This window comes from Bufo gargarizans, chromosome 1 (assembly GCF_014858855.1).
Source record: "Bufo gargarizans isolate SCDJY-AF-19 chromosome 1, ASM1485885v1, whole genome shotgun sequence".
NCBI classification, from domain to species: Eukaryota; Metazoa; Chordata; class Amphibia; order Anura; family Bufonidae; genus Bufo; species Bufo gargarizans.
This window is the reverse complement of record NC_058080.1, coordinates 694,338,808-694,915,523: the sequence shown is the minus strand read 5'-3', so window position 1 is coordinate 694,915,523 and position 576,716 is coordinate 694,338,808. Positions and strand designations below refer to the sequence as shown.

Here is a 576,716-nt window from a genome sequence, read left to right as displayed (position 1 = left end):
CCTCTGTCTCCTGGTTCGTCCAGGCTCATACCTACCTCTGTCTCCTGGTTCGTCCAGGCTCATACCTACCTCTGTCTCCTGGTTCGTCCAGGCTCATACCTACCTCTGTCTCCTGGTTCGTCCAGGCTCATACCTACCTCTGTCTCCTGGTTCGTCCAGGCTCATACCTACCTCTGTCTCCTGGTTCGTCCAGGCTCATACCTACCTCTGTCTCCTGGTTCGTCCAGGCTCATACCTACCTCTGCCTCCTGGTTCGTTCAGGCTCATACCTACCTCTGCCTCCTGGATCGCCCAGGCACGCACCTTCTTCTGTCTCCTGGTTCGCCCAGGCTCATTCCTACCTCTGCCTCCTGGTTCACCCAGGCCTGTCATCCTCCCCGAAAGGTGTAGGTAAGCTCAGGATTCAATGTATTTGCCTGAATCGCTCAGGTTCCATGCAGCTGCCTGGAACGCTCGGGGGTTTCTCAGCAGGGTCCGGCTGGTTCCTGGTTACCCGGTTCGTGTCCGGCACGTCTGGATTTCTGTTTCCCACAGGTCTTGTTGCATGCAGCGCGACTTCGGGCCCTGATTCTGGCAGTTCAGGGTCATCCAGCAGTTGGCCATGATGCCCAGGCTGCATCCTGGTTCTCCGTCGCTTCATTCCAGTGCCACCAGATCACACCTCTCTCCGGGTCTCGTACCAACGCTAGTTTATTTCAGGTAAGCAGGGCCTCAGGCCACCGGAATTTCGATCCTTCCTCAATTGTGTCACAGGGCGTCTCCGTGTCTGGTTATTCCACGGTGCCAGGTTTCAGGTAAGGTCGAGCCGGGTGGCGGCTTTACGCACCTCCATAAAAAAAAAAAAATATATATAAAAAAAAAAAAAAAGGGGGGAAATATGTATATATTTTTTGGGGGGTTTCCGGGGAGGGGGTTTCTGACGCACCCCAGGTCTCATTTCCCTGAATCGCTTGGGTTTTATGTATTCCCCTGAATCGCTCAGGTTTTACGTATTTTCCCTGAAATCACTCAGGTCATGTATTTCCCTGAATCGCTCAGGTTTGTATTTTCCTGTCTCTTCAGGTTGTCGGTATTTCCAGGGTGTATGTATTAATTTTACAGGCTATAGCTACTAGAGAGATCGTTGATCCAGGGAGTTATTCTGATTGCCTGATTGGAGTCGGGAAGGAATTTTTTATTCCCCTGAAATGAGGAAAATTGGCTTCTACCTCACAGGGGTTTTTTGCCTTCCTCTGGATCAACTTGCAGGATGTCAGGCCGAACTGGATGGACAAATGTCTTTTTCGGCCTTATGTACTATGTTATTATGTTACTATGTATTTTCCTGATTCACTCAGGTCACGTATTTCCCTGAAATCGCTCAGGTCTTATTTCCCACAGGTTGTTCGCATTTGCCTGAATCGGTCAGGATCCAATATATTTGCCTGAAACGCTCAGAGGTTTTCCCGTACCATCAGGAAACTACCAAGCCGGCGTCAAGGTTTCCAAAGTTTTTTAAGGTCCCACCCGCAGGTGGCTTGAACGATGTCTCCTACACCCTGGCGTTCATAGCCCACTGTCACTGCAAATCTCAGGCTGTCATTTAACACCATCAAGCTGTACCTAGCGGGGAGACAGCACTGCGCCATGCGGGTAGGTGGCGCGCAGCCTGTCTCCGGTGAGATGTTTGGGAGACTCTCGTCCGCGCTGGATGGATTTCCTTTTTGGCCACTCTCCTAGTTTGATTGTTAGGGCAGCCGTGTATCTCGGGTTTTGCGGGTTCCTCGGGCCAGGTGAGTTCACCAGCACCTCCCCTAAACGTTAGGGGTTGCCGGTGCGACAGTTGTCCTGGGCCCATGACCTTTGTGGCCTCTGGCTCCCTTCCACGAAGGCCAATCAGCATGGACCATCCTCGGAGGTCAGGTTTTAAAACCTCCAACGATTGGTGCCCAGTCATGGTCCCCCGTCAATTGCTGGCCCCGTTGCAATGGCCTCCCCAGAGGCCCCGCTGCTTCCTTGGCGTTGGGGGCCCCTGTCATCAATCCAGTTTTGTGGCCCACATCATAACGCTGGCCTCAGGTCTCGGTCGTAACCCACTGGCCACCACGGGACACTCGCTCTGAACTGGAGCTGCGCCCTCAGCATCGAAAACGGGGTCTCGGCGCACGGGTTAAATGCTTGGGTAGGTGGCGCTCTTCTTGCTTCACGAGATACATCCCGAACCCGCATGTTGAGATTTCCCAGGCATTTTGTAATCTTGCTCTCTGGGTGGTTTTGAAGGCTTTTGGTCACTACTCTGCTCTCCTCGTTTATTTTTGCCCACTACTAGGCTTACCCTCGCTCCTGGCTTCCGGCACAACACAGCCAGCTAGGTCAGGGGAAGCGCTTCACCCACTCATCACAGTTAAGCCTCTCCCATAAGTGGAAGGCTGAAAAGTCAGCCTGAATTTGTGGGAGGGGCATATTACCTTCTTAAGCCCCAGCCTCCAGCTCCTCAGGGCGCTTCTGTTCTCAAACACTCCCTTTTAGGGTATGCCCACTACTAGGCTTACCCTCGCTCCTGGCTTCCGGCACAACACAGCCAGCTAGGTCAGGGGAAGCGCTTCACCCACTCATCACAGTTAAGCCTCTCCCATAAATATTAAATGAAAAAATTGCAGAAAAATGTTAAAAATACAGTAAATGTTGACAATAAGATTAAACCTTAGATTATAAATGACCATAAAAGCAAAATAGATAAAAATACATTAAATATGACACTATAGTCAATATGTGCATGGATCCCAATATAAACTTTGGATTCGGATAACCGATCACAAGATGTAAAATCACTGGTTTTACTTGGTATAAAGTCCCATACAAGGTTAGTATGGTGTTATACGTAATCCTCTCCTGCAGAAAGTCCTTGCTTGCCAATATTGGCAGTGATCGGGAGCGTATGCAGCCTGGAAGTTTTAAGTTATACAATACTCAGGCTGTTCATGCACACAGCGGCGTCCCGCTGTATTTGATGTAACAAAGCGATCGCTTATTGATGATGTGTAGAGGCTTACCCGAGGGTCTTTTGGTGCTGGATAATAGGCTCTCGACTCGGCGTACCTGTCTTGGCTCCGGTCTCAAGAGCTGATGCCCAGGTTTGAATTTTTTGGCGCCAGTGAGGTTTGTTTGTTACACGCGGTGTAGATGTCTTTCCTTACCGGCGTGACAGCAGTAGTTCACTTCAGCAGCTCACTGGTTAGGATGACAATTGTCCAGACTTCCTCGGTTTTGCAGGGTCTCTCTACTACATAGGGGGATTAATACCAGACGCGTTTCGGGGATTTTCGGAAATTACCCCTTCCTCAGTGGTTAGTTTCCCCCTACTTGTATTCCATTTTTATAGTGGATAGAGTATATCGAAAAAAACTGGTTCGGAACCCAGGATTTTTTCGGATTGGGATCCATGCATTCCTTTTGGCTTCAGACATGTATCAGAGGTGATATTTTCAACTATTCCATCAACATCTTACATAAATGAATAAAACATACTATCTAAAAAATGGGTTCCAAATACATAAATATAAAATAGATATAAATATAAAAATAAAAAGGTATAAAAAGGAAAGTGGAATCTATGTATCCAGCGTTAATAAGGGAGTATCTTTTTTCAACCACAATATAAGGATACCAAAGGGTAGATGGCAAATTTGTCCTGGTGCAGGCTTGCTTACACTGTTTAACATTTTCTTTTATTAGATATCATAAAACATTATAAAAACATTATACAAATTTTATAAAAACATCATAGAAAACGCATAAAAAACGCATTGGTGTGGTTTCAATATGTCTCCAGGGAGTTTTATTCCCTCCCCTCCCCAGAGGTCTTCAAATCTCACAGGTAGCCTTTACATTATGTGAGCGTTTGTTACATTTACGGCTGTTGCGGTTATCATAGTGACCTACACTTTTTTCTCCAGCAGGATTTGATCCCTAGAGACACATATATACATCGCGTGTAACAAACAAACCTCACTGGCGCCAAAAAATTCAAACCTGGGCATCAGCTCTTGAGACCGGAGCCAAGACAGGTACGCCGAGTCGAGAGCCTATTATCCAGCACCAGAAGACCCTCGGGTAAGCCTCTACACATCATCAATAAGCGATCGCTTTGTTACATCAAATACAGCGGGACGCCGCTGTGCGCATGAACAGCCTGAGTATTGTATAACTTAAAACTTCCAGGCTGCATACGCTCCCGATCACTGCCAATATTGGCAAGCAAGGACTTTCTGCAGGAGAGGATTACGTATAACACCATACTAACCCTGTATGGGACTTTATACCAAGTAAAACCAGTGATTTTACATCTTGTGATCGGTTATCCGAATCCAAAGTTTATATTGGGATCCATGCACATATTGACTATAGTGTCATATTTAATGTATTTTTATCTATTTTGCTTTTATGGTCATTTATAATCTAAGGTTTAATCTTATTGTCAACATTTACTGTATTTTTAACATTTTTCTGCAATTTTTTCATTTAATATTTGCTGTCATTTTATTGTATTACTACCAATAGTGTTAATAAAGATCCCTATACTTTTAGAGTGTGCCCCACTTTCATTATTTATATGTACTGTATTTTGCTCTATAATATCTATTGGGATCATATTGTCATGGGATACTTTTATGTACTGGTGTCTTTTCAATCATGTATGGTATCTATCTATAATATAAATCTGGATTATACTATCATGTGATTAGGTATTTTTATGTATTGTATACATCATTGATGACGTATGGTATCTATTTATAATACATATTATGACTGTATTACTGGGACACTGCATGTTTTGGATAGATTATATGATATACTTAATGCTGCATTACATGATAATATAATGATGACATTGGGCAATCCTCTTTTTGGAATTTTGTGTTTTGATATATTCAGATGTACTTAAATGTATTTAGCTCCGCAATAACTATGATGCTGTATATTCATTTTCCTTTTGATATGTATATTTAAGTGTATTCAGATGTACTGAGCTTTCTATTGTTGCCCTATATTGCTAATATCCCCTATGTAGATTTCGTATATTGGGCTTTCCAATGCGAATGATAGTGGCCGGTATGCCAAATGTGGTTCTGATATCCTTACAGCTTGAACATTTTCAAGCTTGGCTAGGCTGATACAGCACTGTGCTGTGATGCGCTGTACGCCGGGTCACGTGGAGACGCCGCTACGTTTCCTTGGGAGGCGGGCTGGAACGCATAGATTGCATTCCACCCCTCCTCCTGATAAATGCGGCGTCGCCATGATGTACTCAGCATGCATCATCAGGCAGGAGCGCTCGATAGTGAGGATCAGCTGTTATATTCAATTATTGTATGCCCTGAAGCTACATGGGGGATATAAATAGGGGACTATGGCCACACTTTTACTTACCACCTGACGAAGCTGAGGCGAAACGCGCGTTGAGGTTTTCCAGCCTGTCCTGTGCCTGCTGTTTCTGCCCTCCATCATATCTCATGGTATGTTGTAATTTTCTGTCAGGTGCCTATAGATGAGCTCTGTTTATAGCCTTCATTTGAAGGTTTGGTGCATGGGGTCTTATTTATTGGAGTATTCAACATAGCTATTACTCTGTTTATGTTTCTATTTGTGTATTATCAGGATCCAGTGCTTGAGACTTATCTAGTGGCTATGCACTAGAGTGATGATCACAGTTATCATATTTTAGTGGTTAGTATTGTATACCACTTTCCTGTGAATCACCCTACTACATAATATATACATACCTGACATGTGTTCCATCTTTTGGCGGGTTACAGAGACACTGGCCGGGGGGACTGCGGCATCCGGGTTTTTTGCTGACTCTTTAAACTTTTTTTGTTATCTCCAATATCTTAATAATCATGATCTGTTTATTATTATGAAATAACGTATATATTTTTGAATACATTGGACATTCATTAGTTGTTTGTATAACAACACTTTAGGTTTGTATGTATTATAGAAGTAGAGAAATTGAAATTTGCTAATTTGCAATTTTTTCTAAATTTTTGTTTAATTTGGTATTTTATAAATGCCAATGAATTTTTTTGACTTCATTTTACCAGTGTCATGAAGTACAATATGTGACAAAAAAACAATCTCAGAATGGCCTGGACAAGTAAAAGCGTTTCAAAGTTATTCACACATAAAGTGACACTGGTCAGATTTGCAAAAAATGGCCTGGTCCTTAAGATGAAAATGAGCCCGGTCCTTAAGGGGTTAAGCTCAAGGCCTGGTTTTCCATACATGTTAAGGGTTGGGACAATTTGAGGACCTTTGAACTTTGCCTATTGGACTAGGGTCTTTACAACAAAAGTGACGTTACTCCTCAAGTGTCTTCACCTGCCATCGACTTATTTATTGAGTCTGTGTTACGTAATGTGCATTTACTGAAAACTACATCTGACAAACGGTTCTGAATAAAGTCCATAAGTATAAGGCCTATATAAGAGTATGGACATGAGCCTAAGGGACAACCATTTTGTCTTATTTTAAAAGGCAGAGTGAGTTCAGGATTTTTTTACTCTGAAATTGCTAACCTAAGGTTTACGATATGTACCAAAGTGTTTACCTAAGTCTGTTTTTGTGAAAAGGAGATGTCCCAAGGTCTAATGAAATGTAATTGACTAGATAAGACAATGTATTAGAAATGTGCTGAGTTCTGATGATTTTCAGTGAATAGAAAGACTCTAATCTTTCTTTGTGGTTTTATATGAATCAATGTATGAGTAGATTGATTTTATATTATCAATTTTAATAGGTGTGCTGAATATATAGTATATATATAAGAGTATGGTCCTTATAGCTATATTCAGTTTTAAGATTAGAAACGAGGTACAAATTCCTTTGTCAGTTTTAGAATCTCTCTCAGTGTAACACACAAGTTAATTATTTCTCTCCTTGAGGTTTTCTTGAATGGAGAAATGTGGACACAGGTGATCATGAACAAACCCTGTCTTTTCCAAGAACAATGACTTAAGATAGTCATGTTTATCTTGATTTAATTAGGTCTGGTCAAAAGATTTAAGGATAAACAAGGTGGTTGACTAAGTATAAAAGTAATTGTCTATTAAAGATCTTCTCAAGGTTTTGTCTGAAACCTTAGATAAAATGTATTGCTAGAGAAATAAGTGAGTGCTTCGATTTTTGTATGGAGTACTAGTGCCATCTAGTGTTAGGGTAACAAAGATCTAGGGCGTATTTTCCCCTAGAGGGAAAATACTAGAGGGAGGTTCTATTAATTATAAAGTGAGGTCACTAGTTAATGATAAAACTTGGCCAAGCCCTTTCTAAGATAGGATAAAAAGATGGTATGGGCTGACAGAAGGGATCGATCTCTAGAGCTCCCTAGCTCTCTCTCTGACCATCTTTAAAAGACCAGATCCAGCCCTGACCATCTTTTCAGTCATTGGAGGCAGCCATCTTAGAACCATTGAAACTGATTTCTGCTAGCTGACATTTTGGTATAGTATAACCTTACCTATATTTTATAGGATAATTAATTAATATAATACATATCTATATATATTCAATTAACCATACCTTGTGTATAGTATCTGTTTTGGAATAAGATTGGGCTGTACCTGCAGCATCATCCTGAAAATTAATCCAATACAGGGAGATTGAAAATATACTGGTGAAAACAAGGAATTGAATTCAGTTCTAGACCAGTATGGTTGATTATATATATATATTTGTATAGATAACAGATAAACCAGATTTGGGTTAATCGGACATTTGTCGGCTGAGAGAAATCAAGTATTTAATTGATTTAAAATATAATTGAGAGGTATCATTATAAGAAGGCATAATTGTGTGTATATATATATTCTCAAATATTTTTGACTTTATCACTATTTTGCATATCATTGATTGAATTTTATTATCACAAATTTTTATATATATTATTTTACACTAAAAATTGTATTAATAAATTACATATATATTTCGTCTGTAACTGGGTTTTGTCTTCAATTCAACGCAAATCACGAGCTTGTTTTAGCTTGAAATTTATGATAATAAATTAGAATCTCCTTTATTACAGATTTTAATTTATTCACATAAATAATATAGACTGTCAATCGGAGACAGCATAAATATTCCGACAGCTGGCCCGTGATGACGACATCACCATCAAATCTGCGGATAAGGGTGGTGCTGTCGTCATCATGGATACATCTCACTATATTGCAGAAGCTCGCAGACAACTTGATGACAAATCAGTCTATTTGTGACTACATGCTGATCCAAAATGGGATATTGAACTGGAAATGAACCGTATTTTTTGTGATGGTATCCAGGTGGGTTTTATTGATGAAAAACTAAAGGAATTCCTTATTGTGCCACACCCTATTACACCTATGTTATATTTACTTCCAAAGATACACAAAAATCTGACTAACCCACCAGGTAGACCTATTGTGTCAGGCACAGGATCTTTACTAAGTCATATATCCATATTTTGGGACAAAAAATATCAGCAAAATCCTATATATTGGATAGTACTGACTTTCTAAAGAAACTACATGACACCAATGTCGAGGATAATGTTATCTCGGTGTCCTTTGATATCACTAGTTTATATACATCTATCAGACATGAATTCGGCATGGATGTTGTGAAAAGGGCCCTTATACGATCTGAGTTCTCAGTTGGTTGCCAGGATTTTATATTGACACTTTTACATCTTGTATTAACCTCTAATTATTTTCTGTTTGGAGATTATTTTTATTTACAATTGTAGGGGACCGCAATGGGGTCAAATGTGACCCCTACATACGCCAACATGGCTGTTGCATTCCTGGAGGAGTCATTCATCTATGTGTCGCCCCAATTTGAAAACGTTCTGAGGTGGTGGTGATACATAGAGGATGTTTTTGTACTCTGGACTGGGACTGAACAGCAACTCCTTTAGTTTTTTTATTTTATTAATACCATCGATGATTATATAAAATTTACTTTGAGTCACTCCAACACAGAGATACATTTTCTGGATGTAAAGGTTACACTACAGGGGGGACAATTCAATACGGACGTTTATGTCAAACCCACAGATAAAAACATACTTCTGAGATTTAATAGTGCCCATCCCCGAACTACGGTTAAATCACTCCCTCTAATCCAAGTCCTACGTGCTAGACGTATTGTTAGTGACAAACAACGACTTGACTGCACACTGAACAAAATGAAGAAGGCCTTTCAGACACAAGGTTTTCCTGACACTATACTTGACCCACACTTGACTACTGCCCGGATACGAAATAGAGTTGAACTACTAAATAAGATACATAAAAAACCTAAACTCCAGAGAATCCCACTGGTGACTACATACACTGAAGATAGTCAACACATCAGAGAGATATTTAGCAAACATTGGCTGGTCCATAAGAGTGGATATACCAACATTGATACATTTTAAATTCCCCTTTGCTTTCATATAGAAGACCTAAAAAGCTGAAGGACAAGGTTTTGCATACTGTTGTGGGCTCACAAAAAAAGAATGTACAAAGCTTTTTATGTATTTAAAATAAAAAAAGGTTGCTTCCCCTGTCGTAAATGCATTCATTGTCGCCATATACATAAGGGAGAGGTCTTTTTTCATCCTTTCACCCCTAGACAGTATAAAATCAGACACTTTCTGACATGTGATTCTACTTTTGTTGTATATGTACTATGGTGTTCTTGTAATTTATTGTACATGGGAGAAACATTGTTAGATTTTAAAACCAGGTGTAACCAACACAGATACACCATTCGGAAAAAACTAATGGATCTTCCTGTTTCGAAACATTTCACTGAATGTGGCCACAAAGAAAATGATCTAAAATGCATGATAGTTGATCAGATTCCAATCCCCCGTAGGGGAGGCAATAGGAATCTATTGCTAAAAAAAGTCAACTATACCGGATTTCTGAATTAAATACATTAAAACCACATGGATTAAATGTTGAGTTTAGACCTTGAATACTTAACTAATTTCTCTGGCCTTTCCCTTTCTTCTGTATTTTCCCTCCTTTTCTTTCCTTGTTTGTACGTCCTTTTTCCCCTTTGCTTGGTCTGTTGAGATCTCTCTCCCTCATTACTTGGTGCTCTTATTTAAGTACAAATTTTTCTCTTTTTTGTTTTTGTTGACAGTTGGCGAATGTGATGTGAGTGATGAACTCTGCCAGCACGTGACTCCTTACAGCTTACCAGTCTTACTCCACTAATGTGTAGTATTTGCTATGATTGACATGTTACATTATGATGTTATGAATATTGGTGGGTGTGTAATCTTGTGATTATTCCATTCCCTTTGAGGTATGCACTTTTCATACATGCAGTGGAGGTGTGATGGCAAGTGAGTTTTTATATGCCACTTAGTTATTTTATGTTAATCTTGTTTATACTTTTACTTGCACGGTGTCCCTCACTACTGACGCGGTGGTGGCACCTTGCCAAAACTTGGGACGGACATCTCTCCTGGAGGAGAACATGCAGTACGCAGCCCTGCAGGGTGAGGCGAATGGTGAGGTCACAGGGGTAGTTACTAACCAAGGGTGGTTATAGTACTCACAGTCTTTTATATACCCTGGGCAGACGTACAGCAGTGATTGAGAGGCTAGCACAGGGGTCCTCTGGGGCACTCTCTGTGTATAGGGATCAGGCCTGATGGTAGTTGAGGTGCCCTGGATGTTGCAGGTTTTTTTAATGTGCCGATGGCAAGATCCCTTTAAATTCATGACGCCAGTGCCGGTAACTGTGGCACACCGATTTATGGTAGTAATAATTGAGGAACACGATGTTGTGGTGAACCAAAACTTCCTTTTACTGAAACAGTTCAACTATTTACAGTCTTTGGTCAGTTCCACATGTAAACAGTTTGTAACAGGCAGGCTTGATATAACAACGGCAGGCAATGTCTTTGCAAGATACTCAGAGGGAAAACCACACTTACAGATCAGGCTGCACGTTTCCTCAGAATCCTGTCTGTCTTTCTCCAAGGCCCGTATGCCCTATAGCTGGCTTTATCCTTGGTAGGGAAAACTTCCTCTGTTATATATATCCTTGCTGTAGAAATATCCTTCTGCCCTTCAGCTCTCTGTTTAGCTGGGAATACACTTGGCTCTGCACTGCACCTTTAACGGGACTTAGTTTTCTCAGGAGGCAAACCCTTCTCCTGGTGGCAAGCTAGGAGCCTGGGCTCTCTAGCTGCATGTCAGAAGCTCCACTTCAGCTGCTGCCTAGCTAAAATCCACACTCACTTCTGACCCTACACACCCTTCCCCGAACAGGACCTGACTATATATATTAGGGGTTCCCTAGCTCCCTCTACTGTCTAGGAGGAGGAACTACACCCTAACAGGCCTGATACACAGATAACAGGAAAAATACACATAAAAACATTATATAAAATACAGTGACTCTGTTCCACAGAAGGAGGGGAACAATGTGGCCCAATTAACCCTTGTGTAATGCCCACATTTACCTAGTGGGACACTACACAGATACTGCACACACAGTGTGATCTCCCCCTGGTCCACCTGACCAGCGATCCTGTACTAACCATATAGGATACACTGGTCTTGTGATGTTTTTGTCCCATTTTCCTCTTTTCCTTTTATTTTATAGCTTTATGGGCATTATGTGTATCCGCTCTCCCAGACGGGAGGTTGGTTATGGATGCCTGCAAAATAAAAACGGGGGTTGTGATGCTTAGACTCCTTTAATGGTCTATTCTCACTATGGGCTCTATGGTAGCTCTGCTGAGGTGCCTTTGCTTGCTCACTCAGGGAACAGTTGCTGCGCGGCAGTATATGCTGGCGCTCTGCTGTTCTTATGAGCTCTTTACTGTGCAAGTTGAGGAGCGCTATCACTTCGTGTGTAATAGCTCCACTGTGGCAGGCGCAGCACTATGAAGTGCCTTTTGCGCTATGGCATTAGAAGAATTTTGATATCTCTGACTTCTTCATCTAACCAGACTGTCTATTATTCTGTAATTCCTCTAGCGCCGTTCTATGGAAGCAGTAGGTTAAAAGAGCACACAAATGCTTGAAATAACTTCTTTATTAACTTCAACTTTTCCTTATATAACACTGCTGCCTCCGCAGCAGATAGTCCATGTACAAAACAAGTGTTGCATAAAGATTCATAAAATGGCGGTATGCATAAGATGGCGGTTCAACTGTTCAGTCTTGTCATTTAACATAAAAAGGTGGATATATTTCTCTCTTGAGTATCTGTATTCTCACTTTAAGTTATTTAAGCACTTTATGATCTCTCTGAGAGGTATATCTGAGGTTAACCAATAGTTCACTTGCTCTACTTGGTTTGCTGTTTGCGCTATACCATTTCTTATGATCTGGTATGAGCAGTTCACATTTGTATGCAATTTGTTTGTATTGTATGGCTCAGTAGTTCGTTTGTATGGTGGAACTGTAAGTAAACATACATATAACCAGTTCAGTATACATCTGTGAAGGTTCTCATTTATCCAGGTCATGGTATATCTGTAAAGAATAAATCAAGGCAACTGGACTTACTGTAGATTTCTTGAAAATGTTTCACTCATTCTTCCAACAAGCTTTCTCAATTCTGAGTGACTGTACAAGAATTCTCTGGGAATAAATATGTAACTGAATCAACATTTGGTAATTATACCCGGCATGAGGTCAGAGACTTGAATAGAGGTGGAGGGGTTAGAAATCTATTATCTATAATCTTTTTCTGGGAGGTCATTATCACCTACTGACTCCAATTAGGATAATGGAATCAACACTTTTGTCCCCATCCTGGGTATAATTACCAGATGTTGATTCAGTTACATATTTATTCCCAGAGAATTCTTCTACAGTCACTCAGATTTGAGAATGCTCGTTGGAAGAACGAGTGAAACGTTTTCAAGAAATCTACAGTAAGTCCAGTTGCCTTGATTTATTCTTTACAGATAGTTCAGTATACAGTTCTAATCATTATATTAACAGTAGGAACAATATATGTGTTTTAAGTACCTATTTTGGCCTCTTGCTTCCATAAAACACAGCTCTTAGTGGAGTGTGTGTCTGTTCAGCTCCTCTCTCTGGTAAACAATGATTCCAGCAGCTCATGCTAGGGGGATTTCCCACACAGGCTGTGTGTGAGGCTGGCTGTGATTGGTAAAAACTCCTGCTGTGTGTGAGGCTGGCTGTGATTGGTCTAGACTCCTGCCCAGAAACAACAGTTTAACGCTATGCTTTCTGTTGTTTCTGCTGTGTTATTGAGCTTTTCTCACATCCATATAATGAATCTTAAAGGCATATTATCTTTTCTGCTTCTGAACACAATATATATAACAGTTATATGACATCCAAAACATGAAGTCATTGTAAATAACTCTGCTTTTGTCTTTAACACACACACATAGGAACTGTATTAAGGTTATTGGCAGGACTAGCTATATAAACACACAAGCTATAATAGAAACTTAGGACAGGTCTTAGCTGGCCAGCTACACAATACATGTCCTTTACGGCCCACTGGGTGAATGTGGTTCCTGCACAGCCATACCAGCAACTTGGCCAGGTCACGCCGCTTCCGCCTCCACGTTGTCACACCATTGGTCCAGCAACAATGTCCACCTCTGCCTTCTCATCCTCCACCATGTCCTCAGCCTCCACTGCAGGGACAAGTCACGGTGCCCTTCCAGCATACCACATGTGCATGGCCCTGCGGTGTCACGCTGTTATGCACCTGGTTTGCCTTGGCGAACGGAGTCACACAGGGGAGGAACTGCTCCGTGTGATTCATCAAGAAATCGAATCCTGGCTTTCTCCGATTCGACAACTGAAAATCGGAACAATGGTGACCGACAACGGTAAGAACATGGTGTCGGCACTGCATCAAGGAAGGCTGAGCCATGTGCCCTGCATGGCTCATGTGTTCAATCTGGTTGTCAAGCTGTTCCTGAACTCTTCCACCCGTCTTCAAGACATCCTAAAATTGGCCAGGAAACTTTGCATGCATCCCCCAACATAGGCTGATATGCAACGTTTACACCCATTAGAATTCCACCCTCCATATGTTGGACCGACTATATGAACAAAGAAAGGCCACCAACGATTTCTTGATGATGCAAGCGGATAGTAGTACTCTCCTGTGTAACTTCGATGTTAGCCAGTGGCAGCTCATGCGAGACACCTGCCGTTTGCTCGGGCCTTTTGAGGACGCCACGTTATTTGTCTGTCGCCAGGACTACAGGATGAACAACGTCATTCCACTGCCTCATGTCCTGGAACAGATGGTGGTAACATTGGCTAGTCAGGGCTCTGGAGACGTGGTGCCTAGATCTCACGGCCACATGAGCCCTGTGGGGGCTGAACTTGAAGAGGAGGAGTAGAAGGGGCAGGAAGACATTGGCACAGGCAATGTGTAGCAAAACGGGTTGTTTTTCTACTCAGCTGACAGGAGAGGAGGAGCAGGAGCAGCCAGAGGAGCTACAGGGCGTTGAAGAAGATGAGACAGAGGACCCAGACACACCATGGCAGTATCAGAATCAGAATTAGCTTTATTCGCCAAACACGACACAGTCGATCGTGCTCGGAATTGGGTTAGGCACAGGTACAGGCATAGTAACAAGGGGGTGGAAGGGGGGGTTAGCAATGGGCACATTAGGGGCGAGGGAGGGATTATGGGCGGTAGATGGGGCTTGATGAGTATGCAGTGGAGATGGAGGCAGGGAGTCCCTCCGATTCCCTTGCACAAATGGCCCGATGCATGCTCTCTTGCTTGCATAGTGACAGCCAAATTGTCACCATTCGGCAAAGGGATGACTTCTGGCTCTCCACCTTGTTGGACCCTTGCTACAGGTCCAAAATGGGGGCCTTTTTTTACACCCAGTGAGAGGGAGGATAAACTGAAGTACTACAGAGACATCCTATGTAGTCAGTTGGCTGCTGCCTATCTGCGCCAGCGTCCATCCTCTCGCAGGTCTGCCCGGGGGGGCCCTCTGCGCTCACGTTCCACTTCCATGGCTGCTGGGGAAGTGTGAGGTGGCAGGAGCAGTACCAGCTTCATCAGCAGCAGCCTGAGTCTACAGTCGCTAATGAGGAGCTTTCTTCACCCGCATAGTGAATAAACTACTCACCAGCAGCAGCAGGTAGACCTGGAGCAGGGCCAGATCCGCTGGACTACTGGGCAGCCAAACTGGATTTGTGGCCACAACTAGCAGAGTTTGCTCTGGAAAAGCTGACCTGCCCGGCCAGTAGTGTGGCATCAGAGCGGGTGTTTAGTGCGGCGGGGGCCATAGTTACCCCAAGCAGAACTCGTCTGTTCACCCAAAATGTGGAGAGACTGACCTTTGTCAAGATGAATCAGGTGTGGATCAGCCAGGATTTCAAACCACCAATGCCTGATGCATCGGATTATCCATGCCGCCTCACCCAAACCTTGAAAAAAGAGACTTGTTTCCTCTGGCTACCTGCCTCTACTCTGATGCTGCCACCCGCCTGATGCCACACATCTGATGCCAAGTGCTCCTTCGTTCACCCACCTTCATCAGCGGGTACTGGTATTGCCACCCTTCACCCCACTCTGTCACCTTGCCACTCTGTGATATCCTGATGCTGCTGCTATATCCACACTATGTCATCTTGCCACTCTGTGGTATACTCCTGATGCTGCTGCTGCTGCCATATCCACACTATGTCACCTTGGTACTCTGTGGTATCCTCCTGCTGCTATCGCCATCTCCAGACTCTGTCATTGTGCCACTTGGTGGCCTACTCATACTGATGCCAACTCCAGTTTGCGGAAAGAAGTAGTGTTGACCGGACAAGCTCGAATGGTAGAGCTCGTCCAGTCAACACTACTTCTTCCTGCGAACATCCGTACCGGTAATGTAATTGAAACGTTGTCATTTACATTTATCTATACTCCGATTAGCCTAATATGCGTTCTGTCTCTGGAGCGGTATATCGCTAACACAGTGGACATCCTTAACCGTGTACACCACACACAGGATAGCGCTAAAGTTTTAAATATTATTATACTGCAGGCTATTGTGAACATCAAATACATTATCCTAGCTTACCGGAAAACATTAGATGTATTGGATCGTTCTCTTTCTACCCAGGGCCGTCTTTAACAAGGGGCAAAAGGAGCAGCTGCCCGGGGCCCAGTTGCTCCTGGGGGGCCAAAGACAGCTCCCTCTTGAGCCCTGCTAGCCACTGCCCCGGGTGTCAGGCTGTTAGCTACATAGGGGGGTGCTGCCATGCCATGCCTGCCTGCCGGCACTCAAGGCAGCGAACTGTAAGAGCTATGATTCTAAAGGACCTTAGATGACATCATCACCATGTGACCAGTAACCTAGCAATATTACTGATCACATGGCTATGAGGTCATCAAAGGTCCTGTCTATCAGGAGTGTTGTTGCAGGAGAAGTTTGCCTTAACTGTGGAGCTTTTTTTTTTTTTTTTAACTTTTTTATTGATTAAATAAAATGTGATACATAGCAGTAAGCATGGCAAAAGATACTTGTCGACCTAGGCCGAAAATAACATTTACAAACACAAAATATAGGTAGATATCGCACACCTTGAAAGCATGTATGCAGTGACTGACAGGTAGGCTTTTTATTTTATTTATTTTTTTAACTTTTTTATTGATTAAATAAAATGTGATACATAGCAGTAAGCATGGCAAAAGATACTTGTCGACCTAGGCCGACTGTGGAGCTTTTTTTGCGAAGATTACATCAGGAAAAGGTGACAGAGGCTGTTATATTAATATACTGTAAGCTACTGTATACTGTGGTTTGGTGTATACTGTGGGGCACTGTATACTGTGGGGTGCTATACTGCTCTACTGTATACTAAGGGGTGCTGTATACTGTGGGGTGCTGAATACTGTGGGGTGCTATACTGCTTTACTGTATACCTGGGGTGCTGTATACTGTGGGGTGCTGTATACTGTGAGGTGCTGTATTCTGCATAGTTTGGGGTGCTGTATACTGTGAGGTGCTGTATACCGTGAGGTGCTGTATACTGTGGGGTGCTGTATATTGTGGAGTGCTATACTGCTCTACTGTATACCATTGGGTTACTGTATACTGTGGGGTGCTATACTGCTTTACTGTATACTGTGGGGTGCTGTATACCGCTGAGTTGCTGTATACTGTGGGGTGCTATACTGCTTTACTGTATACTTTGGGGAGCTGTATATTGTGGAGTGCTATACTGCTTTACTGTATACTGTGGGGTGCTGTATATTATGGGGTGGAGGGCTGCATATTGTGGGGTGCTGTATACTGTGAGGTGCTGTATAATGTATAGTTTGGGGTGCTGTATATTGTGGGGTGCTATACTGCTCTACTATATACTGTGGGGTGCTGTATAGTGTGGGGTGCTGTACACTATAGGGTGCTATACTGCATACTGTGGGTTGCTGTATACTATAGGGTGCTATACTGCATACTGTGGGGTGTTGTATACTATAGAGTGCTATACTGCATACTGTGGGGTGCTGTATACTATAGGATGCTATATGGCATACTGTGGGGTGTTGTATATTATAAGGTGCTATACTGCATACTATGGGGTGCTGTATACTATAGGGTGCTATACTGCATACTGTGGGGTGATGTATACTATAGGGTGCTATACTGCATACTGTGGGGTGCTGTATACTATAGGGTGCTATACTGCTTGCATACTGTGGGGTGCTGTATACTATAGAGTGCTATACTGTATACTGTGGGGTGCTGTATACTATAGGGTGCTATACTGCATACTGTGGGGTGCTGTATACTATAGGGTGCTATACTGCTTGCATACTGTGGGGTGCTGTATACTATAGGGCAGGCATCCTCAAACTGCGGCCCTCCAGTTGTTGCAAAACTATAACTCCCAGCATGCCTACAGGTATCAGCCTACAGCAGGGCATTGTGGGAGTTGTAGTTTTACAATAGCTGGAGGGCCACAGTTTGAGGATGCCTGCTATAGGGTGCTATACTGCATACTGTGGGGTGCTGTACACTATAGGGTGCTATACTGCATACTGTGGGGTGCTGTATACTACAGGGTGCTAAACTGCTTGCATACTGTGGGGTGCTGTATAGTATAGGGTGCTTTACTGCATACTGTGGGGTGCTGGGGTGCACTGTAACGCTAGGGTGAGCCGAGCCCTGGTCTCCTTTCTGCAGAGCGGTACCCACTTCCAGCCTGAGCCCAGCTGCCCAGAGCACTGATCCTGAGCCGCTGGAGTCTTCAAAACTGGAAGTATTTACAGTCATTCACTGTACTCTACCAGATGTGTGGATTTTTTTTGTGTGTGTTGTGGTGGAGGGTGTGATTGCATGCTAGGGTGTGGGAAGGCGGGATCCAGGGGGCCCAAGTAAATTCTTGCCCAGGGTCCAATCAATATTAAAGACGGCCCTGTTTCTACCAGACAGAGACACATATTGTCACTGATAAGTAAAAAAGAAGATTGTCAAAGCTAAAGGGAAGCTTTCTGACATATACAGTCGCTGATCAGCCAATATTATATCGCTTTTCACTGGGCTGCCCATTCATGAAACAGTGTGAACTTGGACTATCAAGAACTTTGATGTAACTGCTCCCCCTACTGGACACTAATGGTATTTACATTGAACGACTAACTGAATATTTTATATTCATATATACTGTGACTTCAATTTTACATTATTCTTTTTTTATATTTTTTATATATATATATATATATATATATATATATATATATATATATGATTAATTTAATGAAGCAAAAGAAGGCAGCACTCCAGATGATAATGAAAAAGTGGACGGTTTATTCACTCATCAGCAACGTTTCAGCTCTCTCTATGGAGCCTTTTTCCAGCCATTTTTTGGCTGGAAAAAGGCTCCATAGAGAGAGCTGAAACGTTGCTGATGAGTGAATAAACCGTCCACTTTTTCATTATCATCTGGAGTGCTGCCTTCTTTTGCTTCATTATCCATACTCGGGACCTTGGTCGCAGGTCCCTCAGGAGGATTTTTTTGCACCCGCACGTTTTCTTTTTGTGTGCTGCTTCTCTTTTTTCTATTTTATATGATTAATTTATATATATCATTTTAATAATTTTTCCTATTTTTTCTTAATTACATTTTTATTCATTTTAGCTGATCAACTATAACGTTACCTTTTCATTTTTTGTCCTTCTCTCACTACGTTGTCTGAATTGGAAATATAATAAATTATTAACCTACTTTTTCTTGCAACACCAGGGTGAGTCGCCGGGTAGAGCACCTAGACATAGGTTTTTCCGTTTGGTGTAGCCACTGACCCAGTTTTATCTAATTGTCTCCACATGCTGCTTCCATCTCACCACTATGTCATAGGCTCACTCTGTGGACTTCTCATGCTGTTCCCACCCTCCCCATTTTATGACTGGTCCACTACTTTGGCTTTCGGCCTGGCTGACATCATCATTTATTTGACCTTTCTTCTGATCTGTCAGAAGGAAGGAAAAATGAGACGCACAATGGATCCTGTCTGTATAACAGCTGTAAGGACAGAATTGGCTTATGATTTAGTAGCCAATGAATTCCTTTATTGTACTCACCATCACCACCTCCTCAGGCAGAGAGTTCCATAGTCTCACTGCTCTTACCGTAAATAATCCTTTTCTATGTTTGTGTACAAACCTTCTTTCCTCCAGACGCAGAGGATGTCCCCTCGTCACAGTCACCGTCCTGGGAATAAATAGATGATGGGAGAGATCTCTGTACTGACCCCTGATATATTTATACATAGTAATTAGATTTCCCCTCAGTCGTCTTTTTTCTAAAGTGAATAACCCTAATTTTGATACTCTTTCAGGGTACTGTAGTTGCCCCATTCCAGTTACTACTTTAGTTGCCCTCCTCTGGACCCTCTCCAGCTCTGCTATGTCTGCCTTGTTATCAGGAGCCCAGAACTGTACACAGCACTCCATGTGTGGTCTGACCAGTGATTTGCAAAGTGGTAGGACTATGTTCTCATCACGGGCATCTATGCCCCTTTTGATGCAACCCATTATCTTATTGGCCTTGGCAGCAGCTGCCTGACACTGGTTTTTGCAGCTTAGTTTGCTGTTTATTAAAATTCCTAGATCCTTTTCCATGTCAGTGTTACCGAGTGTTTTACCATTTAGTATGTACGGGTGACTTGCATTTTTCCTTCCCATGTGCATAACTTTACATTTGTCAGTGTTAAACCTCATCTGCCACTTCTCTGCCCAAGCCTCCAGTCTATCCAGATCGCTCTGTAGTAGTATACTGTCCTCTTCAGTGTTAATTACGTTACACAGTTTAGTGTCATCTGCGAAAATTAATATTTTACTATGCAAGCCTTCTACAAGATCATTAATAAATATATTGAAGAGAATAGGGCCCAATACTGACTCCTGAGGTACTCCACTAGTGACAGTGACCCAATCTGAGTGTGTACCACTAATAACCACCCTCTGTTTTCTATCACTCAGCCAGTTACTTACCCACATACAGACGTTTTCTCCCAGTCTGAGCATTCTTATTTTATATACTAACCTTTTGTGTGGTACAGTGTCAAATGCTTTGGTCCAGATATACGACATCCATTGATTCGCTGCTGTCAAGTCTAGAACTTACCTCTTCATAGAAACTGATTAAATTAGTTTGACATGACCAATCCCTCACGAAGCCATGCTGATATTACGTTATTTGCTTATTTACGTAGCATCTCTCAGAAAACCTTCAAACAGTTTACCCACAACAGATGCTAAACTTACCGATCTATAGTTTCCAGGCTCTGTTTTTGGATCCTTTTTGAATATTGGCACCACATTTGCTATGCGCCAATCCTGTGGGACATTCCCTGTCAGTATAGAGTCAGCAAATATCAGAAATAAGGGTCTGGCTATGACATTACTTAATTCCCTTAGGATACGGGGGTGTATGCCATCCGGTCCTGGCGATTTGTCTATTTTAATCTTTTTAAGTCGCTGTTGTACTTCTTCCTGGGTCAGACAGGGCACTTTTAATGGGGAATTTATTTTTACATTCTGCATGTCATCTGACAGTTTATATTCCTCAGTGAATACAGTGGAGAAAAAAATATTTAACAGCTTTGCTTTCTCCTCGTCGCTCTCTGCGACTCCCCCCTCATTACTCTTTAAAGAGCCAACACCTTCAGATTTATACTTTTTAACATTTATATAATTGAAGAACATTTTAAGGTTAGTTTTACTCTCTTTGGCAATTAATCTCTCGGTCTCTAGTTTGGCCGCTTTTATTTGTTTTTTACATGTTCTATTTTTTTCCTTATAGTTTTTCAGTGCTTCCGTGCTACCTTCCTGTTTTAGTGTTTTACAGGTCCTTCTAAAAAAATTAGCATATTGTGATAAAGTTCATTATTTTCTGTAATGTACTGATAAACATTAGACTTTCATATATTTTAGATTCATTACACACAACTGAAGTAGTTCAAGCCTTTTATTGTTTTAATATTGATGATTTTGGCATACAGCTCATGAAAACCCCAAATTCCTATCTAAAAAAATTAGCATATTTCATCCGACCAATAAAAGAAAAGTGTTTTTAATACAAAAAAAGTCAACCTTCAAATAATTATGTTCAGTTATGCACTCAATACTTGGTCGGGAATCCTTTTGCAGAAATGACTGCTTCAATGCGGCGTGGCATGGAGGCAATCAGCCTGTGGCACTGCTGAGGTGTTATGGAGGCCCAGAATGCTTCGATAGTGGCCTTAAGCTCATCCAGAGTGTTGGGTCTTGCGTCTCTCAACTTTCTCTTCCCAATATCCCACAGATTCTCTATGGGGTTCAGGTCAGGAGAGTTGGCAGGCCAATTGAGCACAGTAATACCATGGTCAGTAAACCATTTACCAGTGGTTTTGGCACTGTGAGCAGGTGCCAGGTCGTGCTGAAAAATGAAATCTTCATCTCCATAAAGCTTTTCAGCAGATGGAGGCATGAAGTGCTCCAAAATCTCCTGATAGCTAGCTGCATTGACCCTGCCCTTGATAAAACACAGTGGACCAACACCAGCAGCTGACATGGCACCCCAGACCATCACTGACTGTGGGTACATGACACTGGACTTCAGGCATTTTGGCATTTCCCTCTCCCCCTAGTCTTCCTCCAGACTCTGGCACCTTGATTTCCGAATGACATGCAAAATTAGCTTTCATCCGAAAAAAGTACTTTGGACCACTGAGCAACAGTCCAGTGCTGCTTCTCTGTAGCCCAGGTCAGGCGCTTCCGCCGCTGTTTCTGGTTCAAAAGTGGCTTGACCTGGGGAATGGGGCACCTGTAGCCCATTTCCTGCACACGCCTGTACACGGTGGCTCTGGATGTTTCTACTCCAGACTCAGACCACTGCTTCCGCAGGTCCCCCAGGGTCTGGAATCGGTCCTTCTCCACAATCTTCCTCAGGGTCCGGTCACCTCTTATCGTTGTGCAGTGTTTTCTGCCACACTTTTTCCTTCCCACAGACTCCCCACTGAGGTGCCTTGATACAGCACTCTGGGAACAGCCTATTCGTTCAGCAATTTCTTTCTGTGTCTTACCCTCTTGCTTGAGGGTGTCAATGATGGCCTTCTGGACAGCAGTCAGGTCGGCAGTCTTACCCATGATTGCGGTTTTGAGTAATGAACCAGGCTGGGAGTTTTTAAAAGCCTCAGGTATCTTTTGCAGGTGTTTATATTAGGTTAATAGCTCGTTTAGAGAACCTTTTCATGATATGCTAATATTTTGAGATAGGAATTTGGGGTTTTCATAAGCTGTATGCCAAAATCATCAATATTAAAACAATAAAAGGCTTGAACTACTTCAGTTGTGTGTAATGAATCTAAAATATATGAAAGTCTAATGTTTATCAGTACATTACAGAAAATAATGAACTTTATCACAATATGCTATTTTTTTTTAGAAGGACCTGTATATGCTTTCTTTTTGTCATTTATTGTGTTCTTTACAGTTCTATTTATCCACATTGATTTATTTTTGTTTCTTAACCTTTTATCCCCATATGGTATGTACCTTTCACAATGAGATTTTAGGATGCTTTTAAAGATATCCCATTTTGTGGCTGTATTTTTATTTTTGAGGACTTTGCCCCAGTTAGTTAGGCCTATGGCCTCTCTTAGTTGGCTAAATTTAACTTTTTTGAAATTTGGTATTTTTGTTCCTCCCTGTAGAAACGCTCTTTTGAATGATAATTGGAAGGTTATTACTTTATGGTCACTATTTCCCAGGTGTCCCCCAACCTGCATGTCTGTTGTTCTGTCAGGCCTATTGGTTAATACTAAGTCCAGTATGGCCGTCCCTCTCGTTGGGTCCTGAACCAGTTGGGAGAGGTAATTGTCTTTGTTTTTTGTTTCCTTTATGAGATATACAAGTTTGAGTTTCCCAGTCTATATCTGGGCTCTACTTGTATAAGCGTTTAATAGAACAGGTTCTGTGGACATCTATGTGGAATCAGCTGGTTATGGTGTAAAAGGAGTGCGCTTCTTCTTGACGCTGACATCGACCTGTAAGGCTGAGTTGATAATTCAGGTCAGTTTTGGCCTAAATAAGGGAAGTGTGCAGTGATTCTAAGAGCGACCCCTGCCATCTGCATGTCATACTGACTAACAGTATTGTTTCACTACCACAGCAGACTCCCTATGCGTGTTACTGCAAGGCACAGTGTTCTACACCCCTATAAAGGCTCTCCGCAGCCTGAAAATAAAACATTTTTTTACGTAATTTGCTGCAAACAATTTTGGATCCAAGGAAATCTTTTCGGTTGGCCAAATCAAATTTTTGAGAAATTCGCTCATCTCTAGTTATAAGGCCCCCTAAAGTGCCACTGCAGTGTCCCACTCCGTGCTAGAAGTGGGTCCCTAAACCTTTGATAATGTCATGCTAATGTCTATTTTGTCTGTAATAGCTACAAATTCCTTACAAAAGGCTGGTACCTGCACTACCCTTCAGTTACTATTAGGTGGTGCCATAGCATTATATATATATATATATATATATATATATATATATATATATATATATATATATAGAACAGGCCAGTCACATTAGATCAGATTAGAGGTTAGTGAAGATTATGCTCCAAACAGTAATAAGGCTCCTCCATAAGGCCCCTGTAGAACGCCCAGTATTAATAATACCCCTTTATAGTGTCCCACTATTTACAATACCCCCCGTAGTGCCACCAGTAGTAATATAGTCTCTCTATAGAACTCCCAGTAGTTATAAGGCCCCAGTAGTTATAATGTGCCCCTGCAATGTCCCAGTAGTTATAATGCCCTCCTGTATTGCATCACTACTAATGTTCTCCTGTATTGCAGACAGTATTTATAATGTTCCCATGCCATTCTGCACTGTTCACCTCTATCTGCGTATTTGCAACGGCCACTACTTTCAGGGCCTTGGGTAAAATCAGGGCGTCCAATCTCCAGATGTTTTGGTCTTGCAACTTCCCAGGAGCAGATAGTCCATTCTAGCACTGGCCCATCTTTCATTTGAAAGAATTGACAGATCAGCAGTCTGGCCCTAGTAACAAAGGGATGACACAAATTCTAAGAAAAGATGCTTCAGAAGTTTTGTTTTGTGGGGAATACAAGCATTTTATAAAACGGGCAGGAGTAAGGTGAGATGACAGGTATTGTTTAGTCTTCGATATTGCTGAATGCACACTTCCCAATTGTCCCGGATACGGTGGGACAGTTCTGGATTTCAGCAGCCATTCTGCTGTCTCGAAACTTCTGAGGTACGTTCTGATTTAAACTGTATCTTTGTACTCAGAAACGCAGCTCCCTGCTCTATCAAGTGCTCTTTCCAGCAGCAGGAGCAATGCTGTGACGTCACCGCACGTGCCGAGCTGGGAATGAGAGCATAGAGGCCGAGGATCATTCAGCCACATCACACCTGCTGCTGGGGAGAGCATGATGTGATCCATTTACTGGGGGAACAGGGATAAGTGAGTATTACCTTTTTTAATTTTGTTAACAATACTGTAAGAGGGGCATAACTACTGTGTGGAGCATTACTACTGTTTTGGGGCACTAAGGGGACAGTTACAGTGTGGTGGTGTAACATCCCAGAGTTATATTACTAAACTCTTTTTCCCCGCTACTATTTGTTGGTAACATGTGCCTTGTCATCTAATGTGATTTATCCAATATCCCTCACAAATGTGCATATTCTAGGCCTGTTAAATGTATTTGCTATAATTTCCATGTACACCAGCAGGTGGCAGCAATGTTTAGCAGGACCTTAGTTCAGTTTAGCATTTCTAGACTGGAATAGTACATTCCAGTTTGGCTCCACCCTCTTTGAGCAGAAGTGGGCTGGCCCAAGTCCTGCCTCATGGGGAGGAGAAGGAAGTTACAGTTAGAGTGTGCCAGCCACCCCTGCTAGGGGAAAGCTGTGCTGGTAGGAGCTCCCAGAAATAGGGATCCCAACCCAGGATCTTGTCTCAGTTGAGACCAAAGATCTTCATTCCCAGTCTGAGCCCTTCAGCCTCAACTGGTGACAAGCAAGCAGCCATCTCCAGAACTCCAGGACGAACCAATCCCTGTGAGCATAACTGTGAGTACTTATCCAGAGACCATGAGAAGCCAAATTCCTCCTCAGCTAGTCAGTCCCATGCATGGCAGAAGATAGACAGAGCAGAAGACAGATTCCTGCCATATTCTCCAGGCGTATGATAGAAGCAGAAGAGATATTGATCCCTGCCATACATTGCCAATACCAGCTGGGACCCAAGACCAGGGGTGTTGCTAGGGTCTCAAAAGATCCGGGGCACAAGCCCCAATAAATATGTTGCCCCCACCCCCGCACTTTGCTGTACTTGCTATACAGCAGCACTTACCTGTCACATCCAGGGCCTCCAAGTGACGTCTCCTCTCTGTCATCATCTTCTCTGTAGATCTTCTCTCTCATCATCTTCTCCACTCGGTCCGGACACTTCTCTCAGCCGCCTCGTCTCTGCAGAGTGTGACACACAGACATCTTAGCTTCCTCGCATTCTATCAACTGGAGTCTCCACAGTCTTATCCTGCTGCTTGCTGTGCCCCCCCCCCCCAGGGGTGTAGCTATAGGGGGTGCAGAGCTAGCAGTCGCTACCGGGCCCAGGAGCCTGAAGGGGCCCAAAGACACTTGTGCCACATAAGAAGACACACAAAGCACTGAGGGAAGGGGAGCCCAAGCTGAACTCTTGCACCGGGGCCCATTAGACTTTAGTTACGCCCCTGCCCCCCCCAATACCCCCAAATACTATCCTGAAGAAACATTACTGTCCCCCATAGTAATAGTGCTCCTCATAGTCCCACCAATAGTAATTCCCTTCTAGAATGCCTTTATTAGTAACACTGCCCCAACCGTGATAATGCTCCTCAACAATGCCCCCATTATTAGAAGAGTCCTCCCATATTAATAATACCCTCACAGAGTCCCCAGTAGAAATAAGGCCCCCTTCTATTGTTCCCCCAGTGGTAATAAAGCTCCCTACAGACCCCTAAGCAGTAATAAGGCCCCCATAGTGCGCTTAGTAGAAATAAGGTGGATCTATAGGACCCTCCTATAGAGCCCCCAGTAGTAATAAGACCGCCTATAATGTCCCCTGGATCTGCAGTGCCCCCTGCAGTTATACTCCACTCTCCACCATACAGTCCCATGTAAATAACATCACCTCCTCCCCAGCTGCCTCCAACGCACAATGCAATGTAAACATCACCCCCTAAAGCTACTTTTACACTTGCGTTCGTGCGGATCTGTCCTGTACTTGTACAGGACGGATCCGCACCGATATTACAAACTAATGCATCCATTCAGGACCGATTCGTTTGTATTCGATTTGAATTTCTAAGTCTCAATAAGGATCCGTCCTGACTTACATCGAAAGTCAATGGGGGATGGATCCGTTTACAATTGCACCATTTTGTGTCAATGCAAAGGGATCCGTCCCCATTGACTTACATTGTAAGTCAGGACGGATATGTTTGGCCCTGCAAGGCCACGCGGACACAAAAACGCTGCGTGCAGACGTTTTGGAGGCGGACCCCAAAATGCTGCACGCAGCGTTTTTGTGTCCGCATGGCCTTGCAGGGCCAAACGTATCCGTCCTGACTTACAATGTAAGTCAATGGGGACGGATCCCTTTGCATTGACACAAAATGGTGGAATTGTAAACGGTTCCGTCCCCCATTGACTTTCAATGTAAGTCAGGACGGATCCGTATTGAGACTTAGAAATTCAAATCTAATACAAACGAATCGGTCCTGAATGGATGCATTCTGAATGGATCCGCATCCATTCAGAATGCATTGGGGTTAAACTGATGCATTTGGGGCTGCTTGTGAGAGCCTTGAAACGGATCTCACAAGCGGATCCCCAAACGCAAGTCTGAACGTAGCCTAAACAATAATTCCCATGTACATAAACATCATTCTCCCCCACCATCCACTTTCAACATACAGTCCTATGTAAATAACATCACTCCCTCCCCCAACCACCTCAAGCACACAGTTCCATGTCAATAACATCCCTCCCTTCAGCCCTAACATACATCCCAGTTAAATAACTACAACTCCCAGCATCTGCCTCTCCCTTAACTTACCTCTCCTCATGTACAGATATCACCATTAGGCTCCTTCTTCTCTTCGTTCCGATCCAATCCTGCACTGGTCACATGATGGTGGCATCATCCAGGTCATCCTATCACAGCCTGTATTGCTGATCACATTACTTGTGATGTCATCACAGGTCCTTCACCTCTTCCCAGTGTAAGATTCAATTGTATTGCCGTTCTGTGTACGGCAATACAGTTGTATCTAGCAGGCAGGACATTCGGGCCATGGGACAAAACATCCGGGGCCCAGGCCCCGAATGTTTTAACCTAGCTACGCCCCTGCCCAAGACTCTTTCTGTATCTCATGTGGATTAATGCTGCCTCCAGTAAAGACAAGTTGAATTATATTCCAAGTCTGGATCTCATTTACTGCTACCAAAACCCTCAATTACTCCTACTAGTAACACACTCATTTATTGCAAGTGAGCCAGGATCCAGGAGTCCAGCCGTACCAAGGTAGAAGACACCGTTGACACTATGCCTTCTACTACACAGAGACATTACACCACTCTGGCATTCCTAGGCTGGTATGTGAGCTGCAACACCTTAACCCCTTAGGGACACAGCCTTTTTACACCTTAGGACCAGGCCATTTTTTGCAAATCTGACCAGTGTCACTTTAAGTGCTCATAACTTTAAAACGCTTTGACTTATCCAGGCCGTTCTGAGATTGTTTTTTCATCACATATTGTACTTCATGACACTGGTGAAATGAAGTCAAAAAAATATTTTTTTTTGCACCAAAAAATACCTAATTTAACAAATTTTTGGAAAAATTTGCAAATTTCAAAGTTTCAGTTTCTCTACTTCTGTAATACATAGTAATACCCCCAAAAATTGTGATGACTTTACATTCCCCATATGTCTACTTTATGTTTGAATTGTTTTGGGAATGATATTTTATTTTTTGGGGATGTTATAAGGCTTAGAAGTTTAGAAGCAAATCTTGAAATTTTTCAGCAATTTACAAAAACGACATTTTTAGGGACCAGTTCAGGTCTGAAGTCACTTTGCGAGGCTTACATAATAGAAACCACCCAAAAATGACCCCATCTAAGAAACTACACCCCTCAAGGTATTCAAAACTGATTTTACATACGTTGTTAACCCTTTAGGTGTTGCACAAGAGTTATTGGCAAATGGGGATGAAATTTGAGAATTTCTTTTTTTTGTCAAATTTTTTATTTTAACCCATTTTTTCCACTAACAAAGCAAGGGTTAACAGCCAAACAAGACTGTATCTTTATTACCCTGACTCTGCCGTTTACAGAAACACCCAATATGTGGCCGTAAACTACTGTACGGCCACACAGCGGGGCATAGAGTGAAAGGTGCGCCGTTTGGTTTTTGGAGGGCTGATTTTTATGGACTGGTTTATTTACACCATGTCCCATTTGAAGACCCCTGATGCACCCCTAGAGTAGAAACTCCCTAAAAGTGACCCCATCTAAGAAACTACACCCCTCAAGGTATTCAAAACTGATTTTACATTCGTCGTTAACCCTTTAGGTGTTGCGCAAGAGTTATTGGCAAATGGGGATGAAATTGGAAAATTTCATTTTTTTGTCTAATTTTCCATTTTAACCCATTTTTTCCACTAACAAATCAAGGGTTAACAGCCAAACAAGACTGTATCTTTATTACCCTGACTCTGCCGTTTACAGAAACACCCAATATGTGGCCGTAAACTACTGTACGGCCACACAGCGGGGCATAGAGTGAAAGGTGCGCCGTTTGGTTTTTGGAGGGCTGATTTTTATGGACTGGTTTATTTACACCATGTCCCATTTGAAGACCCCTGATGCACCCCTAGAGTAGAAACTCCCTAAAAGTGACCCCATCTAAGAAACTACACCCCTCAAGGTATTCAAAACTGATTTTACATTCGTCGTTAACCCTTTAGGTGTTGCGCAAGAGTTATTGGCAAATGGGGATGAAATTGGAAAATTTCATTTTTTTGCCTTATTTTCCATTTTAACCCATGTTTTCTACTAACAAAGCAAGGGTTAACAGCCAAACAAGACTGTATCTTTATTACCCTGACTCTGCCGTTTACAGAAATACCCAATATGTGGCCGTACACTACTGTACGGCCACACAGCGGGGCGTAGAGTGAAAGGTGCGCCGTTTGGTTTTTGGAGGGCTGATTTTTATGGACTGGTTTATTTACACCATGTCCCATTTGAAGACCCCTGATGCACCCCTAGAGTAGAAACTCCCTAAAAGTGACCCCATCTAAGAAACTACACCCCTCAAGGTATTCAAAACTGATTTTACATTCGTCGTTAACCCTTTAGGTGTTGCGCAAGAGTTATTGGCAAATGGGGATGAAATTTGCAAATTTCATTTTTTTGTCTAATTTTCCATTTTAACCCATTTTTTCCACTAACAAATCAAGGGTTAACAGCCAAACAAGACTGTATCTTTATTACCCTGACTCTGCCGTTTACAGAAACACCCAATATGTGGCCGTAAACTACTGTACGGCCACACAGCGGGGCATAGAGTGAAAGGTGCGCCGTTTGGTTTTTGGAGGGCTGATTTTTATGGACTGGTTTATTTACACCATGTCCCATTTGAAGACCCCTGATGCACCCCTAGAGTAGAAACTCCCTAAAAGTGACCCCATCTAAGAAACTACACCCCTCAAGGTATTCAAAACTGATTTTACATTCGTCGTTAACCCTTTAGGTGTTGCGCAAGAGTTATTGGCAAATGGGGATGAAATTGGAAAATTTCATTTTTTTGCCTTATTTTCCATTTTAACCCATGTTTTCTACTAACAAAGCAAGGGTTAACAGCCAAACAAGACTGTATCTTTATTACCCTGACTCTGCCGTTTACAGAAATACCCAATATGTGGCCGTACACTACTGTACGGCCACACAGCGGGGCGTAGAGTGAAAGGTGCGCCGTTTGGTTTTTGGAGGGCTGATTTTTATGGACCGGTTTATTTACACCGTGTCCTGTTTCAACCCCCCTGATGCACCCCTGGAGTCGAAACTCCCTAAAAGTTACCCCATTTTGGAAACTACGGGATAAGGTGGCATTTTTTGGGGGAGTATTTTTAGGGTAAATATAATTTTTGGTTGCTCTATATTACATTTTTGTGAGGTAAGGTTACCAAAAATTGAAATTCTGATATTTCATCTCCATTTGCCATTAACTGTTGAGGAACACCTAAAGGGTTAATAAAGTTTGTATAATCATTTTTGAATACCTTGAGGGGTGTAGTTTCTTAGATGGGGTCAATTTTAGGGAGTTTTTACTCTAGGGGGGCATCAGGGGGGCTTCAAAAGGGATATGGTGTCAATAAAAAAGGCCATCAAAATCGGCCTTCCAGAAACCATGTCGGTCCTTTCCTTTTGCAGCCTCCCTTTTACGGATACAGCAGTTTACGACCACAAATGTGGCGTTTCTGTAAACTGCAGTATCAGGGTAATAAATTTTAACTTTTGTTTGGTTGTTAACCCTTGTTTTCTTACCGGAAAAAACGGACTGAAATGGAAAAGTGCCAAAAATAGCGGTTTTGGCACCGTTTTTTTGTTTTTTTTTTAACCGTGTTAATCTGGGTAGTTAGGTCATGGGATATTGTTATAGAGGAGATTCTTACGGACGCGGCAATATCTAATAAGTCTACTTTTTTTTACAATTATTTAGGTTTTTGACTATATTATCTTTTTTGATACAACTTTTTTTTTGGGTATCTCTAAAGTCTAAGTGTAATTTTTTTAATTTTCTTTTAGCCAATTATCTTATGTGGGGGCTCATTTTTTGCGGGATGAGTGGACGGTTTTATTGGCACTATTTTGGGGGCTATATGACTTTTTGATCGCTTGCTATGAAACTTTTTGTTATGTAAGGTGACAAAAAAAAAATTTTTTGCACCTATTTTTTTTTTTTTTTTTTTTACTGTGTTAATCTGGGGGGTTGGGTCATGGGGTATTTTTATAGAGGAGATTCTTACGGACGTGGCGATACCTAATAAGTCAACTTTTTTTTTACAATAATTTAGGTTTTAGACTATATTATCCTTTTTGATACCCTAAAAAAAAATTTGTATCTCTAAAGTCTAAGGGTCATTTTCAATTTTTTTTTTATCTGATTATCTTATGTGGGGGCTCATTTTTTGCGGGATGAGATGACGGTTGTATTGGCACTAATTTGGGGGCTATATGACTTTTTGATCGCTTGCTATTAAACTTTTTATTATGTAAGGTGACAAAAAAAAACTTTTTTTGCACCTTTTTTTTTTTTCTGGACCGTGTTAATCTGGGGGGTTAGGTCATGGGGCATTTTTATAGAGGAGATTATTACAGACGCGGCAATACCTATGTCTACTTTTAATAAATTATTTTAGTTTTTTTGGGTGTCTCAAGTCTGAGAACCATTTTTTTTTTTTATCCCATGTCAGTCCTAAATTGGGATATAAATTTAGTACTCCATGGAAGTGTGATACTCCCTGAAGCAACCGTCAATGCAGAGGCCCGGATGATCGGGGCATGTGTCGCACTGAGTAGTCGTGTCCTTCCGTATCCCCCTCCTGCGACACACTCTGCACTTTTTTTGGGTTCGTCCCTTCTTTCCAGTATGGGGGACCACACCTGGAAAGTGTTGGCCAGGGACGATCCGGGCGCCTACAGTTCCCGAGGTACTCCGGCCTGCTCTTTCCCGGTCCGAAAAGATCAGGGCCTTGAGGACTGCCTCATAGAACTGGAGGAATGTCCCTGTGCTGCCAGCGCTTCGGGATAGTACAAAAGAGTTGTACATGGCAACCTGCACCAAGTAGACCGCAACTTTTTTGTACCATGCCCGGGTTTTGCGCATGGCGTTATATGGCTTGAGGACTTGATCCGAGAGATCAACTCCTCCCATATACCGATTGTAGGCGACGATACAATCGGGCTTGAGGACCGTTGCCGCGGTACCTCGCACAGGGACAGGGGTGATGCCGTTACCATGAATTGTGGACAGCATAAGGACATCCCTCTTGTCCTTATACCTGACCAGCAACAGGTTTCCAGTGGTAAGGGCACGGGTCTCACCCCTGGGGATGGGTACCTGGAGGGGGTGGGCAGGGAGGCCGCGTTGATTTTTCCGCACGGTCCCACAAGCGGACGTGGATCTGGCGGCAAGGGACTGGAACAAGGGGATACTGGTATAAAAGTTATCCACGTACAAGTGGTAACCCTTATCCAGCAGTGGGTACATAAGGTCCCACACGAGTTTCCCGGTAACACCCAGAGTGGGGGGACATTCTGGTGGTTGAATCCGGGAATCTCGCCCCTCGTACACACGAAATTTGTAAGTGTACCCTGAGGTACTCTCACAAATTTTGTATAGCTTCACGCCATACCTCGCCCGCTTGGAAGGCACATACTGGCGGAAAATGAGTCTCCCCTTGAACGCAATGAGAGACTCATCAACCACGACCTCCCTTCCAGGTACATAGGCCTCCATGAATTTGGCCCCAAAGTGATCGATGACCGGCCGTATCTTGTACAGACGGTCATGGGCAGGATCACCTCGGGGTGGACATGCTGCATTATCGGAATAATGCAGACATTTCCTGATGGCCTCAAACCGGGAGCGTGTCATAACCGTACTGTAAAGTGGGGTCTGATATAGGACGTCCCCACTCCAGTACAGCCTGGCACTGGGTTTCTTGACCAGGCCCATATGCAGCACGAGGCCCCAAAATGTCCTCATTTCGGCTGCACTGACCGGCGTCCAGCCACCGGGCCTGGCCAAAAAGGAGCCCGGGTGTTGAGCGACGAACTGTTGGGCGTACAGATTCGTCTGCTCCACCATCAGATTTACCAGTGAGTCACTGAAAAAATGACAAAAAAAGTCATATTCAGTGTAGCCCACTGTGGAAATCTGGATTCCTGATTGGCCTACAAAATCAGGAATCACGGGCTCGTATCGCTCTGGGCTACACCAGACAAGTTCACCGGCAGGGTGCTCCGGTGGATTTAACTGGTGGGCCGGGAAACCAGTACGAGCCCCAGAGCTGCTCGTACTAGTGTGGGCCACAGGGTCCCTAACATGGCGGTCCCCTTGCTCCGCCTGGCGGCGTCTCCGCCGCCTTGGGGGCTCATCATCATCGCTAGATGATGAGGAGGATGCGGATGACAACAGGAATGTGGGGTCATCCTCATCCTCACTGGGACTCTCGGACTCGGAGGCAAGCTGGGCGTATGCCTCCTCGGCCGAGAACGTCCGGCGGGCCATAGGGGAGTGTGTGTCTGCGTGTATATGTGCGTGTGTGTAACTCTTTATTTGGTGTGCGTGTGTGAGGGGGCACGGGTGTTCACGAACTCACCCTAAAACTAACAGAAAAAAATAAATAAAACTAACTAAAAAAAGGGCAAAAAAGTGAGGAAAAAAAATTCAAAACTGCTGATCAACCGTCCGAAGTTGATCAGCGGTGGGGTGTGCGATGCGCTTACAGTGGCCGGACGCTAAGTGCCGGTCACAGTCAGCGAACTCAAAAAAAAAAAAAAAAAAAAAAAGCACCCCAAAAAAGGTGGGGGGGGGGGCAAGTGGCAGGGGGAGGGGGGCAAGTGGCAGCACCCCTGGGGGGTCTAGGGTCACACAGCTGTGCTGTGGACCCCAGACACCCTAACTAGGGTGATGCAATAAAAAGTAAAAAAAAACTAACTTTCCCTTTTTTTTCCCTGCCTATCCCAAACTTTCCCTAGCTGTCCCTATGTACCTGATGGGGTGCTGGGGCACAGATCGGGTCCTGGGGGCACAGATCAGGGGTGCTGGCAGCGATGGTGGACACAAGCAGGCAGCTCCTCTCTCCTCCGGCGCTGGAACACAAAAGGAGGAGGAGAGGGGCGCCTGCCTCTTTTGAATCTGCCGCCGCACCGCCCCCTGACCAATCAGAAAGCGATCCTGAGTGGTGATGTCACCATCACCACTCAGGATCGCTGGATGGTGATTGGTGGAGTGAAATCACACCACCATCACCATCCTGTTCCGGGTTATCGGGTCTTCAGAGACCCGAATAACTCGGAAACGCAGAAAACCGCAGGTCTGAATTGACCTGCGGTTTTTTGCGATCGCATACATGGGGGGGTCACCGGACCCCCCGACGCATTTGCCCCAAGTGCCTGCTCAATGATTTGAGCAGGCACGGGGTTCCGATCGCCGCCGGCCGCGCGGCGGTGATTGAAAATGCACAGGGCGTACATGTACGCCCTGTGTCCTTAAGTACCAGGGCACAAGGGCGTACCTGTACGCCCTGTGTCCTTAAGGGGTTAAAGGGCCCTGTATTAGTACCCTGCGCACGCTGCAATTGGCGTCAAAAACAAAAACTATAGACTTCTATACCCATATCCGGACCCACTGCATATTTTGGCGTTCGCCTAACTGTACCACGGTCCGGCTCATTGCAGTGGCACTACTGTGTGGTGGCACTACTACTGTGTGGGGGCACTAACAGGGTATAACTACTGTGTGGAGAGCACTTATTGGGATTAATAACTGTGTGGGGGCACTAAGGGGACTGGGTGGTATTGGGCATATATAGATAGGCTTTAGGAGACTTCGAGGTGTAGCTTAGTGTAAAAAAAAGTTGCTGCACCGCATTATGCGCAACTGCTGTTGTCTCTCCTTAGACCTCGTTCACATTTCCATTTTTCGCTGATGGATGCTGTCTGCATTTCCTGCACACGTACCTGTTAGTTGTAATGTGTCTGTTAACATCAGGATTTTTTTACCGACTGTGGGTCAGTTAAAAAAAATTATGTACACAATACAGATGTTGCATGTTGCATCTGTGTTTGGTCCATTTTTCACTGACAGGAGATGCTTTGGAAGTTAATTTTCCGCTAAGCAGTGTCCATGGAATACAGATAACACAGAAGGCAAAAAATTGACATACGGACATCTTCACGGGGGAAACACGTACAGATTTTTTCACAGACGTCAAATGGACACAGAAAAAAATTAACCAGGCCTTAGGCTTTTAAAAAATTGGGAGGTATGTAAATGTCGGCAACCTGAGGCTTGGTTTCCATGTTTAGCTTTTTTGATGCAGTTTTTGAATCATATTCTAAGGACACTTATAAAGTAAAGGCTGATCTTTAGTTTTGAGCGAACTTGTGTTTTTAAGTTTGGCGTCTAAGGTTCGTATTCGGGTTATCGAAGAATCGCGTTATGGATTCTAAATTCAGTTATGGTCCATAGTAGTGGAATCCATAATGCGATTCTTCGATAACCCAAACTTTAGACGCCGAACTTAAAACACAAGTTCGCTCAACACTACACACTACCTAACACCCTGCACTGGAAACTATCAGCTACACTATATCACTATCTAACCTACACTGACTATCTCCTACGATCTGTATTTTATATATATATATATATATATATATATATATATATATATATAAATATATATACCGTAAGCAGTGGCGTAGCTAGAAATGACTGGGCCCCACAGCAAAATTTTGAATGGGGACCCCCTCCCCCAGCAATTTTCTCGCAACCCGTTCCTTTCATGCCACCCCCATTAATGTGGCTAGTAAAGGTCGCTCTCTCAGACCAGGCCCGGCAGCTGTTCCATCTGTTTCCTACACTGTCTATACTGTCACTGTATATAATTTCATTGTGTGATACTGTTGAGGGGGTCCTGACAAAATCTTTTAGTCCTCCTCCTCCTGGATGGGCCCCTTCTGGGTCAGGGCCCCAAAGCAGCTGCTTCCCCTGCTTCCCCTATATATAAGCTAACTATCTAATGTAATTGGATAAGGAATAGGATCCAGATGAAAGCACAGAGCACAGCAATGACACTGCTTTCTCTCTCAGAACTGCAAAAACACAGCAGAAAATGGCTGCTGGGGAGGTTCTTATATAGTAAGGGGTAGGCAACTTTCCTATTGGTTGCTAGGGATGTTGCTAAGCTCAGACAAAGACATTGCAGCCTTCTCATTGGTCCACAAGCAAGAGGGGAGGTTACTGATGAAAAAAAAAAAATCTAGAATATTCGCGATTATGAACATATAGCACTATATTCTACATCTTCGCAAATTCTCAAAGGGACGATATTCGCAATAAAAATTTGCGACTAAAATATTTGCGATCAACACTAGTAGTGGAATCCTTAAAGGAATTCTTACATAACACAAACCCGAACCTTGTACTCCGAACTTGAAAAGACAATTTCGCTCAATACTACTGATCTTCTTCTCGATTTCTTTCCTGGGTTCTTGACTTCCAAAACTGCATCGAAAACCTGATTGTGGAAACGTCCAGGAATTATTTAGAAGTTTATACAGATTCTTGCTTCAGAATTATCACCATTGACTAGTTCCCAGTACATGCTGCTAAATAATGTGATTACAGACTAGTATAACCTGCTCGTCTCAGACAGTGCTCCATGTTGTCATCTGCTGCCTGAGCTGCTATCTCAGTGACTCTCAGGGTGGGTGGAAGAACGTGTGCACCAATTACAGCCAGGATTACAGGCGCAGGCAGAGGCTCCAATGAGCAGGCGCCTGACATGATGGTAGTGAAGTCTAATTTCCTGCCTTCTTCCTGCTCTGCACTGCATTACTGATAGGAAGCTGTCCTGTCCTCTGCCTCCATGACTTGTGAGGTAAGTCACTGCTTGCTGACACAAACTTACAGGCTATATTCACAGGCGGCAAGTCAGACTTTTTAAAACACATTCTGCAGATCTGCTGGGGGTTGTAGTTTCATAATGGCAATATAGGCGGAATGAGGTGAAGGTATGAAAGTGATATCTGTGGACTGTCAGGCTTAATCAAATACTTTATGCATAACGTTAAATGAATTGTCAGACGCCGTGGATAATGTGACATAAAAGATTAATATTCTCATGTTGTTACTAAACAGAAAAGTGTTCAGTAATGTCGCTGTATCTGATTGGCGTCATGCCTGCAGTGACTCCAGTATTCTCCACGGTACTGGTAGCGTAAATGATGGCTGAGTGTGCAGAAAATCTGCAGAGTTTACTGTAATAAGGGCCAGTTCACACAGTTTTTGGGCGCTGATTTTGGAGCGCTTCTGCCTCGAAATTGGCTCCAAAGAAACGCCTCAAAATAGCCTCCCATTTGCAGCATGCACCATGTTGTTTTGTGTGTATCTTTCGTGCGTTTTTTGGTGAAGATCTGCGTCCAAAACATAAAAAAAAGAGGCTTTAAAAAAAAATGCATCAAAAACGCGTCAAAATTGTCCTGAAACAAAAAACCATGCGGATTCTGTGCTGATTTTTTTAAGCATGTTTTTAAAAATCAGTCATGCGAACTGGCCCTAACAGCGAGGTGGATGAGATTTTCCACACTTTGCGGAAAGTGCAACGAAATCTGCGGATTTTAGATTTGCAGCCTGTTGATTTATGCTGTGGTTCTATTTAAACTAATTTGAACAGTTCCGCTAGGCCTCATTCGCACGTATGTGTCGGTGATAACATCTGTCACGAGATGGTCAGCGGTTCATCCGTGAAGTGTTCCACAGACACCGCTCAGCTGAAAATTAATCTCCAGAGGATATTCTAACAAAGATCTGTGAAAACCACAGGCCAAACGCAGACACTATCCATAATGTGCATAAGGGGTTCGTAATCATGGGCAGGCGTCCGTGGGGTCCAACCGTGGAAGACCATGGCTGTGAGAATACATACCACCCACATACAGTAGAATGCCCTATAGTGCCCCCACCGCCACCACACATAGTAGAATGCCCCATTGTGCCGCCTCCACACACACACATAGTAGAATGCCCCATTGTGCCGCTAGGCACACACACATAGTAGAATGCCCCATTGTGTCGCCTCCACACACACACACACACACATAGTAGAATGCCCCATTGTGCCGCTACGCACACACACCCACATAGTAGAATGCCCCATTGTGTCGCCTCCACACACACACACAGTAGAATACCCCATTGTGCCCCCACCGCCACACACACACAGTAGAATGCCCCATTGTGCCCTCCTGCCACTCACACACAGTAGAATGCCCCATTGTGCCCCCCTGCCACGCACACATTGTAGAATGCCCCATTGTGTCCCCTCCACACACACAGTAGAATGCCCCATTGTGTCCCCTCCACACACACACATAGAAGAATGCCCCATTGTGCCCCCACCACCACGCACAGATCGTAGAATGCCCCATTGTGTCACCCCCCCCACACACAGTAGAATGCCCCATTGTGTCACCCCCCCACACACACACACACACAGTAGAATGCCCCATTGTCACCCCCCCCACACACACACACACACACAGTAGAATGCCCCATTGTCACCCCCCCCACACACACACACAGTAGGATGCCCCATTGTGTCACCCACACACACACACACAGTAGAATGCCCCATTGTGTCACCCACACACACACACACACACAGTAGAATGCCCCATTGTGTCACCCCCCACACACACACACACACGCAGTAGAATGCCCCATTGTGTCACCCCCCACACACACAGTTTAATGCCCCATTGTGTCACCCCCCCCCACACACACACACACAGTAGAATACCCCATTGTGTCACCCCCCCCCCACACACACACACAGTAGAATGCCCCATTGTGTCACCCCCCCCCACACACACACAGTAGAATGCCCCATTGTGTCACCCCACACACACACAGTAGAATGCCCCATTGTGTCACCCCACACACACACACACACACACACACAGTAGAATGCCCCATTGTGTCCCCCCCCACACACACACAGTAGAATGCCCCATTGTGTCACCCCCCCACACACACAGAGTAGAATGCCCCATTCTCACCCCTTCCCACACACACACACACAGTAGAATGCCCCATTGTGTCACCCCCCCCCCCCACACACACACAGTAGAATGCCCCATTGTGTCACCCTCCCCCACACACACACAGTAGAATGCCCCATTGTGTCACCCTCCCCCCCACACACACAGTAGAATGCCCCATTGTGTCACCCCCCCAACACACAGTAGAATGCCCTATTGTGTCACCCCCCCACACACAGTAGAATGCCCTATTGTGTCACCCCCCCCACACACACAGTAGAATGCCCTATTGTGTCCCCCCCCACACACACACAGTAGAATGCCCCATTGTGTCACCCCCCCCACACACACACAGTAGAATGCCCCATTGTGTCACCCTCCCCCACACACACACAGTAGAATGCCCCATTGTGTCACCCTCCCCCACACACACACAGTAGAATGCCCCATTGTGTCACCCCCCCAACACACAGTAGAATGCCCTATTGTGTCACCCCCCCACACACAGTAGAATGCCCTATTGTGTCACCCCCCCCACACACACAGTAGAATGCCCTATTGTGTCACCCCCCCCACACACACAGTAGAATGCCCTATTGTGTCACCCCCCCCCCCCACACACACAGTAGAATGCCCCATTGTGTCACCCCCCCCCCCCACACACACACACAGTAGAATGCCCCATTGTGTCACCCCCCCCCCACACACACACACAGTAGAATGCCCCATTGTGTCACCCCCCCCCCACACACACACAGTAGAATTCCCCTATTGTGTCACCCCCCGCCCCCACACACACACTTTCCTACTTTTCCAGTGCACTCAACTCCTGAGGACGCAGACAGTTGAAAGTGGGACATTGTTCAGCTATCTTTGCTCTGCAGAACAAATGCCGGATCCAGAACAATGGGAAGTTGTGTGAATATACACATTAAAGTCAATGGACACGTCTGCTGCCTGTGGTCTGTGATTCACTGACATATAAAAGAGGCCCCTAATGACATCAACTGTGCCATCCACAGTGCCCCCAAAGTGTCCATATGCCATCCATAGTGCCCCCATGTGCCACCCATAGTGCCCCTAATGACTTCCACAGTGCCCCCCATGTGCCATCCACAGCTTCCCCAATGACCTCCACAACATAGCGATCAGCCTCTGTGGCTGTTCGCTATGCTGTCACTCATGTACAGCGCTTAGAAGACTGTACACTCAGAAGACGGCCGGCGGTCCTGGCGCATGCGCAGTAGTGTGCAAGCGACGGGACCGAGGAAAGCCGGCAGGAGGCGGGGATGTCAGTGATGACGTTCCGTCTCCTGCCTCATGCAGGAAAAGAAGAAGACGGTGCTGGACCGGAAGACTTCAAAACGGTTCAGGAGCGGTCATGTGACCGTGAAGAGGATCATAGGAAGGGGTGCGCTGTGGAGGGTAAGTATTGGTGTAATAACCTTCCCTCCACAGGTTATGAAGATGGCCAATTTTCAAGTAGGGGCCGGAGAACCCCTTTAAGTTTGCATTGCTAATGGACACATAGCCCCAACAATACTGCGTTGAGAACAACATAGTCTGACAAAACAGTGCGGATCTAATTGGTTTTAAGGTGTTTTCCAACTTTTGTATGCACAGTATCTAATAGGTTGGGGTCCGACCAGGGGCGTAGCTATAAGGGGTGCAGAGGTAGCAATCGCTACCCAAAGACCCTTGTGCCACATAAGAAGACACCAGTATTATAGAAAGTTAATGCTGGTCAAGTTACACCTCTGGCTGGAGGGAAGGGGTTAGGTCAAGAATTTGGCATTGGGGGGCTGCCATCTCAATTTTTCCCTCAAGCAGGACGAAGGCTATGTGCTCCCCTGCCCCTGGCCACAAAGCACTGAGGGAAGGGGGCCCAAACAGAACTCTTATTCCAGGGCCCATGAGCCTTTAGCTACGCCCCTGGGTCCGACTCCTGGGACCCTGGCTGGTCAGAAGGCCGCAGCATTCTTGCAAGATAGTCTAGGCCAGTGATGTCACGTGACCTAGGCGCTGCTCAGTCCCTTTCAAGTAAATGGGGCTGACCTGTGATATCCAGCCCAGCTGCTATATAATGTACAGCGCTGTGCTTTGTAATCTGCGCGGATACCATTGTGCTCACTGGAGCATCGGTGAGCGCCTTGGCTTCCTCAAACAGCCGATCGACCGGGGTCCCAAGTGATGGATCCCCATCAATCAGATACTGATAACTTATCCTGGAGATAAAAAAAAAGTCTGAAAATCCCTTTAGTTAGAGCCCATTGTAGCTCATATGGCTAACACGGTGCTCGACCGCACCATGGCTGCATCGCAACCGCGAGTGCTCATATTTTATGATTGGTCTATGTGCAGTGCACAACAGGGCAGAGGTGCAGAGCAGAGAGGAGTGGTAGTGGCTATCATAGTGGTAGTAGTACTCACAATACAAGGTGGCAATCTTCACCTGGACTCTCCCTGGACCATGCACAGAGAAGGAAACACTGTCTCTTCCCTCAGGGCATTCTGGGGGCATCCAGCCTGATGGTAGTTGGGGTGCTCTTGATGTTAGGTGATTCACAGGGTGCAAGACAGGGGCCGGTGCATAATAGAGTCAATAATCAGATCCATTAGCTGAAATAAAGTCTTTCTTTACTAAATCAATGATGAGAGTAGTGGTATGTATAGCAGCAAAAGGCACAGTATCAAAGTAGATCACAGTATAGTCTCCTTTTAAGAGCTGTACACAGGCAGCAACAATGATGGTGATAGTAGTGCTCCCTGACTGTTCTTTACGGACACTTAATTAAGGACACTCCAAATTACCACAGGCATGCAATTGCGCACTTGCTAACTCCTGCAGTTCCCGGGCTGAGGGGTGTGGAATTTAGATCTGGATGGCCAGTCCATCCTATGCCTCATTCACACGTCAGTGTTTTGATCAGTGATTTTGAGCCAAAACCAGATCCTTCCCTTATACCTAATGTCTGTGGAGGCTCCAAGCCTGGTTTTGGCTCAAAATCACTGATGAAAATCACTGACCAAAACACTGACGTGTGAATGAGGCTTTAGAAGGTGGTGGGTGCGGGAGGCAATTAAACCTTTCTACAGCAGTAAAGTCTCTTGTACTAAACGAGTGGTACCTTACTGACATTATCTTGCACAACCTTTATTGTTCTGGACCTTCTAAGAAGTCTGGTCTGTTTTCTTTAGGGATAGTCTGATGATAAAATTTGCTTCTTTGGCAGTTGTAGCCTCAGTGAGAGAGGTTCTCTGGACTTGGAACTTGTCCGCAGGAGATTGCACATGTAGGTCTTGTGTGTAGTTCTGCTAAGACTCCAACTCCCTAACTAAGGAGCGGACCAAGACCATCGACCTGGTAACCTAACCAGCCTGCCAGTTTTAACCATTTACAGTGGTCTCTCAAGATACAATATTAATTGGTTCCAGGACGACCATTGTATGTTGAAACTATTGTAAGTTGAGTTTCTGTTCCAAAGCCTCAAAATGTCATCCAAGATAAGAGAAAATAAAGATAAAAATGAGCAGATAACTATGGCAGATTCTTACATATAACAGTTAGGAACAGCTGCTAACTAGCAACTAATACAACTATTTTACCAGAGAAGTGACCTTGATTGGTTGGATGTGAGTCTGAGACATTGTATGTTGAGTTTAGTTTCAACTTATGATAGCCCAGAAGAAACCATTGTATGTTGAAAATATTGTATCCTGAGGCCATTGTTTCTTATGAGGTATACACAGTGCATATGGGAATGAGTGCTTTAACAGGAAATCACAACATTTAACTCAGCAACTTTATATTAACCCTTTTAGCAGTAATTAACCATTTGCAGTCATTCTCTGGGGCATTGCATATAGCAAATTAGGGTATGCACTCTGCTGCCGAAATCTTAAAAAAAAAAAAAAGCTTTGAAAATGAGATGGTTTTTCAGCTGCATTGCTGGAGGAATTGCAGTGAGTCATCTGCTGCTCTCAGCCTTTACATTGCACAGATTACCCCACAGCATTAGGCTACATGCACGGGAACGTTGTGCATCCGTTCCGTGCATTGGGGACCGAGTTTTGGGGTCCCCAATGCACGGGCAACGCTGGGACGGAGGCACGGACAGAAATACCACGGAAGAAATCCGTAGTGCTTCCGTGGGGTTCCGGTCCGTGCTTCCGTTCCGCATCTCGTGATTGCGGACCAATTCAAGTGAATCGGTCTGCATCTGTAATGTAAACGGCCACAGGCACACAACATTTGTGTGCAAGAGGCCTAAATTAAATGAAAATTTGCAGTGCAAGTCAGTTTAGGCCTCATGCACACCACCGTTGTTGGGGTCCGCATCCGAGCTGCCGTTTTTGCGGCTTGGATGCGGACCCATTCACTTCAATGGGGCCGCAAAAGATGAGGACAGCACTCCGTGTGCTGTCCGTATCCGTTGCTTCGTTCCGTGGCCCCGCAAAAAAAATATTGCATGTCCTATTCTTGTCCGTTTTGCGGACAAGAATAGGCATTTCTACAATGGGCAGCCCGTTCCGTTCCGCAAATTGCGGAAGGCACACGGGCAGCTTCTGTTTTTTGCGGACCGCAAAAAACGAAACGGTCGTGTGCATGAGGCCTTACTCTGTGGATTTTCTCTGCAGTGGGCAAATGACATTTCTGAGATCTCATCCACTTTATTGGTGTTGTAAACAGTTATACCACATTTTACCGTATGACCAAGATGTATCCACCCTCTTCGTAGTCGCTGCGCTGTGTAATGTGTGTATTGTATCTTAAATGTCTTATCAGTACAACAGTAATTAAAGCGGTTGGCCCATCTCATAAATAGGGAGAATATCATTAGGTTATGCCCCCAATGTCTGATAGGTGTGGTTCCCACCTCTGGGACTCTCGCCTATCTTTAGAATGGAGCCTGCAAAAGTGAAAGAGGGCGCATCGGGCATGTGGGTGCCGCTTGCCTATTTTTGGCACCCCCATAGAAGTGAATGGGAAGTGCGGCTGCCACTCCATTCTATTCATAGTGAATGATGGAAATGCAACCAAACACAGCACCATACATTTGATAGCGGCTTCTATGGGGCTGACCTTCGCCTAGACCAGGCATGTCCAAACTGCGGCCCTCCAGCTGTTGCAAAACTACAACTCCCAGCATGCCCTAATAGCTGTAAGCTATCCGATGTGACGTCACTGGACTGGGAAAAGCTGGAGAAGGCCGCAGCGCTACTGTGAGCACCGCACAGCTGATTGGCGGGGGTCTTGGGCATTGGACCCCAACCAAAGGATAGGCCACCAGTGTAAACCTACTGGAAAACCTCTTCAAAAGGGGCTGCTGTGACCCAGTAAATCAGAACAGGAGCCACAATCCCTTCACTGTTTATCCTGCACAGTCTCAGAACACATCCATACGTTTTACTATGCTGGTTCTGTTGCTCAGCTGTATCCTCTGCGGGGGCCCAGACCCCTCATACTGCTAATCAGTGAGGTCGCTTCTGCTGGAGCTTCCTCCTTCCCGTGATGGCACATATCCAGTCGGCTGACCACATCTCTTCAATCAGTGAGGTTGGACATTCAGTTGCACATTCAGTTGCACATTGATAGCCTATCTCAGGGCTGCCCAACCTGTGGCCCTCCAGCTGTTGCAAAACTACAATTCCCAGCATGCTTGGACAGCGTACAGCTATCGGTCTACAGCTGGGCATGGTGGGAGTTGTATTTTTACAATAGCTGGAGGGTCACAAGTTGGGCATCCCTGGCCTTTCTAATTACATGGGTTATAAAAGTATGAATGCCCTACGAAGGAGTGCCATACCATTCCTTGCATGGAGCTGTAACTTTAGCCCATTCTGGGAGGTACTGGAGATTTGGGGGCTGCATGTTCAGAGGTTTGCTTGGTGGATTCAGTATTCTTATGTTTGATGTGCTATGTTTCCATTGAGAACTAAAAATATGTTTTTTTCTTGTGCTTTTTGCAGGTGGTGGTTTTGTATTTTGCCAAAAGTTATGAACTAACTGGTGTTCGTTTTGAAAACGTGGTTCTACCGCAAGAAATTACTTCCAAAGAACTGTGGGAGAAAATTGAAGCTCTACATCCAAGGTAGCGATCAGGATTTTAATATAGAACTGAATCCATCTCTAATATTGGATGGAAACATTAAAGTTGTTTTATCATCTCAGATAGGTGTTGGTCTCCAGAAGTGGCCCCAAAAGTGAAGGAGAGTGCATGTGCGGCATGCCCTCCATTCCTTTATATGGGATTTCCGAAAATAGACACATGACCGCACTCAGCTGTTTTAGAAAGTCTCATGAGAATGTAGAGCACACTGCGCAAGCGAGGCCACCGCTCTATTCACCTCTATGGGACTGCCGGAAATAGCCGAGCCTGTGCGCTATTTTTGGAACTCCCCTAGAAATGAATGGAGGGTGGCTACACCTAGTTCTGGAGATAGATAGGAGGTGAGACCTGAACCTAACATTGGTGGCATGTCCTAGAAATATGCCACCAATGTCTGAGGCTGAGCTGAGACAACCGTCTAATAGTGAATCCTAGAGTCATGAATTTTACAGTCTCTGAGTTTTATGGACGGTATCGTACCTTTGTATGCCTCCAGAGTCATGGGTGCATTCAGAGCTTAGTTCCATCCAGAGGTATTTTCCTCTGGAAACATCACATTTAGAGGAGAACACCTCTGTAATACAGCACCATGCCATGCCTATAGCCAGAGGTGTAACTCTGAGTTACTTGAGCTCAAGGCAAAATTTATAGTACTGGTCTCCTTATGTGGAGCAGAGGGACCTTTGAGCATCCAATCTCTTCACCCCCTACAGTTACACCCATGCTTATGGCTCTTCCGTACAGGCTCTATGCACACAGTTTATCCCAAAATGTTTTAAAGCTATTACTTATATCGGTTGAGGTTCTGAAAGGGTAAATAATATTGGCCCCTGGGAGAGTGTGACCATCTGCTTGGACGTTACCTGTTAGATTTGTAATATGCAAATCCGACACCCGTGAGCATACCGAAGGCAGCATATTCCATGGCGGACCAGGCGAACCTTGCAGGTGGGCTTTCTAAGGGTATATGCCCATGCTGCATATTATGTGCAGGTTTTTATGTGGCAAATCCACAGTGTAAGGGCCCATTCACACTTCCGTAGTGCTTTGCGGATCCGCAAAACTCGGATACCGGCCGTGTGAGTTCCAAAATGTGCGGACCGCACATGGCTGCAACCATAATAGAAAATGTCTATTCTTGTCCGCGCAAGAATATTACATGTTTTATCTTTTCCGCCGAGCCGTGGAACGGAACCACGGATGCGGACAGCACACTGTGTGCTGTCCGCATTTTTTGCGACCCCATTGAAGTAAATGGCTCCGCACTTGTTCCGCCAAATTACAGAATGAATGCAGACTCATTCGTACGGCCGTCTGAATGAGCCCTTATACAGTAACCCCTTAGTAGATCAGCTTTTCTAAATCTCAAGTACACAGTGTGGCCATTTCCACATGGGACTTGACCTGCAATGCGGATTTCTCGCCCATATTCATTGGGGGACACAGAGACCTTGGGTATAGCTATGTCCTCTAGGAGGCGTTGACACTAGATAAAGCTGTTAGCTCCTCCCCTGGCAGCTATACCCCCTCCAGCCTGGAGAGAGAGCTTCAGTTTTTTCTAGTGTCAATAGGAGGCAAGACCTCCCTGCTCTGCAGGGATCTCCTGAAGATTTTATTTTTTTCCTTCCTTTTCAGATGGGACAACAGTGGTCGCCTCGCCTCCCTGTTCTCCCGGGGTCGAGTTGCGCCAGTGCCGATTCCGCACTGCTGCCTCCCCCACAGAAGACAAAGTGGACCAGGGCAGCCTCGCTCCCCTGCATCCCGCCAGCCAAGGGGTCACCTAGGTCCGCCAAAGAGAAGACCCTCCCGCCATACCAGACGCCTGCCACTCCGGTGCCAGCTGCTGAGGAGGTGACCCTGCTGGAGAAGGTGACCTTGAGGTCCACTTAGGGAGGGTGAAGAGAAGAGGATGAGAGAGGTGAGTACATGGGACTAGGTGAGTATGAAGACACCTTGCCCCCCCCTCCATCTTTGAAAGTCTGGGTCACCCTATGGTTAACGGCCAGGGGGCTTTACTCAACTATGGCAAGACCCCTGAAAGAGAGCAGGGGTTTAATCCGGCGGGCGCCATGCGACACGCGGTCCCCCTCTCACTTGCCCTCTAGGCCGACTGCTTCCGGCTCTTAGAGGGTTAATGTATCTTTTTCCCGGGGCACCTCCGGCAAAAGACTGGAGCCCAGTCCGTCTCGGGAGCAGGCGTCCACTTGCTGCAGTATCCTTCATTTTACTTTCGGGAGCAGGCGTCAAGCACGCAGCTCCGAAAGGGTTAATGCCCCTGGCCGTTCGCGGACATCTGACAACTTGCGGTTGTCTCGCGCCGCGGGGCACTTACTTAACATGGACCTCCGGCTGTCACGATTTCGGCCGCGGGGTGAGCATCCCGGTCCTCGGGCGCCGCTGCAAATTTAGGCCCCGGCTTCTCTTGGGGCCTATAGGCTTCCTTCCCCTGTTGTCATCCCGGCCGCGGTGCGGCTTCTCAGGCGGGATGTGTGTCGCGCTCCGCTCCGGGTCCCTCCACCCTCCGGCTGACTTCAGTACAGAGGGGGAGGGTCCGGGGTGGCTGTGCATCGGAACTTTAGGCCCTGGTTTCGCGACCTGCTAGGCCGCGACTCAGAGGGGGAGGGTGGCGGACCGGCGCGAATAATTCCCGCCTAGCTGCCGCTGCCCCGCCCCCATCAGCACCGCCCCTGGACCTAATGTCGTTATTGGTTAACCCTTTCCGGCCAGCCACTTCTGTTGGGCCAGCTCCGGATTATCAGGGGTTGGATGGCCTAGAAAAATTGCTTATTGCACTGTTAACTCCTTCCTGCCTCTTATCCACTTGAGGCTAGGCAGACCAGTTTTTAAAAAGTAAAAAAAAAAAAAAAAAAAAAAAAAAAATTAAATGAAGCTGGAAATAAATGTCTGCCTCCATTCAGGCCCTACTCCACTCAGTCATGTCCACTCTGACTGTGCGGCACGAAAATGGGCCCGTGTCCTGCCCCGGACATGTGACGACCTCTCTTACCGTAGTTTCCCACTCCGCCCTCTGGGCCGTTTGGTTGATAATCCTCCACCTGCGTGGACCAGTGGAGGACCTCTGACAGTTCCCAACCCACCCTCAGGGGAAGCTTGGTTGATTCTTTTCCACCGGTGCAATGCAGTTGAGGACCGCTGCAATTACCAATCCACCCTCCGGGGTCATTGGTCATAATTCTCCACCTGTTCAATACAGCGGAGAGCCTCTGGAACTCCCATTCCACCCTCCGGGGTCGTTTGGTTGATAATTCTCCACCTGTTCAATACAGTGGAGAGCCTCCGTAATTCCCAATTCACCCTCCGGGGTCGTTTGGTTGATAATTCTCCACCGGCTCAATACAGTGGAGAACCTCTGGATTCCCATTCCACCCTCCGGGGTCGTTTGGTTGGTAGTTCTCCACCTGTTCAATACAGCGGAGAGCCTCCGCAATTCCCAATCCACCCTCCGGGGTTGTTTGGTTGATAATTCTCCGCCTGCTCAATACAGCGGAGAACCTCTGGAATTCCCATTCCACCCTCCGGGGTCGTTTGGTTGATAACTCTCCACCTTCGCAACTCACAGGAGGACAGCTGAAGTATTCCCGTAATTCTCCACCTGCGCAATTCAGTTAAGGATCTCTGCGGGATCCCAATCCGTCCTCCGGGGCCGTTTGGTCGATATTCATCTACCTGAGCCATACTGTGGAGAACCTCTGGAATTCCCAATCCACCCCATGGGGTCGTTTGGTTGATAATTCCCCACCTGCGCGATTCCAGTGGGGGAAAAAAAAAAAAAAAAAAAAAAAAACTGGAAATTCCCAATCCACCCTCTAGGGTTGTTGGGTTGATAATTCTCCGCAGGTTCCCTTTGTATACAGGACCTCTGTTCCCAATCCACCCCCAGGTAGTTTGGTTGATAAGCCCCAACTGCGCAGTCCGCGACTGCTAGGGGCGATTTTCTAATGCGTATACCTGCGCGCAAGCGGACCACAGCAGGTCGTCTTCTCCTCGATATCTCCACTCACCCTTCCTTCCTCCCAGGGTCACGCTCAGGTGCACCCTCTCTCACGGGAGTGGGTCCGCCCAAGGGAGGGGGGGTGAGGAGAATCACTGATTCGGGCCTTGACGTGAATCCGAATCAATCTCCTTAGGTTGCGTCTACGGTGGCCAGCAGCACTCGTCGTGGGCATTACCCCCCTTCCTTAGCCGGTGTAATTGCACTACTACGATCCGGTTTTCACCTTTATACTTTGTCCCCTGCCATAGGTGGACTAGGTACAATAACACTATTTTCAGTGCAGTCCCCCTTCTGTAGGTGGCGGAATTGTACCTCCACTGGGTTCTGTACCTGCCGTATTCATTAGCTCCTTCCATTGGTGGAGTGTTTCCATTCTCACTGGTTACAAGGGGTACTGTATCCATTACCTCCTTTCTCGGGTGCTAATTGCTCTCCCATAAGGTACAGGATTGCCATATGCACTAGTTTTCACCGTGGGTATTAACCCCCCTTCCTGGTGGGGTGTCTGCCTGTGGCGCCAGTTTGGATACGGTCCGGCTGTCGCACTATCCTTCATAAGGCGGAGTGTTGCGCGTCATTGTGCTTACTACTTGCCTTACTCTCTTTCGCTAGTGATCACTAGCGGGGGGGGAGTATCTGTACATCTTCAGATTCTGCAATTCAACTGCGCCACGGCTCTAGGTGCCTGCGCTTATTTCATTGGGGGCGTGGCGACAGTCGGTACTTGACGGTGCTCGGTACGCTTACTCTAGTACTATATGAGTTCCGCCAGTACATACGGTGGCTATTCCTCATTGTGTTCCTTTGGAGCTGGGTTTGGGCAGGATTATAACTCCTGCCCAAAACCACTTGTGTCCTGGAGACTCCCATCTCTATGGGTTTCCATTGTCCCAGTCAGTAACGGTATTGTCCGCATCAGTAGTGGTGCGTACACCATTGCACATATATGGTTTACGTGCCAACAGGGCCAAGTGTTACACTGACTCCTTACTCTCTTCCACCATTCCTGATGTGGGAAGTGTTTGGGTTGGCACTCTGGTTTAGTTTTGCAGCCTGTTCAGCCTGTGCGGGTACTAGCGTTCGCAGTCGCTACAGTGGGGCATTCTAACAGGTAGGGGTTCTACCCTGACGCTTGCTGGGCAGTTGTTCCTGTTCAGCGCCCTTCCCGGGTGGAGCGTTTTAAAGTTAGCTCTCCTTCCCTGGGGCTGTATGGTACCGTGGCTTCTACCGGATTCCTCTACGGTATGGGGGTCCTGTGGTAGCCATTGCGTAATCTGGCTCCTCCTGTACGGCTCCTTCGTCAGTTGACGGATTCTTCTGTCTCCGTATTCGGTGGCGTACGCTGCATAGGCTCCTCTTTTGGCGGAGTATGGCATCCCTGCTTTCATCCGGTGGCTACTTCTGTATACTGCTGGTCTCGGATGGGAAACGGGCTTCCCCCTTCCCCCTTTCTCTTTCCGTTCTTCCTTCTCTGGCTCGGGGTTCACGGCCATTCCGCAAACCTTGGTGGTTCCTCTGTTGCTACTCCCCCTCATCTATGTGATGCAGGGTTTTTGGTTCTGTGGTTTTTTCTTTTTCTTTCGGTCTCGTTCTGGACCGACCTTTGGCCTGTGACGTTCCTGTATTCCTCCTTCTACAGGTGACTCCTACCGTTGGTCCTGGGCGCGCTACCGGTGTGTACCACTACCTCTCGATACTTGACTGGTGTCGGCATGTCTGTCCGATGTAGTCATGCCTTTTCGCTGCGCATTCCGTGACTAGACTATGAGACTCCCCACGCCAGGATGTGCGGGGGGTGCTGTCGCGTCTGTTGATGGAGTTTGGTTCCTGGAACGGGACACCCCTTCTCTTCTTCCTCCTTGAGGCAGAAGTTTTTCTCTCTAATCTTGGTTTGGTTGTTTGCTTCCGTCAAGCAGTTTTGCTACACGGTCGCTAACGGAGTTCTTCCATCAATGGTTCTCATATCGTCACTACCTTTGACTATCCAATGTATTGATTCCTGGCTTGCGGTTGGACATGCCTCATTCAGGCAGCTTCTCGGTCTCCCGTCAAACCTGGTCGGCTCGGGGGGACATTGGTGGACCACTTCCGTTTCCGTGGAGCGCTTCTCCTTAGCAGGGGTGGATCGGGGTTTTTTTTGCTTGGGCTTTGGTTCTTGGCTGGATAGGTTCGACACTGTGTGGCCTTCCAGCGTCCTCTGACCCACCCGGGGTCCTCAATTCCTTCCTACAGGGAATAGCCGTACGGTTCCTCCATGCCGTCCTCCTTTTACCGCCTGGGATCAGACCTTGGTCTTTTTAGCACTCCGGAATTCTCCCCTTGAACCTGTCCTGGTTCTGCCAGGGGTAGGAGCTTCCCTGGGGCCGTTCTTCCTTTCTCCCGACGGTGGTCTCTGATTTTCATCTCAATGAAGAATCTGGCCTTCCATCACTACGTACCTCCTCTTCCCACCCTAAGGAACAGGAGTTGGGTCATTTGGCCTTGTCAGGGCTCTGACTGTTTGTCAGCCTCCAGTTCCTTCCGGCGTCCGTGCTCGCCTTGGTTTTGTCTTCCGGAGGGTCCTCGCATAACATTGGCGGCCTCCAGGGTGTTAATTGCACGTCTGCATTTTTTTTTGAACTTCTGTCCCCGGGGCAAGGTTCCACCCTTCAGTGTTGCGGCTCCTTTCACCAGAGGGGTTAGCGCTCTTGGGCTCGGATGGTTCAAGGTTCAGCCGTGCAGTAGTGCGGGGCGGCTACTGCCCTCCTCCGCTCATTCACAATTATTTGCCAGGTGCATACTTATGCATCGGCGGGCACCGCCTCTGGAAGCTTGGTCTTGCAGGCAGCAGTTCTCTGTTGCCTGCAGGGGCGCTGGCTCCATGGGTCTGTGTTTCTTTCCCCCCCCTTGCGGACTGCTCTTGGACGTCCCAAGGTCTCTGTGTCCCCCAATGAATATGGGCGAGAAAAGGAGATTTTTGTATAACTTACCAGTAAAATCTCTTTCTCGCTCTTCATTGGGGGACACAGCACCCACCCAGTATTATTGTTTGGTCACGGTTGTGGCAGTTGATGGTTTGAGCCCGTTGGGTCTTTTGCCATGGTTGGTGTTCCGTGTTTTTTCTTAGCTTGCTTCTCCTACTGCTTCTCACAAACTGAAGCTCTCTCTCCAGGCTGGAGGGGGTATAGCTGCCAGGGGAGGAGCTAACAGCTTTATCTAGTGTCAACGCCTCCTAGAGGACATAGCTATACCCAAGGTCTCTGTGTCCCCCAATGAAGAGCGAGAAAGAGATTTTACTGGTAAGTTATACAAAAATCTCCTTTTTGTAATCTGCAGCATGTTGACTGTTTTTGCGGATTTTCAGCGCAGATTTCACTCTTTACAATGTAAATCCATGTGAAAATCAGCGACAGAATCCACAAGTCACACGTGCAGATTTGGTGCGGAAACAGAAAATCTGGATATACTGAACTGCTGTGTGCGTGTATCCTAATTCTTGTCTGGTAAATTAGCATTTTTGCTGAAAACTTGACTCTGTGGAGCTGCATAAAAGTCTCAGTACATATGATGCCTTTTACATATCATTTGATGAACATAACTTTATAATTTGACCCCTAGGCTCTCCGCTATTAGAGATCACATTGTCCTTGCTGTGCGTCAGGAATACGTCGCCATTGGCGATGATGTCATAACTCTTCATACTGGTGATGAGATAGCAGTAATCCCCCCCATCAGTGGTGGTTAACATCCAGAAAATTGGAGGTATGGTATGATGGAAGGTAAGCCTGGTCTACTTTTAGATGTGACAAGGTGACGTAGGTTTATAAATACGTATTGGGATTATAATTCCAATAGCAACACACTGACAATTATATTAGTTAGAACATTTTTAGTTTTCTAAGTATGTCCCTGTCAGGTGTCCATTCTGGCCTCGGCTTCATATAGCACATGCCCGGATGATTGATATATATGTAAACTTCTGACACGTGAATGTTTAGAAAGCTATTCCTAAGCAGTATAACAACAAGTTGATGGTTTATTGACTGAAAGAAAATAGTGACTGGTTCCCTGTCTCTCTTCAGCAAATAGCATTTATCATGTAGAGAAAGTTAGTACAAGGCACTTACTAATGTATTGTGATTGTCCATATTGCCTCCTATCACATTTTACACTGCTCGTATCCAGAGGTTATGACCACCCTGCAATTCTGCTGTGGTGGTCGTGGTTGCACATTATAGGAAAAAGTGCCGGCATTTGTGATGGAAAAATAAATCCAGCCAGCAAAGGAGGCAATATGGACAATCACAATACATTAGTAGGTGCCTTGTATTAACTTTCTCTACATGGTAAATGCCTTTTGCTGAAGTGAGACAACCCCTTTAACATGGCATGAGACAGGGGCAGAGCTAAAGGCTCTCATGGGCCCTGATGCAAGAGTTCAGCTTGGGCCCCCCTTCCCTGAGTGCTTTGTGGCCAGGGGCAGGGAAGCACATTGCCTTTGTGTTGCCTGAGGCAGAAATTGAAACGGCACCCCCACCCCATGCCAAATTCTTGACCTAACCCCTTCCCTCCAGTCAGAGGTCTAACTTGAACAACATGCACTTTCTATAATACTGGTGTCTTCATATGCAGCACAAGGGTCGTTGGGCCCCCTCAGGCTCATGGGCCCGGTAGCAACTGCTACCTCTGCACCCCCTATAGCTACGCCCCTGGCATGAGACTTACTGTATATCCCTATATTATGTTTATTCTGTATGCATAAACACCACATGAAACTAAATGCACCATTTATCACTACAATCTCACTTTTATTTCTTTTTACCTTTCAGCTGCTATGGAAGAAAAGAATAAGGAGCCTTATGACTTCATTAGATTATGTAAAGAAAAACTATCTACTGAGGAGGTGATGCAGTTGGTGGTTTCTCCAAGCTGTGGCGCTGTGTCCATTTTCGTAGGTAGGTAGCTGGGATAGGCCTAAGTGGTAACTGTTCTGTTCCCTTCCATGACAGGTGGCAGTTCTTCTGGGTAGGAATAGGACTGGGGTAGTTTGGTTGCGTTGTGGGGAGTTACAGCCTCAGGATACCATTTGCAGGAGGCTTTTTGTGCACAAGGTCTTCTCCACCGGAGAACTTTGTAGTGATGTTTGGGGGATGCCGAGGTTCCAGTAGGAAGAGATAGATCTAGGCAGATAGATTTGGCACCATGGGTTGCTGGGCGGTTAAGTCGTGTAGCAAGAAGGCATCACTATGGCCTGGTCCCCGGAATGCCACTGCACAGAAGGAGGCAATGTTGAGTGGCAATGAGCTGAGAGTGAGAGAGCTGCAGAGGGTCAAGTGAAGTGCTCTTGAGAAATTGTGGAAGACAACCAAGGAGATAGTAGGTGCTAGCTGTTTTGACCCACTAGAGAGAAGTACTTGTGGACACTGTAGATGGTATCAAGCCATTATGACATTCAAGCCAGAGATGAAGCACAACCGGTCCAAACTAGGCCACCAGGTGTGACAGGGGGATCACCTGAAAAGCAGGGTTGCCAACCGTCCAGAAATTTCTGGACAGTCCGTAAAAATAGGTGACTTTTTTCCTACGTCTGTGAAAAAAGAATAGATGCATCTGTCATTTTTTTTTAGACTGGTGGTACTTGGATTAGATTATTTTGGTGGTAACTATCATCATTTTACAGCTCACCAGCTCACAGTAAATGATGGTAATGAGTTCTTATCAGTATTATTGAGCTATAGACATGTATTACTCATAATCTTTATCATCTATTATGGTTTTCCAAATGTCCGTAAAAAATGTTGGCTGTCTGTGATTTGGGGATAAGTTGTCCAGAAAGAAAGACAAATTCTGTCTGGCAACCCTGCTGAAGAGAGAGATTTAGTCTACAGACATTATATAGACAGGTAACAGAGCATATCACATTAAAGCCAGGACACGAGGACAAGGGATAGCTGCCACTACGGGGCCAACCAAAGTTTATGGTGTGAGCTGTGCTAGTAACATAGTGAATGCCATGAGACTGTTAATGGTCAGCCTGTGAGCTTTACCACTATTGATGAAGAAGTTGAGCAAAAGTATCATAGTCAGCCTGCTAGGTGTGGATATTACCCATGGGGCGGCCTCATTTGCACACCCATGACTCTGAGCACTGCACGACTGCCCAAAATGAGGAGATTGAACCATCACTGCAAGTAAGGCCTCAGGCACACGGCCGTTGTTTTGGCAGCTCAGATGTGGACCCATTCACTTCAATGGGGCCGCAAAAGATGCAGACAGAACTCCGTGTGCTGTCCACATCCGTTGCTCCATTCCGTGGCCCCGCAAAAAAAATATAACATGTCCTATTCTTGTCCGCACTTTGCGGACAAGAATGGGCAGTTATATTAAAGGCTGTCTGTGGCCTTCCGCAAACTGCGGAACGCACACGGACGCCATCCGTGTTTTACGGAAACGCGATTTGCGGACTGCAAAAAACGGAACAGTCGTGTGTATGAGGCCTAAGGAGCATTCTAGTCATTAACTGCATGTGTTGTGCGTCTAGTGAGAGAAGTAACCATTACGTTTTTTGTGCCTATTGTGAGATTAGAGCCGAGTTACTACCTGCAATGTGAAGCTGTGTTTGCAATGTTCCTTGTGGGGAAACTTGCCCCTTGCCTTACACCAGGGATGGCCAACCTGAGGCTCTCCAGCTGTTGCAAAACTACAACTCCCATCATGCCCAGACAGTCTACAGCTATCGGCCTACAGCAGGGCATGGTGGGAGTTGTAGTTTTACAACATCTGGAGAGCCGCAGGATGGCCATGCCAGCCTTCGACCATAGTCCGGCTTACCTTGCTCTCCGCCATGCAAAGTGAGAGGCTACCAAAATTATAAGTGTTCCAATTCCCATTAAACACCACCTGGTGCCAGTGTCATTACTCCTCACCCGACACCAGGGCACATACCCCATCAGATATGCTCCCGACAAAGTATAGATAATTAGTAAGAGTGCTTCCATCATAATAAATTCTGTTATTGCGAAATCATTTTAGAATAATATTATAGATGTATTTGCTAATGTATGCCTATGATTTAAAAAAAAAAAAATTGTGAAAATTTAAATTTATAATAAAAGATTACCCTTCTGAGTGTTCGACGTACTGTATAAACAGTATGCAGGAAACTCCCTCTAGTGGTAACTGCAGGTAGTTTGGGGTATTTGGGGGTCTGTGTGAGAAAAAGTACTCCCCCAACCTCTATAAAAAAAAAATTATGGTTTAAAAAAAAAAAAATTATCTGGCTTTTAAAACGTGGGGTGCCATGCCATGGTAAAATTCATGATTTTTCCATAACTTTTTTATTTTTCATTTTATTTCTAGGTTGTTGATGACCTTAAAGGAGTATTTTGGATTTTCAGCAACATCAGATTGGTGGAGTTCCGGCTCCTAGCAGCCCTGCTGATCAGCTGTTTGAATAGGTCGCGGCAATAGTGCAAGAGCTGTGTTCTCTTCTATGTTTACCTGCATGTCATCTACATTATAGTTGTGGTGCAGGGTAATTACAGCTTCCTCTAACATTTAGGGCTCCTTCAGACAGCCGTATGCCGTCCCAAAAAATGCGGATCCGTTTTTTTTTGCGGATTAGATGCTGACCCATTCACTTCTATGGGGCCCTTTTCTTCCATTCCATGGCTCCACAAAACAAACATGAAACATGTCCTATACTTGTCAGTAAAAATCAGGATGTGGCCCCATTGAAGTCTATGGGTTCGCAAAAATACAGAATGCTATCCGTTTTTATGTGGAACTGTTCGCAAAGAAACAGATCCGCATTTTTGCGGGCAGCACACGGCCATCTGAATGAGCCCTTAATTGAATGGGACAAACAGTTGTAATTATACTGCACCACCACGACAGTGTAAACAGCGTGCAGGTAAGCACTGAAGAGAACACAGCTCTTGCACTAACTTCAAACAGCTGTTCGCGGCAATGCTGAGAGTCGGACCGCCATCAGTCAGAAATTGACGACCTATCCTGACCAGAATACCCCTGTAACTCTTTCCAGACCTCCACCGTACATGTATGGCCGAAGTCTGGCATTTAAACATGGTACCCACTGAGAAGCTGAGCTGCCGGTTTGTGATACTTTAAACAGCAGACACCAAGGGCTAATGCTTGTGATCATCACTATGCCGATCATGGACATTTAACCTCTTAGATGCCGTGGTCAATTGTGACAATAGCATCTGAAGGCTTTTCCTCGGGAGCACAGACCTCCCGGGACAAAAACGGCTTTCCTGTGCGGAGATTGGAGAAGTTGTTTGTTTGCTGTCGTAGCCTCGAGTCTTAGGAAGGATCAAAGGCTATTGAAGCAGTAGTTCCTATGAAGCCCTACCTGTGGCAGGGCTTCATAGGAACATAATGAGACTCCCATAGGATGCAATGGTAATTCCTTGCAGTTTATGGGAGCAGCGATCAGACAATCGCATGCTCAAGTCCCCCAAGGGGACTTAAAGGGGTTGTCCTACTTCATCAAATGGCATTTATTATTTACACAAAACTTAATACAAGGCACTTAATAATGTACTGTGATTGTCCAAATTTGCTGGCTTGATTCATTTTTCCATCACAATCTAAACTGCTCGTTTCCAGGGTTAGAACCACAGCTGCAGCACAGATATGAAGTGGCCGGTACAGGAGGGCTCCTGTGCATGCGTGCACTCCCATGGTCCCGGTCACCAGAGATTATGGCCCTCTTTAATATAGTGTGAAAGCACGGCCACAGTTGCTGAATTGCAGGGTGGTCATAACCCCTGGATACAAGCAGTGTACAATGCTATTGAAAAATGAATCAAGCTAGTAAAGGAGGCAATATGGACAATCCCAATACATTAATAAGGGTACTTTCACACTAGAGTTAAAGTTTTTCGCTATTGAGTTCCGTCCTAGGGGCTCAATACCGGAACAAAATCTCTTTAGTTTTGTCCTAACGCATTCTGAATGGAAAGCAATCCGTTCAGTATGCATCAGGATGTCTTCAGTTCAGTCACTTTTACGGCATTTACTTCGGCCAAAATTCCAGAACACTTGCCAGAATGCCGGATGCCGGCATTATTTTTCATTGAAATGTATTAATGCCGCCTCTGGTAGCCAGTGTTCTGGAAAAACAGATCTGGTTTTCCGGTCTGCGCATGCGCAGACCTTTAAAAGTGTGAAAAAATAAATACTGGATCAGTTTTTCCGGATGACACCGAAGAGACGGATCCGGTATTTCAATGCATTTGTCAAACGGATCCGCATCTGGATCCGGAAACAAATGGTACTGCCTGCCGGATTCCTCTAACGCTAGTGAAAAAGTACCCTAGGTGTATTAACTTTGTCTACATGATAAATGCCGATTGCTGAAGTGAGACAAAAAAAAAATTATATGTATAAAAATTAAAATCATCCCCCTCTTTCCCCATATTAAAAATAAACATTAATAAATAAACATCATAGGCATCGCCACGTCCCAAAATTCCTGCACTATTAAAATATAAATGTATTTATACCATACTGGGAATGCCGTAATTTAAAAAAAAGGCTGATTTGCCAATATTTTAATCGATTCAGCATCCAAAAAATGTAATAAAAAGTGATAAACACGAAAACTTCAATATGGTATCAATAAAAGCTACAGACTGCCTTGCAAAAAATGAGCCCTCACACAGCTCCGTAATAGGGAACACCGTATTGCATAGGAAACGCCGTAAATAATAAATATGCAATATTAAATGGTGCCATTTAGAAAGTACAACTGCAGAAAACAAATCCTAATATGTCTATGTCTATTATGGAAAAATAAAAAATTATGGCTCAGGGAGTAAAAAACGAAAAAGAAAATATGGAAAATTGCAGGGTCCTGAAGGGGTTAATAACACCCTTCTCTACTGGTTTCACAATCTCATTTTCGTAGTCATATGAATCGCCCCATCCACAAGGTTTTATGGGAAGAACTGAATGGATTCACAGAGAAAATTGAAAGAGTTCATCCATGAATAGAAAAAAGGATCTGCTTTTTTTTCTCCAGAAACAGCGCCCCTCTTGTCTGTGGGCCGTGTCCAGTATTGCAATTTTCCCTTGCATTGTGTTTTGGTGCAATAGCAGGCACAGCCCATGGACGAGCCCATGAAGAGTGGTGCTGTTTCTGAAGAAAAAGTAAGACCTAGTTCTGAATAACCCCTTTAAATAACTACCATGAGTAAAACCTATGGACCTGCTAAATATTCTGATGTCTGCTTGTAATTGTCACTGCCAGCAATGGGGTCTACATTTTGTATCTTTACATATGTGTGTTTTCAGGAACTACGAGGAACAATTTTGAAGGAAAGAAAGTTGTGCACCTCGAGTATGACGCATATGTGCCCATGGCAGAAATGGAGATTAAGAAAATCCTGACTGATATCAGGCAGAAATGGCCGTCTATCAGGAATATGGCTGTGTGTCATAGACTCGGGTATATTGTATACCTTATTTTGGGAAATTTTGATATATCATGAGGATCTGTCATTTGGATGTTATTTATCGTTTTTAGCGTATGTTATCAATATGTGATCGTTAGGGTCCAACTCCTGATACCCTCTTCATTAAGGCTCATGCACATGAACGTATTTTCTAATGAGGACCTATTTACTTAAATGGGGCCGCAAAAGATGCAGAGAGCACACTGTGCTGCGCCCGCATCCGTATGTCCCCATAAAAAATAAAATTATGAATCCTATTCTTGCCCATTTTATGGACACAGATAGGACTGTTCTATAGAGGGCAGGACATTTTGCAAAAAACGGCAACGGCCGTGTGCATGAGCCCTTAGCCTGTGACGTCCCAACCAACAGTCACACGACCTCTGTGCAGCTTAATCTCATACAAGTGAATGGGATTGAGCTCCGGTATCAAGCATGGCCTCTGTACAATATATGGTGCAGTGCTTAGTATAGTAAGAAGAGGACACAGAGCTCTTCTGAGCGCTGGAACCACTTCAAACAGGTGATAGGTGGGGGTGACGGCAGTTGGGCATCCTCCGATCAGTTATTAAAGGCGTCCATAAGACCTGATCTATAAAAGGATAATGCATGGTGAACACCATTAAAAAAAAAGAAAAACTATGATGGAATTGCAATTTTGCCCACCGCAATTTCCAAAATATGGTATAAAAAGTGATAAAAAAGTCATATGTATCCAAAATTGGCACCAATCAAACCGTGACCTCATCCCACATGAGCCCCTACATAAGCCTATCGTCCAAAAAATAACCATGCTTTTATTGAATAAAATAAAGTTAAAAAAATACACATATTCGGTGTGAGACCCTACCTAAGACAATCACCCAAAAAATAAAAAAAGATGGAAATGGAAACACAAAAACATTATTTGCAGCTACCACTTCTGCAGGAAGGCTATTCCATGCATCCACTACTCTCTCAGTAAAGTAATACTTCCTGATATTACTAATAAACCTTTGCCCCTCTAATTTAAAACTACAGTATGTCCTCTTGTAGCAGTTTTTCTTCTTTTAAATATTCTCTCCTCTTTTACCTTGTTGATTCCCTTTATGTATTTACAAGTTTCTATCATATCCCCTCTGTCTCGTCTTTCTTCCAAGCTATACATGTTAAGGTCCTTTAATCTTTCCTGGTAAGTTTTATCCTGCAATCCATGTACTAGTTTCGTAGCTCTTCTCTGAACTCTCTCTAAAGTATCAATATCCTTCTGGAGATATGGTCTCCAGTACTGAGCACAATACTCCAAATGAGGTCTCACTAGTGCTCTGTAGAGCGGCATAAGCACCTCCTTAATGCCTCTCCCTATACACCCAAGCATTCTGCTAGCATTTCCTGCTGCTCTATGACATTGTCTGCCTACCTTTAAGTCTTCGGAAATAATGATCCCTAAATCCCTTTCCTCAGATACTGAGGTTAGGACTGTATCACTGATTTTATATTCTGCTCTTGGGTTTTTAGGCCCCAGGTGCATTATCTTGCACTTATCAACATTACATTTTAGTTGCCAGATTTTCAAACATTCCTCTAGTTTTCCTAAATCCTTTTCCATTTGGTGTATCCCTCCAGGAACATCAACCCTGTTACAAATCTTTGTGTCATCAGCAAAAAAGACACACCTTACCATCGAGGCCTTCTGCAACAATATGGGTCCCAGAACAGATCCCTGAGGTACCCCACTGGTAACAAGACCATGGTCTGAATATACTACATTGACTACAACCCTCTTTTGTCAGTCCCTCAGCCACTGCCTAATCCATTCAACATTATGGGAGTCCAAGCTCAAAGACTGCAATTTATTGATAAGCCTTCTATATGGGACAGTATCAAGCCTTTCTAGAGTCTATATAAGTGATGTCTACTGCACCTCCGGCCCTCCGCCATCTATTATTTTAGTCACCCAATCAAATAAATCAATAAGATTAGTTTGACATGATCTCCTTGAAGTAAACCCATGGAATTTTAGATGTTCCCCAATCCTCTCCTTAAGTATGGTTTCCATTAAATTCCCCACTATTGATGTCAGGCTTACTGGCCTATAGTTGCCCGATTCCTCCCTACTACCTTTCTTTTGAATGGGGACAACATTTACTAATTTCCATTCTTCTGGGACGACTCATGTTACCAGTGATTGTTTAAATAAATCTGTTAATGGTTTTGCTAGTTCACCGCTAAGCTCTTTTAGTAGCTTTGGTTGTATCCCATCAGGCCCCTGTGACTTATTTGTATTCATTTTAGACAGCTGACTTAGAACCTCTTCCTCTGTAAAGACACATGCATCAAAAGATTCATTAGTCTTTCTCCCTAACTGAGGTCCTTTTCCTTCATTTTCCTTTGTAAAAACTGAACAGAAGTATTCATTGAGGCAGTCAGCTAGTTCTTTATCTTCTTCCATATACCTGCCTTCTTTTGTTTGTAATTTGGTAATTCCTTGTTTAATTTCCTTTTTTCATTTATGTATCTGAATGTCTTATCACCTTTTTTCCCTGACTGAGCTAATTTCTCTTCTGCCTGTGCTTTGGAAGCTTGTATCACTTGCTTGGCCTCTCTCTGCTTAATCTTATAAATTTCCCTGTCATCCTTGTTTTTAAAAAAAAAAAAAAATTCTAAATGCTATCTTTTTGTTTTTAATGATTTTGGCCACTTCTGCTGAGTACCACAGTGGTCTCTTCCTTTTTTTTTTGCTTTTACTGACAAGCCTAATGCAATTATCTGTTGCCTTCAATAGTGGCACTTTTAAGTAGTCCCATTTCTCCCGGACTCAATTGAAACTGTTCCAATCTGATAGGGACTCGTATACCTCTAATCTAATTTTAGGAAAGTCAGTTTTTCTAAAATCTAAAACTTTTGTTTTTGTGTGGTGTGACTCAGTCACTGTACTTATAGTAAACCACACTGACTGCTGATCACTAGATCCCAAGCTTTCCCCTACAGTAATATCAGATACCAAATTCCTATTTTTGAATACTAAATCTAAAATGGCCTCCTTCCGGGTTGGCTCCTCAACTACTTGCTGTAGAGATAATACCAATAGGGAATTTAGAATATCTGTACACTGTTTTGGTTTTCCAGTTTACATCAGGAAGATTGAAGTCTCCCATAATGATAACTTCCCCTTTTAATGTCATTTTAGCTATTTCCTCAACTAGTAGATCATCTAATTCTTTGACTTGGCCAGGTGGTCTATATATCACACCTACATAAGTTACCTTATGATTATCAAGCTGCAATGTAACCCAAACTGACTCTTAATTGGTCTCGCTAACTTGTATTAGATTAGATTTTATGCTATCTTTCACATACAAATTCCAGCAGGTGGAGATATAAGATTATAATGGGTCAAACAGACAACAAGGTACTTATTCCAGCAAAAATATTAACCCTTAAGGAAATTATACTAAATTTATTAATAGCTTTACATAAAGTGACGGACAAACATCGATCACTACAATAGGAATACCACGACTAAGATTAACCCTTGATAGGGAGGGGGGGAGAGAGGGGAGGAGGGGGAGAGAGGGGAGGAGGGGGAGGGGGCTGACCCTAGGTAAACACCCTACTCTCCACCTCAGCCCAGGGACGGCCCCTGATGGTGGGGACTCCCTGTCCTCGAACCTTGGCTAAAAGCTCCTGCCTAACCCTCAAACAAATGACAGCGGATAGGGTACTAGCCTTCTGGTAAACTACCGAACAGACAGACATACAAAACAGAGAGATTAACTTTATATACAACCCTAATGATACAGATGCTGATCAGAAGGTACAGAGTACATCAAGAGATGAAGAACACACCCTATTACGAAAGTGTGATAATTACACTAATCTTAATAAGACTACTGTAATTATCACACTTTCGTAATAGGGTGTGTTCTTCATCTCTTGATGTACTTTGTACCTTCTGATCAGCATCTGTATCATTAAGGTCGTATATAAAGTTCATCTCTCTGTTTTGTATGTCTGTCTGTTCGGTAGTTTACCAGAAGGCTTGTACCCTATCCGTTGTCATTTGTTTGAGGGTTAGGCAGGAGCTTTTAGCCAAGGTTCGAGGACAGGAAGTCCCCACCATCAGGGGCCGTCCCTGGGCTGAGGTGGAGAGTAGGGTGTTTACCTAGGGTCAGCCCCCTCCCCCTCCTCCCCTCTCTTCCCCCTCCCTATCAAGGGTTAATCTTAGTAGGTGGTATTCCTACCGTAGTGATCGATGTTTGTCCGTCACTTTATGTAAAGCTATTAATAAATTTAGTATAATCTCCTTAAGGGTTAATATTTTTGCTGGAATTAGTATCGTTCACATACAGGGTCACCCCTTCCCCTTTCGTGCCCCAAAATGGTACCAATCAAACCATCACCTCTTTCAGGAAAAAAATGAGACCCTACCTAAGACAATCGCCCAAAAAATAAAAAAAATATGTCTTTCAGAAAATGGAAACCCAAAAACATGATTGTTTAAAAAAAATAAAAAATTTACTTATTAGGTATCGCCGCATTTTTTTCGGTTACCTTGCCTCATAAAAAGATATATATATATATATATATATATATACACACACAATGCACAACTTCCTCTAGCAAAATATTTCGATACTGCAGGAATAACCCTAATAATAACATGCCCCCCGCACCGCTCACACCAGTGCGCCGACCAATCAGGACACGGTACTCCACATGCCGCTTGCACGGGCCCACACCTGCGCGCCGGCAAGCAGGTCGGAGCGCCACCATTTCTGTTAGTCAGTCCCAACCGCCATTTCTGTTCGTCAGTCCCAGACGCCATTTTTCTGTTCATCAGTCACAGCACTATCAGCCATATAGTGAGGAGTCCCTGTCAGCAGTCTAACCTACCAGCAGTCTCAGCACCAGCAGTCAGTGCCAGTCGTACAGCCACCAGTCACAGTGTCAGCAGTTTCAGCCACCAGTCAGTGCCAGCCATCTCAACCATCAGTCAGTGCCGCTAGCCACAGCCACCAGTTTCAGCCACCAGTCAGTGCCAGCAGTCTCAGCTGCAGCCAGCAGTCTCCGCCATAGCCACCAGTCAGTGCCAGCAGTCTCAGCCACCAGCCGCAGTCAGCAGTATCAGCCACAGCCAGCACTCAGTGCCACCAGTCTCGGCCACCAGCCACAGCCACCAGTCTCTGCCACCAGCCACAGCCACCAATCAGTGCCAGCAGTCTCATCCACAGCCACCAGTCGGTGCCAGCAGTCTCAGCCACAGCCGCAAGTCTCGGACACCAGCCACAGCCGCCAGTCTCAGTCACCAGTCAGTGTGGTCAAGTTCACTTGCCATTGAATATAGACTGTTCCTACTAATGTTTATGCACTACTGTTCTAGCGCCCGTTATTGTAACGAGCTTAATGTCTAGTTATAAATATATTCCCAAATACCTTTCATTAGCTATAATGGTTCATTTTGTCTAAGAAGCAATCATTAGGAGAAAAAAATGGCCTCCATCCTATTAGCACACACAAAACCTGTCCTAATCACACAGCAGGACAAGTTACTTCGCAACAATGATGTAAAGAGCTTCCTCATCCTCTTCTCTGCTCTACTTGTCAAGGATTATGACCCTGAACACAGCTGATAAGATCTTCAGCTGAATCTCTGTAGGAATAGAGGTCATGAGGAGACATGAAGTACAGAGAGAATGGACAGGACAGACTGTGGTAATGGAGACTGCATACAAGTGCTGCTGCTCATTATCTACACCCCCACTATCCTCTCTGTACTTCATGTCTCCTAATGAACTCCATTCCTACAGAGATTCATCTGAAGATCATATTAAACTGTATTCAGGATCATAATCCCTGACAAGTAAGATAGGAAGATGGTGCAGCTCTTTAACTTGTCCTCCTGTGTAATTAGGACAGGTTTTGTGTAGACAAGTAGGATGGCCGCCATTTTATTTTTCCTAATAATTGCTCGCCCAACAAAACGATCCTGCACGGCTACTGCTGCATTTCCCTGTTGCATGGATCAAAACATCCGGCGATGGGGGGAGTAGCCAATAGCAGGCTGCGATGGGGACGAGCATCCCTAGCGCCACCAGCGATGCTGGAGAGGCTCGTCTTTGTCGTGACCTGCTATTGGCTACCCCCCCAGCCACGGATTTTGCTTTGCACGACTGGGAAATGCAGCGTCGGCCTTGCAGGCATCAGGAGCGACGTGGGTGCCGAGGAGTGGCGTAAGTATCACCCATCTGAGGGGCCTAGGCATTAGGGGGGTCATTATAGGGGATGGATAACCACTTTAAGGGGAACCCGGAGATATGCTATGGGAGCTACTCAGGAACTCAGCAGACACCCACAGGGAGGAGGACACGCCAGGATTTCTCAATGGGCGTCTCCTTCTCCCTGGCTGTGTCACGGTCCAATCCCCGCAAGGAAAGATATTTAATTAAGCTAAAAAAAAACATGAAAAGGTCCTCTTCAATTTCCTATTTAGCCCTGCATTAGAAATTAGAAAAAGAGCAAACAGCAGGTTGGCGCTATACAGATACAGTGAATAGCTCAGGAGCTATGCCAATTTTTTTTTATTACATGCAATTACAAAAGTATTCAGATCACAACCACCTCAGCTCTGCTAAACCTGTTTTTATGTGTACCAGATCTGGATTATGACAAAGCATGAAGAGCCCATCAGTGACCTGTACAAAAAATAGCTGAGATTTTCTTTTTTTGAAGCTCAGTCCCAGTAACGGAAGCCAGCGTTGTCATTGCGATTTCCTCCCCACACAGAGAAGATTCCCTGGATGCTGTGAAGTACTGTATAAACTCATTGAAAGCCACCGTGCCTATATGGAAGAAGGTAAAATATTCCACTTATGTAATATCTTATGAGAATTATCTATTCACAGTGCACAGCTATAGGCAAATTCAATACATGTGATTTGCTTTGCTGCATTTATATATTTTTTTTGTGGTTATTCGCTGCCTCCTTACCGGCCCATTTGGATGTACCCTGTGGTTACTTGTCCCACATACAGCACAGATCCACCACAGAGAAGGTCTACCACAACTGAGACCACCACAGATTGTGCTGGGATGTTTTCTGCTATGTGCGGAATCCACAAGATGGTACAGGGTGGCCCACCAAATAGTAGCCCGCCTCCAGCGATAGCATGAAAAGATGAACGAGCAAGTGGTCCCCGTTCAGGTCTGTGGATCTTTGGGCACGTTGGATTATGTTGTACTTTTCGCGGGCCACCCTGCATTATATTATGTTCCCCCAGCTGGATGTATCAAGTAAAATGTGCCCCCCCTACTGTGAAGTATATTGAAACAAATATAAGGGGTCATCCTGGTAAAGTCAGAATGGACTCCATACATCAGAGGTATAAAAGGCTATAGGATGACGGATGCCTCCAACATATACCACTGTATAGGCATGTAGTGGCATACATCGCCCAAAGGCGACCATGTTAAATGTATACACTTTATGCCTATGTATAGAAGGCATAGTGAACCACGCTATTTCATGCAGCAAAATAAAAAATATATAGATATATACCAACATATAAAGGGTTGACGGAGGCCAATAAGTACATCATTTTGGTCTCTGACAGCTGAATGGGGGCCTATGGATATACCATTAGTACAGTGTGAATGCACTCATCTCCATGACATCCCCCTAGCTGCTTCCATAATTGGTTTTTCTAACAATTAGAGTACGTTATAAGGTGTACAGAGCATAATGTGATCCAAGTTGACCATCGCTGAAAGAAAAATCATTTGTGAAAAGTTCAGGAGTTTGACATGTGTCTAGTAAGAATGTCTATTTTGTTTTATGTTCCCGTCAAGGAAGTGTATGAAGAAGAAGGTGCCTCCTGGAAAGAAAATAAAGAATGTTTTTGGAGAAAGGAAGATGACAAATGATGACAATCTCAGAGCCTCACGACCCTTTTTTTTAAATTAAATTTTCCTGTTTAAAAAGTGCTGCTCGTATTTTTTTCCCCAACATTCAAACAATGTTTTGAGAAAAAGTATCTGCCCCCTTGTATCGTTATACCACTGAATGGTAATATTAAATAGAAGCTCATATTGGACAGATAGATAGAAATAATTCCTGCAGTTGTGTGAGGAATAGGCTTCCAAAACTCAATTACCCAAGATAAAAGTAACGGTCCATATTCCTAAAGGGGTTGTCCACTCAGCTATTCAGTAGTAGCTCTGGCGCCAGAAATACACAGCTCCATGCGTTGTGTTGTGGCCAGAGCTGGTTACTGCCGCTCTACGCCCATTCATTTTGTCCACTGCACAATGGAAATATATGTGTATTTCCTGCATTGTAGCTACTCCTTATCAGCATGAGTGCACAGTGTTGGCTGCCGATCAGGTATTGATGGCCTAGGACTGGACTGCCCCTTAAAGGGGTTTTCTGGTTCCAGAACATTAAATGGGTTTTTCAACCCCCGTTTGCCTTTCAGGCAGACTCCCCCAACATGGACAGACCTACAAAGGCAAGCATACTTACCTGATGCCTGCTGCTGGATTCCAACTCCTTCGCTCCCCTTCCCCTGCTCTCCCCGCATAAACATGCAGTTGGATGTGGGTCTCGTTGTTACTGCAGCCAGTGACTGGCCGCAGCGGTCTCGTGTTCCTTATGTGTCACATCACATGGGGGACATGCGGGACCCACCTAACACTAGATATTGATGGAGCAGAGGCAGCGGCAGGGGAACAAAGGATCTGGAACCCAGCGGCAAGGACCAGGTAAGTATGATTCCCTCCACAGGTCCGACCACGCTGAGGGGTCTGCCTGAAAGGTGAACAACCCTTTTTGAGCCAATTTTTTGTGCATATTTCTTTATCGATTTCTCATGACTTTCCAGATGTCTGCATGCTCTTTGACACACGGGATGACCATACATGTGTATGGCTGCTCACATACAGTACGATTCCTGGACAATCATTACTTGACCTGCACTGATAATCAGTATCTGGAAGAAAACAGTGAAGGTCTTCTTTCAATGACTGATTCATAGTCTAGGGAATTGATTATCCTGGTGTTTGGGAGATGCGCCCTGATAATACTCATGGTTCACTGCTCCCCCATAAAACCCAGTTTCCAGTACGAGTACTCAGTGTCATCAGCTTATCACTGAGGACCCATCTAACAAACCTATATTGTGTGTGCAGAACATGTAACGATAGGGGTCAGTACTTTTTCTTATCAATGTATGTCTGTACTTGAAACTGCCTCAAATAAATATTTTCTTAAAATTGACAGCAATTTTTTCATGGACAAATCGTTAAATATTAAAATATTCCGTATAATAGAATATTGTTTTCCATGGTTCCATTCTTTTCAGAAGTGCTAACATTGATTTTGTATGATTTGACACATTGGAGCAGATTTATAAAGTTGTCTGAAAAAAAACAAACTTATTGTCTTTATTGCCCATAATAACGAATCAGAGCACAGCTTTTTAAGGCTACATTCACACAAACGTATTTTGTTTCCGTGTACGTTCTATTTTATTTGCGGATAGGATGCGGACCCATTCATTTCAATGAATCCACAAAAAATGCGGACAGCACACTGTGTGCTATCCACATCCATATGTCCATTCCGTAGCCCCGCAAAAATAGATAGAACATGTCCTATTCTTGTCCGTTTTGCTGACAACGATAGGCATTGTTACAATGAATCCTCAAAAAAACCGAATGCCATACGGATGCCAAAAGGACGTCATCCGTATTTTTTGCGGATCAGTGTTTTGCAGACCGCAAAACACTTATGGTCGTGTGAATGTAGCCTAAGGGTCCATTCACATGACAGTATTTTGTAATGCGCATCCATTCCGCAAATTAGCGGAATGGAATGCAGGCCCATTCATTTCAATGGCCCCGCAAAAAAATGCAGACAGCACTTGGTGTGCTGTCCGCATCCGTTGTTCCGTTCCGCTATGCGGATCTGCCAAAAAAATAGAGCTTGTCCTACTATTGTCCGCAAAATGCAGTCTGTGGTCCAATTGTAGTCAATGGGTCCGCAAAAATGCAGATGACATGCGGAATGCATCAATATATCATTCGCAATTGCGGATCCGTTTCCAGGAAATAGAAAAAATATATATTTTGTATCCTAGCAACATATATACCTCCTTACATTTTTTTTTTTTTTTTTCGAAAAACGGAACGGATGCGGATGTACAACTGGAAAAAAAACAGAAGATTTTTGCGGAAACATGGATCTGCAAGAAAACTGAAAGAAAATCCGGAAAAGAAAAATACTGACGTGTGACACATAGTTTCGTGGCATGCAGCTTTTTTTTTTTGACATTTTTGTAGTGTTTAGGCCAAATAACTAGATTTTTGTACTTACCGTAAAATCTGTTTCTCTTCCGTTCATTGGGGGACACATGCTTGACCATGGGGACTCCGGCTTGATCGTGGGTATAGCTGTTGCCACTAGGAGGCGACTGTAACGGACCGTTTCAGCAGACAAGGGGTTAAAATCCGTTTAGGCGATATGCCCCTTTCCGAGAGACAGGCACAGCTACTGCAGAACACCAACCTCCCGAACTGGATACAAAATAGCACTCCAAACTGGAACCTCGCAAGTAGCTGTCAGCAGACGAACAGGAAAAGCGTACAGTCAGCTTACACTCCTGGCAATCAGTCTCCAACAGCATACAGGGAATCCCCCCAATAACGAGACAAGGCTCCGTGTTGAGGGTCAAGCAGTGCTCTGACGTGCTGGCACACCCAGCCTGGTTTTTATTACAGTTTGTTGCAGATACAACATATCCCCACAATGCATCATGGTTTCCTCCCCTCTGTCCCGGAGACGACCGAAGACAATCCAATTATCTCTCAGGACAAAGGGGAGATCACCAATACACATGTGGAGACAACAGGACAGGAATCACCACCCAAACACACAATGGCACACCCCCACAGCAAACACAGACATTTAACATATCCCCAGATAGCTCAAGTCTGAGTGCATATCATTAGGTGAATGGCACTCAGAATACACGAATACAATAATATTAGCTATCTGGGTGCCCTCACATAACATACAATTTTATAAAACATATCACAGGAACCCCAAAACATGCAATAACCCCATAACCAATATATCCTCGGAACCGGGGGATCTGGGTGAACCACATGTCCAAAATTCACCCACATCCGTTCAGTAGTTTGGAAGATACAGTTACACTGAAAATATACAAGTTATACCAAAAATAGTCACTAATAAATGTGTCCCCTGTTTGGTAGTTTCAAACTACTGAATGATGTCTCTGTGCACCAAATACAGGCAAGATAGCACCGTGTTGAAAAGTCAGAATAGTGTCTGTGAGTTAAAATGGCCGCTATCTATTGTTCTCACCATGTGCTCCATCCAAGCAAGTAAGGCAAATGATGCAATCCAGGGACAGAGGGCTCCATCCCAAGTGCCTTAAGACCCAATAACTTAAGGGACCATAATCCCAGGGCAGGAGGCTGGTAAACAGCCCCCTCCAAAACACCGTGGCGAGGTTGGTTTCGCCACACATCTCCCCCCCCCCAGGGAAGACTAACCAGATACCTGACCTCACGCCGGTCGGTACCTGAGTTAGTCTGGCAGCCCACCCACAACCCAATACTGGACCTGCTGAATTTCGTAGCCTGTCTCTGTCCAGTGAATCCACCAAGATTATATTGGTAGCTGGTACTCCCGGTCTCTGAGTTGCTCCCTGGCTTGGAGTGGAGGTTGCTTTGTGGGCAGGGATCAGCGGTACTCTGCCCTGGTGCCAGCGTTACCACGGAAGAAGCCTGGTTGGAGTCTGGTTGTTGGAGGGGGAAACCGACTGTCTCCCCTTTGGCTAAACTGCCCTGTTGCTGGGGGACAGGAACAACTGTCCCTACCCCCTGTGCTGTAAGTGCAGAGACCACGGTCCCATCTGCACAGTTGTGGGGCTTACTGTCTCCCCCTGGTGCGTTAAGCTGCCGCTGGGGAGAGGGGGTAACGAGCTCCTCTCCCATACATACTTCCAGCCGCTGGGGAGGGCGACCGACCGCCTCCGCTCCCAATACAGTGTCCTGCTGCTGGGGAAAGGAGACTGGGCTCTCTATTCCCTGTAGGACACTCTGCTGCTGGGGGACAGGACCGACTGTCTCTGCCCCCTGTAACTCCATCTGCCGCTGGGGAATGGAGACTGGGCTCCCAATTTCCAAAAAATCATGCTGCTGCTGGGGGGCAGGAACAACTACCTCTGCCCCCTGTAACTCAACCTGCCGCTGGGGAGGGAGGCCGTTGCTCTCCTCTCCCTGCATTTCACACTGCCTTCCCGGCATATCACTCTGCTGCTGGGGGGCAGGAACAACTACCTCTGCCCCCTGTAACTCAGCCTGCCGCTGGGGAGGGAGGCCGCTGCTCTCCTCTCCCTGCACTTCACACTGCCGCTGGGGAATGGAGACTGGGCTCCCACTGTCCCGCAACCGTAACTTCCGATGGAGGTCCACCCAACGTGGCAGCTGACCGCCACCTTCTGCCCGGTATAGTAGGGTCTTAGACACTAGACTCCTCACGAACTTCACGTATTTCTCACCTGGATTGGGTCCGAAGAAGTTCAGCCGCAACCACATCATACGGTCAAATTCTTCAACAGAGTATCTGTACTCCACTGCTGGTTCCATCCTGGTGCTTTTAGGGTCACTGTACTGAGACATGCGTTGCCCGTAAATTGTAGAATCCACAGAAATGGTGTCTCCTGTAGCTGTCCTTCTGGCTGTAGGAACGATCCCGCTGCTTGCCATCAATGTAACGACACAGTTTCAGCAGACAAGGGGTTAAAATCCATTTAGGCGATATGCCCCTTTCCGAGAGACAGGCACAGCTACTGCAGAACACCAACCTCCCGAACTGGATACAAAATACCACTCCAAACTGGAACCTCGCAAGTAGCTGTCAGCAGACGAACAGGAAAAGCGTACAGTCAGCTTACACTCCTGGCAATCAGTCTCCAACAGCATACAGGGAATCCCCCCAATAACGAGACAAGGCTCCGTGTTGAGGGTCAAGCAGTGCTCTGACGTGCTGGCACACCCAGCCTGGTTTTTATTACAGTTTGTTGCAGATACAACATATCCCCACAATGCATCATGGTTTCCTCCCCTCTGTCCCGGAGACGACCGAAGACAATCCAATTATCTCTCAGGACAAAGGGGAGATCAGCAATACACATGTGGAGACAACAGGACAGGAATCACCACCCAAACACACAATGGCACACCCCCACAGCAAACACAGACATTTAACATATCCCCAGATAGCTCAAGTCTGAGTGCATATCATTAGGTGAATGGCACTCAGAATACACGAATACAATAATATTAGCTATCTGGGTGCCCTCACATAACATACAATTTTATAAAACATATCACAGGAACCCCAAAACATGCAATAACCCCATAACCAATATATCCTCGGAACCGGGGGATCTGGGTGAACCACATGTCCAAAATTCACCCACATCCGTTCAGTAGTTTGGAAGATACAGTTACACTGAAAATATACAAGTTATACCAAAAATAGTCACTAATAAATGTGTCCCCTGTTTGGTAGTTTCAAACTACTGAATGATGTCTCTGTGCACCAAATACAGGCAAGATAGCACCGTGTTGAAAAGTCAGAACAGTGTCTGTGAGTTAAAATGGCCGCTATCTATTGTTCTCACCATGTGCTCCATCCAAGCAAGTAAGGCAAATGATGCAATCCAGGGACAGAGGGCTCCGTCCCAAGTGCCTTAAGACCCAATAACTTAAGGGACCATAATCCCAGGGCAGGAGGCTGGTAAACAGCCCCCTCCAAAACACCGTGGCGAGGTTGGTTTCGCCACAGCGACACTAAGCACAAAAGTGTGAGTTCCTCCCTCCAACAATACCCTTCCTACAGGGACTAAGCTAAAACAGTTTGTGGAGAAGCAAAAGAAAAACAGGATAACCAAACAATGTACAAACCCATAACCACGGAGGCCACAACGAGCCCCTTAACAAGAGAGAATGCCGTCACAAGCTTCTGAAGGAAGGAAGGACTGGACAGGGTAAAGGACTACTTTGTCCTGATGGAGGATAATGAAGGGCGACCGACAGGAAAGAGTTGCTAGTTCCGACACCCTACGGATGGAAGTGACTGCCACCAAAAAGGCCACCTTGTAGGACAGGAAGCAAAGGGACACCTGCTGCAAAGGGTCAAATGGAGAGGACTTGAGAGCGCTGAGCACCAAATTAAGGTCCCAAGGATTCAACGGAGGATGGTAAAGGGGCGCAGCGTGCGCCACCCCCTTCAAAAAGATCAGAACCGCAGAAAGCAAAGCCAAGTTCCACTGAAAAAGAATAAAAAAGGCTGAAACTTGTCCTTTGAGGTCCATGCCCGACTGTAGGAAAGATAAGAGTTGTGGCAACGAGAACCGAATGGGAGACAACTGGTGGCATTCGCAACAACTAAAGTAGGACTTCCAGGTCCGGTAATAGATCCAGGAGGACGATGGATTCCTATCACGAATCATGGTCTAGACAACAGCATCCGAGAAACCCCAAGCCCTTAGTACGGCGGCTTCAACAGCCATGTTGTTAAATGTAGAGACCCTAAATTCAGGGGGAAGATCGGTCCTTGCGACAAGAGGTCCTCCTAAAGGAGAAGATGTCGGGGTTCATCAGCGAGGAGGGAGACGAGGGAACTGCAGACAGAGCTGGGACATGGCTCTCCGCCCAGGAGAGGATGAGCGCTGCTTCCGACATGGCTGCGGGGCTCTGGGTGCCGCCCTGGTGGTTTAGATATGCGACTGCCGTGGAGTTGTCAGATTGAACCCGAACTGGACACCCCCAGAAACTAATCGCCCGCTGTTCCAGAATATTGATCGGAAGAAAGTGTTCCTTGCGAGACCAACGTCAAGGCCCGTTTAGAAGCATTATCCGCCGCCCAGCAAGATAGCCACAGGCTATGGCAAATAGCCACCAAAAGGGCTGAAGAGCGGGCCAAAAGCCTGGCCGCGTCCAGAGAGGCCTCACAGATGTAAGAACTGGCGTGAGAAAGTTGCACTGCAAAATCGAAAAGTTCCTCCGAGGAGTTCCCAGAGGTGAGGCCCTGACGTAGCTTGTTTGCCCACTCGGTCATAGCCTTGCTAACCCATGTAGAGCCAAAAACCAGGCACAGTGCTTCAAAAAAATATTTGGCAAAATATTCCAACTTCTTCTCCCTGTGGTCCGAGAAGGAAGCCCCATCCGCCATAGGCAAGGTAGTATTCTTAGCCAGACGGGATACCGGAGGGTCAACAATAGGAGAGGATGACCACTTTGTCAAATCCTCTGGAAAGGGATACTGTATAAGATGTCCAAGCATTTCGGCAAAACAAAACGCCTGTCAGGGAAGTTCCATTCCTTGTAAAGGGAGGAATCAAAATTCGGAGGCGTTGGGGAAAACTTTTGGCGAGCGACGGGATCGCCTGAAGGAAAAACTAGAACCGGCATATGAGGGCATAGGGTCCTCAACCTTTAAGGTTTCTATAACCGCTGCAATGAGATTGTCTACTATAGTGGACGGTTTGGAAGACTGGTCCTCTGGTTAGACAAAGTTTAGCGTCTGACACTTTTCCTCAGAACTTCTAATGAGGACGTATCGGAGCGACACTCCCTGGGAGGTGGCGGGAAGATGGAGGAAACAAGGGACACAGACGCCCTTCAAGGAGAAGGAGGTCTGGCCCGTTTTGCAAGACGGCCGCGATGGGGAGTAACAGAGGGCTCCCCAGAGTCTGAAAGGTCAGAGGGTGGCTGCCCGGCCAAACGCCTCAGCATTTCTACAATAGCACTGTTGGAATGGGAAACGTCCTGCACCATTTTTGACAGAGAGCGCACCCACTCTGGCTGGTTAGGGGGGCCAGAAGGAAGCTTGGCAAGCACAGAGGGCTTCCCTTCACCCCCCACCCCCACAGGAGAGCTTTCCATGGAGCTGTTAACCCTTTCCCCACCTGGGGGGACAAGGCTTCATGGGGGCAAGTAATCAGGAAAGTGGATTGGGGAAGAAAAGGGGATAAGGAGCCAGGAATACTTACCCATCTGGCATGTTCTGCCCCCTTGGTTCCAGCCGGGTCACCACATAGAAACATAGAATGTGTCGGCAGATAAGAACCATTTGGCCCATCTAGTCTGCCCAATATACTAAATACTATGGATAGCCCCTGGCCCTATCTTATATGAAGGATGGCCTTATGCCTATCCCATGCATGCTTAACCACTTCAACCCCCCTAGCTGAAACCCCCTTAATGACCAGGCCACTTTTTACACTTCTGCACTACACTACTTTCACTGTTTATTGCTCGGTCATGCAACTTACCACCCAAATGAATTTTACCTCCTTTTCTTCTCACTAATAGAGCTTTCATTTGGTGGTATTTCATTGCTGCTGACATTTTAACTTTTTTTGTTATTAATCGAAATTTAACGATTTTTTTGCAAAAAAATGAAATTTTTCACTTTCAGCTGTAAAATTTTGCAAAAAAAACGACATCCATATATAAATTTTTCGCTAAATTTATTGTTCTACATGTCTTTGATAAAAAAAAATGTTTGGGCATATAAAAAATTGTTTGGGTAAAAGTTATAGCGTTTACAAACTATGGTACAAAAATGTGAATTTCCGCTTTTTGAAGCAGCTCTGACTTTCTGAGCACCTGTCATGTTTCCTGAGGTTCTACAATGCCCAGACAGTAGAAAACCCCCACAAATGACCCCATTTCGGAAAGTAGACACCCTAAGATATTCGTTAATGGGCATATTGAGTTCATAGAACTTTTTATTTTTTGTCACAAGTTAGCGGAAAATGATGATTTTTTTTTAATTTATTTTTTCTTACAATGTCTCATATTCCACTAACTTGTGACAAAAAATAAAAACTTCCATGAACTCACTATGCCCATCACAAAATACCTTGGGGTGTCTTCTTTCCAAAATGGGGTCACTTGTGGGGTAGTTATACTGCGTTGGCATTTTAGGGGCCCATATGCGTGAGAAGTAGTTTGCAATTAAAATCTGTAAAAAATGACCGGTGAAATCCGAAAGGTGCTCTTTGGAATGTGTGCCCCTTTGCCCACCTAGGCTGCAATAAAGTGTCACACATCTGGTATCGCCGTACTCAGGAGAAGTTGGGGAATGTGTTTTGGGGTGTCATTTTACATATACCCATGCTGGGTGAGAGAAATATCTTGGCAAAAGACAACTTTTCCCATTTTTTTATACAAAGTTGGCATTTGACCAAGATATTTATCTCACCCAGCATGGGTATATGTAAAATGACACCCCAAAACACATTCCCCAACTTCTCCTGAGTACGGCGATACCACATGTGTGACACTTTTTGCAGCCTAGATGCGCAAAGGTGCCCAAATTCCTTTAAGGAGGGCATTTTTAGACATTTGGATCCCAGACTTCTTCTCCCGCTTTAGGGCCCCTAAAAAGCCAGGGCAGTATAAATATTCCACATGTGACCCCACTTTGGAAAGAAGACACCCCAAGGTATTCAATGAGGGGCCTGGCGAGTTCATAGAATTTTTTTTTTTTGGCATAAGTTAGCGGAAATTGTTTTTTTTTTTTTTTTCTCACAAAGTCTCACTTTCCGCTAACTTGGGACAAAAATTCAAATCTTTCATGGACTCAATATGCCCCTCAGCGAATACCTTGGGGTGTCTTCTTTCCAAAATGGGGTCAGTTGTGGGGTGTTTGTACTGCCCTGGCATTTGAGGGTCTCCGCAATCATTACATGTGAGGCCAGCATTAGGAGTTTCTGCTATTCTCCTTATATTGAGCATACAGGTAATGAGATTTTTTTTTCCCGTTCAGCCTCTGGGCTGAAAGAAAAAAATGAACGGCACAGATTTCTTCATTCGCATCGATCAATGTGGATGAATAAAATCTCTGCCCAAAAAAAAAAAGGAGGGGAAAGGTGTCTGTCAGGATATAGGAGCTCCGCCCAACATCCATGCCCACTTAGCTCGTATGCCCTGGCAAACCAGATTTCTCCATTCACATCAATCGATGTGGATGAATAAATCATTGCCGGGATTTATTTTTTATTTTTTTATATACAAAGTGTTTGCCAAAGCATAGGAACACTGCCTCCTCCTCAGCTCATATGCCTCGGCAAACGTATCTTTTACTGCAGAGGAGAAATCTCGTCTTGCAGCGCCGCATACACCGACTTGTGTGTAATCTGACAGCAGTGCAATGCTTCTGTCAGAATGCACATCAGTGCTGCAGCTAGTCGATCGGTTGGTCCACCTGGAAGGTAAAAAAACAAAACAAAAAAAAACAGGCCGCAACGCAATAATTTTATTAACTTTGGAACAGAACATATAAACTTTAACTTTTTGAACTGAACATTAACCTTTTTGCTTACTGGTGATTTATTTTATTTTTTTACCTTTATAGAACAAACCTCTCCTTCCCCATGGGACAATGTGCAAAGCGCAAATCGCCCAAAGATGTGGCGAAGTGCGTTATGCACTTTGTCCCAGGTGAAAGGAGACGTTTGCAGCAGCTCTGTGTGAATGGGCCCTAATAGCCCTGTGTGCCTGTCCTGGGGAGATGTGATCCCTATGCTAGGTGTACCTGTGTGTGGTACTTCCGGAAAAACTCCCCTAAGCATAGGGTAGGGTAGGGTGGTCAGGGCAGTCAGGACAGAAATAGCGGGTGTCACGCCTTATTCCACTCCTGTTACAGACACGACATCTTTTTCGGGGTGACGGTTGGGTTGAGGTACCGGCAACGACATTGGGGAAATGTCGCTCGTGTAGACGGCTAACTAAACTGGTGGATGGGGCCACGGAACCTCTTGGGTACAGGAGGTTCTCGATGATCTCTTCCTGAAATTTGAGGAAGGATCGTGTTCTCCCAGCCTTACTGTAGAGAACAAAACTATTATACAGAGCCAATTGAATCAAATATACAGACACCTTCTTATACCAGCGTCTGGTTCTGCGGAAAACTAAATACGGAGACAACATCTGGTCATTGAAGTCCACCCCTCCCATGTGAAGGTTATAGTCGTGGACTGAGAGGGGCTTTTCAATGACACGGGTTGCTTGCTCAATTTGTATTGTCGTGTCTGCGTGAATGGAGGAGAGCATGTAAACGTCACCCTTGTCTCTCCATTTCACCGCAAGCAGTTCTTCGTTACACAAGGCAGCCCTCTCCCCCCTTGCAAGACGGGTGGTAATAAGCCGTTGGGGGAAGCCTGCGCGACTAGTTCACGCGGTGCCACAGCAGCCAATCTGTTCTAGAAACAAATGCCTGAAGAGGGCCACAGTTGTGTAGAAATTGTCCACATAAAGATGGTACCCCTTGCCGAATAAGGGTGACACCAAGTCCCAGACTGTCTTCCCACTGCTCCCCAGGTAGTCAGGGCAACCGACCGGCTCCAGGGTCTGATCTTTTCCCTCATAGACACGAAATTTGTGGGTATAGCCTGTGGCCCTTTCACAGAGCTTATACAATTTGACCCCATACCGGGTGCGCTTGCTTGGGATGTATTGTTTGAAGCCAAGGCGCCCGGTAAAATGTATTAGGGACTCGTCTATGCAGATGTTTTGCTCTGGGGTATACAAATCTGCAAATTTCTGGTTGAAATGGTCTATGAAGGGCCAAATTTTGTGGAGCCGGTCAAAAGCTGGGTGGCCTCTGGGACGGGAGGTGGTGTTGTCGCTAAAGTGCAGGAACCGCAGGATGGCCTCAAAACGTGCCCTGGACATAGCAGCAGAGAACATGGGCATGTGATGAATTGGGTTCGTGGACCAATATGACCGCAATTCATGCTTTTTAGTTAGACCCATGTTGAGGAGAAGGCCCAGAAAAATTTTAATTTCGGAAACTTGGACTGGTTTCCACCGGAAAGGCTGGGCATAATAGCTTCCCGGGTTGGCGGTTATAAATTGTGTGGCATACCGGTTTGTTTCGGCCACGACTATGTCTAAGAGCTCCGCAGTCAAGAACAGCTCAAAAAATCCCAGGGCCGAACCGATCTGAGCTGTCTCAACCCGAACTCCAGACTGGGCGGTGAAAAGGGGAACTACAGGTGCGGCTGAAGTTGGGGACTGCCAATCAGGGTTTGCCAGCACCTCAGGGATTCTAGGGGGTCTACGGGCCCGTATTTGCGGTGGCTGCGACGGGGTAACTAATTCACGTGCCACCGTACCAGCTTCAACTGCCCTTCTGGTGCTCGTCACTTCACCAGGTTGTACGGCAGTGCTGGTACTAGGTCCAGGGAGGGCTGGGCTGCTGGTGTATGCCTCACCACGTAATCCGACAGCGCCAGCCCCACTCTGCTGCCCTTGAAGCGGATCCTGCGCAACCTTTGGTCTAGCGACACAGGGCCGGGTACGCCTGGTGCTATCAGAGACCTCAACCTCCTCGTCCGAACTTTGGGTCAGAGTGCCACTGCTTTCTACAGGTTCATATTCTGACCCGCTAGATTCGTCAGATGAGGGTTCCCATTCCTCATCCGACTGGGTCAGAAGCCTGTAGGCCTCTTCAGAAGAATACCCCCTGTTTGACATTTGGGCAACTAAATTTAGGGGTATTCCCTGAGACTACCCAAGAAAAAAAGCAAGCCTGTCTTACAAATGGGAGGCTAGCGAAGTACCGGAGGCCGCTGCGGTTGATAAAAAATATCAAAACTGATTTTTTTTTATCGCCGCAGCGCGTGTAAAGTGAATGTGCAGTGATAAAAAAAAATAAAAAATTTGTCACTGCGGTGGGGCGGGTGTGGGCGAACGCACGTGTGGGTGACCGATCAGGCCTGATCGGGCAAACACTGTGTTTTGGGTGGAGGGCGAACTAAAGTGACACTAATACTATTATAGATCTGACTGTGATCAGTTTTGATCACTTACAGATACTATAAAAGTACAAATGCTGATTAGCGATACGCTAATCAGCGAATAAGGGACTGCGGTGCGGTGGGCTGGGCGCTAACTGATCCCTAAACTACCTAACCAAGGGGCCTAAACTATCCTAAAACCTAACGGTCAATACCAGTGAAAAAAAAAAGTGACAGTTTGCACTGATCACTTTTTTCCTTTCACTAGTGATTGACAGGGGCGATCAAAGGGGTGATCAAAGGGTTAATTGGGGTGCAGGGGGTGATCTGGGGCTAGTGTGTGGTGTTTGGTGTACTCACTGTGAAGCCTGCTCCTCTGCTGGATCCAACCGACCAAAAGGACTATCAGAGGAGCAGGGCAGCCATATAACAGATCATATTTACTAATATGATCTGTTATCTGGCCTTTGATTGGATTTTTTAAAAATCATCAGCTTGCCAGCCACGATCATTGGCTGGCAAGCTGATGACGCGACCCCCCTTGAAGAAGTGCCGGCCCGCATTGCGCATGCGCGGGCCGGCTAAGCGCGTCATCTCGCGTCTCGCGTCAGTCTGCCTGCAGTTGCCGCCTCCACTGTATTTGCAGCTACCAGTTCTGCAGGAAGGCTATTCCATGCATCCACTACTCTCTCAGTAAAGTAATACTTCCTGATATTACTTTTAAACCTTTGCCCCTCTAATTTAAAACTATGTCCTCTTGTAGCAGTTTTTCTTCTTTTAAATATTCTCTCCTCTTTTACCTTGTTGATTCCCTTTATGTATTTAGCAGTTTCTATCATATCCCCTCTGTCTCGTCTTTCTTCCAAGCTATACATGTTAAGGTCCTTTAATCTTTCTTGGTAAGTTTTATGCTGCAATCCATGTACCAGTTTAGTAGCTCTTCTCTGAACTCTCTCCAAAGCATCAATATCCTTCTGGAGATGTGGGCCAGATTTATCATTAGCTCAAGTCAGAATAATGGAGTGAAAAAGTCGCAAACTTTTGCGCAATCACTTAAACTGCGCAAAAATTTGCGACTTTTTTCTGCTCTGCACTATGCTCGCCAGTTTTCTGAAAGTGGGCGTGTTTTCTTATGTAAATGAATCTCTAGACAGATTTACTATTGAGGCTATTTAAAAAGTCGCAAAAAAGTCGCAAAAAAGTCACAATTTCCCTCCAGTGAGGACCATGCTTATCTTATGAGACTTTTTAATAGAACATGCGACTTTTTCATAAAAACGTGCGACTTTTTCGTAAAGATGTGCGACTTTTGTAAAGCTGCTTACTGACGGATAAACTGCTACCGTCAAACCACATTTATTACAGTCTTAAAGGGCCAATCATAAATCTGACTTGGCTAAAACTGACTTTAGCCATATGTTAAAGTGGAGTGAGCTGTCAGAGTCGTGATAAATCTGGCCCATGGTCTCCAGTACTGCGCACATACTCCAAATGAGGTCTCACTAGTGCTCTGTAGAGCGGCATTAGCACCTCCCTCTTTCTAATTCCTCTCCCTATACACCCAAGCATTCTGCTAGCATTTCCTGCTGCTCTATGACATTGTCTGCTGAAATAATGATCCCTAAATCCCTTTCCTCAGATACTGAGGTCAGGACTGTAGCACTGATTTTATATTCTGCTCTTGGGTTTTTATGTCCCAGGTGCATTATCTTGCACTTATCAACATTAAATTTTAGTTGCCAGATTTTTGACCATTTCTCTAGTTTTCCTAGGTCCTTTTCCATTCGGTGTATCCCTCCAGGAACATCAACCCTGGTACAAATCTTTGTGTCATCAGCAAAAAGACACACCTTACCATTGAGGCCTTCTGCAATTTCACTGATAAAGATATTAAACAATATGGGTCCCAGAATACCACCTTCGGTGTGCGGCCCCTTGGGGAGGGCTGCTACACCAGAAACAGAGGGGTCTTGTCGTGGGCAGACGTGGTGACCCGAAAACTGGCGGGATGCAAAGGCTTTAGGAACCTCTGGTCCTCCTTGTCTTCTGGAGACCGGGAAGGAGCAGCGGGCTTGGGGATCCTCTGGTCTCCCGTCTCCTGGGTGGGAGTAAAGGCAGCTAGGACTGCCTGTAATCCCACTAGAAGAAAAGAAAAAAGAAAAATCAAAAAAGAAAAAAATTAGCAGACCTGCAAAGCAGGGAGGTCTGCCTCCTACAGACACTAAGCTTAAACTGTTTTAGCTTAGTCCCTGTAGGAAGGGTATAGCTGGAGGGAGGAACTCACATTTTTGTGCTTAGTGTCGCCACCTAGTGACAACAGCTATACCCACAGTCAAGCCTGTGTCCCCACGGTAAAAAGGCACAGGCCTTTTAAACAGAGTGATTTTTTCACATCTTGCATTTTTATATATGAAAGTATGTAACCCCTGTAATGTAATTTCCTCCTCTGTAGAGCAGAAAGAGGAAAAAATATACTGGTACAAAAACACCATTTAAAAATGAAACACACACTAACATAGTACATAAGGCCGAAAAAATACATGTGTCCATCCAGTTCGGCCTGTCATCCTGCAAGTTGATCCAGAGAAAGGCAAAAAAAAAAACTGTGAGGTAGAAGCCAATTTTCCTCACTTAAGGGGAATAAAAAATTACTTCCCGACTCCAATCAGGCATCAGAATAACTCCCTGGATCAACGATCTCTCTCTAGTAGCTATAGCCTGTAATATTATTACACTCCAGAAATACATCCAGGCCCCTCTTGAATTCCTTTATTGTACTCACCATCACCCCCTCCTCAGGCAGAGAGTTCCATAGTCTCACTGCTCTTACCGTAAAGAATCCTCTTCTATGTTTGTGTACAAACCTTCTTTCCTCCAGACGCAGAGGATGTCCCCTCGTCACAGTTACAGTCCTGGGGACAAATAGATGATGGGATAGATCTCTGTACTGACCCCTATTATATTTATACATAGTAATTAAATCTCCCCTCAGTCGTCTTTTTTCTAAAGTTAATAACCCTAATTTTGATAATCTTTCAGGGTACTGTAGTTGCCCCATTCCAGTTATTACTTTAGTTGCCCTCCTCTGGACCCTCTCCAGCTCTGCTATGTCTGCCTTGTTCACAGGAGCCCAGAACTGTACACAGTACTCCATGTGTGGTCTGACTAGCGATTTGTAAAGTGGTAGGACTATGTTCTTATTACGGGCATCTATGCCTCTTTTGATGCAACCTATTATCTTATTGGCCTTGGCAGCAGCTGCCTGACACTGGTTTTTGCAGCTTAGTTTGCTGTTTATTAAAATTCCTGGATCCTTTTCCATGTCAGTGTTACCGAGTGTTTTACCATTTAGTATGTACGGGTGCAGGCCCGTCGCTAAGGGACAGGCAAAACAAGCAATTGCTTGGGGCCCCGAGCTGGTTGGGGCCCCGAGCTGGACGGGGCCAAACAGGGTAACTCAGAAGATTCGATGGTATATTCTAACCCCTTGCCTGGGGGTTAGAATATACCATCGGATCTGAGTTTTACGAGCTCAGTGAGATCGCAAAAACTCAAATCCAATGGTATATTCTAACCCCCAGGCGTTCCCATGGTGACGGGGACGCTTGCCTGGGGGTTAGAATATACAGGGCCACGCCGCTCACAGCAGTATATTTTAAACCAATCAGTAACTACTTTAACTTTATTCATTGCTCATTGCTGAGCTCTTAACTTGGATTATTTGGATATCTCTTACTTTGTCTTCGCTCCGGTAACTAACAGCAGGCAGCGGGGGGCGGCGCTCACTCACTGTCACTGACGTCAGGCGCCTGCTCCTCCCACTAGGCGGCGCAGGCGCGTGACGTCAGTGAGCGAGCGCCGCCTGCACTGCCTGCTGTTAGTTACCGGAGCGAAGACAAAGTAAGAGATATCCAAATAATCCAAGTTAAGAGCTCAGCAATGAGCAATGAATAAAGTTAAAGTAGTTACTGATTAGTTTATAAATATACTGCTGTGAGCGTCGGGGAGGGGGATCTGTGGATGGCACTGTAGGGGGATCTGTGGATGGCAGTGCCATCCACAGATCCCCCTACAGTGCCATCCACAGATCCCCCCTCCCCTAAACAGTGCCATCCACAGATCCCCCTACAGTGCCATCCACAGATCCCCCCCTCCCCTAAACAGTGCCATCCACAGATCCCCCTACAGTGCCATCCACAGATCCCCCCTCCCCTAAACAGTGCCATCCACAGATCTCCCCCCTAAACAGTGCCACCCACAGATCTCCCCCCTAAACAGTGCCATCCACAGATCCCCCCCTAAACAGTGCCATCCACAGATCCCCCCTAAACAGTGCCATCCACAGATCCCCCCTAAACAGTGCCATCCACAGATCCCCCCTAAACAGTGCCATCCACAGATCCCCCTACAGTGCCATCCACAGATCCCCCTCCCCTAAACAGTGCCATCCACAGATCCCCCCTCCCCTAAACAGTGCCACCCACAGATCCCCCCCTAAACAGTGTCATCCACAGATCCCCCCTAAACAGTGCCATCCACAGATCCCCCCTAAACAGTGCCATCCACAGATCCCCCCCTCCCCTAAACAGTGCCATCCACAGATCCCCCTACAGTGCCATCCACAGATCTCCCCCCTAAACGGTGCCATCCACAGATCCCCCCTAAACAGTGCCATCCACAGTATTTGCACTGTAAACCTCCTTTTTTATTTATATAAAGTGTGGGTGAACTTAAACTGTATGACTATACTGTGGTTCCTGTAGGCTTTGCGTGCGTAAGGTGGGGAGGGTGGGGAGGGCGTGGAGGGGGGGGGGCCTCCATGTCTATTTTGCTTGAGGCCCCCAAATTCCTTCAAACGGCCCTGTACGGGTGACTTGCATTATTTCTTCCCATGTGCATAACCTTACATTGGTCAGTGTTAAACCTCATCTGTAGAGATGTCGCGAACATAAAATTTTCCGTTCGCGAATGGTTCCGCAGATGTTCGCGAACCAGGCGAACCGCCATAGACTCCAATAGGCAGGCAAATTTTAAAACCCACAGGGACTCTTTCTGGCCACAATAGTGATGGAAAAGTTGTTTCAAGGGGACTAACACCTGGACTGTGGCATGCCAGAGGTGGATCCATGGCAAAACTCCCATGGAAAATTACGTAGTTGACGCAGAGTCAGGTTTTAATCCATAAAGGGCATAAATCACCTAACATTCCTAAATTGTTTGGAATAACGTGCTTTAAAACATCCAGTGTGTGTATACGATCAGGTATGATGTTGTATTGATCAGGTAGTGTAAGGGTTACGCCTGCTTCACAGTGACAGACCATACCCCCCGTTTAACGCACCGCAAACAGTCCATTTGCACAAGGTTGGATACAAAGCTAGCCATGTCCTGTTCCTTGTCCTCACTGACGTCCTTGAAGGTCTCTTCCTCCACCCAGCAAAGTACAACACCAAGGGTCCCCGAAAGGTGACAACAAGCCCCCTGGGACGCCTGCTGTGGTTGGTCTTCCCCGTCCTCAAAGCCACCTTCCTCCTCTGACTCCTCTTCTTCAGACTCCTCTTCCAGCGTTGCCGTAGGTCCAGCAATCGACGACGACAAGGCTGCTTCTGGTGGTGATGGTGACCACAACTCTTCCTCTTCATGCTCATATATGGCCTGATCCAGCACTCTTCGCAGTGTGCGCTCCAGAAAAAACGCATATGGGATGAGGTTGATGATGTTGCCTTGGGTTTGACTGACCAGGTTTGTCACCTCCGCAAAAGGACACATGCGTCTACAGCCATTGTGCATGAGCGTTCAGTAACGCGGCCCAAAAATACCCAGCTCTGCAGAGGCTGTCCTCTTTTTTTTTTTTTGTATTAAAAAAATCTGTTCTTACCAGTGTATGGAATAGATTTTAGGAACCGGGAGATGGAAAAAGATGGTTGGTCGGTCCTCTCACTTCCAATTTGGGGCACGGCGCGTGCGCCGTGCAATGTACTGTGCCACCCTATATGAGTGGTGTGTTAAGTAGTACTATTCCTATCAGTTTAATCCCTATTACGTCCCCTATCAGGGGACGTGTATCGAATAGATTTTAGGAAATGGGAGATGGAAAAAGATGATTGGTCGGTCCTCTTACTTCCAATTTGGGGCACGGCGCGTGCGCCGTGCACTGTACTGAGCCACACTATATGAGTGGTGGTCAGTGGGCACAGTACAGTCTGTGGGCCTGACACTCACTGGCAGGCAACTGCAATTATATTACAGAGAAAAAATTAAATGACTTTTTTATCTGCAAGGTACTGTGCCACCCGATATGAGTGATGGGCACTGGCAGTGGGCACAGTACAGTCAGTGGGCCTGACACACACTGGCAGGCAACTGCAATTATATTAAAGGGTAAAAATGAAATGACTTTTTATCTGCAAGGTACTGTGCCACCCGATATGAGTGGTGTGCACACAGTACCGTCTGTGGGCCTGTGGCCTCTCACACATGGGCAGGCAATTGCAATATATATAGAAAAAATAAATAAAAGCAGACTGATGTACCAGCCCTAAAAAGGGCTTTTTTGGGTGCTGTCAGGACGCTGTCCTTACAGCAGATGAGTCTTTGAGGACTGGAGTGCACAAAGAACACTGGCCTAGCTAACGATTTCCCTATTAATTCAGCAGCAGCTGCACTGTCCCTGCTCTCACTAACACTGCAGCTTCAGAATGAATCTAAGATGGATGCTGTCCTTGCTTTTTGATAGGAGGTGGGAGGGTCTGGGAGGGAGGGTATGCTGATTGGCTGGAATGTGTCTGCTGACTGTGAGGTACAGGGTCAAAGTTTGCTCAATGAGGTACATAGGGGGCGGATCGAACATCGCATATGTTCGCCCGCCGCGGCGAACGCGAACAAGCGATGTTCGCCGGGAACTGTTCGCCGGCGAATAGTTCGGGACATCTCTACTCATGTGCCACTTATCTGCCCAAGCCTCAAATATATCCAGATCCCTCTGTAGTAGTATACTGTCCTCTTCAGTGTTAATTACTTTAACAGTTTAGTGTCATCTGCGAAAATTTACATTTTACTGTGCAAGCCTTCTACAAGATCATTAATAAATAGATTGAAGAGAATAGGGCCCAATATTGACCCCTGAGGTACCCCACTAGTGACAGTGACCCAATCTGAGGGTGTACCAATAATAACCACCCTCTGTTTTCTATCATTGAGCCAGTTACTTACCCACATACAGACGTTTTCTCCCAGTCCAAGCATTCTCATTTTATATACTAACCTTTTATGTGGTACAATGTCAAATGCTTTGGAGAAGTCCAGATATATGACATCCATTGATTCGCCGCTGTCAAGTCTAGAACTTACCTCCTCATAGAAACTGATTAAATTAGTTTGGCATGACTGATCCCACATGAAGCCATGCTGATATGGCGTTATTTGCTTATTTCCGTTGAGATGCTCTAAGATAGCATCTCTCAGAAAACCTTCAAACAGTTTACCCACAACAGATGTTAAACTTACCGGCCTATAGTTTCCAGGCTCTGTTTTTGGACCCTTTTGAATATTGGCACTACATTTGCAATGCGCCAATCCTGTGAGACATTCCCTGTCAGTATAGAGTCCGCAAATATCAGAAATAAGGGTCTGGCTATGACATTACTTAATTCCCTTAGGATACGGGGGTGTATGCCATCAGGTCCTGGCGATTTGTCTAATTTAATCTTTAATCGCTGTTGTACTTCTTCCTGGGTCAGACAGGACACTTTTTTCATGGGGAATTTATTTTTGCATTCAGCATTTCATCTGACAGTTTATTTTCCTCAGTGAATACATTGGAGAAAAAAATATTTAACAGCTTTGCTTTCTCCTCGTTGCTTTCTGAGACTCCCCCCTCATTACTCTTTAAAGGGCCGACACCTTCAGATTTATATGCTGACTCTTGCGTTTCTTTTCAAGCAGGGCAAAAATAAAAACAATGGCTGTCTAAGGAACAAAAAATAAATAAAAAAAGCCATTTAGTCAAAAAGTGCACCTCTAATGTCAAAAACCACCACTACAAAAAAAAACAAAAAAACTCATGTTTGTGCTGCTTTTAATATTTGCCATAGACTTCCATTTAGCATCTGGTGATGAGATGAAAACGCTTCAAAAAGGAAAGCAGAAAAAACACACCAAACACCACAAGATGCCTCAAAGACACCATAAGGACTCGTGCACACGGCCGTTGCCGTATTGTGGCCCACAAAGAGCCATTCAAGTTGAATGTTCAATTTTTTTACGGTGCGGACGGATCACGGACCAATTCAAGTTGAATGGGTCTCAATCCGTCCCGGCTTACTGATGTTTCCGGTGCATTGGGGATCGCATATTGCGGCCCCCAATGCATGGAACGGCCGCACAACGGCCATGTGCATAAGGCCTAAGGCTATGATCACATGGGAGATTTTGACATTGTCCAAATACACCGTGTCTTTCAGTTTCAATGATGTGGGCCCATTTGCAGTTTAGCCCTGTTAAATGCAGCTAAACAGCGAGCAGACTCCCGCTGTGGCTCCTATCGGTGTTCATACAGAAGCCGCACCAAGAACAAACATGTCCATTCTTGGCACGCTCTGGAAAACCATATGTAAATAGTCTGTGGCTGCATGGACAGCATCCGGACTACCATTTGAAACAATTGGAGGTGTTTTCAATGTGGATGCTGCATGGTATTTGGAGTGAAATCCATCTTGTGAACATAGCCTAACGGTAGTTTCACACATTAGGAAAAACATTTATAGACTTTTTTTTTATAAAACCTGAAAAATAATTAAAAATGGTATGAATACAAATGCACCACCCCACTAAAAAAACACTTGTGATAAACACCTAAAATTTGAAGGGGGTTTTCCAGGATTGGGCCTATTTTCGTTGTTACATTTTAGATTTTTCCTCATGTTCCAAAAGCCATAACTTTTTTATTTTTTCCGTTCACATAGCTATATGAGGCTTTATTTTTGGCGGAACAAGATGCATTTTTTAATGCCACCATTTAATTTACCATGTCTTGTATTAGAAAATGGGAAAAAAATTCTGGCAAAATTGAAAAAGAAAAACAGAATTCCACCAAGGTTTTTGGAGTTTTGATATCACAGCGTTCACTATATTTCGGTCTTCAGAGCTGTATAAGGGCTTGTTTTTGTGTAACAAATTGTAGTTTTTATTGATACCATTTTTGTATTATATATGACGATATGATTACCGTTATTCAATTTTGGGGGGGACAAAATGACCAAAAAATTGCAAATCGCGTGTTTTTCACTTTTTTTCTGTTACAGCATTCACCGCACAAGAATTTTTTAAAAATATTTTAATAGTTCATACATTTTTGGACGCAGCTATACCCAATATGTTTATGTATTTTTATATGTAAAATTGGGAAAGGGGGGTGATTCAAAATTTTTATATATTGGTGGGTTCTTTTACATTTTCTTTTCAACTTTTTTTACATTAAAAAAAAAATATATATTATTCCTCATAGGGACTTCGTACGTGGGATCTTTTGATCCCCTCTCCTATTCACCCTAATAGAGATCTATCAGGGTGAATAGGATTTTTACTTCCTCCATTCTGAGCTATGCTTCGTGCATATGTAACACACTGCAAGGGGGTATTACCACTCTTTTTACCCCTCTGCTATCCTTAATGGTGCATCCTGTGTCATCATGTGTATTTATTTCCATGTCTTGCAAAGTGTATCATAGTGTATGTATTTTCTTTGAAACTGTTATGTTAAAATGTAATGGTTCACCAGCAGATGGCGACAACCAGCAGATGGTGACAATTTTGGCAGAGCTAGTTTCCCTGGAGAGGAACCTCCTAGTTCCATTCCAGCCCTCTCTAGAGAGGGAGGAGTTTTAGTTCAGTCTAGCTAGTGGAAGTCAGTTCCAGCCTACCCCCCTTGGGAAGAGGTTGAGGTCCAGCTTGCCCCCTGCTAGGGAAGGAAGCAGGCCTTGTCCTGTCTGGACAGGCCCTGTCTGTGAGTTCTTAATGGTTGCATGTCCCCTCCTGGGCTTGCACTTCCTAAAACCAAGCTAAGTGAGCTTGAGGTCAGGAAGAAATATTTCCCGAAATAAAGACAGATAAAGACAAAGATACAGAGCAAGATAAAGACAGAGTCAGACTACACAAAGCTAAGTTGCAGCCTACAGCAGAAAAGGAAAAGTTTATATTTAATCCAGCCAGCATAGTAGTGCTGAGAGAATTCAGATAAAGTTAACCCTTTTATCACTGCTTCGGACGACCACACTTGGGGTTCAGGATATCCAGGTAGGAGCACCGTGACAAGTGCAAAAAACGCATCTAAGGGACACTATAGGCAACCCTTACACCACTCTGGCATTCCTACACCTGGGTCCCACCATCACCTTCAGAAGCATCCAGGCTGCCATGACAACCGATCAGAGCCCCACGATTTCACTGCGGGGACTCTAATCAGAAGGCAGAGGGAACCGCATCCCTCTGTCTTCAGTTACAGGTGCTGCGATCAGCATTGATCGCTGCACCTGAAGGGTTAAATGACAGAGGCGACGCGATCACCGCTCCGTGTCAGTGCGGCCGGGTGCTGGCTGTATGAAACAGGGATTAAATACTAATGACCTATCCTCGGGGAAATCCGACACTTGGGACCCCCGCTGATCACCAGTTTAAGAAGGCTTTAGCTCTTCTATCCCTTGGTATAGAACAGTTCTCCTTTTTACATTCTACTATAGTTTTTCGTGCATAGCTACACTATGTGACAAAAAATTGCAGCCAACTGGAAAACAAGAACGCCCATACACATCTCAAACATTCTACAGTCCATTAATGAACAATGCTGGTATGAAAGGATGTCCGTCTCGGCTTTTAATGCGTCACGTCAATGTCAATCTAAATGGAAAGTTTGGATCACTTCTATTTTTCATAAACCCCTTTGATTAATTGCCCCATCTCCTAATCAGATGCACAGTATTGTCTGAGAAATGCCATATTAGCTATTAGTTAGCAAAGAATACAATTTATGTAAGAACTGACATCCCAATTCCCTCAGGCTATTAGACAGTTTTCTATGTCTTTTCATTTCCGTTGCATTTAGACGTAATTTGTAAAATTGAAAAGAACACCACGATACCTGTAAATCACATGTTGCCTTATGTATACTTGATGGTATTTAAATAAAAACTAATGTTTAAAAAAAAAATGAAAAAATGGTGAATGAGACCGGCCTGCCTGCCCCGCCCACACCACTCCGCCTTCTTTTTTCAAAAGTCACAGATTGCGGCGCAACTAACCGCTACGCCGCAATCTGAGCATGTAATACACCTAATTTAGGCGTATTTCAGATTTATTAATGACCCTATAGATGATGCTTACCTGCTGTATATATTTCCCTCTGTTACTGCGGCTTTTCAGCTTAGAACATTAGGGCAGGGGTGCAGAGAGTCAGAGTCCTGAGGATAGGTCATCAATATTACAAAACCGGAATACCCCTTTAAGCTGTAGTCACAAATCAAAGCTCCTTATTGGTTTTAGCTGTGGATAAACCCAAGCCCAGCACCAGCTCTGAAGGAAGACAGAGGACCCAAGGATGACTACTTTCCATAGAAAATCAATGTAAGCATGTGCGTTTCTCTATGATTGCTCCTTCCTAGGACCGGTTATGTAAATTATTACAATTTAGTGAAGAAAAGACCACAAAGTTTGAGATTTTATTCTTAAACTCTTTACTTAGAATGCATAAAAGGTATTTTTGGAGAAAATCTTTAAAATTGTATCCATTTATACAAAACCCAACTTCGCAGTACAAATATCACAAGAACATAATCATCTTCAAGCACTTTGTACAGTACCTTTGACACAAAGTTGTGACAATTTAAAAGAGTTTTCAAGTATTTTTTAACTGATGAGCTATCCTCTGGATAGGTCATCAGTATTTGATTGGTGGGGGCCCGACCCCCAGGACCCCCACTGATCAGCTGTTTTACAAGGCACCGGTGCTTCTGTGAGTGCACAGCACCATACATTGTATAGTGGTTGTGCTTGGTATCGCATTCAGCCCCTTTCACTTGAATGGGGATGTGCTACTCCTATGCCACGTGACACATGAACATGTCATTACTCAGCCTAGAAAAAGCAGAGAGAAGGCCACGGCGCTCACAGCTGATCTGCGGGGCTCCTGGGTCTTGGGATCCGGAGGATAGGTCATGAGTAGGAATGAGCGAATCGACTTTGGATGAAACATCCAAAGTCAATTCGCATAATACTTTGTTTGAATACTGTATGGAGCGAGCGCTCCGTATAGTATTATAATGTATTGTCTCTGTCTCGTATAGTATTATAATGTATTTATAGTATTATAAAGTATTAAGCAGAAGTTAATACTTTGCAAAGTCTCGCGAGATGTTGCATAATAACTTCATAAATCAATTTCTACTGTAAAAAAACACTTCCCGAACTCGGGTTCGGTTCCAGGCGGTACCTTGCACTCTACATTCTCAAGATACTTTCAATAATTAACAAATATAAAGAATCTGAACCTATGACTTTCCACTTGCAGCTGTAAAATTAATATAGACATTTACATCCAGTGTGTCATCTAAAATATATACAGATATAAACAATTTTTTTTAAATAAATTTGATTAAATTTAAAGGGTAAAAAAAAAGGTTAATTTGACTTCTATTGCACTTGAAGTAGGATGTCACTGCAACAAATGGCATTAAAAGGGCTTTCCAGACAGATGAAAAGAAGCCATACATGGGAACCTTAATATAAAAAGGTACTCGCTTCTAACAGATTAACCACCACCGGCCGGGTCCCTGTTGCTTTTCACTTCCTGCTGTTTCTTGACAAACAGGAAATGCTTAGAGATGCACGCTCAGCCAATCACCAGCTGAGCAGACATATTTCCAGATATTTCCAATATATAGAAAGACAAGGGGAGTGTAAAGCAGTAGGGACCCAGCCAGCAGTGGAGGATAGAAATGAGTGCAATTTTTGTTTATGCTAAAGCTCCCATTTTTGGTTGATTTTTTAATATTTTCATCTATCTGGAAAACCCCTTTAAGCTTATAGCTAAGCAGCCACATTGCATCATTATTACAACTGAATGGCAACCACGATCATAATGGATTACAAAGTAATGTGTCAATCACAGGGACTTTTACATTTATAAGAAAGCACGGTGGGTTGCTTTTTGTGGTAGTTTATGAGCGAAAGCCATAAGTAGATCCAGCAGGAAGTATAAATCCTTCCTTTATATTGTTTATTCCTGTCCAACCCATTTCTAGCTTTGGCTCGAAAAACTGCCACAATAAGCTGTGTGACACAACCCTCATGCCAAGATTTTATAATTATTCTTGGAAAACAAAATGTCACCATGAAGCCCTAGCCTTAGTGATTATTTTTACCTTTACTCAAAAAAATGTATTATGCCTCCAACAAAGTTCTGCAACTTTGCAAATAGTCTTGTCATTTTATGTCTAAAGGTCCTGTAGAGACCTATGTGTCGCCACAGTAACAGACTACAAACAATTGATGTGTAGTCTGATGCTACAATAATACATTCTTCGATCTGCTTCGTACACACCCACCAACCTTATGTCAGTAAGAAGTAGTGTCCTGCTGAATGTGAGTGACTGGGGAAGCAGACAACTCACGGTTTATAGGTAGTCTGTTGCCAGACTTTCTGTGCAAAGTATCTGTTTATACACTACAAAATTATACAATGGCAACAGACATATATTATATTACAGTATTCATTTTTTTAAACATCATAAACATACAAATGTAAAGCAAAGTACCCCAGACCAGCTAGTAAAATTTTACAAATTAAAAAAAAATACCCAAAACTGCCCAGCAGCTCGATAAAGCAGTACTTTTTTGTTCAATAACCCCTTTGATTTCATCCTAAAATACATTCATAAAAATTACCCCCAACCCTCCCCTTCTGCTTAAAAATATATAAAAGGGGATTCCATCTCTAGTTTAGTTGTGTAGTCTCAGCAATTTCATCTTCTGTTTTCTGAAGTTTTTGATATTTTCTTTTGAAAAATCCAAGCTGGAACAAAGAAATCCATAAATTTAGTTTGTACAACAGTGCAGCATGTTTACTGCCTGGCAGGAAAGTAGAGGTTAATGATCTTTTATACGCTAACAGCGAATTCTGATTTCTCATTCACACTGGGTGATTTACCCCTTGCTCTATCCCCATTTCTGGCTTTTGGTTTTTCTCATAAGGATTTTAATTAGAAAAAATGTAGGTGAAAATGCAGCCTTGTGAGTAGTGATGAGCGGCATAGGCAATATGCATTTTCACAATATTTCGCAAATTTTTCGCATAATATTCACAATAATTTTGCTAATTCTAGAATTCTTGATCTCCCATAATTATTTTTGCGATTGCGCAAATCGGCACTAATGATGCGCATATTTTTTGCGCAATACGTGCAACTTCACATTTTATCAGGTCTGAGTAGATATTACTGATTGGTGACATCACAGCACTATGTCTGTAGCATGTATGTATGTATGGACAGCAGAAAAACTGTAATTCCTATCACACTACCTAACACCCTGCCCTGGAACCTATCAGCTACACTGTATCACCATCTAACCTACACTGACTATCTCCCCCTAACTATCTGTATTATATATATGAGATAACTAACTATTTAATGTAATTGGATAAGGAATAGAATCCAGAGGAAAGCACAGAGCACAGCAATGTCACTGCTCTCTCTCTCAGAACCGCAAAAAAATGGGTTCTGGGGAGGTTCTTATATAGTAAGGGATAGGCAACTTTCCTATTGGTTGCTAGGGATGTTGCTAAGCTCTGACAAAGACATTGCAGCCTTCTTATTGGCCCACAAGCAATAAGGGAGGTTACTGATGAAAAAAAAATCTTGATTATGAATATAAAGCACTATATTCTACAACTTTGCGAATTCTCGAAGTGCCGATATTCATGATAAAAATTCACGATTAGAATATTCGCTATCAACACTACTTGTGAGCTGTGTGAGACCCTGGTATGTCAGCAGTGTCCTTCCTCCTACCTGATAACCTAAAATCCCTCACTACAAAGGGCGTGGTGCTATAGACACAGCTATCGGGAACCTGAGAAGACGCTACTAGACCCAATTTGGGAAGTGTTCAACCTAAGGTCACGGAAAGCAGATGGGGGCAAAGAAGCACTAAGTCATCCAGTCTCAGGAGGTTATGGATGTGATGGTTTTAACAAGCACCAGTAAGGGGCTAAAGAGCTCCATCACCTCTATGTACACATCTTGAACATGAATTAAAGGCACATACAAGCCACCTGTAGGCTATAGGTTGTCCATATGACAATCTATAGCATACATCAGGATCATAGAGCTCTTGCTTATGCAAACAGCCGTAGCAGTTTTTGTGGTCCACAAATTGCGGATCCACAAAACACGGACAGCGGCCATATGTGTTACCATTTTGGTGAACAGAAGTTCGGGCCCATAATATAACAGTCCTATCCTTGTCTATATTTTTATGGATGCCATGGAACAGACAAACGGATGTGGACAACACACAGGGTGCTGTCCGCTTCTTTTGTGGTCCCATTGAAGTGAATAGTTTCGTGTGTATGAGCCCTAAGACTGTATTCACACAGCATTACTGCAGAAAAAAAACACGATTTCACCACACCATACAAACACATCCTAATGAGCATCCTCCTTGTGCTGCCCCTTTTTTACGTCACAGATCTTTCATAATAATATCTGTTTATGGGAAGCTAGGTCACTAGTACCTTCCACAAAGCAGCCACAAGAGCAGCGAGAAGTACGAGTCCGGCTATGACGCTTCCAACCACCACACCGATGGGGACTTCAGTTTTCTCACTGGGTTTTATGATGGTGAGCGGGATCTATGATTAAAAGTGAAGAGACATTAGATGAAGATCAGAATACACTGTCTTGCCATAATCACACTGACAGGGGCCAGTGTCTTCAACAAAGAGGGAGCGAGGAGAAAGCCACTGCCAAACACCTCAGACAACACTTCATCTCCCAGGAGAATAAAGGATTGGACACATTGAAACCCAACATTTGCTACAACAGTCGTTCCTCCTTCATTCTTTTCTATGGATGATCGACAGCAAATCCCCAATTACAGAGGGAGATGTGCTGCCGATTATTGGGCATCGTTCATCCTAATGAAAGATGCCCATTAGCCAATAAACGAGCGTTTATTCATTCATCGGTTGATTGGCTGCTTGATTATATAGGCCAAGTAACAAGAAAGTGCGTTTGTATTCCCCATAATTGGCCCGAAATCATACAGTTTAAGGGTTCATTCACACGACCGTAAGTGTTTTTTCGGTCTGCAAATTGCGGATCCGCAAAAAAAGGATACCGGACGTGTGCGTTCCGCAATTTACGGACCGCACATGGCCAGCGCTATATAGAGAATGCCTAAGCTATCTTCTTTGCGGGGCCACGGAACGGAACAACAGATGCGGACAGCACACAGTGCGCTGTCCGCATCTTTTGCGGCCCCATTGAAATGAATGGGTCCGCACCTGTTCCGCAAATTTGCAGAACTGATGTGGATCCATTTATACGGTCGTGTGAATGCATCCTAATAGTTGGTTAACGGATCCCACCAACATAAGCCAGCTCTGGTGACATTACCCTAATGTGTATGGCCACTTTAACCCCATTCCAGATTTAGTAGGGGTGTTTCCGGTTGTGCAGAGAGCCCCTGAGGAGCCGATGAAGAGGATAGGAGTGGCAGTGGTCCTGATGAGGTGTTGTGTCATGGTGTACTCTCTCAAGCTGTTGCTCCTTGGGCATCGGTGCAGTGAAAAGGTGGTTTAAAGACTTATGCAAGTCAAAGTATAAAAGTCTCTCTTTACTCAGTGTAAAAGATAACTTGTAGTACATCCAGCAGTAGTTTGTACAAAGTGCAATTTCTATTCCCAGAGGATGAGGTATGGTGGCTGGCAAAGTGGTAGTTAATGGCACTTCTGATACGCTATCTCTCAGATGACTCTCCCTTGATCTTCTGCCTAACAGCTGTAAGCTGGCACTAGTGGATATCAGTGCCCACTTTGTAATGCAGGCTTGGAGTTGTACTGGCCTGATTGTAATCTGGGTGATGTGTGTCTTAGGCTACTTTCACACTTGAGTTCAGAGCGGATCCGTCTGATGTCTGCATTATAGTTTAGAAAAAATTCTAAGTGTGAAAGTTGCTCAGACGGATCCGTCCAGACTTTACATTGAAAGTCAATGGGGACGGATCCGTTTGAAAATTGAGCCATATTGTGTCAATTTAAAAACGGATCCGTCCCCATTGACTTATCTGTTTGCCTCCGCACGGCCAGGCGGACACCCGACCGCTGCAAGCAGCGTTCGGGGGTCCGCCTGCTGAGCGGAGCAGAGGACAGACGCTGCCAGACTGATGCATTCTGAGCAGATCCGCATCCACTCTGAATGCATTAGGGCAGTACAGATCCGTTCGGGGCCGCTTGTGAGAGTCTTCAAACGGAACTCACAAGCGGAGCCCCGAACTCTAGTGTGAAAGTAGCCTGAGCTGTAGTCACTTACCTGCAGCAGGGTCTGGATAGCTAAGGTTCATGGTCACTCTGCTTTCTGTAAAAACTGTAGCTTTTAAAATGTCTGTCCTTCTGTATTCTTGCAGTCTCTCTGGAGTAGTGGTCTCACAGGAGAGTTGGATCTAATGCTGGTTCCTAAGACCCTTGGAGTAGGAGCAATTGCATGTGCTTCCTGACCAGTCTGGGTCAGACTCCCCCTCTTGGCAGGAAACAGGACCAGGCCACTCCTACCAAGAGGGGGGAAGAACAGGATGGTTAACCCTGTCCCTGCCAACCATAGCTTGTCATGCTGGTGTATATACATTACATAACAAAACCTATCACAACATAACCAACCAGGTCTGGGGTACTGAAGTTGTGCCAAAAGCTACACAGATGAACTTATGTATATTATACTCACCAATAACTTGCTATTGCTGATGACAAATATATCCGGGTTAAGCGTCTCAAGTGTTGCGCTTGCTATTAACTCCAATGACTGGAATGACGACTGAAAGACAATGAGAAGAAAAGCAATGGTAGTTCGTCAGCCTGGATGGAACCACAGAACCCTGCTGTTTAGTGGGTAGGTTCATCTTTAATAAGCCAACGAAGGCAACATGAGTACATAAAATGAAGGCTGCCTGCAGTCACCACTAGAGGGAGCTAACTGCATACAGTTAATACTTTGAGCTTAATACTAACACAGTACTCAGTAGTATGTAGACAGTATGCAGTTAAGCTTCCCCTAGTGGTGACTGCAGGTAGTAAGCATGTTACCTTCTAAATCTACATCTATGCTGCAGTTTTGGCATTCTGTATCAGAAAAAGAAGCTCTGAGTGCTATAAAAGTATACCAAGGAGTCAATAAGCATGAACATTGAATTATTAAGAAAAAAAAACTATGGTATTCAAGGGCTGACACTGACTTTGTGGGGCACATTGGAGTATTTGTTAGGTAGTGCCTAATACCCCCTTATGAATTGAATAGTTTTTGCGAGCACAGAACTTCATATGCAGCATGCAGATGGATTTTGGTGATTGTCTAGTGTGTGACACAGTGAGAGTTTGGTCTGGGAAAACCGGTATTTTCCTCCCAGCATGTGCTGCTGGGCTGATTTACAGCCAGGTGAGGTCAAATACCGGACCGGATTTTAAATGCCGATCTGGGTTTTGGCAGCACCTGGCTGTCCTTAAATAGGAAGCCAGGTCTCTGTGTTGGGATATGGGAGCCTTATGTCTGGATGAAGGCTTGCTACCTGTTTGGCATGAAAACAGGTTGGTGTTGCTATCAGTAAGGACTCTTTGAGGCAGAATTGCTGCATGGTGTGAATTACCACCAACACCGCAAGGGGACTTTTTGTTTGATTATGACTGTTTGTTTTGTCACTCGCCTAAAGTGTGACTAAAACACTGAACAATTTGATCCAAAGAACTTCTTGTTGCCTCTATACTGCGTCCGCTAATCCTGTCTACCAGAGCGAGTCCCCACAAGTGATAGACCCAGCCACCAAAGGGGATCTTTAAACTTATGGAAACTTGCATGAGTGTCTTCTATACTACAGAGGTGCTGGTCACTTATACTATTACATTATCACCTTGGTTGTGGTTGTGGCAGATCCACAGTGTTGCTTAGTATGCAGTGGAAAAGTTGTGGCATTCTAGATTCGAAATCCGTAGCATGTGGGTTTATACAGATTTCTCCTGCATATTTCACCCTTTGCAATACAGAGGTGAAATATGATGGACTTTCCATGATAAAATACATATATAATACATGCATTTTTTTCTGCTAGATTTTCAGTCACTTGTGAACCCAACCTAATACGTATGTCTGCACCAGGTATTGTTTGACTAATTGATTTCCAAACTATATGAAGGCATTCGGGACACTAATATTTCAATGATTTAGTTAGCATATTTTCCACAGCTATCAAGCCCATGGCAGATGTGTCTTCTAAGTATTCATTCCACTCGGTATGTTCCAATTGTGCTTGCCATCGTATGCGCTAATGTCTGGATGAGACTGCCTATATTACACTTTTTACACATAGCAAAATGTTCTACATTTAAAGACAAGACTAAATATTCACATATGAAGCCACCTTCATTTCACCGTTGCTGTCGTGAAATTAAAACTCTGTACATTGACTTCCTAGTGATTTTTTGATGGTCTTGCCAGGGCCAATCTGAAGAAACAGAGCTGCATTGACCTAAAGAGCAAGTATTTACTTACAGATGCGAAAGTCCCATTCCAGATTCTGGTAGACACATTGACAAAGTAATCTTCTCTCAGCTGAAGATCTTTCATCAGACATTTGAATGTGGTGCATCTTGTATTATCACAAGTCTAAAATGATAACGTTTAGACATAAATTATTATTTAGAGAATGTTTTGAAATGTACCATTTGTCTGGAGTCCTAACTAAGGCTGTATTCATATCCACATCAGAGATGATCTGGCTGTCTCATTCAGCATATTTGTCTGGCCAAACACGGCATTTATGCTGGAAAGCGCCACCACCGGACCTCATTACAGTCAATGGAGCTCGGGTGGTGAACTACTGAATCTGGCAATGCCAGATACGGTGAACTCTGGAAGGCTGTTCTCTGCCGGAAAAACATGCCAGAAACATAAACATGGCCTAAATGTAGCATAAACTATTCACAGATCCCCTTAACGAAAAGCTGGGTCACTTTATTACTTTAATTGCCCCAGCTGTGTTGCTAAAATCTTGTATTAAACTGCTGTAGCGCATGTCAATGAGTCCTGAATATTCATGAGCGCCAGATTTCTTCCTGCCGTTGCTGCTTATTTAGTTGGAAAAAACTGTCAATCAATGGCAAGGGGCAGGGAGAGGGGGGAGCTCATGAATATCTGGACTCATCGGTATGAACTGAAGCTCTTATGACTTAGAAGATAGAGAAGCATAAAACTGGTGATGGATTCCCTTAAAGGATGTTGGGAAGAGGTAACATGAGAGGTTACATATTTGTGTGGTAGGACAGTAGTTTGTCCATCTAAGACCAACTTTAGTGGTTTACATAGGCTAGATTCCTTCATTTCTTGGGTCAACTCATTTCTTAGGTGTGTAGACCTCAGATTTGCCCATGCTATAAAAAATTAGGGGGGGGGGTACCAGAACTGGCTGAAGATCATTATTTTACATTTCTATGTCCTAGTATCTACTGCAGGACACATCATCAGTAATGGAGAGTGAAATGACAGGGGATCTATGTGAAGAGCTTCTACGTCCCCATGACACTTTCTACCTTGTCCCTCAGAATTTACCGTAGATATGAATCAATGCATAGAAACAAATATCCAACCTCATTAATGTCCGCAACCTAACTGCTGCTCTTAAAGTAAGCTAGGATGCCAACATCAATGGAGTCAATGCCTGACAGCGACCGTTATCGTGGGAATACAGGCTTATGTTCGTTCAATAAAACAAAGTTGCAAAAAGATCCTTTCTATGCCTTTTCTATAGACCTGTCTGGAGTTCTCCTTTAACTTATACTACTTACTAATTCCTGGATGTTCGTAAATTTCTCTTCTGTGAATGAAATCATGTATTCTTTTTTTCCTATGTGAAGAGGATTGGTGACGGCATTGCAACTTATTCCTTTAACCTAGAAAAGGAATGAAAACATAAAAATACTTTTCCAACAGTTCTGTGCCAGTAACAACAGCTTCAGGTTAGATGTCTGGCTGTAAATCCTTTGTTTGTTGAAGGGGATCTAAGCAGCGAAGATCCGCAAAGGCCAAAGCACCTTCCGTGCAATTAGAAATATACAGTAAACCATTTCCTTGAAGTACTTGCAGAAGATTTTTCACAGCCCCGTTTAGCAAGAAAAATGTTCCAAATACTTTGAAAGGAATGTCACTGGAATGGATATTTATATATGTGAAGAAGAGGTGCACGTTACTTTACAGAGAAAGGTTAAGGATTCTGCTAGTGACAATCCTCATTCTTCTAACTTGTGACTCTGGCCACTGCTACAGTATTAAATATTACTTCTAATGTAATGGAACATTAAAGTCACCCTTATGTCTTTTAAATGAGACATACCAGAAGAAATGTGTAAAATGCCCTTTAGACTCGTCTGTTAAAAATGTCCACATCAGTATATATATATCCATCATCAATATGCAATCAGCAATGGTCCGACTCTAGGAAAACCCACTGATCAACTGTTCTCAGAAGCTCGTGACCGCTACACAGTGCAAGTACCGTAGCTGTGCTAGTCCCAGCACACAGTATATTGCTCCTGAGGAGGTCCCAAAAGTCTGACTCTGGCCAATCTGATGTTTATGAACAATCCTAAAAATAAGGCATCTATATTAATGGGAGTCTGTATACTCTAGGCAGGGGCCAGGGAGAGCAGTGCAAGCAACAGTTACTTTTTGTGGAGCTTTTATTCTTTGAATATTAACTTCTATTCTGAAGATTCTGCTCCTGCAAGTGTCCAGGGTGGTCTCACTGTGAAGTTCTCTTTGCACTGAGATGCTTCACAGGCCCTCTCTTCTGCTCTGAGTGACAGCTGTGGTTTCCTGGTTGCATTATTCAGCTGTCATTTAGAGCAGAGGGAAGTGACTGTAAAACAACTCAATGCACAGAGCAGGGTACAGTTCTCAATGAAGCTCTGCCTCCAGAGTACTTGCAGGAGCAGAATTTAGCAGAATAAAAGTTCAGATTCACACTACCCCTGATACTAAATAAATAAAAGCTTTGCAAAAAGTATTCGAAAAATATTCTACAGTTTTCAAACCAGCACCAGAATCTGAATACTTTTGTAATTGCATGCAACTAAAAATATATTACAACCACTGAGTTATTCACTGAAATCTGTCTGTATAGCGCCACCTGCTGTTTGCTCCTTTTCTAATTTCTCTCTCCTGCTCACTGAGATGGAAGCATATTCTCAGTTCCACCCTTCAACTGACACCAGCTGCAGCAGAAAGGACACACCCATGAGATGTGGCACTAACTCTACGCTGACAGCTTGAAATAAATCTACCACTACAATTGGAGCAATGAATGGGGAGATCTCTGGATCCATATGAGGTACAGGGCTGGTTCTAGCTGTGTTAGGCTACATTCACATGACCATATGTATTTTGCAGTCCACAAATTGCGGATTCACAAAAAAAAAAAAGTATGATGTTCCGTATATGGCATCCGTTTTTGTTTTTTTTGCGGATCCATTGTAACAATCCAGAGGAAAACAAAACAGGCTGTTTTGAGAGCTCCATTTATACAAGCAGGAAAATAATGCAAGTTTGTGAGCGTTCGCGTGTTTGATTTTTTTAGTGTGTGTATTAAGTGTGCGACTTTAGATTTAGTGACTTCAGATTCAGGGACTTTAGTGGGGGACTGCAGTAAATCAGTTTCTTATCACTGCATTATATTGTATTTTTCTCTTCCTTGCGTAATGCCCGTTTAGTATGTCTTCCATTATTGACAGCGCAGTCCAGTGCACATCTTGTCTAATGTATGCAGTCCTGGAAGAGCAGTTTGAGGGTGCATATCTTTGTTCAAAACATGAGCAAATTGCCTGTTTGGAATCACACATCGAGTATCTAAACAGGAGAGTTTCAACACTGAGAGGCGTTGACAATTTGGAAAAGAGTTTGCTGCTCACTGAGCAAGCAGTCTTTGGAGTAGATTTGGGGGAGGGTGGTAGCAAGGAGGCTGAGGAAAGTGAGGTAGCTAGCTGGGTAACAGTTAGAAAGTGGGGTAGAGGGAAGAGTGCCAGGGAGGCTAGCCCTGATCTGACACACCCCAACAAGTTTGCAAGGTTGGCAGATGAGGGGGATGTCAGTTCAGAGAGAGCACTGCTGCAGCCGGACACTTCCTCTGCCAGTCAGGGGAATGTCGGCTCCAATAAGCAGGGGACCAGGAGAGCAGGGCAGGCCAGACAAGTGCTGGTAGTGGGAGACTCAATTATTAGGGGAACAGATAGGGCAATCTGTCACAAACACAGTGATCGCCGAACAGTGTGTTGTCTTCCTGGTGCTCGAGTTTGACTCATCGCTGATCGGGTTGACAGATTACTGGGAGGGGCTGGAGAAGATCCAGAGGTCATGGTCCATATCAGAACCAATGACAAAGTTAGAGGTAGGTGGAGAGTCCTTAAAAATGATTTTAGGGATTTAGGTCAAAAGTTTATGGCAAGGACCTCAAAGGTAGTATTTTCTGAAATACTGCCAATACCACGAGCCACGCAAGAAAGGCAGAGGGAGATTAGCGAGGTTAACAAGTGGTTCAAGAACTGGTGTAGGAAGGAGGGGTTTGGGTTTCTGGAGAACTGGGCCGACTTCTCTCTCGGCTACAGGCTCTATTGTAGGGATGGGCTGCACCTCAATGGGGAAGGGACAGCTGTGTTGGGAGAGAAGATGGCTAGAAGGTTGGAGAAGTGTTTAAACTAGGGACTGGGGGGGAGGGAAATTACATTATAGGAGGGGAAGATAGTGCAGATAGAGACCTGGGGCAAGGTAATGGGACTGGGGGAGGAGTAGAAGGAGGGACTAGAACATTTCAGAAGGAAAGGTGTAGGGTAAAAAATATGCAGAAACCTCTTAAATGTATGTATACTAATGCCAGAAGCCTGACTAATAAAACTGGGAACTGGAATTAGTGATGTGTGAGGAGGACTATGACATAGTGGGAATAACTGAGACATGGCTGGATGATAGCTATGACTGGGCGGTTAATGTACAGGGTTACAGTCTGTTTAGAAAGGATCGCCAAAACCGGAGAGGGGTCGGGGTCTGCCTTCATGTAAAGTCCTGTCTAAAGCCCACAGTCTGAGACGATACAAGTGAGGGACATGAACATGTGGAGTCACTGTGGGTAGAATTACATGAAGGCAAAAACAATAATAAATTACTGATAGGAGTCCACAGAAAATCCACCACTACACGAGATAGACGAGGCAGCAAATCATAATGAGGTCGTTATTATGGGGAACTTCAACTACCCAGATATAAACTTGGAAACTCAACCTGTACATCTCATAAAGGAAACAGGTTCTTGGCAATAACCAAAGACAATTACCTTTCCCAACTGGTTCAGGACCCGACTAGAGGGACGGACATACTCGACTTAGTATTAACCAATAGACCTGACAGAACGACAGATGTGCAGGTTGGGAGAAACCTGGGAAATAGTGACCATAAAGTAATAACCTTCCAATTATCATTCAAAAGAGTGTTTCTTCAGTGAGGAACAAAAATACCAAACTTCAAAAAAGCTAAATTTAGCTAACTAAGAGAGGCCATAGGCCTAACTAACTGGGACAAAGTCCTCAAAAATAAAAATACGGCCACAAAATGGGATATTTTTAAAAGCATCCTAAAATCTAATTGTGAGAGGTACATACCTTATGGGAATAAAAGGTTAAGGAACAAGAAGAAACTAATGTGGATAAATAGAACTATAAAGAGAGCAATAAATGACAAAAAGAAAGCATTGAAAACACTAAAACAGGAGGGTGGTGAGGCAGCACTGAAAAACTATAAGGAAAAAAAAATAGAATATGTAAAAAAACAAATAAAAGCGGCCAAACTAGAGGCCGAGAGATGAATTGCAAAAGAGAGCAAAACTAACACTAAAATGTTTTTCAATTATAAAAATGGTAAAACGTATAAATCTGAAGGAGTCGGCCCTTTACAGAGTGATGAAGGGGGAGTTGCAGAGAGCGATGAGGAGAAATCAAAGCTATTAAATATTTTTTTCTCCACTCTATTCACTGAAGAAAATAAACTGTCAGATGAAATGCAGAATGTTATAGTAAATTCCCCATTAAAAGTGCCCTGTCTGACCCAGGAAGAAGTACAGTGGCGTCTTAAAAAGATTGAAATAGACAAATCGCCAGGACCAGATGGCATACACCCCCGTATCCTAAGAGAATTAAGTAATGTCATAGCCAGACCCTTATTTCTGATATTTAAAGGGGTTGTCCAAGTTATATTTATTGATGACCTATCCTCGGGATAGGTCATCAATATCAGATCGGCGGGGGTCCGACACCCGGCACCCCCTCCGATCAGCTGTTTGAAGAGAAGGCGCGCGCGGTGTCAGCGCTGCCTCCTCTTCACTGTTTACCTTCTAGCCGTTGCATCTGCAGTGGTGAGCAGGTGTAATTACACCCAAGCCTTCCATTCATTTCAATAGGAAGGCTTGGGTGTAATTACACCTGCTCACCACTGCAGATGCAACGGATAGAAGGTAAACAGTGAAGAGGAGGCAGCGCTGACACCGCGCACGCCTTCTCTTCAAACAGCTGATCGGAGGGGGTGCCGGGTGTCGTACCCCCGCCGATCTGATATTGATGACCTATCCTGAGGATAGGTCATCAATAAATATAACTTGGACAACCCCTTTAACGACTCTATACTGACAGGGAGTGTTCCACAGGATTGGTGCATACCAAATGTGGTGCCAATATTCAAAAAGGGTCCAAAAACAGAGCCCGGAAACTATAGGCCGGTAAGTTTAACATCCGTCGTGGGTAAACTGTTTGAAGGTTTTCTAAAAGATGCTATCTTAGAGCACCTCAATAAAAATAAGCAAATAACGCCATATTAGCATGGCTTCACGATGGATCAGTCATGTCAAACAAATTTAATCAGTTTCTATGAGGAGGTAAGTTCTAGACTTGACAGCGACGAATCAATGGATGTCATATATCTGGACTTCTCCAAAGCATTTGACACTGTACCGCATAAAAGGTTAGTATATAAAATGAAAATGCTCGGACTGGGAGAAAATGTCTGTATGTGGGTAAGTAACTGGCTCAGTAATAGAAAACAGAGGGTGGGTATTAATGGTACACACTCAGATTGGGTCACTGTCACTAGTGGGGTACCTCAGGGGTCAGTACTGGGCCCTATCCTCTTCAATATACTTATTAATGATCTTGTAGAAGGCTTGCACTGTAAAATATCAGTTTTTGCAGATGACACTAAACTGTGTAAAGTAATTAACACTGAAGAGGACAGTATACTACTACAGAGCGATCTGGATAGATTGGAGGCTTGGGCAGAGAAGTATCAGATGAGGTTTAACACTGACAAATGTAAGGTTATGCACATGGTAAGGAATAATGCAAGTCACCCGTACATGCTAAATGGTAAAACACTGGGTAACACTGACATGGAAAAGGACCTAGGAATTTTAGTGAACAGCAAACTAAGCTGTAAAAACCAGTATTAGGCAGCTGCTGCCAAGGCCAATAAGGTAATGGGTTGCATCAAAAGGGGCATAGATGCCCGTGATAAGAACATAGTCCTAACACTTTACAAATCACTAGTCAGACCACACATGGAGTACTCTGTACAGTTCTGGGCTCCTGTGAACAAGGCAGACATAGCAGAGCTGGAGAGGGTTCAGAGGAGGGCAACTAAAGTAATAACTGGAATGGGGCAACTACAGTACCCTGAAAGATTATCAAAATTAGGGTTATTCACTTTAGAAAAAAGATGACTGAGGGGAGATCTAATAACTATGTATAAATATATCAGGGGTCAGTACAGAGATCTATCCCGTCATCTATTTATCCCCAGGACGGTGACTGTGACGAGGGGACATCCTCTGCGTCTGGAGGAACGAAGGTTTGTACACAAACATAGAAGAGGATTCTTTACGGTAAGAGCAGTGAGACTATGGAGCTCTCTGCCTGAGGAGGTGGTGATGGTGAGTTCACTATAAGTGTTCAAGAGGGGCCTGGATGTATTTCTGGAGTGTAATAATATTACAGGTTATAGCTACTAGAGAGGGGTCGTTGATCCAAGGAGTTATTCTGATTGCCTGATTGGAGTCAGGAAGGAATATTTTTCCTACCTCACAGTTTTTTTTTGCCTTCCTCTGGATCAACTTGCAGGATAACAGGTCGAACTGGATGGACAGATGTCTTTTTTCGGCTTATATACTATGTTACTATGTTACAATGCCTATCCTTGTCCTCAAAAGGAACGCTGCGGGGCTACGGAACGGACATATGGATGCGGATAGTACACGATGTGCTGTCCGCATTTTTTGTGGACCCATTTAAATGAATGGGTCTGCATCCTATCTGCAAAAAAAAAAACACAACGGACACGGAAACAAAATACATTTGTGTGAATGCAGCCTTAGGGTCCATTCACACGTCCGTTGTTTCTTTCCTGATCTGTTCCGTTTTTTGTGGACCAGATCTGGACCCATTCATTTTCAATGGGTCCTGAAAAAAAATCAGACATTGTGCTGTCCGATTTTTTTCAGGACCCATTGAAAATGAATGGGTCCAGATCTGTTCCGCAAAAAACTGAACAGATCAGGAAAGAAACAACGGACGTGTGAATGGACCCTAAAGAGTCGTCATGTACAAGATTACGTATGATTTTCATTTTTTACATTATTCATGGGATAATCCCTTTAAATACTATTGTGGCAGAAATGACTAATGTATTATAGGAGTAATGCCTACTGTACACTCCACATCATTTTAGGAATCCAAGAAAAGTTAGGATTTCTTTTTCTTCACCTTACCTGGTCTGTTTGAATATCTGTGATGTACATTAAGGGGTTGCCTCCTTTTGTGAATTCTGGCATGTTCACAGTTACAAACGCCGATGTCACTGGAATGGTCCCAGTACTGATCTAGAGTAACACAGACAAAAGTCAATACCTGATCAAAGAGCCCATTCAAAAGATGCGTGCAGACCTCAGATTTGTCCATGCTATAAAACATTAGGGGAGTTTATAACCAAACCAACATCTTCAATAACATACCAGAACTGGCTGTAGATTATTATTTGACATTTCTATGTCCTAGTATCTACTGCAGGACACATCAGTAATGGAGAATGAGATTACAGGTGACCTATGTGAAGATCTTCTGCGTTCCCATGACACTTTCTACCTTTTCCCTCAGAACTTTGATATGGATCAATGCATAAAAACAACTCACCAGAAACAGTGCCACTGTTGTCAATTGGCCGTGACTGGTACTGCAGCTCAACTCCATTCAATTAAATGAGGTTTGGCTGCAACACCAGATATATCCCGTGGACAACAGTGGAGCTGTTACTAGAAAAAGGTAGAGCCATATTTTTAAATTCAGGAAAAATATCTTTTATGCCATCCTTGGGGCTCATGCACACGACAGTATGTATTTAGCGGTTCGCTAAAAATACAGATGATGTCTGTGTGACATCCGTACTACATCCCTTTTTCTTACGGATCGTGTGTAACAATGCCTATCCTTCTCCGCAAAATGGACAAGAATAAGACATGTTCTATGTCTTTTGCAGAACGGCCATGCAGACAAATGGAAACGGAATGCACACGGAGTCGTTTTCGTTTTTTTGCAGACCCATTGACCGCATACGGGCCGCAAACAAAACAGAATGGACATGGAAACAAATTGGTTTGTGTGCATGTGATGTGCATCTGTACGATACAGCGTCCACCGAATTATATTTGCCCATACTGTACCTCAGAGGTTCACAGAGGTTCACACAGAGGTTTGTAATGCACCTTGATGGTAGGATTTACCGGACAAATCTGATACATACATTCTATTATCATATTTGGTTCACAAGTAAATTCCCAATTTGTAATAATAAAACCATATGTATCATTTGGATTCTGCATGCATATTTGGTTCAATTAGTAAGATCATTTTTCAATATTATACCCATTACCCTGTACTTTACACTTATCCCAGCACATTCTGTAATGTCGAGCACCAGGCTGGAACAAAAATCTAGAAATTCCTTATTTTTCCTTTTCTTAGTTCCATTCTTCCTGTTTGCTGCCAAGTCACATAATTCCACTAAAACCCTATTCTCTAAATAGACGGTCTGCTAGACACATTGAAAATGAGACCGGTGACAATTTCACTGGTCAGTAAACCGGTAAGACTGTCCATTTTTTAACATGTCAGTTTCAGGTCTAAAAAAGGTGATTCATTTCTTAATATACCTTTAGAAGAATTAAAACTTGAAAGAGTACAGCGGCTCACTAATAATTTGTATGGAAAGGTGCTCACCCTCAAGTCCTACCCTCAGGACCAAAGAAAATGGTACAGTGTATATAGGGATGAGGGGGCACACTCATAAGAAGAACACTTACAGGGTGATGTACACTAAATTTAATAAGCAATAAAAGCAAACCCCTAAAATACACATAAAACATACATCAAAAATAAAAATGAATTATGAATATGCGATATGCAGCAATCAAATGCAATATATTACAACAGGATGACGCCAATGTCCCACTGGTAGATGTAATTGCTGTCGTGTTGTTGGTACACGATATGGTGATGATATGACCTTTAATGTTCCAATTGGGAATTTGTGGCGTCAAGCTTGTTGATAATAAGTGTCCCTCACTATAGATGTAGCACTCTAGCCCCTTTGGGGTGATGTTGTAGAGCCCGCACCGTGCTGTGTCTCAGGACACTATTCCAACTGGAGATTGGGTATCTCAGAGTTAAAGTCCTGTGCCTTTGAATACGTGTGGCACTCCGTTCACTTAAGATGTAAATAGTGACCCGGATCAAATGTTAAAGTCCAATGTGTGAGTTAACAGAGATGCGTGTGTGCCCTCCAAGTTACTTACTTTGATTCTTCGCCGCTGTGTCTTTCTTTTCTTACCCCTTCCTGCTGCGTAGCTGCAGCGCTAGTCTCCCAGGTGGCCGTACATGGCTGTGGCGTCCCACGTGACCTGGTCTCTGGAGTTCAGGGTAGACGCTTGTGTATGACGTCACTAGTCTGTGGCAGTAACTTTGGTAATGGAGGTTAATCACTTTCGTTTTGAGATCGCTGATGTTTTTCGATCTTTGTTAATGTCCAGCTTCTTTTATATGTTCTTAGGAATCCACGCTCACTCTGATATGCCAGACGCGTTTCAAGGTATTACACCTCTTCCTCAGTGGCCACCGAGTGAGTGGATTCTCACTCCTTATATATCCTATTGTTCCACCCACCAATTAGTTGTGCCTATTCTAATATATGGGGTGGATTTGATCGCCGTTTTTCTTCCATAAAATGAATAACCTTCACAGTTACAAATATGCTAAAAATATAAATGTGCTAAAAATATAAATAACAATATTCCCCTGTATCTTAAAACATGCTCTAGATGGTCTATAGGTAACCTATATGGTCAGGACTAAATTTTTACAAAAACCGCATTGGAACCGCATCAATGTGAATTATGTCACATGCGGTTTTTGCATTTTTGTATCTAGCAAGATCATATAGATCACATCTAGGTCAATGGACTCAAAAACGCATATATTTATATTATTATTTAATGCGTTTTTGTGTTTCTTTGTTCTTGTTTCCTTAATATACTTATTTTTTGAAGGGTAGTCACTAGGGAAGGCTGTCTGGTGGGGAGGGGAGACCGCAGCCGCCATAATTGGCAAAACTGCGGTGTCCCATCCCCACCAAACAGCCCCCCCCCCCACTCACAGGAATCCGAATACTTCCATCTCCGCATTTAGCCCCTTTGGGACGATGGTATCATATTCAAAAATTCTGCGGGATTCCTGTCTCGACATGTGTGCAATATGGTTTCCTCCCCTCCACATTTTTTTGACCCTTTCTATAGCTGTAAATTTGAGGCTGGTTGGGTCGCAATTATGCTGGATCTTGAAATGTTTCGACAGGGAATGTGTTTCTAGACCCTTCTTTATATTTGCCACATGTTCAGCTACCCTTTTTTTGAGTGTCCTTTTTGTTCTCCCTATGTATTGCTTCCTACATCCACATTCCAGCAGGTATATCACATCTGTGGAATCGCAGGTCAAAACTTCTTGTATTTCTATACTAAAAGAATTTACTGTAGATGTTACCCTAGTTGTTTTCTTAGGGAAGCTAGTGATTTTGCAATTGGTGCATCTTCCACATTTAAAGAATCCATTGATTGTCAACCAGTTTTTTCTTTGATTTTGTTGTTGTTGATTCTCCATTTTAATTTTCACAGTTGGGGCTACTTTACCTGCTAAATTGTTGGCCCTTGTATAGGTTATTTTTGGTGCATCACTTAGTAGTGGGCCAATTAGTTTGTCATTTAGTAGGTGTTCCCAATGTTTTCGGATGCTTCTTTCTATCATTTTATATTGGGAACTAAATGGAAGAATGATTCGTATTTTTTCTTGAAACAACAATTTGTAGAAAGAGACTACCCAATCCAGACCATAGAGAAAGCACTAGAAAAAGTAAAAAAGATGGAACGGAAAAGTTTCTTTGAGGTAGGCCCACTACAACCACAGGATGAAAAAATACGAATCATTCTTCCATTTAGTTCCCAATATAAAATGATAGAAAGAAGCATCCGAAAACATTGGGAACACCTACTAAATGACAAACTAATTGGCCCACTACTAAGTGATGCACCAAAAATAACCTATACAAGGGCCAACAATTTAGCAGGTAAAGTAGCCCCAACTGTGAAAATTAAAATGGAGAATCAACAACAACAAAATCAAAGAAAAAACTGGTTGACAATCAATGGATTCTTTAAATGTGGAAGATGCACCAATTGCAAAATCACTAGCTTCCCTAAGAAAACAACTAGGGTAACATCTACAGTAAATTCTTTTAGTATAGAAATACAAGAAGTTTTGACCTGCGATTCCACAGATGTGATATACCTGCTGGAATGTGGATGTAGGAAGCAATACATAGGGAGAACAAAAAGGACACTCAAAAAAAGGGTAGCTGAACATGTGGCAAATATAAAGAAGGGTCTAGAAACACATTCCCTGTCGAAACATTTCAAGATCCAGCATAATTGCGACCCAACCAGCCTCAAATTTACAGCTATAGAAAGGGTCAAAAAAATGTGGAGGGGAGGAAACCATATTGCACACATGTCGAGACAGGAATCCCGCAGAATTTTTGAATATGATACCATCGTCCCAAAGGGGCTAAATGCGGAGATGGAAGTATTCGGATTCCTGTGAGTGGGGGGGGGGGCTGTTTGGTGGGGATGGGACACCGCAGTTTTGCCAATTATGGCGGCTGCGGTCTCCCCTCCCCACCAGACAGCCTTCCCTAGTGACTACCCTTCAAAAAATAAGTATATTAAGGAAACAAGAACAAAGAAACACAAAAACGCATTAAATAATAATATAAATATATGCGTTTTTGAGTCCATTGACCTAGATGTGATCTATATGATCTTGCTAGATACAAAAATGCAAAAACCGCATGTGACATAATTCACATTGATGCGGTTCCAATGCGGTTTTTGTAAAAATTTAGTCCTGACCATATAGGTTACCTATAGACCATCTAGAGCATGTTTTAAGATACAGGGGAATATTGTTATTTATATTTTTAGCACATTTATATTTTTAGCATATTTGTAACTGTGAAGGTTATTCATTTTATGGAAGAAAAACGGCGATCAAATCCACCCCATATATTAGAATAGGCACAACTAATTGGTGGGTGGAACAATAGGATATATAAGGAGTGAGAATCCACTCACTCGGTGGCCACTGAGGAAGAGGTGTAATACCTTGAAACGCGTCTGGCATATCAGAGTGAGCGTGGATTCCTAAGAACATATAAAAGAAGCTGGACATTAACAAAGATCGAAAAACATCAGCGATCTCAAAACGAAAGTGATTAACCTCCATTACCAAAGTTACTGCCGCAGACTAGTGACGTCATACACAAGCGTCTACCCTGAACTCCAGAGACCAGGTCACGTGGGACGCCACAGCCGTGTACGGCCACCTGGGAGACTAGCGCTGCAGCTACGCAGCAGGAAGGGGTAAGAAAAGAAAGACACAGCGGCGAAGAATCAAAGTAAGTAACTTGGAGGGCACACACGCATCTCTGTTAACTCACACATTGGACTTTAACATTTGATCCGGGTCACTATTTACATCTTAAGTGAACGGAGTGCCACACGTATTCAAAGGCACAGGACTTTAACTCTGAGATACCCAATCTCCAGTTGGAATAGTGTCCTGAGACACAGCACGGTGCGGGCTCTACAACATCACCCCAAAGGGGCTAGAGTGCTACATCTATAGTGAGGGACACTTATTATCAACAAGCTTGACGCCACAAATTCCCAATTGGAACATTGAAGGTCATATCATCACCATATCGTGTACCAACAACACGACAGCAATTACATCTACCAGTGGGACATTGGCGTCATCCTGTTGTAATATATTGCATTTGATTGCTGCATATCGCATATTCATAATTCATTTTTATTTTTGATGTATGTTTTATGTGTATTTTAGGGGTTTGCTTTTATTGCTTATTAAATTTAGTGTACATCACCCTGTAAGTGTTCTTCTTATGAGTGTGCCCCCTCATCCCTATATACACTAAGAATTAAAACTTGTTGTTTCCTGCACAGCTCTAATTACCATGCTTCAATGTTTTTGTGCACGCAATCATCCTCTCACTGTTTTCAATGGGAATTCATGCTGCTGTTTATATGGCTGTGGATTTTTCCTTGCCGACTTCCAAACTGCGCAAAGAAAGGACATGTCTCCTTCTTGGCTCAGTTTCCATGTGGAAATGGTCTGGAAACCACGATGACCGTCTGCATGCAGGTTAGCCCAATTGAATACAGCTAAGTAAGTGGGTAGATCTGAGGCATGCGAAACCACGGAAAAATATAAAGATCCGCCTCTGCTGTGTGAACATAGGGGAGAACCTGTCAACAATGTACATTTTTGTAACGGTGTACCTGTCTGAATTTGTGCTACTTTCATTTTTCCTTTTTTATTTTTTCTACACTCTCCCAGTTTTCCAGTTTACAGGGATCAGTACTGTGACAGTAGATAGCCAATGGAGAGGCCACCATGACTCTTCTCCCAAGTGGGAGTCATCTTCATTGCTCTGACCCTGTCCAATCGGGACAGACAGGGTCAGAGGGGACACTACTGTACAGCGTGATCTTGCAAGGCCACATTGTTTTCTCACTGAAGCCCATGATCACAGTCTATTGGCACAGAGAGACACATAGCAAGGGAGAGAAAGATTCAATCAGATTTTGCAATGCATTGCTTCAAAAGGAGAAAAAAATGAAGACTCACGGGAGTGAAAATCTAGGCAGGTACACAGTTTTGCCTACACCACAAGGGAACTCTGCCTTGCACCTCTGAATCCCACAACACTAAGGGCACTCCAATCACCACAAGGCAGGAGACCCCAAAAGTCCAGATTGTGCCAAAAGGAGAATAAAGTTATGCCCCTCCATTCACTGCACAGCCCCAGGGAAAGTTGAAGTGACAACAGCCACCCTAAACCACCACCATTTCTATCCGTTCCACAACTACCACTCCCCTTCTCCCAGTTCTCTCCCTGCAGGTTAAAATTATAAAGGGGATTTGGGATTCTGTAGCAGAAAGGCAGAGCTCTATCTCTATTGAAGACATATTATAATATTCAAAATTATGTTTACACACAGATATTCAATTTAAGCCGGTCATACATTGAAAGAGCTTTCAATCCCTAAAACACCACTGTGCCGTTGACCCAGAAGGGTTGTATTCTCTTCATGCACGTGGTAGAACACAGACTCCTATGGCACCACAGAAATCCTCTGTGGTATAACATCTTCATGAAACAGATGTACAGTATATCAACACAGTATGGCTTCATAAACTTATATAAGTGTATTTTGGATCCTTATAAAATTTATCCATGATACTACCATGTACATGAGCTCTAACAGGGCTATAATCAGAATGATTTGTAGAAGAACTGCAAAAGACATATAATATAATTTCTGATGTTCCTCCAGGGTGGGGCTTTACTTTACTTCTTTATTTAATTTGAAAGATAATAACAATTTGTATATTTCTACAATCATCTGTGACACTTCAGATTAATAACATAAACCTAAAGAGTGAAGTCAAGGGAAACATGATCATATTTACCTTTATAGTCAAGTTATATTCTGGACCAATTTCTCCAACATGATTTATGGTTGATTGAACATTAGCCCCAGGAAAAACCTCAAAAAAGTTTATGCTTGTTGACCTAGTAATAAACACAATGAGATGTGTCCTTATATACATCATAAAATGTTAGAGCATATATGAGATGTATACAGCATCGCTCTTGTCCATGGGTTGTGTCCAGTATAGCAACATAGTTCTATTCAATAATGAGGCCAAGCTGTAATAATGCACATAGGCCACATATACCAAACAGGTTGTGGATCTGCACAGGAACACAGCAGGTAAGGGAAGGGGCATTCATATCTTCATAGGAGCTTCCTATTGTCTAATGGACATGGAAGAGACTGAGCTAATTCATTGCTCATAAATACCGGTGGCATAAGACACAAGGGGGACTGCTATGATGAGATTTTAGAGAGAAAATGTCCCATACATTTCTGTACTGTGTCTAAGAACTAACAGCAGAAGACTCCTGCTCAGTAATGGCTTGTAAAGCAGAAGGCAACACTGAACATGATTTGGAGCCAATCAGTTGTGACAATTCTTATGTCTCATTCACACGTCAGTGTTTTGGTCAGTGATTTTCATTAGTGATTGTGAGCGGTGCGGAGGCACGGACAGAAACACCACGGAAGCACTCCGTAGTGCTTCCATGGGGTCCCGTGCCTCCATTCCGCACCTCAGCTCTGGATTGCGGACCCATTCAAATGAGTGGCTCTGCATCCATGATGCAGGGAGCACACGGCCGGTGCCCGCATATTTGCGGGCTGCAATATGGCAATGGCCGTGTACATGAGTCCTAAGGGAAAGATCTGCACCTGTTCTGTGAAATCACTGACCGAACACTGATGTGTGAATGAGGCCTTATTGTGCTAAATCACAAATATCCATTTAGAAGTTGTTAATGATATCACCTTTATGTGCTACGATGTAGCTTAAGTTGCCGCTTAAAGGGGTTTTCCAGGATTACTATGGTTTTTAACAGATATGCTTATGTAGTTGCTTACCTCATGTATATTTTAAAGGCTATGGACACCTTTGAAGGTAATTTTTGTTTATGATTGCATTTTACTCATTTTTGGCTAAAAATCATATTTTCAATTGGCCTTTATCAGAAGTATTGAGTTATTCTGTCACAGAGGGTCAACTGTTTTGTAACTGTGGGAATCTTACTTTTTACTTTCACTTTGTGACGGTCATCTAATAAACCTTATTTCTAAACTACTAAGAGGGCAAAAACATTTATTTAAGCCACATTCTTATCAGTAAGGAGTGTTTATAATGTCAGAGAGCAGAGATAAAGAGTCCCTCAGCTCCCCAACTGATGGAAAAGAGAGAAAATCCAGAGGCTGCTACTAGAGCATGCCAGTTCTGTACAGACAAAGGGCTCCATATTTTCAATAAAGACCAACTGAAAAATTATTTTTAGCTCAAAATGAGTACAATGCAATAAAAAAATTGCCCCCAAAGATGTACATTGCCTTCAATTATGAACTATTTTGTACCCTCCTGACCCGTTTTCACCTTGCAAACCAATGATTCTGGTTAGTTTCTATCCTGTAGGTAGCACTTTCAGTTGCTGTATCCAACCAAACTCATGATGCACTTATTTTTCTGCCACAGCTCCAGCGCCATCCCTAACAATGCCCAGCTAGTTTATAATTTTGCCCACCCAGCCAGTTACATAGAAACCTCCTATGGACATATCACAGGAAATAAGAAATAGATTTATGGACATAGTTGTGTGACTACAGCCCAGAACATAAGAAAGGAGCAATAATCTAAAAGAAATACATTTCAAAAGTACAACAGCCTTCATTAATGATTGTTTTAAAGGGAGTCTGTCACCAGATTGTGACCTTATAGACCACTTACATAGCGCTCTAGCATAGCAGTCTATCACTCTAATGGAACCTTTGATGTTTGCTTCTGAAGTTCCCCCAAGGCAAAAACAGACTTGTATTCATATGTAAATTAGGGCTCGCAAGTGCCCAGGGAGAGGTTCACCTCGTTGGAGCCTAGGCTGTTCTGCCTCTTTTCGTCATATCCCCGCCCCAGCCTCTTCCTCTGCCCGCCCCGCTCTTCCTTTGCGTCCTCCTTCTCTGCAGCCGGATCCCGCGCCTGCGCTATCCATTGCTTGGCCGGGGATGCCCATTGTGGATGTCTCTGGTCCGCCTCCTCGCTGCTGTTTCTCGCCGTTGGCCGGCGCATGCGTAGTGGCTACTGCGATGCCGTGCCCACAAGAGGCAGAACAGCCTGGGCTCCAACGAGGTGAACCCCTCCCTGGGCACTTGCGAGCCCTAATTTACATATGAATAAAAGTCAGTTTTTGCCTTGGGGGAACTTCACAAGCAAACATCAAAGGTACCATTAGAATCATAGACTGCTATGCTAGAGCGCTATGTAAGCGGTCTATAAGGTCACAATCTGGTGACAGACTCCCTTTAAAGGATGTTGATGCAAACTAGAAAATCCTTTCAGATTCTGTCATGTTCTCTGTAGATTGATGCACCCATTATACTCCAATCCCATGTTTAGGCGCTGGGATTTGAAAGGGCCCTTCACAGCCTTTGTCAATGTGTTTCACATTACCATACATCAGCTTTATGTAGACTTCTGTAGTGGTTTTTATAAGACAATTCTTAAAGGCTAGCCCCCCTGCGGCTTCGATGTGCTCCCTTGCCCTGCGCTAGATTGCGCAGGGCACGGGTTCTTTTGTTTTCAATAATACACTGTCGGGCGGAAACTTCCGCCCGGCAGTGTGTTCGGTGACATCACCGGCTCTGATGGGCAGGCTTTAGCACTACCCTAGCCGTTTTACTAGCTAGGGCAGCGCTAAATCCCTCCCATCAGTGCTGGTGACAACACTGGGGTTCCTGGCAGCCCCATGGAGAGCCCCGGTACGTCACCGGATCTCCAAAAAATGCCTTTGCCCTGCGCAATTTAGCACAGGGCAAAGGAGAGCATCGGAGCATGAACTGCTCCGATGCTCAAGTCAGGGGGGCTGCCAATGGAGGGATGTCCGGGTTCAGCTCTGAACCCGGACAACCCCTTTAATGATAAATTTATCTTAAATGGTGTCATGCTTATACTATTCCCAAGTTACACCTATTGTGTGCACGTCTAATAATGGTGCACGTCTTATAAATATGGCTTGCGCCATCTGTGACAAATTAGCCCCTGACCTCAGTAGATATCTTCCTCAGAACCTATAATCCTTTTTGTCCTGCCTACTTGCCTTGCTTGTTTTTTTCACCTGAATCTGTATGATTTCTTGGGCTATCTTCTCATGTTTCTTGTCTACTGACTGAGAGGCCAACTGAAGTTGAGTTTGGCTGCAGGGGCATAGCTGGAAGAGGCGGAGGCGGTGGAACATGAGTCCTGGGCGCTACAGACTGTGCTTATGAGCCACTTAGCCTTGACCAAGGGCTAAGGCTGAAAACTAAATCTGTGCCCGGTGGGGGGAGGGGAGTAAAGCCCAGCTATAATTCTTGAAGAGATGACCTAGGATTAAAGAAACTTCCAGAGAAGGTGCCACAACTGTCCATGGTTGCATCTGATATTTCAGATCTGTTGCATTGAAATTAATGGGGCTTAGCTGGACTAGCTAACCATCCAATGTGTATGGGGGTCTGCAATGGCAGATGTCAGGGAAAGAAGGATCAGGCATGTTGGATATTGGCATGCACAATTCTTTACTCCCACCAGGAAATAATAGGAGCCTGGCAATTCACATCACAACTATTGGGTGGCCATTGATAGGCACGTATATAGGATAGACATCTTGTGACACAGTATCAAAAAATTATGTTTCAAAAAGCTGTTTATCTTGCACCACACATCTTGGGATATACTAAGCCAAGAGAAAAGATAAGGAAGGACATGTCTGTACAACATTTAGGATCTATAAGAACCATACCTTGTGAAGTGCATCTCTGTGTCATACTTTACAGGGATTGATACATTCACTGCATTGTCCTGCTCAAAATCTTCATAACTTTCACTGTAATAAAATAAAGTTTGAGTTACTGTATGTAGATGGAATAATACATTTAAAAGTGATGTCCAAACATAGAAGGAAAAAAAAAAAATCTCCACTTTTCCCGAGGGCTGTGCTTGGTATTGCAGCGGATTCCCTGCCAAGCAAATGACACCGAGCTGCAGTACAAATACAGAGCATGGCTACGAGTGGTGTTCTTTCTAGATTAAAAGCAGATCCTATTTTCTAATCCTGGACAAGCACTTGAAATATCTCTACTGTCTGCATCAATATCAACCCTCAGGAAGACTGTACCTTGTAGCCTGGAAGTAGATGTAAGCTTTATCATGAAGATACTTGAGGTTGAAATCAAATCCAATATCGAATGTAACCTAGAAATGAGATAAGCAGTCAGGACACACTGGTCTCAAGAAACCTGTGCAGTTGTATTATCAGGGTTGTAGCTATAACGGGTGCAAAAGCTATGCATACTTGTCAACATTTTGGATAGCAAAAAACGGGACATTTAAGCCCCACCACCGGGACTACCCAGTAACATCCCCCATAGACCCCACCCCTTTTTGTGGTCTGATTCCCAGGATTGTCCTTGCAAAATCTGGACTGTAGGCACGTATTGTTACAGCAGCACTTGGGTCCTAGAACCTGACCAGATCCCTCTACTTCATAAATTAAATCTGCTGAGGTTTTTATCACTGGGGCCAAGGAGTTTCACATTACAAATATGTCACTCTGTACACAAGAGATATTAAATGTGTGGCCCACCAGGTGTTGTAAAACTGCAATGCCCTGATGGCAGTGGGCTGACCCAGCATGATGGAAGTTGTAGTTTTGCAACAGCTGTATGCACCATACACATTGCATTCTATGTACAGCTACAGAGATTTGTTCATTGAGACTCTGGGCCAGTTAGGCGACCACTCAGAATGCAAATATAGATGTGTAAACAAATATGACTTAGGCCGAATGCACACGGCCGTGTTCCGCGGCCGAGTGCGGGCCGTGAAAACCCTGCTGGGATTCCTGCTGACTGCTGGAGCGCACGGCGTCATGGGTTGCTATGACGCCGTGCGCTTCATGCAGCCACTCCTGTACAGTAATACACTATACTAGTGTATTACTGTCCAGCAGCGGCTGCATGAAGCGCACGGCATCATAGCAACCCATGACGCCGTGCGCTCCAGCAGTCAGCAGGAATCCCGGCATCGTTTTCACGGCCCGCTCTCGGCCGCAAACACGGCCGTGTGCATTCGGCCTTAGTTTATGGATATAACTGAAGTACAGGAAGGGTGCGCACTTGGTGGAGTGAGGTCTTTCTAGTACCCACAATCCTTTCTGAGCCATTTAAGTACAAACATTGAGTTAAAATGATAGAATTTTTTCTATCACCACTTGAGGAGGGCATAATGATTTTTAATTTAAATAAATAGGAGCGTTATAAATTCCCTATGCAGTTAGCTCCCCCTAGGGGCGGCTGTAGTCACAGGTTAATCATTTAACTAGTTGAATGTGTGACGTAGTGGCACGGAATATGTAGCTCTATATCATTAGAAGTTCAAACAATTTCAAAGAGACCTGGACCCATTTTGATTGAAATAAATTAATTTATAGGCACTGTAGACTTTCCTGGTCTAGACCACCACCATTAACCTATACAGAACCCTAAACCATCAGGAATATTGTATCCTATTACATGTTAACCCCCCAACTCCAGGAATATTAGATACTAACTCATAACACCCTTGACACAAGCCTGTATATTTTTGAAAAAAGGGTTAGAAAGTAGTCACCTCATTGATTTCCCAACACTTCCCGGGTTCTGCATCGGTCTTTACTTCCTGGTTTCTCTCAACACAGGAAATGTGACTGCTCAGCCAATTACAGGCCATAACATGCCTGCCTCAGCCGATGATTGGCTAAGCAGTCACTTTTGGGAAACCAGCAAACTATTGGAATAGGAGCGGTGGGGAATTGTTGAGTATGACTTTTTTTAAGCCTTTCTGACCTGTTGTTACAAAAATTTGATAGCAGTTAAAGGGGTTGTCCCATGACAAATATTCTACAGTTTTCAAACCAGCACCTGGATCTGAATACTTTTGTTATTGCATGTAATTAAAGAGTATAGCCACTGAGTTATTCAATAAAATGTATCTGTATTGTGCCACCTGCTGTTTGTTCTTTTTCTTACTTCTTTGACCGGCTCACTGACAAGGCCGCACATGCTCAGTTTCATCCTTCAACTGCCTCCTGAGCTGTGATAGGGAGAGCTGAGACACACCCCCTTAGCTGCAGCAGAAAAGACACTCCCCTTGAGCTGCCAACTGGATATAAATCTAGCAGAACAATGAATTGGGAGATCTCTGGATCCATGGGAGGTACAGGGCTGGATCTAGCTTTATTAGAAAGTTATTGTAATTTACTATATAATCTCTAATTTTCATTTTTTACATTAATAATGGGATAACCACTTCCAATACCCTAGAACAATGAGGTATTGATCACTAAACCACTCTAGACAACCAGGCGTATTTTATGTATAACTATATCTGATCAGGTGTAATTTTCAGATTTTACTGTTTAGTTATTACTGGAGGGCTTTACGTTCATTTTAGGAATGCACTTTTACCTTTTGCTGGTCCTTGAGAACAGGGAATCCTACTAAACAGCTGACGGTTCCCTGTGTATTGCCAACTTCACACAAAACCTCTGTTCCATCACTCTGCAAAATAAGTAGCACAGAATGAATGCACAAAGCATGAAGTACCCAGTCTACCATTTCTGAAAGGATCGCATGGATGGACATATAAGTTCACTTACATTTCTCCAATGCATCTAAAATAGTTTAAGTATAATGCTGCATTGTTTATGCTGCTCTCATACAAATGGATGTGCCTTCATATTTACAGTCAGCAAAAAGAGAGGGTCAAAGGGAGTAGTTTAACACAAAGTACTGCATGATCAGACTACAATAGGTTTGTTTGTAGTCTGTAACCATGGATACACAAAAGTCTGCATAGGAGCTGTAGACAAAAAAACAATAGATTTCTAATCAAGGCTTTTTTTGCAAAGTATTTTCATTTCTTTATTTTAGATGCATTGACACAATAAAATATAAAAATGGGTGCAAATGTCTATATAACCTCTGTCTAATAACTTACTGGAGAAGTTGAAGATGCAAAGAATAGGTTTTCTGAGAAAAGTGCCCTCAGTTTTGTGTTATATGCATTTTCCTTTTTATTCATCAATGTTACTTGGAACATCAGCCGTCTGTTTTTGTCACTGACGATGTATGGTAATTTCCTGTAGGAAGAAGCGTATCACTAATTATAAGGCAGTATGCAGTCATTCATTCATGCTTATTGGAGTGTAATAGGGTAAAGATATAGCAGGTTTCAGTTACTTCTGCTGTTAAAGGGTCTTTCCAGGACTTTGATACTGATGACCTATCCTTTGGATAGGGCATCAATACCAGATCGGTGGGGATCTGACACCCAGCACCTCTACAATCTGCTGGTAGTAAGAGCCACAGCTATTGGAACAAACACAGTTGCCCACTTTTACTTTTTGGCACATTTTTGGTGTCATTTAGGATATCTTTAGACATTTATGAAGCAAGTTAGCCAAAAAGAGCCTCATTCACCAAGGGGCTCAAAATTGCAGAGTAAACCAATAGGTGACATGAAAGTCTAAAAGTGTACCAGCTTTTCATCCAGCATTAGCTACTGTGATAAATCTGCATACTTTAACATCAACTGTCACGTCAGGTAGGGAACAGTGCACCTAAGTTCCACCCGCACCACTGTTCCTACCTACTTCAATGATCCTCCCTAAATAGTGGCCATCAACTGGGCGATGGTCCCTAGACTAAATAAATGCACAAAATAAAACAAGAAAATGGGGAGTGTCAGATAACCAGGAAAGGTAAGTACGTGACATCAACATTTTAGTTGGTAAATTGAGGCATGTAAGCCCGGCCTCAGTAAAGACCCTGAGGCCAACTGGGACCTCCCCCTTATGGACAGGGCTTACATCATTCTACCCATTTCAGTCCTGGACTGCGTGAATTTGCCGTGACTGTCCCTGAAAATTAGTTGACAACTATGAATCTGGCAGATTTTTAGACTGTTCACACTGTCTAAGTATTAAGTAAGTTTTGTGAATCTGCTGGAATTCACTATCACTACCATTTTCAAATGGGGTTATACGGCTAGGCCCTATCATCAGAACCCAAGGATGGATCCCTCAATGATCTGGTACAAACACTGTGCATTTACAATGACATGAGGCTACACAATGCAATAATACATCAGTGTATTGCGAGCTTATAGTTAATAGACAAGGGGCCGTCATACCGCCATAAACTACTCAGGGGGCTATGTAGGAGAAGTGCCCACCGATTTAACCATAAGTCGGCATCTTACAGATATTTTTAGAATAGCACAAAGACAAAACTTAACTTACACGTCACTAGGTTTCTGTACCACTTGTAAGGAAAGGTCTGAATGACAAACTTCATCATCACCACAGTCTTTTTGGAAGGGAATCTATTGTAAAAAGCAAAGGAACAATGCATCTTGACACTTCTAGGGTTTGTATGAGGATAGAAAAAATGTCTCAAGAAACAGGGGCACTAAATGTCCACTGGTTGTGTCTGGTGGTATTACATCTTAATCTCCTTCATGCCTTTCCAGTCTACAGCACCTATACAAGCATATGTGTTTCCATGGTTACAGACTACAAACAAACCCTACGTGTAGTCTGAACCTATATTCATGTGTTACTCCACTTCCTTTGCCTCTTGTAATATATGGGGGAGCGATAGAAGGGGGTAAAAAATGACTGCAGAATCTAAATACAGAGAAGATTGGTTTGTATTTTGTAGCTCTGGAGACACATAGAGTTGCTTAGGTGATTTAATGAAATGTTTGCAGAAGTTTACACACCCTTTAGGCATTATGCGAAGAATACTATTACACAGATGCTACACCTTAAAGCTGGCGGACAGGTTCTGTGGTTGCATCCAGCGGTAATCTCATCTGTATTATGGAGTACCAGAGGTCTGCTCTTAAGGGAAAACTAATTAGCTGTGGCAACCCCTTGGAGCCCTTGTTGCCATCTGTAGGACATACCCACCTAGAAGTTGTGGCTTTAGAAAGTCTGGTAGGGAGAACATGACTCTAATAACTAATATCTTCCTTATCTTATACTTACAAACCATTCACTGGAGCCCGTTGAATAAGGATTTAAGACGGGGCTGCTATCTGGTTTCTGGGCAGCAATGTTAATGCGCAATGCCAGGGCGTTCTCCGAATCTGCTGTCTCCTGATAATAGGAACATACAATTCTTACATGAATAAGAGTAGTTACAGCTATTTACAGACACAATTTCAATGCAGTATATTGAGTCGTGTCTAAATTACCTATATCTGTAAATGTTAAAGCTGGGTAATGACTTACATGTCCTCCAAATCTCCTAAATGACAAATCTGTATAGTAAGGATATGTTCACACAGTTCCATTTAAAGGGCTTGTCTCATCACAGTTCACCCCATTACTATGAGAGCCCCAAGAATGATCAGCAGATTGCTGCAGGTCCCAATAACTCTCCTACAGTGACCATTGAAGGGGTATCCCATCACAATGGTCACTGTTTAATCTGTTAATGATGTGCCAGTGATCATTTTTGTAAATATATTGTATTGGCAAATTCCAACCCTTCTTGATAAAATTCTTTCCCTCCTACCTCATTGTTGTCATATGGTATCCCATAGATAGGGCCACCGCTCGCCTCCCGAATTCATGGGCTGCGCTTGCACAGAATACACTTTATTTTCAGCCGACCGCTTATTGCAGTCCTGAATGCGCACGCTGCCGCACATGTGCAAGGCTTATTTCTTCAGTGCCGCGCCTCATACAGAGCCGTGCATGCCCTGTATGCAGCGCGGCTCGCTATGAGATGCGACACTAAAGAAATAATCTTTGCGCATGCGCGGCAGTGTGAGCTCTCAGGACTGCAATGAGCGGCCAGCTTGGTGAAAAAAAATGTCTTCTGCACAAGCGCAGCCCAGGGATTCGGGAGAGAAGCGGTGGCCATAGGAGACACATGAACGAGCACGCAAGGAGTGTGATGTCAGAAAGAGGCGTGGCAGGGCTTCACTCAAACTGCCTAAGCCGGTCCAGCCTTAGAAGCATGAATCCAGAAGGTGAACAGCAGAGCTGGCTGCAGGTGAGATGGGAAAACCCCTTTAAAAGGGGAAATGAAGTATTACAGGGGACCAGTTGAATGGTAATGGATGGATTGAGCTTGGCCAGAGCAAGAGCCGCTGCTTGTTAACAGTTCTTCATTCTAAGGGTGGTCACAAGTGGGGAACCCCTGTAAGGTTGACCATATGCCCTAACAGGACATATGGAGAGGGGTTGTCTGTCAAGATAGATCCATTTCCCCATACATTAAAGGGGTTATCCAAGTTATTTTCATTGATGACCAATATCAGATGGGCAGGGGTCCAACACCTGGCACCGCCGCCGATCAACTGGTTGAAGAGAAGGAGCGCACCATGCCAGCGTTGCCTTCTCTTCCTTGTTTACCTGCTGTATATGGTACATTTGAATAGGAACAAGCCATCTCATAGAAGTGAATAGGATGGCTTAGGTGTAATTACACCTGCCCACCGCTGCTGTTGCAACGGTGAGCAGGTTACCAACGAAGAGAAGGCAGTGCTGGCACGGTGCATGCCTCCTCTTCAACCAGCTGATCAGCGGGGGTGTCGGGTGTTGGACCCCTGAAGTGAATGGGGCCTTAGCGGACTTCCGGCGGCACAGTGGGCTAGGATTAGCACGGATCCGGCAGGCTGTTTCCCCGCCGGAGTGTGAAAGTAGCCTAAAGCAATCAGGGCCCGCATCTCTGACCACATCCATCTGTCAGTCACGTGCAATCTGGGTCTGTGCTCAGGAGGTAAGACATCAACCACGGCAAACAGAGGTGACCGGAAACCTTATATACAATATGGCGGTATGAAATAGCAGAGGCTTTACTTAACGAACACTTGGCAGCAGGATCAACCCTACTAAACTAAGAAGACTGTCTGCTGGGGCTGATTCTTTATGCAAATTAGGATGTCAGTGCACCAAGGGACATGGCCAGCACCGGAAAGCTAAGATGCACTGGGGGGAAAGGCTCTGCCCCTTGGTGCATTGAAAAAGGTTTTCAAAGACATTTTAATTGATCTCCGCATAGTAGGGTTGAGCGAATTAACCAAAGTGGACTTCGATCCGAATATTAGGAAAAATTTGATTCGCTATTTCCTCGTGCTTCGTGGTAATGAATTAATTTTCCCTGAAATGGCATAAAAATAAAGACATTCACCTCATCCATTTGAGCGCGAAGAGGCCGCCGCAGCCTTCTTAATTGAAGATCCTGCATGAAATCTCATGCAGGGTGACATAGCACTTCATCACGCTGGCCAGCATGATTATGTCATCAGGCATCAAGCGAGATTTCACGCGGTGCCTTCAATCAGCGGCCTCTTTGCGCTCAAATGGATAAGGTGAGTATTACTATTTTTTTTTTTTTACCAGATTAATCCCTGAAAGCCTTCACTATTATTCTCAGATTTCGCAATTAGCGCTGAATTTGGTGTCAGAGGGGTTCAATGACGGGGGAGGGGGGGTCAGCACAATCGCCGTTCCCCGTCATTGCGCCCGCTACTTACAAAGAAATGCACTTTGTGACTAAGCAAATGTCTTTGTGAAATTCGGCGAAGCAGCTGAATCGAATTTTTCTAAACTTCGTTCAACACTAATCATCAGTATCTGATCCAATACCTGGGACCCCCGCTAATCAGCTGTTTGAGAAGGTATCAAAGCGTTGTACATAAGCCTTTAAAAAGTTTTCCAGGATTATTTTTTTTTTTTTTCCCCCCCCCCCCCCCCCCCTCAGTGGTATCTGTGAAGAGAAGAGATCTATACTCAATTCCCTGACACTCCGCTCCGGCTCCATGCTTGTCTTCACTGAACATCTGGTTCCTCGACTGTCAATTTCCGTGCAGAAGAGGTCATTTGCACTGCCACAGTCAATGGCTGGTCTCAGCAGTGACATTTTCCCTAGCCACTTGGGGACAAGTCATTGCTGAGGCCAGTTATTGGTTGCAGTGGGGCAGTCTGTGTGGAAGTTGCCAGTCAGGTGAAAGTTCAGTGAAGACAGCCTAGGAGCCACGGACAGATAGGGAGCAGGTAGGTATAGATTTCTTCACCAGTACCATGATCCAAACCATTATGGTTTGATCTTTTCACTAAGTCACGCTGCTTGTGATGAGGCTGGCATGATCTTGCCAATAGGTTCCCTACTTCCCCACTTTAATGCAATTTACTATACCTGAACATTGAAAATGTGCTCAAAGCATCTTTCCTCTGTGCCTATGTCAATGGCCTTAGTTATGAATCGGTCTCCAATTTCTTTAAACTGCCCTCTAGACGTCACCCTTGATGACTTGAGATCAGCATCCAGTGTTGCATTGTAAGTTATGGCCACTGGAAGGAAGAGCAAAAACTGGATTAAGACAAGAATACACATTACAATAGTCACAGACTATACATAATATATGTCCTTTGTATGTATCTTAGAGTGTTACTGGGTATTTGCAGACTCCTCTCTATGGCCACCCAAAACTGGTCGATCGTGGGATCAGTGAGGATCCCCACAATCAGACTCCCAATAATTAGTGTTTTATGACATGTCCTACTGACATATCATAAAATACTATCAATAACATCTTCTGCATTATCAATCCAGTATATTGAACAACTAAATTCCGATGGGGTTCAGGATGGGGCAACCACTGATGTACTTGGGGAAGGGGGGTTCTTCCCAGAGTTTGTTTTTTTGTAAGTCTGCGCTTACAAGTTTCTGTAACTTGCTTTGATCTCAATGGTGTGGTAACTATGAGGGTAGAGCCATATTTTTGCGCTTAGGATGTTGGCTAGACGCCTTGCTTCTGAAACCCCTTCTAAAAATATCTCCTTGTCAAAGTTTTTCTTGGCAGGTGATGTGTTAATCAGCAGGGGATGACCACGAGAACAAAGTAAAATAGATTTATGTGGACATCTGGCTCGATCTGAGGCATAATGGGGAAGAAATCAGACAGGCAATAACATTGCTACATAAGGAATGGGGGACCAAGTTCTGTCATACCCACCGCTGCACAGATCCATGGGCCCCAATGCCTGTTCTCCTGATCCTCTTTATGAAGTGGGATTATTCATGCCTGAACTGGTCTTTGGCCAAGAACCAGAATTTAAGTCCCATGGTTAATAGTAGGGTCATGGAGGTCATGGTGATGGGACAACCCCGGTATTTTTGCTAATCCATTTTCTTTATTTCACTTTCATCATGCCCCAGAAAGGACCAAACGTCCATATAAATCTATTTTGCTTTGTTCCTATTATCACATCCTGCTGAACATCACCCTCCAAGAAGAAAGTGGTAAGGGAAGTGCCAACTACTCTAAGAATATTACTTAATGGGGATGTAAGATTATCTCAGCCAACTACCCGCCAACCCCACCAATACGTTTGCCCCCCCCTCCCCCGGGAATTAATACTCTGAAACCGACTTCTTGGTATAATTGGCCGCAACGGCCCGTTTATTAAAAAACCACCACATTCTCCTCCAACTTTTAACACTGTTAAACATAACAGTGAACACATAACACAAAGTTAAAGTGCAATAACATTCCAACACTGTGTAAAGGATCCTAGAAGGCAACCCAAGCAAGCTGCGTTCATCACACACCATCTCCACTTGGCTTTTTACCTTACCCTCGGCCGCATTCACCGACCCAAGGGCACCAAACCTTCCAAAATTCTCTCTCAATAAACCCCTGTAGGCCTTTTATCCCCCAACAGGAGCCCCATCCGTCGCCTTACCGACCTCCTGAGATGCACGCTCCAACATGTCATGCACCTGTGTAAAACATTTAATTGCCTTCCAGGACCCTCCATTAACCTGCCTCTACTACCGCTAACGATTTACCTAATAATGGGCGGGTGGGAGGGCACCTCACAGGTCTAACGCCGGACACTAATGCACATGCCCCCCCCCCAGAAACCCTTTATATACAGCCCGCGAAATTAACTAATACCGCCCCCCCCTTACCACCAATCAGACTACAGCACTGAGATTCCCATAAAATTAACCCCTTCCTGCCTTCGTACTTCCCCCCAAGTCAGTATGCACTTCGCTACTGGCTGCGCCTCGCTCCATTGCTCCAATTCTCTGCTGAGATAAGGGGGTTGATGAGTTTCAAGGCTAAAATGACTATATTTGTGTTTTATTATAAGAAGTCATTTAGTGCAAAATGTGCTGTATAGCCATTATGGCCGAACAAAGTTACTTCAATTATATACATCTAAAAAATTTTAATAAATTATAATAATCACCAAATCGTTGTCTGGAGTTTGCAGGTCTGAAGCGAGCAGTGAAGCAAATTTTGACAGTAATTTCACTGTTCTTATTTGTCAGCACAATTTTATCTGGAGTAAATGTCACCGTTACAGACACATCTGCAATACCCTGCGACCTAGATGAAAATTGTCAACACGTATAATATAATTAGACATGAGTATAAACATAAAAAAAAAAAAACTTAAAGAGGACCTGTCCCCTCTCCTGACCTGTCCGTTTTAGTAACTGCTTGCATTTGTCACGCAATAACTATTTAACTGTTCTGGAGTGACTTTACACAACTCTCTGTTGTTGACGTTACCCCAGGTCTAAAAAGTAAGCGGGGCATGAAAGGGGGCCATCAGACACGTCTCATTTACCACTATCTACGTCTGTTTTAAGCCTAGTAAATGGTCTAAATGTAAGACATCTAGGAAGCTGTCTTATATTTAGAACTGGAGGTAGATCCGTCAAAGTTATGGAGAGGCTGGCGTCTCTACATAACTTTGGCTGATCCACCGCCAGCGCAGGGGCTTTATTAAAACCGGCATCTAAAACGCTGGTCTTAATAAATATGCCCCTATGTGTTTACAAAGTTGCATAGTTTATACAGATCATGTAAACTGTAAAAGAGTCTACAACGAACAACCTTTAAAAGTTGATATTTTTCACTAACACCAACAAAGCTACACGTTTTTCGGATCTTACTTAAAACAATTTACAAATGTGACCATGCTATTGTTGCGTCAATTAGAATCAACTAGACTACTCACCAAAACTGAACGACTTTTTCATCGGCACCGACGGTTACATCTGGGATGGCATCTCCGTTTAAATCCTTGTGCCCGTCAAGTGATCGACCAAAAAACTGCAGGGGTGGTGTGAACGAGGAACCAAGAATTTTCTGCATATAGAACAAAATGTAAACATTTCAATCAACACGTTACATGGTAAGGTTGAGAAAAACACAAAGTCCACCTAGATCATTACTAGAATAAGTGTACGTATACAGTATACAGTATGTGGTACTACAATCAGCAGGCAGTATGAGGACACACATATTAAGGGCTCTCGTACACTGGTAAGTTATATGGGGCCACATTGGGCCCCCATAATATTCAAATAGTATACAGAGACATATTGAGTTCTATAGAAAAAGGTAGGTATCAGCAATGCTTCTACATTACCTCTGTAGTGCAGTGCTGTATGGAAGCACCAAGGAGCGGCCATAGTAAGGGCATGAGATAATTATATGCTGGAATATATTTGGCTAGATGTTGTTATCACCCTAGAAGTAATCCCCCTATAAATATCAATTGTGTGCCATATTCTATAGGTAAAATACATGGCTGCTATAGGGCCCATGGGTCCGGCTTTAAACTGCTTCTATATTTAGTCATAATGCTTTTACAGTTACCCTGATTACAGTTACCCAGGTTACTTTTCAGAAATAACTGCTAAACTTTGGCTGTCTGTAGTCACCACTTGGGGGAGCTCTCTGCATAGAGATTTAACAGGTCTTGTGTCGAATAGCAGCTGAATAAATCCCTATGCAGTGAGCTCCCCCTAGTGGTGGCTACAGGCAGCCATAGTCTTAGCACCTACTTCAGAGAAGTGGTTTAGCTCTGCTCTGTCTGTAATATCAAGTTCTGGGAATAAAATATAAAATCTGATGCTAAACAGGGATTACCTGGGAATATTTTTTTCTTATTGTGGTTTTATCGCCATTGTAGATATAAACTGCTCCACTGTTCTGGTTTTCTAAGGGTGCTCCAACAATGACATCATTAAATCCGTCCAAATCTATATCCGTAAGTGCTGCTATGGCAGCTCCAAACCTGGTGTTCTCGACACTATTAGGGCCTTCCAAGTTTTCACGCTGATGTAAGATTCCCTGTTCAAGACAAGATCAAACAAACATTTAAAATATGATATGTAATAAAATATACATTGCAGATAAACTGACTGGTTGCAAAAGTGTGAGCAAATGTAAGAATGTCAAGTTTTCTCTCTATATCATACAGTGCAGAAAAAAAGAGAATCTACGTCACTCTCACTTGATTCATCACCCTTAGGCTACATGCACACGACCGTATGTGTTTTGCGGTTTGCGCAAAAAAAAATGCGGATTCATTGTAACAATGCCTAAAACGGAAAAGAATAGGACATGTTCTATTTTTTTTGTGGGGCTACGGAACGGACATACTGATGCGAACAGCAAACTGTGTGCTGTCTCCAATTTTTAAGGACCCATTGAAATGAATGGGTCCGCATCCTATCCAGAACGGATACGGAAACAAACAACGTTCGTGTGCATGTAGCCTAAAAGTAAAGTTTCTCTGAAAATTTTGGTGTGAGGTTGTTTTCCATTGACCAAAATTAAAATTGAAATGCAGTAGATTATAATTATAAAATTCACTCTCACCCCCTTGATAGTGAACATATAGACTTGACCTTGTTCTTTCTTATAGTCATTCATATACATAGGGGCTCCCACTAATAAAATGTCAGTCACTGAATCCTTGTCCACGTCCACAGAGCAGAGCACGCTGCCGAAATATGAACCGATCTACAGGTAAAAGTTAGAAAACAAATAGCGTTACAAAAAAAGAGTCAAAAACAAACTAAAAATGGTCATAATATGTTACAAACAAGACAGTTATTACCAGTGCTCAGCCAGCTAGCTAAAAAACCGAAATAGTGGAAAAATTAAGAATTTAGATAAGATGAGCAGCTCTGCAATTATAACTTTATAAGGTCTAAAATTGTAACGTATTAATTGAGATCTTTTAAAACGTGAAGATTAGCTAGTGGCTGAGGATGGTTATGTAATAAGATAAGTAATGCAACTTGTCCCACAAAATATAGCAAATATTATCTTTTGATTACAATTCATATAAAAACTCATATAAATTAAAAATAAATAAAATATAAAAACAAATGTCTATGAAGCTTAATTAAATGGCTTCAGTTTAGTGTTAAGTGTAAACACGGCAGAGGTACCAGAAGGTAAGGGTGGAGGTGACCGAAAGACACACACAGTATGGAGCCATGTTCAGGGTGGTAACTACTTTTGGGACACGGGGGTAACATCTTCCTTCACTAATCTCCCACAGGAGAACAGTGCATCATACTCATTTTTGTGGCACAACGGAGCCATCTCTGGGAGCAGATCAGTGTCAGCTCCACTCGTAAAGGGAAGGTGAGTGGCACCATTGGAGCAAGGCTTCTTTGATGTGGGAGCAGTTTCCCCAGTTTATATTTCCATAGCTCAAATGACTTAAAGGGAACCTGTCACTAGTTTTATGCTGTCCTAACTAAGGGCAACATAAATAAGTGACTGATTCTCTTAGCACAATGCTGGGTCACTTTCTTTAATTGACCCAGTCAATCTGCCAACATCTTGTATTGAAAAGCTCCAGCTGATAATGATGAGTCCTGAATATTCATGAGCTCCTGACTCTCCCCGCCCACCTGCTGCTGAATGACAGTTTGTTTCCATATGAATCAGCAGCAGGTGGGCAGGGGAGTGGCTATAGCTCTGAATTAAATATACGCTGGACTCGATGACCTCACGCCGGACTCCAATCAGCTCATTAGCATGCGGCATCTTTGTGTGTATATTATGAGGTAACCATCTGTCACACCAGTAAGTGAATACATCTAAGGCACTTTTTAGTAGTTAATGATTGTATATAATTAGTTAGATTATAATCAAATATCCCCATGACAGGTTCCCTTTAAAGGTTAATCTGGGTTGCGTCGAGGTTCCATATGGCAGCCACTTCCAGGATCACATGCCGTGATACATTGGGCACTTGATCCTAGCCTGAGGTTAGAACCCACAGCACATACGTTAGTCAAAGGGTCCATTCACACGTCCATATAATGGGTCTGCATCCGTTCCGCAAATTGCGGAACGGGTGCAAACCCATTCATTCTCTATGGGGCAGGAATGGATGCGGACAGCACACAGTGTGCTGTCCGCATCCGTAAGTCCAGAGCACGCCGCCAATCTTCCGGTCCGCGGCTCCGGAAAGAAATAGAACATGTCCTATTCTTGTCCGCAATTGCGGACAAGAATAGGCATTTCTATGGGGGTGCCGGACAGATGTATTGCGGATCCGCAATACATTACGAACGTGTGAATGGACCCTAAGTCTCTCAACACATGCGCTGCGGGTTCTAAACTCCAGGCTAGGGTCACATGCCCAATGTACTGCACATGATCACGGAAGTGGCTGCCGTATGGGATTGGCGGTGCTACCCCGATAACTACTTTAATTGATATATCCTTAAAGGGAACCTGTTACGTGGAACATGGTGTCTGAGCTGCAGGCAGCAGGTTATAGAGCAGGAGGAGCTGAGCAGATTGCTTTATAGTTTTATGGGAAAAGATTCAGTATAACCTGTATTTTATTCATATAAATTCCTGCTCATTCTGGGCTTTGAAGTCTAGGAGGCGGTCCTATCAGTGATTGACAGCCTCCCCTTTATGACTGTGTATACAGAGATAGCTGTCAATCACTGATAGGACCGCCTCCTGGACCTCAAAGACCAGAATGAGCAGGAATTTAAATGAATAAATAACAAGTTATACTAAATATTTTAATTTTCCTAAAAAACTATATATCAATCTGCTCAGCTCTTCCTGCTCTATAACATGCTGCCTGCAGATTATTTCACATTTTCATGAAGACATGTTGCCTTTAAAGGGATTTCCACTTTGGACAAGTACATGCACATCAGTGCATGTTACAGATATGTTATAATAAACCAGCAATTATATGTACCAGCCTTCGTCACAGCAGCATACCTCCAAAATAGATAGGAGTACTGCACGTTTCAATCCTGTTCACATATATAATAATATATTAATATCATATGTATTTATTACATGTTATTGTCACGACTATGGTATTGGTCGTGACTCTTTGTGTCGCATGCAGTTGTCAGCGGTCTGCTTGTTGTCTACCGCAGGTGAGGGCAGTTAGTATGTTGTCTCACGTGTGGTTGCCGCTGGCAACATGATGTTTGTTGGCAGTGTAGCAGCCTGAGCTGGTTGCTAGGCGGCTCGCTGTCAAGGCATGCGGTTGCATCTGCAACGTGTCTTTGTATGTGTTCACTTTCTATGTTTGGTGTGCTCGGGATGTAGTTGTGTGTGCATTTCCCCTTTAAGTGACACTTACTTTGTCTGGTGTTGGAAGGGTTAACTCCTTTCCTAGTATGTGTGTGTGGGTGTGGCTGCTTGGGCTATTTAGCTCCTGCTGGATGTCTGTAGCTGAGGGGTACTCCAGCCATGCTCTATGCTGGAGTCATCCTCCTGGTCTTTATATGCCATCTATCCAGTGAGGGCCACCCTTGTGGTCATAAATATATGTATGATGTTAAGAAGATGTTTTTATGCTCATGATGTTGTTTACGCGTATGGGTGTCCTGGATACCTGTGTGAGTTGTATGTGTGCTGTGTCCTTAATGCTTGTGTGGACATCAGTACTTGTGCACGGGTTCCAGTCAGCGTGTCTGTGGCAGGTAGGTGTGGTACTGGTTTAACTCACCTGCCATATCCATATGCTGTATATGTTTTCCCCTCTCCTTGCTCCTTGGCCAGTGAGACTCCTGTTCGTCCGTGTCTAGGAGGAACAGGTCGTCTTACCCTGCTCCTAGTCCAGGTATTTCCTGAGGGCTAGTAGGGACCCTAGGTTCTGGAGTATGAGCCCTCCTACCATCTGGGTTGGCTCATACGGTTAGGAGTCAGGGACGCGCTAGGAGGTTACATGCTCCCTGATCCTGTCGTCCTGGCCTAGCAGCTACCCTTATCCTATTGACATTGCACGGTTGAGGGTTTCCCCCACTCTCAGCTGTGACAGTTATTCCCCTGCAAATGTATTTACAATTAGCATTTCTCTTATGAGTGGGTTGTGCTCTATACAGCCTGGCACTTGCCAATCAGTGTTGACAATGTTAGACTAGGTAGGGACACATCCTAGGGAATGGTAAAGGTAGCAGAGGCGTAGCTATAGGGGGGTGCAGAGCTAGCAGTCTGGATCCTGGTACGTGAGTCTATGAGTCTAAAGACTGTCATAAATTGGATATGATAAAGGAGGGGGGGGGGGGGCAGTTACAGATTTTGCATTGGGACCCAGAATTTTCAAGTTGTGCCTCTGTCTAGTTATGAATTTATGAATATATTTCCAGAAGAAATAAAAGAAGAACCACACAATGCAGAGTTCTAGGAAAGGACTGTTATTTTCTGTATTTAACAAAACAGACACGTCAGGAGGGGTGTTTTCTGTACCTGTTCTCCTTTCTGAATCTGGAGAATCGTCACATTCCCCTGGCTGTTTATGTTGTACACAACAACTTGTCCAGTGTAATTGGTTCTGGGGGCTCCCCCAACAAAATTCACACTTCTTGCCATGTTGATGACAGCCACAGAATATCCTACAAAACAGGGATACGGTTATTTTCATATATTTATCAGGAGGAACCAGGCAGAAGGCAATATCTGGTCTTCATCTGACCATCCAAGGAGTGGAAACAGATGTCCATCTACACGGTCGCAGCTCCTACATAGAGACGATGATGGAATAGTATAGGACTGTATATCCATGATTACAGGTCTATGGTGGGGGTGAAAAACAAATACCCTCATATGCCTGAGAATCACAATTTTGTATATGACTGAGCGTTTTCGGAGGCTGATTTTGTATAGACAATGGGCAAGTAGATGGTCCCGTCTATACAGTGGATCCCTCAAGATTCAATGGCCTCAGGATACAATATTTTCAACATAAAATGGTCTTTTCTGACCCATCGTAAGTTGAAACCAGACTCAACATACCATGTCTCAGACTCTGATCCAACCAATCAAGGTCACTTCCCTGGTAAAATAGCTGTATTAGTTGCTATTTAGCAGCTATTCCTGACTGTTATATGTAAGCAGGCTCAGACTGGGCCCACAGGGGTACAAGGGAATCCCCCGGTGGGCCCCTGAGCGAGGTCGGCCCCTAGTCCCCCACCCTCTGCAACAGTGGCACATAACACATTCGATTTACTGCACTACATACATATATTCAATGTACAGCACCTCAACCATGTTCATATAAAAACGTAGATTATTTATTATATTTGAATGTATCCGTACAGTGGGCCCTCAAAATAAATTTTACTGGTGGGCCCTAGGCAGCCCAGTGCGACACTGTATGTAAAGACTTGTTTTGTCCTAGTTATCTGCTTATTTTTCTTCAATCTTCATTTTTCTCTTCTCTTGGGTGACATTTTGGGGCTTTGGAACCGATTGCTCAACTTACAATGTTTTCAACATACAATGGTCATCCTGGAACCAATTAATATTGTATCTTGAGGGGACCACTGTACAATGAAGAAGGTCCAGTGCTGGCATGAGTGCTGCAGCCCCTCCAAACATCTGATCTGATACAGAGAGTCCACCCTGAAGATAGGCGATCAGTGTTCTGAATTGAAAAGCCCCTTTATCTAGTCTAATCATGTTGTTTCCAACCAGATCAGCGGCATCAGACATCAGGAATGGAACAGGTTCTCTAGGTACCGAAGGCGGGGGACTTAGAATGTGCCCCACCGGTCCCTAGTATATTAAGTATTTATGATTCATTCTTTTAAGAAATTTTAAGGCAGAGCACTGTTTTTGTCTTTTTCATTCAGAAATCACAATCTCTTCTCCTCAAAGGTGCCCTCTACTGCTGCCTACTTTGCCTACCCCTCAATCTGGATGAGTTATCTGGTATCTCTTCATATTCAAATGAATGTATTAACAAGCTAATGAAGGAATCAAGCATTTAATGGCACGTTTGGTGTCAACTACTTTACTCCCTATGAGTAAAACATTTACTGTATATTAAAAGGGAACCTGTCACCAGGACATGTTGTGTAATCTGCAGACGGGATGTTATAGAGCAGGAGGAGCTGAGCAGACTGATATATAGGTTTGTGTGAAAAGATTCAGTAAAACCTGTAATTTATACATTCAAATCTCTGCTCATTTTGAGCTGAGGAGTCATGTGGGCGGGCATAATCAGTGACTGACAGCTGTCTGTGCATGCACATTCACACAGGGAAGGCTGTCAGTCACTGAGTAGGACCGCCCACATGACTCCCTAGCTCAGAAAGAACAGAGATATAGATGAACAAATTACTGAATCTTTTCCCATCTGCTCCTCCTGCTCTATAACATCCTGCCTGTAGATTGCACTGCATTTTTTGGTGACAGGTTCCCTTTAAGGGACATATGTTTCATACAGGAGATATATGTGTAACTACTGTGCCCAGGATGCAACTCACCCAGATAAGAGCTTTCATTTTTCCCGTGAATAACCTTCTCAAATGCATTATAAGGATAAATAGAAAACTTCTTTGCATTCTGATGAACTATAGTGCCGCTCCAGTCATAAGCGCCAACAGCTCCCAACATCAGTGACGCCTGCGAGGCAGAATGAGAATTAATGAATATGTGCAATGATCCAATAATACATAGCCCTCTTAGGCTACATGCACATGACCCCGCCGTGTTTTGCGGTCCGCAAATAACACGGATGCTGCCAGCGTGCGTTCCTCAATTTGCGGAGCGGAACAGAACAGCTTGCCCATAATAGCAATGCCTATTCTTGTCCACAAAATGTACAAGAATAGGACATGTTATATTTTTTTGCGGGGCCACGGAATGGAGAAACGGATGCGGACAGCAAACGGAATTGGGTCCGCATCCAAGCTGCAAAAAATGCGGCTCAGATGCGGACCCAAACAACGGTCGTTTGCATGAGGCCTTATTCAGTGTATGCACTAGGTTATGTTTAAACAAAACATGTATATTTCACATTTATTATCATTTTAAGCTGTTGAATGTTGAAATATTAGAAAATAGAGAGATCTGGAAGATGGATGATTAGATAGATAGATAGATAGATAGATAGACAGACCTATTTCACACGGTCAGTATTTGGTCGGTATTTTGCATTAGTATTTGTAAGCCAAAACTAGAAGTGGAACCTACAGATAAAAGGGATAAGGCCTCTTGCACACGGCCGTTGTGGTTCCAATGCCGTATTGCGGCCCGCATACGGCAGGTCCACAATACACGGGCACAATCAAGGAGATGCGGAACGGATGCACGGATCGTAACCCCACGAAAGCTTCCGTGGTGTTTCTATCCAAGCCTCCGCACCGCAAAAAAATAGAACTTGTTCTATTTTTTGCGGTGCAGACGGATCTCGAACCCATTCAAGTTGAATGGGTCTCGATCCATCCCGGCGGCAGCACGGACGTTGCCCGTGCAATGGGGAGCACAAATTGCGGTCCCCAATGCACGGAACGGATGCACAACGTTTGTGTTCAAGAGTCCTAATAGAAATATTTGTGCTTCTTCTGTGTTTTGGACCCACTACTGGTTTTGGCTTCCAAATTCTTATGCAAAAATAGATAGATAGATAGATACTGTAGATAGATAGATAGATAGATAGATAGATAGATAGATAGATACTGTAGATAGATAGATAGATAGATAGATAGATAGATAGGGTAAAATTGAAAAAAAAAAGGAATTCCACAATAGTTTTATGTGTTTTGTTTTTTACGGCGTTCCCTATAAGTCAGAACAATTCTGTCCTATTCTCCAGGTCAGAACAATTACGGCAATACCACAAATGTATAGTTTTTCCTGCATTTTAATACATTTGTGGTATTGCCTTTTTTTATTTTCATCGCCATATTCTGACCCTTATAACTTTTTTGTAGTTACGTGTAATGAGCTGTGTGAGGGCTCACATTTTGCAGGGCGATCTGTACTTTTCATTGATACCATTTTGGGATGTGTATGGCATTTTGATCACTTTTTATGTAATTTTTTTATGGGAGGTGAATTGACCAAAAAACATTGAATCGGCCATTTTGACTTTTTTTCCATTTCGTCGTTTGCCATATGGGATAAATACGTGGCAATGCCCTTGATGTTTCTTTTTTTATTGTTTGCATATTTTTATTTACATTTTGGGGAAAGGGGGGTGATTTGAAATGTTATATTTTTTTATTTTTAAAAACATATTTTTTTATAGTTCCCATAGGCAATCATTAGATTGTTTCGCTAATGCATTGAAGTGTCTGAGAAATACACTGAATTCCTATGGAGCCCTGCTACAATACAATGCTGGTTGGGAAGGGGTTAAAGAGGTATTCCAGGATTTTTATATTGATAATTTGTCCTCCGGATGGGCCAACAATATCTGATCCGAGGAGGTCTGAGACCCTGAAAATCCATTGACCAGCTATTCAAGAATACAGTAGCTCTAGTGCCGGAACTACGCATCTCTGTCTATTGTGTATTGGACAGAGCTGGTTACCATTCACTTCAATGAAAGCAGCGCTGCAGTAACCAATTCTGTCCACTACACAGTGAATAGAGCATGTAGTTCCAGCGCCGACTTCCCATGCCGGAGCTACTCTGAAACTGCTGATTGCCAGGGGTGTAGGGTGCTCGAAACTAACTGATTAGATATTGATGGTCTAGCTCTAGAATGAGGATAGGCAATCAATAGTAAAATCCTTAATGACCCCATTAATTCCAGGGCACTGAACATATGAAAAGGGTTTACATATGTAACGCCCCAGAGAAGCATTACCACCTTCTGCACCCTGCTACTATCTCTAATGGGCTAATATAATGTCATCTTAGGTATTTACAGGTCCTTCACAATGTGTATTCATAATTTTGTTATGTCACTGTTCACATGTAATGTGCCTGGTGCAACAGCAGGTGACAGCATAAATGGCAGAGCTACAGGTACAGAGAATGGAACCTTCTTTTCCATTCTAAAACCCCCCACCGTGTTGTGGTGGGCGTGTCCCACTTGCTGCAAGGAGGGTGTAGTTCTAGTTAGAGTGGAGAGTACCCCCTGCTTGTGGAAGGAAGCAGGAGCCCGTCCCTGTTGGATGAGCCTTCCCAAGACCAGCTTGAGCACCTTCAGCTCAGCTGGATCTGGAGGTCACAGCAAAAAGCCTCAGAAACCAGAAGTGTTCCCTGGACAAAGCTAGAGACAGATCAGATTACAGAGTGAAGTACAGCCTAAGGAATAAACTGAGTTATATAGCCAGCCTGTTAGCACAGCAGAGCCAGCGAGCAACAGATGTAGCAGAGAGGAGTTTGCCAAAGCCTGCTGGAAACCAAAACAAAGCCTGTAAACTGTTTGGAAGAACGTTTATTGAAAATAAAGCTGTTTTCAACTTCATTGCAAGGTCTGGACTCAATTTATTCTTCATCCCCTACTGCTACTACCACTTTTTCTGCTTTTGGGGGGCAACGCCTGGGGTCCAGTGTATCAAGGTAGGAGCACCGTGCGAGACACGTGCACAACACCTTAACCTGGACATTATAGGCTACCCTACAAAACTCTGGCATTCCTACACCTGGATACCATCTACTACATCACTGAAAGGGGCATTGTGCCCTTGTTGCTTCATTGCAACTGGCATCACGAAAACATGTGCCCGACAAATGCACATACATCATATAATGCAAAAATAAGTTCTGAATGGCAGACTGGTACTGAGTCAGAGAGTACCCTACTCGCGAGGACTTCCAAAGTACAAGGGACAAAGGAAGAAGACAGTGGGTGAGGGTACAAGCTTCTCATCTGGCTGTGTGGTGGCAGCAGGGTAATTGTAGGTTGTAGGCTTTAGAGGTGGGTTTTAAGATTGCATTTGAAAGTCTGGATGGAGGGGGAGAGTCTAATGTGCTGAGGTAGTGAGTTCCATAGTGTGGGGGATCAACTGGAGAAATGTGTGAGGAGCAGACATGAGGAGAACAAAGATGGCCATCTTGGGTAGATTGGCGATTACATGTAGGAAAGTACTGGGAGATAAGGTCACAGATGTAAGGAGGGGACAGACTGTGGATGGCCTTATACTGTATGTCACTGGCAAATGTGCAAAATGTTTTCTATTTTTTAAATACTGAACATTTGAGTCAAAACCCAGCACATTAGTCAGAGGCTGTCACTTCTCGTTTTGAGGTTTGCTGAACATTAATCACTTTATCTACAGAGATCAGATACATACAAGGTCTGTCCTCATACCGTAGTTTTTGAATACTGTGCACTGAAGCCAACTTGCGACATTTCCATCTGAAAAGTTTCTCCTCCTTGTGTCGTACCTACATACAAGAAATTTATTCAGAGACAGACTGACATGTAAAGTTACAGAATAAAGTATGACATATAAATCAACTATTCCCCGCCGACACCAACTGCTGTACACAAATGATGGCGGTCGGCCCGTTGCGAGCAAATGGATGAGATAAATATGTTTTGTTTTTTACACTATTTCAGGTAAAATTGATTTGCTACCACGAAGCAGGGGGAAAGTCGGCTGTGCGGAGAATCGAATTTCCCCTGAAATTTGGATTGAAGTCCACTTTATGTTCATGTTCAAGTCATTTTCATAGATAGATAGATAGCATGATAGTATTATAAAAATTACCTTCAATACTAAATATTCTCTCTCCCAGAGTCCCTGCTTGATCTAAGAGAGCCACTTCATCTGACACATTGAAGAAGAACTTCTCCTTGGGATCGCTGGTAATGGCTTTGATTTCACTGATCAGGTTCTTGCTGTCAATATTGTATCGATTGTAGTAACCCAAGACCTAAAGGAAACCAAGTATTATAATACAATACAATTTTGTAAGACTACACTGTAGATATTTAGTATGGGCAGTACAGTACCCATCTGCAAGTCTGTGGTAGGTAGATACAACTTTTCCTATTGGTCATCAACTGTAATCACCAATACCTACCCACCAGGTAAAGGGCCCCAGAACCAGACTGTGCCCTTAGGGGAAGAAGGGTTGGCTTGTGCCCCTCCCATCACTGAATGGCCCAAGGAGTGTTAGAATAAGAACCTCCTCTGTGAGTATGACTACTCCTATCCTCTCCACTGCCTCTGTGGCTCATTGCAGCCCCTTCCTCCCCATCACCACCACTCCGGTCCTCCCGCCTGAGATTTTTTTACACGACTGCAGCAGTGACATGCCTGTATACCGTACATGACCACTGCAGCCAATCACTGGTCTTATAAGTGCCATGGTATTCACCACTGAGGACAGTGATTGGCTGTAGCAGTCACATGCAGCATACGGGAAGATGTCATGTTGGCAGTGGAGGATCAGACCACCAGCATTGGAGCACAGGGGGTGTGAACTTGTAAGTATAAGTAGTTTTATTGTTTTAACCCCTTCCTTGCCATTTAGCCATACTTAAACTCACATAGCCCTTTTATGGAAGGGGGTGAAGAAGGAAGAGTCAGACTGCAAAGAAAAAGGGTGAAGGAAACGGTAAAGGGCATAGGAGATGAAAAGAGAAGTAAGGAATATATATATATATATATATATATACATACACAGTATAAGAGTGGTATCTTTATAGGTTGACCTGAGCTCAGATAGGGAGCATCACTGATTTCAAACCCTGGTCATGTGCATTATAGGGGAGATCTCTATCAGGACTCCATCCTTGAGATACAGCAGAGTTTGGCCTCATGCACACGACCATTGTTCTGGTCCGCATCCGAGCCGCAGTTTTTGCTGCTCGGGTGCGGACCCATTCACTTCAATGAGTCTGCAAAAGATGTGGACAGCACTCTGTGTGCTGTCCGCATCTGTTGCTCCGTTCTGTGGCCCCACAAAAAAAATATAACATGTCCTATTCTTGTCCTTTCTGCGGACAAGAATAGGCATTTCTACATTAGGCTGCTGCCTGTTCCATTCCGCAAATTGCGGAAGGCACACGGGCTGCTTCCGTGTTTTACGGATCCGCAATTTGCAGACTGCAACAAACGGAACGGTCATGTGCATGAGGCCTTTTGTTGCCACAAGCTCATAAAATTAGAAATTACTTACCGCAATGCCAAATCGGGTAATCTTATCCTGTTCACAGTGTGAGATGACTTCTTTTAGCATTGCATTGTCGTGAGATTCACCATCAGTAATGACTACCATAACCTTGTTGGCATTTGGCCGACCTCCATATTCAGCAGAGAAAGCATATTGTCTGTGGTGCGTGGAGAGAGATGGTTTATTAACTGGTCGACCAATACTGGATTATTCCAAAACCTCTGTATTCTCACCGTACCTGGTATAGTCAATTGCCTGGAAAGTGTTTGTCTGATCTCCTCCGATCTGCTTAATGCTTGATATTGCTATTTTCATGGCTTCCTTATTCTTGTAGGTATTCAAATTAAACACAACACTAGGGTAGTTCCCATACTGTATGAGGCTCACCTACAATTATCAAAAGTTCAGAAGTAATTAGTCCCCCTAACCCTACTGACGTAAGTTCCAATACATTTCATTATCTGGCCCAAAATATGCAGAACTCTTGAAAGGATGAAAATTATTCCACACTAGGAACATCAGTTCCATCACTGTAGGATTAGAAAAACATGGATGCCTTCTTCCAAAAACAGTGTCACACCAATCTACAAGTTATGCATGGTATTGCTGATCAGCTACGTTCACTTCTTTGGAGTTGAGATGTAGTATAAGACACAAACCAAGCACAGGTCATTATTTTTTTCTAAACCTGTACATTTTTTTCTAAACCTTTTCTAAACCTGTACAACCCCTTTAATTAACGTAACAGTGTTGTTAACCAGCAATGGCCAATATTAAATTTAAAGTGTATCTCCAGTTTTAATAAAGACGGCATATATTTTAATGGATTTTTCTTCATAACCACCAAATATTTTCTATTAGGCCAAGGTCAGAGAACTGCAAGGAAAGGAAGATTGATAATATCCCACTCCTAACATTGTCACAACCCTCCTGGTGCTTTCCCCATCACTCCAGTCCCTGATTCTTTTTCCTTTGCTCCAGACTCACATGATGTTCCTACATGATGTTACATTGCAATGTCATATGGGCACCAGTGTCATATTCTCCCTCTTCCTTCCTTGTCAAATGTTCCTGCAGTGACTTCTACTACTAAGAGGACCAATCTATATTCTATTAAAAGTGGCTTCTTTTCATTTGAAAAGGGCAGAGATGAGGAATTTATTAGCTGCAAGTCCCCTGCTCTATTATCTGATCACTCCTGAAGGGCTATATATTGTACATCCTTTGTTAAGATACTATACAGTTCCTAAATAATGGCACAGGCAATTCGAGGAGGTACTGTAAATTCCCAGTGAGTGGTAAGGAGTTTAATGTGGACTACAAAAGGTGAGGCGCTAGGGGTGGTGAAGGTGCCTAAATTATGGAGGTCCCATGGCATGGTCTTGAATGGTTAATCCATTTCCTTTTCCATTCCTATCTGAGGCTATTAATTAAACAGTTTTATTATAATGACCAGATGTGGATCCTCTCTGTCACTTGAACAGTTTTCACTTGGGATTACTCCTAAGGGCATTATCTAAGTGTCCCCCCAGTCTTCACTATTTAAGCCATGTACACAAATCTGGTCTTTGCTGCAGGTGAACCACGGGCTGCTAAATATTGAAGTAGTGTCTGAGACACCTGTGCAGAGGACCAAGGGATCATGCAAAATCATAGTTAGGGACATGGAAATAGCATCAGGCAGAGTATGTGCAATCCAATAAACAGTCTGATTTCAGGACAGACAGCAAAGGGATCAAATCCAGAAGTCAAGTGGAAGTAGGTACATGGACAGGTAAACAAGCTATGGCACACCTTTGCAGGACACTACAGTATTAGAACCTATTGCTCAGGCACCCTCCCAATAGGAGAATATGCCTTAAGTACCCCAAGGTGGCCAGCCATTGGCTGGGGAAGAGTAGGTTGCACTTTCTGGCCGTTAGGAGCCAGAGGGTTCTGAACAAATTTCCTACTGCCACAGGCAGTCAGCAGGCCTCAGACTGCGTGGAATGGACGGAACAGCGCTACTTTGGCAGATGGACCCACCAGGTAGTGGGAGAGAGACACTGAAAAACAAGAGCAGGTGAGAAATGCGGCAGACGTGTCCACCAGGAAGAGCAGAGCACCATCATATTATTTCTTATACACTGCCTGTCAAAAAAAAAGTCGCCACCAAAAAAAGACCTTCAGCTTTGATTACAGCACGCATTCGCTGTGGCATTGTTTCGATAAGCTTCTGCAATGTCACAAGATTTACTTCCATCCAGTGTTGTATTCATTTTTCACCAAGATCTTGCATTGATGATGGTAGTCTGACTGCTGCGCAAAGCCTTCTCCAGCACATCCCAAAGATTCTCAATGGGATTAAGGTCTGGACTCTGTGGTGGCCAATCCATGTGTGAAAATGATGTCTCATGCTCCCTGAACCACTCTTTCACAATTTAAACCCAATGAATCCTGGCTTTGTCATCTTGAAATATGCCCGTGCCATCAGGGAAGACAAAATCCATTGATGGAATAACCTGGTCATTCAATATGTTCAGGTAGTCAGCTGACCTCATTCTTGGAGCAAATACTGTTGCTGAACCTAGACCTGACTAACTGTAGCAAGCCCAGATCATAGCACTACCCCCACAGGCTTGTACAGTAGGCACTAGGCATGATGGATGCATCACTTTATCTGCCTCTCTTCTTACACTGATGTGCCCATCACTCTGGAACAGGGTAAATCTGGACTCATCAGACCACATGACCTTCTTCCATTGCTCCAGAGTCCAAACTTTATGCTCCCTAGCAAATTAAAGCCTTTTTTCTGGTTCCCCTCACTGATTAGTGGTTTTCTTATGGCTATACAGCTGTTCAGTCCCAATCCCTTGAGTTTCCTTCGCATTGTGCGTGTGGAAATGCTCTTATTAAACTCTTAAACATAGCCCTGAGTTCTACTGTTGTTTTTCTTCTATTTGATTTCACCAATCTGATCACGATCATTCAGGATTTTTTTCCCGCCACATTTCTTCCTCGAATTTGATGGGTCCCCACTATCCTTCCCATTTTTAATAATGCGTTGGACAGTTCTTAAGTTAAGATCTGTCCAACACAGAGAAAACATCTAAGGAGATTGCAGAAACTACTAAAATTGGGTTAAGAATCTTAACCCAATTTTAGTAGTTTCTGCAATCTCCTTAGATGTTTTCTCTGCTTGATGCATGCCAATGATTTGAACCTTCTCAAACAGACTAATATATTTTCCACGACCACGAGATGTGTCTTTCAACATGGTTCTTCAAGAAATGAGAAGCAACTCATTGCACTAGTTGAGGTTAAATAACTTATTGCCAGCTGAAAGATAATCACCCATGCAGTAATTATCAAATTGGAGGCTCATAACTATTTGCTTAGTTAAATCCAGGTGGCGACTTTTTTTTGGACAGGCAGTGTATTTTCTCATGTTTCTACATAATCATTTTGTACATGATTTAACTTCTTCAAACTGAAAATCCATTGGACAAATATTAACAATACCTGAGTCTTTGTCGGTCCAATGTCTAAGCCCTCCACAAACTTCTCTAAGAAATTCCGTACGGCTGGCCAGGGATAAATACTGTTTGAGCCATCACATACAATAGCAATGTCGATGTAAGAAGAACAAGCTAAAGGGCAAACCACAATTTTATTACCTATAATTTTTTTTTTATTATAACAATAAAAACATTTTTATAAATAGTAATAATACTACTAAAATAATAATAATAATAATAATAATACACTTTTAAATCATTATCTTTGTTCTTTTGCAGTGGTATTTTAATATCATTGCTTTTATGACAGTATACCAGTAAAACATTAAATTAAAAGTAAAGAATAATAATTATTATAACATTGTCTATGAAGATAAGTTAGGCCAGAGGAGTGGAGATCTACAATCATCCTGAATATAAACACTTACTTTGAAGAGCTGGAGAAAAGCTTCGAAGTACTTGGAAGGTAGGACTTATGTCATTGCATACACCTGTAGCATAATAATTCTTTCCACATTGCTGTGCCCATAAGGGGCCACATGTCTAAAAAGAAAAAGAAAACCATATTGAATGGCCACTGCTGAAGACATGCCCTCCTACCATCTTTGTAACAGGTTCAGCAGATACAGAATAAAATCTCAAGATAACAAGAGCTCTGATATTCTCTTGAGGGAAGCAGGATCAGTCTGCCCTACCAGAGTATTAGAGATTCCTTAGTGGAAGGTGGCCATACAGATTACATTATAAGTTTTTGGATAGTTGAACAAACAAACATCTGGTGAACGTTGAATTCGTAAACATGGTCATATACATTTTAGTCTATTTTTGCTATTACAGTTGTTCAAACTGGCCATACATGTTAGTGGCGTGGCACTCTCGTCTGTTAGGTCTTCGGGTGCTTGTTGTTATGGCTTTCCAGCCGAAAACATTTAGTATATACAAACAACAGCACTCCAAATTTATATAGTTTTGAACTTTTATTCATAAGGCAACTTCACATTCCAGTGACGTTTCGGTCTAACAACCTTTTTCAAACTCAAGTTGCCGAAGAGATAAGTAAGTAGTAGATGGTGCATATAAAGAAAACGAGCTGATGTATGGTGTATCCACAGCTTACACATAGGTCCTTAGACCGAAACATCACTGGAATGTGAAGTTGCCTTAAGAATAAAAGTTCAAAACAATATACATTTGGAGTGCTGTTGTTTGTATATATTAATGGCCTTGCTCTAGCAACATATAATCTAAATTGTGTTTTGTTATAACATACCAAAAATCCACCTGTATCTTCATTCCTTATCAGCGTCAGCCCAAGGTTCATTTCCTTCTTTATCTCTGTAACATTTGGGATTACAGTTGCACCTACAAGATCAGTAAGAATAGAATCATGATCACTTACTGTTACATAGGAACTACTGTACTAAACGTGTATACTGGGACATGATTAGCAGAGTCACCTCATTATAATTAGAGTATAGGCAAGGAGTATTTTCAACATATGAGGCAAAGGCATGTCACCAGGATATGCCATCACTTTATGAATTGTGTGGATCTGACTTCTGGGACCCCCACCAATCTTGATAATGAAAGGGCCTACAGGTATTGTGTAAATAGTCAGTAGAATAACAAAATACAATAAAAAAATATATATATTATGATGTGACAAGTTTGTTTTATAATGAAGTGAAGAACTTACTTGGCAAGTTCATTTTTTCACACATTTGTGAGTTCAGACCACATTTATAGACATCTCCCATCCTGTTCTGAGGATAACCGCTCCATGGAGAACTCACCAGTAACCTAAGTGATGGAAAAATATACATTTCATATGTTTTCTGAACCCCTACAATACAACACTATTGGTGTTGCTGCACTTTACCACTTCATGCCTTTGTAATTTCAGCACATTGCTTTCCTTCCCTTTTGTGTCAATATCATTATTATTTATTTTACTCACTTATATAGCGCTGACATATTCCTGCAGCGCTTTACAGACACTTGCATCAAGCTGTCCCCAAAGGGAGTCACAATCTAAGTTCCCTATCAGTATGTCTTTGCAGTGTGGGAGGAAATCTATGCAAACAAAAGGAGAACATACAAACTCCATTCAGATCATGTACTTGGTCAGATTCAAACCCAGGATCCCAGCAAGGCAACAGTGCTAACCACTGAGCCACCGTGCTGCCCATCAGATTACTGATGGGCTACAAGTCAATTCTAATGGCCAAGCCAGATCCCTTCTTTCTATGAATTGGCTATGAGAGAGAAGGAGGCTGGCTTAGCTATTGAAACGTGCCAGTCAGCCAGCACTTTTATACACAGCACTGGTCATGTAATGTTGCAAGAAATGAGGGGCTGGGAACCGGGGCTGACATTGGGAGATCTGGGCAACTTTCTTAAGTTATCTTCAATTTTTAAGAGCTATTCCCAGTTCAGTATCTCATGGCTGAGACGGGAATAATCACAGTAAGTGCAGGTCTCTCAGATGTTTCCATAACTCTGGTGAACCTCCAGCCAGTGCTCCTCTGTTTCTGTAATTCCCATGTCAGTGAATGGGTGTCACGGCTTGGTGGTAGTTTTCTGTGACACTTTCGCCGCGCATGATGGCTGCCGGTGGCAACGTGTTGCTTGTTATGCATGCGTGTGCACTTCCCCTTTAAGGTTGTTTACCTTCCCATTTCTGGTGTGTATGGGGTTTAGATGTGTGCAAAGTGGAGCTGGGTGTGGCCTCTTGGCTCTTATTATTCTGAGTTGTAAGCCTAAGGTCAGATTGTCTTCAGTGTCTTGAGGACCTGTTGTTTTTCCATCTGCCCAGTCCTTGAGGGCCACCTTATGGGACATCAATGTCACCTGATGTCTTCTGATGTCACCCCTTTGTGTCTGTTGCTGTTACTCTACCTCACTTGTATGTTTTTTGTGGGTTTATGTTTGGGGTTGTTGTTATGTCTGGTTTGGTGTTTCATGTCTGGCCTGTTTGGTGTTTCAGGTCAGCATGGATGCCAGACATATCATTTGTATGTCCTATCCCTCCGACAGGGGGTCCCCGGAGGGGGAACTACAAGCAGCGCAGCCTAGTGCCGCCATGGTTCATGCCGCATGGTGGTCCAGGTTGTTTCTACTAGATTCTGTGTTTGGTGTTCGTGCTGGGTCCTGCCTCCTGCCTGGTGTGTGTATTTGGGCCTATGCGCATTACCAGGATCCTGTGGTAGCAGCATAGACAGCTCGAGTTCCTGTTGCAGCTGTGTCAGGTAGGTATCTATGTTGGTCCTGTTGGCAGTGGTGTTTTCTGCCACTCGACGCTTACCTGTCGTGTCATCCACTTCTGGCTGCTTTCTTCCCCTTTATTGCTAGGCCTGTTGGAGACTCCGGTTCCTTTGTGTCTTTTGTGGAATTGGTTGTCTCCACCTTCTGACGTGATATTGCAGGGACCTTAGGGTAAGTAGGGCCCAGGTTTGAAAGTATAAGCCCCCCTACCATCAAGGGCGGCTCATACAGTCAGGAGGTTAGGGATAGGGTTTAGGGATGCTTATTTGGTTACCTGCTTCCTGTTCCCTGTTTCCAGGCCTAGCTGCTACCTTATTTTCATTACATTGTACGGTGGGGGTTTTTCCCCCACTCCCCACGTGACAATGGGAGCTTCTCAAACAGCGAGCTACGCTCTTACTAGTAACTCGGGAGTAGCTTGCTGTAGCTCCCATTCACTGCTATGGAAGTTATGGAAACAGGAAAGTGCTGGCTGCTCAAACTATTTCATAATTCTTACTACAGTTATTCCAATATTGGCTGGTCTAAGGGCCTTTTTGCATCGGCCGATAATTAGGAACAAAAAATGCTGTTTACTTGATCATTGCCCCATGTAAACATGATACCAATCACCCGACAAATGTGCAAACATTTGTTTATCGAGTTGTTACATTGTTAACGCAGCACCAAAAGTCACCTTTTGTGGGCAGCACATCTCCCAGTCTAACCAGGTGATGTCCTGCTGACAATATGCAAACTAAATGGGGGATAAATGATCATAGTAATGATCATTCATCCCCTATTCAGCTGCATCTGGCCATGCAAAAATGATCGCTAATCAACTGGTTTATCATTATGGGGGTCATTTATTAATATGTAATACACCTAAATTAGACGTGTTTCAGGCTCAGAAGGCGACGTAGCGTGGGTGGGGAAGGGGACTGTCTTACATTTAGAACTGGTGGAGGATCCGCCAAAGTTATGGAGAGACCCGGGCCTCTTCATTACTGCAGCAGATATACCGCCCGCTATGGGGCTTTATTAAGACCGGCGCGTAAAACGCTGGTCTTAATAAATGTGCCCCTATATGCCTACAGGTTTCTGGAATGTATTGCCTCCACATGGACGGTTCTCTGCAGAATCCTTATCACAGACAACCATAAAGAAGACTGCCCTCTAGTGGGAGCCTAGTCATTTATTTTTCCATGTTTCTAAGTACTGAAAAACTCATCAGTGGCACTTCCTTCTGTAATAAATTGTCTCTCACGGCTCTGGTAGCAGGATGTCACTTCTTTGCGTGCAACATGTTTTACAAAGGAGTCCAGATCTAAACCAGATGTAACTATTAAAGGTTATTATGTATTTTAAATGAAACCTCCTACGTACTTTAAAGTAACCCATAAACTACCGGTGCCATATTTTACAGAAATATCATGCATTATCTATAGCCTGACAACGTGGTCTTCTTGAGCTTAAAGAGGCTGTCCCACAGGACAGAGGATAAGTGTCTGATTACTGGCACTCTGATCGCTGTGGCCCCTGCCAATCACTAGAATGGGGGGCCATATTCCCCATTTGAATAGATCGGTCGACACTTTCAACTCTATGAGACTGACAGAGACAGCTGAGCACTGGAAAGTTGAATGGAGCAGCAACACCCATGTATGTTCACCATTCCATTCAATATGGGGAACATCGGCCCCCATTCTAGTGATCGATGGGGGGCCCAGCAGAAATGTCTATTCTTGTCAGTAGCTGCAGACAAGACTAGGACATGTTCTATTTTGTGCGGAGCAAAGTTCGGGGCCGCGGACCGTAAATGTGAATGCAGACAACACACTGTGTGCTGTGTGCATCTTTTCCCTCTCGATTGAAAATCAATGGGCCTGCACCCGTTCCGCATAATTGCGGAATGGATCCGGACCCAAAGTGCGAACGTGTGAATGGACCCTTATGGGGGTTGTCCCATCTGGACATTCTGTCCTATCGATATGCCATAAATGTCTGATAGGTGGGGCTCCCACCTCTGAGATCCCCACCAATCTTCATAGTCACACACTGCCATTTCCATCCAACTCTGCTGTAAGAGGCCCTTATTACACCAGCACATGTACATAAAAGAGCAATTACAGCTTTGTCAGATCCATTTTTAAATAGATACCAGAGAATCATGGCAGCCTTTCTGAATTTTGAATTGTTGAAGTTCCCTAATTTTTGGTGGCAAGAACACTGTAGTCAGCCAAGGAAACTGATATAGATCCCTTGAAGGCCAGAGCTTTAATCAGGACTTCTTGGACAGTATACTATTACAGAGGAATCTGGATAGATTGGAGGCTTGGGCAGATAAGTGGCACTGACAAATGTAATACACTGACAAATGTAAGGTTATGCACATGGTAAGGAATAATGCAAGTCACCCGTACATACTAAATGGTAAAACACTCGGTAACACTGACATGGAAAAGGATCTCGGAATTTTAATTACCAGCAAAGTAAGCTGCAAAAGCCAATATCAGGCAGCTGCTGCCAAGGCCAATAAGATAATGGGTGGCATCAAAAGGGGCATAGATGCCCGTGATAAGAACATAGTCCTACCACTTTACAAATCACTAGTCAGACTACACAATGAGTACTGTGTACAGTTCTGGGCTCCTGTGAACAAGGCAGACATAGCAGAGCTGGAGAGGGTCAAGAGGAGGGCAACTAAAGTAATAACTGGAATGGGGCAACTACAGTACCCTGAAAGATTATAAAAATTAGGGTATTCACTTTAGAAAAAAGACGACTGAGGGGAGATCTAATTACTATGTATAAATATATCAGGGGTCAGTACAGAGATCTCTCCTATCATCTATTTATCCCCAGGACTGTGACTGTGACGAGGGGACATCCTCTGCGTCTGGAGGAAAGAAGGTTTGTACACAAACATAGAAGAGGATTCTTTACGGTAAGAGCAGTGAGACTATGGAGCTCTCTGCCTGAGGAGGTGGTGATGGCAGTGGCGTACCACTCCATCCACTGCTGCACCGCGACTCCGCCAGGCGCCGGCTTCTGTGGAAGGATTATTGCGGCGGCGCGCAACATGACGTCACGACGCTGACGCCGCGCCGCCTTCACCGAAGCGGAAGGATCCATTACCAGCGGTCGGACGGAGCCTGAGGCATCATCAAAATGTGAGTAAATAATTGTGTAATTAAGGGGTGTGTGTGTGCGTAATTAAGTGGGGGTTTGTAATTAAGGGGGGGGGGGTGTAATTAAGGGATGTGTGTGTGTAATTAAGGGAGGGGTAAGGTGGGGAGGGAGGGGGTGTAATTAAGGGGGGGAGTGTGTAATTAAGGGGGGTGTAATTAAGGGAGGTGGTGTAATTAAGGTGGGGAGGGAGGGGGTGTAATTAAGGGGGGGGTGTAATTAAGGGAGGAGGTGTAATTAAGGGGAGAAGAGAGGGGGTGTAATTAAGGGGGTGTGTGTGTAATTAAGGGGAGTGTAATTAAGGTGGGGAGGGAGGGGGTGTAATTAAGGGGGGGTGTTATTAAGGGAGGGGGTGTAATTTGTAATAAATATTATTGAAAACATTGAAAAAAGTTTGTGCATGTTTTCTTAACTTTCTTGGGCGGGGGGGGGGGGTGTTGCCAAACAAAGGGTTCGCCCCGGGTGCCAAATGCTCTAGGTAAGCCCCTGGGTGATGGTGAGTACAATAAAGGAATTTAAGAGGGGCCTGGATGTATTTCTGGAGTGTAATAATATTACAGGCTATAGCTACTAGAGAGGGGTCGCTGATCCAGGGAGTTATTCTGATTGCCTGATTGGAGTCGGGAAGGAATTTTTTATTCCCCTAAAGTGGGGAAAATTGGCTTCTACCTCACAGGTTTTTTTTTTGCCTTCCTCTGGATCAACTTGCAGGATGACAAGCCGAACTGGATGGACAAATGTCTTTTTTAGGCCTTATGTACTATGTTACTAAATAACACATGCACATTTAACTCCCTGTGCCGCGAATACGTAATTTTGTGCAAAGGCATTAAAGGGGTTGTGCGCTTTTTTTTATGTTCATGTATCAGATCGGCTGAGGGTCCGACTCCCGAAGCCCCATTGATCAGCTGTTTGAAGAGACTGCGGTACTTGTACGAGCACTGCCTTCTCTTCATTGTTTACCTGCTCGCCGTCACAACTGCAGCGGTGAGCAGGTATATTTACATCTCACCCATTCATTTCTATGGTATGGCTCTTTAGTACTTATTTGAATACTACAGAGCATTACTATTAAAGTGAATGGGAATTACACCTGCTTACTAGTGATGAGCTGCAGGGGTTATTTTCAAATTCGTGATATTTTGAATATTTTGTAGAATATTTGCGAATTCGAATATTCATTATATTCTACATTCTTATTTTTTTTCTACTCGAAAATCGGCAAGGTAATGATCGCGTAATATGCGAATATTATGCGATAAATAAAGGCGTGGGTCGAAAACGAATATATAGCACTATAGAATATAGTGCTATATATAAATTTTTTAGAATATTCATAATTTTTTTCCATCTGAAGTCATGATTCCTCCGTGCTTAAGTTGCTTGTGGGCTAATGACTCATTGGCCCACAAGCAAGAAGCAGGGAGGAATCATGTGTTCAGATGGAAAAAAATGACGAATATTCGAAAAACGAATATATAGCACTATATTCGAAATATTTGCAAATTCTCGAAGTTGCGATATTCGCGATAAATATTAGTTTCTCGAATATTCGTGCTCAACACTACTGCTTACCAGTGCAGTTGCGACGGCCAGCAAGTAAACTGTGAAGAGAACACAGCGCTTGTACGAGCGCTGCGGTCTCCTCATACAGCTGATCGGTGGTCTCCCGATGATCTGATATTGATGACCTATCCTGAGGATAGGTCATGAATCTAAAAAGGCGGACAACACCTTTAAGAATAAGGAGTTATTTTTTATTTTTCTCTTTATACATTTCTATGATAATATTTTTTTCATTTGTAGAGCAATGTAGCAATACGAGGCCTTCACTCTTGTGGTGCAAGTTTTACTTAAAGTTTTCTTTTTTCAGGTGTATTAAAGGTTTGAACTTGCTGTCCGATCTACTAGCAGCAAGTTATAGAACAGGAGGAGGTGAGAAGATTGATATATAGTTATTGCCCAATGCCGTACAATCTCTGCTTCTTCTATGCTGAGGAGTCCAGAGGGCGGTCTTATCAGTGATTAACCCCTTAGTGACCAGCCTGTTTTGGGCCTTACTGACCAAGAGTTTTTCTTCCTTTTTTTCATCATCGCGTTCCAAGAGCTATAGCTTTTTTATTTTTCCGTCTGTATAGCTTTATGAGGGCTTTTTTTTTCATAGTTTTGTAGTTGTAGTTTTTAATGGTGCCATTTTGGGGTACACATAACTTTCTGATTAACTTTTATTAACTCTTTCTGGGAGGGAGATGGGAAAAACAGCAATACTGCCACTGCGTTTTTACATTATTAATTTTAAGGCGTTCATTTTTCGGCATTCATTTTTCTGGGTCAGTACAATTACAGTGATACCAAATACATATATTTTTTTTTAGGTTATACAACTTTTTTGCAATAAATACCCTTTTTTTAAAGAAAAAAATGTTTTTACATTGCCACTTCCCAAGACCCATAACTTTTTTATTTTTATTTCTATAGAGTTGGGTGATGGCTTTATTTTTGCGGGAGGACTTGTATTTTTCATTTGTATCATTTTGGAGTAAATGGCGCTTTTTGATCACTTGTTATTAAGTTTTTTCGGTGGCAACTAAAACAAAATCACAGAAATATAGTGGCGAATATGGGGGAACTGCTTAAACCCCAAACACTGTAGCGTGTTTCTCATTGGGGGAGCAGCCCCAGCGCATGTGGACTGCAGCAAACGACCACCCCCAGCAAAAAATGCGTACAATGGAGGATGCTGGCACGGTCCACATGCACCACAAAGGCATCCTACACAAAACGGAGCATTGTGCGAATGAAAATATAATTATATAAATCACAGAAAAAAATGCACCAAACGGATATGCCACTGACTATACTAGCTAGTCATACAAGCAGATTAAAAGCTGAGACTTTTGCCAATATATTCCTGTCAGGAACACATCGGAGCCCATCATACATCACGTCACGGTCTCTCAGCATGGCAAGGGGTCCTACCACTACGCTAACTATGGTGTGAACACGGTCTGAAGGTGATGTAATCCAGCTCACAGCCAAGCTTCCACACAACCGCATAGCAGGACAACTAATGCAATGTGAACAAAGCAAGACTGGAAGCCACACCCATTTTTCAGTGGCAACTAAGAATAAATTAGCAATACTGTCTTTTAAAAAAAAATTTTTACGGCGTTCACCGTAGGCGATAATTTATGTGATATTTATGTAGTCTGAGTCATTACTGACACGGCAATACGAAATATACGGGGGGAGATTTTTTTTTGCAATTACATTGAAAAGTGTATTGCTTTTAACGGAATTTTTAATAAATATGTTTTTTTTTCTTGTTTTTACCACGTAATAGTCCCACAAGGGGACAGTATTTTGATTGCTTTTAAAATGCAATGTATTATCCCTACAATGCATTGTATTTTGATAGCAATGCTATTTTAACATTGACCAGCAGGCTGCACCAGTGAGGCACAGCCTGCTGGAAATTACTACAGCCGGGACCAGGGCCTACAACAGATGCCAGGTACCCTTCAAACACATCAGCACCCCACAATCGCATTTGCGGGGTGCCGATGGGAGACAGAGGAAGTCCACTCCCTCTGTCACCACTTTACATACAGCGGGCGCCATTGCCCTAGGCATGTAAAGTGTTAAACAACCCGGACGGCACTCCTGCCGGTCCAGGCTGTTAGAGCAGGGACTCGGCTCTCATGTGAGAGCCAGGTCTCCGCTCCCTGCTGCATAGGAGACCCGCGCAGCGCTTACAATGGGCCGCCATAAAAAAGCAACGGTCCAGCCTAAGGCCCCTTAGTGACTGCCGTAAAAACACGTATCAGTGGTCACTAAGGGGTTAGCAGACTTCTCTCTATGACTGATTGCATATATAGAGGTAGCTGCCAATCATTGAGGAGGACCACCCACTGGACTCCTAGGCATAGAAAGAGCAGAGATTTATACAGTATGAATAAATTACAAGTTTTATTGAATCTTTTCCCACAAAATTATATATTAATCTGCTCACATTCTCGTGCTCTATAACATGCTGCCGGCAGATTACACTGCAATGTCAAAGTGACAGGTTCTCTTTAAATAGACATGTTAGCAGAGCCAACTGATCCTATTTAATGTAATATTTTAAGTAATATATTTATAACCCTGATGTGATCTTTAGTTGTTAATAGCATGATACCCTAATAATAATAATAATAATTTTAAAAACTCTATCATAGCTAAGATTCTTTTACTCTAAGAGTAAGGGATGGGGAACCTCTGGCCCGCAGGATCATTTCATATGGCGAAGAGCGCTGCACTGGCTGTACTCACCTTCTCTCATCTTATTCTGGGCTCCACTCTGTGTACTGATGTGCATAGCGTCAGAACGTAGTGCACATAGGTCTTCAGGTCACAGTACACAGTGGAAGAGACCATGTGGGACCGGTGAGTCCTGGATCTGCAGCGTCGCCCGGAGCAAGCAAGGTATGTTTATTTTTTTTATTTTTTTGTAATGTTTGATCTGAGGTCTGATAGGGGTCTGATCTGAGGCTGATGGGTCTGGGGGGTCCAATCTAAGGCTGATTGGGGCTGGGGGGTTCGATCTGAAACTGATTAGATCTGATCCGGGGGTTCGATCTGAGGCTGATGCAGTCTGGGGGGTCAGATCTAAGGCTGATTGGGGCTGGAAGGTCCGATGTGAGGCTGATTAGATCTGATCTGAGGATCCGATCTGAAGCTGATGGGGGTTGGGGATTCAATGTAAAGCTGATTGTGGCTGGGGGCATTTGATCTGAGCCTAATTTATTTTGATCTGAGGCTGATTGAGGGTCTGATCTGTGTCTGTTGGCGGCTGATTTGAGGCTAATGGAGGCTGAGGGCTCTGAGTTGGGTCTGATCTGAAGCGGAAGGGTTTAATCTGAGGCTGATGTAGGCTAGGAGGGGTCTGATGGGAGGCTGATCTTTGGCTGATGGAGGATGGGGGGGTCTGATCTGAGGCTGATTGGGGGTCTGCTCTGAGTCTGATGGAGGCTAGGGGGGTCTGATCTGAGGATGATAGAGGTTGGGGTGTCTGATATGAGGCTGATGGAACTTGGGGGGTTTCATTTTGGGGTCTGAACTAATCATATGTTTGACCAAATATAGCAGTCTAATTTTTAAGTTGAGAATTTTGTATGGCCCACAAACGATGATACAAATATCTAAATGGCCCTCGGCAGCAAAATAGTTCCCCTCCCCTTCTCTGGGAAATTAGGTGCTGAAAGTGTAACAGTAAAAGCTTGAATACTAATGAAAACAAATCCTGTGTAATTGATGGACGACTACATAATGCATCTAGTCTTGTATACTGGGAAATATATCCATTTAACGTAACATCCTGTCATGTATTAGTACTGAACGTCAGAATAGTTTAACCCAACATTTACAATTACTCTCCAGCAATGATCCGGAATAGTGGATTGTCCACATTCGCTGTTTATGGTTTGAGGTTTGTTTAAAAAGAAATCATTAATGCACTTTTTTTTCCTATAACCTCATACATCAGAAAATGTGTTATTACCACTCGTCAATACAGATAATTAGTGATGAGCGAATTTCATAAAATTAGATTCAGATTCCATATAAGCAAATCAATTGTAATTTATTCATAGAAACCTCTGCTCTTATTTTGCTTTGGAGTCATGTGGGCGGTCCTACTTATTGATTGACAGCTCTCTCGTGTGTAGTTAAATAATCATAATACAGTAATAATAATCATAACCAAAATGATAAAAGGATGAATCCATGCTCACCAGTTTCCATCTTGATTGCTAAACTGTTGCACTGCATAACCAAACTGTACGCCTGGTGGTCCAGAAAATATTTTATTCCCTGAAAATCCAACATTATATGGAATGCAGAATTTCCAGAAGGCACCTGAAGAAAAGATAAATGCGGAGGAAAGATTTAAAAGGAAGCAAGATATGGAACTACACGTCAAACCCAGTAAATCAGAAGGCTCCACAATAGATTTACAAAACATATGAAATGACATTTTCAAGTCTATGAGATGGATAACACATTATAGGCCCAAGGATATATATTTATGGAATTATCCCTCATGGAAATGGACTCAAAGAACCTATATGGACCATGGATCTCATAAGTCCATCTCCGTGTAAGCCCTAGTGTTACACATTATTTTCCGGTCACTAAAGTTGATTCAGATCAGTTGATCACCTCATATTATAGTGGTTTTCCCACAAAGACAAACCCTTCTCTAGCATAAACTGACTCGGTAAATCGCCATGTCTTAGGGTACTTTCACACTTGAAGAATAAGGAAGTGACCCCGATTGCGACACATGTGAATGAGGTCCATGACGGTAACCCGAGGTCCCTCCGTTTTACTGTTCTTGACGTGGTTCATCCATCCCCCCGTGGGGGTGATTGGGATAGGAGAATTCTACAAAAAGAATGTGAATGGATCCATAGACTCCGGTCCCAATCCCCCCTAGGGCTCAATGAAAGACTCACATTCTCATGTTTCCTGTGACCGATTTTACTTTCTGGCCCTATGGTTTATCCCTGGTATATTCTCCTGTCTCCCTTTTCCCTCTCCCCTACCCCCTCCTTTTTTTCCCTTGCTACCCACGGGTGCGGCTGATCGTTTCGTCCCTACAGACTGTGCCTGGTGCGCGAAGCACCCATATGTTATTATCATTGACAGTGAATAAGCATATTTTTCACTGATTTAGCTATCTGTTACATATCTATTATCGTATCTATGACTGCGAATTTACATTTGTTCTATGTCTCTTTTGGTTTAACCACTCCCCATTAGGTATCTCTTATACCTCTCATTCCACAGGTGTAATAATCTGGTTAATTTTGGCTTGTTTAGATATGCCTTATCTCCTCTCTATCATGAGGGGATATTTTTGTGCCATATTGATTATATTATGGTAAATATCTCTAATCTATACTCCAGATGCACCCACTTCAATGGCCCGACCTGTTGTGCGTTCCACTCTGGAACGCATGTCCACCGGTGATGACGTCTAAATCGGACGCCACACATAGTTTTTAGCTTTTCAGTGTTGAGCTGCGCTTCAGTCTGCAGCGCAGGGTTTCTGACGTCACATCCGGGCGCCGCAACCGGAAGTCCCATGTGCGGCGTGCTTTCCACAGTGGAACGCACATTATCACCATCAGCTGTCTAGTGCACAGCATAGCCGCCACATGGGGTGATTCATTAATTCATTAATGGGAGGGATTTAGTATAAGAGGGGGTGGCCCTCCATGGCTAATTGTTGGACCCTGGGAGAAGTTACTATCATCCATCATGGGAGGATAAGCATCTTGTCGGCACTAACAGTGAGTAACCCCAGCTACCACACTAAGTGTGGAGCAGGCTACTATGGTTCTATGGGAACAAACGTCTGATTACATGCTTTTGTCATATAGGATATGCAGGAGGAATGGCCTCTTTATTCACAGGGACTGTCTGACTTGTCTCAAGGTATGCCCATTTGCCTCATTTAGGCTATGCTGTGTAGGTCTATGAGCATTTCCCTTAATCTATTGGTCATCTTGATTTGTTTCAGCTTATCGTTTTTTGTTACACCACTTGGCTATATTGTATCAGTAAGGCGGACTGTGGCCTTGTCTGAGAGCGGGGTTGCATCTATATGCATAAAATACTTCCTCTGGACACAGTGAGTGACCCTCTTGAATGAGGCCCCTCGTTTTGGTGATGGTCCCTCACTCAATTTATTTTGGTGTCTGGCTACAGATATATGTGTATATATATACATTTGTATGTTTCTCTCTTTCCCTACAGATTTCCATCCTGGTTCCACAATACCTAAATAACGTGTCCCAAACATCTTGACTGTTGGTGCCTGTTTCTCCCCTCCCTTCGTTTCTCCCAGTAAGGTCATCTGGTCCAATCTTTTAAACCTTATTTATGACCGTCATTTGACACCTTCTCTTGACCGTCATTTGACACCTTGGTTTGTCCTACGGGTGTATCGTGGTTGTCCCAGTTTGGGCCTCCCTCCGTTGGACATCCATCAATGTAACCATTTAATATAATCCATTTGCCCCCTGATGATCCCACACCGTGGGGGAAACGCGTTGGGGTTGAGCACAGATACGTCTGTGTCACTAATTGTTATCCTCTTAGGTGTCGTTTTTTGTTTTTTGTGTTATGTAGTCAGCTGCATCGTGTACCTTTTGGTATTATTACCGACAGGGTTGTATATACTGTGCATATTGGGATATCCTTTCTGTCCATGCCCAACTTAGTCCACCAATATATTTATTACCAGTCTGTACATTTTAGGGCTAACTAGGAGTTGCCAGTGAGGTTCGAGGACGGGGGGTCTCCACCTTCAGGAGTCGCCCCTGGGCACAGGGCCTAGCTTTAGTATTATTATTAGGGTCATCTATTCCCCAATTTATCATTTTGGTGGACATCTTTATGCATGGACACTATAGGACTTAATGTTTGTTGTATGAATACTAATAAAGATTATTTACTATTTAGGGTTATACTGTAGCTGGACTTGCTACTTTCACACTTGCGACAGAGGATTCCGGAAGGCAGTTCCATCCTGATCCGTCTGACAAATGCATTAAAAAGGCCGCACCCGTCTCTCCGGTGTCATCCGGAAAAACGGATCCGGCTATTTTTTTTTCACATTGTTTGCGGTCTGAGCATGCGCAAACCGCAAGGTCAGATCCGTTTTGCCAGAACACTCGGGGCTGGATCCGGCATTAATGCATTTCAATGAGAAAAAATGCCGGCAAGTGTTCCGAAATTTTGGAGGGAGATAAAACCTCAGCATGCTGCGGTATTATCTCCGTCCTGAAAAGGAAAAAATACTGAACTGAAGACATCCTGATGCATCCTGAACGGATTGCTCTCCAATCAGAATGCATTAGGATAAAACCGATCAGCTCTTTTCCGGTATTGAGCCCCCTAGGATGAAACTCAATGCCGGAAAAGAATAACGCTAGTGTGAAAGTACCCTTAAGCTGGATTTAGATGAGCCAACTGAGCGGCCGATTGTCGGGAAGGAAAAGTTCCTTTGCCAGATTTTCACACCAGAGCTTCAAGCAAAGATGGTGGCGGCCGACCCGTCGTGAGAAATTGGAAGAGGTAAGTATGATTTAAAAGGGTTGTCCGAGTTATATTTATTTATGACCTATCCTCAGGATAGGTCATCAATATCAGATCGGCGGGGGTCCGACATCCGGCACCCCCTGCCGATCAGCTGTTTGAAGAGGAGGCGTGCGCCGTGCCAGCGCTGCCTCCTCTTCACTGTTTACCTTCTGGCCGTTGCATCTGCAGTGGTGAGCAGGTGTAATTACACCCGAGCCGTCCCATTCATTTCAATGTGACGGATGGCTCCTGTCCTGTGTATAGAAGCGATCCATACCATTGAAATGAATGAGACGGCTTGGGTGTAATTACACCTGCTCACCGCTGCGGATGCAACGGCCAGAAGGTAAACAGTGAAGAGGAGGCAGCGCTGGCACGGCGCGCGCCTCCTCTTCAAACAGCTGATCGGCGGGGGTGCCGGGTGTCGGACCCCCGCCGAGGGATAGGTCATCAATAAATATAACTCGGACAACCCCTTTAATCTTTTTTTTTCTGTTAATTTTACACTATTTTTACTCTCAGATACTGAGGGGTACAATGATGGGGGCAGCACTATTGCTACTTACAAAGAAATGCGCTTTGTCATTAAGTACTTTTTTGTGACATATTATTTTTTTTAAATTCGGTGAAGCAGCCGAATCAAAAATTGAAGAAATTCGCTCATCTCTAGTCTCTGGTCTAGGAAGAGGCTGGAGCGCTCACCACACAGCAGCGCCCACTTCAAGCAGCTTATTTATTGGGCGCCGTGTGTAGGACCACCGCTGATCAGATGTTAGACCATCAACATTAAACTCCCGGTAAACCCCTTGAATACTAACGGGCACAAGGACTGAGCTGGAACATAACTTTGCATGCACTGAAAACTTTTATTTGCATAAAAGTAAAAAGAAGCATTTCTCAGGATTGGAAGACTGGATTTTCACAAGAAAAGGTGTGGTTAGGTTCAGGGCACCTACCCTACCTAGTGGTAGGCTTACTTTGAAATGGATTTTTTTGAAGATGGCAGACTCCCTTTAAGATTTGTGATGACCACAAGCCTTAAGTAGCATCTAGCTGATATGCTTTAGCACTTTTTCCAAATATGGAGCTTTCTGCAAATGGAAATGGCCAGAAAAACCATTATCTTCCTGTGAACACTTTGAAAGACAAGACCACGCATCGATCTGAGACCATCCTCACCCACATCCTGAAACTAATAATACGTTCAGAGGAAAAGCAGCAACGTCTCCGAAGCCATAAGATGCCTTTTTGTTATTTGCTGCTTAACAGTTCACTGCTTGTTTAATTCATGAATACCTCAAGCCTCAACACCGGACACCTGAAACGCGTCAGAAAAAAGCAGAGCTTTCACGTGTTTATAGGCCAATGCTCGCTCTTTAATGGAGCTACAGTACGAGTACAAATTAGGAAAAGGATCGGCACCGCAATGAATCAAGTATAATAGTTTCATTTTACAACAATGAATGACAGAATTTGAAAGAGATAGCAATGAAATGTCAATACGTGCAAAACCGCTTACTTACTATCTCCCATTGTGTCTTTGAGACCCCAGCTACATAAGGGAGGTGAAGCGAAGAGAGTCATAGAAGTTTAAGGAGACTCGCTGAAAAGTCTGTGGTTTACAAAGGCACAAACTAGAGAAGAGACCCCCGTTCTCCTGCTAGGACGCCCACCTGTCAAACATTTATTGCCATGTATATCTAGGTCTGTCCTTGGAGAATGTGTACGTCCAGTGCCTCCCGTTTTGAGGGACAGTTATGACTACATAGGGTTTCTCTCCTAGAGGAACCAAGCGGTGACACAAGGACCAGAGGTGAAACTTGAAGCTTCCGTGGCCTCAATGTCAAATCTGTAAAGGGGCTCATCCCCCACCTACATAATACAGGTATGTACTTATGGCACCAGGTCCTGGGTGTTTATGCCATCTCTGCCCCCCCCCCCCCCCCATAGCTGCCTATGCCTCTGTGATATAGAATCAGTGGGGCCCTGTGTGCCACCATACAATCTGTTGGCATGTTGCTTTGTCCTGTGCAATCCTTACATAATAAAACATTTTTAGTTTGGGTAATTTACTTTGGGTATCAATCTCTTTACTATTTCAAGATCCCTGTTTGCGGTCACTGAATGAGTACAATATTGCTTACAAATTAAAGGGGTTTTCTGGGAATAGAATGTCCTCAGGATAAGTCATCAATATCAGATTGGGGTCTGACTTCTGCAGGGTCACTGCCTCTTCTTTATCACAGTTTACTGAGCGCAGCGCCATAAATTGTATAGTGGCTGTGCTTGGTACTGCGGCCCAAACCCATGCACTTGAATAGGTCTGAGCTGTGCCTAGGCCATGTGACTGATGAACGTGATGTCACTGGTAGAGGTAAGCGAATCGAATCCAACAAAGTGGAATTCGATCCGAATCTCAGGATAAATTCGATTCACCGCAAAGCCGAATTTCCTCGTGCTTCGTGGTAGCGAATCGATTTAGTGTAAAAAAAATAAAATAAAAAAATAATCATACTTACCTCCTCTATATGCTCGCGACAGGCCGGCCGCCGCCATCTTGTTCGACCATCTCGGCCGAAATCGCGTGTGTGGTGACGTACAACACCATGCCGCCAGAGTGATGATGTTATCTCGGGCCGCGCAAAATTTTGCGCCAGATCTTCAAGCAGGATGGGTGCGGCCGGCCCGTCGCGGGCAAATGGAGGAGGTAAGTATGGTTGAATTTTTTTTTTCTTTTAATTTTACACAGTTTTTACTCTCAGATGATGAGGACAGCGCTATCGCAGCTCCCTGTCATTGCACCCACTACTTCTACTTACAAAAAAACGCTCTTTGTGACAAAGTAATTAGTGAAGAAGCAAATATTTTTGTAAAACTCGTCGAAGCTGCCAAATCGAATTTTGAAGAAATTCGCTCATCTCTAGTCGCTCACCACACAGCAATGCCCACTTCAAACAGCTTATTTATGGGGGCGCCGTGTGTCGGACCACCGCTGATCAGATGTTGATGAACTATCCCGAGGATAGACCCTGAACATTAAACTCCTGGTAAACCCCTTTAATACTAGCGGGCACAAGGACTGAGCTGGAACATAACTCTGCATGCTGTGCACACGTCCGCTCAGTTCTGCCGTCTCACTATTAGACATGTCAGACTGATATCTTACAACTACAATGTATTCCCTCAAAGTGGCTCTTCGCAGGACTACACACCCAGGAAGGTTAGATGGTGAGAGTGATTAACGTACAGGCCACCTACATTAAGTGACTCACCATAATATTTGTGTCTGTCCTATATTACTACTACGTGCTGTCATCATCCCTCTCCAGACATATGAATGGATTATGCAACAATTGTCTTCAGTAACCGTCAACACACAGGGGTCAAGACACAGGATGTTAGTCAACGTGAGGCAAGAGTTTCCCATCTACAGATGATCAGACTACAAATCCTAGGCTCTGTTCACACCACGTTCTTTGAAGACATCAGACATATAGATTCCATGCAGGAGCATAGCTATAGGGGGTGCAGAGGCGGCAGTCGCTACCGGGCCTGAGGGGACACAAAGACCCTTGTGCCGCATAAGAAGACACCAGTATTCGAGAAAGTACATGCTGGTCAAGTTACACCTCTGGTTGGAGGGAAGAGGTTAGGTCAAGAATTTGGCGTGAGGGGTGCTGTTTCAATTTTTGCCTCAGGCAGCACAAAGGCCACGTGCTCCCTGCCCCCGGCCACAAAGCACTGAGAGAAGGGGGGCCCAAGCTTGCACCAGGGCCCGTGAGCCTTTAGCTACACCCCCTGACGTATACAGCAGCGTAGTTATAGGCTTCCACTGACAGACTAAATACCTTTGATCTGGCATCAGGGAGACCTGATCAGGGGCAGATCAGACAGCAGGGGCCCCAGTGCAGTGACAGTATATGGGGGCCCCCTGCTCTCCAGTAGCTCCCCATACAGCATCTCCTTATGGCTCTATAAACAGTAACTCTTTAATGTAGTCTCTTACATGCAACCTGGCAGAAGAAGTTGCTAAAACTATTCAAGTGGCAGTCGGACCCTTTGCTCAATGTGTAGGCTGCATTTATGGGACCCCTCTTCATGGACCAGATAGGTGCCAGATTATCAGATATTCTGGATTTCTGTTTTAGTAATTATTTGCCTACCATGCAATAACAATTCTGAAGCATCTGTTCTTATATTTCTATGTTGTGCAGTCCCTCTATTATTCCTGCTAGAAGTCATTCATTTACTGTTTGCAATGAAGGTCTAGCTGGGTGTTACCCGCTGGGATGTGCACAGCCAGAAACTATCCAGTCAGTGCTGCCACGTGTCGGACAGTGCAGAGCCACATCTCAATACCCAGTTGTACCTTTAATGCAACTTCCAGGAGGAATAATAGAGGAAAGGCAGAACATAAGAATAGATGCTCCAGAACTGTAATTTCCTAAGCAATGCAAGCAGTTACCTAAACAGAAATGTCAAGAGAAGGGGACAAGTCCTTTTTAGCCCTGTGTTTTTTTGTTTTTCTGGCATTTTTCAAGTCCTATAGAAAATTATTTGAAAAAAACACCAGAAACAAAAATGCTACATTTTTTATACAACAACTTTAAAGTAATAAAATAAAATAAAAACCCTACTGCTATAAGGCTACTTTCACACTTGCGGCAGTGTGATCAGGGGGGGCAGTTCCGTCGTCGGAACTGCCCGTCGGATCCGCCGATCTGCCGCTGACTGAAAGCATTTGTGAGAAGGATCCGGCTGCGGATCCGTCTCACAAATGCATTGCAAGGACGGATCCGTCTCCCCGCTTGTCATGCGGACAGATGGATAAGTCTTGTATCTTTTTTCACATTTTTACCGGTCTGCGCATGCGAAGGACGGATCCGGAATTCCGGTATTTTGAATGCCGCATCCGGCACTAATACATTCCTATGGGAAAAAATGACGGATTCGGCATTCCGGCAAGTCTTCAGTTTTTTTCGCCGGAGGATTACCAGACGTGAAGGAAAGTAAAAAAAAATCTAAGTCAAGTTTGCCATGTAAATGATAGGAAAAAAAAAGGACGCGGACGCGGATGACAATCTTGTGTGCCTCGGTGTTTTTTCATTGACTTGAATGGGTCCGCGAACCGTTGTCTGTGAAAAAAATAGGACTGGTCATATTTTTTTCACGGACTGGAAACACAGATCACAGACGCGGATGACAAACAGTGCATTAGCCGAGTTTTCCACAGACCCATTAAAAGTCAATGGGTCCGCAGAAAATCACGGAAAACGGAACAACGGACACGGGACACAACAACGGTCGTGTGCATGAGGCCTTAATCAGGAAAAATTTCTTTCATTATATTGCAGCTCTGGGCAGGAAACACGTGCTGAATTAGTAGACGTTTCACATTATTAGATGCTAGATGAAAAGGATTTTAATGTTTATGTTAAAAAATCATTTTCTTTTTTTTTACTATGGAAGGCAATGGCAGACAGACAGCCGTATGAATGTGTTTTTGCAAAAATGATACATATCAATATCGTAAAAAATATATAAAGTATAAGAGAGCTTTGGATATTGCGGGCGTTTATCCTCTGTCCCATTTCTAAGAAATTCTGGATCATTGTTTTATTGTAATCTAACTTGAGATGCTGCCAGGTTCTGCCGTCACAGGAAACGTCTTACTTTTCCATTCTTTTCCCCTGAACGAGTGAGCGTCCGGCAGTCCCCAAGACCACTACTGCTGGCAGATCCCTGTGCTGGTATATTCCACTCAATGCTATTCTATTGCAGTAAAATGACAGACACCATGATAGAAACCCCAATAGACCCCATAATATAATAGTCAATGGGGTCTCCTTTCTTCTACACAACGACCCCTTGTCTAATGAGACTCCAAACATGTCACAGAAACATAATAGATGTGGTGCAAGACACGTGAGCCAGGTTCTGGTACAAACTGAGCCGGACTTTTGGTGCATTTAGCTTAGTAAATCTCGGCCAATACCTTTGAGGAGCAGTTATCTCATGGAACTCTAGCTGCTAGTCCTGACTTCACTCATAAGACAGATCTCTAATAGTAAACTTTGGAGACCTGACACTCAAACACAATCCCAAATTGTTGAAAAGGTTCCATAACAATAAACTGACCCCAGCAATCAGCTGTGAGGAAACCTGGCAGTAAAGGTTTAATTTCCCTGCAGCGCCAGGGGAGAAACTAAACATTATGCAGTGACCCATCAAATCACTGCTAAGGGTTAACTGTTTGCTAAGAATTAAATGTTCTGATTTGATCTTTAAAACATGTGTTCCTTTATACACTCTGGCAGTCTTAGCCTTAATTCCTAGGGTGATGGGCTCGTCCCATCCCCTGTTTAGGAAAGAAGGTTTTAGTTAAGAAGAGCTATAGGCAAGACTTGTATGTGTGAGCTCCTGCTAACTAGGCCTAAATTGAAGCCTGATCCAGGAAAACACCATCCCTCAGACTGAAAAGCTGCCAGAGAAAAACTGTACTAAAGAACTACCCCTGAGACAGAAAGAGGACAGACATTTTGGAAGCTTTAGAATCACTTCAGAGCCTATGCCTGGATAAAGATAGTAAAGTACTGCTCATTTGAGGCAAAAGACTTTACTGCTGTGGAAAGGGTATATTGCTTCGCCGCCCACCACACTTTGAGACATACTGGCCACCCGGATTTAAGATCTGCGTCCGCAGCCTGGGCACTGTAGAAGCAGTTAATGAAATTGGAAGAGCACATCTGTTATTTGGAGAGACTGAAAAGTGTATTTAGAGAGAGACAGGGAGTGCTACTACTACCACCATCATTGTTGCTGCCTATACACAGCCATTGAGAAAGCCTATAGTTGCACAGGCGAAGTATCCAGCAGCCGTCAATAGTGGTAAAATCATGTAAGCTTTATTTCTTCAAAACTCAAAATCCAGGTGCGACTCTGATGTGTTTTGGACTATAGCCCAGCGGACTATGGAGAAGCCTACTATGTGATATATCTCAGAATTGTGCTGCTATATGTACTACTACTCCTATCATCAACTCAGTACAGAGTACAAACTTTATTTATTGCAGCCATCTGGGCATTGTTATTGACTCCACCAACCATCCACCGGCCCCTTCAACTGTTACTGCCTTGCACCTAACATCAAGGGCACCCCACCTAACACCAAGCAGGAGCCCTAACTCCAGGAAGTGCCCCGAGGGAAGAAAGGGGCGTTCCCTCTATTCAAAGCATTGGAGTGAGGACAGCCACAGTGAATCAACTACTACTCCTCTCAGTGCCACAATCACCACTCCTCTCCTCACGGCTCTCCCCCTGCAGGTCGCTGCAATTACACAGTACCATTTTACATCAATGGACTGTCTGTGTAAAGTCCTCCAGACCACGTCACGCTCCTCGTAACCTCTCTGCACTTTCATTACGTGATAAAGATCCTGAACTGAATTCTCTAATAGGGGGCATGGAAATGGGTTTTCTAATTCAAACAACCTCTTTAATGTCACTGCTACTACCCGACCATGGCAGGCATGGTGTAGTGCCCACATCCTTCCTATCTCATGCGATGATAGACCCCATACTAGAAGAAGACAATACGGAGTGACGTTCTTCAACGGTGTCTTTATGGACATTCCTCGAGTCTGCGTCTGCAAGTACTAAGCCATAGGTTAATGATTAGCCAATTCTACGACCACGTCCCATCTATGAGACAATGAGCTGCTTCTCCGTCACTTGTGAATCATTGCTGAGGACAAGGTACTCTGTACCTAGCAAGTCAAAGAGAAATTCAACTTCCTGTGACACCTACTGTACCTCACAGAGGGAGGGAAGTGCCATGAGTCATATTCTTAGGAATCAAGGACTGTGAAAGAATAAATATGACTGGTAATACTGCGACTAATTATTACTAGAGTTGAGCGAACACCTGGATGTTCGGGTTCGAGAAGTTCGGCCGAACATCCCGGAAATGTTCGGGTTCGGGATCCGAACCCGATCCGAACTTCGTCCCGAACCCGAACCCCATTGAAGTCAATGGGGACCCGAACTTTTCGGCACTAAAACGGCTGTAAAACAGCCCAGGAAAGGGCTAGAGGGCTGCAAAAGGCAGCAACATGTAGGTAAATCCCCTGCAAACAAATGTGGATAGGGAAATTAATTAAAATAAAAATTAAATAAATAAAAATTAACCAAAATCAATTGGAGAGAGGTTCCATAGCAGAGAATCTGGCTTCCCGTCACCCACCACTGGAACAGTCCATTCTCAGATATTTAGGCCCCGGCACCCAGGCAGAGGAGAGAGGTCCCGTAACAGACAATCTGGCTTCATGTCAGCAGAGAATCAGTCTTCATGTCATAGCAGAGAATCAGGCTTCACGTCACCCACCACTGTAATAGTCCATTTTCATAAATTTAGGCCCAGCACCCAGGCAGAGGAGAGAGGTCCCGTAACAGACAATCTGGCTTCATGTCAGCAGAGAATCAGTCTTCATATCATAGCAGAGAATCTGGCTTCCCGTTACCCACCACTGGAACAGTCCATTCTCAGATATTTAGGCCCCGGCACCCAGGCAGAGGAGAGAGGTCCCGTAACAGACAATCTGGCTTCATGTCAGCAGAGAATCAGTCTTCATATCATAGCAGAGAATCAGGCTTCACGTCAGCCACCACTGCAACAGTCCATTGTCATAAATTCAGGCCCAGCACCCAGGCAGAGGAGAGAGGTCCCGTAACAGACAATCTGGCTTCATGTCAGCAGAGAATCAGTCTGCATGTCATAGCAGAGAATGAGGCTTCACGTCACCCACCACTGCAACAGTCCATTTTCATAAATTTAGGCCCAGCACCCAGGCAGAGGAGAGAGGTCCCGTAACAGAGGATCTGGCTTCATGTCACCAGAGAATCAGTCTGCATGTCATAGCAGAGAATCAGGCTTCACGTCACCCACCACTGCAACAGTCCATTTTCATAAATTTAGGCCCAGCACCCAGGCAGAGGAGAGAGGTCCCGTAACAGAGGATCTGGCTTCATGTCACCAGAGAATCAGTCTGCATGTCATAGCAGAGAATGAGGCTTCACGTCAGCCACCACTGCAACAATCCATTGGCATATATTTAGGCCTAGCACACAGGCAGAGGAGAGGTTCATTCAACTTTGGGTAGCCTTGCAATATAATGGTAAAATGAAAATAAAAATAGGATTGAATGAGGAAGTGCCCTGGAGTCCAATAATATATGGTTATGGGGAGGTAGTTAATGTCTAATCTGGACAAGGGACGGACAGGTCCTGTGGGATCCATGCCTGGTTCATTTTTATGAACGTCAGCTTGTCCACATTGGCTGTAGACAGGCGGCTGCGTTTGTCTGTAATGACGCCCCCTGCCGTGCTGAATACACGTTCAGACAAAACGCTGGCTGCCGGGCAGGCCAGCACCTCCAAGGCATAAAAGGCTAGCTCTGGCCACGTGGACAATTTAGAGACCCAGAAGTTGAATGGGGCCGAACCATCAGTCAGTACGTGGAGGGGTGTGCACACGTACTGTTCCACCATGTTAGTGAAATGTTGCCTCCTGCTAACACGTTGCGTATCAGGTGGTGGTGCAGTTAGCTGTGGCGTGTTGACAAAAGTTTTCCACATCTCTGCCATGCTAACCCTGCCCTCAGAGGAGCTGGCCGTGACACAGCTGCCTTGGCGACCTCTTGCTCCTCCTCTGCCTTGGCCTTGGGCTTCCACTTGTTCCCCTGTGACATTTGGGAATGCTCTCAGTAGCGCGTCTACCAACGTGCGCTTGTACTCGCGCATCTTCCTATCACGCTCCAGTGCAGGAAGTAAGGTGGGCACATTGTCTTTGTAGCGTGGATCCAGCAGGGTGGCAACCCAGTAGTCCGCACAGGTTAAAATGTGGGCAACTCTGCTGTCGTTGCGCAGGCACTGCAGCATGTAGTCGCTCATGTGTGCCAGGCTGCCCAGGGGTAAGGACAAGCTGTCCTCTGTGGGAGGCGTATCGTCATCGTCCTGCCTTTCCCCCCAGCCACGCACCAGTGATGGACCCGAGCTGCGTTGGGTGCCACCCCGCTGTGACCATGCTTCATCCTCATCCTCCTCCACCTCCTCCTCATCCTCGTCCTCCTCGTCCTCCAGTAGTGGGCCCTGGCTGGCCACATTTGTACCTGGCCTCTGCTGTTGCCAAAAACCTCCCTCTGAGTCACTTCGAAGAGACTGGCCTGAAAGTGCTAAAAATGACCCCTCTTCCTCCTCCTCCTCCTCCTCCTCCTGGGCCACCTCCTCTTCCATCATCGCCCTAAGTGTTTTCTCAAGGAGACATAGAAGTGGTATTGTAACGCTGATAACGGTGTCATCGCCACTGGCCATGTTGGTGGAGTACTCGAAACAGCGCAACAGGGCACACAGGTCTCGCATGGAGGCCCAGTCATTGGTGGTGAAGTGGTGCTGTTCTGTAGTGCGACTGACCCGTGCGTGCTGCAGCTGAAACTCCACTATGGCCTGCTGCTGCTCGCACAGTCTGTCCAGCATGTGCAAGGTGGAGTTCCACCTGGTGGGCACGTCGCATATGAGGCGGTGAGCGGGAAGGCCGAAGTTACGCTGTAGCGCAGACAGGCGAGCAGCGGCAGGATGTGAACGCCGGAAGCGCGAACAGACGGCCCGCACTTTATGCAGCAGCTCTGACATGTCGGGGTAGTTGTGAATGAACTTCTGCACCACCAAATTCAGCACATGCGCCAAGCAAGGGATGTGCGTCAAATTGGCTAGTCCCAGAGCTGCAACGAGATTTCGCCCATTATCACACACCACCAGGCCGGGCTTGAGGCTCACCGGCAGCAACCACTCGTCGGTCTGTTGTTCAATACCCCGCCACAACTCCTGTGCGGTGTGGGGCCTGTCCCCCAAACATATGAGTTTCAGAATGGCCTGCTGACGTTTACCCCGGGCTGTGCTGAAGTTGGTGGTGAAGGTGTGTGGCTGACTGGATGAGCAGGTGGAAGAAGAGGAGGAGGAAGCCGAGAAGGAGGAGGTGGCAACAGGAGGCAAAGAATGTTGCCCTGCGATCCTTGGCGGCGGCAGGACGTGCGCCAAACAGCTCTCCGCCTGGGGCCCAGCTGCCACTACATTTACCCAGTGTGCAGTTAGGGAGATATAGCGTCCCTGGCCGTGCTTACTGGTCCACGTATCTGTGGTTAGGTGGACCTTGCTACAGATGGCGTTGCGCAGTGCACACTTGATTTTATCGGATACTTGGTTGTGCAGGGAAGGCACGGCTCTATTGGAGAAGTAGTGCCGGCTGGGAACAACATACTGTGGGACAGCAAGCGACATGAGCTGTTTGAAGCTGTCTGTGTCCACCAGCCTAAATGACAGCATTTCATAGGCCAGTAGTTTAGAAATGCTGGCATTCAGGGCCAGGGATCGAGGGTGGCTAGGTGGGAATTTACGCTTTCTATCAAATGTTTGTGAGATGGAGAGCTGAACGCTGGCGTGTGACATGGTTGAGACGCTTGGTGACGGAGGTGGTGGTGGTGGTGTTGGTGGTACATCCCCTGTTTGCTGGGCGGCAGGTGCCAACGTTCCTCCAGAGGCGGAGGAAGAGGCCGAGGCGGCAGCAGCAGAATAGGCCGAGGCGGCAGCAGCAGAAGAGGTAGCAGGGGGAGCCTGAGTGACTTCCTTGGTTTTAAGGTGTTTACTCCACTGCAGTTCATGCTTTGCATGCAGGTGCCTGGTCATGCAGGTTGTGCTCAGGTTCAGAACGTTAATGCCTCGCTTCAGGCTCTGATGGCACAGCGTGCAAACCACTCGGGTCTTGTCGTCAGCACATTGTTTGAAGAAGTGCCATGCCAGGGAACTCCTTGAAGCTGCCTTTGGGGTGCTCGGTCCCAGATGGCGGCGGTCAGTAGCAGGCGGAGTCTCTTGGCGGCGGGTGTTCTGCTTTTGCCCACTGCTCCCTCTTTTGCTACGCTGTTGGCTCGGTCTCACCACTGCCTCTTCCTCCGAACTGTGAAAGTCAGTGGCACGACCTTCATTCCATGTGGGGTCTAGGACCTCATCGTCCCCTGCATCGTCTTCCACCCAGTCTTGATCCCTGACCTCCTGTTCAGTCTGCACACTGCAGAAAGACGCAGCAGTTGGCACCTGTGTTTCGTCATCATCAGAGACATGCTGAGGTGGTATTCCCATGTCCTCATCATCAGGAAACATAAGTGGTTGTGCGTCAGTGCATTCTATGTCTTTCACCGCTGGGGAAGGGCTAGGTGGATGCCCTTGGGAAACCCTGCCAGCGGAGTCTTCAAACAGCATAAGAGACTGCTGCATAACTTGAGGCTGAGACAGTTTCCCTGGTATGCATGGGGGTGATGTGACAGACTGATGGGGTTGGTTTTCAGGCGCCATCTGTGCGCTTTCTGCAGAAGACTGGGTGGGAGATAATGTGAACGTGCTGGATCCACTGTCGGCCACCCAATTGACTAATGCCTGTACCTGCTCAGGCCTTACCATCCTTAGAACGGCATTGGGCCCCACCATATATCGCTGTAAATTCTGGCGGCTACTGGGACCTGAGGTAGTTGGTACACTAGGACGTGTGGATGTGGCAGAACGGCCACGTCCTCTCCCAGCACCAGAGGGTCCACTAACACCACCACGACCATGTCCACGTCCGCGTCCCTTACTAGATGTTTTTCTCATTGTTATGGTTCACCACAACAACAAATATATTATTTGGCCCAATGTATTGTATTCAAATTCAGCGGGATATAAATTTGAGGCCTAGTATTTAGGCGCTGGGTGACCGGTATGGATTTAGTGACAGAATTAGACTTGGAAATGCACAGAAGCGTGTGTGTGAAGTTATTCTGAATGACCCAATGTGCACCTTGAATATTATATACCCTTTTTGGGATAGATTTCAAATAGCTCTGATATAGCAGGAACCACTAAATTATGAAATTGCTAAATTGGGAATTGTACTTCAACCCAGAACAAAAAATGTGCTTTGACGGGCACTAAATAACTTTCCCAGCTACAACAGGACAGCGGTAACGAGAGATTTAGAGGGATTTAAATTTGAGGCCTAGTATTTAGGCGCTGGGTCACCGGTATGGATTTAGTGACAGAATTAGACTTGGAAATGCACAGAAGCGTGTGTGTGAAGTTATTCTGAATGACCCTATGTGCACCTTCAATATTATATACCCTTTTAGGGATAGATTTCAAATAGCTCTGATATAGCAGAAACCACTAAATTATGAAATTGCTAAATTGGGAATTGTACTTCAACCCAGAACAAAAAATGTGCTTTGACGGACACTAAATATCTTGCCCAGCAACAACAGTACAGCGGTGGGTAACGAGAGATTTAGAGGGATTTAAATTTGAGGCCTAGTATTTAGGCGCTGGGTCACCGGTATGGATTTAGTGACAGAATTAGACTTGGAAATGCACAGAAGCGTGTGTGTGAAGTTATTCTGAATGACCCTATGTGCACCTTCAATATTATATACCCTTTTAGGGATAGATTTCAAATAGCTCTGATATAGCAGAAACCACTAAATTATGAAATTGCTAAATTGGGAATTGTACTTCAACCCAGAACAAAAAATGTGCTTTGACGGACACTAAATATCTTGCCCAGCAACAACAGTACAGCGGTGGGTAACGAGAGATTTAGAGGGATTTAAATTTGAGGCCTAGTATTTAGGCGCTGGGTGACCGGTATGGATTTAGTGACAGAATTAGACTTGGAAATGCACAGAAGCGTGTGTGTGAAGTTATTCTGAATGACCCAATGTGCACCTTGAATATTATATACCCTTTTTGGGATAGATTTCAAATAGCTCTGATATAGCAGGAACCACTAAATTATGAAATTGCTAAATTGGGAATTGTACTTCAACCCAGAACAAAAAATGTGCTTTGACGGGCACTAAATAACTTTCCCAGCTACAACAGGACAGCGGTAACGAGAGATTTAGAGGGATTTAAATTTGAGGCCTAGTATTTAGGCGCTGGGTCACCGGTATGGATTTAGTGACAGAATTAGACTTGGAAATGCACAGAAGCGTGTGTGTGAAGTTATTCTGAATGACCCTATGTGCACCTTCAATATTATATACCCTTTTAGGGATAGATTTCAAATAGCTCTGATATAGCAGAAACCACTAAATTATGAAATTGCTAAATTGGGAATTGTACTTCAACCCAGAACAAAAAATGTGCTTTGACGGACACTAAATATCTTGCCCAGCAACAACAGTACAGCGGTGGGTAACGAGAGATTTAGAGGGATTTAAATTTGAGGCCTAGTATTTAGGCGCTGGGTCACCGGTATGGATTTAGTGACAGAATTAGACTTGGAAATGCACAGAAGCGTGTGTGTGAAGTTATTCTGAATGACCCAATGTGCACCTTCAATATTATATACCCTTTTAGGGATAGATTTCAAATAGCTCTGATATAGCAGAAACCACTAAATTATGAAATTGCTAAATTGGGAATTGTACTTCAACCCAGAACAAAAAATGTGCTTTGACGGACACTAAATATCTTGCCCAGCAACAACAGTACAGCGGTAACGAGAGATTTAGAGGGATTTAAATTTGAGGCCTAGTATTTAGGCGCTGGGTGACAGGTATGGGTTTAGTGACAGAATTAGACTTGGAAATGCACAGAAGCGTGTGTGTGAAGTTATTCTGAATGACCCAATGTGCACCTTCAATATTATATACCCTTTTAGGGATAGATTTCAAATAGCTCTGATATAGCAGAAACCACTAAATTATGAAATTGCTAAATTGGGAATTGTACTTCAACCCAGAACAAAAAATGTGCTTTGACGGACACTAAATATCTTGCCCAGCAACAACAGTACAGCGGTAACGAGAGATTTAGAGGGATTTAAATTTGAGGCCTAGTATTTAGGCGCTGGGTGACAGGTATGGGTTTAGTGACAGAATTAGACTTGGAAATACACAGTAGCGGGTGTGTGTGAAGTTATTCTGAATGACCCAATGTGCACCTTCAATATTATATACCCTTTTTGGGATAGATTTCAAATAGCTCTGATATAGCAGGAACCACTAAATTATGAAATTGCTAAATTGGGAATTGTACTTCAACCCAGAACAAAAAATGTGCTTTGACGGACACTAAATATCTTGCCCAGCAACAACAGTACAGCGGTAACGAGAGATTTAGCGGGATATAAATTTGAGGCCTAGTATTTAGGCGCTGGGTCACCGGTATGGATTTAGTGACAGAATTAGACTTGGAAATGCACAGAAGCGTGTGTGTGAAGTTATTCTGAATGACCCTATGTGCACCTTCAATATTATATACCCTTTTAGGGATAGATTTCAAATAGCTCTGATATAGCAGAAACCACTAAATTATGAAATTGCTAAATTGGGAATTGTACTTCAACCCAGAACAAAAAATGTGCTTTGACGGACACTAAATATCTTGCCCAGCAACAACAGTACAGCGGTGGGTAACGAGAGATTTAGAGGGATTTAAATTTGAGGCCTAGTATTTAGGCGCTGGGTCACCGGTATGGATTTAGTGACAGAATTAGACTTGGAAATGCACAGAAGCGTGTGTGTGAAGTTATTCTGAATGACCCAATGTGCACCTTCAATATTATATACCCTTTTAGGGATAGATTTCAAATAGCTCTGATATAGCAGAAACCACTAAATTATGAAATTGCTAAATTGGGAATTGTACTTCAACCCAGAACAAAAAATGTGCTTTGACGGACACTAAATATCTTGCCCAGCAACAACAGTACAGCGGTAACGAGAGATTTAGAGGGATTTAAATTTGAGGCCTAGTATTTAGGCGCTGGGTGACAGGTATGGGTTTAGTGACAGAATTAGACTTGGAAATACACAGTAGCGGGTGTGTGTGAAGTTATTCTGAATGACCCAATGTGCACCTTCAATATTATATACCCTTTTAGGGATAGATTCCAAATAGCTCTGATATAGCAGGAACCACTAAATTATGAAATTGCTAAATTGGGAATTGTACTTCAACCCAGAACAAAAAATGTGCTTTGACGGACACTAAATATCTTGCCCAGCAACAACAGTACAGCGGTAACGAGAGATTTAGAGGGATTTAAATTTGAGGCCTAGTATTTAGGCGCTGGGTGACAGGTATGGGTTTAGTGACAGAATTAGACTTGGAAATACACAGTAGCGGGTGTGTGTGAAGTTATTCTGAATGACCCAATGTGCACCTTCAATATTATATACCCTTTTTGGGATAGATTTCAAATAGCTCTGATATAGCAGGAACCACTAAATTATGAAATTGCTAAATTGGGAATTGTATTTCAACCCAGAACAAGAAATGTGCTTGAACGGACACTAAATAACTCGCCCAGCTACAGCACTAGGGACAGATTTAGCTGGATATAAATTTGAGGCCTAGTATTTAGGCGCTGGGTGACCGGTATGGATTTAGTGACAGAATTAGACTGGGATATGGCCAAAAAATAAACAGACTATTGCTGGTTAAATGCACTTGGTGTGACAGCTTCACCCTGATGTAGGCTTTAGCCAAAAAACAACCACACCATTGAGGGTTAAATGCACTTGGTGACAGGCGCAGCTTGCCCCTGATTTTGTATATGGCCAAAAAATGAACAGACTATTGCTGGTTAAATGCACTTGGTGTGACAGCTTCACCCTGATGTAGGCTTTAGCCAAAAAACAACCACACCATTGAGGGTTAAATGCACTTGGTGACAGGCGCAGCTTGCCCCTGATTTTGTATATGGCCAAAAAATGAACAGACTATTGCTGGTTAAATGCACTTGGTGTCACAGCTTCACCCTGATGTAGGCTTTAGCCAAAAAACAACCACACCATTGAGGGTTAAATGCACTTGGTGACAGGCGCAGCTTGCCCCTGATTTTGTATATGGCCAAAAAATGAACAGACTATTGCTGGTTAAATGCACTTGGTGTGACAGCTTCACCCTGATGTAGGCTTTAGCCAAAAAACAACCACACCATTGAGGGTTAAATGCACTTGGTCGCAGCTTGTGCTGGCGCACCACAAGACACAAAATGGCCGCCGATCACCCCAGAAAAATGAGACTGACAAACGGTCTGTGCAGCCTAAAAACAGTGAGCAATTGAGGATCAGCAGCTCAATGATCCACAGCTGCAGATCGATCAGTTAATCAAGTCCTTTGGAGGAGTTAATCTGCCTAATCTCAGCCCTACTGTCGCAGCCGCAACCTCTCCCTACGCTAATCAGAGCAGAGTGACGGGCGGCGCTATGTGACTCCAGCTTAAATAGAGGCTGGGTCACATGGTGCTCTGGCCAATCACAGCCATGCCAATAGTAGGCATGGCTGTGATGGCCTCTTGGGGCAAGTAGTATGACGCTTGTTGATTGGCTGCTTTGCAGCCTTTCAAAAAGCGCCAAGAAAGCGTCACAAAAGCGCCAAGAAAGCGACGAACACCGAACCCGAACCCGGACTTTTACGAAAATGTCCGGGTTCGGGTCCGTGTCACGGACACCCCAAAATTCGGTACGAACCCGAACTATACAGTTCGAGTTCGCTCATCCCTAATTATTACCACTGATTACATCCGTTCAATGGGGTGGTTTTCAGCTATTGCCACAATGAAAAGTCAAGTCTGAATTCAACCATATCAACTAGAGATGAGTGAATCCAAGTTGACGAAGTGGAATTCGATCCAAATTTCTGGAAAAATTTGATTCGTCCCAAAGTCGAATTTCCTCACGTTTGGTGGTAACGAATCACATGTTGGCTGCTGCACATGTTAGAAAGAGGAAGTAAAAAGCCCGAGAATGAGGGATCACCCATAATGATATGCAGACAGATAGCCAGTCCCTGTGATGTCACAGCCCTATAGGGAGAGACGTTGCAGGCACTAGGGACAGTGATTAGGAAAGACTTTATTCCAAAAAATACGATTGAGCAGTTCAGGGAAAGATTATTCAAGGTGTAGGGAAAGGATAGGGAGGCATCATCTACAGTCGTGGCCAAAAGTTTTGAGAATTACATAAATATTGGAAATTGGAAAAGTTGCTGCTTAAGTTTTTATAATAGCAATTTGCATATACTCCAGAATGTTATGAAGAGTGATCAGATGAATTACATAGTCCTTCTTTGCCATGAAAATTAACTTAATCCCAAAAAACTTTCCATTGCATTTCATTGCTGTCATTAAAGGACCTGCTGAGATCATTGCAGTAATCGTCTTGTTAACTCAGGTGAGAATGTTGACGAGCACAAGGCTGGAGATCATCATGTCAGGCTGATTGGGTTAAAATGGCAGACTTGACCTGTTAAAAGGAGGGTGATGCTTGAAATCATTATTCTTCCATTGTTAACCATGGTGACCTGCAAAGAAACGCGTGTAGCCATCATTGCATTGCATAAAAATGGCTTCACAGGCAAGGATATTGTGGCTACTAAGATTGCACCTCAATCAACAATTTATAGGATCATCAAGAACTTCAAGGAAAGAGGTTCAATTCTTGTTAAGAAGGCTTCAGGGCATCCAAGAAAGTCCAGCAAGCGCCAGGATCGTCTCCTAAAGAGGATTCAGCTGCGGGATCTGAGTGCCACCAGTGCAGAGCTTGCTCAGGAATGGCAGCAGGCAGGTGTGAGCGCATCTGCATGCACAGTGAGGCGAAGACTTTTGGAAGATGGCCTGGTGTCAAGAAGGGCAGCAAAAAAGCCACTTCTCTCCAAAAAAACCATCAGGGACAGATTGATCTTCTGCAGAAATTATGGTGAATGGACTGCTGAGGACTGGGGCAAAGTCATATTCTCCGATGAAGCCTCTTTCCGATTGTTTGGGGCATCAGGAAAAAGGCTTGTCCGGAGAAGAAAAGGTGAGCGCTACCATCAGTCCTGTGTAATGCCAACAGTAAAGCATCTTGAGACCATTCATGTGTAGGGTTGCTTCTCATCCAAGGGAGTGGGCTCACTCACAATTTTGCCCAAAAACACAGCCATGAATAAAGAATGGTACCAAAACACCCTCCAACAGCAACTTCTTCCAACAATCCAACAACAGTTTGGTGAAGAACAATGCATTTTCCAGCACGATGGAGCACCGTGCCATAAGGCAAAAGTGATAACTAAGTGGCTCGGGGACCAAAACGTTGACATTTTGGGTCCATGACCTGGAAACTCCCCAGACCTTAATCCCATTGAGTACTTGTGGTCAATCCTCAAGAGGCGGGTGGACAAACAAAAACCCACTAATTCTGACAAACTCCAAGAAGTGATTATGAAAGAATGGGTTGCTATCAGTCAGGAATTGGCCCAGAAGTTGATTGAGAGCATGCCCAGTCCAATTGCAGAGGTCCTGAAAAAGAAGGGCCAACACTGCAAATACTGACTCTTTGCATAAATGTCATGTAATTGTCGATAAAAGCCTTTGAAACGTATGAAGTGCGTGTAATTATATTTCACTACTTCACAGAAACAACTGAAACAAAAGCAGTTTAGCAGAAAACTTTGTGAAAACTAATATTTGTGTCATTCTCAAAACTTTTGGCCACGACTGTACACTATAAAAGGAGAACAGGGCGCAATAGGAGAACAATCCTATTACACCTTGCTGCACTAATTGGGGTTACTAAAAGTGATTATTACTACAGATTTTAGGTTGTTTGCATTATTTTATACATCAGTAATTCCAGTAATCCTTGATTCTGTTATTGAGGTGAAACTGCGGTCTGATACAACCAGGTTTGGGGTGTATTTATTTTATCTATAAGTACTTCCTTTCACTCTTGCTTCTGGGGTGAAATTGGGGCCTGATACTATTGCTCTTTTACCCTTACAATTTCTTTTAATTTACAGTCTCTGTTTTGGATCCACTCCTGTTTTTTGTTGTTTTTTTGGACTTAGCAATACTGATGGATTACTGAGCAAATGCTGACCGTGTGAAGGCGGATGCTCAAAAGACAGGATCCATTTTTTGGGGGGTTGTTCTTATGACGGATCAGAGGAAGGGCAAAATAATCAGTGACGTCAACACAAACTTACTGCTGACACCCTCTCCACTCTGTCGGGGGGTCTCTACTTGTATAAGCGTTTAATAGAACAGGTGCAGAAAAATTTGAGATCTATGTGGAATCAGCTGACGACGGTGTAAAAGAAGTGCGCTCTTTCACGCTATAGTAGGATCTTGGGCCACTGAACTATTCTTTATACCTGATGCTAACATTGACCTGTAAGGCTGGGTTCACAGTTGAGTTATTTGGTCAGTTTTGGTCCCGTGACTGCCCTAATAAGTGAAGTATGCAGTGATTCTAAGAGTGACGCCTGTCATCTGCATGTCATACGGACTCACAGTATTGTTTCACTACCACAGCAGACTCCCTATGCGTGTTACTGCAAGGCACAGTGTTCTAAACCACTATACAGGCTCTCTGCAGCCAGGAAATAAGGATATAGCTGTTTTTTAATGCGATTCCTCACAAATAAATTCGGATCTAATCAAATCTTTTTGGAAAATTCGGCGAACCATCCGAATTGAATTTTTGAAAAATTTGCTCAACTCTAATATCATCATCTGCCGGGTATTTGTATGGTATCCCCAAGCTTCCCTGGGTTTCCTATAGAGTCCATTCATCCAAAGCCTATATGTAGGATAACTGCCTATCAATGAATGGAAGACAGAGGTTAGGCAGGTTACAAGGCAGAGGATGTAATCACAATGCTGCAGTACATGTGGGCGCTATGTAAATACAGGATAACCATCATTATGATGAGTCACTTGCTATACTTCTTACTCATTTTTATGAACTTCCAGACACTACGACAAAAATGCATACATTCCTCATATACAACAGGAAGCAAGTAAAAACATAGGGCCAGATTTATCTCTACACTTACATCTTACTCCACTTTTACATACAGTACAGACCAAAAGTTTGGACACACCATCTCATTCAAAGAGTTTTCTTTATTTTCATGACTATGAAAATTGTAGATTCACACTGAAGGCATCAAAACTATGAATTAACACACTACCTCTTGAAGCTTATCAAGAGAATGCCAAGAGTGTGCAAAGCAGTAATCAATGCAAAAGGGGGCTACTTTGAAGAACCTAGAATATGACATATTTTCAATTGTTTCACACTTTTTTGTTATGTATATAATTCCACATGTGGTAATTCATAGTTTTGATGCCTTCAGTGTGAATCTACAATTTTCATAGTCATGAAAATAAAGAAAACTCTTTGAATGAGAAGGTGTGTCCAAACTTTTGGTCTGTACTGTATGTCCAAAGTCACATTTGGCCAAGTCAGATTTATTAACGGTCCTTTAAGACTGTAATAAATGTGGTTTGACGGTAGCAGTTTATCCGTTAGTAAGAGGCTTTACAAAAGTCGCACGTCTTTACGAAAAAGTTGCATGTTCTATTAAAAAGTCGCATTAGATAAGCATGGTCCTCACTGGAGTGAAATTGCGCAATTTTTTAATTGTTGCAATAGTAAATCTGTCTAGAGATTCATGTACATAAGAAAACGCGCCCACTTTCAGAAAACTGGCGAGCATAGCGCTGAGCCAATAAAAGTGGCAAATTTTTGCGCAGTTTTAGCGATTGCGCAAAAATTAGCGACTTTTTCACTCCATTATTCTGACTTGAGCTAATGATGAATCTGGCCCATAGTGGTTTTCTGCCGTGATTACAAAAAGTGCAGCCAAAAAACCACTACAGAATATAACAGCTCAATACACCGCGAAAGGGCTCCGAATCCCTACATTATTTTAATGCCACCAATGACTAGCCCCAGTGCTACCATTAGTGGGCAAAACTCCTCTACGCCGGCCGCTTATAAGTACAAGGTGGGGGGCAAATTTCATAATATGAAGCAGTGTGGCGGACAAATTACTTAATGGGGGGCAGTGTGGCGGGCAAATTACTTAATGGGGGGCAGTGTGGCGGACAAATTACTTAATGGGGGCAGTGTGGAGGACAAATTACTTAATGGGGGGCAGTGTGGCGGACAAATTACTTAATGGGGGCAGTGTGGCGGACAAATTACTTAATGGGGGCAGTGTGGCGGAGAAATTACTTAATGGGGGCAGTGTGGAGGACAAATTACTTAATGGGGGGCAGTGTGGCGGACAAATTACTTAATGGGGGCAGTGTGGCGGACAAATTACTTAATGGGGGCAGTGTGGCGGAGAAATTACTTAATGGGGGCAGTGTGGAGGACAAATTACTTAATGGGGGGCAGTGTGGCGGACAAATTACTTAATGGGGGCAGTGTGGCAGACAAATTACTTAATGGGGGCAGTGTGGCGGAGAAATTACTTAATGGGGGCAGTGTGGCGGACAAATTCATAATGGGGGCAGTGTGGGGGCAAATTACATAATGGACATTTAACCCCTCAGATTCCATGGTCAATTCTGACCACGGCATCTGAGCGCGCTGAAAACCTAAAGCGCACGCTTCCAGTTGTGCTCCAGCTCCTCCGTGTGGCGATCGGAGGAGCCAGAGCTTGTGTGCAGCAGCCCCTGTCTTTGTGAATGACAGGAGGCTGCTTCAAAGTATTTCCTATGGAGCCCTTGCCTGTAATAGGGCTCCATAGGAAATAAGCAATTTTCTCACAGACTCCAATGCTAGTGCATTGGAGTCTATGATAATAGCAATCTAATGATTGCATGTTATAGTTCCCTATGGGAATATAAAAAAAAAGTGTAAAAAAACAAAAAGGTTTTAAAAATAAAAAAATTCAAATCACCTCCCTTTTCCCAAAATAAAAGTAAATGAAGTAAAAAAATAAAAAAAATACACATCATGGGTGTCGCGATGTGTGAAAACATCCATAGTATAAAAATATTAAAATATATTCCCCATATGGCAAACAGCAAAATGGAAAAAAGCATCCAAATGGCCAATTCGTTGTTTTTAGTTGCTTCATTTTCTACAAAAAATTTAATAAAACGTGATCAAAAAGTCATACACACCACAGACTGGTATCAATGAAAAGTTCAGATCGCCCCGCAAAAAATGACCCCCCCATACAGCTCCGTATACATAATTACAAAAAAAGTTAGAGGTCAAAATATGGTAAACTGGTGACAAAAAAGAAAACTGATTTTTTCCCCCCTTTTTAATTTTTTTTATCACTATAAAAACGCAAGAAAAACTATACATATAAGGTATGGCCGGATTCGCACAGACCTGTAGAATAAAAGTAACCAGTCAGTTTTATCATACATCGAACGTCGTAAATTAAAAACCCGTAAAACTGTGGGGGAATTGCTTTTTTTTTGCAATTTCACCCCATTTTCTTCCCCGTTTCCCACTACATATGCAATAGTAAATGGTGGCATTGGAAAGTACGACTTATCCCACAGAAATCAAGCCCTCGTATGGCTATGTGAGCAGACAAATAAAAAAGTTATGGCTCTCGGAAGGCAGAGAGCTCAAAACGCAAATGCAAAAAATAAAGAATCCGGGGGTGAAAGGGTTAAATTGGCTATTATTTATTAGGTTGGATGATGAGTGCCATGGTCAGGCTGGGATTTGCTGTCATTGGGGTTGGAATGGCTTTCTAGAGAACCAGAGGATTGGGCCCAAGCCCTAACACAATAATGGGCCCCTTATACTGCAGGGCCCCTAAAGTCTAACTGAAGATAATTTGGAACTGACCTTGGAATCAATAACCACGAGATATCCTTCTAAAGGCTCGTGGACACAACTGTTTTTGTTTTGCGTAAAACACGGAAACCAGCCTTGTGCATTCCGTATATTGCGGAACCGAACAGCTGACCTCTAATAGAACAGTCCTATCCTTGTCCGTAATGCGGACAATAAGGACATGTTCTGTTCTGCTCTTTGTCCTGCTCACTGAGATGGCCGCACATGCTCAGTTTCATCCTTCATCTGCCTCCTGATCTGTGATAGGGAGAGCTGAGACACGCCCCCTTATCTGCAGCAGAAAGGACACACAAATCTAACAAAGCAATGAATGGGGAGATCTCTGGACCCATGTGAGGTACAGGGCTGGTTGTAGCTTTGTTAGAAAGAGATTGTCATGTACTATATGATGTAATAATAAGGATATAGCTGTTTTTTACATTAGTCATGGGTTAACCCTTTAAGCAGGGCTTCCATAGAGGTGTATGAGCCCTTTCTGTACCCTCATGGCACGCTCCATCGGAAGGAGTACTGCTCGGCCTCCATTTTGTAGATGTTACTCATACAGTAGCTGCTTGCCTGTATTTGACAGCACATTTGTTCTTCCATTCCCTGCTTTCTGTAATGGTCTCCTTTCTTCCAGTGAAGTGATAAATGCATGGGAACAAGGATATCCAAAACATATGTTTTTACGTAGGTGTGTACAGGGAGCAATTAGCAGATTGCAACCATATACTGTATATGACGGAATGGAAAGGGGTGGATGAATTTGATTACGGTGACAGAAGAGAAGACCTCAGTTCTGTAATCTCAAAGTCATTAGTTGAAGAACAGTTTGCAAAATTGTTCAACTGCAAAAACTCTTCGTCCTTGTTCACACACTGCAGTCATATCATGGTTTTTGCTTTATGCGATTTTCTCAAAATGTCGCTAAAAAACAATGCAGTATGCAGTAAATAGCTCAGCTAAATGTAATGATACCTTTCACTTAGTGATCCACTTCTTCATTCTGGAGAAGGACGTTCAATCCATATGCAATCCATATGCACAGTTAAGTGCAGCAAGGGCGGGCCCAAGCCACTCTGTGCACCCATGTTCCTCCTGCTTCCTCTGCTAGCCTCTCCTGGACCAGGTAAGATGACTATGCAGGAACCTGGCCCAGAAGATGGAGGGGACGGCAGAGGAAACAGGAGGAGCAAGAGTGGCTTGGCCCCCACCCTTGGTGTTAACCTCTTATTTCCATAGGGATAAAGGAATGGATTGCTATTCATCTGAGCTAGCTCTACAAGCCATTGAACCTGGTTTACCGCTGGTGACAGACTTCCTTTAAAGGTACACATATCATTTAATGGTATATTTTGTACATTACTGGGCGTCGCCTCCTTAAAAGTCAAGTAAAATGGAGTACTGACACTTGGGGTCCCAGTGACACTTGGGGTCCCAGTAGCCAAATGTTTATCATGCCTTAGATCAGGCATCCTCAAACTGCAGCCCTCTAGCTGTTGTAAGACTACAACTCCCACAATGCCCTGCTGTAGGCTAATACCTGTAAACTGTCTGGGAATGCTGGGAGTTGTAGTTTTGCAACAGCTGGAGGGCCGCAGTTTGAGGATGTCTGCCTTAGATCATTCATACAGCTTCCTTCCATAATCAGCTGCTGATCTGCTGCAATGTTGAACCTTCTACACTGAAAAATGAAAACCATCCAGGAATGTGTTTCTTGTTAGTTAGAATAACATCCTTCATTAGATGACACACTGCGAATATCATATAGCATATACGTCCAGCGCTGATGATAGTCCCACATGTGGAGCCTGACAGTAGAGGAAAAGCGTAGTATGAGGTCAGACATATATAATGAGGGCTGATTTTTCGAGGTATCGGTACAATGTTGACAGTGCAGCTCTTGCTTTTATAACTAATTCTTCATGAAAAGATTTTACAAAAGATATTAACCTCTACCATGCCAGCGCGTTAACCAGCAAACTAACCATAACCTAACATACTTAAAGGGGTTCTCCGGTAATGATTTAAAATGTCTGCCAGCAACCTATCCTAAAATGTGAGCAGGTCTGGTTATCTCCACTAGTAGGGTGAGGAGATGGGGCCTCACTACACACTATACTGCCTAATAAAAGGTGGTAATGATGTGATCCTGCCTACAATATGCCATCATGGCTCAGTAGCCTAACAGGAACACTCACCAATATGTAGTACTAGCAGTAGGACCCGGCTTGGCACGGGTATATTTCATCAATTTAATTAAATGTTTGTGTGTGTCGTTAAAAGATATTGATAGTATCCACTATAACAGTGACATCTACAGTACCCCGCCCCTTTAACAGTGACCTCCACAGCGGCCTGCCCCCTTAACAGTAACATCCACAACGCCCTCCCCTTTAACAGTGACATCCACAGCGGCGGCCCCTTTATTAGTGACCTCCACATTACGCCGTCTCGTTAACAGTGATTTCCTCAATAACCCGCCCCCTTAACAGTGACGTCCACAGAGCTCTGTTCCCTTAAAATGTGACCTCCACAACACCCCGCCCCCTTAACAGTGACCTCTACAGCACCCCGCCCCTTAACACTGACCTCCATAGCGGGACCTGGGGGCAGGGTTTTTAAGTCAGTCTTTTGATGGTGGCCTGAATGGCCACCCTACCTGCCCCTGAACTGTGACCTCCACAGCACTCGGCTCCCTTAACAGTGTCATCCACAGCACTCTGCCCTTTTAAAGCTGACCTACAGCAGTGAAGAAAAATGGCTGGGTTGTTATGGAAACCTGGTGTGATATGGGTCATGTGACCAAGCCTCTATTGGCTAATGCATTTTTTGGGAATATCTCCGGAACGGTACATGCTAGAGAGCTGGACACCTGATGTACCTGTGTGCCAAATTTCGTGATTGTAAATGTGACGGTGCAGATTCCTTTAGTGGATATATATACATACACACATATATACACTCAGTTTTATATATATTAGATATAAAAGTGCCAGTACATAGTGTGTATTGAATAGGACCTACTCCCTCACCTCCCTAGGCAGCCAATCCTGCTCACATTCTAGAACAGGTTGCTGGTGGCCATTTTAAAGGGCATCTGTCACCCCACTAAACTGTTTTTTTTTTGTTTGTTTTTTGTGTACTTAACGATTTATCCATACATAATGTGATTAATCATTTTGGTTCAGTAGATTTTGCTAAAAACGTACTTTTATCATATGCAAATTACCTGTCTACCAGCAAGTAGGACGGCTACTTGCTGGTAGCATCTGCATCCTCCTATCATAATGACGCCCCCTCCGCATGTTGATTGACAGGGCCAGCGAACGGGATCGTTCTCTGCTCGCCCTGTTTGCATTCAAAATCTCGCCGTACCTGTCTTCAATCGGCGCAGGCGCACTGAGAGGCGGACGCTCGCTCGGCCGCTCCATCCTCAATGCGCCTGGTGTAGATGTGACGTTATCGGCGCAGGCGCATCGAGGATGGAGCGGCCGAGCAAGTGTCCACCTCTCAGTGCGCCTGCGCCGATTGAAGACAGGTACGGCGCAGGCGCCAGATTTTGAATGCAAACAGGGCCAGCAGAGAACGATCCCATTCGCTGGCCCTGTCAATCAACATGCGGAGGGGGCGTCATTATGATAGGAGGATGCTGCTGCTACTAGCAAGTAGCCGCCCTACTTGCTGGTAGACAGGTAATTTGCATATGATAAAAGTACGTTTTTAGCAAAATCTACTGAACCAAAATGATTAATCACATTATGTATGGATAAATCGCAGTATAGGGATTATAACTACACAAAAAAAAAAGTTTAGTGGGGTGACAGAAGCCCTTTAAGTAATTCTTGTACAACCCCTTCAAGAAAGTTCCTAGTCTGCCGAGTATTTCAATTAGAGTAGCAGTTTGTGTTCTAGTGCGATGATTCGTACAGTAAATGAGGATTAGAATTCCATCCACCTGCACAGAACTATATAGAGATTTGTCATTGCTCTTCTGAATAGACATGTGCCTACTGAGCCTCATTGGATTATTGTAAAAGAGGGTGTTGTCATACCCAAATCATTGTCTATTGTATATGGCACAGCATTGGTATACAGCTTTAGGGGTCAGGCATCCTCTTGTACAACCCATATAAAACGGGTTTCCAGGATTTTATTTTGAAATGCCCCCACCCAGCAGTACCTGTGAAGAAATCTATATTTACCTGGTTCTCGTTGTTTGTTCTGGCCCTGTGACTCCCAGGCTGTCTTCACTGAACCTCCAGTTACCGCATGTCAACTTCCACATAGATGGGTTGGTGTTCACTGCTGTAGCCAATGACTGGCGTTAGCCGGTGATGTGTCTCCAAGTAGAATATAACCCAAAAATGACATGTCGCTTGGGGACACCACCACTGAGTCAATCATTGGTTGCAGCTGAGCATGTGACCCTATCCATATGGAAACTGGCAGGTGGCGACTGGAAGTCAAGTGAAGAAAGCCTGTGAGCCACGGAGCCGGAATTGAGAATTGAAGAACTGGTACCACTGTGTGTGGAGGATTTAAAAAAAATTCTGGACAACCCCATTAAGTCTCTGCACAACTTCCAAAAAGCCTATGGTTCCACCTTTGTACCACCATATTTCTGATTTCATACGAAGGCATAGAGAGTTTTTTCATTTGGCATCCGATTGCTGGGAGACTCCAACGTCGGGATCCTCATCAATCACCAGAACAGGAGTTTAATGAAGCTGTGGTGACGCATGCACTGTGATGCTCAATTTAAAGTCTATGAGGCTGATGGAAACAGTGCTCTTAGATGGATCCTCAGCTCGAGGCTCCCCTCAGTCAGTGGACCAATAAATTTGGGACATGTAAGACCTGTCCCTGGGAACACCCCCAAATATGCCCATATAGGCCAAGCTTAAATAAGTCCCATCCATTTTTGGCCTGGGACAGCCCTAATTTACCAGGGCTACTGTCTTTGAAAATTAGTGTCAGTCCCTGCAAATTTGGGACTTTTGTTTCTATCAGCTAGGTGCAGAGTTAAAGCTACACAGGGTTTTCTTTCACCCAAGGAGAGATTTAGATTTCTGCCCTTGCCTTATCTAAATACTCTGGGGAATGCAGACACGTGCCCCGCCAGCCCCCCATCTCCTGGCTATGCCTCTGGATCTCAGTATGAAGCATGTATCTGCTGCTGCACACCAAGCTCCCAACATGAATTCTGTATTAGCTGTGAGTGATTATTGTGTCTAGCACTACTTACCTCCCTAATCAGTGGAAGATGGCTGAAATTAGTATAATGAGACTACTTACAAATAAGTTGCCAGGTGAGGGCAACAAATAAAATGGACAGGATAGCTTTCTTTTAGGAGCTGTGCCACTAGAAACATGAACCCCCTATTCACAGGATAGCAGATAAGTTATCACTGGGGGGTCTGACCGCTGGGATCTTCAAGGATCATGAAAATAGGGGTCATTGAACTGCTCCATGAAAATGGAGTGGTGGGGCCGCATGCATGATCACTGACCGCTCCATTCACTTCTATGGGACTGTCGCAAGTGATGTACTCTGCTGTCCTGTAGCAGTAACTGTAAAATGTGTATATAGAAAATGGAAACTATTACTTTATAGCTTCTGGAAAAACTCTATCCATCCATACAAAAACAAAACGGCAGCACTCTCAAATGATGAAAAAAGGAGAAAGTTTATTCACCTTGTGGATGCAACATTTCAGCTCAAACAAGCTTGAGGAAGGCTCTACAGTTTGAGCCGAAATGTTGCATCCACATGGGTGAATACATTTTCTCCTTTTTTCAACATTTTAGAGCGCTGCTGTTTTGCACTTTTCGTTTGTCTGGGCGATAGTCTTGTCCAATTAGGCTTGTATCTATCTATCTCATATCTATCTATTAGTGATGAGCGGCAGGGGCAATATTAGAATTTGCGATATTTCGCAAATATATTTTGTAGAATATTCATCATATATTCGCGAATTCGAGATTATATTCTTGATTACGAAAATTGGCAATGTAATATTTGCGCAGTGCGCTTGAAATACAGGCGTGGGTCACTTATGCTACATTTTTCAAGCTGGTATAAGTTTTCAGAGACTGGATAAAATGGTTGGCACGGCAGAACATTACAATAGCTTTATATGCAGATAGAGTGCTCCAATATGTTCGCGCTTGCGAATTTTTTCGGCAATATCTGCTACACTATAGATCAATCTAACCTACACTGACTATCTCCCCCTAACTGTCTGAATTATATATATATAAGTTAACTGTCTAATGTAATACAACAAAGCACAGAGCACAGCAATGACGCTGCCGTCTCTTTCATAACTGCAATAAACTTTAGAAAACAGCTGCTGGGGAGGTTCTTATACAGATGAAACTCGAAAAATTAGATTATGCAAAAGTCCATTTATTTCAGTAATGCTAATTAAAAGGAATTGCATTATAATGCAGCTTAAAATTAGAATTTTGTAAAAAGGTTCAACATTCTAGGCTCAAAGTGTCACACTCTAGTCAGCTAATTAATCCATACCCCCTGAGCAAAGGTTATCTCAAAATTGTGACTTTGGGGTCTCATAAGCTGTAAGCCATAGTCATCCAAATTATACCAAATAAGGCTTGACATATCTCGCTTTGCATGTAATGAGTCTCATATGTTAGTTTCACCTTTTAAGTTGGATTACTGAAATAAATGAACTTTGCACGATATTCTAAATTTTCGAGTTTCACCTGTATAGTAAGGGGTAGGAAACTTTTCTATCTGGGGATGTTTCTAAGCTGTGACAAAGTCTTCTCATTGGCCCACAAGCTAGAAGAAGGGAGGGATGATCACCTGATGTGCACTGTTAAAAAATATTCATCATTACGAATATATAGCACTATATTCTAAAGATTCGCGAATTCTTGAAGTGCCGATATTCGCGATAAAAATTTGCTTTTCGAATATTCACGCTCAACACTTTCTATCTTTATATGATTAGAGATGTTCCCAGACTTTTGTCACTGCTCCTCTGCTGTGCACAGCATTACATCTACTATCATTTTGATTAACAATTGTATGGACCACAAACCCACAAATGTCGATTTTATCAGCCTTTAATTTGAAACAGACCAGACTATAAAGAAGCGTGTCTCTTCCATGTGGGATGCGATGGTAGTGAAAGTATTTAATATAAATACATTCTGTTACTAATTAAGATATCGCCTGTCTGCTCAGCGAGGAAGCTTCGTACTTTTCCTCTAATTGTTTCCCCAGAACCCCATTGTCATCATTACATTCTAAACACATCTGAAATCCTGCTTCATAGTATAAGTTCCTATGATTTATTGATTTCTTATCCACCGTCCGCTTGAAATTGCTTTCTCAATAACACGCCATTTTAGTTTCCAGAAATCCCAAATTATTGGAATTGCCCCGAATTTGGCTTTTCCCGGTTGAAAAATGTGAGGGCTTATGCTAACCCCACCCAGAAGTAAGCAATCTTCAAGGGCTTGGGCTATTCTCAGGGCCGGGACTATAAATGCCCATTATTTAACAACTAAAACATTGGTAGATATGTGCAGAATGTTTTACCTTCTTGATTTTCCCACTTGAGGATGGGTTGGCACATTTAGGTGTTTAATGGTGTTTTTGTATGCACTTTTATTGGGTCTAAAAACACAGCATGCTGAAACTTTTGGCATTTTTTCTAGCACTTTCATATTTTATTCACTATTGGGGAAAAACCCCACAAAAAAACAAAACAAAACATGGTTCACACTGTCGTTTAGGACAAAACACTACTTAAAAAAGCAGTTTCAATATCTTTTTTAGTGGCTGACAAACACCAGTGCAAAATCGTGTGTTTTAAGGACAGCTAGAAGGGTTTCCACATTAGTGAGACCCGCAGAGATCAGGTGTAATCTATTTTGAAAATCGATAGCAAGTATACACTGCAGTGCCCCCACAGGCTCAATTAAGCATAACATGGTACCCATTGAAATCAGAGGGCTGTCCATGCCATTCCCAGATGTGCAGTGTCCTCCAAAGCAAGAGATGCTACCTGTAACTGCATTCCGCTCTTCTGGTTATCTGGAATTCCCTATGGATTTTCATAACCAGGCATCTCGGTTCATGGCTGCTGATCCTAAGAACTGCCTGTATGGGTGTTAATTTAGTGATACTGAAGGTGTTGACACTCTGAATGGGCCGAGATCCCAAAAATATGAAGGGCCCATATAGACTATATACAGTATTATCTTAATATAGCAATGGAGGTGTCAGTCCAGATTTACCACTGGCAAAATCATCCTGGAAAAAGTTGAAACATGGATTTATCTTGCAGATTGGCACCACTTGAGATAATCAGAGGGTTTACATGACAATAATGAATATTGCTGCATTAATACTCCTAGCAGGCTTGATGGCTACAGGTTGCTGAGAAGTGTCGGAGAGCCAAAGGTTGGAGATTGTTGACATTTTGTTTACATTCAGCCTATGTCCACTGGCCCACATTTATGTGAGCGTACCACAGTCCTGGAGTTAAATTCTGTCAGAAAGTCAAGCAATATGTGGTATAAAGACAAAAGATAAAAGTGTCTGTCCCTGCGCCACATTCATCATCCAGCCTGAGCTTAGAGTTATGCACCTTTAGACAGTCTAACATTAGGTTGGCTTACTTTGCGGCTGAATTTGGGGATTATTTTGGGGTAAAATGGCACACCTTTCCATCAAACTCTCAGCTAATTTCACACTTCCGTGTGGGATATGCTAGCCAATGCGTGTATGGATGTTTTCTTACTTGTTGTTCAGCACTTTTCTCATTGAAGACATCTGGAGGTGGATGGAGACTTATTTCCAGACAATGCTCCATGGGAAACAAAATATGCAAATTATCTCTCAAGAAGTAAGAAAACTACTTTTTACTTTTGGATCAGCCAAGCTAAACACTCCTAGAAAGAGACCAGTTTGGTAGGTAGTATGGTTTTTGCCACTCATCAGTACTGAGCAGGGTACTGGTTGGCTAGAGGAGATGCCTTCAGAGCTGTGTCACAAGACATCTTATTCAGTCAACCAGTACTCTGGGATAGACAGGATATGGTGTAGTAAAATATGGAATAAGTCCTCCTCAAGATACAGAGCAGCTAATGATAGGAAGGAATGATAATCTGCTAATCACACTGCTGCCTCTGTAACTTCCTCTGCTTTTATTCTCCTGGACTTCAAAGCCCAGAATGAGCAGAAATACAAATCAATGAAATACAAGTTACCGGTATACAGAATCTTTTCCTATAAAACTATATATCAATCTGCTCAGCTCCTCCTGCTCTATAACCTGCTGCTTGTATCTCAAACACAATGTTCAACGTCACGTTCCCTTCAACGGCTGGAGTAAAAATTTACTGTAATCTAAAAATGTATCACATTACTGATAATACAGCATATTGTGGAATTCAGTGATATTCTGTCCCTGGTGAAATACATATTTCCCGCATTGATCATGCATGGTATTTTCACTGGCACCAGCTGCTTGTATTTCTGATGCCCATGCCTGACTTCCTAAAAGTAGTACAGGCTGAAAACTGAGTCCCATCTAAATCAACTTCACTATAGGACTGTGAATGGATCCTGTCTGCACGCAGGGGTCATGTATCCCAGCAATTACATACTAGTGATGGCCCACGGAATGAATGGTTCCTTTATAAACAGACATTTAGGAGAATAAAGGGAGGATTACCAGGCACAAAGTAACATGGCAGGCGGCTTATTGCACTGAACCAAAAATATGACACAGCAACAAAGTGAAATGGTTTGTCGAAATTTCCCCATTTAACCTCGCACCCTGCAGCCACACATTCCTGTGCAATCATTTCCCTGAAAAAGACAAGCACGGGCATCGACTCGGCACGAGGATGAGCCGGTGAGCAGCTGCCTGTGTACATCGTGTGTTTATCCTCCTTTCCTTACAGGCAGGGATCCGGCGTTGTCAGCACACGTTCAGCTATGTTAACAACTCATCCTCTCTTCTAAAATGAATCCATATCATAGTTAGGTTTTCTACAAACAATCATTATTTAATACAAGAAAATGTTTTGCAGAACATCTTTTTCTCTGTCTCATAATGCCTCAGGGTGGGTGACATTTATTGCAGTGAGGAAAGGGAAGTGACAACTTATCTGAGCATATTTCTCATTCAGAACTATAGTTGTCACTGCGAAAGCCAATTGGAATTATTGGTTTGGTAATATACAGGGTGGCCCACGAAAAAGTAGCCCGCCTCCAGCAATAGTATGACAAGATGAACGAGCAAGTCGATTGTCTTTTTTTAATTACCCACAAGTCACAAAAGATGCTGAAAGTGGTCCCCGTTCAGGTCTATGCATCTTTGGGCACGTTGGATTATGTTGGCTGATACTGCTTGCAGGGTCTTCAGCAGTGATGCAGTGTATGGTCTCTGATGTTCTCCTTGAGTTCATTCAGGGGATGTGGATTGTTAGCGGACACCAGGCTTGGACTGGGCCATTGGGGGGTACAGGTGAATCCCCCTGTTGGGCCCTAGTCTCCCACCCCCTGCACCAGTGGCACATAACACAGTAGACTTACTGTACTACATACATATATACAATGTACAGCACCTCAACCAGCCGATGGTCATATAAAAAACTTGATAGATTATTAAAGAAACTCCCCAGTTCATTATTATAGACACGATCCGAGCTGAGATGACTTCTAGGTATGGAGGAAAGCTGCCAGTGTCCTCTTATCCCCAGGACCAACATTCTCAAAATTGCTACAGGGAGCCCCATATTCAATCCTCTGGTAGCATCTTGAGGCTGTGTGAGCAGGTAATATTTGAATGTATCGGCACGGTGGGCCCCCAAAATATATTTTACGGGTGGGCCCTAGGCACCCCAGTCCGACACTGACGGACACTTTCTGTTTTAAATGTCACCACAGATAAAAATCGCACATGGACAAGTCTGGGGAAGGTGGTGGCCATAGCCCCTTGCTCACAGTTCGCTCCTCCGTAAACAGTTCATGAGCCCATCCAGTGACTCCTGTGAGGTGCGGCATGTTGCCCCATCTTGTTGGAAAAAGCAGGACATTTTTTCTTCTGGTGTTAGTTGGTTGTAAAACTGTTCAAAGATGTCCAGGTAAATTGCGGGATTCACCGTTGATTTGAAGAAAATTGGGCCCACTATTCGTGTTCCTGACACTGCGCACCAAATGGGGATTTTCAGCGGACCAGTACCTTGTATTCTGGGAATTTAGGTGACCTGATAAATTAAACTAAGCTTCATCTGACACGAAGTACAGCAATGGGTCCAAATGTCTGTCAGCAACCATAGTCAGCAACCAAGTCCAGTAATTTACATGTTTAGCTTAGTGCTGCTAAATTTCATCCACAACGTCAACCGTCCTGATCGATGGAGGCCTCCGTTTCTTCATGTTTACAACAGAGACAGTTTGATGCCATTTATGAACCAGACTTTGAATACAACGCTTAGCTGGCGGTTTTCTTCCTGGATACTTGCCGGCAAAAGGTCTTTGCGTTTCCTTAATCAATCGGCTTGGCACATAGCCTTCCACAATCACTATTCACTGCTACAGGGAGAATCTTTCTGAATAATCAAACTGAATAATAAATCAGTCTTAGTTGCCCATAGCAACCAATCAGAGCTCAGCTTTCAGTTCCTACAGGGCTCTAAATAAATGAAAGCTGATCTCTAATTGGTTGCTATGGACAACTAAGACAGCTTTACTATTAGCCAGTTTGATTTGGAGATATTGGAGGCGGGCTACTTTTTTGTAGGCCACTCTGTATTACAGCTGCACCATAATACCGCCCCCTATGGAGAATAATATGGTGTAATGGGTAGAATTTTTTTTACATGTGACTGGGAATACTCGTCAACAGTAAGCAATCCACAGGGAAGGCAAAATTATAAAGAGCAGCTGTCTTCCTCACCATCATGATCAGACATGAGCTCTACCCAATTATGAAGAACAGAAGAGCTCCTCGGCCTTATCTTCCATGATATGGACACTATTTCCAATTCACAAAAGTCAACAGGATCAACAGTAGAAAATCAAGGCCTGATGGGGTTGATCTTGCTGATTAAAATGATACCTGTCTTGTGAATATCGGTTGCAGCATTCCTGAGAAAAAATACTTTTATTCATTGAACAAGTTTCCAGTACTGACCACACTCCTCCTAGCACTGAAACAACATTTTCATGATCAAAGTCTTTATTCTTGGGAATGCCGCAACCAAGTTTCACAAGACAAGTATCATCTTAATCAGCAGGATCAACCCTATCAGGCTGTATGTCTGGTATGATGGAGTTGATTCACTGTCAGGCACTCTTAAAGTGTGGGCAACTCTGTTTATGTATGTTGTGGGTTTCACTCTGGTAGATAGGGTAAGAGGACGCAGTACAGAGGCAAAAGACAAGTTCTTAATGCAAAACTGCAGTGTTTATTCACACTTGAGGCAAAATGCACAAAACAATGCATTACTTTGCAGTCTTGGTGTTTACTTCACACGCAATGGAAAGTACATCTTGGTGTTACTTCACAGAAGTTGGAAAGTTCATATAAGACAAGTCATCTTGATGTCAGTTCTGCCTCCAGCAGTCCACGGCAGGCTTTAGGGGGCCTGTTTCCTCGGCCCATGGGTCTCATCCCTTTAACCTGGCATCACGCCTCAGATCCCAACACAGAGATCCTGCTGCTGATCCCAACTGCCTATTTAAGGACAGCCAGGTGCTGCCAAAAACCCGGAACGGTAATTAAAATCCAGTCTGGTATTTGACCCCACCCGGCTGCAAATCAGCCCAACAGCACACGCTGGGAGGAAAATACCTGTTTTCCCAGACCATTCCCCTCACTGTGTCACATCCCCCCCTTTGTTCAACCCTGAGGGGGTGAACACCCGCCAGACAATGTACTCAGGACAGGGCATCCGCGTTTCCCTGCAACCGGCCTGCCCTGTGTTCCACTGCAAATTTAAAGTTCTGTAGGGAAAGGAACCATCTGGTGACCCGGGCATTTCTGTCTTTGGCCTGGCTCATCCACTTGAGAGGGGAGTGGTCGGTCACCAGGTGGAATTTTCTCCCCAACAAATAATAATGGGGAGACTCGAGTGCCCACTTGATAGCCAGGCACTCTCTCTTCACTATACTGTACCTGGTCTCGGCTGGGGTGAACCAGGGATTCCCAACCAGTCTCCCAAGCTGGTACTTGCCTGACCTTAAGCTGCTTATGTTCTGCGATCTGACGAGTGTAAGTACATTTCACCTTAGAATAACTGTTGACTTCCTGAGACAGTACAGCACTGAGGCCTACTTTGAAGGGATCAGTCTGTACTATAAATTCCTTTTTGAAGTAGGGTGTCACCAAAATCGGGGACCTGCACAGGGCCGACTTCAAAGCGCAAAAAGCCTCTTCCGCCTGATCATCCCAGCAAACCATCATTGACTTGCGTCCCTTCAAAAGCCCTGTCAATGGCGCAGCCACCGTAGCAAAGTGGGGGACAAACCTCATGTAATAGCCCACCATTCCCAAGAACGACTTTACTTGCCTAGTAGCGACAGGTCGGGGCCAATTCCGTACCGCCTATTTTGTTCACTTGGGGTTTGATGGCTCAGCGCCCAATGACATGTCCCAGGTATTTAGTCTTCTCTAACCCTATCACACTTTTTTGGGGTTATCGGTTAGTCCAGCCTTGCGAAGGGAGTCCACTACGGCCTGAACTTTGGGTAGGTCCCTTTCCCACTCGGTACTGTGGATGACAATATCGTCCAGGTAAGCCAAAGCTTACCGACGATGTGGACGAAATACAATGTCCATTAGTCGTTAAAAAGTGCCATACAGACAAAAGGGTAACACCTTATATTGATACAGCCCCTCTGGTGTGATGAAGGAAGTTTTCTCTTTGGCAGCCTCCATCAAGGGTACCTGCCAGTACCCTTTGGTGAGGTCCAAAAGAGAAAAGTACCTGGTTTGTCCTAACCTCTCGATAAGCTCATCCACCCGGGGCATAGGATACGCATTGAATTTGGAAATCTCGTTTAGTTTATAAAACTTGTTACAGAACCGTAACGTCCCATCCGGTTTTGGTATTAAAACTATAGGACTGGCCCACTCACTTTTAGACTCCTCAAAAACGTCTAGTTGCAGCATTAGCTGCACTTCCTCCGAGATGGCTTGTCGCCGAGTATAGGTTTAACCAGACTTTTGCCTGAGGCTCAGTGAAAATGTCATGCTGAATTGTGGAAGTGCTTCCGGGTGGTCTGAGAACACATCTGTGTTCCTGCGGACGAATTCCCTGGCCTCCTGAGTCTGTTTAGAGGAGAGGCTGTCAGCAATCTTCACTGTGGCAACCGCTTCCTTTGCATCAGACCGAGGGGCTGGAACCTCTTCCCCTAGAAAACTCGGCCGCGGGCTGTCGTCAGTACCAGTCTCCCTTTCTTTCCAAGGTTTGAGTAAATTCATATGGTATACCTGCTCCGGCTTTCGCCGCCCTGGCTGGTGTACCTTGCAGTTTACCACCTAGCCAGGAACTTACTGTCCACGGTCGGTAACAAAACCAAAACCCGATCTCCCGGGTTAAAGATCCGTCGATTATAGACCCGACTTTGAGCTTGCTGAGCTGCCTCCATATGCTCTCTTACAATAGGCAACACTGTTTCCATACGTTCCTGCATCTGGGTGACATATTCAATAATACTTTTATATGGGGTGGGTTGTTGCTCTCACACCTCTTTGGCTATTTCCAACAGACCACGAGGATGTCTGCCAAATAGCAGTTCGAAGGGCGAGAACCCAGTAGAGGCCTGGGGCACCTCTCGCACTGCGAACATAAGATAGGGCATAAGGAGGTCCCAGTCCTTCCCATCCTTAGACACCACTCTTTTTAACATGTTTTTTAATGTTTGGTTAAAGCTTTCTACCAGGCCGTCAGTTTGCGGATGATAAACGGACGTCCGTAGCTGTTTGATGTGCAGCAACTTACATAGTTCCCTCATGACCTTGGACATAAAAGGGGTCCCCTGGTCAGTCAGAACCTCTTTAGGTAACCCCACTCGGAAAAACATCTCAATTAACTCTTTAGCTATAAGTTTGGCCGATGTATGTCGCAGGGGTGCTGCCAGAAACCCGGACCGGCAATTAAAATCCAGTCCGGTATTTGACCCCACCTGGCTGCAAATCAGCCTAGAAGCACATGCTGGGAGGAAAATACCTGTTTTTCCAGACCATTCCCCTCGCTGTGTCACAATGTATATACATGAACTGTATATACTGTATATATAGGATACCATAATACAATTTTCACCAGACTTGGAACAGCCTGGAACCAATAATATTCATTCACTACGCTACGTACACAGACACTGTTTCACATGAACAGTGGGGGCAGATCTTCTACACGAACAACAGGGGCAGATCTTCTACATCAGGGATGTCAAACTCGTGGCCCTCCAGCTGTTGCAAAACTACAACTCCCATCATGCCTGGGCATACTACAGCTATCAGGGAATGATGGGAGTTGTAGTTTTGCAACATCTGGAGGGCCATGAGTTTGACATCCATGTTCTACATGAACAACGGGGGCAGATCTTCTACATGAACAACGGGGGCAGATCTTCTACATGAACAACGGGGGCAGATCTACATGAATAATGAGGGCAGATCGTCATCTTCTACATGAACAACAGGGGCAGATTTTCATCTTCTACATCAGGGGTCAGCAACCTCCGGCCCTCCAGCTGTTGTAAAATGCATTCTATGCATTTTCATGGGAGTTTTAAGAAGAGCAGAGCAATTATGCATGCTGGGAGTTGTAGTTTCACAACAGCTGAAGTGCTGTAGGTTGCCTACTCCTGCTCTCCATGAACAATGGGGGCAGATCTTCTACATGAACAACAGGGCAGAAAATCGTCTACATGAACAATAGGGTAAGATCTTTTACATGAACAAAGGGGCAGCAGATCGTCTACCCGAAAAATGAGAGCAAAACTTCATTACCCCAGGACCACTGATGCACCCTCTATGGTCAATGCCGATTGTAATAATGTAAACAATCAGTTTATGAAATGTAAAGGCCTGATCAGGGAGGCTGTGGCAGCCTTACAACATATGAGAACAATGGGTTCCTAGTCTCCATAACTTAATAGAAGTTTTACAACTCTGAATTTTTCTGCTGTGTTCCAGCAAGATAAGGTAATGAAACCATTTATTGTATAAAAGTTTGTACTTTGCACCCTTTCCCTGCATTCCTTAGACTGAACCTACAAGAGGTTACTATCTGTGTTTACTGACTCTACAGGTGTTAGGCTACTTTCACACTAGTGTTTGGTGCGGATAAGTCATGGATCTGCACAGACGGATCCGTTCAGATAATACAACCGTCTGCATCCGTTCAGAACGGATCCGTTTGTATTATCTGTAACATAGTCAAGACGGATCCGTCTTGAACACCATTGAAAGTCAATGGAGGACGGATCCGTTTTCTATTGTGCCAGATTGTGTCATAGAAAACGGATCCGTCCCCATTGACTTACATTGTGTGTCCCCATTTGATTCAGTTTCTTCAGACGGACACCGAAACGCTGCAAGCAGCATTTTGGTGTCCACCTCCAAAGCGTAATTGAGACGGAACAGAGGCAAACTGATGCATTCTGAGCGGATCCTTTTCCATTCAGAATGCATTAGGGGAAAACTGATCCGTTTTGGACCGCTTGTGAGAGCCCTGAACGGATCTCACAAACGGAAAGCCAGAACGCCTGTGTGAAAGTAGCCTTACTTTCAAAGCACATGGAATAAAAAAGGTAGGAAGATCTTAAAGGAGTTTTCTAGTTTGCATCTTTTATCTTTATTGCTTCTATTGTCCATTCTGGATTGTGGTCACAGGCCCATGTCCATGTAGCTCTTTCTTATTTCCTGTGATGTTTATGTCCATGGGCGGGTCAAAGCAGCAACAGGGGCAGTGATAGCGGAGTGTCTTTGTGCATTGTTAGGGACAGTTCTGGAGCTGTGGTAGAGAAAGCAGAAGCGCATCAAAGGTTTGGTTGGATACAAGGAGTCAAGGGCGTAGCTATAGGGGGTGCAGAGGTAGCAGTCGCTACCGGGCCCAGAAGCCTGAGGGGCCCAAAGACCCTTGTGCCACATAAGACACTGGCATTATAGAAAGTGCATGCCGGTCAAGTTACACCTCTGGCTGGAGGGAAGGGGTTAGGTCAAGAATTTGGCATGAGGGGTGCCCTTTCAATGTTTGCCTACGTGCTCCCCTGCCCCTTTCCAACAAGCACTGAGGGAAGGGGGGCCCAAGCTAAACTCTTGCACTAGGGCCCATGAGCTTTTAGCTACGCCCCTGCAAGGAGTTGATCCCTCCGGGTATGTTTAGGATTGATGCTCTTTGTTCATTTCATTTATGGGTTTTGTTGTCATGTTTGAGCTGTGTTTAACTTGTCTATACCCTATTAACCACAGGTTTGACTCAACATGGATGTAACCATTAGTTTTATTGTATAGTAATATAACTGTGTTCTGCTCATTCTGAATTCTCTGCTAGGAACAAGTGCTAGGTTGACCTGTGCCAAGTCTGACATGGTGGTGGAGAAGTAACACGGTAGTTGGACCCAGTAGAGATAGACAACTGCTGCTTTTCTCAGTTGGGTGTGGTTACTACTTTGCTCTTCCCACCTATGGGAGGGAGGACATATGCCTATAGTGAATATATGCCAGGTTGCAAAGTACCACAATGGAAGGGTTGCAATACAAATAAATACTACATGGGAATGCAGTGGATACAGCAGTGGTGGCAGCAGTGAAGAGAGGAGTCTTAAAGCAGACTCTAAGAAGCAGGTGGAGAGAGGAAATCACTTAGCAGTATAAGAGGTGTGAGATCCAGGGCTAAGTGGCGGTGTAGGCCTTTAGAATGGCCGTACCAAGTGGGGCAAGAATATGCATTTGCAGAAGGAAAGATTTGCGGACAGTTGAGCTGGCAGGAAAGACACTATTCCCACCTGGGAATTGTGACTTCTGCAAGAAATGTGCATTCCAGTATACTGTGTGAAACCCCATTTAAAGGTAATCTGTCACCTGCTGTTACCATTTTAAGCTGTCACCATCGCTATATTCACTAAAGTACCTTATTTCCAGCAGTCTTCTTTTTACTTTATTTCGTTTTGTCCTTTTGATATAAAAGTGCTTTTCATGATATGCTAATAAGGCTCCAAGGTGCCCAGAGGGGCGTTTTTTTCTTTCTCCGGTGCCCAGTGACGCCCCCCTGCAGTGCCCAAGAACGCCTCCTGATCCTCAAATAACCTCCCACAGCCCGGCAAACGGTTCTGCCCCCTCCCCACATCATAGTCTACCTTCTAGAAATGCCCCGTCCTTCTTCCTGTCGACGGCCAGAAAACTCGCGCAGGCGCAGTACCGCCTGCGGCCTGCGCCTGCGCGATCATCAAGCTCCTGAGGGCAACAGCCTCAAAAGTCTCAATGGGCATGAGATGAGCCCAGTGATGTAACCTGAGCGCTGTTGCCCTGAGGAGCAAGTTTTCTGTCCGCCGACAGGAAGAAGGACGGGGCATTTCTAGAAGGTAGACTATGATGTGGGGAGGGGGCAGAACCGTTTGCCGGGCTGTGGGAGGTTATTTGAGGATCAGGAGGCGTTCTTGGGCACTGCAGGGGGGCGTCACTGGGCACCGGAGAAGGAAAAAAAACGCCCCTCTGGGCACCTTGGAGCCTCATTAGCATATCATAAAAATAGCTTTTATATCAAAAGGACAAAACGAAATAAAAAAAAAAGAAGACTGCTGGAAATAAGGTACTTTAGTGAACATAGCGATGGTGACCACTTAAAATGGTAAAAGCAGGTGACAGATTCCCTTTAACGGTACACCTTCATACTGGCATATCTCAGTAAAGACGACTGTGTTGCATTGCATCTGGGACTGTGTCTGTGATTAATCGAGACTCATTCTCTCCAACTTTCTAATCATGTGAGATAGGAACATTAGATTGCGACAGTGAATGATGGCAATCTTTGGGTCACACTGCATAATAAGAGCAATGTGGAATAACATACTTTGATCCCTTCACCAACCATACAATGGGTTTATGTCCTAGAAACATTTCATCATCACTGATCAGGTAAAATAAAGTTTGGTCCTTATTTATAATCCTGTTTATTAAGAGCAACCATCTAAATGTGTTCATTTTAAAAAGGAAGAAGAAATCTGGATTTTCAGACATTTGGGTCATTGTTGGAGCCTTGAAGCTGCATATCATCATACTTTCCTAATGGCCTAATTTTGGATGAGCAGGAAGCACAAATGCACTCTGACCTCTCTAGAACGGCAGTGATATAGCCAGTTGGGCACAAAAGAATCATTGCCAAGACCTAATTTTCCATAGCTTTCCATAACAGAACTACTTTGAGGATACCACATATGAAGAATCCTGGTTTTCCAGCAACATGCACATTCTTGTCTTCAACAGTTTCCTGGAATTATCTCATAAGTCATTCCTTCTATCAAAGATAGGTGATAAATGTATGACACGAGACTTGGAAACCAGGAGCAAGCCATAGGGCGGCAGATGTAGCAGTCGTGCCTCAGTCCTGATGCCTGAGAAGTCTCAAAGGTCCCTCAACCACATAAGTATTAGTGGCAAGTAAGGACATTGGAAATTAAGGTCACTCTAAACATATAAGAAAAAAGTTGGCAGAAGCCATCGATTTAGACAAACTGGCCAACTATCATATGTGTATGGGGCCTCCTGACTCTTCCTAAGGGAAAAAATTATGTTGGGCTAAAGAAGGACCAGCCATGATGAATTTCAACACCCAATACTTCTGTTTTCAGGGAAGAAAAGCTGCCCCTCTCCTTACTAACAAAACATGTACCCTCCACCATGTTGAGAGTGCATGTGTATAGGGTGGTTGGAAGGATTAGCTGTTGACTGACAGACTGGTTCTTACATGACTGGTTCTCTTCAGAAGTTCCATCTTCTTGTTCAAGTTACGTATATTTTATTGGTGTGAAATAGCATAGGAACATTGCATGACATGAACTACTATGTGGATGGACTGGTAGAAAGGACTGAGTAAGACACAATTTTCCAAGAAGAATGATCTGTAGATTTACACACAGCAAATCCATGAATTCCTTGAGGCTTGAGGGACCAAATACTTGAATGAACACTGAGCCTGAAAATCCATACATTTTCTGTAGTTGTTTATTCATGAAAGGACCTTATGTTTTTTGTAAACCAGAATTAGGACAGAGAGGACAAGAACACCAAGATTTTTGATGTCTGCCTCCATTCTTCTAGGACCAAGAGCTGATGCATTTTAGTCTGTAAAGGTAAAACTTTGAGATGTCCTGGGACTCAATGCAAATTCATACAGTGACGTAACATCTGTCACATACCATTTATAATGCTACTGCGTTCTTACTGTGACAGTGAGGCTTCTGGGGCCCAACAGACACCAGGGCCCAAGTAGAGCTGCAAGCTTTGCACTCTCTTTGAGACTCTGAGATTGTCTCATTTATTCCTACTTAATAGATGGGCATGTAAAATGATGTTCTGCAGCATAAGGGCATTTTGTGGCATATGAAGTGTGTATATTGTTGTTCTGCAGCATCTGAGGTATGTAATACAATGTTATATGGCATCTGAGACTTGTGTTGTTATGCTCTGCAGCATCTGATGCATCTACTTTGATATTCTGCAGCATCTGACATATGTATTGTAATATTCTGCAGCATATGTAGTGTATATTACCACGATCTACAGTATCTGAGGTGTGCATTATGATCTTTTTCAGCATCTGAAGTGTGTATTATGAGGCTCTACAGCATTATGAGGTGCATATTATGAGGCTCTTCATCATCTGAGGTGTGTATTATGAAGTTCTGCAGTATCAGAAATGTGCATTATGATGTTCTGCAGCATCTAAATTGTGTAGTATTAGGCTGTACAGCATCTGAGGTGTGTACTCTAAGGCTCTACAGCAGGCATGCTCAACCTGCGGCCCCCCAGCTGTTGTAAAACTACAACTCCCATAATTCCCAGACATCCTACAGCTATCAGCCTACAAAGGGGCATGGTGGGAGTTGTAGTTTTACAACAGCTGGGGGGCCGCAGGTTGAGCATGCCTGCTCTACAGCATCTGAGGTGTGTACTGTGAGGCTCTACAGCATCTGAGGTGTGTACTATGAGGCTCTACCGTATCTGCGGTGTGTCTTATAAGGCTCTACAGCATCTGAGGTGTGTACTATGAGGCTCTACCGTATCTGAGGTGTGTACTATGAGGCTCTACAGCATCTGAGGTGTGTACTATGAGGCTCTACCGTATCTGAGGTGTGTATTATTAGGGTGTGCAGCATCTAATGTGTCTATTGCAGTGTGATGCAGTCTCTGAGCTGTGTATTATGGTGTTCCTCAGCATCTGAGGTGATTATTATGAAGTTCTGCAGCAGCTGATACAGAGCTGTACCATATATTACATACTTTAATTGAAAACCCAATTTAATAGTGAGGATGCTCTACATAAAGTATAAGTCAATCACTGATCAGCACAGGAGATAACACTTATCAGAAAAGCAATCTATGACGGACTACTTTTGTAGAGAGAGATAAGTAGTCTATATGTGGCACTGCCCACCCCTGTATAATCGTCATTCAAATATTACTTACAGGCCTGCCAGTGGAGATATCCCATACATGTGTATTTGTAATGACCCAGAGTGCCATTACCATTCAGCACCCTGATACTGTCTCCTATGAGCTTATACAATGTAATCTTATGCATTTATTCCAAGTCCTCCACATTGTGCATTGCTATTTCTATGCAACTGTTATTGTTTATGTAATGTACCTGGTTCAACAGAAGGTGGCAGCAAGCATGGCAGAGCTACATTTGCAGAGGATGGAACCTTCTTTCCATTCTCTTCTCCCCCTCTAAAGGAGGAGTTAAGTTAGTTAGAGGTTAGTGGAGAGTACCCCCTGCTAGGAACCAAGATAAAGTCTGTAAACCGTTTGGAGAGACGTTTATGCAGAGTAAAGCTGTTTTCCAATTTCATAACAAGGGCTGGACTGAATTTATTTCTTCAAATTCCTCAATTATTCACCCTATTTGCTCTGCTTTGGACGACAACGCCTGAAATCCAGCGTATCCCGGTAGGAGCACCGTGACACATGCACAAAACATTAAGGGACATTATAGGCTACCCTACACCACTCTGGCATTCCTACACCTGGGTACCATCCACAATATCACTAAAAAGGGGCCCTTGCTTCACTGCAACTGGCGTCACAAAAAACATTTGCTTTAAGGGACCCATGGCCGTTGCAGTGCGTCACATAGTATATATGTATATATTTATTTTCCCAGAGACATTAGTTATGGTCTATTGTTATTATGTGCCATGACTGACTAATTGGTAGGGGTTCAACCATTCCTTAGATTAAAGAACTGAGTTATAATCCTCAGCACCAGTGGAGGTCCAAGTAGTCCGAGCCCCACCAATCTGTAAGATGAGGCTTATTCTATTCACTTACTATAACATATTTGCAGAAAACCCCTTTAGATTTGAGGCGATGAGCGTGATTCCGGGGATGTGAACCTCCAGTCTGATCATGGCTGCGGGGGCTTCTCGCTCCTATGCAGTAGGGTCACCAGCTGTGTTAATTTTAGCTGCTTTCAAATGGGAAACTGTGATCAAATGGGTTTCCTAGAGGGACAATAAAACAACATTGTCTACTGCTCTGACATATGCACAGCTGTCAGATTCCTGTGCGCCCCTCCTGCACCCAAATAAATGAAACTTTGTTATGGAGTGCTTCCCCTAAAATCTAATACTCATCCTCGTGTCTTCTCCTGCCAAACTGGTGGGGGTCATTTATCATAGTGTTTTGCATCTGCGCCTCATTCAACAATTTTCAGTTTTAGACTAATTCAGGTGGAGTTGTTTTTTGTGCTTTTTTTTTGCCTATTTATATTGATGTGCCTTTTTTTTTTACGCACGAATTAGGTGCAAAAACATTCAAATTTTTACTTCACTCCAAGGGTGACTAAATTCTTTGCTTCTGCTTTTTGTTGGGCCGTGGTTTGTTTGGTAAAATGGTCGCATCGGAAGGGGTAGACGTGCCCCTATTCACAAACATAAACATATGTATACAGCTGTGACTCCTTATAATATGTGACTTTTTTGCTGCACTTTTGCACCAAATTTGTGAGCCAACCAACAAGTTTTCTAAATGCATTGCATTCGGAAGCAAGTGCAGGTGCGATGCGTTTTTCACTGATGGTTGCTAAGAGATGTTGTTTGTAAACCTTCAGTTTTTTATCACGCTTGAAAAAAAATAAAGGAACAACTGAATGCAATCTCAGACAAAACTGACTGAACTTGCTTGAGAAAATGCTGCAAGTTTCACTGAACGCACCCTGAACGCATCCGGACCTAATCCGTCACGCTCGTGTGAAAGAAGCCTCAGGCGTATTCTTATTAGTCTGACCTCTGGTGGTTCTTTTTCAGTATGACAGGTTTATATTCACTTTATTTGCGCATTAAAAATAGTTGCATCTGTGGAGAAAAAAGCTGCACTTTACCCCTCAAAACTGTCGAATAAAATAAGCCGACCCTGGAGTGGAGTAAAAATTAGACCGTTTTTAAGTCTAATTCATGCGTAAAAAGGCGCACCTACATAAATAGATCAAAAAAAGTTGCAAAAATATAGACAACTCCTGAACTAGTCTAAAACTACAAAATAGTCGAACGAGTTGCAAAAGCCTCCAAAACAGGCACAATTTCAGTAATAGATGCGACTAATAAAATGAGACTGACTAAAACATTTTTTCGACTAAAAACAGGCTCAAACACTATAGTAAATGTGCCCTGTATTTTATACAGTTCTGTGCCCCAGCTGCTGCAGAACATCATAATACACCCAAGAGCTGCACACCATCTTTTTGAAGGTCATGGGCAGAAAGATCCCTTTACTCTTTGTAAAGAGCTTCTGCAGCAGATGAAGTCTGCATCATAAGGAACAATGTAGGTTTTTACCCTAACTGCCCAGTGCCCGTCTTTGACTTGGAGGCCTCAATGACTGGACCCCAGAAGCAATCTGAGAGTGGAGTATTTCTACCTTCTCTTCCCCCAAACATGACGGACTTTACCATAACCCCTTCACTATGTAAGCATTATATGGCGGTATTTTTAAGGACATTAAATGGCAGTTTTTGTTAGGCATTGAATTTTTTATGGACAATATAGGGCAGTATTATTTGCATACCATATCGAGTTAGTATTTGGGCATTGTATGACTGTATTACAACTGGACAACCTATGGGAGCATTCATTTGCTGTGTGCATATACTTTATCAGGGGTGTAACTATGATTCATAGGGTTCCATGGCAAAATAAGATGGGGCCCCAACCACCCAGTGTAATAAAATTATAACATTAGCAATAATTAAAAGGTATGTATGATAGCACCAGATATCAGAACACCCACATTATAGCAAAAATCCACCATATTGCTATTCCCGCCAAAACGTACAATGTTCTTGCAGCTGATAGGACCCACCAACCTCTAGACCCCGTAGCAAGTTCTATGGCTACTATGACTATAGTTACACCCATGTACTGTATAACCCTATTGTAGATACTGTCTGGGCACCATTTATTATTGCCTCCCTAAATCTTCCATTCTTGGTAGGAGTGGCCAGGTCCTACTTCCAGCCTGGAGAGGGAAGTGTCAGCTAGGACTGTGAGGAGTGAGGAAACATGTCCTATTGCTCCTGCTCCAAGTGCCTTAGGGTCCAGAGTACTGGCTCATCTGTGAGACCACCACTCCAGAGAGACTAAAGGATCCAAAATGTACAGTTATCTACAAAACACCATTGTTACAGTCAGCAGAGTGACCAGTAACCACAGCTATACAGATCTTGCTGCAGGTTAGGGACTATGGCTCAGACACCCATCAACTTAGATTACATCCAGGCCAGGCCAACTAATAAAAGCCCACATTACATAGTGGACACCTACAGCTACAACTGTCAGCTTTAAGGTGTTAGCCAAAAGTTCTGAGGAGAGACATCAGCAGGATGGCATACCAGGGAGCAATGACCTGAGGGAGTACATAGTGACACACCTCATTGGGGCCACTGCCACTTCCATCCTCTGCACCGACTCCCCGGGGGCTGACTGCAGATATAGTGTATGCACGCTTATAAACTCTGTGAATGTAATGGAATAAAGTAATGTTATGTATCTGTGATGTCCTCAGAGGCACCAGGTCCTATGTGTAACTGCAACCTCTGCCCCAGGCCATTAGTTTGTATATGGCCACCAGAGGTCATTACGTCTTTTACCATGACATGAGATCTTCAATCTTTAAGCAGAAGTGGTTGTATGGAGTCTCACAATTTTTCCGCACCAGCGACTGACCTTGCTGGATAGTAAGGCATGGTCCCTAATCACTCCACAAACCACAACCTAATAAGCTACTGTATGTGCAAATATATCGACATTGTGACTCAAATGAATAATACACATTGCACATGAGATGTGACAGTTTGTATACTACTTAGCAAAAAATTTGTATTGAGACACGATCATTTCATGATAATTTATCTATTTTCATTATAATCTGACCACTGGGTGGCGCTGCCTCATTACCATCTGTCACTGATGTTTGCTTGTTACTTTTGAAGCCCAAGCTTAGATATGACTTTCACTCCTACAAGGGATCATTAGCATCTCTGCTCCATTGATGTCATTTCTATTTACACTAAAGGGCTCCAGATGGTTTAGGAATGAAGACAAGGGCGAGTAACAGGGGTTTCATAGATAAGTGGTCTGTAAGGAAAAGGGTCTCTGGAAGCTCAAGATCAAAGACCCTGCTGACCCCATTAACCTGCAGGCAGAGACCTCATAAAGAAGCAAGGTTAAGACTCTCACGATGATGATACCTTCATTATCTAACAGAACACAGCAGTTTTACAACATGAAGAATGAAACAAACATTATGGTGGGATTTATCAAACCTGGTGCCAAGGAAAACGGGCTCTTAGTTGCCCATAGCAACTAGGGATGAGCGAATCGACTTCGGATGAAACATCCGAAGTCGATTCGCATAAAACTTTGTTCCAATACTGTACGGAGCAGGAGCTCCGTACAATAATAGAATGTATTGGCTCGCGAGACTTTGTGTAATAACTTCATAAATTAATTTGTAGTGTAAAAAAACATTTCCCGAACTCGGGTTCGGTTCCAAGGTACCACTTGGAACCGAACCCGAGTTCGGGAAATGTTTTTTCACAGTACAGATTAATTTAGGAAGTTATTACACAAAGTCTCGCGAGCCAATACATTCTATTATTGTACGGAGCTCCTGCTCCGTACAGTATTGGAACAAAGTTTTATGCGAATCGACTTCGGATGTTTCATCCGAAGTCGATTCGCTCATCCCTGATAGCAACTAATCAGATCCCAATTTTCATTTTTCAGAGCTCCTTTTGAAAATGAAAGTTGGAATCTGGTTGGTTGCTATGGGCAACTAAGAGTTTTTCTTTACACCAATTTGTTTATGCCAGTTTTGGCATTTTTAAGGAGTTTTGCTGTTTTTGGTGCCTTTTTTGTGTATTTTTACACATGGAAGTCTATGGGAAAGGGTTATTTCAGTTTTTTTGCAGCCCCAATAAAATGAATGGTTCCGCATATGGGCTGCAAAAAAAAAATAAAAAACGTAATGGACAAGGACAAAAATACGTTTGTGTGCATGCGCCATATAGTCGTTTTTCACCTTTGAGGTGTGAGATATATATATATATATATATATATATATATATATATATATATATATATATATATATATATATATATATATATATATTTTTTTTTTTTTTAATTTTTTTAAATTGGAGCATGCTCTGCATCCGGTTGTTTTGTTGTTTTTAACCTCATTTCCCTCATTCCTAGTTTTAGTTTTTGTCCCATAGACTTGCATTGATAAAAAAAAAAAAAGCCAATGGCCCAGATTCAGGTAGATTTGCCCATTACTTACACCTGAGCCGCTCAGCTGAATTTCTCTGCGCTGGAGCAATTTTGCCAAATTGCCACCTGATTCAGGAATCGTTTGTTCATTTAATTTGCTCCTGTTTAAGGCAAAGCTGAGGGCGCAAGGCCGTGCAAGTCAAAGTGGGTGTGCCCCTATGTAAATGAGGAATTTTCGGCTCAGCAGAGGTTTGCTAGCATAATTTCAGGGCAAATCCTGCTCAGCTGCTTGCACTGAGCAAATAAATAGGAGCAGACTTGCGCAGGTTCTTTGCTGAATTTCATCCTGCTTTTTCCTACCCCCCCCCCCCGAGCAAGGAAATTCAGCCCTTTTGCAAGACATGGCACCTCCCAAAGGGACCAAAATAAGGAAGGCCAACTTTGTGGCTGCAGAGATGGACATCCTGATTGCTGCACTCCAGCAGCATAAGGAAGTCCTATATGGTGCCCAGCGGGCAAACACCACCATTGCCCAAAGGAGGGCTATATATGAAGCCATTGCCCTGGACATCAATGCCCTGGGTAATGAAGTGCGTACCTGGGATGACATCCAGAAGAAATTAAATGATATGAGACATTTGGCCATCTTTTGCTAACTTGCCCCTGCTTTTAACAGGAGCAAGTTTGCCCAGGGAAAAAAGCTTGCACGCTTCCAGCGCAAGATGCACATCACACGCGCATGTTTCTGAATCATCGGCAGTACCTAATTTGCATATTCGCTGAGGGAATTCCATGAAGGCGCAACTTACACCCCGTGCAAAATTGCACGAAAATTGCGCAGGAACAGCTAGGCTGCGTGCGCGGGAAAATGGCCGCTTTTCAGGCTTAACTGGTTTACAGAATCAGCCGCAAATTTGCATAGGAGCAAATCAGTACTTGCGCGGCGCAAATCACACTTGTTCCCGCGCAAGTGCTTCTTGAATCTGGGCCAATGTGTGTTAGTTTTTTTTGCCAATGCATTTTACCCATACTTCTTTACAGAAGAAGTAACATTACAGGGGGAAGGGTACATATCTGCCTCTAAAAAATCTGCAAGGCGTAAAAAACAAACAAAACAGAAGGTGCTACAACATGCTATATGGGCAACTATACCTAAAAACATAAAAAGGCTACAAAAGCACTGATCAATTTGGGCAATTATTTTTTTCATTTTTGCCTAAAAAAATTCACAACACAAAACTACCTATGTAACATAGTGTAACATAATGTTGTAATAAATTCAACTCTGCTACACCTACTATATATACACTGCAGATACAGTGCAAACAAAGCTGCCACAAGCCGTCCGCTATACAAACACAATAGACACATCATCTACACTAGAACAAATCGTGAGTTAGACCTCATGCACACAACCGTATGTGTTTTGCGGTCCGCAAAAAAAAAAGGATGATGTCCATATGGCATCCGTTTTTTTTTTCGCGGATCCGTTATTTTTGTGGATCCATTGTAATAATGCCTATACTTGTCCGCAAACTAGAAAAAAATAGGACATGCACAATTTTTTTAGCGGGGCTACGGAGCGTACATACTGATGCAGACAGCACATGGTGTGCTGTCTGCATTTTTCGTGGACCCATTGAAATGAATGGGTCCGCATCCCATCAGTAAAAAAAATAAAAATGGAACGGACAAGGAAACAAAATACGGTTGTGTGCATGAGGACTTACCGTCAGTGTTCACATTGCACTGCAGGCAGTTTACAGTCAGGTTACAACAGGTATAAGATTGAAAAAACGTCATTGCTCAGCTATTTCAGTTTGTCAGCTGTAGAAGGAATGAGTTTGCCATTTGGAAGAACACACAGTGGCCCAGATTCAAGAAGCACTTGCGCGGGAACAAGTGTGATTTGCGCCGCGCAAGTACTGATTTGCTCCTATGCAAATTTGCGGCTGATTCTGTAAACCAGTTAAGCCTGAAAAGCGGCCATTTTCCCGCGCACGCAGCCTAGCTGTTCCTGCGCAATTTTCGTGCAATTTTGCACGGGGTGTAAGTTGCGCCTTCATGGAATTCCCTCAGCGAATATGCAAATTAGGTACTGCCGATGATTCAGAAACATGCGCGTGTGATGTGCATCTTGCGCTGGAAGCGTGCAAGCTTTTTTCCCTGGGCAAACTTGCTCCTGTTAAAAGCAGGGGCAAGTTAGCAAAAGATGGCCAAATGTCTCATATCATTTAATTTCTTCTGGATGTCATCCCAGGTACGCACTTCATTACCCAGGGCATTGATGTCCAGGGCAATGGCTTCATATATAGCCCTCCTTTGGGCAATGGTGGTGTTTGCCCGCTGGGCACCATATAGGACTTCCTTATGCTGCTGGAGTGCAGCAATCAGGATGTCCATCTCTGCAGCCACAAAGTTGGCCTTCCTTATTTTGGTCCCTTTGGGAGGTGCCATGTCTTGCAAAAGGGCTGAATTTCCTTGCTCGGGGGGGGGTAGGAAAAAGCAGGATGAAATTCAGCAAAGAACCTGCGCAAGTCTGCTCCTATTTATTTGCTCAGTGCAAGCAGCTGAGCAGGATTTGCCCTGAAATTATGCTAGCAAACCTCTGCTGAGCCGAAAATTCCTCATTTACATAGGGGCACACCCACTTTGACTTGCACGGCCTTGCGCCCTCAGCTTTGCCTTAAACAGGAGCAAATTAAATGAACAAACGATTCCTGAATCAGGTGGCAATTTGGCAAAATTGCTCCAGTGCAGAGAAATTCAGCTGAGCGGCTCAGGTGTAAGTAATGGGCAAATCTACCTGAATCTGGGCCAGTGACATCACAAAATGCTTCCTGGGGTTTTACACAGGACTGCTGGTTTAGCAGAGCAATATTATAACACAGAGTTAAAGGATTTGGCAGCATTTGGTGAAGACTGAATTGCATATGTAGCAGTGCTGAGTTTGGCAATGCAGCAGAGCTAGCTTTGTCTTTTGGCATAACTTCATGCAATACATCAATATGTTCTGACTGCGGCCCATTGTTATACTGCAAAAGTGAAAAAGACGACATGTTCACCTCTGCTACATTTGTACGCTGGAAATGGGCGCAATGACTGAACAACTGCTAATTTAAAACAGTACAGCGTCTTGTCAGAGGTCTAGCAGAGCTGAATTTGTAATTCTGGGCTCTATTCACACTACTATTCCTGGTTTCATCAAGCTTTCCCATATTTTTGATGACAGCAAGGGCTACAAGGGCTAGGGCTACATGGAGACTTGAAGGTCGCACATCGGCCATGGCTCTGTAGCCAGGACACTAGTGTGAACCTAGCCTAACTCAGAACAGATTGTGTCTTACAACGTTACACTGTAAAGCCTCATTCACACGTCCCTGTCCGTGCTCAAATCCGTGAGAAGGTGGTCAGTGATGCCTCCGTGAATCTGTCCGTACGGATCCGTGTGTCCGTTTTTTGCTGTCCGTGTGCCATCCATGTTTCACTGACACCGGACAGCTGAAAAATACATTTTTAAAACATCTCTTCCTAATGATCCGTGAAACACAGCATCAAACTTGTAGCAACTTTGTAAACTTCCAAGTCATGAAATATCTATAGAAGCAAGTGACGCGATGCAGCAAACCAGGACCTTACCTTGGATTATCAGCAGCAAAGAAATGTAACTTCTTCTGTCCATCTGAAAGCGGAGAGGAGACCTGTTCCAGGCTTATTGTGGATGGCAGCAGAAGGTTAAGAGCTCAGCCTTCCCCGTGGCCGGAGATCTTATAGCACAGCAATGAATGGCTGGGGTGGAGCCAGAGGATTTCACAATGAATACACCAAATCAGCGCCCAGCATAGCTCTCCAGCAGTGGCGCTCCTGCAGTCACAGGTTGGCACATGAGTCAGTGTGCCCACTCAGTGCAGATAAATAGCACGGGCATGAGTCGGTGCAGGATGATAGTAGATATCATGTGTGCACAGGGGCCACACACGCAGGGTTTGAAGCACATATTATATTACATTTTGCTCAGGCCTCATGCACACGACTGTATTTTGTTTCCGTGTCCAATCCGTTTCAATGGGTCCGCAAAAAACGCTGTCCGCATCAGTATGTCCGTTCCGTTGCTCAGCAAAAAAAATTGTGCGTGTCCTTTTTTTTTCTAGTTTGCGGACAAGGATTATTACAATGGATCCTTAAAAAAAACGGATCCGCAAAAAAACGGATGCCATACGGAACGACATCCTTTTTTTTGCGGATCCGCAATTTGCGGACCGCAAAACACATACAGTTGTGTGCATGTAGCCTTATTCTTTTTTTTCTTTGCAGTCTGTATTGGAGGAGTGGCTGACTGTTGGTCGTGCACTCCTGATCAACCTGCCTGCCCTATAGGCTGATTTTAATTAGTATAGCTATAAGGCCTTTCCGTTTACGGGCCGTTTTTTGCATTCCGTATACGGTCCGTATACAGAACCATTAATTTAAATGGGTCCGCAAAAAAAAACTGAATGTCCTCTGTATGCATTCCATTTCCGTATTTCCATTTTTCTGTTCCGTTGAAAGATAGAACATGTCCTATTATTGCCCGCAAATCACGTTCCGTGGCTCCACTCAAGTCAATGGGTCCGCAAAAAAAACGGAACACATACGGAAATGCATCTGTATGTCTTCCGTATCCGTTCCGTTTTTGCGGAACCATCTATTGAAAATGTTATGCCCAGCCCAATTTTTTCTATGTAATTACTGTATACTGTATATGCCATACGGAAAAACGGAACCAAAACGGAAACGCAACGGAAACAAAAAAACGGAAAAACGGATCTGGAAAAAACGACTTGAGAAACACTGAAAAAGCCATACGGTCGTGTGCAGGAAGCCTAAAACTGTAGCCTACTCTCCCTGTATGTATTGGTGGCCATTTGGCACCAGGTAAGGTGGAATACAGAGTGGGCTCAGCATGCTAGTGGAACCTGCATTCCTTGAAGATAATAGAGGCCGGCACCAAAGAGGTATCATATAGTGTGGGTTCAGCATGTATGAGGAGCCTGCATCCCCTGAATATAATGGAGGCCATTTTGACACCATAAGAGGCATAATATAATATGGGCTCGGCATGCATGTGGAACCTGCATTCCCTGAATGTAATGGAGGCCAATATGGCACCAGTTAAAGTAGTATTTTGTGTTAGGTTCCAGTCTTACTGAGATCGCCTTGACGTTTGGCAGACGGGCCCATATAATTTTGTACAAAATGATTTGCCAGGCATCTCAATTTTATTAGCGTAGCATTAGCACCAGAATACTTTTCTTATGTTGGCATTATTGTACTTTATTTGGTTTGCAGAGTGCTGTTGCATTGTATATATTTTTTTGCCTTTGTGCTTTCAGCCATGGCAACGTGCACCTACGCACTGGATGTGCAGACTGACCCCCAATTTTTCTTTACAGTTTGGCTTATTCTGCCATCAGCTTTGCCTTCCTGGTTCTATAAAACAATAATAAGTTCAGGTTCAGCTCTCGCTTTCTTCTAGACATCCTCTGCTTGATATCCTGTCACTTTTCACTTCCTTCCTTCCATTAATAGTGTACCGTCCAGACGTATCACACTGTATCTAAGAACTATAGAAATGCCAAAGACAACAAGGGATCCACGGATAGACGTACATCACTCATGTTTGGCTGTGTCTGCAGTGTCCCACTATGTGCTATATGTGGGCATTTCAAATTGCTGCTAAATGTCATATTTAATGTATTTAATATATTGTATTTTCCTAATATCAGGCTGGCATTGTCAATATATGTATTCGCCCCTAGGTGGTGCTGGCGCCACATATTATATATAGCTTGGGGTGTGCTAGAACAGGAAGTGAATTCAGTTAGTTCAGAATGTAGTAGGAGAGGAGAAGGAAGTATATGGAGGAGGACATCATCAAGCCTGGGGATGACTGACCAAGGAGTCATAGCAGCCCAGCACAAGACAGTAAGTCTATGTATGGATATAAAGCAAGTCTAGTGAAGATTAGAGCTGAGTCTAGCCAAGGGACTTCACAAGCACCAGTGACCAGGAGGAACTTAAAGGTACCTGGACACAAATGGATGATTAGTGCGCAGAATTGTCCTTTTCCACTAAACGCCATCTGGGACATAGTGGACCTGAATATTTTAGGAGAGCATCCTGCATCAAACAATGTAACAGAGAGTTTGCCTGTCACGAGGGAGAACGCCTTTATTGGATTGCTCAAGATAAATAGAAAATCATTATATTCAGTACCCGAGTGCTAGAAAGTGGACTTAATGCAAATTTACCCATTCTTTGCCTGTAAAGTAACAGCATTAAGAGAACTCCTCAACTGACAATTGCCAGACCTGTTATAGGAATTCCAGCTAAAGTAACATCTAGATTATTGTCTTCTGATAGACAAATGAATTGTAACAATGGTCCTGAGACTATTGATTCAGTAAATGTTCAATTGTTTTCTACTACAACTGACTCCTCATCCTTTCTACTACTCTCAACATTTGCACCTTACGGTGCTAGCGTCACAAACACGGGGGACCAGCCACCAAAGCACCTTAAACACCCACTACCATCAAGGGCACCTCAACCAACATCTGGCTGGTGTTCCTTGCAATAGAGAGTGCCCCGGAGGATTTAGTGATGTCTTCCCCATCACTGTACAGCAGCCCAGGGAGGCTCTGCTAACCGTGAGTAAATGAACTACTACCCCCATTGGCCCACCGTAGCCTCACGTGTTGCCCCTGCGGTCTGGTCCGTTACATGTTCAAAAGTTTTGAGACTGACACAAATTTTGGTTTTCACAAGGTCGCTGCTCCAGTGTTTTTGGATCTTTTTGTCAGATGTTTCTATGGTATACTGAAGTTTATACTATAGAACTGTCTGTGATTTCTAACCTCCGGAAACTCCAGCTGTGGTAAAACTATGACTCCCAAGATGTACACTTGCTTGGCTGTTCTCAGAACTTCATAGAAATGGATGGAGTATGCTGAGAGTCGTAGTGCCGGAAGTTAGCCATCACTGTTATAGGAATTTTGTAAGTTTTTTAAACTTTTAATTCACATTTCTGTCAAGTTTATGACTCAATATTGTCAGTGTTGAACCTTCTTTTTCAAGACTCCCTGGCAATTCCCTGACAGCTCCCTCGCAATTCTCCATGCATCCTTCGTGGCCAAATCCCGACTGATAGCAACCCATTCTTAACTTATCAGCGCTTGGAGTTTAGCACAATTTATGTGTTTTTGTTTTGACCATCTGCATTTTGAGGACTGACCACAGGTTCTCAATGGGATTGAGATCTGGGGAGTTTCCAGGCCATGGACCCAAACTTTTGATGTTTTGTTCATTGAGCCACTTAGCGATCACTTTTTCTTTGTGACATGGTTCTCCATCATGCTGGAAAATCTGGCCTACCAGAGTACTAGAGGATCATCCAGTGGGCCCTTGCTCTGATACCATAGTGGGCCCCAAGGTTCCAAGAGAAATACATTATTTAGAGCCAATAACTTGCCACTATGGTTTATTTATAGTAAAACCTATCAGACTTTATTGATGATATACAGCTTGGGTCCCTGAGGATAATTTCCTCTGGTAGGCCCAAGAAACCCTGGTCGAAAACTCACTGTTCATCACCAAATTGCTCTTGAGTTGTTGGGAGAAGTTTCTTTTGATTCCATTCTGTATTCATGACAGTGTTGTTAGGCAAAATTGTCAGCAAGCCCAATCCCTTTGATGATAAGAAACCCCACACACAGGGGCGTACATAGAAATCATTGGGCCCCATAGCAAGAATCTGAATTGGGCCCCCTAACTCCGCCCACTACCCACCCCTGGCCTATCCCACTACCTATCCTGGCTCCTCCCCTGCCACACCCCCATTGTATTCCTACTGACCCAAAGAATAAAAAGCACAGGTCAATTTCGCCGCAAAGGGAACACCGTGGGAACAAAACCCGTAAAATGGCGGAGGAATCGCGTTTTTTCTTTTCCAATTCCACCCCATTTGGAATTTTTTGCCCGCTTCCCACTACAGTGTATGTCATACTAAATGGTGGCATTAGAAAGTACAACTTGTCCCGCAAACAATAAGCCCTCATATTGATATGTGACCGGAAAAATAAAAAAAAGTTATGGCTCAAGGAAGATAGGGAAGAAAAATGAAAATGAAAAAATGAAAAAAAAAAAACACTGGAATCCTGTTAAAGGGGTTATCCAACCCCTATTATGCCCCCCAAAATGCTTGCCCACCGCATACAGATTATACTTATGCTCGGGGGGGGTGCAGCCAATAGCAGGCCGTGAAGGAAATGAGCCTCCCTAGCGTCACCCGTGATGCTAAGGAGGCTCGTTTCCATTGTGGCCTGCTATTGACTGCCCCCCACGTCTCTGGATGTTTTAATTCATGTGACAGGGGGATGCAGTGGTGGCCATGTGGGCATCAGTGACGCGGATGTCGGGAGCGGGCAAAGTATTACCTGTATGAGGTGCCCTGGCATTTTGGGGGGGCATAATAGGGTTTGAATAACCCCTTTAACTCCTTGCTGCTGATGCTTAGTTTACCATGAGAAAAAATAGCCATTTATCATGAATAATGACTTGAGTATAAGTTGATATTGCTGTCATAATGTGCAAGAAATAAAAGCGTGAATATCATACGTTATACACAAAAAATATATAACTCCACCATATAGTGCCTCTCCCATACACTATGCACAAATAATAACATAATATGCTATACAGATAAATAATCCTGCTAAGGGTCTAGTCAGACGTCCATAGTGTTTTGGGGTCTGCAAATTGCGGACCGCAAAACACTGACGCCGCACATCACCGGCACTTAATGGATCATTCCTATTCTTGTCCGCAGCTGCGAACAAGAACAGGACATGCTCTATTTTTTTCTGGAACCACGGACCGGAAGTTCGGGGCAGTGGACAGGAAATGCACTGTGTGCTGTCCTCATCTTTTCCAGCCCAATTGAAAATGAATGGGTCTGCACCCGTTCCACATAATTGTGAAACGGATCCGGACCCATTCAACAGACGTCTGAATGGACCCTTATACAATGTGCACAGATAAAGCCACCATATCCTGCACACAGTGGGACAGGGCAGCTATTAGCAATTTTTTGTCCCATAATTGCCAGAGAGTCAGTGCCACTAGGCACTGTTAAGGCCCCTTTCACACGGGCGAGTTTTCCGTGCGGGTGCGATGCGTGCGGTGAACGCATTGCACCCTCACTGAATCCTGACCCATTCATTTCTATGGGGCTGTGCACACGAGCAGTGATTTTCACGCATCACTTGTGCGTTGCGTGAAAATCGCAGCATGCTCCTCTTTGTGCGTTTTTCACGTAACGCAGGCCCCATAGAAATGAATGGGGTTGCGTGAAAATGGCATGCATCCGCAAGCAAGTGCGGATGCGGTGCGATTTTCACGCATGGGTGACAGTCTATTCACTGTATTATTTTCCCTTATAACATGGTTATAAGGGAAAATAATAGCATTCTGAATACAGAATGCTTAGTACAATAGCGCTGGAAGGGTTAAAAAAAATAAAAAAGTTAACTCACCTTCTCCTCTTGTTCGCGTAGTTCCCGGTCGGTCTCTTCTTTAGCTGTGGGCTAAATGACCTGTGGGGATGTCAGATCACATGCTCCAATCACATGGTCCATCACCATGGTGATGGAGCATGTGATCTGACATCACCACAGGTCCTTTAGCCCACAGCTAAAGAAGAGACCGACCGGGAACTACGCGATCAAGAGGATAAGGTGAGTTAACTTTTTTTTTTTTTTTTTAACCCTTCCAGCACTATTATACTAAGCATTCTGTATTCAGAATGCTATTATTTTCCCTTATAACCATGTTATAAGGGAAAATAATACAATCTTCAGAACATCAATCCCAAGCCCGAACTTCTGTGAAGAAGTTCAGGGTTTGGGTACCAAACATGCGCGATTTTTCTCAAGCGAGTGCAAAACGCATTACAATGTTTTGCACTCGCGCGGAAAAATCGTGCATTTTCCCGCAACGCACCCGCCTCTTATCCGGGCAAAAAACATGACGCCCGTGTGAAAGAGGCCTTAGAGGTGGCAGATGTCAGGGACACTGCAGTGGGTGGGAGATTAGAAGCTGCTAGAGGCTCTATGAGGGGAGTGTGTTCTGGCCGAATACTATACCTTATCGGGTACCACTTAATGCACATGCGCGAAACCGGCCAGGACACACTGCGCCTGCGCTCGGAGCCACGGCTGGGTAGGAGAGGGTGTCAGGGATCTCAACTCTCCCGGAGGTTCAGGGAGTCTCCCGCTATTAGATAGCGGCTCCCTGACACCCTCATGTGAAACAATATCTCCCAGAAAGGTTTATCTCAGTCAGATAGCAGAGCAGAGAGATAAGAGAAGTGACAGGACAGAGTTTAGATTACAGGTTGAATTAACCCTTTAGGGTCAAATTGGCTTCTCAAGGAGATATATATGTTAAAGGCATCCCTTCTGTCTCATTCAGTAGCTATATAACTATTGAAAGAGATGTATTTTTTTTTTTTAATACATTTACACATTTAACCCTCCATTTTAATTATATTATTTACCCCAGTGTTAAATTCACACCCCCTGGATGCTTTAATCATATATATAAATATGATAATTTGGGGCAGGGTAATGATCCCGGTCCTCCACACCATAGAGAAAAGTGTGCAGATACTTCATATGTTTGGAAAATGTAATAAAAAGTTCGTGAAAAAAACCCAAAAAAAAACCTCCCTGAAATGAGAAGTGCACCTCCCTGAAATGAGTTTTTGCAGGTTGGGATGTCTGGGGTGTGCACGTGCGGCTATATACCCACGTCAGCCACACACATCAGGATTACACCACGCGTGCGCACTCAGGGGTAGCTAGATTTGGACCGGAGTATATAGCTGCACGTGCGGACCATCTCCTACTCAGCCGTGGCTCCTAGCGCAGTGTGTCTGACAGAACAGAGTGAACATAAAAGACAAAAGGTGATGGAGATGTGTTATTAGAGGGAGGGTAGCAGCAGCTGGCATGGGCTCTTTTATATGAAAGGGGAAAGAAGCAGGTGGCATGGACTCTGATAGATCAGGGGGCAGAGGTTGACAAGGGCTTTGTGCTAAGGGATTGGGCACATCAAGTCCAATAGGTGATAGGGGCTCAGTTACTGATGGATGGACAGACACGTATTGGAGAAGAACAGAGGGTTCCATGGGCTTTGTGAATGGGTGGTGGTGACAAGGAATACAAAAGTTGGCAGGGGCTCTATTATGAGAAGGGGGCACAGAAACTGGTACAGGTTCTTTTGGTCACAGAAGGTGGCAAGGAGTCTCTGGGGACTTCAGGGAACATAGGAGATGATAGTGGCTGGAGGCCACAGATGGATGCATCTATTCTGTGGGGACAGTAGTAGAGGGGCATACAAGAGAGGTTCTGTGGGGGCCAGGAGGGAGATAACAGGTAACAGCAGGATAGAGGGAGGTGGCAGACAGCTAGTGTCCTACCTCAGATTCTTTACTGCTGCAGTTGGGGGCGTGGCTTCATGGGACAGGGCGTGGCTTCGTGGATGTGGGCGTGGTCGGTGAAGTTCTGTCTGCTTGAGCCTGACACGGAGGGTCGGGACCTCAGCAGAGTGTGCTCTATTGTGTACAGAATGGGGGGGGGGAAGTTCGGAGGGGGCCCTGAGCATAGAGGAAGCAAGCAGGGCCGGCCAGGACTGAACGGAGGGCAAGTGGGCGTGCTTCCTCAATGCCCGATAAACTTATAGTCATATAAATGAATGAGTCTTGTGGGGAAAAAAATCAACACATATAGAACATGCTGGGATTTTCTCTGCACAGGCCTATGGTTCATATGAAAAATGGCTTCTCTTCTTTCTTCTTCTTTGAGGAAAAGGACCTGTGGCGACGTCGCTGCGCTTATCACATGGTCCATCACAATGGTTTTCACGGACATATAGACTGTAATGGACATGATGGATCTGTGAACACGGACAAAATAGAGCATGCATCAGTGCTAAAAACTCAGACCCACGGACCGTGCTAAAACACTGATGTCTGAAATACACACATTAAAATGAATGGGGACGTGTGCTATCTGTGGAGCACACGTACAGCACACGTCCGTGGAACACAGACGTGTGAATGGGGCTTAACGCCGGGGACAGTTCCGCATGCGATCTGTATCTGGAACCATTCATTTCAATGGGTTCGCAAAAGATGCAAACAGCACTCTGTGTGCTGTCCGCATCTGTTGCTCCGTTCCGTGGCCTCACAAACATTTTGAGTCCTGTCCTATTCTTGTACGTTTTGCGGACAAGAATAGGCATTTCTATAATAGGCCTCCTGTTCCGTTCCGCAAATTGCGGAAGGCACATGGGCGCCATCTGTGTTTTGTGGACTGCCAAAAACGGCACGGTCATGTGAACGAGCCCTAAGGCCTCTTGCACACAAACGTTATTTTTTTCGTTTCCGTTCTTTTTTTTTTGCGTTCCGTATACGGTACTATTCATTTCAATGGGTCCGCTAAAAAACTAGGGTACTCCGTATGCCTTCCATTTCCGTATTTCCGTTCCGCTCAAACATATGTCCGCATAACGGACGAAGATAGTACTGTTCTGTCAGGGGCCATCTGTTCTGTTCCTCAAAAAACAGAATGCACACGGACGTCATCTGTATTTTTTGTGGATCTGTTTTTTGCGGACTGCAAAATACTGAAAAAGCCATACGATCGTGTGCAAGAGGCCTAAAGGCAATGTTATCCGGCGGTATACCGCTATGCTGGATGCGATGAACTCTGGCAGTCCTCTGCCGGAACAGCCTGGCGTAAGATCTTAACCCTAGTTTGAAACTAACCAAGTTTTATTCACCTGTCAGTGGTTGTATGTCAAGACTGTTCAGCGTTTGTAGAAAGATAGACAGACAGACAGATAGATAGTAGCAATAGAAAAATGGCAGCGCAGGATAACACAGTAATCAGAGGTGCAAGCCCAAAGGGACAAACTTAGAATTTTTTCACTTTTTAGAGTGCTGCCTACTTTGCTATTTTTTTTAGAAAGATGATGGTAGATAGATAGATATGGGATAAATATATAATAAAAGATAGATAGATGATAGATAAATAGATAGATAGTGTTGGGCGCGAATATTCGAAAAGCAAATATTAATCGCGAATATTGGCACTTTGAGAATTCATGAATATTTAGAATATAGTGATATATTTGTAATTTCGAATATTCTAGATATTTTTTTTTTCATCAGTAACCTCCCTTCCTGCTTGTCGGCCAATGAGAAGGCTGCAATGTCTTTGTCTGAGCTTAGCAACATCCCTAGCAACCAATAGGAAAGCTGCCTACCCCGTACTATATAAGAACCTCCCCAGCAGCCATTTTCTGTAGTTTTATGGAGTTCTGAAAGAGACAGCAGTGTTATTGTTGTGCTCTGTGCTTTACTGTGTTATTACATTAGATAGTTAGTTAGTTAGCTTATATATATAATGCAGATAGTTAGCGGGAGATAGTCAGTGTAGGTTATATCCGGATATAGTGTAGCTGTTCCAGTGCAGGCTGTTAGGTAGTGTGATAGGTTCTGCTGCCCATACATCCATGCAGACCTGCTAGAATGTGAAGTTTCACGTATTGCGCCCAAATATTCGCCTCATTAGTGCCGATTTGCGTAATCGCGAATTTATATTGGAGCACTCTATCTGCATATAAAGCCATTTTTAACGTTCTGCCGTGCCAACCATTTTCTCAAGTCTCAGAAAGCGTCTAGCAGCTTGGGAAATGTAGCAAAAGTAACCCAAGCCTGTATTTCGCGCTTATTACGCATATATTACATTGCCGATTTTTCGCAATCAAGAAAATAATAGCAAATTTGCAAATATATGACACAAATATTCGTGAAATATCGCAAATTTGAATATAGCCCCTGCCGCTCATCTCAATAGATTTGGAATAGATATATAATAGATAGGCAGATAATAGAGAGATGATAGATAAATAGATATTATTACATGATATGAGTATATATTTATGGAAATGTCATTAGGTAAAATATATTGTTAGTGCTCACTTTTTTTTATATACTTCAAGAAGGAGCAACTAAGAAATCCCCCCTTCTGACACCTTCTGGTTTTCTTATCAGCTCCTGTTGGTCAGCAGGAATCACAGAAGACAATGTGGAAGATCTGGTGATAATGACACAAATTCTACTAAAATGGCACAAACATGGTAAATTTGTCACAATAAGGCTCCATTCACACATCCGCAATTCCGTTCCCCTTTTTGCGGAACGGAATTGCGGACCCATTCATTTCTATGGGGCTGCACGATGTGTGTCCCCGATCCAGAAATGCAGACCCGCATTTCCGGGTCAGCATTTCCGTTCCCGAAAAAAATAAACATGCCTTATTCTTGTCCGCAATTGCGGACAAGAATAGGCATATTCTATTAGTGCCAGCGATGGGCAGCCCGCAAAATGCAGAACGCACATTGCCGGTGTTCTTGTTTTGCGGATCCGTAAAACACACACGGATGTCTGAATAAGTCGTATACACAGACATTTTACACATTTTATGACAATAGGCTCCTTCACACACAGTTTTTGTCCTGGTATTGGTCCCAAAAACGTCATGTGTTTTTATTTTTATTTTTTTGAAGCTGCAAATAAAACCTTTGGTGGTCTATCGGAGTCAGACACCATTAAAAGAAGGGGAAAAAAGTCACATCCAGACTCCAGAGCATGCTGGATGTGACTTTTTTTTCCCTTGGATGTGAAAAATGGCACTGACCCAAAAAACACACCTCAGGGGGGAAAAAATGCTGCTACCAAAAACACCAGTTTGTCCTGCATCTAATATATCTCCTTACAATACTTGGAGATTGCCGTTTTTGATCAAAGAATAAAAGCAAAAAAAAACAGAAACTGCAAAACACCACAACAACGCCCGAAGAACGACATCTATATGAAGGCCCTTCACGTGCACCCTGACTGCTGAGCTCCATGATCAGGAGAGGGCTGCTCTTGGTCACTTTCCCTCACACCCTATTGTCCGTGGTTAATAGACCATCACATGGAGGAGACGTCGGCCTCCTTCAGTCTCAAGCATTCCTTTCTGAAGAGAATTCCTGTCCCATGAGTCCTCCAGTAACGCATATGACAGTTTACATTTGTCGCCGCGGCCACTTCACGGGACAAGCGACGAGAAGCACGAAATGCATCATGAAAACCCCTGAATGGAGCCATTTTTCTGGCCTACGTAGTAAAATGTATTTACAAGACTCCAGATGAAGGAACTTTCCATTGTGTATTATTGTCTCTGAGTTCACGTCATTAACTAAATGGACATTATTATTGGGGGTGTTTGGGACCTTCAGAAAATGATGGAAAAATATGCAAAAAATCATGGTCAAACTGTCATATGCCTGCAATATGTACATAATTGTACCCGAAAAGTATCTTATGTCAAAATCCAACACTGAAATTGTTCAGATGAAGGGTGGTCCTCTGAATTGTGGGCCCAAGTGTGACATTGATGGGGGTGCTGATGGACAGGAGGACGTCAAGAAGCTGAATTATCAAGATGCTGAGTGGAGGGGTTTCGATTTTCACCATAATAGTCTCAAATTTATATCGTACCTTTCTGCTAAGAAAAGCATTATACAGTAGCATACCATTTTCTAATTTACATACAGAAATAAATCTACAGAGAATGGGAACAGAAATCAAAAGTCCTTATACTGCATGTGAAGAGAAAGGTTGTGTTACTGCCATCTAGTGGCAAAGAGCTGGAACTGACATATTGTCTATCAATTTCAACCTAAATGTATCTAATAAATGTATAGAGATGAAATACTTTACATCTACAGTATGTACATAATAACTGCTCCCACCTGGCACAGCCTAGTCTCCATACGGCATGCACACGCAGGTAGAATTAATCACATAGCCTATTTAGCTAGTCAATATACTTTATTTTACCACAGAAAGAGTTACAAAAAAAGTCTTTCTTACCTCAAAACTTTCTTTTTATTTTATTCTGGAAACAATATAAATATACTTTTATCCAAAAAAGAGGAACAAATTCTGATGGTCTTTATTAAACAAGCGATTAAAACTCCCATAGAAAAAACACTTTTATCTACGCGTTTCGGATTAAAACATTAGAATCCTTACTCAAGTAAAGTATAAAAATATACTTTTATAGTTAACAAAACACACCCACATCCACAGGATCAACCCTATTAAAATCATACACACCTCCTAGGATTGATGCTGCTGGTTAAAATGATGCGTGTCCTGTCAAAAACAGTGGCAACAATCCCAAGAATACAGAACTTTATTATTTATGCAAATGAGGGCTTCCACGCAAAAAGGGGCCAGCAATGGAAAGCAGAGGCGCTGTGGTTTACAGAGGGATAGGCCCCACCCCTCGATGCACCGCAGCCCTAATTTGCATAAAGAAGAAAAAGTCTTTGGGGGGATATGAGAGGACATTACAGGTATGAGGTATCAGAGGAGAGGACTACAACTCCCAGCATGTCCAGACTGGTATTATGGGATATCAGAGGACAGAGGACTACAATTTCCATGGTTTCTCAGGCTCACCAATTCTCCACTGCTGAACTCCGTCCCCACCTGCACTGATTACATAATGGTGATATCATCAGGTCTTTCCCACTTCTCCTCTCCACTGCTGAATTCTGTCCCGGCCTGCACTGATCACATGACAGTGACGTCATGACAGGTCCTTCACTACCACTTCTCTCCACTACTGAGCTCAGGCCGCTCCTGCACTGATCACATGATGGTGATTTCTTCACAGGTCTTTCAGCTCTTGCACTGTGACAGATCATAGTGCCCCCACCAACCCCCCACTTTGAGAATCCCTGACATTTTTGGTAACTTATAAATCCCAGCTGAAGAAATTTTTTAGGTCCCAGAAAGAGGATATGTCTGGGAAAATAAGAACATATGGTCACCCTACATAAGAAAAAGTATCCAACATGTCTAGCAAATCTATTATACAGTGCAATAAAATAAGAGCATTGTCTGCCGGTCTGGTTTTGATTACTAAATTTAAAGGGGTTATCCAACCCCTATGAGGAACCCTCCCCCCCCCCCAAGGCCTGGGCTTCTCGTATACATTTTACTTAACTGCGGTACCCTGCACGGCTGCCGCTGCATCTCCCCATCGCACGAATCAAAACATCTGGCAATGGGGGGGGGGGACCAATATCAGGCCACGACAGTGACCAACCACCCCAGCATCGCTGGGCCGTGCAGGAATTCGGAGCAACGCAGGTGCCAGGGAGCAGGTCAGTGTAATCCATACAAAATATGAAAGACATACAAACATTCAAATCACTCCTTTCCCTCATAAAAAAAAAAAAAAGACAATAAAAAAAAAAATGGAAAAGAAAAATGAAAATGGCCCCTTCCCCACCACGACTACTTTTTTTAGACCTGGCGTGAGCATGGAAAAGTCGCAGATTATGGCATAAAGGACCTTAGCACTGCAATCAGTGCCAGAAATACACCTAATTTAGGCGTATTTCTGTTTAATAAATGACCCCCTGTGTGTCTATATTTGTCATCGAATCTGAAGCTATAGTGCTCCTTCACCTCTTCAGTGTAGTGACTGTATGATTTAGCTGTTTCTGTGTTCCATTTTATATTCTTCTGAATTGACTGAATGACATTGGTGCAGAATTTGGAGCCCCAATTTTAATTTTGCCCAGGGCCACATTTTGTCTAAAACCGGCCCTGGGGGTTGGATAACCCCTTTAAAGGTGACCTTTCATGGGTCCAAACATTATAAACTAAGTATCAGGATATGTAGGGCATAGTGCAGGGATCTAACTGCACTTAGGCCCCTTTCACACGGGTGTTCCGGATTCGCTCTGGATGCGTCGCGTGTGCATTGTGGAAACCAGCGCGAGTAGGCACGCAATCGCAGTCAGTTTTGACTGCGATTGCGTTTCGATGTTCAGTTTTGTCCGCGCGAGTGCAATGCGTTTTGCATGAGAAAAAACTGAATGTGGTACTTCACTGAAGGTCGGGTTTGGGTTAGGTGCTCTGTATATTTTATTATTTTCCCTTATAACATGGTTATAAGGGAAAATAATAGCATTCTTAATACAGAATATATATAATACTGGAAGACTGGCACTCTCAACACGTGGAGTCGTATGGTTTAAATGCAGATCACAAAATGTATTGATTAGTACATAAAAGATTAAAAAGCTAAAATGTGTTAATACATACACTAACAGTAAATTATCACAGTATGGTGCCAGTGATAGCAAAAATATCAAGATCATATATTTGATTGCTCTATATCGCAGATCATTCCTTATAATAGTCCACAATTAAATGCCTATAAAGGAAAAAATGGAAAGGGGAATAGAAAAAAGGAAAGTCCTCCTTCTTCTTCTCCTTAGCGAGGAAAAATGTCCACTGGCATAAGTAGTCCAGTTGTAATAAACTTTAAGTATAGTTTTTCTTTTTCTTTCTTATGCAGACTTTGTAATTTGGCAATTAAAGTGTGCCTAGTAATAACCCACTATGTGGGCTTACCTTTCCTTCGTGCCGGTCGGTCACTCAGATGTTTCGGGGCCCGCTGAGAGCCAGCGTTTCGGCTGTTACTTGATCAGCGTCCCACGTGAATTCAGAGACGAGTTCGTCGCTCCGGAAGTGACGTATCGGCACTCAGGATTTCGTTCGTTGGTTATTTCTTCCGATTTTCTTAGGCTCAAACTTTGGTTGTTACAGCCAATATCGGATTTACAGTGCACTGTTTTCTCGCAAAATATAAGAGTTATCTTCTTATAGATGGGTCATATTTAGATCTTTGATCGGATCACTGGAAACCAGACGCGTTTCGGGGACGCCTCTCCCCTTCCTCAGTGGTAATGACCCTACTTCATATTTGATTGTTTTTTATACTCTTAGTTGGAAAATTCGAAAATCAGACATGGAATATCTGCCAGTAATATTTCTTTTAATTTTGGACATTTTAAATGTGATTCTTTCTTTCTGACAGATATCTTTTGTGTCTTTTTTCATTGGATTTTTCATATACTCAGTTCTTCTTCAATTTTTCCATTTGCGTTTTTGTTGCGTTTTAGATGCGTTTTTCATTTGACACATGCGTTTTTTTGCCAAAAGCTATAACTTTCCTCAGTTTATAAGGTCCATAAAGGATTTTATTGCATCGACTTTAATTAAGCTTTTATGTTGTTTTTTATCATTATTTTCAAGATATATTCAATATATATCCAATTGAATTGTTTGCCATCTATCACCATACATTATAATGTTTACCATCATTCTTATCAACACATATTATTTAAAATTATAAGATAATAAAAATCAACTTTTAAAAATGTCAACTGCATATATATTGTGATTCTCCATATTTATTTTAATTCTATATATTAACATATGTCATTATATATATATCTTTCCATATAACATCTTATTCGGACCATTCAGAGTATGTGGGTACTCTCAAAAAATATTCATATGATAACTTGTGTTATATGGATTAAGCACCGATCAACAGGATAAGGAGATTAAGGCTACTTTCACACTAGCGTTTGATCGGATCCGTTCTGAACGGATCCGATCATAATAATGCAGACGGAGGCTCCGTTCAGAACGGATCCGTCTGCATTATATTAGCATATAAAAGCTAAGTGTGAAAATAGCCTCGTACGGATCCGTCCAGACTTTCAATGTAAAGTCAATGGGGGACGGATCCGCTTGAAGATTGAGCCATATTGTGGCATCTTCAAACGGATCCGTCCCCATTGACTTACATTGTAAGTCTGGACGGATCCGCACGCCTCCGCACGGCCAGGCGGACACCCGAACGCTGCAAGCAGCGTTCAGCTGTCCGCCTGTCCGTGCGGAGGCGAGCGGAGTGGAGGCTGAACGCCGCCAGACTGATGCAGTCTGAGCGGATCCGCATCCATTCAGACTGCATCAGGGCTGGACGGAAGCGTTCGGGTCCGCTCGTGAGCCCCTTCAAACGGAGCTCACGAGCGGACCGACGAACGCTAGTGTGAAAGCAGCCTAAGTCAGTTTTGCTTCTCATAATTGTAGTAATAATTTTCTTGAGATTATAAACCCTTTTCCAAGGCATATTGTATTAAATGAAGAAAGGGCTACATGTGCTTGTCTCTAAGGGAGGATCGCAGTACTGATAAACAGTTAAACATGCGATCCCCCATCGGAGAAAAGCAAATGTCCCATAATCTTAAAGAAAGCCAAAAATCTCCAAGTCCGCATTTAATCCTCTTGGTATGAGACTTCCAAAATCATAGATTCGTTTCGATTCAGCCCTTGACATTTTTTCAATGTGATTGCCCCCCCTCCAGTCGTGTTCTATCTGCTCCAGTGCTAGGAAGGACAAACCTCCGCCATCTTTATTGTGAACTTCCTTGAAATGCCTAGATAGAGCATTATTTTCACAACCTTTGGCTATATTATTAAGATGTTCAGAGATTCGCACCTTAAGTTGTCGTTTGGTCCTACCAATATAATCGGTAATTATCAATAATGAACGAAATGGCTCATTTACACATACCCAACTAAAGTGTAAATCTAAAAAATTTCCCAGAGCAGAAATAAGTCGTGAAATGATGACTTTTCAAAAAAATGTGGAAACAGATCTAGAACGAATAAAAGAAAAAAACTACAGTAGAAACAACTTAACTAGAGGAGAAATGAAAGCCCTACAGGAATTACAGAAAGAAAACAATATAATAATCCGCCCTGCCGACAAGGGGAGTGCCATAGTTATTTGGGGTCAAGAAGATTACCACAATGAGTGTATGAAACAACTTGCAGATCAGTCTACATACAAACTGATCAAAGGAAATCCCATGGCAACATTTAGGGCCTCCTTTTTAGAATACTGCGACAGAGGGTTACAGCAGGGAATCCTTCAAGATTATGAACATAAATTCATTATGGGCACACCGGGGAGATTGCCAATATTTTATTGTTTACCAAAAGTGCATAAGAACCCGACCAATCCCCCCGGTCGCCCTATTATATCGGGAATAGGTTCCCTGACATCCAATCTGTCGCAGTATCTGGATACCCTACTTCAGCCATTTGTCAAAAAAACTATGTCTCATATCAGAGACACCACACAAATAATCAGTGAATTAGAAGGTTTGGACGTCCAGTCAGAGTGGATTATAAACACACTGGACGTCCAATCCTTATACACTGTGATTGACCATAAGCAGGGAGTTGAGGCCCTTAAAAAACCAACTGAATGGGGATAATACCTTAAAATTGGAACAGATAGACTTTATTGTGGAGGGAGTTGACCATATCTTGCGTCATAATTATTTCATGTTTGAGGAGGACTTTTATTTACAGTTGAGGGGCACCGCCATGGGGACCAGGTTCGCCCCCAGCTATGCCAACTTGTTTTTGGCCCAGTGGGAACAAGAAAACATCAGTCCCAGGCTGGGGGGGGACCTGGTCCTATGGCGGCGCTATATAGATGATATCATTTTTATTTGGCGCAAGGATGAGATCAGTTTGTTACAATTTTTGGAAGCTCTTAACAACAATAAATACAATCTACGTTTCACGACTGGACTAAACACAGAAAAAGTCGATTTTCTAGATATTCAGATCACTAGAAAAGGGAATAAATACATTTGTAACACCTATCGTAAACCCACAGCCAAGAATGGATTCATCCTTTTTTCAAGCTGTCATCTGCCGAATTGGCTTATGAACATTCCTTTCGGACAGTTTCGACGTATTAGAAGAAACTGTACGGAAGATAGCCAATTCGAAGAGGAAGCCTCTATAATGAAAACACAATTTAAAGAAAAACTTTACTCAGAAAAATTACTGGGGGAGGCATTAGATAAAGTGAGAAAACTGGATAGAACAATTTTTTTTGATGAAACTAAAATACAAAAACCGAACCAAAATTCGGAATTTAGGATGATCTTACCGTACAATGTCCGCTCCAAACAGATAACTGGAATTATAAAACGTCACTGGCATCATTTCCTCCATGATAAGATTATTGGTCCATTACTACCAGCAAATCCCCTTATAACCTATACCAAGGCGCCTAACCTAGGTATTCAGATAGCACCAACTGTTAAAAGAAAGCAGAAAAAAAACAATCAAAACTGGTTAAAACCTGATGGCTTTTTTAGATGCGGATCCTGTATGGGTTGCAAAAAAACTAAATTCCCTAAAAAGACTGAAAAAATCTCTTTAACGCAGAATGCATTTTCAATGACCATTAAGGGTTTCTTGACGTGCAACTCCTCTAGCGTGATCTATCTGATCCAGTGCCCATGCACCAAACAATATATTGGTAGGACCAAACGACAACTTAAGGTGCGAATCTCTGAACATCTTAATAATATAGCCAAAGGTTGTGAAAATAATGCTCTATCTAGGCATTTCAAGGAAGTTCACAATAAAGATGGCGGAGGTTTGTCCTTCCTAGCACTGGAGCAGATAGAACACGACTGGAGGGGGGGCAATCACATTGAAAAAATGTCAAGGGCTGAATCGAAACGAATCTATGATTTTGGAAGTCTCATACCAAGAGGATTAAATGCGGACTTGGAGATTTTTGGCTTTCTTTAAGATTATGGGACATTTGCTTTTCTCCGATGGGGGATCGCATGTTTAACTGTTTATCAGTACTGCGATCCTCCCTTAGAGACAAGCACATGTACCCCTTTCTTCATTTAATACAATATGCCTTGGAAAAGGGTTTATAATCTTAAGAAAATTATTACTACAATTATGAGAAGCAAAACTGACTTAATCTCCTTATCCTGTTGATCGGTGCTTAATCCATATAACACAAGTTATCATATGAATATTTTTTGAGAGTACCCACATACTCTGAATGGTCCGAATAAGATGTTATATGGAAAGATATATATATAATGACATATGTTAATATATAGAATTAAAATAAATATGGAGAATCACAATATATATGCAGTTGACATTTTTAAAAGTTGATTTTTATTATCTTATAATTTTAAGTAATATGTGTTGATAAGAATGATGGTAAACATTATAATGTATGGTGATAGATGGCAAACAATTCAATTGGATATATATTGAATATATCTTGAAAATAATGATAAAAAACAACATAAAAGCTTAATTAAAGTCGATGCAATAAAATCCTTTATGGACCTTATAAACTGAGGAAAGTTATAGCTTTTGGCAAAAAAACGCATGTGTCAAATAAAAAACGCATCTAAAACGCAACAAAAACGCAAATGGAAAAATTGAAGAAGAACTGAGTATATGAAAAATCCAATGAAAAAAGACACAAAAGATATCTGTCAGAAAGAAAGAATAACATTTAAAATGTCCAAAATTAAAAGAAATATTACTGGCAGATATTCCATGTCTGATTTTCAAATTTTCCAACTAAGAGTATAAAAACCAATCAAATATGAAGTAGGGTCATTACTAGGGATGAGCGAACTCGAACTGTATAGTTCGGGTTCGTACCGAATTTTGGGGTGTCCGTGACACGGACCCGAACCCGGACATTTTCGTAAAAGTCCGGGTTCGGGTTCGGTGTTCGTCGCTTTCTTCGCGCTTTTGTGACGCTTTCTTGGCGCTTTTTGAAAGGCTGCAAAGCAGCCAATCAACAAGCGTCATACTACTTGCCCCAAGAGGCCATCACAGCCATGCCTACTATTGGCATGGCTGTGATTGGCCAGAGCACCATGTGACCCAGCCTCTATTTAAGCTGGAGTCACATAGCGCCGCCCGTCACTCTGCTCTGATTAGCGTAGGGAGAGGTTGCGGCTGCGACAGTAGGGCGAGATTAGGCAGATTAACTCCTCCAAAGGACTTGATTAACTGATCGATCTGCAGCTGTGGATCATTGAGCTGCTGATCCTCAATTGCTCACTGTTTTTAGGCTGCACAGACCGTTTGTCAGTCACATTTTTCTGGGGTGATCGGCGGCCATTTTGTGTCTTGTGGTGCGCCAGCACAAGCTGCGACCAAGTGCATTTAACCCTCAATGGTGTGGTTGTTTTTTGGCTAAAGCCTACATCAGGGTGAAGCTGTCACACCAAGTGCATTTAACCAGCAATAGTCTGTTCATTTTTTGGCCATATACAAAATCAGGGGCAAGCTGCGCCTGTCACCAAGTGCATTTAACCCTCAATGGTGTGGTTGTTTTTTGGCTAAAGCCTACATCAGGGTGAAGCTGTCACACCAAGTGCATTTAACCAGCAATAGTCTGTTCATTTTTTGGCCATATACTAAATCAGGGGCAAGCTGCGCCTGTCACCAAGTGCATTTAACCCTCAATGGTGTGGTTGTTTTTTGGCTAAAGCCTACATCAGGGTGAAGCTGTCACACCAAGTGCATTTAACCAGCAATAGTCTGTTTATTTTTTGGCCATATCCCAGTCTAATTCTGTCACTAAATCCATACCGGTCACCCAGCGCCTAAATACTAGGCCTCAAATTTATATCCAGCTAAATCTGTCCCTAGTGCTGTAGCTGGGCGAGTTATTTAGTGTCCGTTCAAGCACATTTCTTGTTCTGGGTTGAAATACAATTCCCAATTTAGCAATTTCATAATTTAGTGGTTTCTGCTATATCAGAGCTATTTGAAATCTATCCCTAAAAGGGTATATAATATTCAAGGTGCACATTGGGTCATTCAGAATAACTTCACACACACCCGCTACTGTGTATTTCCAAGTCTAATTCTGTCACTAAACCCATACCTGTCACGCAGCGCCTAAATACTAGGCCTCAAATTTATATCCAGCTAAATCTGTCCCTAGTGCTGTAGCTGGGCGAGTTATTTAGTGTCCGTTCAAGCACATTTCTTGTTCTGGGTTGAAATACAATTCCCAATTTAGCAATTTCATAATTTAGTGGTTTCTGCTATATCAGAGCTATTTGAAATCTATCCCTAAAAGGGTATATAATATTCAAGGTGCACATTGGGTCATTCAGAATAACTTCACACACACCCGCTACTGTGTATTTCCAAGTCTAATTCTGGCACTAAACCCATACCTGTCACCCAGCGCCTAAATACTAGGCCTCAAATTTATATCCCGCTAAATCTGTCCTTAGTGCTGTAGCTGGGCGAGTTATTTAGTGTCCGTTCAAGCACATTTCTTGTTCTGGGTTGAAATACAATTCCCAATTTAGCAATTTCATAATTTAGTGGTTTCTGCTATATCAGAGCTATTTGAAATCTATCCCTAAAAGGGTATATAATATTCAAGGTGCACATTGGGTCATTCAGAATAACTTCACACACACCCGCTACTGTGTATTTCCAAGTCTAATTCTGGCACTAAACCCATACCTGTCACCCAGCGCCTAAATACTAGGCCTCAAATTTATATCCCGCTAAATCTGTCCTTAGTGCTGTAGCTGGGCGAGTTATTTAGTGTCCGTTCAAGCACATTTCTTGTTCTGGGTTGAAATACAATTCCCAATTTAGCAATTTCATAATTTAGTGGTTTCTGCTATATCAGAGCTATTTGAAATCTATCCCTAAAAGGGTATATAATATTCAAGGTGCACATTGGGTCATTCAGAATAACTTCACACACACCCGCTACTGTGTATTTCCAAGTCTAATTCTGGCACTAAACCCATACCTGTCACCCAGCGCCTAAATACTAGGCCTCAAATTTATATCCCGCTAAATCTGTCCTTAGTGCTGTAGCTGGGCGAGTTATTTAGTGTCCGTTCAAGCACATTTCTTGTTCTGGGTTGAAATACAATTCCCAATTTAGCAATTTCATAATTTAGTGGTTTCTGCTATATCAGAGCTATTTGAAATCTATCCCTAAAAGGGTATATAATATTCAAGGTGCACATTGGGTCATTCAGAATAACTTCACACACACCCGCTACTGTGTATTTCCAAGTCTAATTCTGGCACTAAACCCATACCTGTCACCCAGCGCCTAAATACTAGGCCTCAAATTTATATCCCGCTAAATCTGTCCTTAGTGCTGTAGCTGGGCGAGTTATTTAGTGTCCGTTCAAGCACATTTCTTGTTCTGGGTTGAAATACAATTCCCAATTTAGCAATTTCATAATTTAGTGGTTTCTGCTATATCAGAGCTATTTGAAATCTATCCCTAAAAGGGTATATAATATTCAAGGTGCACATAGGGTCATTCAGAATAACTTCACACACACGCTTCTGTGCATTTCCAAGTCTAATTCTGTCACTAAATCCATACCGGTCACCCAGCGCCTAAATACTAGGCCTCAAATTTATATCCAGCTAAATCTGTCCCTAGTGCTGTAGCTGGGCGAGTTATTTAGTGTCCGTTCAAGCACATTTCTTGTTCTGGGTTGAAATACAATTCCCAATTTAGCAATTTCATAATTTAGTGGTTTCTGCTATATCAGAGCTATTTGAAATCTATCCCTAAAAGGGTATATAATATTCAAGGTGCACATAGGGTCATTCAGAATAACTTCACACACCCGCTACTGTGCATTTCCAAATCTAATTCTGTCACTAAACCCATACCTGTCACCCAGCGCCTAAATACTAGGCCTCAAATTTATATCCCGCTAAATCTCTCGTTACCGCTGTCCTGTTGTGGCTGGGAAAGTTATTTAGTGTCCGTCAAAGCACATTTTTTGTTCTGGGTTGAAATACAATTCCCAATTTAGCAATTTCATAATTTAGTCGTTTCTGCTATATCAGAGCTATTTGAAATCTATCCCTAAAAGGGTAGATCATATTGAAGGTGCACATAGGGTCATTCAGAATAACTTCACACACACGCTTCTGTGCATTTCCAAGTCTAATTCTGTCACTAAATCCATACCGGTCACCCAGCGCCTAAATACTAGGCCTCAAATTTATATCCCGCTGAATTTGAATACAATACATTGGGCCAAATAATATATTTGTTGTTGTGGTGAACCATAACAATGAGAAAAACATCTAGTAAGGGACGCGGACGTGGACATGGTCGTGGTGGTGTTAGTGGACCCTCTGGTGCTGGGAGAGGACGTGGCCGTTCTGCCACATCCACACGTCCTAGTGTACCAACTACCTCAGGTCCCAGTAGCCGCCAGAATTTACAGCGATATATGGTGGGGCCCAATGCCGTTCTAAGGATGGTAAGGCCTGAGCAGGTACAGGCATTAGTCAATTGGGTGGCCGACAGTGGATCCAGCACGTTCACATTATCTCCCACCCAGTCTTCTGCAGAAAGCGCACAGATGGCGCCTGAAAACCAACCCCATCAGTCTGTCACATCACCCCCATGCATACCAGGGAAACTGTCTCAGCCTCAAGTTATGCAGCAGTCTCTTATGCTGTTTGAAGACTCCGCTGGCAGGGTTTCCCAAGGGCATCCACCTAGCCCTTCCCCAGCGGTGAAAGACATAGAATGCACTGACGCACAACCACTTATGTTTCCTGATGATGAGGACATGGGAATACCACCTCAGCATGTCTCTGATGATGACGAAACACAGGTGCCAACTGCTGCGTCTTTCTGCAGTGTGCAGACTGAACAGGAGGTCAGGGATCAAGACTGGGTGGAAGACGATGCAGGGGACGATGAGGTCCTAGACCCCACATGGAATGAAGGTCGTGCCACTGACTTTCACAGTTCGGAGGAAGAGGCAGTGGTGAGACCGAGCCAACAGCGTAGCAAAAGAGGGAGCAGTGGGCAAAAGCAGAACACCCGCCGCCAAGAGACTCCGCCTGCTACTGACCGCCGCCATCTGGGACCGAGCACCCCAAAGGCAGCTTCAAGGAGTTCCCTGGCATGGCACTTCTTCAAACAATGTGCTGACGACAAGACCCGAGTGGTTTGCACGCTGTGCCATCAGAGCCTGAAGCGAGGCATTAACGTTCTGAACCTGAGCACAACCTGCATGACCAGGCACCTGCATGCAAAGCATGAACTGCAGTGGAGTAAACACCTTAAAACCAAGGAAGTCACTCAGGCTCCCCCTGCTACCTCTTCTGCTGCTGCCGCCTCGGCCTATTCTGCTGCTGCCGCCTCGGCCTCTTCCTCCGCCTCTGGAGGAACGTTGGCACCTGCCGCCCAGCAAACAGGGGATGTACCACCAACACCACCACCACCACCTCCGTCACCAAGCGTCTCAACCATGTCACACGCCAGCGTTCAGCTCTCCATCTCACAAACATTTGATAGAAAGCGTAAATTCCCACCTAGCCACCCTCGATCCCTGGCCCTGAATGCCAGCATTTCTAAACTACTGGCCTATGAAATGCTGTCATTTAGGCTGGTGGACACAGACAGCTTCAAACAGCTCATGTCGCTTGCTGTCCCACAGTATGTTGTTCCCAGCCGGCACTACTTCTCCAAGAGAGCCGTGCCTTCCCTGCACAACCAAGTATCCGATAAAATCAAGTGTGCACTGCGCAACGCCATCTGTGGCAAGGTCCACCTAACCACAGATACGTGGACCAGTAAGCACGGCCAGGGACGCTATATCTCCCTAACTGCACACTGGGTAAATGTAGTGGCAGCTGGGCCCCAGGCGGAGAGCTGTTTGGCGCACGTCCTTCCGCCGCCAAGGATCGCAGGGCAACATTCTTTGCCTCCTGTTGCCACCTCCTCCTTCTCGGCTTCCTCCTCCTCTTCTTCCACCTGCTCATCCAGTCAGCCACACACCTTCACCACCAACTTCAGCACAGCCCGGGGTAAACGTCAGCAGGCCATTCTGAAACTCATATGTTTGGGGGACAGGCCCCACACCGCACAGGAGTTGTGGCGGGGTATAGAACAACAGACCGACGAGTGGTTGCTGCCGGTGAGCCTCAAGCCCGGCCTGGTGGTGTGTGATAATGGGCGAAATCTCGTTGCAGCTCTGGGACTAGCCAATTTGACGCACATCCCTTGCTTGGCGCATGTGCTGAATTTGGTGGTGCAGAAGTTCATTCACAACTACCCCGACATGTCAGAGCTGCTGCATAAAGTGCGGGCCGTCTGTTCGCGCTTCCGGCGTTCACATCCTGCTGCTGCTCGCCTGTCTGCGCTACAGCGTAACTTCGGCCTTCCCGCTCACCGCCTCATATGCGACGTGCCCACCAGGTGGAACTCCACCTTGCACATGCTGGACAGACTGTGCGAGCAGCAGCAGGCCATAGTGGAGTTTCAGCTGCAGCACGCACGGGTCAGTCGCACTACAGAACAGCACCACTTCACCACCAATGACTGGGCCTCCATGCGAGACCTGTGTGCCCTGTTGCGCTGTTTCGAGTACTCCACCAACATGGCCAGTGGCGATGACACCGTTATCAGCGTTACAATACCACTTCTATGTCTCCTTGAGAAAACACTTAGGGCGATGATGGAAGAGGAGGTGGCCCAGGAGGAGGAGGAGGAGGAGGAGGAAGAGGGGTCATTTTTAGCACTTTCAGGCCAGTCTCTTCGAAGTGACTCAGAGGGAGGTTTTTGGCAACAGCAGAGGCCAGGTACAAATGTGGCCAGCCAGGGCCCACTACTGGAGGACGAGGAGGACGAGGATGAGGAGGAGGTGGAGGAGGATGAGGATGAAGCATGGTCACAGCGGGGTGGCACCCAACGCAGCTCGGGTCCATCACTGGTGCGTGGCTGGGGGGAAAGGCAGGACGATGACGATACGCCTCCCACAGAGGACAGCTTGTCCTTATCCCTGGGCAGCCTGGCACACATGAGCGACTACATGCTGCAGTGCCTGCGCAACGACAGCAGAGTTGCCCACATTTTAACCTGTGCGGACTACTGGGTTGCCACCCTGCTGGATCCACGCTACAAAGACAATGTGCCCACCTTACTTCCTGCACTGGAGCGTGATAGGAAGATGCGCGAGTACAAGCGCACGTTGGTAGACGCGCTACTGAGAGCATTCCCAAATGTCACAGGGGAACAAGTGGAAGCCCAAGGCCAAGGCAGAGGAGGAGCAAGAGGTCGCCAAGGCAGCTGTGTCACGGCCAGCTCCTCTGAGGGCAGGGTTAGCATGGCAGAGATGTGGAAAACTTTTGTCAACACGCCACAGCTAACTGCACCACCACCTGATACGCAACGTGTTAGCAGGAGGCAACATTTCACTAACATGGTGGAACAGTACGTGTGCACACCCCTCCACGTACTGACTGATGGTTCGGCCCCATTCAACTTCTGGGTCTCTAAATTGTCCACGTGGCCAGAGCTAGCCTTTTATGCCTTGGAGGTGCTGGCCTGCCCGGCAGCCAGCGTTTTGTCTGAACGTGTATTCAGCACGGCAGGGGGCGTCATTACAGACAAACGCAGCCGCCTGTCTACAGCCAATGTGGACAAGCTGACGTTCATAAAAATGAACCAGGCATGGATCCCACAGGACCTGTCCGTCCCTTGTCCAGATTAGACATTAACTACCTCCCCATAACCATATATTATTGGACTCCAGGGCACTTCCTCATTCAATCCTATTTTTATTTTCATTTTACCATTATATTGCGATGCTACCCAAAGTTGAATGAACCTCTCCTCTGCCTGTGTGCTAGGCCTAAATATATGCCAATGGACTGTTGCAGTGGTGGCTGACATGAAGCCTGATTCTCTGCTATGACATGCAGACTAATTCTCTGCTGACATGAAGCCAGATTGTCTGTTACGGGACCTCTCTCCTCTGCCTGGGTGCTGGGCCTAAATTTATGACAATGGACTGTTGCAGTGGTGGCTGACGTGAAGCCTCATTCTCTGCTATGACATGCAGACTGATTCTCTGCTGACATGAAGCCAGATTGTCTGTTACGGGACCTCTCTCCTCTGCCTGTGTGCTAGGCCTAAATATATGCCAATGGACTGTTGCAGTGGTGGCTGACGTGAAGCCTGATTCTCTGCTATGACATGCAGACTGATTCTCTGCTGACATGAAGCCAGATCCTCTGTTACGGGACCTCTCTCCTCTGCCTGTGTGTGTGCTGGGCCTAAATATATGCCAATGGACTGTTGCAGTGGTGGCTGACGTGAAGCCTCATTCTCTGCTATGACATGCAGACTAATTCTCTGCTGACATGAAGACAGATTCTCTGTTACGGGACCTCCCTCCTCTGCCTGGGTGCTGGGCCTAAATATATGCCAATGGACTGTTGCAGTGGTGGGTGACGTGAAGCCTCATTCTCTGCTATGACATGCAGACTAATTCTCTGCTGACATGAAGCCAGATTGTCTGTTACGGGACCTCTCTCCTCTGCCTGTGTGTGTGCTGGGCCTAAATATATGCCAATGGACTGTTGCAGTGGTGGCTGACGTGAAGCCTCATTCTCTGCTATGACATGCAGACTAATTCTCTGCTGACATGAAGACAGATTCTCTGTTACGGGACCTCTCTCCTCTGCCTGTGTGTGTGCTGGGCCTAAATATATGCCAATGGACTGTTGCAGTGGTGGCTGACGTGAAGCCTCATTCTCTGCTATGACATGCAGACTAATTCTCTGCTGACATGAAGACAGATTCTCTGTTACGGGACCTCCCTCCTCTGCCTGGGTGCTGGGCCTAAATATATGCCAATGGACTGTTGCAGTGGTGGGTGACGTGAAGCCTGATTCTCTGCTATGACATGCAGACTAATTCTCTGCTGACATGAAGACAGATTCTCTGTTACGGGACCTCTCTCCTCTGCCTGTGTGTGTGCTGGGCCTAAATATATGCCAATGGACTGTTGCAGTGGTGGCTGACGTGAAGCCTCATTCTCTGCTATGACATGCAGACTAATTCTCTGCTGACATGAAGACAGATTCTCTGTTACGGGACCTCCCTCCTCTGCCTGGGTGCTGGGCCTAAATATATGCCAATGGACTGTTGCAGTGGTGGCTGACGTGAAGCCTCATTCTCTGCTATGACATGCAGACTGATTCTCTGCTGACATGAAGCCAGATCGTCTGTTACGGGACCTCTCTGCTCTGCCTGTGTGCTAGGCCTAAATATATGCCAATGGACTGTTGCAGTGGTGGGTGACGTGAAGCCTCATTCTCTGCTATGACATGCAGACTGATTCTCTGCTGTCATGAAGCCAGATTGTCTGTTACGGGACCTCTCTGCTCTGCCTGTGTGCTAGGCCTAAATATATGCCAATGGACTGTTGCAGTGGTGGGTGACGTGAAGCCTCATTCTCTGCTATGACATGCAGACTGATTCTCTGCTGTCATGAAGCCAGATTGTCTGTTACGGGACCTCTCTGCTCTGCCTGTGTGCTAGGCCTAAATATATGCCAATGGACTGTTGCAGTGGTGGGTGACGTGAAGCCTCATTCTCTGCTATGACATGCAGACTGATTCTCTGCTGACATGAAGCCAGATTGTCTGTTACGGGACCTCTCTCCTCTGCCTGTGTGCTAGGCCTAAATATATGCCAATGGACTGTTGCAGTGGTGGCTGACGTGAAGCCTCATTCTCTGCTATGACATGCAGACTAATTCTCTGCTGACATGAAGCCAGATTGTCTGTTACGGGACCTCTCTCCTCTGCCTGGGTGCTGGGCCTAAATTTATGACAATGGACTGTTGCAGTGGTGGCTGACGTGAAGCCTGATTCTCTGCTATGACATGCAGACTGATTCTCTGCTGACATGAAGCCAGATCCTCTGTTACGGGACCTCTCTCCTCTGCCTGTGTGTGTGCTGGGCCTAAATATATGCCAATGGACTGTTGCAGTGGTGGCTGACGTGAAGCCTCATTCTCTGCTATGACATGCAGACTGATTCTCTGCTGACATGAAGCCAGATTCTCTGTTACGGGACCTCTCTCCTCTGCCTGTGTGTGTGCTGGGCCTAAATATATGCCAATGGACTGTTGCAGTGGTGGCTGACGTGAAGCCTCATTCTCTGCTATGACATGCAGACTAATTCTCTGCTGACATGAAGACAGATTCTCTGTTACGGGACCTCTCTCCTCTGCCTGTGTGTGTGCTGGGCCTAAATATATGCCAATGGACTGTTGCAGTGGTGGCTGACGTGAAGCCTCATTCTCTGCTATGACATGCAGACTAATTCTCTGCTGACATGAAGACAGATTCTCTGTTACGGGACCTCTCTCCTCTGCCTGGGTGCCGGGGCCTAAATATCTGAGAATGGACTGTTCCAGTGGTGGGTGACGGGAAGCCAGATTCTCTGCTATGGAACCTCTCTCCAATTGATTTTGGTTAATTTTTATTTATTTAATTTTTAATTTAATTCATTTCCCTATCCACATTTGTTTGCAGGGGATTTACCTACATGTTGCTGCCTTTTGCAGCCCTCTAGCTCTTTCCTGGGCTGTTTTACAGCCTTTTTAGTGCCGAAAAGTTCGGGTCCCCATTGACTTCAATGGGGTTCGGGTTCGGGACGAAGTTCGGATCGGGTTCGGATCCCGAACCCGAACATTTCCGGGATGTTCGGCCGAACTTCTCGAACCCGAACATCCAGGTGTTCGCTCAACTCTAGTCATTACCACTGAGGAAGGGGAGAGGCGTCCCCGAAACGCGTCTGGTTTCCAGTGATCCGATCAAAGATCTAAATATGACCCATCTATAAGAAGATAACTCTTATATTTTGCGAGAAAACAGTGCACTGTAAATCCGATATTGGCTGTAACAACCAAAGTTTGAGCCTAAGAAAATCGGAAGAAATAACCAACGAACGAAATCCTGAGTGCCGATACGTCACTTCCGGAGTGACGAACTCGTCTCTGAGTTCACGTGGGACGCTGATCAAGTAACAGCCGGGACGCCGGCTCTCAGCGGGCCCCGAAACATCTGAGTGACCGACCGGCACGAAGGAAAGGTAAACCCACATAGTGGGTTATTACTAGGCACACTTTAATTGCCAAATTACAAAGTCTGCATAAGAAAGAAAAAGAAAAACTATACTTAAAGTTTATTACAACTGGACTACTTATGCCAGTGGACATTTTTCCTCGCTAAGGAGAAGAAGAAGGAGGACTTTCCTTTTTTCTATTCCCCTTTCCATTTTTTCCTTTATAGGCATTTAATTGTGGACTATTGTAAGGAATGATCTGCGATATAGAGCAATCAAATATATGATCTTGATATTTTTGCTATCACTGGCACCATACTGTGATAATTTACTGTTAGTGTATGTATTAACACATTTTAGCTTTTTAATCTTTTATGTACTAATCAATACATTTTGTGATCGGCATTTAAACCATACGACTCCACGTGTTGAGAGTGCCAGTCTTCCAGTATTATATATTTTCTTGTAACCGTGAAGGGTGAGTCACTTTTAGACTAGAGCACCTCCTAGTGGTTGTGAGTGGGTGTAGCTATTTCCTATATTACCCTTTTTTTTGGATTCTTAATACAGAATGCTTACTAAAATGTGGATTGAGGGGTTAAATAATAAAAAAAATTAACTCACCCCATACAATTGATCACGCAGCTGGCATCGTCTTCTTGCTTCTTCTTTTTGGACCTGCAAAAGGACCTTTGATGACGTAATCGTGCTCACCACGTGGTGAATGCGGTGACGTGAGCGCAGGTCCTGCTGAATGAAGATAGAAATCTTAAAAAAAATTCTGGGCGCCGGTCCGTTAGCCCTCTGTGGTCCCCGTTGCATTCTCCCGCCTGGTATGCTAATTTTAGCATCGGAGCAATGAGGAGGAGACTGAGTCTTTCTCCTGGCCAATCGCAGCAGAGTGTGTCACAGCCAGGGAGAAAAAAAACTCACCTTCTCCCTGGCTGTGACGCCCCCTCCTGCGATTGGACAGCGCTACAGCCAGGAGAAAGACTCAGTCTCCTCCTCATTGCTCCGATGCTAAAATTAGCATACCAGGCGGGAGAATACAACGGGGACCACAGCAGGCGAACTAAGCGGCGCAGGAAAAATAGTAAGTGTAGTTAGATTCCTGCACTATCCCTTACGTATCCTGATACTTAGTTTATAATGTCTGGACACATTAAAGGTCCTCTTTAAGTTATAATGAATTTCCACCGCTGTCTTTCAGCCTTGCTCTGCTGTATAGAGACGGATTTTTGAGGCAATGCTCCATATGATAAAAAGACTCTGCAAATCAGCTCATACCAGCCAAACCAGAGACTCTCATCGATAAACAGCACTGTTTCTGGGTTTTTGCCCCTCATCAGTACAGAGCTGGGAACTGATTGACTAGATACTCTTACTGATGAGGGGCAAGAACACAGAAACAGTGCTGTCTACAGATGGGTGTCTTTGGTTTGGCTGGTATGAGTTAATCTGCAATGTTTTTCTGGTGGCAGCAGGATATATGGAAACTAGTATAATAATGGGATAGAAGTATAATCTGTGCGCCCCAAGCTAAAAGGACAGAGCAATATTCCTTCATTCACAAATCCCATGAGTATATGATATATTATGCATATGGAAGAAGCCTCATTAAAAATTGACGCTGTCTAGGAATTAACAGAAGATGTGTTTCAGGAGCATATTCAATTAGTTATCATATGACTGCTCAGAAGGTTGAGAAACATTGCCACATAAATGAAGGCAGGTACGAGGCTTATTGCAATGATGATTCGTTGGTGTCAGTTTTTTGTGTTGACAGCAGATACTAGTCATCGCGTATCGATCTTTTGGCAAGGATTAACTCCTTCCTGTGATAGTACATCATGAGTGGGTGGGACTTCAAGGGGTTGTCTAATCTGAGACAATGGGGGCATATCCCTAGGAGATAGGTTAGGACCCGCGCCTATCAGACAATGGGGGCATATCCTAGAGATATGCCCCCATTGTCTCAGATGAGACAGACCCTTTAAGTCCCACCAACCCTTGATGTACTATCACAGGAAGGCTTAAGCCCTGCCAAAAGAGCGATACAAAATGATTAGTATTTGCTGTCAACACAAAAAACTGACACCAACGAATCATTATTGTAATAAGCCTTGCATCTGCCTTCATCCATGTGGCAATATTTCTCAATCCACCACTGGGATCCGCACCTATATCAAGAATGGAGTGGACCAAAGTGGTGGCTCGAGGACTCTGGTCCGGCTACCACCAAATGCTCTCCCATAGAAGTGATTGGAGCGCATGACCCTCCACCGCTCCCATTCGCTTCTATGGGCCCGACGGAAATAGCCGAGCCAGTAACATAGTATATAAGGCCGAAAAAATACATTTGTCCATCCAGTTCACCCTGTTATCCTGCAAGTTGATCCAGAGGAAGGCAAAAAAAAAACCTGTGAGGTAGAAGCCAATTTTCCCTACTTAAGGGGAAAGAAATTCCTTCCCGACTCCATTCAGGCAATCCGATAACTCCCTGGGTCAACAACCCATCTCTAGTAGCTATAACCTGTAATATTATTACACTCCAGAAATACATCAAAGCCCCTCTTGAACTCTTTTAGTGAACTCACCATCACCACCTCCTCAGGCAGAGAGTTCCATAGTCTCACTGCTCTCACTGAAAATAATCCTCTTCTATGTTTGTGTACAAACCTTCTTTCCTCCAGACGCAGAGGATGTCCCCTCGTCACAGTCCTGGGGATAAATACAGTAGATGATGTGAGAGATCTTGCCCTCCTCTGAACCCTCTCCAGCTCTGCTATGTCTGCCTTGTTCACAGGAGCCCAGAACTGTACACAGTACTCCATGTGTGGTCTGACCAGTGATTTGTAAAGTGGTAGGACTATGTTCTCATCACAGGCATCTATGCCTCTTTTGATGCAACCCATTATCTTATTGGCCTTGGCAGCAGCTACCTGACACTGGTTTGTACAGCTTAGTTTGCTGTTCACTAAAATTCCTAGGTCCTTTTCCATGTCAGTGTTACCCAGTGTTTTACCATTTAGTATGTATGGGTGACTTGTATTATTCCTACCCGTGTACATAACCTTACATTTGTCAGTGTTAAACCTCATCTGCCACTTATCTGCCCAAGCCTCCAATCTATCCAGATCCCTCTGTAGCAGTATACTGTCCTCTTCAGTGTTAATTACTTTACACAGTTTAGTGTCATCTGCAAAAACTATTTTACTGTGCAAGCCTTCTACAAGATCATTAATAAATATATTAAAGAGAATAGGGCCCAATACTGACCCCTGAGGTACTCCGCTAGTGACCCAATCTGAGTGTGTACCGTTAATAACCACCCTCTGTTTTCTATCACTCAGCCAGTTACTTACCCACATACAGACATTTTCTCCCAGTCCAAGCATTCTCATTTTATATACTAACCTTTTATGCGGTACAGTGTCAAATGCTTTGGAGAAGTCCAGATATACGACATCCATTGATTCGCTGCTGTCAAGTCTAGAACTTACCTCCTCATAGAAACTGATTCAATTAGTTTGACATGACGAATCCCTCGTGAAGCCATGCTGATATGGCATTATTTGCTTATTTTCATTGAGGTGCTCCAAGATAGCATCTCTTAGAAAACCTTCATACAGTTTACCCACAACAGATGTTAAACTTACCGGCCTATAGTTTCCAGGCTCTGATTTTGGACCCTTTTTGAATATTGGCACCACATTTGCTATGCGCCAATCCTGTGGAACATTCCCTGTCAGTATAGAGTCCTTAAATATCAGAAATAAGGGTCTGGCTATGACATTACTTAATTCTTTTAGGATACGGGGGTGTATGCCATCTGGTCCTGGCGATTTGTCTATTGTAATCTTTTTAAGGCTACTTTCACACTGGTGTTTTGAACTCCGTTTCAGGGATCTCACAAACGATTCAAAATGGATCAGTACAGCCCCAATGCATTCTGAATGGATAAGGATCTGTTCAGAATGCATCAGTTTGGCTCCATTCCGCTCTAGATGCGGACACCAAAACGCTGCTTGCAGCGTTTTGGTGTCCGCCTGGCGAGCCAAACGGATCCGTCCTGACTTATAATGTAAGTCAATGGGGACAGATCTGTTTTCACTAACACAATATTGTGCAGTTGAAAATGGATCCGTCCCCCATTGACTTTCATTAATGCAAACGGATCCGTTCTGAATGGATACAAGCGTTTGCATTATAGGTGTGGATCCGTCTGTGCAGATACCAGACGGATCCGCACCTAACGCAGGTGTGAAAGTAGCCTAAGAAGCCGCTGTACTTCTTCCTGGGTCAGAGAGGGCACTTTTCTTTTTGTCAAATCTTTATTTTAGAATTTTTGATGATCATTCACATCAAATCGATATGACACTTGCAGGTAGTCACAATAATAAACACAAGTGAATAATACAATGAACAATAAGATGTACTCCATATCCTTAATTGTCACAAAGTTGGTCAAATACATTTTCTGAGAAGTGCAATTATACTAGTTGCATTATTAAAAGAAAAGACACATTGCATGGCTTGTTAGTGTGGTCTTAAGCAGCCTTGTAATGTCACCGCTTTAAGAGGAGATTCTCTTGATTTTCAACTTAGACCTCCAAGTAATTCTAAATAAAGAACTGTCTTATGTAAGTGGGAGGCGGACATTAGAGATTCCATACCAAACACCTCTTCAGAGAAACAGCCCATATACATTAAACAATCGTTCAGGTAGTGTACTCCCTGTACCATTCAGACCATTTGTCCCAGACTAGTAGAAATCTATCATGGGATAGAGTCTCCCAACTAGTAAGTTCTTCCAGTTGGTAGATCTCCATTCCCTCAGACTGGGGATCTGCTTGGATAACCAATATTTCGGGATAAGAAGCCTTGCCGCAGCTATCAGTTGCGCAGGTAATGAATTATTGGTCAGCTTGTAATGACTATCCGGTAAGTTGAGAAGTGCTACCTGTGGTGTAAGGGGTGATTGAATCTTGCAGATCTTTTGGATCTCCCTTGACACTAAATCCCAATATCTAGTGATTTGTGGGCATGACCACCATATATGTTGCATGTTACCTTCAGCCTCCCCACATCTCCAGCATTCGGCAGGTACTTCAGGTGCAACATATCCGGTGTTTTGTACCATCTCGTGACTATCTTAAAAGCATTTTCCTGGATCTTAATACACCTGGAATAACCATGTGAGTGTGCGAGTAATCTTTCAACAGTGCTATCATCTAGTGATTGCCTAATCTCTTCTTCCCACTTTGTGACAAACGATGGTCTGAGGTCTGATCCTATCTCTAGTATTTTATTATATAGACGTGAGACAATACCCTTCATATATGTCGGTTGACTACATAACGTGTCGTACCAGGTGGGGACATAACTACTTGCAGTGCTCATTAAATACTGGGAGCATACCTTATTAAATTGTGAGTAGAGTTGAGCGAACACCTGGATGTTCGGGTTCGAGAAGTTCGGCCGAACATCCCGGAAATGTTCGGGTTCGGGATCCGAACCCGATCCGAACTTCGTCCCGAACCCGAACCCCATTGAAGTCAATGGGGACCCGAACTTTTCGGCACTAAAAAGGCTGTAAAACAGCCCAGGAAAGAGCTAGAGGGCTGCAAAAGGCAGCAACATGTAGGTAAATCCCCTGCAAACAAATGTGGATAGGGAAATGAATAATGATAAAATAAAAATTAAATAAATAAAAATTAACCAAAATCAATTGGAGAGAGGTTCCATAGCAGAGAATCTGGCTTCCCGTCACCCACCACTGGAACAGTCCATTCTCAGATATTTAGGCCCCGGCACCCAGGCAGAGGAGAGAGGTCCCGTAACAGAGAATCTGTCTTCATGTCAGCAGAGAATTAGTCTGCATGTCATAGCAGAGAATGAGGCTTCACGTCAGCCACCACTGCAACAGTCCATTGGCATATATTTAGGCCCAGCACCCAGGCAGAGGAGGGAGGTCCCGTAACAGAGAATCTGTCTTCATGTCAGCAGAGAATTAGTCTGCATGTCATAGCAGAGAATGAGGCTTCACGTCAGCCACCACTGCAACAGTCCATTGGCATATATTTAGGCCCAGCACACACACAGGCAGAGGAGAGAGGTCCCGTAACAGAGAATCTGGCTTCATGTCAGCAGAGAATCAGTCTGCATGTCATAGCAGAGAATGAGGCTTCACGTCAGCCACCACTGCAACAGTCCATTGGCATATATTTAGGCCTAGCACACAGGCAGAGGAGAGAGGTCCCGTAACAGACAATCTGGCTTCATGTCAGCAGAGAATCAGTCTGCATGTCATAGCAGAGAATGAGGCTTCACGTCACCCACCACTGCAACAGTCCATTGGCATATATTTAGGCCTAGCACACAGGCAGAGCAGAGAGGTCCCGTAACAGACAATCTGGCTTCATGACAGCAGAGAATCAGTCTGCATGTCATAGCAGAGAATGAGGCTTCACGTCACCCACCACTGCAACAGTCCATTGGCATATATTTAGGCCTAGCACACAGGCAGAGCAGAGAGGTCCCGTAACAGACGATCTGGCTTCATGTCAGCAGAGAATCAGTCTGCATGTCATAGCAGAGAATGAGGCTTCACGTCAGCCACCACTGCAACAGTCCATTGGCATATATTTAGGCCTAGCACACAGGCAGAGGAGAGAGGTCCCGTAACAGACAATCTGGCTTCATGTCAGCAGAGAATCAGTCTGCATGTCATAGCAGAGAATGAGGCTTCACGTCACCCACCACTGCAACAGTCCATTGGCATATATTTAGGCCTAGCACACAGGCAGAGCAGAGAGGTCCCGTAACAGACAATCTGGCTTCATGACAGCAGAGAATCAGTCTGCATGTCATAGCAGAGAATGAGGCTTCACGTCACCCACCACTGCAACAGTCCATTGGCATATATTTAGGCCTAGCACACAGGCAGAGCAGAGAGGTCCCGTAACAGACGATCTGGCTTCATGTCAGCAGAGAATCAGTCTGCATGTCATAGCAGAGAATGAGGCTTCACGTCACCCACCACTGCAACAGTCCATTGGCATATATTTAGGCCTAGCACACAGGCAGAGCAGAGAGGTCCCGTAACAGACAATCTGGCTTCATGTCAGCAGAGAATCAGTCTGCATGTCATAGCAGAGAATCAGGCTTCACATCAGCCACCACTGCAACAGTCCATTGTCATAAATTTAGGCCCAGCACCCAGGCAGAGGAGAGAGGTCCCGTAACAGACAATCTGGCTTCATGTCAGCAGAGAATTAGTCTGCATGTCATAGCAGAGAATCAGGCTTCATGTCAGCCACCACTGCAACAGTCCATTGGCATATATTTAGGCCTAGCACACAGGCAGAGGAGAGGTTCATTCAACTTTGGGTAGCCTCGCAATATAATGGTAAAATGAAAATAAAAATAGGATTGAATGAGGAAGTGCCCTGGAGTCCAATAATATATGGTTATGGGGAGGTAGTTAATGTCTAATCTGGACAAGGGACGGACAGGTCCTGTGGGATCCATGCCTGGTTCATTTTTATGAACGTCAGCTTGTCCACATTGGCTGTAGACAGGCGGCTGCGTTTGTCTGTAATGACGCCCCCTGCCGTGCTGAATACACGTTCAGACAAAACGCTGGCTGCCGGGCAGGCCAGCACCTCCAAGGCATAAAAGGCTAGCTCTGGCCACGTGGACAATTTAGAGACCCAGAAGTTGAATGGGGCCGAACCATCAGTCAGTACGTGGAGGGGTGTGCACACGTACTGTTCCACCATGTTAGTGAAATGTTGCCTCCTGCTAACACGTTGCGTATCAGGTGGTGGTGCAGTTAGCTGTGGCGTGTTGACAAAAGTTTTCCACATCTCTGCCATGCTAACCCTGCCCTCAGAGGAGCTGGCCGTGACACAGCTGCCTTGGCGACCTCTTGCTCCTCCTCTGCCTTGGCCTTGGGCTTCCACTTGTTCCCCTGTGACATTTGGGAATGCTCTCAGTAGCGCGTCTACCAACGTGCGCTTGTACTCGCGCATCTTCCTATCACGCTTCAGTGCAGGAAGTAAGGTGGGCACATTGTCTTTGTAGCGTGGATCCAGCAGGGTGGCAACCCAGTAGTCCGCACAGGTTAAAATGTGGGCAACTCTGCTGTCGTTGCGCAGGCACTGCAGCATGTAGTCGCTCATGTGTGCCAGGCTGCCCAGGGGTAAGGACAAGCTGTCCTCTGTGGGAGGCGTATCGTCATCGTCCTGCCTTTCCCCCCAGCCACGCACCAGTGATGGACCCGAGCTGCGTTGGGTGCCACCCCGCTGTGACCATGCTTCATCCTCATCCTCCTCCACCTCCTCCTCATCCTCGTCCTCCTCGTCCTCCAGTAGTGGGCCCTGGCTGGCCACATTTGTACCTGGCCTCTGCTGTTGCCAAAAACCTCCCTCTGAGTCACTTCGAAGAGACTGGCCTGAAAGTGCTAAAAATGACCCCTCTTCCTCCTCCTCCTCCTCCTCCTGGGCCACCTCCTCTTCCATCATCGCCCTAAGTGTTTTCTCAAGGAGACATAGAAGTGGTATTGTAACGCTGATAACGGTGTCATCGCCACTGGCCATGTTGGTGGAGTACTCGAAACAGCGCAACAGGGCACACAGGTCTCGCATGGAGGCCCAGTCATTGGTGGTGAAGTGGTGCTGTTCTGTAGTGCGACTGACCCGTGCGTGCTGCAGCTGAAACTCCACTATGGCCTGCTGCTGCTCGCACAGTCTGTCCAGCATGTGCAAGGTGGAGTTCCACGTGGTGGGCACGTCGCATATGAGGCGGTGAGCGGGAAGGCCGAAGTTACGCTGTAGCGCAGACAGGCGAGCAGCAGCAGGATGTGAACGCCGGAAGCGCGAACAGACGGCCCGCACTTTATGCAGCAGCTCTGACATGTCGGGGTAGTTGTGAATGAACTTCTGCACCACCAAATTCAGCACATGCGCCAAGCAAGGGATGTGCGTCAAATTGGCTAGTCCCAGAGCTGCAACGAGATTTCGCCCATTATCACACACCACCAGGCCGGGCTTGAGGCTCACCGGCAGCAACCACTCGTCGGTCTGTTGTTCAATACCCCGCCACAACTCCTGTGCGGTGTGGGGCCTGTCCCCCAAACATATGAGTTTCAGAATGGCCTGCTGACGTTTACCCCGGGCTGTGCTGAAGTTGGTGGTGAAGGTGTGTGGCTGACTGGATGAGCAGGTGGAAGAAGAGGAGGAGGAAGCCGAGAAGGAGGAGGTGGCAACAGGAGGCAAAGAATGTTGCCCTGCGATCCTTGGCGGCGGAAGGACGTGCGCCAAACAGCTCTCCGCCTGGGGCCCAGCTGCCACTACATTTACCCAGTGTGCAGTTAGGGAGATATAGCGTCCCTGGCCGTGCTTACTGGTCCACGTATCTGTGGTTAGGTGGACCTTGCTACAGATGGCGTTGCGCAGTGCACACTTGATTTTATCGGATACTTGGTTGTGCAGGGAAGGCACGGCTCTCTTGGAGAAGTAGTGCCGGCTGGGAACAACATACTGTGGGACAGCAAGCGACATGAGCTGTTTGAAGCTGTCTGTGTCCACCAGCCTAAATGACAGCATTTCATAGGCCAGTAGTTTAGAAATGCTGGCATTCAGGGCCAGGGATCGAGGGTGGCTAGGTGGGAATTTACGCTTTCTATCAAATGTTTGTGAGATGGAGAGCTGAACGCTGGCGTGTGACATGGTTGAGACGCTTGGTGACGGAGGTGGTGGTGGTGGTGTTGGTGGTACATCCCCTGTTTGCTGGGCGGCAGGTGCCAACGTTCCTCCAGAGGCGGAGGAAGAGGCCGAGGCGGCAGCAGCAGAATAGGCCGAGGCGGCAGCAGCAGAAGAGGTAGCAGGGGGAGCCTGAGTGACTTCCTTGGTTTTAAGGTGTTTACTCCACTGCAGTTCATGCTTTGCATGCAGGTGCCTGGTCATGCAGGTTGTGCTCAGGTTCAGAACGTTAATGCCTCGCTTCAGGCTCTGATGGCACAGCGTGCAAACCACTCGGGTCTTGTCGTCAGCACATTGTTTGAAGAAGTGCCATGCCAGGGAACTCCTTGAAGCTGCCTTTGGGGTGCTCGGTCCCAGATGGCGGCGGTCAGTAGCAGGCGGAGTCTCTTGGCGGCGGGTGTTCTGCTTTTGCCCACTGCTCCCTCTTTTGCTACGCTGTTGGCTCGGTCTCACCACTGCCTCTTCCTCCGAACTGTGAAAGTCAGTGGCACGACCTTCATTCCATGTGGGGTCTAGGACCTCATCGTCCCCTGCATCGTCTTCCACCCAGTCTTGATCCCTGACCTCCTGTTCAGTCTGCACACTGCAGAAAGACGCAGCAGTTGGCACCTGTGTTTCGTCATCATCAGAGACATGCTGAGGTGGTATTCCCATGTCCTCATCATCAGGAAACATAAGTGGTTGTGCGTCAGTGCATTCTATGTCTTTCACCGCTGGGGAAGGGCTAGGTGGATGCCCTTGGGAAACCCTGCCAGCGGAGTCTTCAAACAGCATAAGAGACTGCTGCATAACTTGAGGCTGAGACAGTTTCCCTGGTATGCATGGGGGTGATGTGACAGACTGATGGGGTTGGTTTTCAGGCGCCATCTGTGCGCTTTCTGCAGAAGACTGGGTGGGAGATAATGTGAACGTGCTGGATCCACTGTCGGCCACCCAATTGACTAATGCCTGTACCTGCTCAGGCCTTACCATCCTTAGAACGGCATTGGGCCCCACCATATATCGCTGTAAATTCTGGCGGCTACTGGGACCTGAGGTAGTTGGTACACTAGGACGTGTGGATGTGGCAGAACGGCCACGTCCTCTCCCAGCACCAGAGGGTCCACTAACACCACCACGACCATGTCCACGTCCGCGTCCCTTACTAGATGTTTTTCTCATTGTTATGGTTCACCACAACAACAAATATATTATTTGGCCCAATGTATTGTATTCAAATTCAGCGGGATATAAATTTGAGGCCTAGTATTTAGGCGCTGGTTGACCGGTATGGATTTAGTGACAGAATTAGACTTGGAAATGCACAGAAGCGTGTGTGTGTGAAGTTATTCTGAATGACCCAATGTGCACCTTGAATATTATATACCCTTTTAGGGATAGATTTCAAATAGCTCTGATATAGCAGAAACCACTAAATTATGAAATTGCTAAATTGGGAATTGTATTTCAACCCAGAACAAAAAATGTGCTTTGACGGACACTAAATAACTTTCCCAGCCACAACAGGACAGCGTTAACGAGAGATTTAGCAGGATATAAATTTGAGGCCTAGTATTTAGGCGCTGGGTGACAGGTATGGGTTTAGTGACAGAATTAGACTTAGAAATACACAGTAGCGGGTGTGTGTGAAGTTATTCTGAATGACCCAATGTGCACCTTGAATATTATATACCCTTTTAGGGATAGATTTCAAATAGCTCTGATATAGCAGAAACCACTAAATTATGAAATTGCTAAATTGGGAATTGTATTTCAACCCAGAACAAAAAATGTGCTTTGACGGACACTAAATAACTTTCCCAGCCACAACAGGACAGCGTTAACGAGAGATTTAGCAGGATATAAATTTGAGGCCTAGTATTTAGGCGCTGGGTGACAGGTATGGGTTTAGTGACAGAATTAGACTTGGAAATACACAGTAGCGGGTGTGTGTGAAGTTATTCTGAATGACCCAATGTGCACCTTGAATATTATATACCCTTTTAGGGATAGATTTCAAATAGCTCTGATATAGCAGAAACCACTAAATTATGAAATTGCTAAATTGGGAATTGTATTTCAACCCAGAACAAGAAATGTGCTTGAACGGACACTAAATAACTCGCCCAGCTACAGCACTAAGGACAGATTTAGCTGGATATAAATTTGAGGCCTAGTATTTAGGCGCTGGGTGACAGGTATGGGTTTAGTGACAGAATTAGACTTGGAAATGCACAGTAGCGGGTGTGTGAAGTTATTCTGAATGTCCCTATGTGCACCTTCAATATGATCTACCCTTTTAGGGATAGATTTCAAATAGCTCTGATATAGCAGAAACCACTAAATTATGAAATTGCTAAATTGGGAATTGTATTTCAACCCAGAACAAGAAATGTGCTTGAACGGACACTAAATAACTCGCCCAGCTACAGCACTAAGGACAGATTTAGCTGGATATAAATTTGAGGCCTAGTATTTAGGCGCTGGGTGACAGGTATGGGTTTAGTGACAGAATTAGACTTGGAAATGCACAGTAGCGGGTGTGTGAAGTTATTCTGAATGTCCCTTTGTGCACCTTCAATATGATCTACCCTTTTAGGGATAGATTTCAAATAGCTCTGATATAGCAGAAACCACTAAATTATGAAATTGCTAAATTGGGAATTGTATTTCAACCCAGAACAAGAAATGTGCTTGAACGGACACTAAATAACTCGCCCAGCTACAGCACTAACGACAGATTTAGCTGGATATGAATTTGAGGCCTAGTATTTAGGCGCTGGGCGACAGGTATGGGTTTAGTGACAGAATTAGACTTGGAAATGCACAGTAGCGGGTGTGTGAAGTTATTCTGAATGACCCTATGTGCACCTTGAATATTATATACCCTTTTAGGGATAGATTTCAAATAGCTCTGATACAGCAGAAACCACTAAATTTTTAAATTGCTAAATTGGGAATTGTATTTCAACCCAGAACAAAAAATGTGCTTTGACGGACACTAAATAACTTTCCCAGCCACAACAGGACAGCGGTAACGAGAGATTTAGCGGGATATAAATTTGAGGCCTAGTATTTAGGCGCTGGGTGACCGGTATGGATTTAGTGACAGAATTAGACTGGGATATGGCCAAAAAATAACCACACTATTGCTGGTTAAATGCACTTGGTGATGGGCGCAGCTTGCCCCTGATGTAGTATATGGCCAAAAAATGAACAGACTATTGCTGGTTAAATGCACTTGGTGTCACAGCTTGACCAACCACACTACTGAGGGTTAAATGCACTTGGTGACGGGCGCAGCTTGCCCCTGATGTAGTATATGGCCAAAAAATGAACAGACTATTGCTGGTTAAATGCACTTGGTGACGGGCGCAGCTTGCCCCTGATTTAGTATATGGCCAAAAAATGAACAGACTATTGCTGGTTAAATGCACTTGGTGTGATAGCTTGACCAACCACACTACTGAGGGTTAAATGCACTTGGTGACGGGCGCAGCTTGCCCCTGATGTAGTATATGGCCAAAAAATAAACAGACTATTGCTGGTTAAATGCACTTGGTGTGACAGCTTCACCCTGATGTAGGCTTTAGCCAAAAAACAAACGCACCATTGAGGGTTAAATGCACTTGGTGACAGGCGCAGCTTGCCCCTGATGTAGTATATGGCCAAAAAATAAACAGACTATTGCTGGTTAAATGCACTTGGTGTGACAGCTTCACCCTGATGTAGGCTTTAGCCAAAAAACAACCACACCATTGAGGGTTAAATGCACTTGGTCGCAGCTTGTGCTGGCGCACCACAAGACACAAAATGGCCGCCGATCACCCCAGAAAAATGTGACTGACAAACGGTCTGGGCAGCCTAAAAACAGTGAGCAATTGAGGATCAGCAGCTCAATGATCCACAGCTGCAGATCGATCAGTTAATCAAGTCCTTTGGAGGAGTTAATCTGCCTAATCTCGCCCTACTGTCGCAGCCGCAACCTCTCCCTACGCTAATCAGAGCAGAGTGACGGGCGGCGCTATGTGACTCCAGCTTAAATAGAGGCTGGGTCACATGGTGCTCTGGCCAATCACAGCCATGCCAATAGTAGGCATGGCTGTGATGGCCTCTTGGGGCAAGTAGTATGACGCTTGTTGATTGGCTGCTTTGCAGCCTTTCAAAAATCGCCAAGAAAGCGTCACAAAAGCGCGAAGAAAGCGACGAACACCGAACCCGAACCCGGACTTTTACGAAAATGTCCGGGTTCGGGTCCGTGTCACGGACACCCCAAAATTCGGTACGAACCCGAACTATACAGTTCGAGTTCGCTCATCCCTAATTGTGAGTAATGGGTTGGGGCCCAAGGAATGCGCTTAAACCTGTCCTTCAGGTTATGGATAGATGGGACCTTTCTGTTCTCTAATATGTCGCCAACCGCCACATCTCCCATAGCTGCCCATATTCCCATGTCATCTTGAAAATCCGCTTGTAACAGATAGGGGAGGTAACCAATAGGTGTGAAGGGTGATAGGTTCTTTGAGGGATGTAAATGTCTCGATAGCTTAAACCAGCTGTCAAACATACCTCGTAAGGAGCTAGGTATGTTATCTCTACCAGAGGGCTTTCTACGCGTGTCCCATAACATGGCAAAATTCCTCGGTCCCAGTTTCCTCCTAGCAATTTGGCAACCTAGTTTAGTAACTCGAGGATTTGCTATCTCCGAGTTTAGTCTCATTTGAATTGCACCATAGTATCCACTAATATCTGGTAGTCCAAACCCTTCTTTATGTTTGGGTAGAGTCAGTCTCTTATAGGCTAATCTGGGTTTGGCCTGATTCCACACAAAATTGGAAAAGGTCCTTCTCACCTGAGTCAGATAGTGCTGTGGTAAAGGTACAGGAACTGTCTGCATCAGGTATAAGAGTTTAGGAACTATATAAGTTTTCGACACATTCTTTCTTCCTAACCATGTCAAAAAGGGGATTTTCAGCTCATTTAATTGAGTTTTAATATCTGTTAATAGTTTGGGGTAGTTTTGCAAAAATAACTGTTCAGGGTTTCTTGTTATGTTATGTGGTTCGAGGAGTGTTAACAATAGTGCTGGGAACGCTTCTAATGGTTTGGAGAGCAGTAGAAGCATATCGTCCGCGAATGCTGCTACCTTATGTGTCTGTGAACCTATTTTAAGTCCTTGGATTCCCTCATCTTGTCTGATGGCCTGAATAAAGGTCTCCAGACACAATATAAATAGGGTTGGTGACAAAGGACAGCCCTGGCGGGTCCCATTTCTAATATCAAAGTGAGGTGTGAGATTCCCATTGACACGTACCCTCGCCGTGGGTGAGGAGTACAGAGACAGCACAGCGGCCACAAACTGAGAAGGAAAGCCAAACCTATACAGAGTAGCTTCCATTAACTACCAATCTACCCTATCAAAAGCCTTCTCGGCATCGGTACTCAGGAATGTGAGCCCCTTCCCGTGAGATAAGGCGTACTGCTTAGCCTGTATTACCCGAAATGTGCTGTCTCTGCACTCCCTGCCTCCCACAAACCCTGACTGCTCTGGTGAGATTAGATTTTTGAGCATGGGCGCGGCCCTACGAGCTAGGATCTTGGCCCATATTTTGATATCTGCATTAAGCAGTGATATTGGTCTATAGCTAGCCGGCATGACTGGGTCGTTACCCGGTTTGGGCAGCACTGTAATATGGGCTTCCAGTGACTGTTTGGGCAGAGGTACTCCTTGTAATAGGGCATTAAAAAGGGAGACCAGGCGAGGGCCTAGCGTAGGAAGGAATTTTCTATAGTAAGCAACCGTTAAACCATCTGGTCCCGGGATTTTACCTTTAGGAATACTTATTAGGACTTTCTCTATCTCTCCTAATGTTATAGGGGCCGTTAATTGTTCAGTATCTCCTCCCGATAATTCCGGTAGATTGAGATTTTTTAAGTAGGCCTTCATCTTATCGCTCCTGGCCTGGCAGTCCTCTATGGGTTCATTTTTCCTTATATTATATAAATCATGGTAATATGTTGTAAACACCTTGGAAATCTCATTTGCATCCGTAGTTAACGAACCGTCGGTTTTTCTCATTTGTTTGATAAACGCCTGTTCTGTTCTCTTTTTAATCATTGCCGGGAGGATTTTACTCCCTCTATTCCCATGTATATAATGCTTTTGTTTGACTCTTAAATACGCTTTAGCGGATTTATTATTAAGAAGCGATTTCAGATCTTGCCTAAGAGTAACTAGCGATTCAAAATCCTTTACTGCTAGCGATTGTTTGTGTACTCTTTCTAGTTGAGAGATTTTTAATAGTAAGTCCGTCAACCGTTCCATACGTTCTTTCTTGAGGTGCGATCCTAAAGCTATGAACTCTCCCCGTATCACCGCCTTATGCGCCTCCCATACTATAGTAGGTGATGTGGCTGAGGACTCGTTTATATCGAAATAATCTTTCAGTTTCTCTGAGATACCTTCTACATGTTTTTGTGTATCCATTAACGTATGGTTTATTCTCCACGACCATTCCTTCCCTGATATCCCAGGAATCGTAATGGCACAATGCATCATGGCGTGGTCGGATGTTGTTGTGTTATCTATATCAGCTGATTTGACTAAGGTTAAATGTTGTTCTGGGATAAGAAGGTAGTCAAGCCTTTGGTAAGACTTGTGCGGATTTGAATAGAAGGTATAGTCCCTTCTATCCCCATGAATTGATCGCCATACATCAACTACATGTAGGTCTCTCAGACGCGTTTTCAGGGATTTAAGCGCTTTGAAGGAGATAACCGATCTCTGGGAGGAAGAATCTAATAGTGGATTTAAAGCCAAATTAAAATCGCCTCCTATGAACAACCAGCCAGTAGAGAATGCGGATATCTTGTCCAAAGTCTCCATCAGCCAGCTCACCGGTTTAAGATTAAGAACCCTCTCAGCCCAATTGGATAACTACCAATGGCAACTGAACACCCGACTGCCATCTGGTATCCCAATAACAAATTGGGTTAGATTCAGGTATACAAGATTTCAACCGCTTAATAGTCTAGAAACCTCTTGCTTAACCTTAAAGGGTTTTAAACCTAGTACAAGACAAATTGTGCCTAAAAATAAAGGTGTTGTAAGCAATATGAGAAGACAATATCACTTCAAACAGCGAATAGACACGAGGTAGAGCGGTAGGAAGGCCTACCAGGCATAGCCCGACAACTCGTCTATCAAGAGTTCAAGTGTCCATTTCCCTGTACACTGCTTTCTTGTTCCGTCCCACCCGTTGTTGCTTCGGTTTAATCCAGGGCGAAACTTTAGGTAATGGCGGCAGTTTTTCCTCTGATGCTACTGGCAGCCATGAGGGAACCTCAACAGGAGCTATGTCCGTCATATCCCAGAATGGTATCAAATCGGCAGGGGTACGTATAGTGAACCGGCGATTCCCTGCTGAGATCAGGAGGCCAAAGGGAAATAGCCACCGATACGGAATCTTTGCAGAGCGCAGTACATCAGTCAGCGGTTTTAGCAGCCTTCTCTTTTGAAGTGTAGAGGCCGCTAAGTCCTGAAAAATTTGCACGCTCCTGCCTTGTAGTGATATCTCTTTTTTCTCCCTTGCCTTTTGTAAAATATCCTCTGTGTCTCTGTAGCTTAGTAATCCACATATTATGTCTCTGGGGTTTTCAGATGACCCTGGTTTAGGTCTAAGTGCCCTATGCACTCTCTCAATTGTAATGACTTTGGCTCTATCAGGGCCCAGCAGGAAAATGAAAAGTGAGTCCATCACTGTAAACAAATCCTCACTGACCTCAGATTCAGGAAACCCTCTAACTCTTATATTGCACCTTCGATTCCTGTTTTCCTAGTCCTCCATCTGAAGCAGTAAGCTGTTCATGGCTCTGGTGTGCGAGCCTAGGGAGCTTTTGACCGCTAAGTTGAAGGTAATTATGGCGTCTTGTGTTTGCTCCAGCGCCTCCACTCTGTTCCCAATATGGCGGACCTCTGCTTTTATAGTGGTTAAATCAGCAGCTATCGGAGCTAAAGCCCTTTGCAGGGCGCATTCTAAGAAGTCACGAGTGAGAGCTGTCGGATCGTCCCCCATATGTGGTCTGCTCACCTCAGCCAAGACTTTACACGCCGCTGCAGAGCCAGCATCTCCTGCTCCTTCCTCCTCTTCCCCTCGTTTCGGCGCCATCTTACAAGGACGCGAGGTTGTCTGAGGTGCCGGCTTCTGCAAGTACTTCTCCATGTCGGAGTGCTGTGGGAGATCCCTCTTTTGTTCCGCTATGGCTCTGGTTGAGTCTTTAGGTTGAATCTTCATCCCGCAGGTCGGGTGGTGCTTAGACTAGTGCTGAGAAAGGTTCTAGTGGCAGGAGCTCTGTTCTCAAGCAGCCGCCATCGAGCTCGGTCAGCCAGAGAGGGCACTTTTAATGGGGAATTTACTTTTACATTCTGCATTTCATCTGACAGTTTATTTTCTTCAGTGAATACAGTGGAGAAAAAAATATTTAATAGCTTTGCTTTTTCCTCATCGCTCTCTGCAACTCCCCCCTTATCACTCTGTAAAGGGCAGACACCTTCAGATTTGTACTTTTTACCATTTATATAATTGGAGAACATTTTAGGGTTAGTTTTGCTCTCTTTGGCAATAATTCTCTCGGTCTCTAGTTTGGCCGCTTTTATTTGTTTTTTACATATTCAATGTTTTGCCATATAGTTATATTATTGTTTCAGTGCTTCCTCACTACCCTCCTGTTTTAGTGATTTAAATGCTTTCTTTTTGTCATTTATTGCTTTCTTTACAGTTCTATTTATCCACATTGGTTTCTTATTGTTCCTTAACCTTTTATTCCCATAAGGTATGTACCTCTCACAGTTAGATTTTAGGATGCTTTTAAAAATATCCTATTTTGTGGCTGTATTTTATTTTTGAGGACTTTGTCCCAGTTAGTTAGACCTATGGCCTCTCGTAGTTGGCTAAATTTAGCTTTTTTGATGTTTGGCATTTTTGTTCCTCCCTGAAGAAACACACGTTTGAATGATAATTGGGAGGTTATTACTTTATGGTCAATATTTCCCAGGTGTCCCCCAACCTGCGCGTCTGTTGTTCTGTCAGGTCTATTGGTTAATACTAAGTCTGGTATGGCCGTCCCTCTAATCGGGTCCTGAACCAGTTGGGAAAAGTAATTGTATTAGGTTATTGCCAAGAACCTGTTTCCTTTATGAGATGTACAGGTTTCAGTTTCCCAGTCTATATCTGGGTAGTTTAAGTCCCCCATAATAACGACCTCATTATGATCTGCCACCTCGTCTATCTTGTTTAGTAGTAGATTTTCTGTGGACTCTGGTATATTAGCTGGTTTATAATAAACTCCTATTAATAATTTATTATTGTTTTTGCCTCCATGTATTTCTACCCACAGTGACTCCACATGTTCATGTCCCTCACTTATATCGTCTCGGACTGTGGGCTTTAGACAGGACTTTACAGAAAGGCAGACCCCTCCTCCTCTCCGGTTTTGGCGATACTTTCTAAACAGACTGTAACCCTGTACATTAACCACCCAGTCATAGCTATCATCCAGCCATGTCTCAGTTATTCCCACTATGTCATAGTTCTCCTCACACATCACTAATTCCAGTTCCCCAGTTTTATTATTCAGGCTTCTGGCATTAGTATACATACATTTAAGAGGTTTATGTATACTTTTTACCCTACACCTTTCCTTCTGAACTGTTCTAGTCCCTCCATCCATTCCTCCCCCAGTCCCATTACCTTGCCCCCGGTCTCTATCTGCACTATATTCCCCTCCTATAATGTAGTTACCCTCCCCCCCAGTCCCTAGTTTAAACACTCCTCTAACCTTCTAGCCATCTTCTACCACAACACAACTGCCCCTTCCCCATTGAGGTGCAGCCCATCCCTACGATAGAGCCTGTAGCTGAGAGAGAAGTCGGCCAAGTTCTCCAGGAGCCCAAACCCCTCCTTCCTACACCAGTTCTTGAGCCACTTGTTAACCTCCCTAATCTCCCGCTGCCTTTCTTGTGTGGCTTGTGGTACTGGGAGTATTTTGGAAAATACTACCTATGAGGTCCTTTCCCTAAGCTTTTGACCTAAATCCCTAAAATCTTTTTTAAGGGGACGCTTCACCTACCTCTAACTTTGTCATTGGTTCCGATATGGACCATGACCTCTGGATCTTCTTCAGCCCCTCCCAGTAATCTGTCAACTCGATTTGCGATGTGTCAAACTCGAGCACCAGGAAGTCAACACACCGTTCGACGATCCCAGTCTTTGTCACAGATTGCCCTATCTGTACCCCTAATAATTGAGTCTCCCACTACCAGCACCTGTCTGGCCTGCCCTGCTCTCCTGGTCCACTGCTTACTGGAGCCGACATTCCCCTGACTGGCAGAGGAATAGTCCGGCTGCAGCAGTGCTCTCTCTGAACTGACATCCCCCTCATCTGCCAACCTTGCAAACTTATTGGGGTGTGTCAGATAAGGGCTAGCCTCCCTGGCACTCTTCCCTCTACCCTGCTTTCTAACTGTTACACAGCTAGCTACCTCACTTTCCTCAGCCTCCTCGCTACCACCCTCTCCCCCACCTACCCCAAAGAGTGCTTGCTCAGTGAGCAGCAAACTCTTTTCCAAATTGTCAACGCCTCTCAGTGTTGAAACTCGCCCGTTTAGATACTCGATGTGTGATTCCAAACGGGCAATTTGCTCACATTTTAAACAAATATATGCACCCTCAAATGGCTGTTCCAGGACTGCATACATCAGACAAGATGTGCACTGGACTGCGCTGTCAATAATGGAACACATACTAAATGGGGATTACGCAAGAAAGAGAAAAATACAATACAGTGCCGTGATAAGAAACTGACTTACTGTAGTCCCCTCCTAACGTCCCTGAATTTGAAGTCACGTAATCTAAAGTCACACACGCAATACAAACACACTTCAAATCAAACATGCAAACTTTCACAAACTTGCGTTATTTGCCTGCTTGTATAAATGGAGCTCTTAAACCAGTCTGCTTTTTTTCCTCTGGATTCAAAGTGCTTGGTTATTTTCTACAACCCCATAGAAATGAAGGGAGGGCGGCTGCGCATGCACAATGCTTCATCCACCACTTTCAGGGCTCCGTTTAGGAGATAGGTGAAGGTCCCAGCTGACATGGACTCAATCATTAGATGCCATGCTCATAAGTGATTAAGGCATCTAAGTCTTCTAAAATAGAGAAAATGCATGAATCACACATCCACATGCCATTGATGTATTGCTGTTAAGCATCATATATAAACATGAACATGAGGCACTTAACATATGTTTTGATCAAAATGCATAGGCCCACTCACCATGTCAAGGTGTCCTCCTTTGAGTGGGTCCCTACATTAAATTGGCACCACACCACATGACGACCACTGCTGCCACAACACAGGACCCACAGTCAGCACGGCTAAAACTTAAGCCCACATTGCAGTTTACAGGTTACAGTGTCCTGTAAACATTACTGGTGATCTCAACTATTCACTGAAGGCTCCTTCTCTTATTTCCATTGCAATGTTCTGCAGGCTATATGATTGCAGGAGCAAGACTCCCTCTCCACCTGCATCAAATGTACTATCCACCTACTGCACCAGGCCTGCACCAGTACTCACCTATGTTGGAGAGAAAGGAGTAAGTACACTCAAGCTGTTTTAGGAAAGACGGTGCCAGTTGGGTGCTTTATAAAGCTCCACCTACTGTCTCCATGAGCGGGTGATGTACTAGCCACATCACCTGAGTCTAGGGTGGCCAGACGTCCGGTTTTAGGCCGGACAGTCCGGTTTTCAGGCTCCCTGTCCTCCGTCCGGCGCAGTACCTGGACGGACATAGGGATGTCCACCTTTTCAGTAGCTCACACTCAGACAGCAGCACTGCGCTGTCTGAGAGTGAGCTGCAGCAACTGACCAAGGCTTCTCTCACCAGTCAGTCACTAGAGCCACAGACATGGCTCCCTGTGGCTGACTGAGGGGGAGAAAAGTGCCCCGGCTGCCCTCACCTTCCATTCACAAAGTTCTTCCGTCTCCTCCCCCGCGTTTTTCCCAACCAATGGTGGGGGGGGGGCGTGGCTTCAATTATACGGGCGTGGCTTCATGTGGTTTGGGGGCGTGGTTTGGGTCATTGTGGGGGTGGTTTGGGGCATTTGTGGGGGTGGTTTGGGCCAGTCCAGCTTTCCAGGGTGAAGCCAGTGGCCACCCTACCTGAGTCCTGGCTGTTCTCCTATTGTGACGAACTGCGACCGCCGCGGCCACAATACGTCACGAAACCGTCACAGCGCCCCTAGTGGTCAATCCGCAAACAGGCCTCCCAGCCACTTTCAGCACACCGACAGTCTAACTTGAGTCCGTACAGTCAATAGGCTGAAAGCGCAGGGAGTGGACCGCCGACCGACCGCAAGTAAGCGTGTGACGAACTGGACCGGAACTACACACAGGGTAGTTTAACTGCCACCACCTTGCAATTTATGGGAGCAAGGAACCCACTATCTAGATAACACAACCGAGTAGCTTTCCCTTCGGAGAGGCTAGGGTAAGTTTTTGCAGTGTTTGAAAACAGGCATATGGCTAGAGAAATGACTGGGAGGTCATTTATTATATATCTATATACAATACAAATTATCACGATGCACAGTAATTATTAACACAATAATCAAGGAAAGTATAGTCCAATAAACAAAAGGGAGAAAAGAAAGAAAATACTTAGTTTCCGCAGAAAAGATGTCAGTTGGTGAAATAGTCCGTTGCAGGGATAAAGTCCAAGAAGCCTTTGTCCAGTGTAATATGCCTACAGCCCACAGGTTCTCTGGCTGAGGCCATTTTCAGGTGTTGTTAAAGTGGAGAACTCTTTTAGCAGATTCTAGGTCTTTGTTATAAAGGGTCCCAGAATCAAGGCGGGGAATTGAGAGTCCGCCTGCTGGGCAGGCTGTATTCCTGAGGTGAATGTCAGTTCTGAAATATGGCATGTGCCATATCGTGGGATGTCTCCGCTGTACACAAGTAACAAGCACATATTCACATTCCCCACAAAATATGGAGTTCAGGGATACCAAATATTACTATTATAACTGGTTCTATGATGGGGTAACACCATAACTTTACCTGGGTACATCTTAGAGTTACGTTTGTCCTATGTAAACGTCCAGTGAATTCTGAGTGACACGATGATGTAATTTTTACGTCCGTAAGATGCATGGGCTCTCTTAAAAAGGTAAAAATCATATCTCAGATTCATGTTGCAGTCTGGGAAACCTTGGTGCCGGCCTGTCTGCAGCAAGCTAGCTTACAGACCCCTTATGGCAGCGACACCAAATGTCTCCCCCCCAGGTACAGTCTTCACACCTAGCTGTGATATCTCTGCAGACAGGGAAGTTCTTTTGTCAACCTGAGGAAGCCAGCTGTAATTGCGTTATCTGCTGGGCATCTATTGACTGACTTGAACAAAAGGGCTATGTTGTTCTCTGGGTACAACAGAAGGACAGAAGGAGACGCTCTGAATAATCAAATTGTAGGTTCTGGGGCCTAGGGAAATAATTACTGTTTAATAGACCTACTGATCAATAAGGCAGAGTAATATTGATAATATTGGGAGGACAGTTCAATATTCTCGCGGATCATCCGTGACACCTATTATCTGCTATATGCTCGGAGAGAGAAGAATGGCGTTGAAGCTGCTCACACATTTTAACCCCTGTCTGCTCCATGCTATAAATTTAGGACAGTGCAAGTAGGTAGTTCATGCACAGCGCCATACATTTGTGGCACTTTGATAGCATGGGTTCAGGAGTTCTGTCTGCGTTATTACTTTCTGGTGCCAGCTGTATTATGCAACTGACAAACTGCTGCCACTGCTGGGATCGGAGTTAACTCTTACCCAGCAGTTTAACCCATTAGATGCCAAAATCAATGCTGACCCCGGCATCTAAGTGGCTAGAATGGCAGGGAGGTGCGTCTCTCACACCTGTGCCCTCCCCTGACGAGATTGTGGGCTGTTTAGAGGCAGGGGCGGATTAAGTGCATGATGGGACCGGGGCTGTCTACCCAACTCTGGCCCCTCCCTCCATTTTAGCTTTTTTTTTTTCTGTATGAAGAGGCTGCGGTGCTTTGTGTGCGCCACAGTCTCTTCCTAGGCCATATGGCATCACATTCATCGTTCACATGGCCGAGTAATTAGGGCTGAGCTGCAATACCAAGCACAGTGCTATCAAATTAACAGTGCTGTGCTTGGTAATGAGAAAAGAGGCTGCGGCCCTCACTGGAACATCACGGTCTCCTCAAACAGCTGATTGGCACTAGTGCCAGGATTCGGACCCCCACCAATCTCATATTGATGACCTTGGCCCCTAAACTGAAAAATTTAGGAGCCAAATTACATTTTTAGTTGCCAAATTTAAAATACATAAATTAGAATAAAAAAAAACTTGGAGGAGAAGATGAGACGCAGCTTACAGTAGTGAGCCAGCACTACATATAGTAGAATACAGCACCTCTTACTTCCAGTGACATCTCCTGTCATGTAGATTTTCTCTTTCCTCTTCTCCTCCATTTGACCCAGACCACCATGACTAACTCTTTCAGCCACATCTCGTTTCTACAGAGTTTGTTGCACAGATTTCTTAGATTTCTCATAATTGGGGTCATTTATCAAACTGGTGTAAAGTACAACTGGCTTAGTTGCCCATAGAAACCACTTAGATTTCACCTTGAAATGTAGTGTCGTTTTTACAGGGATTGCCCACTTTGGACAATAATTTTTGTTACAAAGGTATGTAGCAGCACGGTGGCTCAGTGGTTAGCAGTGTTGCCTTGCAGCACTGGGGTCCTGGGTTTGAATCTGACCACAGACAACATCTGCATGGTTCCCTGTAGTGCCTCTCTAGGAGAAATGAAGCATTACATTGTGTCCATTGAAATGAATGTGTCTTTCTCCATACCCTAATTGGGTATTTGAAAAACAAAAGTCTTCTAAACTTGATAACTCTTTTCGTTATTGCTTCAGATCTCTCTATCTGTTTGCCTTAAAGCAGGCATGCTCAACCTGCGGCCCCCAGCTGTTGCAAAACTACAACTCCCAGCATACCCGAACAGCCTACAGCAGGGCATTGTGGGAGTTGTAGTTTTACAACAGCTGGAGGGCCACAGGTTGAGCATGCCTGCCTTAAAGGGGTTATCTTAGAGCAGGAACACCTTATAAGTGCAGACTGTCACCCGCGCTCCAGTTCTTGAGTTGAGCTCCTGTCTCCGCTCACTGTACCGGCAATGTGACGTGCCATCTACATGCACATCACTGCTGCCAGCCAATCAATGGCCTTAGTGGTGTTCTACATCCAGAGGTGTCCTACTGCATAACACATACCTGCTTGGCTTAGGATATTCGGAAGGAACAGCTATCAGATGACAGCTATGGCTGTAGTAGACAAAACAATGCATAGTATTACAATAGTAATGAAAGCGCTAATTACTTAAGAGTGAAGCATTTCTTTATTTGATCTTCACAGTGACACGTTTCCACATTGCAGAGTGTTTTTCAGTAGATACAACCGACTCAGGGAAGAAATTACTCTGCAAATCTTTGGTGCGTGCAAAATCAACCTGTATAATGCTGTTACAGTGCATTGGTTGATATCGTTGCAGATTACAGACAGTATGAACATCGTATACAATGGCAACATCATTTCACCCATTAAGGCCAGTTCACAGCAATCCTCACAAAAAGCTAAGAAACACTGAGCATAACCGATCTACTACTGGCACTGATTGACATCGCATCATACAGTTTATTCTCAATCAGGGCTCCATTCAGATTTATGCAGGCCTCTGAGCTCAAATCTCCCGTACACCAGCTTGTTCAGTGTCTATAGAGCGTGTGCAGTGTGCTCTAGGATTTGCAAGTTGGGAAATTTCGGACTTTTTCTATTTTTATAAGATAGGTAATTTTTGGCAGAAGGAGCTCTGTGTTTCTGATACAGAACTCGAAAAGTTCAAAAATGTTTGGCCTCAGCCCTTTCCCTCTTTCCGGTTTGTAAATTTTCTTCACTCCACCTGTACGCCATTGCTGTCTGCCGTCTTTTCCATTGCTGGACTCCGTCTTGCATATCCATTGCCATCTTCATCCAGTTTACTGTCATCTATCGGTCAGTTTATTATTCTGGATTTGTTGCCTTTTAATCTGATGCTTTTCTATAACTATTCTTCAGACACCATCTGTTTGTTGCATAATTCTTTTCTACTCAAGTCGTGGCAGTACCTGAGTACCAAGAACCATAGCTCTAAATGCAAAAATTACAAAATGTACACTATATATATATATATATATATATATATATATATATATATATATATATATATAAAATGAAAAAATAGAGCAGCACTCCAAAGTAGCAGTAAAAAAATGGTATCTTTATTACCCCTGTGTTGACGTGACGTTTTGGCTCCAACCTGAAGCCTTTCTCAAGATTGAGAAAGGCTTCAGGTTGGACCCGAAACGTTGCGTCACCAATGGGTGAATAAAGATACAATTTTTTTACTGCTACTTTGGAGTGCTGCTCTATTTTTTCATTATACATTTGGGTAAGCTTGTCCCTTTGAGCTAGCACCCATTTTTATTTTTTGTGGTTGGTGCTGCCATATTTTTACCATATATATATATATATATATATATATATATATATATATATAAAATTAAATTGTTGGCCAGAATTTAGGTATAGGGGGTGTAGCAGTAGCAGTCACACTCAAACCCTGGTTCCTGGGGGGGAGGCTTTGCTAATAATAAAAGGGACAGGAGCTTTAAATTATGACTCACGTGGATGCTTAGTGGATGAGGGCAGAATCTCCCCCCCTCTTAATGTCTAAAATCATTAAGAAAAAGCACATACTCTATATATGTAGTACCCCAGAGCGGGCACTACCATTCCTACAACCTGCTATTGTCGCTAATGCCCAACCAGCGTGTGACACCATTATGTCTTTTGTTTCCAGGTCTGTTCGTAAAGTGCTATGTAACTGTTATTTATTATATTTTATGCACTGTGCCTGGTTTACCAGTAAGTGGCAGTCTGTCTGGCAATGAGCTATAGGTAGAATGCAACTAACCATTCCATTCTCTCCCCCTCCTTGGAGGAGTGGACTCGCCCACGTCTTCTAAGGTGAGGGGTGTCTTGAGGGGTGTTGAGAGTTAGTTGAGTCTGAGTCTGAGAAGTAGTGCAGTCTTGGCCTAGAAGTCCAACAGGAAGCACAGCAGGCAACCTGTGGAAATCTGTAGCTGTAGTCAAATCAGCCCCTGCCCAGGGGTTGTAAAAGTTGTAGCTGAGACATGACAGTCTATCAAAGTGTGGTCAGAAGCATGCTGGGCACTGGGACTGCTATCAGTGGCATGTAGCCAAGATGAAAGAGGCCCCTTACAAGATACCAGACAAGAGGGAGAGTTCAGCACAGAGGTAATAGAAGAAAGAACCCAGTTCACCGGCCAGTGCACTCTAAAACCTGCTGGGGCCACAAGCTACTGTGATTCTGTATGAGCTGCTACCTGTTTATGCCAGTATTGAGTAAATCAGCTCAACTTATATCCAAATCTGGACCTTACTCATTTCAGTTCCTGCCAATTATGAACTTTCTGTGCAGCCGCTATGCCGTCTGACGTTGGAGCACCAGATCCAGGTAGAAGCACCGTGACACCCCTCACACCACCACTTCGCGAACTAACCCTGGAACAAGTAGAGCTGCCTGGGATGGTCTCATTTGCCTTCCTGATACGGGCTTATTAGACAGTTTTTCATGTGATACCTAAATGACAGCAGTTTAGTAATGCCCACTGTACAATGTGACATCCTAGTACCATGGAACATGATATATATTATAATACACATTGTTTAGGTAAGTAGGTTACAAAATGTGACTTGGAAAACAACAGCCTGACGTTATGTTTCCTTATACATGAATGTTCTTCACAGGCCTCCCTCTCAGTATACAGATACAGGCAGGAGAACTAATGGAGTAATGACAATGACCCTTCTAGAGCCCTCAGTGAGTCCAAACTGATGGAGTCACAGGAAGGGTAGAAAATACAAGCTTGTAGCACCAACTACAGTCACACCTAGCAATCTGCATAATAACATGCATTGATTCATGTGTGTACTGAAAGGGACAGCTCTTCAGGCACCAGAGTAACATGGAAATAAATGAGGAAGAGCCTAACAAGAAGGTTGGAGAAGAAGAAAGGACTCTCGGCATGACTCTCTTACTGCCAAATTAATCAGATCTTTGTATGAATGCCTTTAGTTTTGAACAGACCACCGCTAGTCTCATTCAGACCACCAATGGTGCATAGCGTTATCTGTCCGGGGTTTGTGGGCTCCACCATCCTATGAATATTTCATCGACCAGGGCTGGTATAAGTTCATGAAGGTTTATCTTACCAGAACACAATGCATGCAGTACCGGATTTACATTTCAAGAAGCTGTAGGCGCAGAGTGTTTGGAGCCTTATACTCTGCACCGCAAGTCGGTCACGCCATAGGTCTTGTAAAGGTAAAATATTTGCATACAGTAAAGCAGGACACTGTCTGCAGCGTCCTTTTCACAACACCTAGCGACTTTTCTGGCCTCTCCCATGTATCTCCCAGACGTCCTCCTCTGATCCACACAACATGGCAAACGTAGCTTCCAACCGTTCCGATTTGTGTGAAAAACAGAACTTAAAGTGACTGAGCTTATACAACTATACCCAAAGTGGGTGTTTCTTTGAGTTTTGTGTGAAGTGGCTAAAAAAGTCCTATGAAAGGAGATTTAAATATTGTAAAATGAGCAGTAAGTGGTTAATAAACATATATGTACAAATCAATTACACATGTAATTTTATCTCCCCTTTCTCCTAGGGCCACCAATAGACAAAAGCCTACAATGTCCATAGATCCAAATCCATTTCTGGTGGTATGTGTAATCTGTTTCTCAAAACTATAATTGCAAAAAAAACTAAGGGATTATTTTATCACTTCCTCTCTCACTAGTTCACCATGAAAAATCCTGAGACAACGTTCAAGTATTTGCAGAATATGGATTGAGAATGATGGCTCCTCATTCTTCCATCTTTTTTTTCAGAGGTCTTTTGAAGAAGCCGAGCTGAAAAATGTACAAAAATGCAAAAGTTGAGGATGCAAATACCTGGCTATTACCGGCGCATGTAGCATATATTATTACTTGCACATTCTGCAACTTTTCACAAGTTAATTTTTTTAAGGGGTGTTTACTGTCAAGTATAAAGCTCATAAAGCCCATCACTTCCCACAGATGGTGGCCATCACCGTTGCAGGCTCACACCTATTCTTAAAGGGCATCTGTCAGCAGATTTGTACCTACTGTATGAAAGTGGCTGACCTGTTGCATGTGCACTTGGCAGCTGAAGGCATCGGGGGTATTGCCGTTACATCTAAAGGCTCTGCTCTCTTTGCAACTGATGCGACCTCTGTTGATTGATAGAGCCAGGTAGTTAAACGTCCTCACACTTGGCCCCGTCAATCAAAGTGGAGAAGGGGGAGAGAACAGAGACTCTAGGTGTAATGGCAACACCCCTGCTGCTCCTAGAGGCTCATTTGCATATTTTAAAACATAATTTTTCTCAGCAATGCGGCACATATAAACATGGGGCCAACACAGATGCAACTATAGTGCTGGATAGAGCGCATACGTCAGTGTTTAGGGATGAATTTCAGGAACTCCTAAAGACTGCCCATGCCAATTAGGATGCTAATGAGACTCTCTGGATTAAAGACCAACTCCACATCTGGATTGGAGACCAACTCCACATTTTTTGAGTGATGGGATAGGTTGTACTGTAAATTTTACAACATATTTGTTGCACGCCTCTGTTTAATGACGTAAATGGCTTTGTAAATGTGGGCCAGCATGTGGTTGTTATAACAGTGCATACAGTATACATACTTACAGTAGATTAATACTTACTTTCCACATTGCAAATATGATGAGAGCTAGTATGAGAAGTCCGATAATTATACTCAGTGGAATGACCCAGATGGGCACCTTGCCATGCTCCAGCTCCTTAGAGAGTTTAATCATTGTCTGCAATGATTAAAGGAGTCCATTCAGGTTCATATAGCAAGTCAAGACAAGTTTTTACTTTAACCGCTTAAGGACCGGGAAAATTGTTTGCATTTTTGTTTTTTCCTCCCCACCTTCTTTTCATAACTTTTTACATTTTCTGTTCACATAGCCAATGGTGAAGCAGGGAACAGTCACCTCTCGTTGGTCGGTGTCCTCCCCCACAGACAGGTGCAATGCAGCGATGTCAATGACCTGATGAGCTAAGCAGGAACAGCACAAGCTCCATGTGCTCCATTGATCTGGGGAATGGGGCTAGGTATAAAGGAAGCACTAAGGGGGCATTCTTACTGTGAAGGGGCACTAAGGCTGGTTTCATCGCATTGAACTCGCAGTGTTTGTCTGCGGAAGCTCCCGTACTGACCTCCCTAGCTTTGATTATATTGATTTATGATGCTATCTAACCCTTACAGTTCTGGAATATATTGTAATATGACATAATGCTATCAGGGTTATACAATACACTCCAGAACTCTAAGATTACATAGCATCATAAATCAGTATAATGCTATGTGACCCCATCAGTGCTAGGAAGGTCAGTACGGGAGCTTCCGCAGACACACAATGCGAGTTTAATGCAATGAACTCGCTCGTGTGAAACTAGCCTATAAGGACATAACTAATTTGCTTAGGCACTAAGAAGGTATCATTACTCAGAAATAATCACTGTGTGAAGACACTATTACAGTGTCACACAAAGAGGGCCCTGTCAAGTGTGTGGGACAAGAAGCAGTGTCTAAGCAGGATTTGGCATGTATGGAGAGAAACTTGGTGGGGCTATAGGTGTGGTTTAACATAAAAATAATGCCCCCATTTCTTGCTGTTAAAGTTGGGAGGTATGTATCTATTTCAGGGGTTTTAGCTGCAAGTACTACCTTCAAATACTACATTAAGTACAGTGAAGAGATATTGCAGGAGATAGTCAGGAGGTAGGCTGGAAGGTGGAAACAATACAAAAAAAGGTAAGATTTGTTTGATTTAAATTTACAATTTTTTTTTTTTTTTTTGCTCCTCTTTAAAATGGCAGACTTGGTTCAGTGCAGGAATTGTTGTGCATTTATTTCATGTTCCACTCTTTGGAGATTCGGATGCTGTCAGATCTGTAGACAGTTCTCCTTACTGCAGCAGGAAATTGCATTTTTGAAATCTGAGATATTTAAATTATCTGTTAAACAAACTCCAGCTAGGACTGCTGCAATGCCACTGCCACAGAGGACCCCCAGAAATGGAAGATGGGTTACTGTAGGTTCTGGAAGACTTAGAGTGGTGGATAGAAGACATGTCCCACAGTCGGTGGTTCTCCATAATTCATTTGCAGCACTCTCATAATGTAAGGACAACATGGATATGGAATCAAGCACAGAGGGTGAGAAACCATCGACTCCTATGTCTAATGTATGCAAGACTGCAGCCAAGGACAAAAAAGATAAAGTGAAGTCTCAAAGGAAGCAGCTGTTGCTGGGTGATTCAATCATAAGAAGTGTGGAGCTTAAAGAAAATGGTTTTGTGAGATGTCTCCCTGGGGCTACTGCTAGAAGAGATAGAAGACGTATTATTAATATTGTTAAGCAAGCAAAGCAGGGAGGGGACGTGGATGTTCTTGTCCATCTAGGGACAAATGACCTGGCTTGCAATGAAGTGTCAGAGGTGAAAAAATCTTTTATCACACTTGGTAATGACGTACAGGATTTTGCATCCACCATTTCATTTTCTGAAGTTCTGCCTGTGCATAATGTTCAGAATAATAGGCAGAGGCGCATAAAGGAGTTCAACATATGGCTTGGTAAATGGTGTCAAGAGCAAGGATTTGGCTTTGTTTCTCATGATAGCTCTACTTGGAATAGAAAGGAACTGTACAAAAAAGATGGTTTGCATCTTTCTCTCAAAGGAACAAATGTACTTAGTGAACAACTCCAAGAATTTGCGAAAGAGTATTTAAACTAGGAAGGGGGGGGGGGGGGCAAAAGAGTGAAAATAAAAGACTCCAATTGCCCCCCGAAACAATGCCAGAACAGGTCAGAAGCACAGAGGTTAAGAAATGATAAGCTCAGAGTCCTGTCTACAAATGCTCGCAGTTTAGGTAAAAAAATCAATGAACTTGGGTCAATAATGGCATCTGAGAATGTAGATTTAGTGGCTGTTACGGAGACATGGTTTAATGAAAGAAATGACTGGGACATAACCATACCAGGGTACTCTTTATACAGAAGAGACAGAGAAGGCAAGAAAGGAGGAGGATTGGCCCTGTATGTGAAAGATAGCATTAAATCTAACCTAATACAAGTTGGTGAGGCCAACATAGAGTCAGTTTGGGTTACGTTGCAGTTTGCTAATCATGCAGTAACTCGTGTAGGTGTGATATATAGACCACCTGGTCAAGTTAAAGAACTAGATGATCTACTAGTTGAAGAAATAGCTAAAATGACAATGAAAGGAGAAGTTATCATTATGGGAGATTTCAATCTCCCAGATATAAACTGGAAAACCAAAATAGCAAGTTCTACCAGGAGTACAGATATTCTAAATTGCCTACTGGGGTTATCCCTACAACAAATGTGTAACGGTCAGCAGAGGAAGAGACCGTAGAGCAGGACTCAAGTACAGTGCAGCAGACAAGGAGGCTGAAGTAGAAACCGGCTTTATTAAAAGAGAACTCTAACTGCCGGAGAAGCAGATTTACAATATGAACAGCTTGGGAATTCACAATAAAGATAATGGAAATTTGCATAAAGAACACAAATGAATCACAAACACAAGTACAGACAATAGCAGGCTACTCTCTTCTAGGTAGTCCTATCTGTCCCCGCTACCCGGGGTGCACCTCTACGGTGCACTAAACTAAATCCTATTCCACTATGCCCTAGCTCAGGTTAGCATCAGTGCACTCACAGTTCGGTGTCTGCACATGCAGGCAGGTACAGTCTGGGTCCCGATCTGGTTGCTTGCTTGCTTGCTTCAGCGTGGCTCAGCTCTGGCCTCTCTTTGTAGTCTCTGTAACTCTGTAACTTTGTAGTCTCTGTTAGAGATAATCAGCAGCTCTGGACGTGTAATCAGGCAGGGCCTGGAATTCACTCACAGTTCCTCTGGTAAGTGCCTCACACTACAGCAGACAGCACACAGATACTGTGTCACAGCAGGCAGGGAGAAATCACTCTAATCTTCCCTGTGGATCTCCCTCTCAGTGCACAGCGTCCTTCTTCCTGTGTACTCAGACACCTTCAGCCCAGGCTCTCTGCTCAGCCCGGGAAAAAAACTTAACTCCTTGTCCTCTGGAAACAACTCCTCTCACTGTCCTACTCAGCCACAGTGGCCTCTGGTGGCTGGAGGGAAACATGACAGTCTACTATATATATATGTGTTGGAAATGTTGCTGGATGATCAGGGCTGCCTCTTACATGCCTCCCCACTTAAAGGTGGCCGTCCTCGGCCTTGCTATATAGTCCATAGAAATAATGGTTAATGTAAATTTTTATACAGCAGTACAACATTGTCCACAATACATACAGGTGGACCAAATGAACTCATCAGCAGCGTACCTGTTTGGTGGAACCCCTGCAGTAAGCCTACTGGATCTCCGGAGGTCCTGGCTATCTGTTATGACCTGACTCTCTCCACTAGGAACTGCCAGTCTGGATTCATCCACCACAATAGGAGGTTCGGGTGTGTCCGAGGGCCCCTCTCCATTACGGGCTGGCAATGGTTCTGTGACAGTGCCTTCATCACCTGTAACCTGGGAGGCTTCTTCAGTGTTGGGAGCAGTCCACCAGTCTTCACCATAATCTCCATCAGAGATAACAAGTTCTGAGTATGGGGCAGGAGGAGGTGTCCTCTGAACAGGTGCGGGATCTTTGGACCGGCATGGCCGTAACATATTCCTATGTAGAGTCCATGAAGCAAATTCCTCATTCTCAACCTGCACTTCATAGACCGGACCATTAGGGTACACTCTCTTGATCACTTTATACGGCTGTACTTCCCAACGCTCACTCAACTTGCCTCTGGGACGTTTCTCTCGTACCAGTACCCGATCCCCAGGCTGCAATGGAACCTCCTGAACTGGAGGACGGTCTGTATGAGCTCTCTCCTGTAACCGCTGACCTGCCAACCGGCGAATGGTCTGGAGACGCCGACGGTGTTCTTTCACCCATGAGGTGGTTGATCGCTCTATTAGGTCTTCTGGCTGTTCTAGGTTTAATTCCACGATCTCTCGACCAGCCCTACCGAACAGTAACATGTATGGGGTGTAACCGGTGGTGGTGTGGACACGATTATTGTAAGCCCAGACTAATTCTGGCAGGTAGTCAGGCCAGTGTGCCCTCTTGTCTTCCTCTAGCGTCCTCAGCATTTGCAGCAATGTGCGGTTAAAGCGCTCACAGGCTCCGTTTCCTTGGGGATGATAAGGAGTTGTCCTTGATTTTTCAATGCCGTACAGTCGATGTAGCTCTTCCATCACTTTTCCTTGAAAGCACGCCCCTTGATCTGAATGGATCCGCTTTGGACACCCATAGACCCGAATGAAGTCTTGACAAATGGCTCGTGCAGCGGACTCGGCCGTCTGGTCCCGAGTTGGGGTGACTACTGCAAACTTGGAGAAGTGGTCGATCATGACCAGGCAATACTGTGGACCTCTTGACGATTGTCCCACAAGAAGATAGTCTATCATCAACACTTCCAGCGGTTCTGTGGTCTGGATGGACTGTAGGGGTGCTCTCTGTTCTGTACTCTTCGTGAGTTCACACACTCGACACTGTCGGCAAACTTCTTCAACTGTGGCCTCCAGTCGCGGACAATACACATAACGCTGCAGCCACTGGTATGTCTTGACTGGCCCGAAGTGAGCTCCAAACTCATGAGCCTCTTTGGCTATCTCCCGTGCCATTCTTCTGGGTATCACTACCTGCCACCTCGCCTCTAGGTCGGCAGGCTGTTGCCACTTGCGGAACAAAACAGCTCCATGCACTTCCAGTCTGTCCCATTGATGTAGAACGGACTTCATCTCGGCATCCAGATCAGTCCTTTCTTCTTTGTTGGGTTTCCTGCACTGGGTTACCCAGCTTTTCATTTGCTGCAGTCCAATGTCTTCATCTTGCAATCTGCCCCATTCTTCATTAGTTCTCCCCAATGCTTTGGGTAGCTTACGGGCCTCCCCACTTGTCTGGGCCGCGACTGTTGGGGGAGCGAACTTGCGGAAGTCAGGAGTTTCATCTTCTTCCTTTTGTTCATCCATATCCCCTACTGGAGTTTCAAAAGTAACCCTCGAGAGACCATCAGCATTAGTGTTCTCTGTAGCGGAGCGGTAGCGAATTGAGAAGTCATACTTTGCGAGGCGAGCCGCCCAGCGTTGCTCCAGGGCTCCCAACTTGGCCGTACCCAGATGGGCCAGGGGATTGTTATCCGTCCGTACGAAGATCTTAGCTCCTGTCAGATATCCTGCAAATTTCTCCGTCATAGCCCACACCAGGGCAAGGAGTTCCAGCCGGAAGGAACTGTAGTTATGGGGGTTTCGCTCCGTATCTCGCAAGGATCTACTGGCATAAGCGATCACTCTCTCATGTCCATCCTGTACCTGCGACAGGACTGCCCCAAGTCCGTAGAGGCTGCCATCAGTAGCTAAGATGAATGGTTTATCAAAATCGGCATAAGCCAAGATGGGGGCCGATGTCAGGGCTTCTTTCAGGGCCTGGAAGGCCTCTTCCTGTTTCTGTCCCCAGGGGATACTTTGGCCCTTGGGTTGCCCAGCCGTTCCTCTCAACAACTCATTCAGAGGGCCCGCTATTTTTGCGTAGTCTTTGATGAACCGCCGGTAGTACCCAGTCAGTCCCAGGAAGGCCTTCAACTCACGCAGTGTTCTCGGCACTAGCCATTGTCGTATTGCAGCCACTTTGTCTTGGGATGGTAGCACTCCGTCTTGGGACACCTTATGGCCCAGGTACTCGATCTCCCTCTTGAAGAGATGACACTTCTTTGGCTTTACCTTCAGGCCATGGGATCGCAGTCGCTCGAGTACCTGCCCTAGCCGATTCAAGTGTTCTTGAAAAGTAGCAGAGTATACGATGATATCGTCTAGGTATATCAGAGTGGCTTCAAAATTCAGGTCTCCCAGGCATCTCTCCATCAGCCGCTGGAAGGTTCCAGGGGCATTAGTCAGTCCGAATGGCATCCTGTTGAATTCAAATAACCCCATGGGGAGTATGAATGCTGTCTTTGCCTTGTCCTGCTCAGCCACTGGTACTTGCCAGTACCCACTTGCTAGATCCAGGGTGGAGAAGTATTTGGCTCGTCCTAGAGCCGTCAGAGACTCCTCGATGCGTGGCAGAGGATATGAGTCTCGCGCAGTGCAAGCATTCAACCGCCGGTAATCCACACAAAATCGAATAGTGCCGTCCTTCTTCTTGACAAGCACCACTGGGGCTGCCCAAGGGCTCTGGCTTCCCCGCACCACTCCGGAATCTATCATCTGTTTCAATAGCGTCTTCACTTCCTGGTACAACTTGGGCGGAATCTGTCGATATCTCTCCCGAATTGGTGGAGTGTCCCCCGTCGGTATCTCATGTGTGATAGCATTCGTGCAGCCAAAGTCATCGGCGTGGCGGGCAAACGCAGCCTGATTCTCCCACAGCATGGTTTCAACTGCTCGCTGTTGGTCTAAACTGAGAGCCTTAACATCTATCTCCATTTGATCCAAGATGGTTCCCCCATTCCATTCTGGGGTCGGCGCCTCTTCTGCACTGGCAGTAACTGCCAGGGTCCAACCAGCATCCCCTACCGGAGCTAGAGTCACTTCTCTCTGACTCAGGATTTCTCCCTGATGTAGGTACACACGAGCCAGTTCCACCCCTGGCGTCAAGGGCACTTCTAGATATCCTACATTCACAGCTCTTATGGGTACTCGTCCATTCTGGACCACTCCCAGTGTCCGGGCCACCAGGACGTCCTGACCCAGCTCTCCTAGGCCTGTTGGTTCAACGAACACCTCCATGCCTTCAAGATTACGGAAAGTTCCCACGGGTAACGTCAGCACGGTCTCCCGACCAGGGGGAAGGGTGAAGGTAGCCTTTCCTGGCGCTCGGATCATTCCCACCGCCTGGTGTGCTGGTACACTTTTCTGTGTTCCACAAAAACGGATTAGCCGTTGAAATGCTTTCTGGGTAGGTTTGTGCGGGGTGGCTTGTTTCCAGTAACCCGGCCCCCGTTTGGTGAACATGATCTGATCCAATTCTCGCAGGATATTCATGCCCATTATCACCGGCACATCTTCTTTGAACGTTTCGGGGACCAACAAGATACCTTTCCGCCCCACTTCCTGTCCACACAGCCGTACATTCATCCACACGACCCCTGTGACAGGAATCTGTTGTTGGTTAGCCGCTGTAACCCGGACCAGTGTCTCTCGTTCTGGCTTGGCCAGCGCTTTAAAGTAACGGTAGAAGAATGACTCGGGCATAGTTGTCACCTGAGACCCAGTATCCACTAAGCAGTCGACAGGAACACCTTCGAACTCAGCTCGTATAGTGGGGCACCCTGCGACCAGGTGTTCGGAGCTTTGCTGGGTAACTTGGCTCTCCACCTCCCCTGCAGTACGCCCCACTACTGCAGGGGTCGGTAGTTTAACGGCGGCTCTTGGCGTCCAGCTGGATTATTCCGACACTCTCTGGCAAAATGTCCTAGATCTCCACACCGCCAACACTGTGCCCCTTGACAGCCCACTTTTAGCCTGCGAGTGGGAGGTGCCCTCAGAGCTTGGCTGGATGGCCCCACTGAAGGGTAATGAGGGGCTTGATGGTATGGTAAACTAGCATAAGGGCATTCGGGTGTAGGAACCCACGGAGTCGCCTGATAGGTTTGTTGTCGGGCTGGATAGGCAGCCTCAGTAGTATGGCGCGACTCTATCCGTTTCTCCAGGTGTGTCAACTTTTCGTGCATGGCACTCAGGGAGCTCTGCAAGTCTTGTACCACTCTGACCAGGGCTTCCTCATTTCTTGTAACCCCGGGGGGTGTAACGGTCTGGGTCCGTATTACTCCAGAAGCATAGCCGTCTTCTTTGTTTCGCGTCACGGCCTCTGCCAAAATTTGTCGAAAGGTTAGGGTAGGGTCTACTCTGACTCGTTCCCGCAGAGCCTGTTTCAGGGGATTGCTGTAGAGCCCCAGAATAAATTGTTCCCGCAGTATCCGGTCTATGGGTCCCATGCCAGTAACCCCATCTGCCTCTTTTTTTTGTACCTCGGCCAACACTTCCTGTAGGGCTGTAGCGTACTGAGAGACACCTTCGTCTTCCCGTTGAATCCGGTAAAAAAACTTTGCCCGGAGGTGCCCTGCACTGGCTGTTTCCCCATATATTTCTTCCAGGAATCTCACCATCTCTTGCAATGTATTGCGCGTGGCTTCTGGTTGTAGGAGAACATTTCTTCGGGCCTCACCCTCGAGAGCGGCCAAAGCAATTTCTACTTGTAGTTCTGGGCTGACATTGTAAATCCTAACAGCACTCTGTAACCTTGTCACCCAGTCTGACAGTGTCATGTTCTGGCCATCAAATTTGGGTAGCAAGTTGAACAACGTGCCAATAGGAAGGGCCCTTGCAAGGGTTCCACCATTGCCTGAGGTACTCACATTAACATCATGCACATTGCCTTCAGCCGCCTCCATCTCTGTGACTGTACCCTGCTCGCAGCGCCACTTGTAACGGTCAGCAGAGGAAGAGACCGTAGAGCAGGACTCAAGTACAGTGCAGCAGACAAGGAGGCTGAAGTAGAAACCGGCTTTATTAAAAGAGAACTCTAACTGCCGGAGAAGCAGATTTACAATATGAACAGCTTGGGAATTCACAATAAAGATAATGGAAATTTGCATAAAGAACACAAATGAATCACAAACACAAGTACAGACAATAGCAGGCTACTCTCTTCTAGGTAGTCCTATCTGTCCCCGCTACCCGGGGTGCACCTCTACGGTGCACTAAACTAAATCCTATTCCACTATGCCCTAGCTCAGGTTAGCATCAGTGCACTCACAGTTCGGTGTCTGCACATGCAGGCAGGTACAGTCTGGGTCCCGATCTGGTTGCTTGCTTGCTTGCTTCAGCGTGGCTCAGCTCTGGCCTCTCTTTGTAGTCTCTGTAACTCTGGTTAGAGATAATCAGCAGCTCTGGACGTGTAATCAGGCAGGGCCTGGAATTCACTCACAGTTCCTCTGGTAAGTGCCTCACACTACAGCAGACAGCACACAGATACTGTGTCACAGCAGGCAGGGAGAAATCACTCTAATCTTCCCTGTGGATCTCCCTCTCAGTGCACAGCGTCCTTCTTCCTGTGTACTCAGACACCTTCAGCCCAGGCTCTCTGCTCAGCCCGGGAAAAAAACTTAACTCCTTGTCCTCTGGAAACAACTCCTCTCACTGTCCTACTCAGCCACAGTGGCCTCTGGTGGCTGGAGGGAAACATGACAGTCTGCTATATATATATGTGTTGGAAATGTTGCTGGATGATCAGGGCTGCCTCTTACAAATGGTTGAGGAGCCAACCCGGAGGGAGGCCATTTTGGATTTGGTATTCACAAATGGGGATTCGGTATATGATGTCATTGTAGGCGAAACCTTGGGATCTAGTGATCACCAGTCAGTGTGGTTTAATATAAGAACTGTGAAAGAGTCCCACCACACAAAAACAAAAGTTATAGATTTTAGAAAAACAGACTTTTCAAAAATGAAATTAGTCATAAATGAGTCCTTATAAGACTGGAACGGATTACATGGAGTCCAGGAGAAATGGGACTACTTAAAAGGTGCATTATTGAAGGCAACAGAAAATTGCATTAGACTTGTCAGTAAAAGCAAAAAAAGGAAGAGACCACTGTGCTACTCAGCAGAAGTGGCCCAAATCATTAAAAATAAAAAGCTAGCATTTTGTAATTATAAAAAAAAAACAGAGCAATGAAGATAAGGAAATCTACAAGATTAGGCAGAAAGAGGCCAAGCAAGTTATAAGAACTTCTAAAGCGCAGGCAGAAGAAAAACTAGCTCAGTCTATGAAAAAAGGGGATAAGACATTCTTCAGATATATAAATGAAAAAAGGAAATTAAAACAAGGAATAACTAAATTAAAAACAAAGGACGGAAGGTATGTAGAAGAGAATAAAGGGCTAGACGACTGCCTTAATGAATACTTCTGTTCAGTTTTTACAAAAGAAAAAGAAGGAGAAGGACCTCCACTAGAAAGGATGACTAATAAATCGTTTGATGCATGTGTCTTTCAGAGGAAGATGTTCTAAGTTTGCTGTCTAAAGTGAAGACAAATAAGTCACAGGGGCCTGATGAGATACACCCAAAATTATTAAAAGAGCTTAGTGGTGAGCTGGCAAAACCGTTAACAGATTTATTTAACCAATCATTAGTAACAGGAGTCGTCCCGGAAGATTGGAAATTGGCAAATGTCGTGCCCATTCACAAGAAAGGTAGTAGGGAGGAATCGAGCAACTATAGACCAGTGAGTCTGACATCAATAGTAGGCAAATTAATGGAAACCCTATTAAAGGATAGGATTGTGGAACATCTAAAATCCCATGGATTGCAAGATGAAAAACAACATGGGTTTACTTCAGAAAGATCATGTCAAACAAATCTTATAGATTTTTTTGACTGGGTGACTAAAATAATAGATGGTGGAAGTGCAGTAGACATCGCATATCTAGATTTTAGTAAGGCTTTTGACACTGTCCCACATAGAAGACTTATCAATAAACTGCAGTCATTGAGCATGGACTCCCATATTGTTGAGTGGATTAGGCAGTGGCTGAGTGACAGACAACAGAGGGTTGTAGTCAATGGAGAACATTCAAAACAAGGTCATGTTACCAGTGGGGTTCCACAGGGATCTGTACTGGGACCAATTTTGTTTAATATCTTCATAAGTGATATTGCAAAAGGCCTTGATGGTAAGGTTTGTCTTTTTGCCGATGACACAAAGATATGTAACAGGGTTGATGTTCCTGGAGGGAAACGCCAAATGGAAAAGGATTTAGGAAAACTAGAAGAATGGTCAGAACTCTGGCAACTGAAATTTAATGTGGATAAGTGCAAGATAATGCACCTGGGGCGTAAAAACCCAAGGGCAGAATATAGAATATTTGACACAGTCCTGACCTCAGTATCTGAGGAAAGGGATTTAGGAGTAATTATTTCAGAAGACTTAAAGGTGGGAAGACAATGTAATAGAGCAGCACGAAATGCCAGCAGAATGCTTGGATGTATAGGGAGAGGTATAAGCAGTAGAAAGAGTGAAGTGCTTATGCCGCTGTACAGAACACTGGTGAGACCTCACTTGGAGTATTGTGCGCAGTACTGGAGGCCATATCTCCAGAAGGATATAGATACTCTAGAGAGAGTTCAGAGAAGAGCTACTAAACTAGTACATGGATTGCAGGATAAAACTTACCAGGAAAGGTTAAAGGACCTTAATATGTATAGCTTGGAAGAAAGAAGAGACAGAGGGGATATGATAGAAACTTTTAAATACATAAAGGGAATCAACTCGGTAAAGGAGGAGAGCATATTTAAAAGAAGAAAAACTACCACAAGAGGACACAGTTTTAAATTAGAGGGGCAAAGGTTTAAAAGTAATATAAGGAAGTATTACTTTACTGAGAGAGTAGTGGATGGATGGAATAGCCTTCCTGCAGAAGTGGTAGCTGCAAATACAGTGAAGGAGTTTAAGCATGCATGGGATAGGCATAAGGCCATCCTTCATATAAGATAGGGCCAGGGACTATTCATAGGATTCAGATATATTGGGCAGACTAGATGGGCCAAATGGTTCTTATCTGCCGACACATTCTATGTTTCTATGTTTCTATTGCAGTTCAGCCCCATTCACCTGAGGGAGCTGCCTCTTGATACAGTTGATCAGCGAGGGTGCCAGGAGTTAGACCCCTGCTATCCTGAGGATAGGCCATGAGTATCAAAATCCTGCATGACCCTTTTAAAGGTGTTGTCTAAACCGGATCTATACTGTAGAAATGTTATGCCCAGCCCATATTGCTCATGTGTTTGGTGATTAATAAGTTACAGTTTCCGTTTCCGATACGCAAAAATCGGATTGCATACGAAAATGAGGGAATGTTTTATGGAATAACGGAACGGAAGAGGACTTAAATCAGAGAAAAAAACCCCCTCAGATATGGAACAACGGATCAGTGAAAAACGGACTGCAAAACAACGGTCGTGTGCATGAGCCCTTAACCCCTTCAGGACGCAGGGCGTACCGGTACGCCTTATTTCCCGAGTCCTAACTTCAAATCGGGATTCCGGCGCCGCGGGGGTTAATCGCAACGGGATGCCGGCTGAAATCATTCCCGTAACAACGGGGGGGGGGGGTCATTTGACCCCCCATATCGTCGATTGCAGAAAACCGCAGGTCAATTCAGACCTGCGGTTTTCTGCGTTTCTGGTCTATTCGGGCGTCCTGTGGGCCCGATTAACCGGAAAAAGACTGTGATCGGTAGCGTGATTACACACCACCAATCGCAGTGCGAAGATTTGCAGAGGCGGTGCTGTCCAGGGTGCTGATTGGTGCAGGGGATAGAGGCGCGAGATTCAAACTTCCTGCGCTCCTCTCTCCGCTCCTCTTCCTGTTCTGCACGAGCACCCGGCAGCATCGTCCAGCACCAGCTCCTGTGTCCCCCTAATCGCCATCCATCACCCTCCTGCACCCTTTGCCACCCAGGTAGGTTAGGGTCAGTGAGGGAGAGGCACTGTTAGGCAGGGAAAGAAGGGAAAAGTTAGTTAGAAAAAAAAAAAAAAGCACTTTTATTCCAAACTTTCTTTGATCGATCTATCAGACCCCAGACCCCCTGCCACTTGCCCCCCCTACCAGTCCCCCACCACCACCAGCCCCCCCCCCTTCACCACCACATTTTTTTTTCTACGTGCGCTGACTGGTCGGCACTTTTTAGCGTCCGTCCACTGTTAGCGCATCGCCCACCCCACCACCCCACCGCTGATCAGCGTTGTACCGCTGATCAGCAAGTTTGAACTTTTTTTTCTTAACACTAGCCCTTTTTTTCTTGCCTTTTTTAGTACGCGAACACCCGTTGCCCCCACACACACGCACATATAATAAAGTTTGCCACACACGCAGAAACTACACCCCTCAAGGCATTCAAAAGTTACTTTACAAACTATGTTAACCCTTTAAGTGTTCCACAAAACTAAATAGCGAATGTAGAAACAATTTTAGAATTTAATTTTTTTTGTTAGATTGCCTCAAAAAAGAGTAATATAGAGCAACCAAAAATCATATTTACCCCTAAAATAGTCCCAAAACAACAACCACCTTATCCCGTAGTTTCCTAGATGGGGTCACTTTTATGGAGTTTCTACTCTAGGGGCGCATCAGGGGGCTTGAAAGGGTACATGGTGTAAATAAACCAGTCCAGCAAAATCTGCCTTCCAAAAACCATATGGCGTTCCCCTTCTTCTATGTCCTGCCGTTTAGCCAAATAGTAGTTTACGACCACATATGGGGTGTTTCTGCAAACTACAGAATCAGGGAAACCCATTTTGTTTGGCTGTTAACCCATTTTTTTCCAGTAATAAAGTAAGGGTTAAATTGGAAAATTTTCCAAAAAATAGAAATTTCAAAATTGTTTCTCCTTCTGCCATTAACTCTTGTGGAACACCTAAAGGTAGTTGCGGATCCGGGGGGGGGGGGGGGCAACGGGGCAATTGGGGGGGGCGGCAGCGGGGGCTGGCGGTGGGGGGGCGGAAGCGGGGCACAGGGAGATGAGCGCTTCCATTGTGGAAGCGCTCATCTCCAGTAATCTGTATCGCCGTCCTCAGTACAGCGATACAGATGCCTGCCTGTGCTGCGGCACGGGAGGGAGAGGCGTGTCCCTTTCCCTTCCTCTGATAGGCTGCCGGCCTAGTGCCTGCAGCCTATCAGAGGCCGGCGCAGGCGGCGAGATGACGTTATCACACCGCCTGAGCCATACAGCGTGGGACACAGGCCAGAAGAGGCCTGCATCGCATCGCTGACATGGAGGTAAGTATGTGTTTTTTTAGTTTTTTTTTAATTATATACAATACTTTTACTGGTGGGGGCTGTTATTACTGGCACCTGGGGGCTGTTATCACTGGCAAAGGGGGGCTGTTATCACTGGCAAAGGGGGGCTGTTATTACTGGCAATGGGGGCTCTTATTACTGGGGGCTGTTATTACTGGGGACTGTTACTACTGGCCCAGCGGGGCTGTTATTACTGGGGGCTGTTATTACTGGCAAAGGGGGGCTGTTATTACTGGCAAAGGGGGGCTGTTATTACTGGGGGCTGTTATTACTTGCACAGAGGGGCTGTTATTACTGGGGGCTGTTATTACTGGCACAGAGGGGCTCTTATTACTGGGGGCTGTTATTACTGGCACAGGGGGGCTGTTATTACTGGGGGCTGCTATTACTGGCACAGGGGGGCTATTATTACTGGCACGGGGGGGGGGCTGTTAATACTGGCACATGATTGGGGGCACTATAGGGGCATCTACTGAGGCCACAAAGAAGGGGTATTTTATATGGGCTCTCTGTACAGTACAATTTTATACTGGGACACATTATGGTGGGTACTATGGGGAAGGGGGAGAGGAGTACTATGCGGTCATCTACGGGGGGCACTAAGAAGGGGTATTTTATACTTGCAAATTATGGGGGACACTGAGGGCATCTACTGGGGCATTTTATACAGGTGTATTATGGGGGGCACTAGGAGGAAGGAGGGTGTGGAGCACTATGGGGTCATTTACTAGGGGCACTATATAGGGGTATTTTATACTGGCAAATTATGGGGGCACTATGGGGACATTAGCTCAACTGGGGGCATTACAAGGGGGTATTTTTTGCACTGTCACATAATAAGGAGAATTATTTCTACTGGGGGGGACATTATGGTGGGCTTTATTACTCCCCCATGGTATGACCCTATAGTAGCAGCACCATCCTCTCCCTGCTCTGATCTCCCTCTGCCCCTTCTCCAAATCCTTATTATGAAATCTTTCTCATTAGGATAAAACACATCAGCTCTGCCGAGCCCCCGGCCAAAGTGTTGAAGTGGTGTCCGAGATCGCCAAGGGCCAAGTCAAGTAATTGTAAGTTTTCATGTGAAATATGTTTGTTATACACACATAGCCTACACTGTGTAGTCTGTTCTATAAGCACCATTGTTTTGTGGCGGCGGACAGAAAATAATCTGAAAGTGCCCCTCCCGAGACCAGTCTCTGGATCCGCCACTGCCTAAAGGGTTAACAAAGTTTGTAAACCCAGTATTGAATACCTTGAGGGGTGTACTTACTCAGATGAGTCCATTTTTTGAAATTTCTATTCAAGGGGTGCAACGGGGGGCTTCAAATGGGACATGGTATAAACAAAACTAGTCCTGCAAAATCTGCCTTCCAAAACCCATATGGTGTTCCCCTCCTTCTATGTGCTCCCGTTCGGCCAAACAGTAGTTTACAACCACATATGGGATGTTTCTGCAAACTACAGAATTAGGGCAACCCATTTTGAGTTTTGTTTGGCAGTTAACCCTTGTTTTACTCCTGGAAAAAATTGATTATATTGGAAAATGTTCCAAAATATTGAAATTTCGAAATTGTTTCTCAATCTGCCATTAACTCTTTTGGAAGACCTAAAGGGTTAATAAAGTTTGAAAAAACAGTTTTGAATATCTTGAGGGGTGTAGTTTCTAGAATGGGGTCATTTCAGAACGGCCTGGGTAAGTCAAAGCGTTTTAAAGGTATGAGCACTTAAAGTGACACTAGTCAGATTTGCAAAAAATGGCCAAGTCCTTAAGGTGAAATAGGGCTTAAGTGTCCTTAAGGGGTTAAGCAGAATCCCGGTGGTCAGTATTTTTTTTTTAAAGGGGTTGGACAATGCTTTTAGGAAACTTTGGATTGTTTTGGTGTTTACTCCAAATGTGTGTATTAGACTTACCTCAAAATTTTCGCTCTCGGGGTTCAAGGCTATGATGGGAGTGTCACTTTTCAGTACAGCGCTTAACACAAGGGTCAGACTGTGGATGCTGGCCTGCGTGACAGACATATCATTAATTCAGAGCTGCAGTTCATACAGGTTTCTGTTCTCATTACAGGATCACCCGCTGGTAACTCATCATGTCACACCCGCTGCATACAGTACACGTACAATGGTAGAGCTGACTCTCGATGTAAAGACCTCCTTCTGCTCCAATAAGCTTTTCAAGAACTTGTGATATATGACTCATCATTTGCAATTTAGGGGATTATTTTTCATGGCCTGGCATACAATTTTATAATGTATCTTTATTGGTTGGATCTCCGTATTTTCTGCTCCAGAATCCAATGCTAGGCATACTGCCGGCATAGTTCCGGCAGAGACTGCGGTATTTGCCGGGTAGTAGAGATGAATCGATTTATTTGTCCTATCAGCAGGGCTTATGCTGATTGGACAAATCGATACTGTAGAATCTTTTCGCTCATCTCTACCGGGTAGCAGTCTGACCTCTACTGGACCCCATTATGGACAGTGGAGCCAGCGGGCATTCTGGTAACATCCGGCAACTCCAGATCCAGAGAGCTGTGGCAGGTTGTTCTCTGCTGGCAGTATGAAGGAAGCCTTAGGCCCCTTGCAGACGTGCGTTCCTCCCGCAGCGAGTCCACAACGCAGCTCCCAGCGCGGCCGGGGGTCACATAGCATTATATTGATTTATGATACTATGTAACCCTTACAGTTCTGGAATGTATTGGATAACACTGGCATAATGCTGCCTGTGTTATCCAATACATTCCAGAACTGTAAGGATTACATAGCATCATAAATCAATATCATGCTATGTGAATCCCGTCAGTGCTGGGGGCCAGGCCGGGTGCTGCGATGCGGACTCGCTGCGGGAGGAACGCTCTTCTGCAAGGGGCCTTAAAGGGAACATCATCACACTAAGAACGCAGTTCAATCTGCAGGCAGCGTGTCATAGAGTAGAAAGAGCTAAGCAGATTTCTATATTGTTTTATGAGAAAATATTCAGTATAACTACTAATTTATTAATTTCAACCTCTGTTCTTTACACTCCTAGGAGTCCACTGGGCGGGTCCATCTCAGTGATTGTCAGTCTTAACATAGTAACATAGTATATTAGGCCGAAAAAATACATTTTGTCCATCCAGTTCGGCCTGTTATCCTGCAAGTTGACCCAGAGGAAGGCAAAAAAAACAACCTGTGAGGTAGAAGCCAATTTTCCCCACTTAAGGGGAAAAAAATTCCTTCCCGACTCCAATCAGGCAATCAGAATAACTCCCTGGATCAACGACCCCTCTCTAGTAGCTATAGCCTGTAATATTATTACACTCCAGAAATACATCCAGGCCCCTCTTGAATTCCTTTATTGTACTCCCCATCACCACCTCCTCAGGCAGAGAGTTCCATAGTCTCACTGCTCTTACCGTAAAGAATCCTCTTCTATGTTTGTGTGCAAACCTTCTTTCCTCCAGACGCAGAGGATGTCCCCTCATCACAGTCACAGTCCTGGGGATAAATAGATGATGGGATAGATCTCTGTACTGACCCCTGATATATTTATACATAGTAATTAGATCTCCCCTCAGTCGTCTTTTTTCTAAAGTGAATAGCCCTAATTTTGATAATCTTTCAGGGTACTGTAGTTGCTCTATTCCAGTTATTACTTTAGTTGCCCTCCTCTGTACCCTCTCCAGCTCTGCTATGTCTGCCTTGTTCACTGGAGCCCAGAACTGTACGCAGTACTCCATGTGTGGTCTGACTAATGATTTGTAAAGTGGTAGGACTATGTTCTCATCACGGGCATCTATGCCCCTTTTGATGCAACCCATTATCTTATTGGCCTTGGCAGCAGCTGCCTGACACTGGATTTTACAGCTTAGTTTGCTGTTCACAAAAATTCCTAAGTCCTTTTCCATGTCAGTGTTATCCAGTGTTTTACCATTTAGTAGCTATGGGTGACTTGCATTATTCCTTCCCATGTGCATAACCTTACATTGGTCAGTGTTAAACCTCATTTGCCACTTATCTGCCCAAGCCTCCAATCTATCCAGATCCCTCTGTAGCAGTATACTGTCCTCATCAGTGTAAATTACTTTACACAGTTTAGTGTCATCTGCGAAAATGTATATTTTACTGTGCAAGCCTTCTACAAGATCATTAATAACTATATTGAAGAGAATAGGGCCCAATACTGACCCCTGAGGTACCCCGCTAGTGACAGTGACCCAATGTAAGTATGTACCGTTAATAACCACCCTCTGTTTTCTATCACTGAGCCAGTTACTTACCCACATACAGACGTTTTCTCCCAGTCTGAGCAGTCTCATTTTATATACTAACCTTTTATGTGGTACAGTGTCAAATGCTTTGGAGCAGTCCAGATATACGACATCCATTGATTCGCCGCTGTCAAGTCTAGAACTTACCTCCTCATAGAAACTGATTAAATTAGTTTGACATGACCGATCCCTCATGAAGCCATGCTGATATGGCGTTATTTGCTTATTTTCCTTGAGGTAATCCAAGATATCATCTCTTAGACAACCTTCAAACAGTTTACCCACAACAGATGTAAAACTTACCGTCCTATAGTTTCCAGGCTCTGTTTTTGGACCCTTTGTGAATATTGGCACTACATTTGCTATGTGCCAATCCTGTTGAACACTCCCTGTCAGTATAGAGTTCTTAAATATCAGAAATAAGGGTGCTTCCTCGCTACCCTCCTGTTTTAGTAAATCCTTTATTTTTGTCATTTATTGCTTTCTTTACAGTTCTATATATCCACATTGTTTTTTCTTGTTCCTTAACCTTTTATTCACATAAGGTATGCACAGATGCAGTAGAGTTAACACAAATGCTTTATGAGACGAGTTATCTAAACTAAATGCGTTAATCAAACACCTTTAATTGCTTTTCAATGGCTTTTGTTTCAAGATAACGCGATGAGTTAAGAAATATGAGTTAAGAGCTTGTATGTTAACCCTGCTACATCTGTACCTCTCACAATTAGTGTACCTCTCACAATTAGTCTTCCTATGAGTATGCGTACATAAATGAGTATGAGAGTATATGAAGAAATCTCTCAGTAGGACCATTCTCTGGACTCATTAGCCCAGAATGAGCAGAAATGTAATAAAATAAAATAAACAAATTAAATGAATCTTCTCTCATAAAACTATATATCAGTCTGCTCAGCTCAGATTGGACTTCATTTTTAACATGGCAGGTTCCCTTTAAATGATACACCTATGGCTGCCCATAGTAACCACTAATGGGAGCTTACTGGAGATTGCTACATGACAAGTCTCCAGTAAGCACCCTCTAGTGGTGGCTGTGGGCAGTCAGAAATAAATCAGTATATAATTTTGGACCTATTTAGATAAAAAATAAGAAAATAACAATGGGGAAGATTTAGCAAGAATGGCATCTGTAATGCCATTCTGGATGTAGTTTGCAATGGATTGACACACCTCTTAATTATTTCGGAGCATTTCATCAGGTCCATGCACCAGAATCTGAAATCTACACCAGCTAAGATTACTTATGATAATTGTGTAGGATCACTTAGACTTTGTCCCCTTCTAGCCAAACCCTGCATACATTTAATAAAATTCGTAGGTGTGGCGGAGAATGGCAAAAAAAATTGCAATTATGTGCGCAAAAAGGGGCATGCATAAAAAATGTGCAACTTTTTTAAACCAATTCAAGCAGAGGAGGCTTGATAACTCTACTCCAGAATGTTCCCAATGACAGACAGCAAGCAGAGATATAGAAATAGTTTTTTATATTACCTAATAAGGCCATCCAGTTACCTTAATAAACGTTGCTTTCCATACCCGCATGGAGATATTGATATGAGTATTGTCCGATGGCTCCACAGTGCAGTAGAATGCCGGGCAGCTGTTTCTCTTGCAGTCCTGTTGATTGTTACCTCGTTAATGATGAGACATTATATACACACCAGACACTGGCCCAGATTTACTAACCCTGTAGGTGGCGTACACTTAGACCGGCTGTCTAGACCTGCACCAAATTCATCCCAGCGGCTCAGGCAGGATGATAAATCTGGTGCAGGGCTAGACACTTTTGTCTAACTCTATATTATTGGTTGGTGTACTTGGAGACAGACTTTTACACCAGAACTGTGGAACAATTTTGGGACAAAATGGTCCATCTTAGGCCATGTCTCTGTCCCACTAAGCCTCACCCCTTAATTCTAGGCCCCAAACCTTGATGAGGAAGTGCAGAAACCCAAGTTGCACCAAACTGCTACAAAATCATCCCAATTTGAGGCACTTTTTAGACAGATTTCAGGCACAGACGCATTCAAAAATCTTGGCCAATGTTTTTTTCAGCCCTGTTCATACTGACATTATGGCTTCAATTTTTACAGGACATATCCCATTGTGTTTGGGTTGGTCAAGATTCTGCACCAGACTACCCCATTCTGCCATATGATATCATGCCACCCTTAAAGTTGGAGATATGTGTATAAGGGCATCAGGATCTTGATACCTGCAGAACCTTAAAAAATGTAGTATGATCAAAGAATATTACACAAATTCCATATACATTGTAAGCATTCAATGGGTGAGGTCATAGATGGCAGGTATGTATCACTGAGATGAGTGAATTTCCGCTTATGAAATTCGTTCACACTTCGTTTGTGGCATAACGGAATGCCTTTAGAGGCATTCCCTTATTCCTTCCGTCATAATCGAAGTCTATGGTCTGCAGGATCCGTCCTGTTTACGTTATGCAGGGTAGTCCTCTCCTGCATAACGAAAAACGGGACAGATCCGTTTTGCAGCCCATAGACTTCTATTATGACGAAATGATCAACAGAATGCCTCTAAAGGCATTCCGTTATGCATTCCGTCATGGAATTGCGTTATGGTCCGTGGTAACGAAATCCATAACGCAATTCACCTTTTACCAACAAACGAAGTGTGAACGAATTTCAAAATATTAAATTCACTCATCTCTAGTTGTGACCAGTGATGCCAGATCACTGAGTTTGTGGTCGCTGGAGTTTGGGTCCGGGATTTAGGAGTGACTGAAGAGCTTGGGTGGGAAGGCCACTCCCATACTCCATCCCTGGTGTTCCTCAAACAGGTGGAAAACAAATTTAAAGGCACGCTGAAAAGAAGACCCATGGACAAGACCACTATGCAAAGTGGAATCCCTAGGTGAAAACCTACAAGCTAGTGAGAAGCCGATATCACCGCATTTTTGGTTATTTCCATGAATTGTTATTTTGTTTGCTGAAGCCTGTATTGTTTTGCTGTGTATGCCCAATAAACCCTGCGTAAAGAAACTGTCTGAATGGTCCCGTCTCATAACATCTTTGAAAATGTAAATTAATGAAGCATCCCCATCTTCAACATTTATGTCATATCCACACCTCTGGGACCCTCTTCTGTTGGGAGAATGAGGGTTTAGTAATTTACATTGCCTGCTTTCCCTAAATCAGTGAACTGCCATAATGAACTGTCCACAAGCGTGGCCACCACTCCTTTCCCATGCCTGTACAAATAGCTGCTCTGTGGTTCGCACCTATTAGACATCTATGGTACTGTATTTGTGGATATGCCATGAGTAGTTATGAGCGAATCGACTTCGGATGAAACATCTGAAGTCGATTCGCACAAAACTTTGTTCTAATACTGTACGGAGCAGGAGCTCCGTACAGTATTAGAATGTATTGGCTCCGATGAGCCGAAGTTATTGCTTAATGCGTACTAACTTCATAAATTAATTTGTGCTTTAAAAAAACATTTGCAGAACTCTTGTTCGGTTCCAAGATACCATTTGGAACCAAACCCACGTTCGGGAAATGGTTTTTTACAGTACAAATTTATTTAGAAAGTTATTACGCAAAGTCTCGCGAGACTTCGCGAAGCAATAACTTCTACTTATCGGAGCTCCTGCTCTGTACAGTATTAGAACGAAATTTTATACGACTCGACTTTGGATGTTTTATCCGAAGTCGATTCGCTCATCCCTAGCCATGAGTATTGGACATAGGAACACCCCTAGTCCTGTGTGTGTATTGGACTATGGCCAGCCACGACCTGTATAATATTGTGTAAAATTCTATAAACCAATAACTCTGTCTTTCAATAGTTGAATCTAATTCCTTCCTTCCATTCAGACATGTCTATCTTTAAAGGGAACCTGTCGCCGGGATTTTGTGTATAGAGCTGAGGAAATGGGTTGCTAGATGGCCGCTAGCACATCCGCAATACCCAGTCCCTATAGCTCTGTGTGCTTTTATTGTGTAAAAAAAAAATGATTTTATATGGATGTACTAGCGGCCATCTAGCAACCCATGTCCTCAGCTCTAAACGCTAAATTCCGGTGACAGGTTCCCTTTGAGCTATTTCTTTGGGGGAGAACCAACATGGCCTAGATGTAGGTTTCAACAAGGGTTGTCACAGCTTTACCAGTCCCCCTGAATGGCAAATCTTTTTTTTTTCCAACTTGGTTTTCTAAAACCAATGGTTGGATCTATGAAAAATGTGAAAAAATAAAATAAAAAAATTCTACCTATGGGAGGTCTTATAGAAATCATCCTGGTTGTCACTCAGGTTTAGCAGAAACTGATATAGCTAAGAAATGTCTGACAATTATTTTTAACAGAGAGAACCAGTCAATGAGATTGTTATCCTGTTAGGAGGAATGCTGGTCTTTATGATCACCTCCTGAATATTACCGTACGTCTATAAATTTACCTTGAAATTAATGTAATTAGATACCGTCTATAAAATCTATAGAACCGGCCCTGTGTAGTAAGCCCTGTTGCCAGACACTACCGTATAGTGTACTGATACAGTATACAGTCTACGAATAACCGTAGTATATGTGACAAATTATAATGTGATTACCGCATAGTGTGGTGCCCAACTAATAGTGCCGTAATTGGAACAAATAGCACAACCATATAAATGCCTAAATAGCAACGCCGCCATACACTGCAAGAGTAATATCCTGTATACTGCCTAGTGCCACACAATGCCTAAGTAAATGCTACCATACAGTGTCCATATAACAGCTTCATACAAAAGTAATGGTTATAGTTACCAATATTGTATCCTTTATACTTTCTGTAAATTTGTCCAAATGATACGTTCTTCCATAATTTATATAGAAAGGATCCAACAGTTGTTTGGTATCACAGTTCACGTTCTGAAAAACAGAGGGAAGCTTTAAAGGGGTTGATATTGAGGATAGGCCATTAATATTAGATAGGTGGGGGTCCAACACCCGCACCCCTGCCGATCATCCACTTCAGTGGTAGTCGGCTCTGTCCAGTACACAGTGGATGGAGCTGAAGGCACTGAAGCTCCAGACCCCTATCGATCTGATATTGATGGCCTATTCTGGGGTTAGACCATCATCATCAATACCAAAATACTGTAAAACTCTTTTAAAGGAAATGCAATTATAATATTAACAATACTGATATTTCAGTTAAAGGGCATCTGTCAGCAGATTCGTACCTATAAACTATTGCATGTGCACTTGGCAGCCGAAGGCATCTGTGTTGGTCTCATGTTCATATATTCCTGCATTGCTGAGAAAAATGATGTTTTAATATATGCAAATGAGCCCCTAGGAGCAACGGGGGTGTTGCCGTTACACCTAGAGGCTCTGCTCTCTCTGCAACTGCTGCGCCCTCTGCACTTTCATTGACAGAGGGCGCGGCAGTTGCATAGAGAGCACAGACTCTAAGTGTAACGGCAACGCCCCTATTGCTCTTAGAGGCTAATTTGCATATAATAAAACATCATTTTTCTCAGCAATGCGGGCACATATGAATGCGGGGCCAACACAGATGCCTTCAGCTGCCAAGCGCACATGTAACAGGTCAGGCAATGTCACAGGTACAAATCTGCGGCCAGATGTGCTTTAAAATCAATGAATGTCGACATTTGACAAAGACATGAGGGAAGAGATGTAGAGCGCCGCAGGACTCTGGGAGGTTTTTTGGGGAGTTAGTTTGAATTGAATTTTAAGGGCATATTCACACACTGAAGATTTGTCATAGGAGTTTCTGCTACTTTCACATCTGCGCTTTCCCTTTCCGCTATTAGGATCTGTCATAGGACCTCAATGGCGAAGGAAAACCTTCCGTTTTTTCCCTATTCTTTGTCAATGGGGACAAAACTGAACTGAACGAAACAGAGAGCACCAGAATGCATTCCGTTCAATTTGGTTGTGTCCCCATCAAGGACAGAATAATGCAACCAGAATTTTTCTGTCCGCGATGTGTTGCGGAGTAAGGCCTCCTGCACACGACAGTATTTTTTAATGTCCTGCAAAACGTGGTTCCGTTGTACCGTGATCCGTGCCTGTTTTTTCTTCCGTGGGTCTTCTGTGATTTTTGGAGGATCCACGGACATGAAAAAAATAAAAAAATAAAATCTAAGTCAAGTTTGCCATTGAAATGATAGGAAAAAACGGACACGGATCACGGACGCGGATCACGGACGCGGATGACAATCTTGTGTGCATCGGTGATTTTTCACAGACCCATTGACTTGAATGGGTCTGTGAACCGTTGGCCGTGAACAGGTCATATTTTTTTCACGACCAGGAAACACGGATCACGGATGCGGCTGCCAAATGGTGCATTTTCAGATTTTTCCACGGACCCATTGAAAGTCAATGGGACCGCAGAAAAACACGTTAAACGGGACAACGGCCACGGGTGCACACAACAGTCGTGTGCAGGAGGCCTAAGGCGGATCCTGCATGACTCACAATGTAAGCCAATGGGGACGGATCCGTTTTCTCTGACACAATAGAAAACTGATCCGTCCCCCATTGACTTTCAATAGAGTTCATGACTGATTCGCCTTGGCTATTTTAAATATAATACAACCAGATCCATTCAGAACGCATGCAGACGGTTGTATTATCGTGACGGAATCGTTTTTGCTGACGGATCCAACAAAAACGCTGGTGTGAAAGTAGCCTAAAGCCTCTTGCACACGACCGTATGGTTTTGCGGTCCATTTTAAACGGATCAATTTTTCAGTTTTTTTTTGTTTCAGTAGTGTTTCCGTTCCGCTTTCATTCCATTTTGCCGTTCCGTTTTTCTGTTTGGTTTCCGTTTGTGATCCGTTTTTTGGGGATTGAAAACAGAAATGGAAGCATACAATAATGTTTAAACAGTAAGTACATTTTAAAAAATGGGCTGGGCATAACATTTCCAATAGATGGTTCCGCAAAAACTTAACAGATATGGAAGACATAGGGATGCATTCAGTTTTTTTTTTGCGGAAACATTGACTTGAATGGAGCCACAGAAGGTGATTTGCGGGCAATATAGGGTGCTCCAGCTGGTAGTGTTTATGGGGTGCTCCAGCTGGTAGTGTTTATGGGGTGCTCCAGCTGGCAATATAAGTGATGCACTATGGCAGACATTTTTGGTGAAGCACTATTAATAAATTCTACTGAATGGCACACAGATGCAATATCCAGCATAGTCCGTACTGCATGTACGATGTGCAGGTGTATGGAGCAGTGTAAACTATGGAGAGGCTGCAGCACTTGCCTAAGTGCTGTGGCCCGTGATTGGTGGAAATGCTGAGAGTCAGACCCCAAAGTCAAATATTAATGGCCATAAGGATAAGCTATTAATTTAAAAAACCTGGATAACTACTGATTGTAGTGTATGGCCACAAGAGGGCACACTGTCCTTATGTCTGGCACTGTGCATTTAGTAACCAGTGCTTCGCTAAGGGATAGCAGCCGTATTAGGGTGTTTTACTAGGCTGTGACTATCACCACTGGAATTAAAAAATAGGAACCCTTCGGTTTATTTGAAGTATTTTTTTTAATTCGCTGAATGAAAGGTAATAAATCATATTGCATTATTTGAGGTATAGCATACTGCTAGAACCCAGAAATATAAGAGGGTATTTATAATTATTGGTGTTTCATATGCCAGTCTTAACAGAAAATATACGGGAGTAAGATGTGCCAAATTTATTAAGAGTCTCCTAATAAATTTGGGGCATCTATGAGCTGTCCATGCACTAGTAGCTGAAATCGACACACCTATGAGCTATTGTAGATTTCTACTATAATGTATGCCAATATTCTGCCATAAATTCAGATATATGGTGGCCATGCCTCTTTCTGATAAGCCACACCCACTTTAAAATATTGAGCCATTTATTCACAAAAAGGATTACATGAAGAATGACTTACAACAGTATAGTGGTCTATCGGGGTGCAGTGAGCCAGTGGTCACTGCGTAAGGGGTTAAAATGTGTAGTTGTGCTCAGGGGTGCACCTTGCCTTTCTGCTGCTTGAGGCAAAACCTAAAACGCCCCCCCCATGCCCATTTCTTAACCTAACCCCTTTGCCTCAATGAAAGTGTTCATTGCCCATGGCCCTTCTGCTGCCCCCCTCTTGCCCCTGCCTGGTGCTGCCTGAGGCGATCGCCTCACCTGGCCTTATTGGTGGTGCACCCCTGGTTGTGCTATGCATAAAAGTTTGTTCTGAGAATGCCGAATAGGGGGTTAACCATTGCTTTGTAATTAGTTCCACACATCCCCTCTAGAAGGGGCTGCTGCTGAGTGAGACAGAACAGTTAAGGAGTCAGACATAGCAGCAGCAGCATCTAGCAGGGAGCGGCCATCCAGTCGGATACATAAAAAGACAGCACCAGACACTTTCCTCTGAGTAAACAAAGGGAACTAAGCAAAGGGAAGTTTTAGCAGCCATCACAGGGAATTGCTGGAAATACAAACCAGTAAGGGTAATGCATGTATACTGGCTATGGACTTTACTGCATTTTGTCTGGAATAAAAGTGTCCCTTCCATACAAAAAAAGACTGATTGTCTATCCGTTAAAGGACTACACTCCACAGCAGAGCATTGTAGTGACACAATGTAAAAAGGCAGAAAGAGACAGAATTGGGGAGAGAGCACATATGTATTGGAAGGGTGACTTGGGGAGCATCTGTACTGTCAACCCCCTTTTTTTGCAGTTTCAGGTAAAAATTATATCAACTTCTAAAACTACGTATATTTGCACTTTGTCATTTTTTTCACTAAATAACTGTTATACTGTATGTTCAACACAACCAGTCTCATCATTGGTGCTACACATAGTTAATATGGTTGAAAAAATAAATAAGTCCATCAGGTTAAACACGTAACAACCTACTGCTACCTCATTTCAAGGATCCCTGTCTTGCAACCCAAATAATCCTCCAACACCAAGGGTACCCAAAACCATCACCAGGCAGAAGAACCCTCTCGCCAGGGTTTACTCCGAGGGAAAGAAAGGGTGTGTCCCTCCCTTTACTGTGCACCGTCATAGGAAGCCTCATAGCCACCATGAGGACTACGACTGCCATCGGGCCTCTGCCTCCACTCCCTTTTTCTAGCATCTCTCTCGGGTTCGCTGCAGAGGCCTGAAATCATTGGTGGTCCAAGACTTCACCAGTGTGATCCTCTCACACAGTGACGTACAAAGAGAAGTAAGGGCCCCATAGCAAGGATCAAACCAGGCCCACCACACAGGACAAAAGGGTTTCTGCCTAAACCCCGATTAATGACCCTTGGCCCATTTTTTCACTGCCTCATTTGCTAAAAGTTGTTCCTTTAGAGGATAGAATCCTTACCAAGTTTTCACACCCAGTAGAAGAGGAGATAATCTCAACTAAGGCTGGGCGCCCTCTTTACCTGGGCCCCATAGCAGTAGCCACGGGCATTGCTAGGGTCTGAAAACATCCAGGGTACAAGCCCACTGTACCACGCCCCCGTGGAGCCATGTCCCCACCCCGTGAAGCCACGCCCCCATCGCCACCGGGGGGAGGAGGCCCTTCACAGTAGTTATTAACCCCTTTCAGCAGTCCCCCCTTCACAGTAGTAATTAACCCCTTTCAGCAGTTCCCCCTTCAGTGAATTGGGGACTGCTGAAAGGGGTTAATAACTACTGTGAAGGGCCTAGCCGTCTGGGCAACCCCACAGATCATCCCCCCACCCCCTTGTACTTGTTCCGCTGATCTGCTACTTGCGAGCTGCGTGGGCATAAGTTCAATCCCGTTATGCGGCGCGTGATCCCGTGAGACCTGTCATTTACAGCGGCGGGTCTCACGGGATTATGCTCTACAGGACGGGATTGCGCACCAAAGTGACTGAACTCATGCCCGCGCAGCCCACAAGTAGCGGAACAAGTACAAGGGGGGTAGAGAATAGCCACATTTAAAAAAAAAAATGCTACCAGGCAAGCATAACATCCGGGGCACTGGACAAAACATCCGGGGCTCAAGCCCCGAATATTTTGACCTAACGGCACCCCTGGCAGTAGCATTGTCTGCTCTCACATGTATCTGTGATCAGAAGATCATTTCGAATAGGATTTCCGTTACAAATAAAAGCAGTAGAAAAGAATGTGTGGGAAATCACGGAAAACCTGGTCACATAATTCCGGTGCACAGATAATGAATGACATGAATGTGTGAGAGGCCCTCAGGAATACACATTATTAATGGACTTACTTCAGAATGTGACACGTTGCTCAAGTACAGGAGAACATTGTTGTCTGGCGTCTTATAGTGGAATGAAAGGCGGAATTTGACCCTGGGCATTGGGATATGATCATTCCTCTTAATCTGGAAAAGAACACAATGTTACCATAAAGAATGGCATAAACATACAGTACATCCATGTTATCATGTGCAATGTATAAAAAAGCAAGGCGGTGCCACATATACCAATAAGCAGGTAATATATGAGCACTATGTGGTTTTAATGGGTGTTATGTAATTCTCTGGCTGGCTTCCCAACTGATGTATGTATTGTGATGTTCTTCAGCATTTGAGATGTGTATTGTGATGCTCTGCAGAGGTTGATGTGTGTATTATAAGTAGATATGAGCGAATCGAATCCAACGAAGTGGAATTCAATCCTAATTTCAGGATAAATTTGATTCGCCGAGAAGCCGAATCTCCTCATAGCCAATCGATTTAACCTGCAATAGCGTAAAAAACAAACAAACAAAAAATCCTACTTACCTCCTCCATTTGCTCGCAACGGGCTGTCCGCCGCCATCTTGATTGAAGATCTAGGCCAAAATCCCATGCGTCATCTCGGGCCGTGTGAGATTTCGCAAAAGAACTTCAAGCAAGGTGGCGTGGCGGTGGCCGGTCAGTCGCAAGCAAATGGAGGCGGTAAGTATGATTTCATTTTTTTTTCTGTTAATTTTACACTGTATTATTAGGCCCCTTTCATATGGGCGAGTATTCCGCGCGGGTGCAATGCGTGACCTTACCCATTCATTTCAATGGGGCTGTGTACATGAGCGTTGTTTTCACGCAACGCAGGCCCTATAGAAATAAATGGGGCTCAAGCAAGTGCGGAAGCGGTGTGATTTTCACGCATGGTTGCTAGGAGATGATGTTAGTAAATAGGGATGAGCAACCCCGGACCCCATTAAAGTCAATTCACTGTATTATTTTCCCTTCTAACATGGTTATAAGGGAAAATAATAGCATTCTTAATAGCGAATGTTAACTAAAATGTCCATTGAGGGGTTAAAAAATAAAAAAATGAACTCACCTCATCCACTTGATCGCGCAGCCGGCATCCTCTTCTTTCTTCTTCCTGCAGGACCTGCAAAAGGACCTTCGCTGATGTCATCGCGCTTACCACGTGGTAAGCGCGGTGACGTCAGCGCAGGTCCTGCTGAATGAAGATAGAAGGTCCTTTTGCAGGTCCTGCAGGAAGAAGAAAGAAGACGATACCGGCTGCTTGATTAAGCTAAGGTGTGTACTGTGATGTCCTGCAGAAGCTGAGGTGTGTGTTATGATGTTCAACAGCAGCTAAGGTGTGTATTGTGATGTTCTGCAGCAGCTGAGGTGTGTACTGTGATGTTCTGCAGCAGCTGAGGTGTGTGTTATGATGTACAGCAGCAGCTGAGGTGTGTACTGTGATGTTCTGCAGCAGCTGAAGTGTGTGTTATGATGTTCAGCAGCAGCTGAGATGTGTACTGTGATGTTCTGCAGCAGCTGAGGTGTGTGTTATGATGTTCAGCAGCAGCTGAGGTGTGTACTGTGATGTTCTGCAGCAGCTGAGGTGTGTGTTATGATGTTCAGCAGCAGCTGAGGTGTGTACTGTGATGTTCAGCAGCAGCTGAGGTGTGTACTGTGATGTTCTGCAGCAGCTGAGGTGTGTACTGTGATGTTCTGCAGCAGTTGAGGTGTGTGTTATGATGTTCAGCAGCAGATGAGGTGTGTACTGTGATGTTCTGCAGAAGCTGAGGTGTGTGGTATGATGTTCAGCAGCAGCTGAGGTGTGTGTTATGATGTTCAGCAGCAGCTGAGGTGTGTACTGTGATGTTCAGCAGCAGCTGAGGTGTGTACTGTGATGTTCTGCAGCAGCTGAGGTGTGTACTGTGATGTTCTGCAGCAGTTGAGGTGTGTGTTATGATGTTCAGCAGCAGCTAAGGTGTGTACTGTGATGTTCTACAGACGCTGAGGTGTGTACTGTGATGTTCTGCAGCAGCTGAGGTGTGTTATGATGCCTTGCAGCAGCTGGGATGTTCATTAGGATGTTTTGCAGCATTCAGGGTGTATCTTATTATCCATATGTCAGCCATAGTTTGGCAGAACTGCAGAACAAACTTGATACTAGTGACTTCTGTAGTGACTATCCGGCTCATCTCTGTATAATCGCTATGTTCTTGTGATACTAGCAAGGGACATGTCAATGGAAAATGAAAATGAACACAATAATCAAATAGTAATCACTATGAAGTCTGGCATAAACATAAAGGCCCTTTCATACTGTAAGTCAAGAGAACTTTTTCTGATGGTCAGGCACATCTAATATATAAAGCTGAGTGTATGTAGAGTATATATGAAGTATGTGTGTATGTATGTCCGATAAAGGAATCTGCCCTGTCGCGTTTACAATCACGAAATTTGGCAGACAAGTACATCAGGTGTCCGGGAAGGTTTTGGCCCGGGTTTCAGCTCTCTATCTGTTTCTGAGATATTCCCAAAATATGCAAATATGGCACATCACATGACCTACATTAGCCAGTAGAAGCCTGCCGGTCTTTCTCTTCATATCCCTACTGCCATACATACGGTCACATGTCCCTTATCAGCCAATAGAAACTCGCAGGTCCTTAGTCTCCACATACACACAGTTTTAAACCAGGTTTCCATAACAACCCAGCCATTTTTCTTCACTGCTGCAGGTTAGCTTTAAAGGAGCAGGGCGCTGTGGATGACACTGTTAAGGGAGCGGAGTGCTGTGGAGGTGACAGTTCAGGGGGCAGGTAGGGTGGCCCTTCAGGCCACCCTCAAAAGATGGACTTAAAATCCCCGCCCCCAGGTCATGCTAAGCCACGCCCCGATCCAACGGGGATTGAAAAAAATGAAGGTAAAAATCAACTTCTGTCAGCTGCAGGGGTGGGAGGGAGACTTTCTTCCTGTAGCTCACACTCAGACAGCATAGTGCTGCTGTCTGAGAGTGAGCTGTTCAAAAGAACATCCCTGTTTCCGTCCAGGCCCTGCGCGGAGGACAGGGAGTCTGAAAGCCGTCCTATAACCGGACCTCTGGCCACCCTAGGGGCAGGCTGCTGTGGAGGTCACAGTTAGGGTCCATTCACACGTCCGCAAAATGGGTCCGCATCCGTTCCGCAATTTTGCGGAACGGGTGCAGACCCATTCATTTTCAATAGGGCCGGAATGTGCTGTCCGCATCCGCATTCACGGATTCGCTCTTCCACATCCGTGCTTCAGTTTTCGCAAAAAAATAGAACATGTCCTATTCTTGTCCCAAGATTAGGCATTTTCTATTATAGTGCAAAACACTTACGGACGTGTGAATGGACCCTTAAGGGGATGGTCTGTTTTAAGGGAATAGGGATGGTCTGTAGAGGTTACTGTAAAGGGGGCGGGTTATTGTGGAAATCACTGTTAATGAGACGGGGTACTGTTGAGGTCACTGGGGAGGGCTCTGTGGATCTTACTGTTAAGGGGGCAGGCTGCTGTGGAGGTCACTGTTAAAGGGGCGGGGTACTGTAGATGTCACTGTTATAGTGGATACTATTGATATCTTTTAACGAAACGCACAAACATTAAATGAAATAGATGAACTATACCCATGTGAAGCCGGGACCTAGTGCTAGTTTATGATATTATTGGAACACTTTTCCTTTCAGTAGGTTGGAGTCTTACCATATAATGCAGATTAATTTCTGGTCCGATTGCATCCGTGGAGTTAATGACAGAAGGGACTGTATCATTGGCAGGAATACTAATATGTATTTCTTTTTTTGACCTTTAAAAAAAAAAAAAAAAAAAAGCAGACAAGTAAATCAAAAGTTGTACAATCATAGATAATAGAATAGAAACTGCCAAAAATGATATTGGGATCAAATAAAAGATACAGTATAGCGAGAGATACAATAAATAGATATGGGATAGATAGATACTGTAGATAGATATGAGAGAGATAGTGTCACAGGGAGCTGGCGGCGCGCTCTTCATTCGCAGCACTGCCGGCGTCCCGCGCATACAGCGGAGCAAGGACACGGTCGGCGTCCTGGTCTCCATGGGGACCAGGGGGCGGAGAGGACCCAGCCTTGCATGCCTCAGCGTGGTCGGCATCCTCCGTCCCCTAAACAACAAGCAGCAGGGGATCTGAGCACCGATGTTAATGAATCGGTGCTCAGCTGTGTTATGAGCAATCAGAGTCGTGTGACACTGGCCACGTCACGTGACTCACCTGTAGGGGTTATTTAAACAAGCACAGGTTGCCTGTGATTGGTCTTGCTACCCTCACCAGCATTTTGTATTGTGCCTTCTGTGTGTGTTTTGGACCTCGGCTCTGTTTGTGCCCTTCCTGGAATTGACGTGACCTCTTGGCTTCTGACTCCGGATTGTGTTTTGACCTCGTTATTGTATTGCTCCCTGTGTACCTGCGTGACCTCCTGGCTTTGACTTTGACTTGCCTGACTCTGTTACAGTACTTCTCTATCTTTTTAGGGCCCTGCATGTATCTAAGTGAGCGCCTGCGCCAAGTTGTACGCCGTCGGTTAGGACAGCCCGTGCAAGTAGGCAGGGACAGAGATGGGGTGGAGTTTAGGGCTGCACTTATCCCTACCCTCTGTCATGACAGATGGCTAGATAGATAGTTAGATAGATAGATACATATATATATAGAGAGAGATAGATAGATAGATAGGCGATAGATAGATAATCTATTATGAAAGATGTTCAGTAGATACCCAGTAAATGTCAGCCAAGACTCATAGTTAACAGGAAACGTAATGTTTTTTCTATTATCATCCAAGTTCTTTTCTTCACTGTCACTGGAGGACAACAAGAGAGCTCAATCAGTCTCAATTATCTTGACATTGCTGTGTGCACCACCGTTGGTCAAATTAACCCTATTTAATTAAACACTGCTGGACTGGTCACCACAAATTGTAGTGCAATGTGCAGGCTGCAGGTTGGAGGAGCTGATTGATAAACAGTTTTGTGGGAAAAGGATTATTAAAACTTGCAATGTATACATTCATATTTATGTGTTCTCCAACCTCAAGATTACCCCCCATGAACAACCCTCAGTACACAGGGGAGGTGTTATCAGTGACTGGCAGCTATGTCTGTGTACACACTTACACAGAGAATGAAATCAAGCACTGATATCACTTCCCCATGTATTAAGAGCTGTGCGCGGAGGTGATCTTAAAGGGGTTATCCCATGATTCATGTAAAAATGCTCCAGTTCTGGAAGATTTATTTCAGGTTGGCAACTCAGGGGGGCATGACGTTTTTCAGAGGATGTGTCCTTTCTGCTGTACCTCTTTCCCTGTAACTGCCACAGGTTCTAACAGAATATTTTAACTGAGCATGTGTGACCACCTCATTGAGGTGGGCGGAGCACTAAAGAAAAGATCAACTAGGAGGTGGTGCTGTACAGATGCATTTTATTGAATAGCTCAGTGGATATGCTAAATTACATGCAATTACAAAAGTTTTCCAATCCATTTCCCTTTTTTATACATGTAGACAGTTTTTTGTGGCACAACCCCTTTAAGTTAGTGAAAAATTTGAGGAAAAAATCCAGCTCTTTAACAACAGGAGACACTTTTTTGATGCAGTAAAAACTTTCCAATCCAATAAGCAAGAATACAGTCTACGCGTTTCGGACCCTCATATTTCGGTCCTTAATCATGACATGAGTAACATATACTAAGTAGAATTGAGCGGACACCTGGATGTTCAGGTTCGCCGGGTTCGCCCGAATTTCAGAAAAAAAGTTCGAGTTCGGGACCTGAACTTGAACCCGAACCCCATTGAAGTCGATGGGGACCCGAACTTTTGTGCACTAAAATAGCTGTAAAAATGTCATGGAAAGGGCTAGAGGGCTGCAAATGGCATCAAAATGTGGTTCAGAGCATGGCAAGTGTTCTGCAAACAAATGTGGATAGGGAAATGACTTTAAATACCATAAAATACGTAAAAATAAAAAATAATAATCTTGATCTAGGAGGACGACGTCCATATGGAGTAGGAGGTTGAGGAGGCGGTGGATGTGGCGGTGTAGGTGGAAGCGGCAGTGGAGAAGGAGGAGGTAGCCTACACTGCTTTTTGGTTTTCAATTTATTTTTATTTTTTTAAATTAGGGTACATAAATAACAGATTAGGATATAAGAGGACGACCACCTGAATCAGACAGAGAAATTATGTAATAAGTGGTCAAAATTAAAACTTAACATTTAATGGGTATAATTAGAAGATTGGTCCCAAGATATGACGATACATAAACATAAATCAGAAGCAACGCGGCGGGTTGCCACACGGAAAGACTGGTACCCTAAACCAAGTCAAACACTGAAGAGAGATGCTCGGCGGCACCAAAGTAATAACCGTATGGTCCTACCACTCAGATGAAAAGCTTCTGGATCCACAATTATCCGGCTGGTGTTGATGGATGTGCACACCGTTGCTCTGGCAATTGCGTGATAAAGGGTGGTCTGTAGTGCTGGCTGGCCCTAGTAATACCCTGGAGCCCTACACTGGCCTATGTGACCGGATGGTGGTAAACCGCCACCAGTCACCTACAGGAACCTCACCCTGGAATTAGTGCACCCTAGAAGGCCCCCGCTTACCTGATCCCTACATGCACGTTTCGCTGAAAAAGATGAGTGACAGGCTCATCAGGGGAAAAACGGTCTGCTTGGGCTAAACCTGTGCAGGGTGCACTGACAAAGATGTCAATGGTGCACTCTGCATAGGGATTAAGTGACACCACGATCCAGATATAGATCAAAGTGGGCTGGTTAGCTATGAGGGAAAAGGGGGGTCAGGATATAGAGCCCCTCTTCAACTAACTATCTAGACGCCTGGGCTGATGTAGCCTAAGGAGCACCTGAGAATCGCTACCTTTTAAAAAGCGAGCCAGCCTCAGAATGAGGCTTGGCTAAGACACACCTCCCACATCCGGAATGAGCGGTGCACGCCCGCGCATGCGTGGAGCGATGCATCGCATAGGAGGAGGAAGGCAAAGGGGCGGACATGACATGACAGCGATGACGTCACCACGTCCTATCACGCTGATACAGGCGTGATCACATGACGGTTGCCTGGCAAACGGGACGCATTCCCAGGCACCGTCCGGCATCGCAGCTCCTGATGTGTAGCTGCGCACAGTTTAGATTTGGTATTTAATGGCACAAGATAAATATAGGAATCAAGACTGTAGAGGTCTCAAGCGGACACATATAGGGGGCATAGGGAGAATTGGAAATAAAGAGAGGGGCAGGGAAGCAGTGGGTGGATGGGAAAGGGGAAGAGAATAATCAAATATGTCATAAGAAGAGCAGTGTAGTTATGAGCATCACCAGTGTATTAAATAAAACAGCTATAATTAAGCTGTTCATTAAGACCCGTGGGTGAGACTGTGGACAGAGTGTAAATCCAGCGGGATTCTCTCTGTAATAACATACGGTCCCAGTCTCCACCACGGACCGAACGCGCTACTTTCTCAATTCCAATAGCCCGAAGGCAGTTTGCGTTCCCCTGGTGGTAGTCATGTACGTGCTTAGATACTGTTGTGTCCCTGTTATTGGCAATGTCGCCAAGATGTTCGCCAAGGCGCCTGCGCAGCTCACGTTTCGTTTTCCCCACGTACTCCAAACCGCATTCGCAGGTGATCTTATATATGACGCCCTGCGTCTTACAATTGATAAAATCCATGATGGGGAAGGTTTTTGACAAGTTTGAGCTGAAAAAAGTTTTGCCAGGTTGGATGAAACCACAGGCCACACATCCACTGCACCTGAAACAGCCCGTGGGCCTGCGATCGAGCCAGGTGCCTTGCCTAGGGACTGGTGTGAAGTGGCTGTGTACGAGGAGGTCCTTCAAATTACTACCCCTTCTAAATGTTAACTGGGGGTAGTCGTGCACGGCTTCCTTAATATCAGGGTCCATCAGCAAAATGGGCCAGTGCTTATTAAGGATCCCTCGTATTCTATCAGCACAGCCATCAAAGATGCCTAACAATCGGATCTTCTGGTCTTGAGGCAATCTTACCCTGGGCACCAGGAGGTCCGGACGTGCCGTGTCAACCGCCCTCTGATAGGCCTGCCTGAGTACCTTGTCAGGATACCCCCTGTTAAGAAATCTGGTTCTTAATTCGTTAGCCTTTTTCTTAAATTCGGATCCCTCGGAGCAGTTGCGCCTAAGGCGCAGATACTGACCGCACGGAATACCCCTCTTAAGGGGGGTGGGATGGCTGCTGCTCCAGTGAAGGACCGAATTGGTGGAAGTAGGCTTCCTAAAAATGGTTGTGGAAAGCTCCTCGCCGTCCTTCCTAGATATGGATATATCAAGGAACGAAAGGCTAACTGGGTCCGATTCGTGTGTGAACCTCAGGCCTATGTCGTTGCGATTAAGTTTCTCAACAAAATCACAAAAAGACGGTTTGGAATCATTCCAAATGAGGAAGACGTCGTCAATGTAGCGGGCCCATAAACCTATGGGCCCGGTACTTGACGACATCTCCTCAGAGAACACACTGGTGGACTCCCACCAGCCCAGGAGCAGATTGGCATATGTCGGCGCACAAGAACAACCCATCGCCGTGCCCCTAATCTGGTGGTAGAGTTTCGGTCCGAAATAGAAAAAATTATGCGTCAGCAGATACTCCAGGATTTTCAGGACAAAGATGTTATGCTCAGAAAATTGACAGCCCCTCATACTCAGATAATGTCCTACTGCCTGGAAACCGACTTGATGGGGGATCGACGAGTACAGTGCCTCGACATCAATGCTACCCAGAATGGCCTGTGGTTCAATACTCACCCCATCAAGTCTCCTCAGCAGGTCCATGGTGTCCCTGACGTAAGAAGGCAGGGACACCACGAAGGGCATAAGGATTTTGTCAATATAGATGCCCAGGTTTTGGCTGATACAGCCGACACCTGACACAATTGGCCTACCTTTTAGGGGGGTTGTCCCCTTGTGCACCTTAGGTAGGCTATAAAAGGTTGCAATAACCGGATGTTTAGGGTACAGAAACTCAAGTTCCTCCGCAGAAATAAGTTTCTTGGTTTTGGCATCCTGCAGAATATCAAGTTCAACTAAATATGAGTCTGTTGGATTATGTGGTAAGACTTCATAGCTTTTTTTATCCTGGAGGATCTGCTCGCACATTGCCCTATAATCGGCCGTGTCCAGGATCACCGTGTTGCCCCCTTTGTCTGAGGGTTTGACGGTGATCGTGGAGTCGTTCTTGAGTGAAGTAATGGCTTCCCATTCTTCCCTAGTGCAATTATGGCAAGAGGGGAGAGATGTGATGTGTTTAAGGTCTGCTGTCACAAGCTGGAGAAAAATATCCAAACATGATATATCCCCAGAGGGGGGCATCCTGGTACTTTTGTTTTTAAGGGTCGTAAAAGGACCCAGACCAGAAAAACCTCCATCTGGTTCATCCAAATTGTACAGCAGCCTAACATCAGGTAAAATATTTAGGGGAATCCCCAATTCCTGACACTGCCGTACATCCTTATGTCAAAAAAAATTGCGCCACCTAAGTTTCCTAATGAACAGATGTAAGTCCTTAGTCCAGGTGAAGGCGTCAAAACGGCGTGTTGGAACGAAAGATAGGCCCTTACTCAGAACAGCCATTTCTGTGTTATTAAGTACTCTTTTAGACAAATTTATTACCTGGGGGCCTGCTGGTCCCGAATCTGCGACCTGCTTCTCAGTGGATAAGGGATTGCCTGATCTAAAAAACTCTGGGGTTGACCCCTTCCCCTGCCTCCCCGTCCCCTACCCCTCCTAGACTGAGTCTTCCTCCTTGAAACTGTGCTGGTTTGCTCACGTTCACTATCAGAGAGGTCAGTCTTCGTGGTAGATAATTCGGAGGCCGCCTCCCTGAGGGTGACTTTATCTTTAAGGACAGAATACGCCTTATTTTCTTTAAATTCGGCAAGGTCCTTAGTGAATTCCCGGTGTTTCCTTTCCCTCAAATAGAACTGATACTTTTCTATAGAGGACTGCAGCAATTTTTCTTTGTTAATAAAGTCAGGATCCTGGGTAAAGGTTTTGGTGACTTCAATCTGGGCTTTTAATCTTTCCCCCAGATTCTCAAGATTGAGCTTCTCTTCCTCTAACAGCAATGCCATGAACTGGAGGGAGCTAGTGGTGGCTAATTGTTCCCAACAGTTACTGAAGCCGGGACTTTCTCTGTCGACTGACAGGAGTGATCAAAATCCTCAGGCCCCTAGGAACAATGCCATGCTTGATGTAGTTGTCAAGGCTCTGCTGGTGGGAGGTGCAGAGCCTTGACAACTACATCAAGCATGGCATTGTTCCTAGGGGCCTGAAGATTTTGATCACTCCTGTCAGTCGACAGAGAAGTCCCGGCTTCAGTAACCGTTGGGAACAATTAGCCACCACTAGCTCCCTCCAGTTCATGGCATTGCTGTTAGAGGAGGAGAAGCTCAATCTTGAGAATCTGGGGGAAAGATTAAAAGCCCAGATTGAAGTCACCAAAACCTTTACCCAGGATCCTGACTTTATTAACAAAGAAAAATTGCTGCAGTCCTCTATAGAAAAGTATCAGTTCTATTTGAGGGAAAGGAAACACCGGGAATTCACTAAGGACCTTGCCGAATTTAAAGAAAATAAGGCGTATTCTGTCCTTAAAGATAAAGTCACCCTCAGGGAGGCGGCCTCCGAATTATCTACCACGGAGACTGACCTCTCTGATAGTGAACGTGAGCAAACCAGCACAGTTTCAAGGAGGAAGACTCAGTCTAGGAGGGGTAGGGGACGGGGAGGCAGGGGAAGGGGTCAACCCCAGAGTTTTTTAGATCAGGCAATCCCTTATCCACTGAGAAGCAGGTCGCAGATTCGGGACCAGCAGGCCCCCAGGTAATAAATTTGTCTAAAAGAGTACTTAATAACACAGAAATGGCTGTTCTGAGTAAGGGCCTATCTTTCGTTCCAACACGCCGTTTTGACGCCTTCACCTGGACTAAGGACTTACATCTGTTCATTAGGAAACTTAGGTGGCGCAATTTTTTTTGACATAAGGATGTACGGCAGTGTCAGGAATTGGGGATTCCCCTAAATATTTTACCTGATGTTAGGCTGCTGTACAATTTGGATGAACCAGATGGAGGTTTTTCTGGTCTGGGTCCTTTTACGACCCTTAAAAACAAAAGTACCAGGATGCCCCCCTCTGGGGATATATCATGTTTGGATATTTTTCTCCAGCTTGTGACAGCAGACCTTAAACACATCACATCTCTCCCCTCTTGCCATAATTGCACTAGGGAAGAATGGGAAGCCATTACTTCACTCAAGAACGACTCCACGATCACCGTCAAACCCTCAGACAAAGGGGGCAACACGGTGATCCTGGACACGGCCGATTATAGGGCAATGTGCGAGCAGATCCTCCAGGATAAAAAAAGCTATGAAGTCTTACCACATAATCCAACAGACTCATATTTAGTTGAACTTCTTGATATTCTGCAGGATGCCAAAACCAAGAAACTTATTTCTGCGGAAGAACTTGAGTTTCTGTACCCTAAACATCCGGTTATTGCAACCTTTTATAGCCTACCTAAGGTGCACAAGGGGACAACCCCCCTAAAAGGTAGGCCAATTGTGTCAGGTGTCAGCTGTATCAGCCAAAACCTGGGCATCTATATTGACAAAATCCTTATGCCCTTCGTGGTGTCCCTGCCTTCTTACGTCAGGGACACCATGGACCTGCTGAGGAGACTTGATGGGGTGAGTATTGAACCACAGGCCATTCTGGGTAGCATCGATGTCGAGGCACTGTACTCGTCGATCCCCCATCAAGTCGGTCTCCAGGCAGTAGGACATTATCTGAGTATGAGGGGCTGTCAATTTTCTGAGCATAACATCTTTGTCCTGAAACTCCTGGAGTATCTGCTGACGCATAATTTTTTCTATTTCGGACCGAAACTCTACCACCAGCTCAGGGGCACGGCGATGGGTTGTTCTTGTGCGCCGACATATGCCAATCTGCTCCTGGGATGGTGGGAGTCCACCAGTGTGTTCTCTGAGGAGATGTCGTCAAGTACCGGGCCCATAGGTTTATGGGCCCGCTACATTGACGACGTCTTCCTCATTTGGAATGATTCCAAACCGTCTTTTTGTGATTTTGTTGAGAAACATAATCGCAACGACATAGGCCTGAGGTTCACACACGAATCGGACCCAGTTAGCCTTTCGTTCCTTGATATATCCATATCTAGGAAGGACGGCGAGGAGCTTTCCACAACCATTTTTAGGAAGCCTACTTCCACCAATTCGGTCCTTCACTGGAGCAGCAGCCATCCCACCCCCCTTAAGAGGGGTATTCCGTGCGGTCAGTATCTGCGCCTTAGGCGCAACTGCTTCGAGGGATCCGAATTTAAGAAAAAGGCTAACGAATTAAGAACCGGATTTCTTAACAGGGGGTATCCTGACAAGGTACTCAGGCAGGCCTATCAGAGGGCGGTTGACACGGCACGTCCGGACCTCCTGGTGCCCAGGGTAAGATTGCCTCAAGACCAGAAGATCCGATTGTTAGGCACCTTTGATGGCTGTGCTGATAGAATACGAGGGATCCTTAATAAGCACTGGCCCATTTTGCTGATGGACCCTGATATTAAGGAAGCCGTGCACGACTACCCCCAGATAACATTTAGAAGGGGTAGTAATTTGAAGGACCTCCTCGTACACAGCCACTTCACACCAGTCCCTAGGCAAGGCACCTGGCTCGATCGCAGGCCCACGGGCTGTTTCAGGTGCAGTGGATGTGTGGCCTGTGGTTTCATCCAACCTGGCAAAACTTTTTTCAGCTCAAACTTGTCACAAACCTTCCCCATCAGGGATTTTATCAATTGTAAGACGCAGGGCGTCATATATAAGATCACCTGCGAATGCGGTTTGGAGTACGTGGGGAAAACGAAACGTGAGCTGCGCAGGCGCCTTGGTGAACATCTTGGTGACATTGCCAATAACAGGGACACAACAGTATCTAAGCACGTACATGACTACCACCAGGGGAACGCAAACTGCCTTCGGGCTATTGGAATTGAGAAAGTAGAGCGTTCGGTCCGTGGTGGAGACTGGGACCGTATGTTATTACAGAGAGAATCCCGCTGGATTTACACTCTGTCCACAGTCTCACCCACGGGTCTTAATGAACAGCTTAATTATAGCTGTTTTATTTAATACACTGGTGATGCTCATAACTACACTGCTCTTCTTATGACATATTTGATTATTCTCTTCCCCTTTCCCATCCACCCACTGCTTCCCTGCCCCTCTCTTTATTTCCAATTCTCCCTATGCCCCCTATATGTGTCCACTTGAGACCTCTACAGTCTTGATTCCTATATTTATCTTGTGCCATTAAATACCAAATCTAAACTGTGCGCAGCTACACATCAGGAGCTGCGATGCCGGACGGTGCCTGGGAATGCGTCCCGTTTGCCAGGCAACCGTCATGTGATCACGCCTGTATCAGCGTGATAGGACGTGGTGACGTCATCGCTGTCATGTCATGTCCGCCCCTTTGCCTTCCTCCTCCTATGCGATGCATCGCTCCACGCATGCGCGGGCGTGCACCGCTCATTCCGGATGTGGGAGGCGTGTCTTAGCCAAGCCTCATTCTGAGGCTGGCTCGCTTTTTAAAAGGTAGCGATTCTCAGGTGCTCCTTAGGCTACATCAGCCCAGGCGTCTAGATAGTTAGTTGAAGAGGGGCTCTATATCCTGACCCCCCTTTTCCCTCATAGCTAACCAGCCCACTTTGATCTATATCTGGATCGTGGTGTCACTTAATCCCTATGCAGAGTGCACCATTGACATCTTTGTCAGTGCACCCTGCACAGGTTTAGCCCAAGCAGACCGTTTTTCCCCTGATGAGCCTGTCACTCATCTTTTTCAGCGAAACGTGCATGTAGGGATCAGGTAAGCGAGGGCCTTCTAGGGTGCACTAATTCCAGGGTGAGGTTCCTGTAGGTGACTGGTGGCGGTTTACCACCATCCGGTCACATAGGCCAGTGTAGGGCTCCAGGGTATTACTAGGGCCAGCCAGCACTACAGACCACCCTTTATCACGCAATTGCCAGAGCAACGGTGTGCACATCCATCAACACCAGCCGGATAATTGTGGATCCAGAAGCTTTTCATCTGAGTGGTAGGACCATACGGTTATTACTTTGGTGCCGCCGAGCATCTCTCTTCAGTGTTTAAATTAGGGTACACCCCAAAACATTGGGAAATATAACCTGTGATAACCCCCTCCAGTCGTGCTAAACACACGTTCAGACAATACACTGGCTGCAGGGCAGGCCAGCACCTCCAATTTGGAAACCCAGAAGTTAAAAGGGGCAGACCTATCAGTCAGTACGTGTAGGCGTGTGCATACATACTGCCCCACCATGTCGCACGTCCCCGTGATGTCCACGATCCAATTGGATATCTTCTCTATCAACTTTCGATGTTCTTTTATGCGCCTACCATGGTGATTACGGGTGGCGTGGATTCAGGGTTCCTGAGAGGGTGCCTGATAGAGGGATACCACATGCAAGGGAGGTCAATGGATGAAATAAAATGTAATTGAGCTGAAATATGGGACAAAGTATTGAAGCATAAGCTTCCAAATTAATGAGGGGGCGCACGGCAATTACCTACTCCCGACTCGTAGTGACGATAAATAAACAATACAGTACTCTTAAGATGCCCTGTTATTGGAATGATTAATTAAATATTACAGGGAATGTCACTGCGGTATTTTAGATTAGGAAACGTTAGACAGGAGAGGCCCTGCTGCTTCTTTGTTGACTCTAGATAACTTCTGCCTGATCGCACGTCCCTGTGACGTCCACCATCCATTTGGATATTTTCTCTTTCAGCCTTTAATGTTCTTTTCTGCGCCTACCATGTTGATCACGGTTATCAGCGAATCAGGGTTCCATGCCGGTGAGGGAACGTGAGAAAGAGAGACCACATCCAAGAGAGGATTAATTGTTTCAAAATAAATATGATAGAGTGGAAATATTGGACAAAGTATCAAAGCGAAAATATGGGACAACTTATTAAAGGGAACCTGTCACCGGGATTTTGTGTATAGAGCTGAGGACATGGGTTGCTAGATGGCCGCTAGCACATCTGCAATACCCAGTCCCCATAGCTCTGTGTGTTTTTATTGTGTAAAAAAAACGATTTGATACGTATGCAAATTACCCTGAGATGAGTCCTGTATGTGAGATGAGTCAGGGACAGGACTCATCTCAGGTTCATTTGCATATGTATCAAATAGTTTTTTTTTACACAATAAAAGCACACAGAGCTATGGGGACTGGGTATTGCGAATGTGCTAGCGGCCATCTAGCAGCCCATGTCCTCAGCTCTATACATAAAATCCCGGTGACAGGTTCCCTTTAAAGTTTAAGCATTGAATGAAAGGAGGTGGCGCTCATCAATTAAAGAAGAATTTCTTAAATTTTATTCCCTGTCAACTATGCAGAGCAGGGGTTTAAATCCGGCAAAATTAGAAAAATGTCACCTGACAATGTAAAAGACGATTTTTTTTAAATTGATGTTCCTGTCAACTATGTAGAGGTGCCCCAGTGACGTCCACCATCCATTTGGATATCTTCTCTATCAACTTTCGATGTTCTTTTCTGAGCCTACCATGTTGATCACAGTTATCGGCGAATCAGGGTTCCACCCCAGAGAGGGAGCGTGAGAAAGAGAGACCACATCCAAGGGAGATGAAATTTTATTTTGATCAAGCAGAAATATGGGAAAAGTTATTGAGGCGCAAATGTGGGACAAATTATTGAAGAGCAAATATGCGACAACTTGGTAAAGTTTAACTATTGACTGAAAGGAGATGGCGCGCAGTAAAGAAGAATTTCTGAAAAAAAAAATTCCTGTCACCTATGCAGAGCAGGGGTTTCTATCCGGCATAATATTGGTAAAATGTCACCTGTAATTTTTTTAAGTGTATGTTCCTGTCACCTATGCAGAGGTGCCCCAGTGACGTCCACCATCCATTTCGATATCTTCTCTATCAACTTTCGATGTTCGTTTCTGAGCCTACCATGTTGACCACAGTTATCAGCGAATCAGGGTTCCATGCCGGAGAGGGAGCGTAAGAAAGAGAGACCACATCCAAGGGAGATAAATGGATTACATTTTTTTTTGATCGAGCGAAAATGTGGGAAAAGCTGTTAAAGCGCAAATGTTGAACAAATTATTAAAGCGAAAATGTGGGAAAAATTATTGAAGCGCAAATGTTGTACAAATTAGTAAAGCACAAATGTCAGACAAATTATTGAAGCACAAATGTGGGACAAATGAGTAAAGCGCAAATGTGGGACAACTTGTTAAAGTTTAAGCATTGAATGAAAGGAGGTGGCGCGCATCATTTAAAGAAGAATTTCTGAAATGTTACTCCCTATTCACATTCAAAATTCTAAAATGTCAACCCAAGAATGTAACAGAAAAATTATTGACCTGTCTACTTGGCAGAGCAGGAGTCTATGACCCGAAAATGTAAAAGAAAAATTATTGAAATTTTTTAAGCTGTCAACTAGGTAGAGGAGAGGTATATTACACCCAAAAATTGGTGAATTTCACCTGAAAATGTAACAGACAACATTGTTATTTTTTTAACCTGTCTACGAGGTATAGTAGTGGTACATCACACCCAAAAATTGGTGAATTTCACCCGAAAATGTAACAGACAAATTAGTGAAATGTTTTTACCTGTCTACTAGGTACAGCCGGAGTATATCACTCCCAAAATTGGTGAATTTCATCCGAAAATGTAACAGACAAATATATATTTTTTTTAACCCGTCTACTAGGTATAGCAGTGGTACATCACACACAAAAATTGGTGAATCTCACCTGAAAATGTAACAGACAAAGTAGTGAAATGACATAAAATAAAATAAAATACGTACAAAAACAAAAAAAATAGATTTATGAGGTGGAGTTTCATATGTAGTAGGAGTTTGAGGAGGCGGTAGACGTAGCGGTGTAGGTGGAAGTGGCGGTGAAGGAGGACGAGGTAGCCAACACTGGTTTTTGGTTTTAATATATTTTTTTTTATTAGGGTACACTCCAAAAGAGTGTGAAATATCCAAAATACAAGTATGAGCAATTGCTCTGTAGTATAACAATGGCTGGTTAAGGCTAATATACATGTCTATTCTGCACAAGGTATGGACAAGCCCTGTGGGATCCATGCCTGGTTCATTTTAATAAACGTGAGCTTGTCCACATTGGCTGTGGACAGGCGGCTGCGCTTGTCTGTGATGACGCCCCCTGCCGTGCTAAACAAATGTTCAGATAATACACTGGCTGCAGAGCAGGCCAGCACCTCCAAGGCGTATAGGGCAAGCTCAGGCCATGTGCCCAATTTGGAGACCCAGAAGTTGAAGGGGGCAGACCCGTCATTCAGTACGTGTAGGCGTGTGCACACATACTGCTCCACCATGTTGGTGAAATGTTGCCTCCTGCTAAGACGTTCCATATCAGCTGGTGGTGCTGGTTGTTGTGGCGTGCTGATAAAGCTTTTCCACATTTCGACCATGCAAACCCTGCCTTCTGAGGTGCTGGCGGTGCTCCAGCTGCGTTGGCGACCTCTTCCTCTGCCTTCACCTTGTGCTTCCCACAGTGCCACCGCTGTCAGGTAGGAATGCCACAGGCAGCGCATCTACCAGCATGCGCTTGTACTCGCGCATCCTACGATCACGCTCCAGTGACGGAATTAAGGACGGTACGCTTTCCTTGTAACGGGGATCCAGCAGCGTGGCCAACCAGTAATCAGCACAAGTTAGAATGTGGGCAAATCGGTGGTCGATGCGGAGACACTGCAGCATGTAATCGCTCATGTGTGCCAGGCTGCCCAGAGGCAACGAAAAACTGTCCTCTGTGGGAGGTGTATTGTCTGTGTCCTCTGTATCCCCCCAGCCATGCACCAGTTATGGCCATGAGCTGGTCTGCTTGCCACCCTGCTGTGAACAAGGTTCCTCCTCCATCTGCTCCTCCTCGTCATCCTCCAGAACTGTGCCCTGGCTGGACAAATTGTGTACCTGGCGTTTGTGGGTGCAGGAACCCACCTTCGGAGCCACTTGTGAATGACTGGCCGGAAATTCTACGAAATAATGCCTCTTCCTCCTCCTCCTCCTCCTGTGCCACATCCTCTTCCATCATCGCCAGCAGCCTTTTTTCAAGGAGGCATAGAAGTGGGATAGTAACGTTGAGAACGGCGTTATCGCCACTGGCCATGTTGGTGGAGTACTCGAAACAGCGCAACAAGGAACACAGGTATCGCATGGATGCCCCGTCATTGGTGGTGAAGTGGTGCTGTTCCGCAGAGCGACTGACCCGTGCGTGCTGCAGCTGAAACTCCAATATTGCCTGCTGCTGCTTGCACAGTCTGTCCAGCATGTGCAAGGTAGAGTTAAACCTTGTGGGCACGTCGCATATGAGGCGGTGAGTGGGAAGGCCGAAGTTACGCTGCAGCGCTGATAGGCGAGCAGCAGCAGGGTGAAAACGCTGAAAGCGCGCACAGACGGTCCGCACTTTATGCAGCAGCTCTGACATATCGGGGCAATTTTTGAGGAACCTCTGCACCACCAAATTCAGCACATGTGCCTGGCAAGGGATGTGCATCAAACCGGCTAGTCCCAGAGCTGCTACAAGATTTTGCCCATTATCGCACACCACCAGGCCGGGCTTGAGGCTCACTGGCACCAACCACTAATCAGTTTGTTGTTCAGATAGGTTTTAAACTGCCTGCTGTCGTTTACACTGACCGGATGAGGAGCCAGTAGATGATGAGGAAGCAGAGTAGGAGGAGGAAGCAACATGAGGCAAACTGAAGAGCCCTGCAATCTTCAGTGGTGGAAGGACATGTGCCAAACCGCCTCAGACCCAGCCGCCACTGCATTTACCCAGTGTTCTGTTATGGAGATATAACGTCCCTGACCGTGCTTACTGGTCCACGTATCCGTAGTGAGGTGCACCTTGCCACAAATGGCGTTGTGCAGTGCACACCTGATTTTGTCCCCCACTTGGTTGTGCAGGGAAGGGATGGCTCGCCTGGAAAAGTAGTGGTGACTGGGCACAGCGTACTGTGGGACAGCCTCCGCCATAAGGCCTTTAAAACTCTCCATCTCCACCAGATGAAAAGACAGCATCTAAAGGGTGTATATCACAATGACATATGCAGCAAAGGCTGCAAAATGAAGTTTTTGGCCCAAAATGGGTGTTTGTTTAATAACAGAATATGACAGCATTATATAACCCTTGAATTTCACATTTTTACATCAGTCCATATTGCACAGTATTTTTATTTGTGGTGGCCTGCTGTATAAAAAAGTGCATGTCTATGGCTACCTTAGACATATGCGCCGGGAGCCTTCCCTTTGCATAACAGAATATGTTTACCGAACATGGTGTCAACATAGCCTAACTAGAGATGAGTGAATTTCCCAAAATTTATTTTGAGTTCTGATGCGGTAGAATTGGATTTAAGTCTGAAACAAAAGTAACCAAATTGTCCTGAAAACTTCTTTATGACATGCTGAGGTCCCCTAGGACTGTACCCAACCCCTTTCAATATCTTTAATGCCAATACAGTGACATATATGGGTATGGGTAAACAGATGGTAGCCAATGGTAAAAAAAAACCCTGCTTGTTTAATAACACATGGCTCGGAGTAGAGATGAGTGAATTGATTCTAACTAATTGATTCCTCACTTAAAGGGGTTATCCCATGACTAATGTAAAAAATGAAAATCAGACATCATATAGTACATGACAACCTCTTTCTAACAAAGCTAGAACCTGCCCTGTACCGCACATGGATCCACAGATCTCCCCATTTATTGTTCTGCTAGATTTATATCAAGCTGACAGCTCAAGAAAAGTGTCTTTTCTGTTGCAGCTAATAGGGGCGACACCTGCTTCACCCCTAATAGATAAATCCAGGAATTAGGTGAACAAGTGATTGGAGAAGTGAGTCAACCCATTCAGAAAGTCTTTCCGAAAAGGGTCCTTTCCCCGCCACAATGGGTCTCATAGGCGGGGGGAAAACATTCTTGTGAATTTTTGGCAGTGCATAGAAGATGGAAATAATTAGATATTGTACATAAATGTAATCTACTTCTTTCTGGCTGATGATTCCCATCACCAAACCCCTGGTCAAAATATGTGAAATTTTTTCTTGAAATTATGCTAGAGATTCCCACTGAGTTCAATATACACTGATGTGTCAGCTAGCATTTGCTCAGCACTTGCATTCCAGCAGGTTTGAACAAAAGACAGGATTTGTTCCTACAATATAATTGATCATATGCCTGCAGTCGAACATTGCATTGAAGAAAGTTTTTCTGTTTTTTATTTTATTAGATTGTGAATAATTTTTTTTAAAAGAAAGAATATTATATGTTCTGACCTTATTAAGGAGTTAATAGTCATGTGATATCCAAACCACCATGGACTGATGTGGGAGGAGTATATAAGTAACTGCTTAGTATTAGGGTTGAGCGAACCCAAAGTGTAAAGTTCGGGTTTGTACCGAACTTTAGGATTTTTGGACCCCGGACCCGAACATGTCAGTAAAAGTTCGGGTTTGGGTTTGTTGTTCGGCGATTTCTCAGCGCTTTTTGAAAGGCTGCAGAGCAGCCAATCAAAAAGCGTTTAACTGTGTAACCTTAGAAGCCATCAAAGCCATGCCTACTAATGGCATGGCTGTGATTGGCCAGTGCAGCATGTGACCCAGCCTCTATATTAGCTGGAGTCACGTAGCGCTGCACCTCACTCTGCTGTTACTAGTGTAGGGAGAGAATAGGACAGAATCTGTGATCAGAACTCGAATATAACTCAGCGATCTACATACATTTAGTTGTGTGGGTGCAGTGCACAACCTTTTTACCCTGCCTTGAGCTCAGTAACAGAAAAAAAATAACTTTTATCCGTCTGTTAGTTAGGTGGGCGGCAGCGGCGGCCATTTTATGCAAGCTCAGTGCACCAGCACTGCATCTGAGCTTTTGTGACATTGAAATCCAAGCTTGAAAAACTGCACAAATAATCTGGTTTTAAAAAAACACCCTTTTTTGGCAATAGACAACATCTGCTGCATTTGCAGATTAGTCAGTGTGCAATTTAAGCTAGAAATACAGCCATAATTTTCAGCGTTTTTACAAACACCCTTTTTTTTTGCAAAATACACTATTTTTACAGATCTGCATGTGTTAAATTCAAGCGTTATATACAGCTTTTATTTTCTGTTACTAAAAAAACACACTTTTTTTGGCAACATCCAACATATGGATTAGTCAGTGTGCAATTTAAGCTAGAAATGCAGCCATAATTTTCTGGGTTTTTAAAAACACCCTTTTTGTGCAAAATGCACTATTCTACACGCGTCTGGGCGGAATACCTGTGCGTTAATCAACTACATAATATACATAGCCATGTACTAAACTTCACCGTCAAGAAATACAATATCGCTTTACCTATGAAGCTCACAGACGGACCAAGTCTCACGAGAATTGGGACGAGATCTAGAAAGACGCTGCAAATCGAAACCAACACTGTTGGAGCGTGGTGGAGCTGTGGGAAAGAACCTCTACACGCAAAAAGGCTTTTTGATCAGCGCAACGTATCATGAGTACCAAATGTGTACATTACATTTTCTATAAACAGGTGAACCCTATTGACTCTGAAAGTTTGGGACTACAAAGGAACTGTGTCCCTCAATACAAAGATCAGAAGCCCTATATATATATATATTTATATGTATGTACTGATTACATGGCATCTGCCATCGGGATTTCTGCCTATCCAAACATGTCTCTATACATATAGAGAACCAAAGTAGAATTCCATTTACAGTGAGATCAATTGATGAATTTGTGATTTTTTAATTTTTTATCACTTATGTATATTTTTTATTGAATAAGATGTATATTACCTAGGTATATTGCAGTTTTACTATATAATAAATTTGTATGTTTCCACATATCCTCGAAATGCTTTGAGTGCCGGTTCAATTTCCTAACTATATATAATTAAGAACAAGGGGTGTTTTTCAACCTGAGCACCAGTCGTGGTTATCCACAGTGAGCCATCTGTATACCATATATAGCACATACCCTTTAGATACTGTGGTTATATTCAGTTATTTAATAAACAACCATTTTGGGCCAAAAACTTAATTTTGTAGCCTTTGCTGCATATGTCATTGTGAGATACACCCTTTAGATACTGTGGTTCTATACAGATATTTGCAAAACAGCCATTTTGTGCAAAAAACTTACATTGAGGCCTAGTCGGGATCAGTCTGTGTGAGATACACCCTTTAGATACTGTGGTTATATTCTTCTATTAATAAAAGTATTTTTTTTCTGTCACTGGGCTCGAGGCAGGGTAAAAAGATTGTGCACTGCACCCACACAACTAAATGTATGTAGATCGCTGAGTTATATTCGAGTTCTGATCACAGATTCTCTCCTATTCTCTCCCTGAAATCAGCAGCAGCATCCTCTCCCTACACTAGTAACAGCAGAGTGACATGCAGCGCTACGTGACTCCAGCTTATATAGAGGCTGGGTCACATGCTGCACTGGCCAATCACAGCCATGCCATTAGGCATGGCTATGATGGCTTCTAAGGTCACACAGTTAAACGCTTGTTTATTGGCTGCTCTGCAGCCTTTTAAAAAGCGCTGAGAAATAGCCGAAATGTTCGGGTTCGGGTCTGGGGTCCAAAAATTCTGAAGTTCGGTACGAACCCGAACTTTACAGTTTGGGTTCGCTCAACCCTAATACTAAGCAATATCACATGACTATTAACTCCTTAAAGAGGACCTTTAACTAGTTTAAAAAGCAAAAACTAACTATATCAGTGGGCAGAGCGGCGCCCAGGGGTCCCCCTGCACTTACTAGTATGTCTGGGCGCCGCTCCGTTCGCCCCGTATAGGCTCCGGTGTCTGCAGCTCCTTCTTTTGTACTATGCGGAGTTTTTGTATTAGAGTTGTCCCTTGCTGCAGCGCTGGCCTATCGCAGCGCACAGCTCATAGCCTGGGACATACTAGTAAGTGCAGGGGGACCCCTGGGCGCCGCTCTGCCCACTGATATAGTTAGTTTTTGCTTTTTAAACTAGTGAAAGGTCCTCTTTAATATGGTCAGAACATATAATATTCATTCTTTTATAAAAACTTATTCACAATCGAATAAAATCAAACACAGAAAAACTTTCTTCAATGCAATGTTCGACTGCAGGCATATGATCAATTATATTGTAGGAACAAATCCTGTCTTTTGTTCAAACCTGCTGGAATGCAAGTGCTGAGCAAATGCTAGCTGACACATCAGTGTATATTGAACTCAGTGGGAATCTCTAGCATAATTTCAAGAAAAAATGTCACATATTTTGACCAGGCGTTTGGAGATGGGAATCATCAGCCAGAAAGAAGTGGATTACATTTATGTACAATATACAATTATTTCCATCTTCTATGCGCTGCCATTGTGGGTCCTTTTCGGAAAGACTTTCTGAATGGGTTGACTCACTTCTCCAACCACTTGTTCACCTAATTCCTGGATATATTAAGGACACCGGGTCTGTACTACAGGCATTTGAAAATTTGGAATGGATTATGTCAGACGTGGTGTCCTTATATACAAATATCCCAAATAATCTGGCATTGATGGCCCTTCGATGGTTCCTGCACACATATAGTGATTATACCTTAGTATTGCGGGAATACATTGAAAAGGTGACAGAATTTATTTTGGGGGGCATTCATGTCTCCACTTATAGGAAAGTCACAGCGGGCAATACAATATTGCTGGCAACTTCATGCCACTTCCCACATGTCATTCACAATATTCCCAAAGGGGAGATGATTCGTACTAGACAAAACTGTGCTGATGTAGATACATTCAGAAGGAAGTCCAATAAGGTTAAGAGTAGATTAGAACATAGATTGTATGCCCCAGAGATGATATCAGGTCACAGAGATTTAGCATTGTCACTGGACAGAAAGGCCCTGTTTTTTCGGAAAGTATAAATCGACACAAGCAAGACGTTAGCGGTCTGTCCAGTGACAATGCTATTATGTTCTCCACGTGCTACAGTGAGGAGTATAGGGATATATGTCAAATCATTAAAAAACATCTTCCTGTTTTTGAGTTATGATAAAAACTGGTCTAAATTCACAAGAAGCGGCATTAAATGTGTGGCGCGACGGGCGCCAACACTGGGAAATATACGGAGTCCAAGTCTTTATGTGGATATTCCCAGGACACAGCCAACATGGTTATCTAACAAAGGATTGTTAACCCCTTTAAGTTGGACGATAAATGTATAAGTTACAAGTTTTACAAAACTATAAATCAATCTGCTCAGCTTCCCCTGCTCCATAACTTGCTGCCTGCAGACAGCATTTCATTTAGCGATGATAGGTTCTCACTAAACTAACTGTAATCCACCAAAAAAGGCGGGTAATTAGTGCAATACAACCCACAACAAACATCATTTATCCAGCACTATAGTTATTTTATTATAGCGTACATCAGTAGCATATGCAAAGACATTAAACTATGGCAGATACATTTATTAAAAGAAAGTGACATCTCTCTTCTTCCAAAAACCTGTAGTTCCCGTTCCCTGACCTCAGGAAAAATCTGTAAAAACGGTAAGCATGAGACAGGAAGGAGACAGATGCAGCTGCCAGTGTCTGTGTGAGACCCATGCTGTGAGAGGGGAAGGAGGTGCTGGGAACACAGCGTCACTAAGATTACATTTTCTTTTTTAACAAAATGTTTAAAGGGGTTCTCCATTTTGGACAATCCATACTGGGTCCCTTGACAATAAGCAAATACAAAAGTGTCCTCTTGGTGGGACCCCAGCAATCTACTGTAATCTGAGGGAGAACCTAGCAGCAAGTGTTCAGTTTCCCTTCAGCACCTCTACATGGTAAATTAAGCATTACAAAGTATCCATTCAAATCAATGGGATGTCTCTGTAATGAAGGACAGGGCAAGTCCTGCTACTGACTGTTCTGGTGAACTGACTTCTGGCTTGTTTTGGGATTTACCATGTGTTCATGCTTATATCGATTTTCCTGGTAACTGACCTTGGCCTGCCTCTGGATTAACCTCTCATGTTCTGCATTGATGGCGTCTGTCTCCCATGCCTCCTGACTTCACTTTGTACCTTTATTCATTCTGGAAGGTCTGCCATTAGTGTGCCCACATCAGTTTTCTGAAATCAGCTCCGCAGATGTAACCAAAGGCCCTAGTAACAAAGTCCATCCGGTCTCACGGTATGCTAAGGGTTTTGAAGTTCACTGGCTGTAGTCGAGATGGTGACCTTAGTACTCCCTAACAGCGCTTATATAGATTTCCAAAAATATTCACCCAAGAGTGCAAGAAGAGAACATGTCCATAAACACATGCAAGCTGTATATTTGAAGGAAGTAATAAAGGGTCATGTTATTGATGCCATACCTTACTGCGGTAATAAGTATAGACACTGTATCCAGAAGGTGTGAGATGTTGAACTGGAAAGTTACTGTGAATTTGATCTTCAGAAAGAGGAAAATTAGAAATAAAAAATCATCACATAATACACAGTGTAACATGATAATGAATCAGCAGTCTACAGGCTCACTGCCCAGTGTACTAGCACCGTATCTGTACACTGTCTAACCGCTATACCCGGTACTGAAAAATCCATGATTGGACAGATGTGTTTTCTAGAGGGTTTATTTTTGTTACCATGAGTCTCTTACTATACTTATATTCTACTGGAATACAGTAGACCCTATATTACCATCTGTTGCAACTTGCAAGTAAATGTCACACAGCTTCTTGGATGATGCTTGGTCTGTATGTCGGAGGTATATGTTAGGAGTATTCTCTATTGAATACCACTGACATATTTCACTGTATTGGATATCAGTCATATTGCACAGTATTTTTATTTGTGGTGGCCTACTGTATAGGAAAGTGCAGTGTGTCTATGGCTACCTTAGACATATGCGCCGGGAGCCTTCCGTTTGCATAAGCAGAATATGTTTACCGAACATGGTGTCGACATAGCCTAACTAGAGATGAGTGAATTTCCCAAAATTTATTTTTAGTTCTGATGCGGTAGAATTGGATTTAAGTCTGAAACAAAAGTAACCAAATTGTCCTAAAAACTTCTTTATGACATGCTGAGGTCCCCTAGGACTGTACCCAACCCCTTTCAATATCTTTAATGCCAATACAGTGACATATATGGGTATGGGTAAACAGATGGTAGCCAATGGTAAAAAAAAACCCTGCTTGTTCAATAACACATGGCTTGGAGTAGAGATGAGTGAATTGATTCTACCGAATTGATTCCTCACTTAAAGGGGTTATCCCATGAGTTATGAGCGGCAGGGGTCATATTCAAATTCGCGATATTTCGCAAATATTTTTGAGAATATTCGCAAATTACTCGCAAATTCTAAAATTCATTATATTGTACGATTTTTTTACTTGAAAAATCTAATGCAAATTTTCGCAATGCAAATTTTTCAATTGCCGAGCAAAAACATGATTCCTCCCTGCTTCTTGCTTGTGGGCCAATGAGTCATAGCACTATATTGAATATATTCGTTTTTTTTCAAATATTCGCAATATTCTAAAACAAGAATATATAGCAATACAGCGAATATTCGAAAAAAAAACTAATATAGAGCAATTTAGCTAATATAGTGTTATCATCTTTTTTTATAGTTGTAATTTTTTTCTAATCTGAACTTCAGATGAGAAAAAATGACAACTATTAGACAAAGATTATAGCACTATATTAGCTAATTTGCTCTATATTATTATTTTTTTTTGAATATTCGCTATATTGCTATATATTCTTGTTTTAGAATATTACAAATAGTCGAAAAAACAAGTATATTCGATATAGTGCTATATATTATTTTTTTAGAATATTCATCATTTTTCCCATTTAAAGTCATGATTCCTCCCTGCTTCCTACTTGTGGGATAATGAGTCATTGGCCCACAAGCAAGAAGCAGGGAGGAATCATGTTTTTACTCGGCAATTGAAAAATTTGCGATAAAAAAATCGCATTACGAAAATTCGCAATAAAAAATCTCGAATATTCGAAATTACGAATATATATCACTATATTCTAAATATTTGTGACTAATGTAAAAAATTAAAAGACATGATATAGTACATGACAACCTCGTTCTAACAAAGCTAGAACCAGCCCTGTACCTCACATGGATCCAGAGATCTCCCAATTCATTGCTCTGCTAGATTTATATCAAGCTGGAAGCTCAAGGGGCGTGTCTTTTCTGCTGCAGCAGATAAGGGGGGTGTCTCAGCTCTCCCTATCACAACTAAGGAAGCAGTTGAAGGATGAAACTGAGCATGTGCGACCATCTCAGTGAGCAGTTCAAAGAAATAAAAAACAAACAAACAGCAGGTGGCGCTATACTGATACATTTTATTGAATAACTCAGTGAAGGTGCTAAATTTTAAATTACATGCAATTACAAAAGTATTCAGATCCTGGTGCTGGTTTGAAAACTGTAGAATATTTTTCATGGGACAACCCCTTTAAGCCAGACTTCTTCACCTGTAGGAGCTTTCCCTGCTCAGCCTTGTCAATCTCCTGCCTGCGCTGATTCCAAAGCTCAAATTCAGCTTCGAAAGCAGCTACTGCCACTTCTGAATCGCTGTGTAAGCAGAATTTCCTCTTTGGCATCAGTGCAGGTGGTTGATTGACAGGCCTGGGCGGGATGTCCCAGCTAATGTAACAAATTAATTCGTTAGAATTTGCTCATCTCTACCCTGGAGGATTTTATTTTAAAAAAATAATAAAAATGGCCCAAAAATGATTCCCTTTTGGTGGCAGATGTCTTCTTCCCTTTAAAGTGGTGGCCATTATTTTGAGTGATTCATGCACAATGAATTACAAAAGTTTAGAATTTGCCAAAATTTGAATCTTATCTCTATGTCTAAAATATATTTTTATAATATCAGTGAGGAGATGCATACAAACATGTAGCATCGTTTGCCACATGATTTTGGCATACATTCTATTTTCACGTTTGCATAAAACAAGCCAAATTGTTTCAGTTGTGAGTGCTGAAAGCAGGGTGGTCATCAGAATATGCAATCCTACTTAAGGGCAGCATATTATCATGGTAGGTCTGACTAGCTACGGTATTATACCAAAAGGCACAACCTGTGTGGATAATAACCCAAAAGGAAGAATACAGCAGATGGTAGTTATAAGCCCAGCTCCCCCACCTCCTCACCAATCACTGATGACATTGATGTTTGCCTGTATACACATTGGCCCAGAATTTCTAACCCTATAGATGGCATAACCTTAGACAGTCTAGACCTGCACCAGATTTATCACAGTGCCTCAGGTTGGATGATAAATGTGGTGTAGAATTAGACCCTGTTGTCTAGCTGTATACCAACTATTGGTTTACTTTATGGCACAATTGTGGCGCAATATGGCACATCTTGGGCCCCACCTCTTTTTAGCGGAGCTCTACCTCCTTTCCACCAAGCCCACCCCATGTTGATCAAGTCGGAAAAATAAAATAAAAACCATAGCTGCACCATACATAGATTCTAAACACTGACACATAAGTAAATCTGGGCCACTAGCTGATTAACCATAACTTACCGATTCCTCCCTCTTTAAGAAAGGGTATCCGACTTTACAGGCAAAATCTGTATCTGACTCACAGCTCACTTGTGGCTTATCCTACCATAAAAGAAAAAAGGATAAGATGAAAAAAAGTTGTAAACTTTTACCCTTTTTTGGGGAATTGTTAAAATTCTACTCATTATATTTATGAAAAGCTAGCTGACAATCAATATGGCAGCCATTAGAACTTCTGCAAGGGTTGTCACCCTGCTTTCCGGGGCAGCTGAACTACTAATTTGTTTAGTCACGCAGTGATGTTCACCCTAAAGTGAATGTCCACAATGGATAGCATTTATTTAATTTAATACTGTAGGTTCAAATTCTGTGTTAATTATCTTTTTCATCTATCTTTATTGCCATTGTGGCGCTCTTAATTGTATAGACATATATATTTAAAAAAAATGATAACATTTTGTCTGCCTGCCTCCACCTCTAGGAGAATACTGCATACTGTTTATACATTGTACTCAATAATAACACATTAGGCAGTAAGCTCCCTCTAGTGGTGGCAGCAGGCAGTCAAAATGTTACTTTTTTCTAGCCGGAATAGAAATATCAGCAGAGATTTGTAGACTTAAAAACAGCAAGAGAATAACATGGTAACTCAAGTAAAAGCTATAATGGCAGTCGTATTTTTTGTGCCCCAACTCTCCAAAAAAGCGTATAATTGTTAAAAGTGTTAAAAGACAGTTGAACATACTGTCTTAGGTTAGTTATAAGCAGTTTATTGAGGACTTAGGCCTAGTTCACACGAATGTTTTTTTGTGCTCCGTATACGGTCTATATACGGAACCATTCATTTCAATGGTTCCGCATTAAAAACGGAATGTGTTCCATAAGCATTCCGTTTCTGTACTTCCGTTTTTCCGTTCCCGTTGAAAGATAGAACATGTCCTATTATTGCCCGCAAATCACGTTCCGTGGCTCCATTCAAGTCAATGGGTCCGCAAAAAAAACGGAACACATACGGAAATGCATCCGTATGTCTTCCGTATCCGTTCCGTTTTTTCTGAACCATCTATTGAAAATGTTATGCCCAGCCCAATTTTTTCTATGTAATTACTGTATACTGTACATGGCATATGGAAAAACGGAATGATAAAACGGAAAGGAAACAGAAACACAACGGATCAGTGAAAAATGGACCGCAAAAAACTATAAAAGCCATACGTTCGTGTGAACTAGGCCTTATACAGGTCCGACTAACTTAACACTGCAGATCAGTTATTTGAAGAGGCTGTTATGCTCCGTAATCACTGCAGCCTCTTCCTAGGGCAATGATGTCACGTTAATTGGTCGCATGTCGTCATGTTTATTGATCACATGGCCCACACGCAGCTCAGTCCCATTCAAGTGAATGGCCTGGCCTGCAATATCAAGCACAGCCGCTATTCAATGTACGTCGCTTTGCTTGGAGAGATGTGAGGAGGCCGGATCATTCACCGGTTATCAATATTCCAGACCCAGACCCCTGTTCATACCATTGTCATAGTTTACCTCAATTCCAGCTAGTATAATATTCGGGGAGTATCTCATTGTTACAGTAGGGTTATACGCGCTGTCCCAGTTGTTCTTTAACATTACAGTAACATGGAACTTGTCCTTGTTATATTTTACAACTGTCTGGTTAAAACTAGAAAAAGAAATGGGAAATATGAGCTAGATAAGGACATCGAAGTTATGTGACCATAAAATTCTGACAATGTATGTACAATATAATTCATATTTCTATATATATCTTAGAAATTCTCAAATATGGACTTAATGTAGTCCTCAGCTCCTGGCCCCAAAGGAAAACCTATACCAGTGCCCCACCAAACTGCTTTTTCTGGCCTGGGAGTGTCTGCTACCTCTGTAGCCCCTATAGCTACACCCCGGTAGACATCAGGACATATGAATGATTTGCTTTGTAGTTATAATAATACAGTCATTCACAGATGAGGAAGTTTTATGTCATAAAAGCCATCAATATTCTAGAACCTCTCCAGAATTTAGATTATAAGTCAATGATGTCTGACAGAATATGTCAAAGCTGTCATGGCTTCCTTATAAAGTTTGGGGTCCACTTACTGTACCTCCAACAGCAACTCAGCCATGAAGTGGCAGACCACATTAAGTTACCAAGCGGGGTCACTTAGTGCTGAGGTGCATAGTGCATGAAAGTTGCCCATGCTCTGCTGACTCAATAACTTTAGCGTCTAACCCTCCTTTGACATTAAAGGGGTTATCTGGGCTTTTAGTATTGATGACCTATCCTGAAGATAGGTCATCAATATGAAAAGCCTGGAGAACCCCTTTAACATCAGCACAAAATCTGTGTGCCAGGAGCTTCATGGCATGGGTTTCTACGTCCAAGCAACTGCATGCAAGCCATAAAATCTGCAAGTACAATGCCAAGAGTCGGATAGAGTGATGTAAAGCACTCCACCACTGAACCCTGGACCCTAGAGCAGTGGAAACGATTTCTATGACATGATGAATCGTGCTCCTTTATCTAGCAATCTGATGGGTTTGACAAATGCCAGGAGAACATTAGGCTACTTTCACACTGCCGTCTCTGGGTCCGCCTGTGAGATCCATTTCAAGGCTCTCACAAGCGGCCCAAAATAGATCAGTTTAGCCCTAATGCATTCTGAATGGATAAGGATCTGTTTAGAATGCATCAGTTTGCCTCCGTTCAGCCTCTATTCCGCTCTGGAGGCGGACACCAAAACGCCATTGATGTCCGTCTGACGAAACTGAGCCAAATGGATCAGTTTTTACTGACACAATATGGTGCAATTGAAAGTAGCCTAACCCGCCTGACTGCATTGTGCCAAATGGTGTGGGAGAAGCTGACTGGCAAAAACAGAGCCCTGACCTCCACCCCATCCAACACTGTTGGAATGGAATAGAACAGAGATTGCAAGCCAGGCCCTCTCATCCAACATCCATGTCTAACTTCACAAATGCTTTTCTGGATGAACGGGCAAAAATTCCCACAGACACACTGAAAAATCTCGTGGAAAGCCTTCCTAGAAGCATGGAAGATGTTTTAGCTGCAAAGGAAGGATTAACACCATAATAATTCAAATGGATTTAGAATGAGATGTCATACAAGATCCTGTAGGTGTTATATGTAGGAGTCCCAATACGTTTGTCCATATAGTGTAACCCCAGTTCACAAGAAACTTCTGATAAGAACTGCTGAAGCCCCCTGTAATCAGCTGTCATGGGGATAAGTGGATCCCAAACTTTTAATGGAGTTATGACAGCTTTGATGTATTCTGGCAGACACCATTGACACCTTTGAAATAAAAAATTTTATGATTGCATTTAACTTATTTCTGGCTAAAAATCATATTTTCAATTGTCCTTTATTAAAAATATTGAGCTGTTCAGTCACAAAGGGTTAACTGTTTTTCTAACTGTGTGACTGGTACTTTCACTTTGTGTCTAATAAGCCTTATCTCTAAACTAGTGTTGAGCGAGCATGCTCGGCCCAGGCATCGCTATGTTTGGCACATCCGAGTGCTTGGCCGAATACTGCAGGTGCTTGAGTACAATTTAATACAATGAAAGGCAATGGGAGACCCGAGCATCAAACCAGGCACCCCCTTGCTCTGAAGAAGAGAGGGTGTCAGGTTCACAAAAAAAGGTTAGAAATTGATGGAAACCCCTTCAAAATGGTTTGGAAACAGCATTAAGAGGATGTCTGGATGCATCTTGGACCTGCCAAAAGCCAGGTATATGCAAGCCATCAATCTATCCATGAGACAGATGATGGGCTTAGTCAACATACTTTATAATAGCAGCCTTGTGCACTAGGAGACATTCCAAACCAGCTCTCATCTGAGAACCAGTAAGCCTCAAAGTTACTTCAGATCTGTTGGATGGCTTCAGTGGATCTGTGAACCTAGATCAATATCATTAGGGAGACAAAAAGTTTTCTGATTGACCTAACATAATATTCAATAACCTTTCTATACAGTTTTGTCATGTAAAAACTAATTTGCATAAACATGGACATATGGGAAAGACATGCAAATGAGCAGAATCTGCCTTGTTTTTCAGCTGAAAAACCATTTGCATGGAAAATTTGCGATCTACACTACTCATGAACAGTGCCATCTATTGGTTTTATAGTCTTATGACAAGACTATTACTCTTGTCATAAGACTATAAAACCAATAGATGGCGCTGTTTATCTTGTTGGGGCGCTGTTTATCTTGTCAGGGCACTAATAAGTGGGGCACACTGCTGAACAGAGTCCACACACAGTGTAGCACTCGGCCTATAATAGCCTGCGCTAACACAGAGGTGTATATCGGATTGCTGCTATCATTCACACATCTTCTAGCACTTTATCTGCGGTAATATAAGCTTGCTAGGGTGTATCTGAGGACTATTGCCCTGCTTGTAATGACTCATGAACAGCACCATCTTTTGGTTTCATAGTCTTATGACAAGACTATGAATCCAATAGATGGCGCTGTTCATAAGTAGTGTGGATCGCGAATATTCTAAACACAAATTTTTATTGCAAATTTTCCATGCAAAAGGCTACACTAATAATCTTGTCATAAGACTATGAAACCAATAGATGGCGCTGTTCATGACTCATGAACAGCGCCATCTATAGTTTTTTATAGTCTTATGACAATAATATTACTCTTGTCGAAAGACTATAAAACCAATAGATGGCTCTGTTCATAAGTAGTGTAGATAGCGAATATTCTAATCATGAATTTTTATCGTGAATTTTCCATGCGAAAGGCTACACTGATAATCTTGTCATAAGACTATGAAACCAATAGATGGCGCTTTTTATGACTCATGATTAGCACTATCTATTGGTTTCATAGTGTTATGACAATACTATTACTCTTGTCATAAGACTATGAAACCAATAGATGGCTCTGTTCATGAGTAGTGTAGATTGCAAATTTTTCATGCAAATCGTTTTTCAGCTGAAAAACAAGGCAGATTCTGCTCATTTGCATGTCTTTCCCATATGTCCATGTTTATGCAAATTAGTTTTTACATGACAAAACTGTATAGAAAGGTTATTGAATATTATGTTAGGACAATCAGAAAAACTTTTTGTCTTCTTAATGATATTGATCTAGGTGAGTAGGTCCACCCAAGCCATCCAACAGATCTGAAGTAACTTTGAGGCTTACTGGCTCTCAGTCAGATGAGAGCTGGTTTGGAATGTCTCCTAGTGCACAAGGCTGATATTGTAAGGTATGCTGACAAAGCTGTCATCTGTCTCATGGATAGATTGATATCTTACAAATACCTGGCTTTTGGCATATAGCCTTTGTGTGGTTGTTTATTGTTTTCCATAGATAATAGGAGTCCAAGACACATCCAGCTATTCTCTTAATGCTGTTTCTAACCTTTTTTTGTGAACCAGACACTCTTCTTTTCCAAGCAGGGGCTGCTTGGGGTTCTCCTATTGATTTCCATTGTGCTTTGGTGCTTTGTAGAACACATGAGCATACTGATGTGTTCAGCTGGAGCACACAAGCACTTTGGTGCATGATCAACACTTCTCTAAACTACTGAGAGGTCATATACTTATTTAAGCCACATTCCTATCAGTAAGATAAGTATTGAGCTTTGATGAGTGTTTATAATGTGAGAGAACAGAGATAAGGAGCCTGTCTGCTCCTCTGATGACGTTAAAGACAAAAAAAAATCCATAGGCAGCTAGTAGAGCATATCAGCTTTGTACAGAAAAATGATTCTGTATTGTTAATAAAGACCAATTGACTTTTTTTTAGGTATCCAATATATCAGTTCCCAGTGTCTGTTCCAAGAAATTTTCTAAAGTATTTTTTAGCATTTGACTGTTCCGGATGTGACAACATCCTGAGATGATTATTCCTCAAATTCACAGCTCTCATGGCAAAAAAGCTTTGTTGCTCCTGGAGACTGATTTTATTTATTTTTTTACTCCAGAAGTAGTTCCTACTTGCTTTCTGAGTGACGAATTCTACCAAATAGGCTGACTTTGGTGGGACCAACTATCTATCTTGGGGTATAGGAATCGGATGTGCCAACTGTTCCTGATGGCTGATGTCAAGGGAAAGAAGTTTGGACATGTTGGATTTTAAAATGTGTAATTCTGTGTTCTCAAGGGACATAAATGTTCAGTGACTTAATCCCCTCTCCACATTGAGAACACATATATATGCTTGGCCAAGTTTATATATGGAGTCTCAGTTTGAATTGCTGTCAGGCAAATGATATTGAAGATATGTGGACACCACAATTAATTTGGCTTTTAGTCCTTGTTTCTAATTTATACCTTCCATGCAGCTTAACAATTGAGTTGATTTTTATTGTACTTCAGGCATTTAAAATAATTGTACAAGACAAGATATCACCTTGTGTCACCTATAGTTAACCAGGCATCCAATGCAAGATCGGCTACACATCTCTTCTTAGCTCCACAATCCATGGTGAATGGAAGCTGTAAAATAAAGCATATGTATGCTATACAGTGAGCACAATGCACTACTGATCAAAGGGCTTATCCGACAAATTTAAAATAAAATAAAAATGTTATATTAATGCACACCATTATGTTAGCCATATCAATGTAAAAAATGTTGCATTCCACTGTCATTTTTATCTTTTTAGCTTCTTTACTAACCTCCTCTGCAGCTCTGGTCTCTTCTCTGTACCTCAACAAGTACCTGCCTCACCTAGGTGTGCATTGCAGTCAGTTCTTACTATCTTACTGACCCCCTTTGCCAAAGTTTTCCTCTCTTCTTTCCCTACATAGAAATAGTCTCTCACACACAGACCCAGCAATTCCACCAATATTAGCACTATGGTATGTAAACCCCCACCATCAATTTCCTTCTCCACTGCCTCTAGAAAGATATGTCTATATACTTTCTATGAAAGAAAGGTGTCTGGGCCACTTCACTATGAGATCCCTTTATTCACTGTGAATAATTAAAGGGATGACAGCGCTACAATATTGATGACCTAACAGGTCATCAATATCAGACTGGCGGGGGTCGGACTCCCTGCAATCTTACCAATTAGCTGTTTGAAGCAATAGGGGCACTGCCTTCACTTCACAATTACCTGTGCGTAGTCTCGCTTAGAGTCGGACCCCGACGATCTGGTATTGATGACCTATCCTTAGCATAGTGCAAGAAAATTTAGACTAGCACATCCAAAGTCACAGGTGCACATCCATAAAGCTAACATGCAGACAGCAACAAAACACATATGGCATCACACCATTACACATGCAAACAATGGAACTAGGGATTATTTTAGATTACAGTGGTACTATGCCTACTATACATGAAAAATGGAAGCTCTTTTGTATTTGCAGATGAGATTCCCCACATCCATAAGGCTACATTCACACGAACATATTTTTGATCAAATATGCGATGTCTGTGTCCGGCCGGGAGCTCCTCCTACTGGTAAGTGACAGATCATTAGGCAATGCGCCGCACAGACCTGTCACTTACCAGTAGGAGGAGCTCCCGGCCGGACACAGACTTCGCAGATCGCAGGTAAGTATGATGCTTCTATAAATTGCTAAGTAACCATGGCAACCGGGACTGCAGTAGCATCCCGGTTGCCATGGTTACCGATCGGAGACCCAGCGATTAAACTGGGACTCCGATCGGTACTCTGCACTGCCACCAATGATAGGGGGGGAGATTTTAATTAGGAGGGGGAGGGAGGGGAGAGGGCCCACTGGCCACCAATGAGTTAACTACAGGGGAGGGAGGGGGGGGCCCACTGGCCACCAATGAGTTAACTACAGGGGAGGGAGGGGGGGCTGGCTATCAACGAGTTAACTACAGGGGAGAGAGGGGGGGCTGGCTACCAACGAGTTAACACTGGCCACCAATGTGTTAACTACAGGGGGGAGGGGGGTCTGTCCCCTGCTGCCTGGCAGCACCTGCCAGGCAGCAGGGGGCAGTCATGTACACAGTTCTTTTAGTATATTCTAACCTGAAGCATCCCCATTACTATGGGAACACCTCTGTGTTAGAATATACTGTCGGATCTGAGTTTTCACAAAGTGAAAACTCAGCTCTGAAAAAGCTTTTATGCAGACGGATCTTCGGATCCGTCTGTATGAAAGTAACCTACGGCCACGGATCACGGACACGGATACCAATCTTGTGTGCATCCGTGTTCTTTCACGGACCCATTGACTTGAATGGGTCCGTGAACCGTTGTCCGTCAAAAAAATAGGACAGGTCATATTTTTTTGACGGACAGGATACACAGATCACGGTCTCAGCTGCAAAACGGTGCATTTTCCGATTTTTCCACGGACCCATTGAAAGTCAATGGGTCCGCAGAAAAAAAACGGAAAACGGCACAACGGCCACGGATGCACACAACGGTCGTGTGCATGAGGCCTTATTACAATACATTTCACTCTATTATGGCCCTTGTATAGTAAGCTGATCCTGTAATGCAGCAATACCAGTACTTCAGTGGCTAACCAGGAGCTAGCCTTACAAATGGCACAAATAAGGCTGAGTTCACATCACAATCATTTTTTCGTTCTTCTGATCCGTCAAATGAATAGAAAAATAAAGAAAAAAGATGGATCCTGGGAATCATTATGCACATTTGGCCTCATTTTGCGACATTTCCATCAGAGATCTGTTATTTTAGATGTAAAAAAAAGTCCTGCATGCAGTATTTTTTTCCCTGTCAAAAATAATCGGGGTCATTTATCAAACTGGTGTAAAGTAGAACTGGTTTTGTTGCCCATAGCAACCAGTCAGACTCCACCATTCATTTCGACTGCTCCTTTGGAAACTGAAAGGTGGAATCTCATTGGTTGCTATAGGTAACAAAACCATTTCTACTTTACACCAGTTTAATAAATGACCCCATATATTTTAAAACGTGAGCCATGTGTCGGATTTTATGTTAATGAGATTAAATCAGAAAGAACATTTATTTGTAATAACATGGCCGTAAGAATGCTAAAAACACCTTTATCAAGATTGGCTTTTCCTTAGCCAGTCTTGATCTTCTGTGTGCTGGAGAGAGATGTGCCTTATTTATTAACAGCCAGATGTCTCTTAGTAAATAAATTAGGGTCATATCTGGCGCTTTATGCACCACAAACTAATATCTATAACCAGTGTCAGACTAGGGTACATAGGGCCCACCAGTGTAACTGATTCTGGGGGCCCACCTTAGGGCTCCTGCACACAAACTTTTTTTTTTTCCATGTCCGTACCATTCCCTTCACTTCAATGGGGCTGCAAAAAAAAATATGACCCCAGTGTGCATTCCGTGTCTATATGTCCGCATGGCCGTTCTGCAAAATGATAGAACATGTCCTATTATTGTCGGCATTACAGACAAGGATAGGGCTGTTCTATTAGAGGCCGGCTGTTTTGTTCTGCATCACGTGGAATGCATGTTTTGCGGATCCGCAATTTGCGGACTGCAAAACATCTAACGGTCGTGTTCATGAGCCCTTACAGTGATAAATTTACCAAATCGTAACCTCCTCAGATTGCACATAATCTACAGTATATTTAAAAGGGTTGTCCTACCATAATGACCTATTGCCTATCTACAGGATAGATGATAAATATCAGATTGCTGGGGTCTGACTGCTGGAACACCCAATGATCATGAAAAAGAGGTCCAGAGACATTCAATTATATTACCGCCAATCTATGTACACAAGGGTCTTAAGACCACGTTCCCTTGATCATGGGGGTCCCAGGAGTCAGACCCCCACCAATCAGACGCTTATCACCTGTCGTGTCATAGCTGTTGGACCTTTTCACATTCCCTATCTTTAAAGGTTTTCTTTGGGTGTAAAAATAAATAAATAAAATTAAAATTAAAAATCTGGGCCAAAATTTGTGTCAAACTAAAATAGAAATGCTCACCTGTTAAAGGGCCTGTGTCCACTTTTTTAGTTACCCTCTATCCACAGGATCGGGGATAACTAAGTGATCCGTGGGGGTTTGAACGCTGGAGCCCCCACTGATCCCCCTTCTTGATTGAATGGCAGGTCGAGCATATGCCCTGCCTCTCCATCCATTCTCCATTCTCACACTGGAGATGGCAGAGTACAGCGCTGGCTATTTTCAGTGGTCCCAAAGAGAATAAATGGAGCAGCAAGGCATATGTGTGGCCTGTCACACCATAACAAGGGGGAACAGCACCCGTTCTTGGGATCAGTGGGGGGGTCGCAGCATCGGACCCCACTAATCATATAGTTATTCCCTATGGTGTGGAGAGGATTACTTGAAAATTGGACAACCCCTTTAAATCCTCCACCACTCCACCACCAGTATCTGTTTACATGACAGCAGTGATGCCTGTAAATATGGAATATCATCACTGCCGCCATGTAAACCATATGTGTCAATACTGGAGAATGTGACGCACTGTGCAGAATTGTTCAGTCATAAGTCCAACCCCCTTTGCAGGTCACAACCTTTAACAAAGCCCAAGTAAAGGCGCTAGAGGAGCAACGTGAGCAAAGGGCACAAACGAAGGGTCATAACTGAAACAGAGGCATTAGGGTCACCTGAGGCAGGGTAGTAGTGTGGATCCTGGAGCAGGGGTAACTGGAGAAGAGGCAATATTAGTGATGCATTTAGAGAAGGGGCATCTGGAGCTGGGGAACTAATGGGGGTGCACCTAAAGCAGAGGCATTAGGGTCACCTGAGGCAGGGTAATGGTGGTGATCCTGGGGCAGAGGTATTAGGGGGGCAACTGGAAAAGATGCAATATTAGGGGTGCATTTAGAGTGGGGGCATTGGGGGGCATCTGGATCTGGGGCACTTATGAGGATGCACCTAAAGCAGAGGCATTGGGGGGACCTAGGGCAGAGTCCCCTCAATGCCACTCTGAACTCTGCAGAGATCCGCACACATACACATATCTGTGTCTGCTATAAACAAATCCCCTATCTCCCCCTTACAGTCTCCTACAGCTCACTACTGTCACACACCTGAGAAATCAGCCCAGCACCTGTCACGACCCTTGGTCATGGTCGTGACTCCTTGGGAGCCGCATGCAGTTACCCGCGGTTTTGGTGTTGTGTCAACCGCAGCTGGGGGCACTTAGTGGTTTGCCTCAGGTGCGGTTGCCGCGGATAACAGGCATGCGTGCGGTTGCCCTTGGCAACGTGTTTTATGTGCACTCCCTTTGTCTGTTTGTGGTGCACTAGGTCATGTGTTGTATGCACGTAGACACCTCCCTTCACCTGCGGTTGTCCGCGGCAACGTCTGGTGTTGTTTGCATGTAGTGGAAGTGTCTCGGCCTGTTGGCTGTTCTTTAGGACACGGTTGCCGCGCATGCCGTTGCCGGGTGAGTGAGTTTGTGTGCTTTCCCCTTTATGTGTGTTTTCCCTTTCCTGTGGTGCAGGGAGGGTTAACTCTCTTCCCAGTGTGTGTGATGTCACTGGGCGTGTTCTGACCGGTGGGTGTGGCCACTTAGGCCTATAAAGCCTCTGTCTCTGGCTTGGCTCAGTAAGTTGCTTTCAGCCAGGCATAGCTGGAGCAGCCTCCTGTATTTTACCATCTACCAGTGGGGGCCTCCCTTCTGGTCATAAAACTATGTTTCACGGTGTTATGAAAGTGTGTGTGGGGTTTACTTATTATTGCAGCTTATGGTCCTGGGTTCCTGAGTGATGTCTGGTGTGTGCTGTGTCCGTTGGTGTTCAGAACTGCAGCACCTGCACATGGGTTCCAGGGTTTGTTGTCTGTGCCAGGTGAGCGATGTGTTGGTTCCTTTTGCCTGTCACTGCCATAGCTGTTTCTGTTTCCCTTTGTAGCTTGGCCTCATTAGACTCCTGTTTCTCCGTCTCCAGGAGGAACGGGCTGTCTACCCTGTTCTCTAGTTCAGGGCTGACTTGAGGGCTTGTAGGGACTATAAGGTTCCAGCGTATGAGCCCTCCTACCATCAAGGTCGGCTCATACTGACAGGAGACAGGGTCAGCATTAGGGACGCAATAGGAGGTGACCTGCTCCCTAATTCTGTGGTCCTGGCCAAGTGGTAACCCTACCATCTCCTGGCACCGCACGGCTGGGGGTTTCCTCCACCTCCAGCCGTGACAGCACCGCAGAGGAGTTCTTCTCTTCAGAAGCCAGTTTTCTGACAGCAGGGAGGGCAGGAGAATGGCCAGACATGTTCTCTACTCCTCCACTGCCAGCAGCCGGGAAGTTTAGAAGATACTGCGAGGCCTCCTGTACAATGTACACCCGTAGGAGACTGCATTACTGTGCGATAGTGCTACCTAGTGGTTACAATAATTATCTCTCCTGAGAAACAAGAGAAATAATTACTCCTTCGTCTTATCTTCAGGCGCAGCAGACTGGGGGCCCACCAAAGAATCCCCGCCTCCCAGGTAGGCCAGTCCGAGCCTGTCTACACCAGAAAGGGAATGGCTGAGGTCTGAGCTATAATGTTTCTGGTTTCCGGTTTCTGACATAAATTATAGTAAATCCGGGGGACAATGGAGGCTCTGCCCCTTGCCACTAAGCCCCGTCCCTTTTTTGCCACTTTAGAAAAGTGGTGAGAAGCTCAAGGAGTCGCAAATTATGGTACAAATATGCACCATAATTTGTAAATGTTTACCCGCATACATGTAAGGGGTTAAAAGTAAACATTGATAAATCTCCTTCTTTTCCCTTATCTCAAAATACATGTTTATGGGTACGACCACATGGTCAGATTTCCTGATGCAGTTTTGGAAGCCAAAATCAGGAGTGGGTCATATATCGGAAGAAAGTATTAAGGACAGATGCAACTTTTTGAATCACTCTTGGTTTTTGCTTCCAGAACTGAATCTGAATGTCTGGCCATATCCTAAAATGAAGAGTTATGACAAATCAGCTTTTCTGCATGGACAAACTTTACCCTACTACATCTACATATATATTAGTATTTGTGAACTACTTACATAGGCATTTACAATGTTTGGTCGTTCTTGGCTGAGAACAGGACCGTCCTCTGGATCCTTAAAATTAAACTCAACCGAAACGTTGACAGAGTTTAGAAAATCTGGCTTCTCCTATAATAAAGTACAGAAAATTATGGTGATCATTTGTTGGTGTCTTATACATTAGTGTTTTCCTTGCTTGTTTCTGTATTGTTTATAATTAAAGGGGTATTACAGTATGGAAAAATGCTTACCCTTCCCATCACAGGAGATTGCTAGAGGGACAGATTATTAGGACACCCTGTAATCAATTTATCATGGATTTAAACAATATAGTATTAACAAGCTATTACTTGCCACCATATAGAAGTTATGGTTGACACAGTCTCCACTTCGTGTGACAGTGCCTTGTACAGTTCTTCCATTTGTCTCTGTGAAAAGACTCCGGGAGAGGAACCTATGTGAATCCAACGTAATTTTGTATTCCAGGTCTGTAGACATAACCAAGAATATGTTAAAACAAGATCACTTACAAATCCAGTTTTATTCGTGTTCTCTCACACTCACCAAAGGTTTCCTGTTTGTTTGTCCCAGATTTAATAATAATATCAAAACAATATTTAGCAGTAATGCAGACAGCCTCCTTATTATGCATATTGCAATTTTTATGTTCCATATTGATGACATCCGGGTTAAAAAACGGCCTGACTTCCACCTCTGCAACATCCCGGGACCTTAGAAAAATAATCTATTTACAGTGAAACTGATTAAAATACATAAATTTTAAAGTTTTCAAAGTTCACCTTTAGATGATGTGTAGCCAATAACTGTAAAATATAAAAGTCCACCACGTTGTTAAATATCTTCATTACCAAGTTTGCTACTAGAAGCATCTACAACTGGTGGATAGAATTCTGTACTTCATAAGTGGTTCCTAAATACAATTGGTCTCTTGTGTAGTCAGATTCTATCAGTAGAAGCTCCCAGAATAGAGGATGTTCCTTCTAGTGATTATTCCTGGACTTGCCTCCTCTCAGATGTCACTTAGAACACTGCAATCACTGAGAATCATCATGTCAGCAGCAGATTATCCTATCAACCCTACTACATACCGTAATCTGTTTTGAGAAGTTGTACACAATTTTTTGGGCAAGTATTGTTAAATGTGACACCCACACCTCAACTCTTCTGCCCACTTTTTAGAAAAGTGGTAACTGTGGCATAAAAGGGGGAAAAGATGCAAATCTTAACGATAAACAGGCCAACATTTGCAACTTTTCTACACCAAAAAATTGGCATAGGACTTTAATATACTGTAGTCTCAATTTCCCTCCAATGTATCCACTTATATTAGTCCCCAGTAGGGGCAGATCAAGTTTGTTGGAAGCTCCCCCAGCAGCAATGACTTATGCATGACAAACATTCGATGGTAAATGTCAATGGTATCTGATGATAATCTAGTTTGTATAAGAGAGTCATTCACAATACTTGGCATCTTGTATTTTTACAATCACAGTCAGAAGTATCTGGCAACTGCTCATCCTTCCCTCTCTATGGGTATAAACATGTGGCTTGTCCGCTGCACTTCTTATAGCTGGCAATGCAGACATGAGATTAGAGCTCTGGTTCTTAGTAGTAAGCATTTGTTTAAGCGGCATAAATATATCTTCAAAGTTCACATATTATGAAATATTGGAGGATGTGCCTAATATATGACAAGGAGCAGGCCTCGTCATAAATTAGGTGCATCCTAAAATATCTTAGACAGATGTATAATTTGTTTGAAAGGTTCCCTGCCTGCTATTGAAATTATTATTTTATGGATCCAGCTAGAGACAGATAGCACAAGTGCATTGCATGAATGAGCTAAACTCAATCTGCTATCACTCAGTCTGACTAACAAGTTCCGTTCAGCGTACCTCCTCCTCTGCTGCTACTGAAACCTCACACAGCTCAGTAGTTAGTCAGGCAAGATGGGTGAAATCCTCTTTAAATTTCCTCAAGTGTCTGGGAAGGTCCTTAGGTCCTTCCTTGGATCTAGATCTAGTGCCCAGTGGGACTTACAATTTCCCTAACAAGCATGACAGATTAGTTGGCTGTACCTATTAAAAAAATAAAAGATCCTTCATACACACCAGAAAAGAGCTGCACCTCCAGCTCCTCCAATTGTTACATCTGTTAGGCCATCTCCGTTTAAGTCCAGTTCACCATGTATGGACTGACCAAAGAACTTGACTTTCTCCCCATCCCCACCTGATGGTATACGCTGTAAAGATTACGTTAATAGAAATGCTAAATTAGTGGAATATAATGAAATGTTTTCTGCATTAGACAAATAAACAAAGCAAACAAAAACATATGGGTTCATGTGCTTTCTCTACATCAGGGCCAACATCAACTTTAGGCAAGAAAAGCTTGGTGGTGTTCATGGAAATCTGGGTAAAGATGCTCTGCACTTGTAAGGCCAAAAGTAAACTAAAAGGGGGGTCCATTGTGATGCGGTCTCTTAAGGGCTCACACATTCTTGAATCTGACCATGTCTAAGTATACAAAGAAGTAGTTCTGTGACTATAGGGGTTGTCCACCTTTCATGAAGGCCATCACTAGCTGATCAGCAGGGGTCCGACACTCTGCATCTCTGTTGATCAGCTGTTTGGCTATATCTCCAGTGCCAGAAGCAGACAGCTCCAACTTTTTTGTAGTGGACTGTGCTTGTCACTGCAGTGCTGCCTGCTCTCAATGAAGTCCTATAGGCATCACGTAATAAAATTAGTGGGTTCAAGCATGACTTCAAGGTTTGGCATCAAAGAGTCTGAAATAGCAAGTCGTGTATAACTTAAAAGGGTTATCCAAACCTGGAAACCCCACTGACAATGCTTGGATCCCTCATACAGAGAATATTTTACCTGGTCCCCAACACCTGTGTCCTTCTGGATTCCTTCACACCCGTCACTGCATCTCCAAGGCATGCAGATCACAACATCTGTCAATGGGGGTGCAGCCAATAGCAGCGAAGTAGTCCTGCCCCCTTGCGTCACGTGTGACTTTACATGGTGGCAGGTCACCATTGCAGCCTGCTAGTGGCTGTACCCCTCTTGTCGATAGATTTTGTCATCTGCATACCGGGGAGATGCAGACGACGGTGGAGGGATCCAGAAGGACACATGCACCCGGGACCAAGTAAGTATATTCTGTATGAGGGGCCTGGGCATTGTGGATGGGTTTTTGAGGTTTGGATAACCCCTTTAAACAGATTGAAAGTGACTTCAGTTCCTTTGCAAAAATAGTGATGAGGCTCTTATGGACCTTCATAGTTATGTATAAACATATGTGTGTTCTTTTGGTTCATCTTTCTGCCACGCTACTTTTGGTACATGTGAATGTGCGCTAAACTGAATACACTGCAGTGTCAGGTGCACTCTATACTCTACAATTAGTAATGAAGCGAGTCTTCTCACTAGGCCTGCCCTAGTGATGTGATCTCATTACAGTATACATATACCTGAGCATAGTCTTTCTTTATAGACCTTCCACTTCCATGATAAATATACACAGCTCCTCTGTGATCTCCTTCTAATGGAGCTCCAATAGCCACATCATTGAATCCATCAAGGTTAAGATCCTTCACGGAAGCTATTGCTGTCCCAAAGCGAGCTCCGCACGGCTCATTCTTAGCATCGTCTTTACAAGTTTGGTTCAGAGGTTCCAGAGTCATTTGAAGTTTAAATGTTTTCTGTGAATACAAAAGGCCTCTGTATTTCTTCTTCACATTAACCACTTCAGCCCCGCTAGGTGAAACCCCCTTCATGACCAGAGCACTTTTTACACTTCGGCACTACACTCCTTTCACCGTTTATCGCTCGGTCATGCAACTTACCACCCAAATGAATTTTACCTCCTTTTCTTCTCACTAATAGATCTTTCATTTGGTGGTATTTCATTGCTGCTGACATTTTTACTTTTTTTGTTATTAATCAAAATGTAACGATTTTTTTGCAAAAAAATGACATTTTTCACTTTCAGCTGTAAAATTTTGCAAAAAAAACGACATCCATATATAAATTTTTCGCCAAATTTATTGTTATACATGTCTTTGATAAAAAAAAAATGTTTGGGCAAAAAAAAAAAAGGGTTTGGGTAAAAGTTATAGCATTTACAAACTATGGTACAAAAATGTGAATTTCCGCTTTTTGAAACAGCTCTGACTTTCTGAGCACCTGTCATGATTCCTGAGGTTCTACAATGCCCAAACAGTAGAAAACCCCCACAAATGACCCCATTTCGGAAAGTAGACACCCTAAGGTATTCGCTGATGGGCATAGTGAGTTCATAGAACGTTTTATTTTTTGTCACAAGTTAGCGGAAAATGATGATGATTTTTTTTTTTTTTTTTTCTTACAAAGTCTCATATTCCACTAACTTGCGACAAAAAAAAAAAAATTCTAGGAACTTGCCATGCCCCTCACGGAATACCTTGGGGTTTCTTCTTTCCAAAATGGGGTCACTTGTGGGGTAGTTATACTGCCCTGGCAATTTAGGGGCCCAAATGTGTGAGAAGAACTTTGCAATCAAAATGTGTAAAAAATGACCGGTGAAATCCAAAAGGTGCACTTTGGAATATGTGCCCCTTTGCCCACCTTGGCAGCAAAAAAGTGTGACACATCTGGTATTGCCGTACTCAGGAGAAGTTGGGGAATGTGTTTTGGGGTGTCATTTTACATATACCCATGCTGGGTGAGAAAAATATATTGGTCAAATGCCAACTTTGTATAAAAAAATGGGAAAAGTTGTCTTTTGCCAAGATATTTCTCTCACCCAGCATGGGTATATGTAAAATGACACCCCAAAACACATTCCCCAACTTCTCCTGAGTACGGCGATACCAGATGTGTCACACTTTTTTGCTGCCAAGGTGGGCAAAGGGGCACATATTCCAAAGTGCACCTTTCGGATTTTGCAGGGCATTTTTTACACATTTTGATTGCAAAGTTCTTCTCACACATTTGGGCCCCTAAATTGCCAGGGCAGTATAACTACGCCACAAGTGACCCCATTTTGGAAAGAAGACACCCCAAGGTATTCCGTGAGGGGCATGGCGAGTTCCTAGAATTTTTTATTTTTTGTCGCAAGTTAGTGGAATATGAGACTTTGTAAGGAAAAAAGAAAAAAAAAAGAAAAATCATCATTTTCCGCTAACTTGTGACAAAAAATAAAAAATTCTAGGAACTCGCCATGCCCCTCACGGAATACCTTGGGGTGTCTTCTTTCCAAAATGGGGTCACTTGTGGCGTAGTTATACTGCCCTGGCAATTTAGGGGCCCAAATGTGTAAGAAGTACCTTGCAATCAAAATGTGTAAAAAATGGCCTGCGAAATCCGAAAGGTGCACTTTGGAATATGTGCCCCTTTGCCCACCTTGGCTGCAAAAAAGTGTCACACATGTGGTATCGCCGTACTCAGGAGAAGTTGGGCAATGTGTTTTGGGGGGTCATTTTACATATACCCATGCTGGGTGAGAGAAATATCTTGGCAAAAGACAACTTTTCCAATTTTTTTATACAAAGTTGGCATTTGACCAAGATATTTTTCTCACCCAGCATGGGTATATGTAAAATGACACCCCAAAACACATTCCCCAACTTCTCCTGAGTACGGCGATACCACATGTGTGACACTTTTTTGCAGCCTAGATGCGCAAAGGGGCCCAAATTCCTTTTAGGAGGGCATTTTTAGACATTTGGATCCCAGACTTCTTCTCACACTTTCGGGCCCCTAAAAAGCCAGGGCAGTATAAATACCCCACATGTGACCCCACTTTGGAAAGAGGACACCCCAAGGTATTCAATGAGGGGCCTGGCGAGTTCCTAGAATTTTTTTTTTTTTTGCATAAGTTAGCGGATATTGATTTTTTTTTTGTTTTTTTCTCACAAAGTCTCACTTTCCGCTAACTTAGGACAAAAATTTCAATCTTTCATGGACTCAATATGCCCCTCACGGAATACCTTGGGGTGTCTTCTTTCCGAAATGGGGTTCACAAGAAATCCCGGCCCTCGCGAGATGACGCGTATATGCGTCGTTGAGCGCAGGGCTGCCACCTCCGGACCGCACATCTGCGTTAGGCGGTCCGGAGGTGGTTAAGAACTTATACATCTTAAAGTTAATGTCCACTTTAAAGGATAACTGTAATATTTTTTTTAATTTGCTATACCTGAGTTAGTCTGTCAATGATCGCCAAAAGATCTGTAATTACCTTATAATAACACCTTTTATTAATGTCTCGTGTCCCTTTCCACTGCTCCCTTAAAAGACCGTTGCTATGGCTCATCTGTCTCTGGCTAGGAAGACAGAGGGGCGGTCCTTCACACTGCATGCCTGCATTAGGCTTCAGAGTGAGGAGGCGTGTCTCTCTGTAATCCAATCTGATTGGCTGGCAGGAAGCTGCTGGCTACAGCAAGTTTGTATGTGACCTGAGAAAATGCAGTTTTGGCCTCAGAGAACTGGCAGAGGAGCCATCTTGAGAAGATCCTCATAAGGTAGGATTCAAAACAGCCGTAACTAAGGGGAAAACTCAAGGAAGTGGTAAGTGAATAAACTAAAGATTGCTTTATGCATAATGCTGCTGCAGCAGTAACATATGCTAAAATTGATTTTCTGATGCAAATATGACAGTTATCCTTTAAAGGAGTTAACCCATGATTAATGTGAAAAATAAAAATGTAGAACATGACCATCTCTTTCTAACAAATCTAGAACCAGCCCTGAACCTTAGGGTGGTATTACACTGCCCGATCTTCAGGCAGTGCGAGCGCTGCTGGATGTGTTACCTTCCTTTGGCGCTCGTTTGCTGATTACACAGGCTAATGCCTACTGAATGTGGGACAACGATTGATACCATAGTTGTTCGTCCCTCATCCTGTTCTATTCATTATCGGCAGCACATCCCTTATTACACAGAAAGATGTGCTGCCGATAATCGGGCATCTTACATCCTGAGTAAAGATGCCGATCAGCTGATGAACGGGCGCTTATTGACTGCTCGATTATACGGTTATCGGGATTGAGCATTCGTATTCCTGATAATAAGCCTGAAATCGCACAGTGTAAGGGCTCATGCACACAAATGTATTTTTCGTCTGTGTCCATTCCGTTTTTTTGCCTGTATGCGGAACCATTCATTTCAATGAGGCCGCAAAAAAAACCGCAAATTACTCTGTGTGCATTTCATTTCTGTAAGTCCATTCCGCAAAATAAAATAGAACATTTCCTATTCTTGTCCGTTTTACAGACAAGGACAGGTATTGTTACAATGGATCCACAAAAAAAAAACAGATGTCACACAGATGTCATCCTTTTTTTTTTTTTTTGCGCATCCGTGTTTTGCGGACTGCAAAATACATACAGACATGTGCATGAGCCCTAATAGGGTCTTTACATGGATCCTGATCTCTCCATATAAATTACAGCAATTACTCTGGTAGATATTCTTCAGGCTGACGGCTGAGGGGGTGTCCTATCTCAGGGGGCGTATTGTTTCTAAAGGTGTGTGTCCTTTCTCAGAGGGTGTGTCCTTTTGGCTGCAGCTCTCTCCCTATAACTGTCATAGCTTGTATAGGCACATCATTCTCTAGCACCGTCTTTGTGTATCTTCACACAGCCTGTCTTTTCAGAGGTAGAGCCCAGCTCTAGCTAACTCAAGAAGAAGGACAGCTTGGAGCATCCACACAGTGAGAGGCTGAGCAGGACAAGAGAGAGCTCCGAACTGTATGGTTGGGGCCCTCCTGTGTGTTATTCAGTACTGCGTGAGTCTCCTTATACCGTACAAGCAGTTCTCTCCAAAGAAGAGAACCCATCAGAGAAGATGGCAGCCCTCCAATCAGCCCCTTCTCCAAGAAGATCTAGCTGGTGGCAGTTTCAAGATGGACATGAACATGTGTATCCTGCTCATTCAGCTCTGTAACAGGACGTGCACATTACTGTACATATTGAACACCAGGGGGCATCATTATAATGAAGTAAAAATATCTCACAATTGGAGCATTTTTATAACTGAGTGTAAAATTACAAAACTAATTAGTCCTTCAAGCTGAATAATATTAATATACCATGTAGCCCCTTCCGGCTAGTTTCAGATGAGTACATTCATTCTGGGAAACTTGCCCCATATAAGAGGGGTGTTTCCTGGTCTGAACATTGCTCCTGTGAAGTGAACTCACAACATTGTAATGATTTGTGATTTTGTGAATTCCAGCCTCACCGCTGATCTACTGAACTGAAGTCACCACATTATGCGATAACAGTTCAGTAGATCAGCGGTGAGGCTGGAATTCACAACATCACAAATCATTACAATGTTGCAAGTCCATTTCACAGGAGCAATGTTCAGGCCAGGAAACACTGTTTTAATATACATTTGCTTGTCTTAAATTAGCCTTAAAGAGGACCTTTCACTACAATAAAAAATCTAAACTAAGTATACAGACATGGAGAGCGGCGCCCAGGGATCTCCCTACACTTACTATTATCCCTGGGCGCCGCTCCATTCTCCCGATATCTTCAGATTTTTGGCTCAACCGGCCAGCACTACAGCCTGGGAGAAGGAGACGCCCAGGAGAACAAGAGCAGGCTGGGCCGGAAATCTGAAGATACCGGAGCCTATACCGGGAGAACGGAGCGGCGCCCAGGGATAATAGTAAATGCAGGGAGATCCCTTGGTGCCGCTCTCCATGTCTGTATACTTAGTTTAGATTTTTTATTGTAGTGAAAGGTCCTCTTTAAAGGGGTTACCCGCTTTTTACTATGGATGACCTATCCTCAAGATAGGTCATCAATATCAGATCGGTGGGGGTCCGATTCCTGGCACCCCTGCCATTCAGCTGTTTGAAGAGAAGGCAGCACTGATACCAGCGCTGCTTTCTCTGCTCTGTTTACCTGCTCGTCGCAGCAATTGCAGTGATGGGAAGTGTAATTACAACTATGGCGTCCCCATTTACTTCTATTGGATGGCTCTGTAGTATTTACTTGAACAGACAGAGCTGTGCCATAAAGGTGAATGGGGACGCCATACTTGTGATTACACTGCTCAGCACTGCAATTGCTGGGTCTAGCAGTTAAACAGAGCAGAGAAGGCAGCAATGGTACAAGTACTGCCTTCTCTTCAAACAGCTGATCGGCTGGGGTGCTGGAAGTTGGGCCCCCACTGATCTGATATTGATCTGATATCCTGGGGATAGGTCATCAATAGTGAAAAGTGGACAACCCCTTTAAGGCCTTTTTCACATAAGTAATATGGAATGTGTCAGGGTCTGTTCAGGAGAAAACTGATGAATCAGTTTTATCTACGATTGCATTTAATGCTTCGTTTTTTTCCAGGATTGCATCAGTTTTGCATCCATTTTTCATGCACATGAAGAAAAACTGAAGAATAACATAAGCAACCATCATTGCATCTGGATGTTTTTTACGCACCCCATTCACTTCTATGGGGCTAGAGCTGTGTGAAAAACTGACAATATAAACCATGGTGTGATGTTCAGTGAAAAACAATGCTTATGTGCATATACCCATTCAAATAAATGGGTCGGGATTCAGTCCGGATGCTTCAAAACGGATCACATTGAGATGGGAAACTCACTTGTGTAAGGCTAAGGGTGCTTTCACACTTGTAAGTGAAATGAGATGTGAAAAATATTAAGGACACATACTATTTCTCCCCTCTTTTAATCCACACTGGTTTTGACATTTTATGGATTGCTAAGGGTGAAATCCGGGGCAAAAAACTGCAAAATAGGCTGTCATGCTACAGATTTAAAGCCTACACCGCACAGTTTTCTTACACAAAAAATGGTGCGGATGTTCTGCCTGCAATTCCTTGGCCAAGGCGTGCTGTGGTCAAGAGGTTTGTCTGGTTATGAAATAGGATTGAGTACAGCATATAAACTGTATAATGACCCCTGATAATTGCATTTACAAAATAATGGTAACGCCCAATATGAGGAATGGAATGTATTACCTTATCAATCCCATAGACATAGACTTTTCCTTGTTCTTGCTTTTCACTTCCCATATACATTGGTGCGCCAACCAGCAAGATATCAGTGACTGAATCAGCGTCAACATCCACTGTGGTGAGTACACTGCCAAAGTAAGACCCAATCTGAAATACAAATGTATGAATTAACAGCAATTCGGCATTGTCAGAGATTGTTTATTTTTTAAAGAATGGGCAAATCCACCATAAAGTAACCAAAGAAGCAATATATATCTGTTAAATCCTGGATGCTTAGAACCAGAAATGATAGAGAAGGAGCTGGAAGATCTGTTCTGTCCTACATTAAGTAATGCTCAATTTCCCATTTGGTGGTGCTACAGGGAAACTTAACACTTATTAACAGAATCCACTAGAGACCTGATTGAGGTTGCCCCAGCAGGAATATACCCTCTGACGATCAGAGATTGTCCCAAGTCATATCTACTGTATGTCATCTTTACCTGGCCTGAGCAGCAAGGTCCTTAGGATCCTACTAGTGTGAAGAAATGACCATCCCTTGATATATTTGGATTTTAATGTAAATTGACTTTCATTGTCTGATCGCTGTCTATTCTGTCATGTATCTATGTACAGGTATTGATTGAAATTGGCCTTGACCTAAAATCTGACTGAGAGCCAAGCAACTGCACTGAGCAGTCCTTGGAACCCCCACAGAGGTGTCACGGACGTTTCCGCGACAGGTGGCAGGAGATGGGTGAGACTGGCAATACGTGGTTTGATCTGACATGTTTTCCATTTGGATCAAATGACGTCTGTATTGTTTCTGGTGCTTGCCACACCTTCTTTCCCCAGGTGTAGCTATTAGGGTAATTTAACCTTCTCTATTTATAGTTGCTTCTCCCACAATGCTGTGTGCGAATTATAGCTTCTGTTTTGACCTTTGGATAGATTGTGGTTGGATCTCAGCTGAGTTCCTGGTGCTTCCATTGCTCCTTTGAAGTTAAGTCTTTCCTTTCCCTTTAGAATTTTGTTTGGGTTCTGTGTGTTGCATGTCCCTATTGTTTGTATTTGGCCTGAAGGAGACTCCTGTTCGTCTTTCCTTTTGGAGGAAAAGGTAGTCTCGTCCCTGCCATTAGTACCGGGGTCCTATAGGGCTAGATAGGACTCTAGGTATTCCTGTGTATGAACTCACCTACCTTTGGGGTCTGTTAATACTGGTAGTCAGTCAGGATTTTGGTTAGGGTTTTCACCAGGAGGTGCCCATTTTCCTTCCCTAGTTCTCAGGCCTTATTCCCTGTTCCCCCGTTCCCTCCTATGCTCGGTATGGTGTTTCACTCCCACACCGAAGCGTGACAAGAGGTCAATGGAGAGAGCTGTGCATGCGCAGCCACCTCTCTGTACACTACAGGCCCTGTTCCAGACATAGATGTGGGTCCAAGGGGAGGAATCAGCATCTATCGGACTTATCTTGTGAGTATGCTGTAAAAGTCTCAGATGGGAAAAAACCCTTAAAGGGTTTCTACCACTTGCTGTGGACACATTTCGTTTTCAGACACTAGCGATCCGCTAGTGTCTGATTTACCATACAAGCCAAGTATTATATTCCTCCGTTCCGCCGTTTTCTTTAAAAAAGCACTTTTATATTTATGCAAATGAGCCTCTAGGTGCTATGTGGGCGTCTTTTCAGCACCTAGAGGCTCCGCCCTGAGCGCTCAGACATTGACTGCGCCTGTGCCGAATGCCGCCGAATGCAGAGACGAACGGCGCAGACGCGAGATTTCGGACGCCAGAAGCAGGGGGAGGATTTCACTAGGAGATGGGCGTGCTGGAGCGAGGAGCTGGGCGGCAGTTTATGAAGGTAGACGGAGCCTCTAGGTGCTGAAAAGACGCCCACATAGCACCTAGAGGCTCATTTGCATAAATATAAAAGTGCTTTTTTAAAGAAAACGGCGGAACGGAGGAATATAATACTTGGCTTGTATGGTACATCAGACACTAGCGGATCGCTAGTGTCTGAAAACAAAATGTGTCCACAGCAAGTGGTAGAAACCCTTTAAAGTAAACCTGTCAGTGGGAAAAGAGTGAGTATAACTATTTTTATTTGAGGGTATTTACATCCAAATCAGGTGAATGGTGTAGGAATGACAACAGTTTGCATATGTGCCTCCCACTTGTTAAGGAACCAAAAGTAATGGGACAATTGGTTTCTCAGCTGTTCCATGGCCAGGTGTGTGTTATTCCCTCATTATCCCAATTACAATGAGCAGATAAAAGGTCCAGAGGTAATTTCAAGTGTGCTATTTGTGTTTGGAATCTGTTGAGCTCAACTCTCAAGATGAGATCCAAAGAGCTGTCACTATCAGTGAAGCAAGCCATCATTAGGCTGAAAAAACAAAACAAACCCATCAGAGAGATAGCAAAAACATTAGGCGTGGCCAAAACAACTGTTTGGAACATTCTTAAAAAGAAGGAACACACCGGTGAGCTCAGCAACACCAAAAGACCCGGAAGGCCACGGAAAACAACTGTGGTGGATGACCGAAGAATTCTTTCCCTGGTGAAGAAAACACCTTTCACAACAGTTGGCCAGATCAAGAACACTCTCCAGGAGGTAGGTGTATGTGTGTAAAAGTCAACAATCAAGAGAAGACTTCACCAAAGTGAATACAGAGGGTTCACCACAAGATGTAAAACATTGGTGAGCCTCAAAAACAGGAAGGCCAGATTACAGTTTGCCAAACGACATCTAAAAAAGCCTTCACAGTTCTGGAACAACATCCTATGGACAGATGAGACCAATATCAACTTGTATCAGAGTAATGGGAAGCGAAGAATATGGAGAAGGAAAGGAACTGCTCATGATCCTAAGCATACCACCTCATCAGTGAAGCATGGTGGTGGTAGTGTCATGGTGTGGGCATGTATGGCTGCCAATGGAACTGGTTCTTTTGTATTTATTGATGATGTGACTGCTGACAAAAGCAGGATGAATTCTGAAGTGTTTCGGGCAATATTATCTGCTCACATTCAGCCAAATGCTTCAGAACTCATTGGACGGTGCTTCACAGTGCAGATGGACAATGACCCAAAGCATACTGCAAAAGCAACCAAAGAGGTTTTTAAGGGAAAGAAGTGGAATGTGATGCAATGGCCAAGTCAACCACCTGACCTGAATCCGATTGAGCATGCATTTCACTTGCTGAAGACACAACTGAAGGGAAAATGCCCCAAGAATAAGCAGGAACTGAAGACAGTTGCAACAGAGGCCTGGCAGAGCATCACCAGGGATGAAACCCAGCTTCATGTCTATGCGTTCCATACTTCAGGCTGTAATTGACTGCAAAGGATTTGCAACCAAGTATTAAAAAGTGAAAGTTTGAATTATGATTATTATTCCGTCTCATTACTTTTGGTCCCTTAACAAGTGGGAGGCACATATGTAAACTGTTGTAATTCCTACACCGTTCACCTGATTTGGATGTAAATACCCTCAAATTAAAGCTGTCAGTCTGCAGTTAAAGCACATCTTGTTTGTTTCATTTAAAATCCATTGTGGTGATGTATAGAGCCAAAAATGTTAGTATTTTTTTTTTTCGATGTCCCAATATTTTTGGACCTGACTATATTCAATCGTTTCCCACAAAACTATGCATCAATCTGCTCATCTTCTCCTGCTCTATAACATGCTGCCTGCATATCGCACTGCATTTCATGGTGACAGGTTCTCTCTTTAAATCCCTGTCCTGAGCTTTCTTTTTGGCAATATATTTACTTTTACTAAATCCTGCTTTTTCAGCGACTCTGAAATCCATAAAAACAAACATATCAAAAGATAAATGGTCTGACTCAAAATACAATAAAAATACAAATATAGTTCTGTCATAATTCACCAGGCTCTGTTACCTGCTCTCCTTTTAATGTCTGGAGAACATTAATTTTGTGTCCGTTCATTTGGTAGATAATAACTTGGCCAGTGTGGTTGTATCGTGGTTGTCCCGCAATATAGATTTCTTCTCCATGTATTGAGGCAGAACTCACAGTGTATCCTAGGAATGCAAAAAGCCGTGATTAGACATAAAAAATCCAAGTTATTTAACCCCTCAAGGACGCAGCCAAGTTTGCCCCATTTATCAAATCTGACGTGTCACTTTATGCAGTAATGACAGTAGAAAGCTTTTACTTACCAATGAACTGCTTTCTTCGAGATACATTGTACTTTATGTTATTGGTAAATTTAGTTTGACGTTTTGTGTTTATTTATAAAAAAAATACTAAATGTGGAGAAAAAATATTTTATTTTTTTCTGCTTGTAAGACACAAACTAATTCAGAATTAGCATCTAATAATCAACATTCCCCCGTTTCGCCATTCCCCCTACATGTGTACCTACTGATGATACTTGAAAAAGCTCACTACGACCAAAACGTCATCATCATCATGTTGAGAAATGATTCCTGAAACCATGAATGTTCTCCATTTGTATTTTTTTTTTTTTTGCTGAGACAATGGAAATTATGGGCAAATATCTCATCAAAGATTAAAAAGATATAACTTTGAAAAAATTGTATGTGCACTGAATTCACAGCTTTCTTGAATTGGGTTGGAGAACGCTCTTTTTAGTTGCACCGCACGATACATATTGTTGTGCTTCTCAAATATATATCCATCATGATCAACATCTGCCATATGTATTCTTTATGTTGACATCACTTTTTAAATATCCTTTTATTTGTTAGGATATTATAAGGCAAGTTTGCAAGATTTTTTCACTGAACGCACGGGCAACACATTTTTCCTTATTTATTTGTCCTGCTCACTGAGATGGCCGCACATGCTCAGTTTCATCCTTCACCTGCCTCCTGAGCTGTGATAGGTAGAGCAGGGACACTCCCCCTTATCTGCAGGAGAAAAATCACTCCCCTTGAGCTGCCAACTTGATATAAATCTAGCAGAGTAATGAATGGGGAGATCTCTGGATCCATGTGAGGTACAGGGCTGGTTCTAGCTTTGTTAGAAAGAGATTATCATGTACTATATGATGTCTGATTTTATTTTTTACATTAGTCATGGGATAACCCCTTTAAGGAATTTGGGGCCTTTTTCAGGTATTATTTTAGGTTTGCCAGAACCCTTAAGGTGCTAAAATATAAAAAACTGAAAATACCCCATTTTGTAAAGTACACCCTCAAGGAACTCATCTAGGGTGATCATTCTGACCACACAGATGTTTCATAGAATTTATTAGAATTGGGTCATAAAAATTAAACTTTAGTTTTTTCAAATAAAATGTACATTTCCATCTGTCTCCCATTCACTGCAAATAAAAATTAAATCTTTCTATACGTTTTTTTTTTTGCAGGACAGAAAAGTGTGGTATGCTACATTATTTTGTCCTGTAAAAAAACAAAAACATACAGAAAAATAAACAGTGACAAAGGGAGTCAAATGTATACGCTTTTGAACTACGTTTGCCATGGGTACATCTAGCAGTATGTTTCTAGGTTTTTTCTGTTTGCAAACATATCCGCTTGATGTAAAACAAAAACGAGATGGGAACAGCCCCTGACACTACTCTATGAGACGAATAGATAAACTTAGAGTGTCCAATAGTAGCTGATGGGTGCACTTCTTAAGACATTAAGGGGGTCATTTATTAACCTGAAATACGCCTATATTATACGCAGATTGCAGATTTTCCCCGCTCACAGGTCTAAAAAAGTGGGCGGGAAAGGGGATGGACCAGAAGGCCCATCTGATTCATCATTTTCTACACCTGTTTTAGGCAAAGAAAATGGTCTAAATGTAAGACAGCAACGAAGCTTCTTATATTTAGAAGCGGCGCTAGAAACGCCGAAGTTATGTAGAGGCCGGCGGCTCTCCATAACTTCAGTGATCCACTGCCAAAATAATATGAACAGCAGTGCGATCAAATGGTTATGGTGTGCCAGCAGCTATAGAAGTGATCCACGATCCAGAAAATATAGTAAAAAATTCCACGGCACTCTCAAGAACAGTAAATTAAAAGTAGTGTTCTTTAATCACCAAAAAGCAACTTTTCAGTCATTTTTCAAAAAGTCCCAGAAAGAGTACTGAAACGTCGCTTTTTGGTGATTCAAAGAACACTACTTTTAATTTACTGTTCTTGAGAGTGCCGTGGAATTTTTTACTCTATCTATCTATCTGTTATTTTAACTATATATCAATGTCAAAAATAAAGGTCTCCACTCTCCAGTGTACTTTTCACCCATGCTCACACTCAAACTCTCTGGTCGCTTCAGTTTCTGTGAGGCGGAGTTCACATGGCAAAATCCACGCAGAAAAATCATTAGCAGATTAGTAGCTGAAAACAGGTCGTTTTTGGGGAAGATTTCGAATTTGGTGGAGGATTTAGAGGAATATTTGGTTGAGGCAGGGCCATCTTTAATATTGATTGGACCCTGGGCAAGAATTTACTTGGGCCCCCTGCATCCCGTCTTCCCACACCCTAGCATGCAATCACACCCTCCACCACAACACACACACACACACACAAAAAAGATTACTTTATTATTTATTTATTGCAGATTACTTTATTATTTTTTTTTATGTGCAGATAGTACTGTACTACTAACCCCTCCATCCACCCCTCCCTCCCCCCTTCTCCAACCACCCAGCACCCTTACTCACATAAAACAAGTAATATATATATATATATATATATATATATATATATAATAGCTTACAGTGAATTACTGTAAATTCTGACAGTTCTGAAGACTCCAGCAGGCTCCGGATCAGTGTTCTGGGCAGTTGGGCTCAGGGCTGGAAGTGGGCACCCCTCTGCAGTTCAGGAAGGAGACCGGGGCCCGGCTCACCCTAGCGTTGCAGTGCCTCCACGTGACGTCACGGTCGCATGGCGTACGCAAAGGGCAGGGGAGGTCGGGAGGAGCAAGCAAGTAAGTCCTTCACTATGCAAGCCATGCTGCTCGCATAGTGAAGGATAGGATCGTGACACAGAGCCGGCGGAGCGGAGGCAAGATATTTTACGACAATGTCATTGAATTTGTGGCCAGTGGCCAGCAGGGCTCAAGACACAGCTGCCTTGGGCCACCCAGGAGCAACTGGGCCGGAACAGCTACCCCTTTTGCCCCGCGTTAAAGATGGCCCTGGTTTGAGGATTTGGAAGAGTATTCAGAAGAAAATTTAGAAGAGGTTTTGCATTTTCAGTGGTTTTCTTATCTCGCTCCTGTTTGGTATATACCGTAATTCAGAAGTGTTTTTAGTGAGGAAACTAAAAACACTGATGTTTTTTGTCACTTCCCCATTGACTTCAATAGAAAATCAACTAACAATCCGCCTCTTAGAAGTTCCATAACATGCCACTTTAGAAGCGAATCTCAATTAAGCAGCGGAAAAAAACACCACCAAATGAATATGGTGAAATGTTTTCCATTGAACTGAATGAAAACCTATTGACTGGCCATTATAAAGGCCATTTTCCGCATCGAAAATCCAGGGTGGATTTAATTTATGCGAAAAAGCTATGAGCCGGTTGGTCCTCCATTGAATACAAGAGAATGTGGACTTAAATATTATCTACAGGAAAGACAGCATGGGGGGCTGCCAAACAGGAAAATGTGATGCATATAATAAACCTAACAATACTTTTATTGCAGGTATATTGCAATGATCCTTTATTTGAAATGCCCTGTTCATTGCACTGTAATACTTTTCATAGGATAATCTCTTGAATGGGTATTGTTAGGGTTTATTTAGGAGCAGGAAACATCTAGGTCTGTAGCAGGTGGAGAATAGTGTCCTGACCTCATCTCTTATAGACATGGGACTTTTAAGACTTGATGGTATTTTCTGTCTTTGGTTTTACAAAGGCTTTTAGGAAAAGGCCCGCACTGACCGGTAATGTAGAGTGCATCCTGTCAGCGTCTGATATAGTATTTGTTATTTTTATCAGGAAACATGGAGTTTGTCCTCCAATGAGCAGACAAAACAACAATGATCTTCTGAGAGAAAGCAGCCCTCAGATTTCCTGTAAAAGTTTTGCTGTACAACATGCCAAGTCCAAAGGAATATGGAGGAAGCTAAATGTCCTCCATAACTGTGTATAAATGTCACAAGCTTTCTAACAAAAACTTTTTGTCTTCTAGACAATTCTCTGGTTCAGGGATTCTTTCTGAATAGTAAATTTAAGTCATTATGTTTCAATACAAACTGAGTTAGTAGCTCCCTGCATGGGACATGGGAGAAGCAATTGTCTAAACTGCTCCCATATACAGTGCGCCACATATCAGCGTAAATGGGGTGGATGGGCAGAAGACTGTATGGTCTGTGGTGAGCAAATTTTTTGCTAATTAATTTTGGGTCTGATTAGTATGAATTGGGTGTGTGATTAAATTTGGACCCAATTCAATTGTACTTGAAATCAAAAGTGCGTCAAGCTTTATGAAAAGGCATGCATGCCATCATATTCTGGACTTTCTCCCTCTCCCCCTTTCTTATTCTTTATCTCTCAGAAATCTCCCTAATCACATCACTATAAATTCAGATTTGATAAGATCTGCATGTATAGAAAAAATTTGGTGGAATTTTGATTCTATAGAATCCATTAGCTCACCTCTAATAATCAGTTACCAGGTGCACTGGGTTTGGAAAGTAGGCAGCAACCTGCTCCAGTGCCGCAGCATACTGCAAACTGAAAAATAAAGTGCAGTAATATATTTCTGTGTAATGTAAAGGATATTTGGCTTTCAGGAACGAAAAAGTTCACGCTACAGTGATATTATATCATGAAAGTAGGGCATTTAAGTAGAAGCATGCAATGGTGATTTCCTCATCTCAAACAATTTATTAAAACAAAAGCCAACAACAGTGGTGGGTATACCACCACAAAAAATGTCAATGTCTCAATAACTTGTCATGTGGCCTTGAGCATCAATTACAGCTTGACAACAATGTCTCATGCTGTTCACAAGTCAACTTATTGTCTGCTGAGGCATGGCATCCCACTCTTCTTGAAGGGTGGCCCTCAGATCATTGTGGTTCTGGGGTACAGAGTTACAAGCCTCTACAAGGTGACTCAGCTGATCCCATAGGTTTTCAAAGGGATTCAGGTCTGGAGAAAGTGCAGGCCACTCTATTTGAGGTACCCCAGTCTCCAGCAGCCGTTTCCTAATGATGTGACCTTGATGAGCTGGCGCATTGTCATCCATGAAGATGAAATTAGGTCTGTGTTGTTCATGCAGAGGCACAGTGACTGGATTAATGATTTTATTCAAGTAGTATGGGCTTGTCACTGTACCATTCACAAAGTGTAGGGCAGTACTGTATTGACTAGACATACCTGCCCACACTGTAAGACCTCCATCACCAAAGGCTTGCCTAGTCACAACAGTGGTTGATGCATAGCGCTCTCCTTGACATCTTCAACATCGTTGGTGTCCATTGATAAATTGTTTTGAATGGTTTGATGTGACACTTTTGTGCCTCTCACCTCCCTTAAAGGTGCCTGGAGTTGTGTGGCATTCATCATCCGGTTCCGCAGGGCATTGTTCACAATGAAGAGGCCATCAGTGTGGGATGTGACCAAACAAAGTCCACTTCTATGCCTTTCTGTAACTCTTCCAGTCTCTTTGTATCTCTGTTGAAACACTCTGTGACACTAAGCTCAGTGGCCACTTCATCTGAGAACATCCTCCTCAAAGCCACGCAATGGTGAGGTACTGTTGATCAATTGTTAGGTGTCGTCTTGGTCATTCAGGAATTGCATGAGCAGACCAAAACACATTTTGACCCACTGTAAGAATCTGAACATCCCAAGGTCGGTTTTTATGGAAGTGTACTGTGAGTACTGCAACCTGTTCAGAAAAGGAAGCAGAACAGTTTGTCTGCCATCAGTGAGAACCCCCACCTCTGGTTGCATTGCATTAAGCTAAAATATTACACCTCACGTCTGGATGCTTATGTCAGAGACAGGTAGTGAAGTGCAATTTTGAGGAAGATTGCTTTAAAGAGACACCTCTTGGCCTGTTACTCCCTATGCAGCTGTGAGACCTGTGACATCTGTGAAAGTACATTGTGTATCAAATGCGGGTCCATGACATAACAAGAACTGTACTGATCTGTTTGCATTTGCTGTATAACTGTCCTATCATTGCTTCCTGCACTACTGTTGCTCAGAAAATTACTGATGTCATGACAACTGCCTTGAACCTCAAAACTACCACCACCATGGGCACCTCAACTGTCATCAGGCAGGATGCCCACAGAACTGCAGTGTGCCCTAAAGGAAAGAAAATATGTGTTTTACGGACAAGGATAGGACTGTTCTATAGAGGCACATGGCCGATATCCGTGTTTTGCAGATTCGTAGTTTGCAGACCACAAAACAGGCTAGGGTTGTGTCCATGAGCCCCTACAGCAGACTCCTGGGCGGATGTATGCAGGTAACCGGAGCTGGGGTCACATTCTCCGCTGCTGTATGAGTTGTCTGTATGATTTGTATGGCCTTGCCTGGTAGCTACCTCTACATAGCTCCCTGGACTCTAGTTCAAATTAAATTTGTTGGCAGACCAGCCTTTTTTCTTAAAGAGGACCTGTTTTCTCCCCTGACATATCTGTTTTACTAAATACTTGCATTCTCCATTTAGCCCTTCCTATAACTCTATGGTGTGCCATTCCTCCAAGAGATTTATAAATAAATGTATAACTGGGTGTTAGTTGGGAGTGTGTCTCTAAAAAGTCTGACATTGCCCAATCAGTGATGAGGGTATCAGATTGTGTACAGACTCGGCCATTTGACAAGAGAAATGGTAACATCCAGAGGTCAACATGTTCATAGGTTTATAGCAGAATATGAAAGGAATAGTACAATATAGAATTATAGGAATACATATTCCAGAATTGTTATATTAACCCATAGGCGACTTGTGCCTTACATGTATGGTGCTGCGGGCCATGAGTACATGTACGGTACTCTCATCAGTGTGCCCGCTTGATCAGCGGCAGTGGCCCAGATGTTACTGACACCCGAGCCCCTGCTGTATATGCCAGCTGACACATTAACCTCTTGCATACAGCAGTCAACGCTGACCACAGCATGCAAGGGGTTTACAGAGGGTACGGACACCTCCTCACAACCCAAGTCAGCCTAATGCCGGGGCTTTTCTCCTATGGAAGCCTATGATATCCAGCCCTCAGGCTAGGTCTCATAGGTACTCTGTCAGTGTAATACCGACAGTCGATGCATTTACATACACAATGTATTGTAATGCATTGTAGTCCCATAGTGGGATACAAATAAAAAGTAAAAAAAGGTGAAAAGAATAGTTTTTACGTAATAAAAAATAAAAGTTTCAACAAAAAAAAGAAGCCTCTTGCCTTAAATCAAAATGGACACATTTATTATGACCAATGTTTTAGACGCCGGTCTTAATAAGCCCTATACCTGGTGCTGGATCTGCTGGAGTTCTGAAGAGGCGCCGGATCCACCCCCACTTCTAAATGTAAGACAGCTTCCGAGCGGTGGATGTGGCGGTGTTGGTGGAAGCGGTGGTAGCGGAGGAGGAGGTAGACAACACTGTTTTTGTTGTTTTTTTATTTTTCCCCCCTTTATTTATTTTATTTTTATACATTTGGGAAGACCCCAAAACACTGGGGAACTAGAAAAGAGAATGCAAAGAGAAAGTGCGCTTGAGTCTAACAATGGCTGGGTGTGCCCTGTATACTTGTCTATTCAGCACAAGGTACGGACAAGTCCTGTGGGATCCATGCCTGGTTCATTTTAATGAACGTGAGCTTGTCCACATTGACTGTGGACAGGCGGCTGCGCTTGTCTGTGATCACCCCCCCGCTGTGCTAAACACACGTTTGGACAATACACTGGACACAGGGCAAGTCAGCACCTCCAAGGCGTAAAGAGCAAGCTCAGACCATGTGCCCAATTTGGAGACCCAGAAGTTGAATGGGGCAGACCCATCAGTCAGTACGTATAGGTGTGTGCACACGTACTTTTCCACCATGTTGGTGAAATGCTGCCTGCTGCTAAGACGTTCCATATCAGCTGGTGGTGCTGGTTGTTGTGGCGTGCTGACAAAGCTTTTCCCCATTTCGGCCATGCTAACCCTCCCTTCTGGGGTGCTGCTGGTGCCCCAGCTGCGTTGGCGACTTCTTCCTCCTCCTCTGCCTTCGCCTTGTGCTTCCACTGAGCCCCCACTGTCATCAGCAACTCGTCTACCAGCGTGCACTTGTACTCACGCATCTTCCGATCACGCTCCAGTGACAGAATTAAGGACGGCACATTGTCTTTGTAACGGGATCCAGCAGGGTGGCCACCAAGTAATTAGCACTGGTTAGAATGTGGGCAACTCGGCGGTCGTTGCACAGGCACTGCAGCATGTAGTCGCTCATGTGTGCCAGGCTGCCCAGAGGCAACGAAAAGCTGTCCTCTGTGGGAGGTGTATCGTCTGTATCCCCTGTATCCCCTCAGCCATGCTCCAGTGATGCCCATGAGATGCTTTGGGTGCCATCCTGCTATTAACATGGTTCTTCTTCCTCATCATCCTCCTCATCCTCCAGAACTGTTTCCTGGCTGGACAGTTGTGTACCTGGCCCCCACCCTCCAAACCACTTGTGATTGACTGGCCTGATAACCGTGGAAATGACCCCTCTTCCTCCTGTGCTACATCCTCTTCCATCATCGCCCAAAGCGCTTTTTTAAGGAGACATAGAAGTGGGATAGTAACGCACTGGCCATGTTGGTGGAGTACTTGAAACAGCGCAACACAGCACACACGTCCCGCAAGGAGGCCCACTTGTTGGTGGTGAAGTGGTGCTGTTCCGCAGAGCGAATCACCCGTGCGTGCTGCAGCTGAAGCTCCACTATCGCCTGCTGCTGCTCGCACAGTCTCTCGAGCATGTGCAAGGTGGAGTTCTACCTTGTGGGTATGTCGCATATGTGGCGGTAAGCGGAAAGGCCAAAGTTACGCTGCAGCGCAGACAAGCAAGCAGCAGGGTGAGAACAACCCACACTTTCTGCAGCAGCTCTGACATATCGGGGTAATTTTTCAAGAACCTCTGCACCACCAAATTCAGCACATGCGCCAGGCAAGGGATGTGGGTCAAACCGTCTAGGCCCAGAGCTGCTATGAGATTTTGCCCGTTATCGCACACCACCAAGCCAGGCTTGAGGCTCAGCGGCACCAACCACTCGTCGGTCTGTTGTTCCATGCCCGTCCACAGCTCCTGCGCTCGTGGATTTTTCCCCCCAAACAGATGAGTTTCAAAATAGCCTGCTGTCGTTTCCCCATGGCTGTGCTGAAGTTGATGGTGCAGGTGATCCCTGAAAAGTTCGGGTTTGGGTCCGAGTACCCAAACACGCAAAGTTCGGTACGGACCTGAACTTTACAGTTCGGGTTCGCTCAACACTACTCTGGATCCATGTGAGGTACAGGGCTGGTTCTTGCTTTGTTAGAAAGAAATTATCATGTACTATATGATGTCTGGTTTTCATTTTTTACATTATACGTGGGATCAACCACAAATTATAAATGCCCCCTGTGTGTGTTGTGGGGGTGTTTAGTTGTACAAGTGACTGTTCCAATTACCATTTTCTCTTGCAAACAGTAACGACAGGATTTTACTGACCTAGATAAGCCGCCAGAGGCTCGTTCCTTTCTTGTGTCTTTGTCTTAAATGAATTATTTCCAGGAGTGACTATAGCATCAGACTTAATCATGACGACTGTTCCATTCCAGTCATAGGCTCCAACTGCACCCAGCATCACCCAGTCCTGCACCAAGAAGAAAAGAACAGGCGCATTTAATAAATGTGTTAGTCGCTGTAGAGAAGGCGCACATGCCATACCGTCTATGTCTACTTCATGAACACAATGTAATTGCCAACATTTAACATGAAAAATTTGGGACATTTAAGCCTCAACCATCCAGAAACACCCCCAAAATATCTGGAGCAACCACAAAATGTGCGTTGTACGAAAGCTCCATACTTTGTATAGAGTTGTAGTACAGCTGTGTAAAGAGGAGCTATCACCGTTCCTGACATATCTGCATTACTAAATACTTGCATTCCCCATGGAATAACAATTCTGGAGCATCATTTCTTAGAACGCTTCATGCCGTTACTGTAAGTAAATTACAACTGGGTGTTACCATTCCCCGTGTCAGTAGAGTGTACAGTATACCAAACTGTCAGCACTGGTTGGGCCTTATTTGAGTATTTGTGTAGGAAAACACTCTGTTGACAAAGAGAATGGTAACACCCGGTTACTTTTCCAGGAGGAATAAAAGAGGAATGGCACAATGCACAGTTGTAAGAGAATTGTCATTTCGTGTCAGGAGAGGTCACTGTTCTTTTTTTTTCCATTAGTAGCAAAACTCTATACCTGGAGTTTTGTTATTGTTTATAAAGCACATCTGTCAGCAGATTTGTCCCTATGACACCGGCTGACCTGTTACATGTGCGCTTGGAAGCTGAAGGCATCTGTGTTGGTCCCATGTTCATATGTGCCCGCATTACTGAGAAAAAGGATTTTTTCATATGCAAATGATCCTCTAAGAGCAACAGGGGCGTTACCTTTTATACCTAGAGGCTCTGCTCTCTGCAACTGCTGTGCCCTCTGCACTTTGATTGACATGGCCAGGCAATGAAAACATCATCACACCTTGCCCTGTCACTCAAAGTGCAGGGGCTGTGGCAGTTGCAGAGAGAGCAGAGCCTCTAGGTGTAAAAGGTAACGCCCCTGTTGCTCCTAGAGGCTCATGTGCATATATATATATAAAAAAAAAATCTCAGCAACGCTTTTAGCCGCCAAGTGCACATGTAACAGGTCAGCCAGTTTCATAGGTAAAAATCTGCTGACAGATGCCCTTTAAAGTTAAAAAAAAAAAAAAAAAAAGGGCATAAGAAGACAAAATGCAACCATGCCCAGTACCACAGGAAACAGAAGCCAAAAAATACCTGTATATAGCTTTGAATAGCAATTTAGTTGTCATGTTTTTGTAGGCGTGATACATACAGTAAAGTATCTATTAAAGCCCTTAGCCCTTCATATGTGAGCCTGGCCTAACAGCACATCTATACATGGCCCAGCTTTACCAAGCAGTAACATAGCTTTTTGAATGATAAATTTGTGCCAGTGTGCTCGAGGGGCTTTCACACATAGTTTTTAGTGGTGTTTTAATGCACATTTGCGTTTTATTTATTTATTTTACTGTGAAAAAGCCAGCTCCGAATGTTAGCTGAAGGTATATGGGAAATATGAAATACAGGACACACGTGTGATTTTTTTGACCTTGGTATTTATTGGTCATTATGTGGCATTTTTTGTCTTTCGTATTTTCAAAAACATAGCATGCTGAAGCTCTTGGTGAGTTTTCAGACTTTTTGGCAACACTTTCTCTATAGAGGAAAACATCCTGCATAAAACACTAGAAAAAAATTCAGGTAAAAACACAAATGGTCAAAAAAAACTAAAAAAAACTGGCATGCAACCTCCATATAATAAACTTTATGTTAGCCAACAAGCCATCTACTGTATATTGTAGTTTAAACAAAAGAAATCAAGCACACCAAGCACAAAAAAAACATGAACAACCTACACAAGAGTACCCATTAAATAGAGTAAAGTCTTTATTGGAATATGTAATTAATTAAAAAAGAATAAAATCACATAATAAATGGAGAAGTAGCAAAAATGACGCCAACCATAAATACATGGTCAGGGATGGGGTACCGCCATCCCTAACAACATGTATTCTCATCGGTGACTTATAAATACCTTTATTAGTATTATTTTTTTGTTATTCAATACTGGACGCAAGTTATGACCTATGTGTCGTCAGTGTCAGACTGGGCTGCCTAGGGCCCACCGGTAGAATTTATTTTGGGAGCCCACCGTAAGGATACATTCAAATATTACCTGCTCACACAGCAGCAAGATGCTACCAGAGGATTGAATACTTTGAGAAGGTTGGTCCTGGGGAGAAGAGGACACTGGCAGCTTTCCTCCATACCTAGAAGTCATCTCAGCTCTGATCGTGTCTATAATAATAAACTGGGAAGTTTCTTTAATAATCTATCAAGTTTTTTATATGACCATCGGCTGGTTGAGGTGCTGTACATTGTATATATGTAGTGCAGTAAGTCTGCTGTGTTATGTGCCACTGGTGCAGGGGGTGAGAGACTAGGAGCCCACCTCACTCAGAGGCCCACCGGGGGATTCACCTGTACCCCTGTGGGCCAGTCCGAGCCTGGGTGCAGTTACAGTATTTGCTATGGAAGCTATTTACTTAGAGCCAGTGTTTTTGTTATTAACTGCTTTACGGAATAATCCCATGTATTCTGTGTGGGTCATGGATGGCGTCATTTCTGCTACCTCTCCTTATATTATATGATTTTATTAATTTTTTTATTAATTACATATTTAATTAATTACATATTCCAATAAAGACTTTACTCTATTTAATGGGTACTTTGTGGGCTAGTTTTCTTGTGTAGGTTTTTCATGTATATTGTAGCTTTATACAGATGTAGCAGTGCTGAATTTGCTTTGAACCTCTGGGCTGTAAACAGTAGTTTGAAGATAAGAGGATACATTACATTTAGCAGTGTGAACATGCTGTGGATCCATAGTACAGTGCCCAGAGAGACACCAGTTTGATAACTGACCCCATTTATGTCTGCAGAAGCATGCCTTGCCAACTGTGTGTATTGTTGGTAGGTAGGTTTGCGCAGGAAGGCGCCATACGTAATTGAGACATCCAACATTGACACCAACTAAACCGGAATCATTGGGGAGATTTGTACCTTGGAATAATGAGCGCTGAATCCGGTCTGGGACATCTCCATTTCAAAGGACACTGCTTGCTGCTCGCTAGTAGCTAAAAAAGAAACAAGAGATAATATAAAAGATGGGAAAAATAGCTGCAGAATTACATTTTTTTTTTTTTTTATCTCCATAAGCAATCATGGCTTGCGTTACCTTTTGTGAAGATATAGATCAGCTTAATTTTTGATTTATTTATTTATAAATCTTTATTATTATTTTAAGGGCTCTTTCACACTTGCGTATTTCTTTTCCGGCATAGGGTTCCGTCGTCGGGGCTCTATGCCGGAAAAATCCTGATCAGGATTATCCCAATGCATTCTGAATGGAGAGAAATCCGTTCAGGATGCATCAGGATGTCTTCAGTTCAGGACCGGAACGTTTTTTGGCCGGAGAAAATACTGCAGCATGCTGCGCTTTTTGCTCCGGCCAAAAATCCTGAACACTTGCCGCAAGGCCGGATCCGGAATTAATGCCCATTGAAAGGCATTAATCCGGATGCGGCCTTAAGCTAAACGTCGTTTCAGCGCATTACCGGATCCGACGTTTAGCTTTTTCTGAATGGTTACCATGGCTGCCAGGACGCTAAAGTCCTGGCAGCCATGGTAAAGTGTAGTGGGGAGCGGGGGAGCAGTTTACTTACCGTCAGTGCGGCTCCCGGGGCGCTTCAGAGTGACGTCAGGGCGCCCCATGCGCATGGATGACGTGATCGAATGGATCACGTCATCCATGCGCATGGGGCGCTCTGACGTCATTCTGGAGCGCCCCGGGGGCCACACGGACTGTAAGTATACTGCTTCCCCGCTCCCCACTACTACTATGGCAACCAGGACTTTAATAGCGTCCTGGCTGCCATAGTAACACTGAACGCATTTTGAAGACTGATCAGTCTTCAAATGCTTTCAGTTCACTTGCGGTGTTACGGATCCGGCGGGCACTTCTGGCAACGGAAGTGCATGCCGGATCCTAACAACGCAAGTGTGAAAGAGGCCTTAACTATTCATTACAAACATTAGCAGTATTGATTATTTTTACATTGTAAAACAATATGAATACAGTTCATAAGTTACCCACCCAATTTACCCCAATGCCTGAGAAAACAAAAAAAAAAACACTTCCTCCCTATCTCACCACCTCTACCGGTTCCCCCACCCAATCCCCATCCTACCCCAGACCTTTCCCAGTTCCTATTCAATTCAGCCATTTCTGCCTCAATTTAGTAAATCTAAATTCTTTCTTTATCGATACCAGATGGAATCTCTCTATGGCAATCGAGATTCTAGCAAGGTTCTCCCATTCCTTGACCGTGGGTGACACACTACTACCCCAATGTCCAATGATGCATTTCCTGGTGTAGGAGTTTAATTGCTATTTTTTGGTGGTTTAAGTTGTCTATCCCATCCATCACCCCAAAAATACATATTTCAAACTCTACCTGGACTCTAAACCCATGATATACCCCTATTTTTTCATTTACCTTCCACCAAAAGTCTTGGATCTGTCTACATGTCCAAAGTATATGGACATCATCCACACCTATCTGTCCACATTTTTTACAGCCAAAATCTTTGGATTTATAGAATTTAATCAGATCTTTATATATTTTGGCTATAGGTTGTGGAAGGGGAGATATGTATGTTCCCTTTCCTAATGACGCCCGCAGAGCTTGTTTCAGTTGTGGATAAAAGAAGGTCAAATCTCTATTTCCAATTACACAGATATTTATTAGGTCTGAGTATGCAATTATATCTCCCTCCTTCTATACCTGTCCCAATCTACAAATTCCATTTTTACACCTCTTGTTCCACCTCCTTTTCCTCTTGTTGAATTGACTTTAGCTCTCTGAGATATGTGTTATCCCACAATAGAGTGTCCATGTGCACTCCAGTATGAGACCACATACCTCTTACCTCCTTCCAGATTTTGATCCATAACACAAATAGTGGTATTTTATTGGTTTGCTGTTGTGACAGGATATCAGCTTCCATCAAATACTACTATGGAAAATACTACAATTATTTAGTTTTTTGTTAATCCCTTCTACCATAGCTTTATATGTTTGTGAGTTGCTCCAATTTATCATGTTTCTAATATGGCCAGCGAGAAAATAGAGTTCCAAATCTGGGGCAGATAGTCCGCCCTCTTTCTCTCGAATATACAAAATTTGCGTCCTTATTCTAGTTTTTTTACCCCGCCATATCAAATCCGTCAATAGGGAAACTATCCTCTTGAGGATTCTCTTAGGGATTATTACAGGCGCATTCCACATAATATAGTTCAAGGAGGGTAAAATACACATTTTTACCAGTGAGATGCGACCTGCCATTGATACATGTAGTTTTTTTTCCATATTTCTACTTTTTTCCTTATTTCCTGTATTTTAGGAACCACATTTAGGTGCAGGTAGTCATTAGGGTTAGGAGTAATCTGAATGCCTAAATATTTTACCGCTTCATCTATTTTCTTAATTTCCAGTTGGCCCGGTATTAAGTTGTTTAGAGGATCAATTGGAATACAGGCCGATTTACCCAGGTTTATTTCTAGTCCAGCATATTTGCTATAGTCATCAAATATCTGGAAAATCCTAGGGAGAGAAGCATGTGAACCCACAAACAGCATAATATCATCTGCATATAAGGCAATTTTTTCTTCATGGGATCCATACCCGAATCCCACAATCTCCCTATCTTGCCTAATCATGTCTGCTAGGGGCTCCATAGCTATGGCAAACATCAGAGGGGAAAGGGAGCAACCCTGCCTAACACCCCTGCCAATGGATATATGATCAGAGTGCTCTCCATTTACTATCACTCTTGCAGATATTTCAGTGTATAATTATTTAACCCAGGAGACAAATATATCACCTGACTCCCATTTTCTTTAATGTTGCCATTAGGAATGGCCATTCTATGGTGTCAAAGGCTTTTGAGGCGTCTATGGTGTAAAATCATACGCTCACCACTGTTTGTGGGTTCCACTTGGGTGTTTACAAAATATCTAATAATATTTTCAGTTGTTGTTTTGCCCGACATGAATCCCGTCTGATCCACATGTACAAGCCCCAGCAACACCTCCCTGAGCCTAGCCGCCAGTATTCTTGCTAGTATGTTATTATCCGTGTTGATCAGTGAGATGGGGCGATAAGAATCTGGAGAGGTTGGGTTTTTCCCGGGTTCAATATAAGAGTAATTAGGGCTTCCCTCAAGGAGTCGGGCAATTTCCCTGATTCGCTCGAGACCTCCCACATTTTAAGCATTTTCGGGATCAATATTTCTCTGTATTGGGAATAGACTTCAAACTGAATACCGTCTGTACCTGGAGTTTTATTCTTAGTTATCTTTGGTAATGTTTTGTCCACCTCTATGGGGTCTAGGGGAGTTTCCAACCTATCCCTTTGCTCTATAGTTAATGTGGTAATGGTGATTTTCTCCAGGAATTGTTGTATTTGCACTGTATCCTTCTTTATTTTACTGCAATAAATATTCCTGAAATATTCTTTAAGCAAATCTATTTTAGCTGCTTGTTCAACGATTTTATGTCTGGATTTATCTACCAAGTAATGTATGTACCTGTTTTTATTTATCTGGGCTGCCACCAACGCGGCTAGCTTTTTACCAGGTATATGCGCATAAATATAGTTGTTTCTCACAAAGTTCTCTTTTTGTTGTTCCACCATCAAAACCAGTTTGTTTTCCATTTTGGTAGCTTTATCTAACCATTCTTTGTAGTTTTGCTCTATTGGATTCTCAATATATATATATATTTTCATATCTTTCCGCTTCTAATTCTAATATTTTCCCCCTTAATTTTTTTTTTATGTATTGCCGTATATTTTATAATAATCCCTCTAATGAAGGCCTTTGCGGCTTCCCAAACCATATTCGTTCCCGCTGAGCCCTCATTTATAAGAAAATATTCCTTAATCTCTTTCAACATTTTCTCGTGTGCACCCGTTATATTTATCCAGCCTATATTTATATTCATACCTCTTGGTTTTTTCCCACCACCCGTTTTCGTGTTTATAATGATGGGGTTATAATCTGAGATCCCCCGTTGTCCATAGTTTACTCGTTCAATATCTAGTGAACCTCTGTTATTGGTGAAAGCTAAATCAATTCGTGATAGACTTTTGTGCGTTCTAGAAAAACACGAGTATTTCCTTGATTTTGGGTGCATTACCCTCCAAATATCAATCAATTGTGTAGTGCTTTTTAATTTAGAACCCGTGCATTTTCCTTGAGTATTCCCTATTCTACATCTATCTATTTTCCCGTCCATTAAATTTTTAAAATCCCCTAGCACCAACAGTGATTTATCCCCTGCATTAAGCGCAAAGTCATGAATTTTTTGTAGCGTATTCTTTTTAAAGGGAGGCGGTATATAAACATTTGCTATTATCCATGCTTTATCTTCTAATAAACAATCCATAAGAATATAGCAAACTTCTTTATCTACTACCGTTTTTACTATTTTGATGTCAATCTCCCGATGTACTAATATACTCTCTCTCAGAGTTGCAGCGGTCCGGTTCCCGGCGCCATAATCCAGCTGTGGCAGCTCACTTGCAAATCCGGGTCCAGGGATCAGACAGGCAATTCGCCCCCACTCACCGAGACAAGGGAGACCGTAAGCGGCAGGTGGCAGGAACACAGGGCTCTGAAGACATTGTGCGGTGAAGCCAGGAGCGGCAGAGACGGGAGCGGGCTGGCGCTCAATGGCCGGGAGGGAGGTGCGCACATCACCTGCGTGCATCCGCACTCATGCTCCCTCACTTATTGTATCCTGTGATCAGCCTAATTTAGTTTCTGCTGATTCCTCATGTGGTCTGCAATGTGGAGGTGTCAGACATGTCAGCAGAGCCGGGGGTCCAGTGGGAGGAATACAGTCAAAGGAAGCTATGACTGCGGCTCTACAGCCCCTTTGCTTTAGATCCAAGCTCAAGGGCCACCGCTGAGGTCATATTCTGACATAGGACGCACTAGGATAGGTCTCACTAGTCCCTATTACATTTGCAATGTCTCAAATAACATGTATCAGTGGTGTATGAAAATCTAAGCTGTTCCTGTCTAACTCACTTTGGGGTTTCATATTGTTGTTTGACAGCATTGTCTGCATCTGTTCATCATGGTGCTTTCCAGCAGTTACCAACTGCACTGAAATTAACACATGTACAGGAAAACCTGGTCTGGTTTATAAAATCTGTTGCCTCTGGTCGGACTGATACTGTCTGATCAGTGCTGAAACTGTAAAACTATGTAGAGACATACCTTATTAACAATTTATCCATACATTTCCAGGAGAAGTAAATGAGGAACAGTGTGATGCACAGCAAAGATGCTCCAGAATTGTTATTTCAAAGATTATTACGCATTTTGGCCAACACCGATAACTGGTTGTTTACCCCTCAACCCCCCCTACAAAGAGAACTTCTCATCTCTCATTCCTGTGGTGGAGAGGACTAGCAATGGTGCAATACCAGAAGATCCTTGTGGGAAAATTGCTCCAAAAATTTCCAGGTGACGACGCTGGCGGCAGAGTACGTAGTTCCTTGCGCAAACGAGGAAGGGAGATGAGGGGAACACACAGCAGATCCAACAGAAGCAGGGCAACACTCTCCAAGGCCTGGGACAGTTTCATGACACCCCGCCAGCACCCTCACCCTGATGCGCGGCCTAGTGTCACAAGGAGAGAAAATTTTGGAAGATGGTGAAGGAGTACGTAGCAGACCGTGTCAGTGTCCTCAATGATCCCTCTGTGCCTTACAACTATTGGGTGTCCAAGCTGGACATGTGGCACGAACTGGCTCTCTTTGCCTTGGAGGTGCTGGCCTGCCCTGCCGCCAGCGTTTTGTCTGAGCGGGTATTTAGTGCTGCTGGGAGCATAATAACTGATAAGCGCATCCGCCTGTCAACTGAAAATGCTGACAGGTTGACTCTTATCAAAATGAACAAGGCCTGGATTTCCCCTGACTTCTCTACTCCACCAGAGGAAAGCGGCTGAACATAAAGGCACTTTACATGTGACTTTTATGGTGTACTGAATACACTGCATTCCCATGCACCCCTTCCACCACAAAAAAGGGTATATGGTTCAATCTTCCTTTTCTCGTCCTCCTCCTCTATCATATCAACATGCTTATTAGGCTGTCCTCGCTCCGAATGTTTTAGAGGGTCAGCTCAACAGCAGCCCGTCAACCATAATTTTTTCCATGGTCAGATCAGCAGCACACACTCGTCCCAAATGTTTCAGAGAGTCAGCTCAGCAGCAGACCCTCAGGATGTGGAGACTATGGTACTAGAAGAACACATAGATGTAGTTGGTGTGGCTGAGACATGGTTAGACTCTTCGCATGACTGGGCTGTTAATATTGAGGGTTTTACACTATTTAGGAAAGACCGGGACAATAGAAAAGGTGGTGGTGTGTGCCTGTATGTGAGGAGTGATCTAAAGAAAAGTGTGAAAGAGGCAATTGTGGGTGCAGATGGTGAGGATGTGGAAACCTTATGGGTGGAAGTTCAAAGGGATATAAACACTGAAAAAATAATACTTGGTGTAATCTATAGACCCCCTAACATCACAGAAGAGATAGAAACGCAACTGTATAACCAAATCTTTGCTTGCTAATCCCTTCAAAGGTGTTTGCTAATGTCTGATCTTCCATACCTGATTCCTGCTCATTTAACTATTGAACCAGTTCCACCTGTCCTGACCTCGACCTATTTATCCTAGTGACCCGCTGCTGCCTGCCCCAACCTTTGTTAGGGCTCATGAACACAAACGTATTTTCTTTCTGTGTCAGTTCGTTTTTTTTTGTTTTTTTTGCGGACCGTATGCAGAACCATTCATTTCAATGGGACCGGAAAAAAAAATGGAAGTTACTGTGTGCATTCCTTTTCCGTATTTACGTTCTGCAAAAGAATAGAACATGTCCTATTATTGTCTGCATTACAGACAAGGATAGTAATGTTCTATTAGAAGCCAGCTGTTCCGTTCTGCAAAATGCGGAATGCACACAGACGCCATCTGTATTTTTTGCGGTTCTGTTTTTTGCGGACTGCAAAATACATACGGTCGGGTGCATGACCCTTAACTGGATGTAACGTACTCTGCCTAGCCTGACCTTGGCTTCTCTACTGACCACAATTTCGCCTTTCCTTTTTACCCGGCAGGGTCATTGTTCCCCTGCAGCTGATCCTTGTATGGGGGTGAGAGGGTGAAGACCAGGGGACCATTAGATACCACCCTTGGACTTAGGCCCCTTTCAAACAGGCGAGTTTTCCGCTCGGGTGCAATACTTGATGTGAACGCATTGCACCCGCACTGAATCCGGACCCATTCATTTCTGAATGGGGCTGTGTGAAAATCGCAAGCATCCGCAAGCAAGTGCGGATGCGGTGCAATTTTCACGCACGGTTGATGGGAGACGATCAGAATGGGGACCCAATCTTTATTATTTTCCCTTATAACATGGTTACAAGGGAAAATAATAGCATTCTTAATACAGAATGCTAAGTAACTTAGAGATGGAGGGATTAAAAAATAAAACAAAATAATTAAACTCACCTCATCCACTTGTTCGCGCAGCCCGGCCCGCCTTCATTCTTCTTCTTTGATGACCTGGGAGGAAAAGGACCTTTGGTGACATCACTGCGCTCATCACATGGTCCATCACCATGATGATGGACCATGTGATGAGCGAGGAGTCATCAAACCATGGTGATGGATCATGTCATAGACCGTATGATGAGTCCAGTGACATCACCAAAGGTCCTTTTTTCCCAGGTCCTCAAAGAAGAAGAAAGAAGAGAAGCCGGGCTGCGCAAACAGGTGGATGAGGTGAGTTTAATGTTTTCAAAAAAAAAATTAACCCCTCCGTCCCCAATTTACTTTGCATTCTGTATTAAGAATGCTATTATTTTCCCTTATAACCATGTTATAAGGGAAAATAATAAAATCTAAACAACACCGATCCCAAACCCACCTTCTGTGGTACCAGGTCTGGGTACCAAACATGCCGATTTTTCTCATGCGCCTGCAAAAAGCATTAAAACGCTTTGCACTTGTGCGGAAAAATCGCGCATTTTCCCACGATGGACCCGCAACCTATCCGGCCGCCCGTGTGAAAGAGGCCTTAGGCCTAAGCCCACTGCGCTATACAGAGTAAGAGTGCATTCACACAACCGTATGTATTTTGCAGTCCACAAAACGCAGATCCACAAAAAATATGGGTTGTGTCCGTGTGACATCAGTGTTGCATTAGTTTTTTTGGGGGACCTATGGTAACAATGCCTATTCTTTTCTGCAAAACAGAAAAGAATAGGTCATTTTCTATCTTATTTGCAGGAACTGACGTATATACAGATGCTGTCCTAATTTTATGCAGCCCCTTTAAAATAAATGGGTCTGCATCCAATTCACAAAAAAGTGGATCGGATGTGGAGCAAAAATATGGTTGTGTGAATGGGGCCTAAGGGTGCGTTCAACTGACTGTATGTATTTTGCCGTCCGCCAAAAATAAGGATGACGTCTGTGTGGCATCCATGGTGTATATGTTTTTGTTTGCGGATCCATTGTAACAATGCCTATTCTTGTCCGCAAAACACACCAGAATAGGTCATGTTCTATCTTTTTTGCGGGACTGTGGACTGGACATACAGATGTGGACAGCACATGGTGTGCTGTCCGCATTTTCGGCAGCCCCATTTAAAATGAATGGGTCAGTGTACAATCCGCATATAGTCCCGCAAAAAAGATAGAACATGTCCTATTTTTGTCTGTTTTGCAAAAAAGAATAGGCATTGTTACAATGGATCCGCAATAAAAAACAAAAAACGGATGCAACGTGGATGTCATCCATATTTTTTGCAGATTTGCGTTTTGCAGGCAGCAAAATGCATACGACCATGTGAATGCACCCCTAGGCCACCTGCACACGAGTGTGGGTGAACGCACATAAGATCTGCACGAATTTCTGCGTGGATTTATGTGCGTTTCTGCACCATATCCACACCAAATCCACAATTTATAACAGGGATTTTTGGTGCGAATTTGATGTGGTTTTGCCACAGATCTCATACTTTATTGAATAAGAGTGAAATCCGCAACTAAACCGCAAACGTAATTCACGTAATTGATATTTGGATATTTGGAAATCTGCACCGCATCTCAATTTTCTGCACGGAAGAAAGAAGAAAATGTACGTGAGATTTGTGTAATCTCATACACTTTGCTGGTACTGTACTAGGCTGCGGTTTTTCTGCACGGTAGTCCGTGCATAAAAAACGCACATGTTCCTTGACACGTTTCACTGTTTCTTCTGTAGAGAAGATAGGATAATTCAACCTCCTTTATGTAATTTCTGTTTCCTACTTTTCTACTATGGACACACTACTGTATACTGTCCAATAATGTTGTGTCTCTGAGGGTGTGTGCGCATCTGGAGCTGTAAAGCTCTGGAGATCTCTGCCTAGGACAGCACACTTCCTCTGACATACAGGATCTATGAGGTTCAGCGTTTTCTATAAAAATAAACAAAATCCACCAGCACCCATGAGAAGAATGAAACCTCAGGCTTCTCAGAGCTTATCCCATTGACACGTGGGAAAAAGCTACTGTACCATCAAGAGATTGACATCTGCTCCAAGTACAGGACCACAAAGTCTACAAAGGAGCCCAAATGTATGTTTAAAAGGGTTTTCCAGGCTTTTAATATTGATTATTAGTGTTGAGCGAAGTTAGGGAAAATTCGATTAGGCTGCTTCACCAAATTTGACAAAAAAATTCACCTTGTGGCGAATTACTTTGTCAAGAATCGCATTTCCTTGTAAGTAGTGGGTGCAATGACAGGGAACAACGATTGCGCCGCCCCCCGACATTGCACCCTCTCAGATACCGCGTTCATACTTACCTCATCCATTTGATCATGAAGAGCCGGCTACCACCATCTCGATTGAAGATCCACTTCGAAATCTTGCGCGGCCCGTGATGATGTCATCACGTCAGCCAGCGTGGTGATGTCATATGTAACCACAGACGGGATCTTCAATAGAGATGGCAGCAGTGGGCTCTTTGCACTCAAATAGATGAGGTAATGCAATGAGCAGGATACGGGGTATACACACTGATGCCAAATTATGCAATGACTGGGTCAGGTGTAGATGATAGTCTATGTTTTGTAGTTGTTTGTGACGCCAATTGCAGCGAGTGCAGGGTACTACCCCAGGGCCCTTCCAAGATGTTATAACTCACGCCCCAGGTTAGGAATGCGAGAGTGGTGTAATTGCCTATAATGTCTCTGTATGGTGATGATAATGGTGTCAACGGTGTCTCCTACCTTGGTACAGCTGGACTCCTGGCTCACTTGCAATAAATTGAGTGTAGTGATAGGAGGAGTAATAGAGGGATTTTGCAGCAGAAATTGATGTCCAGACCTTTGGTAAAGCTTGCAGGAGAGGACGTCTGCTTAGTAGCTCTAAAACGGTGGCAGGAATTTGGCTTCTGCACTTCTTTATGTCTTCTTCTTTATGGGGACGGACTAGCTGAGGAGGAATATGGCTTCTACTGGGTCTCTGGACTTTACTCACAGTTGCATTCTCAGGGGATGCTTTCTTCCTTTCTTTACTTCAGTATTGTAATGCATTGGATGTGAGTGTATTACACACTGTAATACACTTACAGCCTTCCTGCCTGTGAGATCCAGGGTGCTGAATCTCACAGGCTTATATGGAAGGCAGCCCCGATGCCTGTGGAATGCATCGGGCTGGCTTCCCTACCATCGGGTCCCGGTCAGCGCGGGGACCCGATGGGGAAGGGTAGGAAGCTCCCTCCACAAACCCTGCACATGCCGCGGTCAGCGCTGACCGCGGCATAGTGAGGGTTAATGCGCCGGCTTCAGTGTTTTCACCAATGCCGGCGCATACAGCAGGGGTCTGGCTAATGGGAACAGCCAGTCCCCTGCAGCTGCAGTACTACGGCGCTGGTTGGGAAGTCACTTCAAGCAGCGCCATACTATTACGGCGCTGGTCAGGAAGGGTTAAGTGCATGTATTTCTGCACGTGGCTGTAATGGACAGTGGGGGTGATTCCACTGTGCCAACTCACCGGTTTGACTTTGGGCTATTCCTGAGGAAGTTGTCCTGGCATTCCCTTAGTTTTAACCCTTGTACAGGGATATGGTCTTTGCTGCAGGGGAGATGCCTGGTCACTACCTCTTGGAATAATCCCAGTTTAGTTGGAAGCTGACCCACAGGGGTCAGAGATGCACCAAGGGATCAGGCAATGCTTGTAGTCAGGAAACGGGTTGAGGTCAGGGCAGGCAGAGTTCATGCGTATCTGAGAAACAAGTCTGAGGTCAGGGCAGGCAGCTGAGGGTCAATATGGCAAACAGGCATAAGTCAGGACAGGCAGCGGAAGGTTATATTTAGTAAACAAGTAGAGATCGTTACACAGGTAGACAAACTCAGGGCCGGCCTTTGGGGTGTGCAAGCTGTGTGGCCGCACGGGGCGCCATGGCAACAGGGGCGCCCGACTGCCACAAACACCACACATTGTAACGACATGCAGGACTGTCACCTCCCGGCAGTGCCCTTACTACTTTATAGACGCCCTGCCTGTGTCACAACTTGCACGCTTCTGATTTACGAGATTCGAATCCGACAAATCCCAGGAATACAGAAGGTCGTGGGTTCAAGTCCCAGCAGAAACTTTTCTGAAATACAGGCTAAATTAGAATACGCAAGCACTGACTCCATATATGGACATACAGCGTGGGACACAGGCCGGAAGAGGCCTGCATCACATCGCTAACATGGAGGTAAGTATAAGCGTTTTCTTTTTTTTTATACCCGACTGTTACTGCCACATGGGGGGAGCGGGAGGCACTTAATACTGGCACATGGGAGGAGGGGGGTTGGCACTTGATACTGGCACATGGGAGGAGGGGGGTTGGCTCCTGATACTGGCACATGGGGGGGTTTGGCACTATGATACTGGCACATGGGGGGGATGGAGAGAGGCACTTGATACTGGCACATGGGGGGTGGCACTATGATACTGGTACATGGGGGGGTGGGAAGGAGAGAGGCACTTGATACTGGCACATTGGGGGGGGAGATGGCACTATGATACTGGGACATATGGGGGAGGGAGAGAGGCACTTAATACTGGCACATTGCGGGGGGAGATGGCAATTTAATACTGGCACATGGGGGGTGGGTGGTTAGGAGAGAGGCACTTGATACTGGCACATTTGGGGGGGTAGAGATGGCACTATGATACCGGGACATGGGGGAGAAGAGAGGCACTTGATACTGGCACATGGGGGTTTGGCACTTGATACTGGCACATGAGGGGTTTGGCACTTGATACTGGCACATGAGGGGTTTGGCACTATGATACTGGCACATGGGGGGTGGGAAGGAGAGAGGCACTTGATACTGGCACATTGGGGGGGGAGATGGCACTATGATACTGGCACATTGGGGGGAGAGATGGCACTATGATACTGGCACTTTGGGGGGGGGGGGCGAGATGGCACTATGATACTGGGACATGTGGGGGGGAGAGAGGCACTTGATACTGGCACATGATGGGGGCATCTATGGGGACACTTACTGGCACATTATTGGGGGGCATTATGAGGGTCCCTTTTTACTGGCACAATTATAAGGCCCTTAATCATATCCAGTGTCACCCATAGCCAGTCTCCTGCCCCCCTTAATCATACCCTGTTACCTTTGCCCAGTCCCCTGCCCTTCTTAATCATACCCAGTGTCACCCTTACCCATCATCCTGTGATTTCCATAGTTCCATGACTTTTCCTTTTTTGCAAATTCAATGTTGTGAAGTGTATACTACTAAAACAAAGACAATGTTTTCCAACATGGTCTCCTGGAACTGGTTTTTATATACAACATGCTAAACACATTCTAAAAAATGAAAATTGTATGAGGGGCTCACACAAAGAAAGTAATGGGTGTTGGAGGGTTCATTATCAATTTGGGTCACCTAATCCCAATAGATTAAAAAAAGAGAATTGATAAAAAAGAGATAGGAATTCCTCCTTCTGCAATGTATGTAGGACAAGGAAAATTTGTATTATAAACCCCCCAAAAAATACATAAAAATTAAAAAATTAGCATGATCCAATATTGCACGTAATAGTAATAGCAAATTCATATATTAAATTCATGAAATATTGTCCCAAAAATATTACTTAATAACGTAGCATATGAGTAATTCATACACTGAGGTAATAAATCATGATCACCATACAATCATGCAATACATAGTTGTATATAATTGATTTGATGTACAATCTATGATTAGAATCTCTTGTAATTAATACACGATTAGTTGAGGTGTCTTATAATTATTATCTAGAAAATATGTCTATTGTTTTGTGTCAATGATTGATCCTCCTAGTGATAGAAATAGTGATAGATAGTGAATTACACTTATATGCTACGTTATTAAGCAATATTTTGGGGACACTATTTCATTAATTTAATATGTGAATTTGCTATTACTATTACGTGCAATATTGGATCATGCAAATTTTTTAATTTTTATATTTTTTATGTATTTTATTTTGGGTTTATAATAGAAAAAAAAATGCTACAAATTTTCCTTGTCCTACAAATAGTAGACCCCCTAAATTATAATATGAGATAAATAGATAGATTAGATCTATATACCAGCGTCAGAGGACCTTACAAGGAGGAGGTATAAGAGGAGAGGACTATAACTCCCATCATGTCCAGGTCGTTATTATGGGATATCAGAGGACATTTCAGGGAGGAGGTATAAGATGAGAGGGCTACAACTCCAAGCATGTCCAGGCTCATATTATGTGATATCAGAGGACCTTACAGAGGGGGTATATGAGAGGAGAACTACAACTCCCAGAATGTCCAGGCCATTATTATGAGATATCAGAGGACAATTCAGAGAGGGAGTAAAAGAGGAGAGGACTACAACTCCCAGACATTGTTGGTAATTTATAAATCCTAGCCAGACAATTTTTTAGGTCCCAGAAAGAGGACATGTCCAGGAAAAAGAAGATGTATGGTCACCCTAAGACTAGATAGATAGATAGATAGATAGATAGATAGATAGATTATAGATATGAGGTAGATAGGATAAAAAAAAAATGGAATTTCCCAGGACCTTCTCTAATTTGCTTCCTGCAAAGAAAGCTTCTCAGTTACTCCACAAGTCCCCTGAGATCTGCGTATAGTAAAGCATAAGCAAATATCCTTTCTAAAGAACACATGATTTTGTTCTCCATCATGAACACTTAGTAGATTTCTGAATAATGACATACTGCATGTGTCTGTGTAGATAAATAGATATAAAAAAAAAATATGAGATGAATAGATACAAATTTAGCTGAGGTAAAATTAACCCTGATAACGCTGGTAACACATGTCAAAAGCCATTGAAATACATTGCAAGAGTTAACCTTTTTGTGCCATTTTTTACTTAACGCTTAAGCCATCGAGTTTAGCTCAGCTGCATCTGTAGATAGATGGATAGATAGATAGATATGAAATAGATAGCTAGATTGATAGATAATTGTCTGTAAGAACAGGCTGCAGCGGTCACATGTTGTAATGTCATCGCTGCAGTCAATCAAAGTCTGACAGGGAGGATCGGAGTGGCAGTGTTCGATCTTGGAAAAAACCCTTAACTAAACTATTAATTAACAGGAATGCCACTAGATGTTGTCTATTATTTAGTTACAAGATACAAGGCACCATATAGCTAGTATGTGTGTGTATATATATATTACCTTCTAGAGCAAATATCCTTTCTCCCAGTGATTCCACGATGGTTGACAAGGCCAGCTCTTCGGAGACATTAAAGAAATGTTTTTCTTTCGGTTCACTTGCGATGGAAAGTATCTCGTTGACCAGCTTCTCTGTGCTGATGTTCCCTCTGTTGTAGCTTCCAAGAATCTAAAATGATAATTAGAGATGAGCGAAGTTTTGTAAAATTCGATTCAGCTGCTTGGCCGAATTTTACAAAAAAATTTGCTTCTTGACTAATCATTTTGTCACGAAGCGCATTTCTTTGTAAGTAGTGGGTGCAATGATAGGGAGCAGCGATTGCGCTGCTCCCCGTCATTGTACCCCTCAGATGCCGCGTTCAAACATCTGATGTACATAACACTGTGTAAAATAAAAAATGTTTTAATAAATATATCATACTTACCTGATCTATTTGCTTGCAACGGGCCAGCCGCCGGGATTTTGCTTGAAGATGCGGCGCGAAATCTCGGACGGCCCTAGATGATGTCATCATGCCAGCCGGCGTGGTGACGTCATACGTCACTGTGCATGGGATTTCGGACAATATCTTCAAGCAAGATGGTGGCGGCCGGCCCATCGCGAGCAAATAGATCAGGTAAGTATGATTCCCCCCCCCCCCCCCCCCCCCCCCCCCAGTATTTCAGGTTAAATCGATTCGCTACCACGAAGCACAAGGAAATTCGGCTTTGCAGCAAATCAAATTTATTCTGAAATTCGGATCAAAGTCCACTTTTTGGAATTTGATTAGTTCAACACTAGTTAAAATGCAATAATGTAAACAGCAATTCTCACTATTGCAGTCAAATATTCTATGTTCACGAGCCTTCGTTGTGTATCACATGCAGCATCATGTAGGCTAACATAACCTAACTATACTGCTATGGTCTGAGCCTTGTGCACAGAGAGAGTCTTATCAGTGACTGACAGCCATCACTATATACAATATACGCTTACACAGGGAATGCTATCAATCACTAATAGATACATATTATATTAAATATATATATATATATATATTGAATTATAATATTTGAATCTTTATTATTTTATTATATTGAATTATATTGAACTATATTGAATTATATTTAATTATTATTATCATCATTTTATTATATTGTATTTTATTTTATATTATATTTATAGTATACTAGCAGAAGGACCCGGCTTTGCACAGGTATATTTCATCTATTTTATTTAAAGGGATTCTGTCACCTCCCCTAAGGCAAAAAACGATTTAAAAGCAGCCATGCAGCACAGCTTACCTGGATTAGGCTGTGCTGTTCTATCTTGAAATCCGTCCAGCAGTTACTTCAAAAAACGAGTTTGATCAATAAGGAAATGCGTCCTGAAGGTGCCCAGAGGGGCGTTTTTTTCTTCTGAGAGAGCCCAGTACCGCCCCTCTTTCAGTGCCCAGCCCGCCTTCCTAGTACTTTCTAACCGCCGCCCCCAGCCTGCCACAGCCTCTCCTGCCTCTCCTCCCCCTCCCTCACGCCGAACGAAGTCTCGCACAGGCGCAGTAACCACTGAGGGCTGCGCCTGTGCGATCATCAGGAGACTGAGGGCGGCAGCTTCATCTTCGTCACTGGGCATGCGCCGAGCCCAGTGACGTCCGATATTAGCTCTTTCCCTCAGTCAGTCTTGTAGGAAGCGCAGAGGATTGCCGATCGCTGCTGCACCCTGCGCTTTCTCCAGTCTGCCTGCCACAGTGAAGACGGCCAGCGATTTCTTTCCCCACCCTCCCTTCAGGAAAGAAATAAGTATTTGTTGGGGCGAATTAGGTATTATTATATTAAGTAAAGGCAGGCAGACTGGAGAAAGCGCAGGGTGCAGCAGCCGATCGGCAATCCTCTGCGCTTCCTACCAGGCTGACTGAGGGAAAGAGCTAACATCGGACGTCACTGGGCTCGGCGCATGCCCAGTAACGAAGATGAAGCTGCCGCCCTCAGTCTCCTGATGATCGCACAGGCGCAGCCCTCAGTGGGTACTGCGCCTGTGCGAGACTTCGTTCGGCGTGAGGGAGGGGGAGGAGAGGGAGGGGAGGCTGTGGCAGGCTGGGGGCGGCGGTTAGAAAGTACTAGGAAGGCGGGCTGGGCACTGAAAGAGGGGCGGTACTGGGCTCTCTCAGAAGAAAAAAACGCCCCTCTGGGCACCTTCAGGACGCATTTCCTTATTGATCAAACTCGTTTTTTGAAGTAACTGCTGGACGGATTTCAAGATAGACCAGCACAGCCTAATCCAGGTAAGCTGTGCTGCATGGCTGCTTTTAAATCGTTTTTTGCCTTAGGGGAGGTGACAGAATCCCTTTAATGTTTGTGAGTGTCGTTAAAAGATATCAACAGTATCCACTATAACAGTCACATCTACAGTACCCCGGCCCCCTTAACAGTGACCTCCACAGCCCCCCACCCCTTAACACTGACCCCCCCCCAGTGCTGAGTCTCCTTAAAATGGGACCTCCACAGCAGCCCACCCCCTTAACTTTGACCTTCACAGCAGCCTGCTGTCACGGTGCGGTGTGGGTAGTAAACTCTACACCAAACACAAGAGGGAAGGGAAAAGGTGCTAGGCCTGGAAACTAGGGAAATGGGAAAAAGGTCACCACCTAGTGAATCCCTAAACCGAGCCCTGACTACTATCAGTATGAACAGATCTAGATGGTAAGATTGTTCATACGCAGGAACTTAGAGCCCTGTCTGACCCTAAAGGGCCCCTGAAATCGTGTCAGGACAAAGAAGTCCTTCCCAGGTGAAGGAACAGGAGACTCCCTTAGGCCTAATACCAAAAGATAGGGGAATCCAACAAATAAGAAATAAGGAAAAGACACAAAGTACGCGGATGAGCAGGAACTCAGAGGAGAACCAACACCAGCACTTCCACAACCAAAAAGGAGGTATCAACCGCAGAGCATGATGGGTGAGACCAGATTAAATAGAGGAGTAGGAATGACCACTTAAGCTACACCTGAGACAAGAAGTGTGGTCATACCCAGCAACAACACAGAAACAAGTGAAACCAAAGAGGCTGTCAGATCACATCACGTACAGCCAGTCTCTTAGATCTTCTGACCCCTGTCACGGGAGAGACTGTGACACATGCCCCTTTAACAGTGAGTTCCACAGCACCCCACCCCGTTGACAGTGACCTCCACAGGGGCCCGTCCCCTTAACAGTGACCTCTACAGCACCCACCCCATAACACTGATTATAGGTTACAGTCCCCTTAACTGTGACCTCCACCATTCTCGGCCCCCTTAACAGAAACCTCCACAGTGACTGCCCCTTTAACAGTGACTGCCACAGTACCCCGCTGCCTTAACAGTGACCTCACACTACTCGGCTGCCACTTAAATAGTGGTCTTCACAGTCCCCTACTCCCTTAACAGTGACCTCCACAGTGCCTGCCCCTTTAACATTGACCTGCACAGCGGCCTTCCCCTTTAATAGTAACATCCACAGCGCCCTTACCTTTAACAGTGACCTCCACGGCGGCCGCCCCTTTATCAATGGCCTCCACAGTATCCTGTCTCCTTAACAGTGATTTACACAACACCACGCCCCCTTAACAGAGACCTCTACAGCACCCTGCCCCTTAACACAGCCTCTATAGCTGACCGTCCCCTTAACTGTGACCTCCACGGTTCCCTGCCCCCTTAACAGAGACCTCCACAGCGCCCAACCCATTAGCAGTGACCTCAACACCATTCCGCCCCCTTAACAGTGACCTCCACAGTGGCACGCCCCTTTAACAGTGACCTCCACAGCGGCCACCCCTTTATTAGTGACCTCCACAGTACCCCTTCTGCTTAACAGTGATTTTCACAACACCCCGGCCCTTAACACTGGCCTCTACAGCAATCTGCCCCTGGACCGTCCCCTTAATTGTGACCTCCACAGCAGCCTGCCCCTAGGGTGGCCAGAGGTCCGGTTTTCAGACTCCCTGTCCTCCGTCCGGCGCAGGGCCTGGATGGACACAGGGATGTCCTTTTGAACAGCTCACTCTCAGACAGCAGCACTGTGCTGTCTAAGCCTAAGCTGCAGGGAGAAATTCACCCTCCCTCTGACCCCTGCAGCTGACAGAAGTAGATTTTTACCTTTATTTTTTTAATCCCCATTGGCTGCGGAGTAGGAGGGGGCATGCCCTAACTGGGTCGGGGGCGTGGCTTAGCGGGACCTGGGGCGGGGTTTTTAAGTCTGTCTTTTGAGAGTAGCACTCTGCGTCCTTAACAGTGTCATCCACAGAGCCCTGCCCCTTTAAAGGAAATCTGTCACCAGGATAATTGCTATTGAAGTAAAGCTATAGCCTAATAACACTTAGTACCTTATTTCCAGATGTGCCTTTTTTAGCAATAGATGTTTTTATCCTCTGAAAATCTAGTTTATTTGGTATGCAAATGAGCCATCAAGGTGCCCAGAGGGGCGTCACTCTTGCAGGAAGGAGCCCAGGCACGCCTCCTGCTAGTGGCCAAGCCCACCTTCATGCTGTGAGCATGGAAAAGGGGGGAAGAGTTATGGTTTGAATGTGATGTAGGAAGGGTGGGTGGAGACATTGTAGCAGAAGGCATGCCTGGGGTCCTTTCTGCAAGAATGAAACCCCTCTGGGCACCTTACTGGCTCATTTGCATACCAAATAAACTGGATATTTAGAGGATAAAAACATCTATTGCTGAAACAAAGGCACATCTGGAAATAAGGTACTAAGTGCTAGGCTATACATCAATAGCAATTATCCTGGTGACAGATTTATTTTAAAGCTGACCTATAGCAGTAAAGATAAATGGCTGGGTTGTTCTGGAAACCTGGTGTAAAACTGTGTATGTGATGGCTAATGGCCGGCGAGTCTCTATTGGCTGATAAGGGCCATGTGACCAAGCTTCTATTGGCTAATGCATTTTTAAGGAATACTGTATCTCAGGAACAGAACTTCCTAGAGAGCTGAGACCCGGTCTAAAACCTTCCCGGACACCTGATGTACCTGTGTGCCATATTTTGTGATTGTAAATGCGATGGTGCAGATTCCTTTAGTGGACATACACATACACATACACTCAGCTTTATATATTAGACTAGCTGAAGGACCCAGCTTCGCTCGGGTATATTTAATCAGTTTCATTTAATGTTTGTGTGTGTTGTTAAAAGATATCAACACTATCCACTATAACAGTGACATCTACAGCACCCCACCTCCAAAACAGAGAGCTCCACAGCCCCCCACAGTGCCCTGTCCCTTAAAATTGGACCTCCACAGCAGCCCACCCCTTTAACTTTGACCTTACAGTAGCCTTCCCCTTTAACAGTAACTTTCAGAGCATACCACCCCCTTGATAGTGACCTCCACAGGGGCCCGCCCCCTTAACAGTGGCCTTTAGTGGGTCGGGGGGCGTGTCCTTTTGAACAGCTCACTCTAAGACAACAGCACCTCCCTCCCACCTCTGCAGCTGACAGAAGTTGATTTTTACCTTCATTTTTTCAATCCCTGTCAGCTGAGAAGTGGAGGGGGCGTAGCCTAACCAGATCGGTTATGCGGAATGGGTGCAGATCCATTTATTCTCTATGGGGCCGGAAGAGATGCGGACAGCACACAGTGTGTTGTCCACATCCGCATTTCTGGAGCGCGGCCCCGATCTTCCGGTCCGCAGCTCCGTAAAAAAATAGAGCATGTCCTATTCTTGTTCGAAATTGCGGACAAGAATAGGCATTTCTATGGGGGTGCCAGCCGGGTGTATTGCGGATCCACAATGCACTATGGACGTCTGAATGGAGCCTAAGACAGCAGCACTATGCTGTCTGAGTGTAAGCTGCAGGGAGAAAGTCACCCTCCCTCCCACCCCTGCAGCTGACAGAATTTGATTTTTACCTTCATTTTTTTAATCTCAGTCGGCTCAGGAGTGGGAGAGGGGGTGGCCTAACGAGATCAGGGGCGTGGCTTAGTGGGACCTGGGGGCGGTGTTTTAAGTCTTTTGAGGGTGGACACATTGTGGTAGGAGGTGTGTCTGGGCTCCTTCCTGCAAGAGTGACGCCCCTCTGGGCACCTTACTGGCTCATTTGCATACCAAATAAATTGGATTTTCAGAGGATAAAAATATCTATTGCTGGAGCAAAGGCACATCTTGAAATAAGGTACTAAGTGCTATTAGGCCACGGCTTTACCTCAAATGCAATTATCCTGGTGACAGATCTCCTTTAAAGCTCTCCTACAGCAGGGAAGAAAAATGGCTGGGTTGTTATAGGAACCTGGAGTAAAGCTGTGTATGTGGAGACTAGAGGACCTGCGAGCTTCTATTGGCTGATAAGGGTCATGTGACCAAGCTTCTATTGGCTAATGCATTTTTGGGGACTATCTCGGGAACTAGAGAGCTAAGACTTGGTCTAAAAACCTTCCCGGACACCTGATGTACCTGTGTGTCAAATTTCGTGATTGTAAATGCGACGGTGCAGATTCCTTTAGCGGACATACACACACACATACACTCAGCTTTATATATTAGATTATATTGAATCTTTTTTCACCAGACTATATATTTATCTGCTCACCTTCTTCTGCTCTATAACACGCTGTCTGCACATTGCACAGCATCTTGTGGTGGCAGGTTCTCTTTAGATTATATAGACATCTGGTTTATAGGCCATTACTTTTTTAATGTAAAGATGTGAAATACTCACAGCAATTGCATATGTTTCAATCCCATCATCTTCACATTCATCAGTCACTTCCTTCAGGCGATAACCATCGTGAGATTCTCCATCTGTTACAACCACCATGATCTTCTTTACTCCTCGACGTGCACCTCTTTCTTCACTAAATGCTTCTTTTCTGAAATATCCAAGAAATGAAATTCCATTAAGTAGGTTTAGGGATTCCATGTGTCCTGATTTTTTAGAAAGATGAAGACCTGTACAGCTCCAACATGTAGACATGCGTATACGTATTATACTTGCCACCAGACCCTGATGGCACAGCTAACCCCACTAAGATGTGTATTTAAAGGGAATATGACCTATTGTTTAGGTCAAGTTTTAAGTAAAGCATCATTTTTACGAATGTATATGTGCTGTATATAGAAAACATTTTCACTGTGGCCACTAAGCCTCATAATAAGCCGACACATCTTGTTCTGTAGTGAACATTTGTCAGTAGTCCTCTCATTATAGCAATAGGCATGATTACAACAAAATATATCACCTCTGTATCAATAACACAGGATTCAGCTTTCACCCCCCCCCTCCATATGTAAGGACCCTTCTACATGTCACAGAATATGCCCACAATACTCCCAAAGAAGTCAATGGTCATCTACTGTCTACAGGTCCCTATGGTACATATGGCTTATGTTAAGCTTCTGACTGATGTTAACATTCAGGAAACAAGTATTTGTATCAGTATCTGGTTTCAATTAGTTATAAAATAAAGGTAATGCATCAGTTATGGGTTGGACTATAGTAGAGGCAACCAGACTAAAATACTCAGCCCAACTCCTTCACCTACTCAGAGAAAGCCTTCGGACATGGTCTGTTCTGATTCATAGATATTTTGACTGGTAGCAAAATAATATCTGAGACCTTCACTGATGATGTGAATGAGAGTGTTGAAGAAAGAGGTGGTCTCATATTCATGTTCACTCTTTTTATTTATACTGTATGAATGGGAAATTTGATAAGCCATGTGGACTCATGGACCTTCTTCAGACCCATAGTATATCTTTGATTATGGAAATCTCACTTAATACAAGACAAAACTAAAACAACACTAGCATAAAATAGCTAATAATAATAATATAACATATGAATGGGCAGTTTAGCAGCTTTTTTTTTTGTCTACATGATTTACAGCTTTCACATAAATAAAAAAGAGCAGTATTGGGCTTGGGCCTAAACAATTGCAACAAACCCAATATAATACATGCATATGATCCCTTATATCCCAATAAAAGCCTGTAATTTGGCATTCCATCATTCAGTATGATGCTTTTATTCAGCACCAAATTAAATGATAATTGAAAATATTTCAAGAATGAAAGCAGGCAACTATGTAGAATTAATCAATTATGGTAATCCCCTGATGATGGCGTACATTTTATGTCAAGTTCCACCGCTCTGAAGGTTTTGTATGCTGATAAGGCCTCTTGCACACAAACTTGAATGGTTTCGCAATCACTGAGATGCAGAAGGGAAGCACGGATCGGAACCCCACGGAAGCACTACAGAGTTTCTGTCCATGCCTCTGTACAGCAAAAAAAAATAGAACTTGTTCTATTTTTTGCGGTGCGGACGGATCATGGACCCATTCAAGTTAAATGGGTCTCGATCCGTCCCGGCCGGCGCACGGATGTTGCCCGTGCATTGGGGACCACAAATAGCTATCCCCAATGCACGGAACGGATGCACAACGTTCGTGTGCAAGAGGCCTGAGTCAGATTTGCCTACTTTTTTTATGACCACCTCTTAACTCCATACACTTGAGATGTCATCTCCAGTCATGCCAGTAACAGTTCACCACTAAATGGACTTCGATGTCCTATACATTGTAGAATTTCTGCTAAGTTAACTGAAATCAACTTCAAATGTTTTTGAGACTTCTCTCATATGTTATACATCTTTTTCCTTTTAAGTCAAAACCACATCCTGGAAGATGTGCTGCCCTGCTGTTGCTAAGTCATTGTCTAAAACAGAATTCTTTGTGTAAAAAATTATATAGTTAGAAACATATTGTGTTAAAATAAAACTTGAGAATCCTCAGTAGCTGATACCTTTTAATGGCTAAGTGAAAAGCTTTTGAGACTACTTACTGTAAATGTCCTCATCAGGCCTAATAATCTACTGGCTAACACTGCACGCATCTTCATTCCTTTAATTTTTTGGATGTTTTCTCAAGTGCCTTGGAGAAGATTAGTTTGGACATAAACCTCTAAAATTCAGCAGCACATATAAGTCCTTGAAAAGTACAGAACTTCCCGATGGACCACTTTAAAATATGTCTGTTCTGAGATAGAAAATGAGGAAATCTGTGTCATACTGGGGTTGTTTGGGTCCATCCATTTATATATAAATATGTGCTGATGCACTTTTATTACATTGTACATTTTTTAATAAGGTCAAATAGGTTCTTTGTGTTTCAACCCATGACAAATAGTCCCTAGAGGCATGAGTTTGGCCCCAAAGTCACCTCCAAATGGACACATGTGGGGGTCCATTACTGTGCCTGAACTCTGGAGGATCCTTTTCTTTCCAACCCATCTTTGAGTTGTACTATCTAGTTGTCAAGAACTCATCTATTTGTTACTGTAATTATCTCTTTATCTGGAACAGCGGGAACCAATATGATTCCAATTATGGCTCCTAAAGGGTTTGTTTCCATTCTTCCTACAGTCCAGCATAAAAAATCTACATGCAGTCATGAATTCACAAATAATCTAAGTAACATCAGGATCACAACACTGTACCCTATGAGATACTTGCAAGCAACCTAGGGAACATCACAAAAGTGCCAACATGGTTGAAATTGTTGCAAAAATTGCAAGGTTCTTCACAACTTTTCTTCATCTATGAAGCCATTGGTGTTAAGTACAGATGCATCCAAGCTAAACTTAAAGGGGTTCTCCGGGAATTAAGAAAATGAAAATACTTAAATACAGTCCTGATCAAAAGTTTAAGACCACTTGAAAAATGGCAAAAAAAATCATATTTAGCATGGCTGAATCTTAAAGGGTTTCTACCACTTTGATTTCACATAATTAGGTGTCAGACACTAGCGATCCGCTAGTGTCTGCTCTGCCAAACAATCCTGCTATAATAGCTTTTGGGGCAGCCGTTTACCTAAAAAAAGAACTTATATTAATATGCTAATGACTCTCTAGGTGCTATGGGGGCGTCATTAGCACCTAGAGGATCGGTCTACCGTCACAAGATGCCGCCGCCCAGCGCGTCCCTCCAGCCCACCCATCTCTTCCGGAATGCGATCAAACGGACACTTCACGCGCATGCGCCGTGCGCGGCTGTATTCGGCGCATACGCAGTGAATGTCCAACCGCTTCCCTGCTCAGACATCTCCACTGCGCCTGCGCCGATGGAGCACTGTGACGTCATCGGCGCAGGCGCAGTGGAGATGTCTGAGCAGGGAAGCGGTCGGACATTCACTGCGCATGCGCCTAATACAGCCGCACACGGCGCATGCGCGTGAAGTGTCCGTTTGATCGCATTCCGGAGGAGATGGGCGGGCTGGAGGGACACGCTGGGCGGTGGCATCTTGTGACGGTAGACCGATCCTCTAGGTGCTAATGACGCCCCCATAGCACCTAGAGGGTCATTAGCATATTAATATAAGTTCTTTTTTTAGGTAAACGGCTGCCCCAAAAGCTATTATAGCAGGATTGTTTGGCAGAGCAGACACTAGCGGATCGCTAGTGTCTGACACCTAATTATGTGAAATCAAAGTGGTAGAAACCCTTTAACAAGGTTCGAAGTAGAGCTTAAACATGCAACAAGAAGAAATGGGAGTGAGACAAAACATTTTTTGAGCATTCAATTTAATGAAAACAACGAATAAACTGAAACAGGCTGTTTTTCACCTGATCAAAAGTTTAGGACCACACCTCCAAAAAAAAACTATACCCCCCCAAAACAGAAATCCAACTTCCAAACATAAACTCAGTAATGAGTAGCTCTGCCATTATTGTTTATCACTTCCAAAATTTGTTTCGGCATGCTTGATGCCAGCGTTTCCATGAGGTGAGTGGGAACATTTCTCCAATTGGTGAAGACGGCCGCACGAAGGCCATCTACTGTCTGGAACTGTTGTCCATTTTGTAAACTTCCCTTGCCATCCATCCCCAAAGGTTCTCAATTGGATTTAGATCAGGGGAACACACAGGATGGGCCAAAAGAGTGATGTTATTCTCCTGGAAGAAGTCCCTTGTCCTGTGGGCATTGTGTACTGTAGCGTTGTCCTGTTAAAAACCCAGTTGTTAACACACAGACGAGGACCCTCAATCATGAGGAATGCTCTCTGCAACATCTGGACATTTGACGCCCCTGCACTTCCTGAAGCTCCATTGCACCCCAGACCATTATGGTGCCCCCTCCACTGTGGCGCGTAGAAAATATCTCAGGTGGGATCTGCTTGTCATGCCAGTACCGATGGAAACCATCAGGACCATCAAGGTTAATTTTTTTTCTCATCAGAGAATAAAACTTTCTTCCACCTTTGAATGTCCCATGTTTGGTGCTCTCTTGCGAAGTCCTGTGGCGTTCAAGGAGACGAGGTCTTTGAAGACGGTTTTTGTTTTTGAAGCCCTTCAGTCTCAGATGCCGTCTTATGGTTATGGGGCTGCAGTCAGCACCAGTAAGGGCCTTAATTTGGGTCGAGGATCGTCCAGTGTCTTGACGGACAGCCAATTGGATCCTCCGGCTCAGTGCTGATAAAAAATTTTTGGGTCTTCCACTTGACTTTTTTTTTCCATAACCCTCAGGATCATTTAAGAAATTCCAAATGACTGTCTTACTGCGCCCCAACTCAGCAGCGATGGCGCACTGTGAGAGACCCTGCTTATGCAGTTCAACAACCCGACCACGTTCAAAAAGGAAGAGTTTTTTGCCTTTGCCATCACAACGTGTGACTACCTGACAGAAAATGACAATGAATCCACATCTTTGCACAGATTTGGCCTTTTAAAGGCATGTGGTCCTAAAATTTTGATCAGCTGAAAAACAGCCTGTTTCAGCTTAATCGTTATTTTCAATTAATTTAATGCTCAAAAAATGTTTTGTCTCACTCCCATTTCTTCTTGTTGAATGTTTAAGCTCTACTTCGAACCTTGTTAAGATCCAACAATGTAAAATATGATTTTTTGCCATTTCTCAAGTGGTCTTAAACTTTTGATCAGGACTGTATTACTTCATTATAAATATATTACCACATACCTTTCATTAGTTATAATGGCTCGTTTTGTCCAGGGAGCAACCAATAGGAAAAATAAAATGGCCGCCATCCTACTAGTCGACACAAAACCTGTCCTATTTACACAGGAGGACAAGTAAAAGAGCTGCGCCATCTACCTCTCTTACTTGTCAGGGATTATGATCCTCAATACAGCTAATATGATCTTCAGCTGAATCTCTGTAGGAATGGAGTTCATTAGGAGACAGGAGTGGGAGCGTAGATAATAAGAAGCAGCTCTCGTATGCAGTCTCCATTACCACAGACTGTCCTGTACATCCTCTCTGTACTTCATGTCTCCTCATGAATTCCCTTCCTACAGAGATTCAGCTGAAGATCTTATTATCTGTACTCATAATCATAATTGGAGATGAGCAAATTTCAGGTTATGAAATTCGCTCATGCTTCGTTTACTGGTAAATGGTGAATTGCATTATGGATTCCGTTACCATGGACCATAACATAATTCTATGACGGAATGCATAACAGAATGCCTTTAGAGGTATTCCGTTATTTATTCCGTCATATTGGAATCTATGGACTGCAAAACGGACTCCCCTGCATAACGGAAACGGAACGGATCTGTTTTGCAGCCCATAGACTTCTATTATGACGGAATGAATAACCTCCAAAGGCATTCCATTATGCATTCCATCATTGAATTGCGTTATGGTCCGTGGTAATGGAATCCATAATGCAATTCATCTTTTACCAGTTAACGAAGCGTAAACGGATTTCAAAATATGACATTCGCTCATCTCTAATCATAATTCCTGACAAGTAGAGCAGAGAGGAGGATGAGGCAGCTCTTTACCTCAGTGTTGTAAAGTAACTTGTCCTGCTGTGTGATTAGGACAGGTTTTGTGTGTGGTAATTAAACGGCGGCCATTTTATGTCTCCTAATGATTGCTCCTCTGACAAAATGAAATGCACTTGGGAATATATTTATACTAAAGTAATATTTAGGTATTTTAATTTTCTTAATTCTCAGAGAACTCCTTCAATGGCTTTTGTCAAAAGATGGCACAAGATAACACTGTGACGTGTTTTCAGAGTTATCAGAGTTATCAGAGTAAATTTTAGCTTGGCTACATTAGTATATACATTTGCACTTCAGCTGCATCTTTCTCTTTAGCTCTAGGCTAAAAAGGAAGAGATCTTTAAAATTGCATAAAATGTTGTATCTCTGGAAAATGGTTTTACTTAAAAGGTTTTACTGCTTCAGCTTATTTCAGAGGCTCGGAATTTTCCAGTAGTAGGAGCGTCTGTAGAATAGAACTACTAGATAGTATATATTGCTTGATAATCTAAATATGTCATGCTCCAGTCTGGTAAACCTCATCCCGAAAATCTAAAGATATTTCTATTCCGTTAGACTTGGCATTCCATGATGACAGGACGTATACCAAGCCTCATACAGCAAATTAAGGAGGGCTTATAAGCATGTTATGTTTCCATATTCGGATATGTGTTGGGGACGGTCAAAGGATCCTCTAGGATATTTACTCTACGCTATTAAATATTAAAATACATATGCTCAGAATAGTTTACAGTTTTGGAATAAATTACCCTATTTACTGTTATAGTACATATTTTGCATTATATAATATACCATCTACTGTAGTCATTACTTTTATATTGATAGTTTCAGTACAAGTTTTATAAGTAATATGGTATCCATCATGCTATAGAAATAGCTGGCCACAGTCCTGTCTCTTTTATATAGAGCCCCAAATCCCCATTCCTTACCTCACCTGATTCCAATGGTGGTTGTTTGCTGGTGGCTTTGGCTCCAATTGCCAGTTATTTTTGGACCTGCTCCCTACCCCAGCAACATCTTCTTCTCTGTATGGGTCAGTTCACACAAAATTTGTTGGTGCTGTTTTACACACTTTTTGCCTCTAAAAAGCCTTCCATTCATTTCAAAGGGAGGAAGAACTTGTTTTTTTATTTCCACGTTGAAAAAATGATGTGGAAAAAGGAAGCAGCATGCTCTATCTTGGAGCGGAATCCGCGCAGATTCTTCCGTTGAATTGAAAGGGAAGATGAAAAATAGGAAACCGAAAAAAAATAATAACGTGCCAAAAACTGCATCAAAACCACACCGAAAATCAACGTGAAATCAGTGCACTTTCAAAATCCTTTGTGCGAACATCTCCTAACTGTGTCTTTTCTCCGCTATGGTCTCCTCTCCTATCGGACAGTTGAAAGCATACTAGCCAACTTTGTGCCATAGATATCAGGGAGAGAGCAGTTTGTGGTGCACAAGCAACAATTTTTGGGGCTAACACCCCTTTTTACAAGTCACTATCTTTTAACCAGAAGACTCTACCGCCTTTACTTCTCCTCCTAGCTGTGTGAATTGAAGCTGTGGCTGCTGATGCAGTCCCAGTGAAATACAAAGCTAGGGGTTAATTTCCAGGAGGTTTCTCCAAAACTATGGAGATTTTCCAACTTTTCCAGGAGTCTGGAGGTCTACACATTTTCCGGGAGCCTCTCAAATGTTACGGGATAGATAAGCATGGATAAAAGGAGATTTCTACCTCCTTTTCTTACTCTGATTGTGATTGCCAATTGACCCTGACCTCAATGTAGGCTTAATTCCTGGATACTGCCTCGCCTTTGGATTGTTAGCTTGGTCCCACTTGTTCTGCCCCTGAGCCTGACCCATGGCTCTGTTCCTGACTAGGTTCCCATCTCGTTCTCTAGACTTTCACATCATGAATGCTTTCCTGATGATGTCCTTTGGCTCTAGTCCTAGCTATGTTACTGATTCCTCAGTGCTACTAGAACCAATCCATAATTATTTTGAAGCCCATTACCTGGGAATCTGATTGGGAAAATTCATATTTCCTTGCTAGGGTTAAGATTGAAGAGTGGTGAGACTCCACAAGCTAGTCTATGCAGTAGTAAAATATATTACATTGCATAACTAGACAGACTAGATATGGCAGTATTCCAGCAGCTGCCAGAGGGAGCCTAGGCTTATTGTTGAGTACATTGTATAAAAAGTATACAGGCTGTACTAGTCTCCTGGCTGGAAGTTGCAGCTGTCATGCAGAGCAGAGGGGAAGGGATGTAATGTAACTAATGCAGAGAGCAGATCACAGTAAAGCCTCTCCTTCTGGAGCAGAATAAAACATCATATTCACACTACTCCTGATAAGATTAAACTTCACAAAGGGTATGTTTGTACTGCTTTCCCCAGTTCCTATTGCTGTCAGCAATTGAGCCTGGTCAAAACTGCCGATAGGCTCCCTTTAAATCTAGAATGATTAAAGAGGTTGTCTGAGTTACTAAATGCTTTAAAGAAAAAAATAATTATATAATCACCTGTTTTCCCATCGCTATTCTCTGCACCACAGCTCTGCTCCACTTCCCAGAGTCTGCAGCATCCGTATACAAAAGCTGCAGGGGTGACACAGGTATATGGCACAAGACAATAAGAAAAAAGTAAGAACAGCTCACCACTCCTGTGTGTGATAGTCAGTCCTCCTTGCTAAAGTGTCCCCGTGCTCAGGGACCTGGCAAGGCCAGCGTCTTGTAAGCAATACGACAAAAAAGGCCAAGGTCCAGCACTGGGAAGTCTTTATAATCCTTAAAATTCCTATATAGATCCATGGAAAAAATTGTTCAAAACATTTCACAGACCTATGCGTTTCGAGGACAAAAGAAGCTCTTACTCATGGCATAAAAGCAGATTGCAATGCTGCTTCCTTAAATCTGCACCGGATAATAACCGGTGTGTAGGATGGGGGGTTGCTAATCAATTAAACACTCAGTTACAATGAATAAACATATGTACAGTAAGTATAAAAAAAAGAATAAATAAGGAAAATTACATGTGTATTGGCTTATAAACCACTCTTACTAGAAATAGGATTAGAGATGAGTGAATTCCTCAAAAATTAGATTCGGACAGTTCGCTGAATTTCCTAAAAAAAAATTGATTAGATCCGAATTTATTTGTGACGAATCACGTAAAAAAACTGCTACAGTGCTGCCCATAATTATTCATACCCCTGGCAAATTTTGACTTAAAGTTACTTTTATTACACCAGCAAGTAATTTTTTGACGGGAAATGACATAGGTGTCTCCCAAAAGATAATAAGATGATGTACAAGAGGCATTATTGTGGAAAAGAAAACATTTCTAAGCTTTTATTTACATTTGAGCAAAAAGTGTTGAGTCCAAAATTATTCATACCCTTCTCAATAATCAATAGAAAAGCCTTTATTGGCTATTATAATTAAACGCTTCCTATAATTGCAGACCAGCTTTTTGCATGTCTCCACAGGTATTTTTGCCCATTCATCTTTAGCAATGAGCTCCAAATCTTTCAGGTTGGAGGGTCTTCTTGCCCTCACCCTGATCTTTAGCAACCTCCACAGATTCTCAATTGGATTCAAGTCTGGACTCTGGCTGGGCCACTCCAAAACTTTATTGTTGTTGTCTGCTAACCATTTCTTCACCACTTTTGCTGTGTGTTTTGGCTCATTGTCATGCTGAAATGTCCACTGGTGCCCAATGCCAAGTTTCTCTGCAGACTGCCTGATGTTGTCGTTAAGAATCCTCATGTATTTCTCTTTTTTCATGGTGCTGGTTACTGTGATTAGGTTCCCTGGTCCATTGGCAGAAAACCCCCCCCCAAAGCATTAGGTTCCCACCAACATGTTTGACAGTGGGGCTGGTGTTCTTTGGATTGAAGGCTTCTCCTTTTTTACGCAAATGAAGGAAACATCATTGTGACCAAACAATTCAATTTTTGCTTCATCTGACCATAACACAGTAGATCAGAAGTCTTCTTCTTTGTCCAGATGAGCTTTTGCAAAGGCCAAGCTAGCTTTTGTGTGCCTGGTCTGCATCCGTGGAACCCAGCAGTGGGCAGTGTCCATTGGATTGTCTACCTTGAGACATTGCCACCACCAGATTCACCAGGATGGCCTTGGTGGTGATCATTGGATTTTTTTTCACCTCTCTAACTATCCTCTTGGCCAGCACAGGTGTCACTTTTGGCTTCCGACCACGTCCTATGAGATTTTCCACAGTGCGGAACATCTTGTATTTTTTGCTCAAATGTAAATAAAAGTTGAGAAATGTTTTTTTTCCACAAAAATGCCTCTTGTACATCGTCTTATTATCTTTTGGGAGACACCTATGTCATTTCCCGTCAAAAAATTACTTGCTGGTTGACTAAAAGTAACTTTAAGTCAAAATTTGCCAGGGGTATGAATAATTATGGGCAGCACTGTATTTCCAGGCAGCAGAGAGCCTCTATAGTGGTGTAGAACACTGTGCCTTGCAGTAACACGCATAGAGAGTCTGTTGCGGTCATGAAATAATACTGTGAGTCCGTATGACATGCAGATGACAGGCGTCACTCTTAGAATCACTTCACTTATTTGGTCAATTACGGGCGAAAACTGACCAAATAACTCAAGTGTGAACTCAGCCTTACAGGTCAATGTTTGCATCAAGAAGAAGTGCACTCCTTTTACACCGTCATCAGCTGATTCCACATAGATCTCTACAGAACCTGTTCTGTTAAATGCTATAAACTTTTATATATGAAATAAATACACCCCAAAACTGGTTGTATCAGACTGAAATTTCAACCTAAAAGCAAGAATGAATTGACTTATATATTTAAAATTAGCACACCCCAAAACTGGTTGTATCATGCTGCAAATTAACCCCAAAAGCAAGAAGTGATGAGCGGCAGGGGCAATATTCGAATTCACGATATTTTGTGAGTATTTGGAAGAATATTCGTCATATATTCGAAAATTCGAGAATTCGTGATCTCCAGTCCTTATTTTCTTGATTGGAAAAATTGGAAATTGGAGAATTTGTGATAAAATTCTCGATGTGAAAATTCTCGATCAACACTACTCCTATAGGCAACTTTCCTATTGGTTGCTAGGGATGTTGCTAAGTGACGATATTTGCTATAAATTTGCGATAAATTAGCGATTAGAATATTTGTGAATACGAATATATAGCACTATATTCTAAATATTCACAAATTCTTGAAGTGGCGATATTCCCGATTAAAATTCGTGATTCGAATATTCGCGCTCAACACTAGAAGCAAGGATGAATGGAAGTACTTTTATATATTTAAAAGTAAGACACTCCAAAATTGGTTGTATCTGACCGCACTTTCAAGGCAATAACAGATGCTAGGAGCAGTGGCGTAGCTAGAAATGACTTGGCCCCACAGCAAATTTTTGAATAGGGCCCCCCCCCCAGGAATTTTTTCGCAATCCCTTCCTTTCATGCCGCCCCCATTCCTGTGGCTAGTAAAGGTCGCTCTCTCAGACCAGGGCCGGCAGCTGTTCCAACCGTTTCCTACACTGTCTATACTGTCACTGTATATCATTTCATTGTGAAATACTGTTAAAGGGGCCCTGACAAAATCTTTTAGTCCTCCTCCTCCTGGATGGGCCCCTTCCCCTGCTTCTCTATAGCTACGCCCCTGGCTAGGAGTACTGCAATTACTCTTTAAAACAACTTAAAATCTGTAGTAATAGATCACTTTTAGTAACCCCAATTAGTGCAGCAAGGAATCGCTCCTATTACCCAGGCTCTGTCATGGAACCATGAACCAGACGTACAACAAGAGATAAGTGGAAATAAGACGGCTTTATTGAAAATCAAGCTGTAAGCAAAAGTCCAAACGGATGGCTAAACTGAAGCAGGGTCTTGCGTAGGCAGAGGTCAGGAACCAGAAGGGTGGTCAGACGAAGCCTGGATCAGGAACCAGCAGGGTAGTCAGACGAAGCCAGGATCAGGAACCAACGGGGTAGTCAGACGAGGCCAGGATCAGGAACCAGAAGCAGCAGCAGTCTTAGAAGCATGTGAACACAGGAGGACCAAGCAAGGAACTGAAGCCACAGACCTCCTATATATATGAGCTAGGCATCCAGCTCCTCCCAGTGGGAAGGAGAAGCCGCAGGGTGGGAGGCTACAAGAAACCCAGAAACCAAGATGGCCGCCAGCACATGTCAAACGAAGGAGAACAGTAAGAAGGTAAGACCATGACAGTACCTCCCCCTCAAGGGCCCCTCCTCCGCGGAGTAAGGAACGGTTTCTGAGGGAAGCGTGCGTGGAAGGCTCGGAGCAAAGCAGGAGCATGGACATCTGTGGAGGGAACCCAGGAACGCTCCTCTGGACCATAACCACGCCAATGGACCAAAAACTGCAACCGACCGCGGACCAGGCGTTAGTCCAGGATATTGCTCACCTCATATTCCTCACGATTGCCCACTTGGACCGGACGGGGCCGAGGAACCGAGGAAGTGAAACGATTACACACCAATGGCTTCAACAGGGAGACATGAAACACGTTGGAGATCCGCAGGCCAGGAGGAAGCGCAAGGGCATAGGCTACCGGGTTTACCCTGCGAAGCACTCGGAAGGGACCAACAAAGCGAGGCGCCAGCTTGGGAGTGGGCACTCGAAGGTTGAGGTTGCGGGTGGACAACCATACACGGTCTCCGACCTGGTAGGAAGGAGCGGGCGCTCGTCTGCGATCAGCCTGGAGTCTCTGGCGCTGCGCAGAGACCTCAAGGGACCTCTGGATCTGTACCCAAGAAGCACGTAGGACGGAAAGGTGATCCTCCACAGCCGGAATATCCTGGGGAGAGAATACCTCCGGTAACACGGCAGGTTGGAACCCATAATTGGCCATGAAGGGAGACGTCCCAGAGGAAGAGTTCACCGCCGTGTTCCTGGCAAACTCAGCCCAAGGCAGGAGGTCAACCCAATTGTCTTGGTGATCGGAGACATAGCAACGAAGGAATTGCTCCAAGGCCTGATTGGATCGTTCTGCGGCCCCATTGGACTGAGGGTGGTAGGCCGAGGAGAAAGAGAGATGAATCCCCAACTGGGAGCAAAAGGCGCGCCAGAACCTGGACACAAACTGACTCCCCCGATCCGACACAATCTCCTTGGGCAAACCGTGTAACCGGAAGACCTCCCTGGCGAAAATCGTGGCCAACTCTTGTGCAGAGGGTAACTTCTTGAGAGGAACACAGTGGCACATTTTGGAAAACCGATCCACAATCATGAGAATGACCGTATGGCCTCGGGATGCAGGGAGGTCCACAATGAAATCCATCCCCAGGTGTGACCATGGGCGCTCCCCGGTGGCTATGGGTTGCAAATGGCCCAACGGAAGGTGCCGAGGGGACTTACTCTGGGCACAAACGGAGCATGCCGCTACATATGCGGCGATGTCGGAACGTAGAGAAGGCCACCAGAACAGACGTGAAACAGCCCAGGACAGCTGATTCTTTCCAGGATGCCCCGCGGCCTTGGAGTTATGGTAGGTTCGCAACAACCGAGTGCGCAAATCCTCAGGCACAAAACACCTGCCGTTGGGTCTCCCAGAGGGAGCACCAGATTGAGCCGCCAAAATCTGCTCACCCAGGGGAGAGGTCAGGCTGGTGCGAATGGCGGCCAGGATCTGATTCGGAGGTATGACCGAAGTCGGAATCGACTCCTCCCCGGACAGCTCGGAGTACTGCCGTGATAAGGCATCCGCTCTGATGTTCTTGGAACCGGGTAGGTAGGAGACCACGTAATTAAAACGTGACAAGAACAGAGCCCATCTGGCCTGACGTGGTGTCAATCTCTTGGCCTCAGAAAGGTAGGTCAGATTCTTGTGGTCCGTCAGGATGAGAACCGGAACCACCGAACCCTCGAGCAAGTGCCTCCATTCTTTAAGGGCCTGCACGATGGCCAATAACTCCCTGTCACCAATCTGATAGTTGCACTCCGCGGAAGACAGTTTCCGGGAGTAAAACCCACAAGGAAGCAGAGGACCCTCTGATGTTCTACGCTGAGACAGAAGGGCGCCTACTCCCGTCTCAGACGCGTCCACCTCGAGGACAAAGGGCAACCCAGGGTTGGGATGCGACAGAATCGGAGCCGACACAAAGGCGGACTTTAGAGCCTCAAAAGCTCGGATGGCCTCGAGCGGCCAGACCTGGAAATTACTGCCCTTCCTGGTCAGATCCGTGAGAGGCTTGGCTAGCATAGAAAAGTCCCTGATGAACTTCCGATAATAATTGGCGAAGCCCAAAAAGCGCTGCAGGGCACGGAGACCACTGGGCTGGGGCCACTGTAAGACAGCCGAAACCTTCTCAGGATCCATGGAGAACCCCTCAGCGGAAATGATGTAACCTAAGAAGGTTACCTGGGATCGGTGAAATTCGCATTTCTCAAGCTTACCGAACAGCCTGTTCTCTCGTAACCGTTGCAACACTCGTCTGACATCCATAATGTGGGCCTCCATGGATTCAGAATATACCAAGATGTCATCCAAATAGACCACCACACACTGCTGCAACAGGTCACGGAAAACATCGTTGATGAATTCCTGGAAGACTGCGGGCGCATTGCACAACCCAAAGGGCATAACCAAGGATTCATAATGACCGGTCCTGGTGTTAAACGCGGTCTTCCACTCATCGCCCGCCTTGATCCTTACCAGGTTATATGCCGCCCTCAGGTCGAGTTTGGTAAAGACCGTGGCCCCTTTGAGGCGATCGAACAGCTCGGAAATCAAGGGTATCGGGTAAGCGTTCTTGATCGTGATGCGATTGAGACCCCTGTAATCGATGCAAGGCCTCAACTCACCGCCCTTCTTTTTCACAAAGAAAAATCCAGCTCCTGCCGGGGACGAGGATTTGCGAATGTGTCCGCGTGAAAGCGCCTCCCTCACGTACTCCTCCATGGCCTCATTCTCCGCTACCGACAGTGGATAGACTTTGCCACGAGGAGGAACGGCACCAGATTGTAACTCTATGGCACAATCGTATGGGCGGTGCGGAGGTAGGGCAACTGCGCGCACCTTATCGAATACATCCCGGTACTCTTCGTATTCAGGAGGCAACAGAGAGTCCGAGGAAGTACACAGCAACTTGACAGGCCCATGGATGCAACTAGCCCCACACTGCGGTGACCACGAGAGGATCTCGGCCGATCTCCAATCGAAAGTCGGATTATGCTTCTGGAGCCAGGGGTACCCCAAGACCACCGAGTAGTGTGGAGACGAAATCACCTGGAGACAGACCGACTCTCTGTGAACGGCACCAATGGCTATCCCCACTGGAAGGGTCTCATGAGTCACGTGTGGCGGCAGAAGGGGTCTGCCGTCTATCGCCTCAAGAGCCAGTGGGGAACCTCGAGGCTGCAGAGGAATGGAATTGGCGGCAGCGAACACACTATCAATGAACAAACCACCAGCACCAGAGTCCACCAACGCCTGGGTCGTCACCGAGCCCCCGACCCAGGAGAGGACAACAGTGATCAGTGGTTTGTCAACACGGGAAACCGGGGACGAGGAGACTCCACCCAAGTTCTGCCCCCGACAGGATCTCAGGTGCGAGCGTTTCCCGGACGGTTCGGACATGCCAACCGAAAATGCCCACCGAGACCACAGTACATGCATCGGCCCTCGCGTCTCCGGAGTACCCTCTCCCCCTCGGACAGGCGAGCAAACCCCAGCTGCATGGGTTCACCCCCAGACAAGTCATCCCCAGGAGGCGTGGGAGGAGAGGGAGGCACGGGTGGGACAGCAAACGTAGGCGCCAATCTGTTAGAAGACCTCCGCAGGCTCTCCTTAAAGGAAGGTCTCTCCCTGAGTCTGGTGTCAATCAAAATCAGGAAAGAAATAAGAGACTCGAGCTCCACTGGTAGGTCCTTAGCTGCAACCTCATCCTTCAAGGCATCCGAGAGACCATGAGAGAAAGCAGCGACCAGAGCCTCATTATTCCAGCCCACCTCTGCTGCCAGGGTACGAAACTCAATGGCGTATTCAGCTACGGATCGTGAACCCTGTCTGATGGACATAAGGAGCTTCGCAGCAGAGGCAGCACGAGCCGGCACATCGAATACCTTCCGAAGAGAAGCAACAAAACCGGAAAACTCGGCAACCACCGGATTGTTGTTCTCCCATAAAGGGCTGGCCCAGGCCAAGGCCTTGTCCGAGAGCAGCGAGATCAAGAAGCCTACCTTTGATCTCTCAGTAGGAAAGGCATGTGGCAGCAACTCGAAATAAATGCCCACCTGGTTAAGGAAACCTCGGCACTGAGTTGGCTCTCCCCAAAGCGCTGTGGAAGGGGGGCAGAACCGGTCATACCCCGAGACACCGCAGGCGCAGCAACAGGTGTCGGGGTAGACTCTGGCGCAACAACCGGAGCGGCAGTAGGAGCGGGCCCAGGAGCGACAACCGACCCATCGGCAACGGAAGCGAAATGAGCCGTGCGTTCAAGCAGGGTTTGCAACGCCACAGCGAACCGACCCAACAGGTGATCCTGCTGATCAAGTCTGGCAACCAGCGTAGGTAGCGAGGATGGCCCTGTACCGTCAAAATTCATGGCTTGGTCCTAATGTCATGGAACCATGAACCAGACGTACAACAAGAGATAAGTGGAAATAAGACGGCTTTATTGAAAATCAAGCTGTAAGCAAAAGTCCAAACGGATGGCTAAACCGAAGCAGGGTCTTGCGTAGACAGAGGTCAGGAACCAGAAGGGTGGTCAGACGAAGCCTGGATCAGGAACCAGCAGGGTAGTCAGACGAAGCCAGGATCAGGAACCAGAAGCAGCAGCAGTCTTAGAAGCATGTGAACACAGGAGGACCAAGCAAGGAACTGAAGCCACAGACCTCCTATATATATGAGCTAGGCATCCAGCTCCTCCCAGTGGGAAGGAGAAGCCGCAGGGTGGGAGGCTACAAGAAACCCAGAAACCAAGATGGCCGCCAGCACATGTCAAACGAAGGAGAACAGTAAGAAGGTAAGACCATGACAGGCTCTCTCCTTACAGTGTGGATAATGTCTGCCTATCCTTTCCCTACAGTATGAATAATCTTTCCCTGAACTGCTTAATAAAGTCTTTCCTAATGACTGTGCCTAGCGCCTGTAACGTCTCTCGCTGCACTAAGTTCACTGTAAAATGGCTGCTGAGACCGAGAGGCTGCTGATTGGCTGTCTGCACGGCATTGTGGCTGCCCCCTCGTTCCCGGGCTTCTTACTTTCACTTGTTAACATGTGCAGCCGCCATTTTAGAAAAATATGATTCGTTACCAGAAACCACAAGGATATTCGACTTTGGGATAAATCAAATGTTTCCTGAAAATCAGATAGAATTCCACTTCGTCAACTTCGATTTGCTCATCTCTAAATAGGATAAATCCACTTTACGATTTAGTCCTTTGGGTGACTGTGTCTCAAACGTGAAAATCCATATAGTTTCTCTATTTAGTAATCTTTTGGTCCTTGTTTGTGTCTACTGACCCTTTCTAATACTTTAACTCTTAAGGGTTCTGTATTGGCTCAATGCATATGTGCAATAATGATATGAAGCCAGGCTCGGACTGGCCCACAGGGGTACAGGGGAATCCCCCGGTGGGCCCCTGAGCAAGATGGGCCCCTAGTCTCCCACCCCCTCGCACAAGTGACACATAATACATTAGATTTACTGCACTACAGACATATATTCAATGTTCAGCCCCTCAACCAGCCTATGCTCATATAAAAAACATGTTTATTATATTTGAATGTATCCGTATGGTGGGCTCCCAAAATAAATTTTACTGGTGGGCCCTAGGTACCCCAGTCCGACGCTGTATGAAGCCCCGGATTGTTTTCTATTTTTGATGTCTGTGATGCCTGACAAACGTTCACCTACTCTTGTTCTCAATTGTCATGTTGTACCCGATGTATTGTTGGTGACAACAGGTGCATTCGATAATATACACTATGTGTATGGCACAAGACCTCTGAGGAGATTGATTGGCTGCAGCAGTCATGTGACACATACACCTATGTCACTGCTGCTGCCTTTGTAAGCAAACATTGGGAGCAGGACCAGAGCTGTGATGCAAAGAATTGGGGGAACAGATGAGTATATATATTTTTTTCCATTTAAATGCATTCAGTTGCATGGGGGGGGGGGGGAACATTTTTTAAAGAAATGTCTCATTTTTGTTATGTTAGTAAAAATAATGTGTAAGTTTTTTATGTTGTAGCAAACAATTTTTATTTTTCTAAAATGTCTCTGTGGGAAGCTATATTGGAAACAAGAACTTTATTCATGTATTGACTTTATAGTGCATCAGGGTATGTGATTGTAATGGCATCTGAAATGAATAGGAATCAATTAACTGAAACATATCATAATTCATTATACTCTCGGAGAAGTGATGGAGTGCAGTACTTCCCCCGGAGATAGTGTACATTCTGCCTCATCTGGGCCTCCAGCTGTATAATAGAGTTGTTATAAATTGATCTACCCTGTAAGCATAATGAGATGTCTCTGCTCACCCTGTCCCAACATATACAGCAAATCTGACAAATGAGTTAAAAATCTGAAAATAAGTGTCGGCCTACAATGGCTGCTTTAGTGGCCACTGTGAAAATGTTCTTAGAATTTCTCTTTTTAGATAGCAGCAACACAATTAGGCTTAAAAAATATATATTAAAAATTCTCTACCTTGTGCACATACCTTGCAGTATCAATGCCAAGAGCCGTCAATGTTAAAGAGCCTCCCCTTTGTTTTATCTTGCTTGCTGCTTGTAGCACACTTTCCGTTGAGGAATGTGTATTCAAGTTAAACTCGTGAGTTACGTTTTCTCCATATTGAACTATTGAAACCTACAGTAATAAGAAAGCCAAGTAACCATTTCTATATGAAATAAAAAGTCACCAACATGGTGATGGGTATTTATAGGATAAAACATGTGCACCAGTAGGGTGGAACCAGTTACGAATTGTCCACAAGTGGCAGAGAAATTTCTGAATGGGGTTTGCAGAAATCCATGCGCTTGCTGGAGAAATAACCCTTAGGCCCCTTTTCACATGAGTGAGTATTCTGCGCGGGTGCAATGCGTGATGCAAACGCATTGCTCCCGCACAGAATCCGGACCTATTAATTTGAATGGGGCTGTGTAAATGAGCGTTAGTTTTCATGCATCACTTGTGCATTGCGTGAAAATCGCAGCATGTTCTATATTCTGCGATTTTTACGCAACGCTGGCCCAATAGAATTGAATAGGGCTGCGTGAAAATCTCATCACATTCACAAGCAAGTGCAGAAGCGATGCGTTTTTCGCGGATGGTTGCTAAGAGATGCTGTTTGTATACCTTCAGTTTTTTATCACGCACGTGCAAAATGCATTAAGGCCTTAATGCACACGACCGTTTTTTTTTGCGGTCCGCTAAAGCGGGGTCCGTAGGTCAGTGATCCGTGTCCGTTTTTCCTTCCGTGGGTCTTCCTTGATTTTTGGAGGATCCACGGACATGAAGGAAAAAGTTGTTTTGGTGTCCGCCTGGCCGTACAATGCAAGTCAATGGGGACGAATCCGTTTGACGTTGACACAATATGGTGCAATTGGAAACGGATCCGTCCCCCATTGACTTTCAATGTAAAGTCAGGAGTCCCTATTATACCATCGGATCGGAGTTTTCTCCTATCCGATGGTATATTTTAACTTGAAGCGTCCCCATCACCATGGGAACGCATCTATGTTAGAATATACCATCGGATTTGAGTTACATCGTGAAAACTTATATCCGACAGTATATTCTAACACAGAGGCGTTCCCATGGTGATGGGGATGCTTCAAGTTAGAATATACTAAGAAGTGTGTACATGACTGCCCCTGCTGCCTGGCAGCACCCGATCTCTTACAGAGGGCTGTGATCAGCACAATTAACCCCTCAGGTGCCGCACCTGAAGGGGTTAATTGTGCGTATCATAGCCCCCTGTAAGAGATCAGGGGCTGCCAGGCAGCAGGGGGCAGACCCCCCTCCCTCCCCAGTTTGAATATCATTGGTGGCCAGTGTGCGCCCCCCCGGCCCCCCCTCCCGCCCTTTATTCTATTATCATTGGTGGCTAGTGTGCGCCCCCCCCGGCCCCCCTCTATTGTATTAATATCATTGGTGGCCAGTGTGCGGCCTCCCCCCCCCCCCCCGATCATTGGTGACAGCGGAGAGTTCTGATCGGAGTCCCAGTTTAATCGCTGGGGCTCCGATCGGTAACCATGGCAACCAGGATGCTACTGCAGTCCTGGTTGCCATGGTTACTTAGCAATATTTGAAGCATCATACTTACCTGCTGCGCTGTCTGTGACCGGCCAGGAGCTCCTCCTACTGGTAAGTGACAGGTGTGTGCGGCGCATTGCTTAATGATCTGTCACTTACCAGTAGGAGGAGCTCCCGGCCGGTCACAGACAGCGCAGCAGGTAAGTATGATGATTCTAATATTGCTAAGTAACCATGGAAACCAGGACTGCAGTAGCGTCCTGTTTGCCATGGTTACCGATCGGAGCCCCAGTGATTAAACTGATGCACGGTTTGTTATCCGTATACATTTAAATAAAGAATTAAAAAAATATAATAATATAAGGCTTATAAAAAAATGTAAGACCCAATCTTGGAAAATCCCTTTAAGCAATGAAGGTGGAATGATAAAATGTGGAGACTGTTTCTCAGAGCATTACCAATTTACATTACATTGTCTAAAAATGACTGAAAATATTAGCTGAGACAGACTCTGGCATAAAGAGAAGAAGGACAAGCTGCCAAGAAGTATTTAAGATGGAGATTAAACATTATATTACCTGTGTCTGAGTTGAGTGTATTGTCATTTTTCGAAATAATTTCTGTAAAAATTCAGTCACGCTGATCCAAGGGTAGACACTGTTTGATCCATCAAGAACGATCACCAGGTCTAGTTGGTTGATACATTCTGGAAATACATCATCAATAATTGAGAATATTGACTATACACTACGTGCAGAATTATTAGGCAAATAAGTATTTTGACCACATCATCCTCTTTATGCATGTTGTCTTACTCCAAGCTGTATAGGCTCGAAAGCCTACTACCAATTAAGCATATTAGGTGATGTGCATCTCTGTAATGAGAAGGGGTGTGGTCTAATGACATCAACACCCTATATCAGGTGTGCATAATTATTAGGCAACTTCCTTTCCTTTGGCAAAATGGGTCAAAAGAAGGACTTGACAGGCTCAGAAAAGTCAAAAATAGTGAGATATCTTGCAGAGGGATGCAGCACTCTTAAAATTGCAAAGCTTCTGAAGTGTGATCATCGAACAATCAGGCGTTTCATTCAAAATAGTCAACAGGGTCGCAAGAAGCGTGTGGAAAAACCAAGGCGCAAAATAACTGCCCATGAACTGAGAAAAGTCAAGCGTGCAGCTGCCAAGATGCCACTTGCCACCAGTTTGGCCATATTTTTCCAAGCTGCAACATCACTGGAGTGCCCAAAAGCACAAGGTGTGCAATACTCAGAGACATGGCCAAGGTAAGAAAGGCTGAAAGACGACCACCACTGAACAAGACACACAAGCTGAAATGTCAAGACTGGGCCAAGAAATATCTCAAGACTGATTTTTCTAAAGTTTTATGGACTGATGAAATGAGAGTGAGTCTTGATGGGCCAGATGGCTGGATTGGTAAAGGGCAGAGAGCTCCAGTCCGACTCAGACGCCAGCAAGGTGGAGGTGGAGTACTGGTTTGGGCTGGTATCATCAAAGATGAGCTTGTGGGGCCTTTTTGGGTTGAGGATGGAGTCAAGCTCAACTCCCAGTCCTACTGCCAGTTTCTGGAAGACACCTTCTTCAAGCAGTGGTACAGGAAGAAGTCTGCAAGGTAAGAAAAACATGCTTTTCATGCAGGACAATGCTCCATCACACGCGTCCAAGTACTCCACAACGTGGCTGGCAAGAAAGGGTATAAAAGAAGAAAATCTAATGACATGGCCTCCTTGTTCACCTGATCTGAACCCCATTGAGAACCTGTGGTCCATCATCAAATGTGAGATTTACAAGGAGGGAAAACAGTTCACCTCTCTGAACAGTGTCTGGGAGGCTGTGGTTGCTGCTGCACGCAATGTTGATGGTGAACAGATCAAAACACTGACAGAATCCATGGATGGCAGGCTTTTGAGTGTCCTTGCAAAGAAATGTGGCTATATTGGTCACTGATTTGTTTTCGTTTTGTTTTTGAATGTCAGAAATTTATATTTGTGAATGTTGAGATGTTATATTGGTTTCACTGGTAAAAATAAATAATTGAAATGGGTATATATTTGTTTTTTGTTAAGTTGCCTAATAATTATGCACAGTAATAGTCACCTGCACACACAGATATCCCCCTAAAATAGCTAAAACTAAAAACAAACTAAAAACTACTTCCAAAAATATTCAGCTTTGATATTAATGAGTTTTTTGGGTTCATTGAGAACATGGTTGTTGTTCAATAATAAAATTAATCCTCAAAAATACAACTTGCCTAATAATTCTGCACTCCCTGTAATGTTCTATGTAATATTATATAATATAATAAACTCTACCTTGTACTCCTGGTGCAATTGAGTTCAGAACTTGAAATGTAGAACTGACATTTGAGCAAATTCCAGTAGTATAGTGCAAGCTGCCACATCTGTATGCATAGAGAGGTCCACAAGCCTAAGGAGGAATTGAACAAGTCAGTTCATAAATACAGTAACATACAAATAATAATTGGAATTAATCTGTTTTAGCCTGGGCCATTAAGGTCTATAAGTGAGCAGTGTGGTCTATGGTCTATAATAGTGGGACAGTACATTGAAGGCAAGCTTTAGAGAAATGTGGATGTTCCAAATTATTATTTAAATAAATGATGGAATCCAGCCATTCTGAAAAGTTTTACTTGGAAACAGAAGACAAACATTGCAAGCAGTATTTGAAATAAATAATAACATTTACCCCTAATGTAAGAAGTATGTTCACCTTTAAACCTGCTGTCACGTCAAAAACATATATGTGTATTTTAAGAATCCATCTGCTGCGATAATCAGCTAATGGTTTCTTTTCCAGTTCTGTGTGGCACGACATGGCGGCCATTCAAAAAAATAACTACCCATGTAATACATGGATAACAATAGACTGCCAGAGTAAAGACATTTTTACAAAGTGGCTCCTTTTTCTGGCTCATAGCAGTGGGTAATAAGCAGCGCGTCCTTATATGACATCCAAAACACCAAGTCAGTCCAATAGACTGAGGTTGTCTTCATGAGTCATGCCAGAGGACAGCAACAGTGGTGTGAAACTAATATGATTGAAACCAATGGGTTATCACGACAAGCCAGGCCCTCCAGATAAAAACTCGTAATGCAGTTCCTGCAAAACCTTATTCCCAACCAAAGTTATAGTCTAAAGGAGCTAATGCTCATCATGAACATTGGAATCAGTAAGGATCCCAGATGTCAGACCTCTGTAATCAGTACTTTAAGTCATCTCACCGACAGCAATATGCAATAATCCTTTACATGTTGACAATAATAGTTGACAATTGTCTGTTAGAATTTCCTTACCATAAAACCGCCTTTAGGATTGATGACCAAAGTGGATCCCATAGTCATGTTTTCTTTCACCTCAGTCACATTTGCAATGGTTGTAGATTCTATAACAAATTTGTAAAAAGTTGCATCCAGATATTACATACACAAAACCAATTAATATCAATCCATTTGTATATGTGGAAATTCATTTCTGAATTTATTTTTCTATTATTTTTGCTTGGAAGGAAAAACATTTTCATTGAATTATCAATTGCTTTATTTTAAAAGCCTAAGCATTAGTGTTGGTCCATCACCAAAGTGCTCGGGTGCTCGAGTAGAAAACCTCGAGATGCACAATGGAAGTCAATGGGAGAACCCGAGCATTAAACCGGGCACCCGCTGCTCTGAAGAGGGGAGGGTGTCTGGTTCAAAGGAAAAGGTCAGAAATTGATGGAAACACCACTGAAATGGTTTGGGACAGTGGTGTACCGCCCATATAGGCAGACCACGCCGTTGCTATGGGGCCCGCGGCACAGGGGGCCCCCGGAGCGCATGGAAGGCCCTGTCCCCTATGTCTACTCTGCTGCACAGACAGTTCTTCCTCCTAACCCCCCCGTGTTGGGACGCAGCACAATGGCTCCTCCTACTTCCAGTCAACAGCATCAGTGGGACCCCAGCTATGGAGACTTATAAAGCTACGGGATCTGACGCCTGGGGAGACGTGAGCAGCCAGGTAAGTGTGCCAGGTATGTGGACGGGATCAGACGGTGTATGGAGCCGTCTTCCGCCCCACTGCTTTTCCGCCGCTTCCGCAGTGGAACTTTTCTGTGTGCGGCCACGCTGACTTCAGCCGGGATGGATACCTGCACTTCCTTACTTGTCTATTTTTGAGTGCGGGTTCCTTCAGGTTACGTCTCCTCCTCCAAGCAGGGCTGGTCTCCTGCTCAAGTGCTCATGCAGCCCACTGGACACATCGGGCTGGGGCCCACCACTGGCACAAAGACTCTGTGGGGGCAGGTGCCCACTGCAAGGGCAAGGATTCATATAGCAAGTGCCCACTGCAAGGGAAATGATTGGACAGGTGCCCACTGCAAGGACAAGGATGGGGCAGGTGCCCACCTCTAGGGCAAGGAGCCACTGGGCAGGTGCCAACTGCAAGGGGTAGGGCTAATATGGCAGGTGCCTACTACTAGGTCAAAGAATGGGCAGGTGCTAATCGCTAGGGCGAGGAGGTACAATTGCTACAGTATGTGGGGGCAAATTACTATATTGGGGAAGTGTGGGAGAAATCACTATATGGGGGAAGTGTGGGGGAAATTACTATTTGAGGGAAATTACCAACCGCCCCCCTCCCCCCCATCGCCGGATCCGCATGACAGGGGGATTCAGCGGCAGCAGTGGGGGCATCAGGAGCAACGCAGGTGTCAGGGAGCGGTGCCTGGGCATTTTGGGAGGCATAATAGGGAGGGGGCAGGGTAGGAGCCATGGCAGATGGTGGGATGGGCCAGTAGTGGGTGGAGTTAGGCGCCTAATTCAGATTCTTGCTATGGGGCCCAATGACTTCTATGTACGCCCCTGGTTCGGGAACAGAATGGGGAGGATGTCTGGATGCATCTTGGACTCCCAGGTTGCTGCTGGGAACGATGTTGTTCGAGTAGTATGTCACTTTTACAGGCTGCACCAAACCAAAGCTAAAATCGATTTTAGAGGAAAAATTGTTAGGAAACATTCTTTCCTGTATATTCACTTGTATATAAAGTGCAAGTGGTGCCAAAAATTACGAGGGAGAGGCACTCCAATACAACCTGTATATTACATAAAGGAGGGTCTCATTTACATTGTGGTACAATTGTTCAGGTAGTGGGACTCCTAGACTCATAAAGCCTATGCACTAAGTGAAAGGGCTGCCAAAAATTACAAGGAGCCGTCACTCCAATACGCCCTTTATTACCCATAAAGGAGGGCATCATACACACCCTTGAAAAATTATGATTGATGGCCTGCTGGTGACCCTTTAAAACATTAGGGGTGAGGGCCTGCTGCTGAGCTGACCAGCTAAAAAAAATTGTGGGCGAGGGCCTGCTGCCGAGCTGACCATCTAAAAATTTTTGGGGGCGAGGGTCTGCTGCCGAGCTGACCATTTAAAACATTATGGGTGAGGGCCTGCTGTCGAGCTGAACATCTAAAAAATTTAGTTGATGAGGGCTTGCTGCTGTGCTGACCATCTAAAAAAATTTGTAGGCGAGGGCCTGCTGCCGAGCTTACCATCTAAAATATGTTGTGGGCGAAGGTCTGCTGCTGAGCTGACCCTCTAAAACATTACGGTTGAGAGCCTGCTGGTGACCCTCAAAAACATTATGGGTGAGGGCCTGCTGGTGACCCTCTAAAACATTATGGGTGAAGGCCCACTGCTGAACTGACCCTCTAAAACATTAGGAGCGAGGGCAGCCTAATAAGCATGTTGATATGATGGAGGAGGAGGACGAGAAAAGGGAGATTGAACCATATAACCTTTTTAGGGGTGGAAGGGGTGCATGGGAATACAGTGTATTCAATACATCATAAAAGCACATTTAGAGTGCCTTTATGTTCAGCCGCTTTCCTCTGGTGGAGTAGAGAAGTCAGGGGCAATCCAGGGCTTGTTCATTTTTATAAGTCAACCGGTCAGCATTTTCAGTTGACAGGCGGATGCGCTTCTCTGTTATTATGCCCCCAACAGCACTAAATACACACTCTGACAAAACGCTGGCGGCGGGGCAGGCCAGCACCTCCAAGGCGTAGAGTGCCAGTTTGTGCCACGTGTCCAGCTTGGACACTCAATAGTTGTAAGGCACACAGGGATCACTGAGGATGCTGACACATTCTTCTACGTACTACTTCACCGTCTTCCAAAAATTTTCCCTCCTTGTGACACTAGGCCACACATCAGGTTGAGGGTGCTTTAGGGTGCTGGCGGGGTGTCATAAAAGTGTCCCAGGCCTTGGAGAGTGTTGCCCTGCCTCTGTTGGAACTGCTGTGTGTTCCCCTGTGTTCCTTGTCAGCTGGAAGTTTTTGGAGCAATTTTTCCACAAGGATCTTCTGGTATTGCACCATTTTTCTCATCCTCTCCACCACAGAAATGAGAGATGAGAAGTTCTCTTTGTAGCAGGGGTCCAGAAAGGGTGAACAACCAGTAATCGGTGTTGGCCAAAATGCGTACAACGCGAGGGGCACGGGAAAGGCAGCCTAACATAAAGTCAGCCATGTGTGCCAGAGTCCCAACAAACAAGACTTTGCTGTCCTCATCAGGAGGATGACTCTCTGCATGATCAGATGGAATAAAAGTTCCATGGGTACTACCCTCTGTAGCGGAAGCAACCGTCTCCTGCTCCTCCTCATCATCATCCAATTTGCGCTGAGAAGACTAACTGAGGGTGGTCTGGCTATCACCCCGTGTACTTTCTTCCCCCATTTCCCCCTCTTGCACATGTAAAGCGTCCACCTTAATTGTGAGCAGCGAACGTTTGAGTAGACACAGAAGTGGGATGGTTAGGTGTTGGTCAGGGCACGGGTGATGTTAGGGGATACCTGCTGATGTAAGGCTGGGACTGCACACCGTGAAAAATATTGGCGGCTTGGGACAGAGTACCGCTGGACAGCCACCGCCATCAGGCTGTGGATAGCCTCCGTGTCCACAAGCCTAAATAGAAACATTTCCAGGGCCAGCAATTTGGAGAGCTGCGCATTTAGTGCTATGGTCTGTGGGTGGGTGGCAGGGATTTTGTGCTTTTGTTCTAAGGATTGGGGAATAGACATCTGTAAGCTGTGCTGGGACACAGAAGTGAATGTGCTAGCTGATGGTGCTTGCGATGGTCCCGGTGCATGGCGGGACGCATCCGGGCCTACGTCTTGGACAGGGGATTGGCCAGCAGTTAACACAGGGGAAGACGAGGCAGTGGTGTGACCCGCAGACACTGGTTGTGGACCTAGGCGTTCGGCCCTCCTATTTGGGTGCTTTGAGGCCATGTGGCGGTTCATGGTGGTGGTGGTAAGGTTGCTAGTGTTCACGCCCCTGCTCATTTTGGTACGGCACAGGTTGCAAATGACAATTCTTTTATCGACCGCACTTTCCTCAAAAAAGTGCCAGACTGCAGAACACCTACTAGAGATGGCCTTGCAGTTCGCTTGGTGGTCGTTTTTCATGGCGAACTTAGCAAGTTCACGATTCGCCAAACATGTGAACATATGGCGATTTCCTCCGGCGCCATATTTTTTTGCATTACGCCGAACTTCGACCCATGAAACATCGTATATAGTGCATTTGTATTGTGCAGCAGTTGTGTGCAGTTCTACTGCGATACCACAGGTATATAGAGGGACAAGCGCAATTGGAACAACTATTTGCAATGGGTGTGATATACCTGTTGCCCCACAAAAAAACTGATTGAGTGGTTCGATATACCTGCTTCCACAAAATATTGATTGAGGCCTGCGATATACCTTCTTCCACAAAATACTGAGTGAGGGGTGCGATATGCCTGCTTCCACCAAATATTGATTAAGGGGTTCTATATACCTGCTTAAAAAAAAGTTATTGAGGGGTGCAATATACCTGCTTCCACAAAATACTGATTAAGGAGTTTAATATGCCTGCTTCCACAAAATACTGATTGAGGGGTGCGATATACCTGCTTTCACAAAATATTGAATAAGGCGTTTGATATACCTACTTCCACAAAATACATATTGAGGGTTGCGATATACCTGCTTCCACCAAATACCGATTAGGGGTTCTATATGCCTACTTCCACAAAATACTGATTAAGGGGATTGATATACCTGCTTCCACCAAATATTGATTGAGGCCTGCTATACACCTGCTTCCACAAAGTGCTGATTAAGGAGATTGATATACCTGCTTCCACCAAATAATGATTGAGGCCTGTGATATACCTGCTTCCGCAAAATACGGATTAGGGGTTTGATAAACCTGCTTCCACAAAAAACAGATTAAGGGGTGCGATATACCTGCTACCACCAAATATTGATTAAGGGGTTCTATATACCTGCTTCCACAAAATAATGATTAAGGGGCTTGACATACCTGCTTCCAAAAAATACTTATTAAGGGGATTGATATACTGTCACTACCAGAGCTTTGAGACGTTCTCATAGCTCTGTTTCCACACCCCTGTGATGATGTCACTACTAGAGCTAGGAGGAGTTCTCTTCCCTGTTTCTCCGCCTCTGTGATGAGGTCTTTACTTTTGGTTTCCTTCCTCCCAGATGTTCCTCCTGTGTTTGATTTCGCTGCCTTTAAATCACCCCTCCTCCTTTGTATAGGTGCGGATTATACTCTTCATTTTGAGCTGTATCTCTCGCTTGAGTGTCTTCACCTGTGTTACTTCTCTTCACTGGATCTGTGTCCTGCTGATGCGAGTACTTCAGATATCGTCTGCTGACTTCGGATATGTTTGCACTGCGGCTGCAGCACCTCAGTTAAGTGTACAGACATTGTGTTTATCTGTTCTTTGCTGACTGGATCCGAGGCGACCCCTGTTCCGTCCATATACTGAGCAGGGCACCGGTGGCCGTGCCCCTTCCACTATTGTAGAGGTTTCAGTGGTCTTCAGCCTTAGGTACGCGGGCATGTCTCGATCTATCATTCGGATCCGGACATGCGCATAGCAGCTTAGGGAGAGCTATTAGGGTCTGGCAGGGGTCACCCTTATTCCTCCCTAGAGTGGGTCCGTCAGTTGTTATTCTCTGTGTACACTCTTGTTGCGCATTCACAGCCGTGACATTATAATCCGCCAAACCGTCCTTTTTTGACATGGATCCGCTTTCTGACCTGGTTGACCGCATGCAGGGTCTTTCTTTGGAGGTAGCGGATCTCCGTCAATCTATGAATCAGCTTCAAGCATTGGGCTCTGCTCCGGCCCATGGAGTCTGTTGCGAGCCAAAGGTCTCACTTCCGGAGACGTTCTCCGGGGGCAGTGAGAATTTTGTTCGTTTCAGAGAGGCATGCAAACTCCATTTTTGCTTGTGTCCCCATTCCTCTGGTAATGAGGAACAGAGGGTGAGGATTGTCATCTCCCTGCTCAGGGGTAATGCTTAGACTTGGGCTTTTTCGTTGCCATCGGGGGATCCCTCCCTTCGATCCGTAGAAAGATTTTTTTTAGCCCTGGGGCAGATATATGATGACCCGGATCGTGTTGCTCTGGCTGAATCTAACTTACGTTTGTTATGCCAGGACAAACTGTCTGCTGAGCTTTATTGTTCTGAATTTCGGAGATGGGCAGCTGATACAGGTTGGAATGATGCTGCACTCCGGAGTCAGTTCTCTCATGGTCTCTCAGAGAGATTGAAAGATGCGTTTGCTTTCCATGAGAGACCAACGTCCTTAGAGTCTGCCATGTCATTGGCGGTACGCCTTGACAGGCGTCTAAGAGAAAGAAACGAGACCTCTCTGTCCAGTCATTTTCAGTCTAGGGGCAGTGGTGCGGACTCATTTAGTGTGCAGGGGCCTCATCCTCTCTCGGTTCCCTCTGTGGAGGAGCCCATGCAGCTAGGTCGACTTGCCCCAGATAAAGGAGGATTTAGTCCTCAGAGAATGGTGTGTTTTTGTTGTGGGGGCATAGGTCATTTGGCTAATGTTTGTCCGTCTAGGAGATTCTTGAACTGTACTAAGAGTTATAATAAGAGAAAGACCTCAAAAAGTAAATCATCAAATTCTGCTTCATCTGCTACTTTGGGCAAAGTTGATGTAGGAATTGATGCTTTTCCTCTGACCTGCAGTTCCCGTTTTCTCCTTTCTGCCAGGGTAGCGCTAGGGAGCAAAGTCATTTCTTGTGAAATTTTTGTCGATAGTGGAGCGGCCGTCAATCTTATTGATACTCAATTTGTAGCCATGCATGGTTTTCAGGTTTGCACATTAGAAAAGCATATACCTGTTTTTGCTATTGACTCTGCTCCACTCTCACAGAGATCCCTGAAGGGCATTGTTCACAATATCCGGTTAGCGATAGGTGACACTCATGTGGAGGATATATCTTGTTTTGTCCTTAACGGATTGCCTTCTCCTCTAGTTTTGGGGTTACCCTGGCTTATTAGACATAACCCTACTATTGATTGGCAAGGAAGGCAAATAATTGAGTGGAGTGAGTTTTGTAGAGAGAATTGTCTCACAGCGATTTTTGCAGAGGTGTCTACTAAAACGGTGCCATCATTTCTCTCTGAGTTCTCGGACGTGTTTTCCGAGAGTTTTGCGTCTGCTCCCGTCTTGGTGCATCCCGATGTTTCCTTACCTTTTATTGTTGAGGTGGATGCTTCCAAGGTGGGTGTGGGTGCGGTTTTGTCCCAGGGCCCTTCTCCTGCCAAGTGGCGACCCTGTGCTTTTTTTCTCTAAAAAGCTCTCCCCGGCAGAGAGAAACTATGATGTGGGGGATAGGGCGTTGTTGGCCATCAAGTTGGCTTTCAAGGAGTGGCGCCATTGGTTAGAGAGAGAGGCACCCTATCACCGTGTTTACCGACCATGAGTCGGCCAGGCGTATGAATCCGAGACAGGCCAGATGGTCTATCTTCTTCTCCAGATTCAATTTTGTTGTTACATTCCGCCCTGGGATCAAAAATGTGAAGGCTGATGCTCTCTCTCGCTGTTTTCTGGGAGGAGGAAACTCCGAGGACCCGGGTCCCATTTTGGCGGAGGGGGTGGTCGTTTCTGCCCTGTATTCTGATTTGGAGGCCGAGGTCCAGGCTGCCCAGACTGAGGTACCTCCCCGTTGTCCTCCTGGGAAGTTGTTTGTGCCTCCTGAGTTACGTCACAAACTCTTCAAGGAACATCATGATACCGTTCTTGCTGGTCACCCCGGGAGTAGAGCCACGGTAGATCTCATTGCTCGGAGATTTTGGTGGCCGGCTCTCCGTAAGTCGGTGGAGGGTTTTGTGGCTGCTTGTGAGACGTGCGCTCGCGCTAAGGTCCCTCGTTCTCGGCCTTCAGGTCCCCTTCTCCCGTTACCCATACCTTCCCGTCCTTGGACACACCTCTCCATGGACTTTATCACGGATCTTCCTCGTTCCTCAGGGAAGTCGGTGATCCTGGTGGTGGTGGACCGTTTTAGCAAGATGGCTCATTTCGTACCCTTCCCTGGTTTACCCAGTGCTAAAACGTTGGCGCAAGCTTTTGTCGACCATATTGTTAAATTACATGGCATTCCCTCGGATATTGTTTCCGATAGAGGCACACAGTTTGTGTCCAGATTCTGGAAGGCTTTCTGTTCTCGTCTGGGGGTTCGGCTGTCCTTCTCTTCTGTTTTTCACCCGCAGTCGAATGGTCAGACTGAGCGCGTCAACCAGAATCTGGAGACATATTTGCGCTGTTTTGTGGCAGAGAACCAGGAGGATTGGTGTTTATTTCTCCCTCTTGCTGAGTTTGCTCTGAACAACCGTCGTCAGGAATCTTCTGATAAGTCACCATTCTTCGGTGCATATGGGTTCCATCCGCAGTTTGGGACATTCTCGGGAGGCGCTCCCTCTGGTTTGCCTGAGGAGGAGAGATTTTCCTCATCTTTGTCTACCATTTGGCAAAAGATTCAGAGTAATCTTAGAAAGATGAGTGAGAAATATAAGTGTGTGGCTGATAAGGGACGTATGCCTGGTCCGGACCTGAATGTGGGTGATCTGGTGTGGTTGTCTACAAAAAATATTAAACTGAAGGTTCCCTCCTGGAAATTGGGTCCCAAGTTCATTGGCCCTTATAAAATCTTGTCAGTCGTCAATCCTGTTGCCTTCCGTCTTGATCTTCCACGGGTTTGGAAGATACATAATGTATTTCACAGGGCTTTTTTAAAACCATATGTCCAGCCCACGGTACCCTCCTCTTTGCCTCCTCCTCCGATTTTGGTTGATGGCAATCTGGAGTTTGAGGTTTCCAGAATTGTGGACTCTCGCATTGTCCGCGGTTCTCTTCAGTACCTCGTTCATTGGAGGGGTTATGGTCCTGAGGAGAGGATGTGGGTTCCGGTGTCGGACATTAAAGCCACTCGCCTCGTCAGGGCATTTCATAGGGCTCATCCTGAGAAGGTGGGTCCTGAGTGTCCGGAGTCCACCCGTAGAGGGGGGGGGGGGGGTACTGTCACTACCAGAACTTTGAGACGTTCTCATAGCTCTGTTTCCACACCCCTGTGATGATGTCACTACTAGAGCTAGGAGGAGTTCTCTTCCCTGTTTCTCCGTCTCTGTGATGAGGTCTTTACTTTTGGTTTCCTTCCTCCCAGCTGTTCCTCCTGTGTTTGATTTCGCTGCCTTTAAATCACCCCTCCTCCTTTGTAGAGGTGCGGATTATACTCTTCATTTTGAGCTGTATCTCTCGCTTGAGTGTCTTCACCTGTGTTACTTCTCTTCACTGGATCTGTGTCCTGCTGATGCGAGTACTTCAGATATCGTCTGCTGACTTCGGATCTGTTTGCACTGCGGCTGCAGAACCTCAGTTAAGTGTACAGACATTGTGTTTATCTGTTCTTTGCTGACTGGATCCGAGGCGACCCCGGTTCCGTCCATATACTGAGCAGGGCACCGGTGGCCGTGCACCTTCCACTATTGTAGGGGTTTCAGTGTTCTTCAGCCTTAGGTACGCGGGCATGTATCGATCTACCATTCGGATCCGGACATGCGCATAGCAGCTTAGGGAGAGCTATTAGGGTCTGGCAGGGGTCACCCTTATTCCTCCCTAGAGTGGGTCCGTCAGTTGTTATTCTCTGTGTACACTCTTGTTGCGCATTCACAGCCGTGACATATACCTGCTTCCACCAAATATTGATTGAGGCCTGCGATACACCTGCTTCCACAAAATACTGATTAAGGGGATTGATATACCGTCTTCTACTAAATATTGATTGAGGCCTGCAAGATTTCTGCATCCACAAAATACTGATTAAGGGGATTGATATACCTGCTACCACCAAATATTGATTGAGGCCTGTGATACACCTGCTTCCACAAAATACTGATTGAGGGGTTTGATATACCTGCTTCCACCAAATATTGATTGAGGCCTGCGATATACCTGCTTCCACCAAATACTGATTAGGGGTTCTATATGCCTACTTCCACAAAATACTGATTAAGGGGATTGATATACCTGCTTCCACCAAATATTGATTGAGGCCTGCTATACACCTGCTTCCACAAAGTGCTGATTAAGGAGATTGATATACCTGCTTCCACCAAATAATGATTGAGGCCTGCGATATACCTGCTTCCGCAAAATACGGATTAGGGGTTTGATAAACCTGCTTCCACAAAAAACAGATTGAGGGGTGCGATATACCTGCTAACACCAAATATTGATTAAGGGGTTCTATATACCTGCTTCCACAAAATACTGATTATGGGGCTTGACATACCTGCTTCCAAAAAATACTTATTAAGGGGATTGATATACCTGCTTCCACCAAATATTGATTGAGGCCTGCGATACACCTGCTTCCACAAAATACTGATTAAGGGGATTGATATACCGGCTTCTACTAAATATTGATTGAGGCCTGCAAGATTTCTGCTTCCACAAAATACTTATTAGGGGTTTAATATATCTGCTTCCACAAAATACAGATTAGGGGTGCAATATACCTGCTTCCACAAAGTGCTGATTAAGGGGATTGATATACCTGCTTCCACCAAATAATGATTGAGGCCTGCGATATACCTGTTTCTGCAAAATACGGATTAGGGGTTTGATAAACCTGCTTCCACAAAAAACAGATTGAGGGGTGCGATATACCTGCTTCCACCAAATATTGATTAAGGGGTTCTATATACCTGCTTCCACAAAATACTGATTAAGGGGATTGACATACCTGCTTCCAAAAAATACTTATTAAGGGGATTGATATACCTGCTTCCACCAAATATTGATTGAGGCCTGCGATACACCTGCTTCCACAAAATACTGATTAAGGGGATTGATATACCGTCTTCTACTAAATATTGATTGAGGCCTGCAAGATTTCTGCTTCCACAAAATACTGATTAAGGGGATTGATATACCTGCTTCCACCAAATATTGATTGAGGCCTGTGATACACCTGCTTCCACAAAATACTGATTAAGGGGTTTGATATACCTGCTTCCACCAAATATTAATTGAGGCCTGCGATATACCTGCTTCCACCAAATACTGATTAGGGGTTCTATATGCCTACTTCCACAAAATACTGATTAAGGGGATTGATATACCTGCTTCCACCAAATATTGATTGAGGCCTGCTATACACCTGCTTCCACAAAGTGCTGATTAAGGAGATTGATATACCTGCTTCCACCAAATAATGATTGAGGCCTGCGATATACCTGCTTCCGCAAAATACGGATTAGGGGTTTGATAAACCTGCTTCCACAAAAAACAGATTGAGGGGTGCGATATACCTGCTACCACCAAATATTGATTGAGGCCTGCGATACACCTGCATCCACAAAATATTGATTAAGGGGATTGAAATACTCGCTTCCACTAAATATTGATTGAGGGGTTTAATATACCTGCTTCCACAAAATACAGATTAGGGGTGCAACATACCTGCTTCCACCAAATATTGATTAAGGGGATCTATATACGTGCTTCCACCAAATATTGATTAAGGGGTTCTATATACCTGCTTCCACAAAATATTGAATAAGGGATTTAGATATACCTACTTCCACAAAATACATATTGAGGGTTGTGATATACCTGCTCCCACCAAATATTGATTAATGGGTTCTATATGCCAACTTCCACAAAATACTGATTAAGGTGATTGATATACCTGCTTCCACCAAATATTGATTGAGGCCTGCGATACACCTGCTTCCACAAAATACTGATTAAGGGGTTTTATATACCTGATTCCACCAAATATTGATTGAGGCCTGCGATATACCTGCTTCCACCAAATATTGATTAAGAGGTTCTATATACGTGCTTCCATAAAATACTTATTAAGGGGTTTGATATACCTTCTTCCACAAAATACTGATTAAGGGGTGCGATACACCTGCTTCCACAAAATACTGATTAAGGGGATTGATATACCTGCTTCCAAAAAATACTGATTAAGGGGTGCGATACACCTGCTTCCACAAAATACTAATTAAGGGGTTTCATATACCTGCTTCCACCAAATATTGATTGAGGCCAGCGAGATACCTGCTTCCACAAAATACTGATTGAGGAGTTTGATATACCTGCTTCCACCAAATATTGATTGAGGCCTGCGATACACCTACTTCCACAAAATACTGATTAAGGGGATTGATATACCTGCTTCCACCAAATATTGATTGAGGCCTGCAATACACCTGCTTCCACAAAATACTTATTAAGGGATTGATATACCTGCTTCCACCAAATATTGATTGAGGCCTGCAATACACCTCCTTCCACCAAATATTGATTAAGGATAGAGATGTCCTGGTGGTTCGCAATTCAACAAACATGCGAACATATGGCGATATTTGCACGGGCCATATTTTTTTGCATAGCACCAAACTTTGACCCATGACACATCCATCAGGTGAGACTCACAGAAATGAGTCAAAAATTCGCAGTTCGTGGCTTTCCAGCACAAATACTGAAAAGTCACACAGAGCGTGTTAGTGATACAAAGAGAGATGACCTACTAAAATCTAAAACTAGAGTCAGTACGAAACAGGATGGTAGAATTCCCTGTGTAACTACTTACTCCACTTGGAGTACCTCTATCAAAAAAATTATATACAAACATTGGCAGATCCTACAAAGGAGTATTCCCAGCATTTTCCACTCCAAACCCCTGATGTCCTACAAACGCCCACCCATAATCCGTGATCAGCTAGTGAGATCCGACTTTGGATCCGCAAAAATGGATGCACAACGTACCATCACGGGATCCCCCAACCTGGGCACCTACCCTTGTTTGGGATGTGCGCAGTGTGGCAATGTCACAAAAGGTAATTCTTTTACCCACCCCTCATCAGGGAAAAAGTACTATATTAAGGGCCACTTTTCATGCATGACAAACTATGTTATTTATCTCATTAAATGCCCTTGTGGCCTGGGATATGTGGGCGAGACCACACAAAAAATAAAAGACAGAATCAGTCAACACAAATCTAACATCCGCACTAACAAGAAAGAAGCCCCTTTAGTACACCATTTCCAGGAACACAAACATACGCCTAGCCAACTACGTTTTCAGGTCATCGATTGGGTCCCCACCCCCAGGAGAGGGGGGAATCGTGATGAGATGCTACACTTGAGAGAGATGCAATGGATCCGCCGTCTGGGGACGTTGGGTCCAGGAGGTCTAAATAAGGATTATAAATATGCTTAAACTAGCCTATCTTCATGAATAATTAACCCATGTGCCTTTTTCTTCCTAATAGGATCTTCATCCACCACGCATCCCTATGGGCCCATATAGAACGTCTACTTTAGACCTCCATAGTCCTAACTTGTATACCACTCGTTCTGGGTATAGTATGCCTGTAGATGTAGCTATAGATTGAAACTGAAAATGTATATGTCTGATACGCAGAGGCCTGTGGCACCTCAGAGAACTGTGCCCTACACTGATTGTTCTGCTAAAATCATGTATACCCACGTGAAGTCACATCTATAAGTGGATCTAGCCCCTCCTTATGTCAAATCATAATAGGGAACCTTATTACAGTGCCTGACCTGCGCGATCCCCTCTTTTCCATTCTAGTGCCAGAAGCCAAGATGGCGCCGCGGACACAGGGCATTATTGCGCATGCGCCAGGCGCCCAGTAACCTGAAGCCTGCTTGCTCCTCCCTCACGGGGGCCGTCCCCATCACACTGACCCACCCCTCACATGCCGGCAATGGCCGGATATCCGATCCGGCCTCTGAATAAATACACCACGGCGTGCATCGCAGTTACCGCACGCCGTGAAAATACAGACCGGCCATCCAGGTACGTGACTCGGTTTCAGAGGACTCTGCTTCAGAGTACGCTAGTTTAGACCACTTATGTCCGCTTACTATGCGCTACTATGCGCTGCAAATAGATGACAGACACCACTGATGGGGCTTACGGTCCTCACTCGTGCCACATGCCTCTCCTTTCCTACATTGCATTGTATTGGATCATGTATGCTAGCCGCCCCCCCCCCCCCCCTAAGGTGTCCACAGGGGTGTAGTGTGTAACTGCACAACCCCCCTTTTTTCCCTTGACTAGCCTATACTGTGTAATCATGTGTTTAATCATTAATTTAACCTGCCACTTGTGCTGCTTTCCACGGAACCCCCCCCCCCCCCCCCCCTTTTATACCACTTGTTATAATCATGCTCTATTGAAATTATGCCTTAATCATGTTGCCGTCTAATCATGTCTCACTTGTTATGAATTATGAACTGTGATTTCTCATGAATTTTACTTTAATCATGTTAGTTTTGATTCTGATGCACAATATATGCAAAGAACCCAAACCCCTCCCCTCCCCCGCAACCCCTCTTTAAATGAATTGATGTATGCGGGCATCTCTCATATATATGTCTAACCATGCTAGTAATTGATATTAACTTAGCCCTCATATATGAGCAACAGTCCTTTGAAGGATATGAATTATGAATGATTTATTGAAAAAATAGTCAAATTATGGATAAAATTCCCATCCATTAAGGAGCAATAATATAATATGTTTCATGAGAATTGAGATATATGTATATATATGAATTCCAAGTGATGTGTATATGAATTTTTTTCCTTTCTGTTTTTAATTATATTGTCCTGTGTTTATATTTTTTTTGCATTTATAGCTTGACAAAGGGCACCAAATGGGCCCGAAACGTTGCAGACAGCAATAAATGTCATAAAATAACTTGAGAATATACCACTGGTAAATAAAGGTTGAATTACAAACTACATCGGTGTGCTGTTTCTGAAAAAATTTATTTAAAGCTACAATCTCACTCCGCGGGTGGAAGGAGGTAACAAGAGACGAGCACCCACAAAAGCCATTCAAATTAGACGTGTGCTGAGGTGTCATTACGATTAAGAACATCCATCAGGTGGGACAGGACAGCCAAATGAGACATCCAGCACATAGACACACCTCCAACCCTATAACTGAACCCGATCTGGCAGCCATTTTACATTGAGTTTTGCCAGTGTAGGGAGAGGTTACATTTTGGAGCAGGGACAGTTAGGGACACCAAATGCTAGCTAATAGGGCCACAAAAGTCCTTTTAAGGACTGGTATAGGTGTGCTATCGATAGGTGTGATATAGAGGGGTGTGATATACTTATAATATACTTTCTAACATAGAAATTATATTATAGTGTATTTGTATTGTGCAGCAGTTGTGTACGGTTCTGCTGGGATACTGCAGCTAGATAGAGGGACAAACGCTATTGGAGTAACTAATTGCAACGGGTGTGATATACTTGTTGCCCCCAAAAAAACTGCTTGAGGGCTGTGATAAAAACCTTCTTCCACAAAATCCTGATTGAGGGGTGCTATATACCTGTTTCTGCCAAATACTGATTGAGGGGTGATATATACCAGTTTCCACCAAATACTGATTGAGGGGTGCTATATACCTGTTTCCGTCAAATACTGATTGAGGGGTGCCATATACCTTCTTCTACAAAATACTGATTGAGGGGTGCTATTGCTATATAACTTATTTCACCAAATACTGATTGAAGGCTGCAATACACCTGCTTCCACAAAATACTGATTAAGGGGTCCCATATACCTGTTTCCCACAAAAACTGATTGAGGGGTGCTATATACCTGTTTCCGTCAAATACTGATTGACTGGTGCTATATACCTGTTTCCGTCAAATACGGATTGAGGGGTGCCATATACCTTCTTCCACAAAATACTGATTGAGGGGTGCTATTGCTATATACTTCTTCTACCAAATACTGATTGAGGGCTATGATACACCTGCTTCCACAAAATACAGATTGAGTGGTGCCAATACCTGTTTACGACAAATACTGATTGAGGGGTGCTATATACCTGTTTCCGCCAAATACTGATTGAGGGGTGCTATATGCCTTCTTCCACAAAATACTGATTTAAGGGTGCAATTTCTACCATATATACCTTCTTTCACCAAATACTGATTGAGGGCTGCAATACACATGCTTCCACAAAATACTGATTGAGGGGTGCCATATACCTGTTTCCGCCAAATACTGATTAAGGGGTGCTATATACTTGTTTCCGCCAAATACTGATTGAGGGGTGCCATATACCTTCTTCCACTAAATACTGATTGAGGGGTGCTATTGCTATATCACCAAATAATGATTGAGGGCTGCAATACACATGCTTCCACAAAATACTGATTGAGGGTGCCATACACCTGTTTCCGCCAAATACTGATTGAGGGGTGCCATACAGCTGTTTCCGCCAAATACTGATTGAGGGGTGCTATTGCTATATACCTTCTTCCACCAAATACTGATTTAGGGGTGCTATTGCTATATACCTTTTTCCACCAAATACTGATTGAGGGCTGCATTATACCTTCTTCCACAAATACTGCTCTTCTGTACGGACTTAGGCAGTGGGTCATTTAGAGAATGACAGGCAGAAGAAGAGGCAGACAGTTCCGCAGAGATGGTAGGGGTCGGGCAGGTGCACCAGGCCGGAGCCTAAGTGGGAAGTTGGAGAAGGACCATGCGATAACTTTAAAGGGCTCACCAGAGTTGGTTAAGTGGCTCACTCAGCCTTCCGCCTCTGCACCCTCCTCATCCTCTGTATCTGCACCCTCCTCACTCTCTGCTGTGTGCACCCCCAAAGACACCACTAACACCACCACCATAGCCCCTCCACTCGAGTCAGAGGAATTATTTTCCCATCCATTCCCAGACCTTACCAATGCGCAGCCATTCTTGGTATCTGATGAGGAGGAAGTGGAGGTAGCAACGGTCTGATGACAATACCCAGATCAGCCCAAGGAGGTTGGCCCCCGCTGTTGCTGCCTACTCCGAGATCTCTAATGTCAGTGGTAGTGAAGGTGACGATGATGACGTGTCGATGGACGTCACGTGGGTGCCCACAAGAGAGGAGGAGGAGGGGAGTTCAGAGGGGGAGATGGAGCAGCAGATAGGGAGCAGAAGGAGGAGAAGCAGGCAGAACTCGCAGTGCACAGGAGGCAAAAAGCAGACTGCAAATGTATCTGGAGCAAGCCATCCACCATGCACGGTCACATCTTGCGCTCCCAGCATGCTGGCACATGGCTCCACAGTGTGGCCTTTTTTTAACGTGTCAGCTGCTGATAATAATGTTTCCATCTGCAGCCTGTGCTGTCAACGCATAAGTCGCGGTAAGCCAAACACTCACCTAGGGACGACCGCCTTAGGCAGGCACCTGGCCTCCCATCACTGAGCCCAGTGGGAGCAACGCCATCAGAACTCACAAAGCCACACTCCCTACGCTCCACGTCCTGCCTTTTCTCCTCTCTCTTCCCATTTGTCCTCCACTCCACCTTCCACCGCGTCATCCTCACGTTAATCTGGCACAAGGCAGGCTTCCGTGGCCCAAATGTTCGAGCGTAAAAAAATGACGACGCTGGATAATCATCTTGCCAAACCGCTGACCGCTGGCACAGTGCAATAGAAGGTCCATGGAAGGAAATATTTCTCCCAGAAGGACATCCCTGAACTATATGGGCACGTTCAGCGGCAAGTTAATTTATCTCTGGCACACAGTGTCGGTGCTAAGATACATCTGACCACAGACAAATGGTCTAGCAAACACGGGCAGGGAAGGTACATAACTTTTACTGCCCACTGGGTGAACCTTCTGACGGCCGTCAAGCATGTAACCCGTGACACCCGTGTGGATTTGGTGTCACTGCCACGGATTGCCAGCAGTCCTGCCTCTTCTTCTCCTCCTCCTACTCCATCCTCCATCTCCTCCTCGTCTGACTCCTTCTTTTTCTCTGCTACCGCCTTTTCCGCTGCACCCCCCAAGCTCCCCAGAACCTATTTGGCGTGCCAGGTGAGACGTTACCATGCTGTGCTGCGTCTGTTGTACCTGGAAGCCAAGAGCCACACCGGTCCTGCTCTCCTTTTAGCTCTGCAGTCACAGGACGATCAGTAGCTAACCCCGCTCAATTTGACAGTTGGTAAAGTGGTGTGCGACAACGGTGTCAATCTGCTTAGCGTGCTAAAACAGAGCATGGCATACGTCTTGAACTTAGTTGTGCAATGATTCGTTGCCAAATACCCCGAGGTCCAGGACGTCTTGCGGCAGGCCAGGAAAATCTCTGGCCATTTTAGAAGATCTTACACGGCCATGCTGATGTTCAGTGGCGACACCACTTGCCCTTCAGACGTCTGATTTGTGACTGCCCGACGCGCTGGAGCTCCACCTTGTATATGCTCGATAGGCTGCTCCAGCAGAAACGTGCAGTTCACGACTACCTGTACGAACTCTGCGGCAGGACAGGTTCTGGGGAGCTTGTATTTTTTTCACCGCACTAGTGGCTGCTCATGCGCGACACATACAGACTTCAGTGGCCATTTGATGAGATCACTAAACTGATCAGTTGCAGGCAGGGCACCATCAGTGACATTATACCTTACGCCTTCTTTCTGGAGCGTGCATTGTGTCGTGTAATTGATCAAGCCGTCGAGGAGCAGGAGCTGGAAGATGAGGAAGTCGCAATGCTGAATGAATTCCCACGATTGAGGGTTCTCCATCTGAGACAAGTCAGCACTAGTCTGAAGAGGAGTCAGAGGAGGATGGTGGCTGGGGGGAGGAGGAAAAGCAAGAAGAGCAGGCTTTGAGGGGGACTAAACTTTTCGGGGATCCCTGGTGTTGTCCGTGGCTGGGGGGAGAAGACTGAGGATGACATTCTCCTGGGGGATCAGCAAGAGCAAGAGCGCTCCACCGCTTCCAATTTAGTGCAAATGGGGGCCTTAATGCTCCACTGTTTGAAAAGGGACCCCTATATAAAAAGCATAAAGGGCTAGGACCTGTACTGGGTGGCAACAAACTTAGACCCCCGGTACAAACACAAAATGGCGGACATGTTACCAGCATCACAGAGGGCTGTCAGAATGCAGCATTTCCAGGTCTTCCTGTGAGAGATGCTGCATTCTCCTGTTGGGGGCACTGGCAGAGGAATTTCTACCCACATCGAAACAGGTGCGGGTACCAATCCTACCGTGCCTGCAAGAAGAGGGCGGTTTGAAGATGTGTTGGTCACTTCGGATATGAGATCATTCTTGCAGCCAACCCATCAACAGCCGCCCTCCATATCCAGCCTCAGGGAACGCCTAGACAGATAGGTGTCCGACTACATCGGGTTAACGGCCAATGTGGAAGCGAGGAACCCCTGGACCACTGGGTGTGCAGGCTTGACCTGTGGCCAGAGCTGGCTAAAATTTGCCATGGAACTCTTGGCTTGACCCTCGTTGAGTGTCCTGTCCGAAAGGACGTTCAGTGCAGGAGGGGGGATTGTGACCGATAAGCGCACTCGTCTAGCTCATGACAGTGTGGACTACCTCACATTTCTAAAAATGAATGAGGCATGGATCTCGAAATAATTCAACACCTGTGACAACCACGGGTAATTTAATTTCATCATGCCAGCCCACACATATCCGCCATCATCCAGAACAAAGAATGGTCCTTGTCTTATGTATGTACAGCAGCATAAAAGGCTTTTTATGTCAGGTGAATGCCTAATTTTTGGGGCCTCTACTCCAGTGGCCTACAGTAAAATTGTTATCCATTGTCCGCCTAACGTATCTCCAGCCACATAATCACTTGTTCTTTTCTGTCAGGTGAATGCCAAATTTTTGGGGCCTGTACTCCACCGGCCTACAGTAAAATTGTTACCCAGTGACAGCCTAATGTACCTCCAGCCACATAATCACTTTTTCTTTTCTGTTAGGTGAATGCCTACTTTTTGGGGCCTGTACTGGCCTACAGTAAAATTGTTATCCAGTGACCGTCTAAAATACATCCAGCCACATAAGCACTTGTTCTTTTCTGTTAGGTGAATACGCAATTTTTGGGGCCTTTACTCCACTGGCCTACAGTAAAATTGTTATCCCAAGACCGCCTAATGTACCTCCAGCAAGATAATCACTTGTTCTTTTCTGTCAGGTGAATGCCTAATTTTGGGGGCCTGTACTCCCGTGGCCTAAAATAAAAATGTTCTAGGCTCCAGCAGGGCACATTTTTGAGAGTTTCCCTTTAAGATGCGTAAAAATGGCCCCTGATAAAAATACATATTTTTTTGTGTGAATTTTTGCCATTGATCCCCCTCTGGTATGTCACTATCCATGATGTGGGACTATTTGTGCACTTCTAGTAAGTATTTTGTGGCTGCAAATATGACTTGAAGGTTTTTCAAGTATACCTGCCATTAAAGTCAATGGGGTCCGCCGCAAATGCGCGGTTTGCAAATATTTGATTGCAAATGCGCTTTTGCGAATCGTCCCGGCCGATGTTCGTCCATCACTAACACCAAAGGAGATTGCCACAAGGGGTGCTCCGGGGAACAGTTGTGGGCCTGTTTGGTGTGGCTGCCTTCTCCCTTTTGCCACCCCACTGCCTCTTAGAGGCTGTTGTGGTGCTGCGGATCTCTCCCCCTCTGTACTGCTGTTCTCGCTCGGCTTGCCACCTTCCCAGGTTGGGTCAGTGACTTCATCGTCCAGCACCTCCTCTTCCACTTCCTCACTCTGGTCATCCTCCTGACTTGTTGAACTAACAACAACCTCAGTTATTGACAACTGTGTCTCATCCTCATCATGAACCTCTTGAGACACTAATTGCGGTTGACTTATTGGCAACTGTGTCTCATCATCATCATCCACCTCATGAAACACTAATTGCCGTTCCCCACCATCATCTTCTGACTGTGGATGCTCCAGAGTTTGGGAATCAGGGCACAAGATCTCCTTATGTCCTTCTTCAAGCGGGCTTGGCGAGAGGCCCAAATTAAGGAATGGCGATAAAAATAACTCCTTGGAATATCCGAGTGTGGGATCACTTGTTTGCCAAGACTCTCCATGGTGGGTGGAAGGAGTATATGGGTGAGGATTGTGTTGACCAGACTTTTGGCTGCTGTGACTGGACTTTGTGGAAGACAGGGTGGTGCTTAACCGACTGGAAGCATTATCTGCTGCAATCCAACTGACGACCTGGTCGCACTGGTCTGACTTTGAGAGTGGTGTCCTGCGCCACCCTGCAAACTGGGACATTAAGCTAGGTATCGTGGATGAGTGTGTTTCTCATGCTCTGGCATCAGGCACAGTTTCACCGTGCCCAGGGTCATGGTCTCTGCGTTCACCATCAGCAGCACAGCCACTTCCCTATCCCTTGCTGCTCTCCTTGCGCATATTAAATGGTATATATGCTTGCAAGTATGTCACACGTTCAGTAGCACAAGTTTTGTAAGTGTATGCACAAATAAAGTACACAGAATGTCCCAGATATTTTTAGGATGCACACACATTAAACAGGCGGTATAGCGCAAGTAATGTCGCTGTCACCGCCGCCTATTAAAAAATTACACTGAATGAATGACACTGATATTTAGGATACAGAAACATTATACAGGAGGTATAGGTCAAGTAATGTCTCAGGAGATGTAGCGCAGGTAATGTCGCTGCCACCAGCAGCCAAAAATTTTTACTGAATGTCACTGATATAACACAAACGTTATACAGGAGATGTAGCCAGGGGCGTAGCTATAGAGGGTGCAGAGGTAGCAGTCGCTACCGGGCCCAGGAGCCTGAGGGGGCCCAAAGACCCTTGTGCCACATAAGAAGACACCAACATTATAGAAAGTGCATGCTGGTCAAGTTACACCTCTGGCTGGAGGGAAGGGGTCAAGAATTTGGCATGGGGTGGTGCCATTTCAATTTTTGCCTTGGGCAGCACAAAAGGTTTGTGCTTACCTGCGCCTGGCCACAAAGCACTGAGGGAAGGGGGACCCAAGGTGAACTCTTGCACTAGGGCCCATGAGCCTTTAGCTACGCCCCTGGATGTAGCACAGGTAATGTAACTGTCCGCAGCGGACACCATCTACAGAAAAAGTACACTGGATGTCACAGATATTTTTAGGCTGTGCACACGTTACACAGGAGATGTAGCGCAGATAATGTCGCTGTCACCAGCGGCAAAAAAAATTACACCGAATGCCACTGATATTTCGGATGCGCTAGCGTTATACTGGAGATGTAGCACAGGTAATGTCGCTGCCACCAGCAGCAAAAAAATTTGACTGAATGTCACTGATATTTCGAATACGCAAACATACAGGAGATGTAGCGCAGGTAATGTAAATGTCTGCAGTGGACACAGTCTACAGAAAAAGTACACTGGATGTCACTGATATTTTTAGAATGCGCAGATAATGTCCAGTCTGCACGCTATTTAGTGCAGGTAGCGCTAAAAATATATATTGCTGCCACACACAATAGTCCTTAAAAGGACTTTTGGGTCTCTAACAAGTTTTAGCAATTTAGCTCAGGTTGCGCTAAAAAATATATATTGCTGCCACACACAACAATGCGGGACCTACACTCCCTGAATTGTATGGTAGCCGTAATAGCACATTAGGGGAAGTATTTAGTGTTAGGACCCGTCTTACAGAGATCGCCTTGACGTGTTGCAGACGGGATCAAACAATTTTGTACAAAATGTATTTGCCAAGCATCTCTAATTTATAAGTAGAGCATTAGCAATTATTATGCATTTTTGTACTTTATTTGGTTTGCAGAGAGCTGTTGCATTGCATGTTTTGTTTTACAGTGGTGTTTTCAGCCATAGAAACGTGCCACTGCGCATTGGGATGTGCTGACTGACCCCCTTTTTCTTCCACACACAACAATAGTCCTTTTGGGTCTATAACAAGTATAAAAATTAAACTATTCAAATTTCACTCCCTACAATATCTCTCCCTTCTGCTCTCCAGCTCTCCCTGACTAAGACTGAGCCAAACACGTGTCATCGGGTGCTATATAGCACCCGATGAAGCGTTCCGGACAGCCAATCACTGTAATGCCAGGAGCCAACATGGCTACGGCATTACAGTGAATGGCAGTACTTACCTGCACATTTATTGGCTGCGAATGGCAGTACTTACCTGCACATTTATTACCTGCAAATGTGCGGGGAGGAGACTCGAGCATTGCGCTCGAGCACATGCGGTATTCTGCCTGCTCGCCCAACACTACTAAGCATCACAAATGATCTGGGACAGAAATTATTATAAAGAGTTTGAATATACATACTTTTGACTTACAATTAAAAATCATTCATTTTCTCTAGCTATGGCTAGCTGATCCAACAACTTTGAGTAACCCCTACTGAAAAATGGAGCATAATGGATTTTTGGGTGTGTCACTCAGAAAAACATCTTGCAGTGGCCTATCTCCTAGCGGGAGATCCACATGGTAAAAGTTGATTCAACTCAATACATATTAGACAGTCCTGTGGGTTTGTTCCATTGGTATTCAATATGTATGGCACACTTAGTCACTTGACCCGGAGAATTCTTATTCTGTCCAGCTCCAATTGAAACTACCTTGACAGAAGATGACAACTGAAAGTCTTATATTTACCAATGAAATAAAAATCCACTTTAATAATCAGTGAAATACAATGTCATCCATTCCAAAGTGGTGAATGTTGCTTGTAAATGTTCACTTACTTGGTAAGTTAACCTTTGTACACCCTGACAGCCCATCTGCCGCACATTTATATACATCTCCTGTTCTTCGTGTTGGTTGACCCTCCAGTGGTGAGCCAATAAGCACCCTTAAAGGGAAAAAAACACATAATATATTTTGAAAATATACACAATAATATTAAAGGCTATGTACACCTTCGGAGCAATATTTTTTTTACTATTGCATTATACTCATTTTTAGGTAAAAATAATATTTTAAATTGGTCTTTATTACAAATATGGATCCCTTATTTCTGTACAGGACTGAGATGCTCTAATTGAGGGATCTGAATTTTCTCTCTCTTCTGTCAGCTAGCTAATCTGTCACATAAACCAAAAAAAGAGTGGGTAACCTTTAAAATATAACTTTTATTAGTATATATCTATAAAAAGCCCATATGTGAAATAGTGCAGATTAAATGAATGGGATAGAAATACCCCAATTTGGGTAGGTTTATGGTTATCTAGGGAGCAGAAAGGATAGTGGGGGAGAGGGTCTGCTGGGTCTCTGCCCCTATTGCACACCTTAATGAATCCGGTTGAGATGCTTGTATTGACCCCCTCCTTCGGAGGGACAGTCCATTTTTTTGTCAAGGCCCCTGATGACCTGGTGAGACCAGAGAAACGCATCGGGCTGTCATATGGTGTCTTGGAAGCATAGATTCTGGCATCGATCTTATACCATTGAAATTGGGTGTATACATTACTTGTGACACCTGAGTGCCTGGTTATGCAGGACGCAAGGTTTTCTTATCCAAGCTTTGTATAGAGTGTGTCCCAGGGACCTGAGTACACAAATATTGGTGTAGTTGACTTTGTGATTTAGGGTCTCCTGCCCCCCTCTTTCCTCCCCCTTCAGGACGAAGCTGGGCAGTCATTGCACTGTTTAGGGAAGGACATAGGGACGGCATAGGAGGTGCGCTGTGGATGGATAGGGATCATTTCATTAGGGTGTGCAATAGGGGCAGAGACCCAGCAGCCCCTTTCCCCCACTATCCTTTCCCCTCCCTAGATAACCACAAACCTACCCAAATTGGGATATTTCTATCGCGTTCATTTAATCTGCACTATTTCACATATGGGCTTTTTATAGATATATACTAATAAAAGTTATATTTTAAAGTTTACCCACTCTTTTCTTGGTTTATGTGACGCAATTATTGGGTACCTGAATCTGATATCTAAAAATACCAGTTAATTGATAGTTTTTTTCACCTAGCTAATCTGACTGATAAAAATGTGTGTTAAATAAGTGTTTATGACCTCTTAATAGAGATAAGGGTTATTAGGTGACTGGAACAAAATAAAAGTAAAAAGTAAGATTTACAGAGCTAGACAAACAGTTAACCTTTTGTGACAGAACAGCTCAATATTTTTAAGACCAACTGAATTTTATTTTTTATCCCAAAATCAGTAAATGAAAACATAAAACAAATTGCCTCCAAAGGTGTACATAGCTTTTAAAAGGGTTTTCTCATAAGATATACAGTGAGGAACAGAAGTATTTGAATACTCTGCAATTTTGCAAGTTCTCCCACTTAGAAATCACGGAGGGGTCTGAAATTCACATTGTAGGTGCATTCCCACTATGAGAGACAGAAATAAAAAATACAAAAATCAGGAAATTAAATTGTAGGATTTTTAAAGAATTTATGTGTCCTGCACTGCTGAACATAAGTACAGTCCTGATCAAAAGTTTAAGACCACTTCAAAAATGGCAAAAAAAAATCATATTTTACATTGTTGGATCTTAACAAGGTTCCAAGTAGAGGTTCAACATGCAACAAGAAGAAATGAGAGTGAGACAAAACATTTTTTGAGCATTCAATTAATTGAAAATAATGATTAAACTGAAACAGGCTGTTTTTCAGCTGATCCAAATTTTAGGACCACATGCCTTTAACCACCTCCGCCCCCCTAGCTTAAACACCCTTAATGACCAGACCACTTTTTACAATTCTGCACTACACTACTTTCACCGTTTATTGCTCGGTCATGCAACTTACCACCCAAATGAATTTTACCTCCTTTTTCTTCTCACTAATAGAGCGTTCATTTGGTGGTATTTCATTGCTGCTGACATTTTTACTTTTTTTGTTATTATCGAAATTTACAGAAATCTTTGCACAAAAATTACATTTTTCACTTGTAATTTTTTTTTTTTTAAAACGACATCTGTATATAAATTTTTCTCTAAATTTATTGTTCTACATGTCTTTGATAAAAAAAAATGTTTGGGGAAAAAAAATGGTTTGGGTAAAAGTTATAGCGTTTACAAACTATGGTACAAAAATGTGAATTTCCGCTTTTTGAAGCAGCTCTGACTTTCTGAGCACCTGTCATGTTTCCTGAGGTTCTACAATGCCCAGACAGTAGAAAAAACCCACAAATGACCCAATTTCGGAAAGTAGACACCCTAAGGTATTCGCTGATGGGCATAGTGAGTTCATGGAAGTTTTTATTTTTTGTCACAAGTTAGCAGAAAATTATGATTTTTTTTTCTATACAAAGTCTCATATTCCACTAACTTGTGACAAAAAAAAAACTTCCATGAACTCACTATGCCCATCATGAAATACCTTGGGGTGTCTTCTTTCCAAAATGGGGTCACTTGTGGGGTAGTTATACTGCCCTGGCATTTTAGGGGCCCTAATGTGTGAGAAGTAGTTTGAAATCAAAATGTGTAAAGAATGCCCTGTGAAATCCTAAAGGTGCTCTTTGGAATGTGGGCCCCTTTGCCCACCTAGGCTGCAAAAAAGTGTCACACATGTGGTATCGCCATGTGCCAACTTTGTATAAAAAAATGGGAAAAGTTGTCTTTTGCCGAGATATTTCTCTCACCCAGCAGGGGTATATGTAAAATGACACCCCAAAACACATTGCCCAACTTCTCCTGAGTACGGCGATACCACACTTTTTTGCAGCCTAGATGGGCAAAGGGGCCCACATTCCAAAGAGCACCTTTAGGATTTCACAGGGCATTTTTTACACATTTTGATTTCAAACTACTTCTCACGCATTAGGGCCCCTGAAATGCCAGGGCAGTATAACTACCCCACAAGTGACCCCATTTTGGAAAGAAGACACCCCAAGGAATTCCGTAAGTGGCATGGCGAGTTCCTAGAATTTTTTATTTTTTTTCACAAGTTAGTGGAATATGAGACTTTGTAAGAAAAAAAAATCCTCTTTTTTCGCTAACTTGTGACAAAAAATTTTTTCTAGGAACTCGCCATGCCCCTCACGGAATACCTTGGGGTGTCTTCTTTCCAAAATAAGGTGCACTTTGAAATGTGGGCCCCTTTGCCCACCTAGGCTGCAAAAATGTGTCACACATGTGGTATCGCCGAACTCAGAAGAAGTAGGGCAATGTGTTTTGGGGTGTCTTTTTACATATACCCATGCTGGGTGAGAGAAATATCTCGGCAAAAGACAACTTTTCCCACTTCTCCTGAGTACGGCCATACCACATGTGTGACACTTTTTTGCAGCCTAGATGCGCAAAGGGGCCCAAATTCATTTTAGGAAGGCATTTTTAGACATTTGGATCCCAGACTTCTTCTCACGCTTTAGGGCCCCAAAAATGCCAGGGCAGTATAAATACCCCACATGTGACCCCATTTTGGAAAGAAGACACCCCAAGGTATTCAATGAGGGGCATGGTGAGTTCATAGAAGATTTTTTTTTTGGGCACAAGTTAGCGGAAATATATATTTTTTTTTTCTCACAAAGTCTTCCTTTCCGCTAACGTGGGACAAAAAGTTCAGTCTTTCATGGACTCAATATGCCCCTCAGCGAATACCTTGGGGTGTCTTCTTTCCGAAATGGGGTCATATGTGGGGTATTTATACTGCCCTTGCATTTTAAGAACCCTAAATCGTGAGAAGAAGTCTGGAATATAAATGTCTAAAAATTTTTACGCATTTGGATTCCGTGAGGAGTATGGTGAGTTCATGTGAGATTTTATTTTTTGACACAAGTTAGTGGAATATGAGACTTTGTAAGAAAAAACAAAAAAAATTAAAAATATCAATTTCCGCTAACTTGTGCCCAAAAAATGTCTAAATGGCGCATTACAGGGGGGTGATCAATGACAGGGGGGTGATCAGGGAGTCTATATGGGGTGATCACCACCCTGTCATTGATCACTCCCCTGTAAGGCTCCATTCAGACGTCCGTATGTGTTTTGCGGATCCGCGGTGTCCGTGTTTTGCAGATCCACGGATCCGCAAAACACATACGGACCTCTGAATGGAGCCTTACAGGGGGGTGATCAGGGAGTCTATATGGGATGATCACCCCCCTGTAAGGCTCCATTCAGACGTCTGCATGTGTTTTACAGATCCACGGATCCATGGATCGGATCCGCAAAACACATACGGACGTCTGAATGGAGCCTTACAGGGGGGTGATCAATGACAGGGGGGTGATCACCCCATATAGACTCCCTGATCACCCCCTGTCATTGATCACTCCCCTGTAAGGCTCCATTCAGAGGTCCGTATGTGTTTTGCGGATCCACGGATCCATGGATCGGATCCGCAAAACACATACGGACATCTGAATGGAGCCTTACAGGGGGGTGATCAATGACACCGGGGGTGATCAGGGAGTGTATATGGGGTGATCACCCCCCTGTCATTGATCACCCCCCTGTAAGGCTCCATTCAGACGTCCGTATGTGTTTTGTGGATCCGATCCGTGGATCCGTAAAACACATGCGGACGTCTGAATGGAGCCTTACAGGGGGGTGATCATCCCATATAGACTCCCTGATCACCCCCCTGTAAGGCTCCATTCAGAGGTCCGTATGTGTTTTGCGGATCCACGGCTCCATGGATCGGATCCGCAAAACACATACGGACGTCTGAATGGAGCCTTACAGGGGGGTGATCAATGACACCGGGGGTGATCAGGGAGTGTATATGGGGTGATCACCCCCCTGTCATTGATCACCCCCCTGTAAGGCTCCATTCAGACGTCCGTATGTGTTTTGTGGATCCGATCCGTGGATCCGCAAAACACATACGGACCTCTGAATGGAGCCTTACAGGGGGGTGATCAGGGAGTCTATATGGGATGATCACCCCCCTGTAAGGCTCCATTCAGACGTCCGCATGTGTTTTGCGGATCCACGGCTCCATGGATCGGATCCGCAAAACACATACGGACATCTGAATGGAGCCTTACAGGGGGGTGATCAATGACACCGGGGGTGATCAGGGAGTGTATATGGGGTGATCACCCCCCTGTCATTGATCACCCCCCTGTAAGGCTCCATTCAGACGTCCGTATGTGTTTTGTGGATCCGATCCGTGGATCCGCAAAACACATACGGACCTCTGAATGGAGCCTTACAGGGGGGTGATCAGGGAGTCTATATGGGATGATCACCCCCCTGTAAGGCTCCATTCAGACGTCCGCATGTGTTTTGCGGATCCACGGCTCCATGGATCGGATCCGCAAAACACATACGGACATCTGAATGGAGCCTTACAGGGGGGTGATTAATGACAGGGGGGTGATAAATGACAGGGGGGTGATCAGGGAGTCTATATGGGGTGATCACCCCCCTGTCATTGATCACCCCCCTGTAAGGCTCCATTCAGACGTCCGTATGTGTTTTGCGGATCCGATCCGTGGATCCGTAAAACACATGCGGACGTCTGAATGGAGCCTTACAGGGGGGTGATCATCCCATATAGACTCCCTGATCACCCCCCTGTAAGGCTCCATTCAGAGGTCCGTATGTGTTTTGCGGATCCACGGCTCCATGGATCGGATCCGCAAAACACATACGGACGTCTGAATGGAGCCTTACCGGGGGGTGATCAATGACAGGGGGGTGATCAGGGAGTGTATATGGGGTGATCATCCCCCTGTCATTGATCACCCCCCTGTAAGTCACTCTGCCTGAGACAGCTGTCTCCGGACCGCGATCCTGCGTTAGGCGGTCCGGAGGCGGTTAAAAGGCCAAATCTGTGCAAAGATGTGGATTAATTGTCATTTTCTGTCAGGTAGTCACACGTTGTGATGGCAAAGGCAAAAAAAATCTTCCTTTTTGAACGTGGTCGGGTAGTTGAACTGCATAAACAGGGTCTCTCACAGCGCGCCATCGTTGCTGAGGTGGGACGCAGTAAGTCATTTGGAATTTCCTAAATGATCCTGAGGGTTATGGAACAAAAGGTCAAGTAGAAGACCCCAAAAAAATTCATCAGCACTGAGCAGGAGGATCCAATTGGCTGTCCGTCAAGACACTAGACGATCCTTGACCTAAATTAAGGGCCTTACTGGTGCTGACTGCAGCCCCATAACCATCAGACGGCATCTGAGACTGAAGGACTTCAAAAACAAAAAACGTCTTCAAAGACCTCGTCTCATTGAACGCCACAGAACTGCTCGTTTGGACTTTGCAAGAGAGCACCAAACATGGGACATTCAAAGGTGTAAGAAAGTTTTATTCTCTGATAAGAAAAAATTTAACTTGATGGTCCTGATGGTTTCCAACGTTACTGGCATGACAAGCAGATCCCACCTGAGATGTTTTCTACGCGCCACAGTGGAGGGGGCGCATAATGGTCTGGGGTGCTTTTTCCTTCAATGGAACAATGGAGCTTCAGGAAGTGCAGGGGCGTCAAACGGCCGCTGGCTATGTCCAGATGTTGCAGAGAGCATTCCTCATGACTGAGGGCCCTCGTCTGTGTGGTAACAACTGGGTTTTTCAACAGGATAACGCTACAGTACACAATGCCTGCAGGGCAAGGGACTTCTTCCAGGAGAATAACATCACTGTTTTGGCCCATCCTGCGTGTTCCCCTGATCTAAATCTAATTGAGAACCTTTGGGGATGGATGGCAAGGGAAGTTTACAAAAATGGACAACAGTTCCAGACAGTAGATGGCCTTTGTGCGGCTGTCTTCACCACTTGGAGAAATGTTCCCACTCACCTCATGGAAACGCTTGCATCAAGCATGCCAAAACGAATTTTTGAAGTGATAAACAATAACGGTGGAGCTACTCATTACTGAGTTCATGTTTGGGAGTTGGATTTCTGTTTTGGGGGGGGGGTTCGTTTTTTTTGGGAGGTGTGGTCCTAAACTTTTGATCAGCTGAAAAACAGCCTGTTTCAGTTTATTCGTTGTATTCATTAAATTGAATGCTCAAAAAATGTTTTGTCTCACTCCCATTTCTTCTTGTTGCATGTTGAAGCTCTACTTGGAACCTTGTTAAGATCCAGCCATGCTAAATATGATTTGTTGCCATTTTTCAAGAGGTTTTAAACTTTTGATCAGGACTGTATTTGAACACCTGAGAAAATCAGTGTTAATATTTGGTACAGAAGCCTTTGTTTGCAATTACAGAGGTCAAATGTTTCCTGTAGTTCTTGACCAGGTTTGCACAAACTGCATCAGAGATTTTGGCCCACTCCCCCACACAGATCTCCTCTATATTTGTCAGGTTTCTGGGCTGCCGCTGAGCAACACGGAGTTTCAGCTCCCTCCAAAGATGTTCTATTGGATTTAGGTCTGGAGACTGGCTAGCCACTCCAGAACCTTGATATGCTTCTTACGGAGCCACTTCTTGGTTATCCTGGCTGTGTGCTTCGAGTTGTTGTCATGTTGGAAGACCCAGCCACGACCCATCTTCTTTTTTTTTTCTTTTTTTTATTATCTTTATTAGTTTTATTAAATACAATATATCAAGACAAAAATATAGGTGTTTTCCCATTTTCTTATTCATTACAATGTAAATAGTAAACCTCAATGTACAGTTACATACCCCATTGTGCAATCCCCGTTGCTTAGTCTTCTTCTGGAGGAGGTAAAAGGGGAGGAGAATTTTTTTTTATCTTTTCCCCTTCCTCTCTCTCCCGCATCTGCCCCCCACCACACCCACCACTTCCCCCGCCTGCCCCCCGGGTCCACCACCAGCCAAGCCCGCTAACTGTCATGGTCTTACCTTCTTGCTGTTCTCCTTCGTTTGACATGTGCTGGCGGCCATCTTGGTTTCTGGGTTTCTTGTAGCCTCCCACCCTGCGGCTTCTCCTTCCCACTGGGAGGAGCTGGATGCCCAGCTCATATATATAGGAGGTCTGTGGCTTAAGTTCCTTGCTTGGTCCTCCTGTGTTCACATGCTTCTAAGACTGCTGCTGCTTCTGGTTCCTGATCCTGGCCTCGTCTGACTACCCCGCTGGTTCCTGATCCTGGCTTCGTCTGACTACCCTGCTGGTTCCTGATCCAGGCTTCGTCTGACTACCCTTCTGGTTCCTGACCTCTGGCTACGCAAGACCCTGCTTCGGTTTAGCCATCCGTTTGGACTTTTGCTTACAGCTTGATTTTCAATAAAGCCTTCTATTTCCACTTATCTCTTGTTGTACGTCTGGTTCATGGTTCCTTGACATTAGGACCAAGCCATGAATTCTGACGGTACAGGGCCATCCTCGCTACCTACGCTGATTGCCAGACTTGATCAGCAGGATCACCTGTTGGGTCGGTTCGCTGTGGCGTTGCAAACCCTGCTTGAACGCACGGCTCATTTCGCTTCCGTTGCCGATGGGTCGGTTGTCGCTCCTGGGCCCGCTCCTACTGCCGCTCCGGTTGTTGCGCCAGAGTCTACCCCGACACCTGTTGCTGCGCCTGCGGTGTCTCGGGGTATGACCGGTTCTGCCCCCCTTCCACAGCGCTTTGGGGGAGAGCCAACTCAGTGCCGAGGTTTCCTTAACCAGGTGGGCATTTATTTCGAGTTGCTGCCACATGCCTTTCCTACTGAGAGATCAAAGGTGGGCTTCTTGATCTCGCTGCTCTCGGACAAGGCCTTGGCCTGGGCCAGCCCTTTATGGGAGAACAACAATCTGGTGGTTGCCGAGTTTTCCGGTTTTGTTGCTTCTCTTCGGAAGGTATTCGATGTGCCGGCTCGTGCTGCCTCTGCTGCGAAGCTCCTTATGTCCATCAGACAGGGTTCACGATCCGTAGCTGAATACGCCATTGAGTTTCGTACCCTGGCAGCAGAGGTGGGCTGGAATAATGAGGCTCTGGTCGCTGCTTTCTCTCATGGTCTCTCGGATGCCTTGAAGGATGAGGTTGCAGCTAAGGACCTACCAGTGGAGCTCGAGTCTCTTATTTCTTTCCTGATTTTGATTGACACCAGACTCAGGGAGAGACCTTCCTTTAAGGAGAGCCTGCGGAGGTCTTCTAACAGATTGGCGCCTACGTTTGCTGTCCCACCCGTGCCTCCCTCTCCTCCCACGCCTCCTGGGGATGACTTGTCTGGGGGTGAACCCATGCAGCTGGGGTTTGCTCGCCTGTCCGAGGGGGAGAGGGTACTCCGGAGACGCGAGGGCCGATGCATGTACTGTGGTCTCGGTGGGCATTTTCGGTTGGCATGTTCGAACCGTCCGGGAAACGCTCGCACCTGAGATCCTGTCGGGGGCAGATCTTGGGTGGAGTCTCCTCGTCCCCGGTTTCCCGTGTTGACAAACCACTGATCACTGTTGTCCTCTCCTGGGTCGGGGGCTCGGTGACAACCCAGGCGTTGGTGGACTCTGGTGCTGGTGGTTTGTTCATTGATAGTGTGTTCGCTGCCGCCAATTCCATTCCTCTGCAGCCTCGAGGTTCCCCACTGGCTCTTGAGGCGATAGACGGCAGACCCCTTCTGCCGCCACACGTGACTCATGAGACCCTTCCAGTGGGGATAGCCATTGGTGCCGTTCACAGAGAGTCGGTCTGTCTCCAGGTGATTTCGTCTCCACACTACTCGGTGGTCTTGGGGTACCCCTGGCTCCAGAAGCATAATCCGACTTTCGATTGGAGTTCGGCCGAGATCCTCTCGTGGTCACCGCAGTGTGGGGCTAGTTGCATCCATGGGCCTGTCAAGTTGCTGTGTACTTCCTCGGACTCTCTGTTGCCTCCTGAATACGAAGAGTACCCGGATGTATTCGATAAGGTGCGCGCGGTTGCCCTACCTCCGCACCGCCCATACGATTGTGCCATAGAGTTACAATCTGGTGCCGTTCCTCCTCGTGGCAAAGTCTATCCACTGTCGGTAGCGGAGAATGAGGCCATGGAGGAGTACGTGAGGGAGGCGCTTTCACGCGGACACATTCGCAAATCCTCGTCCCCGGCAGGGGCTGGATTTTTCTTTGTGAAAAAGAAGGGCGGTGAGTTGAGGCCTTGCATCGATTACAGGGGTCTCAATCGCATCACGATCAAGAACGCTTACCCGATACCCTTGATTTCCGAGCTGTTCGATCGCCTCAAAGGGGCCACGGTCTTTACCAAACTCGACCTGAGGGCGGCATATAACCTGGTAAGGATCAAGGCGGGCGATGAGTGGAAGACCGCGTTTAACACCAGGACCGGTCATTATGAATCCTTGGTTATGCCCTTTGGGTTGTGCAATGCGCCCGCAGTCTTCCAGGAATTCATCAACGATGTTTTCCGTGACCTGTTGCAGCAGTGTGTGGTGGTCTATTTGGATGACATCTTGGTATATTCTGAATCCATGGAGGCCCACATTATGGATGTCAGACGAGTGTTGCAACGGTTACGAGAGAACAGGCTGTTCGGTAAGCTTGAGAAATGCGAATTTCACCGATCCCAGGTAACCTTCTTAGGTTACATCATTTCCGCTGAGGGGTTCTCCATGGATCCTGAGAAGGTTTCGGCTGTCTTACAGTGGCCCCAGCCCAGTGGTCTCCGTGCCCTGCAGCGCTTTTTGGGCTTCGCCAATTATTATCGGAAGTTCATCAGGGACTTTTCTATGCTAGCCAAGCCTCTCACGGATCTGACCAGGAAGGGCAGTAATTTCCAGGTCTGGCCGCTCGAGGCCATCCGAGCTTTTGAGGCTCTAAAGTCCGCCTTTGTGTCGGCTCCGATTCTGTCGCATCCCAACCCTGGGTTGCCCTTTGTCCTCGAGGTGGACGCGTCTGAGACGGGAGTAGGCGCCCTTCTGTCTCAGCGTAGAACACCAGAGGGTCCTCTGCTCCCTTGTGGGTTTTACTCCCGGAAACTGTCTTCCGCGGAGTGCAACTATCAGATTGGTGACAGGGAGTTATTGGCCATCGTGCAGGCCCTTAAAGAATGGAGGCACTTGCTCGAGGGTTCGGTGGTTCCGGTTCTCATCCTGACGGACCACAAGAATCTGACCTACCTTTCTGAGGCCAAGAGATTGACACCACGTCAGGCCAGATGGGCTCTGTTCTTGTCACGTTTTAATTACGTGGTCTCCTACCTACCCGGTTCCAAGAACATCAGAGCGGATGCCTTATCACGGCAGTACTCCGAGCTGTCCGGGGAGGAGTCGATTCCGACTTCGGTCATACCTCCGAATCAGATCCTGGCCGCCATTCGCACCAGCCTGACCTCTCCCCTGGGTGAGCAGATTTTGGCGGCTCAATCTGGTGCTCCCTCTGGGAGACCCAACGGCAGATGTTTTGTGCCTGAGGAGTTGCGCACTCGGTTGTTGCGAACCTACCATAACTTCAAGGCCGCGGGGCATCCTGGAAAGAATCAGCTGTTTCACGTCTGTTCTGGTGGCCTTCTCTACGTTCCGACATCGCCGCATATGTAGCGGCATGCTCCGTTTGTGCCCAGAGTAAGTCCCCTCAGCACCGTCCGTTGGGCCTTTTGCAACCCATAGCCACCGGGGAGCGCCCATGGTCACACCTGGGGATGGATTTCATTGTGGACCTCCCTGCATCCCGAGGCCATACGGTCATTCTCATGATTGTGGATCGGTTTTCCAAAATGTGCCACTGTGTTCCTCTCAAGAAGTTACCCTCTGCACAAGAGTTGGCCACGATTTTCGCCAGGGAGGTCTTCCGGTTGCACGGTTTGCCCAAGGAGATTGTGTCGGATCGGGGGAGTCAGTTTGTGTCCAGGTTCTGGCGCGCCTTTTGCTCCCAGTTGGGGATTCATCTCTCTTTCTCCTCGGCCTACCACCCTCAGTCCAATGGGGCCGCAGAACGATCCAATCAGGCCTTGGAGCAATTCCTTCGTTGCTATGTCTCCGATCACCAAGACAATTGGGTTGACCTCCTGCCTTGGGCTGAGTTTGCCAGGAACACGGCGGTGAACTCTTCCTCTGGGACGTCTCCCTTCATGGCCAATTATGGGTTCCAACCTGCCGTGTTACCGGAGGTATTCTCTCCCCAGGATATTCCGGCTGTGGAGGATCACCTTTCCGTCCTACGTGCTTCTTGGGTACAGATCCAGAGGTCCCTTGAGGTCTCTGCGCAGCGCCAGAGACTCCAGGCTGATCGCAGACGAGCGCCCGCTCCTTCCTACCAGGTCGGAGACCGTGTATGGTTGTCCACCCGCAACCTCAACCTTCGAGTGCCCACTCCCAAGCTGGCGCCTCGCTTTGTTGGTCCCTTCCGAGTGCTTCGCAGGGTAAACCCGGTAGCCTATGCCCTTGCGCTTCCTCCTGGCATGCGGATCTCCAACGTGTTTCATGTCTCCCTGTTGAAGCCATTGGTGTGCAATCGTTTCACTTCCTCGGTTCCTCGGCCCCGTCCGGTCCAAGTGGGCAATCGTGAGGAATATGAGGTGAGCAATATCCTGGACTCACGCCTGGTCCGCGGTCGGTTGCAGTTTTTGGTCCATTGGCGTGGTTATGGTCCAGAGGAGCGTTCCTGGGTTCCCTCCGCAGATGTCCATGCTCCTGCTTTGCTCCGAGCCTTCCATGCACGCTTCCCTCAGAAACCGTTCCTTACTCCGCGGAGGAGGGGCCCTTGAGGGGGAGGTACTGTCATGGTCTTACCTTCTTGCTGTTCTCCTTCGTTTGACATGTGCTGGCGGCCATCTTGGTTTCTGGGTTTCTTGTAGCCTCCCACCCTGCGGCTTCTCCTTCCCACTGGGAGGAGCTGGATGCCCAGCTCATATATATAGGAGGTCTGTGGCTTAAGTTCCTTGCTTGGTCCTCCTGTGTTCACATGCTTCTAAGACTGCTGCTGCTTCTGGTTCCTGATCCTGGCCTCGTCTGACTACCCCGCTGGTTCCTGATCCTGGCTTCGTCTGACTACCCTGCTGGTTCCTGATCCAGGCTTCGTCTGACTACCCTTCTGGTTCCTGACCTCTGGCTACGCAAGACCCTGCTTCGGTTTAGCCATCCGTTTGGACTTTTGCTTACAGCTTGATTTTCAATAAAGCCTTCTATTTCCACTTATCTCTTGTTGTACGTCTGGTTCATGGTTCCTTGACATTAGGACCAAGCCATGAATTCTGACGGTACAGGGCCATCCTCGCTACCTACGCTGATTGCCAGACTTGATCAGCAGGATCACCTGTTGGGTCGGTTCGCTGTGGCGTTGCAAACCCTGCTTGAACGCACGGCTCATTTCGCTTCCGTTGCCGATGGGTCGGTTGTCGCTCCTGGGCCCGCTCCTACTGCCGCTCCGGTTGTTGCGCCAGAGTCTACCCCGACACCTGTTGCTGCGCCTGCGGTGTCTCGGGGTATGACCGGTTCTGCCCCCCTTCCACAGCGCTTTGGGGGAGAGCCAACTCAGTGCCGAGGTTTCCTTAACCAGGTGGGCATTTATTTCGAGTTGCTGCCACATGCCTTTCCTACTGAGAGATCAAAGGTGGGCTTCTTGATCTCGCTGCTCTCGGACAAGGCCTTGGCCTGGGCCAGCCCTTTATGGGAGAACAACAATCTGGTGGTTGCCGAGTTTTCCGGTTTTGTTGCTTCTCTTCGGAAGGTATTCGATGTGCCGGCTCGTGCTGCCTCTGCTGCGAAGCTCCTTATGTCCATCAGACAGGGTTCACGATCCGTAGCTGAATACGCCATTGAGTTTCGTACCCTGGCAGCAGAGGTGGGCTGGAATAATGAGGCTCTGGTCGCTGCTTTCTCTCATGGTCTCTCGGATGCCTTGAAGGATGAGGTTGCAGCTAAGGACCTACCAGTGGAGCTCGAGTCTCTTATTTCTTTCCTGATTTTGATTGACACCAGACTCAGGGAGAGACCTTCCTTTAAGGAGAGCCTGCGGAGGTCTTCTAACAGATTGGCGCCTACGTTTGCTGTCCCACCCGTGCCTCCCTCTCCTCCCACGCCTCCTGGGGATGACTTGTCTGGGGGTGAACCCATGCAGCTGGGGTTTGCTCGCCTGTCCGAGGGGGAGAGGGTACTCCGGAGACGCGAGGGCCGATGCATGTACTGTGGTCTCGGTGGGCATTTTCGGTTGGCATGTTCGAACCGTCCGGGAAACGCTCGCACCTGAGATCCTGTCGGGGGCAGATCTTGGGTGGAGTCTCCTCGTCCCCGGTTTCCCGTGTTGACAAACCACTGATCACTGTTGTCCTCTCCTGGGTCGGGGGCTCGGTGACAACCCAGGCGTTGGTGGACTCTGGTGCTGGTGGTTTGTTCATTGATAGTGTGTTCGCTGCCGCCAATTCCATTCCTCTGCAGCCTCGAGGTTCCCCACTGGCTCTTGAGGCGATAGACGGCAGACCCCTTCTGCCGCCACACGTGACTCATGAGACCCTTCCAGTGGGGATAGCCATTGGTGCCGTTCACAGAGAGTCGGTCTGTCTCCAGGTGATTTCGTCTCCACACTACTCGGTGGTCTTGGGGTACCCCTGGCTCCAGAAGCATAATCCGACTTTCGATTGGAGTTCGGCCGAGATCCTCTCGTGGTCACCGCAGTGTGGGGCTAGTTGCATCCATGGGCCTGTCAAGTTGCTGTGTACTTCCTCGGACTCTCTGTTGCCTCCTGAATACGAAGAGTACCCGGATGTATTCGATAAGGTGCGCGCGGTTGCCCTACCTCCGCACCGCCCATACGATTGTGCCATAGAGTTACAATCTGGTGCCGTTCCTCCTCGTGGCAAAGTCTATCCACTGTCGGTAGCGGAGAATGAGGCCATGGAGGAGTACGTGAGGGAGGCGCTTTCACGCGGACACATTCGCAAATCCTCGTCCCCGGCAGGGGCTGGATTTTTCTTTGTGAAAAAGAAGGGCGGTGAGTTGAGGCCTTGCATCGATTACAGGGGTCTCAATCGCATCACGATCAAGAACGCTTACCCGATACCCTTGATTTCCGAGCTGTTCGATCGCCTCAAAGGGGCCACGGTCTTTACCAAACTCGACCTGAGGGCGGCATATAACCTGGTAAGGATCAAGGCGGGCGATGAGTGGAAGACCGCGTTTAACACCAGGACCGGTCATTATGAATCCTTGGTTATGCCCTTTGGGTTGTGCAATGCGCCCGCAGTCTTCCAGGAATTCATCAACGATGTTTTCCGTGACCTGTTGCAGCAGTGTGTGGTGGTCTATTTGGATGACATCTTGGTATATTCTGAATCCATGGAGGCCCACATTATGGATGTCAGACGAGTGTTGCAACGGTTACGAGAGAACAGGCTGTTCGGTAAGCTTGAGAAATGCGAATTTCACCGATCCCAGGTAACCTTCTTAGGTTACATCATTTCCGCTGAGGGGTTCTCCATGGATCCTGAGAAGGTTTCGGCTGTCTTACAGTGGCCCCAGCCCAGTGGTCTCCGTGCCCTGCAGCGCTTTTTGGGCTTCGCCAATTATTATCGGAAGTTCATCAGGGACTTTTCTATGCTAGCCAAGCCTCTCACGGATCTGACCAGGAAGGGCAGTAATTTCCAGGTCTGGCCGCTCGAGGCCATCCGAGCTTTTGAGGCTCTAAAGTCCGCCTTTGTGTCGGCTCCGATTCTGTCGCATCCCAACCCTGGGTTGCCCTTTGTCCTCGAGGTGGACGCGTCTGAGACGGGAGTAGGCGCCCTTCTGTCTCAGCGTAGAACACCAGAGGGTCCTCTGCTCCCTTGTGGGTTTTACTCCCGGAAACTGTCTTCCGCGGAGTGCAACTATCAGATTGGTGACAGGGAGTTATTGGCCATCGTGCAGGCCCTTAAAGAATGGAGGCACTTGCTCGAGGGTTCGGTGGTTCCGGTTCTCATCCTGACGGACCACAAGAATCTGACCTACCTTTCTGAGGCCAAGAGATTGACACCACGTCAGGCCAGATGGGCTCTGTTCTTGTCACGTTTTAATTACGTGGTCTCCTACCTACCCGGTTCCAAGAACATCAGAGCGGATGCCTTATCACGGCAGTACTCCGAGCTGTCCGGGGAGGAGTCGATTCCGACTTCGGTCATACCTCCGAATCAGATCCTGGCCGCCATTCGCACCAGCCTGACCTCTCCCCTGGGTGAGCAGATTTTGGCGGCTCAATCTGGTGCTCCCTCTGGGAGACCCAACGGCAGATGTTTTGTGCCTGAGGAGTTGCGCACTCGGTTGTTGCGAACCTACCATAACTTCAAGGCCGCGGGGCATCCTGGAAAGAATCAGCTGTTTCACGTCTGTTCTGGTGGCCTTCTCTACGTTCCGACATCGCCGCATATGTAGCGGCATGCTCCGTTTGTGCCCAGAGTAAGTCCCCTCAGCACCGTCCGTTGGGCCTTTTGCAACCCATAGCCACCGGGGAGCGCCCATGGTCACACCTGGGGATGGATTTCATTGTGGACCTCCCTGCATCCCGAGGCCATACGGTCATTCTCATGATTGTGGATCGGTTTTCCAAAATGTGCCACTGTGTTCCTCTCAAGAAGTTACCCTCTGCACAAGAGTTGGCCACGATTTTCGCCAGGGAGGTCTTCCGGTTGCACGGTTTGCCCAAGGAGATTGTGTCGGATCGGGGGAGTCAGTTTGTGTCCAGGTTCTGGCGCGCCTTTTGCTCCCAGTTGGGGATTCATCTCTCTTTCTCCTCGGCCTACCACCCTCAGTCCAATGGGGCCGCAGAACGATCCAATCAGGCCTTGGAGCAATTCCTTCGTTGCTATGTCTCCGATCACCAAGACAATTGGGTTGACCTCCTGCCTTGGGCTGAGTTTGCCAGGAACACGGCGGTGAACTCTTCCTCTGGGACGTCTCCCTTCATGGCCAATTATGGGTTCCAACCTGCCGTGTTACCGGAGGTATTCTCTCCCCAGGATATTCCGGCTGTGGAGGATCACCTTTCCGTCCTACGTGCTTCTTGGGTACAGATCCAGAGGTCCCTTGAGGTCTCTGCGCAGCGCCAGAGACTCCAGGCTGATCGCAGACGAGCGCCCGCTCCTTCCTACCAGGTCGGAGACCGTGTATGGTTGTCCACCCGCAACCTCAACCTTCGAGTGCCCACTCCCAAGCTGGCGCCTCGCTTTGTTGGTCCCTTCCGAGTGCTTCGCAGGGTAAACCCGGTAGCCTATGCCCTTGCGCTTCCTCCTGGCATGCGGATCTCCAACGTGTTTCATGTCTCCCTGTTGAAGCCATTGGTGTGCAATCGTTTCACTTCCTCGGTTCCTCGGCCCCGTCCGGTCCAAGTGGGCAATCGTGAGGAATATGAGGTGAGCAATATCCTGGACTCACGCCTGGTCCGCGGTCGGTTGCAGTTTTTGGTCCATTGGCGTGGTTATGGTCCAGAGGAGCGTTCCTGGGTTCCCTCCGCAGATGTCCATGCTCCTGCTTTGCTCCGAGCCTTCCACGCACGCTTCCCTCAGAAACCGTTCCTTACTCCGCGGAGGAGGGGCCCTTGAGGGGGAGGTACTGTCATGGTCTTACCTTCTTGCTGTTCTCCTTCGTTTGACATGTGCTGGCGGCCATCTTGGTTTCTGGGTTTCTTGTAGCCTCCCACCCTGCGGCTTCTCCTTCCCACTGGGAGGAGCTGGATGCCCAGCTCATATATATCTCATATATATAGGAGGTCTGTGGCTTCAGTTCCTTGCTTGGTCCTCCTGTGTTCACATGCTTCTAAGACTGCTGCTGCTTCTGGTTCCTGATCCTGGCCTCGTCTGACTACCCCGCTGGTTCCTGATCCTGGCTTCGTCTGACTACCCTGCTGGTTCCTGATCCAGGCTTCGTCTGACTACCCTTCTGGTTCCTGACCTCTGGCTACGCAAGACCCTGCTTCGGTTTAGCCATCCGTTTGGACTTTTGCTTACAGCTTGATTTTCAATAAAGCCTTCTATTTCCACTTATCTCTTGTTGTACGTCTGGTTCATGTTTCCTTGACACTAACTCAACCATTTCTGCCATTTTTGGGCAAATATTTTTTTTTTCTTGATTGATACCAAATGAAATTCCTCTCTAACCAGCGAGAGTCTAGTCAAGTTCTCCCATTCATTAACTGTTGGTGTTGTTCTGGCTCCCCAATGTGCTACAATACATTTTCTTGCAAAGAATAAGAACTTGGCTAGTACTTCCTGATCTCGAACTACATCTACTTTATCCATCACTCCCAAAACACAAACCTCTAGGCAAGTTGGGACTTTAAACTTATGATACCTCTATATTTTTTCATTCACCATCCTCCAAAATTGCAGAATTTTTATACATGTCCAGAGTTTATGGACATCATCTACTCCTACTTCCCCACAGTTTTTACAGTTAAATTGTTTGGTTTTATAACATTTCATTAATATCTTGGGGGAATAGTATAAACAATATAATATATTAAATTGCAAAATTCTATAAGAGAAGTTATTTGACACACTATTTTTGGACCGTATAGCCCTTTCCCAAAATTCTTCCTGTTGCAGATTAAGTACCTCTTGCCATCTATAATTTAAATTAATAACGGCTCATTTTTTTTGTCTTCTGTTGGAGTAGGCATCCATATATCCTGGAAACCAGTTTCTTCCCTGCAACTAACTTGGTAATATTAAATAAGGGTGGTGGGAGGGGACAATTTGCGTTCCCTTTTTTATCTCTGCTCGTACAGCTTGTTTTAATTGATAATAAAAAAAACTCAAATCTTTATTTCCAAATAAGTATTCATTCTTAAGGTCTTGATAAGAAATTATATCTCCCTCTTTCCATATCTGGCCATATTTAAAAATTCCATATTTCCACCAAACATTTTGTTCTATTGATTTAAATTCCCTTAGATGGATATTATCCCATAGCAGTGTATCTGAATGTAGACCCTCCTGGGACCATAATTCCTTTACCCTATTCCAGGATTTAATCCACAGCTCAAATAGGGGTAATTTATGAAGTTGTTGCTGTGAAAAAATATCTGCTTCTAGTAATTGAAAAATGCTACAGTTTTCCAAGTTTTTGTTAACCCCTGCTATCATACTCTTATGTGACTTGCTCCACATCATCATGTTTTTAATCTGTCCAGCCATAAAGTAAAGGTCCAAATCAGGAACTGATAATCCACCCTCTTTCTCTTGAATATACAATATCTGTGCTCTTATTCTCGTTTTTTTCCCTCTCCATACCAGATCAGTTATTAAAGTAGCTATTATTTTAAACTTTTTCTTGGGGATTACTATCGGTGCATTCCAGAGCATATAGTTCAAGGAGGGCAGTATACACATTTTCACAAGCGAAATATGACCCGCCATCGAAATGTGTATTTTATTCCAAACCTCTATCCTTTTACGTATCTCATGTATTTTGGGGAGTACGCTCAACTATACATAGTCCCAAGGGTTAGGTGTTATCTGAATGCCTAAGTACTTAACCGGTTCCTGCCTCTCTTTAATTTTGAGTGCACCCGGTAAAAAAACATTCAAAGGATCAATTGGGATACAGGCTGATTTTGACCAATTTATATTCAATCCCGCATAGTTACTGTAATCTTTAAATACTTGAAAAATCTTCCTAAGTGAACCATGTGATCCTACAAACAGCATGATGTCTTCTACATATAGGGACATTTTTTTCCTCATGGGCCCCATACCTGAAACCCACAATTTCTTTATCTTGTCTGATCAAATCGGCTAAGGGTTCGATGGCTATGGCAAATAACAAGGGGGATAGGGAGCAACCCTGCCTAACCCCCCTACCAATATGTATTTTACCCGAGTACTCACCATTCAATATTACCCTTGCAGAAGCCTCAGTATATAATAACTTGACCCAATTTATAAAATGATCTCCAGATCCCATTCTCATTAATGTAGCAAACAAAAAGGGCCATTCTATAGTATTAAAGGCTTTGGATGCGTCTATAGTTACAATTATGCGTTCTCCACCATTTGAGGGTTCCAATTGGGTACCCATAAAGTATCTCATTATATTATCAGTTGTCGTTTTACCTGGCATAATACCCGACTGATCCTCATGAATAATCCCGGGAACTACTCTACCAAGTCTATTTGCTAAGACCCTTGCTAATAATTTGTTATCGGTGTTAATTAGTGAAATAGGACTGTATGAATCCGGTACTGTTGAATCTTTCCCTGGCTTGAAAATAAGTGTTATCAAGGCCTTTCTCACAGAATCTGGGAGTTTTCCTTTTTCCCACGAAGCGGTCCACATTGTAAGGAGTTTCGGGATAAGTAACTCTTTATATTGTACATAGATTTCAAATGGAATCCCATCTATTCCTGGGGTCTTATTCTTGATTATCCTTGACAATATTGCCTCCACCTCTGCTGGATTTATAGGAGCTTCTATGCTTTCTCTTTGATCAGCTGTTAACATAGAAATAGGAATTTTACCTAAAAACTGTTGTAATTCCCCCCGCTCTTATTTATCTTGCTACTGTACATGTCTTCAAAGTATTCCTTAAGGAGAATTCTTTTAGCTGATTGTTCCGTAATTTTATGACCGGATTTATCTATCAGGCAATGAATGTATTTGTTTTTGTTGGGGGTTGTCACCAAAGCTGCCAACCTTTTACCGGGTATATGTGCATATATAAAATTGTCCCTTACAAAGCAGCTCCGTTTCAAATTTGGCCGCTTTATCTGTCCACTCTTTATAATTTTGGACTAGAGGGTCATCTATATATTTTTTTCAAGTTTTTTCACCTCACTTTCTAAATCCATAATCTTTTTCTTTATGCTCTTCTTATATATCATAGTGTATTTAGTGACGATCCCTCTTATAAAGGCCTTTGCGGCATCCCGTACTATATTGTTTTCCGTGGACCCCTCATTAATCTCAAAATATTCCCTAATCTCTTTTAGTATCTTATCATGTGTACCCATTATATTGATCCATCTTATACTTATGTTCATCCCTCTATTTTATTTTTTGTTTTTATCTTTATAATAATTTAATTATAAAGATAATCCCTCGTCCTCCATACTTAACTTGTTCAATATCCTGTGCACCTTTATTATCAGTAAAAACAAAATCAATCCTTGAAAGACTCCTGTGTGTTTTGGAAAAACATGAATATCTTTTTAACTTAGGGTTCAACACCCTCCAGATGTCAATCCACCCAGTTCTATTGTAATATCTCTTAATTTTGACCCAGTATTGGTTAATTGAGTATTTTTTAATCTACATCTGTCCATTTAGCCATCCATTACATTATTAAAATCTCCCATAACTAGAAGTGGCTTATCTCCCACTTTGGGAGGGGTATATAAACTCATTTATTTTTAAAGGACATCTGGTCTAAAAGGGGGGGGGGGGTATATATATATTCGCTATAATCTGTGGTTTGCCTTCTAAGATACAGTTAATAAGAACAAATCGACCATCCTCATCTATAGCGGTATTTACTATTTTAATGTCTATATTTCGGTGGATCAATATACTCACTCCTCTCGCAGATGAGAAAACCGAGTGAAAGGCATATTGTACCCATGGCTTATTAAGCCCTGATAGCGTCTCACCTGTCAGATGTGTTTCTTGAAGGCAAACTATGGCTGGTAGCATCCTATGTATTGAATCAAAAACCACAACTGTCTTAATTCCCCTGCTAAGTCCCCTAACATTCCATGAGATTAGTCTCATCCAATCTCATTATGGCGGCTATCTATTTCCTGTCTATCATATAAACCCAAGAAGGGGGGAGGGGGAAGGGGGAAACACCAGATGGAGCACAGAGGGAGGAAGGGGGGAAGCAGAGTGAGAGAGAGGGGGGGAAAAATGTCCTTTTGTAGTACCTCCTGCTCAGAAGCGGACACCGCAACAGGTTGAAAACCCCTCCCCAACCCACCCTAGCTGAATGGCCCAGGATAACATCCGCACCTTACCCTCTCTTTAGCTTTACTCCCTCCCGACCAAGCCCCAGCCCTATTTCCTCAAATTTTTATCTTTTCTTTAATCCATACTTGCGGCGCTTCAACTGTGTCAAAGAACCAAGTTTTATTTTCCCATTCAACTCTCAGCCTAGCCGGAAACATCATTGAATACTTTACGTTTTTTGAGCGCAGCGTTTTTTTTTATGTCAATAAAATGACTTATTTTTCTTACTGTTTCTTGTACATAGTCAGAAAACAACATTATTACCGTACCCACATGTTCTAGTTTACCCTTAATTCTTGACCTAAGTATTACCTCCTCCTTGTCTCTAACCGACATAAAATTAATTATAATTGGTCGGGGTCTCGTTCCCGGAGGGGGCATCCTTGCTGACAGTCTATGAACATGCTGTATAAAATTTGTATGGTCTGAAATATCCTGGCCCAGCTGACCCATCTTCAATGCTCTGACTAAGGGAAGGAGGTTGTTCAAAATCTAACAATAAATGGCCTCATTAATCCTCTCCTTAATACAGTGCAGTCGTCCTGTCCCCTTTGCAGAAAAGCACCCCCAAAGCATGATGTTACCACCCCCATGCTTCAAATAGGGATGGTGTTCTTGGGATGAGTGAAGTTTAGACCAAAAAGTTCTACTTTGGTCTCATCTGACAACATGACTTTCTGCCATGCCTCCTCTGGATCATCCAGATGGTCATTGGAAAACTTCAGACAGGCCTGGACATGTGATGACTTGAGCAGGGGAACCTTCCGTGCAATGCATGATTTGAAACCATGACGGCGTAGTGTTCTACCGACAGTGACCTTTGAAACTGTGGTCCCAGCTCTTTTCATGTCAATGACCAGCTCCTCCCTTGTAGTTCTGGGCTAATTCCTCACCTTTCTTATCATCAGTGATACCCCACGAGGTGAGATCTTGAATGGAGCCCCAGTCCGAGGGAGACTGAGAGTCATCTTTAGCCTCTTCCATTTTCTAACAATTGCTCCAACAGTTGATCTATTTTCTCCAAGCTGCTTGGCAATTGCCACATAGCCCTTTCCAGCCTTGTGGAGGTCCACAATTTTATCTATGGTATCTTTTGACAGCTCTTTGGTCTTGCCCATGGTAGTAGTAGGTGTCTGACTGACTGTGGGGTGGACAGGTGTCTTTAAAGAGCTCAGACAGGTGCCACTAAGTTAGATTAATGAGTGGAGTAGAGGTGGACTTTTTAAAGACACAGTAACAGGTCTTTGACAGCCAGAATTCTTGCTGTTTCTCAGGTATTCCAATACTTATGTTCAGCAGTACAAGACAAATACATTCTTTAAAAATCATACAATGTTACTTATAATTCCCCATATGTCTACTTTATGTTGGTATCATTTTGGAAATGTAATTAAAAATTTTTAGGACGTTAATAGGCCTAGAATTGTAGAAGCAATTCTTAAAATTTTTAAGAAAATTTCCAAAACCCATTTTTTAAGGACCAGTTCAGGTCTGAAGTCACTTTGTGGGGCATACATAGTGGAAACCCCCCATAAATCACCCCATTGTAGAAACTACACACCTAAAGTTACTCAAAACTGATTTTATAAACTTTGTTAACCCTTTAGGTGTTCCACAAGAATTCAAGGAAAATGGAGCTGACATTTCTAAATTTTACTTTTTTGGCAGATTTCCTATTTTAATAAATTTTTTCTTTAACACATCGAGGGTTAACAGCCAAACAAAACTCAATATTTATTACCCTGATTCTGCGGTTTACAGAAACACCCCACCTGTGCTCGTAAACTGATGTAAGGGCACATGGCAGGGCGCAGAAGAAAAGGAGCACCGTATGGCTTTTGGAAGGCAGATTTACCTGAACTGGTTTTTAGATGCCATGTCCCATTTAAAGCACCCTTACAGTAGAAACTCCCAAAAAGTGACCACATTTTGGAAACTAGGGGATAAGTTGCCAGTATTATTGGTACTAGTTTGGGGTACATATGATTTTTAATTGCTTTATATAAAAAAAATTGGGAGGCAAAGTAACCAAAAAATGGCTGTTTTGGCACTGTTTTATTTTTTACAACATTCATCTGACTGCTGTTTTTATAGACCAAGTAGTTATGGATGCAATGATATCAAATATGTCAACTTTCTTTGTTTGTTTGTTTTAGTTTTATATAATAAAGCATTTTTGAAAAAAAAATTATGTTTTTGTGCCTCCATTTTCTGAACGCCAATTTTGTTTTATATTTTTCTGCCGATCGGCTGGTGCAGGGGCTAGTTTTTTTCAGGAAGAGTTGCCGTTTTTATTGGTGCCATTTTTGGGTACATATGATTTTTTTGATCATTCATTATTTCACTTTATGGGCCAAGGTGACCAAAAAATTTGTTGTTTTAGCACAGTTTTTATTGAATTTTTTTACAGAGTACACCTGAGGGGTTATATCATGTGATATTTTTATAGAGCTGGTTTTTACGGATGCGGCAATACCTAATATGTATAATATATAATGATGTTTTAATGTCTCCATGTTCTGAGAAATATAGTTTTTCTATTTTTTGAGCGATTTTCTTATGTAAGGGCTCATTTTTTTCAGGATGAGGTGATGGTTTTATTAGTATCATTTTGTGGGACATTTGCCTTTTTGATCACTTGGAGTTGCACTTTTTGTGATGTAAGGTGAAAAAAATGGCTTTTTTTGACCCAGTTTTTTTTTGGGGGTGTTTATCGGATGGGGTGGATCATGTGATATATTTATAGAGCCGGTTGTTATGGACACGGCAATACTAAATATGTCTATTTTATTTATGTTTTACTATTTTTAATATTTTTTTATTACTTAATTGGAGATTTATTTTTTTTTAAACACTTTATTGTTTTTTTTATTTTTTTTATTTTACACTTTGCGTTCCCCATAAGGTCATACAAGACTTCTGGGGGACATTTACTTTCACTTTTTTTTATTTTTTTTTCACCATTGATTTCTCCTGCAACTGGGGCTCACATAGTAGCCCCAGTTGCAGGGGAAATACAGCACCCAGAGAGGCTGTACAGCATAATACAACGCTGTACAGCCTTAGTGCAGGGCTGATCGAGGTCTGTAGAAGACTCTACAGCTCCTGCACTCTCCTGGCCCCAGCGGTCACATGACCACCGGGCCGGGACAGGAAGCACGTAGCGCTTCCTGATCTGTATACACAGCGCTCAGCGATTTAGACGGCAGGGACACCTGAGAACTGTCCCTGCCTTCTCTCTGCGGTGGCCCGCTGTCACTGACAGCGGGCCCCCAGCTTGGCAGCTGCGTGATTAGAGTGCAGCTGCCATCTATGAATGGATATGAATGGACGTTCCAGAGCGTCCATTCAGAGACAAACATCCACCCATAGGACGTTTAGTGGTTAAAGGCTATGTACACCTTTGGGGGCAATTTTACAATTATTGCATTGTACTCATTTTGAGCAAAAAAAAATTTTTAATTGGTCTTTATTAAAAATATGAAGTCCTCTTTTTATGTACAGAGCTGAGATGCTCTAGTAGAACCCTTTGGATTTTCTGTCTTTTCTATCAGACCAGGAGCAGATCTCTGCTCTCTGACTTTATAAACACACATTATAGTTAATTTTTTATCTTACTGATAAGTATGTGGCTTAGGGTACTTTCACACTTGAGTTATTGGATTCCGGCAGGCAGTTTCGTTGCCGGAACTGCCTGCCAGATCCGGCAATCTGTATGCAAACGGATACCATTTGTAGACGGATCCGGATGCGGATCCATCTCACAAATGCATTGCAATAATGGATCCGTCTTTTTCAAATTTTTAAAGGTCTGCGCATGCATGCAATGCTTAGCGCAAGTGTTAAAGTACCCTAAAATAAGTGTTTATGACCTTGTAGTAATTTACAGATAAGGTTTATTAGATGACTAGCACAAAGTGAAAGTGAAAGTACCAGTCACAAAGCTAGAAAAACAGTTAACCCTTTGTGACAACAGTTCAATATTTTTAATAACGGCCAATTGAAAAAAATATTTTTAGCCAAAAATGAGTAACATGCAATCATAAAAAATTGCACCCGAAGGTGTACATAACCTTTAACCACTACCCGACTGCCTAACGCAGGATTGCGTCCTGCGGGCGGCCGGGTTATTCCTCTTTGACGCGCGAGACGCGAGATTTACCCCTCATTTTGCGGATGCGCACATTGCCGGAACTATATAGAAAATTCCTTTTCTTGTCCGCAATTGGGGACAAGAATAGGACATAGATAAATCAAATAATAATATAGGCTGGCTCACAGTATTTTTGCATCAAATAAAATATTTATTAATATAAAATGCAACTACTTAGATATCAACATGTCAGCACAAATACATATACGTGTATATTGTATAGATATAGACAGTGCGGAGCTCACGCACTAACCTATACAGACTGGAGTACTCCTAACAAATAAAACCTTATGGCTATACTGGACCTGCAGACTTTCAGTTGAAACCACTAAAAATGTCCACGGACTTATATACCAATTTGTTGGAACCGAACAGGTTCAAAAGTTGTCCTTATAACAGTAAACTCTGTATTTAGGTACCTTTTAACGGTGATGGTTATACTGCTTTTCAAGTTGCAGCGTTCGCTCTCTCTCCACTTTGGGAGCGGGCTTCCGACCTGTTCTCTCAGCGTCCCACGTGACCAGCTGGATGGCAAGTCGCTGGTTGATGACGTAGGTGCTTGGAGCCGTAGGGTTGGCGGAAGCTAATGCAGCTACGATGTTGCTTGCTTGAGCCCGTCAGGTTACCGGAGCTTGATGTAGCAGAGTTTACTTTGTAGTTCGTTTGCTTCTCTTCTGTAGCGTTGATATACAAACGGACAAGTAGATGATAGCATAGGGTTTCTTTCAATGGCTGAAAAAGTCCTTTTTTTTGCAGGATAAAAACCGCACCAGTAGCCTTGGTTTTATTTGTTAGGAGTACTCCAGTCTGTATAGGTTAGTGCGTGAGCTCCGCACTGTCTATATCTATACAATATACACGTATATGTATTTGTGCTGATATGTTGATATCTATGTAGTTGCATTTTATATTAATAAATATTTTATTTGATGCAAAAATACTGTGAGCCAGCCTATATTATTATTTGATTTATCTGTTTTCTTTCAGCTGGTAACTGAAAGGCTGAGCTCCAGTAGTTTGCTGGTGGAGCCTTTCTAATAATATTCAATAGTAAGAATAGGACATGTTCTATAGACTCTACAAAAAACGCAGTGTTCGCCCGATCAGGCCTGATCTTGTGCGCACACTTGCATTCAGTCCGCCCCACCGCAGTGACAGAATTTTTTTTTTATGATCACTGAAAAAACACCGTAAATTCGCTGCGGCGCTATAAAGATCACTTTTGAGGGGCATGGTGAATTCATCAAGATTTTTTTTAGGGCACAGAAATTTTTATTTTTTGTTTTTTTTGTTTTTTCTTACAAAGTCTCATATTCCACTAACTTGTGACACAAAATAAAATCTCACATGAACTCACCATACCCCTCACGGAATCCAAATGCGTAAAAATTTTTAGACATTTATATTCCAGACTTCTTCTCACGCTTTAGGGCCCCTAAAATGCCAGGGCAGTATAAATACCCCATAAGTGACCCCATTTTGAAAAGAAAACACCTCAAGGTATTCCGTGAGGGGCATGGCGAGTTCCTATTTATTTATTTTTCTTGGCACAAGTTAGCGGAAAATGTTTTTTTTTTTCTCTTACAAAATCATTTTCCTCTAACTTGTGCCAAAAAAATATATTCTAGGAACTCCCCATGCCCCTTACAGAATACCTTGGGGTGTCTTCTTTCCAAAATAGGGTCACATGTGGGGTATTTATACTGCCCTGGTACTTTATGGGCCCTAAAGCTTGAGAAGTAGTTTGGAATCCAAATGCGTAAAAATGCCCTCCTAAAAGGTACTCATTGGAATTTGGGCCCCTTTGCGCACCTAGGTTGCAAAAAAGTGTCACACATGTGGTATCGCAGTACTCAGGAGAAGTAGGGCAATGTGTTTTGGGGTGTATTTTTACATATACCCATGCTGGGTGAGAGAAATATCTCTGTAAATTGACAACTTTGTATAAAATATTTTAAAAAGTTGTCATTTACAGAGATATTTCTCACACACAGTATGTGTATATGTAAAAATACACCCCAAAACACATTGCCCTACTTCTCCTGAGTACGGCAATACCACATGTGTGACACTTTTTTGCAGCCTAGGTGCGTAAAGGAGCCTAAAGTCCAACGAGTACCTTTAGGCTTTACAGGGTTGCTCACGATTTAGCCCCGCCCAAAATGCCAGAACAGTAAACACACCCCACAAATGACCCCATTTCGGAAAGTATACACCCCAAGGTATTCGCTGAGGGGCATATTGAGTCCATGAAAGATTGAACTTTTTGCCACAAGTTAGTGGAAAGGGAGACTTTGTGAGAAAAAAACAAAAAGAAATCAATTTCCACTAACTTGTGCCAAAAAAAAAACTTCTATGAACTCGCCATGCCCCTCACGGTATCCCTTGGCGTGTCTTCTTTCCAAAATGGGGTCACATGTGGGGTATTTATACTGCCCTGACATTTTAGGGGCCCTAAAGCATGAGAAGTCTGGAATTCAAATACCTAAAAATGCCCTCCTAAAAGATACTCATTGGAATTTGGGCCCCTTTGCGCACCTAGGCTGCACAAAAGTGTCACACATGTGATATCGACGTACTCAGGAGAAGTATGGCAATGTGTTTTGGGGTGTATTTTTACATATATCCATGCTGGGTGAGAGAAATATCTCTGTAAAATGAGATATTTCTCTCACCCAGCATGGGTATAAGTAAAAATACACCCCAAAACACATTGCCCTACTTCTTCTGAGTACGGCGATACCACATGTGTGACACTTTTTTGCAGCCTAGACCCCATTTTGGAAATAAGACACCCCAAGGTATTCTGTAAGGGGTATGGTGAGTTCATGTAAAAAATAAAAATTTTGTCACAAGTTAGTGGAATATGAGACTTTGTAAGAAAAAAAAAAAATATATATATATATATAATTTTCCCCTTCTGATCATGAGAACAGAGGCATGAGTTTCCCATTTTGAATGCAGTGTCAAGCATGAATGCACAATTCCGCTAGATGCAACTTTATAGGGCTACCATAGATAGATGTACTGGACTATCTGTGGCAGTCCCATTGAGCTGAATGGATCGGTGGACACACACGTTTTCTGCTCCATTCAAACAGAGGGACAGTGGACAGACCAAGTGGTCGGACCTCTGCTATGGATAAAGGATAAGTTGTAATAGGTAGATGATAGAAAGCGATATATAACTTAAATAGATGAATATTAAAGAAGAAGAATAAACCGACAACATTAACTATTCTGTTTCTTCATCTCCAGAAAGCATAACTATAAGTAAGAACCCGATGATCATAATTCCAGAAATCACTAGTATGTCTGATGTAATTTACCATTTCCCTTCTTCATTTTCAAATTGCTGAACAGTATAACCAAACAAGTCCTCCACCGACCCACTGAAGGATAGACCATTCTTCACATCCACATTAAAAGGTTCTGAGATCTTCAAAGTTGCTGCAAGGTCAAACAACAAAAACTATGTTTTATATATGGTTTTTTCCCCCATAATGTAGGTATTAATAATGTAGATATATTAATATTAAACATTAAAAATAAAAAATGCAGGCTCTGAAATATATTTGAAAATCACAAAATAATATTAGATTTACTTTAAAACGAAGTGGAAATTAATATCCAACTAAATTCAACCCAAAAAAAAATCAAAAGAAAAAAAAAGCCCCATTTTTAAAATTCTGTGACTATATGGACAATTCCAGATACAGTGATCCCCTGAGGGAAGGCACGTGACAGTGAATGATGGGGACGGGAGTGGTAGTAGTTGCAGGTAGTGGTTTTATGGTTGCGGTCATCCTGCTCCAGCACTTTCTGGGGCTGCGCATAGTGAAAAAGGGGCACACCAGTCTCCCACAGGGTGCGCCCTGCTTAAGGACTCCTGATTTTTTGGAAGTGGGGTTCCCTTAATGATATTTGTGATGTGCAAGGGAGGGAACTATGGGAAGAAAAATGATTAGTCTTGAACAGAAAATGGAGGTACAGTTCTTAAAGGGTATCTGTCACCTGAAAAATGGGTGTTAAGTTGGCTGACATTAGCGATGTGCTTATGTCAGCTGAACATAACTATATTAGTGCCATTTCGCTGCCTGCCACTGATATTGAGAAGAACAAACTTTTATAATATGCTAATTAGCCTCTAGGAGCAGGGGGAAAGGGAAGGGGGCGTTGCCCCGGCTCTTAGAGGCTCAGTTCTGCCACATCTGGCCATCCCCACATCTGGCAACACTCCCCTGCTCCTAGAGGCTAATTAGCATATAATAAAAGTTTGTTTTTCTCTATAACGGCGGCAGGCAGCGAGATGGCACTAATATAGTATGTTCAGCTGACATTAGCACATCGCTAATGTCAGCCAGCTTAATACCCATTTTTCAGGTGACATAAACCCTTTAAATATTTCAAAACTGTCCTGAGGCTGATTTATGGCATAGATTCCAGGAGCTCCTTGACATACTTTTAATTATAAAAATGCCTAACATCCCAATTGAGCCAAGGGGTGCAATTCTTTCAAAACTTTTGTCTACAATGCCCAAATGCAGGGTGGAGACCTAAAGACAAACCCTCAATCTGTCTCAATAATATGACTAGGAATCTGAAGCCTTTAACCCAGCCAAGGGGCTATGGACTCTAGGAGCCATAAACGAGCATTACCTCCACAGGATATTTCTCTTTTTTTAGCTGCTCAACCCTCATAAAAATGCTGTTCTCCACTCACACTGTGGTTGCTGATAAGTGCTTACACTTAGCAAGCAGACTCCAAATGCCTAGCCCAAAAAGGAACCAAGTCCAGGGGATGAACCCCAAAATGGTGCCAATAAACATACAACTTAAAACAAGCCCTCACACGGCTATGTCAATAGAACAATAAAAACATTATGGCTTTTGAAATTTAGAGATAAAAAAGATTTTTAAAAATTGCTGACTGCGCCTTAATCATGAACTTTCAGAACCAGTAAAAGATGCTCGTTTGTTCTAACTTTTTTTTTTTTTTTGCAAAAATAAATATTCACTTAACTATCAGCACTAGCTGTGCTGTCTCATCTTCTGCTTCTCCAGATTAATAATAAGACAACCACAGATGAAATTAGCTCTGTATTGGCTAGTGTAACCCTGCAAAGATGAAACACAGCCAGGAAGCATTTCCTGCATTAGGCTGACAGACAAGTTACAACAATTCTGTAAAATAACTGTTATACTAACATAGGAAATGACCTGTGGTTTCTTCATTTTTAGTGTGAAGAAGTGTTAATATCTAAGGTACGTAAGTATATAGTACAAATTAATGCAGAGAGAGTGCTAGACCGGGAGGGTGGTCTCAGATCTGGATATCATAATGGGACTTCCACAACAGGGACCATGTAGTCCAGTAGATGACACTCTAGTGACCAAACAAATTATTATTTAATATTGCATTATTTATAAAAGGACCTGTGGTCAGAAGTTCAGGTCCTTAAACCAGTAGAGCATGCTGCTCATGTAGAAAAAGTTTGCCATTTAAAAACACGGAATAGTGCCACCTTGGGCAGCTGGGGTAAAAGGGCGCATCTGTTTTGCCTAATATTTGCCTGATATTTTACTTAAACCAGTAAGAGACAGCAGTGACATTAGATATCATGATAACAGTAGAAATTTGCATAAGAAATTATGGTATTGTTCTCATTTTTTTTAGCATTTTTGAGTCAGGAATAGCTACAGAAATTCTCAGTACATCGAATTCTTTCCAAGGAAAGATATATTTGCAGTCTATAAATACATATCTGAAGCCCGCGTCTGGAGCTTCTTCTCTACCAGACGACTCTGTTTATGTTTAGCACAATTATGCATTTTAAGAATTCCTCTCCAACGTTCTCGTAGCTATTTAGAGAAGATTTTTAGCATGACCACAAAGAGTGACCCAAGCTCAAAGCCATGTTCTAGTTTGTGTACAACAGGGTTCTGGAGTTCTCCTAAATCTTTGATTATGTCTGCCAATATACAGAGAAGATTTGACACTAGTGCACTTGTCACAGCAGGCACCACACCAATGTTTTTGAGAATGCAATGTTTGTCCTCGATTTAGGGAAAAGCTGAAGCCAAGCGCTTCTGAACTGTTTAAGTAGACATGCAGATGGCCTGAAAATAACTCCCATGCGTAGAAATGTCTACAAACTAATAAGAGAGGCAGCGAGAATTGCTTCTTAGAAGCTCCTTCTCATCTTCCATTATCAGCAGTGGTGGTTCCAATTTAAAAGGAGTAACGCATCTGTGTGAAAAGTGGTTTGCAAGAAGAAAATGTGGGGTTTAGGAGAAGATGGGAGAAAATGAGAGGTGAGGATCATTGGTAATCTGATTCCACTGGATGGGTATTACCTTGAAAGGGAATCTAAATGTGTTGCACAAGTATTTTTCTTAAAGGCACTGAATTAGAGTTGAGCGAACACCTGGATGTTCGGGTTCGAGAAGTTCGGCCGAACATCCCGGAAATGTTCGGGTTCGGGATCCGAACCCGATCCGAACTTCGTCCCGAACCCGAACCCCATTGAAGTCAATGGGGACCCGAACTTTTCGGCACTAAAAAGGCTGTAAAACAGCCCAGGAAAGAGCTAGAGGGCTGCAAAAGGCAGCAACATGTAGGTAAATCCCCTGCAAACAAATGTAGATAGGGAAATGAATTAAAATAAAATTAAATAAATAAAAATTAACCAAAATCAATTGGAGAGAGGTTCCATAGCAGAGAATCTGGCTTCCCGTCACCCACCACTGGAACAATTCTAGTAAGAAGCAGGGCGGCAATACCAGAGGGTTAGACGGATCGTTAGTGATAGGGATATGTGTCAAACAAGATTAGACGATATGACCAATAAATTTAGAGAGCGAGGCTACCCCCCTGATCTATTGAAAATACAGCGTAATAAAGCTGAGATTACACCACCAGATAGAACTAAGAAAGAAACAAGGATCCCCTTAGTGATTAAATACCATCCCTGGTCCCAGCGCCTTAGGACTATTGTTAATCAACATTGGCACATATTATCTAAGTCCTATCCACGGATAGGAGAGTTCCAGAGGCCACCCATGATATGCTATAAACGGGCAGAAAATATTAGGGATAAAATAGTCCGGGCGGATGTGGGAAGTAATAAAATAGAAAGAGGACAGAGTACTTTATCTACACCTAGACGGGGCACTTTTCCTTGTTTAAACTGTGTCAATTGTTCCAGCGTTATAAAGGGTTCATGTTTCTCCCACCCTCACTCAGGTGAAAATATTCCAATAAGGGGCACGTTCACTTGTGATAGTAGATTTGTGGTTTACATTCTTAAATGTCCATGTGGATTACTATATGTGGGGGAAACCTCAATGAGAATGAAGGACAGACTAAGTAAACACAAATCTACTATCCGTAAACAGAATTTATTACTCCCAATACCCCTTCATTTTTATGATAAAAAACACAACATCTCGCAGTTGAGGTATCAGATTATTGAAGGTGTATCATTACCCCGTCGAGGGGGTGACAGAAATAAATTGTTATTGAAAAGGGAGGCTTACTGGATCCATCGTCTTCAGACAATGGAGCCCAGGGGCCTCAATCGTGAGTACAATGTGTCCTGCTTCCTATAAGGCATTCGGCCTTATGCAATCTGATAAATATATTTCTTTTTTTCTTCAGCGTGATTAATCACTGCAAGAATGGACTATGTGACTGAAAATCTTCGCCAGTATAGAGTGGATATGTTTTTTGCGAATTTTCAATTGCGAATTTTCAGTTGCGAATTTTCAGTTGCGAATTTTCAATTGCGAATTTTCAATTTTCAATTGCGAATTTTCAGTTGCGAATTTTCAATTGCGAATTTTTCAATGCGAATTTTTCATTGCGATTATTTGATATGCGAATTTTATTTAATGAGGGAGGCGGAGCTTCTTTGATGATGTCAGTTCCTTTGTGTTTCATTTATGTATAAATAGCTGGAGTGTAAGATGTTTTATGCAGTCTGATGAAAGCACATCTGTGCTGAAACGCGTCACTATGCCATTTTGAATATGTGACTGAATAAATCTACATTGTGATCTACATCAGCGAAGTGCCGGTCCTTTCCTTTGAAACCACCACTGGAACAGTCCATTCTCAGATATTTAGGCCCCGGCACCCAGGCAGAGGAGAGAGGTCCCGTAACAGAGAATCTGTCTTCATGTCAGCAGAGAATTAGTCTGCATGTCATAGCAGAGAATGAGGCTTCACGTCAGCCACCACTGCAACAGTCCATTGTCAGATATTTAGGCCCAGCACCCAGGCAGAGGAGAGAGGTCCCGTAACAGACAATCTGGCTTCATGTCAGCAGAGAATTAGTCTGCATGTCATAGCAGAGAATGAGGCTTCACGTCAGCCACCACTGCAACAGTCCATTGGCATATATTTAGGCCCAGCACACACACAGGCAGAGGAGAGAGGTCCCGTAACAGAGAATCTGGCTTCATGTCAGCAGAGAATCAGTCTGCATGTCATAGCAGAGAATCAGGCTTCACGTCAGCCACCACTGCAACAGTCCATTGTCATAAATTTAGGCCCAGCACCCAGGCAGAGGAGAGAGGTCCCGTAACAGACAATCTGGCTTCATGTCAGCAGAGAATTAGTCTGCATGTCATAGCAGAGAATGAGGCTTCACGTCAGCCACCACTGCAACAGTCCATTGGCATATATTTAGGCCTAGCACACAGGCAGAGGAGAGAGGTCCCGTAACAGACAATCTGGCTTCATGTCAGCAGAGAATCAGTCTGCATGTCATAGCAGAGAATGAGGCTTCACGTCAGCCACCACTGCAACAGTCCATTGGCATATATTTAGGCCCAGCACACACACAGGCAGAGGAGAGAGGTCCCGTAACAGAGGATCTGGCTTCATGTCAGCAGAGAATCAGTCTGCATGTCATAGCAGAGAATCAGGCTTCACGTCAGCCACCACTGCAACAGTCCATTGGCATATATTTAGGCCCAGCACACACACAGGCAGAGGAGAGAGGTCCCGTAACAGAGAATCTGGCTTCATGTCAGCAGAGAATCAGTCTGCATGTCATAGCAGAGAATCAGGCTTCACGTCAGCCACCACTGCAACAGTCCATTGTCATAAATTTAGGCCCAGCACCCAGGCAGAGGAGAGAGGTCCCGTAACAGACAATCTGGCTTCATGTCAGCAGAGAATTAGTCTGCATGTCATAGCAGAGAATCAGGCTTCATGTCAGCCACCACTGCAACAGTCCATTGGCATATATTTAGGCCTAGCACACAGGCAGAGGAGAGGTTCATTCAACTTTGGGTAGCCTCGCAATATAATGGTAAAATGAAAATAAAAATAGGATTGAATGAGGAAGTGCCCTGGAGTCCAATAATATATGGTTATGGGGAGGTAGTTAATGTCTAATCTGGGCAAGGGACGGACAGGTCCTGTGGGATCCATGCCTGGTTCATTTTTATGAACGTCAGCTTGTCCACATTGGCTGTAGACAGGCGGCTGCGTTTGTCTGTAATGACGCCCCCTGCCGTGCTGAATACACGTTCAGACAAAACGCTGGCTGCCGGGCAGGCCAGCACCTCCAAGGCATAAAAGGCTAGCTCTGGCCACGTGGACAATTTAGAGACCCAGAAGTTGAATGGGGCCGAACCATCAGTCAGTACGTGGAGGGGTGTGCACACGTACTGTTCCACCATGTTAGTGAAATGTTGCCTCCTGCTAACACGTTGCGTATCAGGTGGTGGTGCAGTTAGCTGTGGCGTGTTGACAAAAGTTTTCCACATCTCTGCCATGCTAACCCTGCCCTCAGAGGAGCTGGCCGTGACACAGCTGCCTTGGCGACCTCTTGCTCCTCCTCTGCCTTGGCCTTGGGCTTCCACTTGTTCCCCTGTGACATTTGGGAATGCTCTCAGTAGCGCGTCTACCAACGTGCGCTTGTACTCGCGCATCTTCCTATCACGCTCCAGTGCAGGAAGTAAGGTGGGCACATTGTCTTTGTAGCGTGGATCCAGCAGGGTGGCAACCCAGTAGTCCGCACAGGTTAAAATGTGGGCAACTCTGCTGTCGTTGCGCAGGCACTGCAGCATGTAGTCGCTCATGTGTGCCAGGCTGCCCAGGGGTAAGGACAAGCTGTCCTCTGTGGGAGGCGTATCGTCATCGTCCTGCCTTTCCCCCCAGCCACGCACCAGTGATGGACCCGAGCTGCGTTGGGTGCCACCCCGCTGTGACCATGCTTCATCCTCATCCTCCTCCACCTCCTCCTCATCCTCGTCCTCCTCGTCCTCCAGTAGTGGGCCCTGGCTGGCCACATTTGTACCTGGCCTCTGCTGTTGCCAAAAACCTCCCTCTGAGTCACTTCGAAGAGACTGGCCTGAAAGTGCTAAAAATGACCCCTCTTCCTCCTCCTCCTCCTCCTCCTCCTGGGCCACCTCCTCTTCCATCATCGCCCTAAGTGTTTTCTCAAGGAGACATAGAAGTGGTATTGTAACGCTGATAACGGTGTCATCGCCACTGGCCATGTTGGTGGAGTACTCGAAACAGCGCAACAGGGCACACAGGTCTCGCATGGAGGCCCAGTCATTGGTGGTGAAGTGGTGCTGTTCTGTAGTGCGACTGACCCGTGCGTGCTGCAGCTGAAACTCCACTATGGCCTGCTGCTGCTCGCACAGTCTGTCCAGCATGTGCAAGGTGGAGTTCCACCTGGTGGGCACGTCGCATATGAGGCGGTGAGCGGGAAGGCCGAAGTTACGCTGTAGCGCAGACAGGCGAGCAGCAGCAGGATGTGAACGCCGGAAGCGCGAACAGACGGCCCGCACTTTATGCAGCAGCTCTGACATGTCGGGGTAGTTGTGAATGAACTTCTGCACCACCAAATTCAGCACATGCGCCAAGCAAGGGATGTGCGTCAAATTGGCTAGTCCCAGAGCTGCAACGAGATTTCGCCCATTATCACACACCACCAGGCCGGGCTTGAGGCTCACCGGCAGCAACCACTCGTCGGTCTGTTGTTCAATACCCCGCCACAACTCCTGTGCGGTGTGGGGCCTGTCCCCCAAACATATGAGTTTCAGAATGGCCTGCTGACGTTTACCCCGGGCTGTGCTGAAGTTGGTGGTGAAGGTGTGTGGCTGACTGGATGAGCAGGTGGAAGAAGAGGAGGAGGAAGCCGAGAAGGAGGAGGTGGCAACAGGAGGCAAAGAATGTTGCCCTGCGATCCTTGGCGGCGGAAGGACGTGCGCCAAACAGCTCTCCGCCTGGGGCCCAGCTGCCACTACATTTACCCAGTGTGCAGTTAGGGAGATATAGCGTCCCTGGCCGTGCTTACTGGTCCACGTATCTGTGGTTAGGTGGACCTTGCTACAGATGGCGTTGCGCAGTGCACACTTGATTTTATGGGATACTTGGTTGTGCAGGGAAGGCACGGCTCTCTTGGAGAAGTAGTGCCGGCTGGGAACAACATACTGTGGGACAGCAAGCGACATGAGCTGTTTGAAGCTGTCTGTGTCCACCAGCCTAAATGACAGCATTTCATAGGCCAGTAGTTTAGAAATGCTGGCATTCAGGGCCAGGGATCGAGGGTGGCTAGGTGGGAATTTACGCTTTCTATCAAATGTTTGTGAGATGGAGAGCTGAACGCTGGCGTGTGACATGGTTGAGACGCTTGGTGACGGAGGTGGTGGTGGTGGTGTTGGTGGTACATCCCCTGTTTGCTGGGCGGCAGGTGCCAACGTTCCTCCAGAGGCGGAGGAAGAGGCCGAGGCGGCAGCAGCAGAATAGGCCGAGGCGGCATCAGCAGAAGAGGTAGCAGGGGGAGCCTGAGTGACTTCCTTGGTTTTAAGGTGTTTACTCCACTGCAGTTCATGCTTTGCATGCAGGTGCCTGGTCATGCAGGTTGTGCTCAGGTTCAGAACGTTAATGCCTCGCTTCAGGCTCTGATGGCACAGCGTGCAAACCACTCGGGTCTTGTCGTCAGCACATTGTTTGAAGAAGTGCCATGCCAGGGAACTCCTTGAAGCTGCCTTTGGGGTGCTCGGTCCCAGATGGCGGCGGTCAGTAGCAGGCGGAGTCTCTTGGCGGCGGGTGTTCTGCTTTTGCCCACTGCTCCCTCTTTTGCTACGCTGTTGGCTCGGTCTCACCACTGCCTCTTCCTCCGAACTGTGAAAGTCAGTGGCACGACCTTCATTCCATGTGGGGTCTAGGACCTCATCGTCCCCTGCATCGTCTTCCACCCAGTCTTGATCCCTGACCTCCTGTTCAGTCTGCACACTGCAGAAAGACGCAGCAGTTGGCACCTGTGTTTCGTCATCATCAGAGACATGCTGAGGTGGTATTCCCATGTCCTCATCATCAGGAAACATAAGTGGTTGTGCGTCAGTGCATTCTATGTCTTTCACCGCTGGGGAAGGGCTAGGTGGATGCCCTTGGGAAACCCTGCCAGCGGAGTCTTCAAACAGCATAAGAGACTGCTGCATAACTTGAGGCTGAGACAGTTTCCCTGGTATGCATGGGGGTGATGTGACAGACTGATGGGGTTGGTTTTCAGGCGCCATCTGTGCGCTTTCTGCAGAAGACTGGGTGGGAGATAATGTGAACGTGCTGGATCCACTGTCGGCCACCCAATTGACTAATGCCTGTACCTGCTCAGGCCTTACCATCCTTAGAACGGCATTGGGCCCCACCATATATCGCTGTAAATTCTGGCGGCTACTGGGACCTGAGGTAGTTGGTACACTAGGACGTGTGGATGTGGCAGAACGGCCACGTCCTCTCCCAGCACCAGAGGGTCCACTAACACCACCACGACCATGTCCACGTCCGCGTCCCTTACTAGATGTTTTTCTCATTGTTATGGTTCACCACAACAACAAATATATTATTTGGCCCAATGTATTGTATTCAAATTCAGCGGGATATAAATTTGAGGCCTAGTATTTAGGCGCTGGGTGACCGGTATGGATTTAGTGACAGAATTAGACTTGGAAATGCACAGAAGCGGGTGTGTGTGAAGTTATTCTGAATGACCCAATGTGCACCTTGAATATTATATACCCTTTTAGGGATAGATTTCAAATAGCTCTGATATAGCAGAAACCACTAAATTATGAAATTGCTAAATTGGGAATTGTATTTCAACCCAGAACAAGAAATGTGCTTGAACGGACACTAAATAACTCGCCCAGCTACAGCACTAACGAGAGATTTAGCAGGATATAAATTTGAGGCCTAGTATTTAGGCGCTGGGTGACAGGTATGGGTTTAGTGACAGAATTAGACTTGGAAATACACAGTAGCGGGTGTGTGTGAAGTTATTCTGAATGACCCAATGTGCACCTTGAATATTATATACCCTTTTAGGGATAGATTTCAAATAGCTCTGATATAGCAGAAACCACTAAATTATGAAATTGCTAAATTGGGAATTGTATTTCAACCCAGAACAAGAAATGTGCTTGAACGGACACTAAATAACTCGCCCAGCTACAGCACTAACGAGAGATTTAGCAGGATATAAATTTGAGGCCTAGTATTTAGGCGCTGGGTGACAGGTATGGGTTTAGTGACAGAATTAGACTTGGAAATACACAGTAGCGGGTGTGTGTGAAGTTATTCTGAATGACCCAATGTGCACCTTGAATATTATATACCCTTTTAGGGATAGATTTCAAATAGCTCTGATATAGCAGAAACCACTAAATTATGAAATTGCTAAATTGGGAATTGTATTTCAACCCAGAACAAGAAATGTGCTTGAACGGACACTAAATAACTCGCCCAGCTACAGCACTAAGGACAGATTTAGCTGGATATAAATTTGAGGCCTAGTATTTAGGCGCTGGGTGACAGGTATGGGTTTAGTGACAGAATTAGACTTGGAAATGCACAGTAGCGGGTGTGTGAAGTTATTCTGAATGACCCTATGTGCACCTTGAATATTATATACCCTTTTAGGGATAGATTTCAAATAGCTCTGATACAGCAGAAACCACTAAATTTTTAAATTGCTAAATTGGGAATTGTATTTCAACCCAGAACAAAAAATGTGCTTTGACGGACACTAAATAACTTTCCCAGCCACAACAGGACAGCGGTAACGAGAGATTTAGCGGGATATAAATTTGAGGCCTAGTATTTAGGCGCTGGGTGACCGGTATGGATTTAGTGACAGAATTAGACTGGGATATGGCCAAAAAATAACCACACTATTGCTGGTTAAATGCACTTGGTGATGGGCGCAGCTTGCCCCTGATGTAGTATATGGCCAAAAAATGAACAGACTATTGCTGGTTAAATGCACTTGGTGTCACAGCTTGACCAACCACACTACTGAGGGTTAAATGCACTTGGTGACGGGCGCAGCTTGCCCCTGATTTAGTATATGGCCAAAAAATGAACAGACTATTGCTGGTTAAATGCACTTGGTGTGATAGCTTTACCAACCACACTACTGAGGGTTAAATGCACTTGGTGTGACAGATTCACCCTGATGTAGGCTTTAGCCAAAAAACAACCACACCATTGAGGGTTAAATGCACTTGGTCGCAGCTTGTGCTGGCGCACCACAAGACACAAAATGGCCGCCGATCACCCCAGAAAAATGTGACTGACAAACGGTCTGGGCAGCCTAAAAACAGTGAGCAATTGAGGATCAGCAGCTCAATGATCCACAGCTGCAGATCGATCAGTTAATCAAGTCCTTTGGAGGAGTTAATCTGCCTAATCTCGCCCTACTGTCGCAGCCGCAACCTCTCCCTACGCTAATCAGAGCAGAGTGACGGGCGGCGCTATGTGACTCCAGCTTAAATAGAGGCTGGGTCACATGGTGCTCTGGCCAATCACAGCCATGCCAATAGTAGGCATGGCTGTGATGGCCTCTTGGGGCAAGTAGTATGACGCTTGTTGATTGGCTGCTTTGCAGCCTTTCAAAAAGCGCCAAGAAAGCGTCACAAAAGCGCGAAGAAAGCGACGAACACCGAACCCGAACCCGGACTTTTACAAAAATGTCCGGGTTTGGGTCCGTGTCACGGACACCCCAAAATTCGGTACGAACCCGAACTATACAGTTCGAGTTCGCTCATCCCTACACTGAATTTAATAAAAATAATAAAAATTTTACTTATCATCCCAAATCCCCTTTATTCTAATAGTGCTCTGATCCTTCCCGCTGCTGCAGCCATAATGCCATATTTTTGTCTGCCCTTATACAGCATGTGACTGCAGCAGCCAATCACTGGCTTCAGAGGTATATGGCATGAGATCACTGAGGCCAGTGACTGGCTGCAGTGGTCATGGGAGGTATACGTGCACCTGACTACTGTAGTTATGAAAACCGTGCCAGAAGGATCAGAGCGGTGGTACTGGAACGGAAGGTGTTCTCAACAGTGAGTATACATTTTTTTAAATTATTTTATTAGCTTCTGTAGCTTTAAAAAAATGTATTTGGATAACTCCTTTAAGGGTTTTTATTCCAATTAAAGCTCTAGTATATACCCTAAAAATGTAATTTGTTCCTATATTAATGTGTGTGTAATTATGAGCTTTTTCCTGCATCATGACAGATACATAATAACCTTATAGGTACTGCCCCCTATACCTACAAGACTGTGACGGGAGCGGAGTTATATTACACTGCCCTGTTCAAGACACAACTGCCGAGATCAAAGTAAAGTCAGATACTGGCAGCTTAACCCTTTCAATGCTGCGGTCAATGGTGACTTTGGCAAAAGGTGCGGGGCACTGTTATAGCGCCCTAATCCTTGCTCCTACACCATGTTTGCTGCTTCACCCCGTGCCCACGTCCTCCTGCTGCGTTAAGACATCTTGTTCCGTTCTCGCGCAGGCGTACTCGGATTTCTCTAGTGTGTCTGAGCTTGGGAGCTTTGTGTCCTCCAGCTGATGTCATCGCTGGAATGGACATGCGCATGACAAACGAGAGTGTGGGGATGCGTGACCAGGAGAAACGCGCAGGATGAAGTGGGTACTGATGCAGTTGTCATTGTGAGATACACCCTTAATAGAAATGCGCAGAATGAAGTGGGCACTGGGGGAAGCAGCAAACATGGTGCAGGAGGCAGGATTAGGGCGCAGCAACAGTGACTTCAAGGAAGCAAGCCGCTGCCCCCTTGACTTGAAACTAAGAATTAGCATTTGGCGAAAATACAGTATAAAGATTAAACTCTCCAAAACAAAGCCACTGAAAAATAAGAGAAAGGATGCAATCAGGAACTACATGATTCTAGCCATAAGGTTATTATTAGGGATGAACGAATCGACTTCGGATGCTTCATCCAAAGTCAATTTGCATAAAACTCCTGCTCCATACAGTATTAAAACAAAGTTTTATGCGAATCGACTTCAGATGAAGCATCCGAAGTCGATTCGATCATCCCTAGGAGACCCCAGGGTGTCATCCACAATTTTTCGGGGTAATTTGAGTATTGACTGACAAATTCAAACGAATAAAATATCCATATAAGGTCTCATGCACACGACCGTTGTGTGCATCCACGGCCGTTGTTCCGTTTTCCGTTTTTTTCCGCTGACCCATTGACTTTCAATAGGTCCATGGAAATATCGGAAAAAATTCACCGTTTGGCATCCGCGTCCGTAATCCGTGTTTCCAGTCCGTGATCCGTGATCCGGACAACGGTTCACGGACCCATTCAAGTCAATAGGTCCGTAAAAAATCATGGATGCACACAAGATTGTCATCTGCGTCCGTGATCCGTGTCCGTTTTTTCCTATCATTTCAAAGGCAAACTTGACTTAGATTTATTTTTCATGTCCGTGGATCCTCCAAAAATCAAGAAAGACCCACGGAAGAAAAAACGGACATGGATCATGGAACAACGGAAACCATTTTTGCGGACCGCAAAAAAAACGTCCGTGTGCATGAGGCCTAAATCAAAAAGTGATTATTTAGTACCATGGTCACAATCCTAAATACTGTTTATACCGCACTGCGCATGGTGGATAAAAAGTAAAAAATTGTGATAGATTTGTGTTTTTAATTTTTCCCTTCCAAATAATTGTATAAAAACTAGTCACTAAATAATATGTACCTTAAATAGTACTAAAAAAAACTTTTACCAAAAAAACAGCCCTCATACGGCTACATCTATAAAAAAAATAAGAGTTATGTCTCTTGGAATGAAGCAGCAAAAAAAACCACGGATTTGACATAAAAAAGCTACTTTTATTGTGTTCAAATACTAAAGAGTAAAGAGAATCTATAAATATTTGGTATCATCATATTCATACAACTTGCTTATTTTTTTCCACATGGTAAACAGCAAAAGCAAAACAAAAATTTACTTTTTTACTGCATCCCACCCCAAAAAATGGTAATAAATATAGCTTACTAAAATGTTGTCATTGAAAAATGCAACTTGTGCTGCAAAAAACAAGCCCTCATAACCCTTACACCCACAAAAAAAAAAAATGAAATAAAAGATATGGCTCTTGAAATGCTAGGAAGGATAAAAACATTTACAATATTGCTGGGTCATTAAGTGACAAAAAGTCCAACTTTGCCATATGAATGTTACATGGATCCAAATATCCATCACGGTCTACAGAAATACAAATTACTGTTACATTTAAAGCCAGATACAATGTGATTTGTGTCCTTATTATATTCACAGAGGTGACAATAAAACAGAGAATCCGAGGATTCCAAGAAGCTATACAAAGATATTATCAGGATATAGAGATACAGTATGACCGGAACTGGTCAAGCCCGGCAGCCCATCGCTTCCTGTAGACAAAGTCAGGACCATTATTTTTCTGTTATGTCTAAAAAGCGACCACAGCTGAGACTGAAAGCCACAAAAACATAGAACTAACATGACACTAAACCTCCAGCTCTTTCACACGACTGCTCTTCCGGGACCCTCACCTCCTGCTGGATTCCTGATGGAGCTCTACAACTATGGGCTCTTTCACACTTGCGTTGGCCGGATCCGTCGTGTAGTCCATTTGCCGGAATTACACGCCGGATCCGGAAAAACGCGTGAGAACGCATCATTTTTTCATTCCGGATGCGTCTTTCCGGCTTTTTTCCGGAGATACGGATCCGGAAATCCTGAAGGCAACGCTTGCGTTTTTTCTCCGGATCCGCCGTACGGATCCGGTATGTAGACGGATCCGTCGTACGGATCCGTTGAAACAGCGGATCCGTCGTGTATTTTAGAGCGGATCCGGTATGCAAAATAATTTCTATCAGAAACTAATCCTATCACTAAAAATTAATCAGAAACTAATCTTATCACTTGTCCAACTAATAAAATATGCAAATATTTTGGTCTATAAAAAGTAAACCTTTAGGGACTAGCTCAGATTCTGCTTAGGATTGTCGCCAGTATGATGCCTGAACAAGAGTTTGCTTTCAAAGCGCTGATCTTGGTTTCAAGATGGAGGAAACAACAGCGAGATAGACGTCGGCGTTGTCTTCGTCGTTATTGGGTTCATCCAATTTCGTCTGCACGGATTACCGAAGGAGCATTTGAAGTCCTGTACCCGGAATTGCGTCATTATCCCGAAAAATTTCATAATTTTTTTCGCATGAACATGGCTAGCTTTGATGAGCTCCTAGACCGAGTATCACCAAGACTGGCCAGGATGGATACTTATTTCCGCAGGAGTGTGTCACCTACAGAACGACTCATGTTGACCATCCGGTAAGATAATGACATATATATATATATTAATTTTTATTATTTATGTGTTGTCTAGTATTTATATTTCATTAACAATTTCTTTAGAAGATTTTCATAGCAGCTATACTAATCTGTATGTATTTAATATAAATATTACAGGCAGTAAATATATATTGATGATTCCAAGTATAGTAAAATTTTACTCATAACGATATTTATGATAATTATTGTGATTCAGGCCATATCAAATTAGACAAATCCATAATCTAAAATGTTTAAGTATTTCAAATTACTAATCTATTATTTTCTTTTTTTTTGTTCAGCTTTCTGGCTACAGGTGACAGTTTCACGTCGCTACACTACCATTTCCGGCTTGGGATTTCAACGATTTCAACTATTGTAAAAGAAACGTGCCAAGTTTTATGGGAGGAACTGCATGAGGAGTTCATACCTACTCCCAATCAGCAGAGATGGCTTCAAATTGAAAAAAATTTTATGAGGTCTGTCAATTTCCGCATTGTGTCGGCGCAGTGGACGGAAAACATATCCGTATTATAAAGCCACCAGGTACCGGATCAGAATTTTATAATTATAAAAAGTATTTTTCAATTGTTTTAATGGCCATCGCTGATGCTGAGTACCGGTTTGTGGCAGTTGATATTGGTGCATATGGCCGCACCAATGATTCAATGATTTTCAAAAACTCTTTCATGGGACGGAGCGTATACAATCGGCGCTTTGACTTTCCACCTCCTGAACCTATGCCTGGAACCGACAGTCCACCACTGCCATACGTCTTGGTGGGGGATGAAGCTTTCCAAATGTCTGGAAACCTGATTAAACCCTACTCCAGCCGTGGATTGGATGCCACAAAACGGATTTTCAATTATCGCTTAACAAGGGCACGAAGAATGGTCGAGTGCACCTTTGGGATCCTTGTCTCTAAATGGAGAGTTTTTGCTAAACCGATTCAATTGAAGATTGAAACAGTGGACGAAGTAGTAAAGTGTGGGGTAGTTCTTCACAATTTCATACGGACTAAAGAACCCGCGATTGAGCGAATAATCGAGGACAGCGAAATGTGTAGTATTGAAACTTTTGGGCCACGTGGTACTGTTGCTGTGTCCGCCATGCGAGATTCATTTGCTGCCTACTTCAGCTCAGATGCTGGACGTTTACAGTGGCAGGACCAGAATGTTTAAAATTCAAATTTTGTACTGTTGCTGTTTTTTTTTCCCCAAAAAATATTCAATAATAAAGTTTAATAACTTTTTCAAATATAGTAGTATGGTGTTTCTTTTTAAATAAAATTTATATTATTGTTACTAAAAATCTTATCACCGCATGAGTAGCCACTATCATTGGCTGGTTCCCCAAGCGGTGTGAGAGCATGTCAGGCCTTTATCCACCACACCCTCTCCCACCGCCTGTAGAGCGACAGTTCCAGTGTCGCTCCACAAGCGGTGTGAGAGCGTGTCAGGCCTTTATCCACCACACCCTCTCCCACCGCCTGTAGAGCGACAGTTCCTGTGTCGCTCCACAAGCGGTGTGAGAGCGTGTCAGGCCTTTATCCACCACACCCTCTCCCACCGCCTGTAGAGCGACAGTTCCTGTGTCGCTCCACAAGCGGTGTGAGAGCGTGTCAGGCCTTTATCCACCACACCCTCTCCCACCGCCTGTAGAGCGACAGTTCCTGTGTCGCTCCACAAGCGGTGTGAGAGCGTGTCAGGCCTTTATCCACCACACCCTCTCCCACCGCCTGTAGAGCGACAGTTCCTGTGTCGCTCCACAAGCGGTGTGAGAGCGTGTCAGGCCTTTATCCACCACACCCTCTCCCACCGCCTGTAGAGCGACAGTTCCTGTGTCGCTCCACAAGCGGTGTGAGAGCGTGTCAGGCCTTTATCCACCACACCCTCTCCCACCGCCTGTAGAGCGACAGTTCCTGTGTCGCTCCACAAGCGGTGTGAGAGCGTGTCAGGCCTTTATCCACCACACCCTCTCCCACCGCCTGTAGAGCGACAGTTCCTGTGTCGCTCCACAAGCGGTGTGAGAGCGTGTCAGGCCTTTATCCACCACACCCTCTCCCACCGCCTGTAGAGCGACAGTTCCTGTGTCGCTCCACAAGCGGTGTGAGAGCGTGTCAGGCCTTTATCCACCACACCCTCTCCCACCGCCTGTAGAGCGACAGTTCCTGTGTCGCTCCACAAGCAGTGTGAGAGCGTGTCAGGCCTTTATCCACCACACCCTCTCCCACCGCCTGTAGAGCGACAGTTCCAGTGTCGCTCCACAAGCGGTGTGAGAGCGTGTCAGGCCTTTATCCACCACACCCTCTCCCACCGCCTGTAGAGCGACAGTTCCTGTGTCGCTCCACAAGCGGTGGAAGAGCATGTTGGGCCTTTATTTTTAGATAAAGTAAAAAAAACACAAGGACACATAAAAACTTTGAACTGAATTTTACTGAATTTTACAAAATAAAACTATATATAAATAAAACAATATTAATATAAAATTTGAAATAACAAAAATTACAAATCCTGGTATTGAGGAATTGTAGGAGGAGGTTGGGGGGTGGAAGGCAGTGCACGGCTTGATCCCTCTCCACCTTCGTATGTTCTGGTGGAGACTGAAATGTGTGATGTGGGAGGAGAGACAGAGGGAGTATGCAAACGGGATGGGGGATTGGGTGAAGGAGTTGTCCGAGCCAGCGAAGAAGGAGTGGTGAAAGTTGCTTGTTGGAAGTAGTTTTGAGGAGAGAAAGAAGAGTGGTGAAAAGGCTCGGGGGTTGTAGAATGGGGAGGTGGTTGAGGTGGACGGGTTGGAGTTTGCGGAGGTTGGAAGGGGTGAGGAGGTTGGAAGGGGTGAGGAGGTTGGAAGGGGTGAGGAGGTTGGAAGGGGTGAGGAGGTTGTGGTGGGGGATAGGAATGGGGTGGGGGATAGGAATGGGAGGGGGGATAGGAATGGGAGGGGGGATAGGAATGGGAGGGGGGATAGGTTGGTGGTTGGGGAACAGGAGTTGTGCGGTGTCTCAAATCCCACACCGCATCCTCCACCCTACGTCTGAACTCCAACACCTGGTCGGGCGTGAAGTCCGCCACCAGCTGAATAATTGACGGCCAATAGGTTTGTAGCGGGCCCGGCTGAGAAAACTGCGCCACACACTCCCGCAGACTTCTCAGCTCGGCCTCGATGGCTACAATCCTATTGCTGTAACCACACAAGGTCTCATACAAGAGCCTTGTGAGGTCTTCATAATCAGCTTGGCGGCTTCTACCGGCCCTCTGGCGACGCATCAACGCCTCAAAAAGTGGCGCCATAACGGCCATTGTTGCGTCACCAGAGGGCACCAGTAGAGGACGATTTGGGTCCTGACCAGGTGCTGGACGAGGTGGAGAGGGATCCGCGGGTGGCAGCTCAGCAGGGACCGCCTCTTGTTGACTTTCAGAAGGAGGTTCTGGCGCCCGAGTACTGCTAGTTGTTCTGTAAAAAAAACAAAAAAAGAAAAATTAGCATTTTTTTAAAATATTTTTCACCATTTGACCAATTTTTTTAGGGATTTTTGTACTTACCTTCGCAGCTCTAGGGTTCTACGTAGGAACCCTAGGGCAGCCGCATAGCGGTACGGCTGCCGGCGGGTTCCGCCAGACCCACTCGGGCGATTGACCTCCTCATTATAGTCTTTCTTATAGCGGTCCCTTATTGAGCGCCATCGCACCATAACTGCCGTCTCTGAAAAATATGAAAATAAACATTACTCTCAAATTACTGGCATTACCAAACTGCAGCCCTACAGCTGTTGCAAAACTACTACTCCCAACATGCCTGGATAGGGCATGCTGGAAGTTGTAGTTTTGCAACAGCTGGAGGCCGCAGGTTGGACATGACACATCACTAATCAATTAAAAAAATTTAAGGATACTTACTGCAATCTTCCTGTTTGCCTTCACTGAGGTCGTCCCAATCCGTAAGCATTTTGCCGCAAATCTCCATCCACAGACTCCGGGTCAGGTGATGGTCTGCATGGCGGCGGTCGGTATGGTCCCAGAGTGGGACGCGTTCCTCCACCAGATGGATGAGGAGTTCGTTGTCTATATAGAAACCAGATAATTCCTCCTCATCCCTTCTGGCAGAGGCCCTTGAACCCTAAAAAAAATGAGAAAATAATTTATTAATTTAAAAAAATAATGTAATAATTTACACATATGAGATAACAAGAATCAATACTGAGATATACTCACACGTCCCCGACCGCCGCGTGCTCCCCGGCGCCTTGTGGATGGTTGCTGACGACCTCTTGATGCAACAGTAGGATTAGACTAAAATAAAAGAATATCAAACTTAATAACCTTAAATTTTAATAATTTTAGAAAAAACACACTGCATTTTTTATTTTTTATTAAATTACCGATTCATGGTGTCCACCCCCGACTTCCTCCTCTCCCGCTGTAGGAACAGGGCCGGAATACCTCTCCTCCGTTGACGAATGCTGTAAAAGAAATATAAAATTAATATTTTGGACATGAATGGGATAATAAAATAAAAAGTTAAAACATGACATACCGTGTCCAAGCGAACTCGTCGCCTTGGAGGAGAGTTGCCGGACTCACTTGAATAGCCTATTGAAAAAATTAAAAATAATTAAACAATTGTTTTTCAATCATTGAAAAAAAAAACCTAAAAAATGATACTTACTGGACATTTTTTTTTCAAAGATGAAGATAAGGTCTGTCTCCCAAAAAATATAACCTAAGAAAAATGAGAACAAAAAGATGAAAATTAACACATTAATATTAAACAGTACTACCTTAACCGGGGGACTACTACCCCCAACATCAACCATGCAGTCACCCCAGCCAGCTGCAGTCCCAAAGAAAAAGCACTTTGGACTGCAGCTGGGGTGACTGCACGGTGGGTGCGGGGGGCTGCATTCCCCAGGGGACTACTACCCCCAACATCAACCATGCAGTCACCCCAGCCAGCTGCAGTCCCAAAGAAAAAGCACTTTGGACTGCAGCTGGGGTGACTGCACGGTGGGTGCGGGGGGCTGCATTCCCCAGTGGACTACTACCCCCAACATCAACCATGCAGTCACCCCAGCCAGCTGCAGTCCCAAAGAAAAAGCACTTTGCACTGAAGCTGGGGTGACTGCACGGTGGGTGCGGGGGGCTGCATTCCCCAGGGGACTACTACCCCCAACATCAACCATGCAGTCACCCCAGCCAGCTGCAGTCCCAAAGAAAAAGCACTTTGGACTGCAGCTGGGGTGACTGCACGGTGGGTGCGGGGGGCTGCATTCCCCAGGGGACTACTACCCCCAACATCAACCATGCAGTCACCCCAGCCAGCTGCAGTCCCAAAGAAAAAGCACTTTGGACTGCAGCTGGGGTGACTGCACGGTGGGTGCGGGGGGCTGCATTCCCCAGGGGACTACTACCCCCAACATCAACGCTGCAGTCCCAAAGAAAAAGCACTTTGGACTGCAGCTGGGGTGACTGCACGGTGGGTGCGGGGGGCTGCATTCCCCAGTGGACTACTACCCCCAACATCAACCATGCAGTCACCCCAGCCAGCTGCAGTCCCAAAGAAAAAGCACTTTGGACTGCAGCTGGGGTGACTGCACGGTGGGTGCTGGGGGCAGTATTCCCCAGGGGACTACTACCCCCAACATTCATTTGCTGCCTCCTACATGCATCTACTATGTCTAGGACATAGTAGATGCATGTAGTTAATGTATATTTCCAGACAAAACACACACTGAAAACTCACCTCCAGGAGCTGAAGACACGACCTGTCCTCTCCCGCGCGGGTTGTCTGCCGAAGTTGGCGCCAGCCAAGCCCTTCCTACTTCCTGGCGCAGGCGCAGACGCAACTTCCGGATCCGTCGTTGCGTCGTAAGAACTGAAGATGTTAGGACGGATCCGGAATAATACATTCCAATGGGCTATTATTCCGGATCCGTCGTTGCGGCAAGTGTTCCGGATTTTTGGCCGGAGCAAAAAGCGCAGCATGCTGCGCTATTTGCTGCGGCCAAAAAACGTTCCGTTCCGGAACTGAAGACATCCTGATGCATCCTGAACGGATTTCACTCCATTCAGAATGCATGGGGATAATCCTGATCAGTATTCTTCCGGCATAGAGCCCCGACGACGGAACTCTATGCCGGAAGACTATAACGCAAGTGTGAAAGAGCCCTAAGCTGACACATCAGATTTTAAGAAAATCGAATGGTGCAGTGAAATACTTAAAGGGGTTATGCCTAGGGTTGAGCCAACCCGAACTGTAAAGTTCGGGTTCGTACCGAACTTTAGTAAAAGTTCGAACCTGAACATTTCAGTAAAAGTTCTCGTTCAGTGTTCGGCGCTTTTTTGGTGCTTTTTGAAAGGCTGCAGATCAGCCAATCAACAAGCGGTTAACTGTCTGTCCTTAGAAGCCATCACGGCCATGCGTACTAATGGCATGGCTGTTATTAGCCAGTGTAGCATGTGACCCAGCCTCTATATAAGCTAGAGTCACGTAGTGCTGCACGTCACTCTGCTGTGTTTAGTGTAGGGAGACGATGCTGCTGGTGATTTCAGGGAGAGCATAGGAGAGAGTCTTTGCTCAAAATCTGAATCTAACTCAGCGATCTACATACATTGTGTTTTGTGGGTGCAGGGCACATTTTTTTTTTCCTGCCCTGAGCCCATTGAGCGAAAAAAAATAACTTTAATAAGTCAGTTAGGCGGGCGGCGGCAGCAGCCATTTTCTGCAAGCTCAATGCACCAGCACTGCATCTGAGCTTTTGGGACATTGAAAATCCCAAATTTTTTGCCAATATACAACATCTGTATTAGTCAGTGTGCAATTTAAGCTACAAATACAGCCATATTTTCTGGGGTTTTAAAAACACACTTTTTTGCCAAAAAAACACTATTTTCCTGATCTGCTAGTGTTAAATTCAAGTTTAATATATACAGCTTTCAAATTCTGTTACCAAAAAAACACTTTTTTGGCAATATACAACATCTGGATTAGTCAGTGTGCAATTTAAACTAGAAATACACCCATCATTTTCTGTGGTTTTAAAAACCAACTTTTTTCCCAAAACCCACTATTTTCAGGCCTTGCAGCATCAGCACGTGTGAAATTACAGGCTTATATACTGCTGTCAAATTCAGTTGTTAAACAAACACTCGTTTGGGCAAAAAAATTATTGTTGGCAGCCTTTGATGCAGATGTCATTGTGAGATACACCCTTAATACATTTGGTTAGATTCAGAGATTTGAAATACCGCCATTTGGTGCACCAATCTTTGATTCAGGTCTACTGTGGGTCAAAATACACAATATTTCAGGCCTTGCAGCATAAGCACATTTGAAATTCCTAGGTTATATACTGCTGCCATATTGAGTTATTAAACAAACACCCGTTTGGGCAAAAAAAGTTTATTTGGCAGCCTTTGCTGCATATGTCATTGTGAGATACACCCTTAATACATTTGGGTTAGATTCAGAGTTTTGAAATACCGCCATTTGGCGCACCAATCTTTAATTCAGGCCTACTGTGGGTCAGGCCGTGTGAGATACACCCTTTACATACAGAGGTTTGATTCAGGCATTTGAAATGTGAAACCCCTTCCTCAGGTGCGAGTAGGCGACAGAACCTGCAGCGGTATTTGGTCGGGCCTACTGCGGCTCTACGAATTGTGAGGCCTGAACAAGTACAGGCGATAGTTGATTGGGTTGCTGACAGTGGATTCAGTTCCTTCACATTGTTTCCCAACCTGTCCTCTGCTGAAAGACCACAGTTGGCACCTGCAGCCGATGTCTATCAGTCTTTCACCTCACCCCCTTGTAAATCAGCCAAGCAGTCTGAGCCCCAAGTCATGCAGCAGTCTCTTCTTCTTTTGATGACTCTGTTAGCAGGGTTTCCCAGGGCCATCCACCTAGCCCTGCCCCCTGATGCCCAACCACTTATCTTTCAAGATGAGTACATGGGAGGACCATCGCAGCACATCTCGGATGATGACGAAACACAGGTGCCAACTGCTGGGTGGGTTTCTGCACCCACAAACCCAAGGTACACAATTGTCCAGCCAGGGCACAGCTCTGGAGGATGACGAGGTGGAGCATGAGGAGATAAAGGAAAAGGAACCATGTTCACAGCAGGGTGGCACCCAGACCAGCTCATGGCCATTACTGCTATGTGGATGGGGGATACAGAGGACACAGACGATACACCTCCCACAGAGGACAGCCTGGCACACATGAGCGATTACATTCTACAGTGTCTCCGCAATGACCGCCGAGTTGCCCACATTCTAACTTGTGCTGATTACTGGGTGGCCACGCTGCTGGATCCCCATTACAAGGACAACGTACCGTCCTTAACCCCTTCAGGACGCAGGGCGTACCTAACTTTAAATCGGGATTTTGGCGCCGCGGGGGTTAATCGCAACGGGATGCCGGCTGAAATCATTCAGCCGGCATCCCGTAACAACGCGGGGGGGTCATTTGACCCCCCGTATCGGCGATCGCAGAAAACCGCAGGTCAATTCAGACCTGTGGTTTTCTGCGTTTCCGGTCCATTCGGGTGTCCTGTGACCCGATGAACCGGAAAAAGACTGCGATCGGTGGCGTAATTATACACCACCAATAGCAGTACGAAGATTTGGAGAGGCGGTGCTGGCCCTGGTGCTGAACACTGCTGTCCAGGGTGCTGATTGGTGCAGGGGAGAGAGGCGCGAAATTCAAACTTCCTGCGCTCCTCTCTCTTCTCCTCTTCCTGTTCTGCACGAGCACCCGGCAGCATCGTCCAGAACCAGCTCCTGTTTCCCCCTAATCGCCATCCATCACCCTCCTGCACCCATCGCCACCCAGGTAGGTTAGGGTCAGTGGGGGAGAGGCACCGTTAGGCAGGGAAAGAAGGGAAAAGTTAGTTAGGAAAAAAAAAAGCACTTTTATTCCAAACTTTTTTTGCATCTCCCAGACCCCAGTGGGGACGTCCTATACCAGACCCCACTGTACAGTATGGTCATGACACGCCCCGGTTTGAGGCCATCCGGAAATGTCTGCATTATTCCGATAATGCAGCATGTCCACCCCGAGGTAATCCTTCCTATGACCGGCTGTATAAGATACGGCCGGTCATCGATCACTTTGGGGCCAAATTTCAGCAGGCCTACGTACCTGGAAGGAAGGTCGCAGTTGATGAGTCTCTCGTTGCGTTCAAGGGGAGACTCAGTTTCCGCCAATATATTCCCACAAAGTTGGCGAGGTATGGCGTGAAGCTATGCAAAATTTGTGAGAGTACCTCAGGGTACACTTACAAATTTCGTGTGTACGAGGGGCGAGATTCCCGTATTCAACCCCCAGAATGTCCCCCCACTCTGGGTGTTAGTGAGAAACTCGTGTGGGACCTTATGTACCCACTGCTGGATAATGGTTACCACTTGTACGTGGATAACTTTTATACCAGCATTCCCTTGTTCAGGTCCCTTGCCGCCAGATCCACGTTCGCTTGTGGGACCGTGCGGAAAAATGCCTACCCCCTCCAGGTACCTATCCCCAGGGATGAGACCCGTGCACTTACCAGTGGAAACCTGTTGCTGGTCAGGTATAAGGACAAGAGGGATGTCCTTATGCTGTCCACAATCCACGGTAACAACACCACCCCAGTCTCTGTGCGAGGTACCACGGCAACGGTCCTCAAGCCCGATTGTATCGTCAACTACAATCGGTATATGGGAGGAGTTGATCTCTCTGATCAAGTCCTTAAGCCATATAACGCCATGCGCAAAACCCGGGCATGGTACAAAAAAGTTGCGGTCTACTTGGTACAGGTTGCCATATACAACTCTTTTGTACTATCCCGAAGCGCTGGCAGCACAGGGACATTCCTCCAGTTCTATGAGGCAGTCCTCAAGGCCCTGATCTTTTCGGACCGGGAAAGAGCAGGCCGGAGTACCTCGGGAATTGGAGGCGCCCGGATCGTGGTCCCCCATACTGGAAAGAAGGGACGAACCCAAAAAAAGTGCAAAGTGTGTCGCAGGAGGGGGATACGGAAGGACACCACCATTCAGTGCGACACGTGCCCCGATCATCCGGGCCTCTGCATTATCGATTGCTTCAGGGAGTATCACACTTCCATGGAGTACTACATTTTATAATCCCCAACAGTCCAGTAGAGAACATAAAAAACTATGGCTCTCAGCCTTTGGAGACACGAAAACAATTTTTTTTCCCCAAAAAATATTAGTTTTAGTGCAGGCATTCTCAAACTGCGGCCCTCCAGATGTTGTAAAACTATAACTCCCAGCATGCCCAGACAACCTACAGCCATCAGCAGGGCATGGTGGGAATTGTAGTTTTACAACATCTGGTGGGCCGCATTTTTTGGATGCCTGCTTAGTGTCTCCAAAGTCTGAGAGCCATACATATTGGGCATCGTCGCGTGAGTAAAAGTCGTCGCTATAAAAATAACTTTTGACCAAATGCCCGGGTGAACGGTGTTAAAAATATAAAATAAAAACGGTGCCAAAACACCAATTTTTGGTCAAAATTTCTATTTGAATCCTTTTTGTCGGTAATAAAGCAAGGGTTAACAGCCAAACAAAACCCATGAGTTTTGTATGGCAGTTAACCCTTGTTTTACTCCTGGATAAAATTGATTATATTGGAAAATTTTCCAAAAAATAGAAATTTCTAAATTGTTTCTCCATCTGCCATTAACTCTTGTGGAACACCTAAAGGGTTAACAACGTTTGTAAACCCAGTTTTGAATACCTTGAGGGGTGTAGTTTCTTAGATGGGGTCACTTTTTTGGAGTTTTGTGGAGGTTTCGGGAGGTTTCTATTATCTAAGCCTCACAATATGACTTCAAACCTGAACTGGTCCATAAAAAGTGGGATTTTGAAGATTTCTGAAGAATTTCTAAATTTGCTTCTAAACTTCTAAGCCTTGTAACATCCCCAAAAAATAAAATATCATTCCCAAAATGTTACAAACATGAAGTAGTCATATGGGGAATGTAAAATCATCACAATTTTTGGGGGTATTACTATGTATTACAGAAGTATAGAAACTGAAACTTTGAAATTTGCTAATTTTTCAAAATTTCTGGTAAAAATTTTATTTTTTTATGCAAAAAAATTAACTTTTTTGACCCAATTTTAGCAGTGTCATGAAGTACAGTATGTGACGAAAAAACTCTCTCAGAACGGCCTGGGTAAGTTAAAACGTTTTAAAGTTATGAGCACCTAAAGTGACACTGGTCAGATTTGCAAAAAATGGCCAAGTCCTTAAGGTGAAATAGGGCTGAGTCCTTAAGGGGTTAAGTCCATCACTGGAGCGTGATCATAAGATGCGCGAGTACAAGCGCGCGCTGGTAGACGTGCTGCTGGTGGCATTCCCACCTGACAATGGGGGCACAGTGGAAGCACAAGGCGAAGGCAGACGAGTAAGAGGTCGCCAATGCAGCTGGGGCACCGCCAGCACCTCAGAAGGCAGGGTTAGCATGGCCGAAATGTGGAAAAGCTTTGTCGGCACGCCCCAACAACCAGCACCACCGGCTGATATGGAACGTCTTAGCAGGAGGCAGCATTTCAGCAACATGGTGGAGCAGTATGTGTGCACACGCCTACACATACTGAATGATGGTCTGCCCCCTTCAACTTCTGGGTCTGCAAATTGGGCACATGGCCTGAGCTTGCCCTTTATGCCTTGGAGGTGCTGGCCTGCCCTGCAGCCAGTGTATTATCTGAACGTGTGTTTAGCACGACAGGGGGCGTCATCACAGACAAGCGCAGCCGCCTGTCCACAGCCAATGTGGACAAGCTCACGTTCATTAAAATGAACTAGGCTTGGATCCCTCAGGACTTGTCCGTACCTTGTGCAGAATATACATGTATACCGGCACTAACTAGCCATTGTTATACTGCAGCGCAGTTGCTCATTCTTGTATTTTGGATATTTCACAGTCTTTTAGAGTGTACCCTAATTTAAAAAAATTAAAATTAAAACCAAAAACCTGTGTTGGCTACCTCGTCCTCCTCCACCGCCGCTTCCACCTACACCGCTACGTCCACCGCCTCCTCAAACTCCTACTCCATATGGAACTCCACCTCATAAATCCTTTTTTTTTTTTTTTATTTGTACGTATTTTATTTTATATAATTTCACTACTTTGTCATTTACATTTTCGGGTGAAATTCCAAAATTTTTGGGTGTATAGTATCACTGCTATACCTAGTAGGCCGGTTAAAAAAAGATAATTGTCATTTACATTTTTAGGTGATATTAATTAATTTTGGGGTGTATAGTACCACAGCTATACCTAGTAGGCCGGTTAAAAAAAAATAAAAAATTGTCATTTATATTTTCAGGTGAAATTCACCAATTTTTGGGTGTACAGTACCACTGCTATACCTAGTAGGCCGGTTAAAAAAAATAAAAAATTGTCATTTACTTTTTCGGGTGAAATTCACAAATTTTTAGGTGTGATGTACCACTGCTATACCTAGTAGGCCGGTTAAAAATAAAGTAAAATTGTTATTTACTTTTTTGGGTGAAATTCACCAATTTTTGGGCGTGATGTACCACTGCTATACCTAGTAGGCCGGTTAAAAAAGAAATAAAAAAAAATTGTCAGTTACATTTTCAGTTGAAATTCAACAAATTTTGGGTGTGAAGTACAATCCGGATTCCCAAAAAATTGGGACACTATACAAATCGTGAATAAAAACTGAATGCAATGATGTGGAGGTGCCAACTTCTAATATTTTATTCAGAATAGAACATAAATCACGGAACAAAAGTTTAAACTGAGAAAATGTACCATTTTAAGGGAAAAATATGTTGAATCAGAATTTCATGGTGTCAACAAATCCCAAAAAAGTTGGGACAAGGCCATTTTCACCACTGTGTGGCATCTCCCCTTCTTCTTACAACACTCAACAGACGTGTGGGGACCGAGGAGACCAGTTTCTCAAGTTTAGAAATAGGAATGCTCTCCCATTCTTGTCTAATACAGTCCTCTAACTGTTCAATCGTCTTGGGCCTTCTTTGTTGCACCTTCCTCTTTATGATGCGCCAAATGTTCTCTATAGGTGAAAGATCTGGACTGCAGACTGGCCATTTCAGTACCCAGATCCTTCTCCTACGCAGCCATGATGTTGTGATTGATGCAGAATGTGGTCTGGCATTATCTTGTTGAAAAATGCAGGGTCTTCCCTGAAAGAGATGACGTCTGGATGGGAGCATATGTTGTTCTAGAACCTGAATATATTTTTCTGCATTGATGGTGTTGCTGCCCATGCCACACAAACTCATGCAACCCCATACCATCAGAGATGCAGGCTTCTGAACTGAGCGTTGATAACAACTTGGGTTGTCCTTGTCCTCTTTGGTCCGGATGACATGGCGTCCCAGATTTCCAAGAAGAACTTCGAATCGTGACTCGTCTGACCACAGAACAGTCTTCCATTTTGCCACACTCAATTTTAAATGATCCCTGGCCCAGTGAAAACGCGTGAGCTTGTGGATCTTGCTTAGAAATGGCTTCTTCTTTGCACTGTAGAGTTTCAGCTGGCAACGGCAGATGGCACGGTGGATTGTGTTCACTGACAATGGTTTCTGGAAGTATTCCTGAGCCCATTCTGTGATTTCTTTTAAGGTAGCATTCCTGTTTGTGGTGCAGTGTCGTTTAAGGGACCGGAGATCACGGGCATCCAGTATGGTTTTACGGCCTTGACCCTTACGCACAGAGATTGTTCCAGATTCTCTGAATCTTCGGATGATGTGATGCACAGTTGATGATAATAGATGCAAAGTCTTTGCAATTTTTTGCTGGGTAACACCTTTCTGATATTGCTCCACTATCTTTCTGCGCAACATTGTGGGAATTGGTGATCCTCTACCCATCTTGGCTTCTGAGAGACACTGCCACTCTGAGAAGCTCTTTTTATACCCAATCATGTTGCCAATTGACCTAATTAGTGTTAAGTGGTCTTCCAGCATTTCGTTATGCTCAAATTTACTTTTTCCAGCCTCTTATTGCTACTTGTCCCAACTTTTTGGGGATTTGTTGATACTGTGAAAATTTGAATCAACGTATTTTTCCTTTAAAATGATACATTTACTCGGATTAAACGTTTGATCTGTCATCTACATTCTATTACAAATAAAATATTGACATTTGCCATCTCCACATCATTGCATTCAGTTTTTATTCACAATTTGTTTAGTGTCCCAACTTTTTTGGAATCCAGTTTGTACCACTGCTATACCTAGTAGACCGGTAAAAAAATAAAATAAAAAAATTGGCAGTTAAATTTTCTGGTCAAATTCACCAATTTTTGGGTGTAATATACCCCTCCTCTACCTAGTTGACAGCTTAATAAATTTCAATAGTTTCAATAATTTCAATAATTTTTATTTTACATTTTCGGGTGACAATAAACAATTGTTTTCTGTCATAGAGCCCTGCTCTACCAAGTAGACAGGTTAATAAATTTCTGTAATTTTTCTGTTACATTCTTGGGTTCACATTATACAATTTTAGACGTGAATAAACCCCTATTCTGCATGGGTGACAGGGAATAAAATCCTTCTTTAATTGATGCGTGCCACCTCATTTAATTCAATGCTTAAACTTAAATAAGTTGTACGACATTTGCACTTCAGTAATTTGTCCCACATTTCCGCTATACTCTTTTGGCCAACATTTGCGCCTCAATAGCTTTTCCCACATTTCCGCTTGACTCTTTTGGCCCACATTTGGGCTTCTGTAATTTGTCCCACATTTGCGCCTCAATAGCTTTTCCCACATTTCTGCTCGATCCCAATTTATTTTTATAAATTTATCTCGGTTAAATTTTATCTCTTTTTCTCACGCTCCCTCTCCGGCCTGGAACCCTGATTCCCCCCCACCCGTGATCCCCATGGTAGGCGCATAAAAAAACATTGAAAGTTGATAGAGCAGATATCAAATTGGATCGTGAACATCATGGGGACGTGCAACATGGTGGGGCAGTAAGTATGCACACGCCTACACGAACTAACTGACAGGGGTCAGCCCCTGCAACTTCTGGGTCTCCAAAATGAGCACATGGCCTGAGCTTGCCCTTTACACCTTGGAGGTGCTGGCCTGCCCTGCAGCCAGTGTATTGTCTGAACGTGTGTTTAGCACGACTGGAGGGTTATATTTCCCAATGTTTTGGGGTGTACCCTAAAAAATAAAATAAATGTTAAACCAAAAAGTAGTGTAGGCTACCTCCTCCTCCTCTACCGCCACTTCCACCTACACCGCCACATCCACCGCCTTCTCAACCTCCTACTCCATATGGACCTGGTCCTCCTAGATCAAGATTATTATTTTTCTTTTTACTTATTTTATGTTTTTTTTAAGTCATTTCACTATCCCAATTTTTTTGCAGAAAACTTCCCATGCTCCTAACCTCGTTTTGACGACATTTGCAGCCCTCTAGCCCTTTCCATGACATTTTTACACCCATTTTAGTGCTCAACAGTTCGGGTCCCCATTGACTTCAAAGGGGTTTGGGGTCAAGTTCGGGTCAAGATCGGGTCCCGAACTCAAACTTTTTTCAAAAGTTCGGCCGATCCCGTCGAACCCGAACATCCAGGTGTCCGCTCAACTCTAGTTATGCCATGATTGATGTAAAAATGAAAATCATACAGTGCATGACAATATATTTCAAACAAAGCTAGAACCAGCCGAGTACCTCACATGGATCCAGAGATCTCCACATTCACTGCTCCAATAGCTCTGCTAGATTCTCTTTAGCCTGACAACTCAGAGGGGCATGTCCTTTCTGCTGCAGCTGTCTCTCTCTCTCTGTAACTGCCACAGCTTCTAACAGAACATAGGGTTGGTGGCAGTTGAAGATTTAAACTGAGCGCGTTCAACCAGCTCAGTGAGATGGACAAAAAATATAGAAAAGAAGAAACAGCAGGTGGCGCTATACAGATACATTTTCTTGAATAGCTCACTGGCTATTCTAACTTTTTAATTACACACAATTACAAAAGTATTCAGATCCAGGTGCTGGTTTGAAAAATGTAGAATGTGTTTAGTGACACAACCGCTTTAAAGAGCCCTAATAAAGCTGTCTTCAAAGATATAATTGTAGTATCGTAGTATTACTGAAAAGTAGATTCTGCCAATAATTTACACAATGTCTGCAAGACCCTAAGAAACCTCATACATGGGCCGATTATCAGGAATGCTGGTCGTACTCATTTGTCAGTAGGCTGCATCTAAATTTCCTCAATCAAATGACGGTAACGAACAGCGCGAGATGGAACCGATTGACTATAATGGAAGCAATGGGTTTACGAAGAAAAAAAATGCATTTTACCAGACAAAAAAGTGCAGCATACTGTGTTATTTGGTCCTGTGTTTTTAACGGAACCTCTGAGACAGATGTGAACATGGCCTTAGCAGGTCATCTAATAAAATGGGCTCTGCATTTTTACATTAATCTGCACTTTTTAGAGAGCAAACGAGCAGAGGACACTCTGTAAAGTCACTGCCCAAGAAGATTGAAGTGGAGCCTCAGTTTCCTACAGATTTCTGAAATAAATCCCTGGAAGAGAATAAGAGGAACATCCGATCCCTAATAGAACAGTACTATCCTTGTCCATTATGCGGATAATAATAGGACATGTTCTCTTTTTTTTTGCGGAACAGATATACGGACATACGGAAACGGAATGCACACGGAGTAACTTCCGTTTTTTTTTTTTTTGCAAGCATATTGAAATAAATGGTTCCGCATACGGTCCGCAAAACGTCATGGACTCGGAAAGAATTATCGTTTGTGTGCATAAGCCCTTATTGGGAGCCAAAACCAGTAGTGAAGCATAATCATTTGATCTTCACCAGTTCTGTGTTCTTTACCCTCCCCTGGCTTCGGCTCACAATAACTGATGGAAATTACTGACCAAAAAACTGAAGTGTGAACTCAGCCTAAGGCTTCATTCACACGGCCGTTGATCGGCCGTTGCGTGCATTGGGGACCGCAATTTGTTGCCCCGTCTAGTTGGAAAAAGCAGGATATATTTTCAACTGGTGTTAGCTGGTTGTAAAACTGTTCAAAGATGTCCAGGTAAATTGTGGGATTCACAGTTGATTTGAAGAAAATTGGGCCTATTATTCATATTCCTAAAACCGCACACCAATTTTCTGGTCATGAAGTGGTGTTTCGTGAATCCAATGGGGACTTTCAGCGGACCAGTACCTCGTATTCTGGGAATTTATGTGACCTGATAAATGAAGCCAAGCTTCATCCGTCATGAAGTACAGTAATGGGTCCAAATGTCGGTCAGCAATCATAGTCAGCAACTACAGATGTAGCAGGGGTAACATTCACACTCAACTCAAATTTCTTAACTCATCGCGTTATCTTGAAACAAAAGCCATTAAAAAGCAATTTCTTAACGCATTTAGTTTAGGTAAAAACATGTCTCATAAATTTTGAGTGTTAACCCTGCTACATCTGTAAGTCCAGTAATTGATGGTTTAGCTTTGGCAGCCTTTCAGTGCCTGCACACACGTTATTCGTTATGGTTTCAGGTTAAGAGATTTCAGCACTTGCTGACATGTCATTCGTGATACACTAACTTGCCGAAACAGTCTTCGAGTTGAGTTTTGGGGGCTACTTGCAATTTGCTGAATTTCATACACAACTTCAGCCGTTCTGATCGATGAAGGCTTTGGTTTCTTCATGTTTCCAACAAAGCCAGTTTTATGCCATTTCTGAACCAGACTCTAACTACAACGTTTAGCTGGCGGTTTTCTTCCTGGGTACTTGTCGACAAAGGTCTCTTGCATTTCCTTAATTGATCTGCTTCGACATCGCCTTCCACAATCACTATTTGTTGTTCCAGGGAGAACACCATCTTTCGGACACAATAGGCCACTTTTATCAAACTGAATAATAAATCAGTCTTAGTTGCCCATAGCAACCAATCAGAACTTAGCTTTCAGTTCATATAGGGCTCTGAAAAAATTAAAACTGAACTCTGATTGGCTGCTATGGACAACTAAGACAGATTTACTATTAGGCAATTTGATTTGGAGATATTGGAGGTGGTCTAATTTTTCATGGGCCTCCCTGTACATGTTATGTAATGTTATGTATCCTGTATAACGGTGCATGGATGGCACAGTCTAGGTTAACAATCCTGGCTTAGCCCTTGTAGGAGATTAGGTGTATAATGGATCCCCTTGTAGCTCTAGTCTAGACTGGCGTTTGAAAGGGAGAAGAAGCTGTGACTTTTGCTCCCTTTCCTTAGACTCAGCAACATGGACTCACCAATCTCTGCATGATCTACAGGAGAGAAGAAGAAAGAAAAAGGAGAGAACTAGAAAGCCTAGCGTCTGTATGAGTAATCAGTAATGTAACCTGCTTCTAAAGCTGTTAAGACTTTACTGCCGTGAGGGACACTGTTAAGACATCCTTCACACCTTGACATGACCTGGCCAGTTGTATCTCTAAAACCTTGTATCCGTCAGTAGACAGCATTGCAATAGTCTGATTGCCCATCATCAATTCTGCAGGAAGAGACTTGAGACAGAGGAAAGAGGGCCATAACCCATTCTTGCACAAATCCATACAATAACTGAGGGGATTTTCACTGTATATTGTTGAAACTGTGTTCTGAGACTGTTGGCAATACTACAAAGCTCCTTTTGCACTTCAGTAAAAAGAGACGTTTACTTTTCTACATCTGAGATGGTTACTAACTCCTGCACCATTCACTGGCCATTGCACCAACATCTCCATCCAACCACCATATCAAAAACTACAACACCACGGGCACCCCAACTACCATCAGGCAGGAGCCTCAACATCAGGATATACCCCAGGGAAGAAAGGGTGCATCCTCCTTCACTGCCCTGGCCCTAGGAAGCAAAGGTGTGAAGAAAGCCAGTGTGATACACTTTTGCAACTAGAACCACTACTACTCCCATCCTCTGATCCAGCTCCTCAAGGGCTTGCAGCAAATGGCGATTGATTATATGAAGAATAAGTACTCTCAATTTAAATACTGTGAAATCATAATTTATGATCATTGGATGTGTAACTACATTAACAAGTTTCATTCGTACGGTACAATACTTTATGTGCACAACAATACAAAATTCTATCACAGTTCATAGCAAATACAACTCCACTCTACACCCAAAGGCAAGGACATAGAAACTGATTCATGACAGAACTATCCCTCTATTCTAATCCTGTAATAAAACTACCAGGGCCGTCTGCTGGAATGTATCTAGTCTTTGTTACCAAAAGGGTAAAATTCTCAGAAAGTCTCAATGAACAAGTGGAGTAACAAAAGTCATGTTATACTCCAGAAGAACAGCTAATTGAGCAGTATTCTGGGACGGCTGGAGGTCTGGTCATACATCCAAGGATTCAGTCCTGTAATAATTGTAAGAATTCTAAAAATATTTGCTGCTTTGCCCAATTCTACAGATAATGTAATGTTGTAACATACAGTGCATATATGTACAGTATATTCAGGGGTGCTCCCAAAATCTGAGAACCCACCTTCAAACTGTATAACACCATTAAAGGGGTTTTCCGGGACTAAGATACTGATGACCTATACTAAGGATATCAATATCAGATTGGTGGGGGTCTGATTGTCGGCACCCCCATCGATCAGCTGTTTTGGGTTACCACCAGCATCATAAAACTATACAGTGGACATTACCGGAAGCAAAAGGTTCTGTCCTCTGTGTTGTAGCCATGCTGAGGTATTGCAGCTCAGCTTCAAGTGAATAGCAGCTGACCTGCAGCACTGTGCTGTCTGAGTGTGAGCTGCAGGGAGAAAGTCACCCTCCCTCCCACCCCTGCAGCTGACAGAAGATGATTTTTAACTTCATTTTTTCAATTCCTGTCAGCTGAGGAGTGTGAGGGGGCGTGGCCTAACCAGATCGGGGGCATGTCCTTTTAAACAGCTTACTTGTCATGACCCTTGGTTAAGTCGTGACTCTGTGCCTACACGTGCGGTTGCCGTTGGCAACGGTGTTTGCATGTGAGGCATTTTCTCTGGGTTGTAGTGTATCCCCATTTTTGGTTTGCACAGGGTTAATGTTCTGTGGTGGGTGTGACCTCTGGCCTCTTTATATGTTGGTGTGTTGCTGCCTGAGGTCAGAGTTTGTTTGTCAGCCTGTGTTGGAGCTTTGCTCCCTGGCTGTATGTTTGATGTCTGTGTGAGCCACTCTTATTTGTGATTCTGTTTCCTTTGCTGTGTCAGTTTGTCCCCTCCGGTGTGTTTCTGTTTTCCCTCCCCCACCTGGTGTATGTAGTTTTGGTGTGGTCCCTGTTTGGAGGTGCGCATGGTGGTGTGATGGCTCCGAAAGGGGCGTGCTTTCCCGGAGGGGTTAAGTGAAGGCAAGACTGTGGGTTTCCCAGCCTGGAGCCTCAGTCCATCTCGTCTGCGGCAGGTAAGTTTAGATAGCATTGTTATGTTGCTGTGTGACTTACCTGCCGTACTGTTTCACCCACAGTCTTGCATCCTGTCAGTTACTGGGCCTCTGGAGATGCCTGTCATCCGTGTCGTGGATGCACAGGTATTCTCTGCCCTATCATCATCTGTATGGCAATGCAGGGATTCCTAGATCTCTAGGCACGTGGGTATGAGTCCTCTTACCACTGAAGAGGGCTCATACAGTTAGGAGACTAGGGCCTGTTGAGGGAAGCGTTAGGAGGTGACCAGCTCTCTTTTCCCTGCATTGCGGCCTGGTAGCCAGAGCATTGCGCAATGGGGGGTTCCCCCACTCGCCGTCGTGACATCACTCTAAAACAGCATCACTGTGCTGTCTGAGTGTGAGCTGCAGGGAGAAAGTCACCCTCCCTCCCACCCCTGCAGCTGACAGAAGTTGATTTTTACCTTCATTTTTTCAATCCCCGTTGCCGAGGAGTGTGAGGGGGCCTGGTTTCACCGGATCAGGGGTGTGGCTTAGCGCGACCTGGGGTTGGGGTTTTAAGTTCGTCTTTTGAGGGTTGACACATTGTGGCAGTGGGCCTGTCTTGACTCCTTCCTGCAAGAATTATACCTCTCTGGGCACCTTACTGGCTCATTTGCATACCAAATAAACTGGATTTTCAGAGGATAAAAACATCTATTGCTGGAACAAAGGCACATCTTGAAATAAGGTACTAGGTGCTATTAGACTATGGCTTTACTTCAATAGCGATTATCCTGGTGACAGATTTCCTTTAAACCTCACCTACAGCAGTGAAGAAAAATGGCTGGGTTGTTTTGGAAACCTGGAGTAAAACTGTGTATGTGGAGGCTAACGGGAGCGAGCTTCTAATGGCTGATAAGGGTCATGTGACCAAGCTTCTATTGGCTAATGCATTTTTGGGGGAATATCTCAGGAACGGTATGTCCTAGAGAGCTGAGACCTGGTCTAAAATTCAACCGGACCCCTGATGTACCTGTGTGCAAAATGTTGTGATTGTAAATGTGAAGGTGCAGTTTCCTTTAGTGGACATACACACACATACACTCAGCTTTATATATTAGATATATACATGCACACAATGCATCTATTATACAATGCAATACAGGCATCCTCAAACTGCGGCCCTCCAGCTGTTGCAAAACTACAACTCCCAGCATGCCCGAACAGCCTACAGGTATCACCCTACAGCAGGGCATTGTGGGAGTTGTAGTTTTACAACAGCTGAAGGGGCGCAGTTTGAGGGTGCCTGGTGTAATAGATGCATTGGACACAAGTAGGTAGTATTCCCAGCAGTGTACTGATATGAGAGGTACGGAGTAGAAAAGATGCAGTGTGTACAGATATATGGTATATACAGCAGTGTACTGATATGTGGGGTACGTGGTATAATAGATGCAGTGGGTACAGGTATATAGTATATACAGCAGGTTACTGACATGTGAGATGTGAGTTAAAATAGATGCAGTGTGTACAGATATATAGTATATACAGCAGTGTACTGATATGTGAGGTATGAGGTGTAATAGAAGCAGTGGGTACAGGTATATAGTATATACAGCAGTGTACTGATATGTGAGGTATGAGGTATAATAGAAGCAGTGGGTACAGGTATATAATATATAAAGCAGTGTACTGATATGTCAGGTACAAGGTACTGGATAAAAGTATATAGTATATACAGCAGGTTACTGACATGTGAGGTGTGAGTTATAGTAGATGCAGTGTGTACAGATATATAGTATATACAGCAGTGTACTGATATGTGAGGTACGAGGTATAATAAATGCAGTGGATACAGGTATTTAGTATATACAGCAGTGTACTGACATGTGAGGTGTGAGTTATAATAGATGCAGTGGGTACAGGTAAATACAAACCGGATTCCAAAAAAGTTGGGACACTATGCAAATTGTGAATAAAAACTGAATGCAATGATGTGGAGATGGCAAATGTCAATATTTTATTTGTAATAGAACGTAGATGACAGATCAAACGTTTAATCCGAGTAAATGTATCATTTTAAAGGAAAAATACGTTGATTCAAAATTTCCTAAAAAATCCCCAAAAGTTGGGACAAGTAGCAAAAAGTTGGGACACTATACAAATCGTGAATAAAAACTGAATGCAATGATGTGGAGGTGCCAACTTCTAATATTTTATTCAGAATAGAACATAAATCACGGAACAAAAGTTTAAACTGAGAAAATGTACCATTTTAAGGGAAAAATATGTTGAATCAGAATTTCATGGTGTCAACAAATCCCAAAAAAGTTGGGACAAGGCCATTTTCACCACTGTGTGGCATCTCCCCTTCTTACAACACTCAGACGTCTGGGGACCGAGGAGACCAGCTTCTCAAGTTTAGAAATAGGAATGCTTTCCCATTCTTGTCTAATACAGGCCTCTAACTGTTCAATCGTCTTGGGCCTTCTTTGTTGCACCTTCCTCTTTATGATGCGCCAAATGTTCTCTATAGGTGAAAGATCTGGACTGCAAACTGGCCATTTCAGTACCCGGATCCTTCTCCTACGCAGCCATGATGTTGTGATTGATGCAGAATGTGGTCTGGCATTATCTTGTTGAAAAATGCAGGGTCTTCCCTGAAAGAGATGACGTCTGGATGGGAGCATATGTTGTTCTAGAACCTGAATATATTTTTCTGCATTGATGGTGCCTTTCCAGACATGCAAGCTGCCCATGCCACACGCACTCATGCAACCCCATACCATCAGAGATGCAGGCTTCTGAACTGAGCGTTGATAACATCTTGGGTTGTCCTTGTCCTCTTTGGTCCGGATGACATGGAGTCCCAGATTTCCAAAAAGAACTTTAAATCGTGACTCGTCTGACCACAGAACAGTCTTCCATTTTGCCACACTCCATTTTAAATGATCCCTGGCCCAGTGAAAATGCCTGAGCTTGTGGATCTTGCTTAGAAATGGCTTCTTCTTTGCACTGTAGAGTTTCAGCTGGCAACGGCGGATGGCACGGTGGATTGTGTTCACTGACAATGGTTTCTGGAAGTATTCCTGAGCCCATTCTGTGATTTCCTTTACAGTAGCATTCCTGTTTGTGGTGCAGTGTCGTTTAAGGGCCCGGAGATCACGGGCATCCAGTATGGTTTTACGGCCTTGACCCTTACGCACAGAGATTGTTCCAGATTCTCTGAATCTTCAGATGATGTTATGCACAGTTGATGATGATAGATGCAAAGTCTTTGCAATTTTTCGCTGGGTAACACCTTTCTGATATTGCTCCACTATCTTTCTGCGCAACATTGTGGGAATTGGTGATCCTCTACCCATCTTGGCTTCTGAGAGACACTGCCACTCTGAGAAGCTCTTTTTATACCCAATCATGTTGCCAATTGACCTAATTAGTGTTAATTGGTCTTCCAGCTCTTCGTTATGCTCAAATTTACTTTTTCCAGCCTCTTATTGCTACTTGTCCCAACTTTTTTGGGGTTTGTTGACACCGTGAAAATTTGAATCAACGTATTTTTCCTTTAAAATGATACATTTACTCGGATTAAACGTTTGATCTGTCATCTACGTTCTATTACAAATAAAATATTGACATTTGCCATCTCCACATCATTGCATTCAGTTTTTATTCACAATTTGTATAGTGTCCCAACTTTTTGGGAATCCGGTTTGTAGATGCAGTGTGTACAAATATATAGTATATACAGCAGTGTACTGATTTGTGAGGTACGATGTATAATAGATGCAGTGGATACAGGTATATAGTATATACAGCAGGTTACTGACATGTGAGGTATGAGTTATAATAGATGCAGTGGATACAGGTATATAGTATATACAGCAGGTTACTGACATATGAGGTATGAGTTATAATAGATGCAGTGTGTACAGATATATGATCTATACAGCAGTGTACTGATATGTCAGGTATGAGGTATCATAGAAGCAGTGGGTACAGATATATCATATATACAGCAGTGTACTGATATGAGAGGTATGAGGTAGAATACATGCAATGTAAACAGGTATATAGTATATACAGCAGTGTACTGATATGTCAGGTACGAGGTATAATAGATGCAGTGGGTACATGTATATAATATATATAGCAGGTTACTGACATGTGAGGTGCGAGTTATAATATATGCAGTGTGTACAGATATATAGTATATACAGCAGTTTACTGATATGTGAGGTATGAGGTGTAATAGAAGCAGTGGGTACAGGTATATAGTATATCTAGCATTGAACTTATATGTGAGGTGCGAGGCATAATATATGCAGTGGGTGCAGATATATAGTATATACAGCAGTGTACTGATATGTGAGGTTCGGGGTAGAATAGATGCAGTGGGTACAGGTATATAGTATATACAGCAGGTTACTGATATGTGAGGTTCGAGGTAAAATAGATGCAGTGTGTACAGATATATATTACATACAGCAGTGTACTGATAAGTGAGGTACGAGGTATAATACATGCAGTATATACAAAAATATAGTGTACACAGCAGTGTTCTGATATGTGAGGTATGAGGTATAATTCTGTAGATGCAGTGTGTAAAGATATATAGTATATATAGTAGTGTACTGACATGTGAGGTACGGGATAGAATAGATGCAGTGTGTACAGATATATATTATATACAGCAGTGTACTGACATGTGAGATGCGAGGTATAATAGATGCAGTGAGTACAGGTATATAGTATATAAAGCAGTGTACTGATATGTCAGGTATGAGGTATAATAGATGCAGTGGGTACAGATATATTGTATATACAGCAGTATACTGATATGAGAGGTAAGAGGTAGAATACATGCAGTGTGTACAGATATATAGTATACTAGCTGATGACCTGGCGTTGCTTGGGTATTTATTTATTGCAATTTTATATTAAATAACAGTGACTTTCACAATTGCCACCCCTGTAACGATGACCGCCGCCTAAACAGTGACGTTCATAGTGGCCACCTTTTAACGGTGACCGCCCCTTTAATAGTGACTTTCACAGTGGCCACCCCTTTAACGGTGACCGCCCCTTTAACAGTGACTTTCACAGTGGCCGCCCCTTTAATGGTGACCGCTTTTTTAACAGTGACTTTCATAGTGACCGCCCCTTTAATTGCGACCGCCCCTTTAACAGTGACTTTCACGTGGCTGCCCTTTTAACAGTGACTTTCACAGTGACCTCCCCTTTAACAGTGACTTTGGTGTCCGACCCTTTAACAGTGACTTTCACAGTGGCCGCCCCTTTGATGGTGACGCCCTTTTAACAGTGACTTTCATGATGGCTGCCCCTTTAACGGTGAAACAATACAACAACATATAATGCAACAGCTCTCTGTGAACCAAATAAAGTACAAAAACATATTGTAATGCTATGCTAATAAAGTAGAGATGCTCGGCAAATACATTTTGTACAAAATTATTTGAGCCCGTCTGCTGCACATGAAGGCGGGAACCTAACACTAAGTTCTACCTGTTAAGTGCCATGACAGTGTCCATGAAATTCAGGGGGTGTAGGTTCCACATGCATGCTGGATCCCCTTTGGTTTTTATCATTTTTGGTGCCAAAATGGCCTCCATTGAATACAGGGGATGCAGGTACCAACATTCATGCCGAGTCCACTACGCACTCCATACTTCTCCTGGTGTCAGGGGCTTATAGTGAGTGGGAAGGAGCAGGCTAAGCTTTATACTCATGCTAATTAAAATCAGCCTATAAGGCAGACAGGCTGGTCAGGAGTGCACGACCGACTGGGGTCAGCCACATCTCCAGTGCAAAATACTTTCACAGTGGCTAGCCCTTTAACGGTGACCACCCGTTTAACACTGACTTTCACAGTGGCTGCCCCTTTAACGGTGACCGCCCGTTTAACAGTGACTTTTATGATGACCACCCCTTTAACGGTGACCGCGCCTTTAACAGTGACTTTCACGGTAGCTGCCCTTTTAACAGTGACTTTCACAGTGGCCGCCCCTTTAACAGTGACTTTCACAGTGGCCGCCTCTTTAACAGTGACTTTCACAGTGGCCGCTCCTTTAACAGTGACCGCCTCTTTAACAGTGACTTTACCAGAGGCCGTCCCTTTAACAGTGACCGGCCCTTTAACAGTGATTTTCACGGTAGCTGCCCTTTTAACAATGACTTTCACAGTGGCCGCCCCTTTAACAGTGACTTTCACAGTGGCCGTCCCTTTAACAGTGACTGGCCCTTTAACAGTGATTTTCACATTGACCACCCCTTTAACAGTAACCTCCATGGTGCCCGCCCCTTTAACAGTGGACTCCACAGCGCCCGTCTGTTTATTAGTGGCACCTGCCCCCATGCATGTAGCAGTGTAGTTGTGCCGTCATACGTCATATGACTGAATATTTAAGGACCTGCGAACTGCTAAAACCTGTGATCAGTTGTTATGGCAACTTGGAGTAGGACCTGCGAGTTTCTATTAGCGGATAATGGACATGGGACCGTGTGTATGGCAGTTAGGATTTAAGTGAAAGGCTGGCAGGCTTGTATTGGATAATGCAGATCATTTTTTGGGAATATCTCGCGAGCATTATGGCCCCTTTCACACGGGCGAGTTTTCTGCGCGGGTGCAATGCGTGAGTTGAACGCATTGTGCCCGCACTGAGTCAGAACCCATTCATTTCTATGGGGCTGTTCACATGAGCGGTGATTTTCACGCATCACTTATGTGTTGCGTGAAAATCGCAGCAAGCTCTATTTTGTGCGTTTTTCACGCAACTCAGGCCCCATAGAAGTGAATGGGGCTGTGTGAAAATCGCAAGCATCCGCAAGCAAGTGCGGATGCGGTGCGATTTTCACGCACGGTTGCTAGGAGACGATCGGGATGGAGGCCCGATCATTATTATTTTCCCTTATAACACGGTTATAAGGGAAAATAATAGCATTCTGAATACAGAATGCATAGTACAATAGCGCTGGAGGGGTTAAAAAAAATAAAAAAATAATTCAACTCACATTAATCCACTTGATCGCGCAGCCGGGCTTCTCTTCTGTCTTCTTATTTGCTGTGTGTCACATGGTCTATCACATGATCCATCACCATGGTAAAAGATCATGTGATGGACCATGTGATGACCGGAGTGACGTCACCACAGGTCCTTTTTATGCACACAGCACATAAGAAGACAGAAGAGAAGCCCGGCTGCGCAATCAAGTGGATTAGGGTGAGTTAAACAATAATAATAATTATTATTATATTTATTTTTAACCCCTCCAGCGCTATTGTACTATGCATTCTGTATTCAGAATGCTATTATTTTCCCTTATAACCATGTTATAAGGGAAAATAATACAATCTACAGAACACCGATCCTTCTGTGAAGAAGTTCGGGTTCCCGCAACGCACCCGCACCTTTTCCCGCAATGTCCTAGAGAGCTGAGACCCCCACAAGATTTTTTTCCAGGTAGCAACGGATGTGTATATCAAGTTTCGTTGAAATGGATGGTTGCATTTTTAAGTTTTCGCGGAACATACACACATACATATATACGTCCGTTTTTTTATATTTATATACAGTGCCTTGCAAAAGTATTTACACCCCTTGACTTTTTTCATGTTTTGGTGCCTCACAACCTGAAATTAACATGGATTGTTTGAGGATTTGCGTCATTTAATTTACAGAACATGCCCACAGCCTTGAAGATGTTTTTTATTTTTATTTTTTCATTTTTTTACTGTGAAGCAAACAACAAATAGGACAAAATAACTGAAAAAGTCAATGTGCATAACTATTCACCCCCCTAAAGTCAATACTTTGTAGAGCCACCTTTTGCAGCAATGACAGCTCCAAGTCGCTTTGGATAAGTCTCTATGAGCTTGCCACATCTTACCACTGGGATTTTTACCTAGTCCTCCTTGCAAAACTACTCCAGCTCCTTCAAGTCGGATGGTTTGCGCTTGTGAACAGCAATCTTTAAGTCTGACCACAGATTTTCTATTGGATTGAGATCTGGGCTTTGACTAGACCATTCCAACACATTTACATGTTTCCCCTTAAACCAGTCAAGTGTTGCTTTAGCCGTGTGCTTGGGGTCATTGTCCTGCTGAAAGGTGAACCTCCGTCCTAGCCTCAAATCATGCACAGAGTGCTACAGGTTTTGCTCAAGAATATCCCTGTATTTAGCTCCATCCATCTTTCCCTCAACTCTGACCACTTTCCCAGTCCCGACTGCTGAAAAAAATCCCCACAGCATGATGCAGCCACCACCATGTTTCACTGTGGGGATGGTGTTCTTTGGGTGATGTGATGTGTTTGCGCCAGACATAGCGTTTTCTTTGATGGCTGAAAAGTTCAACTTTAGTCTTATCAGACCAAAGTCTCCCACATGCCTTTTTCGCAAACTCACAACGTGCCTTTTTGTTTTTTGCTAAAAGTAATGGCTTTCACTCTGCCATAAAGCCCAACTCTATGGAGCGTACGGCTTATTGTCGTCCCAGGTACAGATACTCCAGTTCTGTGGAACTCTGCAGCTCCTCCAGGGTTACCTTAGGTCTCTGTGCTGCCTCTCTAATTAATGCCCTCCTTGCCCGGTCCATGAGTTTTGGTGGGCGGCCGTCTCTTGGCAGGTTTGCTGTTGTGCCATGTTCTTTCCGTTTGGTTATGATAGATTTGATGGTGCTCCTGGGGATCATCAAAGATTTGGATATTTTTTTATAACCTAAACCTGATTTGTACTTCTCAACAACGTTATCCCTTACTTGTTTGGAGAGTTCCTTGGTCTTCCTGGCAGTGTTTGGTTAGTGATGCCTCTTGCTTACGTGTTTCAGCCTTTGGGGCCTTTCAAAAAAGATGTGTATATGTAATGACAGATCATGTGACACTTAGATTGCACACAGGTGGACATCATTTCACTAATTATGTGACTTCTAAAGGTAATTGGTTGCACCAGAGCTTTTTATGGGCTTCCTAACAAAGGGGGTGAATACATACGCACATGCCAATTTTCTGTTTTCTATTTCTAAACAATAGTTTTATTTATATATTTTTTTTTATTTCACTTCACCAACTTAGACTATTGTGTTCTGATCCTTCACATAAAATTCTGATTAACAAAACATTGAACTTAAAGGGTTTCTACCACTTGCTTTGCACACATTTCGTTTTCAGACACTAGCGATCCGCATTCGGCGCAGGCGCTGTGGAAATGTCTGACCGCTCCCTGCTCCGACATTTCCACTGCGCCTGCGCCAAATGCCGCCGAATGCAGAGACGAACGGCGCAGGCGCGAGAGTTCGGACGCCAGAAGCAGGGGGAGGATCGATTTCACTAGGAGATGGGCATGCTGGAGCGAGGAGCTGGGCGGCAGTTTATTAAGGTAGACGGAGCCTCTAGGTGCTGAAAAGACGCCCGCATAGCACCTAGAGGCTCATTTGCATAAATATAAAAGTGCTTTTTTAAACAAAACGGCGGAACGGAGGAATATAATACTTAGCTTGTATTGTACAACAGACACTAGCGGATCGCTAGTGTCTGAAAACGAAATGTGTGCAAAGCAAGTGGTAGAAACCCTTTAAGGCTGTAATGTACCAAAATACAGAAAGAATCAAGGGGGGGGGGGTGAATACTTTTGCAAGGCACTGTAGATACAGCAGTGCACTGATATATGAGATGTAAACTGTAATTTATACCTCAGATATCAGAACACTGCTTTATATACTGGCCAGAAACAGGTAGCGGGAGGGGCTATGAATGGGGCATGGGGGCCCAATTAAAATTCTTGCTATGAGGTTAAGGGATTTCTATGTACGCCCCTTGGGTGACAAGTCCTCCTTAAAGAGCCAGGCAACCAGGAAGTAGAACATATGGCGTGACTTCAAAAAATTATATCCAGAAAACTATCCACCCATTTTTCTGTACAAAAATTACTTAGACTAGTCACATATACAGTCATGTGAAAAAATTAGGACACCCTTTGAAAGCATGTGGTTTTTTGTAACATTTTTAATAAAAGGTTATTTCATCTCCGTTTCAACAATACAGAGAGATTAAAGTGATCCGACTAAACAAAGAAAACTGAAGAAAAGTCTTTTCAAGATCTTCTGTAAATGTCATTCTACAAAAATGCCTATTCTAACTGAGGAAAAAGATAGGACACCCTTGCCCCTAATAGCGAGTGTTACCTCCTTTGGCTGAAATAACTGCAGTGAGACGGTTCTTGTAGCCATCTACCAGTCTTCGACATCGGTCTGAGGAAATTTTACCCCACTCCTCAATGCAGAACTTTTTCAGCTGTGAGATGTTTGAGGGGTTTCTTGCACGTACAGCCCTTTTCAAGTCACCCCACAGCATCTCAATGGGATTCAAATCTGGACTTTGACTTGGCCATTCCAGGACTCTCCATTTCTTCTTTTTCAGCCAATCTTTGGTTGATTTACTAGTATGTTTTGGGTCATTGTCATGTTGCATGGTCCAGTTCCGCTTCAGCTTTAATTTTCTAACTGATGGTCTCACATGTTCTTCAAGCACCTTCTGATACACAGTAGAATTCATCGTGGATTCTATGATGGCTGACCAGGTCCTGCTGCAGCAAAGCAGCCCCAAACCATGACACTTCCACCTCCATGCTTCACAGTTGGTATGAGGTTCTTTTCTTGGAATGCTGTGTTTGGTTTACGCCAAACATGTCCTCTGCTGTTGTGTCCAAATAATTCAATTTTGGACTCATCTGTCCAAAGAACATTATTCCAGAAGTCCTGGTCTTTGTCAACTTTATCTCTGGCAAATGTCAGTCTGGCCTCGATGTTTCTCTTGGAAAGCAAAGGTTTCCTCCTTGCACACCTCCCATGCAAGTTAAACTTGTACAGTCTCTTTCTGATTGTAGAGGCATGTACTTCTACATCAACAGTAGCCAGAGCCTGCTGTAGTTCTCGAGATGACACTTTAGGGTTTTTGGAGACCTCTTTTAGCATCTTGCGGTCTGCTCTTGGGGTGAACTTGCTGGGGCGACCAGTCCTGGGCATGTTGGCAGTTGTTTTGAAAGCCCTCCACTTGTAGACTATCTTCCGGACAGTGGAATGGCTGATTTCAAAATCTTTTGAGATCTTTTTAAATCCCTTCTCAGACTCATAGGCTGCTACAATCTTTTTTCTGAAGTCCTCTGACAGCTCTTTTGCTCTCACCATGGTGCTCACTCTCACTTCAACAGTCAGGAGCACACCAAACTAAATGTCTGAGGTTTAAATAGGGCAAGCCTCATTCAACATGCAGAGTAACGATCTACTAATTATGTGCACCTGGTGTGATATACCTGTGTGAGATCTGAGCCAATTTAAGAGGGAATACATGTGAGGGTGTCCTATCTTTTTCCTCAGTTAGAATAGGCATTTTTGTAGAATGACATTTACAGAAGATCTTGAAAAGACTTTTCTTCAGTTTTCTTTGTTTAGTCGGATTACTTTAATCTCTCTGTATTGTTGAAACGGAGATGAAATAACCTTTTATTAAAAATGTTACAAAAAACCACATGCTTTCAAAGGGTGTCCTAATTTTTTCACATGACTGTACGTTAACATGTGATAAAACATGATGGAGTGTCCCTTTAATGAGTGATGATCTTTTATAATGCTGATAGCTTAGTGATCTCCCATTACAGGACTGTGCAGAGGCTCCTCAGATCACAGCTGTCAATCACACTGCATCAGCCCCGCCCACATCCATCTCCTTACCTTATATAGTTCATGCTGCTTATTGGATTGGACGCATTTTTACATTTTTTCATTTTTGACACTAGTATTCATGTGCTAGAAAAATTGGCAAACTGTATATTTGCTGCATGTTTTCACATGAACTTGACCTGATCTGCCATTAATACCGGTACTTAAAATAAAATCCGGAATGTTATCTGACTTCTGTACTGGGTGTCCGGAATGCTTATATCCATCAGAGCCGTAAATGTCAGTTTACCCTGTTCACAAACAGTCAGTCCCTGGAAACTTACAACGTGCAATCATCTATCCTGTTCCTGTATACAAGAGGATTTTATTTAGCACTATTTATGTTGCCTTTTATGCACTCTGTAAAAAGTTTTTGCAGGTTTTAGATGCTGTTAACCCCTTGAGCCCTGGATGATTTGTCATTTTTTGCATTTACATTTTTCACTCTCTGCCTTCCCAGAGCCATAACTTTATATTTTTCCATTCATGTAGATGCACGAGGGCTTGTTTTTTGCATACAATGTAGTAGGAAGCGGGAAAGAAATTGCAAATGGGGTGAAACGGGAAAAAAAAAGCAATTCCACCACAGTTTTATGGATTTTGGGGGCCACTTACTATTAGAAATACACCTATATAATCTGTGACTTTTCCCCGCTCGTGCCAGGTCTAAAAAAGGGAAGAGGACTGGCTGGCAGGCTCATCTCATTCATCATTTTCGACGTCTGTTTCATGCCTCATTCACACGTCAGTGTTTGGTCAGTGATTTCCATCAGTGATTTTGAGCCAAAACCAGGTGCGGCTCTAAACACAGAACCAATCCTGGTTTTGGGTCACAGTCACTGATAGAAATCACTGACCAAAACACTGACATGTGAATGAGGCTTTAGGCGTAGAAAATAGTCTAAATCTAAGCCAGCAAGGACACTGGCTTACTGTACATTTAGACCGGTGGTGGATACACTGAAGTTATGTAGAGGCCAGCCAGCAGGGCCGGCGTCAGCACCCGGCACACCCGGGCAAGTGCCGGGGCCCACTGCTCCTGGGGTGGGGGGGGGGCCCACTGTACCCGCTCACTTTTCGCCATCTGCACTGCTGGGGTGGGCGGCCCCAGGACTCAGAACAGGGTAGATGGAGTTTCCTACCGGGCTAAAGGACCTTCCTGATGTCATCTGCCCATGTGTTCAGTGGGGGAGGAGCTGGAGGAGCAGAGAGCTGTGCTCCTGTATGGAGAAGAGTCAGGCTGGAATGTTGTGAGGCCTAGCTGTGTGTGTGCCCCTGTGTGTGTGTGTGTGCCTGTCCCTGTGTGTGTGTGTACCCCTGTGTGTGTGCCTGTCCCTGTGTGTGTGTCTGTCCCTGTGTGTGTGTGTGCGTGCCCAAGTGTGTGTGTCTGTACCTGTGTGTGTCTGTCCCTGTGTGTGTGTGTGTCTGTCCCTGTGTGTGTGCGTGCCCAAGTGTGTATGTCTGTACCTGTGTGTGTGTCTGTCCCTGTGTGTGTGTGCCCTTATGTGTGTGTGTGTGTCAGTCTGTGAGTCCGTGGGAGAGGCACAGGGAGGCACACTAAGGACATAGGTAACACTACCACATGAACTACACTAGTGTTATCTGTGGTTTTACATAGGACTGCAGGTAACACTACCACATGATCAGCACTAATGTTATCTGTGGTTTTACATAGGACTGCAGGTAACACTACCACATTATCAGCACTAGTGTTATCTGTGGTTTTACATAGGACTGCAGGTGATATCTACTATATTATCTGTACTCAGAGAGTTATCACTGTGTAAGGGGGCCCACTGAGACTTTATCTCCCAAGGGCCCACATGAACCTGGAGCTTGCCCTGTCAGCCAGATCCACCGCCAGCTAAAGGAATTATTAAGACCACCATTTCAAATGCCAATCTTAATAAATAATGCCCTTTGTTTTTATAGCGTTTCCTATGTGGTAAAACCAACCTGTGCCCTTTATTCTCTGGGTCAGTGCGATTAGAGCAACACTGTGGGGGTAATTTATCAACCTGGTGTAAAGTAGAACTGGCCTAGTTGCCCATGACAACCAATCAGATTCCACCTTTCGTTTTTGACAGCTCCTTTGGAAAATGAAAGGAGGAATCTGACTGCTTTGGACGACTTAGCCAATTTTCTATTACTTTGTTCGCTGTATAGGATAAATATTTTAATATTTTAACAGTATGGACATTTTCGGATGCGAAGATGCCTATGATGTTTATGTATTATTGTTATAGTTTTTTTACTCCCCCAAGAGCCTAACACCATGCAATCATCAGACGGTCATATGCAGCAATGGAATTTATTCCATTACGGAATAGAAAATTCAGTATATTCTAATGTAGTGCTGCCTCCTGCAGGCCTGCATTGGGATATACCAGTAATAGGCCTGAAAGCTTTGTACAGGCTTAGGCCTCATGCACACGACAGTTGTTTTTTGCGTCCGCAAATTGTGCGTCCGTCAAAAAAAAATGGATGCGGCATCCGTTTTTTGGGGAGGATCTGTTTTTTTCCACAGATCCCTTGTAATAAATGCCTATCCTTGTCCGCAAATGTGAAAAAAGTAGGACATGCACTATTTTTTTTGCTGAAGGGAAACACGGACAACGGACGCGGAACACAAACGGAGGAACTATCAGCATTTTTTTGCTGACCCATTGAAATGAATGGGTCCCCATCCTATCCGCAAAAAAAATGGAACGGAGGCCGAGAAAAACAACTGTCGTGTGCATGAGGTACTAAGGAACACTTTTCCCGATCTCAATTATGGAAGGGCATTCCGGTCCTGGCAGCGCACGCTCTCGGGTTTTTTAGCTCTCAGATAATATGGTCACTTTTGACCATGGCATCTGAGGGGTTAAATTTCTGAAAATGGCTTTATTGTTTTCGCAGACATTAGCCCCGGGTGTCTGCTGTTTAAAATAGCATAAATCCGGTGGCTATGGCAACTGCTCAACTGCACTGATGACCTCCGCCATACATGTACAGTGGCGACTGGCTAAGGGTTAAAACGATGGGAACGTGATAATTTAGAGAAGATATTTAGATGTCTGTAATACTGCCTTGGACCCACCAGTTAAATTTGTTCTGTGGGCCCACTGTACAGGCACATGCAAACATAACCTGCTTACACAGTGGCAGGCAGCAGCAGCAAGTCCCTAGAGATGATTGATTATCGGAGTCCCTGTAACGACTTTCATAAGGTGTATTCCTGAGGAAAGAGGGGTTATTAATATATACAGATTAGTGATGAGCGGCAGGGGCTATATTCAAATTTGCGATATTTCATGAATATTTGGGCGAATATTCGTCATATAGTCGTAAATTCGAGATTATTTTCTTGATTGCGAAAAACAGCAATGTAATATTCACATAATGCGTGCGAAATACATAAAAAAATGGCTTTATATGCAGTTAGAGTGCTCCAATATATTCATGATTGCGCTTTTCGGCACTAATGATCGATTGCGCTTATCGGCACTAATGATGCAAATATTTTGGCGCAATTCACTGTGTTAGGGGGTATAGTGTATATATGGGATGTTATAGGGGTATATAGTGTATATATGGATTATAGGACTGTATAGTGTATATATGGAGGATTATAGGACTGTATAGTGTATATATGGGATGTTATAGGGGTATATAGTGTATATATGGATTATAGGACTGTATAGTGTATATATGGAGGATTATAGGACTGTATAGTGTATATATGGGATGTTATAGGGGTATATAGTGTATATATGGATTATAGGACTGTATAGTGTATATTTGGGGTGTTATAGGGGTATATAGTGTATATATGGATTATAGGACTGTATAGTGTATATATGGGATGTTATAGGGGTATATAGTGTATATATGGATTATAGGGCTGTATAGTGTATATATGAAGGATTATAGGACTGTATTATACAGCCCTCTCCCCCTCCATGGCACATTTCCCCCTCCCATGTTTTCTACTGGCATTACATTGATTGGCTGGCCGGAACACATCATCGGGTCCTATATAGCACCCGGTCACGCGGGTTCGGCTCATTGCGAGTCAGGGAGAGCTGCTGTTAGGAAGGGACAGACAGTGTAGGGAGATTGTGATAGCAAATTACTTTCTTTCTCAAGACGTTTCAAAGACCCAAAAGTCCTTTTAAGGACTACTGTGTGTGTTGGCAGCAATTTAAAGTGCAGATTTGCCCTTCTTAATAGAAGGTGTCTGCAGTGCCTTCTGACATCTGTGCAACGCCTTCTGTGTATCAGGGGCATAGATAGGAAGAATATCAGTGAAAACAATATTTTTTTGTCCCAGAATCTGACCATATTTTTGCTGTCAGCTGTTTAACCCATTAATCTCAGTGCTCTGCATTAGAATACCGTCTGTGCACTTCAGGGCCATATATTGGGATAAAGTGAAAATCAGTATATATTCAAATTTTACTGATTCTGTATACAGTTTTCTTGTCTGCGGCAGAAATCATTTATCGCAGCGCATTGCATTTCTGTACCGTCTGTGCGCTTCAGGCCCATATATTAGGAATAGTATAGTCATAAATATAAACAACATCATAAAACAGTGTCTGTACTGCAGATTACAATAATCTGTGGCTAAAATACTGTCCAAAATCTGTGCTGTTCTGTGTCATTTTCCTGCCCTGTATCTGAAAACTGTCTTTTGTGGACAGTAAAAAAAACAGTGTCACAGCCAGTAAAAAATCCATAAATACGAAGAAGGCCACCACTAAGAAACGGGGAAGTGGGCGTTATGCTAATGGTTCAGGCAGAGGTCCATACCACAGTCATTTGAACGCAAGCGCAAATACCCACCCACCCACAGGCCATAGCACTTAATTGTCAACTTTCAAAATTACTGGCCCTTGAAATGTTGCCATATAGGCTTGTGGACACTGAGGCCTTCCGCAGCCTGATGTCGGCCGCGGTCCCTCGGTACGCAGTCCCCAGCCGCCACTATTTTTCACGGTGTGCCATGCCCGCCTTATACCAGCATGTGTCCCAGAACATCACCCGTGCCCAGACTAACGCAGTTACTGGGAAGGTCCACTTAACCATGGACACATGGACAAGTGCTGGTGGCCAGGGACGCTACATTTCCCTGACTGTACACTGGGTGAATGTGGTGGAGGCTGGGAGTGAGTCATACCCTGGGATGGCACAGGTACTACCCACGCCCAGGATTGCGGGCCCAACGTCTATCAGGGTCTCCGCAAGCAGCTATGTTACTGGCTCCAACCCCCACTTCTCCTCCTCTTCTGTCTCATCCTCCTTCACTTCCACCTCCAGCAGACATCAGCCATCAGCCGCTAGCTGAAAGCAGTGTAGCACTGCTGTGGGTAAGCGTCAACAGGCCGTGCTGAAGTTGATCTGCTTAGGGGACAAACAGCACACTGCCGCAGAGCTTTGGCAGGGTATAAGGGACTGAGCTGTGGCTCTCCACTCAACCTACAACCAGGGATGGTTGTGTCTGACAATGGCCGTAACTTGGTGGTGGCTATGGAGCTCGGCAACCTGACACACATCCCATGCCTAGCCCACGTCTTAAACTTATTGGTTCAGAGGTTTATCAAAACATACCCCAATTTGCCAGAGCTACTAGTGAAGGCACGCCGTGTGTGTGCCCATTTCCACAAGTCGTCCACAGATTCAGCCGGCCTGTCAACGCTGCAGCAGCGCTTGCGGCTTCCAGCTCACCTACTGTTGTGCGACGTGAGCACGCGCTGGAACTCTACGTTCTATATGTTGGCCAGGCTTTGTGAGCAGCAGAGGGCAGTTGTGGAATACCAGCTGCAACATGGTCGTCACCTTTCAAGTCAACTGCCACTATTCACACGCGAGGAGTGGACATTGATGTCAGACCTATATGATATTTTAAAAAACTTTGAAGAATCCACACAGATGGTTAGTGGCGATAACGCTATTATCAGCGTAACCATCCCACTGCTGTGTCTACTCAAACGATCGCTGCTCACAATTAAGGACAACGCTCTGAATGTGGCAGACGAGGAACTGAGGGAGGACATCTCACAGGGTGATACCCAGACCACCCACAGTTCGTCTTCTCAGCACGAATTGGACCGTGAAGAGGAGGAGGAGGAGGAGGAGATGGAGACTGTTGCCTCTGCTACTGAGGCTAGTACCCATGGAAATTTAATTCCATCTGTTCAGCATGGATGGGCCGAAGAGGAGGAGGAGGAGGAGGCGGAGGAGGAAGAGGAGATGGAGATGGAAAGTCATCTTGATGTTAACATCTTGCCTGTTGGTACTTTGGCACACATGGCTGAATTCATGTTAGGCTGCCTTACCCGCGACCCTCGCGTTATACACATTTTAGATAACACGGATTACTGGATGTTCACCCTTCTCGACCCCTGCTACAAAGAAAACTTCTCATCTCTTATTCCTGTGGTGGAGAGGACGAGTAAAATGGTGCAGTACCAGAAGGTACTTGTTGAGAGATTGCACAGTACTTCCTTAGGCAACCGGGGAAGGGAGACAATGGGAACACATAGCAGTTCCAACAAAGGCAGGGCAACACTCTCAAAGGCATGGGACACTTTCATGACACCCCACCAGAAACCTCACCCTGAAGCGCGGCCTAGTAGTACAAGGAGGGAAAAGTTTTGGAAAATGGTAAAGGAATACTTAGCAGACCGTGTCAGCGTCCTAAATGATCCCTCAGTGCCTTACAACTACTGGGTGTCCAAGCTGGACACGTGGCACAAACTTGCGCTCTATGCCTCGGAGGTGTTGGCCTGCCCTGCCGCCAGCGTTTTGCCTGAGTGTGTATTTAGTGCTGCTGGTGGCATCATAACAGATAAGCGTATCCGCTTGTCCACTGGCAATGCTGACAGGTTGACTCAGATAAAAATGAACAAGGCCTGGATTGCCCCTGACTTCTCCACTCCACCAGAGGAACGCTGAGCTAATGAGGAACAAACACGCAATTAAAATGTATGCTTTACAATGTACTCAATCCACAAGATTCAAATGCACCCTTTTTACCTCCAAAAAAGGGTATATGTTTGAATCTTGTTTACTCATCCTCCTCCTCCTACTGTTCCATACAGTATATATGCCCTCAGTACAATGTTTCATACGGTCTGCTCACCTGTAGGCCCTCACCTCCAATGTTTCATACGGTCTGCTCAGCTGTAGGCCCTCACTACAATGTTTCATGGGGTTCGCTCACCTGTAGGCCCTCATTACAATGTTTTATGGGGTTTGCTCACCTTCAGGCCCTCACCTCCAATGTTTCATACGGTCTGCTCAGCTGTAGGCCCTCACTACAATGTTTCATGGGGTTCACTCACCTGTAGGCCTTCACCTCCAATGTTTCAAATGGTCTGCTCAGCTGTAGGCCCTCACCTCCAATGTTTCATATGGTCTGCTCAGCTGTAGGCCCTTACCTCCAATGTATCATACAGTCTGCTCAGCTGTAGGCCCTCACTACAATGTTTTATGGGGTTTGCTCACAATAAGGCCATCACTACAATGTTTTATGGGGTTCGCTCACCTGTAGGCCCTCCCCTCTAATGTTTCATACGGTCTGCTCAGCTGTAGGCCCTCACCTCCAATGTTTTATACGGTCTGCTCAGCTGTAGGCCCTTACCTCCAATGTTTCATACAGTCTGCTCAGCTGTAGGCCCTCTCTACAATGTTTTATGGGGTTTGCTCACCTTCAGGCCCTCATCTTCAATGTTTCATACGGTCTTCTCAGCTGCAGGCCCTCACTACAATGTTTTATGGGGTTTGCTCACCATAAGGCCCTCACTACAATATTTCATGGGGTTTGCTCACCTTCAGGTCCTCACCTTCAATGTTTTATACGGTCTGCTCAGCTGTAGGCCCTCACTACAATGTTTTATGGGGTTTGCTCACCTGTAGGCCTTCACCTCCAATGTTTCATACGGTCTGCTCAGCTGTAGGCCCTCACCTCCAATGTTTCATACGGTCTGGTCACCTGTAGTCCCTCACTACAATGTTTTATGGGGTTTGCTCACCTTCAGGCCCTCACCTCCAATGTTTCATACGGTCTGCTCAGCTGTAGGCCCTCACTACAATGTTTTATGGGGTTCACTCACCTGTAGGCCCTCACCTCCAATGTTTCATACGGTATGCTCAGCTGTAGGCCCTCACCTCCAATGTTTCATATGGTCTACTCAGCTGTAGGCCCTCACCTCCAATGTTTCATACGATCTGCTCAGCTGTAGGCCCTCACTACAATGTTTTATTGGGTTTGCTCACCATAAGGCCATCACTACAATGCTTTATGGAGTTCGCTCACCTGTAGTCTCTCACTCAAATGTTCCATATGGTCTGCTCACCTGTAGGCCCTCACCTCCAATGTTTCATACTGTCTGCTCAGCTGTAGGCCCTCACTACAATGTTTTATAGGGTTCGCTCACCTGTAGGCCTTCACCTCCAATGTTTCATACAGTCTTCTCAGCTGTAGGCCCTCCCCTCCAATGTTTCATACGGTCTGCTCAGCTGTAGGCCCTCACTACAATGTTTTATGGGGTTTTCTCACCATAAGGCCATCACTACAATGTTTTATTGGGTTTGCTCACCTGTAGGCCTTCACCTCCAATGTTTCATACGGTCTGCTCAGCTGTAGGCCCTCACCTCCAATGTTTCATACGGTCTGCTCACGTGTAGGCCCTCACTACAATGTTTTATGGGGTTCGCTCACCTTCAAGCCCTCACCTCCAATGTTTTCCAGGGTCAGCTCACCAGCAGGCCCTCAATCATAATGTTTAAGAGGGTCAGCTGAGCAGCAGGCCCTCATCTGTAATGTTTTAGAGCATAACCAGCAGGCCCTTGCTCCTAATGTTTTATGAGGGTCAGCAGCAGGCTATTATTAATAATGTTTAAAGGGTGTGCATGATGCCGTTATGTGTAATTAAAGGTGCATTGGAGTGCCTGCTCCTTGTAATTTTTGCCAGGCCTTTTACTTAGTGCATAGGCTGTATGAGTGTAGGAGTCCCACTACCTGAACTATTGTAGCACCATGTAAATGAGGCCCTCCTATATGTGATATAGAGGCTGTATCTCTTTTACATTGTAATTTTTGGCAGAACTTACACTGTATATACAATTGAATCTACAGGAAAGAATGTTTCCTAACAATTTTTCCTCTAAAAACGATTTTTTGTGGGGGCGGGGTTTTGGGTGCTTTTTTGTCAGTCTGTAAAATTGGCGTACAACTCGGACAACATGGTTCCCAACAGCAACATTGGTGTCCAAGATGCATTTAGACATGGTCCCCCTGCTGTTCCTGATCGATTTCAGAGGTGTTTCCATCACTTTCAGACCTCCTATGAATTTGGCACCCTCCCCTCATCCGAGCAGGGGGTGCCTGAACACCCAAACACACGAACACTTTGGTGCTCATTCATCACTACCCTGGTCGAGTCTGCAGCAGCCCCCCTGCTCCTCTGTGGGGTCCTGGTATCTTCCCTCTGCTTCAGACAATCGCTGGTTTGAGGACCTTCCCCGCTGAGCCAATCACTGGTCTGACACGTGACACAACTGCGGCCACTGATTGGCTGAGGTCCTCAAAGTTGTCGGGAGCCCAGAGAGAAGATACCAGGACCACACAGAGAACAGGAGCTGTGGACGCTGACTGACCTAGTCAGGGAAGCAAAAAATAAATAGCCATGCACAATTTCAGGTGGACGCTTTATAGTCTTCGCCCATAGGACATACATGTAAATGACTTTATAACAATTCAGAAGTCATCCCCATGGGATGCAACTGCCACATACATTAGTCATGTCCATCCATGTACCAAAGAGAACTAATATAAATCCCTTATATGTAAGCTGATGGAGTGCATTAGAGGGCACAGCCTGGCATATTGGATGCACACATAATAATACACTATAGTACATTACGGTAACTTACCCTTCATGCTGTGCTGTGTGAACTGCCTCCGCTCCTCAGCCTGCAGGTCCTTCTGTGGCTGCTGCTGTAGACCCGCGCTCTGCACATGCACAGCTTGCTCTTTTGTGAGGGGCGCAACGGAGACTTTCTCTATCCCAGGTCTTTCTAATAAGACCCCACCCCCCAATGACCCCATGACCGGGTTGCCGCTCTGTGAGTGAAGGTCGGGGCCGCATGGCACACACGCAGGCTGGGGCGGGTGGAAGGCGGCGCTGCAGCGCAACTTCGCAAGTGTTTTTTTAAAAAAAATAAAATTTAAAATTACTTTTTTTCGGTCCCGGCATCCCCCCTTCTCTGCGCCCTAAGGCAGCTGCTTGTTCTGCCTTATTATAGCGCCGGGCCTGCTGGGGAGTAAGGGATAGGCAACTTTCCTATTGGTTGCTAGGGATGTTGCTAAGCTCAGACAAAGACATTGCAGCATTCTCATTGGCCCACAGGCAAGAAGGGAGGTTACTGATAAAAAAAAAAATCTATAGAATATTTGAAATTACGAATATATATCACTATATTCTAAATATTCGAGAATTCTCGAAGTGCCGATATTCATGATTAATATTCGCGATTCGAATATTCGTGCCCAACACTATTTATGATATGAGCTGGGTGCATTGATGACATCACACAATACAAACAATACAGCTAGGCGGCATACACCTGTTCTGTAGAGCTGGACTAAGGCCTGTTTCACACTTGCGTTGTGGCATTCTGGATTTGAGATCTGGCAGAGGATCTCAAAACCGGGCCAAAATGGATCAGTTTTGTCCCCATTCATTGTCAATATGACACAAATCATACCTCCCAACAAGCCGGGATTTCAGTGGCTGTCCCACGGTCCCGGTACATGTTGCCTGTAATGATGAAGCAGAGAGCCGTCCGCTCCCTGCTCCATCATTCCTCTCCCCTGTCGGCGCTCCGCACTGCTGGTCTGTGCAGGAGGCGGGGCCTGCCAGCAGTCAGCTGTGCTCCTACTCCTCCTACACAGACCAGCAGCTCCATGTGTACCCTGCTGCTGCTGGTGAACAAAGCGAGTATGTAGAGTATATGTAGAATATCCTGGGCATGTTACTGTGAGGGGGCACATATCTGGGCATAATGAGGAGACAAATGCATAATATTATGAGAGGGCAAATATCAGTGCATATTACTGTGAGGGGGAATATATCTAAGCATATGACTGAGAGGGCATGTATCTGGGCATATTACTGCGAGGGGGCACATATCTTGGCATATTACCGTGAGGGGGGACATATATGGGCATAATACTGTGAAAAGGACGCATACTGTATCTGGGCGTAATCTCTGAAGGGAGCACAATGTGGGCATACGTCACTACTGTGTGGTGTCATAAAGGGGGAATAATTACTATGTGGGGACATTTAGGAGACTGGGTGGGATTAGGTGTATAGATATGTTTTAGGTGGAGTTAGATGCATGGCCTGGTGCGGAAAAATTTTGCTGTGGCGCTCTTTGCGCGCCGCACATAGGGTCCCTCTTCCTTCTTTTCAAAAGTTGGGAGGTATGCATAAAAGTCCACATGAGACTTTCCCTTTAATTAGAAAATCCTTAGATAAAGTTTATTCAGATTTTATCTGATCGCAGCTTCTTTATCACTATTACTTCATCATTATTCCTCCGCACAGGAAGCTCGTTGGTTTTGTAACCAGACTAGTAAACTCTCACCCAAAATAACAGAGAAAATCTGAGCCATAACAGACATGAATTTGCCAGAGGTTATTACACATCTGCAAATGTCCTGCATTAACTTATACCCTGAAGGAGATGCGAGACAAAGTTCACTTACTGTGAAACAAACTTTATACATAGAAAGCAAGCAGAGCTATAACAGCGCTCCTCCGTTAGGGAATGTGCCATCAGAAAATGACCAATTGCTTAAATCGTGTTTTTATGTTAAACAGATTAGTAATGAATTTTTGATGATGTTATTTTTAATTTTCCATGTCAAAATCTATATATATTTTTTTCTTATGAAATAAATTCTACAGTTTTCGCACTGGCCACTAAGCTTAATAATAGGCGCTACTGTACAGATCAATTTTTCCGCAGTTATCTGCTTATCATTAGATGCAGGATTAGAATGACAGATACCACCTCCAGATATAGACAACACATGATCCATAAGTCACAGAGCACAGGCCCGGCTTTTGTCATGAGGAGAGATGGAAGTCACTGTTAAGGGGCGGGGTGCTGTATAGCTCACTGTTCAGGGGGTGGGCCCCTGAGGAGGTCAATGTCATGGGAGTAGGGTGCTGTGAAACTCACTATCAAAGGGGCGGGCTGCTGTGAAGGTCAAAATTAAGGGGGTGGGCTTCTGTTGAGGTTAAATTTTAAGGAGGGGGCACTGTGGGGGGGGGGGTCAGTGTTAAGGGGTGAGGGGCTGTGGAGTTCACTGTTAAGGGGGCAGGGTACTGTAGAGGTCACTGTTATGGGGGATACTGTCGATATCTATTAATGACACACAGAAACATTAAATGAAATAGATGAAATATACCCGTGCAAGGCCGGGTCCTACTGCTAGTACTCTATAACAGGGATGCTCAACCTGCGGCCCTCCAGCTGTTGTAAAACTACAACTCCTACCATGCCCTTCTGCAGGCTGATAGCTGTAGGCTGTCCAGGAATGATGGGAGTTGTAGTTTTGCAACAGCAGGTTGGGCATGCCTGCTCTATAACAATGAAGGGAACTCAATTTTTTTTCACTATTTTTTCCAAATATTTCCAAACGGAATAAGACTCCTGTTAATCTTTTGGTGGAGCAGAGCAGGATGTTCAGTGTCATTCCTGGAGAATTTCAGATAAAACACTGAACCCTTTAACTATTAAGCTGCTCAATGCAGGATATGGAGCAGCACAGCAGCTCGGCCGTATCTCAGGGAGGATTTGTTATTACACAGATCCTGTAATTTTATGGCAGTCCTGTAAGTTTTTTTTCTGCAACAGGGGATTCTCTTGCCTTTAAATGGTCATTTATGTCACTGAGTTCATTCCTCTGTTCTCGGGGTTATTAGGTTGTACCCACCAGATATGTTACCGAACTGATCACTGTAAGTACGGTAAGTGGTGAGTAAATACACTGCCTCATAGGAAATAGGAAATGCTGCAAATGACTCTGAAAGCAAAATCATTTTTAACCTTTTTGTTCATATCCTGGACTTCAATAAGGGGCCTATGTCACTGCAGAGCACATGCTGCATGCATATTGGGAGGCCTGGGGGTCACCTGTGAATTGGGAGGCCTGGGGGTCACCTGGGAATGCTGCTGAATCCGATAAAGTATATTGTTTCTGATAAAGGATAAATGGGCAAATTTATTAAGAGCCTCGTTTTAGATTCCGGTCTTAATAAGCCCCTGAACTGGTGGTGGATCTGCCGGAGTTATAACTTCGTCGGAACCACCACTGCAACTAAATGTAAGACAGCTTCCTTGCCTAGGATAAAACAGGCGTAGAAAATGGTAAATGAGACAGGCCTGCCGGGCCGTCCCCTTCCCAGCCACACCGTGCCCACTTTTTTAGACCTTGCGTGAGCGGGGAGAAATCGCAGATTGCGGCGCAAAGAACTGTGCTAGAAATACGCCATATTTCTGTTTAATAAATAACCTCCAAAGTTTATATAGTTTCCAATAAAGTATATAGCTTCCGACAATCTGATAAAGGATATAGTTGCAGATGAGCTGAAAAGTATTCTCCCCTTTTTTATTGGGGGGGGGGGCAAAATTCTATTGTGTCACAGAAAATGGATCCGTCCCCATTGACTTGCATTGTGGGTCATGACGGATCCGTCTTCCCCGCATCCCAGGACGGAAAGGAAACTGCAGCATGCTGCTCTCCGGTATGAGAATGGAACAGAATGCATTTCGGAGCATTCCGTTCTGTTCAGTAACGTTTTGTCCCAATTGACAATGAATAGGGACAAAACGGAAGCGTTATTTTCCGGTATTAAGACCCTAGGACGGATATCAATACCGGAAAATATTAACGCTAGTGTGAAAGTAGCCTTAGCCTGTGTCACCGGTGGTCTGTATTCTGCGCTTTGCAGTGCATCAGCTGGGAAATTCTTGACTGTGCGTATGGTTTCTGAGAGTCGTCCAGAAGTCTTCGGAGCACAAAGCTGATAGCAGCGAGGAAGTGAACACAGAAACATATATTACTCTTATCTGACAATGTGGTTAACTGGCTGATCTTGTGGACGGTTTCATCTGTGAAGGTTTACACACTAGCTGTCTATGTCGCGCCAGATACATCTCTTACCCCAAAAACACAAGCTAAATTCCCCCAAAATAAAGGCTGAGACTGTGGCTATCCTAAATGTGGGAATGTGAACGCGGATTTTGAGCATTTACTTTGGGAATGTAGTAAAATAAAAAGGTATTGGGAACAGATCTTTGCAGCTTTACAAAAGGAGTCTTCTTCGACATATAGCCCTGGGAGGCTGACAGTGATACTGGGATATTACGCTTTAGATATGGAAGTTCCGGCTCGGGTCAGACAGATCTGGATAAGGGGTCTGATGGTGGCAAAAGTTATTCTAGTCAAATATTGGGGGTCTGTCTCCCCACCCTCGTTAAACAAATGGATTCTGTACCTCCAACAAATTAAACTCTATGAGGATATGGAAAGGAAACGGAGAGCGGCACGTGTGACTGTTCAGACATAGTTACTAGTGTAATTATGTCTGCGTGTACCAGAGCTGCAGTGATGACAGCCAATTGGGGGGGGGGGAATCGGGTGGGAGGTTATAGGTTTAATTTTTATATCTATTGGCGAATTTACAGCCATATTTATAATCTGTGTAGGATTCTCTGTTATGCGATAGGGTAGTCCGCTACTGTTTTATAGTAACTATCCTGTGTTGGCAGTTTTTTCTATCCCAATATGTGTTGTTTTATATAGAGAAGAAAATGAAATAAAATGGATATTTAAAAAAAAAAAGATACATCTCTTAACGTTAACATTCCTCAAGTGTTTGGTAATATTAATTTTCTGGAGCCAGGCATTAAAGAGTATCTGTCAACAAAATTAAGGTTCTCTGTAGTGATGAGCAGCAGGGGCAATATTCGCGAATATTTGGTAGAATATTCGTCATATATTTGTGAATTTGAGATTATTTTCTTGATCGCAAAAAATCGGCAAAGTAATATTCGCGTAATGCGAAATACAGGCGTGGGTCACTATAGCTACATTTGTCAAAATGCTAGAAGTTTCCTGAGACTGGAGAAAATGGTTGGCTCGGCAGAACATTACATTAGCTTTATATTCAGAAAGAAGACTCCAATATATTTGCGATTGCAAAATCGGCACTAATGATGCAAATATTTTGGCGCAATACGTGCAACTTCACATTTTAACAGGTCTGACTACTTATTAGTGATTGGTGCACTAAGTATTGTTGTGAACTTGTGGCATTACAGCACTATGTATGTAGCATGTATGTATGGACAGCAGAACCTATCAGCTACACTATATCACAATCTAACCTACAGTTGTGGCAAAAAGTTTTGAGAATTACATAAATATTGGAAATTGGAAAAGTTGCTGCTTAAGTTTTTATAATAGCAATTTGCATATACTCCAGAATGTTATGAAGAGTGATCAGATGAATTGCATAATCCTTCTTTGCCATAAAAATTTACTTAATCCCCCAAAAAGATTTCCACTGCATTTCATTGCTGTCATTAAAGTACCTGCTGAGATCATTTCAGTAATCGTCTTGTTAACTCAGGTGAGAATGTTGACGAGCACAAGGCTGGAGATCATTATGTCAGGCTGATTGGGTTAAAATGGCAGACTTGACCTGTTTAAGGGAGGGTGATGCTTGAAAACATTGTTCTTCCATTGTTAACCATGGTGACCTGCAAAGAAATGGCTTCACAGACAAGGATATTGTGGCTACTAAGATTGCACCTCAATCAACAATTTATAGGATCATCAAGAACTTCAAGGAAAGAGGTTCAATTCTTGTTAACAAGGCTTCAGGGTGTCCAAGAAAGTCCAGCAAGCGCCAGGATCGTCTCCTAAAGAGGATTCAGCTGCAGGATCGGAGCGCCACCAGTGCAGAGCTTGCTCAGGAATGGCAGCAGGCAGGTGTGAGCGCATCTGCTTGCACAGTGAAGCGAAGACTTTTGGAAGATGGTCTGGTGTCAAGAAGGGCGGCAAAGAAGCCACTTCTCTCCAAAAAAAACATTGATCTTCTGCAGAAAATATGGTGAATAGACTGCTGAGGACTGGGGCAAAGTCATATTCTCTGATGAAGCCTCTTTCCGATTGTTTGGGGCATCAGGAAAAAGGCTTGTCTGGAAAAGAAAAGGTGAGCGCTACCATCAGTCCTGTGTCATGCCAACAGTAAAGCATCCTGAGACCATTCATGTGTGGGGTTGCTTCTCATCCAAGAGAGTGGGCTCACTCACAATTTTGGCCAAAAACACAGCCATGAATAAAGAATGGTACCAAAACACCCTCCAACAGCAACTTCTTCCAACAATTCAAAACAACAGTTTGGTGAAGAACAATGCATTTTCCAACACGATGGAGCACCGTGCCATAAGGCAAAAGTGATAACTAAGTGGCTCGGGGACCAAAACGTTGACATTTTGGGTCCATGGCCTGGAAACTCCCCAGATCTTAATCCCATTGAGAACTTGTGGTCAATCCTCAAGAAGCGGGTGGACAAACAAAAACCCACTAATTCTGACAAACTCCAAGAAGTGATTATGAAAGAATGGGTTGCTATCAGTCAGGAATTGGCCCAGAAGTTGATTGAGAGCATGCCCAGTCGAATTGCAGAGGTCCTGAAAAAGAAGGGCCAAGACTGCAAATACTGACTCTTTGCGTAAATGTCATGTAATTGTCGATAAAAGCCTTTGAAACGTATGAAGTGCGTGTAATTATATTTCACTACATCACAGAAACAACTGAAACAAAGATCTAAAAGCAGTTTAGCAGCAAACTTTGTGAAAACTAATATTTGTGCCATTCTCAAAACTTTTGGCCACGACTGGATAAGGTGTACTTTCTAATGGCACCATTTATTATTGCATACAATGTTTTGGGAAGCTAGATCAAAATTGAAAATAAAAAATGCAATTCCACCATAGTTTTATAGGTTTTCGCTATTACAGCGTTCACTGTGTGGTTAAACTGACTTGTTGCCTTTATTCTCCAGGTCAGAGTCATTACAGTGATACCACATTTACAGAAGATAGTTTTTCTTGTGTTGCCATTCTTTTTTTGTTACAACATATGGGATACATATATATTGCCTTAATGCCTTCCACGAGCCAGAGTGGCCTGGAGTCCCTGCTCCCTGATAGGCCGACCAACCCAACTGTCAGCATGCTGGGGAGGCTCGCCCCTGTCATGGCCTGCTATTGGCTGGCATCTCCTCTACATCCAGCAGCGGGTTAAGTATAACATATATGAGGTGCTCAGTCATTATAGGGTTTGGATACATTTAAATTTCAAAAATAAGGTTCTGCCTATATCATTACTTTATTCTCTTAATGCCATCTGGTCCCAGCAATTTTTAAGATGCTGCTGCACTTCTCCCTGGGTCAGACAGGCCACTTCTAATTGGGAATTCACTTTTACATTATGCATTTCATCTGACAGTTTATTTTCCTCAGTGAATACAGTGGAGAAAAAAAAATGTAATAGCTTTGTTTGCTCCTCAATGCTATCTATAACTCCCTCCTCATCACTCTGTAAAGGGCTGACACCTTCACATTTATACTTTTTACCATTTACTTTTTACCATCACATTTCATTTTTTTATTGAAGAACATTTCAGGATTAGTTTTACTTTCGGTCTCTAGTTTGACAGCTTTTATCTGTCTTTTACATATTCAATTTTTTCCTTATAATTTTTCAATGCATCCTCGCGACGCTCCTGTTTTAGTGATTTAAATGCTTTCATTTTGTCATTTAATGCTTCCGTTGCATTTCTATTTATCCACATAGTTTTTTTTGTTTTCTTGTTCTTGCATGAGCCCTTAGTAGTAGATTTTCTGTGGCCTCTGTTATATTAGGTATGTAAAGTTATATGTATTTCTACCCACAGGACTCTACAAGTTAATTTCCCTTACTTATATCTTCCCAGAGTGTGGGCTTTATACAGGACTTTACATAAAGGCAAACCCCTCCCCCTCTACAGTTTTGACAATGCTTTCTAAACAGACTGTAACCCTGTACGTTAACTGCTCAGTCATAGCTATCATCCAGCCATATCTCAGTTACATATTCCCACTATGCCATAGTCCTCCTCACACATCATTAATTTCAGTTCCCTCGTTTTATTAGTCAGGCTTTTGGCATTAGTGTACATACAATTAAGAGTTTTTTGCATTTTTTTTATACCTTTCCTTATGAACTAGTCTTCTAGTCCCTCCCTCAGTTTCATTACCTTGCCCCCGGTCTCTATCTGCACTATCTTCCCCTCCTATAATGTAATTACCAACCTTCTAGCCATCTTTTCCCCCAAAACAGCTGCACCTTCCCCATTGAGGTGCAGTCCATCCCTATAATAGAGCCTGTACCCAACAGAGAAGTTGGCCCAGTTCTCCAGTAACCCAAACTCCTCCTTCCTACACCAGTTCTTGAGACTCTTGTTAAACTTCCTAATCTTCCTCTGCCTTTCTCGTGTGGCTCGTGGTACAGGTAGTATTTTTAAAAATTCTACCTTAGAGGTCCTTGCCCCGAGCTTGTGACCTAAATTGCTAAAATCATTTTTAAAGATGCTCCACCTACCTATAACTTTGTCATTGGTTGCAATATGGACCATGACCGCTGGATCTTCACCAGCCCCTCTCAGTAGTCTGTCAACCCAATCCACGATGTGTCGATTCGAGCACCAGGAAGACAACCCACCATTTGATGATCCCAGTCTTTGTGACAGATCGCCTTATCTGTACCCCTAATAATTGAGTCTCCTACTACCAGCACCTGTCTGGCCTGCCCTGCTCTACTGGTCCCCTGATTACTGGAGCCGACAATCCCCTGACTGGCAGAGGAAGTGTCTTGCTGCAGCAGTGCTCTCCCTGAACTGACATCCCTCTCATATATCAACTATACAAACTTGTTGGATGTGTCAGATCACAGCTAGCCTCCTTGCCACTCTTCCCTCTACCGTGCTTTCTAACTGTTAGCTAGCTCGCTTTCTGATCCTTCATACTACCCTTCCTTACATCTACTCCATAGAGTGCGTGCTCAGTGAGCAGCAAACTGTTTAACAAATTGACAACGTTTCTCAATGTCAAAATTCACCACCTCCCCATTTAAAGTCTAGACAAATCTCAGGCTATCATTACATCCGAGACAAAAAGCAGGACTTATCGCTGAAGAGGACAGGCCACCAATTTCAAAGTAGATGAGTGTATTATATTTTATATCATAGGAATAAACTTTCTTTCATATAATACCATGATATGCTGTATTATGTCAGCAGTTTATTATATTGGCCTTTTAAATGAGTAGACTGATTTGATAAAGCGCTGTGATTAGCTACTGCTCACTGAGGAACCTTGCAGCAATAAACTCTGCAGCAGCACCACAGGGGGAATGAAGCATCAAACAGTGCCCATTCAATTCCACGAGCAAATGATGGCCAGTGGAATAGAGAAGGCGCTCATAGGGTAAGTAAATTCGACCAAACAAATTTCTAATAAAAGAAATGGTTTGCTCACCTATTGCGGTTGCATCAATTGGATGCAAATGCAATGGAGATCGAGTGTAGATAAGGGATGGTTGGTGCAGCCAAGATCCGTCCTAACACCTTGAGCAGGAGCCACCCTGCCACTCGGGTAATATAAATGAAGAGAAGTACGCTAAACCTTAAGTGGAGCGTGTGGACTGCTGAGGGCGCACGAAACAACCAATCAAGGACCGTGTTTTAATTTCGGCAATGTTCCATTTATTCGTAAGACAACGCGTTTCGGGGTTCTAAAATCCCCTTTATCAAGTCTAAAAGAAAGGTTACATAAAAAGGGAGAAACATATATTTGGAAACATAAATTTTGTGCTTCCCTATGGTAATTCTGTATAACAAATGGAATAAATAAATAAATAAGTATTCATAAATATAGCTGTAAATACAGGTACCAAAGTATATACTGATAAAATGGTAAGTATCACAAAAGTACACAAAAGGAGAGGATTAAAAGTATATATAAAAATAAATTAGTAATGATAATCATAAACGATAAGATAAATACGGATTAAAATGATGTTGTATCTATGCTGCTATATTTATAATAAAATCTCTATTGTGAGAATAGACTTTATGTTATATTAGCTACAATATTGCAGGATAATAGTAACTAAAACCAAATCCAGAGCCAGATTTGAAAGTATAGTTGTAGGTGACCTAAACAAACATACGGCTGATATTTCATATATTTATATATACAAAGGCATTATCAGATATAGTTAACAAATGTGGTGTATCTACTGGCAGAAGGTTGGGGGGTATATATTATCTAATATCCAACAGAGTGTTGCTGCTTTAGCTTAATGGAGAAAAAAATATATACAGAATCTTTCAGCCTTAGGGCATCTTACCTGAGCCGGGAAGGTTAAAAGAGTATCACGGCTCATCTGAGGAGGCGCGTGTGAGACGCTGACCTCTTCAGTGCCCGCACTGCTGAAGAAAAAGGGGAGTGGGTAGGAGGGACTAGCCGGGTCCATGGGAGGGGTCTCCATGGGAAGGTGTGGTTGGGGAACACGAACGGAGCCTGAGGGGGCTCCGTTTCTTTTAGACTTGATAAAGGGGATTTTAGTACCCCGAAACGCGTTGTCTTACGAATAAATGGAACATTGCCGAAATTAAAACACGGTCCTTGATTGGTTGTTTCGTGCGCCCTCAGCAGTCCACACGCTCCACTTAAGGTTTAGCGTACTTCTCTTCATTCAATTCCACGAGTCAGCCTTCTAATGCATGGACTTGCCAGGTCCTCCAGGGCAAAAGACACTCTTTGCAGCCCTTCTCCACAATGGGTAAAAGATGAGGGACCTAAATTGGGGGCATACCTCTATAAACTGAATCTCTAAATGGTGTATTTGTGGCATTTATAATGGTGTTTTCTTATGTGCTAGTGAGTCCTATGGTCCCCCCTCAGGGACCAGGATCTTGGTGATCAGTTCTAGCTTCAATTTCCCTCAAGTGTCTCTGCACCATGCCAGAGGATAACAGAGCCAGATCACCAGACATATGTGAAGAGACACCAGAAGTATGACTTCATTAGAGAGGTCTCTGTATTGACCTTTGACATATTTGTACTTTGTGGTTACATCACTTCTAAGCTATCTTTTTTTTCAAACCCAGACCAGGAACTTATTCTGTATATTACTTTGGTAAATGACTTCTGAATCCCAACTCTGTTATTTTTTTCTTGTATACTGCTGCTCATGACTGTATACAGTAATCCATGTGTGGTCTAACTAGTTTTACTGCAGTATGTCCCCATTTTGTTAATCTATGCCATTTTAATTAATCTTTTTCTTGTTGATAATGCAGCAAAATTCTGAGGAGCCAGTGCAGAGGATGGGGGTGGTAGTGGCCCTGATGAAGTGTTGTGTTACAGTCTACTCTCCCAGGCTGTTGCTTTCTGGGGTTCGATGTAGTGGAAATATAGTTTGAAGGATCAGGCCAGAAGTAAATGTGCAGATGATGGGGGTGGAGCCTTCACGCTCTGCAGATTTTGTTGCAGAAAATTCTTAAAAACTGAAAATTAATTCCATTCATCTGAATGGGGCCTGCAGAAATCCATGTGCTTTCAGCCCCATTCAAACAAATAAACTGGTTATCAGTCGCAGAATTTTCTGCAATAACAGCTGCAGCGTGTGAAGGCATCCTAAAAGTCTCTCTTTACTGTAAAATATGACTTGTGGCACATCCAGCAGAATTAAGTACAAAATGCATATTCTGGCACCAGGTGAGGAGGTATGGTGGCTGGTTATGTGGCAGTTTAACAGCACTAGCAGGCACCTATAGATATAGGTGTCCATTATTATACAATGTGAAAGTAGCCTAATATCACGCCAAAAAAAATAAAATAAAAATTGTTAACAGAAAAGACAGATATCTTGCCTAAAAATGTTGCGTGTGCAAGGAGCCTAGGGGTAAGACCACATGGCACTGTTGTCTGTTGTGTCGCTGTTAAGATGCGGCCATGCTGTGGTCGGGTACCGCTCGTCAGTACCGCCTACAGCAGGTCCTAATTAAACTAATGAAGATAGAACTGTCTAGTCAGTCTGTGTTGTTAATGGCAGTGGGGTCTTCATTAGTTTAATTAGTGCCCACTGCAGCCCATATGGCCTCGTGTCACTCGGCCACATTTCAACCGCGACCCAGAAATTGCGGTCCCCAATGCATCATCTGCGTGTCTGCCACAGACGGATGCAGACCCATTCAACTTGAATCCTGATCCTTTTTGATCCTTTCTAAACAGACTGTAACCCTGTACGTTAACCGCCCAGTCATAGCTATATTCCAGCCATGTCTCAGCTATTCCCACTATGTCATAGTCCTCCTCACACATCACTAATTCTCCTTCACCAGTTTTATTAGTCAGGCTTCTAGCATTAGTATACATACAATTAGGTTTATGTATGTTTTTAACCTACACCTTTTCTTCTGAACTGTTCTTGTCCATCCTTCCATTGCTCCCCCAGTTTCATTACCTCGGTCTAGGTCTCTATCTGCGCTATCTTCTCCTCCTATAATGTAATTACCCTCCCCCAGGTTAAACACTCCTCCAACCTTCTAGCCACCTTCTCCCCCAAAACAGCTGCACCTTCCCCATTGAGGTGCAGCCCATTCCTACTATAGAGCCTGTAGCTGCGAGAGAAGTTGGCCCAGTTCTCCAGGAACCCAAACCCCTCCTTCCTACACCAGTTCTTGAGACACTTGCTAAACTCCCTAATCTTCCGCTGCCTTTCTTGTGTGGCTCGTGGTACAGGTAGTATTTCAGAAAACACAACCTTTGAGGTCCTTGCCCTGAGCTTGGGACCTAATTCCCTAAAATCATTTTTAAAGACACTCCACCTACCTCTAATTCTGACATTGGTTCCAATATGGATCTTCACCAGCCCCTCCCAGTAATCTGTCAACCCGATCCACTCGAGCACCAGGAAGACAACCCAGCATTCGACGATCTCAGTCTTTGTGACAGATCGCCCTATCTGTACCCCTGATAATTGAGTCTCCCACTACCAACACCTGTCTGCCCTGCCCTGGTCCCCTGCTTACTGGAGCCGACATTCCCCTGACTAGCAGAGGAAGTGTTCGGATGCAGCAGTGCTCTCCTTGAACTGACATTCCCCTCATCTGACAACCTTGCAAACTTGTTGCGTTGTGTCAGATCAGGGCTAGCCTCCCTGGCACTTTTCCCTCTACACTGCTTTATAACTCTTAGCTAGGTCACTTTCCCGACTACCCTCCCCTACCTCTACTCCATAGAGTGGCTACTCAGTCAGCAGCAAAGTGTTTCCCAAATTGGCAACGTTTCTCAGTGTTGAAATTTGCTACTTGCCCATTTGATCTCCAGACTAATCTCCGGCTATCATTACATTCAAGACAAAAGTAGGACTTATCACTGAAGAGGATAGGCCACCGCTCCAGCCTCCATTGTCATCTTACTGTGCTCATGGTAGCTTTTAAGGGCGGTGGCATGAGGTTAATAGAATACCAATACCTGGACATCTGGCTCTGGCCCAGTGTCATGTAGATGCATTTTGATGGTTTGTGTAGACACTGTTTGCCATCCTAGGCATGGGATGTTTGCTGCAAGTTTAACTTGCAGTACAGAATGGATCACTATGCACCATTTTTCTAATCAGACAATCTGTCCATGCAGAGATTAACCTCTGTGCACGCCTTGATGTCATTCCATTTCGTAGCTGTTTTCCCAACTACCAGAGCACACAACATTGAACAGTGCTGAATGGAAACCATACTTAAGGAGAGGATTGTGGAACATCTAAAATCCCATGGATTGAAAGATGAAAAACAGCATGGGTTTACTTCAGGGAGATCATGCCAAACTAATCTTACAGATTTTTTTGATTGGGTGACTAAAAAAATAGATGGAGGAGGTGCAGTAGACATCGCTTATCTAGACTTTAGTAAGGCTTTTGATACTGTCCCACATAGAGGGCTTATCAATAAAGTGCAGTCTTTGGGCTTGGACTCCCATATTGTTGAATGGATTAGGCAGTGGCTGAGGGACAGGCAACAGAGGGTTGTAGTCAATGGAGTATATTCAGACCAAGGTCTTGTTACCAGTGGGGTACCTTAGGGATCTGTTCTGGGACCCATATTGTTTAATATCTTTATCAGTGAAATTGCAGAAGGCCTCAATGGTAAGGTGTGTCTTTTTGCTGATGACACAAAGATTTGTAACAGGGTTGATGTTCCTGGAGGGATACACCAAATGGAAAAGGACTTAGGAAAACTAGAAGAATGGTCAAAAATCTGGCAACTAAAATTTAATGTTGATAAGTGCAAGATAATGCACCTGGGACGTAAAAACCCAAGAGCAGAATGTAAAATCAGTGATACAGTCCTAACCTCAGTATCTGAGGAAAGGGATTTAGGGATCATTATTTCAGAAGACTTAAAGGTAGGCAGACAATGTCATAGAGCACTAATTAACCTACAAAAACCTCTCTGTCAAACTAGACAGCAACAATTTCCACCTGTACGGCATCCAATATAGAATTAAACAAGCAAGTGGAAGTAATGTATCAAAATATCAATTTATTATAAAATATAAAATATGGGGAAAAGACAGGATGGTATACAGTATACAGAAAAGCAAAGGGCCATTCAACACCGTAGCATACACCTATCTACCCATGCATCATTTAAACACAGGGTACTTTAGCAGGTAAGAGAAGAGGGGCTATAGCTACGGGACAACCAATTCTGCATGACACCAAATATCACCACAAATGGGCTGTATACTGTTAATGCAGAAAAAAAAAACTGGGTGTCCCTGAGCTATCTCACAACGTCCAGAAGTCATGGGCAACAAGACTGACGGGTATAATAGGCAAAATATCTCAAGTCGAGTCAATGTCCAGATCTCAAAGAATGGCAATGGTAATACTCGAGTATCAGAAACCCACTGTGGATGTATATAAGTGCCATATGGAGATGCCATGCTATACTAAACACAGGACGTACCTGAAGACATGGTTAATGCGGCGGATGCTGGACCCTAAGCGCGAGACCTTGACGCGCGTTTCACCTCAGCGGTGAATGGCCCTTTGCTTTTCTGTATACTGTATACCATCCTGTCTTTTCCCCATATTTTATATTTTATAATAAATTTATATTTTGATACATTACTTCCACTTGCTTGTTTAATGTCATAGAGCAGCAGGAAATGCTAGCAGAATGCTTGGGTGTATAGGGAGAGGAAATACCAGTAGAAAGAGTGAAGTGCTTATGCCGCTCTACAGAGCACTAGTGAGACCTCACTTGGAGTATTGTGCTCAGTACTGGAGACCATATCTCCAGAAGGATATAGATACTCTAGAGAGAGTTCAGAGAAGAGCTACTAAACTAGTACATGGATTGCAGGATAAAACTTACCAGGAAAGACTAAAGGACCTTAACATGTATAGCTTGGAAGAAAGAAGAGACAGAGGGGATATGATAGAAACTTTTAAATACATAAAGGGAATCAACTCGGTAACGGAGGAGAGCATATTTAAAAGAAGAAAAACTGCTACAAGAGAACATAGTTTTAAATTAGAGGGGCATAGGTTTAAAAGTAATATCAGGAAGTATTACTTTACTGAGAGAGTAGTGGATGCATGGAATAGCCTTCCTGCAGAAGTGGTAGCTGCAAATACAGTGAAGGAGTTTAAGCATGCATGGGATAGGCATAAGGCCATCCTTCATTTAAGATAGGGCCAGGTGATATCCATAGTATTCAGTATATTGGGCAGACTAGATGGGCCAAATGGTTCTTATCTGCCGACACATTCTATGTTTCTATGTTTCTATGTGCTGACATCTTGGCCTAGTCATGTAGTGATCTCGTGGAGTGATAAACCAAGGTCTCTCAGTTCAAGGATAATGTCCCTCTCAATTTGAGATAAGTGGCAATAACTGGCATGTCGATGAACAGGAGGATCACAACATCATCCAACATGATTTGATTTTTTAGGTTTCATGCGACTAAAAACTTTGCTTTTATGCCTCTCCCACATGCCACAGCCTGGAGCTAGATGCTTGAAAATGTGACCATCTGCAGATCTTAGCTACACCTGCCACTTCATCATTTTTGCATAACCTTACAGATTGTCGTTATTGATGTTACAATTTTAAAGTGGAGGAGTGTATTATATTCTATTTCATAGGAATAAACTTCCTATCATATAATACCATGATATTCTGTATTATGTCAGCAATTTATTATATTGGCCTTTTAAATGAGTAGACTGATTTGATAAAGCGCTGTGATTAGCTACTGCTCACTGAGGAACCTTGCAGCAAAATCTCTGCAGCAGCACCACAGGGGAAATGAAGCATCAAACAGTGCCCATTGAATTCCATGAGTCAGCCTTCTAATGCATGGACTTGCCAGGTCCTCCAGGGCAGAAGACACTCTTTGCAGCCATTCTTCACAATGGGGAAAAAGAGGAGGGACCTAAATTGGGGGCATACCTCTATAAACTGCATCTCTGAATGGTGTATTTGTGGCATTTATAATGATGTGGAATTGATTTTCAGTCGCAGAATTTTCTGCAACAAAATCTCCAGAGCGTGAAGGTAACCTAATACATTTACTTCTGGTCTGATTCGTAAAATATTGTTTAGAAGCAGGAGCTCTAGCATGTTCTTCCTCTCCTCTCTCTAGCTAAACAAGAACTCCCCCTCCTGTCAGGAAGCAGGACCAGCCCTCTCCTACCAAGATGAGAGAATACATAATAATAAAACCATTGCAGATACTCCGAGGTATGGGGTACTGCAAAACCTGCAGCCTGGTTTTTAACTCCACCATCCACCGTCCACTTCATCCACACTTCTGCCTTGCACCGATCCAAACGTCATCCATCAAGAGCACCCTAGCTACCACAAGGAAAGAGCCCCAATACCAGGAAGACAGAGTAAACCCTCCTACCACTGCATGGTCCTAGGGAGTGCCAGGGTGGAGGTTGCCACCGTGAACTCTGAGTGCACCCATCATTGCCACTACCACTCCTCCCATCCCCCACTCCTCTTCCTGGGCTTGCTGCATGTGGGCTGCAGTATCCACTGAATTAGAGCTTAAGAATAGCATGAGCAAAATGATCAGTCTTAAGGGGCTTCTAGTATTTAATGGTCTCTACCATCCAGTTAACGTCATAGTCCTGCTAGGTCACAGTTATGGTAACATTGGCCATCATGTTCTCAGTCCCAAAAATGGCGCTACACTAGTTCTTCCAGGGGTATCCACTATCTTTATCCTTTAGTGCTAGTAAAGGGAATTTGTTGGGTGCCAAAAAGTAAAAATCCCTTTTAAATAGTCTCAACATGGGACGAACAATGACATGACATGACTGTGGACAGCTACTTCTCCTTGTCAGCACGGCGCCAATCTAGAATGGAACATAAGTCATTTGCGGTCGTCTGGTTACTAGGCATCTATTGACAGATGCCCGCAACCTTTTTAATGATGTACAGCATATTATTCAAACCAGTCTGCCTCAGATTGCTTAGGTATTGGGCATACCGTAGATGAACCAAGGTAAAGAAAAAAATTAATCAGGGTGGAAAACTTCTTCAAGTATTCTGTTGCCCAGCTTCTAGTTGGCAAATACAAATCCTGGCAGGGCCGGAATCCTATATGCTGGCAAAATGAAGTCAACCATTCATGCTTATCTGCTGTGCATCAAAATTTCCCCAAAGCCAAAAATGAAGGACAAAGAATTATGGAGAAAATAAATGGGATTGATTCATAAATAAATGGCAAATGTACCATTCTAACCTCACCAAGGTCCTTGGAAATCTGTCCAAATGGATTCTATCATGCTGCAGTAAATAATTGTTACCTTCAGGATTTAGACATATAAAAATGTTGCAGAGCTGAGATTGTTACAATATATTGTGATATCACGCTGTCCATACTTTTTTCAGTGCACATTCCTCATACAGTATACACCGAATGCATGGACTAGATGTAAACACCTATATACAGTTCATCACCAAAAAAAAGATAAAAAGTATATGTATACAGTATGTTCTGTGTAGTAGAGTCTATATAAGTCTATGGATACAGTATGTTCTGTGTAGTAGAGTCTATATAAGTCTATGGATACAGTATATTCAGTGTAGTAGAGTCTATATAAGTCTATAGATATAGTATGTTCAGTGTAGCAGGGTCTATATATGTCTATGCATACAGTATCTTCTGTGTAGTAGAGTCTATATAAGTCTATGGGTACAGTATGTTCAGTGTAGCAGGGTCTATATAAGTCTATGGATACAGTATATTCTGTGTAGTAGTGTCTATGTGTCTATGGATACAGTATGTTCTGTGTAGTAGAGTCTATATAAGTCTATGCATACAGTATGTTCTGTGTAGCAGGGTCTATATAAGTCTATGGATAGAGTATGTTCTGTGCAGCAGAGTCTATATAAGTCTATGGATACAGTATGTTCAGTGTAGTAGAGTCTATATGGGTATGTATACAGTATGTTCAGTGTAGTAGAGTCTATATAAGTCTATGAATATCGTATGTTCAGTGTAGTAGAGTCTATATAAGTCTATGGGTACAGTATGTTCAGCGCAGTAGAGTCTATATAAGTCTATGGATATCGTATGTTCAGTGTAGTAGTGTCTACATAAGTCTATGGGTACAGTATGTTGGGTGTAATAAAGTCTACATAAGTCTATGGATACAGTATGTTCAGTGCAGTAGAGTCGATATAAGTCCATGGAAACAGTATGTTCTGTGTAGTAGTATCTATATAAGTCTATGGATACAGTGTGTTCAGTGCAGTAGTATCTATATAAGTCTATGGGTACAGTAGGTTCTGTGTATTAGAGTCTATATAAGTCTATGGATACAGTATGTTCAGTGCAGTAGAGTCTACATAAGTGTATGGATACAGTGTGTTCAGTGCAGTAGAATCTATATAAGTCTAGGGATACAGTATGTTCTGTGTAGTAGAGTCTATAAAAGTCTATAGATACAGTATGTTCAGTGTAGGTGCAATACATGCACTGAAAATGTTATCTTAGCCTTGAATATGTCAATAAAAAAATGCAGCTCCTCAATATATAATACATAAATAAAGTGCAGTGTGATCCATGTTTAAGAAAAAGCCTCCTTAGCTCTTACCCGTCAGTAGCCAGAAGCGCACAGCTGGACTGCAGAACATTATCACTCTCGAGTGTCCAGCAGCTGACGTTCCTGTAGGCACCAACACTTTCAAAGACTGTGTATATATAAGTCTGTACTACAACTTCCTATAGTAATTATTCAGTGTTCCTGAGCAAGAAGGCAGCAAGATGGATCACACACAGGCATCTGTAAAAGTTCCCAAAGACATGGATCTGAAGGCATCTCTGTGAGAAAATGTGCTTGAGGTTTAAAGTCCCACCAAGCCCCAATACTTCAGCTGGTCACTAGCAGAAGTATGCAGTGGTTCCAAAGTAACATTCAAATGGTTAGACGTATTTTCTTCTTCTATATTTTTTCCTGCTTTGACAAAAAAATTAAATAAAATAAGTAAAAGAGGAAATGTTAGAAACAACAAGTAGAACTGAAGCCTGTCAGATCAAACAATACGTGGTCCTCACTGTACAACCCAGAAGACGTTTCCTGTTTGCATCTAGGGGAGTAGACAAAGTTCCAGCTATCAGCCCCTATTCTGGCAAGCAAAAAAATGAAATTGCCAAGAAGTTTATTAACCTTTGTGAAGTAACAAGTGGTCACATCACACGGCCTCATGTACAAATATAGTAAGATCCCTCAGACTGCGCTGTTTAAAGTAGGTCTGTGGAAAAGATAAACTGCCGGGAACATCTGCACTGGATATTAATGATACAGCTAGATTCAGCTTACTGCTTCAAGGATCGCGGGAGCTGGCACGCTACATAGCTCGCCGACAGTTTGGATGATTATATTTATAATGAATTCTAGGTTACGTTACTTCTGTTTAATGATCTGTTTATAATAATGAAGTACGGTCAAGCTCCACCAAATACTTGTGCCTCGTGTATCATCACTCCTAGCTATCTCACCCCGAGAAATAGTACTTATTAGGTCTAGCTTTTTCCTCTAAGTAAATAAATAAATTAAAATTCTTGTCCTTGATTTTTTTTCTTCCAGTTGTTAAAGGGGTTGTGTCATCGCCATACATTGAGGGCATATCTCCCCTAATGTCACCTCTGGGACTCCCACCTATATCTAAAACAGACCCTGCAAAGAGAAAGAGAGCAGACTGCGCATGCGTGGCTGCCCTCCAGTCATTTCTATGGGACTGCCGAAAATAGCATAGCGCTGACTCGGCTACTTCCTTCAGCCTCATAGAAGTGACTGGAGTGGTGGCTGCGGTTGTACAGTGCGCTTCTCATTCATTTCAATGGAGCTTCCAAAAATAGCTAAGCGCGCTGCTCACCTATATTCGGCATTCCACTAGAAATGAATAGAGGGCAGGTGTGTCCTCCTTCTCTTTGCAGGCTCTGCATAAAAGAGCGATACACCCCCAATGTATGAGATGGGACAACCCCTTTAAACAGTTCAATTCTGCTTGCAGGGAAGGCTTGAGGTGGAGAGGATAGGAGTGGTGACTGCAGCTTTCAGGTTGGTTGTAGTTCTCATGGTGGCTAATCCCTGCTCCAGCACTCTCCTGGGCCACCCGAGCAGTGAATGGAAGGGCACAACCCTTCTTCCCCTTTGGGTACACCCTGGATTTTTGGGATCTACTGCCTGCTGGTGGCTCGGTGGCCCTTGATGTTAAGGAAGAACAAGCAGTGGGGTGCAAGGCAGGAGAACAGAGGTAGATGATGATGATTGGGTATAGAGACCACAAACCAGACCGGCTTGATTAGAGAAAAATGAAGTCTCTGTTTTCCTGAATAGATGATGGGGTTCACAGTGCAAACACATGCAGCAGGCACAGTCCTGAAGTATTTCACAGAGTAGGACTTTCCCAAAAGGATGTGTATAGAAGGTTGCTATTATGATGGTAATGCACCCTGAGTTTCCCTCTCTTTAGTCACTAGGAATCTTCAAAAATGACCAAAGTTGTTTAAGGGTACTTTCACACTAGCGGCAGGGGACTCCGGCAGGCTGTTCCAGTGGGTAAACAACCTGTCTGATCCGTCCTGACTCTATTTCATGTTTGCCCCGAGACTGCTGCTCCATCCCCATTGACTATAATGAGGGTGGGGGCGGGATTCCGGCGGCAGCATGGCAGCGCATGCCGAGAGGCAGCCGGACTAAAAGTACTGCATGCAGGCTGTTCACCCGCCGGAACAGCCTGCCGAAGTCTCCTGCCGCTAGTGTGAAACTAGCCAAATTCCTAAATTTTTCTCTCCAATGCCTAACTGCAGGGTGCAGTCCTAAATCGGATGGCCAGTTTGTTTCGGTGGGTGGAGGGCACCAGAAGCAATAAATCTAAGCCATGAGCAGTAAAATCTAAAGCCATAGGTTTATGGTAGAAGTCACTTAAAGGGGTTCTCCAGCAATTAAGAGAAATAAAATATGTAAAAATTACTTTATTATAAATATAACTATCTTGCATTAGTTATAATGCCTTGTTTTGTCTAGGGAGCAATCATTAGGGGGAATAAAATGGCCCGCTATCCTATTAGACCACACAAAACCTGTCCTAATCACCCAGGAGGACAAGTTACTTCAGAGCAGAGCAAAAGAGCTGCCTCATCGTCCTCTTCTACTTGTCAGGGATTATAATTCTGAATATACTTTAATATGATCTTCAGATGAATCTCTGTAGGAATTGAGTAATATTTAGGTACTTTCATTTTCTTAATTCCTGGAGAATCTCTTTAATAAATCCAATTTTTTAAGACACTTACACTGACCAAAAATATAAACGCAACACTTTCGGTTTTGCTCCCATTTTGCATGAGCTGAACTCAAAGATCTGAAACATTTTCTATATACACAAAAGACCCATTACTCTCAAATGTTGTTCACAAATCTGTCTAAATCTGTGTTAGTGAGCACTTCTCATTTGCCGAGATAATCCATCCCACCTCACAGGTGTGGCATATCAAGGTGCTGATTAGACAGCATGAATATTGCACAGCTGTGCCTTAGACTTCCCACAATAAAAGGCCACTCTGAAATGTGCACAGTTTTGCCTTACTGGGTGGGGGGGAAGGTTAGAAAACCAGTCATCTGGTGTGGGCACCATTTGCCTCACGCAGTGCAACACATCTCCGTCGCATAGCGTTGATCAGGTTGTTGATTGTGGCCTGTGGAATGTTGGTCGACTCCTTTTCAATAGCTGTTTGAAGTTGCAGAATATTGGCAGGAACTGGAACACACTGTCGTATACGCCGTTCCAGAGCATCCCAAACATGCTCAATGGGTGACATGTCCGGTGAGTATGCTGGCCATGCAAGAATTGGGATGTTTTCAGCTTCAAGGAATTGTGTACAGATCCTTGCAATATGGGGCCGTGCATTATCATGCTGCAACATGAGGTGATGGTCGTGGATGAATGGCACAACAATGGGCCTCAGGATATCATCACGGTATCTCTGTGCATTCAAAATGCCATCAATAAAATGCACCTATGTTCATTGTCTATAACATACGCATGCCCATTCCATAACACCACTGCCACCATGGGCTAACACATCTTGCTGTCTGTCCTGTAAACTGTTTGGGACCCACAATGAGAACCTCCCATGAATGAGAAAGATGAGGATGAGGTGCTACCACTGGAGGAAAAGTAGGAGTTGGGGGTTGGAGGATGCTGATGATGATTATGACGATAACACCGGCCACGACACCCAATCGTCTTAGTAGGGGCGGAGTTGGAAAGAATTGGCTTCTCGGGCACACCGGCCAGAATAGCGACCTGTATACTAACTTGCTTAATGCCATGACAAGAGTATCAGTTACATCAGGCAGTCTGGTGTTTACTGGATAGCCATGCTTTTAGACCCTCACTATGAAACAAAATGGGGGAATGTTTTCATCCGGAACGGGAGGCCAAATTGCGTTATTACCCGAAAACACTGTGTACGCAGCTTGCCACAGCTTTCAGCGATCAGATGCCTGCTGCCAGCTTGTCTGAAAGGGAGACCCCTTTTCTACCACTACAAGCAGCAGAAGCCACAGCAGCCAGTTCAGTCTCCTCAACATGATGAGCAGTTTTTTCACATGCCACTCCAGGCCAAGGCAAATCAAAAAGCAAAGACCTCCAGCCTCAACACTCAGGCTCAGGCTTACTGTTGTTGGGGGGTGTGCTGACATCTAAACTGAAAAAGTTGTCCTCCACCAGTGTCCAAAATATCACTTTTGTCAAAAAGAACCAAGCCTGGATTCGGGAGGATTTCACACTCCTTTGGTTGAGGCTGATGAATAGATCTGGCCTTGTTGACGGTGCCCCATCTTGCCACTGCTGCTCCCGAATAAAAGGAAGAATTTATATAGGCTCATTAACAACCAGCCTTTTTCCTGACAATTAACACTTGTACATGTCTTTTGTGCAGGCTGCCCATCAAGGCACAATTTTGGGATTCTTGGTCCCCCAACAATCCACATTTTTTTTTCGCCATAACACCACGTGTGTGGGGACAATTTTTGGAAGCTTTTGAATTTGAAAAAGCATAACACATGTGTTGGCGCGTTTTTTTTTTTAAACAAGCTGTTTGTTAACGCCATCAAACGTGTTTTCCCATAGCTATGTATGTCAGTGTCACTCAGACATCATTTATTATTGCTGTCATAGTGTTCGAGACCTTGAGGAGAGGGGAAAAAATTCATGAAAAATAAAGTTTTCCTAAAATTTCCTAGGAGACGAGAATGTTTTATATACCAATTTCCAGGGCAAATGGAGCCAATCTGTTTCTGCACGAACCGATTCGGGTCCAAACGAAACTTATAAAAAAATCCAGAAAACCTGAACCAAATGATTTACACCACTTGTGCTGACAACTGGAGATGCTCTGTGATAAAATAATAACTGGAACACCTGAGAATTTACCAACTCTTGGAAACTCAGCCCCCTTAATGTTATTATGGGGTGTAGTGAGCATTTTGCCGATACAGGTATTTTGCAGATATTAAAAGCAAAATGAAAATGTTGGCCCAGCTCATGCTATCTGAGACACCACACTTCTTGAATTCATAGGCAGGTTCTACCGGGTATGGAAATGCCATAAATGTGGATATAAGCACCTGTATGGGCACAAATTAGGGCTCAGAAGGGAAGGAGCGTCTTTTGGCTTTTGGAGCGACTTTTTTTCTGAAAAGGTTTACGAGTACTAAATAACATTTGCAGAGACCCTGAGCTACCTTTAAACTTAAACCACCCAATATGTGGCCTAATTTTGGAAACTACACCCCTCAAGTTATTTATCAAGGGGTGGAGTGTGCATTTTGACACCATAGGCATTCTGCAGAAATTAATGCGCAGTGGACAGTGCTAATCGAAAATTGCAAGTTCTTCACAGATAAGGCATTTCAGTGCCCAATATTTTATGTTCAGCTTGTGCCTTCTGAGACACACCACTCCACTTAACTTGTTAGGTAGGTTTTACTAGGTACTAAAATCCCATAAATGTGGATATGAACTCCTGTTTGGGTACTCTGCAGGGTTCAGAAGGGAAAGACCACCTTTTAGCATTTACAGTGCATATTTTGATGGATTAGGTTACAGGCGCATGTTGCTTTAAAACAGCCTCTGAGGTACCAGCACCGCTATTTTCTAACAACAATCAGGGCCGGTGCAAGGATTTTTGCCGCCCTAGGCAAGATAAAAATTGCCCCCCCCCCCCTTATCAGATGATCTGCCCATATCATGACATCACATATGTTCCACCCCTTTATCAGCATTTAAATTAAAAGAACTGCTATGTTTCCCTTAGGGTTAATCAAGCTTCTTGTAGCTGTCTCCCTGACAGCCGCTAGAGGTGCTTCCGCGATTCTCACTGTGAAAATTACTGTGGGAATGCGCATTCGCAGCTGAGAGGAGGATCGGGGAGAAGAGTTCCCAGTGCCGTCGCTGGAGAAAGGTAAGTGACTGAAGGGGTTTTAACCCCTTCAGCCCAGTGGTAGGGGGACACGAGGGTGCCCCACTTCTAACAACTATATAGTGCCAGGAAAATGAGTTTGTTTTCCTGGCACTATAGTGCTCCTTTACCACAAGTACTGCACAGTGTCTGTTCTCTGCAGGAACAGGCTATAGACCAGTGGCGACTCTAGGAACAATATATAGGGGGGGCACAAAGATACCACAGTCAAAAATGGGGGGGCAAAAACAAAATAAGATTACAAAATACGAGAGAGTTGCGGTCTGCAGGGATACAGTTATAATAAAACAATTTACTTACAAAAGAAGCTATTCAGTCGTCTGCTGTGCTGTCCTCTGCTTGCTTCCACGGATTCTTTCCCCTTCTTTCTGTCTCTCGTCAGTGCACAGGCGCACTGTTATGGTGGATCTGTGGAAGACACACTGTTATGGGGGATCTGTGGATGACACATTATGCCTCTCATTAGCCCTCATTATGCCTCTCATCACTCCCATATCAGCCCCCATATAAGCCCTTATGCCTCATTAGCCCCCATTATTCTTCTTATTAGCCCCATTGGCCCCCATTATGCCTCATTAGCCCACATTATGCCTCTAATTAGCCCCCATTATGCCTCTTATTAGCCCCCATATGCCTCCAATTAGCTCCATATGCCTCCAATTAGCCCCCATATGCCTTCAATTAGCCCCCATATGCCTCCTATTAGCCCCCATATGCCTCCTATTAGCCCCCATATGCCTCCTATTAGCCCCCAATTAGCCCCCATATGCCTCCAATTAACCCCATATGCCTCCAATTAGCCCCATAGACCCCATATGCCTCCAATTAGCCCCCATATGCCTCCAATTAGCCCCCATATGCCTCCAATTAGCCCCCATATGCCTCCTATTAGCCCCCAATTAGCCCCTATATGCCTCCAATTAGCCCCTATATGCCTCCAATTAGCCCCCATATGCCTCCAATTAGCCCCCATATGCCTCCTATTAGCCCCATATGCCTCCTATTAGCCCCATAGACCCCATATGCCTCCAATTAGCCCCCATATGCCTCCAATTAGCCCCCATATGCCTCCTATTAGCCCCCAATTAGCCCCCATATGCCTCAAATTAACCCCATATGCCTCCAATTAGCCCCATAGACCCCATATGCCTCCAATTAGCCCCCATATGCCTCCAATTAGCCCCCATATGCCTCCAATTAGCCCCCATATGCCTCCAATTAGCCCCCATATGCCTCCAATTAGCCCCCAATTAGCCCCCATATGCCTCCAATTAGCCCCATAGACCCCATATGCCTCCAATTAGCCCCCATATGCCTCCAATTAGCCCCCATATGCCTCCTATTAGCCCCATATGCCTATTAGCCCCATATGCCTATTAGCCCCATATGCCTATTAGCCCCCATATGCCTCCAATTAGCCCCATATGCCTCCTATTAGCCCCATATGCCTCCTATTAGCCCCATATGCCTCCTATTAGCCCCCAAATATGCCTCCAATTAGCCCCCAAATATGCCTCCAAATGCCCCCATACATCTCCAATTAGCCCCCAAATATGCCTCCAATTAGCCCCCAAATATGCTTCCAATTAGCCCCATATGCCTCCTATTAGCCCCCATAATGCCCCCAGCAGCCACATTTTTTATAAAATTAAAAAAAAAAAACACTTACCTCTCCTGCTCCTGGACGGACTCCGCCTGCCATTTTCTCCCTCCTCAGTCGACTGTGCGTGCTCTAAACTGGCGCGCACAGCGTGAGGTCACAGAGCGACCTCACGCTGTGCGCAGCCCTGCACAGCCGACAGCCGAGGACCAGGAAGTGGTGAGTACAGAGCGTTCACCACTTCCTGGTCCTTCTGTACTAATGAGCGCTTCCTTAATGGAAGCGCTCATTAGTATTCACTCGGGGGAATCAGCGGGGGGGCACCTGGGGGGGCAAGGAACAACATAGGGGGGGCAATTGCCCCCCCTCGCCCCCCTCTAGCGACGCCACTACTATAGACACCAGTACCACTACATTAAACTGTACTGGTTTTGGGACTATAGTGTCCTTTTAGGCTCCATTCACACATCTGCAATTTTGTTCTGCATTTTGCGGAACGGAATTGTGGACCCATTCATTCCTATGGGGCAGCATGATGTGCTGCACGGACACGGAATTGCGGATTCACACTTCCGGGTTCGCACTTCCGTTCCACAAAAAAATAGAACATGTCATATTCTTGTCCGCAATTGCGGACAAGAACAGGCATATTCTATTAGTGCCGGCAATGTGCGGTCCGCAAAATGGGGAACGCACATTGCCGATTTCCGTGTTTTGCGGATCCGCGGATCCGTGTATCCGCAAAACACGTTGCGGACGTGTGAATGGAGCCTTAATGTGAGGTAAATTAGTTTCCAATGTAGTATTAATAACTAAACAATTAAATAATAAACATATTGCATTGTCTACTTACCACCAGGACAATAAGATGATCTGGTCTCTGGCTGCAGTCTGGCTGTGGGGACTCCCTTGTCACTCTCTTCTCCCCCCCCTCCCTTGTCACTCTCTTCTCCCCCCCCCCTTCCTTGTCACTCTCTTCTCCCCTCTCCCTCCCTTGTCACTCTCTTCTCCCCCTCCCTCCCTTGTCACTCTCTTCTCCCCCCTCCCTCCCTTGTCACTCTTCTACCCCCTCCCTCCCTTGTCACTCTCTTCTCCCCCCTCCCTCCCTTGTCACTCTCTTCTCCCCCTCCCTCCCTTGTCACTCTCTTCTCCCCCCCCTCCCTTGTCACTCTCTTCTCCCCCCTCCCTTGTCACTCTCTCCCCCCCTCCTTTGTCACTCTCTTATCCCCCCTCCCTTGTCACTCTCATTCCCCCCACTCCCTTGTCACTTTCTTCTCCCTCTCCTCCCTTGTCACTCTCTCTCCCCCCTCCCTTGTCACTCTCATCTCCCCCCTCCCTCCCTTGTCACTCTCTCTCCCCCCTCCCTTGTCACTCTTTTCCCCCCTCCCTCCCTTGTCACTCTCTCCCCCCCCCTCCCTTGTCACTCTCTCCCCCCCTCCCTTGTCACTCTCTTCTCCCCCCTCCATCCCTTGTCACTCTCTTTCCCCCCTCCCTTGTCACTTTCATTCCCCCCCTTGTCACTCTCATTTAGTCCCCCCCTCCCTTGTCACTCTCATTTACTCCCCCCTCACTTGTCACTCTCATTTACTCCCCCCTCCCTTGTCACTCTCATTTACTCCCCCCCTCCCTTGTCACTCTCATTTACTCCCCCCCTCCCTTGTCACTCTCATTTACTCCCCCCCTCCCTTGTCACTCTCATTTACTCCCCCCTCTCTTGTCACTCTCATTTACTCCCCCCCTTGTCACTCTCATTTACTCCCCCCTCCCTTGTCACTCCCATTTACTCCCCCCCATCACTCTCATTTACTCCCCCCCTCCTTTGTTACTCTTATTTACTCCCCCCTCCCTTGTCACTCTCATTGCCCTCTCTCTTGTCACTCTTATTCCCCCCTCCCTTGTCACTCTAATTTCCCCCCCTCCCTTGTCACTCTCATCCCCCCCTCCTTTGTCACTCTCATCCCCCCTCCCTTGTCACTCTCATTCTTCCCCCCACTCCCTTGTCACTCTCATCATTTCCCCCGACTCCCTTGTCACTCTCATCATTTCCCCCGACTCCCTTGTCACTCTCATCATTTCCTCTCCCCCTCCCTTCCCCTGTCACTCTCATTCCCACCCCTCCTTTGTCACTCTCTTTTCCCCCCCTCCCTTGTCACTCTCATTCCCCCCTCCCTTGTCACTCTAATTCCCCCCTCCCTTGTCACTCTCATTCCCCCCCTCCTTTGTCACTCTCATCCCCCCTCCCTTGTCACTCTCATTCTTCCCCCCACTCCCTTGTCACTCTCATCATTTCCTCTCCCCCCTCCCTTGTCACTCTTATTCCCCCCCTTGTCACTCTCATTTCCTCCCCCCACTCCCTTGTCACTCTCATCATTTCCTCCCCCCCTTGTCACTCTCATTCCCCCCTCCCTTCCTTGTCACTCTCATTCCATTTCCCCCCCACCTCTAGTGTAGTGTGGCCGAGCTCTGTTCTGTCCGTGGTACAGGAGCATTTGTTTTCTGTACCCGGCTGGACTGAAAGGAAGTGCACACTAAGTGAGCACTTCCTGTCAGTCCGGCCGGGTACAGGAAACAAAAGCTCCTGTACCGCGGACCGAACAGAGCTCGGCAACGCTACATTAGAGGCGCTTCCCTCCTGTCAGTCCCTCTCTCTGGGCAGTGCGGCAGCCGCCCGATGCGGGGGAGGGCCCGCCGCCGGTGCCCCCTGCTAAATTGCGCCCTAGGCGGCTGCCTAGGTCGGCTTACAGGTGGCGCCAGCCCTGGAAGAAATGGCAACCGCTCACCCATTGCTTTTTGGGTTTTGTTATTCTGGAAAAATCACATGGTGTGGTCAGTACGATTACAGAGATACCAATTTTATATATATTTTTTTTTTTTTAGTTTTGCTACTTTGAGACAATTATAGGGGCTGTTCAATAAAAAATATTCTACAGTTTTCAAACCAGCACCTGGATGTGAATACTTTTGTATATCCACTGAGTTATTAAATAAAACTTCTGTATAGTGCCACTTAATTTCTTATTTCTTACAACTTCCTCCTGAGCTGTTATAGGGAGAGCTGAGGCACGGCCCCTTAGCTGAAGCAGAAAGGACACTCCCCTTGAGCTGCCAACTTGATATAAATCTAGCAGAACAATAAATGTGGAGGTACAGGGCTGGTTCTAGCTTTGTTAGAAAGAGATTTCCATGTACTATATGAAGTCTGATTTAAATGTTTTACATTATTCATGGGATAACCCCTTTAAAACATTTAAAAAAAATAGTTTTTACATTGTCATTTTCTGAGAGCCATATTTATTTTATTTCTGGTAGTGGTTTTGTGTGAGTGCTCGTGTTTACAGGATGAGTTGATGACATTTTCGTTGGTATCATTTTGGGGTGCATAAGATTTTTTGATCGCTTGATATTATGTTTTCTGCAAGGCGAAGTGACTAGAGTTGAGCGAACACCTGGATGTTCGGGTTCGAGAAGTTCGGCCGAACTTCCCGAAAATGTTCGGGTTCGGGATCCGAACCCGATCCGAACTTCGTCCCGAACCCCATTGAAGTCAATGGGGACCTGAACTTTTCGGCACTAAAAAGGCTGTAAAACAGCCCAGGAAAGGGCTAGAGGGCTGCAAAAGGCAGCAACATGTAGGTAAATCCCCTGCAAACAAATGTGGATAGGGAAATTAATTAAAATAAAAATTAAATAAATAAAAATTAACCAAAATCAATTGGAGAGAGGTCCCATAGCAGAGAATCTGGCTTCCCGTCACCCACCACTGGAACAGTCCATTCTCAGATATTTAGGCCCCGGAACCCAGGCAGAGGAGAGAGGTCCCGTAACAGAGAATCTGGCTTCATGTCAGCAGAGAATTAGTCTGCATGTCATAGCAGAGAATCAGGCTTCACGTCAGCCACCACTGCAACAGTCCATTGGCATATATTTAGGCCCAGCACACAGGCAGAGGAGAGAGGTCCCGTAACAGAGAATCTGTCTTCATGTCAGCAGAGAATTAGTCTGCATGTCATAGCAGAGAATCAGGCTTCACGTCAGCCACCACTGCAACAGTCCATTGGCATATATTTAGGCCCAGCACACAGGCAGAGGAGAGAGGTCCCGTAACAGAGAATCTGTCTTCATGTCAGCAGAGAATTAGTCTGCATGTCATAGCAGAGAATCAGGCTTCACGTCAGCCACCACTGCAACAGTCCATTGGCATATATTTAGGCCCAGCACCCAGGCAGAGGAGAGAGGTCCCGTAACAGACAATCTGGCTTCATGTCAGCAGAGAATCAGTCTTCATGTCATAGCAGAGAATCAGGCTTCACGTCAGCCACCACTGCAACAGTCCATTGTCATAAATTTAGGCCCAGCACCCAGGCAGAGGAGAGAGGTCCCGTAACAGAGGATCTGGCTTCATGTCAGCAGAGAATTAGTCTGCATGTCATAGCAGAGAATGAGGCTTCACGTCAGCCACCAGTGCAACAGTCCATTGGCATATATTTAGGCCCAGCACCCAGGCAGAGGAGAGAGGTCCCGTAACAGACAATCTGGCTTCATGTCAGCAGAGAATTAGTCTGCATGTCATAGCAGAGAATGAGGCTTCATGTCACCCACCACTGTAAGAGTCCATTTTCATAAGTTTAGGCCCAGCACCCAGGCAGAGGAGAGAGGTCCCGTAACAGACAATCTGGCTACATGTCAGCAGAGAATTAGTCTGCATGTCATAGCAGAGAATCAGGCTTCACTTCAGCCACCACTGCAACAGTCCATTGGCATATATTTAGGCCCAGCACCCAGGCAGAGGAGAGAAGTCCCGTAACAGACAATCTGGCTTCATGTCAGCAGAGAATCAGTCTGCATGTCATAGCAGAGAATGAGGCTTCACGTCAGCCACCACTGCAACAGTCCATTGGCATATATTTAGGCCCAGCACACAGGCAGAGGAGAGAGGTCCCGTAACAGAGGATCTGGCTTCATGTCAGCAGAGAATTAGTCTGCATGTCATAGCAGAGAATGAGGCTTCACGTCAGCCACCACTGCAACAGTCCATTGGCATATATTTAGGCCCAGCACACAGGCAGAGGAGAGAGGTCCCGTAACAGAGAATCTGTCTTCATGTCAGCAGAGAATTAGTCTGCATGTCATAGCAGAGAATCAGGCTTCACGTCAGCCACCACTGCAACAGTCCATTGGCATATATTTAGGCCCAGCACACAGGCAGAGGAGAGAGGTCCCGTAACAGAGAATCTGTCTTCATGTCAGCAGAGAATTAGTCTGCATGTCATAGCAGAGAATCAGGCTTCACGTCAGCCACCACTGCAACAGTCCATTGGCATATATTTAGGCCCAGCACCCAGGCAGAGGAGAGAGGTCCCGTAACAGACAATCTGGCTTCATGTCAGCAGAGAATCAGTCTTCATGTCATAGCAGAGAATCAGGCTTCACGTCAGCCACCACTGCAACAGTCCATTGTCATAAATTTAGGCCCAGCACCCAGGCAGAGGAGAGAGGTCCCGTAACAGAGGATCTGGCTTCATGTCAGCAGAGAATTAGTCTGCATGTCATAGCAGAGAATGAGGCTTCACGTCAGCCACCAGTGCAACAGTCCATTGGCATATATTTAGGCCCAGCACCCAGGCAGAGGAGAGAGGTCCCGTAACAGACAATCTGGCTTCATGTCAGCAGAGAATTAGTCTGCATGTCATAGCAGAGAATGAGGCTTCATGTCACCCACCACTGTAAGAGTCCATTTTCATAAGTTTAGGCCCAGCACCCAGGCAGAGGAGAGAGGTCCCGTAACAGACAATCTGGCTACATGTCAGCAGAGAATTAGTCTGCATGTCATAGCAGAGAATCAGGCTTCACTTCAGCCACCACTGCAACAGTCCATTGGCATATATTTAGGCCCAGCACCCAGGCAGAGGAGAGAAGTCCCGTAACAGACAATCTGGCTTCATGTCAGCAGAGAATCAGTCTGCATGTCATAGCAGAGAATGAGGCTTCACGTCAGCCACCACTGCAACAGTCCATTGGCATATATTTAGGCCCAGCACACAGGCAGAGGAGAGAGGTCCCGTAACAGAGGATCTGGCTTCATGTCAGCAGAGAATTAGTCTGCATGTCATAGCAGAGAATGAGGCTTCACGTCACCCACCACTGTAAGAGTCCATTTTCATAAGTTTAGGCCCAGCACCCAGGCAGAGGAGAGAGGTCCCGTAACAGACAATCTGGCTTCATGTCAGCAGAGAATCAGTCTGCATGTCATAGCAGAGAATGAGGCTTCACGTCAGCCACCACTGCAACAGTCCATTGGCATATATTTAGGCCCAGCACACAGGCAGAGGAGAGAGGTCCCGTAACAGACAATCTGGCTTCATGTCAGCAGAGAATCAGTCTTCATATCATAGCAGAGAATCAGGCTTCACGTCACCCACCACTGTAAGAGTCCATTTTCATAAATTTAGGCCCAGCACCCAGGCAGAGGAGAGAGGTCCCGTAACAGAGGATCTGGCTTCATGTCAGCAGAGAATCAGTCTGCAAGTCATAGCAGAGAATCAGGCTTCACGTCACCCAACATTGGAACAGTCCATTGGCATATATTTAGGCCCCGGCACCCAGACAGAGGAGAGGTTCATTCAACTTTGGGTAGCCTCGCAATATAATGGTAAAATGAAAATAAAAATAGGATTGAATGAGGAAGTGCCCTGGAGTCCAATAATATATGGTTAAGGGGAGGTAGTTAATGTCTAATCTGGACAAGGGACGGACAGATCCTGTGGGATCCATGCCTGGTTCATTTTTATGAACGTCAGCTTGTCCACATTGGCTGTAGACTGACGGCTGCGTTTGTCTGTAAGGACGCCCCCTGCCGTGCTGAATACACGTTCAGACAAAACGCTGGCCGCCGGGCAGGCCAGCACCTCCAAGGCATAAAAGGCTAGCTCTGGCCACGTGGACAATTTAGAGACCCAGAAGTTGAATGGGGCCGAACCATCAGTCAGTACGTGGAGGGGTGTGCACATGTACTGTTCCACCATGTTAGTGAAATGTTGCCTCCTGCTAACACGTTGCGAATCAGGTGGTGGTGCAGTTAGCTGTGGCGTGTTGACAAAAGTTTTCCACATCTCTGCCATGCTAACCCTGCCCTCAGAGGAGCTGGCATTGACACAGCTGCCTTGGCGACCTCTTGCTCCTCCTCTGCCTTGGCCTTGGGCTTCCACTTGTTCCCCTGTGACATTTGGGAATGCTCTCAGTAGCGCGTCTACCAACGTGCGCTTGTACTCGCGCATCTTCCTATCACGCTCCAGTGCAGGAAGTAAAGTGGGCACATTGTCTTTGTAGCGTGGATCCAGCAGGGTGGCAACCCAGTAGTCCGCACAGGTTAAAATGTGGGCAACTCTGCTGTCGTTGCGCAGGCACTGCAGCATGTAGTCGCTCATGTGTGCCAGGCTGCCCAGGGGTAAGGACAAGCTGTCCTCTGTGGGAGGCGTATCGTCATCGTCCTGCCTTTCCCCCCAGCCACGCACCAGTGATGGACCCGAGCTGCGTTGGGTGCCACCCCGCTGTGACCATGCTTCATCCTCATCCTCCTCCACCTCCTCCTCATCCTCGTCCTCCTCATCCTCCAGTAGTGGGCCCTGGCTGGCCACATTTGTACCTGGCCTCTGCTGTTGCCAAAAACCTCCCTCTGAGTCACTTTGAAGAGACTGGCCTGAAAGTGCTAAAAATGACCCCTCCTCCTCCTCCTCCTCCTCCTGGGCCACATCCTCTTGCATCATCGCCCTAAGTGTTTTCTCAAGGAGACATAGAAGTGGTATTGTAACGCTGATAACGGCGTCATCGCCACTGGCCATGTTGGTGGAGTACTCAAAACAGCGCAACAGGGCACACAGGTCTCGCATGGAGGCCCAGTCATTGGTGGTGAAGTGGTGCTGTTCTGTAGTGCGACTGACCCGTGCGTGCTGCAGCTGAAACTCCACTATGGCCTGCTGCTGCTCGCACAGTCTGTCCAGCATGTGCAAGGTGGAGTTCCACCTGGTGGGCACGTCGCATATGAGGCGGTGAGCGGGAAGGCCGAAGTTACGCTGTAGCGCAGACAGGCGAGCAGCAGCAGGATGTGAACGCCGGAAGCGCGAACAGACGGCCCGCACTTTATGCAGCAGCTCTGACATGTCGGGGTAGTTGTGTATGAACTTCTGCACCACCAAATTCAGCACATGCGCCAAGCAAGGGATGTGCGTCAAATTGGCTAGTCCCAGAGCTGCAACGAGATTTCGCCCATTATCACACACCACCAGGCCGAACTGGAGGCTCACCGGCAGCAACCACTCGTCGGTCTGTTGTTCTATACCCCACCACAACTCCTGTGCGGTGTGGGGCCTGTCCCCCAAACATATGAGTTTCAGAATGGCCTGCTGACGTTTACCCCAGGCTGTGCTGAAGTTGGTGGTGAAGGTGTGTGGCTGACTGGATGAGCAGGTGGAAGAAGAGGAGGAGGAAGCCGAGAAGGAGGAGGTGGCAACAGGAGGCAAAGAATGTTGCCCTGCGATCCTTGGCGGCGGAAGGACGTGCGCCAAACAGCTCTCCGCCTGGGGCCCAGCTGCCACTACATTTACCCAGTGTGCAGTTAGGGAGATATAGCGTCCCTGGCCGTGCTTACTGGTCCACGTATCTGTGGTTAGGTGGACCTTGCTACAGATGGCGTTGCGCAGTGCACACTTGATTTTATCGGATACTTGGTTGTGCAGGGAAGGCACGGCTCTCTTGGAGAAGTAGTGGCGGCTGGGAACAACATACTGTGGGACAGCAAGCGACATGAGCTGTTTGAAGCTGTCTGTGTCCACCAGCCTAAATGACAGCATTTCATAGGCCAGTAGTTTAGAAATGCTGGCATTCAGGGCCAGGGATCGAGGGTGGCTAGGTGGGAATTTACGCTTTCTCTCAAATGTTTGTGAGATGGAGAGCTGAACGCTGTCGTGTGACATTGTTGAGACGCTTGGTGACGGAGGTGGTGGTGTTGGTGGTACATCCCCTGTTTGCTGGGCGGCAGGTGCCAACGTTCCTCCAGAGGTGTAGGAAGAGGCCGAGGCGGCAGCAGCAAAAGAGGCCGAGGCGGCAGCAGCAGAAGAGGTAGCAGGGGGAGCCTGAGTGACTTCCTTGGTTTTAAGGTGTTTACTCCACTGCAGTTCATGCTTTGCATGCAGGTGCCTGGTCATGCAGGTTGTGCTCAGGTTCAGAACGTTAATGCCTCGCTTCAGGCTCTGATGGCACAGCGTGCAAACCACTCGGGTCTTGTCGTCAGCACATTGTTTGAAGAAGTGCCATGCCAGGGAACTCCTTGAAGCTGCCTTTGGGGTGCTCGGTCCCAGATGGCGGCGGTCAGTAGCAGGCGGAGTCTCTTGGCGGCGGGTGTTCTGCTTTTGCCCACTGCTCCCTCTTTTGCTACGCTGTTGGCTCGGTCTCACCACTGCCTCTTCCTCCGAACTGTGAAAGTCAGTGGCACGACCTTCATTCCATGTGGGGTCTGGGACCTCATCGTCCCCTGCATCGTCTTCCACCCAGTCTTGATCCCTGACCTCCTGTTCAGTCTGCACACTGCAGAAAGACGCAGCAGTTGGCACCTGTGTTTCGTCATCATCAGAGACATGCTGAGGTGGTATTCCCATGTCCTCATCATCAGGAAACATAAGTGGTTGTGCGTCAGTGCATTCTATGTCTTTCACCGCTGGGGAAGGGCTAGGTGGATGCCCTTGGGAAACCCTGCCAGCGGAGTCTTCAAACAGCATAAGAGACTGCTGCATAACTTGAGGCTGAGACAGTTTCCCTGGTATGCATGGGGGTGATGTGACAGACTGATGGGGTTGGTTTTCAGGCGCCATCTGTGCGCTTTCTGCAGAAGACTGGGTGGGAGATAATGTGAACGTGCTGGATCCACTGTTGGCCACCCAATTGACTAATGCCTGTACCTGCTCAGGCCTTACCATCCTTAGAACGGCATTGGGCCCCACCATATATCGCTGTAAATTCTGGCGGCTACTGGGACCTGAGGTAGTTGGTACACTAGGACGTGTGGATGTGGCAGAACGGCCACGTCCTCTCCCAGCACCAGAGGGTCCACTAACACCACCACGACCATGTCCACGTCCGCGTCCCTTACTAGATGTTTTCCTCATTGTTATGGTTCACCACAACAACAAAAATATTATTTGGCCCAATGTATTGTATTCAAATTCAGCGGGATATAAATTTGAGGCCTAGTATTTAGGCGCTGGGTGACCGGTATGGATTTACTAACAGAATTGGACTTGGAAATGCACAGTAGCGGGTGTGTGTGAAGTTATTCTGAATGACCCTATGTGCACCTTGAATATTATATACCCTTTTAGGGATAGATTTCAAATAGCTCTGATATAGCAGAAACCACTAAATTATGAAATTGCTAAATTGGGAATTGTATTTCAACCCAGAACAAAAAATGTGCTTTGACGGACACTAAATAACTTGCCCAGCCACAACAGTACAGCGGTAACGACAGATTTAGCGGGATATAAATTTGAGGCCTAGTATTTAGGCGCTGGGTGACCGGTATGGATTTATTGACAGAATTAGACTGGGATATGGCCAAAAAATAACCACACTATTGCTGGTTAAATGCACTTGGTGACGGGCGCAGCTTGCCCCTGATTTAGTATATGGCCAAAAAATGAACAGACTATTGCTGGTTAAATGCACTTGGTGTGATAGCTTGACCAACCACACTACTGAGGGTTAAATGCACTTGGTGACGGGCGCAGCTTGCCCCTGATGTAGCATATGGCCAAAAAATGAACAGACTATTGCTGGTTAAATGCACTTGGTGTCACAGCTTGACCAACCACACTACTGAGGGTTAAATGCACTTGGTGACGGGCGCAGCTTGCCCCTGATGTAGTATATGGCCAAAAAATGAACAGACTATTGCTGGTTAAATGCACTTGGTGTCACAGCTTGACCAACCACACTACTGAGGGTTAAATGCACTTGGTGACGGGCGCAGCTTGCCCCTGATGTAGTATATGGCCAAAAAATAAACAGACTATTGCTGGTTAAATGCACTTGGTGTGACAGCTTCACCCTGATGTAGGCTTTAGCCAAAAAACAACCACACCATTGAGGGTTAAATGCACTTGGTGACAGGCGCAGCTTGCCCCTGATGTAGTATATGGCCAAAAAATAAACAGACTATTGCTGGTTAAATGCACTTGGTGTGACAGCTTCACCCTGATGTAGGCTTTAGCCAAAAAACAACCACACCATTGAGGGTTAAATGCACTTGGTCGCAGCTTGTGCTGGCGCACCACAAGACACAAAATGGCCGCCGATCACCCCAGAAAAATGTGACTGACAAACGGTCTGGGCAGCCTAAAAACAGTGAGCAATTGAGTATCAGCAGCTCAATGACCCACAGCTGCAGATCGATCGATTAATCAAGTCCTTTGGAGGAGTTAATCTGCCTAATCTCGCCCTACTGTCGCAGCCGCAACCTCTCCCTACGCTAATCAGAGCAGAGTGACGGGCGGCGCTATGTGACTCCAGCTTAAATAGAGGCTGGGTCACATGGTGCTCTGGCCAATCACAGCCATGCCAATAGTAGGCATGGCTGTGACGGCCTCTTGGGGCAAGTAGTATGACGCTTGTTGATTGGCTGCTTTGCAGCCTTTCAAAAAGCGCCAAGAAAGCGTCACAAAAGCGCCAAGAAAGCGACGAACACCGAACCCGAACCCGGACTTTTACGAAAATGTCCGGGTTCGGGTCCGTGTCACGGACACCCCAAAATTCGGTACGAACCCGAACTATACAGTTCGAGTTCGCTCATCCCTAGAAGTGACCAAAAATTGCAGGTCTTGCATAGTTATTTTTTTTATGAGCTTCACCTCATGGTGTAGATCATGCGATAGTTTCATAGAGCATGTCGTAATGAATGCTCGGGTTTTTAGCATTTATATATTTTAAGAAATGTTTTGTATTTGCTTTGCTCTTTTATGGCCATTTGCCATTCATTTAGCATTTTTGCTGATTTTATTTCTTTCTTTTTTTACAGATTTTATTAAGCCTGTTCTAAGTTTCAAAGGCTCCATCAAACGCCGCCAACTTATCTACTAAAATACCACAAAAACACATTACATATAAAGAGAATAGTGGAATTTTTTTCAACCCTGGAAAATAGGAAAATATCACTGTCGGAATTAGCTATTAATGTATTCTCACCTTGGATATACAGACGTGGACAAAATTGTTGGTACCCTTTGGTCAATGAAAGAAAAAGTCACAATGGTCACAGAAATAACTTTAATCTGACAAAAGTAATAATAAATTAAAATTCTATAAATGTTAACCAATGAAAGTCAGACATTGTTTTTCAACCATGCTTCAACAGAATTATGTAAAAAAATAAACTCATGAAACAGGCATGGACAAAAATGATGGTACCCCTAACTTAATATTTTGTTGCGCAACCTTTTGAGGCAATCACTGCAATCAAACGCTTCCTGTAACTGTCAATGAGACATCTGCACCTCTCAGCAGGTATTTTGGCCCACTCCTCATGAGCAAACTGCTCCAGTTGTGTCCGGTTTGAAGGGTGCCTTTTCCAGACTGCATGTTTCAGCTCCTTCCAAAGATGCTCAATAGGATTGAGGTCAGGGCTCATAGAAGGCCACTTTAGAATAGTCCAATTTTTTCCTCTTAGCCATTCTTGGGTGTTTTTAGCGGTGTGTTTTGGGTCATTGTCCTGTTGCAAGACCCATGACCTGCGACTGAGACCAAGCTTTCTGACACTGGCTAGTACATTTCTCTCTAGAATTCCTTGATAGTCTTGAGATTTCATTGTACCCTGCACAGATTCAAGACACCCTGTGCCAGACGCAGCAAAGCAGCCCCAGAACATAACAGAGCCTCCTCCATGTTTCACAGTAGGGACAGTGTTCTTTTCTTGATATGCTTCATTTTTTCGTCTGTGAACATACAGCTGATGTGCCTTGGCAAAAACTTCGATTTTTGTCTCATCTGTCCACAGGACATTCTCCCAGAAGCTTTGTGGCTTGTCAACATGTAGTTTGGCATATTCCAGTCTTGCTTTTTTATGATTCGTTTTCAACAATGGTGTCCTCCTTGGTCGTCTCCCATGTAGTCCACTTTGGCTCAAACAACGACGGATGGTGCGATCTGACACTGATGTTCCTTGAGCATGAAGTTCACCTTGAATCTCTTTAGAAGTCTTTCTAGGCTCTTTTGTTACCATTCGGATTATCCGTCTCTTAGATTTGTCATCAATTTTCCTCCTGCGGCCACGTCCAGGGAGGTTGGCTACAGTCCCATGGATCTTAAACTTATGAATAATATGTGCAACTGTACTCACAGGAACATCTAGTTGCTTGGAGATGGTCTTATAGCCTTTACCTTTAACATGCTTGTCTATAATTTTCTTTCTGATCTCTTGAGACAGCTCTTTCCTTTGCTTCCTCTGGTCCATGTCGAGTGTGGTACACACCATATCACCAAACAACACAGTGATTACCTGGAGCCATATATATAGGCCCAATGGCTGATTACAAGGTTGTAGACACCTGTGATGCTAATTAGTGGACACACCTTGAATTAACATGTCCCTTTGGTCACATTATGTTCTGTGTTTTCTAGGGGTACCATCATTTTTGTCCATGCCTGTTTCATGAGTTTATTTTTTTACATAATTCTGTTGAAGCATGGTTGAAAAACAATGTCTGACTTTCATTGGTTAACATTTATAGAATTTTAATTTATTATTACTTTTGTCAGATTAAAGTTATTTCTGTGACCATTGTGACTTTTTCTTTCATTGACCAAAGGGTACCAACAATTTTGTCCACGTCTGTATATGTCATATCCACAGAATATGGTTAAATTGTTTAGTAGAAGCAGATCCCACCTATGCATGCCTCCCAACCATCTCAGATCCGGCAGGACAGTCCCGGATTTCGGAGGCTGTCCCACGGTCCTGAAAAGGCTGAGGTATGTCCCAGCTGTCTCTGCATCCACAGGACACAGAGTCCACTGCCGGCGCTCCACACTGTTAGGCTGTATAGGAGGAGCGGTGCAGGCCGGGAATCAGCCTGATGTGTAACAGTATCCTGTCTGCTGCTGCTGGCGAATGCAGGATGACTGTGATTATCGGATGAACAAGTTGAGATTCAGTTTCCTCGTGGTAGTGCTACAGGTTAATTGAAAACCTTCTAATTATTACAGCCAAAAACCCTGGACCAATCAAAGGTCTGATCACCTGAACCAACCGCGTCATAAAGACGTATGTTGCTGCTACTTCAGTGATCAAACCCGTGGCTGGTGAAATAGACCTTATACTTTATTGAGTTGAAAAAAAGAATGCAGTAGTCAGATCAACCTCTGACAATTCAGCCATTTTGTTGTCTTTTCACATACAGATACAGCAGGTGTGATCGTGGTAAAAGTCCATAAGGACAACACCCCACCCGTGGTGCTCAGGATGAGCATTCTAAGAAACTGTTATGGGGACATGTCAATCCATTCTGTCAGTGTCAGAGGGAAGATCTGCCATACCAAAATTAGAGATGCCTATCCATGGTCCTGCAACCTGGTACCGAGGTCCTGCTTTGAGCTGAGTCTGCCCAGGCATCAGAGGCCAAGGTAGTCAGGCACTGGTGGAACCCATCCATCTGGAAGGACATGCTATGCTGCTGGTTGCAAAGAATTTGGTGACTGTCTCCCATGGGAAAGTACCTTTCCGCCTCCTGAACCCGAGTGACATCAGCATGGAATTAAAGAAGTACTACTATGTTGCCTGGCCGTCACATGTTACCTTCTAGGTCTAGGACATTGTGGACATCTCAACTGTCACCACCCAACAGTCTTCTCAGATACATCCAAGATGAGATTCCAGCTATGCCATGGTGGGCCGAAATTAACATCAGGGATATGACCACACCTGCTGCTGACCAAATTGAGGGAGTACTTGATATTGTAATGGAAATCCACCAGTTCTTTTGTAAACATCCCCTGGACTTTGGTAAAGACAGCATGATCAAGCAACAGTCCAGTCATGTGTTACACAAGAGACCTGGAGCACCACCTGGTGGTAGATTTCTGTATTGCAGTTTGTAATAGTTTACAATGTAGTGCAAAGCATTCAGAGCAGCATATCCTAGTGCAGTGATGGCGAACCAATGGCAGGGGTGCCAGAGGCGGCACTCGGTGCCCTCTCTGTGGGCACCCGAACCCTGGAAGAAGTCCAAGGTGTAACACTATGCCATAGACTTTTTCTGCCATTCATCAGCGCAGGGCATGCTATGAATGGCACAGACAGCTCACTGAATGTAGGCAGGCTATTATAGATAAATCATAAAGTACATGAAAGATATGTTATATTAGTATTCAGGGTAAATGGCCATGTTGTCGCTTCGCGATAAATAAGTACGTTTTAGTACGACTTTAATGCAGTAATGGACCCCAAGAAAGACAGATTCACACTAGATGCAGAATGTGGGAGGAATCTATCTGCCTCCCCGCTGCCACAATTCTGCCGGGAAGTTGGACTGGTGGATATATGGGAACATCTCGGCGGAGGCAAGCGAGTATACTCTTGTGTCAGCAGGGGTGGCAGAGCTATGTCTAGAATTGATTTAGCATTTACCAATGAGAATAATCTCTGTAATATCCGTAGGATACGATATGGGGTAAGAACAATCTCGGATCACTCACCGGTATTGATTGAGGTTTGTGCTGGGAAGAACAAGGACAACAGGGGGCTAGGATTTAAGCTGAACCCATATTGGTTTTCTATTATGGATAATTTAAAGTCCACTAAATCATTGATATCCTTTTTTTGGGAAGTGAATCGCCCCTCTGCTAACATTAACATAGTATGGGATGCCCTGAAAGCATATCTGAGGGGGGTCTTTATAAGCGAGATTGCTGCAACAAAGAGAACATTTAAAAAAAAAGAGGAGGAATTGACCAGGGCTGTAGCAGGCGCAAGCGAGCGTTTTATCGCCCAACCCACTGAGTATAATAGGGAGGAGATGCAGAAGGCCAGCTGCTCCCTGGATAAATACATAACAGAGAAAGCAACTCATAGAGTATTTTTCAAGGGTTTAAAATATTTTTCGGAGTCTGGACGCCCCGGCAGGTTGCTGGCTAGGATAATTTCACAACAAGGCAAGAAAAATCAGTCTATTGTTTCGATCCGTAATACAGCAGGGGAAACTATAACAGATCCTGAAGGAATCAGGGACACCTTCCTACAATATTTCACCCAGATATATAGCCCCTCTCCTGGCTTGCCGCCTGACCTAGCGACGCGGTTTCTTGAGAGGATCTCACTTCCTGTATTAAATGAAGCCCAAGTAGAATATCTGGAAGAGGAGTTATCCCTTTTGGAACTTCAAGAGGCTTTGGGATCCATCACAGGGAACTCGTCGCCGGGGATGGATGGCCTTCCATATGAGGTTTACCGCAAGCATAGCGACGTGATTCTCCCTCAGCTATTAGAGGTCCTTTCTCAGGCAACACAGGGAGGAAATCTACCATGCACTATGATGGAGGCTCTGATTGTCTTAATTCCCAAAAAGGATAAGGATCCGCTAGAAATGAGCGCCTATAGACCGATCTCGTTATTAAACACAGATGCTAAGCTACTATCTAAAGTTTTAGCTAGGAGGCTTTCACAGGTTATATCAACTATTATTCACCCAGACCAAAATGGCTTCATGCCAAAAAGGGGCACTCACCACAATCTGCACAGGTTATTTATTAACATTCAGTCTCCGGGGTGTGGGGCCCGCTCCATCCTGTCGCTGGATGCCACCAAGGCCTTCGACAGGGTGGAGTGGACTTTTCTCTGGGCGGTAATGAAAAAAATGGGCTTTGGCCCTAGATTTATGGCGATGGTTCAGCTATTATATAGCTCCCCAACTGCTAGGATCAGGATTAATGATACGGTCACAGAGAGCTTTTTCCTAGGAAGAGGCACCCGTCAAGGTTGTCCTCTTTCACCTCTTCTTTTCAATATCTATATTGAACCTTTAGCAGCCAGCATAAGACAGGATTTGCAGGTGGCTGGCTTCGGTTTAATGGGGAAGCATGACCGCGTATCTCTCTACGCAGATGACATTTTGATTTTCCTTCAGCAAACAGAAACTAGTCTCCCTCGTATAATGGATTTGGTTGGCTTTTTCTCCGCTCCGTCTGGCCTAGAGATCAATTGGGAGAAGACTGCTCTCCTTCCCATAGACGAGCTGCGAGGTAACTGGGATGATCAGCTAACTGTCTCTGAATCAATAAAGTACCTGGGGATTTTAGTTTCTGCTAAACCTCTGGAATATTTACAACTTAACTTGATTCCCCTGCTGACAAAGCTGAGGGCTAAATCCAAGATATGGCAAAAAATTCTGCATACGAAAGCTGATAGAATTTCTTTAATCAAAATGGTAGTACTGCCCCAGGTTCTTTATGTCCTGCGCAACTCGCCTGTATGGATCGCAGACAAGTACTTTAGATTAATTGAGCGGATGCTTAATGATCTATTGTGGGGGAGGAAGCGCGTCAGATTGAAGGCGCTCTACTTCTCTATGCCCTATAGTCAGGGAGGCCTTAACCTCCCTTACTTTAGGGGTTACTTCATGGCCTCTCAGCTCTGCCTTTTTAGTGATTGGGAGAATAGCCATTTCTGCAATAAGGTGGTGAAAGACTCAGGCTTTACGGATTTCTTTACTGTATTGGAGTCCGACTATCTATTAAATTCACAGACCGGGTATACACTTTTTTGCAGAATGGCTACAAAGACCTGGCGGGTCATCAGGAGCTGGTGTGGAGTTGAGGCATCGCTTATTTGCACCCCACTGTGGCATAACCTAAAGCTTGTGAATATAAGGGACCTGAAGTGCTGCCAGTACTGGAGGACGAAGAAAGTTCAGTATTTACATCAGGTGGTTAGTGGTGGACAAATTTTGTCCTCAAGGGAAATAGGGGAGAGGGCAGATATGGGTGAGGTGGCTTGGTATGCATATTTCCAATTGAGGTTTGCACTCTCCAGCACTTTGAATAGTCACCTTCTTTTTATAGATTCTCCTGAATTTTTACACAATCTTATTATTAAGAAAACTGCTACAAAAATTAAAATGTCATATTGTTATAGACACTTAATGAAACACTTTTTTATGGGTCTTCTTTCTCCAGGACAGAAGTCCTGGTCTTTGCTACTTTCGGAGGTGGGTCCCCCAGATTGGGAAACTATAGGGGAAAACTTAAAATATGTTTCACACAACTTCAATCACACTGTTGTACAATTTAACATTCTGCACAAAATATATGTGACACCTATGTGGTTATATAGAAGAGGATTTAGGACCTCCTCCGATTGCCCACGCTGTGGCGACTCCGGGGCAGATCATTTACATCTGTTCTGGGATTGCCCGATGGTGGGTGGTTATTGGAGATCAGTCCAGACCACTTTGGCCTGCAAACTGAATATGCTTGTTCCTTTGTCCCCCAGGATATGGGTCCTGGGAGACCTATCGGAGGTTAACTATCAGCCTACAAATCGTCAATTATTGATTAAGGTTATGTTCCTGGCCAGGCTTATTGTTGCTAGACTGTGGCTTAGCTCCTCCATCCCAGATTGTGGTAACTGGATGGCTATGGTTGAGAAGGTGAAGAACTACGAGAAGATCTTGTACAAACAGAGAGGAGCCTACTTAAAATGGAGTGGTCTGTGGGGTGAGTGGGTTACGGCTTAATTCACTAATTTTTTTTTTTTTTTTCCCTGCAAGGTTGGGAGGGAGGGGGGTGGTTGGGGCGGGTTGGGGATGATTTCAACATTTAAGATATTATAAATGTCATGTCGATATGTATTTTTGTATCATAAATAAAATATGGAGGAAAAAAAAAAAAAAAAATAAGTACGTTTTGGGTTGCAGTTTGGGCACTCAGTCTCTAAAAGGTTCACCATCACTGTCCTAGTGAGATGCAAGCACACGCTGCATAAGCTCAAATGACTCATTGGCTACACTGCCGTGAACCAAACTAGAAATGAAACTTGAGGAGAAACCAAAGTTGAATGGAGGTTTCACTATGGAGGAAGGAGTGGGATGTGTGGAGGTGTAACTGCTGCTGAGGTGTGATAAGATTGCTTAATAA

General features: G+C 44.4%; 4 protein-coding genes across 4 annotated transcripts; 2 read left to right on the top strand and 2 right to left on the bottom strand.

Annotated features, from left to right (window-relative positions):
* The first annotated feature begins 37,093 nt into the window (after positions 1-37,093).
* LOC122924794 (molybdopterin synthase sulfur carrier subunit-like) lies at positions 37,094-53,247 on the top strand. The gene is made up of 3 exons (XM_044276228.1): positions 37,094-37,227; positions 45,359-45,480; positions 53,111-53,247. Exons 1-3 carry the CDS (start codon positions 37,216-37,218, stop codon positions 53,235-53,237), a joined length of 261 nt encoding a protein of 86 aa, XP_044132163.1. The 5' UTR covers positions 37,094-37,215; the 3' UTR covers positions 53,238-53,247.
* LOC122924793 (molybdopterin synthase catalytic subunit-like) lies at positions 53,133-69,369 on the top strand. The gene is made up of 5 exons (XM_044276227.1): positions 53,133-53,271; positions 54,322-54,447; positions 59,813-59,966; positions 66,685-66,808; positions 67,801-69,369. Exons 1-5 carry the CDS (start codon positions 53,262-53,264, stop codon positions 67,873-67,875), a joined length of 489 nt encoding a protein of 162 aa, XP_044132162.1. The 5' UTR covers positions 53,133-53,261; the 3' UTR covers positions 67,876-69,369.
* A 25,325-nt stretch (positions 69,370-94,694) lies between these two features.
* Positions 94,695-218,157, bottom strand: ITGA2 (integrin subunit alpha 2). The gene is made up of 30 exons (XM_044276226.1): positions 218,025-218,157; positions 160,367-160,490; positions 149,857-149,960; positions 149,431-149,522; positions 148,589-148,703; positions 148,165-148,292; positions 144,902-145,050; positions 144,670-144,820; positions 143,253-143,418; positions 142,850-142,926; positions 139,068-139,206; positions 137,047-137,192; positions 133,174-133,317; positions 132,439-132,642; positions 131,522-131,652; positions 130,745-130,884; positions 128,682-128,836; positions 125,519-125,629; positions 124,769-124,851; positions 123,466-123,607; positions 122,934-123,026; positions 120,605-120,681; positions 120,230-120,313; positions 116,287-116,389; positions 108,903-109,013; positions 101,896-102,000; positions 100,604-100,717; positions 98,789-98,878; positions 96,583-96,699; positions 94,695-94,860 (listed from the first exon to the last, which is right to left on the bottom strand). Exons 1-30 carry the CDS (start codon positions 218,065-218,067, stop codon positions 94,783-94,785), a joined length of 3,516 nt encoding a protein of 1,171 aa, XP_044132161.1. The 5' UTR covers positions 218,068-218,157; the 3' UTR covers positions 94,695-94,782.
* A 56,336-nt stretch (positions 218,158-274,493) lies between these two features.
* On the bottom strand, positions 274,494-550,670 carry ITGA1 (integrin subunit alpha 1). The gene is made up of 30 exons (XM_044276225.1): positions 550,050-550,670; positions 473,270-473,390; positions 443,840-443,946; positions 420,219-420,307; positions 419,217-419,331; positions 417,459-417,586; positions 415,343-415,491; positions 396,555-396,705; positions 389,877-390,042; positions 375,068-375,141; positions 371,888-372,032; positions 362,153-362,295; positions 358,271-358,414; positions 351,765-351,995; positions 350,398-350,528; positions 348,830-348,996; positions 348,620-348,753; positions 348,284-348,394; positions 341,733-341,818; positions 336,856-336,991; positions 335,335-335,415; positions 332,142-332,218; positions 311,347-311,430; positions 310,295-310,397; positions 306,605-306,718; positions 301,164-301,268; positions 297,893-297,997; positions 294,021-294,113; positions 277,900-278,016; positions 274,494-277,059 (listed from the first exon to the last, which is right to left on the bottom strand). Exons 1-30 carry the CDS (start codon positions 550,087-550,089, stop codon positions 277,015-277,017), a joined length of 3,492 nt encoding a protein of 1,163 aa, XP_044132160.1. The 5' UTR covers positions 550,090-550,670; the 3' UTR covers positions 274,494-277,014.
* Between the last annotated feature and the right edge of the window lie 26,046 nt (positions 550,671-576,716).

Excerpts from the sequence above, each read along its gene's own strand:
- ITGA1 (XM_044276225.1), bottom strand. The coding sequence starts at position 550,089 with ATGTTCTGCAGTCCAGCTGTGCGCTTCTGGCTACTGACGG. Across the intron at positions 306,719-310,294 it reads AAATTAATCTGCATTATATG|ATTAAGAGGAATGATCATAT; the intron begins GTAAGACTCCAA and ends GTTCTTTTCCAG. Across the intron at positions 278,017-294,020 it reads CCGAGAGCGAAAATTTTGAG|ACAATGATTAAACTCTCTAA; the intron begins GTAAGTCTAATA and ends TAATCATTGCAG.
- LOC122924793 (XM_044276227.1), top strand. Across the intron at positions 54,448-59,812 it reads CGCTGTGTCCATTTTCGTAG|GAACTACGAGGAACAATTTT; the intron begins GTAGGTAGCTGG and ends GTGTGTTTTCAG. Across the intron at positions 66,809-67,800 it reads CCGTGCCTATATGGAAGAAG|GAAGTGTATGAAGAAGAAGG; the intron begins GTAAAATATTCC and ends GTTCCCGTCAAG.
- ITGA2 (XM_044276226.1), bottom strand. The coding sequence starts at position 218,067 with ATGGACAGAAGAAGTTACATTTCTTTGCTGCTGATAATCCAAG. Across the intron at positions 160,491-218,024 it reads TTTGCTGCTGATAATCCAAG|GTGCCTTCTGGAAATTCTGC; the intron begins GTAAGGTCCTGG and ends TCTTTTCTTCAG. Across the intron at positions 125,630-128,681 it reads AGCACATTTTCAATGTTCAG|GAGACAGCAGATTCGGAGAA; the intron begins GTATAGTAAATT and ends TCCTATTATCAG.
- LOC122924794 (XM_044276228.1), top strand. Across the intron at positions 45,481-53,110 it reads ATTGAAGCTCTACATCCAAG|GCTCTCCGCTATTAGAGATC; the intron begins GTAGCGATCAGG and ends TTTGACCCCTAG.